The following is a 537,787-nucleotide window of genomic DNA, read 5'->3' on the forward strand; positions in this document are numbered from 1 at the left end:
TTCAGAGTGTTTTCTCATATAGAGGTTATTTGAAGAATTTTCAAATCAGTTTATAAAATCTGATAACACTTAAGTGAGTGTTCTAGAATAACATAAATATATAATTGTTGAGCCACTAAGACAGAACGTAAGAAATGTCACTGAAAACCTCATTTGAACTAGGAGGTAGCAAAAACAATCTTCAGAAGAACAGATTTAATGAACACATGGATAAACGTGATATAACAAGGAAGAGTTAAGCACAGCTTTTGGAGATTATACCTCAACTTTTCCAGCATGTCCAAAAGAGTCAAGCAGAACCATATGGACTAAGGGAATCCAGTTGATACGGTTTAACTAATTGACAATGTGCCATTAAAAAAAACCAAGTAAGCCAGCTTTACTGTACAAGAAGAAAGGTCCTCATGAATTAATAATCAATTAAACCATCAGGGAAGAAAAGGTCAATTTTAGCAGTGTAAGTGCAGTTATTAGCGGACATTCAATGAGATTCAAATTGTTCAACATACTCAGAAGTATCTGTAGTGCTGAGGCCACAGAGTTATTCAGTGCTATGAATAAATTCACCTGACTGCAAAGAACATGCAGAATGATCTTACAAAGTGGAATGACAGAAGAGCAGGTATAGTTCAATTTTAGCAATTGCAAATAAATGCATGTGAGGGTAAAAAATATTCCAAGATTACACAATACCATATACTGAAAAAAAAATAAATTCCAGCATGAATATTGCACTTAGTCTTCCCATCTTAAAAAGGATCGATTGATTTGTTATAGAACTGGAAGAAGTCAACAAGAATGATCCAAGATAAGGTATGGTTTTCATTTGACAATAACATATATGGGATTCTTTAATTTGGAAAAAGGTATTAAACTCCGAGATATTAGGGCAACCACTTTGAGAAGCACAGATGTTGAAAAGGGAAGAATTGTGAAATCTAATTTAAAAAAAACCTGTTCAGTAGTAGCATTACAAGCAAGAAAAAAAGCACTGTATGGATAAATAACTCTCTAAAAATATATGGGGATAAGTACGTACTCCAATAAGGAATTAGAAAGGAATGAAATAGCAATGAAAAGTCACATGAAAGAAAAGAATGTAGAGAGACAGGTTAGGATGAATTAAATCTCATGAAGCAAGTACAGCACCAAAAGTTTCAGATATATGACTAAACAATAAAAAGAGGTGTGGATACCATACTGTCATGAGATGAACAGTATGCTGGCCTAAAAACTAAGTCTTCCCTCCCCAGCACAGTCAGGAGGATGATTTAAAACGTAGATAAGGCAAGAGAAAGCTAAAAGGATAATGACACTGAAATTAAGATGACTATATTTAATGAAAAAATACAGTAACCTCAACACAAAAATTCAAATCCAGATGAGAGGTTTTGGTAAATTACCAAGATGTTGTGTAGTACAATAAGAAAGGAGAATAAAATATGTACTGCTTTCTGTCAGAACTCAAATCTATTTGATGCAATTAACATGGAGAAAAATAATTCGTTTGAATCATTAAGGATGATATAATAGAAATATTTTAAGGTAAGAAGCTCATTAAAGGACAGATTATGAGTTATGCTTTCAGAGAAAATATCAGGAGAGAGACGAACAGAAGTTTCTCACAGATTATTGAATATTCCGACTTTAATATTTTAATTAATGTCCAAAGCACAGAAGTAGAAACATGTTCAAAAAATTTGCAAAGAAAATGAGGAAGCTGTATCTAAAAAGGATTAAAAATATCACATGGGAAAAAGAGGATAACTTTGTAGACTGTACTCTTAAATAAATATTTCAAAGTGCAGGAATAACACTTCTGTAATGGAAATTTGTCACCTAAAGCTATAAGGAGAAAGACCCAGATGATTTGTTGGGCAACAGTTGGTAATTGACCACAAATTCTTATCATAAAAAGGAAATCTAAAAATCTAAGGATGTGTCAGGCAAAAAATTTCCAGCAGGTTTGGAAGAACAGTACATGCAAGTCTGCAAACACATTTGTTCTGGGTTTCAAAGTAATTCTTACAATACTGAATATAAGCTGGAGCCTTTTTTTCAGAAATTCCGTACTAAGCTTCCCCCCTTGCATCTGCTCACATCTGCCACAGGAAGCACAACACTCAGCTGGAATCCAACAAGGATATGGGAGCAAGAAAAGATGCCACTGTGGAGTATTAGACAATACTTTGTGCTTTCAACAGAAAACAGCCCCTCTTTTCAGGAGGGTGTTTGTGTCTTTCAGTTTCTGTCTTCCAAATTTCCCCTGCATTTCTCAAGCTTTCTTTGTATATATGGTACTGCTTCCTCTAGAAACCATCTTCTCGAATACATAATTACCAAAACATCAAGCAGGAGGTTACATTCTCTTTTCCTTTAAGGAAAAATGATTACATCATTACCTTCCTGAATTAAATATCTGAATTAAACACAAGGTTACAGCTGCTCCAAACAGATTAACAAAAGAATTACGTTTTTTTTTTTGAAGAAAACTTTTAAAGTCATCACTAATTTGAAGTGATTTAACTGGCACACTTAGAGTCCTCGCACTTTCAGAATGGCAGAAAGCAAAATATTTGCCTCAGTATAGCAGATATAGGTACTCCAAAAATCAAACTATGCATTAAAATTATTTCTGAAAGTATGTCTATAGATTTGCCCATAAATTTGAGTCAAACAAGTTTTGTATGCTAAATACATTTGTCCAGAAAGACCAACTAGTCCATGATTACAAGAGATGGCAGATGCATGCTTACTAACTTAAAACATGCAGATAAAATTAGAAATGGTTTGAGGTCTGTTCTCCTCATCCTTCAGTGAAATTTCAGTTTTACATCTCTGGTTGTATAATATTTTGCTAATTACTTGGCTTTGGGAAAAAAAAAAAAAAAAAAAAAAAGCTCTTGCATATGCCAGCAAAACTCAAAATTGCTTCTTTCTTCAACAGGAATTCAAGGTATTTCAGAAATGCCAGTTCAAAACTAAGGCTTACAATAGTATCAGAAAAATTCCCCTCCCTACTTGTATACTAAAAAGACCATCAGTCAAATGTAGAAGCATAAAAATCAGGGATCATGTGAGGTGAACTGCACAGATACAAAGAAAGTTGTGGGACCTGATGGACTGCTTTAGATATTAGTTTTGTATTACAGAGTAACAGCATTAGAGGCTTCCAGCGTGCTAAGTGTGCACAAACTCAGAAATAAATCTCCAATCCAGTCTTACAGGACATCACCACATACTTCAGAGGAAGTGCATCATGTTTACCCACAACGTTAATCCTTTCACGGGCAGCTGAAGTCCCAGAAAGGGCAGCTTTCTTCCCATCTTTTCCTCCTTGTTTTGCAGACCCTACCAAGTCAAATTAAGTCATTAAAATAGCCCAGCCAAAAGAAGTAGTTGAGGTTAAAGGATGAGACGAACAAACAGGACTTCTCCCTTTTAGCAGTAGCCAGTTATGATAATCAGTGTCTCACACTGCTGCGTCCAAGGATTAGACACAGGAAAATCCCCCATGTGCTTAAGTGGCTGTAGTACAGGAGGACAGATGTTTACAGACAAGAAACAGTTTTCTTTTCTGACAATTAAGACTGTGAACAAGACTGTGTTTAATTGTGTGAACACAGAAGGTACCATGGAAGCCAGCTGACAACAAGACTAAAACCAAATGTATTTGCCTTTGCACGGCTCCAAACTTGCTACTAATAGTTAGGGCTTACTAACAAGCCGATTACTAACAATAGTTACTAGGCAGGTTAGTAATAAGACGGTTAGTAAGAGTAAGCGGGTTACTGATTAACAATAAGTAACCATACTGCAACACAGGTAGGAAATTCCAGTTTCCAGCATACTGAGCTGTTACAAACATTATTCAGCTCATTGCTCTGTTTTCAAACACATCCCTCCATACTCTCAGATGTACATGGTTCTCATGAAGGGCTTCTGTTAACTTGCTATGCTTTTAATGCACGTTTCGTGCCACTGAACAATTTCTAGAATGGATATAAAGATACACAATTTCCTTTTGTAGTAAGTAGGAAAAGCAAACAAACTAAAATCAGTTCTTACAGCTCTTGCTGCATTTCCTTCTTTCTGAATAAGTTCTGCTCTGTGGAGCTCAGTCCAGTAACACCTCTATATCTGAAGGCACTGGAACTTCTGAGAGCATCATCACAGCTGGTAAAGCAATGAGCAATACCTAAAAAGACGAAGACGTTCACAAATTATTTCTTGGCCTCAGTTTAATTAGTTCATTCATTTTTATTCCAAAGGCATTTACAGCAATATAGTAGCAGAGGACAAGCCAACGATCAATGAGTTGATCTGATTTTCTGGTTTACCAAAACCAAAACTTAAAAATTGTAGAGTCCATAAACATCCTTTACTACATTATACTTTTCCAGTGCTTGTGGTAAGCAACCATAATGCGCAGCCTAGCAATCAATCATAAAGTTTCAATAGAAAACTAATATTTACTCGTGACAGGAAATACACTGCAATTATTCAATTTTTTTCAGAAATCCTTCAGACAGCAAAAGCCTGTTTCTTTAAAGCTAGAATTAACAAATGTACTTACTAATCAGCTCCAGAAGGAACAGAGAACACATTTTCAAATTCTGGAACCTGCGGTCTCAAATTCCTAACATAAACTCTTAATACGAACTCCACCATGCTCACTCGAAATAAGAATAAAAGATGAAGCGTCAGAATATCTTTACTTACTCTATTGCCTGAAAGTCTAGAAAATGTGTATCTGCCTTCAAGAAATACTAAAATTATGAAGAAATACCTATCAATTAGTTCATAAAGTTGATACTTCAGAACTGTGAGAGTTCCTGAGGCAGTTGGATCAGAAACATGTGAATGTAAGACAGCCAAGATATTTAGCAATTAATCACTTAAGCAATAAGTTTGTAGAGTTACCCACTTAGAAGGTTAGCACAAACTATTACTTCCTGTAAAACTCTCCATTTCATTTCTTCAGTGAGAACTTCCCATTTCCCTTGTTGACCAGATTCACAGTTTATTCCTGGCTGAAACCTTCCTTCCCCTCATATTCTGTTAATGCTGATTTCATTCAGTCCTAGCAAGCTGAGGCTGAGTTTAAGTCTCCTTGGGTAGCTGTCTGGGTACCTGTTTGCCTGCTCCAGCTTGTTTCTTCCCCTGAGAACATGCTCCTTCATAGCACACAAGCTCCCCTGTTCACACAGCCTCCTTCCCACTGAAAGGCAGCTCAGTGCTGCACAGAAATAGCATTCAGCTTCAAACCAGCCATGCAACTTCACTCCTGGGGTTGAGAGGCTTCTGAGGGGGGTATCTGGACTTTTCGAATTGATGAAAATAGCTAGAGTTATTACTGACACCCATTCCTCACTAACTGCATGCACAAAACATTGAACACTTCAAAACAAGAAACCAAGTTGGACTGTTCCTTTCAGAAGCCAAAAATCACTAACCACATTTCAAGTCTGTGGAAGAATGAACCTATTCAGTGTTTGTACGTGTTTCTGAACACAGGCAATATTGCCTCTACATTACATACCTGACCCAATAGCCATTGGGCTGCGCTGGGAAAGTGCAAACATCCCTGCATTTCCACAAACGGCTGAGGCCAAGATATGTGAGGGAGATTCTTTCTCAAAGACTTTCTGTCACCCTAACACCCAGCCAATAAGACTCTAAAAGGCAGGCCAGACTCCACTTTAGGCCACAAGATTGAGCTCAGTGCTGTCATTTACCTGTGAAATACACTTGATTTAATACTAAGATAAAAGAAAATTCACTCTGGAAGACATTTCTAAGAAATGAATCCCTGCATAACTCCTCTCTCCAGGGGAGTTGCCACATCCTAAAGGACCTTCCATCCCCTGCTATTGCTGCCAGCCAGCTGAAGGGGCAGGAAATCCAAGTGGGGAATGCCCAGGTACATGGGGGGGGGCTTCCAGAATGCAGTCTTTCAGAGGACTTTCTGCACTATTCTCATGCAAGACCTGTGTATTGACACAGAAGACTCCTAAAATTCTGGCAAAAAGCTTTGAATCCCTCAGGCAGAAGAAATTTTAGAAGGGCTAAGTATTAGGATAAATTAGCAAAGGCTGTCCTCATGGCAATTAACCTGTAGATGAGATTCCTTATGGTTTCTCAAAAGGGAGCTCAAAACAATATAAAGAAACTGCACAGCAAAATTTGTAAATCACCTTGCAGCTACCAAGTAGTTTCCACGATGTGATAACTTTAAGAGGAAAAAAAGAACTAGTAGTTTTCTCAAAACCTCAATAAAACACTATATATAAACAACAGCACAAAGAGGCTGAAGTACACAGTTCTTCTGTGAAGTTCTGTGAAGTTCACAGTGCTTCATGGGATCCTCAGAAAAACAAGTGAACTTCCTTTTCATTTTTTGTTGTATTCCAACTTAACTCACCACCACAAGAGTCATATTCATACATTACCCATTCAGCACAGGCCCTCAGGTCTGCTATTTCCTTCAAGCAAGCATCCTGTAAAACAACAGAAGTGATCATAACTTGATAAATTATTTGTTGTTTGTATCCACAAACATGTAAATATGCACAATTCACTTTCCATAAATGAGAACAAAGGGCTGAGGCAGCATGACATGCTTGCTAAAGTACTTGTGCAAATGTTTTTCTTAACCAAACTCTGGTTTCACAGAACAGTTTGAGATGAATGAAGAGTTTGCTTCAAGTAAAAAGCAGTCTTTTTTCCTCAGCCATAATACAGAAGCACATTCCAAATATTTTTCTTACTTTGTTAACTGCACAAAAATCATTTGTCAATTGTATTGAGGGATCTCTCTCTTTTCCCCACAGACTTCTGACATAAGCCATGCAAAGGTTATTGGTTTTGTGGAGTTTTTTGTTTGATTTTCCTTTTTTTTTCCTCTTTTTTAAGCACAAACTGTCAAAAGAAACTGAAGAGACAATATTTATGTTTTTGCAACATCCACGGTATGTCATCTCATCAACAGGAGGACGAACGGTGATCTCCTCACGTAGTCCTAGCACAAAGCCATGGTGATTTTTTGAGATGTGCGAATGCAGTCCAGACTCCCTCTAGCACGGGTTAAATCCCTTTGAAATTTAGAGAAAAGGAACAACAATCACTCCACCCCCCCGCCCCCCCCCCCCCCCCCCAAAAAAAAAAAATATATATATATACACACCCCTGCCCCCCCCCAAACATGTGAGGGAGAAGACTTTTTATTTTTCTCCCACTCCTTAAAACAGTTTCTCTTTTTCAAATTTCTGCAGGTTTTCACTGTTTAGTTTCCTGCTTTGTTCTGTCACCAGACTCTGCTTGTGCCAGTGCAAGGGAGAAATGAGAATAAAGGAAAAAAAAGACAAAAAGAACCTCTTTCAGCAGCAGTACTGCGTCAAAGCATACGTGAAAGGCAGCCTCCCTGAAGACTGGAGGATTCTGTGTAGTCACACAGGTCTGTTTGGGTCCACTGGCTTTACAGGAGAGCAGAGCTGGCTGAAACTGAAACCCAGCCAACCAGTCACCATGAAAAAAAAAAAAAAAAAGCATTGCCAGTGGCAGATTTTCTTTCATGTCTTTCAGTAATCAAAATCAAGATCCCCCCATTTCTGGAGCAAATGCAATTTTCAAAAAGAAGGTATCCCTTTTTAAAAAAAAAAACATCCTATCCTAATAGAAACATAGGCTATGTTCCAAAGGATACAGTCATTTTCTATATTGGAACTATGATGGAGTCTTTCAGGTTTGTTTTTTTTTTTTTTTTTTTTTTTTTTTAGAACTTCCTGTAGCACAAGCTTTTTGGACTCAGTATCCGAGACATTTCGCTGCAGACATTCCTACTTACCTCCCAGCCACACAAAGAACAATTCTAACAAGAGGTATTGTACTACATGCTATAAACATTGGTAGAATAAAATAGAAAGATTAAGGAAAAAAATAATTAAAAATAGTACTCTTTGCAAAGGAAATAACATGATTTTTACCCCAGCCCCTATGTCATTGTTAAAACAATGGTTCATTTTAGGCCATATCTCGTTGCACTTCGACTCAGGAAACCCGAGGACAAATGTACTACAGCAGCTTGTGCTTTGTTTTCACTGTGTGTCTGGGACAACACCACAGATTTCAAGAGACTTAATAAGAGATTAATTGGGGGAATTTGTTTTCTTAGAGCAAAGTTCTGACAATACCCACAGCACTGGAGATTATGAGAGTGAAGGTCACTTGGTTGGAGCATCTCAGCTCTCCAAGTCCTCCACTGTGCAATCGTTCAGTGAATAACTGCTGATGAGGCCCTGATCCCAGCCTGATGAAAGAGGGATAATGTGGCAGAAAAGCACTCAGCTGCTCGTTTCCAAGCTATCTTATTCCCAGCAAGAAGCCTACCTTTGACTTTACATGAATTGCAAGAATTCAGTTCTCACGATTTCACTTGCTAGAGGAAAAAAAAAAGGTCCCACTCCCTTTAATCACAGAGCAGTGTTGTGACCTGCACGCTCACAGCCCTGGAGAGCAGTGAAGTGTTAGGATATCTTAACCACTTCCTCCAGTGTTTTGCCAGGAAGAATAATACATCTTCATTACCAACACCAATGTATTTCTCTTAATGCTGTAACAGATACAAAATTCATACAGAATTTGTTTACTTTTTTCATAAAGGGAACTCCAAAAGATCACATCAGTTATTTTCCATTGCACAAAACTCAGAAGCTGTCACTTTCTATCCAATATCAATGGACATTAAGGAAAACTCTGTCCCCCAACAACTTTAAGGGTGCCACATCTGTCCCTTCGTCCTTTTTTTTATCTTCCCCAACACATAAAACAAGCAAAAAGCCACCTTCCCTGTATATATTTCAAGGTTAAATTCCTTCAGAGCAAGCATAAGAACTGGGAAGAAAACTGCTGTACACTGGCATGCGTGCATCAACACAATCACATTTCCTCTGATAAGCACCTTTTCATTATCCATAATCATTTTTTTTCCTTTTCCCCTTTGTTTTTTGTCCTTTTGAGCTTTGACTTTTTAACTCCCCCATTTGAAGAAACAGCTTGCTGTGATTCATGTTGGTCCTCTGGGTTCGCATCTCCTTTCCATCCCAAGCTCCTTCCAGACAGGCTCGAGTCCTCCATTTTGATTAATGAGCTGACCTTGGTAGGGAGAAAAGACCTCACGAGCTCCATGTTCACTCTGAACTAAAGCTTAAATGTTCTCTGCTCAGCCTTAAGAGTCTGAGCACATGCTGGAAAATTGAGATGGAAGGCCTAGTCCCAGTAAGAGAAGTGGGTGCTTTGCCACTGACTGAAACAGGGAGCAGGATTTCACCCACGTCTTCCTCTGGAGTCATTTTGAACACTGAAAAACAACATTATAGCTGGGCATTTTCCACAAGGAAGATACTGGAATCCTTGCCAGCTGGAGAAATTGGCTATGCTAAAGCTGTGCATGATCTTGTCAACAAGAAGAACTCTCCTTTAGCAAGTCCATTAACACTAATGAAATCCTGTCTTGTCTCCCTATTCCTCGTCCAAGTCTAATTACATTCTGAAGAAAGAAGTTGTTGGCAAACGCAGTATGCATCATGCCATAAGGTTAAGTGACTCCCCTTTTCCAGCTGTGCAGCATACAAAAGAGACCTGTCTTTCTGCCGATACACAGGAGAGTTGTGTCCAGGGTTCTCTACATCTCTCAATTGCAGGCCACCGGAGACTGTACTTTACAAAGTCTTGCTGTCTCTCCATTAGGATTTCTTCCCAACTTCCCTATTCCCCAGGGCTGTAGGGGAATACTCTGGCCATGAGGTATACTCATTTCCTGTATCTGAACACTACAATGCTACACCTTCCTGCTGCGAAGACTTAGAAGTATCTTCAAACCTCAAAATTCCTTGAAAATATAAAATTGTAAGCCTATATTAAACAAACAAACAAACAAAAACAAGACTGACATCCCAGTCAATCAAACCGTTCTCCTCAGGAGAAGCAGCAACATAAAGACTGGAGTTGATCTGCACTTGCATTCCTCCTGGCTGCTGAGAGACATTATCAGTTCTGGCAAATGCTTCATAGACAAGAAGGGCATTGCCTTCATCCTCGTGTGTGGGTCACCGCAAAGACATAAAACTCATCAGCTTTTGAACAAATGAAATTTGTGGTTGGAGACAAAAATAACACTGGTGAACATCCAAGACAGACTGCCTTTATTCTCGCAATATATTTGGCCCACACAAAAAACAGAGCAGAGTGGTGTGCTACTGAAATGAACCGATATCAGGGGACTCTTAGGATGATGAAACCAACTTTGTTTCAAAGTGCCCATGTGCAGTTGCTGTATGCTGACAGCACTGTGAACAAAACAGTTTTCTTAATCCGCTGTACCAAAGATGAGCATGAGTTATGTCAGAGTCACCTTATGGGGAGGTGCAGGATAGTAGATGCATTAGCGCAGGAAGCAATCAGTCCAGTCAATAAGGGAACTGATACCTGTCTATAGTTAGAAAATGACTTTTACAGAACAAGCAGTTCTGGCTCATTGAGAAATAAGAGAGTTTTATTGAGTTTCTAAATACACAGGTACATGTATAATTAATATTGTCTAACTGCCAGACATTAAGAGTGTTTTAGGATTTTAAATGTTCTCCTTTTCTATTGTTCTTTCCTTCCCAAGACTGCGTCTAATAGCTATGTGGAAAAGAAGAGACAAGTGTAAGTGTTCTGAATTTCCTGTATAGTAATAGGGCCTGGCACACAAAGCCTAAAGGAATGAGTAGAGGGACTACTCACAGAGTCTACTACGCAGAAAAAAAAATATTCAGTCTTCTTTCTGACCCACTGCTGGATCGTAGGACAGTGGCTTTCTGGCTTCTCCATTCATAAAGTACAATAATATTCATCTACATGCCTAGTACTAAATGAGATTACTGGGCAGAAAGATGTTGCAGCAAATGCAGCAGTACTAACTAGGGCATTTGGAGGGGGAGAAAGAAGGTGATATTAATCATCTCCCAGAAATCCAGCTTCTGTCCGAGACAAGCAGTGAGGCAAGTAGGCACACAGCATGAGCACGCCAGCCTGTTTGCACCAGGCTTCATGGGCAGCGACAGCAGCCTCGCTGGGCTGGAAGGCTGCCCTCAGAGCTCGCGGAGCCTTCACAAGACAGGCCTGGAAAGCACTGGCAGCACAGGCTCTGACGCCAGCCTGCTGCACACCTGCAGGCCACCTGCTGAACAACGGCCACCAGGTATCCTTCAGGAGAACTAAATTGACCTTCAAGATTTTGAAGCATATGAAAGAGGCAAAAAAAAAATTTAAAAACATGGAAAAAAAAATCAAAGGGTACTTCTACATCAGCATCTCGGTTTGGGTGTGGAGAAGTACCTACTACAAATCTTCCAACTGTCCCTGTGTCCTGCACTGTGCTTCACATCACCAAGCAGTCTTGAAACATGCAAATTGGATTCCTTTAGGATCATATCAATTGAAAGATGCATCCCGGCCACCAGTGGGAGCTAGTCCAAAGTAAAACCCTTGAAACACATACAAACGGGTTGTTGCACTGAGCGTTCACCTCTTCCAGTACACCACACCTGCTAATGGAGATGCTGGTAAAGCCTCCAAGCGCGATGGAGCAAAGATGCTGTGGAGGGTATCCAGCAGGTGGCAATCTCCTGATAGATGTGACAGCAAAATATAAGCAGGTCCCACTTCTCACAGAGGGCTCAGGGACAAGAAGGTGAAAACAGAGGAAAGCAGTGCAAAAAAAACCCTGCTTGATCTTTACCTTATCTATTTATTCTTCTCCTTTTTTGAGAAGTTCAAAACAAGGCAGGCACTAAACAGGCAGGAAGACTGGCTTAGCTTAATGGATAAAATATTTTCCTAACAGTGTAAAAGCCCACAATCGTTCCATGAAGGAACATCTACTTTGCACTTCACATATTCCTTGAAAAATATTTTCTTAAGATGGTTTCTCTTAGAACATAAGAAAAACTTGGTGGTATTACTCCAGGTAACCAGTTTGCCCAGCAGACCAAACACAAACAATGAACTATGAGTCATTTCTTACCACTAAGGTCCATCAAGAAGTGAAAACATTGACAAACAGCTGTTTAATTCTATGAGTACCCATTAAAAAACAATAATACCCAGCAGACATAATCCTTATATATCAATACCACAGGTTCCTTTCTCTTCACCTTGTCTCAAAAATAACTAAAACAGCTGCAGTTGTCATAGACCACAGCCAGATATGACTACCATATAGAAGGAATGTTTCTATATAGAAGGGGTGAACTACTCCATAAGCAGCAGAATACAGCCATTTCTGTATAGATTTCTCTGTCATGAAATACATTTCAATGTACACTGACAAAGAACAAAGGAAATTAAAAAGAAAAGGCACAACCCCACACAGCTGAAAGGCAGAAGACTCACCTTAAGAAAGCAGACCTCTCCATTCTCTTGTCCAAGAGGTAGCTTATGTTCTTTGCGTTCTTTCATTTCAGCTTCCAGTTCCACTATCCTTTTCTCCAAGGCCTCCTCATCTCTTGTGGACTGCAAAATTAATGTGTCATACTTGTTCTGGATCCTCCTTTCCTTTTTGCAATTGGGACAGTCCGAATCCTGGAGCACTTCAGCTGCAGGTCTTTCGGAGGGGATCTTTGAAGTGGGCAACTCTAATTGGATTTGTTTTCCAGTTTATTCTCGCTAGTATGATTGAAAGGCACATTCAAACTGCTCGAGTGAGACCTGAGAAACAGAGCGTGATCGGTCACTACTTTACCTCTATCTACTGCAGCAACGGATTGGACGAGTCCTGATATTTTCTCCGGTGGCTTCTCCGCTCAAGGCAGGTGGAATTTCTGTCCCTGTATATTTCTGGAGACATCTAAGATTGACACATGGTCTTTACAGTTTTATTTGCAGCTCTTGTGAGGGGACTGAGGCAGAAGTGAATAGGAGGAAAGGAAGTCTGCAGCTGTGGGACCCATTTGTAATTGTATTGCTTTCTCAGAAATGAACCATTCAAATCAACTGTGGTATATCTAAAGAAACAAAGCTGCAAAGTTAAATAATAGCTGAATGTGTTTAACTGCCTTTGTAGCTCCAGTTTTAGACAACAAAAACAATTAAAACTTATAAATAGCGATTTATACAGGTATTTACCTAGGTAGTAAAGCTGTACCTCTAAAGAAGCGTGTACACAATAACAGAGAAAAACAATATTTTTCCTTTTACAGATAGGGAAACAGACATGGAAACTGCATGGCATTCACAAATCTATACACCAAATCTGTGGTTTGATCCAGAACAAAAGTAGGCAGGGAAAGAGAGGCAAGTAGAAGGCTTGTAGTCTGCAATCACCTACATGCGTTTGAAAACTTCTCTCCAACCTTCCTTACCTTCTGCTAACATCTGTTCACCCAAGAAGAACTGTGCTTCCCAGGAATGGGTGCGGATGCAACTGTACTCATTTCATCATGCCCTTGACATGATCTCTGCACTGTAGCACTGTAAGCATCCTTTCTGAATTCTTTAGATACTACACTATAGTTTAACTGGGAAAAAAAAAAAAAAAGCCCACAAGAGGGGTGAATTCCCCCTCTAGGTAACCCGAATGTTTAAAATACCTCTATTATGACTGGACATTACATACAGCCACATAAGCACAAATGCCTATCTAATGCCCAAAGCATTAGAGAATGGGGCCAAAGGTCTCCTGAAACTAGTCTGTAAGAGAAAAAGTTCAAAGTACAGGCCTCCCTCCTTCCTTCTCCCTTCTCTTCTCCAGTCCCTCACCAATTGTTCTTGTTTTCAGAAAAATCAGCACCTTTCTACATCAACACATGACCGGTATAAAAGCAAAGGGGAAAAATAACTCTTATTTTTGAAGATTATGAGGGGAACACTAGGATTTTTACAACAGATTAAGAAGGCCCACAGAAGCAAAATATAAAATGGAGCACAAGCAGAATTAAGAAGTTGAATTTTTATACAGCATTGTTTTTGATGACTAACATCCTCACCTTCCCTTAGTCTTACAAAGCTTCTGTGAATCTCAGCTTGTACCAGCAGAAGTCAGCAATAGCATTTTAAATGAACAGAATCACATTCCTCAAATGTAGCACAAGAAGAACATCAGTGCCCATCTCTGCTTGTTATTATTCAGAAAAACATGGTATTTACCAACCACAGTTTGATTACAATTAGTCTAATAGCAAAAACTCTGGTTTTTACCTTTCTCTCATTTGGATTTTCAAGTAAATTTCTTTTTCCTGGGATTCCTATGATCAGAAAGTGCACAGTTTGCTTCAATTAAAACAAATAGTAGAAGATCAATAAAGATTTTCAGCAGAGTAATAATAATAAAATCCAATTCACCTCTCATGTTCCCTTAATGTATACTTTCTGCAGAGGTAATTTTCTATTGGTGAAGTCAGTAAAATACTTCCTTTGTAAATAACTTCCATTACAAATTAAAATAAACTCATGAAAGCAACCTCTCTAGAACTGGTCACACTACAAAGACCAAATGACACTATAAAAATATTACACATTAGACAGCAAGTTTTGTCCAGAAAGCTTCACATCTGCCACAAAACCATGATGCATTTAACCTAAATAAACACTGGACTACTATTATTTCCATACATGCTGTTATGGGGTTATCAGAATCAAAAGAGTCACTAGAGTAATACCATAGTGTTGCATCAGTGCTTTGCAACACACTGTGAATCATCATTGAAGGGTTTTAACCAACAGGAATACCTGATGTTACTTCCAGTTTCCATCCTCAGTCTAGTTGCATTTCTTGCAGCATACAGGAGAAGGACAGCACATTATGCCCGGTTCTACACTGTGATTACAATAACCTTTCACTCCTCTCCGTAGCTTTAAATGGCAAACCTATATGGCAAAGCTATAGAAAAAAAGAAGGATGCAATGTGTTCTACCAGCACACTGTTATACCTTGCTGGTGGTTCTATCAATTTTTATGTCAACACAGAGCAAGTAGATGTATCATAAATATCAGACTCCTCTACAGTAGAGGATTTCTGAGTAATTATCACCCCTGGGAGTGAACATTGGTTCTACTTGTAACTTCCCATGGAACAAGGTAAGAATGGCTTTGATTTTTGCCATCTTTGCAGCTGTCCACACATAATACAAGGAAATACATGGCATCATGTGAAAGCTCCATCAGTTTTCTATCAACTGCAGAGGCTCTAAAGCTTTTGTTTTGCAGACCCAGAAGGAAACTACATCATGTGTTTTCATACTACCTACATATTTATAAGCGCAAGAAATGCATACCCAATTCACTTCTCACTTGTGATATTTCACAATTAGACATAAAAACAGTAAGAGTCAGAGGAGGTAGGGAGGAGTCCTCATTTAAACCTATTCCTTAACACATACTCCTCTATAAGAAAATTAAAAAAAAAAAAAAAAAGATTGTATAGAATTTAAGTGGCTTTTCCAGGTGAGTTCACCTATCTACCACATGTATATGGGTTTTCACAATCTACTGCACAAAACATTGCCAGAAATATGAAAAAAACATCTGTATTATACCTGCTAAGCACTATCTTGCATTGGGGATGTCTTCATAGTTTGATTTCCTGGTCCATCTCACTTTACAGACATAACTTCATACTCGAAAGAAGCGACAACAAGCAGTTTCCCGAGGAGCTGAAAAAATAAAAAAAAAATGCTTGTAAGTTTTGATTCTGACAAAGACTGTTTAACATTGCTTCAGAAATGCAGAACAAAAATATGTGACAATTTTCACGTCCCTTCCAATGGTTTGTGTTATAGGGTCACCCATATTAAAAAAAAAAGCAATGACAGCAGTAATGCTTGCAAAAGAATTGTTAGGATTAGCACACAGGGGAAACCATTTTTTAGACCTGAAAATGCTGAAGCGGAGAAGTAAAAAATACCTTACTTTTCAAGTAAGCACTGTAGGAATAATATTAGCTAGCACAAGGAAGGGAGCACTTCAGCAGAGGAAAGCAAGTGTTTTGCACAGCCTTCAGCGGTTCATCATCCACGTTCTGCCTCCTTAAATAAGATAGCTCAAAAGGTCTTGTATTTCTGTGGGACTGCTCCTGCCAGCTGCCTGAGCAGCAGTGGGCTCCTGTTCACTTGTGTCCAGAAAAGGTGCCAAATGAACTGATGTTTCTGGAATCTTAACCCAAATTATCATTGCTGCATGGGAAAGGTTTGCATATGACAAAATTATCATGATTAATTGTATTTACATAATAGAAGTACCTCATGACCACTAAGCCTGAAGCCATGGTGGGAAGTACATTAGTATAAAAATAGTTCCCAAGAGTTTTTAAGTAAGCAATTAAGGCAGAAATGGCTACATTCTTACTACAAATAAGCCTTACAGGCAGAGTATAATGTATTTTAATAGACTTATCTATTATTCCAAACACCGTTTCTTTCCTTCTGATTCAGACAGGAAAAAATGTATAAATACTCCCCGCAGTTTAACTAATTCCAGGAAAAAAGAAAAGGAATTAGGAACAGTACCTCTTAATCAACCCCTTAGCATTTTAATAAAACTTCTGATATTAGGTAAATACCAAAATTCAGATTCAAAACATATCTGCAGGTCTCCTTATTGCAATATCTTTCTCAGTAGACAAATATGCATTTTTAAGGCTTCTTTTAGGATATAACAAAAAAGTCCTTTAGGTCAGCAGCATCTTATATCAAACTCTTCTAGGTACACTTCTATGCTTGTAAAACTGCATTAGTAAATTTCTGTCCAGTTGTCTGGCTTCAAAGACCTATGTACAATGTAGGTGTTTAAACATGAAGTTACAGGAGTCTGAACAGACAAAATGCAGGATGCATCGCTTACAGTTCTACGGTCAAGAAGGAAATCAAAGCACCTAATGTTTACAAGACAGAATTTCTCCAATCAGAAGTAGCAAGCTTGGAATTTCCCTGAATGTAAACATCCAACCATCTCAAGCTTGTATCATCAAGAAGAGAATAAAAGTGTAGGAAAGTCTGAACGAATTGCCATGTTGAAAGCAATAAATATTAGGTATTCAGGAGGCAAAAAGATACACTGACCACTTACTTTTTAAAGTGATAATGAAGTGCAATAATAAAAGACTTTTCAATAGTAAAGTTGAATTAGATCTTGCAAAGCACACTAAAAAAAGATAGAAACAAGTTCTCCACGCTTTTAATAAACCAACTCAGGGAAAGTAGAATTGAAACCAGGGGGTAATAAGGAAAGGTAGAGATCAAAGATAAACAATGAAAATAAAGATAAGATAAACAAGTTTCAAAATTAAGATATGACCTTGAAATAACACATGACCTTCTTCATTAAAAATGGTGGCAAGTGGGACAAAGGTCAGAGTGTTTCAGGAGAGTGAGAATACATGCAAAAATCACCACTTCCCGAGGAGGAGCAAAACCTAAAAATCTTAATGCTTTTAAATAAGAAGTGCTAAGCAATCTCCATCCCAGATTTCTAGGAAGAACTGCCTTTTGAAGTGGCAGATCCAGGTGTAAACACTGAAAATAATTTGTGGATAATATCATGCGATAAGATATCTGCAAAGATAGCTGCAAATAACACATCTGTACTTAAGAAGTGAAGGAAAACATGATTCGGACAACTGTGGATCTGTTAACCTAGTCCTAAAGACATACAGTTTAAAAATAAACACTTTTTTAAAACAAAGATACGAAGGGGAAAAAAAAAAAGGGAAAAATGAGATAAAATGTGACACGGATGTGTAAAAGACCAGTTCTCTGCTAAACAGACATTTGTCTTAGATTAGATCTACTTAGAGAGGGAGGAAAAAGAAAAAGGAAGGAGAGAGTGCTAATGGCACGAGTCTGGGAAGTCTCCAGAGCTAGAAGATGGCAGCTTGTATTCAAACTTCCAATTGCTTATTTTTTTTAGACCTGATCTTGAGTTGTCCTATATCACACAACAGCTTAAGAACAAGGTCAGGAATAAAACAAAAGAAAAAGCTTAACAGAACACTCTGTCTCTTACAAGTGAGATTAACTGGCAGATTTTTAACAGTATGCAGACACCTACCACACTCAAAACAAAAAGTCCAACTTTTTATAAAGCAGCTCTGGGGCCAACGCTCCCACTGGCTCTATGGAAGCAGACATTTACTAGGCCACCTACACGCCTTTTAGGTCACTAGCTAAATGTCTAGGATGTAGAAAGATTTCCTATATTTTTCATGCTTTGTATCTAAGCACATGGGAGCCTCAAGGCCAGTGTTCCTAGACACAACAAAAAGCCAGTAAAAATCCTGCCCCTAGAAATGAAACAGAATCTGAGCAGTACTTCAGAAGTGTTGATTTCTTTTTCACAGACAGTGTTAAATTACACAGTTAAACAACTCTGTTCAACAGCTGATATTCCCAATTTGAACAGCACTGCAGACAAAATAAGATTTCAGTATTAATAGCAATTAACGCTTTTCTGGAAGGATAAAGTGTTAAACACACAAACCATCCTAGCATTTTGAAGTGCCATGAGAAGAGATTACATCATTACTACAGACCATCTGCTAGGAAGAACACAGAGCAACAGATGATGAGCCAAAATCACTTCTGGCATTAAAGGATAGAGTTCCATTGACTTCAGGAAATTTATCCCAATGTTCCTGTATGCTACAGATTAATAAAACGACACACACTACAGACTAGCATAGGTGAAATACAGTTAAAATCACAAAGATCGATATAGTGTACTCATTTAGAGTCATTTATTCTTTTTACTACATAAAAATGTGTTGATGCTAAAAATCAAGACTGTGACAACTACTCACATAGGTTAATACACTAAAAAGTAGGATATTTCTGTAAAGATAAGAAGGAACATATGGTCCTTGTTGTCAGCTAAGGGTCCCTTTGAAAACAATTTTCCTCAATCTTATTTGCTTTACAATTACACTAAATCCTACCATGATTGCTCTCATAGAGCACTTACAGAATCTGACGCCCCTTGAAGATGTATTTTTCCTTCCCCTGGTTACCGCCTTTATTATTGATTTCCAGATAATCTCCACGGTTACTAGAAAAAGGTTTTGGCAAGTTTCCCCAGAGGCCTGCAGATGCCTATTACCCTTATTAATAGAGCATCCACTCACCCCCTCAGCTACCATCCTCAGTTACTGTTTGGCTACGCATACATTCTGCTCAGGGACCAGCAGGAGAACATTTAATATCCTCTCAATAACAAACAAGAAAGGCAGCAGCTGCTGGCCTCAGCAGAGGGTCTGCTCAGGGAACTTGTCTCGGAGAGAGGTCTGGCTGGACCCAGCTGTAGGACACTGAGCAATTCCCCCCCATGGCAAAATGGGCTGTGAGAAATTTGGCCCATTTTGTTCTCTCCCTCTTGGAAGGATATTACTATTTGAAAAACCCTTTTAGCCAATGCAGAAGAGCTGCGATTAGAAGAGTACTTTTATTAATGTTTCTGACAGAGAGGGCATATCAGAGAATGGGTGTGTGTGCATGTTCTTTTGTTAGAGAAATAATGGGCTAAATATTTCATTAACAAATAGAAATCATGCCCCTAAAAATAGGGCTGCTAGCATGTAATATGCTTTCTGAAAACTACTTGATTGACTAAGCCGAGAAAAAAGCTGAAAGAAACCTTTTCAAGGTATTAAAATTCAAACCTAAAACCTAGCTAAGGCTGCCTGTATGGCATGGGACTCGGATGTGCCTGCTGGCTCCAGCCACAGAGGCAACAGGAGGGGCTGCTTCCTACAGCACTTGCTGCATGACTGTCACTGCCAACCTTTGTTAGATGAACAGCCACTAAGGTTACACTACTGGATTTTGGATAGTTTTGTTTGGTTTTAATTTAAAGAGAGAGAGAAGAAAAAAAAGCCATCAACTGGGGACTCAAGTTCCCAGCTTCTCCAGTTACCTAACTGGGAGAGGATACCAATCTGGGCTTCAGATTTTTTCTTTCTTCCTTTTTTTTTTTCCTGAGAAGGAAGAGCTGGATTGCAGTCCCAAAATTTTTTCCAAGTGAATGCCAAATCTCATAAACCACAAAGCAAATACAAGGATGCCAAGGCCTGCTAAACATAATTCAATGGTTTTCCCTTTTATTTTTGGGACTGACAGTCCTGTTCAGAAGCTAGGGCATTTACACTTCAAGCTGATGGCAGAGAGAGAAAGATTGAACAGGTAACAGAGCTCCTTTCAAGAAAGGAGATGTGGTTCACCTCCAAAACTGGGTAACAGGTTCCTTTAAAAGAAGCTGCTCTCTCCTTAATCTCCAATTGCTCCAGCTGCCATTCAGGAAAAGGGACAGACAGAAAGGATCAGGGTTAAAAGCTTCTGCCCTCCCTCTAGCCCAAGCAATCAGAGATGACAAACTCAAACGGTGGCCCCTAGCCAGCCCCTTAAAAAGCAACCAGAAGTGTTTAAGGAAGATCATTCTGCTGGGATCTGGCTGCTGCCCATCTGTCTCCAACAGCAGTCGCTGCAAGCCCAGGGCTGTGGAAACTGCTCCACACTGCTGGGGAAAGGGAGGCTTGGGCTGTTCTCATACTGGGCAGATCAAACACTGTCAGTAAGTTTGCTGGCTCTGCTCTTGTCCCAGCTTGCTCAGGTTCAGCAAGGCTGGTACAAAAACTAGACTTTGTAAAGGAAAATCATCCTTGCAACTGAGAGCTTTTGTTCTGACATGAAGAAAACTGCTAGTTTTCCACTAGCATCACTATAGCCAAATGTGGGCTGCTACGTGTCCAATAATAAGTGATTGGAGCTGAGTGCAATGGCAAGTGGAAGCCCTTTATTTGGGGGCTAATAAAAATACTCGATTTGTGCCCATGGAACAGGCGTTAGAACTTCTGGGGGCTGATCAGATGCCCAACAAGTTTTCCCCACTTAGTGCCACAGTGGCCCATTGTGTAACCCATTCCCATCACTTAACTGTTACCACCTCTGCCACAGTTACCTAGGGCCAGTATATGAGAGTGGCCCAGGGCTGAACAGAAGCAGCTGAGCCAGCTGGCCGCTTTGAGAAGCTGTCACCAGGGTCTAAACCCACTGCCAAGGCCAGTGTCATTCCTACTGCTGTTCTGCAGATTCAACCAAGAAAAGAAAAAAACAGAAAAACAAAACAGGAGTCCAGGAGATCAAGCAGGCTTCCTCTCCCGCAAGTAAAAATCTTTGTCAAATGCTTAAAATATTTTGCATAATTTAGTATGTGATTTAAACAAACAAACAAAACAATCACTGGTGCATGGAGATGTTTTTGACTAAATCCAGTGGAGTTCTGTCCTCTACCCAAAATATAAACCTCTGGCACTCTGGAGACTGGAAACAGAAAGGCTGACAGCTTTAACTCTTGCAGTACAAGTGGTTTCACTGAAACATGATACCAAGGCGATAAGGCTGAAACCTGATCACAGCGACTTTCACAGATTAGAATGTGAATCCTGCTACTACCACATACTCCAACTTCAAACACCAACAGTTAAAGTGACACTTCATTTCTACGGCATATCTGTTTAAAAAAAAAAAAATGGCCTCATATGAGAAGAGCCTCTTGGTTTATTTATAGGCAAAACAGCTGTTTTCTGCATTCCAGGATCTAGGCTGAGGTCTGCTCCAAGTCCTGCGTGTACCAAGACTGCCTGGGTACAGAGTTACCTTGTGTGGAAGAGAAATGTGGATCCCCTTTTGCAAGCAGTGAAAGGCGCCTTCTTCACTTCATGCTCACACCTCCAGCAACGTAGCTTTGTTCATGATTTTCTTTAACCACAGGAAAAGGGATACTTGTTTTAGTGGCGGTGGCAGACTAACCCAGGTCTGGAACTTGCCCTAGATCATTCTGGAAAATAAAGAGAGATATTTGTCACAGCTACTTTCCTATGTCCCTCCTGAAATGCTCATTAAACATAACAAGCAAAGGCAAATAATAGACTTCAGCCAAAATAGCCCATTCATCTAGGTAAGATGAAGATATGTTCTTCATCTATACACTGATACCTGTGTAAAATGATTCTGCTCTTGTCACTTGTGTACCTAGATGCTGTTATTTTCTACTCCTCCTGCTTGGACACTTCACCTACTCTACTGCACAACTGCTGGGTGCAGCATATCCTGTGGTGCAGCTGCCATCTGAAGTACCAAATACCATGTACCTTTGTTAATTAACATTGGGTACCTGAATGTGTTAAGACAAACAGGCAAAAACATGCATTACATATACAAATGCCTCCTTCGTGAAGATCCATAAACAATGAGGGCTGTCTTAATTTTTTTTTCACTTTATTTGTTCTTAAGGAAGCAATAGTATTCATTGCAGCTAAAAGTTTCTTGTTCTGTCTAAACATTTCTCTTATAGGGATTCACACTCCTAAATCTTAGCATTAATCTACATTTCTTTCCCATTAATTTTTTTGTTGTTGTTGCTTTTTAAGTTAATATCCTTTTGGAGGAGTTTTGTATAATATAGATTTTTTATTGCTTCACTCTCTTAAAAAAAAAAGTTCAGTTTATGGAGCTGGTCATTTTTTTTTTTAAATAAATATAACTATATATTTTATATATGTAAGTTTGTGTCCTTTCTGCTATCATCAACTTTTTGCCACCCAGCAGCGGATATCTGCAATGTTGCAGCCGGTCTCATGTTGGAGGAGAAATTGCTGACATGTAAATTGCTTTGCCTTATAAGTGCACAAACTACATAGAGTCAAACATACATGAGCAATTCCTTCTTCCTGGGAATTTCAGCCTAATGTCTTTGCCGGGTTCTCAAAGGTCAAATGTGTATAAAAAAAAAAAGCCTCAAAGATCAAGACAGAGAATAAGCCTTCTCACCAAAATGGAAGACTTACATATACCGCATAAAAGAACATGAAACACTGGTTGCTTGCTTCACAGTTTGGACTCTTAAACCAATCACATACAGCAAATTCTTCAACTAAGTTAAATAAGCTCTGTAGTTTACAGGGCATGCTAAACTCTTACAAAGCAGCACAAACCGAATGCGCTCAGATATTAATGGATTTAAACAATCGGTTTAATTAAACCATACAAGTTTGAGCGTAGACAAGCCCTACAGTACTTACTGGAAATGTATTTTTAAAAGCACTAAGTTAGCTTTTTGCCCTGCCTCATTGCTCAAACACACTCATCCTGTTGCCCAGACAGCTTGCAGGCTTTGTGTTGAACCATAGAGCTACTGCGAAGTAGCTGTTGGAGGGGTTTGCAGCAGGCATTTCCCTGCAACATGAAGCATCTTCCTGCAAGTAGCCAGCACAGCCTTCAATGCTACTGACGGCCTTCCTGCTTTGGCAGCCAGCAGGTGCTCTCACTGCTGGCCGTGCAAAACCCGTGCTAAATCAAACCATGGACCGATGCAGTCCCCAGCTGGCTGTCGGACTGACAAAGCAGGCAAAGAACGGACAGGGAACTTCTCACAGCCCTCCTGTTACTGTCTGAGTGTAACTCTGCTGAGCGTAACCCTGACAAAGTGTAGGATGTGGCCCAAAGGTTTGCAAACTCAGCCTAACCACAGTGTGTTCAAATGGGAGCTCTGTGTATCTTTCTTCTCTTTGTTTTCTCTGCCTTCTCCAAAGCTGTAACCAACTACTTGGCTCTTTTTTCACACAAGGCTGCCAGCTTCGTTAAACACATCCAAAACCTAGCAATCAAGATGCAGAATACTGGTGTTTTGCTGTCTATTTTTGTAAAGACATTCATTTTCAAATGCTTGCAAGCCAATGCTATTTTCCTTCTGTTAACTACTCTGTCATAAAGGGAAGACGAGCTATATTCCTTATAAAAAAGTTTCCAACTATCCCTCAGGTGCCTTGTAATACATGAAAGTTTTTTTCTCTGGCATTGCCAGATTTGCAAACCAGTATCCTGCATGTAAAACATACTCATTTATTCTGTTCTCTTATCTTCCTCGTTTCACTCTCTCAGCTGATATAAGGCAGGCCAAGTTCACAGTGCCTCCCTAACGCTGCACTGCTGTTCACTCACTCTTCCAAAGGGAACATTCTCTACATCTATTTAGCAAGATGGTTTTTAAAAATAGGAACACAAAATCCAGTGCTGAGTTCAGGATAATTATGGGAGATACAGCAGGTGCAAGTATTCTCTTACACAGCATTTTCTGATGATACAACAAAGATAAAATTTACTTGCAAAGTGCTTAGAGAGATTTTTCAGGGTACTTCTATAGCAAACAGCCTACTGTAAATAAGTTTGGCTAAGCTAGTAACTGTAAGTGTCATTTCCGAGGGATGTTCAGACATTTTAGTAAGCCAACCAGTATTTTCACTCCAAAATCTACCACACTCCCATCAGATGAGCAACCTCGATTTGCATCGCAGACAAGTTGGCCCAGACTGAAGGGATCATTCAGGATCTTGATTTCTTCCAGATCTAGGAGTCAGGGCCTTAGTTACTTTGCTGACTGAGGCAAGTGCTGCGAGGCCAAAGCTACTGTTTTAGTCCCTGCATGAAGAGAGAGAGCTTGTTAGGAGCAAAGCCACAAGCCATTCAGTATGACATAGTGCTTGAGGGGCTGATATTTCCCCTGATGGATTTACCAAAGGGAAACTATCACCAATTTTCACTGGCATCCAAAGTTTGTAACATCGTCCCTGTGCTTTCATGATATGGCAACCAAAATCCCTTTCACCCTATGAGTACTAGAAAATGTTTTTGTTTCAAAAGGTCAAAGTATACCAGACAAGATTAAGCTTTCTGAAGGGGGCCTGGAAAGTGTCTCTGCTTTTTTACTTACACGTTTCTCCATACTTCCCCCTGTCACCCACATCTTGCTCTCACAGAATTCCCTGTTGGAGGCAGGGAATTTAAGAACAGCAGAGGTTCAGTAATGGAAATACTTTCACAGAAGATGCATCTCAATTTCATTTGCTATAAATTCGGAGTTGGGATCAGACAAATAGCCTTACATGCACACACACATTTTGATTGTGTGAGGATCTCAGAAATTAGATCCTGGTGTTTATAACCTAAAAATCTCATGGAATAACTTTTCTGGATGAGAAGTTTGTTACTGCTTATTTCTTTTTTTCCTCCCCTTGCCTAATGCACAAGAGTTTTATTTGGACAGCAGCTTCCCTTTTCCAACACAAGACTTCTTCACATTATTAAATTCCACCCATTAACACAGTAGTGGGTTGATCCTGTTGAACCTATTTTGAATCAGTCAGTCTAAAGATTTATCTGCTTTACAGTGAGATTTACACATCTGTTTGATTTTCCTGTTCAGCAACAGAAGCATTGGGGAACAGGTTTCTTCTGCACAGAAACAGACACGAGCTTTTGACACAAGATGGGGATACAACCTCCTCCTTAACACAAAGATCTATTTCATATCTAAGTGCCATCCGCTTGACGGGTATGCGAGTTCCATGAGTGGCAGCTGCACAAACTGGGAACCCTATCTGGGTCAGTCCCAACAGGATTTCTGGCACATCAGCTCTCTTTGATCAGATACCCCTGCAATGTGTTATGTCCAGCGCTGCAAAGCCTCAGCTCAACAAGCCAACTTAAACCTCCCCTCCTACAGCTGATGCTCTCTCGACTGGTAAGTCCCCATGCCGCTCATCCTGCCCAGACACCGCTCTGTCTCTGCTGCAGCGAGATGTAACCAAGTCCTTCTCTGCCACCCTCCAGTTTCCTTCGTGCTGGCCGTACTGCTCACCTGACATCCCTCCTTTTCAGAAAACAGAATAGTACTTCAGAATATAATTGCTATAAAAACATTAGACAAAAATAAATATTTTTTTTCCAAGTGTCAATGGCACAGCAAGTATAAGCTGTTAACAGATTTTCCTTATAACTTCTCCCTTTACAGTTTTATTTTTCAAGACCTCAAAAAACCTTCCTGCTTCAACATTCTAGCAACAGGCAGCTCATCTATTATAAAGCACCAAATCTAAATCCAAATCAGCTCCATTTATTTTACTATCACGTATAATAATGCTGCAAGCTAACAATTTAGAAGCAGCTTTTGGAACCGCCTGCTTGTAAACAATTTTTAAAAACAACCTAGTTACGTGATTATTCCCACAGTTTTCTAGAATGTAATCTGTCTTCCTAGACCTTTTTCCCTGAACTGTATCAAGTACTAGGAAGTTCTTAGCATCATCTTTCAGGCTAAACAAAATGAACAAAAATGGTTTTAGACTGTTGATTTATTTTTTTAATGATATAAACTCAAATATTTTCTAATTCCTTTTGCTTAAATACTCTGTTGAACTACTATCCAGGATATAAAGCATTTTAGATGTCTGTATTTACTAATGGTGGCACAAAGGCAAAAATCCAAAGTTGTCATCTCTAGACGGCGGAAGGTAAAACAGAAGTAAATGCAGCCGACAACTAGCCCAGAAGTTTGGAGCTAGAAGGCATGCATTCAAATCTTAGCCCGATTACAGTCATCATAGCAAAACTCTTATTTAGTGTCCTCAACAGGTACAGGGGTTTCATCTTTCTCCAAAAACATCCTACTTCAGGCAATAAACACTCACATTTTCAGTGCCTGGTCTGAAATCCAGCAAGGCCAAATACCAAACACTTTCGCAGAGCTGCTCTGCTTAATGTTAGCAGCCAGCATGCCTAAAGTATCAGGCGTTTCTCTCTCTTTCATTTCCTTATTTAACTTTGCTGACCCCAGTTGTGATAATGGTAAGTGACAACTTGTTCCCAAGGACTCCAGTTGTACCCGGCCCTCACGCTCACAGATGTCCCCGCTGAGGCTGGGGGTCCATTTCGAGGCACAGGAGTGCAGAGGGGGTTTGCAGCTTTCCAATAAAAACAGATTCACTGTAACCTGCAGGTAACCTCTGATCAGCAAAACAATTCTCCCGAAGTTCCCAGCCTGCTTCGCAGCTCATTTGGGCACTGAACCTGATTGATCATTTTGTGGCAAAACAAAAAGCTTGTACAATTAGCATTTACTGAGCTATTAAGACAGCCAATGGGCAGAGCTGATCCCAAGAACCTCTGAGAGGCCAGTTTCAGGAGAACCCCCTGCATTTACTTCAACTCCCATAACAAATACATAATATGAATTTAATACACGTTATTGAAATAACCTGCTAACCTTTAGTATACAAGCAGTACTCAGGGGTTCCTGTGATATTTTCCCCCTCTAGTACATCTAGTGGAAGTTTGAAATTATTTTGCTGGCTAGACAGAGATGCCTCTGCTGTGTTTAAAAATAACAGAAAAAGAAAAATACTCTGATTCCTCAGCACCAACTGCTTACGGTTGTTTACAAATAATTGATGAGTCTATCGATCCAACACAATATCCTTCTACTATTTCCAAGCAATTAGTGCCAACACTTGCAGAAGCAGCTTGCTCTTTTTGTTGTTGTTTGTTTGTTTTGGGGTGCGTGTTCATTTTTTAATCCAGCTTTTTTGTCTATTTTGTTTGTTTTCCACAATCTATTGCTGTTACTTGTTCTGGACACTTAATCAGAAGTGGCATGTATGAAAAAGAGATTAGCCATGCAAATTTAGGTGCTCAAAATGAGGGGAACCCCCTGAAATTCTGGATGTAAAGCACCTATATATGTCCACAAAGCTAATTGGTAGCCTTATTGTTGGATTTTCAGAAACACTATTTTACTCCCCTATTCTGAAGTGCCTACTGCACAGCTTTAGTTCAACCATTTAAAATTCTTTAAAGACCATCTAAATGCAACTCTCCACTTTAAAACAAAAAATGTTTTTCAGAAAGTGCTTCAGTTGACAACTGGAGAATGATGTCCCTCCAAAGGGATCCAGCCTTTCAGCAGATTGTGTTTAGTTAGAACACAGCAGGATGGGCAGCAACATTTATAATGATCTCTACTTTGTCACCTTTCTTCTTACAAAACATCGGTCCTATCCAAAAGGGCGCAGTCAGATTTGCACAAAAGGCTTAATACCTCACATTAAACTAGGATAAATCATACTGCCTGCCAAGCATCACAGACAAAGGAAGTTTGCGCAAGGGATATTGGCACACAAAACCAAAGGGTGTGCTGTCAAATTGCCTCCGCTGTTCGGGGAGGGAGAACAGTGTGGATGGCAGATTCCCCAGACCTGCTCTCAGTAGCAACCCGGTGCAAAACACATTGAGGCCACGGGACAGGATCCTGAGGCTTTGCCTCAGTCCTATGAGAATCTCAACGATGGACAAGCTGCCGGGCTGTGGCTTCTGTAGGATGCCGGTACCAGGTGAATGCCCCAGGTTTCAGTCTGCTGTGGTGACTCCCACCCGCAATAAGCTCTCGCAAAGAGAGGTCTGATCTGCTGCCACGGACGGCCACATGCTGCTGCAGGGGCTGTCCCTGTGCCTGCACAGATCCCACCCCCAGCCTATCTATCCAAGCACTCAATTAAGCAGCAAACACCTTATTTATTATGCTATTTAGAAACAAAACGACAACATTCATGCAGCCTAAGCCAGAGCAACATCTGTTATTTGTGGCATTTCAACACAGTGCATCTACTGCCAGATTCAAAGGCACCAAGCTACGAGGCAGGGACCAGGAGCCAAAGTGGGTAAGTAGGGAGGAAATTTCCTTGCTAGGGAGGGTCCAGGGGACTAAAGGGGTACTCCAAAGCACAGAGATTAAATAACTTATTTGCAGCTTGACAACTCAGAGCAGCCAGTCCAACACCATTATCTATTCTGCTGCAACATCTGCTTGTGACAAGATATATATTGCAAGCTACAACAAGCATCAACGTTCACATTATCCTTGCCAAGTTAAAAAAATATATATATATGACAGTGCAAAGCACGTTGATCCTTATGAGAAAAATAAATCTCCCAAAGACGGACATCTCAAGGCCTGCATTCTCACATCACCACCCAGCTTTCTGGAATAAATGTCGCGGTGTATCAAGGAAGCACTTCCTTGAGACACTGTGCCAGCAGCCAGCAGCACATCTGCTGCGTGAGAAAAGAAGGTGTGTCAGGCAGAAGACAGTGCACACAGCTTTGCTGGTCACATCCTTGTTATGAAGCAGATGAACTCCTAAATTGCGCGTGCCCTCAGAGTATGCATACCTTTTAGCTCCAAAGAAAGGAACTGATGGATGTGCTTGTCAACAGCTTTAGAGGCAAAAAGTTGAGAACGTTATAAAGACCTCACCCAGATGATACAGAATTACTGCAAGCACATGAAAATCAGGACACTATCATTGGTCTAATTTCCACCAAATTCAGATACTTCTCTGAGTAAATCCTGACAGTTAGTAATGACCCAAAAACGTTACAAGGCTTTTCCCCTCCAAACAGTTGCTTTACCTGTGGTAGACAAACACCCAATTAAGCTATATTGCTACCAAATATTTTCTCCTTAGAACCTCTGCTTATTTTCTAAATAACCTCTCCCCCCTTAAAATATAAACCAAACAGAAAGGAGGACTACATTTTAGAAATGAATAAATAGGCCATTATTATTATAATACAGTGTTCTTATATCCCTCTGATGAGGGTAAAAGCCAAATAATTCCCATGGAGGAGGAACAGAACTAATGATACACTTTTCAGCACTTACCATAAACAATTTTTATTGCAGTAATGGGGAAAAGCAGCAGATTTCAGAGCACATAATGGAAGGCAATTTTAAAATCTGTTTTAAAAAAGGGTGATGCACACAGGTAGTTATATTTGCAAACCTCTCTACAGTAGCAGTGATTGATCCACCCAAACAAGCAGACCCTGTGACCACTTCCTCTTCACTGTGTGTTTGCATATTTGCCCAAAGGCCAGTAATCTTTCCACTATATGTGGAGATCACCCGTAGAAATGTTGTGCAGCGAGATCATCAGTCTCAAATAAATCTATGAGAAGCATCCAAATTAACTTCATAGCAAAAGCAAACAGAGGCCAGGCCCCAGACTCCCAGCCTTTTCTCAACTTTTCGAATAAATCTCACTCCTGGTGACTGGTATTGGCTAAACATTATCACAGCCTTTTCAGGGCAACACAAGGTATGTGGAGGAGCTGTGTGGAGAACTTGGTGCCAGCAGCAGTTACAGAAAAGTATAAGCACACAGAAGAGTATGGACAATAAATCTAGCCCTTTGCATGGAGACTGAATTTATTAGCATTATTACTAAACTTTCAGTTATTAGCTAAACAGGCAAGTAACCATAAACATTATCAGCTTTTTTAAATTTCCCATCTGCATCTGTAAGATAATGTAAAACCAGTGAAAGACCACTTATCCATGCAAGTGTATCAGTCTTTCTAGCACAGCCAGGGAAAGTGGCTGCCAGCCAAACAGTTCTGAAAATACAAAACAAAACAACAAAAAACACCAGAGCTTTTCAGCAGATACACAGCATCACTACACACTTAGTGAGGAAAGCAGAGTATTTTCAGACAGGTTTTCTGAAAAAGAAATCGGTCACATCCTTTACTTTCAGACACGTTTTGGCACTGATTTTGGTAAGAGTAACAACTGAACCCAGGAGGGCTAAGGTGATAAAAATAAAAAAAATATTTTTTTTTCAGTACTACTTGTGCACATACCAAGCTGGAGGAAGGCAGGAAACAAAACAGATTGGTACTTTTTATTTTTTTTCCTTTTGCTTTTGGAAGTGTCCCAAATTATAGTACTGAGGACACTCGTCAGTGTGATGAGGTTTTCCCACTGACCATCACACTGGCACAGATGGCCAGGTCTGCCCAATCTCATAACAATCAGAAGCAACGATATAAAGACAAACAAGACTAACTTTTGCTTAAGCGGAGGTGTGAACCTGTATCAGTGTATGGAAAAAATACTTCTTGTCTCTGTACAGACTTCAAAAGCAAAAACTGGATCATATTGACCCAGGAATGCCAACCTCCAGGAGCAAACAGCTGTACATAATAATGCTATGGGAACTGCCCAGTGGGAGTTCAAGGAATTGAAACGGAAGACAGGCTGATTATGAATACTGCCTTTTTCTTTATGAGCTCTCTCAAGGTCATGGATCTCAGCAACTGGGTAAGTAACTTTTATTGGATGGAGCAAAATGAAGCACCAGGCCAAAGGTGTGCTTCCTCTAGCCAGGACAGCCAATTTGATCCAAAATATCAACTAAAGGGCAGGTCTTCCACATTTTAAATGTCCTGTCTTTTCCTGAGTAATTTGCTGCATCTTTTCTCTTCCAAATTTGCACAACATTGCTTAACGTTGTGATATTTTTTACAGTCCCTGCCTCCCTCCCCTCCATGTTCTTCATCCTTTTTCAATACAATCCCAGAAGAGATGGTTTGCGATTACTAGCTTTTCTTCTTATGAGCTGTACCTATTTAAATTATTTTATTCCTTCCCTCATACATCTATTCAGATACTCTACAGCCTTATTAAGGAAGAGACTTACTGTTTAATAAACAGTTACTTTTAGGATGGAGCTATATTTCTCACCCTTGAAATGAGTCTCAGCTGACAGGTGGACAACCAAATGGGTTTAAAATTTCAGTATTAAATAGAAAAAAAATATATTTTCTTCAAGTTTCAAGTGAAAATTTTGTCTCATCTGTCCTATATTCAAAATTAAATTCACATAAGGATTTTTTGGAACCATCCTTTTGTGAAACCACTCAAAAGGACACTCCTATTTGCTTTCAGATTTAACCAGTGATACAAAGGAAGCAAACAGAATTTTTAAAGACTAGCCCCAATGCCCCAGAGGAAGAAAATGAACTGGTTATCACTCTTAGCATTCAGATTCTATGAAGCCAAGCAATAACAACAGTAGAGGTGTATCTGCAGGCAAAAGCCAGAGGCCAAGCGCAAGTAAAACCACTCTAACCCATCCATTCCTCCCATGATTACGCCTTTCATAGAATGTCCTGTGGAATAAAGAAGAAAACAACAGAGGAAAACAGATGCCAGTAAAACAGAGACATGAAATATATTATTACTTTTCAAGCATTCTACCACACAAACCTAAGAAATGTACCTTATCCCCATTGCTTTTATTACTACCAAATGTAATACAGAGTCTTTTACCTTCAGAAAAAGTAATTGTGCAGCACAGCTACAGTCTGAACTCACAGCATCCTCACATCCAAGGGTCTCTATGCTTATGCAGTGGCACTATGTGACGGGTCGATTCGTCCTGTTGTTCCTCCAGAGTAGTATGAAGGGAGCAAAGATCTGCGTAAACTCCTAGAATAAACACAACTGCCTCATTACAGACTTGGTAAGTTATAGTTTGGTGAAATGGCAGAGATGGCAACAAAGCCAATAGTTATGGAAAAATGTCAGGAAAACTCACTGGCTATAAAAAACTTTTTTTTTTTTTTAATCTAAAATCAATCTGTGAAGATGCAAACTTCAAAAACTGAAGCAATTCTAAACTAATTTCTATTTTTCTCACACAGCAATTCCTGTAACAGTCACATCAATGATAACTGGAGAATGAAAATCATGTGTTTTTACTAGAATTTCTCTGAATGGTTACTTACCAAGGATCAGAAGCATATTGGAGGAACAGGATCTGTCTTTTGCCAAGACAAATCTACTCAGATAAGGGTAGCTTTAAGAAAATATATACATCCTGCACTGGAATAGGCATTGCTCCCTGCAAGCAGAAACAGGGCTCTCTCTGTGTGGACAAGATGACCCAATTGCTGTCAGTCATGGGGTTTTGCAGCCACTGGCAGGGCAAGGATGGCTGCATTGCAGGCAGGAAACGGGGCTGGGACTCCACTGGGACCCACCCTGCAGCCCCCAAGAAAAGATAAAGAGCTGAGGCTGCTGTTGTTGTATGAAAGGGGAATGCATTCAGTAACATGGAAGCCTCCCTCCCCATCAGTTATTGCCCCCTTACTCCTCACAGCTTTTCCCCTTCCACCTCACCAAAGCAGGGTGTCCCTGGGACACTTCAAGGCTCCTCCTTACACCCAGGAAATGCAGTCAGAGGGAGTCAGAGGGAGGAGAAATACAGGGGCAGTGTCAGAGCCCTTGCAAAACCCCTCCCCAGGCATGCTCAGCTACTGGCACTTGGAGACCTGACCACCCTGCACTTATGGCAGCAGCCAGGGGCGTGCAGGGACAGAGGGTGGCAAAAGGGAATAGAGATGGAATGAGACAAAGCAGGAAAAATCAGCTGAAAGGAGAAAAGGAGGGGGGGGGAAACCCTCGTTAAGAAGGAAAACCCTCTTTAAAGAAGAAAAATGGGTAAAAAGCGAAATCAGAAAAAAAAAAAAAAAAAAAAAAAAGACTACCACTAAGCAAACAAGGAGCTGATGGGAAAGGAGAAGAAACATGAGGATGAGGGAAAATGCAGACTTTGGAAAAGACTAAAACACCACAAGAACAAATAGTAGGTCAGAGAACAGACATGGGGAGGTCATGTTCAAATTGTTCAAATTTTACTGAAGGTTTGGTTTTCTACAATGACCTTGATTGTGGGTTGATTTAGTTGCTTCAGCCAAACAAAAACAAAACAGGAAACTCCACAATTGACCAAATCAGAAAACATACAGAAGAGAGAAAGGAAATGCCAAACATTTGAATGAGTTTGGCAGAAATTCAAGTGGAAGAATTGAGTCCAGTAGACATTTACATTTCTAGGAACAATGATTTTCTTTTATAATTCTTTTTGAGAGATTTTTCTTATTGGTCTTGTATTTCAACTGTTTGGTTGGGAGAAAATCTTGCACTGAAATATATGATTGCAAAACCAGGTTGGTGTATTTTTTTAATTCACTTTAAAAAACTCAATACTGCACTAGTAGTTGTTCAGCATTTAGTAACTTAAAACTTCAAAATCTCAATGAACTTTGTCCACATTGAAAGCATGACAGCATCTGTCAACCTGAATTAATTTAGAACGAGGCCACACTGACTTAAAATATCTGTTTATGCACAGGGCATGGTAAATACTCAGGCAGATAACATGGAATATGCTTTCAAATGTATTTGATTGTACTAGCATAACCCAACAACAACATTACAATGCATAGTTTCTTTTTTCTTAGTCTAAAGCAAAGACAAAAGTCAACAATATTGTGCTTGAGTTTTTGCAAACAGAACCCAAGAACATTCTGAGTTCCTGCACTACATCAGCCAGCAGAATTTGCCCTTAGTGCACAAAAATAGAAAGTAATATCTTATGTGTATACCTATGCTTGCATGTTGACATTTTCTCTGCATATAAAAACTTTCTGTGCATAGTCCTAAAATCTTACAAAGGAAACATCGCCTTTATAAATAACATTTCTTTTACTATTTTATCAAATCTGAGCTACAATATCGTATCAAGACTGTTAGTATTTTTTTTTATATAAGCGACTTAGTCATTTGTGTGATCATAATATACTAGCAAATGCACTGAAAAGCATCAAAGTAAAATTAACTACCTCTTAATAACGAGGCCTCTTCCTATCACCAAGTGTTGCTGTTTCCTGGAAGACTGGGCAGGTGGAAGCTTAATTTAGTTGCATAACATTCAAGACTGCATTTTTTGTGCACTAAGAGCACCTATTGACTTCAAACAGGAATAACAGGATCTCAAAATAGGGCATAAAATGTGCAGAGCACTGAAAAATTAGTAACTCTGCAAAACAGTGGCAGTCGATCTAAATATACTGCATAGTTCTTGATGACTGGCAATAGGAAAAACACAAATATAAGAAAGTGCCCTGTATTCCTCCCTAGAGATAAATTCTTTGTTATTTCAAGCCAGAAATCCAAAAAAAAAAATATGGATCTCTGCCCAAGTGCACACATCTGTCTCAACAGTGTCATCATAGGGTTGACTCTACACATAGCAAGTCAAAAAATGTTGCTACTTGTGTAAGTTCCATGAGCGACATTTCAAGAGTGTTATTTTTTCAAGTTTGCCTGATGATCAGTCTTGCACACTGGGATCCCACCAGGGAATTGTCTTTTTTTATTCCTACCAACGAGATAACAAGAGAAAAAAATGTGTTTGTATGCATAAAATAAGAATGGCTAGATAGCTCTAAAATATGGCAAAATATCAGCCATCCTATTGCAGCTAAAATACAAAAAGATTACATTTAACAGGAAAGAAGTAGAAGAAATCTAAGTCTTCCTATTTGGACAAGCAATCCTGTCTTTACTTTTCCCCTGCCAGCTCTGGCTGTGCACAGCATTTAAACGTGCTATGCTCACAGACTGGAGCTATTGTCTTGTGGGACTTTTGTTTAGTCTGCAGAAGATGGCTGCGTTATATAATAATAATAAAAAAGAACTTTGTATTATCGGACCTCATGCCAAGCAACAATAAAGCATTTTATGATTTCATGTGAGGTTCTGATCTGTAGCAATTACCTCCTTCCAGCACGTGTGCCCCCTCTTTATGACTGACAGGGAATGTAAAAGCCAGGAGAACTGATACTGGTTATGTATGAGCCACTTCAATGTGACCTTTTCACGTAACTATTGAAGGCACATTGGCTGCTCCTGAGGTTTAATCCTCACTTCTTCACCTGGGCAGAACACTTACAGATCTACAACTACTAATTTACCATTTCTTTCTGCTCTTTTATCTTCCTAGAGAATTCGATCACGTCTGTAGCTCGCTGGCACATGCCTTCATGAGACCAACAAAAAAAATAGTGAGTTACGGGGGGGGGGGGGGGTTGTTCATTTTTTAAATTTCATTTCAAAGCCTGTGAACATCAGGTAGTAACGCGATACATCTGAAACAGAATTAATACGCTCCAGATAGAAACAGAGAATCACAGAACGGGTTGGGTTGGAAGGGACCTCAAAGCCCATCTACTTCCAGCCCCCTGTCATGGGCAGGGGCCCCTGCCCCCAGCCCAGGCTGCCCCCAGCCCCATCCAGCCTGGCCTTGGGCACTGACAGGGATGGGGCAGCCACAGCTTCGCTGGGCAGCCTGGGCCAGGGCCTCACCATCCTCTGAGTAAAGAATTTCTTCCTTATATCTAATCTAAATTTACCTTCTTTTTGTTTAATGTCATTACTCCTTGTCGTATCACTACACTCCCTGACAAAGAGCCCCTCCCCAGCTTTCCCATAGGCCCCCTTTAGATACTGGAAGGATAACACAGGATTGTTTGCAAAAATTTTCTTCCTACAAGATAAGATGTCTCTGTGTCTAACACTGGACTCACTGCTGAAATCATTATTTTAACAGGATGCTGTATGTACTGTATTGTTAGTCACTTACTGGGGTTTTAGTTTTTCTTGCTATTTTAAATACATAAATTAGTATAAAAGGAAAAATATTTTACTAAGAATTCAGACCCACTAAAAGTAAATATTCAAAGTGCTGTACATAGAATCTCTTAAATGATTACTGCGTGACATTTTCACTGTATGACTAATTTGTGACTTTCATACCTCTTATCCAAATGATCCTAGATATCCTTGGCTTTTGAGAAAGCTGGAAAATGCAGATTCATTTCAAAGACATGCATGGAGGGCCACGATTCTTTTAAATCAAGGACTCAAGTCCAAGCTCACAGATTCAACCCCGCAAGTTTACCTAACAGTAGTTTGCACCAATTTCTGCAAACCCAAATTCCAGATAGCTGTAGATGTGAGCAATGCCATGGCAAAACTGAAATTGATGGATTTGTACATTTCTAACAAATCTCAGCAAAGAGCTCAACAACAACAAAAAAAAAAATCAACAAGTGTTACCACAATGACACCTGGGGGAAAACAAACAAACAAACAAACAAAACAAAAAAAAGACAGGCAGGTGAAACATTAGAAAAGAGTTTGAACTGAAACCTTTCCTCTGAGCTGAGAGGGATCGTTCCAGAGCATTACTTTCCTCCAGGATACCTACAACTGCTTCATCTGTTCTGTTTTGCAGGGGAAACACATCTTTTCCAAATGGCTGCACTGCATGTAATTTTCCACGCAGGTTCAACAAACCACAATTACTGACATTTGTCCTCCAAGCAAAGAAGGTGAAAGTTAAGTGTTAGTTTGCAAGATGTGCTGAGCCATCATTAACACAACTGCTGCTCTGCAAAGGCACAGCAACAACGGTTGCTGCTCAGTAAACAGCAAAATGTTTGTTTGCTGACCATCTGAAGTTACAACAACTAGGTAGGTTACTCTTTTTTAACATTAAAATATGAAGCATAATATTCGACGTAGAGTTTTCATGCAGGAAGAAAACACAGCTTAAAGAGATGCTTATCTCTACTAGAACTGCTCCCCAGCAATAACCACAGAGGGTAGTGTGGTATAGAAAAGCCTACAGGATCAGATTAGGATAAGGTTATTTTATTTAGTGCCTACAATTTTAGAAACAACTGGTGTTTCAGCTGAAAGTCATCAACAGAATAATGTTGAAGTTTCACTGCATTGACACCAAGGAAGTTAGATTTACTCTGCAACGTGATGAAAAGGAACTGTTACCAGCTATCTCAGAGCTGCTGCTTGTGTTTATCTTTATTACAGAGAGTGTTTAGCCAAGAATCAAGACTAGCAGTTCTTTAGTGAGGCTCTCATTGCTTTTTTTTTGAAAAGCTTAAATAGTACAAATACTTAAGAGAAGATTTCTGAAAGCTCAGAGGTGACTTTCAGTGGCATTCATACCTCTGAATCACGCAGGAAACTTAAGGAGCTTCCCTGGGAATTACAGGGGAATCTTTAGCTATTGTACTTGCTCAGTGCGATTTTTAGTAGAACTATTCAGTTACAAGTCAGATTAGCAGATTGAAAACACCACTCCGTGAGACATCGCCCAACTTTACAGCAGCTGTTACCTTAAGCCTTTGTAGTCATTCAGATCTATTTGCACTCCAGCAGTCCACTGAAGGTGACAGCTTTGCACAAAAGATTTACTATACCATACTAATACAATTAAGCCTTAAAGCCCAGATCCTTTAAATTATTTCAGATGGACAGACTGTCAGTCTGTACAAACATCTGTTGCAAGGGGCCTCCATCCTGCAAGGTTTTATTGACAAGAAACAGCTTCCAGAACCGGAGCCTACCTTTGTGTTGCAGCAAATAGGTGCTTAGGATGTTTTTACGTGTAACAAAACATTACCAGTGGGCTAATTGCTGAGCAATCATTTAAACCTGCTTCTTGGAATTCTTCAAAGTTCTGTCTTGTGATGTTTTTCTGCTGTTTTTCCAGGGGAATCAGTCCAAGGGATGGTCCAGGTTACTGCACCACAGCACATGAATCAGTATCACAACCAGCGAGCATGAAATCACAACCCCAAATTAATGGGAGCGCTAAGCAGGCCGTTTACAGGTAGCTCTCAGCTAGTGAAAGGCCTCATCTTTCAAACTGGGATGATTTCAGTTCTGTGATCCACTGCCCAATTTATTCTGGTGTTGACTTAGAAAACAATTGGAAAGCTGAAAATGTATTACAAGTTATCGGTATTTTTGTACAGTTGTGTCCTTTTTAAGTACCGTTGATATAAAAGGACTCTCGTAATATATAAAAGGATCTCTCTTAATGCAGCAATTCCTATCTCCTACTCTGGCTGCAAGCCATGTGGAAGGAGCAAGATAAATTCAATTAACATCTAACTCAGGGTTTTTGTTTGTTTGTTTGTACCAAACAGAACACTTACAGAATAAGCCTTTGATCTTTGTTTTTAGAAGCTGAAATCTTTCCTCACCTCTTTCTTTTGTTTTCCTGAAACAGTACATAGGCTGGGGCTCTGCAACCACTTGGCAGAGAAGGGAGGAGCAGAGGTGGGGATGCTGTCCAAATGTTCTTCTCTTGCTGTGATCATAGTTAAAGCTTCTGTGTGATCCTAAGCTGTACTTGCATTATTATGCATTTGGAGTCCCCACATCTCCACCAAGACTAATAATTAAATACTGCACATTTGCTTAGATGCCTTGCTGCATCAGTTCAGCTTATCTAGCTCCTTCCAAAATCCAACAAGCCTCAGCTCTGTCCAATCTGTTTTCAATCGTTCCCCAAAGTTCCCCCTCATGACGCAATTTCCTTCCTAGAAGCCCACATTCACATTGGCTCATTTTCAGATATCCTTCATCCTTCTGTACATTGAATTAATTTACCCCCCTTAATTCTAAACATAACAGTGCAAGACCTCAGGTTCATATTTATCACTGACAAATTCCATTTTTTCTCCAGATAATATATTTTGACACTCAAAGTGCAACTAAGTCAATGCAGGGAGTATCTCTGTATGGCAGCTTAAATGAAGTTGAGAGCCCCTTCATTATCTAAATAGCAGTTTTCTTGTCATTCCTGCTGAAACAAGTAGAACTAGAGAGTGGTACTCAAACTAAAAACTTTGCACACTTCCTTCTCATGATTGTAGAGACCGGTGGAAGAAAACCGTAAACTGCTGAGCTGAAACAGAGAACAAGTTTTATCAACTTCGTGCAATTCAGCTAAGCATTTACACAAACACAAGTCACTGGTACAGAGCACTTGAAACTCCATCTGCTCTTTCTCTCAGCAGGGGTTGTTTTATGTGGCATAGCGAAGAGAAGGCTTGGATGTGGGAAAACATCGTATTCTAAATAATGTTAAGCACTTCTGAAACTGTCAGAGGTATCTTTCTTTGATTTTCTGTGCCTAAATACATGTCAAAATATGACCACTGAATGCCACCGACACTTCTAATGGGGTTTCTACAAAATAAAACAGGAGAGAAAAGAGTTTTCATAGTGATGCACACTGCAAAGTTACATACAATGGGTATTTAAAGATTTAAGCTCAGAAATACAGCACAGGCATGTCCCTCTACGCTCTTTGGGCGTGACGAGCCATTCCAAGATCCCAGTTACCACATACAACTTTAATACACGCCCCTGATTTTAAATTGCAGTATTGTTTCATATACTAAGCAATATACTCTTATGCAAACACATTGCATAAAATCCCCTTAGTATTTATCACAAAAACAGTTGCTTTCCTCCAAACATGCCAGCCAGAAAAGAAGGACAAGGGAAGGAGCCTCCTTGCAAGGCTGCACAGGTGAGCATGCCACCTGTGGAGAGCAGGGCCCTGCCTTGCAACATGCACACAGGCTGCTCAGGCCAGGCCTCAGCTCCCCTCTGGGACCTCTGCAGCTGTGTAAATTACTCTACAGGCTTCTCAGGTGCCACAGCAGCTCTGTGGGAGCGTGAGCTAGGACCCAGGCAAGAGAACTTGCTTTTCATGAACCAGAGCAACCCTTCTCCAGCCTCCAGTCCTGCAAGGTCATTGCCTTGGTGAAGAAAGAAGGATGCTGAGCTCCTCAGTGAGGAACTTGTTACCTTGTGACATGAGGCCCCAGCCTCCGAGTGACTGGACAAACAAATATTCTTACTTATGTGTGCAGCCTCTGTGACACCAGTGCAACTTTTTGTGTGAAGAAATTAACGAGAGTTTGAATAAGAGAAGTTAAGAATGGGAAATCTTAAAAAAAAATAATCCAATTCTGGTCACAGTAAAAGTTGCTGATATGGGGAACAATGCACTGTCTCAGTATATTTTCAAGAGCAATGCCCTTTATATAATGATCACGAATATAAAACACTGGGTGTGACTACTTATGCTTTTGTTTTGATTTGTCCCCGTCTGTCTGGGAAAAGATATTCAGTACTGTGTGCTTTCAGTCAGCTCATAAGTGACATTTCTGCTACCTCAAAAAAAACCCTCCAGCCATGCAAAATCTACTACTAGTGAAAAGACCTGGAATGAACCTATATACATATTTCATAACATGAACTGTAAACTACACAAACATGTGCTCTGTGCTCCAGCTCTCAATGCAAAAGTGAATTTCTCTTTAGGTTTGCAGTCCAACATTCAAAATCAAAGAAAAGGTAAACCACTAAGCAGCTAATGTAGTCACATAAATGTACAATGGACACCCAATGCTGTCAATTTTTTTTCCTCTCCACTAACTTTATTCTCTTGTTTCCTTTTGCCTGCTATTTGAAAAGAACTAAAATAGGATTTAGAGTTGACGTGCACACACAGTCACTTGTTCTTTCACCATAGGCTTGACTATAAACAAAGAGCTAGCAACAGACAGCATCTGTTTTGACAAAAATAATGGCACATTTCCTATTTTTATAATAATCCAATTGCCAGAGAAGACTCAAAACAAATAACCCACAAAAAGCAGACATTTTGAAGTGATTGATGTGGCCTCGGACATAAGTGAAAACTCTGCAGTTATGTCCTTACCCCAACCACACCTTCTTTCCTGGTACCATTATCGCTCCTGTAGATGTCTAGTTCTCATCACAACACCCCTTTTCCAAGTCCAAAAAACAGTCTGCACTTGTTCCCCCACAGCTTGCAAAAGAGTTGAGAGGGTAACAGCTAGCAGAATTGTCCCTATTATCAGCAGAGGGATTCGTGAAGGACTGTGACTTAGGATTTGTATGAATACGAACCAGGATCTGCAGGATTTGTATGAATGAATGGGTTAGTTGGTAACATCTGTAAATACTTATTTCTTATCCTGGCTGAGATGCAGTCAATTGTGTCAGAAGTATGCCGCAGTCTGAGTAAAGCAACAGAGAAATGGCGAAATAGATGAACTACAGGACAACATGAACAAGCAACAACATTTAAAGCTGGGTGGCATAAGCACCACAGCGCTACCGCAGATCACAGTGGTTTTACCCACCTGTTTTTTCTCTGGTCTACAGATCCCCAGCTTATACCAGGTAACTTACTCAAGCAAGAAGATCTGACTGGCTGATCATACTAGGCACATCCATTCCACAAGAAATACATGGAATCACACAATGGCCTCAAAACCCACTTCTTTACCTCCTAGGTCTCAGCATTATTTTAGTGTCTAAGTACCAGGCAAACCCCCTAACCTACTTTGAAATTACCTAGTGGAGCATGTGCTCCAGTTTTCCAGGGAATAGGCAAGAAAGGAAATGAGGTCTGCTTTACCCAAGAGAATGCATGCCGTGAAAGGTAGTGTGTGCAAAAGGTAAAACGAAGGCCACACATCTTGCATGCTCTGAGAGCATTCATGTCACCATAGCTCCAGCCATGTGTGCATTTGCAGCTCATGCCAAGCAGTATGATGCTGCTCTTCCTCCTTACCGATGCAGAAAAGGTACTTCTTTGCCTACAGACAGGCACACCTGTACCACTGGCCTAGACAAATGAATACACAAGTTTATCTGAAACTTGTGTAATCCTCCTCTTCTGGATGGAGTAGCACCGCTATCAGAGCTGGCTCCCTTTGGCAGAGGGATTCTCATCTCTCACATGCCACAGTAAAATGGGACAACTCCGCTGAGATTAGCTTTCAAAGACAGTACTTAAACCAATCTAAATATATTATCTGAAGTTTGGAAAGTAAACCAATCTTTCTTTAAAAAGAAATAAATGTATTAATTTGGATACCAACCCTTCCTCTCCAACAACACAGGTAAGTTTATGCAATGAATTGAGACTGATCTGGAGAGTCTTGTCATAATTCCTTCACAACTTATGACAGTTAAAGAAAAGATATTTTTTTCTGCACTTTGGGAGACTATGTGGAATGTTACATGTTTATCCAAAATAAATAGAACCTCTGAGCCTTTATAAGGAGATTTCTTGCTAGTGAAGTATTAGTAATGCTGAAAGAGAAGACCAAATAGCTGTCCAAACCACCACATCAAGTTGCATTCACATTTATGTACTAACACTGCACAAAAATGAGTCAAAATATCATGAAGCAAGAACCCGGCATAAACCTCTCTTATACGGGTAACAAAACATTGCCTCTTTCTGATTGTATTGTCATATGGAAAGGGAAGTTTTAAAGGCAAATTATAATGTTTAATTTAACTTGCATTCCCCTTTTAGAATTCTGTTACGACTTGATTGCAGGAGTCCAGGTGAGATCCATGACAATCCCAGATGAAGTTTTCTAAAAGCTGAGCATCACCAATTCCATGGTAAAACACTGATGGTTCCTTCATCCGTTTGGATGAAGCAGGTGGATCGCAATGATGACTTCATCAGAAACCATCAGGCAATTTTATGCCAAGAACAACAATTTATTTCAAGGATATTCTTTTCCTTATTGAAGGGAAAGAAATGCATGAAATGACAATAACAGGCTAGAGCTTGCATTTCACTGCCTGCTAGCAGATAGATCACAGCTGTAACTAGAGGGAAAGTCACCTTGAAGTGTAATGCAATTCCCAGACCATTCGAGGTCCAGAAGAAATCCATTTACAGCTGAGAACTATATAAATATCACAAGCAAGAATGACAGGACAGTAACGTGAGAAGGTGAGAAAAGAAAATGGACTATTAAGAGAAGGGAAATGAGGAAATACAGCTCAGGGATTCTTTGTTTGCAAGAAAAAGCAGTCATGAATGAAGCCTGATGTGGGGTATTGACTTTTGAGATGCTCCGCCAGGAAAGGGACTGCAGCATTACCCACATCTAAGAGATTTTCTTGCTTTTGGCTCTTCATGATTTCAAATGGAAGCTGGATCCAATAAAAGGTAGTGTAAATATAGTCTTAAAAAAACTCAGGAGGAAAATTATAAATGCTGGTATAAATGAGAACAGAAGCTTTTCTTCGATAACCAGACATTTAGCTGGATAATTCACAGATGTAATTCTCCAATTACAGATATATTCTTGCCTGCCCCAAATCAGAGTACTCTTCAAGCCCTATTTGTGCCCTTTGGTGAAGTGCTGAAAGCCACCACAGCTACAAAGAGGTTTCAGGGGCTGTGTTTCAAATAAGCCTCACCTGGCACTCAGGAAATAGAAGAAAACAAGAACAGGGAAAAAGAAGGAAAAATACAGTAGATTCTGAGAGAATGCTGTGCTAGCTCCTACATTAGTTACCCCAAGACTGTGAGGCAAGTTAAGCACCTTTGGTTAACATGTTAGAGGATACCAGAGCAAGGTGACTGGCTGATTTTGTACAAGCTACTAAGCAAGTGCTTTTCTGACTACCTGTAAGCAACAAAAAACATTGGGTACAAAACCATTCAGTGAATAAATAGCAACAGACAGCTGAAGAGTCCTCTTCCATGCTGGGAATTTGCTATCAAAAGTTGTAATGAACTGCAATTAAGTTTTGAAATCGCCAAAAGAATTATCAAGTTGGAGCTGCATCCTCTTCCATAACGTACCAGTTTAACTCTGTTGCTTAATTTACATTTGTAAATTCAGATTTTGTTTGTAGGTAACTTGTGTAACAAAATTCTGTATGAGATCTTATGAAAGGGAATGTGGTATTTATTAAAAAAATCTGACTACACTGGCTTTATTTACTCATACTTTTCCACTTATATACCCACAAACACCAAGTATATTTATCAGAACATTTTATGGCTCCAGCTCTGTTCCTCATCTTTTTAGCACTTCATCTTTGTGCTAGTTACTCCTCTTCATTTAAATGAAATCACACATGACGTTCTGTAACCATTAACAACATACCTTTCCTTTTAACCCTTGTTCTAGCATTTCCTCTGGGGCCAACACAAATCCCCACCCCTCCCGTCCCAATCTTAATGTAGGTTTGGGATTTTTTTTTTCTCTTTTTTATTGTATTTGGGGGGGGGGGGCTTTGTTTTCTTTTGTTTATTTAACAAAATAACTACATGTTCAGTACCAGACACAACTGTAATATTAGCACTACAAGCTGCAGTTAGAAGTTTAAGATATACAAAAACTCAAAAAAAATCAAAATAATAAGATAGTATTTGTGATGTGATCACAGAAAGCAACAAACTGTTCCTCATTGAAAAAAGTCTACTAAACATTTGTCCCTTGGAACAATTTTGGACATGTAACTTCGTGCAAAGAAAAAAGCATGAATTACATCTACTAAGGCTGACCTCAGTTTTTCAAAGAGTTCCAATGACCACCAATTATTAAACAAGTGAGCCTAAATTTCCTTTTATGGAAAAATATGAATTTTGTTCAAAGAATACACTTCTGCATATAATTTTATCAAAAGTATATACACAGCATGTAGCATCTGCATAACAGCGTTTCATTCATTTGCTCTGTCCAGTTCTTTGTTTTGGTGGAAAAAATAGAAATAAACTCTACATGAGGAATAAATACATAACAAAGCTTAAATCACCAGCAGAGCCTGGAGACAGCAAGGTAAACAATAGTGCCAACACACTGTCCCAGTGAAGACATCTGACATGCACATTAGTCACAACAGGCATGTTTTATTGATTATAGTCTGTCATATGACAGTCCTTCTACTATTTATGTACAATTAGCATCAAGTTTCATCCTGGGCTATTGCCACTTTGGATTTAATTTTACTTGGATCTCACTACACGTGAATGTATCTTCAACAGCTGAATTCCCCAGTGTGAGAACTGTTTTCTCTTGAAACTGATGGGATACATTGCCAATGAGGGCATAAAGACACCACAATTCATAATTTGTGCCTTTAATCTGCAACTCATACTGAAAAATGTTCTAGATAAAGACACAGATGTGAAGTCAGATTAGGGCTTTCTTTGGCTTTTCACACAGAAAACAAGACCAAGTTAATACTTGACAATGTTAACTTGCACCTGCATTATGGCCAGCTCAGGAGAAAGGCAGGCTAAGCCCTGCCAGAAGCATGAGTAATCTCAAAAGAAAATGGCATGGGTGGACCAGACCACTCTCAAAATGCAGGGACCAGGCCCCCTGATTATTAAACCATTTTCTCAAATGATATCATGTTAATGTCTGAAAACACTTGAGAGCCCAGAATGCCAGACAGGGGCAGTGAAAGCCCACAGGTAGCTGTTTGGTGTCCTTCAGAATTAGAAGCAGAGTTTAGTCTATGGTGTCTCTAACAAAACAAACGAAAAATCACATATGAGCCTTGTCTGCTAGTACTTGGATTCAGCTATTTTAGAGTCTACTAGAAGATGTCACATTATACCATCAAATTCCATGACATCTGGGTATCATAAATACAATTAAAAGAAAAGCTTCAACTGGCACTGGTAGATAAAAAGGAGACACTAACCTAAAGGAAATCCAGGCTTGCTATTTCACAGACCCAGCCTTAGTTCCATGTAGATTTAATTAAGCTATTTTTAGACACTCTCTCTTCCATAAAACTTTTGTAGTTGGTTTATCAATGTAGAACTTGACTATCTTGCTCTTTTCCCTTCACTGCCCTGTGGTCACTGCTCTGCTAAGCTTGGGGGCATTTAGAACATCACAGAAGACACTGTGACATCACAATAAGACAAGGAAACAGCATATTGTATTGCAATATAAAACACCAGTATGCTAGCAGCACAGCATATTAATATTCTGTATTTCTACAGGAAGCACAACCACTACGAAACATCTTTGAACTTCAGGGTCTTTTACATTGCTGTGAAGAATTCCCTAAAGAACTACAGAGGCTTATGGCAGGTAAGAAGCTAAACCTAAAATGTTAGGACACAGGAAGAAATCTGCATTGGTCTTCAAACTACCTGACTCCAAGTACACATATACGAACAAAAAGGAGTTAATGTGTTTTAAAAACAACTGGAGGTAGGGTATTCATTTTGTACTCAGAAATTTAAACATAACATTAACAGCTCCTGATACAGTAAAGATTAGTGAAAGGTGGGTTTTTTTTGGAGGGGATAAGGAATTTAAAAGACTTGAAGTCTTCCATGCACACGTGTGCAGTTTTTTTTACTGAGACAAATCTACAACCTTAAGCAAGATTTCTTCTCAGAGCACTGGTTGAATATGCAGACAAATTCAAAATGATTTTTACAGTCTCTAACTGAGAACTGGTGGTAGATCACTTCCACCTCTCCCAAGTAGGTCACATAGTCCTCCTAATCAGTACTCATATGTTGTTCTTTTCCTGTGTCCACTCATTGGCCAGGAATGGATTTTAAGTAAAATTCATAGTCAAAACATAGTGTCATGAAGTGAACTGCAATAGGGAACGTTACTGCTAGAGACGACCTTCTGCAATCTCAAGGAAAGCTAAACAAACCAACCCCTGCAAGTCACTACTACTCTGCCAGGCTCACACTAAACAACCTCCTGTACACAGATAGTATCCAAGTTACTCTGAAAGCAGCCTGGGCTAGTACTGGGAACAAACTCCGTTGAAACACAGCTGTGACAGAGGTCACATAAATCATCTCTAGCAGCATGCAAAGGGTCTGTTCAGAACTGGAAAGGTAATGTTCATTTGCATGCTACTTATCTTTTACTCTGCCTTAAAGCTTGAACAAAACCCTCAAGAAATGGAAACAGACTGCCTTCAAACACCTTCAGAATTTGCTCAAGGTAATTCTAAATAGCCAATCATCCTGCTGTTTACCTGTCTTAATAAAGCCATGAATTCATCTAAGAAGCGTGTTGCAATATCACCTTTAGAGTGTTACACTCTGTGAGGCTGACGTGTCTTTCTATAGTCAGTCACTACTACAGAAAATTTTGGGATGATGCTACTAAGTGCTGCCAGAACTGAGAACCAGGTTTTCAAATTGAACAGTAATCTGTATCTAAGGCCCACAAAAGATAATGATAGAGAGGGAAGAGATTTTCTTCTCTTTGCATTTAACCATCTGGTTGCTGGATAAAAAATGATCTTTCCACATGACATAACTGGCTGCTCTGTTTGCTCAGGTTCCCCATACAGCAAGGAAACTTTGAGGGGCTATATGCCAATGTTTGTGCCTGGAATATTTTTGCCCCGTGGGTTTCTCAGAAAGCATACTTCCCTGCATGTACTGAGGCTTCACAATGAAGCATCAAATGTCTTATTTATTTCAGTCTTCACTGGAAAGACTGACTAGAAGCTTACCGAAGTCAAATCCAGTTTAGGGGCAGAGATTCAGTTCAGAATACTAATTTCATCTGCTTCGTTGGTATGGGAACAGGGCTGAGGAAAAGCTGTCAGAATCCATCCAAATGGTCAGAAACAAAGAACAAGAGCTACTTTCCAGTCTTGTCTTCTATTTGGTCACCTATGGGCCTTATCGCTATGGTGTTTTATGAAACAGATCATAATGAAGGCCTAAAGTTAAGAATCTCATGGGTAACACATTATAATTAGTGTAGAGGTTTGGAGCTGGACTGATGATCCAGCTAGAGCATCAGTCTAGTTGCTCTCTTACCCCCTTTACCACAGAAAAGTGGGTAGACATTTCAATCAGCCTGAATTAGCCTGTCTAAAAAGCTGTCTTTGTGTAAACTGTGGATCAGAAGCATTGTATAAAAGCATCAAAGTAGCGTTTGAAACACTGCAGTTATTACAAAAGGTTGTCATTCATGACTCAAGTAATACCTACCTAGACTCATTGTTAACACTGCCTCACACAAAGCAGTGGTGTGCAAAATATTATCAAGAAGGTGACAAATACTATTTCCCAGTAGTTTGCAAGACATTTGTGGAGTACATTCCCAGATCTTACATGGTTTAATTTTAAAGTCTGCTACCAGTGTGTTCTGACCAGTACAGTAAATTACATCTACGGTGATGATCTACACTGCTGCTATTTTTTATTGTCTGTACTGGATCAGAACATCAGAATTCAGTCACCAGTTAGCGATACGATTTCCACATACTTATAACCATACTGGTTGCCCTTTATTTTAAATTACCCTGAACTGATGTGGCCTCACTGAAACTCTGAATTGTTCTGCCTCTTATCTTTTCTGATAAAAGACTTTCTACACACAGATGCACGTATTCAAACACACCATAAAGTATGTCTGTAACATTGTGTATATCTAAGGAGAAGAGCCAAACCACCTTCAGCTACATGACAGAATAGATTGCTCCTGGTTTAGGTCTCACAAGATTCCAAAGATCTCTAAGATCCTGACCACTTCATCTTTCCACTGCCTTTGTAAACTGACAGATCCATAGCATGCAGAACTGATTAGGGGGGTAGGTTAATCTTTTATATTTAATAAAGAATTGTATCATCATTACAAGGTTAGCAAAGAGGAAGTCATATTTAGCAGTAAGGAATTTATCATACTGGAATGGCTTTGGTATTGACTGTGATAAACGCTGCATTTCATGAACACTTTGAAAGTGTTTCTAAGGGAGCTAGATTACAGAAAAAGTAAGGATAGAAAAATGCAAACCTTCTTTACTACCGAGTAACCTAAATAAAAAGGTAATGCTCACCCTATGCTATCAGGTCTTTCATCATTGGAAATTATCTCCCAGGTTAATTTTGTGTGGAACTTGAGCTAGAGGTGAGTTAGGTACATACATACGCAGTGGGAGATGCGTGGGCTCTGCGTACATCATGCAACAGTTTTGTCCCTGAGCCATGGGACATGGCTGTGGGTGACTAACCCCAAATGAGAGAAGACTGGCAGGGAACCAGAGGGTCTTGCAGCTTAAAAGAAAAAAGGCCAGAGCCTGATTCTACCAGAATCCCTCATGATGCTGATTAAGTCATTTGATATGTCTGACCCTTCATTCCTCATCTCCTCAAAATGGGAACAATAAGGACATCATGCCTTGTAAATTCAAACTACAGGCTTTTTGTTGCAAGGAAAATAATGGCACTTACTTTCATAGTATGTCTACCACGGGCACTTCACTCTAGGCAGCACCTGCCAGAATGAGAGCTCAGTCTTCAAGCACTATTGAAACATAAGCAACAATGTTCAGTTTATGAGAAGGAGAAATCTATCCTTCCCAAAAAGCCAGACCCAGAACATGCTGCATGACCCCCCCAGCTCCAGCTATAATTGTAACATGAACATCACGAGGTTCTTCTTCCTATACTTCCTTTCCATTTTGGAGGTTCACACTAGTTAATGAAACCTGTTTGTATCTGTAGCACATTCATTCAAAATGCAGTGGGGAATTATTACCTCATGCTGGCCAAACAATTCACTGGTCTGTTTACAGAAAAACTGTGATAAATAGCTGGACTGTTGTCATGACCCTTCACCCAGATCTTTTGATAGTAACGAGAATGTCATGTAAAAATAAATGCAAAAGCATAGAGAGAGTCCCTACTAAAAGCAGCTAGTGTAAGGGGAAAGATAAATAAATTCCATATTATGCTTAGCAAATTAAGTTATTTGATAGACAGCTCTTTCTTGTGGATGAATGAAAAAATCACTTTAGCATTTACCACCGGTAATGAATGGAAAAATCACTTTAGCGTTTACCAGTGGTTACTGCTCCACATCCCTCTGAAATCCGAATAGCTACAAGCAGGTATTATTGCATAACTGTGTGTGCATGCTCTGATACAACACAGTAACAGACAACAGCTCCTGAACTCAATTCTGAGCGAAGCCCATTCCGATTTCTGCAGATTGCTTTTCTCTGAGTCACACTTGCTATCGTTTTTCTGCAGAGCTATCATGCTTAAGACCATGGTAATTTACATGGAACAAGTCCTGGTAAAACAGCATTGCAGAATCTGACACTGTAAGTAGCAGGTTTAGATTAGAGTGATTAAAACAAATTTCCCTTATCATAAGTGTGTCACAGATGACCCCAAACTCTCCTCCTCTCAATATGGAAACGGGCCTTTGCAACAACGCTTTCCAGAGAAACAGCTAGGACTCACAGGCTTTTCTACACTGAATCTCTCCAGCAAGTATCACATTTCTGAATGAGTGGGGCATTTCTTGCAGGAGAAGTGATCCTCAACCCAGCTACGGGCTGTAAATTTCCACTGCACCTCATTGTGTGCCGCCAGGCTGGCCTGACCTTTCGGCAATGCGGCCCTGCCTTTGTGCAGTGTTTATGTGCATTCCAGCAGCCCTCCGCGCTCCCTGGGCAAGGTTAAAGCTGGGGGGACAAGGAGGAGGAGAGTCAATGAGACAAAAAGTAAGGGAAAGAATTTAAACAGCAGATTAAACAGATGCAATCCGGAAGCGAGGCGATATGCTATGCTGTCCCTGCTACAAATAAACGAGACTGATTTTGTTTCCAGTGAAGTTTGCCTTGCAGTTATCATAAAGCAAGGAGAATCAGGCGCTCTGCCAGTTGTTTTGTCATGACCACAGAGCATACTGAACACGTCTCTTTTCAGTCAAATCTCTTACCTAATCAGCACATGTGGACCTGTGCTGATCTTGTGAATTATGGCCCTAAATGCAGAGCCCTCTACTGCAAGAAGTAAAAATGTCTTAAAAAAATAAAAATAAATAAATAAATAAATAAATACAAAGAGAAGAAGAAGCTGTGTGGATTTAAGTAACCACCATGCACAAATTTTTGGTGACAAATTTGTAATGAAGGATGCACATACTTCTCTCTTCTGTCCGTCCTACCACCAAACTTGCTCTTACGTGGAAAACCCGGCTCCCACCACCTACCCTGTCAGCCCCCAGGGCCAGGAGCCAGCTGCACCCGTGCTACCAGCCCCACCGCAGAGGAGGAGCCGAAGGGGGGCAGAGCCACGGGAACCACATGGCTGCCTACACCATCCATACCCTGCCCCATGCTTGGCTCTCAAGTCCAGTGCAAGAGAAACAGATGGCTGCTCTGGACACTTCTGTCATCCTCTACCGCTTTCTCTCACCTTGTAACGTAATGAGCCTTTCTCAAAGTGCCTTACCCTGCGCTAGGCTTCTTTTAGCTTCCAGCTCAAGACTATAAATCACAGGAGCAGAGTGAAGCCTGACTCAAACTTTGCTGGGCTTTAGAAGCCAGCTGCCCGCTCCCTGCTGTCCTGGGAAGGGAAGGGGGATGCCACATCAGGTACATGAAAGACTTAGCTGTATGAGCAGCAGCAGAAGCCATTAAAGGCTCAAGGAGGAGCTTGGGATCACCTTTCTGTACTGATACTAAAAGTGGGGCTGTACAGTCAATATGGAAGAAAACAAAAAATACTAAATGAAATTTCTCTTTGGTGGGACAGGAAGGCTTGCCTCTAGTAGTCACAGCTGATTCCATGCCTTTAGCATGTTTTTCCTCACTGATACTAATTTCTATGATTCTTAGATTATCACCAATACTCTCCTGTCTTCTTCCAAAGGTTATTTAACTTGTCTTAACCTCATGACTGAATGACAGAAGGTATTAAGATTCATTGTACTCAGCTCTTCATAGCTTTCTGCTGGTCTTCATCATGCTAGTCTCCTTCGTGCTGTCCCCACAATATGAAATAAACTAAGCTGCGTGCTGACAAATCTAGGTCAGGAATTGGTTGTTGCTTCTTTTCTTGTCTCAGCAAGGAGAAAGGCTGCTATATGTCATGAATTTTTCTGCAGATGTATTTACAGCAGTGATAGTCCTTGGGAACCTGCTCTTGGAATTAATGGGAACATGCCACAAAGGCAGCCTGTCTAGAAACAGGTACCACTCTAAACATTTTGCTTAAAAAAAAAAACTGCCAGTGAAACAGCAAAGAAGAAGCAAACAGAAGATATCATCAAAAAACAAGGGCTGCAAACAATTAAAAGTAAACATTAAAAAACAAAACAAACAAAAAACATAAAAATAGATGGACTTATTAGAAACAGCCTACCTGTGCAACCATTTAGTGTTCAGACAGTGCAACTCAGCAGTGCCCCTGGACTGGAAGGACCCCAGGCACTACTGAAAAGCTAGCAGTGGCATTGTCAGCAGGCTACACTGTGGCTCCATTTCATTCCTTGTGAGAAACACTTTGTTCTCCCCAAATTATATATATATATATTTTCTTTGTGTGGGTGGGATGTGGGAAAGGGTGTAGAAATTACAGAACTCAAAGTAAAAAATTAGTCAAAGCTTCAAAAATATGCCCACCCAGGCAGATGGATCAGAGTAACATACCCAGCAAAAGATAAACTGTCTTCATTCCAGGAATTCCTAAAGGATGATCTAACAACTCTTTCTCTAATACTAGAAAAGCCACCAATACACCTAGGCTGGGGGCACATGCAAGAGGGCTGTGCTTTGCATTGACAAAACCATTAAGTGAGGAACAAAGGCGTTTCAGTGAAAAGGAAACCTGGTCTACACCACGTTAGAGAACCTTACAAATATGTACACACAGCACATGTAAGCTGTGTGGGCATCTCACCAATTACAACAATGACAACCAGACAAATGCAGAGAAAACATACTTGTAATTTAAGAAGAATCATTGATTAGTGAGAAAGCATTCCATATTTGAAATTAATTAACTGTAAACTAGGTGGGTGGTAAATAGTGGTCCCCGTTAAGGGTCTTTTCTTCCAGTGAACACGTGCAAGTATAGTGTGAAGGTATTTGTAAGTCTACAGAATTGGATTGCATTGCATACCATTTGGAACTCAAGCCAGCAACACTTGTATAAATCTATTGTTAAAAACACACTATTTTTCAATACCTGTGATGCAGTAGTGTCTATAAGAAAATATTTGTATAGATGATCCAAAATTTGGAAGTTTGTAGTTTTCTCCTGAATTTCAGGAGGTGACAGACAAAGCACACTTAGTAGAATAAATATAAGAGTTAGCTTCAAAACTAAGAAGCAGTTTCAAACGTTGCACAGGCTTTCTTTATTCCACCAGTACAAAGTTGTATAGAATTAGATTCCTGCCCAAAATGTGTCTTAGTTCTTCCCATTGTAGTGAATCTAAACCAAGTTAATAATATTTTACACATTAAAAAAAAATAAATAAAGTAATATTATTGAAGTCATTAAAAGCGACAGTAAGGAGGAAGGTAGGAATTAGGAACTTTTTCCAGTTTAGATGATGAAACAATGAGATGTGAGAGCCCATCTAACCGATATCTATTTGTACTACCTAGAGAAAGACCAGATAATCATTATAAGAAATAAATCAGCTATATTCAGTTATCATGGCAATCTCCTAAAAGGAGATTTTAGGTGGTAGAAGCACACCCAAAGAAGCACAGAAAAACAGGACCAATCCAACCAATATCCTGTTGGGCTACTCCCAGGCACATCACACAGCCATCAGCCCTTCAAAGGCCCATCTCCGCATACCCAGGGAGGCTCAGGTGCACAAGGGCAGGCAATGAACACGAATTACAGCTGAAAACCACCTGGTTCAGGCCCCTCCCAGGGCTGTCCCAGCAGAGCCATCAGCACTAATGGTCTAGGTGTGAAACCCATCACAGCAGGTCATCTGGATGGGAGCAGCTCTCCAGATCACCTTTCAGACTCAGGAGGGTTACTGTCTAGGGGTGTGGGAGGCATTATGGGATGCAGGGGAACACGGGATTTATTATGGGATGTTGATGGGAGGAACTATAGGAAGTAAAAGGGAGGGGGCTAGGTGATTTGGAGAGGAAGAAGCATGGGAAAATTGAGAGGCAAGGGGATTAAAGAGTGCTGGTTGCATGTACATAGTCTGCTGGTTGGTGTGCTTGTCTGGCTATGCCCTGCACCTCATCAGTACAGCCTGTTCTACCTTATTCAATCCCATTCTCTTTCCTGTGTTAGGGACCCTCCGGTGAACGTGCATGTGAAAGTATGAGTGCTTGCAAACGGAATACGACCATGAGGGGAAAGCAGCTGCAGAGCTTCCCTTCCCTCTCTCAGGCTGTATGACACAACTTGATCTATTTTCCTCCAACTGTAATAGTGACCCCACCACTGCCCAGTGAATTCCAGCAGACTTTGAAGGAAGAATATATAAAGAAAATTTAAAAACTTCCATGCAGGAACAGAATGTCGGAACTCAATTGACTTCAAACAAGATTGATAGACTATTATGTATTCCATCTGTATGAGCTATTGCTGAGCTATAGCTCTTGTGATCAGTGCAATAATTAACTTTTTTTTTTTCCCATGGAAATTCATGTTAACTGTGCACTTACTACGATTTATTTTCCCAGGTATAGCAGTCAGTCACGAAGAAGAAAAGGCAACTATTTTGGGCATCTACCTGCAAATACAAAAAAGATGATTTGAAAAGCTGCAAGTTTCAATAATATCTTCCTATCATCACATTTAATGTATTTTTTGCACTTATATAAAATCCTGTCTTTCTGAAATTAATACTTCTTTTCCTTAAATATTTAAAGTTTAATACAGTAAATTAGTTCATTAAATTGTAATTCAATTTTTGTACCTGTGGTTGTAACAGGAAACTTGCACAAACATATGCATTAATACATATATACGTACACATTTAGGTAATTCCAAATTAACCAAAACTTAAAGGATTTGAATATACTGAACCTCCCTAAAATTCACATTTTATAGACTTAGATAACCAACTACAATATGCATCAAAACCAATTTAAAATATATTAGCTCTTTATACAGTACTTTTCATCAACAAATCTCAGGATTTCATAGGAGGCCAATAGCTATCTTACAGACAGATAAAACTGAAGCAACGTGAGGGGGGATGATTTATTAGAAGCAGACCCAAAGCCTCCTCATTTCTAGGCCAGTTGTCCATCCCACAGGCTACATTTCAGCTGAAAATGGGTTCTTGATTATGTAACCAAGTGAAGTATTTGGACCCCTGAACACAATACTGAAGTATACAATCTCCTCAGAATGCATCAAGTGTTTTTCATTAGTATTTTCTTGGTTTTACTCCTTTTGTAAAGAACATCCATAACTAGAGGGACACTGTAGCATTTGTGGATCCACCATTTATGCCCTTGAGATAACTAAGTAAAAAGCAACAGTAAGAGACAAAGCTCACTGCAAGATAATCTGAATGTATACAAAATATATCAAATATATGAGTGATAACATTAATACTGAATTGATTAAGAATTGAACATGGAATCTGAGCTTTATAGAAATCACAGAAAACACAATAGCCTATTATTAGGCCGTGGGATACAAAGACGGTTCAGCTAAAAGGTCTTACATAACTGCTATACTGAAGTTGACCCCATACTGGCAGCTTTATTACTCCAGGCTTAACATTGAAATACAGGGAAAATCCATAAGGAAGCATTTTTTTATTTTATTTTTTAATACCGTTTTATAAGTAAAGGTGACAAAGGGATATAGTGTAATTATGAATCGTTATAGAAAGTACAAGTCCATCTAACATGTTTAGACAGAACGTATTCATATTCACAGGACTCTACGCCACCAATTTAGACAGTTAAATTCTGCTGAAAAAGGATTGACCTACCTGCAAACACTTCCAGGCTCTATCAAAATTAGGATAAAGTTCTAGGCTGAGAGGTCAGGGGTGTGAAAAGGGTTAGCGTCTGCACTTTCAGTTAGCTCATCTTTAACGTTTGTTAGCACTTAATACAGAAAAGACAATTACGCTATTTATGGTGAGTTTCCTACTTTTTCATGCTGTATGCTTCAGTAACAATTCAGTCTGAACTGAAATGCAGATCCTATTCAGACCAGTAGATGGCACAAACCATTTATTTCACTATATTCATCACAATATTTATTGTAATGTCAAAGAATCACCTATTACCTTCAAAAGAGGATTCACTGTTTTTAGAATAAACAGGGATGTATAGGAACACTAAGAAACTATAATCTTTAAATGACTAGAGACACTTACATGAATTAACAGCTAGTTCTAAAAAAAACAAAACAAAACAAAAAACACTTAATACAAGAATTCTACTATGTAGATGCCAAGTAAATAACCATGCAATAAAAATAGTTACCAAGTACATTCTACATTTTAAGCTTGTTGCATATTCTTAACAACTGATAATACTCTTAAATGTGAAAAACTTATTCAACACTGAAAAAAAAAGAATCTAACATGAAAAGACTATGGGATAGCTGTGCAAAAGATACTTCAGCTGGAGAAACTTAACTTCACTGGGTAACTGACTGAAAAGTGAGTAACAGATTTCCTATAATGACAAATGCTGGGAAAAACCTATATCAGTTGACAAAATATCTTGTGCCTTAGAAAACAAAAAACTTCAGCAGGATAGGGTAGAAGAATAACAGATCAGGTTTAACTGACAACTGGGGGAAAAAAAAGTAGCCATTTATTTTAGAGCTAGGAAAAGGCTTAAAAGAAATAGCCAATAATTGAACCTTTTAAAAAAAATAAGAATTTAACAGGTAAAAATCAAGAGCTCCAAATATATGCCTAAAGCAAAAAATTCTAAATAAACTTATAGCCAGTCATACAATAGCATCTTTGAAATCCACACCATTTCAGAGCCAAGAGAAACAGACTTTTCTTCCACTGTATAAGAGAATCAAAAATTTTTAAATGCCAGAAATACCTAAATATTTGGAACTGAATCAGTTCATATGCAGGCATACTTGCAAGCATACTTCCACATAAATCATTCATGACAGTCATGGGTTATCAGGCTCTGCAGTGGATCTTTCTAAACAAGAAAAACGCTGTAAAACAGATTGTTTGTATTTCAAAAAGAATACAGCTCCTGAAACATAGCCGTTGTTTGCTTCACTTTTATAAACATGTGTTGGAAAACTTTAGTTCTTGGAAAGAAAAAAGAACAAAGGAAGTGATTCACACTGAAATACAGGGCAGGGGAAATGCATCTTTCCCATTCTGTAGAACACAAAACTCATTCCTATACAATTTTGATAAAATTATTGGAATACTAGAGCAAGAAGAACCAGGCTATCAGACTCCATTTTCTAAGCTGCAAAGATAACCTATAGCTACATACTTATAGGACTTAATAATACTTAATTTTATATTTTCAAAGAAATATTGTGACATCATGTCACTTCACAGGGCACACCACTTAGAGCAGTTATTTGCTGCAGGAGTACATTAAATGCTATGCAATCATAGGGCAAATTATCCTCATATCTGTTGGGGAAATTAAAACTTAACATGAGAAAAATTATAAATAATATGAAGATTCATGGTTTAATTATTTTAATAGCAAGTAATTTATCAAATAATTACGAAAAAGAAAGAAGCAGATGAGTAATGGGCTGGAATATACAAGCAGGAGTCTTTTTTTGCACTGAGCAAAGAACTCCTAAACTATAATGCTAATAGTATGAATGTCTTTTTTTTTCCTTTAATCTAGTACAACTTCAGGCTAACAGAGCCCCAGGTAGTGCTTGTCCCTCCTACCTCTCAGTAAATTATGCAATGAGTCAGTTCAACAGGTACACCCAAAGGAGAATTTTGTTTTTGATAATTTGTTTTCTGGTGAATCAATCCAATTTTGCACTACTTGCTTCCTGAATCCAATGCAACAGGAGAGTTGTGAACATGCAGCCAGACATGAAAGAAACAAATTATTCTCTGTAGGAGTCTACAAGTAGGCTTGTAGGTAAACCTCCAGAAGCTAGCAAAGGGGTTTTGTCTTTATTTTTAAAGGACACAGGGAAGCAGGAAAAAAGTTTTGTTCAAAGTTCAAATACTGCAGTCTCTAGAGAAGAAGGAAAATGCTGGATCAGAAACAGGCCAAAACGACTACCTCAGCAGGAGACAGAAGGAGGATCAACAAGTGAAATTGCTCTTTGACAATGAGTATTGCTGAGATGGAAACCACAAACTGCTAGCTGACAAAAAGAATAATGACAATTAGAGTCACATGTTTTAGACACAAGATGCTGCAGCAGACTGATTTATCCCAGCTGAACGGTAAAATAACCTTGTTACTGGCTATTTCCTTATAACCCTGGTTGAAAAGGCCACTCCAGACTACAAAAATGCTACACATTAACATTTGGTGGAAAGCTTTCTTTTAGTAGAACATAACCATCATACTCCCAAAACTTCAGTAAAAGTATTTATATTAACAAAGGACATATGAAATGCATTACAAAGAAAATACTTAAAAACAAACCTAGTTAACGTGATGATAGGTATGGGTTTTGAGAAGACTTTAGACTTTCCTTATTTCAACACTGTGACAGAAATGGGAGGCTATGGGGTTTGCAGATTGGTTAGCAGCAAGTTCCCAAGGCTTTCCAAGCTCCTCAGTTTTATCTTCCGAGGCAAGAAAAGACAGCTTTACAGTTGCTGAAGTTAACTTCCCTGGATTAGGGACTAGTCTTCAAAGTATCATTTAACTAGAGGGTTTTTCTCTTGTCAAAGGAGAAAAAATGTCATACTTAAGTGTTTTAGCAACATTCACTACAGAAAATCTGTTTGGAAACAAAGAACAAATACAAAATTAAATAACTCAATTGATAAATGTTGGCTACAATCTTCAGATGTTTTCCCCCATCTGCATCTCAAACAAAAAAAAAAGGAAGAAACAGAATAAAACCTGCTTCTTTGGAGCCTTATCATCTTCTAACATATGCTAATTTGGCAGCCCTAGAAAGCATTCAGTTTCGTGTTGTGACAGCATTTTGTAGCTAACGTTTGACTTCTATTTCAGGTCAAAAATATTTCTTCTGCAAACAAGAGCAAGGCAAAGTCCGCAGACTCCTCAACTCTCCCTCTGTATCAGTGTTGTGAGACTTCTACATTATTTTTTGGCCTATTTAGTAAACTTGAGGGATAATAGTTGTCTTTGGCTGGTGTGTGTGTGTGTGTGTGTGTACATTGTGCCTTGAACTAAAACTGGTGATACCTTCAATCATAATAAAAATTATAAATACAAATCATAGCTCAGACATGGACACTTTTTTCCCTCTTGTGGGTAGTTATTGCAAAGCTACAATTAACCTCAATTAAAAGCAGGGATAAACTTTATACAAAGAATATGCTGTTCAGGTGTTCTTAATGAGAACAGCATTTGGCACTGTTTGATCTTTTTGTAACAGGGAGTTCTGCTGGGATGAAAATGAAAGTGGCTAAAGCTTAATCCAAGAGGAAGGTATTTTTTTTCCTCTATACAAAAAGGGATTTCTCTAATAAAATGTACCTAGAAAGATTAAGATCTATTTGCACTCTAATTACCCTGAGCAGCCTCATCTGAGACCTCACCCACACACAGAGTCCACTGGCACATTTAATCTCTGGTGGAAACCTCCAATCCTTTTTCCAAGCTGTGTAGGCAGGTCTGTGCTCAGCCGTGCCCTTGCTGTGCTTGTCTTCAGTGGACTTTGGGAGCTGACCTCCGGCCTGCCTTATCACCTTACATTTGCATCGTTTCTGACACAATCATCATATTTCCGATGATCACTGGACTGCTCCCAGAATCTACCACTGCCACCAACCCTGCCCTGTCCAGCTACTGGAAAGCTGATTTTCTGGAAACCTTACCTTACCTTTTCTTGAAACACTTCCCTTGAGATATGTTTTACACTCTATCCACTGGTGCTATTTCCTACTGGTTTTCCACAGTGATATCACAGCTGTCCAAGTAACCTCTTGTGGACTATGCAAAGAGTGGCCTTATTTGCATCAATTATATAACTTCCATAGAAAAAGCAGTGTTTACATATATAGTTTAATCTTTATGCCATTAATCCAGGTTGCTAACCATTTTCACTTAAAGAATTTTAGTTAATTGTTGTCCAAACTAAAATGTACCAGACTACACTGTACAAAAAACATACAACTTCCCTTGAAGTCAAAGGGTTTGGATTTTGACTTCTGAACTTTATCTTTCATTGAAAACCTCTCTCTGTGTTTAAAATTACTTTGTGTTAATTTTTCAGTTGTATACTTTTAAGGGGACTTATTTCACATTACATTTCAGACATACCATTAGTTCAGAATGAGAGGAAGCATCACTACCTGATCAGATGGCTATCAGCCTGGAAGCATCCTCACCTAACCCAAAAAGGCAGGTACAGCAGAAGATGCAAATAAGGGTCTGGGAAAGTTAAGAGATAGTTGGGAAGCTTTTTTCTCACTCCAAGAAGACACATTTCATTGTCTTATCCACCCCCCCCTTTTTTTTTCTATTCTCAAGCTACTTTTATATACTGTTTAAATCATTACCAACATGCAGTGCTGCTGAAACACAATTCTGTCATTCCCCTTCCCACCTACTCCTAGCTACATACCTGTCTCTCCCAGCAAAAGTGATATTACAGCCACAGTGATGCATATCCAGGTTAAAACAAATCACTTTGTCAGGTTAGTTTTCAGTGCTAGCTTAAAGCGTACATGAAACCATGGCCTCATTAATCAGCAAATTTTACCTAATTACCAGAAGTCACAAGGGATGACCCTGCTACTGTAACATTTCACAGCTTCCATTCCCAAACTCTATGGGTTGTGTTCTCCACTTTCATCAAGCTTGTGACCCAAATACTAGCACATATGAACAAGATCCTATTGCCCTTGAGACCCAGTTTGCATCTGCAGTGGTCTTTTGCTCATATATTACTGCTGTAATGCAGAAATTCAGCTCTCACCTGATTCCACAAACTTTCCCTTTTACATGAACTATTTTCCACATGCTATCAACCGGTAGAGGAAAATGTAGTGTCAGGCTGGGAAGATTAAGGAAAGCCTTCCTCCTACCCCTTTTGTAAGGCTATTGTCTCACCCCCCAGTACAGGCATACTGTGTCTCAGCCCAAGAGATGTCTTTGTTTTTCTGAAATCCTGAATGGAACAGATTTTCCAAGTGAGAAACCACCATTTATTCCAGCTAAACTAGATGTTTTAGTTTGTGTTTTCTGACAGACTACTATCTGATATGACTAGCATATCTATTACAGAGGAGGGAAGCTTTGCTTCTAGTCTACTTAGGAAATCACAGAGCTTTCCCAAGCTCTTATCACTAACCCAACAGAGCAGGGCTAACAATAGCACGTTTTCATCCAGAACAATTTACACTACCCATTTTCTTTCAAGAAGCAACTAAACTATTCTGAAAGGTTATAGATAATACTTACTTACAATAGATGAAACATTTTGGTCTTTTCATTCTCTATTTCCATGGGAAAATCTCCATGATTTCCCTTGAGTTCTCTTTTTGTGTGTAGTCTAGACTATCATAATAGTTTTGACAATTATTTTTATTACATAACTTTGAAAAACAGACTCTCATAGAATTTGGTTGTTAGAAAAATCCTGCTCTGAATAAGATAGGACAATGTGTGGCTTTTGAAAAAAAAAATCATAAATTCCTCTACTGTTGGTTTGTTTCGAAGTTGATTTCTCAGTCTAGAAAAGCTAAAGCTATATTTTAGAGCACGCCAACCACCAATATATATATAAAGAGATTTCCTTTTCCTATACTTCTTCCTGTGCAAAAGGAAGCAAGTAAAAATAGGGTTTGGCCTTGAACAACTATTCCAAAAGATGCTGAAAGGATCACCCCAAACACTAAAAACTTGTAGACACCACTCCAGCTAGCTAATAGAGACTTGTTAGAGCTTTATGTTATCCTAGTCACTCTCAGCTAGAATGGAAAAAATACTTATGTTTGGGAATTTTCTCATTCTCTACTCCTATGGGCAGTATGTATCTCATACCATTCTGTTAAATCAGGTGTGATACATATTTGTAAAGAAATTGATTTTGTATACAGAGCCATCATGCTACACTATTTAATGAAGGAGTGCTCATCGTTGTGCCTCTGAACTAGACAGGAGAGACAGGCAGGCTTACATGATGTTTTAAATTTTTGTAACAAAAATAAGGTTGCTTAAGGTGCGTTTTCTGCTAAGTATCTTTATTAGAGATTATTTCTGGTGCTATGTTGACCTCCTCCACAATTCAACCTTCTGGACTACTTCTCTGTATTATTTCACAGTTGGAAAGGATAAAAAAAACTCCTTAGTGGTAAATGTTAAATAGAACAGATTCCTGCTAATAGATTATTTATCATACTTGAGTGATCTATTGAATATCATGGCCAAGAAGCCCTTCTCCCCTTTAGGTTTAAGGATCTAACATATTTAAAAATATTAACATTACAAGCTGGTTATTTTCATGAGGGAAATTATTAAATTGGTATGCACATCTGCTGCAAGAGGAGGTAGCATCTCTGTTTTTTAACCATAGACTTTATGGAGTATTTTATCAAACTCATAAAACCCACTTACAAGAAAACAAAAAACAGTTAAGTTCTTCAGTATTCTGCTATAACCACAAACTTGTTTGGCTGAATCACCATGTGAAATGATTTTCTACCTCCCTATTTCCTCTAACCTTTAGGTTAACAATTTTAAACAAAGCAAGAATGGAAAAAATTAACAGGTAAAAAGGGTACATGTATTTCACGTATATTGGCCTACAAACCTTTATTTATTTATTTATTTATTTATTTAAGTTGCATTCTGACATGAAACTTGAAACTAAGATTCAGAATCCCAAATCCTTTTCCATCTAGGATCTGGAACATCAGAGCTCTAGGTTTAAGGCTAACTGCTGTTAGGTAACACCTAGTTAAAAATCACACTACTGCTAGTATGTATTTTACTTTATAGGTAGAGTAAAAAAGAATCAAACTGAAGATCCTATGAGTACACAAGTTTTTAACCTCATTACAAGCCTAGTTGAAATGGTTAAAGGCACACCAGGTTTGCATCTGTACAACACTGTCACACTGTGTTAATCTAGGCTTTCATCCTGATCCAGACAGTTCACTGGAACACTTACAGGAGAACACATGCTTCTAATTACCAATTTTCTCTGTGCAGACATATCTTAAGACCTGCATTTCCCAAATTATTGAAATCTAATTCCCTGGTAAGAAAACTTACGCAGCCATCTTTCCCACAGTACCATAAGGCAAGATGAAGTTGTAAGAGGACTGTCATAATCATGTACAAGTTTGCCGTTGGTACCTCCTAGCACCTTCTTCACACACATCACATTGAGAAGTGATTGCAGTTATTTTGACAAAACATCTTCTTACAGGGAGCAGCAAAATAAAGTTTTGACATTGAAGGTGCCATTGACATCACCCTTAGAAGCCTAGTAACCTCTGTCACAAAAGGATTGTGTCTTGTTACAGCATTGTTAACCATGAACAGCACGAGGTTCACACAGCATCTGCTTCTTGCTAATTCGTTCTTTGAAGAGGAACTTGTCTTGCCCACAGATAATCCAAAGCTAATGACAAGCTTTTGATTTCCAAAGTTTCTGAAAGTTTGCATCTTTTCCTTCTTGTAGATATGTATCTAGTGTTTAGATATTACCACGGACAGTAGAGGAGTCTTGTCTACCATGTAATTGTGTACTGACTGGGCCACTAAAACCCTCTACTTACTACTCATGTAGATCGGGAAATTGTCAAGTCTCAGACCCACAATGCTCCCTTTTGCTTTGAGGTTGGATGATTTTACTCTTTCCTTTTTATTCTGGGATGACAATTTTCTGGTTCTATCCTGTCTACATAATAAATCACTTAATTGTTCATAGACGCTTAGAGCTTGCAGGAATGTTTTCTTCCACTAAACCTGTCCAGAGGATTCTCGTAAGGGAAAGTTTTCTATGGACAGGAATACTCCTAATTTTAGTCTAACTTTTCGCTTTAGAGGAGAAAAGGGAAGTCACAGAGGAACAGGATCAAAGACTAAGTTTAGTCACAGATGTGAAAGAAGAAAGTATTTTAAAAATATAGATTGCCAAAGGTTGAATATTGATTTATTATAGTCCGAAAAAGAGAGATCAGTGAAAATACAGTAAAGCACACAAGAAAGTCTCTAAATCAAAGAGTTCCATATGAAAACCTGAAAAAATAAAACATTTTAATGAATTGGATCAGAATTACTTACACATCAATCACACATTAATCATTTACAGCTGATAGATTCAGGAAGCTGCACCTTTGTCTTCAAAAAATTTAAGAATATTATAGTTTACTTCAGCACCGACTTAATCCCTTAAAATAGAAAGTTGTAGTTTCCTATTTTTTTTAAATATCCTATCATCTCCAAGAAAACCCTAAGAAGTGATCTATTTTCTACTCCTTTCTTACCCCCCCCTCCCCCCGATATGTAATTAGTTGATTGATTTCCACAATGAACAAGCTAAAGATACATGTTTTGGCATTAAAGTCCTGTGTTCATCACTTGGGACACATTTTAATTTCACAGGCTGTCCAATGTAAAAGCTAGGAAAGTGTCCTAACAGAAGGATAGCCAAGCTGTTGAGGGGGATAAGTTTCTTGTTCTTTCCCTTTGTGTTCCTACCTTTGGGCATCAACACTATTCACATGAACATGGCAAGCAAGGTGTAGCTTGAAAAGGAATTCCATTATCAGCAAAAACACCGCAAACATTACAGCTTGAAAAGATTGCAGAGGCAGAATTTCTCCCTTGTAATATACTTCCAAGTGTTATTTGGCTCTATCTCAAAACCTATTTTTCATGAGTCTGTACATACTGTGAAAAAATTTAACGTTTTTCAGTCTACTGACTAACCCTTATTTACAGTTATTTAAATTACATGCTTATCTTAAAACCTTCATCAATAGTGTTTATTGGTATGTTCCCACCTGTTTTTCTCTCAGCCGTGTTACTGATTTCATTCCTCTGTTCTTTTCTTCCTAAGAAAGAAGTAATTAACATATATTTTCTGACATTGTGTCCATCTGTTTGCAACATACTGATAAAGATATACTCAAGCCTACCTACAACATTCCATGAGTGGTCTCATCAAAATTATATTAAGAAGGCCATTTCCTTGCTACTGTTCAAAACAATCCCCACAGATATGGCATAGTTATATTGTCCTTTTCTTCACCCAGTCACTGAACAAAGACATCTAATCTGCTCCCGATTTGCTCCCTTAGCTATTACTGTCTTCCAAGTTTTCCCTTGTATTGAACTTCTCAATTTTTTCCAAGGACATATCAGTTTGTATTTTTCCTCTCTACTCAGTTATGTTCAATTCCCTGTTTCCAAGGTTTTTGGATTATGTTATTTCTTACTACAGCTTATAAAACCTTCTAACTTAATCTTATCTGTAAACGCTGTTAATACGCTTTTTACAACCCCTCTGAAATCATTGATCTGGGATTGAGAGAGGGAGTTAAGAGAATTTTAGTAGATAGGATGCTGATTAATGAATACCTAGATTATTGTATTAAAAATAGATGTTGCTTAATGTCTTTGCTTACTACTGTGCAAATTAACCGAAACAAGAAGTCTTGGGGCCCCTCACAAAGGATGGTTCCTGACAAAAACGGGGAACCTGTCTCAAGAACCGGCTGAGACCAACCCTGTGGTTTGGACAAGAGCCAAGGAGCAGCTGAGTCTGCACAAAGGCAGGAAGTCAACTACTGGTAATGAAGAAGAGTCATCAGCCTTCATCCCTACGACCCCTGGCGACCACCACTGGGAGACACTGCACAAACGCGGATGGGAGGAGCTTATGGAAATGACTTCTTGAAACTAATTTTAATATGAAGCGGGGATCGGTTATGCATATGTATAGGTGTATTGAGAAACTTCATGCATGCGTAACTCTTTACTGCGTATAACCAAGGCAAGTTGCCACGTTGGGGTGCGCACAACTTTGGTGGGACTGCCCCCCTGTGCTGCCCAGCGCTCAATAAACATATATGCTTTACAATCTCACTGATTGTGGAGTCCGTTTTCCACACATCAGGATGGTCATCAAGACAAATGAGTTGTTTTCTTCCATATAAGAATAAATTAAAGTGCAAAATTAGTTTGGCCAAATTTGGACTGGGAAGGTAAAGAGCCAAAAGTAACTGAAGAATAAATTACATACATTAGAATCTCTACCAAAAGAAAAAAAAATAGAACAATTAAAACAACAGCAGATGCTCAATGAGAAGAGGAATGCTTAGGTGGGGATTAGTTTTGCCATTTCTAGAATGATGAAGTAAGCTTGTAAGGCCAGACCAAGTTCTCTACATTCAATAATTAGCCCATCATATTTTCTGGTCCCATTACAACAGAAAATCATAGAACTAAGCTGACAGCTGCATGAGAAAGTGTGAACTACGAGGCCACCCAACATCCTTCCCTGCTTTCAGAAGAAAATCTTCACAAAGGACATTGAGTTGTCAGGCAAGAACTCAGCAGAAATCCTAGCCCCCCAGCCTCTGAATAGGTTTGGGAAAGGACCTTTACTGAAGAGTGAGGTAGAGGCTGAAGCTGTTTATAGTGACACTGGTGACATTAACAGATTGCTTGTTGTGCATTCCCCAGACATCCTTGGAAATTTATAGCTGTCAATTTCCTCTGAATGCCTCATTCCCTTCATTTCACCATTACACAACACCTGCCTTTGCTTTTCCTTTCCCTTACTTCCCTTAGCTGCCTCTTTCTCCCCTCCCTGCTCTGCTTATTAATCCTACATCGAGTTAGTGTCATGACCTCTTTACAGGATGATGGTTTTTCTCCTACTTGCATGACATTATCTGCTTTTAGAACATCACCTTTCTGTGGTACACACCACCTAATGCTAGTGCACTACATTAGAAAGTAGTCCTGCTTCTGACAAACCTCGAGAGACCAAAAGTAAGCATTGTTCAAGAAGCTCTTCTGCTAAAACTGCTAATGACGAACTACTGAACTGATAGAGAAAATTTATGGGAACAGTGTTCAGAAACTGCAAAACTATCAGAAATGAAAACAAACAAACAAACAAAAACTCTTGCATTTGAGATAACAGGAAGGAAGAGTGCTACATAGTTTTCCAGCTTGAAGGTGAAAGCTAGTAAGCACTTCTTGCTAATCCACATCATCTTTATTTCATGACAAAATCAGAGCAGTGGCCCATCCCTTCACCCATGAACAGCATGTGCAGGGATTAGGAAAATGTTCAAAATATTCTTGCTGCCACAAATTGTGGGGCCTTTGTGAAGAACAAATAGACTAAACTATTCACTTAATTCTGCCTACACCATTCCTACCTACACCATGTTTGTAGCTGGTTTTCGTGTAAAGTTAAGATCTCCTCATAAAAGGTAGGAAAGTAGATCCTTCAAAGTCTCTAAAGACGTGGGTGTAAGGTATTACACAGGACTAATTTACATTCACTTCAGTTTTCCTTTGGCAAAGGAAAACTAAAACTAAATACTCCCACTTCCCAACTTCACTCTCACTGTATTATACATTTCTTCCTCTGCCCAGGGGTTAGTATCAGTGATACTGGCATACATTCACAAACACGTGAAAAATCAACTCACAGCACCCAGGTTCAAGATCAAGTAGCAGAGATTTGATTCTTTGGGAAAGATAAATATATTAAACCTGTAAACACTCCTCCAATGTGGTTCCATCATATAATACGTGCTAGTGGGGTACAACATAACTAATCACTTCAACATCTATTTCTTTCAGAGGCCACAAAAGATTTCTGACAGCATTTATTAAAATCAAAATTAATGATGTCAATTGAAGAAAATCATCCGACCATATCAGGAGTTAAACTATGTTCAAAGACTAGAAATAAGCAACATTTTCACATACAAAAATATTAGTGAAAGTTATATACACCAACGCAGAACTTAAAGTTCTCTCAAATCACTCAGACTGGAAGGGACCTTAGGACATCTCTACTCAAGCATCCAACCTCCTGCTCAAGCCACAACAAATGCTGAATTCAGACCAAGCATGTCGCAGCTTTGTTATGCTTATTTTTACAGTGCAGTGTAGGTCCCCCATCTCCAGTAGGAACCTCCCACTTGCATTTATGCTTGTTGCCTCTTGTTCTTCAGCCATGCATCTCAAAGAACTTGGCTCGCCCTTTCCTGTAAAATTATTCTGGGCACTGAGGGGCTTCCTGTAGGTGTCCCCTTAGCCATCTCTTTTCCAGAAAGAAGCAGCCCAGCTCCCTCAACCTCTCCCCCTTCTTATTGCCTGGCCTCTGAAGAGCTCCCATGGAGTTTTCAACATGTTTCTTGTACTGAAGGACCAAAAACCAGGCATTGTGCTCCAGGTGCAGCCTAACGAGCACCAAGCTGAAAGGAATAATCACTTCACTTCATCTACTGGCTACACTCCTGTTGATACAGCCCAATACAGTTAGCTTTTATCACTACCAGGGCACATTGCTGACCTGAAACCCGACCAAGTTTTCCTATTGATTTCAGCAAGGCCTAAATTCCAGACTGAACATATAATAAAGGAGACAACAGACAGGGAACAGTGGCAACAAAACACCAGGCATAAGCTTACAATAATGAGCAATGGTATGTGTATTATAAAGAAGTCGAGATCCAGATACATTTATCCTGTTAAAAGACCTGTTTTTTGTATGACTGCACTCAGTTTCTGAACCACCCTTTACCAAGCTTCTTACAGAAGAGAGGAGACAAGTATTCTGTCTTCTCATACTACAGCTTGTTAGTAACAGCCACAGCTTGCATAAAGATACGAGGGCCATTTCCACCAAAAAGTTTGAGTTACTTGAAATAAGCCAATGATAACTGCTTCCTACTACAGGATAGCTAGGAACTACCTCCCTGCTCAAGCACATGATATAGCTTACAAACTTGCCAAACTAAGGCCTGGTTTACTGTTATGATTTTTAAAGAACATATTTCATTCTGGGATGTTACAGATGCAAGCGTGAAAAGCTGCATTTAACCTTCCATCTGAAATAACTAATTTAAAGAGAAATAGTGAACGTTCAGTTTAACAAACAAATCTCAAGGATTTGAACTCTTCTCCTGCATAAAAATACAAACAAAAGAAAACAGAAAAGGGAACCTTCTCCACAAGCCAAAAGAGTTAACAAAATATCTGACTTTCTGGGCTCTGACATCGGTTTGTTTTGAACACCAGGGCTAGCTAGAACATCAAAACATACATAGACACACTGTTTATTCTAAGTGCTAGAATTACAACCCTGTTTTTAACCCATCAGCAACTTGCTACATCTATCCATTCTGTGTTTGAATTGCTTACAAATTCAATCCAACCAGTAGCAATGCTATCTTCATTCATAAGTCACACTGCCAAAACTACAGATTAATTTATTACTAGACAAGTCAAGCCACGACAATAAGGTAAACAAGGTGATATAAAGCATTACTTGCTAACATCATGACAGATGTCACAGGATGCAATTACTTTTATGTGTAATTAAAAATGTGAGCATCCATATTCCAACTATTCAAGTTCTTAAACACTTCAAAAACTCCCCTCCCCTCATAAAAAAGATATGATTTATGAATCATATGCAGTAAAAATTAAGCTCTCTGCTGTAATTGCTTTCAGACAACTATTATTTATAAGAAAGCCTCAGAGTTACAGTTTCCATTTATGAAGGGCAGAGTAATTCACAATTTATGAACTTGACTACAGAGACAACATCTATCTGTGGGTAACAAAGCTTCCACAAACACCTTCCTGAATTAAGGCAAGCTAAGTTAATACACAACTTTCAGTCACACCTCCTCCTACCCCTCCATCTGACCTGTGACTATCCTGATGGCATGGCAATTTCTTCAGAAATACATCACACAGGACCTAATTTGGGAACGTATGGTCTTGCATCTCCTCAGCTTCTGCCTGAAAAACACATATTTGGATATCAGTGTTGTTTACCTGGTCTTCCCAGAATTATATATAAAAACACAACACAAACCCACAAAATGAAGACCAGGGAATAAGAACCCCCAAAGCACTTTTGGAACCCGTGAGAATCATAGTTATGAGTAGAATATAAAGTAGTTGTAATTACAATTTTCTTACTGCTAGAAATCTTTTGAGAATCACTACAGGAACAATCTTAGTGTTAAATTTCACAGAAGGAATGGGTTACAGTGATAGGAAAAAACAGTTCTTGCACACAGCCCACCACTTTCATGGCTGAACACATACAATATGTAAAGGTAGAAAGCTAACAAGAAGACTTCAGAAAAAGCAGCATAAACTTCCTTTTTGTAACTTATCAGCAACAGCACAGTCCATAACCGTCGAGCTCCTTTCTGCTAAGATACATACTTCACACTACCAGTAATTTAGCAGTGATCTTTATTTACATCATTTGAGATTTTCTGCATGATCTTGCCCTATGTCCTACATTATTACTAGTAGGGAAGGCAACTATACTGAAGGTAGTTTTCCTGTATTAAGACGAGCTCGGTGTTGCTAGGCTAAGCATTGTTTTAATGACTTGGTTTTGACAAGCTTTCTCTTTGGTGATTCTCTACCAGTGAGGAAGTGCCCGTTCAAATTGGAAACAAAACACATCATTGCTCAATATTGAGTATTAATCATGTGAAATGCCTTCCTTTTTTGGACTGTGATCTCAAAAGCTGCCTCAGCTAAAGAAACGAGTGCACTGGGGAACAAATAACCTACTGAGAAGGTATAATTCTTAAATTCAGTTCTGAACTATTCCACATACTTCACAATTTCATAATCTCACATGGCATTGCAGAGCTAGTAGATTAGTTCATTTAACATAACAGAATAAGTTCCCAGCATGAATATATATAAACCTATTAACAGACCCTTAGTTGAAAGGGTTAGCTCCCACATAAACCTACTAGCTCCTTAAACTCCTTTGTAGAAGTTAATTGATTTTTAAAGAAGCATGAAGCTTTATTTAAAGGCAAACTTTAAGATACTGGCAGCAAGCGCTCAAAACATTATATATGCTGTCATCTATAATGCAAGGAAAGTTAAGTAAACTGTAGAGATTTTTTTAAGTCATCGGTGTTCTCTGATAAAACTTCAGCATTCACATAGAAGAAAAAATCAGAAAAAAGGTTTATTAAGCTAGTGCTGTAATTATCCATTCACTTAACAAATATTGAAATGTTTTTGCCAATGACAACAGTTTTAGAATAATAAAGTAGGAAAAAATTAAAGATTTATGTAACTCGAAGTAATGAATTTAGTGTTACTGAATTCTTCATTTTATGTCTGCATGAATTACTCTACAAGACAGACATTTTGTGGACAAGTGGTCCCACAGGAAGCCACCTTCTCTGTTATTATCCTCAGCATGCTATGGCCAAGCATTTCTTTCTATACTCCTTTCCGTTCTGCTATTTTTTTTATTATTTTTATTTTGTATAAAGCCATGGAGAACTTATCCTAGCAGGTTCAACCACAAGCTTCTTAGAGCCTGTAGACAAAAAACAAACAGTAATTGAGAGGCTTATATTTCACATGCTAGGAGCTCAGACTATTAGGGCAGACCACTTGAAACCATAATTGAGACAGAACACACACATGTTGACAAAGGGACACAGATCCTTCTATGTCTCTCCATTTTCCGATTCAATTTTGTAACTCCTATTTTAATAACTCAGTGAGGAATCAAAGGGCTTATTTTCATTAAGCTAATATATTAACTTCTATGAGTGCCATTTTATTTTACAGGTTGCAATAATCTATTATGTAAGAGTGTAGTTTAGCAAACAACACTAGTAGCAAAAATTAACACCTACATACCCCATTTAATACTCTGGGGTAGTTAGTCTCCAAGACTGCTAAAGACAACATACACCTTTCCAAAAAAAAAACAAACTAATACTCCCAAATCTCTACTGTGGTTCCACTTTGGAGAAAAAATAAGCACAGAAAAAAAGAGCAAAAGCAAAAGGTACCAGCACAGTTTCTCAAGACAACTGCAAGATTAGTTTTTCAGTTCAGGAAAAAAAAAATGAGGATGACTTTAGAAGACTTTTTGTGAGCAAAATTCAGCACTTCTAAGAGGATAGACTTCCTTGTGAAGTCTCAAGCTGAACACACAGAGGAAAGTACAAATCACTTTAAAAATCCTGTGCAAATGAACTTAAGCATAAACTTTCCCTGCCTTCCAACTGGCCATAGCTCTGGTGAACAACATCTCAGAGTGCTATGTAGGAAGTTTCCTTTAGATTCTACCAAGAGAATATGGTATCCTACAAACTGAAAGTACATCTTCTATAAACAGTTCCACTGACAGTATATTGGTGTCCCAGGACTATCATCAAAAGGAAAGCTTTACTTTAGACTAGGTGGTAAGAACTGCAATGCTTGTTCCTGGGATAAATATTTCACAATTATCCTCCCCTCAGAAATTAGACCTTTTATGTAAAAACTCTAGAACTACTGTTCCTCCAGATAAGGTTTTGAAACATGTATGCAGATACCAAGTACTTTCACTGAATGCAAGCTGTAATACAGCACATTTGTTTGTACAACAGAACTCACACGAGGCTGTTTTTTGATACTAAAGGTGCTAAGTTCATTCCTGCACTCCTTTCGGTGACAGCAAGATGCGCAACCACAGCTGCTGAACCTGCATTACCCCTGAGAACCCAGTCTGTGCCCTAAGATCACTCCATTCATTCCCCACATGTGGCAGAAGAGTGCTCCTTGTTCAGTTAAAGCCTTCTCTCTCCTCTGCACCAGGCAGCCGTGCCCAAAGCAGGCTGTGGGGCGCAGAGATGCTGCAGAGAGCCGGACACCCCCAGATACATGGCTGATGGTGGGGATGAAACCCCCTTCATCCTCCAGAGGCCTTAGGGCAGGATAGGGGCCAGCCAGGGGGTGCCTGAGGCAGCACCCCATGCCCTCAGAGCCCAGCCTGTCCCCTGCCGCCAGCCTGGGCCCACCTCCCTCGGAGGGGCTCCCTCTGACGTGCGGAAAACAGACTCCACAATCAGTGAGATTGTAAAGCATATATGTTTATTGATCGCTGGGCAGCACAGGGGGGCAGTCCCACCAAACTCATGCGCACCACTACGTGGCAACTCGCCTTGGTTATATGCAGTAAAGAGCTATGCATGCATGAAGTTTCCCAATGTGCCTATACATATGCATAACCTATCCCCGCTTCGTATTAAAATTAGTTTCAAGAAGTCATTTCCATAAGCTCCTCCCATCCGCGTTCGTGCAGTGTCTCCCAGTGGTGGTCGCCAGGGGTCGTAGGGATGAAGGCTGATGACTCTTCTTCATCACCTCCTGCCTTTGTGCAGACTCAGCTGCTCCTTGGCTCTTGTCCAAACCACAGGGTTGGTCTCAGCCGGTTCTTGAGACAGGTTCCCCGTTTTTGTCAGGAACCATCCTTTGTGAGGGGCCCCAAGACTTCGTGTTTCAGTTAATTTGCACAATAGTTAGCAAAGACATTAAGCAACACCTACTAGTTCAATACAACAATCTAGGTATTCGTTAATCAGCATCCTATCTACTAAGATTCTCTTAACTCTCTCTCTCAGTCCCCCCTTTTCTAAAAAGTTAGTAAATTCTTTTACTACCTCTAATCTTAATACAGTGTTTCCCTAACTAATACCCCTTCAAGATATTTGTTAGACTCAAGTTTCTGTCTTAGTTGGTTCTTTTTCCATTCACTGTAGGAATCTCCTGTACTCTTAAAACACCGTAAGGCACATCGGATGACCATGCAAAGAACCATGGACGAAACTATGACCATGATTATTGTGATAAACAACTGCTTCAGCCATGTTAGGTTTGGCAACCAGGAATTCAATTTTCTACCAAATCTGTAAATCCCCAGGATGTATCATCCCGGGCTACTGCATGCAAAATTTTATTCTTTTCCCAAATCTTCTCCAGGTTGGTCTCAATCTGTTTTCGTTTGTTTACATATGCACAGCAAGTTTGGTTTATGACTGTACACAATCCTCCCTCTTTGGCTAAAAGCATATCTAATCCCATCCTATTCTGAAGCACTACTTTGTGTAAGGAAGAAATTTCTTCCTGCAATGCCGAAAGAGCATCAGCTGTGGCATTTCCAATAATTTCTACCGTGGCTGAGATATTTACAATAGCTTTTTCTAATTCACTTACTCCCAGGGATAGAATTAACCACCTTACAAAACTATGAAATCCCATAGGCCTCATCATGAGAGGGTTATCCAGAGTGGTACATGTTCGTCTCCATCAAGTTTGGACCATTCCTGAAGGTGGTCCAGTGAATATACCCCCTCGAGGACTGAAGTAGTCCCCTATACAATGACCCTTCCAATTTGAGGGCAAGCTTTTTCTAGCACGCCCATCTCCACAATAGAATCCTATTTGTAACTTGCAGGTTTGTGTGAGAGGATTGAGGCCTGAGTTCATATTATCTTTTTTATCGGCACATATTGTGACTTTTGCACCATAACCTCTAATTTTAGTAAGATTAAAAGCTCCTACATATTCTGCCATACTGCAGTTGTCGGGTTCCTGGGCTAAATGGCTAAGTGGACGTGTACCTACACATGGGGAACTATCATTTAAACATGTGGTGTATATATTAACATTCTCACATGGGAGTAGTTCAAATCTTTCCTCTAGATGTTTATGAGCGTCATTGCCAAACGGACATGTTCCATTTCTTGGGTGCGCAAAGGTCAATGTCCAATCCATACTGGGTATACCCTATACTGGGAATTCTAGGTTGTCTTTAGGCAGCAGCGTGCACACCCAACAGTCAGAAAGGTTGAAACTATCGCTCCACTGCCTGGGTGAGTTTCACATAGGTATTGTGCTCCCACTGTTCAGTTTCCTTTGTCAATGATACCATTAAGACCGTGAAAAATGTAACTTTCCTGGTTGCATGTGAGTAACCTTCCACAGGGTCTTGGGTGTCTTTTTTACTCTGGTGTGATGGATCTAGGTGTTCTGCTCCTTGATTCTGATCGCTGTGAAAGAGGTATGGAGTACCTGGAATGGTCCTTCCCACTGTGGTTCCAAAGTCTTTTTCTTTTCAGCAAGAGACTTTACATACACATAATCTCCAGGTTGTATATTGTGCACTGGTCCATCCAGCCCTCTACCCCAAGTCCCATTGACATGCTTTCCAATTTTGTTGAGCTGTTTACCTAATGCCACCATAAAGAAGGTCATAATTTCATTCCCAGCTTGCATGGATATTCCTCTCTGTATTCCGTAGCGTTGTCTGTACAAGATTTCAAAGTGGCTTAAGTCCCTCCTTCGCCCTTGGTCTAGTTCTTATATGTAAAAGAACTAAAGGAAGAAACTGAGGCCAGGCCAAATTTGCTTCTTGTTCCAATTTCACAATTTGTTGTTTGATTAAGTGGTTCATTTTTTCTACTTGGCCACTCGACTGAGGGCGATATGGGGTATGAAGTTGCCAGTCTATACACAAATGGCAGCTAATTTATTGTACCATTTTTGAGATAAAGTGTGGTCCTCTGTCAGAGGATATAGCTGCTGGAACCCCAAAACATGGTATTATCTCTTGTAGTAATACTTTAATTACCTCCTGAGCCTTGGCTGCTCTGGTTGGGAATGCTTCTGGCCATCCTGAAAAGGTGTCAGTTAATACCAATAAATATTGATACCCCCCTTTTCTTGGGAGTTCTGTGAAATCAATCCACCATTGTTGTCCAGGCCCATTACCTTTTCCAATTTGGCCCATTTCTGGGTTGGGGGTATTCTTGGGATTAGTCTGGAGGCAAAGATCACATTGCTTAGTTACCTGTCTCACTGTAGTGTATAGGTTTCTGGCCACAATTTCTCTGATTAGGTGTTTATACAGGGCCTCTGCTCCCCAGTGTCTCTTCCTATATTCTTCTCTATCAAATGCCATATTAGGCAGGAAAGAATAATTAGCTTTCCTTGTGGGGTGAGAGCCCACTCTTCTTTGTTATATGACCCTTCTAAATCTGAGATGAATTTCTGATCCTGATTAGTGTATTCTGGCTTACCTTCTAGGGAAATTCATCCATCAGGGATCAAAGCTCCTTCTGTATTTACCTCAGTTTTAGCTACTTGTTTTGCCTCTCTGTCTGCCAGCTCACTTCCTCTTTCCAATTCTGAGCTCACTCTCTGGTGTGCCTTAATGTGCATAATCGCCACTTTCTCAGGGAGTTGGACTGCCTCTAACAGTTTCAGGACCTCTTCTGCATGCTTTATGTTTTTGCCCTGAGAGTTTAATAATCCTCTTTCCTTCCAGATTGCTCCATGTGCATGTACGACCCCGAAGGCATACTTTGAGTCTGTATAGATGTTCACAGTTTTGCCTTGGGCAAATTCCAAGGCACGAGTCAGAGCAATTATTTCCGCCTTCTGTGCAGAAGTATTCATGGGCAGAGGCTTTGACTCCATTAGTTCTTGGCTGGTGGTGATGGCGTATCCTGCATGCCTCTTACCACTTGGAACATAGCTGCTTCCATCCGTAAACCAGTTCCCCCATCTTCCATAGGACTGTCTCTCAGGTCCGGACGGCTTGCATATGTTGCTTCAATAGTCTCCAAGCAGTCATGATGCACTGGTTCTCTTGTGTTTCCACTGAGGAAAAAAGCTGGGTTGACAATGTTAGTGACTACAATCTCCACATCATCCTGTTCTACCAGTATAGCCTGGTATCTCAGGAATCTTTGAGGAGATACCCAATGTCCACCTTTTGCTTCTAGTACTGCGGATACTGTGTGGGACACTAGGACAGTCATTTTCTGGCCCAGGGTAAATTTTCAGGCTTCTTGTATGTTCAATATTAATGCTGTGACTGCTCGTAAGCATCCAGGCCAACCCTTTACAGTTGCATCAAGTTGCTTGGAAAAGTAGGCAACTGCTCATCGATATGGGCCCAGATCTTGTGCTAATATTCCCAAAGCAATCCCCTGCTTCTCATGGGAGAAAAGAAAAAATGGCTTACTCACATTGGGAAGCCCTAAGGCCAGGGCCGACACCAACGCCTTCTTCAGTGACTCAAAGGCTTGCGTGGTCTCCTTGTCCCATTTAAGGTGTTTCTGACCAGTGGTTGTTAGTGCATATAGTGGTTTAACAAGCAGTCCATAGTTACAGATCTACAGTCGACACCACCCAGTCATTCCCAAGAAAGTCCATAACTCTTTACCATCTGGGGTCTCTGAGTTTGCCATATTGCCTCTTTACAGGCCTGTCCCAAAGTTCTTTGTCCAGCACTAATTTCATAGCCCAAATAAATCACCTTACGCTGTATTACCTGAGCCTTCTTCCTGGATACTCAGTAGCCTTGGAGTCCCAAGAAATTTAGCAGACTCACTGTCCAGCCATACAGCCGCCCTCCATCTTGGTAGCAATCAGGATATCATCCACATATTGCAATAGCTTCCCTTCCTCAGATGGGGCTTCCCAAGATTCCAGGTCTTTTGCAAGTTGATTACCAAAGATGGAAGGGCTGTTCTTAAATCCTTATGGCAACACCGTCCAAGTGAGCTGAGTCTTACGTCCACTTTCAGGATTTTCCCATTCAAATGCAAATATTTTCTGGCTGGCTTCATGCAGAGAGAGGCAAAAGAAGGCATCCTTCAGGTCTAAAACAGTAAACCAGGTTAGTTCGGGTGTCAATACAGTTAACAAGGTATACATATTCGCTACTACTGGGTGAAGGTCTTCAGTTATCTTATTTACAGCTCATAGGTCCTGGACCACCTGATATGACCCATCAAGTTTACAAACAGGTAATATGGGGGTGTTGAAATCAGACTCACATTCTTTCAATAATCCAAATTGTAAAAATTTTCCTATTACTGGCCGAATTCCTTCCCTATCTTCCTTCTTTAGAGGGTATTGTTTAACTCTTACCGGTTGTTGACCTTCCTTGAGTTTAACCTCAAGAGGTGGAGCATTCTTTGCCTTTCCGGGTACATCAGTGGCCCATACCCCAGGATATACTTGGTCTAGAATCTCTTTGCTGATTTTTCCTTCAGTGGGAAGACTAGTTAGGGATAGACTCAAAATTTGAATGTACTGCTGATCTTTTATCTTCAGAGTAATTTCCCCTTTTTCAAAGGTAATCTTTGCACCCAGTTGTCTCAACAAATCTCTCCCCAGAAGGGCTTTTGGGGAGATGGGCATATACAGAAATTTGTGGGTGCCCCCATTGTTTTCCCAATTTGTATTTTAGAGGCTCACAGAAATATGCCTTTTCACTTTGGCCAGTTGCCCCTTTCACCATGATATAGTAATTTCCCAGGGGCATCAAGGCCCGAATCAAAACTGAATATGTTGCCCCCATGTCAACCAAAAATTCTATTTCTTGTTGTTTCTTCCCTAGCTTCATTATAACCAGTGGATCTGCTAGGGTAGATTACTGAGGTCCCCCTCAGTCTTCCTTCTCATGGGCTACTATTCTGTCTGTCTGGTAGCTTCGTCCCTTTTCTTTGTTTCTTGGACATTCCTTTTTCCAGTGACCAAACTTCTTACACAGAGCACATTGATCCTTGCCTAATCGGGACTGCTCTCATCTAGGCCTCCTTTCCTTCTCTTCCCTGACAACCTCCACCAGTCTCCTTTGCCCTTGTCTATATCCTTCCTCTCTATTACTAAATACTCCCCATGCTTCAGCCAGCAACACTTCCAGATTTCTACTTTCTGTAGGACGCAACTTCTGGAGCTTGCCCCTGATGTCCCCTGTGGACTGACCCCAAAAACAGGGAGGTTAACTGTTGTATTCCTACCTCTGACCCAGGATCCAGCAGTGTGCTACGGCACGTTACATCCCTCAGTCAATCCAGAAATTCAGATGGGGACTTGGAAGGACTCTGTTTAACTGCATATAAAGCTGACCAGTTTATAGTTTTGGGGATGGCCTTCTCCATTCCCTTTGAAATCCACTCCTGATATTCCTTAAATTTTTCCATATATGCAGATCTATTAACATCCCACTTTGGGTCTTGGAAAGGGAAGTATTCCTTAACGTCCCCTCCTGCAATCCTATAATGGTTTTCAGCCAAATTCCCTGCTGTTTTGAAAATCAGTTGCTTCGCTGTCTCAGTCATGTACTCATTAATAATAACTGTATGTCCTTCCAGTCAGGGTTATGCTGTTTTACAATGAACTGGAAATGTTTGGTTACGCTTACCGGATCACTCCTGTAATCCTTTGCAACCCCTTTGCCATTCCCCTAAATCAGTGGTGGAAAAAGGTACTTTGATCAGCATCATCCCACCATCAGGCTCTATCACCTCTCAGAGAGGCGTTTCTAAGGCTACGGGGGCAGATTTCTTCCTAGTACGGGAAGATACAGGACTGCCCAGGGGAGCGGATGTTCCATCCAAGTCCACACCCTGTTCCTGTGGTCGAGGGAGGCTTAAACAAATGCATTAGATCTTGCTCTGGTGCCTGATGAATTTTATCTGCTTTAGTACACCTTTATCCAATGCTGCATGCCGAGCAACACCGCCTCAGTTTACCTCCAAGCTCTTTCTCTAAGCCCTCCTTCCATATGAGGACTATACTGCATGCCAGACATCTCTGCGCAATTTACCAGCTGCCTTGGCCACGCGTACGACTTACAGACCCTTCTTATAACACATACCGTTTTATCCACGCCTTCAGGAGGTCATTCTCTGCTCTCACGGCAAGCATCTGGCAGCAGAGGCTCCTCCAAGGAAAATGCTCGGGGGGGAACCCAGGGATGTCCGCTCCACAGTCGATCCCACAGTCAAGCAAAGAACCTCCTGGCTGGCTCCATTTTCCAAACTGACGTGTGGAAAATGGACTCCACAATCAGTAAGATGTAAAGCATATATGTTTATTCAGCCCTGGGCAGCACAGGGGGGCAGTCCCACCAAACTCATGCGCACCCCAACGCAGCAACTCGCCTCGGTTATATGCAGTAAAGAGTTATGCATGCATAAAGTTTCTCAATACGCCTATACATATGCATAACCTATCCCTGCTTCATATTAAAATTAGTTTCAAGAAGTCATTTCCATAAGCTCCTCCCATCCGCGTTTGTGCAGTGTCTCCCAGTGGTGGTCACTGTGGGGATGAAGGCTGATGACTCTTCTTCATCACCTCCTGCCTTTGTGCAGACTCAGCTGCTCCTTGGCTCTTGTCCAAACCACAGGGTTGGTCTCAGCCGGTTCTTGAGACAGGTTCCCCGTTTTTGTCAGGAACCATCCTTTGTGAGGGGCCCCAAGACTTCGTGTTTCAGTTAATTTGCACAGTAGTAAGCAAAAGACGTTAAGCAATACCTACTAGTTCAATACAACAATCTAGGTATTCATTAATCAGCATCCTATCTACTAAGATTCTCTTAACTCCCTCTCTCACCTCACAAGGGCTCCCCTCTCAGGAGCCTCCACCCTCACCTCCTGAGGCGCGAACCCACCGCCCAACGGCCGGCCCCCAAGAAGCCTACGCGCCGCGCACGTCACACTGAGCCGCCGACCAATCACGGCATGCCGGCACCTGCGCCCGCCGTTTGTGAACTGGAGGCGGGCCCGGCGTTGAGCGACAGCTCGACTCGGCCACTCAGCGTGCAGCGGCTCGCCCCCCTCTCCTTCCCCCCTCCCCGCTCGCTCCCCCCGCCCCTCCGCGGCTCAGCGCCGGACGGACAGCAGTGCCGACCAATGAGCGCGGAGGCCGCTGGCGCGGCGGCCCGTCGGAGGACCAATGGGGGCGGCCGCTGGGCGGAGGCCCGAGGTTTCCAAACGCTCCGCGGCGCCATGGGCCGCAAACTCAACCGAGATGGAATCTCCCGGTCTGAACCGGTTTGAGCCGGTTCCGCGCCTGTGGCACTAGGAGGGGGAGCCGCGCCGCGCTCAGTCCCTGCCGCCGCCGCCGCCGCCTCGGCCGCCGTGCGTGCGACCTGCTCACAGGGGGAGCCCGCGGGGGGGAGCCGCCGGGGGGCGAAGTTCGCTGCGAGCCGGGGGGCGGGCGGCGGGGATGGGGCTGCCCTGAGCGCCCGCCGGGCTGAGGGGAGGGCGGCGGCAGCGGGACCAGCGGCAGCCCCCAGTCGCCAGCACCGCCGGCACTGCGGGGCCCGGGGCAGCCGGCGGCGGGGCAGGGAGCCGGAGCCAGAGCCGGCGGGGCCCCGCGGAAGGTAGAAGCGGCCCAGGGGGGCTCGGCGGCGGCGGGGCGCCCTCACGGCCCCTCACGGCCCCTCACGGCCCCTCACGGCCCCTCACGGCCCCTCACGGCCCCTCACGGCCCCTCACGGCCCCTCACGGCCCCTCACGGCCCCGGGGACCGAGCGGAGAGGCGGCCGCGCACCTTCCCCTTGATTTTTTAATTCACTTCGGGGGTCGTTTTTTTTTTTTTTTATCGTCATTATTATTTCTTTTTTTTTTTTTTTCCCTTGGCGTGTGGTTAGAAACTTGGCTCACCTTCCCCCCCTCCCTCCCCCCTTACTTTCCGAAGGAGGAGGCTGCGAGGAACACGAAGGTGAGGGCGCGGAGCGGGCCGGGGGCGGAGGGAGGGCCGTGAGGAGCCCCCGAGCGCTGGGAGCCAAATGGGGGGGATGTGGGGGGGGTGTTGGGGCCAGGGGCGGCGAGCACGGGGGGCCCCAGGCCGGGAGCGGGGCCGCGGTGGTGGGCTTGGGGAGCTGGGGGGGCCGGGGGAGGCCTGGGGGGGGGGCTCGGCCTCGTTACGAGGGGGGCGATCGGGCCGGGGTTGGGTCCGTGCGGGGGGGAGAGCCGGGCCCTAATCTGTAAATTATTAGGAGTGGAAGTTTCCAGAAATATTTTTGTGTGTCTGTGCAGCAGTATTGAAACGTCCGCCCGCGTCACGTGGGGGCCCTGTATAGAGCGCAGGGCTGGAGCGGAGGCAGGCAGGGAAAGAGGGAGGGAGGGGAGGCAGGCAGGGAGGGAAGGAGGGAGGCAGGGAGGGAAGGAGGGGCCCCGCCGCCAGCCACCCGGCCCCGGGCCCCCACCGGAGCGAGCCCGGGGCCTGGCGGCCCCGCAGGAGGAGGGCGGCAGGGCCTGGGCACAGCCTGGGCACCGCGGGGGTCGATCCCCCCCGTGTGCTCCGTGTGGCAGGGAGGGAAGGGATGCGTGCTTTGCCATCCGCGCCGTGCCAGGTGCTCTGCTGACCAGCGTGGGGCTGGAGGAACGCCCGAAAGATGCAAGGAAATGGCTGGAGGAGGGTGCCTCCCTTCCCTCCGGTGCTGGGATGGCGTGCATGGGCAGAGCGGCTCACCCAGGGTGTCCTAATGGCTGCCCCCCGAAGCTCTAGGTACCTGCAGTGGAGGTATGCCTTGGGCTCAGTCTCACTACTACGAATCAATGGTTTCGTTCCTGAGCGGTTTCATTCCTGAGTGCAACATGCTTAAATGAATCGGGTGTGTCTTAAGCAGCTAATTGTTGTTTCAAACTGAGGGTCCAGGGTCATCGAGAGTTGGGATAACTATGTAAACAGTTCTCTGCAAATGCAGTTCTTTTGACCTTCGGTAGATGTCATGTTCTTGCTGTGTTGTAGTTTAGTTTTTTTTAACTTTGTTTCTGTTACCCCACTTATTGCCAGTGTTGAAGAATTGGTGGTGGTGGTTAGAGGTGAGGTTTAAAACTGCTCGCATTCAGGCATGATGGGGAAAGTGTAGGAGCATGGTACGCCAAAGGCTGTGAGCTTCATGTGGGTACAGTGCTGGGAGCAGGAGATCAGGTTGGTTGCCGTTGGTATTGACCACAAAGCCGCCATTTCTGTATTTCAGTTTGCAAGCAGGCAGGTCATTTTGAAGATAATGCTGGGAGTGGCAAAGAGCCCTATTCAAAACATTTCCTTTTTGCCTCCATGTGGTTAATAACTTCTGCTTGTCACGTGGCTGCTCGTTTGTCTTCTTAGGGCTGTGTATAAACCACTGAAGGGGGCTCAAATCTAAAATGAGTGGCCCTACCCAAGGAATCACAGATTTAAAACATTCCTCATAGTCTGAGGGCTGCTTTCCCAGCTCCCGCTTCAGCTATGGAGGGCAGATGCGAAAGGAGAGGGGCGTGCCTGCGAGTACGCGCGTGTCTGGTGGGAGCGATTGCTCTCTACGCTGCAGAGCGTATTAATTGGCTGGATTTTCTCCTTCGAGTGCTGCTCGCTGCCCCTCTGCCAGGTGAAGTCTTGAAGTGCCCTTTTAAGTTAGAAGAAGGAAATTGGCTTTCCCTACCGTTTTGTTCCTCGCTTCCATACTTAGTGATTCCCAAAACTTTCAGAGTTGGGTGGAGGACAGATGCAGGGTTTAATTAATTTTGGTTTCTATTTGATGTTTATTTCCTCGTATTTTTCCAGGAAGATGCTGTAAAAAGCCTGACTGGATGATGCCATGGATCCTTCAAAATGATTACATTAGTGCAATAATACTAATTGCATGAGTTACTTATCCAAAAATTACTAAAATTTTTTTTCAGTTAATATAATTCTAAATAGAAGCAGACAAAACTGCTTGATACTACTTGCAAATGTACATTCTAAACAAAAGATTTTTCCTGTCTGCATGTTACTGTAGGACTTTCACTTAATTAGCAATTGCATGGGTTGAGTCACAGGTTTGTCTTGCTCTTCACTTTTAAGCATAAGACTTAAATATGTAAGGGATGAAATGAATTCTTATTTCCCCATGAAGCTATTCAGTAAGAGCAGAACTCTTAGGTTAAGAAGGGGTTCTAAAGAAGGGGTGGGCTGGGTAGGTTGATTTCTGTTGTTTTCCATGTGAATGCAGTTTGTTTCCAGAAGAGATTGATTGTATCTCTTTGAACACGCTGATAGTGCTACTGTGACTTCTTGAATGACTTCTTGAATGACTTTTTGAATGACCTTACAGTTTTCCAAACTTTGGAGTATTTCTCAAATGAGTGGTTCAGTGTGAAATTTGTATTTTTATGGAAGGCTCTGAAAAGGAGGGGGAATGTCAGAGAACTGTAGATAAGAGGGTAGGAATGTGTTACAGTTGCTGTGTGAAGAGGGGAATAAACTTAAGCTATCCCCAGCAGGGGTCCGGTTTAAAAGGAGTAGAGTGTAGCTTCTGATCCGCACTTCCTTGGGTTTTGGCTTGTCTTGTTGTTTGAGGGTACCTTCATCTTGTACCAGTTTCTGGTTCATAAGCATCTTAATGTGCGTGGTCGCACATGCTCCACCTAATTTCATTTGCAAAATGTTGAGGCTACTAGGTCTAAGGCAAGGAGTTGGTGTGTTATGGGACCTGAAACCTCCAGTGGGCTTTTCCATTCCAGTGTGAAGTTCTCTAAGGTGGTATGCTGAATTAACTGTCACCTTACTTCATCTTGAAATGCTTTCAAACAGGCAACTGTCTTAATTTCAATGGCAATGTCTTGCTTGTATGTAGATAACATGTGAGCTCTTTATCCAAGTATATGAAAAATGACCTCTGTGGCTAACTTCGTACCAAGTTTGTAGATTGTTTCACTTCCATAACTGGTTGTTTAAAAAGCTTTCAGAGCCAGATGTGCATGTTGGCCTTGAAAGCTTAAAATTCTACTGAGATTACTAGTACGGGTTTGGGTCGTGTTACAGAATCATGGAATGGTTGCTATTGGGTATTCCTACCAGCAAACTTACTGGTTTACAAATGTTCAGGGAACTGTAGGGGCTGCTGCCTACTTGGAAAGAAGTTGCTCAGCTTGCTTGATAATGTGGCCCATTGATTAGTCAAACTGCTGTTATGGGTTGTGCCTGCTGAACACCCCGAGAATTTGGTTGGGGCAGTAATGTGTGAATTTTAAGTATGGGTTTGTCCTTGTGTTTAACAACGGTGGGAGTTTTGTGTATTTAGTGCAGCCTGGTACTGCTAATGTAGTTCATCTCAATCAAAGGAGATGTTTAAATTGAAGCAACTACTTTACAACTGCACCTAGTAAGTTCTTATGAACTGATCAAAAAATTCTTTATTTTTCAGTAATCTATGCCAGCAATTATGACAATGTTAGCAGACCATGCAGCTCGTCAGCTGCTGGATTTTAACCAGAAACTGGATATCAATCTTTTGGACAATGTGGTGAACTGCTTGTACCATGGAGAAGGCGCACAGGTAATGTGGACTTTGAACCTATGTGTATGGACTGTGTTTGACCTTATAGCTAAAGTGTTGAGCAAAATTAATTTACTTGAGTAAAAATCAGTAATATTAACAGATTTGCTCTGCTATTGACTAGAATATCTGTGGTGATTTATGTGCCGTTGTTTAAAACAAGCCTTTATGCCCATTGAAATAACAGAAAAATGTTAGTTTAATATGTGTTTTCATTTCTAGCGTGCCTTCTGCTATTACAAGAGATGAGCAAGTATAACTTGGTAGGGGTGTTGTTGCTTGCAGCTCACCTTCTGGGCCTTTTGTTCATCAGCAAAGTTTGAGTTACTATTGTGGACAGGATTGTGAAGCCATAAACTCAATATTGGCCTCACTGAAGGATTGTATTTAAGAGAAAAAAGTGTTGTTAGAATATTTATGCTTATAAAAAAACATATTACATGCATTAAGAGGAGATTTTGTCTTTTCATCTGTTTTTCCCCATTACTGTTCTCTTCCGCACGGATTCTTCTTGTGCTCTTCTCAGGACTTAGTGCAAATTGTGAAACTTGAGTTCAAATCAGGGGAGTGTGTGTGTGTGTGTCTGTGAGCATATGTTGTCTTGAAAGTGAATTTTATATTGCTTTTATCTAGTTTCCAACTACTTGGGAAAAAAGGCTTAATGTTGAAAGCAAGTATTTCTACAAGGGTGTTGGCATAGATTCTCCTCTGGCGAGTTTTCATTGTCCATGCTTAAGAAATTGGGAGTTCCAGTGTCATGCATCTTACTAAGATACTCTTGCACAACAATAAAAAGTGAATTAAAATGAGACAAAGTAGCTGATGCCTTTCTATTCCTTCCTTCCAACTATTGGAGTAAAAAAAAAAAAAGAAAACTTGCTTGAACTTGTTTTGTATATCTAAAAAAAGCTTGTGTAAAGCTTTCTAATGTGAATTCCTGCGGGTTCTAAAACCCCATGTTTCTTTTTGGAAATATTTGTATTTTCAGTTTTCCTAAATTCAAGTAGTTATTAGCTGTAGTTTTTTAGATGACTGTCACAAAGTGGCTTGTAGCTTTTGCCTTCGGTAGCATGGACTTCCAAGTGCTTGTTTTGTAAGTGATATGCTTGTTTACTGTACTGACTTACAAAATAGGTGCTGTTTGTAATATTCTTTGGTCTGAATTGACCTTAAAATATAGGAAAGAGATATAAGGAGAGTAGAGGATTAACACTAAATACAGTGATCAAATGGCCATTGTTGTATTGGGAGTAATAGTTTCATATAAATCAGCTGGGTATAGTTTGGTGTATTTAGAAAATCAATGCAACGAGAAACAAATGCAAGAGGAGGCTATTAACTGGCAAAAGGGGATCATGATATTAGTCCATTTACTTGTAAGTTTATATGTTAAACTTTCATGTAAACTTGGCTTGCTATTTTAGTATTTTCCCAAGGGTACAGATGTTTTTCAGTGAATGTCTGTAAGCTTTTACCTCTTCCAAGAGAAGTTCAAAAGTTCCAGCAGGAAAAAGCACTTCATTGCAGAGTCTGCCAGTTCAGAACATGGCTTAAACGGTGATGCAAGTAATAGAAATTGAGGAAACTAAATATTGGGATATTAACAGCATTATGTCTGCAACAGGATATAATAATATGGAAAAAAGGTTTAGGATGCAGTCTGGATAGCCCATGCTGAACTTGCTTTCAAATCCACCTGACTTCTTCCCCATAATTCTTAGCATGTCTCCTTCTGCTTAACTCTTATTGCTGCTTGCAAAACTGTCCGCAGATCTGTGTTAGGCAAGTAAGAAGCTTTGTTCTGTCCTCGACTTCTAGATTTTTCCTGTTCTTTGCTTTTTTGGTGTACTTTCTGAAAAGAAAGAATGCCCCTAACACAACTGAAGTAGCTTTGGGACAACTCAAATGGATGTTTAGCTGTGTTCATCCCAGACTCTTAATTCCATGGGCCTGTTAGGCAGTTGCATGTTCGGAGGGGTTACTTGTTTGCTGACTGACTTTTCTGTAGCAATGACACAGTGAATCTTCAGTCTTGGTTAAGCGTTACTGTTTGTATGAAACTATGGGAGCTGATGTCCAGTAGTGTAAGGTATTGGTGGGTATGAGAGTGAATTTCACAAGGCTTGGGAGAAGGATAGTGGGCATATATGTATCTTGTTGGTATGCACGTTTGATCCTGTGATGTCACTGGTGTTAGAAGCACCAAGGAGGGTCAGTATAAAAATGTGCCCAAGTTCAGCATGGCAGTAATACAGTGATTCTTTCCCTCTTGAACTGAACTGCATCTGAACTGCTGGATGTTTTAGCTCTGTGGTACTGTGAGAAAATGGTTATACTGCCTTCTTAAGTCAAAATAATATCCAGGTGGTACTGTTCCATGTTGAACCTACAGGGACTTGCTAGTCCAAGTCAGTATCAGGCTGGGGAACATTCCGCTGTGCTCAGTTTTCTTCACTAGGGATGTCAGTATTGTATAGATGCCTTAAGACAGTGCATAAAAATGATGTCTAAGCTTTGGATTTTAATTCGGTAAATTCCATACCCAATTTGGCTGTTTCTTGTGTTATATGTGTATTGATTTTGAGTCTTGATGGGGTTTCTGTCTTACTGAACAAGTATGGTTTTTTTATACTAGTTGATAATTAGCTCAAGTATGTTCTTGTAGCCAACTAGGGATATGCATAGCTGTAGTAAGGTGTAACTGGTGAAGTTAAAGCTTTATCTGCTTTGTAATTCTGTTGAATTGGCTCTACAATGCAGTGGGAGAACAAATTAATCTTTGTTAATTGCCATGTAACTTTTTCTGATAACTTTGAAAATGTTCATCCTGTTGAAAGGCAGAGTCTGGTGCTTGTAGGTGATGCAATTTGCTGCAGGATTTGTCAGTACGCTGCATTTTTGGAAATGGCTCACATCATTTGGCTTAAAAAGATTTTTTTTGGACATCCGAGCCTGAAAAGGATACCTAAAATGAATTCACCTGTTTCAATGCATAATTGCTTCAGATGAGGAGTTTTGGCAAGTTATTGAAGCCATAGTACCTAGTATAATAATTGGTTATGGCAGTCCCAAGGAGGAACAAACTGTTAACATAACCAGCTGCCATGCTGCCCCCCAGTAAGTAGTTACTGTTTTTGTAAGCTATTGGATATATTGAGGGATTCCTCACAAGCAGGGATTGGAGAACTTCAGTTCTGTTCTGTGATTCTTCGAAATAAAATCAAAAGTTCATATATCAAGAACTTTGCATCATGGTGCAGTACTCCTTAAAGCTGGTGTCTTATATAAACACTTCCAGTAGAACTAGAAAGTTTGGGTGCCCTGGAATAAAATTTTATCTAGAAGACTTTCTTGGATGGCAGAAAGCTTCTTGTCCTAGTATGTTGTGTGGTTTTCTCACATCTTCACTGCTGGCCTAGAAGAACTATTCAGGATGGAAGAGGGAAGTAAGTCAATGACCGTCTTGCACTAGTGCGTTCCTTGAATTTGATTGTTAAAAGACCTTGACTGACGCACAGAAGGAGGTTTAAGTGACCTGTTGCTTCTGGTTTAATTCTGACTAACTCTTGGATACATGATTTAAAGGTGACGTAATATATGAATGTCTTAGCTGATAGTATATTTTTTTCTAAAATAACCCAATGCTAATGCTGTTTTTTTTTTTTCCCAAACTTGTTTATAGCAAAGAATGGCTCAAGAAGTCTTGACTCACTTAAAAGAACATCCCGATGCGTGGACAAGAGTTGATACTATTTTGGAGTTCTCTCAGAACATGAATACCAAAGTAAGCAAATCAACTTTTATTTATTTGATTTTCCTCTTTCTTCCATTCATAAACTTTGAGGAAGGTATCTCATTTTTAGCCATAGGCTTTCTTGATTTAAACCACATTTTTTTATTGTCTTGTTCCCAAAGATGGCTTTAGACAAGAACCATAAATGGACAAAATATTTAAATCTCCTCTTCCATTGACAAGTTTTTTTCTCCTTTAAAAAAAAAAACACAACTAAATTGGAAATAGAATTTTTCTTTTTTTCTAAGGCACATACGTGTGTAATGCCAGTTCCAAAGATTGGTGTATGTATACATCTGAGTAATGAAAAGTCTCCTAGAGCCACATTTTGTCCTTGGGAAAGTGTTTGGCTGTCTTTGGTGTTAATGAGAGCCATGTGCACATAACTGAGGAGAGAATTTGTCCCTAGGTATATTGAAGACAAAATAGAAACCTTATTAGGCCAAGATTTTGAGCAGTCGATGAAAGTTAAGCACCCCAAACTCTTTGTATTATGAGATTAGTCTTTACTAATATGCAGAACGCATTTGCTTTGTACTGCTATTTGAAATCCGTCCATCATGGTAGAGACTAAAGGGACAGCATTCAGTATTTGTCTGCCATTTTAAAGGCTTTACCAAGATTTCTGCAGTTCGAACAGAAAAGTTGATTGAAATGTGTTTTCACTGTCTTAAGTTTGATGATTACCTTAAGTAATGGACATGCATGTTTTTCTGCTTGATACACACTGTGTTCGAACAGAAAATGATCATGGTTGGATGGTGTCTGAATTCAGGAGGTTTTCATGAAACCAGTTCAAATTTTTTTTATTGCCCTAAAGCTCAGGGGAAAACAGTTGAAAGAACTTCCTCAAAGTGCTAACCTATAAGTAACAGTGTTTGCCTGTTTGCTTGCCTGGTAAACTTTGCTTTTTATACTGACAGACATTACTAATGTTTAAGTTGATTTATCAACAGTATTTTTAAAAACTCAAATTTGTCTTGTGAAAAATGAGATGATTAGAGGAACAGAAAGAAAGCAACAGGTAAAGAATTCTTCAATTTACATAAATTGCAAATGATTTGGTGCTAAATTTATGCACTATGACATTTGGCTTTTATGCAATCATATTTTTTCTTTAATTAAAGCTGTTAACACTACCTGATATTAATCATAATGTTCCATTATGTTGATTGCTTGTAATAGGAAGAAAAGGGGTGTCTTCCTGTGCAACTGACACAGCTAGGCTTTGACGGCAGGCCTCCACAAGGTCTACCCTTTTGATTCCCTTTAACTGAATTCTGTTCATCAATTGTTTTTGTTTCTTGGGAGGTGGGAGGGAGGGGATTTGGTGCATAGAATAAGTAATAAGGGTGCCATAGAAATTTCTACCATAGGGATCATTTCATGTTTTTTTCAGTCTTTGCTGTTACCTGTCCCTCATCTTCATAACTTGGCAGTGAATCGTTGTTAGATGATTAGAAATAAACTAAGAGCAAATGCATATTGGAAAGACTTCTGTTTTGTGCTTGGTTTAAATGTGATTGTGTGCTGTTTCACTACCAAATGAAAAGTACACCTCCGATGCTTCAGATGGCAAAACTTACAATTGGCATCAGTGACTTTTTTGGACTTTGTGTATCTTGTTTATCAGGGAAGTACCGAAAATAATTATAACCATCAAATCAAATAAAACTTAAAACAAATTGAAAAAAACAACATGGCCCCTTGCAGTGTGTTCAGGCAGTCTCACAAAACCTTAAAACACGATATGGCAAGAAAGATGCATAGGTAACGATTGTATACAGTAACTTTATTACTGTTCCCATTTCATTTCATGTGCAAGTATTAGAGAAAAATGAATATTACTAGTGCCGAGGAAAAGATGAGAAGAGATGAACAAGAGGCTAGCTGAGGGCAGAACTGAAATGGTGTGTACAAAAGAATGAGTAGAAACCTAGACAAGATGAACCTCTATGGCTTAAGGTACAATAGTCTAAAGTAGATATTTGAGTGCATATGGGGGGGGTAGGTGTGGCAACTTGCATCCCAGGTTGTGTTGGGGGAGACTGAAGATGATTTCTGCCCATAGTTTCTGTCAAGGTTTTCCTCTAAGTTCTGTTTGATCATCTAATGTTGTTATAAAATGAAATAAGGCTTGCCATTCTGATTTTGAGGCTGAATAAGTTGATGGGGGGTGGGGGGTGGGAAGAATGTGGAAGCAAACATAACAGTTTCGGTTAGATGAAAAGGCTATTAGTAGGTATGCCTGTACAATCTGGAAATAAAACTATAGTTTTTCCTTCAGGAAAGTTAGCACTGTCTGATTATCAGTGGCCATACTTCCAATGTTGTTAGAAGCTTTTCTAAGTATACTTTGTTTCATTAGCCTGGATCAGGTGCAGATGACATCTATGAATCTATGGCAGTGACTGAAATAGCTTCTTGTGAGGCATTTTACTTAAACTGTTTCTGTACGTTTTCCTGTATGAACATCCCCGTTGATTTCTTTTAGTTTTTATGTGAGATTGCTATTGTAAATTTGTAGATTAAAATCTAGTTGATAAACTTTTACTGCTGATAACGAAGAAAAGAATACCCTGCCAGTTTTCTGTTATTGCATATTTTTTTTCTCTGTACCCAAGACTTTGGAAGATGACGCTATTCTAAAGACACTATTTTGCAGATGCGGGATCCTCACGTGAAGCTGGTGGGAGCTTGGGTCGCAGAGGGAAGCGAAGGGGGAGGGAATGTAGGTTATGTTAAGATGAGAACAGCAAAAATGGTATTAAAATGCAATGTAGTTTGGGACAGCCTACATTGTGTTCTTTTAATTAAGCTGAAGTTTATATGATCCCTTTGGTTGAAATGCTCATGATCCTACTTTGTATAACAACTAACCATTTTAAAGAAGAACTCTTATTCTCAGCCAAACTTTTAACTGTAAAAACGTGAGTTTACCTTTCAGGCATTGATGTGATACTTCTTTCTTCTTCCTAGTCTGCTGCTGTTTAAAGCAAATGCAAAATTCCCTGTCCCCTTTTCTCTGCTGTCTATTCATGCTAATGGGGTTTTACGTATTAAAGTTTTTTGATCACATCAAAACTTTTCCCTGTTACTTTGAGTTGGCAGTAGGGATAAATGGGCAGAGGGACTGGCCTTACTGATTACCTTGCATATGTAATCTTTTCAGTTAAGAAACTAGGAAGGAATTCCTGAAAGGTAAAAGGATTTCCAAGAACTTAGTCACATTTTTATTGTTCTTTGACTGAGCACAAAAGTTCATCTTTAAATAGTAGAAATAGCTGCCATATCGGGGTGGGTATTGAAATTGAATAAACCTGTGGGTTGTCTTGCTGTTCCTAAAGTAACACACCAGTGAAGTTTGGGAAGTACTTTCTAAAGAAAGTGTCAGAACATGTGATGCTAAGACAAGATTTTTTTTTTCCAGCTCTTAGAGGAACGATAGGAAGCTTGAGACCATCCAAGCTGCTAAATATTTTAGGAGCCTGGTTGTGGTAGTACTTGAACATATGAGCAGTCATTTATGATGCAAATTCATATCTGGCTGCTACTTTCTCTTTTCCAGATAGCCAAAATTGTCTGCCAGAGGGCTTTTCTTTTTTCCTTTTTTTTCCTCCTGGTGTGAGCATGATCAAACAGCAGGACTTAGTATAGCAAAAATAAAACAAGAAAAAATGCATGAAACCTCAGTAAATGGGTGAATAGACATATTTAATAAATTTGTTAGTTTAATATTCTTGAAGTCTTAGATATTAAGCGTGAATGTCTGATTGAATGAGAGTCCTGAATGTTAGGTAGTCCTACAGTAACGTACTCACATTTTGCTCTTCTCCAATTTCAGTATTATGGACTGCAAATCTTGGAAAATGTGATAAAAACAAGATGGAAGATTCTTCCGAGGAACCAGTGTGAAGGTAGGGAGAGAATTTTTGCCTTCTCTTCTAACATACATATGCTAATTGAGATTTAGGCCATCAAGTCCCTATGTAAATAACTTTCAAGTTCAAACACAATTAGGCTAGTAGCTTTTTGTAATAAGACATCTGTGTTTCTGGATGATGAAACCATGTCTTGCCCCTTTTGCCATAGTGGTTTCAGTAGGATGGCAAGCACCTGAATTTCTAAGTGTCATGGGAAGGTAAAAGGTGTAACTGATACTTTTTAAAACATCATCACTTAACGTTGTATTGATTTGTAGGCCAAACTTAATCTGAAGAGGCTTCTGGGGCTAGCTTCTGCCTTTGAAGTGGAGATGTGGATTCTCTGTGCTTGGCAGTCTTCAGCCTGTCTGGGCTGCATATACAGCCCCACCAGTATGCTCTCATTTTTCTGGTAGACTGCTACCTCTTGTAGCATATGCAGATTTGACTTTTTTAAACTCGTAAGCAGTCACAATTATTTTAAAATAGAAATGGTATGTAAGTAGAGTGTCTTGTATGGTCATTCATTCTTTAAGGCTGTGAGGTGCTATGAAGTCTTTTAATTCATATACGTGTATGTACAGCTAGACTGTAAATAAACTGCAGTGTAGGGCGAATTCCAGTCTTAGTCACTGCAATGAATTTGCAAGCCCTAAAACACAGGGTTTTTATTCTTTCTTCCCTTATGGCTTGCAATATGTGCTGAATTTTAGAGGTTTGTTCTTACAGTTACAGTAAACAGAGGTACTTCAGTAGTACAGAATTACTGCACGTTCACAAAGCTTTCTGTCAAGTCATGAAACTTAGCTTTCAGAGCAGTAAGTATAACCACTTTAAATTCTTGACATTTCAAAACTTGAATGTTGTCACCATTCTATACTTGTCTTTTTACTAAATACTGGCTTTGGAACTCATCAAAGTTATTCCAAATTTCCGTGTTCTGCTGCAAGCTATTTTTAACAGTGTGAAGCTGTGCTTTGAAGTTTTACTGCCAGTACTTAAGTTCTGAAACTATATTGATTAAAATGCACTTGTAAATGTCGATGAAAACAAATGTGGAGAGGGAGGTTTCCACATCTTTGCGGTTATTTTCCGTACCTCACCCCAGTAGGCTGACAGGTATAGCATAGCTCTTGAAGTCAGAGTTTGGTTTCACATTCATTCTGTTAGCGGCAGCATTAGACTTGTATGAAACAACTTCAACTGAGGCTTAAATACAGCTTTGTCTTTTTGAGAAGCAAGCTGAGGGGTCACCCTGAAGTTAAGTCGTCTTTGTGCGTTTAGTAGAGTATCTTCACTTACTCGTACATCCACGTTCCTGACTAAGAGCACTTCATTTCAGAGTTTCGAAGTTCTCAAAGATTTTGACTGTTGGAGCAGGGCAGGAAGGCAGTAAGGAGTCAGTGGTTTTGAATTAGTTACAAACTCAGCTTACCTAATGTCTGCTGGAGGAAGAAGCTATAGTTGAATAGGAGGAGTAAGAGGTAGACTTGCTTGGTAGTTTGGGGCTGGACAAATGCCAAATAGAGAATATAATTCAATAATCACAAGTTGTAAAGATACTCAATGCATACAATAGATGATAATTGGTGGTGGTATGATGAGGATGCTGGCTGCGCTTTGGCACCTGCTATCCCATTTGTTCTTCAGGTGCCAAAGTACTGGCTTTACATGACTTCAGTGAATTCTGGAGGTGATATATTTGAGTTGGTGTTTTGTACTTGGTGTTTTGCTGTCTGCAGTCAAGGTAATATTGTTTGACTAGCTGCCCTCTGAGAAGATGGCAACATTAGATATACTATATATAGTGTGTGTATATATACACTACACTATATATACGCTATATATACTAGATACGGTACAACGCAAAAAAAAAATTACTGTTGAAAGTTCTGCAATCATTCAATCATAATTTTAGGAATTCTGTTCTTATTTTGCCTGATTTTTGCACTTCTGAAGATGGCAGAGGAAAAGATTATCCTTCATCCTAACAAATGCGTATCTTTAGTTCAACCTTTCAAAACATTTGTACTTGTACAGAGCCAAACTGAAATTGTGAAATTGACTTAATTTAGGGGAAATGAATCAGATGGCTTTTACTTGTCTGGTTTCTCCAGTGCATCGATAGAAGAGAAGCCAAGTGTGTACCATGGCATTTGATCCGTCTCGGCCTCAATAGTAAAACTATTGGGGAGAAAAAAAGATAAAAGTAGCAGTAAACCTATCCTGATGTTTCATTTCTGGTCTGTGGCCATAGTTGCCACTGGCTGGTAAAGATTGATGCTGGCTGGTACAAGAGAAGTTGCTCCTAAACTCATTCCAGTGGTTTAATTACCTGGGAGCTGAGAAGACTGGTTACATTGAGGCTTCTGACTCCAATATTCCCTATTGTTGGCAGGAATTTCTTATTTAAAGTGTAACTACTAAAATATGGGTTCAGGGAGCAGAAACTTAATATAACAAAGTAAAGCTTAGTAGCAAAGCTCTTCATACATGTTATAAGTCAGTTGATCTCTGATTATGTCTTTATAAAACTTAGTATGCTTGATTTGTGTAACAATCATAGCTGATGAACCTTACTTGCCTTATGAAGGAACTAAATCAATTTATTAGAAAATACTGTTTTTCCCTTGTAGCAATAGCGGTGTTTAACAATTGAAGTCAAGAGTAGATCTAACTTGAGCATCAGTGAAATAAAAAGTTACTGAAGCAACCTGTCTGAAGGTTCTTGGAGAAATAAACTAATGTTATAATTATGGAGCCTGAGCCATAACCTTTCTTCTCAGATTTTTGTAGCTGTACTTGAAGTTGTACATCAGAATGTCTTGTTGGGTCTTGAGGCTAACCAGGGTGTATTGCTTCTGACTGTGTTGGGAGGTTTTAGCTTCCAGCCTAGAATTCCAAATGCAAGAAGGGAAATGGGCTTTCTTCAGAAGATGTGTTCTTTGTACATGAACCTCAATTCCTAAATTTACTCTTATTTTTAAATAGCTTTTAGCTTTGAGCTCTTCTAGCCCTGTTGCCTTTTAACTTGTAAAAAGTTACTGTATTCCTCAGGTGTTATTGATTTTTTTTTTTTTTTTAAGATTGAGAATTGTAAGCATTTCTGGAGAGTTCATCTTGTGTGTATGCAAATGATGTGGTGTGTGGTTTTCCTTCAAACCTTATTGAGGCTGCTTAAGTACAAGAAAGCTAGGCATATTCCAGAACACCTGATAAGGTGGTGAACATGCTTATTTCTGGATCATTTTACTATCATTCTACAGAAAAAAAAATCAGTTTGAGGTGATACTACGTTGTTTTAAACACCAGTACTCTGTAAAGTTGGTTGTTTAATAATGCTTTCAAAGGATGTCATTTGGGCAAAGTGCTATGGTCTTGATAGGATTTTCTTTCAATGTGAAAACCTGCCTAGAAATAAAAGCTTCTTGGTCTTACAGTTTGGAGATATGTTTCATTAATCCTGCAATGTGAAATGTAATTTTGTTCCTGTGAACAGAGAGAGCTTGTCTGGAGTGTTTTGAGTTGGCATGGATAAGCACTTCCTCATTATGAAACCTGAATTGCTTGTACAACTTTTCTCATTTTCAAATGGAGGAAAAAAAAAAAAAAACCACTACTGAAGTGTTCAGAGAGATGCAGTTTTGTGGCTTGTAGGAAGGTCCTGGAGTTAAGTACAAGGCTTTTGATGCAGTGGAAACTGATGTAGAAGAGATTTTTCAGTGGAGAGATTAGATACCTTAATGGAAATTTCTGGCATACTTAAAAAGAGATGTTTTTTGATTGTGTCTGTAATGAAGGGGGAGTTATATACATGGCACTTCTGGGGGGGGTGGGGAATGGGCAAGATCTATCCTTTGTGCCTTTTTAAAGAATTTTAATCACTTTTTTTAATACTTGTACTGAAAAAGCAAATAGTAGTGAACCCAAACAATCCATACCTATTTCACTTCAGAAAGTGTTGCAATTGCCCCTATGCCTGTACCTCTGTAGAAAATCAACTTCCGTGTAAGGACTACATGTAATGTTCATCCAGAAGCTTTGTGAAAGGCCTTCAATCAGAGGAGTACGGTTGCAGTGTTCTGTCAATGTCCTTGCTCTGTCCTCCTTTTGTACATTGCTTACCAGATAATTCTAACAGCAGTGTTAGTCCAGGCCTTCTGACAGCACCCTGGTGTCCAGTCTGCCAGTTAACTGGAACGTGGTCTGATGTTGGAGCTAGGCTGATTGTCTAGTTGTCTGCTGTGGGATACAGCTGAGGAGGAACCCCGACTTTGAGCAAGTACTGGTGCTTCTCTGGCCCTTCAGTGAGTGGGGTTTGGGGAGCTAAGCTGGTGCTAAGATAGCTCAGTTTCAACATTGTTTTGAAACTTCATTGATAGTTTTCTACTAGCTGAGCCTACAAACCAGTCCATGAGCAGGAGCTCCGTCTGCTGGTGCCTTCCCAGTGATGGTGGTGGAATGCAGAACAGGGACCTCCCCTTGGTCCAGGTTGTCATGAGATGAGCGTAGTCGTTATGTCGAATGGTCCTTGAAGAATGTTAAGGGAGGGGTCTGGACTTGGCCATTGTTCATGCCATCTTCAGGCCTTGTTAAGGGGCTGCTGTGATCGAAACGGATTTTCTAGGTTTGTGTGGCTTGTACATGTCCAGCACCTGCCTATTTAAAGTAATACTTTCCTTAGGTCCTCAAAACACATTGGTTTTAGCAAATATAAGGGACTGTTACCCTCAGTTTCTTGGACTTGTTCCACTGAAAAGCATCAGCAAGCATATGTGTTTTTTTCTGTCATGGTATAAAGATAAATACCTGTTTCTTCTACTCAGAATTATTTCATCTTTCCTATGGAATGATCATAAAAACCTGAGCTATTAAATATAGAGCAGAAACTATAGTACTTTTTTCTTTGCAGAAAAAGGGTAATTATGTAGAAAATGCAACTTATGCCAAAAAAAGCATTAGAGAATTGGATGACTGCTATGTTTGAGGGATTAAGAATACAACTGTTCCCTGGATGGAAGACCTTAGAAGCTTGCAGCATGACATTTGAAAACTAGTGAGCTGTTCAGGTTGTCTGAGCTGCGGTCACCGTTTTTTTTTTTTCAATGGAGAGGTTTTGGAGCTGAGCAACTGTTTCCATTTGCAGATGATCTCACAACCAGATCAACAGTAGCATGGCATTCAAGTTGCAACTGAACAGCGTAATTCTATCAATACAGCAAGATAGAAAATAGACAGCTTTGGAGTAAGAACAGTGTTCTTAAGAACAACATTCGCTTTCTAGTTCTGTTTTTAGAATGAAAGGAGTTGCAGCAATAGTCTTCCCTCAGTGGTTTGGCAGACAGTTAAAATAGTTTAGCTTCTGGCACTGCAAGCCTCTTTCCATACTATTTTGGGGGCTTTAACATCTCACTTATGAATTACTGTAATGCTTCATCAAACTGTGGTATGTTTTTTTTCTAAAAAGGCCTCGATTGTTAGATCAGGGCCATGATGTCAGACCAAGTCCAGTGCTTGGTAATACCTCTTAATCCAGTGGTTGACAGTGATACGTTTTGTTAATGAGCATGCTTCTAGAGTAGCGTGGGTTGATCCCAGCTGATAATGATGAAAACTTCAATTTGTAGTTGGAATGACCTGTGGGACAGCTACTGTGTACTATGCATCTAATAGCTTAAAGTCTAGACCTAGTACTTCCAAATTTCAGGAGAATGCAATTAAAAAAAAACTGAGTGAGCTGTTCCTTTTGCTCAGGCCAGAAATGCAAAAAAGACTAATTTTGGCCAAGTAAGTCCTAAAAATGTTTCATAATTTAGCGTAGTGGCTGGGGGAAAAAGAAATGTCTTGAATATAAGGCCTTTATTTTGGTTAAATGACAACTTTATTTAGAAAAAACACACTTCTAAGTATGCATTTTGTCTGTATGCGTCAGTTGACTGTCTTGCTGAAGAAATGATTAAAACCAGATTTTGGCTCTGTTAAGCTTAATAGTAAAATATATACATGCTCTAAAACTTTTTCCTGTGGCAAGAAAATTCTTGCCTGGTTTGAAATGTTTAATCCCTGATACGTTCAGTTTGATCATTGTGTCAAAGCTATAATGAAGTAGAACCATTAGTAATGCTCATGTGGTTCATGACTCTAGATCCTCTGTGCAAGCCTTTTCTCGAAGTTGGATGCTTTTGTAGAGAATGGGTTTTGATGTGTATATTGTGATGAAAAGTCACTTGGAAAGCCATTGTTCCCGTGTCTTCAGTGCTTGATAGGTTAGTGGTGGGGAGGGAGTTGAGGATTAGGTGGTAAAATGGAACTGTAGGCAGTATAGGTTGCTATGGTCTTTTTTTTTTTTTGTGGTGGAGCTGAGAACTCAGGTTATTTTAAAACACTTTGTAGAAGTAATGCAATGAAACAAATGATACAAATGCAGGCTGTTCCCAGTTGACATAATCTTAAGCAAAAAAGACAAAAACAAACTCCAGTTTAGAAAGGGTTCTGTAATCCATAATAACCTTGTGCGATAAAAAGAACATGGTATTCCAGATGCAAATGCAGCAGGCTACAGTGGTGAATGCAATTCTAAGTATTATTCTTGCAAAGCTGTGCAGGCAAAACTTTGCCAAGCTGAGGCATGCTGTTCCACTGGTAGTGTGTTGTGTGTGAATTCCTGGTGTCAAAATGGATCACCTAAGTACCCTGGAGCATCTCAGAATCATTACATATTGTAGAGGTGATGTCCCAGAGATTTCGTGTAATTCTAGCCAAGTTGTTGAAACTGGAGTCATGCTTAGAAAGCTCTTTTTATTCTTGGAGTTTGTTTTATTAATAAAGTGTTAGTTGGAGATGCTGGTAAAAGGATTATTTTATTGTATTTTGTTTTGCCATTGGAAGCATTGGGCTAAAGCTGTAATAATATATTTGCCAACTTTGGAGTTGTTAGGTATTACCTGAAAGTGGTAATGGGGTAGAAATGCAGTTTGCTGAGGGAGCTCTACAACAGCACTTGTAAGAACTTATCGCAACACGTGTTGTGACTGGACATTGCTGAATGCCATCTTTCTGTCTTCAGCCTAATGCAGTGTTGTGCAGCGCTACCGATGCAGGGTTCGTTACAATGTCTTGCAGCCTTTAGGAAGCTGATAGGTTGATGTGGTGTAAATTACTACACTTACAAATTCAGGAATTTACTCTAGTCCTTAGTCTGATTTTCTTTTATGTCAAAATAGCTTAATCTGTAAACCATTTTGTACATCTGAAATTCTCTTGCAGAATTGATACAAAGGTGAGTTTTTGCTATATAGCACGCAAGTCAAGAGCCATGCACACTTATGCATGCATATTTGTTCCATAAAGGTGCTTCTTTTTAAAGTTGAGAGAAGAATTTCAATTCAGAAGTATTTATTATTACATTAATGGCATCCAGAATAGGTGAAAATAAATTCTCAATTCTTCTGCAGGTATAAAAAAGTATGTTGTCGGCCTAATTATCAAGACCTCTTCTGATCCAACATGTGTAGAAGTAAGTGAAATATTTTCAGGGGAGCAAAAGGGAGCCAAATAATTTGCATAATCTAACTTCTCTTTTCTGTTCTACAGAAAGAGAAAGTGTACATTGGGAAACTGAATATGATTCTTGTTCAGGTAAGTTAGACTTCATGAAGTTTTAAATCTTGTCAAAAAGTATTTGCTTTTGCATAAGTACCTCATGTATGGGTGTTTCCCTTTTCAGATTCTGAAGCAGGAATGGCCAAAGCACTGGCCAACTTTTATAAGTGATATTGTGGGAGCAAGCAGGACTAGTGAAAGCCTTTGTCAGAACAATATGGTGATCCTTAAACTATTGAGCGAAGAAGTGTTTGATTTTTCCAGTGGCCAGATAACTCAAGTGAAAGCTAAGCATTTGAAAGACAGGCAAGTATATATATTTAGTTCCTCGTAAATAGTGTATACTTTGTGCCTGCTGCCAAATAGTTTTTCTTGCTGTGGGGTTTTCAGTAAACACCTACATCTGTCTAATTTTATTGCTGAGATTTGTAGAATATTGATTTTTCTTTTAAAGCAAGATCGTTGGGTGGTACCAAACTTCGTAAGTATATTTCTGCATTGTTGCAAGTAGCCTCTGTTGGCTGATGGTTATACCCTTCTAACAGAGATTTCAGTGTTTTCAAGACAGAATTTCTAGGCACAGATTTTGTACCACTTCAAAAATAGAAAGTGTTGTTCTCATCAAAACTTTTAAAAAGTCGGGTGGCTTGTGAATGCCTCCATGGATGTAAGCCTTCAGAACCTGTTCTGTAACCACAGACACTTTGATTAAAATAGATTGTTTATGGAATGTGGAAATGATTAATTTTTAACTTTTGTTTTTTATAGTATGTGCAATGAGTTCTCTCAGATATTTCAACTGTGTCAGTTTGTGATGGTAAGTATTATTTTTAATTTTTTAACCTTTCCTCCATTCAATCCCCTCTCCATCGTGCTGAGTAACACCAGACTTTAATGTGTTTTTACAGGAGAACTCCCAAAATGCTCCCTTAGTTCATGCAACATTGGAAACTTTGCTACGATTTCTGAACTGGATTCCTCTGGGATATATATTTGAGACCAAGTTAATCAGCACACTAATATACAAGGTATTTATGTAATTATTGATGGTTCTTTAATTCGAAAGTTATAAAACTTAGCGTGCAACGTTCTTGTAAAATGCTTTTTTCTTTTCTCAATAGTTCTTAAATGTTCCCATGTTTCGGAACGTCTCTTTGAAGTGCCTCACAGAGATTGCAGGTGTCAGTGTAAGCCAGTATGAAGAACAGTTTGTAACACTTTTTACCTTGACCATGATGCAGTTAAAACAGGTAAGGTTTTAGTAAATCTGTTTTCTTTTAACAAAATCAACTTCCGTAGAACCTAGTTCAATTTATAAATTCATATTCATTATAGAGATCTTGATAGGAGAAATGTTTCTCTTCATTGTGTCATTTAATAGTATTTTTTGCTTGATCAGGAGATGTTAAGTGTATTTTCTACAACTCTAGATTACAGCTGTATTTCTGCTGGACTGATTTATTTTGGTTAATTTAAGAGCTGCATTGGACACTTGGGTTGTCTGGTGAGGAAAGTTGAGAGAAATGCAGCAATCTTTGTTCTACATGGCACGCGAGGCCTAAACTGTCTTAACCTCTACAAGCTGCTGTTTTAGTGTTTGAAAGTGATGGAAGTTTGTCACATAAATCCATACTTCTAATTATATAACTTGGTAATTCTTCTCTGAGCAGTTCAGATTCAGGTACATGAGGTTGTAGCTTTCCTAGTTGTATTTGCACCTGATGTGGACAGTTACAAGTGGGGTGTTTTTTTTTTTTTGGGGGGGGGGTTAGGTTGAACTCCTGCATGGAAGTGTTAAATCATCCTTTGATCTTTTTAAGCATCATATAGGACAGATACTGTCTTTCTAATTTCTGTGAGAATGTTCATAGTGTTAAAATTATGGAGTCTTCTGAAGAGCATTCTGAATAGTGTTAAATGCAGTTATTTTTGAACAAGTTCCCTATAAACATGTCTACTGATTTGAAGGCAAATTAGCTTGCTCTGAGAATAATTCATACTAACGTATTATTTTGGGGATTAGTGGTATGTTTTATAGCTTAAATCATTTTGTCATAAAAATGCTCCCTTCGAGAGTGTGGCTTCACTTCAAATCTGAATGTTTGAACAACTTTGACTTCCAGTACTTTTATTCTGAAGATTACAATATTATGATATTACTGTACTTCCTCTTCAATGATGTTAAGTAGTATAGTTTTCTGTGTATCTGGTAAAGATAACTTATATGAAGGACTTATCTTTAAATTTCAGAGTGGCTTTGACTATACAGCTTACCCTTTCTGGAGGGTGAGAACTGTTATGAGGAGAGAAAGCTGTGAAATTTTGTGCTGTTCCATGTAAACAGTTTTTTACTGTGATGAAGTAGCTGTAAGATTTGCTAGAGGATACAAATGTTTTGTAATCCAGTACTCTTTCAGGTGCTTTTCTTGAGTAGCAAAGGTACCTGGCAGCTTTGTGTATTGACTTCACTTTCTATTAAAATGTTCTTAAATACTGCATGTGACAAATTATGTGGAATTTATGAAGAAATGCTGTATTGTCACTTCCAAACTCGAAGGAAAGTAAGGCCATTTTAAGAGCTACATTTAATATTATGAAACTCATGCCTCTCAGCAACAGATGTACTTAATTCTTCAAAGTAGAAATTGAACTGTTACTTTGTTAGTGATAACCAGGGACTATAAGTGTGTTGCCACAAGTAAATTGGTTTACTTCTGTTTTTCTGACATTGAAGTATAAAGATGAGTTTGTGATACAAATGAGCTAAAATGTGCTTGATGTGCATTTGGGTAAACGTGGTAGAACATGTTTCTTTGACCTCTTTTCCTTGATTTTGTCCAGTTCTTAATGTTCTGTTCAGAACCATGTTTCCCTATAACTTCTTCAACAAATTCTGTTCTCTGCATTCTAAGTTTTAAGTCTTAAAGGTGCAGGAGTTAATTCTGCTGCCAGTGTTGCATGCCTTGTTTCTTTTGGCCTATTTCTGTTCTGGAATACTGGTTAATGAGGGGAACCATGATTATTTTCACCATGTCATTAGCTACCCACAGATAAGTCTTCTAAGATGCAGGTAATTTTTGTCGGGAATATGACAGCAAGCTATAAGCAGACACTGGGCGCTAAAATTATCTTGTTTTCAGTTGTACCTTGCAAAAGGAGATTGTCCAAAGGTCAAAAATAGTTCTTACAGAAGGTACTCTGTCATGCTGGGGTCACATATAAGAGCATTTATCTTTCTGAATCTGGAGAATTAGCAATTTGGTGGGCTAGCTGCTACCACTAGTTGCTTCTGAAGCCAGCAGTTTATTAGCAAATAGTATTTATAATAGATGCTAGGCAGGTGAGGTGCTGCTGTTCGCTCAGCACACATTATTTAAGCTCAAGCAGATGCCAGAAATTTGTACTGAGCTCTACTTTTTGAGGATAGGGGAATAGAAGATGGTTCTTCACATTTGTCCGTCTTAATGGAAGATATTTTCATGCCAAAGCTTTTTTGAGTGCTTCTGAACAATTAGGTTGTCTATTTTTTAACTGTATTTTTCCTGTATTTATAGTGTTAGTCCATCTTTGAAGTGCTTTAGGAAAGGCATGTTGCTTTTCGTGTCGCATCTTTCCTGATCCCCCCACTAAAGACTTCAGCTGGAGCTATAGGTTTTTTATTTAGTTATAATTAGACTTAAAGGCAGATTTTTTTTATGCAGACACCCAAATTACATTTTGTTAAGTGTTTGAACACTGTCTTATTTATTTATTTTTAAGATGATGCTCTTGATTCTAAATGCAAATACCCATGGCCTAAGTTTTTTCCTTAAAAGAAAAGTTGAATGCCATGTTGGGTATTTAGCATGTTTTGCAACTTGCAGTTTTTTAGTGTAATTGTTGCATCTGAATTTGAAGCAAACTTGCATTTATTTGACCTGAGAGAATCAGAACACTGAAAATATTTTTTTACCTCTGAAGAGGCACACCAGATCTTGAATCTTTTCCAAATCTTACTTAGTAATTTGTAAATATTATGGGGGAGGTCTTTCATGTTGTTTTAATGTTATGACAATGAAATGTTACCAGGTATAGGTAACACCATTTTTTGGAATGGCATTGCCCAATGCCAGCTGAAAATGTCTTTGAATAGGGTAACACTACCCTTGTCTCTGCTCTTAAAAAGGGTAGGAAAAAAGTCTTTGTATATGTTCATGTTTTCATGCTACTGTCCATCTTGGAGACAAGTATGAAGTGAAGGAGCAGGAAGACATTTGGAAGAGGGCCCTATAAAAGGGGATGTTACGAAGGCTTTTTTTCCAAAACAGTGAAATAGTTGTTAATAAACAGTATTTCTACCTACAGGACATTATTGATCATGTCTGTCTCTTTATTAGATGCTTCCTTTAAATACCAATATCCGACTTGCATACTCAAATGGGAAAGATGATGAACAGAACTTCATTCAGAATCTCAGTTTGTTTCTCTGCACGTTCCTCAAGGAGCATGGTCAACTTATAGAAAAAAGATTAAATCTGAGGGAAACATTAATGGAGGTAAGTTGCGTAGTTTATCCAGTTTATAAATGTAGTGTGTTCTCATTCTCAAAGGATGTGATGGTATAATCTCTCGATTCCTTTGGGAGGAAAAAAAAGCATTTTTTATAATTAGTAAATCACATTAATACAGGAAAGCTTTCAAAAATTTTTCCCAGTGTGCTTCAATGGCGTTTTAGTTTCAGTGATTCTATATTAGAAATAAAGCCTAAAAATCATAGGTTTTTCTTTCCTTCTTAATTGTTGCTCCTTGAAAGTGTAAATATGTCTTTAAAATAAGTTGAGAAATACAGTTTATTCTTTTTCCATGGGTCTTTACAGACGATATTTGTTTAGCACACATATACAGATAGTTGTTGCTACGACTTTTGACAACTTGTGTGTGAAGTAACACGCTTTCTCTTCGTTCAACATCCAAACTTGTTTTCTAGGGCACAGCACATGCTGTAGTTCAGCTCTCCTGTCTTGGTGTAGCTTCTTACCTAATTTGCCACTTTCCAAAGTTTGACTGAAATGCTTAGAATGTTGTCCTTGAGGATTATATTCAGTTCCTGTGCAATAAGCATGACTGTTATACATTGCCTTCAGTGCCAGAGCTCTAGCAAATTGCTACTTACTGAGCATACTTTATTATAGCGTTACAGGTCTTGGCAGAGGACCTATGATCCGTGATTATCAACTATCTTACAGCAATTGCTGAGAATAAGACTTACAGTTGTCCTTCCTTTCTGCTTTTCTGCCTTTCCTTTCTTTGTTTTTTTTTTTTAACTGTGAATAAAAGATTTGCTGAGGATGAGTTGTTCTGTGGTGACTTTTTTGCTAGCTCCCTCCCACTGCTGAGCTCCAAGGGGATGAAACTGGCTCCATAGCCCCTTGAAGCACCACTTCCAGTGTCCCAGAATCAAGCCTTCTGCAGGTATGGAGGCATAGGGTGAGGAACTGCCCTGACACAGATGTTGAAAAACAAAACCACAGTTTAATCCTAGAGACCAGGTGTCATTGGGCGGGTCCATCTTTTGCAGGTGCACTACTTCTAATCCATCTGAATTCTAGTCCGTCGTCCATCTATAGTATTCTCAATACATTTCTCCTCCAGATAGTTCTCTACCAAAAAAAAAAAAGTTTATTCATAAGTTCATTTAGGAAATAAACTAAAAGAGAATTCTTAGTCCATTAAGGGAAAAAAAAAATAAATTCGGTTCCTGAATAATAGCTTAACTCAAACTTGGTAAGCTTTCACAAAATAACTGTCAGTCAGGGACCGCTGCTCAAGTTTTGGCCTATGTTGAGGCTCTATTAAGAAGATGGTGTAAACAGCTGAAGTTGTTGCATGTCCTGTGGTAGTGTTTGTAAGTTGTAGTGCAGTTTTTATATCTTGTCACCTGTCCTGTTCAGTGTGACCACGTTAAAATGTTCAACATCTTCGAAATAGACATCTACAAAACTCAGTTCTGAATGAGTTTGTGTCTTCTGTAGGATGTTAAAATGTTACACCAAAATTCTTAGGGTGGCTTAAAATTGTTGCAAATTTCACTGTTGTAACCCACACTGTAACAGAACATAGTGAAAAAACTTTTTAAAGTAGTCTGTGTAATCCTAACCTATTTACTCTTGCACTGTGGAAGTAGCTGACCACCTGTGAAATTGTTCCACAGATTCATTGGAGCCTTGTAGATTAGTGAAGGAAGCTAGATATTCAAAGTGAAATTGCCAAGAGAAATTGATCTGTATAGGGCCAATGTAAGGTGGTTTTGAGTCCCTCTTTTGACATAATCCGATTCAACATCTTTATCTACTATTACTGTCTAAAGTGCCTTGAGTTGCTGTAGTATCTGAGCTTTGAAAATGTATTCAGGTTTCATTGCTTCATTCTGTTTTGTTCACTGGTGGGCTATTGGTTTGTGTTTTTCACCAGGGATTTAAAAATAAGCTGGGTTAAAAATGTTGGCGTATGTAGCTGGTATCTCTTTCAGAACAGCATCCTTTTCAGTCTGCCTGGTGGCTGTTTTGTCAGTGAAGTAGAAAATGTTCTGGTAGATGTCTAGAATGCAAATGCAAAAGTGTGGCTTTGAAGGTTGTCTTCAGAATATAAGGATCTCCAGAATAAAGTAGCAGTAACAGTCTTGAGAGTAGCAGTTCTTGAAACTAGCAGTTGAGGGGTTTTTGAGGGCCTAAAACAAAAGGTCTTGCAGAAGCGCAGAGGGCATGATTTTGATAATACAGAAATGGGCTGATTTGCCTATTGCATTTTTTAGACATCTAGGCTATTTTAGGTTTAAGAATTGATGTATGCTTTCCAAATAACAGCAATTGACATGGCACTTTTTTTGAGTTCTCCTGGTTGTTACTTGGACTCGTAAGTAGTGTCACTTATGTGTAAATGCACCTTGTTCTAAAATTTTACACTAATTCAGCGTTTGGATAATTGAATTTGGAGCAACATGGTTTTAATATGATTCTATGTTCAGAAATAATAATTAGATGTTTGAAACATGCTCTTCTAGGCTCTTCATTATATGTTATTGGTATCAGAAGTTGAAGAAACTGAAATTTTCAAGATTTGTCTTGAATATTGGAATCATTTAGCTGCTGAGCTCTACAGAGAAAGTCCGTTTTCAACATCTGCTTCTCCATTGCTTTCGGGAAGTCAACACTTCGATGTTCCTCCAAGGAGACAGCTTTATTTGCCTGTATTATCCAAGGTAATCTTTGCTTAAGTAAAGATACTGTAAAGGTTTAGATACTGTTCCTAAATTTAGAAACTTCACTTTATGTAAGGAATGACTTCAGAAAACTTGTTGTTAGTTGATTCAACTCCAGTTATTTAACATGGTGCAATTGCCAAAATTACTTTAGGATGATACCAGTAGATGACTGGAGTATTAATACAGTGTTAATTTTCTTTAGATACTGTGTATAAACGTAAGACTAATTAATAAAAGAAAAGGAGAAAAAGAATTTATTTAATGACTAACCCTGTTTTCTTCCATGAAAGCACTACAAGAACTTCCTTTTTAAACTTGTAATAGACCTGCTATATAGAGTTTGTGTAGTAGGTTTACTAGATCCTACTGACAGTTTCTGTAATTACTGGTTTCCAGCATGGATCTTGGTGCAGCTGAGATTTCTCAACTAAGTAAATTTGTCTTAGTATTAAAAAACAGATTTTTTTATGATTCAGTTGCATAAGAGCTAAAGTGAAAATTATTAAAGTCTTGAGTGTTGGAGTTGGAGGAAAAAATGTTTGTATTTAAAAGGTGCCTAATGCTACGTACACCTTTTGAAGTTCTAGAAGGTATGGTACTCCTAAAAAAAAACCAAACCAAAACAAAAAAAACCTCTTGTGCCTGCTGATTTCCCTCTCTACACGAACTATTCTTAATGGCTTTTTAGTTAGCATTAGAATATTTCCTTCCAAGTTGCTGGTATGTGAGCTGACCTCATGAAGTGCTGGTTATAGCCTTTATTTTCATGCTACAGTGCAATTCAATTTAAACTGTTTTCTAACATGCAGGTTCGATTGCTAATGGTTAGCCGTATGGCTAAACCTGAAGAAGTGCTAGTTGTGGAAAATGATCAGGGGGAAGTAGTACGAGAATTCATGAAGGATACAGATTCCATAAACTTGTATAAAAATATGAGAGAAACATTGGGTAAGTGCACTAGCTGGTGTTCTTGTTCTGTAAGTCCGTGGAGCTGCACCAGCAGCGTGTATGTGTCAGATTGATAGCTCAGGTAGATCTGAATTACATGGGGAGAAAAAGGATCATCAGTGAATAGTAGTACATACACAAATTGGAATGGCAGGAGGCAGCATTGGTCTGAGGCTTTCAGTTTTGAGCATGTAGTGCTCCTGTATGACTTCAGTAAGCAGTACTATACTACCCAATTTTTGTTACTTGCCTTTTGCCATTGGAAAACCTTTGTTTCTTTGCCAAAATATGTCAGATCCAATGAAGCATGCGTGTGCTTCTTGCATTTATGCACGCATACATTCCCTTTATCTTTTGAAGTCTCATGCTCAACTGTTGACCTTGTTAGTAGTGAATCAGTAGTCTCTATGTATTGTAGAGAACTTAGGGGTGTATGTTTCTTTTAATTGTATTAGAATTGCTACTGCATGTCCTCATCCTTAATCATATTTCCAGATACAGGTTGATATTTACAGGTTTAGTTAGTGTTTGATTTCTGGTGTTAATTATTGGTTACAGTGTATTAATCTTAATGGAAGATTCACTTTTAAAAAAGCAAGAGCACAGAGAAACCTGCATTCTAAGGCACTGTAAAAATCTGTTGTTGAATCTGGCCTTAAACTGCTCTTGATTTCTGGGGATTTAGAATTTTATATTAGAGAGCTGATGCAAGTGTCCGAGTTGTGATACCTGAATCTTCCCATCCAGACTTGTTCAGGAGTACCATCTCCATTTTAATGGCAGATTTAATGATACTGAAATGACACAGAGGAAAATTGACTGACTAATTAACGCAGTATAATGTCCCCAGTAGCTAGCCAGTCCCACATTTTCTATAGCCCATGAGTATGAATGCCTTTTGTTAATAATTTAACTTAGTAACTTTACTGATCTGATTGGTACACGAGACCTTAGTTAACATAAATTTTTGTATTGTTTGCATACCTTCTTTAAATAGGGTTTTAAAAAAATTCGGGTTTAGAGTTCTAGTTCGTTCTGTCATAAGCTCACAAAAGAAGCATTACACTTAACTAACATTTTCATTGTCTTTTTCTTAGAACAGAACACAGTTTTGTCTATAGAGATGTGATTTGGCTTGTTGCTTGAAAATGTGCCTGCTTAATGTTAATTGTCTTTCAGTGTACCTTACGCATCTGGATTATGCAGACACGGAACGAATAATGACTGAAAAACTTCACAATCAAGTGAACGGGACAGAATGGTCGTGGAAAAATTTGAATACCCTATGTTGGGCTATAGGTTCAATCAGTGGAGCAATGCATGAAGAAGATGAAAAAAGATTCCTTGTTACAGTAATTAAGGTATCATGGTGCAGAACTAATAGTGTTGTCACACTTTATTTCTTGAGCATAAACTACATTTGAAAAGATACTGTTTTAACATTTTAGTAAGCTACCATGTATAGCAAACAAGTTAATTAGAATAATTTAATGGGAAATGTCATATCCCGAATTTAAGGCTGATAATTTTTTCAGTCATGAACAAAGCATTAATCCAAATAACCTTTTTCCCTGTGAAAATTGGAGGGAGAAGATTTTATTTTCATGAAATCTTCGGTATCTCCAAAGCAAAACGTAAGGAAAAGGATTAATAATGAAACGAGTGGCAAAATAACCCACATTATTTTTGACCAATAAGAACCCTCCTTTTCTGTTGCTTTTTTGACACTCCTTGATCAAAGTGAATTCTGGGTAAATATGTGCACGAGAAGAGTGCAGGAAGAAAATGTTCTCTATAGGACTACCTTGCCTCACTCTTAACATGTCATACAAATTTATACAGAGGATTTAGTTTCCTCTGTTTGAAGCGTGGCATCTATATCTTTGTTAATATCAGCTGGCTGGCCAGTATCGAACACTGAGGGTTGCTGAAGTCTACCCTGCAGAAATTATCAGTTACATCTAAAATATGGATTTCATGGCTGAAAACATGGTGTTCCTGATTTAGTTAAAACTTAAATAATAGCTCCAGTTGTAAACTATTTTTTTTAATTATTTGGGCTTTCAACTTGGTAATGGAAACTACTTTCCTGTATCTTTATTACAGCGCATTTCAGCCTTTTATACTTCTTCTGTAGTGCTTTTAATTGAACTGGACAAACCTGGGGAGGAAACTAATAATATGTTATATTGTAGGATCTCCTGGGACTCTGTGAACAAAAGCGAGGAAAAGACAATAAAGCCATTATCGCATCAAATATAATGTACATAGTAGGTCAATACCCACGGTTTTTGAGGGCTCACTGGAAATTTTTGAAGACAGTAGTCAACAAGCTATTTGAATTTATGCATGGTAATTATCTTTTTAATTTGCTCTTAACTTTTTAAAAAGAAAAAGTTGATGCTCATACATATGCATGTCTGGGGAAAAATACTAAACAGTAATTGACTTGACTTAATTTAGAAACCCACGATGGCGTCCAGGATATGGCTTGTGATACCTTCATAAAAATAGCACAAAAATGCCGCCGACATTTTGTTCAGGTTCAGGTGGGAGAGGTCATGCCATTTATTGATGAAATCTTGAACAATATTAATACAATCATCTGTGACCTTCAGCCACAACAGGTATGTTGAATTCAGGAGTGTGGGTAAATTTCTAAAGCCCAATAAAAATTTACTCAAGACTGAAATCTAGGAATGGTTTTCCAGACTTGAACTGTATTGCTTATTTTTTTCGTTACTGACAGTGCTATGGTATGAAGAGCACATTTGGTTTGCATTATTAAGATCTTAATTAGGTTTCTTGTAAGGAGAATTAAAGTGTTTAGTTAAAATCTTGTTTTCTAGAATGTTTTTACAAGTGAATAACATGCTGAATCTAACTTGGAGGTTCTGATTTGGGAAAGAAGAGTATCTGACTATAATACACGGGTCTTGTATGTGCAGGAGTAAGGGGGTACTTCTAGGGAGGATGCACTCCTCTAAGAGAGCATAGTGCACACATGATGTAGATTGATGTATTTCAATATACTGAAGCCTTCGGTAGAGTAGGTATTAAGTTTGAGCTTGCACATAAATATTATCTTGCTCTTAAGTTAGCCCAACGTTCTGTAAAAGAAAGAAATGGAGATGTATCCTGAGAGTTAAAGGCATATGCCTGAGCTTCCTCACTTCAGGATATGGTGGCAAAATGAAGGAAGACTGCAGGATGTACGTAGCGACATTTGAAGAGAAGGGAATGGAGCTTTGCTTTAAATGTGATGAGAGTAAGAAAAGAAGAGAGGTCCTGTAAACTCAAGTGGGAAGAAGGTGTTTAGACAGTAGAAATCCATTTTCAGTCTCTGTTACGTGCTAGTTGAGAACAATATAAACTTTTCCGTATTCTTTTAACCTTCCTCTTTGACTTTTTCCAATCAGGTGCATACGTTCTATGAAGCAGTAGGATACATGATTGGGGCACAGACAGACCAGACTGTACAGGAACATCTGATAGAAAAATACATGTTGCTCCCTAATCAAGTATGGGACAGCATAATTCAACAGGCAACAAAAGTAAGCCCATAATTTTTAAGTGCATTCTGTGTTGAGGTAAAGAAAACTTGCTATTTTTTTTCCCTGCTATTAGGTTATACATAGCTGCGGTGGACTTCTATAAAGCAGTGGTTGTGACATGATAGTAAAAGTGTTGTTTGGAGAGAGGAGGGTTAAATGACAGAATACTGAATTAAATCTGATTTAAAGGACAATTTTTTATTACTTTACAGAACATGCTGCTTTGCATGTTCTGTAAAGGAGAAGGAGGATTCTGAGGAGAAGGGAATTCTGTGCAAATGATTACTTGTCATCAGAAAAATAGCTTTTTTTTTTTCGAGACTCCCCTTTGCCTGGGCCACAAGTTCAACTGAATAAAACTTCAGTTGAAGTTTTTATCCCAGTTCTCTATGTGAGGGGGTGGCAAGTGCCCTGAATTAAACAGCAGTACATATAATGTGTAAATTTCAGCAATATGTTCTTCAATACAGTGTAAGACAAGTTCTTTAAAGTGATAGTTGTTGCAGTAAAAGATAAAAGGCATTCTTACTCATTAAACAAAATGAACTCCAATTTTTTGACAGAATGTTGATATTCTGAAGGATCCTGAAACAGTTAAGCAGCTTGGTAGCATTCTGAAAACCAACGTAAGAGCGTGTAAAGCAGTTGGCCACCCCTTTGTGATTCAACTTGGAAGAATTTATTTAGATATGCTGAATGTGTACAAGTGCCTAAGTGAAAATATTTCTGCAGCTATTCAGGCTAATGGTAAGAAATTCTATATTGTTCTTGAAAATGGGACTGGCAATGCATGTAATCAGATTTCAAGTATGTTACAAGTAGGCTAATTTTACTGTGTGTTTTTAGTGTATGGGCAAGTGGAGAATGGCTGAAAGTGTGCTTGCTTAGATGATTTTTTTGTTGTTGTTGTTCACCGGATGCTTTATTCAAATAAAGAAGCTCTGTTTCTGGAGGGAGGAAGGCTATAAGCAAGAAAGCTTGTGAAAGATGCAAAGCACTGTAGGTGCTTGCTTAAAACTAATACCTGTCTTGCTGAGACAAGTTGTAGCATGCATTCTTCTAGCTTATTCTGATTTTTGAATATGAGGAAACTATCTTTGAGTTGAATCTCTTAATGTTGGCAGAGTTTTAGTCTGGTACTGTTACTAAATAGCTTTATTACAGAAATGAAGTATACAGAACTACAGTGAAGATGCCTCAAAGTCGTCATAAAGCAGACCAGTAATCACTGAGAAGGAATTGTCAATTACCTGACCAATTTTTGCTAGATAAGCTAGGGCCTATGGTGTCCAAGTAGAATGTGCTGCGACAATAGTTCTTGACAAGATTAAATGAGTCAGTTATTGGATTAGTCATCTGTGTTATGACCAATTTTCTTGCCCATGCAGATGACGCTAGATGGAAATGTGAATGTTAAGTAATATTTTGTAAGTGAGCAGCTGGTTGACCTTGAAGTAGCTTCTCAGAATTCGTAATAAAACTGGCTGTGAAATCAGTGTTTTGATTCTGCAGCTCTAATGGCCAGAACTTTTTTTTTTTTTTTTTAAGATTATGAAGCAGTTGGTAGGACTTCTAGTATGGACATGCTCCTAGAGCAGTAATTACTGCGATTGTGCTTGCCTCAGCGTATGTTTTCACAATTGCCTCTATTTTGCCCATGATTTCTCTGGTGCCAGAAGCAGTTCTACTCGTGTTTCCCTGGCTGCAGTCTTCCAGGGTTTCCCTTGGTTGTACTGTAATGGTTGTATGGCTTTGCACTCAGTTAGAACAGGTTTTACTGATGAGATTACATTGACTCAGTGTGAGAAACAACTAAGAATGAGGCTCCTTGTGTAAACGTAAGTCTGAAGGATTAGGTCTGTCTGGGGAGAAACGAGGAGCTTGCTTTAGAACACTGCGTATTGCCCCCATCACTTAATGAGAACCAGATGTAAGCTTGGTCCAGATAGTAAAATGAACGTGCAAGACTCTTTAAGTTGAAACGTTGTTTTGGATCTGTGCAAGTAGGGTATTGTCTGAAGCGCTTTTATAATGCTAAGTAGCAACTTGGACCTATGGAGCTGGAACAATGGGGAGGTAGCTCTTATCCACAGAATATGCGCAAGTCTTCATGGGTATAAAAATGAAGCATTCTGAGTTTATGGTATCAGTTGAAGTGAATCTGTTTGGTATACTTCATCCAGATTAAGTGAAGCTTTAAAACTTTTCAGGTGAAATGGTAACAAAGCAGCCTTTGATTAGAAGTATGAGGACTGTAAAAAGGGAAACTTTAAAACTGATTTCTGGCTGGGTGAGCAGGTCCAATGATCCTCAGATGGTAAGTAAATTTATTTTATACAAATAGCTCATAAGACAAAACCAGTAAGAACTCTGTCCTGCTGCTGACTAAAGAGCAGTCAGCACTGTTCCTGTTCACAAGAACTTGTTTCAGGAGGACTGTAAAATGAAGGATAAAGTGTGATCATATAGAAGTAGGCCTGAACTGTTTGAGAAGCTTCAGTTAATTTTAGCTGAGGGTGATCCTAAGGGGGGAGCAAGGTTTAAGAGAATCGTCTTGCAACCACTGCTGGATGGATACAGTGGGTGGGAAGTTTGTGTAACGTATTCCTTTGTTAGGAAAGGTATCTCTGTAACTAAACAATTAAGCTATAACCTGTTCACTTGAGACTTTGTGCAATAACTGCATTGTTATAACCATGGCTTGCTCTTTTATTTAGGTAGCTGAAAACTTTGTTCCTCCCTTGTTGGATGCAGTTCTCATTGACTACCAGAGAAATGTGCCGGCTGCTAGAGAACCTGAAGTACTTAGTACTATGGCTATCATTGTAAACAAGCTGGGTGGACACATTACTGCTGAAATACCTCAGATATTTGATGCTGTTTTTGAGTGCACATTAAATATGATAAATAAGGTATCTAAATTTAAATTTTGGATAAATCACGCTCCCTAGAAACTGAAGACAAAAAGTGGAGTTATTAGTTGTTTTTCTGTTCCAGGAACTTGGAACGTGATGCTTCTGGAAGCAGAAGTATACTTAGTGTAGGGCTAACTACTAAAATTAATAAAATTTTAACATTTATGAATATAAGTATTGATCAGCTCTTGGAGTGTTTCCTCACTGAATACCAAAGCTGATGCAAACTGTAGCATGAAAATTGCAATATGTACTTGCATAATACTCGAGCGCTACCAGCCACTTTGCAATAGGGTGGAACCAGAAATTGTACCCCTGTAGTAACAGAGGTTCTTAACAAGTGTTGAGACCATCTGTCTTAAATCTGCGCAGCGAATAGTGCTTAAGGTTGTGTACTGACAAAATGTAGCTCAGCCTGTCAGTGTTGTGTAATGCTAGAAGACGGTTTGATCAAGCTTGGGTCATGAAAGCAAGGGAGAAAAATTTTATTCAGAATTGTAACCTTTGCTTTGTATTCAAATTTATTTAAGCTGGGGGCCCAACTGCTGTTCTGTATTGGGTATTGACTCAGTCTTCTTAGCAGGAGATACCCTGATGGATCTTTCATCTCTTCAGGAATTTTCACTTTGTTTTTTCCCATTATCCTTTCTAGGATTTTGAAGAATATCCTGAACATAGAACAAACTTCTTCTTGCTACTCCAGGCTGTAAATTCTCATTGCTTCCCAGCATTCCTGGCCATTCCACCTGCACAGTTCAAACTTGTTCTGGATTCTATTATTTGGGCTTTCAAACATACAATGAGAAATGTTGCAGATACAGGTAAACTGAATTTTTAAGTATGAAATATGCAGACTTCGCTTGCAGTACCAGATACCACTTCTCTGTATCTTTTTCTTTAGTCAAATATAGTGTTCTAGTTGCACAATGCTATATTGCATTTGTACAGAAGCCGTATTTTCCTGTCTTGGTTTGAAGTTGACCATCAGGTATACATGAATGTGCTGAAAGTTGGATGCTGTTTCACTCCCACAGCTGCAAGAGTGCCCTAGTAGAGTTTCTGCTTGCTGTCTCTTCCATGTGAGGGTTCTTCTTCTGAAACGGCTGAACTGATGCAACAACTCATTGCTGCTAAAACTGGTGTTTTAGCTCTGCTTTTGTTATGCTGCCTGTGATGTTTGACTTTTTACCTCAGTAAGACAGTTGCTGAGTAACCAGTGAAAAACCCAACAGAAAAATGAACGCTTGGGGTGAACGCAGTCTGGGAGCCAGCTGTGGCAAATGGAAACACCTTAGACTGTAAAGAATGGTGCTTCCTTTTGACAACAGCAAGTTAAACTTGAGATGAAGTTTCACTGAGCAGCTGTATTTTTCAGCAGACTTGAGTAATGAAAAAGCCCCCCAGTATGGGAGTTATCAAGGGAGGCTAGGAGAAGCTGTGTGTATGTGCTCAATTCTAACAGCGTCTTGACTACTGGATTAAAAAAAAAAAAAGCTGCAAAGCCACTTAGTTTTCAAGTCAATAGTAGAGTGGAACGGATTGGGAGAAAAGATACCTTTGAGTGTCATTTGAGCTAGTAAGGTAACTGTGTTCACGTAATTTTCCTTTCTTAAATTTGCAAATACTTCTTTTGCCACAGAGTTTTTCACTTCTGCTGGCACCAGTAGAGTGGCGTGGTTGTTTCTTTATGGTTCTGCTACCTAACAGTAAAAACGAAGTCAGTGCTCCATATATAATGTGGCTACAGCCCTCTAGCGGCTACCTGAGAAAATCATTACATGTGTAATACTTCTCAATGCCTATCAGAATTTCCTGGGACATTTGTCCCACTTCAGAAAGGCAGAAAGATGCATGGAGATTTTAATCCTGTTATATTGGTCATCTTTGCTTTTATGCATATTTTCCAGGACTTCAAATACTTTATACTCTACTACAGAACGTTGCGCAAGAAGAGGCAGCTGCCCAGAGTTTCTATCAGACATATTTCTGTGATATCCTTCAGCACATTTTCTCAGTCGTAACAGATACTTCACATACTGCTGGTAAGAATGCATATATGTGAGCCGGTTGATGAAAACAATCCTTTTAAGTGTCAAAAAAAATGTTACATAACCTGTTTTTGAATAATAGCAATAATAACAGCATATGTATAACTTTGATCCATTCAGGTTTGACAATGCATGCATCAATCCTTGCATACATGTTCAACTTAGTAGAAGAGGGAAAAATAAGTACTCCATTAAACCCTGGAAATCCAGTGAACAACCAAATGTTTATTCAGGAGTACGTTGCTAACCTTCTCAAATCTGCGTTTCCTCATCTGCAAGAGTAAGTGTGCTGTGGTTATTTTATCCTTTTGAGTGGTTTCTTATGTCTTGAAATACTAACTGATGTGTTTGTTTACTGTTAGTGCCCAGGTTAAGCTGTTTGTAACAGGACTCTTCAGTTTAAACCAGGATATTCCTGCCTTCAAGGAGCACCTAAGGGATTTCCTGGTCCAAATTAAGGTATGTTCAGCATGCTTTGTTTTAAGAGATTTAAAGTGATTATTCAGCAGGAAGCTGATGTTGGAAGTTACGGGACAGTGTTTTTTGAGGAGATAAAGGTTTACTGCTATTTAAAATGTCAGGAGAAATCTCTTATGACTTGAGCATCTGTGGATGGTGGATCGTGCAATCTATTTCAGCATGGCTTACATGTATAAATTGGGATTAAATACTTGATGCTGTTTGCACTCATGTATACTATTTGTCTAAAATGGCTGCAAAACAGATTTTGTTTCAATTCTGCTTGGGACTGGGGCATGTTTTGAAACATACCATAGTAGCACTCTGCCTTTTATTTTTCCAAAGATGCTAGAATTCAGGATGATTGTAGGAAAGCGTGTGTTGAAGTAGTGTCGAGACTACAGTAGTCAGATAATTGAAAGTAGCAATGATGCTGTTATAGTGACAAAGTGCTTAAAAATCTGATGTAAGACATGGTGAAAATCTTACAAAATTTTGCATTCCTTTATATTAATTCTGACCTTAAGAATGGAAGGCAAAGCAAGCAAAAAGTCTGACAGGGAACGTGAAGGGAAGATGTTTCCTGCATTATTCTGGTGTAGCCTTCGTAAAGCGCTTGACAATAAACTAATGATTTCATGTGAATTATACAGGAATTTGCAGGTGAAGACACATCAGATTTATTCTTGGAGGAAAGAGAAACAGCCCTTCGGCAGGCTCAAGAGGAGAAGCATAAACTTCAGATGTCTGTACCTGGCATCCTTAATCCACATGAAATTCCTGAGGAGATGTGTGATTAAAAAATAATAATAAAACAAGTTATGCAGTTTTCTTTCTGTACAGCTACTTTGTTGTGGTAGAAGAAAACAGCACTTGGATATTTGTTGACCAAAATGATGCCAATTTGTAAATTAAAATGTCACCTAGTGGCCCTTTTTCTTATGTGTTTTTTGTATAAGAAATTTTCTGTGAAATATCCTTCCATTGTTTAAGCTTTTGTTTGGTCATCTTTATTTAGATTTGCATGAAGTTGAAAATTAATGCATTTTCAAAGTAATTACTTCATGCCCATTTTGTGGCTAAGGGGAAAATAGGCAAAACATAAGTTGTAAAAGACTATATTGCAAAATTATACAATTTCCTGTAAGAGTATCGATTTTTAATTTGGGATCACTTTCTTTCTAGCCTGCCCTGCAGTCTAGGAGAAAAGGTAATAAGTAAAACAGTTAGTTAATTGTTATGCAGAGGATTATAGTGCTGCATTTTTTTGATCAGTTAGCAGCTTTTTGGACTTGAGTGGTAAGGCTAGGCTACATGTATTTGCAAGTTGTATGGCAAGTTTGCAGCAAGATCATGTGCATATCATCCCATTGTAAAGCAACTTCTAAAGAGTATGGGAACACAGTACAGTTAGTTATTTTTACACAGTTCTTTTGTTTTTGTGTGTGTGCTGTCGCTTTGTCGACAACAGCTTTTTGTTTTCCTCAATGAGGAGTGTTGCTCATTTGTGAGCCTTCATTAACTCGAAGTGAAATGGTTAAAATATTTATCCTGTTAGAATAGGCTGCATCTTTTTAACAACTCATAAAATAAAAAAAAAAAAACAACTCTGGCTTTTGAGATGACTTATACTAATTTACATTGTTTACCATGCTGTAGTGCTTAAAGAACACTACTTAAAAGCAAAATAAACTTGGTTTACATTTATTTTTCTTTCTTCGGCTTATTCTTTCATTGGATGAAAATGCTGTGATCGTATCAAAGATTTGTATCCTGAAGGCATAGGAAAAGTTCTTTGAGGTCTAGATAGCTGTTGCTTCTGGCTTCCCTAGTCTCAAGGACTTTGGCTATGCTCGAAAGTTAACATGAAATAAGTTGGGTTCTATTTGGAAGTACAGTAGCTGTTCTGACTTACCTCCATGACTAAAAATATTCCATACTACATTGCTATAAAATGCCAGGAATAAGGTACTCTTGCTCTCTCTATATGGACTCTTTGTAATTTATTTCAAAGAGTTACCGCACTGTATCTCAACTAAACAATTGATACTAGTACATATTAATAACGCATATAGACAAGATTTGCAGTTATTTTTCTACCTAAAGTTTTGTAGTTAAATGATTTTCACAGATTTATGAATTACAGATAAGAAAAGCAAGCAGTATGAACACTAAGATGGTGTACAGTCTTGGCTTCCCCATGTTTGTAATGTCTTTCCTCTGTTTTCTAACAGTTGACATTAAAGTCTCCCACAGTTTTTTCCATTTCTTTGGTCTTGTAGTCTTAGGATTGTTACTGTGATGCAAAGTATAATCGTTCATGCAGAGCTGTACAACAAGGTTAGACAGTTGTGGAGATGTTTTATGTAAGTTTGGATACTGTAGTTAATTTTGTACTGTACATTCATTTTGAAGTAGAAGTGCATGAAGTAGCAGTGTTCATATAGAATTTAGCTGTGACCAGAATGTTTCCAGTCTTAAGTACTGGTCTCATTCTGTTTGTGAACATCTCTCCATTGCTCAACTTAGCTGGCCTTAAAAAACCAAAGCTCCTACTGCTGGAACATCATTTATCACAAATACTGTGATTTGAAAGTGCTAAGCTGTAGAGAGAAGGTTCCTCAAACCCTTTATGACTAGGACTTAAAACATAGCCTACCAAAATTGTTAATTACTCTGCTAGATGCAAAATTCCATTTTTGTCAGACTTGTGCTTTAAGCTTTTCCATGTCTTCCTGTCCCATTAAGTATGGCTTTCTGTTCTCGTAAGGCAGTATGTACTTTAATAAGCAGTTTAAAATACTTGAAGTACTGTTGAAGGATACGTTTGGAATGCCCATTAAAATTGCTTCTGACCAGGCTGAGTCGCAGCATTATAGAGCTACAGATTATCAAAAGCTGTGCAGACCAGTAAGAAATTAAAATGGAAATGCCCCCAACAGCGTGACTTCAGAATGACCATATCCCATGAGTCACAGAACAAGATTAGTTCTGACATGCAGTGACATTAGCAGTACATAGAAAATAGTTTTTAATGAAAAATACATATATGCTTTTATGTACATCTTTAATGTTCAAGACTGAAGCAAGTCCGTGAGGCTCATGGTCTGATGTTAACTAAAGAATTAAACCTGACCTACACTTTCAAACAACATCTTAAATGTATTTTTAAAAAGGCGATTCAGAGAAGAATTGTTTCATTATTTTGATACCTTTTAGATGATCTAGTAAAAAAATTTTAATGTTAGTTTTCACTTCCCTTTTAAATCTAAAAAAACTGTGGTGTTATCTTCAGAACTGGTGCCTTTGCTGATCTCTGCAGATGCTATAAAAATTCAGCTTATGCAGAGCTCTTGATACCATTAAAGACTTGGGGGGGGAAGGGTGTGTGCATATTTCTAGTGAAGTTATCCTGAATGTGGAAAATAATTATAATGTACAACTAAGAAAGTTCCAGATACTAGTTTGAATGCGCACTCTGGAAATGAAAATAAATGGATAAAAAGCATGAACCCATCATATAAATAACTACAACTTGTAATTATATGTAAACCAATGTTTACTTTGTGCATATTTCTATACAGATTTTAAAAGAAAATAATTCTATGTACTCTAGGTACACTCATTAACAAAAATATTACAGGGTGTTTTCTGTGTTTACATGACTTGATTGCCTGTTAGCTGATGAAGACACCCCCAAGTACTTGTTTTAGGCTACCATGTGTTTGCTACTGTAACTGAAGCAGATTATTTTCCAAAGCATTTTAGGTTAGTTTTTTTTTTTTAACTTGAATAATTTGGTGTGTGTTAATCTGATTGGTTAAGTGAACTATTTTCCAATAAAGTTAATATTTATGCAAAAAGCTTTAGAAATGCTCATCACTCAAGAAACCTTGAAGAGTTACTTCTAATAGCCTTTAGCACCGGAAAGGCCATAAAACATTGGCTGTGGGTTTCTTCATGGGGGGGAAAATCAGGAAAAGATGCTGCAAATGATGCACCATTAGAATGTGTGGAGACTGACTAATGTGAGGGACTCTCATTAGCACTGTTTGTGCCTCAGAGCCCATCTGTCCCTTTAGATAAATGATTATTGACCCAGGTATTACTTATTTGCTGAAAGATATACCTAGATTTTTTTCTCTTTCTCCCCGCATGTGTCTTCAAATATAATAGAGCAAAACTATATAAAAAAAATTGTTGCCAAACTTGAGTAAAACAACATACCTCTCTCTTCCCTGCCCTTTATGAAGGCACCAGTGTATGATTTCTTGGGACTTAACTTATTTTTTGACTTGTACATTTAGGAGATCCTTATTTCATTGTCCAAGGCTGACTAACCAACAATGTTCTCTTGGAAAAAGGTTTAGCTGTTCCAGTTGATGAGGGAATCACTTTTCACATGAGCTTTCTTACAGATTTTAAGTATAATGCACCTTAATTACTTAAAGTACCTGAAGTCACTAATCATTCATTGAGTGTGTGGGGAAGATCCTGTTTGTATTTTAAAAATTAAAAAAAAAATCATGAATACTTCTATTTTCAGCAGTGCAAATACTATAGAAGGAAATGGGTAATTTCAGATCACTTTTTTCAAGCCTCTCTAAATAAACTATTTTATAGTTTGGGATCCTAATTGGTAGTGTCCAGAGAAAGATGCTATGTTAGAATGATAATGAGTCAAAAACCCTGGCGTTTCCTGGGGAAAATATTTACATTAGACAATTGATGCTTTGCTTCAGCTTAAACTTTGATATTGGCTGGATGGCAGAAGACCTTTTCTACTACTGTTCATATTGGAGAAGAACAAAGATGAACAACAGCATGGTCTTGGGAACTTTTAACTAGGTTAGGACTGTGTACGTTACAACTGTTTCTTGCCATTCTCTGCTTTCAGTATTTAAAAATTTGGGTAAGATTGCTTGGGCCACCTGATGGAGCTGTTAGTGTGCTGTAATAGATAGCTGCTATGCCAGCTTGATAAATGCAGGCAGAAATGTATACTTCTTAAAAATAGAATGTAGCTAACTCAGCCTCTTTGCCAGCAGTCTCTTCAAGAAAACTTTCTATCTTATCCAATTAGAACTTGTACCTGCAGTAGCATTTTTTGTCTACATACATACCTGCACTTTGTCTGGTCTTGCACTGCTCTTGGTCTTCATACGTGTGTCTACCTGTGAGTGTTTCTTCATGCAGTAAGTGGGAAGAAGAAAATAGAGCACTTAATTATAATAAAAGATGGGGTTAAGGGAGGTACACTTTCAAAATTACAAATACAGATGAGAATGACAGAAGTCAAGAAGCTCAAAGTGACACTCATATTTTCATTTCATTAAAAGTTAAATAGCAATTTTTCAAGTCTCCCATCAGAATATGTAAAAGGGCCTACATTTTTTTAATAACATTTAAATCTTGCTCTTCTTAAATATTGTCTCAGTTTTTTAATAATTCTTTGCAAGTCTGCAGGCATTTGTGGATCTGTAATTTCATGAAAGACCATCAGGACCATCATTTTATTTATATATTTAGTCTGTGAACTCCGTCTCCAGAGCGTCTACCTGTGAGCAGTTTGCTTCTTGGGTTAACTTCTTGCAACTGAGCAATCATTAAATTTCTACAAAGACAGTCATAAATGCATGCTTTACCAGTGAAGAGTCCAAAAGAGGTCCAAATGTATGAAAAAGTTGTGCACATACTTTAGAGACTTCATTTAAAGTTGAAAGACAGTTCATTTACTGATGGTACTGTCACTCATGCTGAGAACAAGAGCTATCTGCTTGCTTTTGAATCAAAAGGATGATCAGTCATATAACTACTACTTTATGGACTGAAATAATCAAAATAACAATTGAAACACACTGAGACAGATTATCCCAGAATGAGGCTGGGTACAATCCTCAGACTAAATGAAGGCTTAGAAATAGAGTGCACAAAGCAGGCTAGGAGAGGCTGAAGCACTCTAGAAAACGAACGGTGGCCATGATCATCAGCCTTACCACCTGAAACCCTAATCCACATCAGGCTTTTTCTCTTTTGGTGAATGGTTATCTTCATCTTTCCCCTGAAGAATGCCAAGACTACAGTATTAATCCAGCATTGGTACACAGTGGGGCTCATTTTGGAGAGAACATGTATGTTTGCAAACCCTTCATCCAGTCCCAAGCTTGGATATAGAGTTTTACTTTTGTTCAGGTCTTGCATTTATCTTCAATTACTTTAGAAAAACTGTGCTGGTAGTTTACCAGAGGAAGTAGTTCCAGATTAAGAGCAGCAACACAGTCAAGGGAAGGAAAGAGGGCCTCCTGGGGATCAAACAACCTTGCAAGGATGGCACACAGGGAATAAAGGCCAAGAGAAAATAAGCAATGAATAGATGAACCAGCAGCTGATGATCACTATCACCAACACTTACAGCTTCTGTTTGGAAGCTAGCATTTAATTTTAAAACTGCAATTTCATCTTTATTAAAAAAAAAAAAAAAGACTCCTGTGTGCAGTAAAAAGTATTTGGCAATGTTCCAAGCCTGTACAAAAGTAGGAGACACTCAAGGTCACCCATATTCCTCTGTTGTATTCACTGAACTTGGCATGTGATACCATGCTTCAAAAGGCCCCTTTCCTTGCGCTTACTCTGGTGTTTGTGTGGCTGTGCAATCAGATCAAAGAGATGATTTGTCAGAAAAACAATCTTTCGAGATGTTTTAGCAGTTAATTTTGCATCCATGATTAAATGGACTACAAGGTCTGTATAAGGAAGGAAGAGGGCAAAGAGAAATGCAAATTCAAATTAGATTATGCAGAGTGGAACTACATTTTCTATCAAAAATGTAATCCTTTTCCAGATGCAGATGACTCACGTAAATTGAATAGCCATTGATTCATTCCATGCTAGCAGGAATACCCGCGCAAAATGTTGCTAAACATTAGGGAAGCAAATAAACATGATTTCTTTGAGATATGGTGTTCATATTAGCTTGGTATGCCAAAGGTAAGATGCCTTATAAGCTTATCTTTGTACAGACCCAGCTTCTAATTACAATAAGAAATTCTGATAGTGGTAAGAAGTAAAAGGTATTCCAGCAAATACTGAAACTATTCAGCATATGACATATTTCAAAGAGAAATAATTGAAATAATATCATAGACTCCTTGAGGGTAAGCCAGCACAGTATCAAGTGAAAAAAATTACACTATGTCTACACGTGACATAAAGCCTCTGATCTACCTTTTCACAGATTTCAAGCTTTGAAAACCGTTTTAGAGAAGAAAGGTGGCTGGTGATGCCCTACTTCAAGCACAGGCAAAATGTGATTATTTTAAACTCTGGACTGCTCTTTTCCATTATACAAGTTTTCAGGCTACCTGAAGGAAATCACACAAACAAAAAAAGCCCTGCAGGGTTCAGTACCTCTAGGAACATTGACTACAAAAACTTGTCTCATTTTGAAGCAGTGCTGTTCTTCATTGTCTTCACTTAACAAACTGAACTTGATCATGGTTAGGAGAGCATTCTGTGTACGTGAAGCGGGAGGTTACGTATACAAGCACTAGCGTTGTTATCACAGCCCATATGAATATGCATATGGAAATCAAAAAAGACAGAACTGGATTTCAGCAATGACATCAAACTCATATTTCGTATTTTCTCCATTTAAGTCAGTCACTGAGGAACACAAAACAGCTATCCATTTTTTTCCTAATTTGGCAATTTTGATTTATTTTACTGTCTACTAAACCATACCGCATCTGCATTGCAGCTATTAATAATTTGTTTCCTTAATCCTATGTACGAGTCAGTGAAGTAGCATCACTCAGAGTAATGCAGTAACTCACCGCTGGGTGGTACTACACAAATAAAAACCACTACGAAATACTATAGGAGTGCCTGCTTAGCGGAGAACGACCAGCCAAGGTATATAACGTGATGCAGGTTCAAATTGCATGGATTCGGGAAGACGAGAACGAGAACGCGCGTGTGCACGATTTCATGGGTTTAAAAAAAAAAATTTTTTTTTTTTTTTTTACAGGAAACTGCTGCTTGAACAATTGTCTTCCAGAGGTCTGAAGCAGCAATTCGAAGTGTGCCTAGTAGACAGTTAAATTGTAGTTGTAATCGGCATAAATTGTGCCACTTTGTTTAGAAAAATAATAAAGAACTTAAGTTATAGGATTTTTTTTAAGACCTTTTCATGAAAATGGGGGTATTTTCAACTATTTACAGAAGCGGCACTTGACGTTAGGCATCTATCATGCACTGTCTACCAATGTAGCAAACCCCTCTTTCAGCAGGATCGAGAACTCCGCCACACAGGAGGTAAAAAAAAAATAAATAAAATGCAGTTATTTGCACGTAACAATACCGTAGCACTTCAAGCATTTTATTTTCGGGATGCCGGGCTCGGAAGAGCCCCCAGGCGCCTCCCGGCAGTCACCTCAGCAGCCGCCGCTCGGGCTCCCCTCAGCAGCGCTGGGCGGGAAGGAGATGGCCGCCGCGCCTTCCTTCCTTCCCGCGCCCCGCCAGAGGAAAACGCCAGTAACACGTAAAAGACGAGAGACCTCCTGGCAATAGGAAGCCTTCTCGCGTCGCAGCGTGCCGACAAAGCTCTCGCTGGAGCCCGGCGCGACGCGGTAAGCGCTCCCTTCAGGCCGGAGGTCCCGAAGGGCCGCGGCCGCTCTCCTCCCGCCGCGCCTCCCCACACGAGCCTGCCACCTCCCGCCCGGGCCGAAGAAACAGCCTCCAGCTTGGCTCAAGAGTTTAATAACGGCGAGGGAGCACAAAGCGAGCCCGGGTGGCTCAGCAGAGGCTGTCCGGAGCTGCGGGGCAGCGAGCAGCACGGCCCGGCTCCCCCGTCACGGGAGGCGGGCAGGGTTCGGCGCTTCCCGCCCTACCCGAGGCGCGCGAGGTGCCGCAACCGCCGCCGCCGCCGCCGCCATTTTAGCCCGGCGGCCCCGGCTGCCGGCCCGGCCCCTTCCTCCTCCTCCTCCTCCTCCTCGGCCCGAGGGGGAAGGCGGGGCGAGAGGGACGGGAGGAGGGACCCGGCCGCCTTCTCCCGCTGCCTGGTCGGAAACTGCCGAGCTGAGCCCGAGCGCCCCGTCCCCCCCCCGTCGCCGCCGTCCCCTCCTCCTCCTTCCCCCTCAGCAAAATGGCGGCGCGTGGAGCCACTGGGAGCCAGTGAGTGACTCGGCTTCTCCTCCCCGCCGCCGCCGCCGCCGCCACAGGCTCATTTGCATTGATCAGCCGCCCCATCCCCCCCTCCCCGATCCCAGACCGGCCCCGGCCTCTTCCCCCTCTCCCTGCCCGTCCCTGCCCTGCCCTGCCCTTCCCTTCCCGCCCCCTCCCTCCCCTCCCCCCGGCTGACCCCCGCCCCGGCCCCCATCAATCATCAATCAGCAGCACCGAGCGGATCAATCAATGGTCGGGAGGAGGCGGCGGCGGCGGCTGCTGCTGTTAATGAACAATGTGTGAGAGCTGCGCCGAGCTGCTGGAGGTGTTAAATGAGAGTAAGTGCGGCCGCCCTCCCCTGCTACCCTTCCCCCCGGCGCTCCCCGGCCCGGCCCGGGACCCCGCGGCCCCCGCAGGGGCTGGCTTACGGCCCCGCTTCGCCTCCTTCCTCCCGCCCTTCCTCCTCCTCGCCGCCAGGCTCGGGCCTCCCGGCCGCGGGGTGGCCGCCGAAGGGGAAACCTGCCCGCTCCGCGGCCCCCCCCCCCCTCCCCGCCTTGCCCTCTTCCCCGAGGCCTGTCCCCATGCCCCCGCATCTCCCCCGTTTGGCCGAGGAGCCCCCCCAGGTGTGTGCGTGTGGGGCCGGGCGGGGACGGAGCCCGCCGCCGGCAGCCGCAGCGGGGCCTAGCTGGCTCCGGCTCGTTGAGGAGCTGCCCGCGAGCCGCTCCGGGGGCTGCTCAGCAGCTGGAGGCCGGGCCTGGGCCGGCCGCCTTTTAAAGCCGGCTCCGAGGGCTCATGCCTCCCCTCGGCCGCCCGCCGTGAGCCGCGGGGCCGAGGGGAAGGGACACGGCGGTGGGAGCCGGCGCCCTGAGGAGAGCGGCCGGGCTCGGCGGGGGAAGGAGATCCTGGGGGCTCCGCCTCGGGGGTGCTCTCCTGCTTCCCCCCGAAGTTTCCCCCTGCACAGGTGCTGGCTGGAGAGTGGGGAGGGCCGGGGGGTGGCACGGCAGGTAGCCCCCCGGCGATCCCCGTCTCGTTTGGGGCACGAAATCCCCTCGCCCCCCCCTGCAGTAGGCCTCGCGTGTCCCCTGGAACCTGCTCGCGGTTCTCCGCGGGCTGCGAGGCACCTTCCTCCCTTCCTGGGCCGTCTTGGGGAGCTGCTTCCTGAACAAAGACCCCAAAACGGTATTTCTGGGAGATGCTGAGGAATTTAATCAACTTACCTCTTGAAGTTGGTGATTAGTGGGAAGTTTAGCTATCTGAAATCTTAAATGTAAACATTTTCCTGGTTGCACACCACAGTCGGTTTAGAAGCAAATCAGCTTCCAATAAATTGAAACACAGAATGCTTCCTAGAATGGTACCCGGGTAGAGCTTGCCTTCTTTTTTTTTTCTGTTTATTTAAAAAAAAAACTCTCGTGAGGCCTAATTGCATGTGGTATTCATTCTTTGCTAAAATCTATCAGTAGGTACTACGATAGGTGAGAGTTGGCCTCTTACTTGCTGGGGAAATATGATATTCAGCAGCAGTCAGCATTTTATCTGGAAAGCAAAAACGTGTGTGTAAAACTAACTTTCAGGAGAGTCTGGAGATGGGAATAAATCAGATTAAAAGGTTAATATCAGAGAACTGTTGGGTCCTTAAAAGTGCTTGTTGAGTTTGCTAAGTTTGTGATTCTTATATCTTGTTTTGAACAATTGTTGAGATGATTACTTAATTTAGCATGTGTATCTTATCTTTCTCAACTGCAGAGGTAGGGAATACATTGGTATTATAGACTGAGTGCTTATTTAAACAGTAGGTTCAAAATAGGTCTAAATTATCAATGGTGTGCCCATGACAACTGTTTGCTGGAAGAGATAACTTCAGTTGGTTTTGATGGGCTGATACGTAATCGTTGTTTAAACTTGATCAAGATTGATATAATTAAGTAGAAAAAAAATGCAGTGTTAAACTTGGTATTTCAGGAAATCTCTGAATTTCCAGTATGAATTTATTTCTAGAACCGTTTCAAGGTAGTTGGGATGCAGGCATGTAGATATTCCCTTACAGATAAAGTAGTATCATAAATAAAGTAGTATCATAAATCACTACAATACTGGGTTTTTGATAAAGTATGGTCTAGATAATATAATGGCTGGTTCTGTGTAATTTAAAATACAAACTTGCTATTTACAGCCAAATTTTCTTTTCATAAATAGCAAGTTTGTATTTTAAATTACACAGAACCATCCATTATAGAACCATAGGGAAATTGTGCACCATTGCTGTTGTATAATGAAGTTCCAGAAATGCTGGTCAAATAACACTGGATTTGGTCTTCCATCCAGAGGAACAAGGATGCTTTAAGAAAACATAAATACTTTGTGTATGTGTTTGGATACTGAGACATATGATACGGTGCATTGTGTATGTCACCTGCGTTCCTGCTATGAGAAGGATTTACAAGGGCGATATACTTTTTTTGTAACTTCAAGTTGTATTTTGTGTATTTCTTAAGTAATATTTAATCTTAACGTACAAAAACAATGTCAGGTCTTGGTTTTTAAAGCATTGCAGCAGAAATGGAAAGTAGTAGTGAAGAATGAGGTCATGCCCAAAATGTGTGAGCCAGAGACTGCCAGCAGTTTCCTTTTCTGCCCGCTGAGCATTTGGGATTGCCTCTTCACTGAAACTACTGAAACAGTATTTTGAAAGAGGTCCAGGAAACATCATCTACTTTGTTTTAGAAATTTCTTGCTAAACTAAATATTTTTACAGAGAGTACATACTGCCTTTTCTCTTCATTTGCCCTAATGTTTACAAAATAATTATTTGGTATCAATTGTATGACAGGTCACTTAGAAAGTGAAATGACTAACAACTCCTAATGGATTGTGTGGAAAAGAACACATGGGGAGCTCCAGTTTTCCTCAGAAGAAGTTAGCAACTTATGGAGGACAGAAGGATGGAACTTTGTGATTCTGCAAGCAGCTGGGCATATTTTTATAATAAGCATATTAGTTCTTGTAAACTGTTAAAATACTAATCCACACCCCATCACGGTGTGCAGAGCTAGAGCTGTTGTCTAGCAGACACCTTTGTGTAGGCCCAGGGTTGTCTCGCTGGAGCTCATTGCAAGATTCGAGGTTCTCAGGTCTGATTTTGTAACAGGTATCCAGTTGGTGGGCATACTTCTACAGTGTTTTCAAGTGCCAGGTGAGTTCTTGTGGAATAGGAAAACTAGTTTAAAAATGTATTTTGTTTGACCAAAGGGGTGTGTGTGTGTGTATTTAACACAAAGTTTCATTACTATACCTAAGCATGACAAGCAGGCAGTGTTTTATGGAGAGAAGCAGCAGTGTTGCTTTTTCTTACAGCATCTTTACTATCAGCAGTTGATTAAGTATGAAACCCAGTAAGTTCCCTGATCTTGAGGATCTTTCCTGAGAAGTAGTAGCAGTTTCAAGTTATGATTTGATCCAGGAACTCCATGAAGCACAATGTCATCTATGAAATAGGCTTTAAAGCAGTTTTTGTATTGCAAGATCTGTTGCTCGCTTGAATGGTTTAATTTCTTGCTGAGCACTCTAGGTGTGTTAGCATCACTTAGTTTTCCTAGGCAAGGTTTAATAGAAGTCTATATAGAGGGTAGTCTGCTTTCTGAATTAATCTTTCTCAACATAAACACTTGAAGTAGCCTTATTTTATTTTTATTTTTAAAGTTTAAGATAAGGGCACTTACTTATAAAAGGCTTAACAGATTCTCATGAGAAGGGCTCATTTAAATGTACTTGCTTTCTACAGGAAAAGTATGTAGAGGACATTGTGCTTTTATGTTAATTTCCAGCATTCTGTGTCCTAAAATGAACCATGGTATCAATACGCTGTACATTCCTTGGTTTCTTTGGATGCCAGTTCTTGTTAGTTTAGGAGGGATTATATTGAGTTTCATTTGTTCTTCAGTAATATTTACATTGCTGTGCTGTCCAGAGGCCCTGATCAGGATAATTCTGTTTTGCTAGGTACTATGCAGATATTAATATAATCATGAACTAATTATTAGTTAACTCAGAAAATATAAAAATGTAACATAAACATGTATTTTTCTCTCTCAAGTCTCTTACACCACAGTGTTGCAGGTCACTGTGTCGCACAGCGGTGGTTTCCAGGTATCAGCAAAACCATTCTATCGTTGGACACCTACACAGCCTTCACTTAAAAGTGTGGAGTACGTGATGCTCCATGATATAGGTGTTTAAGATTGCTGATGTGTGCCTGGGACTGCCTCTTCTGAGCCTGAAGTGGAAATCTGAGATTCTCATACTGGTCCTGAGTCAGCTGCGCTTGTAATCCTGGCTGTGACATGTTGCAGAGAGCCTTGGTTGCCTAAGAGGCTTCCCTGTGGGACCACAGCGGGTGTTGATGTATGTTGACTTAAAACTCCATAGATGGTTTCAGTTTACATTTGGTTTGTTTTTATAAAAGTTTAAAAAACAAAAAACAAAACAAACAAAAAAAAGAACACCAAACTTGGAAAATGGGTTTTGGTACAGAGTGGCAGTCATGGTTTTAGGTAACATTGGCAGGCCTAGGTTATTTGCAGTTCTCTGGTTCTGGAAACTTAAGTGTTTATTCCCAGTGTTCTGCTTCACTTTCTTCAGTGATTGCCTCTTTAGCCCAACTGTTTTTGTCTAGCAACACTGAAGCCTTATAAAATCAGTTCACATTTATCAGTAGAGGCTTCTAGATATTATTGTTACACAAGCTTTTAGGCCATATTTGTCATTATGTTTTTTCTTAAATATTTTATAAATCATTAAAAAAAAACACTAAACACAAGTGAGTTTACTTAAGCATGAGAGATGGATGTAACACTACATATGGATGTGCTACTGGATGTACTACTACAGATTTTAGTCTTCTGTCCATTATCACTGTCAGCTAGGCTGCAGAACTCCTTCCAATATGATCAGGTCCATAAAACACTTGAGATACTGGAGTGTTTTATTGCTATTTGTATAGTTCAGGATAACCCTTAATTTGGATGCTGAAGATGCTTGACCTGTCTTCTTGTCACGGAATCCTGGCGTGTGGAAGGTACAAAGAAGAGACTTAAAGTTGGACTCAAGGTGTTTACCGTGAGGTAGAGAAGAAATAAATATATTCCAGAACAGTGCATTGTTCAGCCTGGTATTTGGACTCTGGAGAGGATGAATATTTTATGTTGTAGATGCATGCATCATGTATTATTTTAGATAATACATATATTTTATAATAAGAATATCCCAAATGTTGCGTTATCAGCATCACTCAGTCTGTAAGAGCTACAGTTGGGCAAGTGGCTGACTGTAAGCTTTAGTATCAATTATTTGACTACCTGTAGGTTTTTGTGCAGATCTAGAGTTTTATTGGACTATTCGACTATGCCTATTCATCTTGTGCAAGACTTCAAGACAGTTGCCTCTGCTGCATCGTGCCTTTATTTACTTATTTAAATTCTAATTCCTCAATATTTTTACGTTCAGAACCTTTGCAGAGATTCCATTGGGGAGTTATCGGAGTAATTCCCAACTTTACGATGCTAACCTAAATCTTTGCTTTCTTCCATTGAAGAAAAGCTTTATAATTATTTATAAACTTTATATTCACTGTCTTCCATGTTTACTTTTGTCTTTGATGCATTTAAGGGGATGAGCAACCAGACTTAGAGGAAAATGAAAATAACTTTCTTCATAGCAGTATTTCCCAAATTGTAGTTATCATGGACTGTGGTGAAGTACTGCTCCAAATAAATCAGAATAACCAGCGGAAAAAAATGAGAGGAGGAACTTACATCTTTTTAACTGTGAACTGTTAAAGCAAAAGGGAAGGTGACGCTAAGATAAAATAGTTTTTACTTCTTGTTTGTAATTGCAAGGCAATTGAAAGATAAACTCTGACTTTCATAGCTGAAAGGCTTCTATTTTTAGCGAGATATTTCAGCGTTCGTTCTGTACAGTGATTTTGGTTCATGCTATTTGATGTGATTAAAAATGATTTTGTCCTGAAACTTTTCCTGTTCAGGCTGCCGAAGACTGGTTCTTTCTCATTGCTCAAGCTGCTTGATCACTGATGCTGAAGATTAGTTACGTAAATCCCATTCTGCTGAGTTTTGTTGTGAGTTATGGGCTGTTGACATGTATTTGCTGAGATTTTTCTTTGTGTATAGTGAAATCTTATCCTTAAAGCTTAGGGAAGCTGTAGAAATTGACTTCCTTACGTTTGTTACCACATGTCGTATTAAGGAAATTCATTTGTTTGGTTATAGTAAAGGTTCACAAGTTTTGTTCTGTAGATGTTCCCCCCCTTCCTACTATTGGGCATACACAGACTTTACGGTAATTCCTGCTTAGTTATGTGAGTAACTAGCGAAATTCAAGAAAGAAAGAAAAACTCTTTCCATCTCTTACCATTTGACTTTTTAAAAAATATTTGAATAGTGTAGAACTTGAAGTCGTTTCATTCCCTGTGAAAACTTCCCGTTACTTTTTCTTTCATGTCTTTTGGTGCTATATGGCGCTTCCTCTGCAAGGGTAGTCTTCCAGATGTGGAAATCCCGAGCAATTCCTGAGACATGTCCAGGGTGTTGTGTTGTAGTCTGTTCCGGATGTTGTCAGTGCCACTCCTTGGCGAGACCAGCTGCTGTAAGTGTCCTTAGATGCTCAGGTGATGGGGAGCGTAGTGGGAAACCGCTGGTAAGAGGACGCTTGGGCTGGGAGCTGTGTGCTGCAGCTGAGGGGGCAGGACCTTGGAGAGCAGACGCTGGCCCTATTTCTCTCCGCCTGACCTGCATGGAGGTGTTGCCTGGGTGTTTGGAGGACCAGAGGTTTTGTTTTCTCTTGCATAGAGGGACTTATATGGCCGCAGGGGGGATTAGGAGACTTCCTTTTAATTTGTAGAGTTCTTTTTTGTATATTTTTTCTGCCATGTTAAATGGTAAGATACGTCCTTCCATTGTTAATACCAATTTTTCTTTTTGCGACTTTTAATTCCTCACTACTTTGATTTCTCCATGTCATCTGCAGTTTACTTCTGTCTTCCTGTGTTCAAGTAAGGTTAAGTGAGAAGAGCAGATCTTGTGTCCTGCAGTTGTGTTCTGTAGACAAGTGACAAGCAGTTTGCAATTTGGCATTTTAGAAATTGGAAGGGGAAAGCAGTGTTTACTGGGCTCCTGTTATTTCTTGTATTTTCTACTTTGAGTATTTAATTTCACCTAAGTACTTGATAATATTCCTACTCTGTCCAGTGCCTCATCATTATTGCAACCCTTCTATTAGCTGTCTTTCAAAGTTTTTTCTGTCCTCATGATTTTTTCCATTTCTCAGTTTTCCGTTCTGCTTGTCTGTATCTCTTTCTGCTGTTCTCTGTCCTCCACCTTGCTTTATTATCTTCAGTGTTGTTGTATACATATAGTTTTGTCCCTTCATGTTTCACTGTCTTCCATAATAAATTTTTCCTCTTTCCTGTGTTCTCTTGACCACTGTCTGCTCAGGTCTGATCTGGAAAAGATGAGAAATATCAGTCAGAAGTTTCCTGTGGATGATGGCAGCGCTATGGTGGTGTCTTGGTGCTTCCAGCAAGTTCTGTTAAGTCTCCTGCTGTACAGAGCAGAGCTTGCTAGTGAGGGAGATACAAATTCTCAACGTGCGTGTGGAACGGCTTTTGTGATATACTTACATTTAAAACAAACAACAACAATAACAAAACATTAAGGAAAAATGGAAAAAGGAAGTTTGCTTACTTTGTTATATACTTCGCTTTAGATTTGTCATTGCAAGGAGCTAGTAAGTGAGGGTTTTTATAGGCTAAGCCACGCATTTATAGTTGTCAGGATGCTGGGACAACCTGAAAAGTAATCTTACGCTCTTCAGAAGAAAGTGGTTGTGTTGATCATTGAATGCTGCATGTAAAATGTCATGCTGTAATTAAACGTACTTGTGGCTATTTAATTTATGTTGTTTAAGCATATGTTGTAACTTTTTTTTCCCATTTTGTGCAGCAAATTGGTGGTTTCTATAATCTGAACTCTGAGAAGAGGTGAGAAGCCATTCTTTTCACCCTGTGCTTTGTACAGAAATTGATTTGCAATCTGAATGCTGAACGTGAACACGCAACTGTCAGGAACTCTGTTGTTTTCTTAACACTTCATTAAAATATCCAGCTTATTTGTAGTTTTACAAAGCTTTACTTTGTGAATTTTCCAGATCTGGTGTGTTTGGTGAAAGGTGAACTTCTTGGGGAAATCTGGTGCAAAGGAATTACTGCTATTCGTGGATTATATTAGAAGAGGAAAGGCTTATCCTGTTTATCTATACGTACTTCCATGCATGTGTGTAGAACTCCTGTGGGAGATTTAGTGCTTCACCAACTGGTTGAAGAAGTTGAAACTTGTTGGAATAAGTCCTTGTGGAAAAAATGCCTTTGAGTGTTGCTTTTTTTTAGCTAATTTGTAGAAGGTCTGTAAATGACTGTGTGCCTCAATTGTCTTGTTTTCAATCTCTACATCTGCATCCACACAGCAGATTGGTTCCCATCTAGGAAGTGAGTGGCAAAGTTTTAGTAGTTGCTGTTGTTTTTCCCTCTCACCATACTAGATCAATATAGCCTTCAATTCATTGCACATTAACTGACTTGCACTTGAAAAATTTTAATCTATGTAAATCTATATAAAAACAGGCAAAACTTGTGTATGAAAACTGAAGTGAGGTAGGGCATTGTGGTCTTAAATATGGTAGCCAAAAGGCTAGCTTTGTACATCGCTGTTAAGAATTGTATAGTTTCCTAGAGAATGTGCTATTTCCATACATGCTGTGCTAGTGAGCAGGCAAGGATGATTTCTTGTAGCTGCCTTTTAGCAGGTTCATGAAGAATAACTGAAGCACTCAAGGTTTCTGCAGGCCTTGAGAAAGTTTTTTGTTCCAGCTATGGAAGCACATCACTTTTAATTTCTTGTTTTGTGTAAAACCAGCATCCTTGAAACTTGAAGTATTTCTCTACGTTCACAAGAGCAGATGTTCCGCTTTTTAAGCCACAAGTGGATTTTTCTTGAAAAGGTAGTCTGTTAGCCACTGAAGTGTACCCCTGGACAAAAACCATGGTTCAAGAAGTCGTGTGAGATTAGTGTGAGTGCTTTATGCTGTGTTGTGTAGGGTTTGCTCTCTCAGGCTCTATACTGTGCTTCTCAACCCATTTGGGGGGAAATTAATAATTTTTCATGAGAGCTTAATTTAATTGTCAGGAAACAGTCATTTACCTGTTTATCAGTCTGTGACACATGACTATTAAACTGCTCTGAATTTGTTACAACACAAACCCCTTTATTCTTACCACTACTTAAATTGTTTTTTCATGTTCATGGTGTGGGGAGACTGGGCTGAAAAACTAGAGTTTTCCAGAGTTCTCTTCTGCTGGTTGTCTCAGTTTTTGGCAAATCTAGTGATCAGTTTTCATTCTAAATTCTCTGAGCATCAAGAAAACTGACAGCACTTTTTCCTACCTCTGTACTCTCTGCTTGGAGGAGCTATGAACAGTGCTTGAAATGGGCAGTGGCATGTTTGCACAGGAGGACAGCTCCAGAAAAGCAGTAGAAGGGTCAGGATATCAACATCTACTGGGGAATTTGGGAAATCATGTCTGGGAAAGGCTTACATAATACGTTTTAAGCCACCCTTTTCCATCGCTTGGTATCACAGTCAGGAGGTGTGTGGTGGAATTGCATCCTAGGCTACCTGGCATCCGTTGACACAAGTCTGAGCAGATGTTTATTTCAGTATTTTGCTTGAAACTACTATTGGATAGTGCTGGGGAATGTAAGCTCAGAAACTCAATACAAGTAAGTTCTTTTTCTTAGTTAAGGATGGTCTGCATTTTTGCTGCATTGATTGGTTTCTCACTTCTTTCACAGGTAGAAATACCCTGCTTCTTAGTGTATAAAACAGTAGTTCTTTTCCTCTGAGACTTTTTGTTGAAGTTTTTAATTAGTAATCTCTGAAATTGAGCTTACACCACAAAGTATTCCATATCATAAGTCTCAGTGCTCTGTCTGTTGATACAATATTTAAAACAGATACATTCTGATCAAGTTGGGTTTTCATCACTAACTGAAAGCTCACTGAGTCTTAACAGCAATATCAATATGAATCTTTCCAAAGTGGGTTGGCTTTTAGGTTGTGTGTAGCCATAGTTATAGATTTGACCTGTGTGCACTTGCTGATACTTGACTTGCAAAATACTTGATTATACCAAAATGACATCTGTAAATATGTCTTCTGATGGGAGTGCATGCTGGTCGTGAAACTTAATGCGGTCTTGGAGATGTTTGTATACACCACAAACATTGCCTTTAGCAGTTTTTCATTTATGTTGGCCTACTAGCTTTAAGAAAAAAAATAATTATGCACTGCACTAGCCAATAAATTGCTGAATATATGATGTTTGAGTGAATTATTAAATACCGATTATTTAGTAAAAGTGGCTAAAATTTGAGTGTGTGTTTGAAAGTTGAGAGAGCAACCTTGCTGCTTGCCGATCCTTTCTCAGTATTTTTATTTTCCTTTCTGATTAAGGGTTGCTTGTGTCTGTTTTGATGAAAACAAATAATGCCTTGGAGTTCAAATATTCAGCAAGTTGCTCTTGGGCTTTCTGGGGAACTGCCTGAAGCTGTGTTTAGTATAATGACCCACTGCACGTTTATCATTCTTATCTTGTTGTTTAAGCAGGCTCAAATATACTTTGTAAGAAATAAATTAATATTTGTCTCTCAGATTTTGTCCTTAAAAGCTCAAGAACAATTATTAGGTGCTTTTGTTATAAATCTGTTTGTACACGGAGATGGATGCAGTTGTGGGCTCTGGCCTTTTTTTCTTCTTGTGGGGGTAAAAGCAATTGTTGTTTTCTGTAACTGATTCATAGCGTGCCAAGTAGTTCAGCTAAACTAATTTGCAAGATTCCCTCTTGAAAATAGAATGCTTCCTGGAGTACTTCTTTTAATTTTTGCACTCCTTGTTGCTTTTAATTAAGACTAATAGAAAACCTCTTTAGCTTTTGGAACTTTGTTCGTGCAATTACATTTTTATTCTACTTGTAAAACAGTTTGATAAACTTTGAGATCAGTGCTTTCACTTTAAAGTATTTTTAAAAGTTTCAGAACTGGGGTACGTGAAGAGAAGTCGTTCAAAACCACAGTCATTCAAGTTGTGATACTATTTTCTAAGGTAATGCTATTAAAAAGAAAGAATGCAAGTAAGTACTCCCATTTTAAGCTGGAGGTAAGCAACGATTTACCAGAGCATTCATTTTCAGCATTGTCAGTGTCAGCCCTAGCTTTGAAGTTTATGTTGGAGTAATAAGTGATATGCTAGGAAAGTCTGGTTTTATGCAGTAATTGTCCAATCCTGAATTGATTCCTTAAGAAACTTAAAGTGGGCATTGTCAAATATTTATGATGGACAGTCTGACTCTGGGTGTAGTGTACGTTTAGGTGATGTAAAGCAGACCTGGTTGTATGGGAATACTGCTTTAACTGAGCTGATTTTTTTTTCTATTAAAAGGAGTAACAACTTTAATTTGAAGATGTACTCTTCTCAGAATTGTAACATCTTATTTTGAAGTTAAAGATAATTTATGACACTGAGTTAAAACAGGACTCTGGAATAAGACTTAAATGTAATTTTTTAATAGTTTTTTCCTTAGTAATGTATAACTTGCCTTTCCCTGGAGAAGCAGGGGCACAATATCTTCGCAGATGAAAATCCTGAGATAGTAGAAGTACTAGGAAGTACAGTGCACAGGTCTCTTCATAGACATCTCGCGTCTGACATGACCAACATATACCTTTATATATGTTCATAAACCCTTCTGGACCCAGGCTTACCCGTGCTGTGCCACCATGATATTGTTCCCCTCCCTTGGGCTTCCATGGAAATGTAAGAGCTTAGACACTGCGCTGGGCCTCTGCAGGCTTTTGGCACTGCCCGGGTTCTCCCGCTGCTGGCATAACCCAGCATGAGTTGTGGATTTCACACTCCTATCTAGTCCGGGTCATGTTTCGATTGCTAGGTAGTACTGCGTGGATGCAGTGTCTGGACTTTGAGCTATGGCTGACTCTGGGAACTGTGGGTTCACCGCCATGTAGTGTCTTAAGCTTTGCTGTGGCTGAAAGGTGCAGTGCTTCTCTGGGCCTGAGCTGACTGAAGCAGTACAGTTGTGTTTTGTATTTCAGGTGGTATATCTAAGATAAGAGTTTATCTAGGTGATAATTCATCCTCACTGTTCTGGGTAGAACCAGTTACAGTGTCCCGGGTAAATTATCCACTGATAATCAAGCTTCGACTGCATTAAAAATAATTTCATGTGGAACTGTTCTCCTCAGAAGCAGTTGCTGTGGCATATTTGCTTCAGGCAGGTGAAAGTCACATGCTGCTCTGAATAAAGACAATTGTTGGTTTTACTAAAGGTCCATGGCCGTTTTAAAGGGGTATTTTAACCCAGAGCAATTGTGACCTAGCACGTGGAAAGCTTCATGATGGCAACACTTCTGAAAGATGAGAATTCTTAAATTTCATACAGCTTTTCAGTGTCAGCTTCTGCTGTTTTGCTCCAGACTGCCTTAGCATTTTACAGTAAAAGGAGAATAGGCGTTTGCTGGAGAAGGTGAGGGAGATGGAATGGAAAGGGAAATGTATGTTAAGTGAAGAGAGTGAGATTCAAAGATAAAATAACTTTGTGGTATTTGCAGGGAACCAGGGAGATGCCTAAAGATAGAAATTACCTAAGATCAGCTGATTAGCCCTGTTCTGGTGAAGCTGTGTCTTACAAGAGGTCTGTCTGGTGAACGTACCATGGCCAGTGCTACTTTGTATACCTATGCTGTTTGTTGGAGTACGCAATTACAATAAAACCCCTAAGGCCTTCTGAAGAAGGGCTGTGAGGAACCACACTGAACAACTGTGACTGCTTTTGGGGGTTGCTGGGGCACCTGCTTTTACCGTCTGCTTTTGCACGGCTTCTGTATTTTCATTCACAAGAACAGACTGTTTAGACTTGCAAAACTTTCTCGTATTTCTTGAAATTGCTTTTATGTTTAAAAGTATAAGTGTCTGACAGAGGCCAGTAACTTGATCGTGGTTTGTTTTTCTAAGGAAATGAGACTTAAAAGGTTTGTTAATTCCTATCTTGAAGCTATGATGTTGTCTCTGTAATACTTGCTTTGTAATCTCTGTATACTCTGCTTGGAATTACAAGTTTGCAGGAAACAATGAAGTTGGAGCATTTATAAATGTAAGAAATTTAGAGTTAGATTTAGACTTAAAAGGAATTCAGGTACGTTCTGGTATGGAAGTGGGTATAGTTACCGGTATGCTATGCTGTAGTGGTATGATGAGGGTGGGCACTGACAGCTCAGTGTCATGAATACATCACAGAGGCACTCAGGAGCACCTTAACCATATATAATTTTATAACTGCAGTATTTTGAGTGACAGATCTAATTTTTCACGTATGAACCATGGCACTTGAACAATATTTCTAATGCTAAAGAATTAACTGGCTATTTTTAGATAATAGTATATCCTTTGTAGTGTTCCAGCACTTTCTGATTATGTATATCCAGTCAATATTCTGGGGAGGTTTTATTTTATGGAGACTCAGGAATGGAAAGAAGACTTTTTTTCCACACTGAAAAGTTATGGGGAAGCATGGACAGTTAAACTATTGCTGTTGAACTTCAGATTGACACCGTCCTTTTATGTACTCATCAGCAATGGCATTGTAAAGGTCTAGAAGAACTCTTATGAATAAATTGAAGTTAATCTTGAATCCTTTTTAATAAAAAAGGAGGAATTCCAATTGTCGAAGGAGAAAGGGAAAGGGGAAAGGGAGAGGCTAAGCTCTGGCTGTCGTCTGATTTACTATCAATCATAAACAAAACTCCAGCAAATAATGAAAAACATCTCAATGCATGTATGTATATAAAATATTTACTGGTTCGATTTGAATGATGGTAATTCTATACAAGGTTATGTATATATTTATTTTAAGATTAGTATTGTTGTCCTAATAGTATTTTGTTTAGTGCGTGGCTCTCATTTCCTCTATTTAGTCTGTATCGGGAAACAATTTCTGAGAATAATGTCCGTTTTGAAAGTGATCTATTCTTTCCCATGAGAAGCTGATATCAGATGATGCCTGGGGAAAGGGAGCAGAATCTGTATACAACCAGAATGTGTTACAGGTTTGAATGCATAGGAATTGTAATTTTACTTAGTGTTCTCTGTTTACCTCCTTCTTTTTAGTTTTATTTCTGAAAGTAGGGAAAATACACTTTTAAAAATGATTATTTTTACTTGCCATTTGGTTTTGTGCTTAGTGTGATAAGTGACCTTTGGATATAAGATATTCCTCACAAGTCTAGCATGGTGGTTGTCCTTGAGGTCTAATTACAGTCTGTTCCTCTAGCTCTGAAATTCTTGCTAAAAATGCACTTACGACCTGAGCTTCGTTAGTTCACAGTTGAAGTTATATTGTCCCATTCTTTGCAGCTTTTATATTTTTCTCATCTACTGTAATGTTTTAATAGCTTTATTAATAGACTTTTTCCTTGTTTGGGAGATAGTGTTGTTTCTAGTACTGTAAAATACCTTTAACAAATTACCCTATCACATATCACTCATGTTTTCATTTAAGGCTAGCAAAGTAAAGTGGGAAATAGCAACAAGGAGATTCTTTTTTTCCTGGAATGTGTTAAATTTTTACTTTGACCATCATGGGTTTTTGCCTCTTGTGAACTACTTGAATAAACCATTACGTTATAAGTATGTCTGCTTTTTAAAAATGAAGTATCTGAAAACAATGCCCTAGAAGATGGTTTAAAAAAAAAAAAGGGAAAAAAATAAGCAATTATTATTTTGGGTCTGTTAAGTAGCTCAGTTCTTTCTAGTGTGGTATTACGGTGACAAAAAGGTCTCTAAACTGTCTTGCTGTAGAGTCGGTGAAATGAGACGTTGCAAGTATGTAAAAAGACCCCATTTCCTACATGGTAGTTGTAGAACATTTGGCTGGAATTTACCTACATACCAATCTTTCTTCTTTCTGCTGGGTAGCTTTGCCTCAGATGGATCTGTTTAAGGCCTTCAGAGTTCAGCTTTTTTTTCCATGTTCTAATAGTAACAGTATCCTCAGATTGTTCGCCTTTAGATGAGCAGTGCTGATGGGCAGTTGCAGCGGGTGGGATAAGGTAAAGTTACGATTGTTGTCACTGAAGGTGATTGCTTCCCTCAGTCTCGTGGTCCTCACGGTTTCCTTCCTAGCACCTCCTGTTGATGAACTCTGAGGGTTCGGTGGTTTACAAACCTGATAAAAAAAAAAAAAAAAAAAGAGGATGGTTTTCAGTTAGATTGATAAGTTGAACTTGCTTGGTTCTCTGTTTGGGTCTTTGATTTCCTGCAGGAGTGGTGATGGTTGTTGGGAGTGGTTGAAATGCATGGCCATGGATGCTGTGAGCAGTGTGGACTTGGGGACCAGGTTGTGCTGATTGTGAAACTGTATATAGAGCAGGGAAAAGTTGTCTGTGTGGGGGCAAGTTAGAGGAAAAAGGAAGGACTAGAGGGTGAGAAGAAGGTCTAAAAGGCTTTAATTGAGAAGAAAAATTTGCTGGAGCAGATTCAAGGAAGGAGCAGAAAGCTGAGCTCCGGGAGTAAATTAGAGAAGTTATCTCTAATGTTGCTGGCTTGCAAGAGCTTGGAGAAGGAAGCAGCCACTGGACACAGTGGGCAAAGAAGCTGAGCCTAGGAGCGGAGGGCCACTACTGAAAGAGGCACTAAGAGTTCATGGGAGGACCATTTTTAAAGCTCTGGAGCCCGTATTGTTAGTTCTTACTGAATTCTTAATTTGGGTCAGTGTAGGCAGTTTAGAGTCAGCCCGGTATTCTCAAGGAGACCTCACAAGTCTTCCAATTCAGTAGCGATAGAGGATCGCTGTATTTTGATGTCTCCCTTTCAAGTAGGGAATTCATTAGGTAAGTGTTTCCTAAAATGTTCATGTTCCAGGTGTGCTTGCTTTGGGTTAAAAACAGGCTGCAGCAGGCAGATTTCACCAAGTCTCTTTACACCAGGCAGAGACTGCTTGCCCCATTACAGACAGCACGTCCCACTGCTCGTTTCTTCTAGGCTGCAAAGGGTGGGTACTCAGGACAGATAGGAGTACCCAGGGTGCTACTTTGACATGCTTCTGCTGCTCTCAAAGCACACATGTATGCCCGCAGGAATCACTTCTGTATGTATGAAACTAGGAAACAAGGGAAGGTCTTAGCCACCAAATCAAGTTGCAGGAAAGGGGACTGTAAGAATAAAAGTTTTTCAAGAAGTTTGGTGATTGTCAGTGCTGGGTTTGAAACACTGGAAGTGTGGGAGACTGGGGAGACAGCAGATTAACGAGGATGTAAGGTGTTGCAGGATGCTTGAATATGGGAGAGAAGAAAAGGATGTGCTCTATTTAAAAGTGGATGAGTCTGTTTTAACTATTGGCCCATTCAAGATAGATGGAAACGAGCTTGAAAGGTGAGAAAGATATCATTTGGAAGTGAAATCATATGCAGCAAGGGAGTCCTTACAGAACTGACTAAACCCAAGAAATGCACAGGAGTGATGAGTGCAGTTGCTTTTATTGCTTTTCTATCTGCACTTTTTTCAATAAAAAATGGATAGAAAGGCTTCATAAGCGATTTTTGCTGTACCTCAAACTGCATGTGGCCCTAAAGGGAGGTGCTGTAAATCAACGAGTATCCCCAAAGTTGATATTCAGAATGAGCCAAGAAGTACAAAGCCTAAGATTTAAGTTCTAGTTGTGATAACATAGCTCAGCTGAAAAATGTCATTTCTGCAGAGGGATAAAAGAGCTTCAGTTAAGGTCCAGTAGGAGAAGCCCTGCTGGATGTGCCACTGCCCCTTTTGGTAAGGGCACTGACTTAGATCTGATGAAATCCACTGGGAGACTGCAGCCTCTGGTTGCTTCTGTTCTGAGCTTCCTGAGTACTTCCAGGCACAAGAACAATGCTACAAAAGTACCAAAAAAAATACAAAGCCAAACAAACAAAACACCAGCAACACAAAACGTAAAGTGTGCATGTTGCCACTCTTATTAATTAGCAATGATTAGTGTATAAGACAAGTTGAGGTTGGTCTACGTGTGAGATGTAGAATGTATAAGCTTTCTACAAATACCCAATTTCTCCTACTAGTGCACATACTTTTTTCTTTTTTTTGAGCTAGGGGCATAAGCTTCAGTGTTCCGTAACTTTTAGCATCTGTACACTTCACGTGGCAATTCTAGCTGCTGCTTTGGAGGGACCAGTTTACTTAACTTTGTGTACCTTTCTTAAAAGGAGGGGGATTTGGAAGTGTTTCCAACTATCGCAGAGAAAAGGCTGCTCTGGAAGTTGGGTGTTAGTGACTTTTTAGAGCATATTTTTAAGAAGGGAGATGTGGGGAAGAGGCAAGTTTTTATAGATGTAGCAATGTGTGTGCGAGACTGTCCAAGTTAGAAATAAGCTCGCTGCTACTGAGTTATTGTCAGAGGTTTTTGTGTCAAGTTTAAAAGAACTCATCTTAATGAAAAAGTTAACAACATTCAGAAAACCTAGGTTTTATGAACTTATGCTGAGTAAGGTGATGGTGTTTTTTGGTGCTACTTTCGTTTTGTCTTTTTGTTGTAAGATTGACCTAAATTGTTTGACAGAGTTGTTGATTTCTTCAGTACTAAACTTTGGCCTTAGAGTCAAGTGTCTTGGTAATTTCTGGTGTTTAAAATAAAAAAGTATTAAGTGATACCCATGTGGCCATACCCTTGTCAGTTTCGTACCTTGCCCAAGTGTTATGTAGGGATCTTCAAGGCCTACGTAGAGTGGGACAGAAGAGTGAGTTTTGTCACTTGTAAGTATCCTCCTGAGACTGTTTTCAATGTTTGTTTATTTATTTATAAATATATATGTATACACACACATACATGCACACACGTGCATATGGAATATCCTTATTTCAAAAACAATATAATTATTTGTCTTGTGTGATTTTTCTGAAGTGGCATTCTTCTTAAGTTTACTCTCTGATCTCTGATCTGTGCCAGCAGGATTTCGTTAACTTTACTTTTTGGAAACCTGTATTGACAGTTCCCATAGGACCTTGCAAGCCTGATGCTGGGAAGGAGGTTGAGGCAGGGATTCTGCAGAGCTTGTTTCTGTTAGAGAACCTTTCCCACAAAGCTTGCTTGTGAAAGAGCTTTGTAAGCACGTAATGCCTGAAATTTCATATGAAAGGTGGAAATGAATAGATTATTATTATTAATAAATGGAATGGTCAACTTAAAGAACCCTGACATTCTCAATTTGTGTAGTAATTAGATAATTGTAGAACCATAGGGAAATTTAGGGCAAGGAGCAAATGGGAATTTTGTGTTGATAGTTGGAGAAGGGTATGTGGCCAGTAGGCGGAGTCCAGTGCTCTAATACATATAACTGGTTGATACAGAATTGGAGGTGTGAAATTGGAGGTGTGATTTTTGGCTTATCAGAGGGTGTAAACATTTTTTAGATGAAGGTGGAATACTTGATAATAACTCACTGAAAGTTTTTGGATTTGAATTCAGTACAAAACTGTTCTGGTATCTGGCTCTACTAAGTGTGGTAAATGTTTATCATTTTGCCAATTAGTGGTTTGTTACAGTTAAATGTCAGTAAAGTCATGTCTATATTTGAAAACAATAACTAACAACTTAAGTAGTAGGAACTGCTTTACATGTAGTTTGTACATCTGTTCTCATCTTGATAGTTTCTTTTTCCTGGCCTTTATCTGATCAGCAAAAGGAAGTTAAGGTCTCATGGTCATCTCAAGATGCATACTTTTAAAATCTGGGAGGAAAAAAAAAAGGCTAATGAGTGAAATTATTGAAGATTCATATTTGAAAATGCACATCAATCAGTAGCTCCCAGTGGGGCTTATGAAGAGTACTTTATGCTCAGCTGTCTTGTAAATTTAGCTATTTAGATTCTCATATAGATTTAAAAACCTTTCTCTGAGCATCCATTTCTGAAACACTTGTCTGTCCCTTTCAACTAAGGAATGAGGCATTTTTAATCAAAAATGTGTGATTAAGGAACATGAAAACTTTGTTTCTACAGTAGAGCTCTGTGGAATTATAAATCGCACAAGATGTCCCTAGTTACTATCATTTCTAAGTTGTCTGTGCTTGAAGAGGTTGCCATTAACCATTAATATAGGGTATTGGATTAGAGGAGGGAGCTGTTCTGACTGACTAATTTTCACAGCAGTGCCCAATATTACCACACAATATCTGTTTTAAAGTTAGTTGCATTGAAACTTTATTCTTGGTTACCGAAGGCAAAAAATAGGTAGGTTTGGTTGAGAACTTTAGTTTCCACGGTGAAAAGATAATTTATTTGGTTGTTATGCTTTTTTATGCTGAAAAACCTTTGGCATAAAGTTACTGTAACTTGACTACTGGTGTTTATTATTACAAAGCGTATTTTAAAAAAATCTATATATGTTTTGCTTTCTACTTAAATAACAAAGATGATTTGTAATTAAAATATAGCAATTACATGCTTTTTCTTTTTTTTTTTTCCAACACTAATATGTTTTTGTTTTCCTTTAGTATCTGACATTGAAGGTGCTGATGGGTTGCAGCTCAGAAAGGAACATGCGCTCAAGATATTTGCTTACATCAATTCCTGGACACAAAGGTATTTTTTTTTTATGAGTTTGAATGTTGATGATCATGAATCTCAACTGTACATTTCCCTTCATACAAAACGTACTGTACTGTGAACTAGAGCTCTTGTTTACTAGTACATCATAAGAATCTATTTTCAAATGGGTGAAGACACTCCACTTAAATGATATTAAAAGGCTTTTTCTTTCTACTTGGCACCAGAAGTTTTAGATGCTTCCATCACTGTACCTGTGCTGAAAGTAGGGAATAATGAATATTAACTTTATCTAAACCAATGAAAAAAAAAATCTATATTCAAAATGTATATTCTTTAAGTCCCGTAGCTCAAGGCCATGTTTGTACTCCCTCAAGAGAGGCAGCACCCTCTGCCTGTCATAGTTCTGAGTTCTTTGTCTCTTTTTTTTCTTCACAAATTGTTTAAGCCAGGTTTCTAGATTAAATGCAATGCTTTGTGGGAGAGGTTTTTTAATCTCTTCTTGATGTTTTCTTGCCCTTCTTCGTTTTGCTTATTTTTTAGAAATGGAATGTGCAATTTTTATATTACTGTAGTAGCTGAGAATTATATTTATGGACTGACGTCTGTTGTGCTGTGTGCAACAGGAGAAAGGCCTCTACTGGAAGATAGCTCCAGTTCTTATAGCAGTTGCATCATTTAGAGTTTGAGTGAGAGAGTGATGAGTCTAATTCAAATACTCTGTTACAAGCACGTAACTTTTAATTTTTGTCTTCATTGAAGCCCCCCTGCTTATTGATTGCTTTTTTTTCCTCTACATTCTCCAGGATTTAGATCCTTTTAGGAGACTGTCATTCACCTTTTGTTTGGAATGAGGAGATTGCCTTGTTTGCATGGAAGAAGCAAATGTTCCCGTACAATAGGTTCTAGGGTACCTATCTTGGGTGTTTGTGCACCCAGAATGTCTTTGGCATATCTAGTTATCCTTGCCCACAACTAATGCCATAATACAGGGTTTTCTAACTTGATAAGTGGATTGACTTTCTTATTTTATTGATAGAGGAACAGTACGTAGTTTTCCCCTTGTTATTTTCAGTCTATGGCGTATTGGTAGATATTCAGAGGAATAATCTCTGAGTCTGTAAAGTGAAGAAAGTAATGAAGACACTCAATATTGTTTTTTCCCATATGGGTAAAGGGTACTAATGTGCATGGGGTTTCTATCCAAATGCAGATAAAGGACATGAGTTTAAATACTCGATACAAATTAGAAATTATTTTGCTGCCCTGTTGATTTAGAAAATAAATAAATAAAAGATAGTTCTTACACAGCTAACAAGCCTGCCAGGTGTTTTAGTGCAGCAGTATTGATAGAGAAATCCAGGTGAAGAAAGGGATGCAGGAACATACTCAAGAACACTATTTTGTTAGCAGTTCAATGACTTTACCTCTAAGATACCTTATGTATATTTTAAACTGAAATAATTGGACGTTTACAGGGTTTAAGGAAGCCTTTGTGACTCCAACTTGCTGCTAGGAAGCATCAGTTTCATTTAGACTTCTTGCTTTCATGGCTGTCACTTATTCTGTTGTTTGAAATGTCTTAATGTGCAGAGTCCTTTTGGTTAGTCACCTATGTATCAGAATTTGTCCTTTCTTTCCCTTTATTAACTCAATAGAGTCTAGTCTTACTGAGTTTGTCATTCTAGTTGTTTTGATTTTAGCTACTTCAGGAATTTTTTATTTATTTATTGTTCTCTTTTCTTACAGACAATGTCTGTGCTGCTTCAAGGAGTATAAACATTTGGAGATCTTTAACCAAGTAGTATGTGCGCTTATTAACTTAGTGATTGCCCAAGTTCAAGCTCTGCGGGACCAGCTCTGTAAACATTGCACTATTAATATAGATTCAACATGGCAAGATCAGAGTAATCATGCTGATGAGCCCTTGAATGTAGAAAGAGAGTCTCATGAAGAAGAAAATGGAGAACGGCAAAAATCTGTAGAGAAAAAATTAGATTCTGCAAGAACTTGTGTCCTGACAGAGGAGGAGTCTGCAAAGAACACTGATGCTTTTAGCTTATGGAGCACTGATGAGAAGGAAAAGTTGTTGCTGTGTGTGGCAAAAATCTTTCAGATTCAGTTTCCTCTGTACACTGCTTATAAGCATAATACTCATCCCACAATAGAGGTATATCTTATCTTTATGTGTATATTTTTACTCTTGTGAAAGATTATTTGTTCTCACTGGACTCTGTGTTTGATGATAGTTGCTTTCGTACAGGATGGGCAAATTCAGCTCTCCTGTTGACTTCAGTAGATCTTTTCAGAGAAACTTTTAAAATGACACATACTCTTACACTTTCTTTAAAATATGCTTAATTGTTATAGGTAATATATTGATAAGTGTTGGATGGAACTGTACACTGAATTATTGTACTGTTTAAATAACAGGAAGGCAAAAAGGGGACTGTAGCGAAGCCTTTCTTCCAGAAGGTAACCCATTAATAGTTTACTAATTTCTTTTCATTGCAATCTATGGCTCTAGAAGCAAAGCTTCATAAACTGAACTTTGTGCAAGACCAGGCTTTCTTGTTAGAACAGCTGTTTAATTGACAGGAATAACTGATTTCAACGCAAGTAGCTTTGTTCTGCGAGTCTGATTTTCTGTGGTACTTGTTATGCCTACCACTCACACTTTCAATAATGCATTCTGAAAACAAAACAACAAAAACAAAAACCACGTTCAAAACTCCTACAAATATTTAACTCATGGTGTCCAAGATAAATATTACAGTGTTAACATTTCCTAGTTGAAACAACATAGTTCATGGAAAGCTTGCTTTTTGTTTCAACTTGTGATGGCCTCTTAACATATAAGCAGCTTATAAAATCTGTAAACAAAGAAGAGCTATATAAAGAAAACTTCTATCCAACAAACTTCAGAGTAAGAATGGAGAATGAAACTACAGTTAACTCATTTTTTTGTTTTTTAATTTCAGTTTCAGAGCTCCATTGGAGCTATGAGTGGTTGAGCTTGCATTTTAAACTTCAGTTCAAATTGAAAAGACGTCATCATGCATCACATTTTATGTATGCTAGTGGGATCACAATATAATTAGTTCTTGTTGAAGGGATCCTGCCACATCTGACAATAAATCTAGTTTAAAATATTGTAGGGTAAGGTGGGCAACAGCAGTTCTTTTGGGTGGGCTGGATTTTGTTCTTCTGTCTTCTGCCAAAACACATGGGCATAATTTAACATCGGTAGTTTCACAAATATGTATATAGAAAAATGACACAAAGCTTAGGATTTGTGGATTTCAGGTTTCCCATCGTTCATTTTGGTTTGCCTTCTAAGCTTTAAACATACATAAATCTGTAGTTCTGCCAGTTCTGCCTCTGCAAGTAGAAACTGAAGAGGGCTGATGTATCTCATCAGTTTAAAAAAAAAGAAAATCAATGCCTGCTTAAGTGATTTAGCTTTTGTACTCCTCTGGGACGCCTACTGAAACTAGTTCCATAGGAATATGCAATGAACAATTCTGGAACAGGTTTTCTATGTATAAACACACTTCTTTTAAATGACATCTTCATGTATTTTTTTCTTCTCTTTCAATTTCACTTCCAAATTATAAAAAGAAAATATCAAAGTGCTTGGTGAGATTTCTTTTCCACTTGATGTGCAACTGTAAAATGATTGGCCACAGATATGCAGTAGATTGCTGCATTGAGAGTAACTATCACTGTAGAGAGTGTATGTGGTGCATTGATCATTTGAATTACTGAATATGTTCGTTCATTAGCTATGCTAAAAATATATAAGTTGTGAGGGAAAAGTGTTTTTTCCCTTTCTGCTAGACTTTTGTATGCCCAGGTATGGCTTAGGGAGGTATGCTAGCTTGCCATGCTTGTTATGTACATTATTCCTCTTTTTTATGGGGGTGGTTTTTATTTATTTAAAAGGTCCCACCATCCACCATCAATCTTTTTTATTTTTCTTCACAAAATGAGATTTTCTATATTTAAGAAGCCCTAGGGTACTATTATTCTAAAGTAGTAATGATAGCTATTTTAATGTCAAAACTTTTTGCTACTGTAACTCATTTCCTGAGATTTAGAATTTAATTTTGGATTTCAGTGTAGAGCACATCTTAGTTGAATTGGGACAAATTATTAGTCCCAGTAATAGGAGCACTTCTTGTTTTAAATCAGTCTTGGAATCAAAATAACAAAAAATACCTGTTCTAAATGTACCATTAATACTTGTAAGCTAAATAGATTCCTGGACAGACCAAATCCACCAAGAATTTGTGTGAAAAGCCAATGTAGCTCTCCCTCCCCCTCTGAGCATTTCCTCTGCCTTGGAAAAAGAGAAAATTTCTGATGGAAAAATAGACTACACTCTCCACTTCAGAAATTCCTTGTTCCAGATTGTTGAGTTGAACTTGTACAGTTTGAGTCATCAAGTCCAGTGAGGTTGCACTTTGCCTAGAAATGACTGACTAGGCTGTCATTTAAACGCTTCCACTGCAAGGTTTTCACATGTTGTTATCTTCTGGTAATGAGTAGTGGTCAATATTTACCATTAGTCTTTGCATGCACAACCAAAATCTTTTTTTCTTGTAATGACAGCAAACAGAATACAAGTGTTGAAGTCTAATCCAGGTGTCGTTTTACACTTGACCATCTAGTGGAGAGAACTTTCATATGGAAGTAGCAAGCTTTTCCTATTTTAGAAGTCCAAGTTTGATTAAATAAAAAAGGAACAATAAACCAAGATATCGGCCCCTCTGTGAGCCTATAGACTCTGTCCTTAAATAGTACCAGCTAAGAGTTATTTTGTCAGTTACACATTTATGACACTTCTGAAGAAAGTGAAGACCTTGTGAAATGAGAAGCGAAGACTGGTTGGTAGCCAGAAGGACTGCATGTTAGCACCAGAAGCTTCCTTAAACAATTAAGTTCTGACAGCAAAGTGAACGTGACCTTGCAGAGGGCAGAAATGTGCTGGATATGAGGACAGTGAAAGTATGTTACATGGAAGTAAATCAAGCTTATGTTACTTGAGAACTGATGAGTATATAGTCTTGACCTGCGTAGAATGAATATGGGTCTGTATAGACAGAAGGTGTGCCTCAGCTTTTCTTAAACTGATCAGAAACATAAGGAAAAATGTCTTTCTACTAAGTTTGTGCTTTCAGAAGAGCACAGCTGGTTGTAGTCCTTTAGAGGACAGCTCATCTCAGGGCATGAACACTGAAGAATAAAGCTTCTGTGAAGATGAAGTCTGGAAACACGCTGTTTATTCCTGTTGGAGTCTACCATTATTTTTGGTGCCCAGAGAGAGAGATCTTTGCATTTTTTAAATGATAAAAAATAGACACACTCAGTATTTTTATAAATATGCTTGTGTTTTTGACAATTTAATATATTTTAAGAGATCTTGCATACAGAATAGTTCAAAACTGTATGCTCTGTTACTCAGTTTATACTTACTTTATGCAGTAGGTTTAATGGACAGTTCAGAGGGGAAAAAAGGTTTTGAAAATGGAGGCTCTTAAAATCCTGTAAAGAAAGAAGCAAAAAGATAAAATGCACTCCTGAACTTTGCACTGTCTTAAAATTCCTCCAGACAGGAATGAATAATGAATCTTAAGGGAGTAAGCCAACTGTTCAGCAGTTCTTGAAAGAAGATGAAATGAAAGAGGAAAAAATCAGTCATTTGTGTGTCTGTAGTCCTCTGATTCTTTGGAATGTTGCCATCTATGCTTTTGTTTTTCAAGTAAATCTTTCTTTGGAAGATACCCCTGATTAAGTACCCTCCACCCAAAACTGTGTCTGTGGCAGACTTCAGTTAGCATATTTCATCTGGAGTGGTGGTTTTTAATACCATATTAGATTCCCGTGAGGAATTCTCTTATTTCCTTATAAAGGTGATCTTAAGGATTTCTTGGTCTCTGACTGTTCTGTTTCACATCTGCAAGTACAGAAGTCACATTTCCAGACTCGGTCTCTCAACCGTGACGCTTTCAGTAAGCGCTCATGCAGCAAACTTCCATGAGTTGACTTCTGTAGTCTAAGAACTGTAGTTCACCTGACAATAGTTCTTTATTTTATTCAAGAAAACTAATGAATTTTCTCCCAGTATTTTTGCAGTTTTCATGAGCATAGCACTGAACACCTTTTCTAGCTACTTGAAAACATACCACCTACTGGCTTCAGAGCTGTTTTAAAAATAGCTGTTAGGGTATCACGAGTTCAGGCATGACTTAGATTTCAGCAGGAGAAAAAGGAAAATAAATGCTTAGATATAATACAAGCATATTGAATAATTCAGAATGTTTGTATCACACTTAATCCCTCCAAAATCACTTGCCTCTGGCATCCTGTGCTATAGTGTTCAGAAGCTTATTCCTACAGAGGTATTTGAAATGTATTCAGGAAACTTCATTAAAAAGTTAACTTTATCTTAAACTTGCATTTGAATTGTGAATATGAGAACTGGGCGTTTGGTACAGAGGGATGGGAAGAAGAAGATGTGCTGTAACTACCTGCAAGTATCCATGGCAATGTTGTGGTTTTACAGTCACATTTTATGATAGTTTGAGTGCCCTTTTGCTCCTAGCCACATGCAAGATACACACAGTATGCGTAACAACCCTAATAAAGAAAATTCCTGCTTTATGCTGCCCAACAAATAGGTGTTGTGAACATTAAAAAGAAAAGTTATTTTTCCAAACTCTTTTCGGTTTAGTACTTCTGGAAAGTATGTTTCTCATCATAGCAAATAGCTAACAGATTGATAAGGTGATATGATTCTTTCTTCCTCTTAAATTAGTTTTATCCTGTAAATAGCATTAGGCACTAATTTTATATTAGGTGTTTCATTATATGTAAAATAATATAGTAGTTGAAGTTAAGGAATTATATGCAGCCACTGCACCAGGCTGTATCCCCCTTTGCAGTATTTCTGTTGAAAAATTGTTATCTTGAGGGTGAAAAGGGAGGGTGGGTAGGTGGGGGGTGAAGAATGATCTTTTGATCCCAGCCGTTGAGAGCCACTGCTGAGATGTTATCCTAAACGTGTATTTGAGTACTTACAAATGCATTTTAACAACAGTAAGCTCATAAATAAGAAAAATACATTCTGGAGTGTGAAAGTGGAGCAAAACTTTAGCTTCTGGCTTCCTCTAATCTAGGTTTTTGATTTTTCTGTTAATTGACTGTAATACCTGTTAATTGTCAGTTGTGTTTTGTTCTACAAAAATGTTTTTATTGCTTCTATTAGTTATTTTTTTTTTTTCCTTTTAAACAGGATATTTCTGCTCAAGAAAGCAATATACTAGGGGCATTCTGTGACATGAATGTAAGTTGTCCATTTTTAAATAGGTACATATCTCCTAGAAACTTGAAATAGCTATGTTGCTTCCTCTGTATGGATTTGTGTTATGATATTGTTATTTTATTTTGTATTTCCTGTATATCTGAATGGATCTAGCATTGATTGTTCGTATTCTTATCCTTTTTTATTTTTTAATTTCTCTAGGATGTAGAAGTACCATTGCACTTGCTTCGCTATGTTTGTCTGTTTTGTGGAAAAAATGGCCTTTCCCTCATGAAGGATTGTTTTGAATACGGAACCCCTGAGACACTGCCATTTCTTATAGCACATGCATTTATCACAGTAGTATCTAATGTAAGTATTGTCTTTACATTATTTTTACGTTAGACACAGCATAAGAAGTAAAAGGACTGAAGTCTGGAAAAACTGTAGGAGCAGGGAAGGAAGAAAAGCATTGCACAGTTGTCCATGTTGGGAATGTGAGGGCTGCTGCTCCACTGAGGCAGCATTTCACCATCCAAACCCTATATATCTCCTGTAGGCACGTATTTAATTTGCAGCTTTGGATCGTTTCATCATTTCTAGACATCAAGATTGTAGGAGCCTCAGAAAATACCTGTAAGGACAGTTTCAGATGTCGTTTTTGTTCCTGAAGTTGTGTCATGAAAATATTCTAAGCTGTCTTAGGCTATATTAACTTTTTACCTATTTCCTGTGAGGCACAAGGGATTTCTTTTCCTTTCGGTTTCCTGTGATTCTATCATTATACACATTTGCAGTGTAGAGAGAGAGCTGTGTTTTATTTTCAGTTAGTTTTAGAATCAATATCCTTCATTGTTTGTCCATTTTGGAATAATAGCAATTTTTTACTGGAAGAATTATGAATGGGTTTTAGTGGAGATTCAGAGGAGATTGGTAATAGAAATTAAAACTTCTTTCTGAAGAAGGACATATGAAGAGTTAGCATAATGTGAATGTGAAGTCACGTCCTGTCCTGTTACATACAGATGTAAAGGAAATAGCTTTTAACGCCTTGTACAAAGTGAGTTTAACATCATTTTTATATTGGTTCATTGTAGTATTAAATGTTTAAAATCAGATCCTTGCTTCCATACATCTTTGCTCCCTCCTTGTTCCGTTCCTGACCAGCCAGGATGATGTTCTAAATAAGTATTGAAACATGTTTGCATGGAGGGAACCAATCACTGAAGTAAAGCCAGTGTTGGTGATCATATCACTTCCTCCTGATCCTTTTAGTGTAATGGTTCTTCACTTGTAGGTCAGAGAACAAATGAGTAAGGCCATGATGTGCTCAGTATTTGTAATCTTAGACAGGAGGACTGCTGCAGCACCTCTTTATGTTAAACTGTAAAGATAGGTTTTCTGGCCCTTTCTGTAGCATCTGATGAACTTTCAGGTGATAAGCTGATGGGCTTTTCATCTCTGGCTGTTGTCAGCACAACGTGCTGGTATCTCTTGCTCCAGTATATCAGCTTAGTTTCTCCTGTGATGTCCTAACTCAATTAAGTTAAAATGAGCAGAGAGACAAAGTAGCAAGTTGAACTGTTGTAGCTGATTTTCATGTTCTAAATGAAATAGATTCTGATACAAATTTGTGAGCAGACCAATTGTTATGTGGTACCATCCTGCAAAGCAGGAACTAGTTTCTGTTAACTGTTAAATACGTTTTCACAGTAGCTCCAACTCTTGAGAGCTGGTATTTCAATAGTCATTATTTTAAAGATTATTAGAGGTAGTAATGATGGAATTATTTAAAGTCTTTGGGACAAATGAGTTGTTTAGCTACTACCTTAAATGTTTCAAAAAATATTTCAAAGTAAGTCTGTAGTGTAGATGGACTAATCACTTCTCATTAAAGTGTTAGACTTAGTAAGCTCCAGGAAGTGTAATAGATGAAGTTGGAAACAGTAAACCAAAGTCAAATCAATCATCTACTAACAAGCAGTAACATTCAACTTGGAAAGCATTTGCACTGTTTCTTCCACAAAGAATGGTGTATGTCTCATCAAGTGCACTGTAAAGGCTCATTTAAGGGAAGACCACTGGCACAAATCAGTAAATTGTTCAGGGCAACTGAGCTACTTGTTTACTATTAGTGGCATTTCCTTTGTATAGAGGACAGCAAAATTATTGAAAAGATGTTTGCTTGAATTTTTTTATAGAGCAAATCTAGTTTGAGTAAATGCCTTCATCAGACAAGTTTATGTTTGTAATAAAGCCAGCAAATGTAATATGACAAAATTTGCATCACCCAGGGAGTTGTCTAGTTGGCAGTCTTGGTTTTTCTCCAACTTGCTGCTCTGCAAGATGCTTTCTTAGCAACATGTATTGTGGTAGGACTGTTCCTTCTTAAGAGTATTTCTTTGCTCTCTTTTTTAGTCATATATTTGGTTCCACCTTTCTTACCATATTTCATATTCTGTGGTATTTGCTCAGCTTAACTACCTGACATTATGTTGGTCTCTTTAAAGAACTAACAGATGCAGAGAAATCCATGACCTCCAGCTTGTTCTGTGGAGGGTTTAAACATCCCTGGAAAAGCCTGTCATTGCTTCGTTCTGAACGATTTCAATTTTTTGATGTTGTGGAGGAATTGCTGCCCTCTCAGTGAAGAAGAATTAATAGAAATAGGCTGACAATTTCAAAAATGTTCGTTAAATTTTACTGTGTGAATCTTCATAAGTCAGAAGTACAAACTGTTGAGAGAGACACAGTTTTAGAAATGAATTACGTTATAAAAAACAAATGATAAAAAAGAAAGTACATCTGAAGCTGGAGGATAGAACAGATGCAATAAATATTGTACCTTAAAAGCAGGTGGAAGCTTAAGAAGTCTAATGAAAGTTGTGGATTTATAAAAAATTATGTCAATTTTTATGTTATTTTATATTTATGCCATTTTATTTAATTTAGTATATTTAGGTTTGATTTCATGATGAAAATTACATTTTCCTTTGTTAATGTAAAATTATCAATTAATTCAATTCTGAGGATGAAATTTATATGTAATGCAAACATCTAGATGAATGAAATGGCTTGAGAAGTTTGAATTAATACACAGTGAAAATTAAGATAAACAATGAAAGCTATGAAAACAAAATTATAAAACCCTTTTACTACTTTCATTCCATAAAAAATATTTCCTTGTGGATTGCTTGTTTGCATATGGAAAACAGCAGATTGTTGTGTTCCAAATCAAATTGTTTGAATACAATAGTATCTTTGTTATCATTGCAATTTCTTGTCAAAATGTTATTTAATTTTTGTTTCTAGCAGAAGAATCTTCTCGTTACACTTTCTATATTTTGCATGCTAGACCCTTTTTTTTTCCTTCTTGAGACCTCAAGTAGAATCAGAAGCTTATTCCAAATGTGGTATTTTTTTGCAATGTGAAGATTTGGCAGGTTTGTCTTGCAAAATAGGTTAGTATTGTTATTGTGTATTAACAGTCACAGAGTAAAAAGTAAGCGTGAAAATTTTTCCAGAACTGACTCAAATCTATTTGGCTAATTCCACAAATGTTTAAAATAAATGCTGGCCATACAGTTTTCCTACTGCCTAATATTTTTCTCTTCTAGCCAGAAGAATAATGTAGAATTTTCTGCATTTCATCTTTGAGTGATTGTTGTTGTTAGCTATTCAGAAGATATGTGTGCACACATGATTAAAATTATGTCACTAGTAACAGCTGCTAATGTTTCATCTGTGCTAGATCCCTTACCTGGCACGTAGTTGTCTTTCTGTAACAGGTTTAACAGGCTCAGCATTCCTTTTTGAAATGCAGATGGAACTTCTAACTTTGCCTGTGTAAGTAGTTTGGTTGGTCCTCTTTTCCTCACAGCAGTGCTAAATAGCTGTTTCAGGGTGTTTTTCTCTGCATACATTTTCTTACTGCATATAGTTTTGCAAAAGTGGTAAAGGCAGTATGGTAAACGTGGGAATACAAATCTGGTAGTAAAAAAACTGCTCTTAATCACTGGTTATAAAAAATAGTTTTATTTTGTAGGGTATATAAATCCTAAGCAGCAAAACATAAATGTAAGTCAAATGACTTTACTTGATTTAGGAGAGATTTGTAAGGAACAAGATTTTTCATGGAGACTTAAAAAAAAAAAGAAAGAAAGAAAAAGGAAAAAAAAAAGGAAAAAAAGGGAAAAAGAAACCCCACATGGCTGAGCAATGGGTTTTCCTACTGAGGAAATTACAGAAAATGCAGAAATGAGATGTCTGGACAGTATGATAGTATTTATACAAAGTTCATATTTTCTGGATGACTAGAAGAAAAAATGCAACTCGTTTCTAAGTCACAGAAACATTCCTCAGCTAATAGCTTTGAAAATGAGAAAATTAACAAGTTGTTAAAATTCACATGAAAACAACAACAAAGCCTTTTTTTGGAATGGGGTTGCATATGCAAATGAATCAACAATGTTTCATTCTTAACATTCTTATTAAATGTCATTAATGAATTTTTTATCTACTTATGTTTTTGCATTATAGATCAGAATATGGCTACACATCCCTGCTGTCATGCAGCACATTATACCCTTTAGGACATATGTTATCAGGTAAATTTTTAATTTAAGAACTTGTTCCTGGGAGGGCTTTTTGATAGCACCTATTTATAATTTCAGTTTACATACTTGCTAGTTGTTCAAGTTATTGCTCTGTCTGTATTATTTCAACTAGGAGAAGGAAGGTAATATTTAGAGTTAGTTGGGGCAGCTCCTTCTATCTACCTAATTCCAGTATCAATCAGATCTGTCTTGGGAATAGCATTTTTGATACAACATTCAGCCCCATTCTGATATGTCATATCAGGATCAATTGTAATTATTCCTCCTACTGCGGTATCTTCATATAGCTTCAGTGAAAATTTACACTGAGGTGATACAAGTAGAAGTGTACTAGGTAGTCACTGAAATTTCATCTACCGAGTTTTAACGCTGCTTTGCATTTTCGTGTTCTGTTTTTCCAGCTGGCATGAACTGAAGTGTGATCAAAAGTCTACTCGCACTTTTCTGTATCTAAATATATCCAGTCTCAATGATTTTCTTTATAAGCTGCCTATCATGAACACTTTAAAATTAAAGTACTTATAAAGATATTTAATTATACAAGCAGTTTATTTTTATTGTCTTTCTTAGGACAATAGAAAAAAATCTAATGAGTTGCTGATGAAATTATCTGGTGTATGTGTGTCTGCCTGGAGGTGGGGGGGGGCTGGTCACTGCTAGTAGCCCAAACTTAATTTTTTCTGGTGCAGACAATATAAAAAGCCACTGCTCTTGCATGTGCCCACAACTTCTCCAAGGCTTTGGGTTTCCTGTATCTGTACTATTAGAAACGTGCTTGAACTGGTCATAGTTTACTTCCCTGTTATCAGTAAATGTGCCCTTACAGATTACATTGTCTTAATTGTACCAGTGTAAAAGCGCACTTAAAAAATAATAATTACATCGGCAACAAAAACATACATCTAACAGTGAGGCTCAGAACTATGTTTCATACTTTAAAATGTTCTGGTTTTAATTGTAAATAAGTTTAACAGTGTAGAAATTATTTGCTTGGCTACAGGCCTATCCTGGTGTAACATGGTTTCTACCAAAATTATATCAGCAGACAGGAGAGTATTCTGATCTTTTATTAAAATATATCACTCTTGAGTTACAGTCCAGCTGTGCACACTCCTTTAATGCTGATGTGTTATCTTTGAAGTCCTATAAAAGTAATTATTAATCATGAAACAGTCTGGAAAACAGCCACAGAAGGGCAAGCAGGGGATCTTCAAGTGCTTGTCCCAGTACCTATTCCACCCATAGTTGTTGATGTACTTGGGAATTTGGTTTGTGAGCCTTAACTGTCTTCTTGCAGTGTATGGAAAATAAACAGAGCATTGAAGGATCAACAATTAGAGATAGACTGGTAAGAAGGAACTTGAGTGAGACAGAACAAAACACCCTGCAGATATTGCTGTTAATTCTCCCTTGCTTAGCATCATACTTCAAGCGTGTTCTATTTTGTAACTGTAGATGTAATTAGGGTCACTTGAATTAAAATGCTTTATTCTTCCGTTTTCCTCATCTCTTTAACTAGTGAAATATTTGCATCTAGTTTAAAATGTGCTTTGTCAGCACTTTCTTGTCATAAATTGATGTCTGATGTTATTACCAATACATTTGTGTCCATCAGAAAGATAACATTGATACAGGATACACCTATGAAAACCATCAGCAGTTTAGAGAAGAATGTCCTCTCGGTTTTCATTTTTTACAACTGAATGCTGATAGGAGATCTGGGACTTCTCAACATTATGAAGTCCAAAACTTTGTGAAGATGCACTTAAAGAGTGAGACATGAAGCTGGGAGGCCACATAACAAAATCGTTACTGCTATACCTCTACAGGGGACAGAAGTTAACAGATGCTTTCAGCAAAAGACGGCTTATACAGCTCACCTCATTTGGTTGTCAAGCTTACAGATCTCACCTCATTGGGTCTCTAGGTCTCCCTCTGCCTTCTACTTTCGTATCTGAAAGCAAACATAACCCTGGGCACAGCAACACAGCACTTTTAAAACAAGTTCTGCATTAGCTTCTGCTGCTCTGCAAAGTCATTGAGAGAGCTTGGAGAAGGGTTTAGTCTAGAATGAGCCCTTGGGGTTCTAATTAACTGCTCACACTTTGGGATGGGCCTCCTGTGTGCTCTGGACCCCACTGTGACCCTCCTCCCAGGGCAGGTGACAAATGGGACAACAGTGCTGCAGAGGCATCTTTCGCCATGCTGGAGTGAGGTGGATGTGTAGTCAGTGAGGATGTTATTGTTGTCAGCTGTTACTCAAAGTGTCTGAAAGAGATGGGTTCCTGCTAGAACCTTCATAAGAAGATGATTACATCAAATACACGTTAAGTCATGGTCCTTGTGTTGGTTGGAAATGGCCTGTTGTATGCATGTTGGAAACCCCTCATCTAGAAATGCAGTTTACTGTGCATGCACAGATGTTTCTCTTGACTGAAATCTACCCTTTGTAGTTGATAATGACCACATGGTAGATGCCTTCATGAGAAGTTTCATCTAAAGGATATAAGCTTTGTTAGTCCAAATTACTGTACTAACCAAGTTGTTATTGCTCCTATTAAAACCAAGTCTAATAAATACTATTAATTAGAATAGAGCAATAGTATTTATATCCTGCCTCTGAAAACCCTATGCTTTTGAGTAGTTTAGGAAAGAAATAAAAGATGTAAGTCAAAAAGGACATCTTTCAATAAGGAAGCAAAGTATTTCTGACCTCCTCAGAAGGAAGCTTTTATTGATCACAGTAACTTACAGTTCTTCATTTCAAATTGCAAAACTCTCATGATAAAATTATCATATTATTTGTGATAAAAAGAAGGACACGACTTACAGATAGTTGATTCCAGCTGACTTCACCTCAGGATCGGAGGTGGGAGATGTTCTACATAATCCCAGATATTGGATGCTTCACAATAGCAGTAGCTATGAACAGTGTCATTTTGAGGACGTTTTTTTCAGCAGCAAACTTGATTGAAACATGGGATCTCATGGGTAGTTGTGCCCTTGAGAAGGAAATAGGCTATCAGTGAAGTCCATTTTTATGAGAAGTAAGAGATAAACTTGTATGCGTGCTATTTTAAGTGCTTCTGTAAACCACTAGAAAGTCTTGGATAGTATGAAGGGAAAGACCTAAAACTCCTCTTTCTTTGACTTCAAAGGTGGTATCACCTACTAAATGTTCCTCTGGTAAAATCTGAGAGAGCTATGTGTAGCAATAGTACTGATCAATATCGTATTTAGTTCTAACCCCTTTTCCTCCTCTTCCTTCTTCCTCTGTCCCTTTTTCAGACTGATCTTGAGAGATTTTGTTTACAAAGGGTTTGTGTCTCTGCCCCAGTTAGGAAGAAATGGGACGTTCTGTGCTAAAACACATTGAGAGGAAATTGCATGTGGCAGTTTCTCCAGTGTTAGCCTTTTAGTCTCAGAACAGGGCACAAGCTGGTGTATGCAGAGGAAGTGGAAGCTCCAAATGGAATTGTTGATCCACAGTGCTTTCTGTGCAATACAGTGAGACAGAATGGAGCTGAAAGAATTCAAATTACTGCTTAGAAATATTTTTCTTAAGAATTTGAATTTTATGGAAGTGCCCAAGACTACTCTTTGCTACTAAATGTCATGAAAAACTCTTGTAATAAGCCTGAAGTTTTCAGTCAGGAGACAATAGCTAGGCACTTAAGTTAATTCTTAGTATTGCTGAAGAGCCCTGACTCATTTGGCTTGATAACCTTTTTGTAGCTGTGGTCCAAAGGAGTCATACTGTGGGAAAAAAGATTATTTCACAGCTGAGTAGCTTAAAGTCCTGACGCATGGGACATGATTGTAAGCGTTACATAAAAATGGAAATGCACATTTAAAACTGAACTCTATCTCCAAATACAGCAACTTTAAATAGTTTCAGCAGACTAAAACTTCTAAAAATTAATGTATATATGTGTATGTTCTGTTAATTCCATTTCACAAAGGTAACAACAACTGCTGAGGTGATAGAAGGGTTATGAAGCAGGTAGACAAAAACCGTCATTAAGAGGCAGTCTAGTTTTTTGGTTTTTTTTTTTGACAAGAATGGCTGTTATATGAGTGATATGAAGACAACAATATGAAGATAATAGGGGATGATTATACAGTTTTTCAAAAATAAAAAGAGGAGAACATCCACTGCAATCATCAGGTTGCAGGCTTAACAGAAGTTTGTTTTTCATGCAAACGCAATTGTGAAACTAACGGCCACAGGTTAATGAGAAAGCCAAAAGTATAAAAGGAAGAGATAAATGAATTCACAGTAGTACATAGTTTCATCTTTTTTTTCTTTTAACATAAGGGATAAATATTTCATCTGCTTTTAGAGAGTCTATTTGGGCTGACCAGACCTTTTGTCTTGCTCCAGTGACACTGTTCTTGTGGAAAGCAGTGCAGCAAATTTACAGCTAGTCAGTGTAAGGAAAAATGTGTATTAATTGCCAGTGCTAGCTAAAGATTTCATTTTTGTTAAAAATTAAGTTATACTGGTAAAAGCATAAAATGGACCCAGTTTACTGATAGAAACAGGCTTAGGCCACTGTATCCTTCCGTAACCAAAATGAGGCTTAGCATACTTTGGAAGTTTCAGCAGATTTAATCCTGGTAATAAAAACATGATCATATTTAATTTATGACCAGTATAATAGTGCCAATAAATTTTCTAATGTAGATCCATTTATACTTGTAAAGGCAAGTATGGTATCTTCAAAAGCCATCTGGATGTGGCTCTGGTTGAGAAGGGGGTTGGACCAGGTGACCTCCAGAGGTCCCTTCCAACCTCAGCCATTCTGTGATTCTACACCTATACTGTGCTTAACTCTTAGAATAACCCAGTTACATTAAAAAAGCTTAGAAAGGGTGCAAATTAACAAACAAAAAGTGCTTTTTCTCTGTAGCTTTCTCTAGACCCTGGGCAAAACAGATTGTACTGTTGGAGTACTTCTGTAGCTCTGAAAATGCACCTACACTGTACTTTAAGTTATAAAAGTGGGATTTTTAAAAATTCTATCTCAATTATATAGTACAGAAAACATGACACAGGTCTGATGTAAGCTTAGACTAAATACAGTAAATAAGTTAAAAGAACTTTAAAAATATTGCTGCAGTTTAAGTTTTATGAATAAAAGTGGGCTTACATTGATACTGTTGCTTGATAATCAGAAACTTTTGTTACATTAACCATATCAACATGGTTGCTTCACCAAACTTTCTAGTGTAAGCAAGGTTTCAGGTGATAGCCTTGTTAGTGAAATGCAATGAAGCCTCAAAAGCATCCTTCTTTCTGTGTAAATTGATCCATGCCCATTCCTGCCTGTTACACACATGCACTCTTTATCTGTTATATGTAAAGTGAGGATTTGTTAATTTCTTCTAACATCTTCAAGATCTTTTGAAATCTTGACAAAACGATCAAGTATGACTTAATGTGCATTCTAGAACAAAATTGAATAGACTAGTTCAGTTGGAAGAGACCTTCAAAAATCATCGAGTCCAACTGCCTGACCGCTTCAGGGCTAACCAGAAGTTAAAGCCTGTTATTGAGGACATCGTCCAAATGTCTCTTGAACACTGACAGGCATGGGACATCAACCACTTCTCTAGGAAACCTGTGCCAATATTTAACCAGAAATAAAGGCTTTGGTTATACGTGGACTTTCCTTCAGTTGCAGTTTCACTTTGAGGTAGGGTCAAGTTTGACGTGCTTCCTCATAAAGATGGCATTTCCCGTCTTGGAAAAAGGCATTTCTTCCCCCACAGCTTAAATTATGATTGAAAAGGTTTGGGAACCAGGACTGATTATAGTTTGCATGTAAAAATGTGGAGATAAAAGATGGTCCATGGTTACTGATAGTTGAGACGATTACATTTGGTAACACAGACCAATGAATTTTTTCATCAGTGTTTCTAATCCTCTCACCTGTCTGTAGATTAGAAATAGGTGACTAGGTTGGGTTTGCTGCTGAACTTTTTCAAATGAGTTATGCCTTTTCATTGCCACTTTTTCTTTTGTTTAGAAATCATTGCACAGAAGCATTACTTCCTTGCCATTATCTGATTTCCAGTGCTCAGCATAAGAAAAGAAATATTACAGTTAATAACAGTGAGGAATCTGGTTACGATGGCTCCCAGTGGTCCTTCTCTTGTCCTTCTGTTACTTATCAGTGATTCCTGTCATAGATCCACAGTCTTTGATTATTTGCGCTGAAGTCTCTTTGTTATGTTTGACAATGTTAAGTATCGTTGAAGTGTGTTTATTTTAAGGCCACTACACAAGAGCTGTGAAAAAAGGCCTCAATCTAAATAAGAATCAGGGCCTGTATTTTTTATTTTCTTAATTTACTAATGTTTTTACAATGCAAATGCGAAGGAATGGTGTATAAATCTAGTTAAGTGTAGTTTAGTATCTCTTTTATATTTTAAAAGATTCTTGCATGTATTTGTCCAGTCTCCAAGGATAGATCCAGACTTAGGCTGTCAAACAAATGGATTTTAACACATTTCTGCGTAGTTAAATCTAGGTTGGATGTAGCCGACACTTCAAAATACTGAAGGCTTCCAATCTGCATTTCCAAAGAACTGTGTGGGATTCATGTCATTTTGTGGGTATCTGTTTTTTTGACAAAGAAATTTGAAGAGGATTAAAGTCAGAAATGTATTTCCTTTTTAATGTATTTTACATAATTCTGTTCTTCCCCGGTGGTTTTTTTCATTGTTGTCAACTTCTGATATATTATTGATAGTGATATTTTAACTCATTACTCTTACAGCTGTTGGAAATACATATTTGCTATAATCAAGATGGTGTTCTAGGATTGTTCTAGTTTGAATCATACTCTTTCTTTTCTTCCATTTGTAATTTATTCCAGGTATTTATGTAAACTGTCAGACCAGGAGTTGAGACAGAGTGCAGCCCGGAACATGGCAGATTTAATGTGGAGTACAGTTAAAGAACCATTGGATACAGCCTTGTGTTTTGATAAAGAAAGTCTTGATCTTGCATTTAAATACTTTATGTCTCCAACTCTAACAATGCGATTGGCTGGACTGAGTCAAATAACAGTAAGAACTTTTTAAAAATATAAATATTTAGAAAAATAATGTTTCTATTGTGTTTTACATTACTGACTTATTTGGGGGGCTTTTTTAACATGTGAAAACAAGAGAATCCTCGTAGATGCAATCTTAGGAAATTACAGTTGTGGTTCTGAATATAAGGTGCACTGAGAGATATGACTAAGACATGTCTATGTTCTGCAGTATCTAGACCTATAACACATTTCCTGAACAATTTACCATTCTAAACAAAACTGTATTATAACCATGTTTTGCAACAGGTATGTGAAATTAAGTCCCTTGACATGGCTATATTTGTTGCTTACAAAGGCTTTCAGTCTGTTTTGATTGTTACCTTTACAGTGTCTTGACTGTAGTGTAGCTACTTCTCCAAATTGTACGTACCTCTTTTTCCTGTTTGTTTAGTATAGTCTGTTTCTCAAGAGAGTGCATTTCTGCATCAATTAGCAGAAGATGGAATTGAATAGGTAAATGCAAACAGTATTAAATAGAAATAGATTAAAACCAGAACCCCCACTCTTCTCTTTCCCATGGAAATGCTCCAAATGGCACCAGTCAAGGTACATTGGGCATCCTTTGTCTGTCATTGTTTCCTACATACGCATTATAGTCATGCAGGGACAGAAGTGAACTTTTAAACTTTTTTTTATTAACCTGGGCCTTTTCAATTTTGTGTTTTGCTGACACTCTTGTATTTAAGATTTATGGGTCATATTGTCATGTCTGCCTTAATGCACAAAATGATGAATAGGAACAAACTATACTAGAATGAATAAACATGTACTTCTTAAGTTTTGTAGTCTTTTCTGAGCACATTTAATCATCTCTGTTCTAACAGATTACATAGTATCACACAGTGATTCTGTTCATCACTGAGTGTCAGTAAATACAAGACAAGTTATCTGAATCCGTTGTCCATTCAGTTTCGTATTTATACAAATGAAAACGTAATGCAGTTTGTCCAGTGGAGGTGCTAAAGTAAGCTACAGAGAAATTTAAGTTTTGAACGAAATAGTGACAACATGTATTTGTCACTGTATGTGTAATTTATATACATAAGTAATTTACATGACTTTACATAAATGCTGTATATTGCATGCTCAGTGCCTGAATTCTAATTTTCTGTCCTAATTAATTAGTGTAAATTGAATTTTTGGATTCTTTCTGTGTAAGAAGAAAATTTGAGTTGATGAAGTCTTAGGTGGAAATATGGCATATATTTTTGTTTTGACTTTTCATTTCCATGTCCTTTATTATTTATACAATTACAGATCTCTCATAATATGTGGTAGATATATTTTAAAAATATGTCCGTTGGTTGGACATAGAAGTAATCCCTCCTTCCTCTCCTCTTTATCTTTTTTTTTTTTTAATTTTGTGCAATTTTGGAAAATATAATTTTGAGTATCATTGATTTAAAAGTAAATTTTCCAATGTTTGCATAGTTCCAATTACATTAGATTTTTATTTCTCTAAGTATTTTACTTCAGTTTTGTACAGTTGTCCTTCAACTGCCACTGTATGCATTTTTGTATATCCTTACCAAAAGAAAGTCTGAAAATGAGAATGTATCAGTTTGTTTATTTTTCATGCATATAGGTCTTTTAGGGGAGTGCGAAATAGCATAATTTTAAATTGTTACACTTTGACATATTACAATTGATAAATATTATGATATATAATGTAAAAGTGAGGTTTTTAATAACAGGTATGTATTACCAAAAGCAATATTCTACAACAGTTTTAGATTAAAGCAAATAGGTTTCAGCTTGTAAAAACAAACAAACAAAAACCACACACACACACACACACACACAAAAATCAATTTGGAATATTGTTTGTTAATAAGTCATTGATTTTTTTATAAGAATAGTCTCTAAAACTTCTCTGGAACTCTTGAGACAGTTCATTATTCTTTCTTATTCAAATAAAAATTTTCTCTTTTTGGTTCTCTTTTTAAAGATCTTAGGAAGATGTCTTTGGAAGCATCATTTGCTTTTTTTTGTTTGGCTTCTGAATTTTGCTCTATTTTGTTGCTTTGCCTGGAACTATTTTAATTGCCAGATCTGTGCAACTTTGAGAGTGAAATTTGAACCAAAATTTACAGAAATTTTGACTGCTTCTTTACTGAAGTTTTGCGTCCTCTTTGCAAGCAAGGATCTGCTTACAAATATGTAATGTAGGTCAGTTTAGTTAGTATTTTCAGACAACCTTCTCTATTACTGATGTACTTTCATGACTACTTTTCTGATTTTTTTTCTGTTCATGTCTTTGATGGCTAGAATTTGTCAAAGTAATTTCATTGAAGTGTTCTTCTCAGTCAGCACAATTTCAGCCTCCTGTTATGTATTTAAGACTTTAGAACCAAGATAACTGCAACTGAAAAATATTTTCCTTTCTTGGACTTCCATTTGCCTAAAGTTGAGAATTTAGCCTTGAAGCAATTTGTCACTTCACTTCTCAAATAGATGTGAAGATTCAAAGAAAACTTGCACCGCAATTTTATGCAAAATACTCAAAAGTGTGAACTTTCAAATATACATTTTATTTCAAAGAAGAATTATCTTCTCGTTATTTATACGGAAAGTTGACTTGGATATGTATTTCTAACTTCACTCACAGGATCAAGACTAATACAGAGCTGGTCAAATAAGTTCTGTGGCATGCCTAATTACTCCTTTTGTAAGATAAAGACACTTTTGCCATTATTATGGAGAGGGAAATTTTTGACCAAAACCATAAACGAATCTAAACAGATACATGTGTTCTAACATGGAGGTGTTGATTTGTGTCTGCCGAGAGATTTTTTTTCCTGCCTAACAGCTAACATGACCAGTCCTAAAATTAAACCTTTCAGTTTCGTGGAACCTCTTGAGACTCACAGAATACGTGCTGTATGGCATACAGGGATTATATTTGCTTACCACCAAATACAGACTTGCCTCTCTTGAGGGAGTAGTGTATACATAATGTGTCATATCATCTGACTTAAGTTCTTATTGACAAAACAAGGTTGAAGACAGACACATGTAGGTTAATTTTAGCAAAGTGGAAGCTTGACTGGTTGAATATCAAGCTGGAAATAGCTACAGAAAACTACAGCAAAGTGTAAACTACGATATACCTGGAGTTTTATTTTTGTTGTTACCTTGGTTCTTTTCGGTTTCATCTCCCAGTCATCCATCAGTTGAGGTGGTTCAGTTCCAAAATACCCTCTTCTCTCTTTACTATTGTATCACAGATAGGACTCTTTTTTTTTTTTCATGTCCTTCCAGTTACAGATGAACTTAAATATGTGAAAATGAATTCCCATAACTGATCTGGGCATCCTTCCTTTTCCAGGTGTTCAACACATTTTTATTTCTGTGAATTAGTGAAAATACAAAGGTAACATTGTAGGGTTTTCCCAGAGTAAATTCAGTACAAACTTGCGCACTGCGTGTTTATTCTTCCTGGGTTGATTTCCTGTGTAGAAAGTGTAATTTCTTTTGATGCCTGGGTCTTGAGACAAGAGTAGCTAGGGAGATTCCTTTTTGTTCTTTGCTGAAAACTTCATTCCTCTGTTGTACTTTGTAACTAACACGTTTGTGTTAGATAAAGGAGTGTCTGGGCAGAGGGCTCTTTGTTTTCTTGCAATCTTTCATATATCTTGCAGAATTGTAAGAGTATGTTACTCTCTTTGGCATTTCATAGTAACCAAATGAAGTCAAAAAAAAGTTTGGAGGTGAGTGAGGCTAAGGTGGTGTGGCACTATTCCACGTGTACTTTGTATTGTACTGTTGTGCCAGTAATCTAAGACTAGTTGTATAAATTATTTGAACCTGCAAATATGAAAAAGAAAAGCTTTCATCAAAATTCTCTTGGATAAGGATTTTGTATTGGAAGTTTGGATCAACACATGACCATAGATTTAAAATCGATAATGGTCATACTTTGATACTCTTTCACTTTCTGATACCTTTGAAAACATTTTCAGATGGGGCGTGAGTCTTCAGAAATACCAGTGACCTTCCACTTCTGTATTTGACCCAATTCTAATCAGCCATAACAATTTGTTCATTAAGTTCTGTTCACGTATTTTTCCACTCCTAAATGTATTTCATTTGAAAATATCTATTAATAACTTATCTGTAGTAATGGTGTAATCAGGCTCTCGTGTCTAATTTTAATTCATTTTCAATTTTACTTCTTCAAAAACGTTTTTTCACTTTAAAGTTGTTGAGGTTAGGCACAAATAAATCTTTCTGTACAGTCTGAAGGAGATTAACTCACCAGAATTGTAGAGCATGTGAACTTGAGTTGTTTCAAGAAAGAAGCAAATAAATAACTTCTTTGAAGAAGTTCTGCAACAACTTTAATTTGAATTTCAAAAACTTCATTCCTGTGTCTTTAATGTTTTTGATGACAAGATGACCAATAAGTTTCATTATGTAATTTTAAATGTTTAAAAATATCATATACATGTAAAGAATTGGAAACAGTCATCTATGTATCTGGAAAGTTGGTTCTGAGGGTTGAAATTAGTATTTTCTATAAAGACCCCTTAGGCTTACAGATGTGGAAGAAAACCAGTGTGATTTCAGCCAATTGTGTCAAGTTGCATAGTAGAGAGTTATAACAGTTTCATGGTCTTTTTTGAGAGCACATCTCCAGAGGAAGTGCATATGGATAGCCTTTCTAAATACTAGAGAAATTATAAATGTTTAAAGGTGCATAACAGATTTTTTAATGTTTTTTAAAATGTAGATCCTGTAGTTTCAACAAAACGTGAATAAAATTTGCGTGTAGCTTTTATTTTAAAATTCCCAGTACTCCTAGTTTACTCTCACTCTCCTCCATCATAACCTTCAGGTATTGTAATGGTCCAAATTTCTCATGCTGCCTTGACCTAAGTTTCAAATGATGATAAACATCTCTCACTTTTAAAGACAACTTTGTTGTTTTTTTTGGTTTTTGTTTTTTTATAAATGGTGATGCAATCCCCACAAGCTATTCTGTCTCATATTATTTGAATCTGTTATAGTTAACAGTAGTAGAAGATTGAAATAGCTGACAGTGAGATTAATAATTATTATTAATGCTAATGATATGTTTAAGTCACGTGGATTTCCAAAACATGGAGTTCATATACTAACATAGCAAATAAAGTTTCTTTCCTGTAAATAGAGTAAGGCACTGAATTTAACAAAAACCAACCAGCCAACCCTGTCCCGTCCCCCCCCCCCCGAAAAAACACAACCACTATCAGCTACAGCTTTTCAAAATTTTGAACTTCCAAGGATATTAACAAGGAATTGTGGCAACCTAAACAAAATTCCAATTAGTGTACAACCACAAAAATCTGGGGTTCATGAATTACTAAGGTGTTGTGTAAACATGGGATGATTAGTGTGTAAGATGTAATCCTTTAACAGGCTTTTCATTTCTTTGTGACATAGTGAAAAAAGTTTCATTATATATACAGTCTTTTGTAATTTTCACTCTCCAATTTTGTAGGCTTTCTTTCGTCACATTATCAATATTGAAATCTTTGCTGTTGTAGTAAGCTTTACAGTACAGTAATGGGGGACTCAACCTTACTCATTACTTTCCAGAGTGTGAGTTCCATGTCTCATAAAAACCTGTGTGCAGAGTTACTGCTAAATGCCTTGCTTTGATTTCTGTAGAGGGCAGACTTTCCTAACATCATTTAATTGGTTTAATGAAAGAAAGGTTGATTTAAAAAACAAACAAAAAAAATCCTTCTTGCCTACTAGAATGCTTGTTGTTTCAATTTTTGTCAAAGAGTTGTATTTAAAAACATTGAAAGCATTAGAAAAAATGTTTACTGTCACTAATATTATTTATTAAAGACAACTACCTCACAAAATATTTAGATAAAATTTTAATTTTTTTCTTCCTTTTTCTAACTATAGAATCAACTTCATACCTTCAATGATGTGTGTAATAATGAGTCATTAGTTTCAGACACAGAAACGTAAGTAGGAACATTATTATGAATACTTTAAGTGCTCTGTCTGATTGTGGTTCTTCTGTATTGTTATGGATTTAACCCAGTGGGGAGTAGTGATAATCTGGGGTGTTATCAGAAATATTCTAATCAGGGTGTAATAAATGGTTTTAAATGGTAACTTCAAAATATTTGTAAATGTTTCTGGATTTTTTTACTGTTTTTTAAAAGATAAGAGATAAAGTAACCTTTAGAAAAATGTAGATTATGAAATAATAAACACAACAGTTATCATGTATAAATAAGAGCTAGCTAACTCATATGCAAGTAGTATTTTTGCCATCATCACAATGCTCCTAATTATTTAGTTAAATAAGGCTTGTTTGGCCATCACTGGCACCTATCCCTATTATTAGTTTTCCATGAATTCTCTGAGGCTGTGCTTCTAGAACTGTTTGTTGTTTTTCTTCAAAATCTGTGTTTTTGTAATTCAGGTGTGTTTAACAATTCTAAAGAAGACTCCTATAAATCTCTGTGAAGCTTCATGTGTGGGATTGTATTCCAATGAGGAAATGTATTATTTTTGTAACAACTCTAAAATTAATGTTAGAACTGCTTAGGATTTAGACAAAATTATGTCTTTAGGAAGTTGAAATAACCTTTCTTTTGAAATAATAGGCAAATTATCTAAAGGATACCTAGGATTTTATTTGTGATATACTGTTTATGTTTATCTTGGGAGTTATGTCCATGCACATTATCTGTCTCACTGGAGACACATTCTCCTGTTACAGCAGCAGTTGGCTTGCTTTTTATGTGGGTAGTTCTACTATAGATGATTTTCTTTAACACCTGCTTGTTCAAATATAGCAGCAGTCAAGACCACAATGCTGTAGATTTCATGTAAATAGCAACTTGAATGTTTGAAGTGGTAATAGGTTGATATTTTTAAAATAAAGAATCAGAATGTAGGACATTTTTCCTTCCATAAAAATATGAAAATACGTTGAGAATACAAAACAAATAACTGCTTGAAATCAATTTTTTTCATGTCATTCATCATTAAGTCAATAGGTGAGCATGAGTCCATGCTATCCATTTATTTAAAAGTTAATTTTGAAGCATAGGGTCAGAAAAACAAAAAGAAACAAAGAATTCTCTGCAAGTATGATGGAAATATCTTATTATGATCTGGTGAGACCTGAATGTAATTTTATTAAGCTCATATACACTTCCAAAGATTTGTATTACTAACAAAGATTGTTATTTGTGCCCTGAGAGGTGTGGGTTTTTTTTCCAAAGCCACTAGTTGTGTAGCAGTAGAAGTAAATATTAGAGGAGTATAACTAGCTTTTAGGCTATGCAAAATGAGCATTTTAAGAACTACATTGAATATGTGAGGTGACTTGGTTAGCTGGGGTATTTTCAGTATTGTACTGCCAGTTGTGGCGTATTGTTACAGTGGGACAGCCAAGTCTCAGTTTTATCCATTTTTTCCCATCCTTCCTTTATGTTGAAAATCTGAAACTGGGGTGATTCTTGGTTAGTTTATCTTCTGAAGTACAGTGTGAATGAAGTTGTTTTTAACAAGTAGTAACTACTTATGGAACACTAACAAGGAAAACACTAACAACGTGCTTTAATTTCCCTGTAGAAGAGCAGATGTACTATGCAAAAAGATCAGAGTTATCTTAAAGCTGAAGGAAATTGTCAAGTTCTCATTTGAGATATTACTTTCTTGGCAAGGGCATCTGTAAATAGCCTGTCTTTTGAAGAGAATGCATCACGAACAGAAGACCTTCTTTTGCACTTCTGTAGCATGTGATTTTTTAAATCTGAATTCCAGTCATTCTGATGTTTTACCTGAAAAGTTGGTAACAAATCAATATCAAGTGTTGCTGCTTGTCTTCACGTGTCTTTTGCAATCACTTATCCTGGTATTTTGCTGGCCAAATAATCGCAAAAGGCTGGTGCAGAAGGATGGGGAACGTCTTACTTCTGCAGTTTGAACAAACTGCAGTACAAAGCTTCCTTCTCATTAGAGACTCTCTCCATGAGAAATTTTTGGATCAGAAAGCACTTACAGAGCTGGCAGTGATTGAATGAGCAGCAAAAGGAAAGCTTTTCATTCCCCTTTTTTTTTTTTTTTTTTTTTTTTTTTACTTAGTCAAAGGAGAAAGGAAGTCTAAGATTTATTTTGTACCTTTGTAGCCTCTGCAGGTTTGTCAAAGGAAGATGTTTTCCATTATGTCTGGTCATCCCCATTATGTGTTTTGACTTTTCCAGATGCATTTGGAACTGTCAACCTTTGGGATTTCTGCTTCTGTATCTTGATAAGGTGGGTTTGCGGGAGGTATCTTTTTGTATTTTTTCTAAAAGAGCTATGAGTTAGTTCTAGCTCTTCCCTTTTGTTTAGAAATATCATCAGAATTTTTTAGCAAATGTTTTGCAACAGTAGCTTCCCACTTTTATCTGCATGGGTTGCAAATTTTTCTGTGGAAAGGCAGCTAAAGCATTTTCTGTCTAGGAAAAACATTGGATTTCACAACTTTCACTTGAAAGCAGCAGAAAGCTAAGATAGGGAAATCTGTTCTCTAGCTGTAGGTATTTGCATGTCTTTTAAGATTTAGTTTACTTGACCGTCTTCTGCAGGGCTGAGGGTTTGTGCTGACTTAGTAGGCATATTGTCCAGTTATGTGCATTGTCTTAGGGCTCAACTTTGTAATATCACACAGAGAGATACCTTTAATTTAGCTGTTTCTGGCTCTTAAGTTTGGCATCGGAGCACTATCTAAGGTACTGAAGAGTATGAAATCTACTGAAGCTAAAAATAATGAGACTGAACAGAAGAGTCTTCTGGTCTTTGAACAGTGATTCCTAAAACTATTTTCCCAATGTCAGTTAGTGAAAAATGATCATTCTTTTCATAGACGGAAAGATTTTTTGTGCTATTTAGACCATAAGAAGAATAAATATTCTTTTTTCTTTAATGAGGAGACTGCTGGTCTGTGAAACTAACAGGTATAAAGAGAGATTTTGTTTTGTGTTGCACTTGGCAGGCAGCCAAGTATTTGAGTTTCAAGATTCAGGTTGATGCTGAGACGACCTCCCTCCTCATTTGAAAACCTGACTGCCCTCACTTAAAATCTTTCTACAGAGTAATTTCAGGTGTCCAAAATTCCTTTCACCTGTGAACAAAAAGATCTAGTCTTTCTTCTTTCTCTTCCCTCTCTTTCCTCATATATTGAGATATTAAACTGCGAGTTTTGTGTTTTTTTTTTTTTTTTTCCCCTTCACCACTGTTTTCTTAGCTCGTGTTAAGTCTTGCTTTCTCATATTTTGCCTAGGCTCACCAACTGAATTTATGGCAACACGATTTAAACATCCCTTCCCCTCCCTCTATTTCCACATTCCAGGGACCTTCTCAGATTTTCTCTGAAAAAAGTGCAGTATTTTTTGAAACACTAATTAAGAAAAAATACTTCTAGAAACACTAATGTTTATTTCTAGTGGCATACAGCTATCTAGTGGCATACGTAGTAGTTTAACAAATATGCAAGATGTTGTCTGATTGTTGTTTTTGGAGCCTGTGGAGTGTCAAATAGGAAAGTGCAGGATGGTAAACAAAACCACGTGTATGAATGTTTCTGGAAGGTGTGTGTTACCCTCTTTGTATTTCTGATCCTATATAATTAAGATCAGTGCTTCCCACGTGTAGTTATTGTTGTAGATGCTATTTCAATGACTTAGTCAAGAAATGTTAGTGTTCATCCTTTGCAAGCTGCTCGTTCTATTGCTACATGTTCTGTTTAAGGTTTTACATTACTTTTTTCAGTGACATTGATGACTTGCTGTTGCATTTCATCCAGTACAGTACTAGTGTGTTTTTGTAGCTTCATGGTGAATTCTGCTGGGAATTGACTGGCTGGACAAAAAAGGTTTTATTTTGGGGGGTTATTTTGCTGTGGGATTGTTTCCTGGATCTGGGTGATCATGTGGCTACCAAGTATTGCGACACAGCCTTAGATTAAAATGTTTCTAGGACTTTATCCCAGTCCTCCTTTAGGGAGGCATTCTTTGAGCTACCAGGAAAATGTGCACACTGTAGTTTCCTTCTGGATAGTTTTATTTACAGTAATGAATGGAATTCAAGCTCTAATACTCACCTTTCATAAATGCAGTTCACAAACATCCAGTTATATCAGAAATTACATTGCTTCCTCTCCCAAAGTCTCATGGAATGCCTGGGGAAACTAATGTCGAAAATGCTTAAGTTTAATTTATTGGATCTAAACCAGATAGTTTTGAAAGACATGAATTGACTATGAATTCTATTAAAAGTATAGGGAGAAATTAATGAAGTCTGGAGACCATCTACCCTAATACGTTGTGTAGATTTCCAGCATGAAAAGGATTTAGAGACAATTAAACTGGAGTGGCTGCTACCTTCACTTTTTCATTCTCCCCTTCTCCCCTTCCCAACAACACACACTCTGAGGGGGTATCCAGTCCTTTCATTTTTCTTTTGCTATCCCAGTTACTAAATCCATGAAAAATAGCTGATACATGTTATCACCAAGGTGAATGTTCTCACTGTTAAAGTCTCTAGGACTCAGATATATTACCTGTAGAACGATTCTTTGTTCTGCTACTTCTATTTTAGAGGGAAAAGTATATCTATACTGTGATCATACTGTGTGTCTTTCACTGTTTACCTTTGTGTGAAGAGGAAAATTTTTCTAAAACCTTTTCAAGAACTTTTTTAGAAGAAAATTTGAGCATCTTTTTACTGAAAATTTAGTTCCTGCTAAGTTGCCTGACTCATAGAGTTATTGTATAGTAATAATCATACAATAATTTGCAAATCACTCTGAAAAGTATTTCTGAATTTTGAAGAATACAGGAATACAGATTTACATGAAAGGAATTTTAACATAGCTGGAAACTGAAATGAAACCATGTTGACCAATACAGGAGATTATGCTTTAATTCTTGTAGTAAAAAGTAATTCTGGGTTGCCCTGCTTTTTTTGTTTGTGTGAAGTACTGAAGCTGCTTGTGAGTTGAGATGTTCACTCTGTTTGAAGGTGAGGAAACATATTGAGGAAAACCACTAGATAAAAAAACCTTTCCTGAAAAGGAAGTGTTCAGGAAGTCTGACATACAACATTTACACTGAAATGAGCTTTTCTTGGTAAATCCTTGATTCTGCTTTCATGGAAATATTTCTCAGTATAGCAGAGAACAAAATAGTTAGTGCTGGCAGTAGCTTTGTTATTCAAAAACCCAGTATATTTAGTGATTGGTGTGCCTTCAGCAAAACTTTCTTGTAGGAACAATTCTTGCAGGGAAACACAAAAGCTGCATTCTGTCTTTCACAAGGATCCTCTTGTTCTTGGTCATCCTCAATAAATCTATATCAAATTGATGTTTACTTTCAGAAATCTGAGATGTCATTTTAGCACAGTCTAGCTCACTAGTAAAATAAGGAAATTTTCTACCTTTGAGAAGAGGCGTTAAAAAAAGTACTCCTTCAAATGAATAGTCCATTATTTCTCAAAAGAAAAAATGTTGCAGATTAGAGATAAAGAATTGTCATATGCATTTAATAAAATATGTAGGAGCTCACTCTGCATGAAAGTTTTTATTCTTTCTTTTGGAGTAGCCAAAATGCAACATACAACTCTGGATACAACGTCTAATGGACATTATGCCACTAGCAGGAGTATTCAGCTTAAATAGACCCAGAGCAGTGTGTCCTTTCATATTGGCAATGTGTGCTGAATCTAGAAGTGTTTATGTAGGATCAGTTCTCAAAGATACAGGTTGGAAAATTCAGATCCAAGTAGAAACTAAGCGGTCCTGGAACAAAATTAAGACTTAAATTGGCTTATGACTGGTGTTAACATTGTTGCCTCTTATGAAGATGACTTTTTTCACATATCCAGAAATGCCTCCATTTAGGTCTCCTGCATCCAGGGGGGTGTATGCTCAGTCATGTGGCCAGATCTGTACCTTTTCTATGAGCAAAATGCAAACTCGGATGCTTTCTGGCTACATGGTGGTCATGTAGCAGGAGCCCTTCTGCCCACAACAGGGGAAAGCAATATCAAGCAAGAAGAATGAGCTGGGGGCAAATGGGCTGTAAGTGAGGGAATGTTTTTGCAAGCTCAATTCAGCTTTCAGGACTATGGGTTAGGAAATTGTAATTTAAGACAAATTGTAATATTTGATGTTGGATTCCGTCACAGCTCTCTATGACTGCTTATACACTACAGGTTTATTACTTCCCAGAAGGTAATGTAATCCTTATGGTGGTTGGCTCTGCTACCATGAAAACTGTATATGAAACAGAGGAAAGAGCATTTTCTTTCACAAAGAAATTAAACTGGTTGCTCACTTATTGTAAAGAAATCTATCTGTGAGCACTCTGTTATCCCGACCTTGCAATTGATACAAAGTCTACCAGCAGTCTGAAAAACTCCCTACAGGGGTAGTGCCACTATGGTAATTTCTGCATGGAGGCAGATGGATAAGAGCATTGTTTAAAGCCATTTTGGTGTCTGAAGGAGACTGGTAGTATATATTCAAATGAATAACAACTTCAGCTGTAAAATCTGCAAGATCACTACACCCACGTGAAAATGTGTTTCTTCAAATTTTGTTAGAAATCCAAGTTCTGAATGAGTATGTAAATGTATACTCCAAAGTTTGGTTTGGAGTGGGTGTCTTTGAAGTGCTGGCGGTAGTAGTTTTTCCCCCCCCCCCCCTTTTTTTTTTTTTTTTTGAAATGAGGCTGTAGGAGGTGAAATAGATCTTGATTTTGTGGAACAGACCAGGCTTACCCTTTTCATCCTTTTTGAGCAGATACCCATGCTGACTTTACAGTATGAGAACTTACTTATTACCAAGTCATAAATGATACTCTTGGTAAATCGTTAGGTCTTGCAAACCAGTTACTTCTTAACTGTTGGGAGACATTACTTTTTTTGAATAAGAACATTTGATTCCCCATGTCCTGGAATCAGAATAGAAGCAGACAGTATAGGAATGGTGTTGAGTAATAGGAACTTTGCTCTTGAGTTCATCCAGAGTGATCAAGCAATTTAAAAGAACTGTAGAACTGGCATTGTGCCCCAAAAAAGTGAATTCTGTTTGTTTAACTTACAAAGGCAATCCCTTTTTACCTAAAGAATCCTGTTTTCTTATTGTGGATAATAAAGACTGGCAATCCTGACTATAAAAGTGACCATAAATGCTGCACAGATAGTCGTGGTAAAAATATTCTTCCTGTAGTCCTCTAAGACACCCCCTCCCTCTCCTCCTTGTGAAACAGAGCACTTTTATTCCAGGGCCATTTGAACTAGAGGCTGTGCTTTAAATACTGAAATGTCCTCTAATTGCTTCTGGTGCCAAAATCTGGATAAACAAACGTTTGCTTGAAAGGAAGGAATAAAAAGGAGCTTATGCACTAGTTTCCAGACAGTGCAGCTATTTCTGGAAGTTCAACTTTTATTTTGGAAAATTCAGCTTCCTTGTCCTGCTCTGTTTGAATGTTTGGTTATGGATTTGGCAGTAGGTGAACTTCCCTTACTGCTGTGGCTGAAACAAAATTAAAATTTTGAAGTATCTGTACACTACGTGTGAGTGAGTATGAGCAAGTAACACAAATTTTTAAAACTATATGAATTGTTATTTACTCAAGAGAATTAAAAATATTCAAGTGCTTTTCTTATAAAATCATTTCCATCACTCTCAGCTTTTGCTACATTTGCAAACTCAATAGTTGTTTTGCGATTTCATGATAAACTCAGGTCAAATAGCAGTGTTTATCAAATCTTACCTCTGAGGTCTCTGAAAGTGGTCTGCAGGTGGTCTGTTGAACTGTATTCAATTTAAAAATAAAACAATTGTAGTATTGTTGTTTACATGTTTGCTAACAATCCAGAGGGATAAGTGGGAACTGATGTTTGGCATTTGTCTTCCATTTGAACAAAAAAATACAGAGAACATTTAAATGACTGAATGCTTTGTGTTCCAAAAAGTTTGTGTGTATGTTTACCACAATTACAGATATTAATTTGAATTAATCTGAAATACATGCTGTACTAGGGAAAAGTACTGTATATGCGTTATAGAAATACAATTTTACATATATTTCCACTCCTTTTTCATCTCTAGGTCAATTGCAAAAGAGCTTGCAGACTGGCTTATCAGCAACAATGTAGTTGAGCACATTTTTGGACCAAATTTACATATTGAGGTTTGTATAAAATTATTCCTATTATTTTTACTATAAACATGGAGGAGTAACTTCTTGTTCTAGTAAATCTTTCCTCAATACTTTGCAGATCATCAAACAGTGCCAAGTGATTCTGAATTTTCTCGCAGCTGAAGGGAGACTCAGTACTCAACATATAGACTGTATTTGGGCTGCAGCACAGGTATGTACTGTATTTTTTAAATATAATTGCAGGAGTGGTACAAAACAACTCAGAAAATGGCAAGTTAATTTTGTTTTACATTCATAAAGTTGAGTTTCTTGCATTTAACTCTGTGTTTGTCTTAGTGTTTAGCTCACCAAATTTTGATCTTAGTAATTGACACAATTAAATCGTTTCATTAGTTGCAAAATTCTCGTAAGCTACTTCTATGCATGTAACAAATGAAGTTGTTCATTGCAGACGTGGTGTTTTCACTAAGAATAGAGATGGAGATTCTAAGGTAGATGTAATTTTTTTTTACTGTTGTGGTAAATTGCTTTGCTCCTATGTAGTGTAGATTCCACTTCGGTTAGTGTTGGTGGGAACAAGGTAATGAAAATTACAGCGGTGAAGTTCATAGTTGTGCTTCAGTGCTGGTGGTGACATCTACAGAATGCACAAAGATTTTATTTTTCACATGGTAAACCTGGAAACTCTGATAGGCTTTTTTCCTTCAGAAAAATATATTTGTTTACTAATTTGAATGTGTATTTGTGACACTGTTTATTTTAGATTATGTATTTTTTTTTCTTCAGAAGATTTGAATACAGTAGATATTTTGATTTCCTGCTGTGGAAATGTTTTCCATGGTTTCATTCTGCCTTTATTATGCATTAAAAACAAACAAACAAAACAGAAACAGGCCCACATTGGAAAAGAAAGAAACCTCAAGGTTTCAATGTCAGTTTTTCAGGAAAATTATACTCAAAATGAAGGTCAGCGAAATAAAATTGGTCTTTTTAAATAGGTGTAGGGAACAGACTTTTAAACAAGTTACAGTTTGAAAGGTTTTATTTTTCCTGTGTTCAATGGTGTTTGTCTCTGATTTGTTTCATTTAAATACTACTGTAAACATACTGAAAACTTTGTAGTCCATTGTCATAAAATGCAGCAGGAATGTTAGTAAATGCTCGTTTTAATAGCATTCACTCTGACAGGCGCCAAATATTTTCTGTATCAGATTAATAATTACTTCAGTTATATTTTTAAAGTGATCATTTATCTTCTTTGATGTTCTCACACTACAGTAATTCACACTAGTGTTAGAGCTCTAAATTTTTCTCTTCTATACTATTTTCAGAACTTAATATAATTATCAAATGTGATATTTCTTTTACAGTTTGTATGCTTATTTTAATGTATGGATATTTTCAAAATACATGTTCGATACCAGAATTAAGTACGTCCAGATTACTTCCTGTAAAGGGTCTAAACCTCTAATGTTGTTTAAAAGGGTGACATCTTTAGAATAAAAGAAGGTCTTAAAAATATTTTTTTCATTTTTTGCTTTTTGACAAAAAATTGTCTTCTCTGGATTGAAGTAGATATCTAAACTTCTGTAATATTCAAGGTGTTTTATTTACATTAAAATGCAAACTTAACTTCAGTTATTTTCACCAAATCTCCTAGAACTGGAACTAAAGAAAATATGTGGTAGTTGTAACATGACTTTACTAAACTTCATCTGCTTTTGAATGTAAAAATTCAGTTGAATCAAAATTGCAAATCTGATGTAGTTTAGAATTATTGGACAAATGTTTCCTCATATTTTGTGGAAAGATGATGCATAATTGCTGCAATTTTATCCATCTTTTTATCAAGGGAACTGTTATAACTAACTATTTTACTGTTCTTGTAATTTTCTGTTTGTTTGTACTTTGTAGCTGAAGCATTGCAGTCGTTACATCCATGATTTATTTCCTTCATTGATCAAAAATTTGGACCCTGTCCCGCTTAGGCATCTTCTTAACCTAGTTTCAACTCTTCATCCAAGTGCTCACACTGAACAGGTAAAGATGAACAAAATCACTGCAAGAAATTATTTTAGTATATTCATTGTTACATGTTTGCCTTTCTAAAGGACTGCATGCAAGTAGTATTCACTAATGCATAAGAGAGGAACATACATGAGTAAAATTGTAATGTTTCTTCAAGTAGGCCATTCTGGCTTTGGAATTACAGTCTCTTTCTGAGGCTTTGGAGAACTGAATAACCACCATTAGAGTATTTTAATATTATTTCTGAAGTTAGTAAGTGTTCCACACAATATTTCTTCATTTTGTGCATTTGTTTATTTTGATGCATTTATTTTGATGAACTGTAGTATTGGCACACAGAAATATTAGCAGTGTACATTTGCATACAAAACCTACTGCTTCTTCATGGCACTGTTATCTGGTTTTGTTCACAGACATTGTATTTGGCATCAATGCTTATCAAAGCACTGTGGAATAATGCACTAGCAGCTAAGGCTCAGCTGTCAAAACAAAGCTCTTTTGCATCTTTACTCAGTACTAATCTACCAATGGGAAACAAAAAAGGTACGTATTTTTCCAATTAATATGGTAGCTAAATTAATTAATTAATTTTCATAGTCTCCTTGTTGACTTTGGGCAATAAGGCTGTATAGAACCTTTTACTTGAAATATTTAAAAATACTTAATTTTTAAATGAAGGGTGTCATGCTGGCATATTTTTCAAACATAACATGAAATAAAGCAGCCTAAGGATGAAAGTGCTAAAACTTTGAATGAGTTTGGAAAGCCTTATGTTTCAGAACAGTTCTCTTTGTATAAATTAGTATATATATATATTTTGTTTTTACTTTAATTCAAGGGATGGTCTACTGCTGATCAGTTAACTATTTCTGTTCTGATGAACATCTATAATTTTATAGATACATAATATCTTACAAAATTTTATCTAATTTTTACCCTGTTTATGGTATTACATGCTATTTCTGTTTTGTTTTTGACTTAACTATGTATTTCCCCATGGTCATTACTAAAGGTGCTGCCAAGCCATTATACTGTAGTTCCCCTTCCTTTTCTTACTGCTGATTTTTATGAATCACGGACAACTATATGCTGGCAAAAAGATTTTTAGTCACCTGTTTTTTCCATCCTGCTTTTTTCCTTCAGAAGAAGAAGAGCTCAGAAGAGCAGCCCCTTCACCTTGTAAGTATAGTTTTAGAAGTACACCACAGTCTGATATGTTTGGCATTATAATATTTTTATAGAGGAAAAACTAGTGCAAGTTTGAAATTATATTTTCATAGAATCACAGAATGGGTTGGGTTGGAAGGGACCTTAAAGATCATGTAATTTCAAACCTCTGCCCCAGAGCTAAATGCAGAACTCAGGTGGGGTCTCACAAGAGCAGAGGGGGAGAATCACCTCCCTCAGCCTGCTGGCCATGCTTCTTTTGATGCAGCCCAGGATATGGTTGACTTTCTGGGCTGCAGGTGAACATTGCTAGCTCATATTGAGCTTATTTATGAGAGTTGAGCTTTTTATGAAAGTCAAATGAAAATTATATTTATTATAGAACCTAGCCAATTGATATATCTGTGTTAGGTACTGGCACAAAGAGACATCAGAACACAAATTTTATTGTACAATGAACAGTATTAAAAGAATTTTTAGTTTTGAAGTATTTGGGTTGTTTGAGTTGCGTCCCTTGTTCAACTGTTCAGTTAGAATGCTGTTGAGCAGATTCATGTAACAAGTCAGATTTATGAGGCAGATGTATGTAATGCTGTTACATTCCAATTAATATATAGCACAAAGTGACTGGGAAATGTCATTCTGAATTAGGGTCACCAGCAGCTAGCCCTCAGAGTAGTGACAACAGTGACACCCATCAGAGTGGAGGCAGTGATATTGAAATGGAAGAACAGCTTATTAACAGAACAAAACATGTACAGCAGCGACTTTCAGATACAGAGGTAAGAGTGTAAATCTTAGTCTGTTAATTTTGTTACTGAGTTGCTTGATATTAGCTATGGAATTTATTTTTTTTCCCCATAATGGTTTCAAAAGCTGTACAGGTACATAATGTGCATGCTTATCTGCGGCAGGACAGTGGATAGCTAGAATCTTTACTTCTGTACTGCATTGTTCATACAGACTGTATTGTACCTTGCCTATGAGCATGTGCACTGTAAAAAAAAAAAAGGTGGGGGTGGAGGGAATTCCTGTTTTTAATTGTATTTAAGTGAAATTAATCTCATAAGGGATTCTGGGATGTATTGTTTGTGTGTCACAGTGTTCCTCTGTCTGTTTACATGCAAAGAGTATGTCTGTTATCATTAAGGGAATACAAAAATTAAATTCTTAAATCCGTATCTTTCTTGGAGTGTTTTGTTATTGACAACCAAACTGAGAAAATGTGAATGAAAACTTGTATCTCTGACACATTTTCTTATAAACAAAGAATGGCATTTGAGTGATGATGATGTTCATTATGCATTTTCAATGGTGTTTTATTTTTCCTCCAATCTTAAAAAAAAAATAAAAAATTCAGGAGTCCATGCAAGGAAGCTCTGATGAGACAGCAAACAGTGGTGAAGATGGCAGTAGTGGTCCTGGTAGTAGCAGTGGCCACAGTGATGGATCCAGTAATGAGGCCAACTCTAGTCATGCAAGCCAGTCTGCTGGAAGTCCTGGCAGTGAAGTGCAATCTGAAGACATTGCAGATATTGAAGCTCTCAAAGAGGAGGAGGATGAAGAGGAAGAAGATAGGAGTCATAATCCCCAAAAAAGCAGTAGGAGCACAGATCTACGGAACAGGAAACTGGAATCACAAGCAGGCATTTGTCTGGGAGATTCACAAGGGGCATCAGAGAGGAGTGGTGCAAATAATGGGGCAGGAAAGGACCATGTTTTTAATACTGACTCTGTGACACCAGTGGATAATCGAATTAGAATGCTAGATGCCTGTTCCCATGCTGAGGATGCAGAGCATGATATGGCAGGGGAAATGAGCACTGCTCACATTTCACAAGGGTCTCAAGATTCTTGTATAACTCATACAGGGGACTTTCTGGGGGAAGCTATTGGAAATGAATTATTTAACTGTCGGCAATTCATTGGTCCACAGCATCATCACCACCACCACCACCACCACCATCACCATGATGGGTAGGTAGCTTGACATATCTCCTCATTCCTCCTGTAACAAAAATAAAACTGGTGGCAAAATACTCGGTTTGATCAGAAATTTGTGTTGATGTTTTGCTATACTTGGGATAATTTTTTCTGACAGATAGTTATCTCAAGTAGTTATACAGTTATCTGTTTGGTTACTGTGATTAAAGTCTTTTTTTTTTTTAAAATAAAGTTTTTAGATTGAATAAGTATGACAATATTTAACAGTGTTAATGTTGCTTTGTAAAATGCTGTTATTTAGCTTAAAGAAGTCAACACAGTTATCATGATAGTGAGACCTTCAATTTATCTATAATTGTTTTTCAAATTTATATAAAGTTCTGTTGTTTAGACAAATGCTTCAGCCTGACTTTAGCTTACAGAGGTGTCTGTTTACTTGGATTACATTAGCTATGTGTTGAAATACATGTATAAACTACACATTGAGTAACTTGACTACATCGTAATGTTTCAGTTGTCTTCTAGTAAAGGCTTTAACTCTCATTTATCAAATTAGTCCTCTGTAAAAAAAAAGCTTTCTTTGATATTATCTGTTCTAATGTTCCTCTTTTACAGACATATGGTTGATGACATGTTAAGTGCAGATGATGTCAGTTGCAGTAGTTCTCAAGTCAGTGCAAAATCAGAGAAAAATATGGCAGATTTTGATGGGGAAGAGTCTGGCTGTGAAGAAGAGCTTGTACAGATTAATTCACATGCTGAGCTAACATCCCATCTCCAGCAGCATCTTCCTAACCTTGCCTCTATCTATCATGAACATCTTACTCAAGGTAAGAGTAATAAAAAGAAAGCAGAAAAACATTGTCCGTACTTCTAACTCAGTTTCATGTAATTTTAAAGTATTCTTCAATAGAAGAGTAAATAAATAAGAATAAATTGAATAATCAAATTACTTTAACCATACATGTGTGAAGTTGTATATAAAAATGTAGTTCTCCAAAGAAACCACAGTGACTAACTACTGAGATTTTACTGTTTCAAGTTAATTCATTTCCAAGGGATTAATTTTGTATCACATTATATGTAACTGTGTTTATCTTTTTTAAAAAAATAAAAAATAAATACTTGATCTTTTAATACAAATGAAAACAAAGGCACTAAGAAGCCTAAGAAATGTTTTTTTTTTCAAATCAGTTAATTGAAATTAAGAGAAGAGTGCTACAGAAACGCTAGATATTTTTTTCCCTGAAAACTTATGTGACTTTTCTTCTGGTGGGTGGATCTTACTGTGATTTCATACATTTATCATCTTAAATGAATTAACCATAATGGACTGTGCAAAGGATAACTTTTGAAAAATGAGTTAAAATACAACTTGATATCAGAGGGAGCTTGCCTTAAAGGGCATTTTATGCAATTTTATCTTTCACTGCCAAATCTTCTACTTTTCTTCAGGGTATAATTTAATACGCTATTGTAATGCTCTGTAAGAATTGCGGTATCTTTCCATATGCTATTTTGGCAGCTTTGTTTTCTGTTTTATCCTTCTTTTAAATATAACAGAGGGTATGGTTAGTGAAGGGTTTGACATTTTTCTTCACTGGTCCAGGAGAACCATGTTTGCTATCTTCCAGCAGACAGTAAAACCACTACTATTTACATCTTTTCCTGAAACACGGTTTAGTGTTTGTTCTTCAGGCATAGTATTTATTGTTATCTGAAACTGAATAATAATTTCAGCCTGACACTGAAAATTTGGAATGATGTATTTAAAAAACTTTGTATTTAAAATATTTTGTAAATCAGCATCATTTTTCCATAGATATTATGCATATATATACATATTATATAGAGAGATCCGAATTACTGTTTGAGCATGAGGCAAATTATTTTTGACACACCTAGTTCTGAATGTGCAAATGATTACAGTGTTCTGCACACATTCTAAAATTTTTACTTGACCATGCTGCAGTATGAAAATAGTATCAAATAACAGATAAATGAATGGTGCCAGCTGTGACCACATACAAGAAGGAAAACATCTATCCCTGTTCATGAAAACATGACGAGTTTCTAAAATCATGCACTTTAATACTCTATCATATGTAAAAATAGCATTTGTTTTTCCTGGTTTTTGGTTAGATATAGGATATCATGCAGTATGAGAGGAATCTATTGAAATGTGCTTTTTACTTTCCAACCATAGTAATTAAAAAGATAACCTACCTCCCTTCAGTCCACAGTGCTAAGAATTATGTATAACTACATATATATTTATATGAATTAAATCTAATTAAATGAAAAAGCAATTGCACCTGCATCTGCAATTCTTAGGTGGTGTTTTTGTTGCACTTGCAGCTAGCCAAAAACAATGCAAATATTACCTTAACTGTCCCGTCGAATTCTTGCATGGTTATAATGTTTTGTCTTTCTTTTTTAAAGAAATCATATGCAGAAAAAAACTGCAACTGTAATGTTATTGTATGCACTTTAAAATAGGCAAATGTATAAGTAAAGCATGTTCTTCATGCACTGAGGGAATAATACTCAGATTAGATGATTCCTTCTATATATTTAATAATGGTCTTTATATTTTGTTCAGGACCAGCAGTTCATAAACATCAATATAATAGCAATGCGGTGACGGACATTAATTTGGATAATGTTTGTAAGAAAGGAAATACCCTTTTGTGGGATCTGGTCCAGGATGAAGATGCAGTAAGTTGAATACAAGAAAAGAACATTTTTTAAAAGAAAATAAATTATATGCTATTCAGTGACCTTTCTTTCTACTTGCTGTAGATTCATCTCTCTGAAGGGTTAATAAATGAAGCAGAGAAGCTGCTTTGTTCTTTAGTATGCTGGTTCACTGACAGACAGATTCGAATGAGATTTATTGAAGGCTGCTTAGAAAATTTAGCAAACAACAGGTAACTTAAATTATCTGGTTTTACATTCATCTTTTTTCAGTATATAAGAAATCCAAGTTGAATATGCCAGTTAATTAATTTTACAGGAAGCCAATTTAAAACAGACAAAAGTTAAAGTATAAAAGTAGTTTTAAAAGTGCTATGGATGTGTCTGATGTTCCATTTTTCTATTCTGTCAGCATCCTGAATTTCCCATCTTGTGCATTTGTCTTTTCTCCCTTCTGCCAGGGCTTACTGCCTTCCCACCAGTTGGTAAACTTGGGTTCACATCTTTCTTAAGCAGTTGAGTGCAAAGTCAAGTGCCTTAGCATAAGCATTTTGAGCTGAATGTTTAGATTTTACCTTTAAGTGACTGAGAAACAGACAAGTTCTTACCCACCAAGTCTGTTGTGAGATTTAATTTCTATGAAGGAGCAGTTGGAGGATGAAGATGTACCCTGACTTTAGATAACATTTAATACCAGCCAAAACTGTGAGATTGTACAGTTTGAAAATGGCAATATTGAGTGTATTTTGACAGTTTGAGATTTATTTCTGCTGTCTCATCTGTTTGTAGAAAAAAAAATACCCATTTTGTTGAAATTTCAAAAGATAAGTATTATGAACATCAAAAATAAGAATGTATCTTGTGAAATTTAAATACTTTCACTTTAAATAAGTGAAATGTATACTGTTTTATTTTGATACTTGTCTAACAGCTCTTTGTGCGAGGTATGATATGTAAATATTTTGATATATATGTAGTTCAAATTCAGAAAACTGATTAAGCTTTACCCAGATGTATTTCAGTGCTTTCAGTTAGCATATCTGCTCATTGACCAGGAGCTTCCCAAAGTAATTTTAAAACTATTTTCATTTTGTAACGGTCACATTGTAGTGATTCTTTCTTTTTCCTTTAGATCAGTAGTAGTTTCACTTCGTCTTCTTCCAAAGTTATTTGGTACATTTCAACAGTTTGGGAGCAGTTACGACACACATTGGATAACAATGTAAGTAAACCCCCCCACAAACACACTAAACCAACAGAGGTGATGACATTCGGAGGACTGCTTTGAGGCTTGCTCTTCTAGTGTGATCCAAATTAACAGTGACCTAAGATTATCATGTCTGTTATCTGGCCTAGTTGTATGAACTTGTCTAATCACTCAGGCCTAGTTTTAATCCTAATAAGCTCTGCTATCAGAACTGAGGTGAAGACTTTTTTTTTTTTAACTGTTTCCCCCCAAACCCTGTCAAAGACTTGTCAGACAGTACTAGACATCCAGGAATAGTATATTGTAAAAGGTTGTAGTAACTTGATCAGCATGATTCTGTTCTGATTATATATCAAATGCAGCTCGGTAATAAAATGGTTTGTAAGAAAACTTTTCGAATGTGAAAATATGTAGCACAGCATTGCTTACTAGAACAACCAACTTAGCTAGTTGATCTAACTGTAGAGAATTGGACTACTTGAATTTCTAGGAAAGTTTACACTGCTTATTAGCAGTCCTTCTTGTTCATTTTGACATGGCATTTAAATATGAACCCAGTTCTGATTTTTGGCATGGATTTTTGCTGAATTAGGGCCTTTAGGAACAGTTTTCATGGACTGCAAAGGGGAAAGTTCTATCAGTTGTGTGCCTGACCTCGTAATTCTGTTATGGAGCCTTATGGATGAAAATAAAGAAGAGAGTGCTGTACTGAAACTTGAATTTATGGTAGATAGAAAATGCAACATTCAGTTTATTTTTGTGCATTTTCCTGTAATAGCTGTCTAATTCCTGTGGCTTTTCTGGCATTTTTAAACGAGCACTAATGCTTTTTGCTTTCTGAATTGAAATAGGTGGGCAGAAAAGGAACTTAACATGATGAAACTTTTCTTTGATAATTTGGTACACTACATCCAGGCAGTCAGGGAAGGACGACACAAACATACGTTGTAAGTGCACAACAGACTTTGACTGTGTGATATTTTGTGTTTTTAAACATATCTTTTCTGCTTTTCTTCTTCTGGTGCTTCTGATGCATACTTTTTAAGTAAATAATTTCTGTAGTGGCATTACATGCTTAGAGAGAGAAAAATCTATGAATGTAGTCGCATTTTAAATAATTTCCTTTTCCTTAAAAAAAACAAAACACAGCAACTTTTGTACTCTTGTGTCATTTTTGTTAGACATTGTTGAATGCTTCTTTACAGATAAAACAAGGATTTTTTGTATGCAAATTAATTTAAAATTGTTATATCATGAAACAATTACTCAAATATTTCTGTTTTAAAATATGTTATCATTGACCTTTACAATCGCTCTTTTGTTTAACACATTCGTCCACTTTCCAATATGTATGCTTAAAATTAGGTGTTTTTTTTTTAAATAAATGATACAATTTCTAGCTTCTCAATCCCAGAGGACTGGATTGTTCAGGTTTTGACATATTTTTAATTCATTATATACTGTTATATTGGACATTTCTCTAATGAGAAACTACTTCCAAAGCTGTTTGAAAGTGGGGTGAACTGCTTTAAATTCAGGCAAGACAGTACATTGTTCCACTCCTTTAACCATTAAGCTTATAAATGGAAGTGAAGTCAGTAGTTTTATATAGGTTATGAAAATATTTTTGTAAATAAATTAGGAAAAAATAAGTTCGGTTCCTGCAAGGTGCTAATGACAAAATAATGCATTCGAATTGGACAGTATGAAAAATATAAAAAAAAAAAAAAAAGAAGAAAAAACCACACAAAAAATCTTAAACTCTTCACCTTACCTACTAATGACTGTTATCTCATTTCACATTTTGATGTGGTTCTTTAATGTATATAACTGAAGTCTAGGCTATATACTGGACTGGAAGTTCATAGAAAAGTTTATATGAAAAAATTACACTGTTGAGGGGCATATGCATTAATGGAAAAAAAGTTATGACAATAAGAAATTAAATATTGCTAAGTTAAATAAACTTCCTTTTTTATACAAATTTAAATTTTAGATACAGCCACAGTGCAGAAGTTCAGGTTCGTCTTCAATTCCTGACATGCGTGTTTTCAACTCTAGGATCACCAGATCATTTCAGTAAGTATTTTAGGTTAACTTACCAGAGAAACACCTCACAGTAAAACTTGCATACTTCTTAATAATCAGTGATGTTTTAAATAAATATGTCATTTTTAAAATACACAATTTTAACGGACATCACTAACAACCAAAAACTCACTGATTGCCAGCTCTGAAAAGGGAAAAGTCTATGATTCCTCATTGGCAGATGGTGCATTTTTCTTCTGCTGCTTCTGAAAACTTCTTGTACTGACGAAACCTTTTCTGGTTTCTTTGTGTGTATTCTTGGATTTTGTAGAATATTACCATGTATTTGATGATATACTGAAATAGCTAAAAATGCTTCCCTAACTATAGGGTTGAGTTTAGAACAAGTGGACATATTGTGGCACTGCTTAGTAGAAGATTCCGAATGTTATGATGATGCACTACACTGGTTCTTGAATCAAGTACGAAGTAAAGATCAGCATGCTATGGGTATGGAGACTTACAAGCATCTTTTCTTGGAAAAGGTATGTAGATGGTAAACCACAACCTTAGTAATTCTAATGTGTTTCTTTACATATCAGCACAGGTTAAAATATTTAAAATTATTTATATGAAGTATATCTCTTCAGTACTCTGGGAGGACCCCACTTGCCGTGTAAATGATTTTTTTTTTTCTGCGTGGAGGGATTAGGGGAAGGGATTGGCACGAATTCTTTTCACAAGAATGTTTACTCCACTGCTTCTGTGCATATAGCCTGTGTGTTTTATCTGAAGCCATGTAGCACTTCATTTCAATTAAAAAAGCCAACCAAAACTGTATTTTCCCAAATGATATACAGTTACCTGCCAAAAAAAAAAAAAAAGAAAAAAAAAGACTTTGCTTTGGGAGTAGCATTTAAATCTCATCCATGTATCCACTGAAAATACGAACGTGCCACAGTAGAGCTTTCTACAAGGGGTCCCATTCATTTCAACAGACTATAGTATAGTATAGATTGTATTATTCAGTAAATTAAGCATTCTAGTTCTTTTTCAGTATTACACAGTTTGTCTACTTTTCGTAAATGTATGAATTTGTTGAAGTTTCATATGTGCCAGCACATTCTCTTGCTGTTGTAAATTAGGCAACTAATGTTACAATAGTAATTTTTGTTCCTTCTGTACCATTACAGTCCAAATCAGTGGTAGAGAAAAAGGGATTGTTGAAGCTGATTATAGTAGATTATTTATATTGTGTATAAAATTCAGTAATCTTTTGCAAGAACAAATTTTATTTGTAATTTCTCTCTATTTGAAATTTGAAATTTGAAATTTCTACCTATTCCACCAATGAATTTTATTCTTTTCAATACTAAAACATATTTTATTTAGATGCCACAGCTAAAACCTGAAACTATTAGTATGACTGGCCTAAACCTCTTCCAGCATTTGTGTAATTTGGCTCGACTGGCAACTAGTGCATATGATGGTGGCTCAAACTCAGAGGTAAGCCTACACTGTGTGCTCAAGTTTTTCTTCTTTTTGAGGGAAAGCAAAAATTAAATTACTTACCCGCCACTATATTTACCTTGAGAACATACTGATTTGAAAATTATTTTCTGGTTTGAAACACTAATGTCACAACTTGTGGTGATAGAGGCAGTATGGATTTCTGCCTTGAAGAGACTCCAGGAACCATCTCTCAAAAGTTTCAAACACGGGACGGTAAAATGGAAGTAAGAGGCCTGCGAATCTCGACATTTCCTCATGACTTTGGACGTCTTTTGTCTCTAGAGGCAGAGATAGGAAACCATGAAGAAAGTGATACCTGTTGCCTGTGCATCTTTGTGTAGTTTATCATACTCTTTGCATAAGTGAACTGTGTTAGCTGCTGTGTTTAAAGAATAGGCTTGTAACATTTACTTCTGTAAATAATAAGATTCAGACTACATGAAAATCTTTACTTAAAATTAGGCGTATTTCATTCTGACTACAAATTTGTTTTAAAACATACCTTAGTTTACGTATGATGCGCTTTAGAAGTTTTTCTTCTGTAGTTTGTTTTTACCGGGAAACTGTCATAGAAATAAAGTGATAAGTAGGGTATTTTCCTGTGAATTGATTTGAGGCAATGATTGATTTAAGATTTCTGTTCTTACAATGAATACCAATAATAGTTGTCATTTTAAGGCTTCATTTAAAATCATTCCTCTTTGTCAAAAATGAAAACTCACTCTCTTGAATTTTAACCGATTGTCCTAACACTTCAAAGTATGAACATATTTCTATCAGTGGTAGGATTTTACAATAATTGGTGTTTGCATTGATGAGAACCTGAGCAGAGGAGATACTTTTAGGATTTGGATCGAGAGGAAAATAAAATCTCTCAGGTCAGAAAGGCTTTACTCCCAGTAAAATAATAAGGCAATGTTCTGTTTGTTTGTTTTCCTTTTGTCATAACAGTTATGTGGCATGGACCAGTTCTGGGGTATTGCTTTAAGAGCACAGTCGGGTGATGTCAGTCGAGCAGCTATCCAGTATATCAACTCTTATTATATCAATGGTAGGAATTTTCATTTTTTTTTTCTATTTAATATGTTCTAAAGAATATCTAACATTATCCGCCTTTTATTCTTAACATTAAAATGCGTAGTCTTAATTTTGTGCTTATATAATTTACTTTAACATTGATATTACAGGTAAAACTGGTCTTGAAAAAGAACAGGAGTTTATTAGCAAGTGTATGGAGAGTCTGATGATAGCTTCTAGTAATCTTGAGCAAGATTCTCACTCAAGTCTGACAATTATTGAAAGAGGACTCTTAATGCTAAAGACGCACCTGGAAGCTTTTAGGAGAAGGTAAATAGCTTCTTCGCTATATTTGGATGCAGAATTTCTTTCCATTTCTCTTATAGTAATGATGAATGAGTTACGAGTTACAAAATTACTAATATAAATAATAGTTTCTTCACTTTTCTTTGTGTAAAGTAAGGACAGCAGTGGATATTTTTGAAAGATAACCTATGAAGTTTAAACAGTTACAAAAGCTGGCCATTGTCCTTGTATAAAGATGTATGGTTATGGTTCACATTTCTGCATCCCTCACAAAAGAAATATTTTTTTCACATTTGTTCAAATCTATTTTTATTTAAAAAAATGAGAATACCAATCTTATATATATAATAATAACCTCTTCTTATTTTGAAAAAAACAGAGAATAAGGGGCCAAGTTTTGCTTTTCCTGTAATTGTTTACTGATAGTTTGTGTTAAATAGATTTTGACAAAAATACTTTGTGAATGTTTTCACCTGCTTCTTAAGGTTTGCATATCATCTGAGACAGTGGCAGATTGAAGGTACTGGTATCAGCAGTCACTTGAAAGCCCTGAGTGACAAACAGTCACTACCATTAAGAATTGTATGTCAGCCAGCAGGACTTCCTGACAAGGTAGTTTTGAAAAGCCTTTTTACAACTACATCCTATGCTGTTAAATTCTAGTAAGTTCATTGTGCACTTCAAAAAACAAAATATGTATTTAATTTCAGATGACTATAGAAATGTATCCCAGTGATCAGGTGGCAGATCTACGAGCAGAAGTCACCCATTGGTACGAAAATTTGCAGAAGGAGCAGATAAATCAACAAGCACAGCTTCAGGAGTTTGGCCAAAGCAGCCGCAAAGGGGATTTCCCTGGTAAGCTATAGTACTCATGCCTGTATTTTTTGCCCATATGAGTGTTCATCCATTTACAGCTTAGAAGACTGTTTTTCTTCCCCAGATATCCTCAGTAAGCAAACATTATTATATGTTTTATTCTACCTGTAGTTACAGTTAGCATCATCCTCAATTAATAGCATTTCTTCTTAAGTGCTATCGTTTATTTGAAATTGCAGAGAAAATGTAGATCTGCCAAATGTCCTTAGATCTGGCCAAGATCCAACTCCTAATAGGCTTACTTCTCCTGCATTGGTTTTCTTTTCATTGTTGTTTTAATTATGTAGTTTTCTGTAACTTAGAGATCCTTTTACATAGAACCTTATTCTGTATTTTGTTATACATATACCTTTCTGTCTATGCAATTGATTCATAATATGAATTAATAATTTAAAGTCCTAATTTATAGCCTGCACATATGTATTCCAGTCAGGTGTTGTATTTTCCTTGCTCCTGCAACTACTTTTTAATTTATGATCATCCTGTAGCTAAATTGATCATTCATCCTATTTTTATGTTCTTAATTTTTAAAGTCATGTCGTTCCTGAGATGGTCATTGCTTGTTTACAGTGTGATGAATAAGCTTCCTGTTGTTGTTCCCTTTCTTTATGTGTTTCTGAGTGAATTTTTTTTTTTTTTTTTGCTTTATCCTTTAGGTGAAGGATATTTTCTGAATCGTATTGTTGCTATATATTATAGTGTTCTTAGTGGCTATTGCTGTTTGGAATGTTCTTGTTCTCTGAATTATTTTTTCCTCAATATTTTCTTGTTTTCATTCTGACTCATTATGAGCAAGAGTTAGTGTGCTGGGTGTATTATCTGAACAAATTGTGTCCATGAACGCATCTCTTCCCAACAACACTGACCATTAGGAAACGTGTAAATGTTAATCTTTCTTTTTGTAGCTTTACAACTTAAAAAAATGTTTTAATGAGACACGGTGTCAGTATACCAGACTTTGAACACTAGACATCTTAATTACCTTCTGTCACTAGACATCTTAATTACCTTCTTGATGAAGTCTGCTTTCTAGCCACTTCTCAGAAGCTGTTTTAGTAAATAAACTTGTCTTGTTTTCTACCAGGTATGGCCAGAAACTGGATTCTTTTTATTTTTTATTTTACTTGAAAATATAGACATACAAAATCCAGCAAATTCAGAATTGCAGCCCTACAGGAGCTGCCATTCAGCCATGTTACATGCACACAAAATACACATACATCGATATTAGAATGATTGTGCCGATATCCATAATCTTGTACACCTAATATTTTATGGATGTTGTTTGAATTTGTCTGTGTTCATTACACTAATAATTAATGTACCGTAACTATGGGAAGCTGGAGAACCATACAGATTTTATCTGTTGGTTCCTAAACCCAGTGTTCTTTGCTAGGTTTAAAATCTGTATTACTGCCTCTTAAGTACTTCATCTTGTAATTGATATCTGTGTTGGCTAGTTGTTTGGTCACAAAGATCTCTGTGAATTACAGTTCAGTGTATTGACTGTTAGACTTAGAAACCTCAGTCATTCTGCATCACAAGAGACATCTTCTGTAAGGCACATGATGCACTCTTCTGTCTCAGTGACCTTAACTGTGTTTATTTAAATATACTAGTAGTGGTAAATCTGTGACAAAAACAAACAAAAAAGTTCCTGGTTAGGAACTTGAAATGGCTGTCATTCCATTAACGGAGGTAGAAATCAAAACAGAGTTTATCAAATTTCAGTAAGAATTAAAATCCTTTTGCTCAGGAGTACAAATTTTTCTCTCACCTTTTTCTTCTAGAGCTAAATCTTCCTGTCCTTAATTAATTTTTATTTGTTTTCTCAGGTGTGTTTTTGTCTACCACAAAATTCTGTTGAGGTCTCAAAACCTCTTATAACATCTCTTGTTTATTTGAAATTTACAGTGCTGTGAGAAGTGTGAGATTGCTTGTGTTTCTCACTCAGGTTATTTCCTGTATTCTTTCTTCTGAAATCTGTTACTGGTTTGCTGAAGTGCAGAAGATGGTAGATCTCTGTATTATTTTTATGGATGATGTGTTTGCTCGCCTTTAGCTGTTTGAAATTATTTTGCCTGACTGCATTGATAAGTTTTCAAAGCAGCCTGCTGGGGACAATGAGAACAGTGAGAGATAAAATTTTATGCCCAACTCCATATAAAACCTTGATGGTTTTATTGTTCACTGATGTGACTTTGAAAGACTACCAAATATCCAGTTTTCACAAGAATGTCTCACAAATATTTTGGGGTGCAGGATTTGAGGATTGTGTTTTTGTCTGAGATTTCCATTTGTCTGGCAGTCAAAGCTGCTGCGTTTACATCTGACTGCAGTGCTGTCGTATGGAAAAGTCAGCACGTGTGTGTGCATCTGCTGTTTCTGGGAAGCATCACCTGAATTTATTGTGTGCACACAGCAGCAGTGACTGCGGCTGCAGATTGCAGGTGATGCGCTTTCAGCAGTTACCAGAGGAAGAATGCTGACTGCATATGCGCTACACTGTGCTTGTTCTTGAGACAGGGAGAGAATAAAGTTTGATGGTTTTTTTTTGGTTTTAACCCATGTCTTTGAGTACTATGTTTCTATAGGCAAATAACATACTGTTTTGAAGCATTTTCAGGCAGCACAACTCTGAGTACTTCCTAGGATCTCTGAAGGAGGATCAAAAAAATAGGCTTTTCTGAAGGACCCTCTTCGAAAACCCAGTGCTGAAGTGTAGTGGCAGGGTAGGGCTGCTCTTCATTAGTCTGCAGGATCAGTGCCTGGCATCAGGAAAAGCTCTGCAGATTTTAATCCACAACAAATATCTTTGTGCACTGTAATTGGTGATTAGAACTATACAAGTAGTCTGAGATTATAAATTCATTGTAAAATGCACAATGAATGTGTATCTGTGGTAATAAGGTTTCTTGCTGGACTATCTGCACCAAATTAAATTCTTGATCTTTTACTTGTTCAGATTTGTTCAGTGTTGAGAATTCTGTGGAGGGTATTCTGAGTTTCTCCTTTCTGTAGTATACAATATCTTCAGTTCCAACTTACATTTGAGTAAGATTAATTATTTTGTCTTTTGCTTTTGCTGTCTTTATCACAGGTGTGTGATACAAAGCAATTTTGTTGATGTTCACAATCATTTTCCTGCATTCTTCTGTGTGCCATAGTATAACTTACTACAAAACATGGAAGTCATGTTTTAATCTGTATTGTAGACACTTCTCTCTGCGAGATTGGGTGAACTCTTACTGAAAATGCTATTTTTAAATACATGCAAGGAACTTTAATGTAGTAAGCAGTTTTCATAAGGAAATTGCATTGAGTTTTTGTCTGGTTTTAATTGCTGCTGAAGGATGTACTATTAAAAATGAATCTTAACAACACTTTCATTAGAAAATGAAACTATAATTTAATATTTTTTAAATTGTAGGTGGTCTCATGGGACCTGTGAGAATGATTTCATCTGGGCATGAACTGACAACCGATTATGATGAAAAAACGCTTCACGAATTGGGTTTCAAGGATATGCAGGTATTACCACCATATAGTCACCAACAAAAGTTGCTTGATATGTTGCCTTTTTTTATGCAGCTGCTGTGTGTGGTGATGGTAGAGGGCACATTTTTCTCTGGGAGCATCCTACAGTTTTCTGCATGTGGTTGTTTCTTACTATCCAACATGTGCCTCCTGTAAGCTCAAAGTAATACTACCTGTCCTTTCTGCTGTTGTCAGTCTTTAAAATGGTTAATAATTTTAAAAGCCCGATTCTGGTTATGCTAACTGATCTGAAGACTCAAGGAGTAAAGGGAAAATTTCATTTTTTTTTTCATTCATCAAGGAGAATGAAGGACCAGTGAAAACAGCATTAAGTATCCACATATTGTCTGAACTATTCCACGGTAGCAGTGACTAGCTCTCTTTTTCCATGGGTTAAATCTGAAGCATGTTATAATGCTTATTTGTAATTTTTTATTTTTATTGAAGTTTACTGAAGACTACAGTTTGGAAAAGCCTAGTTTGATTTGTCAAGCCTAGTTTGATGTATGAATGACATCGTGACTGCCTTAGGGAGGTGGGACTGTAACAGATGCCAGCTGATCATCACATACCTTCTTTCTGTCTGAAGGAAAACTAAGCTTATGCCACAGAAGGATTATTGCTGACTGATACACTTACATGTGCCATTGTTGGCTGTTAGCACTTGTAGTAGTTAATCTATTTTAACTGTTGATGTTCCAAATTGGATGATCTATTGGACTACATCTTTGTTTTTTCACTTTGCTAAATAAATCGGGTTGATACAAAAATGAAAACAGACTTTAAAATACTTTTTTAGTGTTAACATAGGTCACTTTACAGAATCGAACTATGTCACAGTCAGATGAATTCTTATCCTTGCAGAACTTGAAGAAACAGTAACATTCCGTTTGAATGGCTGGGCATGGAGTAACTAGTCAGCATAAACATTTCATCTGAGAATTGCTTTCTACTATGTAGTTATGCCAGCATAACAAATCTCAGCTTTTCCAACTATGCTGATATTTATGCTGTTATACCCTCTCTAGCATACTTCTGGTCCTTTTAGACAATTTATCTTATTTTTCTTCTGGATTAGCTTTTGTGCTATTTTATTAGTTTACTGAGAGGTCAGACTGGTACTAGAGGCTTGCCAGCCTGACTAGCAAAATAAGGGATGGACGGGGGAAACAGCGGTATCTACTATAGCCAAAGCAAGCAGCATATGCAACTATATCATAAATGTCTTAAGTGAAAGCAAAACCAAGCTTTAGTTATGGCAGTTGCTCAAAATGGTGCTCGGTAAAAATTTGACAACACAGGCATTGATTGATCTTGATCATTACCATTAAGGTCTTAATTTAGATACTGCTGAAAACATTCTGTGACTTTAGCATTTGCATTTTTAAAGCTGCCTCTCTCTTCCTCATTGTTTCTCTCTGTTTCTAGATGGTGTTTGTATCCTTGGGAGCACCAAGGAGAGAACGTAAAGGTGAAGGCGTTCAGCTTCCAGCATCTTGCCTACCTCCTCCTCAAAAGGACAACATTCCAATGCTTTTACTATTGCAAGAACCTCATCTTACCACCCTTTTTGATTTGTTAGAGATGCTTGCCTCTTTTAAACCTCCTTCTGGAGAAGTGGCTATGGAAGATAGTGAGGTAATTTAGAGTAACTTCATTAGAATAATTACATTTAAGTCTTACTTAATTTATTTTTCCTATCTAGCTTATTTCTTGTCTTCTGTATGCAGTTGCCAGATATATTTGTTGTATTTATATGTGTATTCAATTTCATGCGTGTTATGGTCATTATCATGATCTTTCAGATTTTCATAACATTGTTATGATATCATTCAGTGTATCCTAAATATTGTAGAAACTCTAAAGAAATAACTTTCACAAAAGAATAATGAGTATTTAATTATGGCGACTAATAATGGGAATTGGTTTGAAGAAAGGTTAGTAAAAGTTTTACTGCAAAAACTGAAGTTATATCTCTTGTATGCCATCATCACCTTGTGTGAAATTAAATAACCATTAGTATATTTTAACCGGTAGATTATTTTTAAGTTTTACTTACACTCAAATATTTCATAATATGTTATAGGCTATAAAGATAATGGAACTTAGTTTCTTCCTGGTTCGAGTGGGACTTCATGGTCTGTTGATGGATTTGCATTAGATAACTTCTCAATTAAGAATAAATAAATTTTTGGACTTTAAATCTTAGCTAGGTTATTTTCACTAAGAAATTCACAGTAAGAATAGTTATTTTATGATTTGTCAGAGTGCAAGATGTGAAGAACTCCATCTCCATGCAGAAAACTTATCCAGACGTGTTTGGGAACTGTTAATGCTTCTACCAACGTGCCCTAATATGTTACAGGCATTCCAAAATATTTCAGATGAGCAGGTACAACAGATTGCTTGTTTTACATTTTTATCTTTATTATACATGGATATTTTAGTGTTTAGTGTTTTAGTTGAATTTTCCCCAAAGAAGAAAAATGTTAAAAAGTATGTTAGTACATTTAGACACAAGTAAACCTAATAAGCAAACTTAATGATTCTTTCAAAATTAAATTAAACAGATGTCATTTTAGTTCACAAAGTTTGTTTTTATGATTTCTTAAAAAAAAAAAAAGAACTTAACAAATGAATAGTGAATGCTAGTTATCACAATCTTCTGGTTTGAATCAAAATAGTACTTTCTTCATCTGCTGCCTAGTGTGTATGAAATATTTCAAATGTACTGTTTCACTTTAACATCATGGGTGTTATGATAGCAATCCTTTTTGTGTTTTTTTTTCTACAAGTTCAAAACATGGCCACTTACCTACTTGTTTTGTTGCCCAACAGAAGGAAAGTTTGCCTGTTTTAAAGTTCTTGAAATAACATATTGTTCTTAGGTATTATGTTTCTTTATAGACACACTGAAATTTTGCTGGAAATTATAATTCATCCAAACAACATTTGGCTTCCTGTACTTTAAAATTGTGTATACCATAGCTTTTAGTAATGTCAGCGGTCTACTCAAATTTCACTGCTGCATTCAAATTATTCAGATTGTTATTCATATATAGAAATACGTTTTAAATAGTCTAATTTCAAATAATAGGTGAAATTAAAAACTAAAGAACTTGTCCATTTACTTTAAAAACCCTCTAATTGCCTTTATTAAGATCAGCATTAAATTACGTTAATTGTTTTCTGTCTTCTTTATTTGCTAAGGGTAATGATGGCTTTAGCTGGAAGGATCTTCTGCGAATAAAAAGTGCCCATAAACTTTTGTATGCCCTGGAAATTATTGAAGCTCTGGGAAAGCCCAACAGAAGGATAAGACGTGAATCTACGGTAATAGGGTTTCTTGCACAAAATATGTTTTTTCTATGAACCAAAGTATATATTGATAACTTGGTTTATAGTATTTTTAATCTTAAACTGTAGGGTTTTTTTTGTTTGTTTTTGTGACTTATACTTGTTTGTCTTTAGGGAAGTTACAGTGATCTTTACCCAGACTCAGATGATTCAAGTGAAGATCAAATAGAAAATAGTAAAAACACATGGAGCTGCAAGGTCTGATTTTCCTACAGTATTTTGTGATACATATTGTAGTTTATCAAAAAAAGATGTAAAATGAAAACTCATTTGAAACATTATCTAAGGGTTTCTGATCTCAAATTTAAATAGAATATTTTAAAGTTTTTCTGTTTTATCAGGCCTGTAGATCTAACTGAAGTTGGTGATATTTCTGCATTTGCTTTTTCTCACATTGGTTCCATAATATACTTACAGTTTGTTGCTGCTGGAGGGCTCCAACAATTACTTGAAATTTTTAATTCTGGAATCTTAGAGCCTAAAGAACAGGAATCATGGACTGTGGTAGGTGATTATTCACCCTTTTACTCCAGAATAACATAGCTGTCCTTTATGAGACATATGTATGTATATGTATAAAATTGGCAACGGTTTCTCAAATGCTAAGAAGACAGCAGGCATACCTTTTATTAAAAGGTTTTGACAGCAGGCATACCTTTTATTAAAAGGTTTTAAACAGATTTTTATGTATTTGTTCTAAAATATATTCAATGTTAGAAACAAATTGTCATTCTTTCTTACTCTGTTTATAAGCAAAAGATTGCATGATGACTTTTATTGTTCTGTCCAGAAAACTTGGACATCACCATGAAAATAATTACAAATTCTGCAACTAAGTGCCTTGTTCAGGTCACTGAACTTAAGCAGATCATTTATGTATATAGGTGTTAGACAGTTATCTTCTCCATGTGTTGCTGTGAAATGGTGCTCTTTTCTTTGTTGTTGTTAATTTTACTCTCACACTGCAAGTTTTGCTGGTGGAGCTGACCATGTGTGGTGTTTGGCCATAGCTGCACAGCTGAGAGCCATGCAAATATTTCCTCTGTGGTATTTCATGCCCACAATAACAGAATGTCTTGAAATGCCCCTGTTAATAGGACTAGATAATAAAAATGTCCTTTTTGTAAGAAGTAATTTTTTTTAATACCTTTCCTCTTTAGTGTCTTTTCTTGTGAGGTTTTGCCAGTTAGAGTTCTAGTTGTTTATCCTTTGGAGCTTACTTAAGCTTTTCTTGTCAAATTCTGTAGTAGACATAGAATTATTTGTAAAATAAATCCCTGCAAAAAGAAAAATTCATTTCCTTCTTATTCACAGTGGCAGCTGGACTGCCTTGCTTGTTTGCTGAAGCTGATATGCCAGTTTGCAGTTGATCCTTCAGATCTGGATTTAGCTTACCACGATGTCTTTGCTTGGTCTGGTGTAGCAGAGAGTCACAGAAAAAGAACATGGCCAGGCAAATCAAGGAAGACTGCAAGTGACCATGTGAAGGGCCTTCATATACCTCGTTTAACAGAGGTAAGAGATAAACAGTGTGTCTGTTTTGTGAACTTAAATGACTCCTTTGTTGTGTGAAGCTTTTATTTTGGTAATAAAATAATATAGTGGCAAAGTTACTAATATTAATCTATATGCTACATACTGTTCTCTAAAATATAGTTTAATTGTATTTGTTTTAAACCTGCCAATTTTAAAAGCTGGAACTGAAAGGTTTTTTGATGATTGGTGAGCATGTGAAATGGGAATTTCAGAATTCCAGTGCTTTATTCCTATTTCTTACATTTTGTTTTCCAAATTATTAACACTGTTTTTATGGTAACCTTTCGTACTTGCTGTCCTCATCCTCAGCAAATACATTTTTGTGTCCTTTAGTGCACGCTGAGTGTGAAGTAACTTACTATACTAAGGATATCTGAGCAAGTGTGTGATAAAACATACCTAAATGCGTAGACCTTCCTCCCAGATTCTTGCCTGCTAATTTCCAAATATAGACCAAGCCTGATATTTAATCAATAGTATTTTGTCATCAGATGGCTAGAGATACATTCACTGTAAATTGATTGCTCTTGGGCACAGGACCAGTTGTGATTGCAGGAAAGGGCAGATTTGAACTGTGAGCTGGAACCAGACTTCCCATTTGTCGTTGTTACACAAGGAAAGACCCTAACTGTTCTATAGGGATGAGGTATTTTTGACAAAACAGATTCCTAAATTGCCAAAGCTGATACGATACAGGGAAATTATTGAATGTATTAGCTTTTTTAATTGTCATCAATGAATATTTTTGATTGCAGTGGATTTGCTATCTAAATACTTTAAAAGACTTCTTTCTAAAGTCTTTAAAGACTTTCTATTCAGACTTTTCAGATTTGAAAATTTTGTATAGCCTGTCAGAGACTCTTTTTAAGATTAATAATTTAAGTGAATGTGTAGTCAGTCAAATGTGTTGATCACAAAGATACAAGCAAAATTTACATATCCAACTTCACCCACAACATTGTCTCCTCAAACCTATGATTTTAAAAACAAAGTTAATGTTTGTGGTTTTAAGAAATACACTGTTTTTTTACTAAAAGGATTGAGAAAATGATTGATATTTCTATTCAGTTATGTTGCCTAAGAGGAATAGAATGAAATTTTAGCATCTAGGTGTACTCAGTGAAACACAGGATTTTTACATTTGCTTTAATAAAAAACAGAATATAACTTTCAACTGTAGAGATGTTATCATTTCTCTTTTGCTGTTCCTCCCTCTACACAGGTGGGTTTTTTTTAGATTCGCACAGTGTGTATAATTTAAAAAACAATCAAAAAGCTTGTTGTTATATTAACTGGTCTTTTTTTCTTTTGACTTCAATTTTTAAAGGTGTTTCTTGTACTTGTCCAGGGAACCAGTTTGATTCAGCGACTTATGTCAGTTGCTTATACATATGACAACTTGGCACCTAGGTACAATATCTTTTTATTTTTGTTATAAAGCTTATAAAATGTGCACATTTTCCTTGGCTGTTTTAAATAGAACGAATAGCTTTTTCAGTTGTAGTTCCCATTAACATCCATATCAGAAATTTAAGTATATAGGCATTACATTTGCTTTTCTTAGTCGCCTCTTTTTGTAGTTAATCCACACTTATGAATCATGGAGAGAACTCTCAGTGGTCATCAGCAATAAAGCAATCACTGGACTAAACAAATTGCCAGGAATAGTAATAGTAATAAATAAATAAAATAGAAACAACAACAACAAAACCTACATGTAAAGTAATTAATCACCATAGAATCCCTTATATAACCAGTTGTTCTCCGAGGTATATGACGTGGAGCAACAAGATGTGTACAAGATGCTGTCAGAAATTCTCGTACCAAAACTATTTCTTTGTTCTCTTTGTAACAATTAGCATTGTCAATTTCAAGGGAATATAAAGGAAAATTTGAAATAAATTCATTTTTAAGCTGCTTATTTATCTGCTGTCTTTGACTTATTTTCCCCATCCTAATGACATTATTTCTATTGCAATTCCCCTTCTTTTTATAGTTAGTGTGCATGTACTGCAGGCAAAATTTTACTTTCAGAAAATGGTTATTAGTGATTTTTGTCCTTTTTGCCTTTTTTCCTGAGAAAAGCAATTCTGTGTAAGACTGTATAGGGACAGAGTTGAACTGATCCTGGGGAAGTCAATTTTTTGACACATTCGGTGTTGTAGAATTACTTGATTCCAAATAAGGTATAATGTGTTTTACCATATTTTTAAAAGATTGATAACGATATTTAGAGCATTTCCAGCCAGGTCTACAACTGTGCCTAAATGTAACCTCTAGCTGAGTTCCAAGAATAATTTTTATTATATACAATATGTTTTCCATTTCATAAACTTCTACTGCCATTTTAAAAAATGTAAGTAAATAAATACAAGCATTTACAGTATGTCTTAAGTTCGCAAAGATTTGTTTAAAGTGTGGTTCCCCATAACAAATGCTAGCTTTCTTCTGTATGGGTCTGTTCTTGGTTCCATTGTATATCATTTCTTTCTTGGATAATATAAAGGGGTTGCAGTTATTTTTTCTTTACTTTTTATCTTGTAGTCAGTAAAGCTTTAGGGGGGTGATTTGAAGATCCTAATAGCTTTATAAATATTGCTGATTTTGAATACTACGAGAAATGAATCTTTTTAGGATTACAGTATTAGTTTTCTTCATAGGTACTTAAGAATAACTTTGTTCTTACTGGCATGTGCTTACATTTCTAAGTGGTAATCTGTTATGATCTGTGATAAAGTTCAAATGGCTTTATCTTCTTCCTGTTCAGGGTGTTGAAAGCTCAGTCTGATCACAGATCAAGACACGAAGGTCAGTGCTGCAAATTATTTGTATGCTATGAACTAATAATATTGAAAACATATCGAAGATAACAGGTTATGTGTTTGATTTATTTCACCGTTAGTGTGCTATAAAATAGTGTACCTTGATAGCTTTAGGGCTGTTACGATCTGAGTGCTAAAACACAGAGAGGTCCTAAAAGACTTGCATGGCTTTTCTTCTCTGGTAATTATTTATATGATTGAAGTTTTGTACGGTAGTTATGCCTTCATCTCCAGAATAGCTGTTTTTGATAGGAAAACCAGCAGTATTCTTTTCTGAAGAGCAGAAGATACATGTAGCACCATAATATAGTCACCAACAGTCACCTTTATTCAGGTTTACAAAAATAATTCTGGTCCCAGAATTCCTTGGAGATCCCCAGTTCAGCTTTCCTGGGGAGGATTCCTACAAAAGGTCTAAATGGCCTGCGTCAGGTTAGGTTTGTATGAGAGTAATTGCCAAAAGTACAGCATAGGTGTGCATAAATATAGGTAGGTCTCCTAAGCTTGTGCATTGCCTTTGTTTTTTTTCACTTTGTTCTGGCCTACAGATGTTCATGGCTATGAACCTGAATTCGCAGTATGCTATGCCTCACATACTAACATCTTACTTCTTGGCTGTTAAGAAGAAAAAAACTGATGTGCTAGTTAGTCCGGGGAAATGTTCATGTTAAGAGCTGATGCAATCCATCTCCAAAGTACCAGCTCACTACTTAAGAAGGAGAGATGCAGGAAGGGGTTGTGCTCTGGATTTTGAGTATTTAGTCAAATTAAACTGTGATCAGTAGTACAGTGATCAGTATTTAGTAAGCATATTTGTGAAATTCTGAGCTGAGGTAGTGGCTTATGTGCCAATAAGGACTTAGTCTTGTACATGAAGATAATTAAAGTAAATGTCGTTTGTGCTAGAACTATGCAACCCTTCAACCTAGAAAGCTTATTCTGTTAGAATTACGATACGATTTACTCTCATCTCATTTCCTATTAGTTACTCATTATTCAATGTGGCTCTTGGTGAGTTGGGCTCACTGCTGTTCCTCGGTGAAATCCAGTCTGGCAGACAGTGATCATTTGCAAGACTGGCTAAAGAAGCTTACCCTTCTTATTCCAGAGGTATGTTAAAGGAGAGGTTGTCACTAATTTGTGCATAATATGGAACAAGATTAAGTTTGGTTTCAAGCTTCCATTAATTTCAAATCATGTTGTTTCCTGCTAAAAGTAAGCAGGTTCTGACTCAGTTACTTGCAGTCCTGTTTAAGAAATAATCATTTGTAGTAAAAATACTGTGTAAGATGGCACATTTGTGGTTGAATGCAAACCAGTTTATAAACTCCCATCTTTGTTCTTAGCTTTTGTTTGAAGGTAATTCTTTTGTTGTAATTTGTTGGAATTTCTGGATGATGCCCTCTAACATGGATTAATCTAAATATACTTCTGCCATTGTGTTATTTTTTCAGCTGTACTTTTTATCACAAAATGGGGTGAATAAGAGTTGAAATAAACATGTCATCAATGAATCTTTGTCTAGCTTTAAGTAAATTTTTTTTTCTAATGTAAGACAAACCTGGAAATTGCATAATATGCACGATAGATTATTTATTTATTTTATCTATTGCTTAAAGGTGCAATATGGACACGATGAGGTAATTGTTATTATCGATTAATTATTACTCAACCACAGAAAAAAAAATAGGTACTGTCTCCATTTAAAAACACTGGAACTAAATGAGCGCAAACTTCTGAAGCTGAATTAGAGATAGTCTAGATTTTTTTTTTCTTAGGAATAAAAGAAGATAATTTCTCTAGTGAAATTAAATTAACCATATAGTTTCATATGCATAAGTATAGGTTCCAGCATCATATATATGTTCCTACTTTGCCCAGATGTGGTATTTTGGGAGCTGGCTATAGTCTTCACTATAGAAAATATGTAACTTGGGAGACAAGGCTTTTTTGTTACAAGGGTATCTTCAGCATAGGTGTTTTTAGACATATTCTGCCTTGATAACCTGGTAGACGTTATGAGAGGAACTTAATTATGTATATCTGAAAGGAAAGTCAAAAAAGAAAAAAAAAAAAGAAAAAAAACTTTAAATAATGTGTGCAATAATTTTATTTATTTATTTTTCACACAGACTGCTGTTCGCCATGAGTCATGCAATGGTTTATACAAGTTATCTCTCTCTGGTCTCGATGGGGGAGACTCAATTAATCGGTCCTTTCTGCTGCTGGCTGCATCAACATTATTAAAATTTCTTCCTGATGCTCAAGCTCTGAAACCTATCCGGGTAAGAACTTAAGAAATTACAAGACTTTATTAAAGATATATTTTAACTTACTTCTGTTAATATAAAAGGAGAAAAATGGTAGCACGTACCATCATTATGTCTGACATACTGTTTCTGATCCGCTAAGATATTAAGGCCTTTGGTTTAGATGCTTCGAGAAGCTTCACAGAAGTTATAGCTGTCATGCTAAAGTAATTGATACCTTGCCAGTGCTTGGAGAAAAGTAGAAAATAGCATTTTGAAAGTTTTGTGGTTCTGGAATTTTAGCATCCACATAAGATGCTGTTAAGGAATAACAGTTGTGTTTTCAGTAAATGCCCCATCTTCCCTTTTAAATGTAGGCAAGTCCATAAATAAATCAGTAAATAGTTTTATATTTGTATTTGTTGTTGCAGGTAAGCGTTACTGTTCCCCAGTCAATTGTTTCTGTTTTTCTCTTGGGGTATTATTGTCTTCACAGTTTCACTAAATAGAAGAGATTCTAGGGATGGTGCCAAAGCTACTTTCACGCTGTTAATGTATGGAGATTAATAGAGATCGTTTGAACTAACCTGGATGATTTTGCCTAAAGTCAATTAGGAATTGTAGACATACCAATGCATATCAGAGAAGGCTATGCTCACTTCAGCTACTGTAGATCTGAAGAAGACCACTTGTATGACTGTGAAGCGTGAACCTTGATTTGGGGGAGATTCTGAGAAGAAAAAAAAAGGTTGCATTAAAACAATCTGCAGAAGATTTGCATTATTTGACTAGTTTTCAGAAGAGTTCAAAATGGGATTTTTACTAACACATGTTGAACTGATATTCATGCAAATTTTCTTTTGCTTTGCCCAGTCTAATATTGAAAATTTTGCAATTTGCAGTTCCGAGTACAGATTTAATACTATTGTAAATTTTTTAAGGTTCTGGCACATCATCCTGACAGTCTTTCAAGAGAATGAATAAGTATTTCAGAAGAAAAACAGAACATGCAGTGTTACCATTGTAAAATTCATTGTTCTTGTAAGGAGCTTATCTTAAATAGGGGCATGTAGAAAACAATGTTCTTGTAACATTGCATTTATTGCACTGCTTTAATACAGTTATTATTACAGTTAACAAAAGCAATTTTTTCTTTTTTCTTTCTTTTTCTCAGATGGAGGATTATGAAGAAGAACCAGTGCTACGACCAGGTTGTAAGGAATATTTTTGGTTGCTGTGCAAACTGATTGATAACATACATGTCAAAGATGCAAGTCAGGTATGTTTTGCTTTGCAGTCATAAAAATGTTTGCGTTTTTAAATATCTGTATTTATATAACTTTTTTTCATTGAGCGTGAGACAATTTTACTTAATATATAGTGAACTGCTACAAACTGCTCTCGGAGCATTCCCTTCTCTTGACTTTTGCCGCTGCTTGGTGTTTTTAGTAGCTCATGGTCAAAGGAAGCTTCAGATACACACCCTGTAGAGTCAAGAAGGGAGGGTACATATAATGCACAAATAGAGTGGGCTATGTGAAGTTAAGAGACATGAGTATTGGAATCATTTAGGAAAGATTGACTCTTGGTAATTTCAGTGAAGGAGGAGGTGAGCAAATATCTGACATTAACTGAAAGAGATGAGAAAAAAAAATCAGCAGCCAATTAGCACAGGTCAGAAAAAATATTCACCCTTTTGAAACATCTCAAAAGGGTTAAAATTAACTTTTTAGGCACCTTCTGCAACTATGTCTGCTGGCTGGACGTGCTACATAAGTATCTCTAATTTATTCTCAGTGCTCTGGCAGGAGTGTGGGAAGGGAAGGAAGATAAAGCTGTAAACCTTATTTCTGTAGTGTTGAAAAAAATCTTGTCTCCTAACACCTGATGGTCCCACTAGAGGCAAAAATTTTGGCTCCTCCGTCTTTCTTCCACTCAGTTTCCTACCATTTCCATTTTATTAACTGAGTCTCTTAGCTAGGCTACAGTTTTGCATAGTTCTTCTGCATGTTGCTTTCAAGCTTCTAATGACAAGCTTCTGTGTGTTCCTGTGAGAAATAACAGTTAAATATTTAAAATAGTAGTATTCAATTTTTTCAACATGATAGAGATAATATATTTTTGAGATCTGGAATTGAAAGAATAAGTGTTACTTTATTTGAACTGTACCTCATTGATTTTAAAAAACAGTTTTATCACATTTATAAAAATGTATTAAAATACTGTTGCAAGAACATTTGAAAGAGTTTTAATTGTTCCTGTTTTTTTGTGTACAATAGCAAATTTCCATCCAAAAGAATAACCATAGTGTCAGGCTGGACTTCTAATTCATGACGTACATAATTTTTTTCCATTTATATACCACTTTCTTTCTTTTTAATCAGACCACACTCCTTGATTTAGATGCACTAGCAAGACATCTTGCTGACTGCATTCGGAGGTAAGGTTTAGTAAAGTAATTCCATTTGTAAGTTGCATTAAATTTATTGTTAGTGGGACAGACAGAGTTTTAACATTTCTTTTATATGTACATATATATATAGCAGAGAAATCCTTGACCATCAAGACGGTAATATAGAAGATGATGGACTTACAGGACTGCTTCGCCTTGCAACAAGTGTTATTAAGCACAAACCACCTTTTAAATTTTCTCGTGAAGGGCAGGTAAGAAAAGGACCCTGACAGAGATCAAGACAAGGTCATATCTTTTTACTGTACTTTCTTCATTACACCTTTTTACCTAATATTTTGATTGCAGGGCTCAATACATGAGAGTAGGTCATATTTCTAGCCCTGGGTGATTGATGAAAACATGTCACATTCCTTAATTAATAAGTAGTATGTACAGTCCCTTCCCTTTCTAACAATATTTAACTTCAGGATAAAGTTCTTACATCTAGAGATTTTATTTATTTTCATTTCTTATCTCTGATTTTTTTCAGAATGGATCAGTATTAACTACTTTAAAAATTTTTAACAACAGCTGCTTTTTGACTGTATCCTGGGACAGTTGTTATCTAAAAGTAGCTTTTAAGCTCTACACCTACCCAGTGGCAGACACGTGTAAAAAGAATACTTCAGTTCACCTGTCCACAAAAAGATCCACATGATCTTTTTCTTCCCTGCTCCAACATGTCAGAATTCAATCAGACAGTGCAAATACAAGATTAAGAGTATTAATCGGAAAATGATAGATCCAGATCTCTGACATTACTTCTTTTCTAGTCTATGAGACTGCATTTTAGGGTGGCTGGTGTGCTAGGACACCTGTTTGAAAAGGCTGCACCACAGCACTAAGCTGTAGCCAATAGCACAGTCCAAAACTCCACATACTGGATACAGCTGGTCTGCTGATGAGCTGTAACCATCACCTGGCAAATATGGTTAGGAATGGAAACCAGTCAGATTGCTGCCCCATGAGAACTTGCGGTGCAGAGTTACTACCAAGAAAGCAGGTATCCATTTAATTTTAATTTCATGCATAGTGGGATTAAAATATAACTCCAAAGCGTGGAGAAATCTGGAAGAGCTTTCGTTAACTATTTTGGCCAGGAGAAGATCCCTCAATATTATTCAGACGTAGACATGTGACTGTATTTATAATATTTCATATTAGTGCTATAGGAATTTCTCTATACATTGGAAAAAGACTTTTTTTTATGGTGTTTTTTTGTTTGCTCTGCAGGAGGCTATCTTTGGAAATATTTAGATTTTATTTAGATTTTACTGCAGCCTGACCTTTTAACATAGGGAAATCCAAGAAGAACATTTCTTTAATTACAGTCTAGAAGTTACAGAACGAAATATAATAGTTGTACTGGTAGCTGTACTTTACAAATGGGAGAGAATTCTATCCCTAAAAAAAATTGAAGAAGATATCATGTAGGGAAAAGACAAAATGAAGATTCTGCAGAGGTAAAGGATAGAGGGTTTATTGTCTGATCATGTAGACTACTGCAATGATACACTACTAATATGATTTAATTACAATTTGTTAAGATTGCAGCCATTTTGTTGATGCAGTGAAGTGTAGGAAGTAGATCATGTCATCGGGCCTGGGCATAAAGGTTTTGAATGAATTGCTGATTGTCTAAGGGATTTTGCTGAAATACCGCTTTCTAAATCAGTTAAATTTCTTCTTTCATGTTCTCTCATTATACCACTTGGATGACTAATTAGTAATGTTCACTTAGTAGCTAAAAGGCTGAGGAAAGCCTTTCACCATCCTGTACTTCTATGAACATGCTATAGCTTCTGGAAGAATATGACTACCTTTTCCTACAGACCTAGACAGATTTTGATTTCTTGTTGTCTTAATATTTTACATTTGTTATAATTTTATTGAATTAAGTTGACTAAACAGTGAAAAGGTACTGAATTTTAGACATACGCAACACACTTTTTAGTGTATTACTCTGGAAAGATAAATATAAATAACAATGTGTTACGGGTCTGTCATCCAAAGGCAACATGACTTGGTACAGCTGTACTGTATGCCTTTTATAGTTCAGTTAATATTTCAACTGAATAACAATACCAAAATATACTTGCAGTACATATGATACATAAATCAGTGCATGTTTTATGGTTAATTAGTGATTCATAAAACTCAGACTAGTGGAGTGATTATGTACTATGAGAAACCAGTCTTAAATTTATTAAAAAATACATGTGTATGGCTTGTCAAATTGAATTATCAGTCATGAATCAAGCATAATTTGCCATTCTTTTTCACTGGATATGTTTCTCTTTAGGCTGTAATATAAATAAAATTGTTGAAATTTGCAATTTAAAACTTGTATATGAGTCAGAAAGTTCTATACATGATAGAGGTCCAGGAAGTATACAGAAATTTCTAGAAGATTGGAAAAACATGACTGTCTTTTAAGAATGTGTGCAAACTGCTAAACCTGCTGACGGAATTGTTTTACAGGAGTTTCTGAGAGACATCTTCAATCTTCTGTTCTTGCTGCCAAGTTTAAAAGATAGACAGCAGCCAAAATGCAAGTCACATTCTTCAAGGGCTGCAGCATATGACTTGTTGGTAGAAATGGTGAAGGGGTCCGTGGAAAACTACAGGCTGCTCCACAACTGGGTTATGGCACAACATATGCAGTGTAAGAACCTTCATACATATGTAGCTTTTGAGTATTTTGTGGAAAATTAGTCCTTTTGTATCTTCTGTTCATTTTGGTTGTTTTGAATTTTTGGATTTATCAAGTTCAGTAAAGTAAATGGGAGGGTAGCCACTATATGGACTCCTTCTGAAGACTGCATGTTTGCAACAGGATTGCTAGCCATCGTTGTGAACAGCACTGCAATTGTGGAGTTTGCTTTTCCTCCTGAAGTACAGTGTCTTCATTTAATAACTGGCTGAAAATAATTAAGCATGCATGTTAAGAATGCATAGGTAGGAACAAGGAAAATCAAAAAGGACATTGCATACTTTTTGGCTTAATCTGGATAGCCACACTTTCCAAATGTAGTGATAAAGTAAGACATTGGTCCCACTAACAGTACTTTTAAAATTCCCTTTGTAGCTGCTGTGCTAGTTATCCAGCATCACTTAAAGAAGTGTCACAGAGCAGATGTATGCATCTGTTGTTCGCCTAGCAAAAGAGAGAAATTAATCACATGTATAATTTTCTGATCATCTGTTCTTAAATTCTGGCTACTTAAAGGATGTGGCCCTCTCAGATGACACCAATACATAGATAGCATTGTTAGAGTGGATTTTACATGCTTCACTAACTTGTGCTGCTTTGCCTTTTTTACATGAAGAAATATGAACTATTTATACCTAAACCAAGGTCCATAAACCACGCTGACTGAAGTATTGGCTCCTAACAGCTCTGTCATATTTTAGGAGTCTCTAATATCTCTGTAGTTGACTTTCAGTCTGTACCCAGATGTCTGCATACAGCACTAATACAATTTTGTTATGCCTCTTGGCTTTCATGCTTCCTGTTTTTTGGAAACTCAGTTCCTATGTAAAATATGTAAATTACCAAAATCTGAAGCCAGTTAATATTTTATCTTTGATTTGCAAATTCTTATTATGCATTTTAAGCTTGATAGATTTCCTTTTACATGTCCAGCTTACATTCTGGTAACCTGAAGATTTGTAATTTATTATAATCAATGGAATTGATTTAGTGCCTTTCAATTCAGGAAGCAAAAGAGAAATCTGATCTTAATGTTTTGAGTTCTGTAGTTGTATGCCTGAAACCTTCTAAAAAGCCTCTAAAATGTCATATGCTTAGGGAAAATATTATGAAGAATATGATGTATGAAAATACCTGATATTTGTGTGTGCTGTGAGTGCATCTGCTGCTGCTGAGCCTGTCAGTATCTCTCCAGGTGCAATCATCCATTTTTTTACAGTCAGTAATTTTTAACTCCAAATGCCAGTAATTCAAGCTACTGAAATTTTCTGTAACATTTACCAGTTACTACGTTCTTCCAAATATTCTTCTCTAGATTGTGTGTTCCTTTCTGAGTTCTCCAGAATCATATGGTCCATGCTCCTTCTACATATTCAGTGTATTTCAGTTTCATGAATGTTAATCTTAATACAACTGGCAGAGTGCCGTTGTCTCTTTATGTGCTACTGACCACAGGACTTCTGATACCTCACTTGTTTTAAAGTCTTCTTATTCCACTGATGTGAATCAAAGGCTCTTAAAACTGGATTTTTCCTCGTTGCTTATCTCTGTAATCTAAACAGTCTTTTAAAATCTTAGTCTTAGGCCTGTTGTGCCATTTTACTTAGGAGATGCATTAAGGTAAATGGTAGTAATTTCCATCCTGTCTTTGGTTTTAACATTTTGGTTTTGTGGTTCACTGGAGAAATTTTTGATCCTGCAACTTGTACAGTTGTCGTCATCTCGTCTGACCAGTTGCTGTCTTTTCTACTCTACCCTTTTTTCTCACACCCCTAAACGATTGAAGCCAGGATGTTCTTAAAAGATTGCTTTAATTTAGTGTAGCAATGTAAGGTACAGTTTTCAAAATGAAATTGTATTTTTAAAGGATATCTAGTGTATTTTCCTTGGGACAAAAGAAAGGATTTTAGGGTTCTAAGTAAAAATGAGATGTTAAGACTCTATTAAGGCAGTCATATAAAAACGTACTACTGTGTACTGTTCTTCAGACTTGAGCTAGTATGAGTAATGTAAAGTAGTTGTAGTAAAGTTTTAACTTCAGCAGCATTTTTTAGAAAGTTTCCAGTAGTGTAGCTCTCTTTACTGACAGATGCAAAAAGATTAATGTGCGTGCTTTTTTCCGACTTGACAGCATTTACAGCCATATAGCATTTTGCTGTGTTGAACCAGGTGGTGAGATTTACCATTGTGTACATCATTCCCAAACATACAATTGTAAATTCATTTTCCTTTAACTTTTTGGCTTCTCTTTCTGAAGATTTGATCTCTTCTCTTTAGTATGCCAGTCCAGTTCTTTGAGTGAGGAAGAGCATCTTAGCCAGTACCGTTAGTGGCTTAAATACCTTTATAGATAAGGTGCTGGCTTACATTGCCACCTGGTATGCAAGTATTAACCAGAAGGGATGTAATGTTCTACCAGCGATGTCCTTGTCATCAGCAGAAGTGAATTGTCCTGTAAGACCATGTCCACGATTAAAAAAAAAAGAAAAAAGGTTATGATGCATAAATTGATTGAAAGCAGGTGGAGGAAGAAACTTAGCTGTATAAAATGGGAAGGAAATAGTCTATAATTCAATGAAATGATGTCTCTCCTAAACCAGCACTCCTAAAGGAAACATGCAGTGTCTTCATGAATTTTCAGCAATTTTCAGGAAATTAACTGCTAAGAAGCTGATGTCAGCTGACTTTTGTCCTTGCTTTTCTCAACAGGGAGGGCTTACACTAAATGCAGACTTCGATCTTCCTGGAGACAGGATTTAGATACCCTCTATTATTCATAAAATTTATTGTAGGGTTTTGGGGTTTTGCTTTCTTTAAAGGCCAAAAATAATAAAAACATTCAGTTCAAGGGAGGGGAAAAAAGACCAGTTGCCTTGCTATCTGGGAAATTCTTTAAGATAATATCTGATGTTATGTTTGGAGCAGAAGCATGATCAGAAGGTGGAATAGAGAAAAATGCACAGTCATTGAGGGGAGAGAAATTAATTTTACTTAAAGTAGAATGTGACTGTTGCAAGTTTGGTTACAAGTTCCACATTTCTTCCTGAGAAAAGGCAGTTTTCTGTAATGACAGAGGTGAATAATGAAGATAAGATATAAATGAGGCCAAATTTACCTTTCTAGTTAAGATCCATATGGAAAAAGGAAAGCATTTATTATCACAATGAAGGTAGTTGCTTAAAAGTCCCAGGACAGAGAAAATAGGATCCTCCTGAGAAATTTCTTGTAGAATTTTTGAAAGCCCTTTGTCATATATAAGGGGGAGGAAGATATTCCAGCTATTCTCATGAAGTATAAAGAAGTCGTCTGATTTCTCTGTAATTAACACTTGATGAGCCATAAGCAGAGCAATAGGTGTTGAGTCTTTACATCAGAAAGGGTGAATGAAGATGCTGCAATTTAAGGATTTTAGTTAGGTGAAGGAATTTTGTGTTCTTCTACCACGCTAATGACTTTCACTGGGAGTTTAAACGTTGAGGAGAGCTTTGTTTCAAGTGGCTGGTCAGGCCAGTTTAACCAGGTAACGTTAGGTCATGCTACTGAGATTTGTTAAAACATGAGAATTAAAACTCGTTCCTTCCCTACTTGAAGCTGCAGGGCTAATGGTAGTTTTGATGCCAATGCCAAAATGAAGATTACAATAATTATTTGTTGTGCAACAGAACATCCTGTGGGTCTGGTATCTGAGGATCTGTTTAGAGGATGCAAGGTAGTTCCTTGAAATTGTAGCAGGTAGTATGGATTTAGAAGAATACTTAATAAACCTTTAATCCTTGACAAAGTAATTAAGGCTTTAAAATTTGAATCTTGAGCCCACATAGCTTTCTTGGATTGTTAAAAAAAAAAAAAAAAAAGAGAGAGAGAGAGAGAAACCAAAAACCATCACACCTAGACTACTCTTTTTTTCCCCCCCTTTTTTCTATATATCTGAACAGAGGTGCTGAATTACTTGTAGGTCGTTCTACATTTTTGGAGAATGACATCCCTGGGAATTAATAACTAAGTTATTGTAAGTTTTTGTGTCAAACCTCTTGCATACCAAGGAAGACAGGCTACAGTGAATATCTTTGTACACTAGATTAGCTCCTCTCTAATTTAGTGCCTGTGTCATCTAGTTGCTTCTGCAGGTCAAATAATTATTTTCCGATTCTATTCTCCTGTGTGAGATATGGAAAGGAAAGTCTGTCAGTGTCTAGAAGCAGTACGAATCACTTAAAAGTGGTTTGTGTAGTCTGGATACCATCTTCTTGAGTGGCAGGTGAGAACTTTCCCATTCTTCCTATTTCTTGGCAGCCATTTCAGAGCAAGGCTTACTGAGAAGAGTCTGTCAGACTTGCTTAACTTGTCTAGTGCCATGCTGTTTATGAAATAGATTGTTATGTCTGGTGTAAAATAGAGAGGAATAGAAAACTTACAGGAAAAGAAGATGTCTTTTCAATCTGATTCTTTAGGCAATTCATTTCTTGCTTCCCCTATTTTTCTTACAGATTACAGATTTCTTTGGCTTTCAAGTGCAATAAGAAACATTCCTTTACCTCCTGTAAAAGCTGTTCCCAAGTTTATTCAAGCTTATGTATGGCCAAGCACTGTTAACTCTGATAAGCATCTACCTGTCTTTGGTATTGGTCAAAAAGATCTTTTGCTAGCATGGCGTCCATTATAGCAGATACTATTCTGAAACCAGCTTCTAAAAATAAAAGTCTTGCTTCATGTGGGGTTAGCTCTGATAGCAAATGTGTGTTTTGCTATGTGAAAAGAAGGCTCCCTAACTTAAATCTCTGAGTGCAGAGACTCTGCTTTGCTTTCTTTCAGTGTGACACAGCAGTGCAGGGGAATGGGTAGGGGAAATGGCAAGTAATTTTGTGTGCTGGGGGAATGACAGGGGTACATTTGGGAGTCTGTAAGTGTTGCACATTACCAGTTATCAGTACGTTGTCACTGCTACTGGTTTACGCAGTGCGAGTGTTGTGGGGGAAGGAGCGTTCACTATGGTTGGCTAAAGAGCTGCTTTGGTTCCATTTTAATTAAAGCTTTTGCACAATTGTGTAACAGTAGCACTTATTAATATGCATAACGCAATGCATTTAATGGGAAAATAAGGTGGACAAAAAGAGAATTGAATGAAAGATGAGGGAAGGAAGTCAGACTAGAAGAAGAAAGAGCTAATAAACGGAGGGCTGGGGGAACAGCATTGCAGATTTAGAATGGTTTGGGTTGGAAGGGACCTTAAAGATCGTCTAATTCCAACCCCATAGAACGAGCAGGGCTAAGCTCTTAATTTAAGAAAGCTCAGTTCAGCAGAAAGCCTGGCTTTTTAAAGCCTGTGCATCACTTTTCACATCACCTGTTAGCTGTCACTGGTCAGAAGACAGAATTCTAGATAATAGTGTAGATAACAGGGTTGCCATGAAGTTGCTACAGAACAAGAGTAATTTTTTAAAAATGCATTTCAGGATAAAATATTATGAAAATAACTTTCTTATTTATAAAAAATGTATAGCAACCACTATTTAGAAAATGTGGATGCTCTTGATGTTCAGTTTTAAGGAAGAGGCCAGAAGACCATTATTCCATGTATACTACCCCTAGATCAACTGTAGGAGCTGCCACTTGCCATGAATAATGCACATCAGAGCACAGCATACTCTTGTAAAAGTACCAAATCATTGCAATCCAAAGTAGTGTGTGCTGCCACACTTTGTTACACAGAGATTGGAGATGAAATGCATGGAACTGCGTTTCAGGGTACCACCTCTCACTTTCTCAGGGGTCTGTCTCACCTTTGTAGAAGCATCTAGAAAGGCTGGCTCATGTATCCAGATACTAAAAATACTTTCTTGATGTACCCATAATGCATTTTCTTAAAGAGCAGGTACAGTCTTGTTCATGTTTGAAAATACAGAATGCAGAAACAAGATGTATTTCATTAATGTAAGCATAAAGCTTTGAAATTCATTTATGTCTTTGGAAGTTATTAATGGAATTGATTTTTTGTGCATATGTGATACATACTTCTTCCAGCTTCCCATGCACCTTACAAGTGGGATTATTGGCCCCATGATGATGTTCGAGCTGAATGTAGATTTGTGGGTCTGACTAATCTTGGAGCAACTTGTTACTTGGCATCCACTATTCAGCAGCTCTATATGATACCAGAGGCCAGACAAGCAATCTTTACTGCAAAGGTATGGTTTGCAATCTTACGTTCTTTATTTGGAATTTTGTAAAAGTTTAAATTTAGTTTAAAAAAAAGTTTTAAAAAAGTTTAATTTAATTAAAAATTAAAATATGTTATATTATATTATATTTATATATTTATATATATTGTTTTATTATTATTGTATAATAATTATTATATTTATATATTTATATATAAAATATATTTATATTTTCATTTTTCCAATGAAAAGGCTGATAAAATATGGATTTACTTTTAGGACTTGTTTCTTGCTAAAGAATATTTCTTCAGGACTTTAGTTTGCTGTATTTGGTTAAATTCTTCTGCTGATGTCTAAAGTGAAGAGATTTTTAAAAATACATATTTGTAATGCAGTATGTTCTTAAGGTGGCATTATAACAGAGCATGTTCTCAAACTCATATTTCTGTTGCTGTCAAATAGATTGATTCAGGTTTGTTTTCATATGACTTGTCTGTTGTTTCTTATCTCCTAATCTGTCATTTTGTTAGAGTAAATGCCATCCTTCTTGAATGTTTATAAAGTCCTTGAGCATGCTACCAAAAGTACTGCAAGTCTTGTAAATTATCCATTGGGTAACTTTCAGAAATATTAATATTATTAATTCTAACTATTTGTTGTAACAGAGGAAGCTTCATTTTGGTCCTTGATATCAGTAGCGTACATATAACGTGTGAAACACCCTGACTGGCAGTGACGTCACTGTTTTTTATTGTCACTTAATTTCAAGTAGAATTAACAAATCATGAATAAAAATAAAAAAATAAAGTAAAAAAGGAAGCTGCTGGTCTACGAGTGAAATATACTGTGTACAGGATTGATCAGAACTCCCACCATGTCTATGAATTAGAAAAAAATATTCCAGAATTAGTACAGCCTTTTCTGATACTTCCCCAAAGTTCCTAGCTGCTGTACATTTTTAGAAAATAGAGTTACCTTTTGCCACAGGTTTAATGTCATGCCAAAACATGAGCAGGAAGTGCTATGTATATGTGTAAAATAGTGAGTGTGCTGTGTATTCATCTATGCAATTATTTTTCTTAATTGTCCATAATAAAGGTGGATTTTTTTAATTATTATTATTTTATTTAAAAAGGTGATTACTTCATCTTCTGAAGCGCTGCTTTTGGAACGTTATAAGCATAAAGGTTAAAGTCTTTTTTTTTTTTTTATGAATTTCTTTTAGTATTCAGAAGATATGAAACACAAGACCACTCTACTAGAACTCCAGAAAATGTTTACATACTTAATGGTAGGTGCTGGTTGGTGTGAAAGAGGATGTTTTATAATGTGCCCTATTTTTCTTTAAAAAAAAGGGGAGGGGAGGAACAAAATACAAGAAAAACGTAGATACCATTCTGTATGTGAATTCTTGACATTGTTCAAGACAGTTCACTGATGTTAAAAATGTGAAACATTTCTGAAAAGGTGATGATCTTTGCTGGGTCCCTTCTGACTCAGGATATTGTATGATTTTTAGTACGATACAGGAAATTAAAAAGAAAACTGTGGAGAGCTGAGTGTTTTTGTTCTTGGCACGGGCTTTTGTCAAAGAAAATCATAACCACTTTGAAGACAAATAGAGAAAAGGAATTTAAGCATGTAGTGCCTGACATGAATCATAGGAAAAGTAAATCTAGGTATTTATGTAAGTATAAAATCACAAAGGAATATAAAATCATACAAAGATCTATTATTATTAAAACCTTTAAGAATGACTTAATTCCAAACCAGGTAACATTAACAGTGTCTTGTCACACATCGTTAAAAGCAAGTAGTATATATATCATTGTTTACAAGGACAAAGTTCCCTTTGCTGTAAATAAGTTCTGCATCTCCAGTATTAGCATTGGAATGGGTGATGTATTCTAAAGAAATGTTGTATAATGCAAGTTCTTTTCTCTGACTGACCACCTGCAATGGAGAACTAGACAGTGTAGTTTTATACAATAGAGAAGTCTGAATGAGAATTAAGCACTTGTCAAGATCCACGTCATTACTGTTCAGAAATACATAAGGACAAACTGATGTTTGTCATACCATATTTTGTATCTGAAAATATATGCAAAAGCTGGCAAAAACTGGATGTGTCGCATCTTCAGCCACGTTCTTTTAATAATGGTTCCTTTCATTAAGAATTATTTAATTTTTTTTGCTAATGATATTTTATAATGAGTATTGTAATAATGATAGTTAAAAATCGCTTCACATTTCATCAGAGGCATTTGGGCACTTCCACAACTTTGTTGCCTAAAAGGCACGTGGAGATACTGTATATAAAAGTATGTCCATTTTTAAATAGACATTTATATAGCTATGTTCTGTATGTCTGTGTAACTTAAAAGGACAAGGATTTGTGGTTGATTTGTTTTGCCTATTTTTCATTTATTTATTTATTTATTTTTACCTAAAGGAAAGTGAATGTAAGGCATACAATCCAAGGCCTTTCTGTAAAACCTATACCATGGATAAGCAGCCACTGAACACTGGAGAGCAGAAAGATATGACTGAATTCTTCACTGACCTGATAACAAAAATAGAAGAAATGTCTCCTGAACTGGTGAGTTACTGAGAGGGAGCAAAAGGGAGCTTGAAAAGTTACGGATTTGCTCAAATATCCTTGACAGAATTTATTAATTCATTCACAGAAAAATACAGTGAAAAGTTTGTTTGGAGGTGTTATTACAAACAATGTTGTTTCTTTGGTAAGTATTCTTTCCTTATCCTTATCTTTTCAAGATATTTTTTAACCTCTCAAAACAGTTATTTAATTGCTTTTCTCTTTCATTGCTATGATTCAGGACTGTGAGCATGTAAGTCAGACTGCTGAAGAGTTCTATACAGTAAGGTGCCAGGTGGCAGATATGAAGAATATTTATGTAAGTACTTCCAGACTGGGGTGGGTCAGATCACAACTGTAAAAGAATGCAGTCAATTATAAGAGACTTTACTGTACACTGTTGTATATGCTGATGCTTTTTGTATCTGTACTCTAGTTTTGGTGTATTTCTGTGATGATATTAATAGGTAATTCAGTTGAACTGGTCTGTGTTCTCTATGCAACATGCTGTCAGCTATACTTTTGGAATTGACTAAAAAGTTGCAGACAGTAATCATTACTTACTTCCGTGTTTAAAAAATGGTCATGCTTTATATGAGATTTGTAAATATCAAAAGATTTATATATATACATGTATTACTAAATTAATTTAAAACTTATATAAAATCATTTTAGGTTATCTTTTTTTAAAAAACAATTATTAATCCTCACACTTGGAATTTGGATTTAGAGCACCTGAATTCTTTAGGACAGCTCAGAATATTGAGTACCATTTCTCCGAACTGGTTCCTGAAATTTGTGTTTGGGTTCTAGGAACTGGTCTTTCTGTAACAATCTCAAACTCTTCTCTTAGTTCAATTGCATGCTTTTTCTGCAAACTTTTGGGTAGTTTTGACCGCCTTAGTTTCATAGCTTACAGATAGACATTGATTAAACGTGCTGTAAGACTTAGAGAGAGGGTCTTGTAAAGCAGGCTATGTAAGCACAAGATTTAAATATCTAAGATAAACATAAGCTCCTTCTGTATTGTTTATGATATGTAGGAATCTCTTGATGAAGTAACTATTAAAGATACCTTGGAAGGTGATAACATGTATACATGTTCGCATTGTGGGAAGAAAGTGCGGGCTGAAAAAAGGTATGATTAAGAAGAATTAAGCGTTCCTAAGGTTGGTTTTTTTTTTTGTAAATTACTGAAATTACTATTTGAATCAGAGTAATTCTTTAGATGAAACAGGACCATGGTTTCATTGAGTTCACTAATGTGAAGGTCTGTGAGGATGTGATCCCTATACAAATGATCGTATAACTAAGAAATCTAATTTCCAAAACACAAAATATAAGATATCTTAGGAAAAGATCACCTAGACAGCAACGTGTTCAAGACCTTTTTTATGTAAATAAAAAAAATGTAGAAATCAGTAACTTCTGAAATCTGTTACTTTTCCAGTTTTTAAAAGATCAAATTCTTTCAGAGTTTGTTCAGAATTTTTATTATTCATTATGCAGGATAATTGCTAAGGTTTCATGCATAGCCCTTAAATTTCTTAGTCTAAAATTAGTAGTTCTATAATTGTTTCCATATTTTAAAAAGTCTACTAATAAATATAAAGATAAATTAAAATTTTGCATTGTCTCTTTATTGCAACTAACATAATTTAATTCTTAAGAGATGAAAAACCTTGCAGTTGTTTTTATAGCATGGGTGAAAGTAGCCTGTTAAAATAATTAATGTGAAGTTTATGAGATATAATACAAGATACGTTCTACGTTGAAACTTGTCAGTTACAGGATAACAACTCCATCTAATGAGGGGATTTGCATTGGTAAATTCCTTCATGGCTCATATTACTATATCATTTTAGAAAGCTCTCGCTCATGACAAGCAAATTTGATCTCTCCTCCAAGGCATAGTGATACGCTAAATGGAATTCTTCAGTAGGCTAAGTCTGACCTTTCTGCTGCTGGTTACACTACCATGCTCTAAGACATTTTGATTGCAGAATTTTATTTTTATATGACTTTGTAACAGGTTTCCAATTTCATATTTGAATAAATGTGTTGAAAATCGTTTGTGGAAACACAATTCAACCAACTAAGCTTTTCATAAATCACAACTATTTTTAATCCTTCAGGGCATGTTTTAAGAAACTACCTCGTATCTTAAGCTTCAACACAATGAGATATACTTTCAATATGGTAACCATGATGAAGGAGAAGGTCAATACTCATTTTTCATTCCCTCTGCGTTTGGATATGACACCTTACACTGAAGATTTCCTCATGGGAAAAAATGACAGAAAAGAAGGTATGCCTCATAGAATGAATTGTGAAGTGGTTTTCTCTTTCGTGTTTGTACCATTTTCTGTATATATAAAATGTATGCGAACAAGTAGTGATTTTTTTAAAGAAAATAAAATCAGTTTTAATTGACCTATATTTCCAAAGTCACATTTTCTTTAATACAAGAAAGTTGGCCAATTATTTTTGTTTTCCCTTGCAGTTCAATTTGAATTATTCTTAAATTCATTTTTAAAATATGGGAGATAACAAATAGTTGTATACAGCTTGTTACTAGCCTATTTTGATTTTGCTGAGTAATACTTGAAACAGAAAAGGGCTGACTGACTGCCATCATCAATAAGATGTGCTAACTTAGTTATTAGTTCTGATCTCTTCAGTAGTGATGCTTTGGAAAAAACTTCAACTGTTTCACAAGAGTTGGGATTTCTGTGCTCTTTGTTCTGAGTATGGACTTTCTGGCTCTCATTGTGCACTGATGAAAACAAAAAATAGAAAATGTTTTAAGCATAACTTCAGGAAATGTGTGTGTAAGACATACTAATGTTGAAGCTCAAGTGTTTATGAAATAATTAAATACTGTATTAAATTACTTAAGGTTTTAAGGAAGACGGTGAATATTTGAAAGAAACTGAGAGTTACGAGTATGATCTGATAGGCGTAACAGTTCATACAGGAACTGCAGATGGTGGACATTACTACAGCTTTATCAGAGATATAGTCAATCCCCATGCTTACAAAAACAACAAATGGTGAGTTATACAAAGCAAAATTGTATCGTTTTGTATCTTTAAGTAACTAAAAACTGTTGACTTTGCCAATAACATAGAAGCTATGCGCTGTAGGTTCTTCTCAAGAGCACAAGATTTTGGAATTTGCAAGGATGCATATATCAATTTATAGATATGTTTTTGTCTGTTGTAGCAGTAATAGTTGTGGAGAGCCTTGGACGCAGGCATCGGGAGAATACCAGGCTCATCTTACAGTGCAGCAAATACTTGATTCTTGGCATGAATATCAATGACTATTATATCTACTTCAGTATATATGAACAGTAAGATTAAATAGATCATCCTTCATCATAAAATCAGGTTACCTTTGACAAGCATACAGCAGAATTAATGATTGTGGATTTCGGTCCTTTTCATTTTCTCCATTTTCAGTTATTTCAAACAACAATTTGAATTCTTCTTCCCTTTAAACTCACTGCATCCTGTGTGCCAGATAAGCTGTTACAATACTTAGGTTCTCAAAATCTGTTCTTACTGTACTTTTTATATAGTGAATTGTTTTCACATTTTAATTTTATCCAGCTAGTGATCTGTCTTTCTTTCTAAGCCACCCTTACACCACCACCACCCTTTTTTTTTAACCTACAACATCACACTTCTGATTTGGGAACTTTTGCATACATTGGACATACAGTGGTTATGAGGATGGAGAAAAAATGGGGAGAAGTAGCCTGAGCAAGGGATTAGACACGGGCATGGGAAGGAGGATGGTCTGCCCAGGTGACAAAACAGAGCAGAGAACTCTCTCTCCCATTTGTATCTAGTTTCATAACTCAGATTCTCAGCTGAAGCCATGCATACGAGATAAGATTTCTTCTCTTCTTGTTCTCTGTAATAGCTGGCTGGAACATTTTTGAAGTATTTTCAGCCAGTAGGCTAATCACTGCTCCAAAGGGAATCTGTAACAGTGTACAGTGTTTCTTTGCACCATTCCAGTTTGGGTTATACTGATACGTGGGATGGTTCTCCTCTTCTTAATTTTGATTTCCACTTCACTCAGATTGAAAAACAAGAGGCAAATCTTTTTGGCTGCATTAGAACTTTGTCTCTACCAGAGTCATGTTAGAAAAATGGGGAAAATAATGTGTTTCTTGAATAAAAAGATAATATATCGTTAAAATGCTGACTTCCTGATTTTACTGAAAGAAAGTGACTTTTAGGATCACTTTTGAGTTTGCTGTGGTTCAAACAAAATAGTAGGAATTAAGATAAATACTTAATCTGAAGAACGATTTTAAGTGCTTGTTAAACATTTGTTTGCCCTGAGAGACAAACAGCAGTTCTTTCAAAAGCTTACTCTTTTACAGGTATCTTTTCAATGATGCTGAAGTAAAACCATTTGATTCTGCCCAGCTTGCTTCAGAATGTTTTGGTGGAGAAATGACTGTAAGTTACAACTCTTGTTTTTGTCACGTTCAACCATTAGAATATCTGTTTTGAGGACTTTCATGAACGATTCCAAAGTGTTCACCTTTGGTTTTCCATCTGTTGCGAATGTATGAGAAACATATACAAGTTTTATATGACTCTTATTAAACTTTTGACATCTTTGTTGTGCAAGTGATACTTTATCTTATTTAGATCAGTTGTTCTTCCACTACTGATCTGCTCGAAGAGTCCCCCCTCTCCTTAGGGGAAGAAAGACTTTGCAGAGTGCTTGCAGGCTGGTGATTCAAGCTGTCTAGTTTTCCTACGCTATCTGTAGGACAGAAGTTGAGCCAACAAAGAAGGGTCCTAATTCCTTCCATACTGACTATCGTATTAATGAATTTGTGCATATGAATCCAAATGTTTATGTGGTTTTGAAAGATAGGTGTCAGAAGCATAGCATAGGTACTATTAATGAATCAAAATGAATTAGTGAAGTCTATAGTCTATAGTGAAGTATAAAGGCAAAATGCTGAAATTAAAAAAAAAAATACTTTGTTTTTTTTAAACAGATTACATACACCTAGGTGCCAAAAAAGAAGAGGTATCAGTGAGATAGATGAGACAGGAACTTGTGTGAGAAGGTCAAAATATTCCATAGCAATTCTGAAAAATCAGAATAGGTCACCATAGAAGAAGAAAAAGACAGACTACTTTGAACAAGAAACAAATTGTCAGCAACCTCTCTGCAACTATCTTGAAATAATTCACATGCGCATTTACATCAAATTGTCAGTAAATCATTTTAAAAAAATCATTAAAAAAGGTCACAATTAATGGTGTTATTTCTTCTTGACAGACAAAAACATATGATTCCGTTACTGATAAATTTATGGACTTCTCCTTTGAAAAGGTATTTCTCTTCTAAACACTTGGTATACGATCACATTTCTACTTTGATAATTTCTCTCTCAAAGCAAAAATTATACAGATGTTTTTTTCTTCAAGACACACAGTGCTTACATGCTGTTTTATAAACGGATGGAACCAGAGGAGGAAAATGGCAAAGACTACAAATTTGATGTTTCATCAGAATTGCTGGAGGTACAAGTTGATTTGTTTTAACACATCTTAAAATACTATAGGAAATCCTAAACAAATCAGGAATCTGAGTAAACACAGGAAAACAAGTATAATTTGAATCAGTAGGATGATAATCCTTTCATTTAGAAGAATGTTGTTGATAGAAAGTAATTTAAGATTTCCACAGTACATAAATTTCAGACACTTTCTCATTCTGTCCTGTGATTTTTAGTTCACATATCTAAGTAGCTTCCTATTTGTAGAAAATGGTAAATCATTTATTTTTATTTTTATGAGCACTTAGCAACATTTTCTTAATAGTTGCAGTAGTACAGGAAGTGTTCTTATTAACTGCCATCCTTTTTATCCTTCAGCTCCTCAGCAACTTAGTGCTTTCAGGAGGGATGTAAGTTAGTATAGTATAGTATACACTAAGAGTAGCTCCAGCTGCTTCTTTGCACTTCTCCTAGTGGGTTGCAAAATATAGTTAAACTGTGCTTATTACAAGGAAGCATCAGTCAAAAAAGGTTCCCTTCCTCCACATAGTCATGGAGAGAATAGCCTGGGTATGAATAAAAGGAGTAGGAGAAAAAAAAAAAGCCACCGACAAGTACATCTCCTTGTTCTCCCCAGTGTTGACTGCTCTGACTGAGGATACCTGGTTATTAATATAAAGATACCATTTATCCTTTTATGGTCTGAGGAACTGGAAAAGACAATGTAGAGGAGCAGAGCATTATACGAGGGATCTCACTGTGCTAAACATATCCGCAGTATGGGACTCACAAGTGATATTTCTCTTTTTATCATCTGAAAGGCTCAGGTCTCTCAGGGGAGACCTCATCACTCTCTATAGGTACCTTAAAGGAGGCTGTAGAGTGGTGGGGGTAGGTCTATTCTCCCACGTGCCTGGTGGCAGGACGAGGGGGAATGGGCTAAAGTTGCGCCAGGGGAGGTTTAGGTTCGCTATTAGGAAGAACTTCTTTACCGAAAGGGTTGTTAGGCATTGGAACGGGCTGCCCAGGGAAGTGGTTGAGTCGCCATCCATGGAGGTCTTTAAAAGACGTTTAGATGTAGTCCTTAGTGATATGGTTTAGTGGAGGTCTTGTTAGTGTTAGGACAGAGGTTGGACTAGATGATCTTGGAGGTCTCTTCCAACCTAGACAATTCTGTGATTCTGTGAAAGGCCAGTCAGTTTCCCGGCCCCCTCTGGCCAGAAGTATTGCTTTATCATCTGTCACATGTTTGGTTCTTAACTTAAAAATACCCTTCATCATTAGCCAACAAATCAAATTGTGTTTTTTTATCTTTCAGTCTTGAAAATAATAACAGATTTTATCAGATTTAAAATTTAAAACTATTTTTACAGGGGAACAGGAACCTAGTGTGAAATCCTCTTCTGGTTAATGGTGGAGAATGAAATTTTACTCTCTAAGAATTTAGCAAGAGCTTACAGAGCTTATCAGGCTTTGGGTCAAAATTTAAACTGTTAGACTTACCTAGCTAGCTAAGCTGCTGGAACGTCTAATTGATCTCAATTAATGAAATGCTTAATGCTTAAAGAGATTTTATTTTTTTATACTATTGTAGATATCAAAGTATTGTCTTGAACTGCATTTCTTTTTTAAGAAATTAGACCAATTCTGAAAATTTCAGCCTGAAAATGTAATACAGTTGCAAACATGAGATCACAGCAAGAGGGGAAGGTTCTGAACATCGTTTAGCAGTCATATGGCAGGCAAAACTGTCATCTGCTATAGTATCAAGAAAACAACTTGGAGCTACTTCTTTAAAATAGAGGAAATGTTCCCAGAAATCATTTTTCATACAAAAAATGTTGGTTTCTTAGCCACAGCAAGCGTTTAAGTATTCTTAAAATCATGCTTATGTAGTGAAATAAACTACTTTCTTGTACCTGATGTTAGCATTTTTTCTTCAGTGGATATGGCATGATAACATGCAGTTTCTTCAAGACAAGAACATTTTTGAACATACGTATTTTGGGTAAGTTTCTTTAAAAATGTAAATTAATGCTTCTTTTCTTCTCGCAGATTTTCATTATTTATTTTAATTAACAAATAAAATTACTGACTCTAGGTTTATGTGGCAGTTGTGTAGTAGCATCCCAAGTACACTACCAGATCCAAAAGCAGTTTCCCTGATGACAGCAAAGGTAAATATTCCAAAAGTGTATTTTGCTTATTTTAAATGGACATTTTAATTACATTTTAACTCAGGCATTCTGTGATTAATGGTGCTTTTTTTTCCTCCCCCAGTTAAGCACTTCCTTTGTGCTAGAGACATTTATTCATTCAAAGGAAAAGGTATTCTATTTACTTGTAAATTCTCATTAAGTAGCTGCATGAATATAGTGAAAAGCGTCTGTAGTTTTTCATTTTAAAAGTGTGATTTTGAGATGTAGTGAGTACAGTAGACAATACAAAAACGTTTGAAGAGTGTCCTTCAACACACTCATAATAAACACCACACAATGGAAAAAATGTGGAGATCAGGATTTAGCTTACTTTGCAGAGCATTGGGAACAACATGTCTTGTGTTCTTTTCGTTTGAAGATAGTTGGATGATTCAGGTTTTAACAAGTACTTGTAAAGGTCTGATGTAGAGGACATTGTTTACCACTGAGCAACAGTTGTGCTCATGAGTTTTAAGTTACAAATACCAGTGTGAACAACAAGAAGGTTTTATTCTATCTGGCTATCTGTATTTTCAGTCGGCTTTTATTTCTTTCTCATCAGTGGTTGCTGTCCTGGTTTCAGCTAAGATAATACTACTAGTTCTAGAGTGCCTGGGATTAGTAGGACTATGATTGCAGTTACAATCAAACAGAACTAAATGGATAGCAATTAAATATTATGTGTGACTTGCAATAGTTTCAACACAAGTACTGTTATTTTTGCGTAGATGCAACACATTTCTAGTTTATAAAACATGTAGTGGTTTGTAGTAGCTCTTATGCTTAATCTAACTGACCGTATAGATTTTTTTAAAGATTAAGCTGTAAATTATTATTTTAAGTTATAGTTTTTTTCTGTATTTCTTTTTACAGCCTACAATGCTTCAGTGGATTGAACTGTTAACAAAACAGTTTAATAACAGTCAGGCAGCTTGTGAAGTAAGTGACTTAGGAACTCAGCAAAGTACAAACCAACTTTCTATATATTGTTTAACTTTCCTGGAGGTTCGTATCCCTGGAATATTTTGGACTATGAACTACTGTATTTGGCATATTTGTGCTCTATGAGATGAAATTCATCCTCTCTGAATACTGCAGATTCTGGGGAATGACTTAACTTTTATTTTCAGAAACGTATGGTCAGACCACAGGTCATAATCATTTTGTCACTGGAAAAAAAAAGACCCTGTGGCGTGACAACCTTTGTATGTGATTAATTATTACATACTGATTTGTGTAATGAAGAGGTGTTGGAATGAAATTGGACCAGAGAATTGGAAAGACTGACTAAGGTTTAAGGATTGGAATGGAAGGGACTGCAGCTGAATCCAAGGGAAGAAAGAACTGTGTGCTAAACGGCTGTGGCATGATGAAGAGGCTTAGAAAGGGAGTTAAAAGCAGCTAATGTCAGACTTAGCTGAAAACAGATTCATGCATCACCTTGCTTGTGAAGCTGAGAATCTTGAACCTAATGTGTAGAAAAACTAAAAACTCCTAAAAGGAGGAAAATATGGAAGAATGTTTTTATAATAAGAAAATCAGGAATCTGCCTGAAGGCAGATTTCCCTGTCTGGGAAAAAGTAAAAAGGGAAAAACTGAGAAACCACAGACAAAGAATTCACTGTGGTGGTGGTAAAAACAGTTTTGGGATACTGAAGAAAAGTTTGTGGTAGACTTTCCTATGACAGTTTGAATGTACAAGGATCCCAGTTGCATACTGTATGCTGCAGTAGACTTTATTCGGTACAAATGAATAAAATTTGTTGCTCTTCTATAAATGGATTCTATGTTTTTAAATCATTACAGAACAGACGGGGATCGGGCGATACAGTTTCATTGGTATGATGTAGTCTTAAGATGCTTAAAATGAGTGAAGGTATTTCCTATAGTAAATAATACTCAAGTTCAGTTAAAATAAAAAAGCAACTTGGATTCTTTATTTTAAAATTCTTTTCTTGTGAATAAAATGAAATTCTGGGAATCAGAATATTATTTGCAGAGTCTAATTATGAATGAATCATTCTCTGTTGTTCTTACACATTTTCTGCCACTGGAGATAGTAAGGCTTTTTAGTAAGGCTCCACATTTTAAAATGCAGAAGGGATCTAATTCAGGAACTACATTCTTGTTTAAACCTGTCCCTGCTCTGCCAGATTCTTTAGCTGATGCTTGATTGTAAGCATCATTTGTTACTCTGTTGACATCACTTTTCAGGATAAATGTTTCCTTCCAGATAATTGAATAATGGCCTGCAGAACACAGGGATAAGAAGATACTGGAAATAAATTTATATTAACATTTATTACTGTTGGTCCTTATTCCTTTCTTCTCATACATGGAAGACATTTATATTTCCCTTGGATTAATACTTCCTTATTCCTTAACAATAGTAACATCAATTTCTCTTCAGACTTTAGTCATGCAAAAAGAAGATTGGACTAGAACAAGTTTGGAACAAAACTAACAAAGTATGTATCTTCTGCAGTGGTTTTTGGATCGTATGGCTGATGATGATTGGTGGCCAATGCAGATTCTAATAAAGTGTCCCAATCAGATTGTGAGACAGGTAAGAAAAGATGTTCCTATATAAATCAAGTGACTGCTTGACCAATGAACAGAAACGGACTAATATCATGACACATACAGTGATTCTGAAAGGTTACATTGATACCTTTAATTGTCCTATTCTTTTACATTTTCGCTTAGGGTTTAGAGAATATACTTGTCCATGGGGGCATTATTGTTTGAAACAAAATCTGTTTTAATACAGTGCCTTAGTTGTAAAGGTAGGATCACAAAATGACACAGTAGATACATAGATACTATTTAAAGCTTATACAACTCCCACATAATCTCTACAAATTCAAACATTCTACATTAAAAATGCTTTTCTTTACTAACCGGTTCAACAATATTTGAAGATATGCCTTCAGAAAATAAAAAGTAGTTAATTATGTACTTTCAGTGTTCTTAACTGAAAGCTTCAGTTCTAAACTTCTCTTCTGCCTTTGTCTTTGTGTGTAGGTATAGTTTTAGGACATTATGCCACAAAGTTTTGTTAATACCCTTTTCTGGAAATGTTTAAAATTGGAAACAAAACAGAACAAAAAAACACCACACCTGTGTTAGTAGCATTTGAATATTTCCAGATACAAATCCTATTAATAGTTTAACATGTGTATATTTTCTTTGCAAGTTGTTCAATTAAAAACTGTAGCATTACTTTACCTCACTTGAACCCTCCAACTGGTTTAACTTCTTTAAGTATTAAGGTATTTTTTCCATATAGAACCATACATTCTTTCTGTATGCAACACATCATTAAAGGAGCATATTTCGTGGGAAAACTATGTAAGATCTTAGGCAAAGCTCTAATCCTTGATGAATTTTTCTAAATTAAATTAAATTTAATTTAAATTAATTAAAGAATGGCTTGAAGGAACTTGCTTAAAATTTTTGCAAAAAATCTCCTGATAGCCAGAGGCAAAATAAAAAGTTTGCCAGAAATATCTAAACATTCCTGAAAATAGAAGAAAAAATAATGTTTATGAGCAGTGGTCCTAAGTCGTGTTTCTGTAGTATACAGTGCACACCAATATTAAAACTTGTTTTTAGGGTTTCTCCATAAAATCTGTTCATAAAAACCAGGTTTGACCATTCTGTTGAAATACATGGTGTCAGTACACCAATAAATGGAATGTGGGTGTCTTAATCTCAGCTTTAACTTTGAATAATGTAGAGCTGGAAGTAGTATTAGGAGGCAGAATGTTCTTTGCTGCAAATATCTGTATTGGCATGTATGCAAAAGAATGAACACGTGGAGTTCATTTACTTATCATTTGCAGATGTTCCAGCGCTTGTGTATTCATGTGATACAGAGACTGAGGCCAGTGCATGCACATCTTTATCTCCAGCCAGGAATGGAAGACTGGTAAAATAATAACACCTGAAAACTTATATATGTTACATGAATTACAGCAACCATTTTTGTTTAATGAATCACTCAAAATGGCCTTGTAAGCTTAAAATTGTGCTGTTTTAATTATTCTTTATTATTCTACCCAAAATGCTCCAACTCATTTAAAATACTATTGTGGTCGGAGAAGCCAGTGCCTGTAGGTACAGTGTTTGAAGTATTCGTTCCCTTAGACTAGATTTTCTGCCTGGTTTTCCTTTCAGTATCACTGAAAAGCTGCAAGTGTAAGTTCCTCTACTTACACATGAGAATCTGATTGTACGTTGGATCCAGAGGCATATAGGTGGCAGTTACAATTTGTAAACCAGTACAAGAGGGTGGAGGTTAGAGTGCAGTCCTGTGTCATATAACTAAATCACAGTTTTCATCACAAAGTAGACAAAAAAACCACAAAACTACTGGATTCTATTTCGTTCTGCTAATTACCAAGAAAACTGTCACTTTTAAAATATTTATTCTTTTGATACATAATGGGAAGAAGAGAGTGTTTTTTCTTTGATGTCTTGGGTTAAGCTTGTGATCCTTATGATACCTTTTTCTGAAGCAAAAATGGAGCTATACTGCCATAACAAAATTCAGGACATGAAAATACAATTTTCATATCAAAATACAGAATTTAGTTTTCTCTGGAAGACAAAATTCTACATCTAGGCTATATTTGGCAGAAGAGAAAGTGTCAGAGATCTCAATATTATAGTAGGGAAGAGTGGAAAACAAAGTTTTTCTGAAAAAAAAGGACAGGTTCAGATACTTTTATACTCCATGTATTGTGTGAAATGTCTAAATCTGATTATGTTTTCAGTTCGGATGACATGGATGGTCCCGTGGAAGACATCGGCAGTCGCTCTTGTGTAACACGTTTTGTGAAGACTCTCTTGTCAATTATGGAGCATGGTGTTAAGCCTCACAGTAAACATCTCACAGAATACTTTGCCTTTCTTTATGAATTTGCCAAAATGGGAGAAGAGGAAGTGAGTATAGCCTTAGATACACATATGCAATTTGTAAAACTACGTGTCTGTATTTTCAAGTAATTCAATATGTATGTATTTCAGAGCCAGTTCTTGCTCTCACTGCAAGCCATATCAACAATGGTCCATTTCTACATGGGAACTAAAGGACCTGAAAATGTAAGTTTGAGTATCTTTTATAATGAGAACTAGTCTTTCCTATCTTATATATGAGATCATTGATGCTATGTCTCGTGAGCCATCTTTCAGCTGTTAAATTAAAATTGCTTTAATCATACAGTTTTCTCAATGTTCAGTTGAACATTATATATAAAAAAGATGCTGATTTGACTATTCTATAAACTACAGTTCTCTGTTTAGTACAAAAACAGAAATTAGGCAGAAGCAATTAAAGTTGCCCCCGTCATGCTGTTAACAACTGATTGCATGCTCCTTTTGTACAAATTAAGTGTTTAAACTTGTTTATTTTTTCTTATATAGACTGCTATATCTGTAGTGACTTCAAACTAGCTTTTGCATTTGTAAATACAATTCAGCTTGTGCAAAATGAATGTTTCAACATGAGAATCAAGCACATAGATATTTACCTGATTTGAATCACACAGGTGTATTAAGGTGTTTTGAATGAAAGAGATGACAGAATATATGCAAACACGTGTGCAAGGTATTTGAAATTAAAGCAACAAATGTCCATGCAGTTTGTCTTTTTTTTTTTTCCTTCAGCCACAGGTTGAAGTACTTTCTGAGGAAGAAGGAGAGGAAGAGGAGGAAGAGGAAGATATACTTTCTTTAGCAGAAGAAAAATACAGACCTGCTGCACTTGAAAAGATGATTGCCTTGATTGCTCTTCTAGTTGAACAATCTCGCTCAGAAAGGTAAGAGCTTCTGAAAACACAAAAGCAAATTTTAATATAAGTTAGTTCAAAATGGGGATAGATGGTTTGGTTTTGGTTTGATTTTTAATTGGTTTAATCTTTTAACAACATAAATGAGCTTGTACATGGGTCCATTAAGCTGTTAACCATTTTAAGATAAATATTTTGTCATTGTTGACAAAACAAAAGATTGAGGCTAAAACACTGAATACATTCAGTTGCCCTGATTTGTATTTCCTTTTTTTTTCTTTTTTCTTTTTTTAATTTGGTCTGTCGAATTAGAAAATATTATTTTTATTTAGTTTTATGCCAATACTTGTATTTTTTCTTGTATATCCTGATACTGAAGAGCATAAACTAGCACTTGCTCCTGAATTTCTCCTTAACCTGATTTAATAATCTCTGAAGTAAAATGATGAAGGTTTTCTTGTTTTTTAGGCATTTGACTTTATCACAGAATGACATGGCAGCATTAACAGGAGGAAAGGTAATTCATACAAGTATGAATGTATAAACCTCAAAAAAAATGCACATTTGTGTACGTAGGTAATTGTGGACAATATACTAATATCTTATTATTTGTTTTAGGGTTTTCCTTTTTTGTTTCAACATATCCGTGATGGTATCAACATCAGGCAAACTTGCAATCTCATTTTCAGTTTGTGTCGGTACAATAATCGACTCGCAGAACATGTAAGTATCAGCAGCTACAGCTATTTGTTGAAGATCTTATCTAATAAGTGTAATGGGATTATTTATTATTTTAACTGAAAAAGCACAAGTCTAAGTGAGTTTTATTTGTTTTGTTTTTAAGATTGTGTCCATGCTTTTCACATCTATAGCAAAGTTGACTCCTGAGGTATGTAAACATACTACCTGTATATTAAATAATTTGTATTAATATTTTTCTGTTTTAAATTACTTAAATAATCCTTTGCTAATCAAAAATCTTGCATGGAAGATGATCCATGAAAGTTTTTGTGACGTAAAATAAACTCTAACTGTGCTGTATATTAAGTTTTCTAAAGCAGAAATCTGGTATGCAGTTTCAGATGAAAGTTTTATTCAAAGCCAAACAACATACTTCTAGATTCTCCACGTATGTTAATTAATTTTAAAAAAATTGGTAACAGTAAAATGTGTATGTTAGAATAAGTGGAGATAAGGAATTACCATCTGTTTGTTCAAGTTTTGGCTCGCTATTCTGCAATTCTGTGCATGTAAACACATTTCTCAGTCAGAATAAATTCCTGCCCTGGTAATAACAAAATACTGAGAGTTCCAAATGGATTCCACATGGAAAAAATATATACAGAGTGGAGAAGTGTATGCTCACACAAGGACATTCTTGTATACTGCTGTCAGAAAAGAAAAAACAATCAGGAAAAATTGAGGGCATGTCAAGCAGAGGTGACATGATTGGCGTGTCAAGCAGAGGTGACACGATTGTGGATGGATAAGAAGCACATGCGAAATCATTCTCACGACAGCTTTGCTTTGTGTGATAGAATGGGCACTATCAGATGACAGTCTACTTCCCTCCTATCATGCTAACATTTGCTACATTTTTATGCTTTCTTTGCTTTGCACTTATACACATGCACAAGAGGCATTTTTGGTGAGGTGCAAAATATAAAATAGTAATAGTAACCACTTTACTAAAGCATTGTTAAAAGCTGGGTGACTTTTAGCAAACTTAAAAAAATAATATTATATCATATAAAAGCGACCATGTTAGAGTAGACATGTTGCTGTTTTCAGAGGGAAACTGTATGCCAGTAATTATGATCAGTGTCCACCCTCAAAAATTATGTGATGTTTTGGATAAAGTTTTCAGGATCCATGTTACATGTTCTGCAAATGCTTAAAAATTACAGATTTCTAAGATAGTGATATATATACATACACACACGTATATATAAAAACAGAGTCAACTGTTGAATTCTTAAATGTTGTAAAGCTTGATTTTTTTCCCTTTGTTCAGAGTAATGTCTGGCTCAAAAAACGTATTGTTGTTTCCTTGTAATTACATATTTCTACTAGATTGATCCTATCTAGTTTGATAACGTTGCCTTGTAGTAGCTATAACCAGTGGGTTAGGTCCATGTATGGTTGTAGTAGAAATAAGATATAGATACAGACAGATGGATTATTTACATATTAAATAATAAGGGATTAAAAGCAATTAAAAAGTTCACATCTGAAGTTAGTATATTTTTTTTAAATGTAAATATTTGGGGATGCTTTTTTGAGTCTATAAAAGTATTAATAGATTAAATGAAATAGATAAAAATGTTTATTTTTATTTTTATGCATTACAGGCAGCCAATCCTTTTTTCAAATTGCTGACTATGCTAATGGAATTTGCTGGTGGACCCCCAGGAATGCCACCCTTTGCTTCTTACATTCTGCAGAGGATATGGGAGGTACAACACATTAAAAAGAAAAACAATTAGAAACTAAATTGTATTTCTCTTGTTCATTTTTTTTGTGTATATAAAAGGATTTTCCATTTCATTGTCATCTTTGCTGCATCAATTCATGATCTTTTTCTATGACCATTTCTTTTCTAAAGGAACAGCAATGGTTAATATATGTTAAAAGTTCTACTCTAACTTAATTCTATTTTAACAGCATTTTGGTTAACTGGTATTTCAGTTTAACTTTTAGTTTAATGAGAAATTAATTCAAAATAAGGGTCTAGAATGCTTCTTCTGGGCAAATTCTGCTATTTTTTCTGAGTTATCCTTTTGTGAGGACTGTAAACTGTTTCAAGGCCCTTCCTTGGTTATTTTATTTTCCATTATGTACTAGTTAAGTGAATATTAGATTGATACTTTTTGTTCTCTGTAAAATGATCATTAACATTTTAACCCATAAAATAAGTGCTAATTTGATTCTGATGACTAATTGCTCTGGTGTAGGAGCGTTCTTACTTGCACATCTAAAGAGAAAAAGAGACTTTTTAACCAAGTGGCAGAGAGATACATTCCTTGATCTGAGAAGTAGATCAGGAGTTACAGCTTTAGCTTCAGCTAACTGCTGTTTGAGTTCATGGTTCAGTTTATTGTATTTATTCCTGTCAAAGAACAGTGTGTTCACCCTAAAGACTGATAAGGGCAAACTGTTGAACGTCCCTTCTCGTTTAATACCCTTTAAAAAAAAAAGGACGGAGGGGTCGGCACAGGAGGAAGTTTGTAAAACTTGTGCAGAATTCAGACCTATGATAAAACAGAAAACTACTGAAGTGCTATGGGGTAGAATATGGATGGCTAAGAGTATTTTTCTCCTGGGTAAGAGCAGTGATAGGATACAAACAGTCAGGTAATCTGGAAAAGCATATACCAGCTGGGTTTCTGATCTGCATATGAGTTAGCTGTAACTGCTGTACCTCATGTAAAAGGAGCTCAAACAGAGGATCTCAAGGTCAAGAATTATATCCAACTGTTTTCTGCATACAAGGAAGTCATAGGTTATGAATTTCTCTAAGCAATAAGGAAACCTTTGCAAAAGAGTATTTGGAATTAACCTACCTATGACAACAGACAAGTTTATGGCATAAAGTACGAGTGCTTCGTGATTCAATCAGTAGCTACAAAGTTTGTAAATCATTATGCAATTCTCTTTTGTAGTTCCCTCCTCTTTCTCACTATACAAACTGAACTTAAAGAGGAGGCGATCAGTGATGGGTTTCTGTTGGAAAGCCAAGCGTTAGCAGTAGATGTCATCAGTTCAGTTTCTGGTGTTGCCAGCATGATTATCCTCACCTTGTTGACCCATTTGAAGGTTTAGAGAGAGAAATTGTGTAGGCAGGGACGAGAGGCACAGTAGTTAATGCAGACAGATGGATTTAGGGCACAGAACCAACTTTTGCAGCCCTTCCAGTGTCTAGAAGTTGTTAAAAAATAACTGAGTGATGAAGATGGTGACCAATGTTTTTCTTGGAGATACCCTCCAGCTAACATGGAGGAAGTTTGACAGATCGAATTGTTATTTCTAAAAATGGGGGGGCAATTGCTCTTTATGTGTTTATTTTTTAATGGAGATTAATATTTTATAAGCAGGGTTTTGGTCATGTCAGCTGCCCATATTCTTCAGGTGGGTTATGGTAGTAGGAAGAAGCTTCAGCAATGCAGTTACTGCCTACAGTTACCTATGCAGAGGGAGTTCCTTTTTAATTGTCAGGATACCTGCACCTTAAGGTTCACAGAGAGCAGATTAAAAAAACTACCAAATGAGAGAATTATTGGTCTAGTAATATGTCAATAAATTTACAACCCCTCAGAACCAGAAAGTCATAATAACTTATGTTGAGTCTTATATCTGTAAGGCTTTCATAATTATACGACAGCACTCAACAGGCTTTTCATTATCTTTGAAAAGCACTAGATGAATGTATTCCTTGAAACTGATTAGCCAAAAAAAACCATGACAGCATGAAGCTATATCAACATATTTGCATACCATTTGTTTTCTTCTAACTCGTGTTAAAAACCCTAATTCAGCAATAAGGTTTTGTGTTAGCTTTGTTTGTAAAGACAAGGTAATTCAGTTTTAAAAGTGCTTAACATTTTAATGCTTGAATATCTTAAAATAAACAGAAAAGGACATGTAGAGTAACTTCCTAGACTTGTATTTTCAACAGCTCTGAACAAGATTCAGAAAAAAAAAGCAAACTGAAATTTAAGAAGTGGGCTTTTTGTCTGCCGTAACACTAGGGTCTTGCTTGTGCTTTGATAGCCCTATGTGATTTTCAAAATTTATTTTGAAGGACTTGATAGTTATTTTTAGTTTAATGCAATCAGTAAATACTATCAAAGTTAATGTATACTTTTTGATTTTTCTGTTCTTTCAGGTCATTGAATACAACCCATCTCAGTGTCTGGATTGGCTGGCTGTGCAAACACCTCGAAATAAACTCGCTCACAGCTGGGTGCTGCAAAACATGGAAAACTGGGTTGAACGTTTTCTTCTGGCACATAACTATCCTAGAGTGAGAACTTGTAAGTTAATTTAAATTTAAAAAAATGATTTTGCTGTTGCAGCAAGTTATTGTGTATGTCGTATTCCTGTGACAATTGAAATACGTCTTGTGCTTGTATTTTCCTCCTTTTCCAGTTGTTCTAGGATTGCTGTATTTTAAAATATCAATGTTTTACTACATAATATTTTAGATGGAAGCCATATTTTAATTTCATTACTGGAATGATATATTGGTAGGTTCTTTATCATATGTGGTTAATCTACGTGATTCAGGAAAACCCAAAGAAGAAAAACAACTAATCCAAGCTGTTCTTCATAGTTTTCATCCCATAGTTGCTTTGTAGGTAGGAATAGTACTTGCTCTTCTTTCACCCATCACAGAGTAATCTTTAGTGAAGTCCTTTGAACCGGTGGATGAAGGAGAAGGAAGTTTGTTCTTCTGCCGAGCTCCAGCATATCCTTCCTCTGTAGTTTGTTCTGCCAGGAATCATGTTGCCAAGCTATTGCCAAATTCAGCCGTTCAGGCTTTTCTGTGTCTAAGCTGTGTTGTAAGGGAGATTTGATAGCTATAGACCACTCTGAGCTTTAATACAGTATCTGTGGTTGAAGGATGTGGAAACTGGAGGGACAGTTTTGTAACAAACTCCAGTTGTAAACAGGGCTGAAGAGGTATGGAGGTCTTGATCAAGCAGTAGACAATTCAGTCATAGAAAACACCTGTTTATGTATTTCTGTTCTGGGATACATGGTGTTACAGTAGTTAGAACCAAGCAGTAGACAGAAATACAGAGTGAATAGGCCTAAAAGCTAATCTCAACACCTCTTTTAACTTGCTTTGTGCTAGTCTTATCCACACAATTATTTTCATCTCCAGTGTGAGTACAGTAATACCAGATTCTGTAAAATGCTTTGAAATCTGTATATGGAACAAATGTGTAACAAATTTGTTTTTATTATTTGAAGCTGCAGCCTATCTCTTGGTGTCGCTTATTCCAAGCAATTCCTTCCGTCAGATGTTCCGATCAACCCGTTCTTTGCACATCCCTACACGCGATCTGCCTCTCAGTCCCGATACCACTGTAGTTCTGCATCAAGTCTACAACGTGCTTCTTGGCCTTCTTTCAAGAGCTAAACTATATGTCGATGCTGCTGTTCATGGCACTACAAAACTTGTGCCCTACTTCAGTTTCATGACATACTGTTTGATCTCAAAAACTGAGAAACTCATGTTTTCTACGTACTTCATGGACTTATGGAACCTTTTCCAGCCTAAACTTTCTGAGCCAGCTATAGCCACCAACCACAACAAACAGGCTTTGCTGTCCTTCTGGTACAACGTCTGTGTCGACTGTCCAGAGAATGTACGCCTTATTGTACAGAATCCTGTGGTGACGAAGAACATTGCCTTCAATTACATCCTTGCAGACCACGACGATCAAGATGTGGTGCTCTTTAACCGTGGGATGCTGCCTGCCTACTACGGCATCTTGCGCCTCTGCTGCGAGCAGTCATCTGCATTCACGAGGCAATTGGCTTCTCATCAGAATATCCAGTGGGCCTTTAAGAATCTTACGCCACATGCCAGCCAGTACCCAGGAGTAAGTAGATTGATACCCAGAAGTATGATTTTATTGTCAGTATTTTCTCTTTTACTGGATTTGTCTTTTAATGAAAGAGATGAAAAGACCTATTGAATATATCCAGTGGAAAAACCATTACATTTTATTTCCTGGTATAAGTAATTAATAATGTGTTTAGATCTGACTACTGTATTTTCAGGTGGGGATGTTTTCACTTGCAGTATATAGCACTTGGAGAGCAGATGTTTTTTTCTGGAAGGAGATGCTGATGATTCCACTATTCTTCAATATTCTCTACACCAGTCTAGTTCTAAGAAGCAGGGAAAGAGCCTTTAATGGTCTTGCATTGTAACACATTGAGTTGGAGGAATTCCCAGTAAATTGCTTCTTTGCTTTCAGTTTCTGGAATAGGACCAAGATTTCATGGCCTCGTGGTCACTTTTCGTGGTCACAGGTCACACCTGTGTACCTTTTGTAAAGCATTGGTACGCTGGGAGTTCCGCTGCCTCTGCAATAATATGTCACGGTAAAAATAGATACTAATTAAAATTGCCCATGTGTAATGGTGAAAAATCAGGTTCACAAAGTTTTTAAGAGAAAAATCACAGAGATGTTTTGCCCTCTGTAGAGAAGGAGAATATACAGAATATTCTACTTTGAACTCCAGTCTAGTTCAGCTTACAGATTAAATTTATACTGTGGAAGTTCTGGGAATAGTCCTGCTGCCATCACTGTTTGCATCTGTCCTTGGAAGTCTGTCTGTCACGAGGGACTGCAGTTACTTTACTATGTTTTCCATGCATGTAGGACTTCAATGAGTTTTAGCCCAAGCAGCTTCCTGAATTCTGTTATTTAGAATATGAATAGTATCACCAGACTATGTGCTTAACCGTGGTAAAAAAAAAAAAAAAAAAAAAAACAACCTTCAACTCCCCAAGGAAAGACAGGAAGTTTGGGCACATGGATCAGGATTTCCCAGATTCTTCTGTCTACATATATGTAGCAATGAACTGCACTGTTAGAAAGCACCAGAACATACATTTAAGGTTCAAAAGTATTATCTCAAATATCTGTCATAATCCACACAGTAAATATTAAAGGCTAAAAGCAAACTGCGCTGAAGATAGATAAGGAATATCTGCACTTTCTTCGTCAGAATTTTATTTTTTAGGAACTGTTTTAATTATTTAAGTTAAAAATGTCTTCTGATTTTATAACTTTACTACAAGGGTTAAAATGTTAGCCCATCTGAAGTTGCTCACGTATATTATGTTTTATATATTACTTAGTAGAAGTAATACAGAGGAGTAAATAAGAAGATATAAACCGTACATACTGAGAGATTACTCTAACCTAACGTTTTTATGTGTTTCAGGCAGTAGAAGAGCTGTTTAACCTCATGCAACTGTTCGTAGCTCAGAGACCAGACATGAGAGAAGAAGAGATAGAAGACATAAAGCAATTTAAGAAAACAACCATAAGCTGTTACCTGCGCTGCTTGGATGGACGGTCTTGTTGGACAACTTTAATAAGGTACGTTAGTAGTGAAGCTGCAGTGTAATAATTGAATCCGGTTTGAATAAGAATGTGAAGTATGATGAAAATTAGCGTTGTTCCAGAGTTGATTGTTTGCAAATGTAATTTATTTTAGAAGGTTTCAGCATCTAAAAATTCAGAAGCTATACAAAAACAAGGTGTGAAACAAGATAAATATTGCCATGTTTCAAAATAAACACCATGACAAAACTGCATTAGTAGAGCCCTTGGAAAAAAAAAATAATTTAAATGTACTAATTCAGCATTTAAGCTGAATTCCATTCTCAGCCTACCACGATTTATCTAGATTGGCAAAGCAGTAATTTCAGCTGTTGTTGTTGACATTTGTTATTCTTGGGCAGAAAAGTTAGTTAGAAATTGTGCCTATGGGACATTTTTATTGTATCATATCTTCAAATAGTTTTTCATTTCTAGTGTATCTTAACAGTATATCTGAAACTGTTGCTTGTTTTTTTTTGTCAGTATAACTACAAATTGCTTGTACACGTAGGTCAGGTACTGGGGTTTTAAAATGAACTGATGATGGACTGAAAGAGACTTGTGAGCAGGAGAACGGCCTGTGTCACTTGAAGGGTTTACATACAGTCATCTCTCATAGAATGCGGTCAGGTTTTCCCATGTGCACTGGAAGTATTGCAGTGCTGAGATGAGTGGTTCATTTGCAATGCATAATCCTTTCTGTTCTGCTATAAGCATAAAATGTTCTAATAGAAATGGTTTTACACATTTCAAAGTCCAAATATATGCTTAACTGGACCTATCTATTGAGATGCGTTATTTGAAAAGCATAAAGTTCTGTCTTTAGAAGTACGTTTTAAAGTACTTTTACCCAGTTTTTAAACACTTTTGCAGATATCATTTGGGAAGTATCTCCATAAAAGCTATTTATAAGTTACTTTGGACAGCGGGTTGTTTAAAAAGGAAGTCGACATCAGAGACATCTTTAAATGAAAAAGTTTAAAAAAAAAAACAAACAAGAGAATAAGCATGTTCTTTTTGGCCTTCTGTGATAATTTTTGAAAGAATAGCATGAGCATAAAAAAATTAAACATCGGTATGAATTACGAAAATACATACATTTTTCAGTGTTCTCAATGTTTGGATTTTTTTCCTAGTGCCTTCAGAATATTATTAGAATCAGATGAAGACAGACTTCTTGTTGTGTTTAACAGAGGATTGATTCTGATGACTGAGGTAAGTGTTCTGTTATTTAATTTTAATGAACACCTCACTTTCGTATTGATTCATTGCTCCTTCCTGACAACATTTGCTTTAAATTGTTGTAATATTGTATCATTTAAAATAAATATATGAAATATGTGGATGAAGTACTGGCATACATGTAAAACATTAAAATGTTAAGGGTCATAGGAAGAAAAAAAAAAAAAAAAAAGGATTTACCAGACACGCCTGAACACTAATGTAGGAGTTTAAATGAGTAAATTTGAGGCAATAAAAATCTTCGTACTGGATTAAGATGAAAGCTTAATCAGTAACAGAGATTTGGTAGGATAACTATAAAAGGATGTAGCTTAAATTGGAAAGATGAGCAAGAAATAAATCGGTGATATGTCATTTTGTATATCAAGGACAGGTACACTTGCTCTGAAGTTCATAATGGAGAGCAAATTAGGTGTACTGAAAGCTTGTAAATTATGAAAACATGGGAAAAAGATGATGGGAGATACTGTGGTTTACTCTACTATAGATCCCAAACCAAGAAAATGTGTGAGGTCTTTTATGATTTGGGAGTAATAAGAGATTGCAACACCTTCAAGTTCTTTTGGGAAGAAATGCTTGGTAACATTTGTTCATCTCCTCTCGGGCGTGTTCGTGACAGTTTTGTGATGCAGCAAGTGGGGAATGTGACTGGAGAGTTCTAAAGGATTCCAAGTCTTGTAGGCACTGACTGAGAAGGCGCAGCTGGGAGGCAGTCTGGGTGAGCAGGAGCAGGAAATGACTCTCTAACTCTTAAGAATGGAAGGAGAGAAATCAGATGACCTTGATGCATTCAGAGAATTAGTTGGTAAGGTGTGATGGCAGCAAGTCTGAGAAGAAAAATGTGCAGATACTCAAAGGGCAAAACTATCCACATGTGAAGAAAGGGTAGGAAGTCTAGTAGGAAATGAATTTAGATAAATCAGAAACTCTTTGTTAGCATGAAGAGAAAGAAGAAAACATGCAAAGAGTGGAAAGAAAAGCAGATTTATAATACTGAATATAAAAGAACAAAAGAAGAATGTGAAGGATAAAATTAGAAAGATCTAAGCAGAAAGCTGCAACTAGCAAGAGATGTTATGAGTTAGTAAGAAATTCTTAGTAAGAAATTGACAGCACAAAATGGGAAGGAAGGAAGGGATGTTAGGTGGTTTTGAGAGCAGGAGTAAAATTTAAGATGATCTAGATGTGTTGGAGAAACTGAGTAAAAATAAGAAATTCATTCTTGGCATATGCAGATTGGTCTCACCACGGAGGGGATAATGAACTGGTACAAATCCATGGTACAAAATAACAGGATAGGAGGTAGTTGTAGCTGTACAGTAAATGAGATACTGGAATGGATTGCCTTAGAAGGTGTCAGCACAACTGGAAGTCTTCAGGAGTACTTTGAGCAAACATCTGTCATGGATATAGAGATATTTAGTCTGCCTTAAGGCATGTGGGTGGATTAGATGATGCTTTGAGGTTGATTCCAACCCTATTCTAATATGGTTTATATTTAAAATATATATATATATTTAACTTCTTGGTGTCACTACTCTGTATTGTCTGGGACATAATGTGATAGAAAAGGCTGAAATTACAAAAACAGAAAAGATACAAATGAAGACACTGCAGTACTGTGAAATTTTAGTTTTCATGAGCTTGTTATAAATATAAGCCTCTTAACTAGCTACAGTTAGTTACTCCAGAATATGCTCCTCTTTGTCTTGTAAATGCGTACATTCCATAAACTCAAGCTAAAAATCTAGGAACTTTTCAAGGCTTTATCACATCCAGAAAAGTTTTCCGCATAGTGGGGTTTTATCTTCACTGTAATAGAAAAAAACACCATGCTGAGATTTTGCTTTATAGGGAATGAGATTAATGTTCGTATATCTTTGAAATAGCCCAACAGATTAAATAACTTTTCTTAGGCCTTGTGCTAGAATTTTTGTGGTGTTGGGAAATCAGTTGCTTTTCTTTTCTGATATTTCTATAAATTTCTATAAATCACAGATGCCCACAAGATATTTTTGTTAGAAAGGGAGAAGTAATTCATCTGATGTATGTACAATCATATTACATATGTTCTTAAGCAGGACATTTTAAAAAAGAACTACTGTCTATGTCAATCGGACTTCCCCCCCCTCCCCCCCCAAATTCATATACCCATGTCTTTCTTTATGCATCTCTAATATCACCTGGTAGGCTGGCCAAAAGATTGGGTTTAGAGACATAAATATACCATCTCAAGCTATGCTTTGCTTACTGTGTTTTAGATAGATCTTATGTGTGAAAACTTTGTCATTATTCTGAACCAAACACGATTGGTAGTCTACATGACTCTCACTAATATAAAGCTTTTACCTTTGAAATCAAATTCAGGATGTTTTTAAATGTGTATCTCTAAGAGATGTATTGGATGTGCTCACAAAAATGCTCATTTTTTGAGCAGAGATGAGTAGTTACTTGTTATCAGCATTATTGTTATAGCAAATTTTACAAATTCAGTTTCCTTCTGGTATGCACGTGTGAAAAAATTCATATGACTCTAGTTTTTGGATTAAGTGAGAAGAACACAAGGCAGCCTTATATGACCAAAAGCAGGTTTCAGTTTAACTTCCGTAGAAGATTACTTACTGTTCATTGTTACTGGAACTGTATGTTCAGGTCAACAGTTTTATTTAGTTGTTGTAAATGATACCTGGTGATTCATTCTCTCTCTTTCCTTCTTTCTTCCTCTCTCCCCCACCTTTTTTCTTTTGAATCTTTTTCATAGTAAATATGCTAATTGCATATACAAATTTATTCTCTTTTTAAAATGTCATTAGCTTTTAGTAACTTTGTGATTACATCTGGCACGATATTCTTTTATACTTTTTTTTGTGCATAAAATAATGTAAAAGTGGTGTCTGTAGGATAGAAATGATGTTGTGTTACGTGGCAACATAAAGTGTTGTGGGTTTTTTCTTTGTAGTCCTTTAACACATTGCACATGATGTACCACGAGGCTACAGCTTGCCACGTGACTGGAGACCTGGTAGAACTTCTGTCTATATTCCTTTCAGTTCTTAAATCAACACGTCCATATCTTCAAAGAAAAGGTTTGATTATAACTCTTCAAAGGATTATTATGTCTGTTGTCTGTTAATTAATTTTCATGACCTAAAACTTAGTATTCTGTCTTACTTATTATCTATGTTTACAAACTTTCAATGCAGTAGCAGATTATTTTTAAATTGTTACTTATTAAGTTCCTTTTTGACATAATCTGACTAGATTAAGTACGTTTAATAGCAGTAGATCAATGAGATTGAATTTGATTTTTAGATTGATAAAAATGTTAGAGGAAAAAACATTCTTCAGCAGTAAAATTCTGTGCTTCATTTAAAGAACTTTTGTGAAATTCACTAAGCAGATTTCTGTTTTTTGCCTTTGCAGATGTGAAGCAAGCTCTCATTCAGTGGCAGGAGCGAATTGAATTTGCCCATAAGCTTTTAACTCTGCTAAATTCCTATAGTCCTCCAGAACTTAGAAATGCTTGTATTGGTAAGTTGTAATTTTTTAACTGCAGTCAGGAAGGACCTGTTCTATGCAAGTATCTGATTTGCAATTCAAATTTCATTTTTACAAGTGCAAATGTTCATTAGGTGCTCTGTAGATTGGGATTTTTGAAACTAATATTGTCAAATGTATCAATATAGCCATTGTTCCTATTATAAATAATTGTGTTTTCATCATGTTAAAGTTAATATTCATACTTTGCTAGGCATGCAGACTGTGTGCACAAAAAGCCTTCATTTTGAGAGGCCATTGTGCAATGTGGCGTATTAAAAATCAGAGGCATGGTTAAGGAATAACTCGTGAATTCAGGTGTCGGGTCAGTTTACAATCAAATCTCAAATCTTTCGTTAAGGTTCAAGTACTAGCTAATGCTCCGCTCAGATATATGCTGAGCAAATTCATCTGAATTAACAGCTTTTAGCATAAATTTTTATGATCTATTTTCTAGAAAGTATAATAGTAAGAGTAAAGCTTAAAGAGCTTGTGGAATTGAATACATTTGTTTTTTTAAATTGTAGGCATAGACCTTATATATAATGTGTCTGTTTTGCACTAGAAAGGCCTATTCCAAAATCTTTTTCTAGTATAGTTTTTTTTAATATTATTTTAATGGCTATAATCTGAATTTTTATGCATGCTAATGAAGGCCTAAAACTTTGTCCACATGAAACCTTTTCTGTGTGATTTGCATGCATTCTCCTCTTATTTTAAGTGCCTTTCTCATTGTCCTCCTGACTGCTGCTGGTTACATTTTCCAGGCATCAAACCTGATATGTTAAAGAAGAAGGAAAGAGGGTAATTTTATTGAGCTTCTACTTCCTACGAACTGGCACCCCTCTCATTGGTTGTAGATCTACCACTGAGCAGGTTTGCTGCCAGTGGCAGAGGTGAAGGGAACCTTGACCGATTCAGGTGTATTCACGTTGCGTGTTACTCACAGTAAGCCTACCTCCACAGTGCACCCTAGCAAAAGAGAGATGAGAGTTTGAAAATGCATGAGCCATAAGTTAAACTGTCTTCTGTTAAGAAATAACAATTTGTAATAGCAAAAAAAACTTTTTGTTTGTAGATGTCCTCAAGGAGCTTGTACTTTTAAGTCCTCATGATTTCCTACATACTCTGGTTCCATTTCTACAGCACAATCATTGTACATACCACCACAGTAATATCCCAAGTAGGTATTTCAGTGATTGTATTTTGAAGTTCTGTTACACTATTATTACTCTGTCATGTTCCTTGCTGATGTCAAATATTGACCTTTTTAATATATCCCTATTTTATCCTAACTTGTACTACAGTGTCTCTAGGACCTTATTTTCCATGTCGTGAAAATTTGAAATTAATAGGGGGAAAAAGCAATATTCGTCCTCCACGTCCTGAACTTAATATGTGCCTCTTGCCTACAATGGTGGAAGCCAGCAAGGTATGTAAACGTCTTGTCTTATCAATAGCTATTTCTCTGTTGTTTTCCCTTTTTATAGAACTATTCTAATAATCCAGTAGCATAATACATTTACATTTTGTTTGTAAACAAAGCATAATTCTTCTTCAAGATGTGTTGTCCTCATATACTCCATTCTAGATGTGCACTCCAGAAGCACCATTTCCCTGCCCTTGGTGATTACACAGCTTCATATTCTAGACATGATAAATGTTTAAACCTTGTACTCAGGGGAAAAAAAAATAAAACAAAAAACAAAATTCAACCAACCAACAACAAAAACACATTTTGATAATCTTCCAATCTGTTTGTAGCGTTTATAAAAGAATATTCAGGAACCACCCTGGGATAATCCAAATAGGTTTCAAACAATGTTAAGATTTATTAACAGACAGTTAAGTCGATCCTCCAGGTTTCATTAGAGTCCACTCCACCAGGACTGAGGCACAATCTGCTATTTGTTTCGGTAAAATGCTAATACCTGAAATACATAGGGCTATTTTGTAGGGCTTTGAGTCTTTTACTTTCTGTTTTCCCTTCTGTGGGCTTCCTGATGGGATGCCAGCTTTGGTGGGGCTACTTTGTAGTCACTTGCCATGTCCCATTATTACAGTTACCACAGCGGTGGGATTCAACTCACGTAACTTTGCCTATCTAGAAGGTCTTTGTACAGCCCTTCCTGTGGTTAATGGAGAGGAATCGGTACCCTCAGAAGGAGGCAGATCCTTCCTGCCTTAGACATACGAGTCTGGATCAGTGACTCTTCCTTTGAAGGAGTCCCTCTCCACTGACAGCAGGGATTGCTCACACGAGTAGATGATAGATAGCTAAAGTCAGGTAAGATGAATCCCACCTTAACACGAATATGTGTGGACAATCATTCGACGAAGGAAAACTGGTTACTTGCTGTACAGTAGCCATGGTTCTTCAAGATGCTTTGTCCACACAGATTCTGTGGTGGTCCTCTTGTGCTAACGCAGAGCCCTGTCATGGGGGATTCTTATCGGTGAAGGAATTGAGTGGTGGTTGAAGCCGCCATACCCCTTATGCCCTCAGGTACAGTGGTCGCAAGGACACACTGGGTGCAGGCACAGCCCCAGTGGACACTGCTATTCAGAAAGAATCCAATCTCCTGCACATGGGGCCTATGTGCACGTAGATGGGAATCTGTGTGGGCAACACATTTCGAAGAAGCACGGTTACTGTAGGGTAAGTAACCCTTCTTTTTTAAAGCTTTCAAAATGATGCTTTGTGTATTTGTGCACCATCAAATTTACTGTATGACCAAAGTTTAAATAAAAATGCCTAGAACCAGAAATTATCTGTATTTTTCCGTCATGTATCCAGTGCTAACGGATGTGACACAAAATAATGTAAATATTTGAACTGAAAAGTCATTATTATATGACAGTACTTTACAGTCTATAATGAATTCATGTACGTTGGGAACCAGAAGATTTCAAAGCCTTCAAAACCCCATCCACAGTTATGTTTACCTGTGTTTTTGCATGCTTATTTTTCATTCATTTGTTTTATATAAGATCGCATTTTGTTTGCTTGAATTTTTGAGATTTCCTTTCGGTTATCTGGTCTACAGAAGCTGATGCCGTTTTGAGTGCATACATCCAAAATATATTAAAATACTGGCATACGAGACCCTTGGCATATGTTTATCATTTGCTTTGGGACATTCTTGAAAATACTGCTTTGAAAGCCTGTGAAGCTTTGTCTTGAGAAAATTCTGACTTGCACGGACAGTTACTTACATTATGATTTAAAAAGGAGTAGTGTATCTGTTTACATATCTGCATATGATTTAAAAGTACTGCATTCTTTTCTCATCCTCTTCAAGATAAGCTACTCACATTGCTTTGCATCTTAGAGCCTGTTTATTCAGAATCCTACAATAGAGGTTTTACTGGTGGGTGAATTGCACTTGCCATCCCTGCTCCGATCTCACTGTTGTGCTTAACAAGGACACAGTGGTAAAACACAGCTGGACTGGGTTAGACCTGGAAATCCCCATGATGTTTTCCTGTAGTATTTGATGAAATGTTTTAGGGGAAGAAGAGCAGGGATGCTTAGGAAATCTGGTAGCAGTCCAGTTGCTTATGTAGTTTAAATGAAGTTCTCTTAAATCTCCAGGGCAAAGATGATGTTTATGATCGTATGCTGCTAGACTACTTCTTTTCTTATCATCAGTTCATTCATCTACTATGCCGAGTTGCAATCAACTGTGAAAAGTTTACTGAAACATTAGTTAAAATGAGTAAGTATGAAAGTTAAACAGCTTAAAGTTTGTGTTGTTTTTTTTTCCTATGGTAGTTGTGAGCACTTCTCTACCAAGTTTTATATTCGATATTTGTAAGAAAAAGCAGTGCTTGTGAAAATTGCTGCATTAATTGTTCTGGAAATTAGTTTTTCTTAATCCACAGAACTGTGCAGTGTGTATAATGATGCGCTGCCATCTTATCTACACGACTGTCAGGCTTCAGGCCTGTCCAGAAGGGACCTGTGGCAGCCAGTGAGAATTCAGTCTCCTTGCACATTTAGTTTCATACAGGACTCACTGAAGTTGGTTCTTTCGCCAAGTACATTAACTAAAAAGTTAGTTCTTTTTAAATGGCTTTGTCAGCTCCTTAACCTACATCATCTCTCCAGTTAATGCCATTTCTGGCAAGTATTATTTATCTGCCCAGGAGCGTACGGACCATCTAGACAGCCACTGATGGTGTTGATTCTGTTGTAAAACTTGGATGTGTCTCACTCCGTCTTTTGGGAACCCATCACAAGTTAACCAAATCAGTAACCATCCAGTCATGTAGTTTGTACCTGAAAACATAGATACTGTATCAGCTCTGCCATTAAGTACCACCAGTATTTGGGTTTCCTCCTGTCACAATGTAAGCATTGTTTTTGTGTATGAGCAAGGCATTTCTGGGTTTATCCGACTGCTCCGGTCATTTTGCCTCGTTCTCTGAAGGACAGCATCCTGCCTTGACTTGCCCCATTAATTGCACGTCACTCTGAAGGCATATCATGGTGGTTGTTTTTTCCACCAAGGACTCAGGATAAACTGTTTTTCAGTGTGGTAGGTGCAGATGCACAAACATTGCAGTCACACAAATACAGTTGTTACAGAGACAAGCATTCTGGGAGCTGTCTCTTCAATTCAGTTCTTAAAATTAGGCATCTAGCCAGATTCTGATTACAAACCCAGAACTAAAGCCAGCTCTTACTTTTTTTACATTTCATAGCAATACTAAAGGGATACATGTATTTATTAGAGGTACTGTAAAAACTTCACAGACCATCAGTCTGATTATAAAAAATGTTTAGAATGTGGTCTTTTCAAATGGTATGGCACTTTGGTACTGCTTGAGGACTGGTACTATATGAGGAAGTGAGTATCTGTCTCCAAGGAAGATGATTTTTCAATCATTCTCACAAAGTAACTACTATTTTCTCATAACATTTCAGGTGTCCTAGTTGCATATGAAGGTTTACCACTTCATCTTGCATTATTTCCCAAACTTTGGACTGAGCTTTGTCAGACTCAGGTAAGTCAGTGGGTTTGAGAACAGAATGGAAATACGGGCAAAAACCAGTAACTGTGAAACAGGTACTAACCTGTGAATTTTAACCAGTGGGTATTGCTTAATCATTCAAAACATTAAATGTTAGTTCTATTTTGAAAATACCTCTGCTTATGTTATCTTCGTGAAAGGAAAATGTGAAATAATTGACAATACTTGATTTGTGCAATTTACTAATAGCTGATTGATCTGAAATACTTTTATCATTAAGAACCATATAGTTTGAATTAAAAATATCAGTGGGCCTGGATAGATTCCTCTGCCTGAGACATCTGTTGCTGATGGTGTTAGCGCTGTGATGTAGTTCCGGTGATGACTTTGCAGTGTTCTTTCTTTCTTTACCAGTCTGCAATGTCAAAGAACTGTGTAAAGCTCCTCTGTGAAGATCCGGTTTTTGCAGAATATATAAAATGTATTCTAATGGATGAAAGGACCTTTCTTAACAACAATATTGTATACACCTTTCTGACCCATTTTCTTCTAAAGGTAGGTGGTTCTTTAGTGATAGTTTCTGTTCCAAGAAATGCAGTCAGGTCTGTTATTTCAGTTTAGGGTACTGTTTTCACAATTCCATTTTTTGTGGTTTAAAAAGAATCTACTCTTTGTGCAGGTCCAGGGGCAGGTGTTTTCTGAAGCTAACTGTGCCAACTTAATCAATACTCTAATTACGAATCTAATAAACCAATATCAAAGCCTAGAATCTGACTTCAGCAACCAGAGAGTTGAAATCTCCAAAGCAAGCTCTACTTTAAATGGGGTGAGTCTTTTCTAAGCCGTTCAATGTCATTTAGGAGGCAGCTTATTTTCTGTGGAAGCTCTTCAGTGCCATGCAGCAGCTTCTAAAGAGGTGGGCATTGTTAGCTCAACTTTGTGCTTAAGTGGGATTTCTGAGGAGAGCATGGGAGGCTACCTGAACTGTCTGGCTGGGAGTGTTCATCTCCATTAATGAGATAGTCATAAAGTGATGCAGCAGCAGTCTGAGCTCTCCAGAAGTTTCCATTCCACTTGCACGCCTTCTCTCGGCACACACAGGATCCATACTTGGGTCTCCAAGCAGACGGTGGGGACCACATGACTGGGGGATGGCTTATTGGAGGAGGGGAAGCACCACGAAGTGCAGTGACCATTGGCATGCTCTAACCCAGCAAAAGATGTCATTTTACAGTGGGCAGCACGGTTTTGTTACCCGCTTAGAACAGATACACACTAAGGTCAGCATGTGAGTAGTGACTGGGAAATTTCGGTAGTGTCAATGTATTTAGAATTTGATCTTTTGGATGTTCAGAACACATGGAAGCCTCTAGTTACTGCACAGATGTCTCTGTGTGTAGCTTTTATCAGAAACAAATTGGAAATAAGGCTAGTTACGGTTGTTGACTCTTTTTTAGGACCTCCGAGCACTTGCCTTGCTGCTTTCAGTGCACACTCCCAAACAGCTCAATTCAGCCCTGATTCCAACTCTACAAGAGCTTTTAAACAAATGTAGAGCATGTCAACAACAAAGGAACTCATTACAAGAGCAAGAAGCCAAAGAAAGAAAAACTAAAGGTTTGCCTTCTATCACGATTTCACTGTAATGCTAAAATTTTACAAACTTTTACAAATTAATGTAACACATTGTTTTCTTACCACAGAGTGTAAGCCATTTCTTGGTTCCAATCCCTAATACTACACAAGAAATGCTGTTTTATTATGGAGCTAAAATTTTAAACAATTACACGAATTGTCTCTAAGAAAATAAGTATTTCTTAAATTCATGTTTAATATGGAAGCAGATAAAAAAATGTGAAAGAAATGGCCTGTTACGTGGATGTATGGCATGAAAGCAATGCAGTTTTTATTAGAGTTTGTTTTTTTTCCTACAGACGATGAAGGAGCTACTCCTGTAAAAAGAAGACGGGTCAGCAGTGATGAGGAGCACACTGTAGATAGCTGTATCAGTGATATAAAAACTGAACCCCAGGAGGCACTGACCCCAACAAGCACTTCAGATAACGAGACACGGGACTCTTCGATCATCGATCCAGGCACTGAACAAGATCCTCCTTCCCCTGAAAACAGTTCTGTCAAAGAGTACAGAATGGAAGTTCCATCTTCGTTTTCAGAAGACATAATGCTAGCAACGAGGTCGCAACACACAGAAGAGCAGTCAGGAAATGGTAAATTTGAAGAATGCAAAGAATTTAAAGACCTGCAGACTTCCAAGGATTCCATTGTAGCTGAGGAGGACTCAGATTTTCCTTCCACATCGATTTCAGCGGTTTTATCTGACCTTGCAGATTTGAGAAGCTGTGATGGTCAAGCCTTACCATCCCAGGACCCTGAAACTAGTTTATCAATCAGTTGTGGCCATTCCAGAGGACTTTTCAGTCATATGCAGCAGCATGACATTTTAGACATCCTGTGTAGGACCATTGAGTCTACGATTCATGTGGTCACAAGGATATCTGGAAAAGGAAACCAAGCTGCTTCTTGACATTAGATGGAGCATGTCTGCTTTTAAGTCTTTTTTTCCCCCCCCAAAAAATGCTGTTTGTATAAGTTTTGCTTATTTCTGTTTTGTGCTTCAGTTTGTCCAGTGTTCTCTGCTTGAATGGCAAGATAGATTTATATGCTTAATTCTTGGTCAGGCAGAACTCCAGATTTCTATTTTATTTTATTTTTTTGCATCTACCGTACACTTTCTTAAAGGGCAATCAGATAATGGATATGTTTTATGTAATTAAGAGTTCACTGTAGTGGCTTTCATTTAATATGGCTGTCTGGGAGAACAGGGCCTCCTTGCCCTGTATGATGTAATTTAAACTTATGGCATTTTTACTGTGTATAATATGGTGTCCTCTGTGCCAGTTTTGTACCTTATAATAGAGGCAGATTGCCTCAGATCGCTGTGGTTCTTATTATCAAAATTAAGTTTACTTGTATACTAAACAACCACAAGAAATTTGATTCTGTAAAGAATCCTCTTTAGCTGTGGCCTGGCAGTATATATATGGTGCTTTATTTAACAGAATACCTGTGGAGGAAATAAAGCACACTTGATGTAAAATTAATTGTTTTATTTTTATTGACATGATCAATTGCTATTCTGTGCACTTCATTAAACTGATTGTGATGACTTTTCATTTGTTTATATATGTTGCTTCAGTCTTTGGATTTCTCATCAAAGACAACTTGAAAACTGAAACAGGTGCAGAAAGAAATGATGCTCAATTGTATATAATTTATGTAAATCTTGGTCCTTTTTTGGTTTACTGTGCATGCATGTTCAGTCACACAGTTGAGAGGGATTGGTTGTTTTTTACTATTTCTTCAGCACTTAATAACAAAGTGGTGGAAGAAACCAGTAGAACTTTTCATGTCTTCCTTTAATTTTAACCCTTTTTAGACTAGTCTCCCCTTTTTTCCTATGCTGTCATCTTCCTTTGACTTTCCTTCTACCTGTGCTGCCTCTGGGGCCCACTCCCTCTGGCCATGCTCCTACACTTTCTTGACACCGTCTCTGCCTCCTTAAATGCTGGGCTGACTTTATCATCTCTTCTTGTCACCTTTCCTCGTGTTATTTCTGAGCAATATCCATTTTGTAGTTACCTCTCAGATTGTCGATGATTTTGATTTTAACCTGATTAAACAATTTTCAGCTTCATTTTCCAGTATCTAAGTTCATTTGGGGTTTTATTCTCTTTATGACATCTTTTTCTTTTGAATTTCTTCATTTTGTCTACCATATAATGTAGTTTAGCATCATTTACTTGTCCATGATTCTATTGTGTGGTGCTTTTATGACTTCTCTTACTCTCTTTGAATTTATTCTTTCTTCTTTTAACCTTCTGTATTTTTTTAACCTTCCATAGTCATTTCTGTGACTTCATTTCATTCCTTTTCTTCATTTCATTCCTTTTAAACCGAGTTTTCCTTCAATTCTATTGGTAATTTTTTCCAGTTTTCTTTCGGTTTCCTAAAAAAGAACCCTTAGTTTTGTACATAGTATTCCCCTCCTTTTACTTTAAATCATTTTTCTAGTTTGTATTTCTTTGCCTTCAAGAACACCATTGTTTTCACTTGTCTTTAAAAAACCTCCAAGTGTCTTCCTCCCTCTCTTAAAGCTTTTATTCTCTTCCACGACTCATCCCAACTCTGACTTAATTTGTTACATATTTCCTCCTAGAGGTCCTACCTCCCATTTAACCCCTGCAAAATTGAGCTTTTAAAATTGTTTCTCCTTTCATTGTCCTCACTGTGCATAGTCTGTTACAGCTAGCGTCTGCCTCCTGGGCTCAAATTGTGAAGATCATTCTCTACACCTATTTTTTGGCTGTCCTCTTACAACTCTTCCCTTTCACATTTAAATTATTTTTCCTTTTGGCTTTCTCAGAGATGAGGTTGGTTGTCCAGAAACTTACTATGTTATGGAAGTGTTATATCGCAAACTATTTTTTTCTGTTTCTGCTTTGTCTCTTCACGCTGCTTGCTCTGCTTAGAATGCCTTCTGTGCTCCTGTGCCTTTTTTCAAACACACAAATTCCAATACGTTTAGTGATTGTTTTCCTCAAACTCTCTCCATCTGTCTCCACTCCTCCACTTTTCACTTTTGTTATACTGGGAACTCTTAAACAAACATTCACTTATAAAACAAACTAAATTTATGCTACTAAACCATTTGTCATTGTATTGTTACCAAATGATAAGTAATTCCTAACTTTGCTCCATCCAGCTCAAGGACTGAGGATAAAAAATAATTTAATGTTCTTTGGTTTTAAGTAAACTGTTGGGGAGTCTGTGAGAACAGGGAGTGTTAACACTCCAGAATAAATTGTTTTGCCTCTCTAAAATGGTGATTGCCCCCTTCATACTAGGTGTGATTAAAAGTGCTAGAAAAGTGCCACCTAGTACAAGTAAAACAAACATATCTCCAATTTTTCTAAATCCCAATATAACTGAATGCAGAACTTGAACTTTCAGGTCAGCAATACAACACTAACGTCAGCTAAGTTCCAGCACCTACAATGAAGATGGGCAGGGTGCAGGAATGCTGGTGAAGCAAAAACAAGAAGACGTCCTTTTTTTGCCTGTAAGGACAGTCAAACAGAACTCCTCCTGGCTGTGAAAGCAGAGGAACTCATTGCCCAGTTCTTCTGCTGGGCCAGCCTACAGGGATGAAGAGGTAGGTATTTCATGTCTTTAATTTAAGAAAGCTTATATGTATTATCAAACTTACAGCTGTGCAGGCCTGAGGGAACAAGAAGGATGCTAACCACAGGTCGTCTCGAGTTCACTACACCTTGCATTAAAGAGGAACGCAGAGCTGGCTGGGGCTGTTCCTCCTCGCACAGCCTCAGACCTCCCGGTGGCAGCAGCAGTTTCCTGGGGTTTTTGGCTGTCCCACATCTGGAAGTGAGTGGTGCAACACCCAGGAACACAAGTAAGTCATTTCTTTTTTTACACTGGTGTTTTGCAATTGGTCCAGTTGATAACTCCTGCTAGTGGAAGGAGACGAGAAAATTCAGGCCAGCAAATCATACAAGTGGACACTTATGACCCTAAAATGGAAGCTTTTGCTAACTCTGTAGGGAAAAGTGATATGAGGCATATTTCCAGAAAAGCACTGGGGCTGCAGTATATACTGTTTGAAGAGACTTGCTATTATTTTTTGTATTTTGGAGAACTAATACTTTGGATGTAAGTAACTACTCTCAGATTGTCACAAAAATTGTCACAAAATCTCTTAGCCTATACTTAATTTAGGGATCTCAATTTTATAGCTAGATTTTCTACTTTTACCTAAAGGTTGCCCCTTCATCAACGAATACACACTAGCTGGAAATTACTTTTGTATTCAAAAGATAAAGCAAATTTTCTTGAATATTTATGAAAAAAGGTACCTAAACTTTTAGAAATATTAGAAAAAATTAGAAAGAGAGAAGCCTAATCTACTAAAACGTGGCATTTTTCAAGAGGTTGTTCTCCACCCTCTATATGGACACCTAAAACAAAAGCAATGCAACGTTTACTAAACAGTCTTTGTACATCTATCCTGTTGATGTTAGGTGTCTGCTCTTGTTAGTACAACAAACCTCACCTAAGTGCAAAGGGGATAACCAACTGCAAACTGTTAAGGGAAAACCTCTCCTGCTGAAAGAGCACCACATCATTATCTTCTGCATGATTTAAGTTTGTATGATGAGGTTGTCATATGTTGGTGTCCTGTAAAATAAAATATATGGGACTTAACTCCTATACAAACTCATTTAGTTAGACATATCAGTTAATGGAGAAAATAAACCTGCATGTAAAACGATGCATTTTATTGAATCAACCATGTTTTCCAAAGGCAGCTTGCCCTTTCTTGGTAAATTTGTTTCAAATTGCATACTGAACTCATTTGAGAATTAAGTTATTCTTGCTAACCTCAGTATGGCTATAATTAAGAGTAACAGTTCCTTACTTTCAATTTCCCAACTACTCGCCTGTCAAATTTATCTAACAAACAGTTGTTTGCTACAGAATTGCAAACGGCCATAAATTATTGAAGTGGAAGATTTACATAATACTGTTTGTTTCTAACGAATTAAATTCCACACTGAGGTCAAGTAAGGCAGTACAGTGCATGCAGACTTAACAGTGGTAAGCATCGTACCAACCAGGATAACATGGCATTTTTAATAATCTTTCCCTAAAACTGTCTACAGAGTTAGAAACAAATTCTGTCTGCAGTTAAACCAATCTCAAAAAGGTATTTGAAGAGGCCGCAAACTATATTCTCCATATTTCTTGAAAGATCTAATTTATCATCTGTTTTATAATCCCTTTCAGTTCACCTCTGATGAGTATCCCATTTCCTAGAGAGACAATTTGCCACTTAATACACTGAATGTTAAAGAACTACAAATGCTTTCTACTGATTTGTGTAGCTTACCTACCGCCGATGGTAGTATTTTACTGCAGTTGAATCATAATTGACCTCTCAAGTTAAGTTGTAGGTAAGTGCAAATGAGATCAATTTCCCCAAGTAAATCAGTTTTATATACATGGTCTGACTTAGAGGCCACCTCATTCACTAAAAATCCATAAATAATGCTTAAATTATATACCATATTATAGAAGTGGGTCTTTATTCTTCCCACAAATAAATTATAAAAAAAAAAAAGTTAACAACGTATAAAAAGTAATGCCCTAACAAAACTATAGTGCTGTTATCATTCCATATTGTCTTTGGATTGCTGCAGTAAAATACGTATTTCTTCAAAATACTGCTTCTTCCAACATTGTCTTGCACTATCTTCATTAGAGACAGGAACGCCTTTACACTCTAACTGCAGTTCTGTTTCAGCAGCCATATCGTTGAAATTCAAGGTAACCGTTGCATAATGTTCTGAAGGAAGAAAAGATAACATTTCAATGAAGTGTTTTTCAAAGGGTTAAATTAAATATATGGTAGCGAATTTCATCTACTTTTGCCTGCCTCTGAGTGAAGCCTGTTTTCACAGATGATAACTTCTGTGGACATCAAGCTGTTCTCTAAAAAACACAGACTAAGCAAGCTTCCAGTTAGCAAGGCTGTTAACTGTCATGTTTTTTTTTTTTCCATGCAAAGTGTAGTCTCTGTTAGGGGTCCTCAGAAAGACTCACCATCAGGCCAGTTTCTGCACCTCCACTTCAAGACAATTCTTTGGCTTGGGACCTGGATGAAAATAAGAAGATTCCTCCCGTTAGCATGTTCTCTGCTTTTGGGATAATTCACACTGCAACTACTGAATGTTAATTCTTCCCTGAAAAGTAAGGAAGGGAACATTATCTTACATAAGCAGAAACACCACTGCAACCAATATGGAAATTGCTTTTTGTTTGTCTGTTTGTAAATAAACTGTTTTCATTAAACTCTCAGCTTGCTACATTCCATTATTTTCTTCTCTCTATGGAAAGGTCATGCTGATTAAATACTAATGTAAAATATTGGTTTTATTGCGGACCTTGAAATGGGGGCAAGTCATGCTTTCATCCCTACACTTTATTCCCTGTCATCTGGATGGCTATAAGATACCAAGTCTAACCTCAGCCACTGTGTACATGGTTTTCAGAAGTTTCAAAAATAGAGCCGAGCTCTAATCACCACTTTTTATTTTCTATTCGCAAGAGCACTCAGTTGGAGACGGTGAAATATTTGCCTTGAACAGCAGAGAGATCGTTTCTCCAGTTACATGAGGAATAGGTATGGATTTGGGAGATAAGACTTAAACCTGCTTTCTAACACCTCAATAAAGAAAGAAAGAAAGAAAGAAAGATGGTGCTCAGTTCCCTCCCCCAGTGCAGGCCATTAAAGTATAACTGATCCCTGTTCTTTTGCTGGGGAAGGAAAAAAAAAAAATCACATAGTAGCAATTTCTGCCTTTGTTGTAGAGGAACTGAACAGGCATTAGAAAAAGCTCATGTCAGAAACTTATGCTACTTTTTAACTCAAAGAAGAAACTGACCCATCTCCACCCCTATTTTTTAAGTGCAAAATAGGTGGTTTTGTTTGTTCTTACCAATTCTGCATATTCACCACTGACGCAGCCATCAAACATCTGGAGTTTCCCTCCTTTCTCAGCTTCAATCACAGCAGGACACTTAGAAAACTTCTGTACCAACTAGGAAGAAAAGAATACAGCACAAGTCAGTCACCTACAACCATACACTGATAAATAATACACCATATTATGAGACAAGGGAGGTTTGTATATAAATTATATAAAGATGCAATTTCATTTTGTGAATTTGGCTTTTCTTCCTATTAAGTTAAGGACAAAAAAAGGTCTAAGCCACCCTAATAAGCTCTCATTAAACATGTAAAGCAGAATGATCCTCCTGCCACCTTACAGAGCTTTCTATCTCGAGAACTTGACAACTCGGTTAGAGAGCTAGCTTTTGTTCAGTGGTAGGACACCATCCAGCTGACACACTACCTCAGCAACTGTCAACTGCTTTTCCATTTTCTCCACTGAAATTCCTCAGTGGCTTAAAACATGAATCTTTTCAGCAAAACTTAACAAATAATGACTATCAGAATTATAAATACTTTGTGAAGTTACAAGAAAATGACAGCTCACTAATTTTTGGATGATTACCTCTCTCATTCCATTTAATGTACCTAGGGAAAATTATCTTCACACTACGAATGTTACACATTTTATCACTTACACAGCTATACAGATGTAATGATAGCCTCCTTTCTTGTACAACTCTTAAGCTCTTCTACTGAAAATATCACTTACTTCCTTAGTTGTGAAGATGCTATAAAGCTCATCTGCTGGAGAGTTGAATATTTCTCTCATAAGTATCTTCACGGTTGGAATTTTTACACCAACTGTATCTGAAGAATGTGGCAAAACAGAAGCCTGTAAAGCAAACAGTATTCACATGAATGACAGCAAAATCAGGCAATTCTAAGTTCTGAACGTTCAACTTTACGCATGCTGTGTTGTGAATATACAATAACTAAACAATGTACTTCGATATTTTTGACAGCAGTATTAATCAACCATTACAGAACACCGTTAAAGATACACGCTGGTATCCCCACCCGGTAGACCCACGCCCGGGTTCTGTGACAGGGCATTTTGGTGTCACATGCCCTGACCACAGCAATAAGCAGGCAGCGCCATCCCAAAGGCTTCCATGTTCGCAGGTTACCACAGGGATATGCAATTGTTACCACAGCAAAATCTGCAGGGACTGCGTTTATGACAGTATTAAACTTGTCCGACACTTCAAGCCAGCATACCTGCACGGCGTTCCCACTTAGTATTCTCTCAGCAGCCACATCCTGACCAGTAGCTTTTGTTGGCAGAATCATTCCCAAGGTAAACTCTGTAATGAAGAAGAGCACTGTTCAGCACAACATTTGAGTCGTACAACCACCCTGACATTTTTCTGTCATGAAGACTGCTGGCCAAAACTGCAGAATGGGTAAAACCATTGAGATGCACAAAATGGGACATTAAAGATGGGAGCACAGAACAGGACATACAATTCCAATCCGGTTTCCCTACCTAACCCATGTCTTTATTACCCATAGTCAAAAAGCAATTTCCATAAAAATACAGGCTTTTCAAAAATACCTGAACCCAAATTAATAAGATTTGCCCATTAAGGCATACACCATCTCCATTAACTTCTCAACTATTTATCAGCAAATGGACAAAGAGGGTAGAGCCCTGTTCTGCTAGCCAACCAGTCAGGCTGCAGGTCTTGCAGTGATTTCTGTGGTCAGCACGTGTAACAAAAATATAGCCTGGATCACTACAGAAGCTTCTGGACACTGTCACATTTGACAGCAACAAAGATCTTGACTACAAGGACTAACATACTAACATTTTTATCTCAGCTGGTAACAGTCAGAAAGAAAAAAAGAGAAGAAAAACCCACAAAGGACTTGCCAGTATATCACCCATCTCTTCGAGAAAGAAGACTGCATAAAAACATATGCAGCACACTGCCTTGCATTACCTGTTTTAAGTGCTTTCAGGTAATCTCTGAGGGCCTCTCTGACTTTTGTGGTTCCTTCAGTTCTCATAAGGTCCTTCAGAACGTCGCCTTCCCCTTTCTTTTTGCTAACATTTATCTAGAAACAGAAAAATGACGACAAAATCTAAGACACATCTAAACATTAGCCTTTTGGGTTCTGGCAATAAAAGAGAATATTTTGGCTTTGTTTACTATATTCAGGGGACAGCTGCAGTTTCAAGTTCATTATGTTCTCCATTTATCCTACCTTTGCTAAAAAACCATCCTTTTGGGTTTTCACTTAAATAAATTCAGTATTTCATTTCCAGGGCGGCTTATTTAAGATCAAGTATAAACGGTTGTCTAATACACAGCAAAAGCTGAGGAATCTGTAGAAGCCAGAGTGTCAACTACTATACAACAACCAACAAGGAGAGTCCTTAAGTTCTCAGGTTGTTTTTTCTTTAAGATTATAACAAGCAGAGTTCTTCTCAAATGTGTAGTTAGTATACAGTCACAAACAATAATTAGCAAAGAAAACCGTGCACATTCCTAGTAGGTAAATTTGAGAACAAAGATGAGTATAATAGATTCCAAATATAAAAATGAAAACATGAAGAGCAAAATAAACTATCCAAGTGTAATTATCGCACTTAATCAGAGCATAAATCAAAATATGATGCCTAAACATTGATTAATGCTTTATTTAAGAATTCTGAACCTATATAGCCATATCAGTATTTCACACCTACCTCTGTATCATCTACCTCATTTTCTTCTGACAGGTTAGGAATTTCAACAGATCCCTTATGTTTCTCACCAGACTCTTTCACTGTACCTGTATTAACATAACGAATTCTTAAATGCATTATTAAAAACTATTTCCCCCATCACAAGAGCTTGGAAATTAGTTGTTCAAAACTGTTACTTGAAGCAAGTTGCCTAGAATCCAATTTAAAGGAAATAAAGAGCAACAAAAAGTCTCAGATATGTCACAATACTTGCACAGTAAACTATTCTCAGAACTGTATTTCCTGCACAGAGGCAGTCAGTGGATATATGTACACTCACACAGGTACACCCTCTCATTAAGCTCATTTTACACTACCATTCTGCTCTCATCTTCAGTTGTCAGCTGTTCTAATACTCTCCACTTTCAAAGATGTGTCTGCCATCACAGAACATGAATCTAAAAAGGGGGCAAGGGAAAAAAACAACTTCCTCCTCCCCTAGATTTCTCTGCCCATTAATGAGAAGCTCCCTGGAATGCCAGCTATTCCTCCTTGAATGCCTTGGAAGCTCCTACCGTACAGACACATTACCATCAAACACATGTATGTATGACAGACAGGTGGATGACTGAAACATACAGAATAGGAAACTTCACTTGTGAACGTTTGAGAACAACCCTTCTGCTCTTTGCAGTTGTACTGAGAACTGCCGGTAATAACTGTACTCGTCAGACAGACTGTGCAGGACCAGAGAACACGCTCTGCTCCTGTGTCTTTTTGGGCAAAGGCCCACGGTCACTTACCTCCTGGGCTATAAAGCTCTACGAGCTCGATACACGTGTTCTGGAGCATGAACCCTACCCTTGCTTTAGACCCTTCCTTGCTTTAGACCTTTCTGTGGAAGGATTCAATGTAAGGTCTGCCACGTTCAGTTTTCATTCCAGTGAAGACCCCCTTGCCTTACAAAAGCATTTAGTTATTTAAATTTGTTCACCGTTTAGATCATGTTAAAATCTGTTCAGAGAGCAATAGCAGAAGCATGCACTTCTGCCCCAAATCCAGTTATCTTCATACTGTTCTATCCGCAAGACTAAAATACAAACAACCCAGTGTTAAGCATGACTGCAAAAGGGGAGTTATCATCAAGGCCAGCATCATATTTATTTGGATTCTCTCACCTTCAAAGGAGCTAGCCAAATACCAACTCTCCCTCATTACCTATGCCCCGAAACAATCGCCTACCTACGGGGCGGCACTAAGCGCTGATACAACCTCGTGGCTGAAGGTCAAGGTCACAGTGAAGTACACGCAGAAAACGCTCAGACATTTCTAAGCCAGAAGAAGAGTGAATGATGGTTAGTAATGCAAAGTGGAGTATGGTGCAAAGATTCCATCCTTGTCAGAACAATTCAATGAAGCACAGCATGGGACACAGTCAATTAGTCCAGAAGGACAGCCACATCCACACAGCAAAAGGTAAGCTACAAGATCTCCCTCGGGCTTCTCATTGTCTCCCAGGAGAACCTGTTAGCTCAAGTAGGAAGCCATGTGAGCTACTTAATTAAACCATTACTATGCTTCAGAACCCAACACACCTCCCATGCAGCCTCCTCAGTTTCCTCTCTACTGTTTCCTTCCAGTTCCAGGTTTAGCACTGGCAAAACTACAGAGCACTGTTTTTGCACACGTTAAAGCAAATCTTATGTTCAGCTACTCTCCCCCACGATATGTGCAAGCATGCAGGAAGAATTTTTTAGGAGCAAAACACAAACTTGACTTCTATCCATTCTGCTAATTTTATTACCAATGTTAAGAACTCTTAAAGTACAGATTCCCTGGTAACACAGGCCAGGATGACAAATTTAGTTTTATATAAAAACAGTAAACAGACTTTCTCTCCTTCCAAAAAAACTGCTTGTCCAAGGGATTGATACAGATGTTATCTGTGCTGGACAGTAGAGTCCAATCAGTTAACAAAGTTGGTTGTTCAACATTATGTAGGTACAGCTGTGGTACAGCTTCACATTTTTACTATCACTGTAATGTAAGCAAAATTATTACCTTTTATGGAAATAAAATAGAAATACTCCAGTAGCAGAGCTAAGAATAAATGATTTTTTTTGTTGTTGTTTTCTAACAATCCACTATTTTAGAAAATTAACGGTAAAAGTATGTTTCTTGGAAAGACCTACTTATAAAACCACTGTTGCAATACATGTTTAAAAGAACATACACCACAGTCCTCATAAAGCTTCCATCACCATGTAGAATGATCCATTAAAATCCTCATTACATCCTCAAAAAGTGAAAGAGAGAGCAGCCATTTTGCTCAATTACAGTGCCATTAAGTACTGTTAGTTCCTCACTTTCTTGGTGCTCTGTAATCCTAATTGCTAAGGGGAATATTTTTCTTCCCAAATTGGACTTTCCTAAATGGCTACAAATTTCAGGTTTTATATCTTTTCTGTCCTTAGGTATCCACATTTTAATTACAGCTTGAATTCCTAGTTATCTGGGAAGACATGCAGAAGGAAATAATTACAAAAACTATTGTTTTCGCAGTTCAGTCTCAACTCTCATTTCTAATTAAGAGCTCTCAGAAAACACACAACGTGGTGGCTAGCACGTAAAAAATCAAACAACCCCAGCTGTTTCAGAATTTCACCGTGTAGTAGCAAACTCTTTTAAAACTAACCTCACACATTACCTAGCACAATACTAGCTGTCTGTAGTTAACAATGAAGGGCACAAAGATCTAATACAGAAGAGGAAAATAATTTATGAAGAATTTGTATAGAAATGTAAACAACAAAACACTGTATATCTGCCTATTTCTAAGTTTTAGACAGTGAAATACAACAAACAAAAACAGGACCAAAACTATTTAAAACTTTGATAATTTTAGCTTATTTAAAAAACTGATTATAAGTATTTAAATTGCACTGATATAAAGCGTACCTCCCTTTTTTTCTGTTTGCCTTCCTTTCCGTTAGATTTAGACCGCACGTGTAACTACTTTCTTGGTTTATAACACATTTATAATATAGAACTATCAAGGTGAACCCAAACTAAACATAAGTACTTCTTTAAGCCTCCTAGTCTCAATTCCAAATTTGTTCAGATATGAGCACTAGTCTCATCATCAAATCAAACGCTGAAGTCACAGTCAGCCAAACCAAAGCGAAAGAAACAAACAAAAAAAACATAACCCACAGTCACCAAGAACTGTGCTGGACAGGGCACCACAAAAAGGAGAAGTGTGAAACACCGCCCGCTGGAGCACCCAGCAGAATCACCAGAGGCTACAGTCCTGTTTTGGGGCACAGGAATAAAGAGCGAACATTAAACATGGCCCTTGGCATTGCTGCCTCCTGCAGAAACAGTGAGGCCTGGGGGATAGCCCGTTATCCCCCCAGAACCACCGTTTCCAGTTTCCTTACTCCCACTGTTTATTTTTTTCCCTCACACAACCGTTATATCCTCAACGCAAACCGCGCTGGGTTTGGGAACGTGCCCCTCTGCTCGGTTCCTCCTGCCCGCCCGCCGAGCCGCCCCCGCACCTCTCCAGGCGAGCCGCAGGTTCCACTCGTAGAAGAAGATGAGCTTCCCCTTCCGGCTGCTGCAGGACGCCTCGCCCTCGGCCTGCTTCAGCTCGCTGATCTCGCAACGCCCGGCCTCGCCCTCCACCGCCAGCCCCACCAGCACCTCCTTCAGCTTGCTCTTGGACCAGCCGGTCGCGTCCCGCTCCGTCCTGCGGCGGAAAAGCGGCGCCCGTCAGCGGCGCGCCCACCCCGGCCCCTCACGGCCCGCAGCCGCCTCAGGGGGCCCCGCGCGAGCCCCGCCAACGGCCGTCCCTCACCAGTGCCAGTTGTTGACGTTGGTGGCGTCCGCGCGCTCCTCCACGATCCACCGCGGGTCCCCCTGTCCCCACTTGGCCATGGCGCTGCCCCCAGCCCTCCGCACCCGGCCCTCGGCACCCGGCCCGCCCGCGCCGGCGGCCAGAAGGTGCCAGAAGCTGCCCCTCCCCCGAGGCGGCGCTGAGGCGGCCCCGCGCGGCTCCCGGCCCCTCAGGAGGCGCAGCCGCCGGGCCCGGGCCGGCGCGGGTGTGCAGAGCAGGGCCGTGTAACAACGAAACGGCACAAGCAGCACAAAACACCCCTCCACAGCCCTTTTGGAAAGGCGAAAGAACAGAAAAGGGGATGAAGGCTTGAGGAACGCTTCATCTACCCCTAATGAAAAGGCAGTGCAGGAGGAAGCTGGCTGTTTTTTTCGTGTTTTTCTTTTGTCTTCTTTTATTCATAACACACAGAATTAAATACCCTGTAAGAAGCAACTCTATCGCTTGTTTTCTTTCTTGTCCATCTCTTACAGCACAAACAGGAGTAGCAAGCATTAAAATTCAGATAGCGTCCCCCTATTATTACACAGCTAATTTTGTATTGTTACAGTGGTTTTGTGGCTTTCATAAAAGTTCTCTTTGTCAAGCACTGTTACTGAGGAAAGCTATCATCATCGGACTCATCTAGTTCAGATTCTGTATCCAAAATAATTGCCGCTTCTGAAAATTTTACTCCTTTTATTTCTTTCTCAGGGACAGGTGTAAGTGAAGGAGTAAGTGAAGGAGCTGAGTCATGATTTGAGCAGTCCTGCAAGAAAACAAAGAACACAGCTGAGGCAATGCTACCGATGGTAGAGTGGACAAATTCTAAGCACCAGAAGTTATATCACTTTAACGTGTATTCTGCCTCTGAAGCTTGCAATGAAAGCATCATCTTCAAAGCTGCAAGCTGTAGGAGCAGCAACACACGAGAACCCTTTCCTGTACTTGTTCTGCAAAAGATGGAAGAGAACCACCCTTCTTTTCTGCATCACAAAATCCTCCTCCTCCTCCCTCCTAAGCAAAGACAAACAGCCCCTCCTCAAAGCTGGTCATTACTTATGATTTTTTTTTCCATGGATGAGTTCAGTCACAAGTTTACAGTCTTTTAATAATTATTTCAGTAATTTGATGAATAGTATAAAATAACTTTCACTCCATTCATTGCAATTGAAAAGCCAATTGCCTGTTTTGTTGTGATTTTGGCAGTGGCTTGGCACTTACATTTCTAGGTAGAGCGGCATTTTCAGAAGCTACCTTTTTTTCTTGTTCACTGCTGATATCTAATAGTGTCTCAAGGTAATTGCACTTTTCATTGGCCTGAAGTACGTCTTTGTCAGCATTGCCTTCTTTGGTATCCTGCAGGTTGCTAAATGCTATTGTTTCAGTTCTTCTGAAAGAGAGTTAAGAGAATTCATAACACCTTCATCTTGCAAATAGTTATGTGAAAAAATCTTGGCTTGTCTGAAACAGAGAAATACGTATGCTGATTTCAAAATTACTGGGATTTTACCCAGGTGAATGATATGTAGCTTCTTACAGCCTGAAAGCTTTTTTCCTGCATAAGGCTTAACAATAATGATTTGTGATACAAGATTAAAAGGTATTAGCTCCCTCAAAGCATAGATACTATAGCCTATTACTGTAACAGTTCTTAGAAATCAACATACACGCTATTGAAAGATGCAAGGAAAATCGTACGTTACCAGAATAACCAAGAAACACGTCTTTTGATATGGCTTTTTTTTTTTAATATAAATTTGTGGTATCAGCATTCTACTTACACTTCATTTGTATCCTCTGGTTTCGCTAGGTTGTTCAGACTTCCATTTTTGTCAGCTAAATTCGGATTATCAATACCCTCCACTTCATGTAGCTTCTTAACTGAATACTGTTGTTCATACATTCTGAAAATGATAAATGCATTAAAATTAAATTGCTCATTCTTTTTAAAGACTGGCTTTACAATTGTTTTCCAAATAGAACATGAAATTATTGGTATCATAGTTTTAATATACAGCATCTCTTTTCTGTATTATTCTGGCAATTAGTTTTGAGTATTGCCTATTTTTTGATTATATATTAATCGTAATAGTGTAAATATGAGCTAACCTCTTGAAAACATATTTCTTTTCCTCATCTACATAGTCCTACAGGCATTGAAGTCAGCAACAAAATGTCCCTTGACTTCAGTACACAAGTTAATGTGGTTAGAGAAGACTTAACACATGTATATTATAGGTACTTATGGCCCCCTTCACAGCCAGAAATTTCTGCTGTCCACATTTCTGTTTTTAAAAGTATTTGTTTCTGCTGTTGCTTTGTGCCAAAAACAAAAGAAACCAACTTTAAGTTATGTATATTGAGAGGTGTTTAATACCTAGAGTAAAAAGCCTATTTTGATAGACAGCAAATCTTAGGCAATACTTGATCCAAATATGAACAATTTATCAGATTAGTCTTTTTGAAGTTGACATTTAAAGTAAACTAACTGTTGTCAGTCTAAACTACATTGTTAAAGTAAAAATATGAGTACCTTTTCCTTTTTATAGAAATAACCACATATACCAGGAAGGCTATGAGGGTACAGGCTAACAGAACACTGAGAACAATAGTTGCAATGAGTTCAGGAGTTGTCGAGTCAGCAGGAGTCTCTTCTATGTCAGCGGTAACAGATGTTGAAAATATCTTCTGAAGTTCCTGCTCAATGTTTGCCTTCTGCTCCCTAAGTTTTCTGTAGACAGAAAATTAAAATGCTAATGATTTGTCAAACCCTCATTTAGGCTTGCAGAGTACTGAAGAAAATAATAGAATTTCACACCCTGGTCTGCCAAGATTGTCTTGTCATGTCTTCCATTCAGGAAAAATTCCATTTTCTAGCAACCAGTCCTGGTGCTTATGAACTAAAATGATGCAAAACTTGGAAAACTGAACTTGAGATGTCAGTATCCTCTAAATCCAGCTCAAGGCAGCCACGTATAAACAGTTTAGAAACACCAAGAGTGCTTTCTTCAGCAAAAAGGGATCATAGAATCATAGAACCAATTAAGGTTGGAAAAGACCTCCAAGACCATCTGGTCCAGCCATCCCCCTACCACCACTATCACCCACTAAACCATGTCCCTAAAATCATCCATGCAGAGTGCTTCCTATGACCACAGGCTCTTTCAGTTGTTTCAACCACAAACCATTTCTGGTTACACAGGTGTTGAGTCTAGAAATCATTTGCTTTTAAACAGCAGCTCCCCTTAATAGTATGTTTGCGTGAACATGCATTCATACCACTATAAGGTTATGAAACAAATGTAAAATAACTGAAATTTAAGTTTTTAATCAAAATTCTGCAATTCAGAAGTGAAGGCAACATCTATTTTAGTGACATTATTTCTGCTTCCATTTTCTGTAAAACTGACTTTTAAAATTTATTTTGCACAATTAAACAGCCATATTCATGCTTTCAACAGACTCTGGATATTACCTTTGAATAAATAATGTAAGCTTTCTGAATTCTAAAAATTCAGTTTGAGCTTTTAGGTAAGTGCCAGATAAACTGTTATGTCATCAAAACTCATCCAGTTGAGCCATTAATAATGTTAAGGGAAACAAAACCCAGCTGTATAGATGTGATACCCAGAAGATCGACTGTACAAACCTTTTTACATCTTCTGCAGGTATTTCCTGGTTTGCCTCATCAACAGCAATGATTTTTATGTAGGTTACATCAGTGCTTTCTCTTGTTCTTCTTTCAAACTCATTGGAATAAACGTCAACAATGTATATATTCCATGCAAGTATATCTTCTATGACTCTGCCATCATATTAAGAGAACATTGTTAATTAACTGGGCAGTGACAAATTCTTTTAACACTGGAAATTAAATGATAGAAAAGTAGTACTTAATACAATACTTTGCAGATATTTAGCATTTTAATCTAAGGATGTCAAAATGCAGGATTATCATCAGCAAAGGAATTAAGCTTTTTGCCCAATATCATTGGGTGATTGAGTAGCAGAGAAAAATAATATCCAGTCCTTGTCTCTGACTATTAAACAAAAGTATATTTCATTAGTAGATGCTATAAAACTTTTGTACATAGCCTGAAAATTCTTAGCTAGGTGCCATTAGCATAACTGAACAATTAGAGAAAAGAAGGATTAACAAACCCTTAATACCTAAATTTCAAAACCAATATTGCATAGTATATCATATGTTTAGTCATGCTTTTCAAAGTGATATATGGTCCATTTCATACTTGACTTTTTATGATAAATACAGGTAGTGATACCTGTAGTGATACATGAACAGTAAAGGTGGGAAAAAGGGAAATTTGTTCTCATAAACCGTATTGTTTTCTCCCAGTTCTTTAATAAAGAGATTTTCTTGCTGGATCAGACCATTGGTGCCATTAATCCATCATTCTGATAGAAGTTAGTACCAGCTGCTTCCAAGACAGGAGGAGCTCTAGGGGTTCCATTTAATTTTTACCAACAAGAAATTGGTGGCATAACAATGTCAAACTCATTTTTCCACTCTTCAAAGCTATTTCCCCTCAAAAGCACAGGACTTGATATTTCCAATGTAAATACATGTTTATGTATAATCAAAGTATTATGTGTCTTTATTAACAACACAAAAAGGCCAAAACGTGTTTTTTCACTTTACTGTGGCCATCCACACATTGCTAGCTAATCCCCTAGGGTTGTGGGGGCTGAGACCTTGGAAAGCACTGCTGCTGTGCCACAAGGGAGATTTTCTCATTTGTAGTAAGTGATTTTGTTTTGAGGACTCGTCTTAGGACGCTTGTCAAAGAATGAAAGATTAGTACATCCTCTATCCTATCTGTGTCCACATGTGTATATTGGGCCTACAATCCATGAAAAATTATTAAGTATATAAATAAACTTGTTCCTAGGCTGTTGAAAATTACAGAAGCATTGAGGTAGGAAGGAATCTCTTGAAATCGTCTAGTCCAACAACACTTCGACATTTGTCAGCTCAGGCCAAAGCCTTACAGGTAAGAACTGGCATATCTTTCTGATGGATTCCTGTGAATTCCCTCAAATTATTCTGCACTACATCAATTTGAAGGCTTAGCTTTTCATGAGGGCTGGCTGTATCAGCTCCCCTGTAAGCTGTCAGACCCCTATCTCAAAGGAGCTCTACATTTGTCACCGGATATTATATCAGAATAAGCTTCACAGTTTCATAAATACCTTTCTACTTCAGCAATGCTTTTTTCAACAACATTGATCTTCTGATTAAGAACAAGTACCACAATGTTTTTACTGGAGCTGGAATCAACAGTTACCTAAGAAATAAAGAAATTGCCTGTAAGGTTTTCTAAAGCATTTACATCTCCCTCCAAGATTGACTTTCAAAAAAAGACTCTGATGGTTATGCTAAGAATGAGAGATCATAACTTTTTACATCAATAATTTCAATAGAAAGCAGTTTTTAAGATAGCATTCTAGGCAATTCTAAAGTTGAAGCACTTAATAAATTGTAACTGAACCAATATAGAACTCTACTATGCCTGTGAGCAAGGTTTCAGAGAAAAGTTTGCCAGATTTTCATATCTTGCATTCTCTTTGCATGCATGCAATTTCATGAAACAGATTTCCAAAATTAGGTATGGATAAATAAATCTGGATTTCTCTGCACAATCTCCAGTTATACCTGTCAGTGATCTGCATGCACAAGTTATTATAAATGCAGTATTTAAAGGATGCTTATCTAATTTTATATTTCAAATCTTCATTGGAGCGGATGAGACTTGGTGTAAAATGTATCTGCTGTGCATCTACATCGAGGTTCTTGCACTAATAAAGAGGATATCCTGGGGAAATTGCACCAAGGAGGGAGGAAGTGATATCAAATTGTAATACCTGATAACAACTCTTAAGTCAAGGTAAATCTTTCTTTCCAGGGAAGAATAACTCAAGAGTAAATTTCTCCCAGAAATAGGTTAGATCCTTCCTCCTGTTCCTGTGCTCACAGTGATTGCCAAATGGTTCTCTCCAGTCTTATCCCAACCTCCCTCATCTCAAGGCAGTTTTGTTAATCTAGCCATGGCCGGAGTTAGTTAAGAGATTAATTTGTTCCATAAGCAGGTAATTGTCCTTTAAAAGTCAATTTTCATGTCAACAGATTTTCATCTGTTAAAGGAAACAGCAACCTTGTAATTCTGGCCTGAACATATGTAGTAGATACTGGCATTACCAACAGTCTCACTGCATGGTATTATTATTTTTTGTTTGTTTGTTTTTGGTCATTACCAAACCTAGTCCTTCTTGTATACACAGCTTTGACATGGAAGCAAATCAATACTATAAATAGCAATCTTTCTTACATTGACTTTTGTCTGGGCTGTGAGTCCCTTTCCACTTTGGTCTGCAGCCTGGACTTCCAGATAAAATGTTCCAACCTTTCCTGCTACAGAAACTGTAAAAACCTGCCCTGTATTTTCATCGATGTCAAATTCATTTGTTTGATGATTCACTAAACTGTACAGCAGAAGTCCATTGTCTCCTGAGTCTGGATCTGTGGCCTGGGTTTAAAAAAAAAAAAAAAGAAAAAAGAAGAAAAGATGATTATGAGACTCAGCGTATGTCTTTCGGGCTGTTCATTACCCTTCAGTCATAAAGCTGCATTTTTTATTCGTAAGACTGGACTATTTTAGGAAAGTGTTGTCATAAATTTTCCCTTTGCACTAACAAAGTGGGACACAAGCTATCAGAATCAAACCACGGGTATGAAAGGGGAAATAAATTTCCCATAAAGTCTAGGAGGATTCTACAACTGCAAGCATAAAGGAAGCAGACTATAGGAACTGAGAAACCTCCGACTTAGAAAGAAAAATACAAGAATTGCTCCATTTTGTATCTCATTTCCTATTTGGGTTTGATGGTAACAAAGCAATTAATAGTGCCGAAGAGAGAACAGTAGTCTGTGCAGTATGTAATCCTTGAGGCATCATACCTTTAGGCAGCGCCAGGAGTCAGAACAGACTGCACATTCTTGTGACAGAACCACTGGTAGGACAGGTATGGACCAGTTCCCTAAACACCCCATCCCTCACCTGCATTATGATAAACCTGGATGGTGGGCAGAATTTGACTCAAGCATTTGAGAGCAGATTTAACAGCTCTTTTAGCCTAATTTAAATGCGAAAGAAATTCAAATCTTTCAAAAGATTTCTGTCCTTGTGAAGAGTGCAGACAGATACTCTACCTGAACTGTAATAACCGGGTACTTGTATGGCACAGAGTTTGGCACCCGAGCAGAGTAGACGCTTTGCAAAAATGCTGGCTCTTCATTTACATCCTGCACTGAGATTGTCAGCATTGCCACATTTGGAGCAAACAGGCCTGTTAAACAAACACAGGTTATCTCGAGTGCTGCTCAGCCTTGTGTCTGCAACAACAAACATCAGCAAGGCACAACTTTCAGAGGCCGGGGCAGGCTGTGGCTTTACAGCAGTATCTCGGCTGCATTTGAGGATGAGGGAGAAGGAAGTGAACGCAGTTGAGACATGCCCAGGGGAGCTCTGTTTGACTTCCAGGACCCTGGGGAGAACAGGCAGTGCAAGGCAAAAAGTGACAGTACTGCTTCTCTGTCAGCCCTCTACAGCTGGCTGTGCTATACTGGGCAAAGGACAGGCAGGTTCCTCCAGTTCCTGCTATGGAGTCCAACGCCCAGGTATTACATTCTTTTCTGAGACTACAGTAAGACCCTGTGAGAGTTTGCACCCTTGGAGGAAGGCTACTGCTTTTCTCTGCACAACCTCGACCTTCAGCTGCTTGTCTTTCACACCAGACTTTTCAGTTCAAGAGAATCTTGATTCCTATAGTTGGTTGCAAATACAGAAGGCAAAGAAATATCTTGCGTTCATTGCCCCTGATTGAAGTTGGAAAGCCCTTCACAGGAAAGTTACCTGAAGACTGGACTGCAGCAGTCGAGACATTCACATTTGCTTCAATTACAATCACATACTGAGAAGTCTCCTCATAGTTCAAATTAATTCCCGTTTTCAGCTCACCACTTTCTGGATCCAACCTAAAATGACCTGAAAGGAAAAACATGCACCTCCGTTGTTATAGCTGCCATTTCACCTGTGGCTCTCCTACCTTTTGTGTCTTGTTTTCTCTTAGGATGCTTCCGTGGGCCCTCTCCTCTTACAAATATGAAGTGCTTCACTACCACTGGCTAAGCAGTGGACGCACCACAGCTTGGGGGGCACCCCAGACCAAACAAGCCTTAAACATGAAAAGGAGCAGCTACTTTGGAAAATAAAACTGCAGCCTCTTGTTGCACACATTTTCCAAGTTTTCTATCAGTTTTTAATTACTCCTGTTTTTTGTGTGCAAATGGAGTCACATATCACAGCTGCAAAAGCTGAAGAAGGCCAGATGCCCTGAAAGGTGCGAGTGTAAGGAAATGATAGACTAAAAGAGATTGGCAAGGAGGAAGCTGCTTGTGTATGAAAGCTTCATCTTAGCTTCTTTAGCCCGAAAATTACCCTAACTTAAGACCATCAGAACCCATTGGCAAGTTATAACCACATCTTTAGCCAAAGGAGATTAACAAACTCTCATGCTGAAGAGCTCTGAAGGAAGTTCTTTGTGTGCTTTTACTTTTTTCTCCAAAGAAATTACACACATTTTTATCCTTGCTCTCCATCTCCTCATTTAAATACAGTGGCATCTACCACATAAAAGACAGGTTAGCATGTTATCTTAGCTATTTCAATTCCTAAGGGAAATAGTACTCACCTTTTTCATTGCCAGATACAACTGTATAAATAATCGGTTTTCCTAAAGTTTCAGCCACAACAAAAGTGTAAATTAAATGATCCACTCCCGTGTTTTCCAACACTGAAATGCTAATACAGAAGACAAATGATAAAACATAACGTTAAATTTCCCAGCAGTTGTTGTGCTGAAAGGCTTCAAGATTTAACTCCTTAAGAATAAGGTATCTGTGGAAAATTCTGCCCCATCCCCTCTAGTTGTTTGCCAGAGCTCAAAACAACAATAAAAACTAATGTCCTTCTGTGCACACCAAAGGGGACAGCAATGCTATGATAATTATCTTCAACTTTCAGCTTTACTGTGTTTTCCACTACCTGACAAATATGTACCAGTTACGTTATGAAAGCCTCACCTGAATTGGCTCTCATTAAACTGAGGAACAAATGGACGGTTGTCGAACACATTAAGAGTAATCACAGCAGTGCTGTTTAAAGATGGAGAGCCTTTATCCTCAGCCATCACTGTTAACCGGATTTCTTCAGAACTAGGCAGGTTTCCAGTTGTTATTATTTTCCCCTTGCTCCTATCTTCTATCAGGAAGAATGCGCTGAAGCTTATATCTGGGAGGATGTAGTATTCGATAAGGCCATTTTGCCCCTGCCATGAAAGGAACACAACTTTATTAAGATTAAGATAATTAAAAATATTAAGTTTAGACGTGTAGATGGGGGTACTTAGCCTAGCAAGACAGTAACCTAAAGGAGCAATGTCACTTTTGCTTGCAGGACCATGTAATTTTGGTGCTCCCAGTCCTGTAGCACAGACTCACCGGAATCTTAGTATTTCCATGCTTAAATTGACAAAATGCCAGAGCATTTTACTTAACTAGACAGAATCAGGACTCACAGCTACTTCATGCTGAAATTGTAACGCTAGAGCAGCAGCAGCCAATGGACAGACTCATCGTCATGTTCCCCCCATCCCCGAAAATTAATTTTCATGCTTTCATGCTTCATGTATGACCCCAAGACCCATACATATTTATAGTCTTAAAAACACAATCTTATATAACAGTGTATTTAGGGAGATTTTATGTCCATAATGACCTTGAGCTTTGCACAAACTTTTAGACTACCGTAGCTCATACAAAAACGTTAATTCAATAGTTTTGAAATCAAAGTTCATAAACTAGAACATATAAAATAGATTTTTCAGAGAGAGGGTTGGAAGAGCAGGATATTGCTAAGTGAAGTGAAGATTTATTTTTCTGCTAGACTCCCCACATGACTTTGGACAATGAGCTTCAGATTCCTCGTCTGTCAAAGTGAGTTACAAATAACTATTCATTTTCCACGGGTGCTATAAAGCTTTCCCCACACTGTAAAATGTACAGAGAACTATATTTTGATAGCGATATCAGTAGTAATAATGAATTTCCAGGATAAGAAATCCCATTAAAGTACTAAATAAAACTACTTGCACTGGGAGTACATGTTGAAGGGTAGGACAAACACTGAAACAAGAGATGTAAAAAATGTCTAAATGAAAACTTGGGATTATCTATGGTAGGATGGGTGCTGATGAAAACACAACGCAGAAGAAAATTCAGAAGTAGTTTGTGAGTTACACAACAAAAATGGAAAAAAAAAAGTCTTTAAAGAAAAAATATTAAGTTTAGACGTGTAGATGGGGGTACTTAGCCTAGCAAGAGAGTAACCTAGAGGAGCAATGTCAATAAGAATAAGCTAAAGTCCCTTGGGTTCTTGTGGCACCTTGAGGAGAAGTGCAGCTTCCCCACTGCTGTGAGTATAAGCCCTATTCCTTCCTGCCTACACTCACATCACTTTCATCACTTTTCTGAGACAAGCCTTAGGGTTTACCCTATCACCCTTTGCTCTGTATTTCTGAAAAATGTTATATTCTCTTCTTCCATGGCTCCGCAGAAGCAGGATGAAACCCTGCCATGAGCATCTATTGTCAGTATGTAATCTGTAAATTTATGATTATCTCAGGAATGGGGAGGAATAGAAACAAACTCTAATATCTTCAGAGCTGGACTGTGCCCCACAATCCTGACAGGGTACAGAGCAGAGGACCAGACATGTCTGAAGGACGACAATTTCATTAGTTCTCCATGAAGCATTCTTAGTCCAGCAACATTCATAAAACAATTTTTTATATAAAGTAATAGCAAATATAACAAAAAGGGCCTTTCAATTATTTGCAGTAATATATCTCAACTGCTGCTCTTATAAACGAAGTTTTGCATGAAATATTAGGAAGACACCTGATATTCATGTTTTGCTGTCACTTCCAGATGTTTCATCTTTTAAATTGTATAATTAATATTGATGTTGTCGTGGTGATCTTACTCTTACTGACTGATATCTCTCCTGGTGCCTGGACATTACCTGGTCTGGGTGCAGTACAGATAAATCAATCAGTCAAACAAAATTACTTATAAAAGTGGAAACAGAATTAGCTGGGGTATAGGGGCATTTGGTGAACAGACATTTCTATGTTCAAGCCAGGTACATGATGCTTAGTTTTTAAAGAATCCTCCATTTCAGAAGTTCAAATAATTTCACAGTCACTAAATTGCTTGAGTTCTTATATATGTCTGAAAGACTAGTACAAATCCAAATATTAAGGGGAATAATTAAGGCAAATGTAGCTGAAAAAAATTGCCCAAAGTACATCAGCATCAGAGCAGAAACAATAAAATTCCTAATTTCCAGTTCACAGTGCTGCTAATCAATCATAATTTGCTTTCTGCTACAGTTGGTGCTTCATATCAGTAGAACAAAGAAAAGTATATTTGGGCTGCAGCTTAAAGCAGTATCAAAATCAAACAGGAGTAGTTACCTGATCTTTGTCGGAAGCTTGCACAGTTATGATGTGAGCACCTACAGGATTAATCATGTTTATAGAAGTGGAATAGGAATTCTGATCAAACACTGGAGCATTATCATTCACATCAATCACTAGAACAGTGACAGTGGCGGTTGCCTAGAAAAAAAAAGGTTTATTTATTAAATAAAATAATTTTAGAATATTTAGGATGTCTCATTTATTTCTTAAGTAGTTTTGTTATTTGCATATGCAACAAGAAGTTTAAATCAGAATTTGAAAATGGTGTAGTAAAAGACTGCATTAGGTTTAACTTTGTAAACTCGACATCAAAGATCTCTACAGAATTTTAATACAAAAGAAGCAGAAATTTAAATTTGCATTAGGATTCTTCTTGAAAGGTTTCAGAATGGTTAAGAATAGGATGTGTTTAGGAAGCCATATGTCCTAATACCACTGCTAGATGCGGATAAGGGAACTTGGGATGTTCTACTACTGTTAAATAAGTGTATAATACCTTTTCAAATAAAAGTAATATAGCAGGATTAGAACAATCGACTGAAAATTACTTTTGCTGCTATGAAAAGTTAACACAGTATTTATAGTACTAACTAAAAGCATCATTCCTGCACCCCCGCAGAGGTTAGTCAGCAAACACTTCAGGGACAAATTCTACCATGCATGATTATAAAGTATTTCTACTATTTGTGGAAGATAATATTCCTCAGCATGGACACCAAGGGCAAAAATCTGACCCTAACCATGATTAGGAGACTAATTTATGTTGCACAATATCTGTCTTTGATAGACCTACCTCCCACTAGTTCAAATCTACTCTGACTGGAAGTGTCACTCGTCATTAGAAAGCTCTTTTACCTGATAGAAAGGGGCAGATTTGTTGTTGACTGCATTCACTGTCAGGCTGTACTTATTCATGGTTTCGTAGTCTGGAGAATTCTTTATCTTAATGTTCCCAAGTATTTCATCTATTTCAAATATATTTCCTCCACCATCTGAGATACAATCAAAGAAGCTTTATCATTGAATACATCTTTGAAACACATAATTAACTACACTCATAAATGTTATGTTTAGTCATATCTTGAGCTCATCGAAACCAGTCTTTAATGTCATATAGATAATGTAGAAGAAAAACAGAAAAGATTGAGTGGATGAGCATTTGAAGTGCGAGCCAACACAACAGGTCAACAAATTCTGCAGATTCACATGTCTCACTCATAAATTAATAATGCTTGAGCCATGCAAACGATGATGGACAGCACATTGGAGATGTGGGGTAAATCTCGAGAAACAAGTTCCTCCTAGTCTGCACAACTCTGTGAGGCTAGAGGAGATCAGAGGTGTTCATAGGCACTTTTACAGTCCTCTGACCTTCTGTATGTTCAGTCTCATTTGCTTGTTGCTGAGCGTGAACACTGTAACTAGACAGTGCTCCTGCAAAATCTCTAAGACGACGTGTCACTGAATTTATTCTGGCTCTAATGAAGGTAGACTAAGTAGCACAGAGATCTAAAGAGAAATCAACGTGACTGCTGAAAGACAGCAGTGACCTTTACTGTCTTTGGCATCCCTGGTCCAAAACCACCCTAAAGTCTGTGTGCATATTGGAAATAAAGGACACTAAAATATACATAAACCTTATATACATTGCTCTTGATGGTACAAAAACAAATATTTCAATGCCTACAGGCTTTGGTGCAGGCAGCTCTAAATCTCCATCTCGGTAAGATTTAGAGGCAGTGGCAAAAGGGGTGCTCTTCCCAAGTGTAATTCCATCAGCTACCACAGATAAATGTGACAGGAAGCACAAACCAGAGCTCTCAGTCACTGCAGTTCACAAGCTGTCATGTTAATGTAAAATTAAGTTAAAGGTCCTTTACATTAATAGCCTGGGCAGAGATCTGAGGTATCAGAGTAGGCAACCTGCTGCCTGTTGTGCCACTTCTGCTGCAGAGGTAAAGTTGTCCAGCACAAGGGTGAAGAAAGCAGCTCTCTAACAGCCCATGATAGTGTTTCAGGTGCCTGACACACTTGTGATACCATTTACATCTGATCTTTGTAGCTGTAAAATGATCACAGTTGACAAGTTGAGGAGAGGCTTAATTTAGTAGTATTTAAAACAGTTGTAGGTTCTGCAAAAGAAGCTGCTACTCAATCATTGTGAAAGTTATACGAGCACAAATTAGTAAAATACTAAGTCAGGTGAAAGTGAACCTTCTCAGCTTATGTGGAAAGGAGTTAGGAGCTAACTCACATAATGCTATTTACACTCATAACATTGTAACACAACAAAGTGATAGTTGTTCCAGTGCAGTAAGTGAATCCCTTGTTACCTGTAAGGCTATAAAGAATAAAGGCATTGTCTCCTGTGTCTCTGTCGGTTGCTGTGACTTTTCCAACTATGAATCCCACAGCCACATTTTCATTAACACTGAATGGAGTCACCAGGTCAAACACAGGTGGCCAGTCATTAACATCAATGATCTTTATGACAACTGTGCAGTAACCCCTTTTCTTCTCAGGGATTCCATCATCTTCAGCATATATCACAACCTGTAAGTTACACAATTATTTGAAAGGAGAAATCATATAAGCAGGTATTTGCACCAGGATTAAAAAACTCTGTGTGAGTTTTAAACTTCAGGGGATTCTTAGAAAAGTAAACTCAAGTTCTGAATTCACTTCAAAATAATTATTGAAAACTTCAGGAATATTTGATTAACAACAACAACAACAAGTCTTTACATACAACCAACAAATTCAGCATTTTTGCTTGAAGCAAAATAAGATCATAAAAAATATTCAGCAGTAACAGCAACAGTAAAGAAGATAAAATGATCATCTTATCTCCAAGATCTCAGTCTGGCACAGATTCAAGCAAATAGACTACACTGAATACGAGAGCTGTCATTGCAAAGTTAGTTATTCATGAGCTGAAGTGTTTGAGAGCTTGCAAGATTGGTGAACTATGAGCCTTGCTTGAATTTCAGGTTAGGCATAATAGTCCACAGGCAGCATCTTGCTTTAATAATGCACCACATATTGAGAAACTCATATTCTAAAATTATGCATAAAATGCTAAAGCAATAGCAAGCTAAATCAAAACAAAAATGTCACCAATTATCCAAGGAGAAGATAAAAAGTTCTGAATAACTAAGAGGTTTCAGAAATCTAAAGCAAACCTGATACTCTGTAGGTTCCTCTTCATAATCAAAGGAGGCAGTGGAATAAAGAATTCCAGTTGCTTCATCTATCCGGAATTTTAGTGTGTCTCCACTGAGAATGCCATATGTTAGTAAACCATTTCTACCTGTATCATTATCCTGAGCTTTCAGCTGGACAATCTCAGTAGCAGGTAAATTCTGTCAATGAAAAGCAGATTGAGGCTGTGACAGAGTTTGGTTAGCTGCAATTTCTTGAATTATGTGATGGGGGGAGGCAGACACTGCATACGCTTATAGTAGTGTAAACACTTTAAAATCAAAATTATACAATTCATTCAGCATAGTGAGAGAAACTCTTGTTTTCCTGAATTTACAGAACAGACTATTTCCCCTCCATGTCACTACCTATGGCAGTGATCTTCAGAAACAAAATTGCCATGTTTTAGAACTGGTCAAATATTTATCTCAAGTGTCTGACTTGCTGTTAAGGAATTATTCATAATTAATAGCCTGTACTCCTTTAAAATTAAAGAGATGTTCTCAACTTCAGAATCACGTTTCTGTCTGAACACTATTTGGCTAATAATTATTCTTTTAAAAATACGTGATCTATTTCTTCTGTTAAAATGTTATTTGCATTCAGATTGACAGTAAACGTCAGCATTTCACTCGCATGGCCATTTGAGACCTGATCTCAAGTTATGTGATCCAACTTGGTATCCAACAATTAATTCTGTGTAAATATTTCACATGGAAATCAATTTTTAAGATTGGGAAATGCGACATTAAATCTTCTCCATTCAATTAACTGGGAACATTAAAAATAGGTGTAATAATTAAAAATATATTTAGCTCAATGTTAGAAATGGACTAGATTTCAAGTTAGTTGTAGCTGTTAAGGAGAAAGTTCATGAATCAGTCCATAAGCTCAAAGGCAAGGTATGCGGTATACAAAATATAAACATCATCAGTTTGTTTGTTTGTTTGTTTTTTAAAGTAACAAGCAGATTAAAGCATGCAAAATGCTGAAAAGCGAAATGTTACCTAGATCCTGTTGCATAATTAAATGCTGTGGCTTCCATTGCAGGCTATTGTAACATAATAGCCACAGACTGAAAATTGGCTTGTTTTCTGCCACCAATTACTTAGTGGCAAGAAGAGTTATAACAGATAGTGTTTGAACAAGAGAAGTATGCTAATTTAGAGAAGACTTGTTTCTGCTACTTCTCTGCAAAAACTCCTTTACGAAAGACAAAGCGAGTCTGTCTGTGAATGTACATGAAGATGCTCTGTGAACAAAAACGCAACATAGGAGTGGCTATTTTTTCTTTCACGGAGCCCTGTATTAGCAAAAGATTCACTTTTCCTTCAATAAGTCCACACTTCTAGACCATTCTCTATGTATCGGGATTTTCAGGTTGAACTAAAACCTAAAATATCACATGGCAGAACAGAAAGCCTGTCCAGTTTCAGTATGTTTACACAAGCCCCCCCCAGCCTTTTTTTGGTAATTACTATTTGAGGGTTCATTATTGTGATTCAGTTTGGATGATATTTTTTTACCTCTTCCAGTCTTTGTTCTAGCAGAGAGGATGGGAAAACTGGAGGGAAATCATTTTCATCAATGACATCCACATGCACAGAAACTTCATTGAATATGCTGGTGTTGGACGAATCTGTTGCTCTCACATTTAAAATAACTGGGAAATCTTCCACTGTCAATTTCTTTTCTGTTCTTATGATCCCAGTGGATGAATCAATAACGAAATACCCTGGTTAAAAAACAACAGAAAAAGAAGTTACTGTGTTTATGATTTTATTAGTTAAAACTGAAGACGTGAAGACTTCAATGCAAGCTACATATTATTTATATGAATATCGCATGCTACAGTTTTCTTCAAAGAACAAAATAAAATTCAACGTCGATTTTCAAGAATGTCAGACATATCCACGGCTACAATTAACAAAAACAAATAACCAAGAAGGTCAGAATGGGAAAACCAATGGGGAGAAGTTCATTCCACCACTCTCTGTTCAGCTGGTCTTTGTTTCTGCTTCAGTAAGCAATTATTTTATTTTCTATGAAGTCCTCTTCTGACTGAAGATGAGGGATGCTGCAGATAACTTCTATGAGACCACAACTTCAAACAAAGCACTTTTCATAGAGAAGTGCAAACTGACTACATTTGATGACTCAATAATATTAGCTTTATGAGTTTAACATTAGTCTAAAAAATAAAAATAAAACACATGACACAAAGCAGTGATACACTTGTCCCATGTATACTCATGGTACACATTTGTGTTTAAGAAAACATTGCTGAATTAGGTGTGATTTTTTGTTTGTTTGTTTTTTAACCAGCAGTTTTTATGCTGATTTAGGTATTCTTTCTCCAGTCACTGTAACTTTTTGCCTGATCAGGTACTACCTGATCTTTCTGTAGCAGACAAAAAAGCACATACAGCCAGTGTAGTCAGATCTGTATCATGTTGCTCTAACTAATCTGACAGAAATTCAATCATGTGCCTGCACTTGATCCATATCAAATTTGTAAATCTGGTTGATACATACCCATTATTCATGGCTGTAGAACTGAGATAAAAGCAAAAGAAGAGAGACAAGAAGCAATCCAAAAGCTAAATTGTCTGCAACAGTAGTTCTTTAACATACCATGTTCCTTGTTAGTTCACTTAAAGAGCTTACCCTTTTCATTTCCAGACACGATGCTGTATATCACGGGGACATTATACAACACGCTGATCTGTACAACAAATGAATCTGGCAGTATCTTCTCACTCAGAGGTGTAGGCTGATAGACTGCTTCAGAGAACACTGGGAATGAAATGTCGATGGGAGCTACAGTTACTGACACCTGCAGAGAAAAGAATGTGACCACAAGGGTTACGCTTTCATGTTAAGCAAAATTTTCTTGAGGTATGCTATAGTAGAAGTTTAAAACTTTTTCAGTAAGAAAAAGCCTAGGATTGCTGCCTGCTGAGTTTGACACCTTAGTATCTCAAGGGTAGCAAAGGTTAGTTTAAAAAAAAAAAGTCATCAACCTCACTAATTTAAGTTCAGATGTATTTTTCCTAAATATACAGAGGGGTTGTTTCCAATTCCTCACATAGAGCAAATACAAATTACTTGTCTGGCTAAACAGCTCTCAGAAGGAGAATCTATATTTGTAACAAATTATTCCACTGGAGTATGTATGACCAGAGCAGGATTTTGTAAGTACAATATTTTTAAATGGTTGTAAATGATTTTATAGATGAAAAATTGTGTCAGGCAGTAAATAAATAATGACTACTACGTCTTAAAAATACAATTTTTTTCTAAATGTTGCCAGCCAGCTGCTGTCTGATGTTCTGAAGGACAATGTTTTTATAACTCTATATTCAACAGAACCTTAAAATGTGATTTTCTACATTTTTATCCATATGCATTTCTACTCTCTTTTTCTGAATTATGCTAATCTGTGATATTTAGTGGCAAAACATCACAGCCAGTAATAAACACTGTCAAAAATATTTTCATTTTAATATTTCAATTTCTTACTCTTCAATTTATATTTTTTTTCCTTGTCTTACAGGGAAGTAAGAACAACTGTCTCCTGTTTATTATATCACATACTTCCATTATGTCCCCCCTGACTGTCCCACTGTTTGACTTTGCATAGAAGTCTCCATTCCTATAAAACTCCTCCCTCACAGTTCAGAGCTTCTCTTTCTTGGATCTTTTCTGAAGGTGAATGATCAAAATAACGGCAAGTGATGTACTGAGCGGTTGCTACCGCACATAACTTTGTAAATATTATCATCCTGTATCCTGTTCCTGAAACAGAACTGAGACTGACATTCCCATTCCCATTTTGCACAGTTTTGCCTCACTAATGCCCATTGCCTGTTGCTGTTACACTCAGTTTAAAATAAAACAGTGAATAAACTGTATAAGTAGATACTAAAGAAAAAATTTAGTACCTTTACAGAAGTTGAAAGCGGTGGCAGACCTGAATCTGTTGCAGTGATTGTCAAGGAGTAATACAGGAGAACAGCCTGGCTGTGTAAGTCTCTTGTTAATGTGAGCTCTCCTGTGGTACTGGAAAGACTAAAGAGGCCTTCTGAGTTTCCATCTGAAGAGAGAAAACCAAGTGTTGGAAATGTTCAACAGAGCCAGCAGAGACCAGTGACTGAATTATATGCCCAAAATTAGAGAGACTTGGGTTGAAAGGCTACTCTGTATGTGATTTGAAGCAAGACAAAGCATTTGAAGCAGTATCAATCCTCTCTTGATACTGCATCTGTGTCACAGAATCCTTTGGGCCTGTAAAGGGCCTGTAACGGGCCCTTGAGGCCTCTAGTCCAACCTCTTGCTCAAAGCAGGATAATCAATGAAATCAGAGTAGGTTGCTCAGGGCTTTGTCCAGTCTGGTGCTGAAAATCTCCAGGGTATCTCTCACGACAGCTTGTTCCAGTGTACAGTTATCCTCATAGAGGATTTTTTTTCCCCCTTATATTCACAGTGGAGATTTTTTCCCCCTAATGGCAGTCAGAACCTTCCATTTCACCTTATGACTACTACGTTTAATTCTTCTGTCATGCTCCTCAGTGCAGAGCTTAGCTCCATCTTCTCAGTAACCTCCTCTTAGGTATTAGATGAGAAATCTCAGACCCAGTCTTCAGCAATTGCTGGTACTTGCTATCCTCCTTGAATCTTGTATCCAGTCCCAAAGGCCTGGAATACCTTATCAGTGTTGTGGTGATGTGAGCTGAGCATCAATTAGGCATTGAGTCTTCCAGGCGTTTGGTTGAAGACTACAACACATCCTTGATGCATGACAGCTATAGAAACCATACAAGTATGGTAGATGCAGATGCAGTTATCTGGTGTAACTATTGGAGCTCAGATATACCGTCATGTTAATTCCACCCAAATGTACCTGCTGTATCCTGTGTTTCATTAGGTTTCATATTAAAGGCAGTGTTATAAGTGAAACCCAAAATTCCCAATCTCTTCTGTAGGACGAGGATTTCCTACTTTATTTCTATAGTACTCGCTCACTGGATGTCATTATTCTGATCAGAATTTTTGTATAATACTATAACATAATTTCTCCCAAAAAAAGTCAGCTTCATGCATAGATGATTTAAAACACTGTACTTCCACACTTGTGTCCATCGGTTTTGAACGGGATCATTCAAAATCAGTTTTGCTGTACTTGACTTTTTCAAGGTCTTCATTTTGCAAAAGTAGTTAATAGCTTAGCAGTATGCAACTACAACAGTAATAAACACCAATGAGATTTTTTTCAGACATACCTGTAATATTGTAGAAAATGCCTTCATCATAACCTTTGTTTTCATCTCTTGCATTGATATCTACTATCAGTGTGCCAGCTGTAGAATTGTCTGGGAGGATCTGGAAATATGAGGGCTTTTCAAATACAGGTCCTTCTTCATTAACATCTTCCACGATAACTAAGAAAAGAAGGTCCAGTTCTGAATGTAAATATGCTTTTCACCTAAGCAGTTACAGGCTATTGTTTCAGCTGATATAAACCTGCACAGGCCCTGAGAACTGAGTGGGAACTCTTTCAATTTACAGCAGATGGCAACCTTATTTTCTTTATTTCAAAACTCCCGCCTTTGTGGATTAAATTATTTACTGCTCAAGCAATAGTTTCCTCACAATGACTGCACGTCTGGCTAGCATGCTGTCACTACTATCTGTCATGAATATCACCACCTTATTGTTTCTTTGTGCTCCCTTCTGTGTCCATAATCATCTGGTATCTCTCATCTTTGGTTTCAATTGCAAGCATTGTGAGACAGGATTGATTAGTTTTATGTTTGTATGTGACCTGGGACAATAGGGTCATGGACCACAATTAGTGAAGTAGGTCATACAGTAATATAGATAAGACAGAACAACAGGTTCTGCCAGTCAAAACTAGGGCTGCCCAAAAACTTGGATAACAACGTCACAGAAATCTTTTATGTTGTTTTCTATTTTACATAATTTGAAAAAAAAAATTTTTTTTTTTAAACCCCAAAACGACCAAGAAAATAGCATTATCTAATGATATTTTTATAACACTAAAAATCAGCTTTTTTTTCACCAATCAAGAAGTAGACTGTCAGTAAACATGCAGAAAAAGAAGTGAATGATGATTCTGGAAACCTTTCCAATCATACAGTCAAACAGGTACTCTACAAACAACATAGAAATATTTGTGAGAATATTGAAGCAAGTGATGTCAGTTAGTGTGGAAACCCTTCCTTTCTGACAAAGCAGCTAAACATTTCTAGAGGAAAATTTCATCTGGCCATAATCAAAAGGTCACATAATCATTTCTAATAACTAACTTTAGCAGAATGTATTACTACTGAGGGCTATCTTCATGCCTTACAATTACATATACCAAAATAGTCCCTAAGAGAATTTTTTTTTTCTGCAGTTAACTAGAGTTACCTGTAATGTTTGCTGTGTCTTGAAGGTATGGCTCTCCAGGATTGAAAGCTTTCAGAATAAATGTATACTGGGCATGGCTTTCATAGTCCAAAGGCTGAAGAGTTGTAATAGCTCCAGAAAGTTCTCCGACATAAAATGAAGTCTCTCCAGTTATGGTGTAATGAATAATGGCATTGTACCCTATGTCCTTATCTGTGGCTGTTGCATTCAAAATCTAAATTAAACAAAATAACAACAAAACAAACATTCAGAACAGAACCAAGAGGATGGCAAAACATCCACAAAATACTGGTATTTAACTGTATAGTGTTTACTGCCTGAGTTACTTATACGGCTATTAATCACACATATACTAGGGGAAGACAGAAAACCTTAAGAACAGGGGAATGCTGGACACATTACATAGAGGAGGCTTATAACACACTGCCTGTAGGTCCTCTGAAAACTAGATCCATACAGTGCAGCACCAGGGAGCAGGGAGAGCAGCACAAAGAGAGCTTAAGAAAGACTCAGTGGGACAGATACTCTGCTGTTATATACAATGAGTACATTGTGTGTTTTTACAGGCTCCATGGAGTCAAAAAAAATACATTCACCAATGCGCAATCATCATAGATCAGTGTCACTTCCAAGTTTATGCAAAGAAAACAATTGCAGAAGAACAATCTATTTACTCTTAATGCCACGTACCACATGTGGAGGCTCGTTCTCTTTTACAGTCACAGAGTATGACTTCTGGGGGAACACAGGTGGGTTGTCATTCTCGTCTTCTACGGTGATGCTTAGAACTAAACTTTCAGATAGTGGTGGTCTGCCAGAGTCAGCGGCCTGTGAAGAACCAAGCTGTCATTAAACACAGCACTACATTGATACAAACTTGTTTCACCTTTGTTCCAAAGTTTTGAAAAGAATCTTTGTCTCAGAAGACTTTCTTCTGGACTACTTATTGTTGAATTACATTGCTTTAACCCTGTGCTTGCTTTCCAAGAGCTCCTTGCCCTGCTAAATAACTTAGTCAGCAGTAGAGATCTCCTTAAAATACACTCATACATTATGGCCGGTGCTGGACCAATTATTTGTATGCACAAACCTTAATTTAACTGATTAATAGCAGTAAAATCAATGGAATCATCTATAACAACTAGATGCTTACAAAATGAATGTACTTGGATTAAACTTTTACATTTTTAACATGGAAATATAAATATAACTCATATATTTTAAATGTAAGTACATATGTTTTAAAAGGTATAAAAAATGGAAATGAACAACATTATGGACAGGCAAAGCAGTAAAAGAAATACAGTGGTGGCAGCCTTACAATCTAAAATGGGCTGAGGAATATTTTGCAGACTTCACAGTAAGATATCATATGACTATGATCCTTAAGATCTGATGTTCATGGGTCGTTTATTCACTAATACCAATTCACACAGCAGAAAAGCTTCTGGGTACAAAACATAACATTAATGAATTCTAGTGGAATTCACTAAGATTGAGATTTTCTTGTGATGATTCAGTATTTTTTCTGTTTTATATTGAGATTTTCTTCAAACTTGTCAACTTACATTTATTTTCAGTTCATAAGTGTCCGTCATTTCTCTGTCTAAGGATTTTGTTGTCATCAGCTTGCCCGTGGAACTGTCAATATGGAACACTCCAGCAAAATCATCTTGTAAAGAATAGCTTATCAGTGCATTATCTCCTATATCCATATCAGTAGCATAAAATGTGCCCAAATCTAGACTATTTGCATTCTCAGGAAAAGATAGTTTTGTTTGAATCAGTGTTGAGAAAACTGGAGGATTGTCATTGATGTCATTTATTCTCACTGTTACCTGTATTTAGAAAAAAAAAAAAAAAAAAAAAGAGAGACATTCTTGAGCTGTAGAAACAGTATTCAAAGGAGAACTTAAATTCCTTTTAGTCGACAAAAGTCCACAGGGGAAAAACACCACCACCAGCACAAAGGGATACATAACCAGCATTTTTCAGCATTTGAACGTTTTCACACCTACAGCATCTCAACAATTTATGTATTTATTTTTAATTCTCAGTTGTTACAAGCAAGATTAACTATCCTTTCATTGGAAAAAAATTAGCAGGATTAATAATCTAGGGCTTTGAGGCAGAACTATGCACAGAGCCAGTTCCAGTGTTAATAAGTTTCTCTAGTTATGGTTTGTTCATAAAGGAACTCTCAGGAAGTGATGCAATTTGTAAAGTTGACAATATTTCACAATTGTAATATCTCCTCAGGAAAAATGGAAATTAAGTTCAACAATGCTCTCAAAATACTCATGCTTACATAATCAATCACACTTATCTGGAATTTTTTTCTTTTAATGTTATAAGCCTTTAAAAAAAAAAAAACAATTTAAAATGCAATATACTGTACCAAAGCAACAGCTGTATTGGGTGGCACCACAGAATCAACAGCTTCTACAAGGATGTTATATAGGTCATCATCTTCTCGATCTAGCCTGGCAAGAGTCACAATGTCTCCTTGGTCATTAACAGAGAACTTGTCAGTATGTGATTTCAGAGAGTATGCTACTTGTATGGCTATGCTTCCAGTCAGAGCTTTCACAGAGCCAACAGCAGTCCTAACTGGTTCCTCTTCTGGAATGCTGAACTCATAGGTGGAGCTTTCAAAAGTCAGCCCGAAGCCAGTGTCATTTACCAGCAAGTAGAGAGTGACAGAAACTAACGAGAGAAAAATATTAAAATATTAAAAATACTAAAATAGCAAAGTTGCTGGTGAAATAATCATGACCCATGCCCTATTTCCCTAGATTTTTGAGGAAGTAATAGAAATTGACAGAAACTGGCACGTGGGAATGAGGAACAAGAAGGAGAAGAAAAAAAAAAACAGTAGAAATAATGAGTAATACATAATGCATGACTTCTATACCTAACCATTTATACCTAAGTGGGGTTCCACCGCAACCCCACTTCACTGATTACAGCAGTGTTGCTTCAATAAAGTAGGACAGCAAGGATCACCAACTTGAAGTTAACAGGATTTCTTTTTTTTTTTTTTTTTTCCTCTTATGCTAAATTACTTTGTAACAAAAGAGAAGGGATATCCGTAAAACCTCACGGTTTCAAATTCTGTCGGGGCCTTTCATCCTACTTTATCAACATCAGTTGTTGCTCCTGTTCATGAGAAATCAAAACTATCCCGTAAAAAATACATGAAAAAGACAATTACATTCATGTTACTGAATATTTTTTAAAAGAACTAAAATGCATTTGGAAGGCAATTCACTATTTGTTTAAACATTTCTAAATCTAAGGAAATACAGGAAAAAGGAAAAAGAAACACACTTCATCTGAATTATTTTAATATATCCTTCTAGAATGGCTACTACCACAAAGTACATTGAGCACTTTTAGTGTAACATGAATTCTAGCTCTAACTCATTTTGACCGGACAGTGATGGGATTCATTTGAAATTTCAACATTTGTAAATGTTACATTTCTGTGGGAAGGAAAAAAAAAGTGAAAAGAAATAGTTTACCATTTGATGTAAGCTGAGGAACTCCATGATCAGCAGCAATAACTATTAGCGTAACAACCGTGTCAGCTGTGATATGGGTCAAGTTACTGCTGAGGATGATTTCTCCAGTATGGTTATTTATATGGAAATCATCAGAATGGTTCATCAGGCTATATTAAAGAGAAATCAGTATAACATTCATATTAATGACACAGAAAGAATCCTCTACTTCCTGTCACTTCTGTAACAAGCAACAAATTAGTATTTGCCTATTTATAAAGAATGGCTAAGCAAAATGTTTTAGTAACATTAGCCTAAATACATCAGCCTTTTTTATTTCCTAGCATACCTTCCATACTGACAGCAAAAAAGACAGCATCCATGCCTTCAGTTCCCATTAGATCTCAAGCCTTTGATCTTCCCATGAATAGAAGGCAGCTACTGCACACTAACTGCATATTCAGCAATATAAGAAATAGAGGTGATTTCATATGAAGGTTGCAGACCTGCTAATTCCTACTTTCTGCCCACTCTCATAGATAACTGAATAACTCACAAGAACAAGTAATACGTTTAAGGTAGAATGTCATCTCACAGTTAAAAACACTATCCTTCAAGGCACTATTTTTAAACACCCACAGCTTTCTGACTGATTCATCTGTCCTTTTCAATCCATACTTTTCATGTCAATGTGCATTTTCAATGATCCAAGAATTTTCCTCAATTAATATTTTATGCATAGCCCATTATGGAAGTTACTGTTTCTTGATCTCCTCCTCCCAGAAAACAGAAGATATATGAAAAGATAGTCCTTCCTGGAGATTTATCTATTTTCAACTCAGAAATTCCAACAAGTCTATACAAAATTTCAGAAATTAAAACAAACCTTGGCTTTCAGTTCTTGTTGTTACCATTTGATTGCACTCACCTTTTTTTTTTTTTTATGGTGTAATCATAATTTGATTAACTCTAAAACATGGAGTAATTGCTGTCCTCTTTCCTAAGTTTAAAATCATTACCGGTTACAAGTTCATCACAGCACTTGTACAATATCTACAAACAGGTCTTATCTTGTCACCAGTAAAAATACTGTGTGACAAATAAGAAGACTCTTCTGTTTCTTTAACAATAGATACTTATTAACCTCACCTGTATGAAACGATAGAATTGTTCCCAATGTCAAGGTCAGTAGCAGACACTGATAGTACAGACGCTCCTTCTTTTGCTGTTGCTACACGTACACTGGCTGAGTATTGCGCCTTTGTGAACTGAGGAGAGTTATCATTCACATCTAATACTTGAATGCTGACGTATGTGAAATTCTGGCATGGTGACAGGAGAAAAACATGACTCAGAAAATGCACAGATGATTAAATTTCTCAAATAAAAGCAAGTTGCAATGAAGAATAATGTGATCCTCTGTATTACCTGCCTTTGAGGAATTCCGTTGTCAGATGCCACCAACAGCAGCTCGTACTTCTCTTTGGTTTCTCGGTCTACATAGCCACTAGCCAAAATAGTTCCATTCTAGAGAGGTAATACAGTTTAACACAGATCATTTTAATAACTCTTGTAAACCAAGTTCTCGAAAGAGATGAAGAACTTACACTCTCTGTTCTCCTTTGGAGGAAAGCAATGTCTGACCAGTATGTCTTAGCTTTTGGACCTGGACTTATATTCCCAAATTAGTTCGTGTGCTGGTTTTGCTTTCATGTCTACTAGAATAGCTACTTCCTATTATTTTTATCCAGTGAGAATAACTGCCAAGTAACCTGCTGAAAAGCAGTATCTAAATACCATTTTCAGAATATCCAAACCCTTACCTGTTGGATGCTATATGGATTATCCCCATCCTCAGCTGATAAGTAATAAGTAATTCGTGCATTCTCTCCCTCATCCAAATCAGTAGCAGTTACATGTCCAACTACAGCAGGAGCAGCCAACCTGTGATCTCCCTCCAGAACTGCAAAACGGTATGGCTGCCTCTGAAACTCAGGGTTATTATCATTGACATCCAGAACTGTGATGTGGAACAAAGCACTTGAACTAAGTCCATTCACTTCATCAACTGCCCACACCTGCCAAAGGAAACAAAATTAGTTGACTGCATTGCCATTTTAACCAGCTGATGAAGATACAAAAAGAGGAGAAGAGAATGAAGTAGAAATGAGCTAAAACTGCAAAGTCAGTTCTCAAATTTACTTGCAAAGTGAATCCAGATGTAGTCTCCCTGTCCAGCTCTGTGTCATTCCTTAATGAAAGTATTCCGGGGAAATCCACAGTAAACAAAGTACTGTTATGAATAAAGTATCCCTGAGAAAAGCCAGCCTAAAAAGAAAACATAGTTTATGTAAAATTAAAATGATGAATATGTAAGTTTTTTAAAAATGCATATTTTATCAATATATTAATACCTGACATTTCTATAGGACTTAAAGAAGTGGAAGTGCTTTGCAAGGTTTAATAAATGAAACTTTCCAACCTGACCTACATGAATAATGGATTTAGGCAAATAGAAACTGGGATCGTAGGAAGCCTCTGTGGGCTTCTCTATTGGGACCTACCCATTCCCTCCCTAAAGCTCTCTAAGGCCAATCCCCACAATGTGAGGAGCAGCAGCACAGTTTAGTGGGGTCTGAACTGGGAGAAACGTTTATGCTTCTTTAAATTACAGCAAACCTTTTCCTCCTTACAGAAATCTTTTCCTCCAAGCCAGCTCACCAGTACCATGGTTGTATATGCAATTTCTTTATAAAGCAAGGAGACAAAGAAACAACTTTTTATACAGCGGAGTGAAATTGTGTCATTTACTAGTAAAGAAAAACAAACTATACGAGTTATACAACTGGTACCTACCTCGTCCTCATCAGTAACACTGAATGAGTAGATAGGGCTGCCCTTTTGTATGTTTTCAAGCACAAATATATCATATGCTGCCTGATCAAATTTTGGTGGGTTATCATTGACATCTAGTATGTGGACAACAACAAGTGTCTTGGTGCTGAGACTTGGCTGCCCTCCATCTGATGCCTCCACTTCTACATCAAATCGCTTTGTGGTTTCATAATCCAGCTGCTGGCTCAGGAAGAGCTGGCCTGTGGTCGAATTGACAAGAAACATTGGCGAGGAGGTTGAAGGCTGCTGGTTAACAATTCTGTACGTCACGAGAGCATTGGCCCCAGCATCCAAATCTGTAGCAGATACTGTCAGTAGTTCACTTCCATGTGCTTTGTCTTCAGGGACACTCACTTCATATCTACTTGATGAGAAGACTGGATGGTTATCATTCACATCATCAATGATGACTCTTAAATTGAGAGCTGTAGAAAGCATGGGTTGGCCTTGGTCACTGGCAATCACTGTTAAATTATAGAAGTCTTGTATTTCTCTGTCCAATTCCTTTTTCAGCAAAATTAATCCTGAAGAGTCAATATCCATTTTTTCCTCTGTACCTCTCAGAGCATAAGTCACTAATCCATTAAAACCACTGTCTACATCAGTAGCCAACACTGTGATGACAGAAGTTCCAGCAGGCATGTTCTCCGGAATATTAATGGTAGCGTTGATTACACCAAACACAGGATGGTTATCATTGACATCTGTAACTTTGATGAACACGGTAGCATAGTCAGTAGTACTTCCATCTGACAAGGAAACATTTAGTGTGTAATTATTCTGGGATTCATAGTCCAGTTTAGTTTTTGTCCAGATGACACCATTGACATCGACATCAAATGTAGCTGATTCTGTCAGTACTTTCAGTGTAACTGGTATATGAGGATTTAGAGATTCATATTCCACCTGTGTAAGGTATAGAATATTATCCATAAATTAATTTAAACCAATAAGCTACTGCCTAAAAAGAATAGTTTTAACTATGCCCAAACTTGTCTTATAATTTTAATCATTAAGAGTAAGAATCAAGCCACAACATACACAAAAATACAGCTGGAAAGGACTGCTTCTTATTAGAACACTACAAAGACAGAAATGTAAATACATATAATACATAATAAAACTATCAGACCACAATTTAACCTTTGGTTCTGCCTTCCTTTACAAAAAAAATAATAATAATACAGTAAAAAATTAAGTAACTCAGGCAGCCAATAAACCAAAACACTAAAACACATGTTCTTTCTGATTTGGTGTTAGACCTCCCATCTGTCTTCACAACTGCATCTAAGAAGGAGCTATCACAGTACACTGTAGTAGCCAGCTTGTCTAAGCATTTTTTAATTAAAACGGGAGCAAGTTCTAGAGCCCTCTTTGAAAATACCTTTATGAAAGTTCTCTAATGGGAAGTCTCCATTCCATAGCTAAATTTAAAACCCTATGACATGATATATCACCAACAAATGAGTGAATATTGCTTATCCTGGCTGAAAGGATAAGAAAAAAAAATCTGATATTGCTTATCCTGGCCAAAAGAAAAGAAAAAAAAGAATAAGAAAAAAAAAGGATAATTAAAAAAAAAGGATAAGAAAAAAAATCTGATATTGCTTATTCTGGCCAAAAGGCCAGGATAAAGTAAAGAATAGTCATTCTTACTCTTGTTACTTCAACAGGACTGACTATCTCTTCTTCCACAGATGCATTATACATTTTTGGAATAAACTGGGGTTTGGAATCTCCAACTGCAGCGATGTGTACTGGCACTGATGAACTTCTCGGAATTACCCCACCTGGAACAAGAAGAAAATGATCTCTCAACATATGCACAAAATATCTTCTGCCTAATACTTACATATATATATATATATATATATATACACATATATATACACACACACACACGCTTTTCCACTGGTACTGATTTATTTTTTTCATCCTTACTGCTACTACTATGGTACTGCTGAGAGGTCCTAACCAAGATCTGAGTTTCATTTATTGGATGTTATGCTTCCAGTACATGAACTTGAATACACACCACAAGACATACTACCTATTTAGCACAGACAGACATAGGATGCAGCAATGCATCTCTTGTGTAACTGTGTTCCCTCCAGTACCCATTTCACCCACACAGCCATGATTCAAAGACACAAAGCTCATAATGAGCAAATCAGATAGAGGAAAATCAGAAGGCTGAAAAAAACTTTGGATGCTCGTGTTAGCAGGAGTGGGATACCCTTCCTAGGTTATATTTATCTCTGTCCTTATTCAGATTATGAATGTTCACTGATTTCTCTGTTATTCTTTTAAACCAAAGAAACCCTCAATAAATATGTCTAAGGAATGGTTTTGCCATCTCCTTAGTTTTTCTACACGTACATGGATGTGAAAACACAGAGCAAGTTACTTATATTTTAGTTTCATTTCATTCCCCGTTGATGGATGACTGAATTATAAACTCCTAGCTTGTGCCTGAATCTCATAATACTATCCTGTGCAACACCAATCAACAGTTAAGTTAAAGGAAGGTGTGAGACTTATGTTATTTTGCAGGTTCCCATAGTCACCAAGCAAAGTGAGAATTGATAGCATCAGCAGGAAGCAGAGTTTTACCAGACATGGAGATGTTGCTTTGGATGAGTAAGACAGCAATCTTCTTATCGTCAGGAAAAAAAGAGCAAGTATTTTTAAAGTAAAGTCTAGGAGCCTATTTTGACAGCATTCCTTCAAGAAAACAGAACAAAAACAAAACCAACCAAAAACCAACCAAAAAACAACAACAACAAAAATTCCCAAAGAAAACAAACCCCTTCATTTGGGGGTAGTTGTGTAGATCTGTACTAAAATCTTGTCTTACCATCAGTAGCTGTTATCCACAAGACAAACTCCTTAGACTCATTGACTCCTAATAGGATTACTGTTTTTAAACTGATTTGTCCTGTGGATGTATCCAAATCAAAGTATCCATCATCATTGCCACCAGCTAAGGTAAAGCTTATCTGTCCGTTTATACCATCATCTGGATCAGTAGCAGCAACCTGTAGAGAAAAACTAATTTTATTCTAGTTTCTTATGCTATTATAAAGCAACACAGAATTCCTTAGTCCTGTGTAGTCTGCAGAGAAAATCATTTATGTAGCAGATACTTAGAAATTAGTATCATTTTTTCTTCTTCTCTGATTTATAGGAAAATATATACGTATATACATATATAAACAAACAAGCAAAACCAGCAGAATATAGCAATATTAAAATTCGCTTATACCGTCATCTATTTCCTGTGTGATTGGTGGGTTAAAACTCACTAAGAATGTTTGCTCTTTGATGCACACCCACTGTCGTTCCAGCAGCAAGAGTGAAATCTTGCACGTATGAAATTCATGTGAATGATACCAGGCTTATACTTCAGAAGGCCTGCTTCATAGTAATTCTAAAGTCACTGGAGGTAGATTGTTCAAGAGATTAAATCAGGTGTCATTAAGTCAGTATACCTGGGTATGAGTTTTGATAGTGACTCTCTATACATCTCAGCTCTTGAAATCTTTTTTATCTTGGTTTCCCCTGTTTTGCTTGGTTAACTAATTTTTACCCTCTTACAAAAAGTATATCGTATCTACAAATTATCTACAATGCTTCAGCATTAAGATGCCTTTCAACAAATTTTACAATTATATCATCTTCTGGACTTCAGTCGCATTCAGTTTTCATTAAACACCTTGTAAACAACTAAGTCCAAGATTATTATCTTCTGTCTCATGTTTGTGGAATTCAGAATCTAATATATACAAAAAAAAGTCCTTTATCATTCATTCCCTAACCTTATATACGATAAGAGCATCCATGACACTGAGTTTATAGAACATCAAGATATGTAAGCTTTTAAATTAATGGTAGGCTGTTTTTGAACTCAGAGGAGTTCAGAAAAGATCCCTTTTTCAAAAGGACCAATATACAAATTGAAGCAAGGACTTGTGCATACATTCAACTTAAACAAAAATGACATTTTTATTTAGTACTTCTAGTACCTGAAGAATGGACATTCCTGCAGTCATATTGATGAAAATAACTTGTTTATATGGCGTGCCTGTAAAGGTTGGGGCGTTGTCATTTTCATCTAGCAAGAAGATGCTGATTGTAGACTGTGCGTTGTAGTATGGTGACAAATGATCTGTAGCATTGACCTTGAAAATGACGCAGGAAAATTATTGCTTTGTTCAAACACATTTTCTAAAAATAGTAAGAAAGACGAACAGCAATTGTAAGCCACGTAAACTGCATCACTGTACTGGTATTTCCTTCCAGATAGTTCTAATGTCAAAGTCCGGATTTGATTCTTCAAACAAGCTGCTGATTCACTTTAGTGAGAGTCAGCCTCTTTCCATGACAGATTAGATACCACCTGCTTGCTTCAGCTTGCTTTGGAAAGGAGGAGGCTTATTTTTAATACCTGTAGATGAAAAGATGGTGTTTTCTCCCTATCCAACAGTGAGGAGTTCCTCACAGTTAGGACCCCATCATGACTTAGCTGGAACGGACTGTCAGCTGGTGTGAGACTGAATGTTCCCTGGAAGCCTCCCTGGAAACAGAAATGATATTTGTTATTAAACAGGACAACCACTTAGGATATTTTCTTCTTATTTTCCAGGTGGAGAGCATTTAACCTTCTGATTTAACTGAGTTTTTGGTTCCACAAAAAGAGGAGTAAGCAACTTGGAAGAAATGCATCACCAAGGCTGAGGGCCACTTGCAGTTTTGTGCTCATTTTGCACTTCTGTACTTTCATATTTGGGACCTTTTGCAAACCAGAGGAGTTTCATTCCCTAACCAGACAAAATTTACTCTTTGGCTGCATTACTCTCCCCCTCAAAGAAGTAAAATTTAGTTTGTTATGGTTAAACATATTGAGGTAGTCAGAATTAATATCTATAGCACTATTCACTATACCCATACAGTGCAAATGCACTTTATGGTATATTTCAGAAGTGCAGTATTTGTAGCAATCATAACTACGCTGTCATTTTACCTCATCTTTGTCAGAGGCTGTTACTTCAAGAACTTGACTCCCATCTCGCAAATTTTCTGGAATTGAGACACTGTAGCTTGGCTTTGACAATTCTGGAGGATTGTCATTTACATCTTCAATAGTAACCAGCACTATTGCATCAGCTGTTTTGAGATTATTGTCCTGCTGAGCTGCCTAGAAAACAGAGTCTGTAGCTGTTAGTTCCATACCCAGATAACATTGAGCCATTCCACCTTAATACAAAGAGATAACTACGTATGTTCAGTGAACGAAGGCTACCTTTATCCTATGTTTTAAATGACATGCATAATGAAGCCGTGATGCCAACTGCCCATTAACGTTACCATGTTAAAAACTATTAACAGCAACATGGATTCTGATACTAGTTTATGAAATGGAGATTCAGTATTAACATATTGAACTGTAAAACGATTACCATAATGCCCACAAGAAGATAGGGACATTCTTCTCTGTCAACTGCAGTCTTCACTTCCAATACTCCACTGTCAGCATCGATTGAAAAACTTTTGATATAGGCTGGGGGTTTCACTGAAAAGCAACAAAATACAGTGGGTTAATGAGAATGAACTACAGCAGTAAATCCAATCTGTTCTTTCTCTGACTGTTACCTTCTCAGCCATAGCAAAAATTCCAGACAAAAGGCTTTTTGGCTTTTTCCCCCTTCAAATGCTCTGTCCAATTTAAGAAATTCTCTCACACTTCAAGAGTCTCAAATTTAAGCATCTCATAAGCTTTTAACAATTCTGTCAGAAGGAAAAATGTCCCTATGAAATTGATATTTCTAGACGGTCTTGAATGGAAATTCTGAATAGAAGCCTCTAAGTTGACTTACACTTTGAATCAGGAATTGTTTACTGGAAGGATCTTAAGAACATCTAAACATTTTTAAACAGCTAGACCTTGCTATAATGACTGAAATTAAGCTAACTCAGCTTTCACAGCAGAAATATCTAGAGCTCTTCCAGAGCAGAAATATCTTCAGAATATCTAGAAGCAAATAAAGGCTCTTACCTAATTTGATGCTGTACAACACTTTTTCATTTATACCTATGTCTCCATCTGCAGCAGATATATTCTCTGGGAGAATAGCCACAGGACCCACCTAGAAAACATACACAGCTGATTAACTAAAAATAATACACATAAACTTAAATGTGTTCATTAATTAAGTCACAGTTTTGATTTAAGAAAGTTGGGTTGGATGGGGCTTTGAGCAACCTGATCAGATTAGACTGGATGATCTTTGATGGCCCCTTTCAACCCAAGCTATTCTATAATTCTATGATTTAATCACTGGGATCCAGAAAAAGAAATAAAAATCTGTCTGTTACACAGGCTTTACCAAGTGAAATGCTGAGCAAAATACTTGATGGATATACCATGTTTGCTTTAAGAAGCACCAGACTATGTAGCAGTAGTCACAGATGGAATTCATGTTAACAACACTGAATGTCTCAGTTCCACTGCTCTCTGGGAAAACAATATGCGAGTCTACACTATAGCCCTAATAAAAGCAACATTTTATTTTAAAGATAAAACCATTTTAGAAGATCCAAAAGGATTCCTTTCAGATAATTAAAGATGAACCTCCAGCAAAAGGGACACCAAAGGTATAACACCAAAAGCATTTGTGGTTTAACATAGATTAACATGAAGATAACGATAAAGAAATAATACAAATAATAATGATCTATTTTAATTTTAGTGTATTACTTTGATAATGCTCCACTGTTATTTTGTTTTGTTAATACATACAGAAGCATGAATTAACCAAATACATTCCAAACAGAAATTACAACATTCCCTATATAGAAAAAAATTACAATATCATATAAACCTCAGCTTACAATTCAGATTCTTATTTTGCTTACTTGATTGTAATAAAGTATGAGGGAATTGCATTATTTAAAACTGAAACCAGGCAGCTAACTCCAGGACTGATGAGTAGTCAATCACCCTTCCCAGTTTACAGTACAAGCCCTGTTGCAACTTCTGTTATTTTTTTTTCCCTCCACAGAAGAATTTGTTTCTGTGGAAGAAAATCTGATACTTCATATAATATGTGGCCTCTCTACTTGGTACTTGGAGGCCTACAGTTGATGGGACTCACCAGTTGGTACAAATCAAAGCAGCCTTCCATTAACCCTCAATCTTAAGCAGCTCAAAGAGAATCTTTCCTTGAGAGAAAAACTCTGTGGACAGGAATAACCTATTTACATTTGCAACATTCAGTGAAAAGCTTGTACCTTGTTTTCATTGATTGTTCCATTGTACACTGATTGTCTGAAATAGGGGTTCAATGTGTCATAATCCTGTACATGAATTATTACTGAGGCATTATCACTGTTAGTTCCAAATCTTTCCTACATTCCAAGAGAAAGAAGAAAATAAGAAACATTGTGATGAAAGGGCAATTTTTCAGTGGAAAATACAGCAGAATATTATTATTTGTGCTTTGTAATGCCTACATTCCTAATCTAAGAACTCTCACTTTACCAAATTCTTCCATTTAGAAATTCAGTTATATTAATAATACTATCAAAAAGTAATTGTTCTTAGGTATTAATTTTGTGTCAGGAATGTATTACAGAATAGTACGTAGGACATAGTAACAGTACATGTGCTGCAGCTGTACCATTTCCTAGACATTGATTTTTTTTGAATTATTTCTTTTTACTCCTAAAACGCATTGAAGGCAAATGCATATTTAAATTTCAAAAAGACACAGAAAAAGACTGCAGATGGTAAGCTACAGCAGTAACAGGATGTTAGATGTGCCAGAGTGACCAGGTGAATAAAAGGTAGAATAGTGAAGAATAAATGTACTTACACATATACTTAAAGAAATAGACCTAGAAAGAAACTCGGGCAGATATTTAAAGGGAGATTCAAGTAATGGCTTAAATATTTAAGAACATGCTACTTTGCCTGCAGTACGAGCCAAAACACAGACAGAACTTTTGGTTTAGAAACTCCCTAAGCTGTAGATTTATAGAAACCAGGATGTTATAACAACAGAAATATCACTATATTATATATATTAGATACTATATTGGTTCTTTTTCTTCTTTTAATTTATAGCATACCTTTGCTTGGACTGTTAAATTGAAATGATTGATCTTGTTGTAATCCAAAGTTTTATTCACCATGATGTTTCCATCTCCTTCCCTTATATAAAAGTAATCAGAGTTTGGTCCCTGAAAAATGAATCAATCACACGTTTTACATGATTAATAATGAAATACATTCTCTTTTCTCTTCCCACCTTTATTATTGGAGTATTCTTTAAAAAAAAAAAGGGGGGGGGGGACCGGAGATTCTGCCTAACACCACCTCTGAAAAATGCAGACCCTCTTCAACACATTCTATTGCCTCTCCCCTCAGTGCCATTAGAATTTTTATCTGATTTATCACATCCTATGGTCAGGAACTCAAGATCAGATGAGTGGCATCATAAACTATAAAAGAAGCAGAAACAGCAAGCTCAGATGCAGAGATCTCCACAGCAGATACCTAAAGTTAGTTGAGATAATCTTATTTTAATGGTTTACATTTACACCTCATCAGGACTAAAGATCAACAAGAAATCTCGTTGGCACAAACTTCAGAAAGAGGGGAAACCATTTCACTCTTGTTTCTAAAAAGTACCACAATGTTCCTTAGCTGTAGCTGGATAGTACCACAAAACATTTCCCAAACTTTAATATACAGATTCAGGGCTCACTGCATGCTAGGCTGGTCTTGCGGTACAAGTTATTGTGGTCGTCACACTATCCTAATTTTAAATGGTCTTTCTGATGACAGAATTTTGCTGACCTGTAATAATAACATTACAGTACAAGATGATATACTTGAATCAGGTCCCAGGCTATACTTGTATGAAATGTAGACTGGTGTTCACAGTCTTAGATAAACAAAGGATACTCACCCAAAGGCTGTAACTAATAAGGCTGAAATCAGGTGACAGATCTTTATCCTGAGCTTCCACTTTTATAACAGTGAAATTTATTGCAGATACCTAGAAATAAAGATCATCAAATGTTCAGTCACAACCCCCTTTTGCTGTCCCTCCTAACTTCCATCAGGAAAACTTAGCCACCCCCTCAGCACATGCAAATTACTTCCAATTTCCACTTTAGGTCAGATAGCTGAATGTTCCTTCTTCACCCAATGCCTCCAAGCAAGGGTGCATGCAGCCCAGCCCTTCTGTTCCACACTCACATGAAGGTATATAAAAGTCACATAAGAGTGCAGGTAATTATTAAATATCTATGTGGTTGCATGAGAACCTTATGTGTTTTGGCCCCAGAAAGTAATTTCAAAACACCACATGAAAAATTATTAACAGGTGCTGTAACCCACCTCAGATACTGAAGCGCTATATTGACTTTGCAGAAATTCTGGAGAATTGTCATTAATATCTTGTAATTGTAAATCCCGTGCATTCTCTATCTCAGGCTTCATAATGGAAGCAAAAGACACATTAGAAGTGACAGCAATGAGGCAGCAGCATACCACTAACATTTAATTTCATCATATAAAGTGAGACCTTCAAAGAGACACTCCCTCAGTTCTAAAAACTCTGTAATGAAAGAGTCAGACTACCAGTTCTAACAATGCAGTAGAAACTTTGTGAAATACTTCGAAATTAACTTTTTTTTAATTTACCTGAGAACAAAAACACTCATTCCAATTGGCAACTTTAAAAAAGATATCTTCTATAAGATGTTCTTAACTCCCTGCATGATACCTTTAAATGAAATAGTATTTCAGAAAATAACAGTTTGGATTAAACCTAGACAAAAAATACTGTTGATTACCAAACATTTACTTACCATTCCAGGTCTTTGGCAAACAACAGCGTAAAACAGATGGTCACTCTAAAAATCAACAAACAAACAAATAGATAATATTAACAATTATTTCCTAATACATTTGTCAAAGAATCTTTATGTCAACATATACATTGTAAAGTTATACAAAAATCTTCTAGTACTTGAATCTTCAGACATGCCATGCTGAGTTGACAGTGAATTGTTCATCTGATTCAGTTACATGAGCATACTTTAACTGAGGTTTACATTTTGATATGCTGTACCAAAATAAGTCATTTATAATATACTGCAAGTTCATTACAGATTATTAATTGTAATGTTTAACTGGCTGCCATTCATCTACTGCTGGCATTTGTCCACGCAGATCTCACCATCCATATACTGGCTATTCTCCCTAATAGAAAACTGACAGGGAAATGGACAATATTCATAACAATCATAAAAAGTGTCATAAAGTTGTCAAGAAAATGTTTTAGTCTATTTAGAAAAATATCCAAATGAGCAATGAAAGTGTTAATATTGTAATATATTTTCATCAATTAGAAATCTTGATTGTAAAGCTGTTTTTTAAAACTGTGGTTTTTGCATGGTTGAATCCTGTCAAGTACAGTGCTAAGTCTGAAATAGTACTTGTACAAAAAGCAGACTCGGGTTACTCTGCAGAACTATACAAGTTTCATGTTCAGAGGCAAATTCACTGAGGAAAAAACATCAGTATTACTTTATAAATCGCTGGTAGTCCTACAGAGCAAGCATGGCCTAGGAAGAAGAGGACTGATTCCTTTTGCACATCAGCCAACAGAGGCCAATGGATCTATTTTTCTGTGCAGTTAAATGCTTATATAAATATTCATAGGATTAAGGATTCCCTTCTACCAAATTATATCTGATCTGTCCCACTTTGATCAAATAATTCATGTTACTAGGAGATAAATTTTAGGAAAAATGACACCTATCTTAACCGAGTATTTACAACTTTCATCACAAAATTCTCTTAAAGAACCATCTTGACTGTCAGATCCTGGCTAGATTTATGGCTACAGGAAATTGAAGGAATTTATCATAGATATTACTGAGAAGCAGATACTGAAGTCTATGCCGTTATTTCAGATGAGTAATTTTTTGGAACAACCACCTGTATCACGAAAGAATGAATACATAAGATTTATGCCTTAGTCTGCTTTTTTCACCTGTAGAGAAAACATTTGTATCTAGATTTTACATACAGAGAAAGGATTACCTCAAGAAAATCAACATCCAGTGGCTGACGAGTCCTCACTGTTGCATTATTAGAACCAGAAACATATGCTAGCTCCACATACGGTAAGTGTTCGGGGAACAAATATTCTTTTAATCTCAAATTTACGTTGGGTGGAATATTTGTAATCCATTCTATATCACCTGTAAGAGAAAATGTAATAAATTAGATAGCTACCTGATTAGTGAGATCAATTTAAGTCCTCATAAGTATAGTGCACAAGTGTATTGATGGGGTTTTAACACCATGCAAATTAACTCATTCAATATATTCACACTCGATGACTTCACACCTGATATTAAAAATCTTGGCACAATTTACACCTAAATTTCCACCCTTTCCTGGAAATAACTTCTTGCTGCAAATTTTTCTTTTCACATTTAGGCCCCGTGCCCACCATTTGTTCACACAGACAGGCCTTCCTGCACAGGAAATGTCATCAGTGAGTTGCTAGTTAGGGTTGCATGGGATGAGATTCACTATTTTCCACTCATGAAGTCATTTAATCTTTCTCAGTTGAATCTAGCAAGCAGACAGAATCCAGTGTGAATCTGGATTCAGGCTTGTTGAAATGTTGATTTTGATTCAGAATAGTAAGTATATGTCTTCTGCTTTAATCTATTCCTGTATGTACAAAATAATGAAACATTGAATACCGCAACCTTTGAATCACTGTGAATGCAATTTTTCTACAACCAAACATTTCTTGTCTTGAAAATATTCAAATTTGTTATTTGTAATTATCGTGACTCAGATTAAACTCCCTATTGTTTTGGTAGTGAGTATGTTACTTGCTTTGTTAAAGAGATCTGTGTTTGAAAGTGTGTTTGAAATGTATTCTTGTAAACAATCCAGTGTGGTGTTACTGTATTTTAATAAAGTTATCCTCCTCATATTTATCAAGACATTTGTGTTTATGAAATAATATGGGTCTTCTCATAGAACGTGTGATCTGGATTGAAAAAAAAAATAAAAAAAATCCCTCTCCTCTCCCAAATCTTTCCTGACATCTCAGATATTTTCTGTGATCTTCAGGAAACTTGCTAGTTAAGTTTTTCTCACTCCATTATTTTTGTACTTCATCATTACCAGTTTAGGCCAGCAAACCCTTGCCGTAGCAGCCCCATCTCTAACCCCCACACGCAGACTCATTATCCTGCTCTGTAAGGAAGGGAACAAACAGCTTGTCTTCCTCCAACAGCAGGGAGTGCCTGGAACATTCTTGGGTACCAGCCCAAAGATACTGGGTTATAACTGCATGCAAGGATAAAGTCCAGTCGGATGACTATAAGCACAGAACACAATTGGGCTGTGTCTCAGGAGCATTGCAGTGTTGCAATATATCACATTCTTGTGTGCAGCTTTGTTGAAATTGTTGGAAGAAACAGTTCTTTGAAAACAAAATCTCTCTTAGCTTGGTGACATACTGTCTAACCTTCCATCCAGAGTTGGATACATTTAGAGAAGAAACATCAAGCAGCTGCCTCACAAATAGTATTCTGTCCAGAAAAGAGACTGCCACATTCTAGCAAAAAAGGAAGTGCTTAGAATAATTTAAGCTGTTTTTCTCTCTTGGTTATTCATTACAGATGTGTCAGCACATATACTTATTCATATGATATGCACAAAGGGCCAAACTTATTACTAGCTGTTTAAAAACTAAGTGAAGGAGATTCAGGGTGCGGGGCCTTTCTTTTTCTTTCTATCCCCATGCTAGAGTCAGACACAGCAGTTATGCCCTTACAAAAATGTTTCTACATTGGCTGGAAAAAAAAGGACTACTCTGAATGGTGTTTTCTGTATCTTGTTGAAAGCCAGAAGCATTTAAGACTGCCTGTGGACATTCAACATGGGCCTGGTACATATTTCCTTGAGGTCCTAAGAGTTACCACATATCCTGAAGGGTATGCTGCTGCCACAACCTAGACTTTGCCTTGTGAAATCACTGTATACCTGTCAGGCACAACAAATCCTGACTGCCTGTAACACACAGGGTAATCACAGATAACAGCACTACCCTTTACGTAACAGCAATAACCTCTCTGGTTAGGAGTGGAAGGAAGGATGGAGTTATGCCCTGTTCTGCATTTGCAACATAAATATCCCCCCCACACACAGAAAAAATAAAGCAAACAAATAAACCCCACCAACTTCTCCCCTGTGCTCACATGCCATTGCTGTACTTCCTCAAGTGTGATTTTGTCTCCAAGTCACAGGCACATCTTGCCAGACAGGGTAAGGAAGCACAGTAAACATGGGGGTATATTAATGTTAACCCCATCAGGTGGCACAAATTAAAAAATCAATAATGGTGGAATAATAGTGCGCTACACTAACACATGAAACTAGAATAGAAAATGCAAATACGTGGAGCAGACAGCATTGATCCTGGAATTCCCTGTACTGTAAGCCTGCTTGTTCTTCTGCATCCCATCTACTCTCCCTACTGTCCCTAACAAACCAAAAATTGGCCTACAGAAAGGCTCCAGTCTGAAGCAGAACAGGCTCCAGGAGCGGAGCAGAGCTGTGGTTCTTCCTGATGTCAGAGGGAAGACATCAGCTTTTGTGGGCTGACTGGGCAAAGTGAACTGTAAACATCTGTATGCTATTCTGTACTTGCTTCCTTTGTCCTTGCCTGCTATGGCTATGCAGACAGTGAGATCCTTCGAACAGTGAATTTTTTATTTTTTATTTTTATATATATTTATTTACCTTACAAAGCATATTAGAGACTGAATTTCATCTGAACTTTCCCATTGTTGCAGAAACCGATTCACCACTGGCAGGGAGCAGTATGCCACCTGGGCTGCTGCTGCATCCAGCCATGAAGACTATTGTTAAAAATAATAATAATAATAATAAAGTTTTACTATAAATTACAGGTTATGTGAAGCATTAAAGTGCTATGTGCATTAGAGAGCAAATCAGAGAATTCTAGGATCTAACAATGATTTTACCTGTATATTCATCAGGGAAGGCTGACAGCAGGAGTGGGCTGGGTGTTGTGTCACAATCTATAGTTGTGATTTCTAAAAAGAAAATGAAAAGTTACGTACAAATGACATAGAAGGATCATTTCCAGAAATTGCATGAGGTAAAAAAGTCTCATGCCATATAGAACATGTACACACTGATTTAAATTCATCTGAAAGATTTATCATGGTGGTACGTTGACATAATTTTCAGAGTTTAAAACAACACAACAACATTATTTGGAGCAGATGAATATTGGTGGCTTGGCCCTAATCTATTCTTGCCCCTGCTAATTTTTTTCAGTTAAGAACTTAAGTTAAAGAGAAATAGCTATCAAAAAAGGTTGAGAAAATGACTAGTTAGAGAATTGTCCTTCCTTTGTACCTTGACCAGAGCGAAACCTTAGCTTTATTGCTTAACAATAATGAATCACTGTATATTAATGTCCTACTGAACATGTGCGGAAATCATAACCAAAACTCCTTCCAGACCATGTCCTTGCAAATGTTTTCTACTCCCAAGAAAGCTTTAAACACAAACAAATTCACCATTGAATTGTTAGCAAGAAAAAAAGGATAAAGGTACTGATTTCCCTGAAATTTATACTCCTTTATTTTTTATAGCAGTTGGCCCTTTTAAAGCATGGTTTTATCCCGAGAAGTAGTTTCCTTAAGTGATTTACACCATACCTCGGTGAACCCTCTCTACATTTCCTCTAAATGATAAAAAGGGATGGACTTCTTTTCTAGATCTACAAATATACACAGAGAAATCACACCAGATTTTCTCCTCCTTCCCTGAGCAGAATTACTCAGCAAAGCTGCCATAGCACAAGCTATATTCTGATGGATACTTGTGCATCTTTTGTGGTCTAATGTGGGCTTGCATCAATGTTAAGCATGTCCCCACTCTTCTCCTTGTCACCCTTACTGTGTATTCAAATTGATAGCTAGTAAAAGAAATAGTGAACTATTTCTGCCCATTAGGCTGATGCCCTCAGATTTGCACCACCCTACAGAATCTCTTTTATAAGGGAGCAATGGACAGATTTCTACACAAGTAACTGAACAAACTCCTAAAGAATACTTCTACAATGAGTAGCTGCTGTTTACAGGAGTAATTCGCTGCCTCCATCTCTATGTATTCAAAAGCCTACTTTGGAAAGCAAGGCTCTGTACTACTGAAAAAGATCAGAAAGCTGGAAGCTTGGAATTGGTTTAGATGTTACAACATAGCTTAATAAAGGAAATTCAATAATAAAATAAAAGCTCTTGTTGCTCATTTTTTTCTCCTAGAAGAAAAAGTTTTGCTCAGCCATTCATGGCAATTCTCTGGAACCAAGCAGAAACAGAGTCCTAGAATATCCTGTGCTGGAAGGGACCTGCAAGGACTATCAAGTCCAACTCCTGGCTTTACACAGGACCACCCAAAAATCAGATCCTATGTCTGAGATCACTGTCCAAATGCTTCTTGAACACTGGCAGGCGTGATGCTGTGATCACTTCCCTGGGGAGCCTGTCCCAGGGCCCAGCCACCCTCTTGGTGACGAACTTTTCGTAATACCCAACCTGAATTCCCCCAAGAAGGGAAGGACACTTCAGCATTTTCACTGTTGTGAAGTTTCTAGACAAAGTCTGAAGGACTAAATTATGTTTAGGCACTTAGACCCTCTTTCCACACTCAGATTTAGCTACGGATGGCACAGTTCTCACTTTCTGGAAAAGAACTTTTAATGGAGTCATTACCAGTACTAAGAATACCAGGCACGGAAGTGGTAACTACTCCAATCTAGTTTAACAGAACAACAGCTGAAAGGAATACGAGTGAACCCAACTTCAGAACTATACAGACAGACACAGACACAGACACAGATTTCTAGGTTGGAAGAGACCTCAAGATCATCGAGTCCAACCTCCGACCTAACACTAAGCACTCCACTAAACCATATCGCTAAGCTCTACATCTAAACGTCTTTTAAAGACCTCCAGGGATGGTGACTCCACCACCTCCCTGGGCAGCCCGTTCCAATGCTTAATAACCCTTTTGGTAAAGAAGTACTTCCTAACATCCAACCTAAAACTCCCTTGTCGCAACTTTTTATACCTTGCCATACTCAGCTTCAGTCTAAGTATCTTATTCAATGTCAGCTGCAGATAGAAAATAATGAAACCTTAAAGTTCAACGAGAACTTGTAAAAGCCCACCGTACAAACAATAACAATGATTTTCAACTTGTGGTCACAGAGCCTCTTAAGGTCCACTTCACAGGCACCAACAAGATTGCTCAATCAGATATCATTACTTTATCCGTCAACAGACCAAAGTATTTTAAAACTCTAGGACAGTAATTAATATTAATTTAATTTTATTTAACTTAAAATTTAATTAATTAATAAATCTATTTTTTTATATTTCAATAAAAACAAGGCTAGAATCATAAACATTTATAAAAATAACATTACTTACTTTGTGCATCAAGACAGATGAACGTAACCCAACTGATCAAAACAAAACTCACAGATCCTGAAAGCGCCATAAGCACTGCAGAAAAAATATGCTATTGAAGGCCAAAACAGATGGTTGTTTTCTCATATACAATATTTGTAAAGAATCATTTCATTTGCTATATCAGAAGTTCACAACTATCTTGACAAATGCTTCAATGACGAGGGAAAAGACCACAATAAGCCTCTGAGAAAAACCCATGGACTATATAACACCCTTATCATTTTCAGCGTCTGCGATCAAAGTCCTTTTTGGGCAATAAAAATAAGCCAACAAGGAAATAGCACTTTTTGTGCTACAGCACAAACAACAAAAGCTATTTTTAATTTTAGTATTTAATATAGAGATAAAAATGAATAAATTTGCAATTTAGTACTCGCAAGATGTCCTGACCAATAGAAGAGAAATATACGTATTCCCTGGAAAAGAAAATTAAATAGGGAGCGCCAAATAGCAAAGGAACCAACGTTGCCCCTTTTGATCTCTTAATAATGGTAGATTATCTTCTCACAAGCCTGTTCCACAAGGAATAAATATAAAATTCCTGTTAGGAGAACAGTAGTTACTGTGTGATGTGATGAGAACAGACACCTCTGAAACGCACCTAGTGTTTTACAGATAGTATATGTTCAGAATAGGTTCAGCTGGCATTCTGACTTCATTTAAGTCGACATTTGACTTCAATTAAGTTTCCTCAGACAAAAACAAAACAAAACAAAAAGAGACACTAAAAGTTTGCAGAAGACTTTCAAAGACTACAAATGATTTGGCCAATCATGAAGTTTGTTTCAAAACTGGAGGTAAATATACCTTTAATTTTAAGGGACAACTAATTACGCAGTAAGAAAACTGCTGCCAAAGCAAGGTGTTTGTGTTTGTGCCAGCACTTGTTTTGTCACCATGGATACAAAAGTAATTAGTTTCAGTGAAAATACCAAACAATAAAATTACACATAACCAAAACTAAAATCATCATCATGCTTTCTTAGCCTTAAGTAATCGAAATGGAAGTGTGGGAGCAGTTAAAGCAGTAGGGCTTGAAAGTATCAGAAGTTTAATCATGGGCACCATCTCTTTTGAACACCACGTTCAGCCATGTTTATGCATTCTTTGATGTTATTACTAGAGCAAATCTAAAGCAGTCATTTTTCTTCCCCTGCATGATTGCTCCCTGTATCCATGATGGCCAGGTCCTCACAAGGTTATTCAGCAAACTACAGAATACAGATCTGTGCACAAAATACCTCCTTGGAAGAAGAGTAAACGAGTAAGTAAAAAAGTGGGCTAGAGATATTTTTCAGTGACAGAAATTTCCTGATTGCATTCACTGAACAGCATCATATAGATTTGTGCTATCATAGCCAGGTCAGAGCCTACATTAAGCTCAAGCTTAAGTAAAAAGTCATTTCTGTAACTGACAGTCACTCAGAGAGGTGATAGTATCTAAAACACAACTAGAATATATCAGTCCAGCCACCAGCTATGTCTCTGAGGAACGTTAAGCGCTGAACACACAGGACACAACAACGGGAAGCAGTGGGATGCACACTTGGACTACACCAGACTACAAGTGACAGGCATCTACCTAGGGCTGTGCAGGCGTGTGCAGTCCTCCTCAAACTGAGGAGGTTGCCAACTTTCAACACCAGGCACCACCTACCAAATTAGTATCCAAAGCCCTTGCTTTGGGGCCAAAGCCCCATACTCCCAGACAAGAGGAGATAGTGCAGTCCTGCGCAACTTGTGTCTGTTGATTTTGCTTTCAAACTGGCTGATGGTTTCATCAACCTCCACCATCATGATGCTCAGGGACAGGAAGAGATAGTAACCTTAAGGACACGACCATTCTGCGCTGCAACTTGGCCTCAAGTCTGGACAAGCCTTTGGCTGGTTTGTGTTTGTTTTAAACTCATCTAGGGAAAGCCAAGTGAGAATTCAACAGTATATGTTTTCCTGCTGTAAGATGAATAAAATGCAGTCTCCCTTACTTCCTAATTATGCCTAATTATAAAGAAATAGAGAAACTCTCTGGTTGCAACTCAGAGCACAGTGGTACAGTTCATAAAGATTAGATTTCACCAAGAATTAGCTACAGGAGGAATGACTTCAGTATTTGTCTATGTATGCTGCTATCTCGGACACCAAGAATACCTTAAGGCTTCACATTTGCCAAGTATGGAATGGGAGCTGCCAAAAGGAGCAAGGAACTATACCTAATTGTTCAAGCAAGTATCGCATATAAAGGAGCAATTCTGCAATGTAATGTAGTATGTCTGTACACTCAACAAGAACATGAAACAATGTTTAAAAAAAAAATCAATTCCCTTCTTGCAAAAATAAGCATCTTTTCAGTTATGTCAAATATGCTCATGTCTATTCACTTTTACATTTACTTACCAGGGAAACTATATGTCCATATTTCTCTTAACGTGTACTCTTTTTCTCTTGGAGCCACTACTGTGGCTAAATTTAATGTTCTGGCCCTTTCTCCAAGATTTCGAGCCATAGTGTTCCCGTATTGCAGCCATATATATATAGAGGACATCCATACAGCAAGTTCTAAAAGCAGAGTAATGAAAACTAATCCTATTCACAGATTTGTCAGACTGTTTAAAAGGTATGATTAGCACTGTGGCAGTGGGAAGCAAAGTTAAATATGTATTTAGCATAGCTTAGTTTAGCATTTTGCATACTTGGGTCATTTCCGGGGCAGCTCACTCAGGAACTTTTAATCCAGCTTCAAAACTCAATGCAGATAAAAATACTTTCAAGTTCTTGTAGATTTGGGACAGTTCAGCCTTCAACCATATCCTGATCTTGACAGATAAAAAGCCTGTATCATGAAGCTGCAATTTAATCACAAATACACAAGCATGATTGACGTCATAAAAAAATTCATGTACTTTATTTCTTGTAACTATCCATAAAAAACTCACACACTTCTTAAATCAGTAACTTTTATTTCCATTAAACCAAGACAAATTTCAAAATTAATACAAGATAAAAATTCAAGGTGGTAGGCAAGGGGGAAAAAAGACTGCACATCTTGTATGTTATTGTTATATGCTCAAAAATATTTTTGAATATAACAATACTGGCACATAAAACTGGCTTTTTCCCCACAAAACAAAACCAGAAGGATTTTCCCTCCTTTTCTAGTCAGTAGTTCTAAGAAAACAACACACACACATGCAGCCTGCAACTTTTATGGCAAAGTTTACTATTTGCAATAATCCTCTATCAGAAGCTACAGTATCATAGCAAAACTCTTATTCTGTTAATTTTTTTTTTACTCAGTGGATTTTAAATACTTTCTCTTTCAGCATACAACAATCACTCTTCCAATGTTTACTATAATTGCCTAAAGCTGCAGTACTACTTGCAAACAGACCTGAGGCATTAATAAAGCCTTACTTACTTAAATACAGGTCAAAGCCACTGAAATGCACAGTTTTGCCCGTTAGTTTCATTGGGCTCTGAATTTGCATTGGACAAAATACATAATAAACATTCATTTTTAACTTATTAAAAATCTTCCACATTGAAAGCAATATTTTCAAGTATTGCTATCCTAGTCTTCTAATGCCTATTGAAAATTCTCAAGAAACAAGACAAACAAAAAAGCCTGAATAGAGAGAAGAGGGCATTTCAATGATGAAATGATGATCTCCCTCTCCTTGTCCCACCCTGTCCTTCCCCCAGGATCTTGCAGACTTACAATTATGCCAAACTTTTTTTTTTTTTTTTTTTTTTACAGCTGTGGTCCAGAATAAACTTTCCCTGAGCGCTCTTTGTACCTGTTTCAAAAAAGTCAGAATGTGTTTACTTGAATTCAGCCATTATTATTGCCATTATTGCCATTTTCTTTGCTAATATGTGAATTATTTTCTAGGCAAGTTATTTCATTTTGGTAGCCCTGGATTTGACATATACACAAACTTGTATTCTATTGCTCCAAATACGGAACTTGAAAGTGCATCTGACTTCTAAACAGTGTTATTGAGGCAGGTTTCAGAAAGAAACTAGACCCAAAATATCTATATGCACAAATCATCCTAATGATTCCTCTCAATTGAAGATGGATAATTAATAACTTATCTGCTAGGTAATTTAGTGGTATGGCAAAGAGATGGAACTGCTTTGCCTCCTAAGGTCTGGACATCAGAAGGGAACAAAACGTTGTATTGTGTAAGAGGAATCAGATATGATATGGAAATAAGTATGAATTTCACATACAAGTAAAGCAAGTGTTCCGCATGCAAGATGAGATACTGCATCATCACAGTATTTCAATAATCTTCAGAGGTCTAGTCTCCACCTGTTATCCACCTTCACATGAATGGGAGTTGTGTGGCTATACAGAAGGAAGCCTCAGAACTGCATTAAACTGCTTACACTAATCTAAGTCACAGCTACTGTATTGTCACTGACTTTAAATGCAAATCCCCAGAAGACCAACCTAAAACGTACTACCAAATACAACATAAATATACATATATATATATTTTAGCAGTGTTAACACTGCTGACTGGACTCAGAATTCAGTAGTCTTGCTTTTTCCTTTTTACTATTTCTATCATACCAAAAGAAATATTTGTCTTCCCCATAAATAAAGGTAGTTGAATAAGTTAACTTTGTAAGTTTATAAAATATTTTCTATGCAACTCAACACAATAGCCTAAAAAGCAATTAAATTTAAATATAAGAAATAGTATATTTACAATTGAAATAAGTACAGACCTTATTGGATTTGCATTCATTTATCACACAAAATAATTTACAAAGTGAAAAGTAATAAATAAGTCACTGCTTATCAAGCCAAAGCTTTTGGAGATATGCATTCTCCGTATATCAAAGTGCCATATAGCTTCAGGAAGCAGTGAAGCATTCCAGCTATAGTTTTTCCATGAGTCCTTATGTTGGACGGCCTTGACCAAAACGGGATTTTGACCTGGATTAAGAGCACATAAGAAACATATGTGGGTTATTACAGCTCAAATTTCTGTTTACTTATTATGAAGTAGCTCTCTGGTTCAGTATTTATTTGGAGTTGCTTTCATGTTAGTGTGTTCCGAGATAAGAAGGAAAAACATCTCATGGACATCTCTATTGAGAAAGTTGCCTTTCTGCCAGTATACCTGCAGCTACAAACTATGCATTCAAACAAAGAACTGTAACGTCAAACTGTAACACTATTCAAAGAAGTGTAATGTCAAATAACTTCTTTTACATCACTAATTCTACAGGCACCTGCATTCTTTGGACAGAAATAAGACCTGCAAGAAATTCCTCTGATATTTGAAACATCCAGCACATCTTTAAAAGTCTGTCAGCAACTTCATTATAAGGTTTAGCTTCAGAGACTCACCTGCTGACCAAATTATGACCAGTTCTAGGCTCTAAAACCAAACAGTTTGCCAGCACCTCAGTTAATTTTTCTTTTATCCTTTTGAGGTGTAGATGACCAATATGCAGTAATGAACTTTTTTTTTTGAATTATTGTTTTGTGTTTTTTTGGAAGGAGGCCAGAGGATGGGCTAAAGAATCTTGACTAACAATTTTACACTTATCTATAATTTCACCAAAATGTATATAGAAAGAACAGTAAGTCTTCCAACATAAAAGCAGTTCTTCCAGCATGGGCACAAGAGTTTCACTCTCTTAGCTGTAGTTTACTTTGACAAAGGAAGCTTTCACATCATATATGGTTAACCTGCCAGAAGGGATGTTGATGCAAAAAAGTGTATGAAATGAAGCATGATTAATTTAAACAATTTCCACCCGCCACAGCCTCCCCAGAGATCCCTGTTCTGCTTTTTCATTTTATTTTAATATCTTACCTGGCATTCTTCTCAGCATTGATTTGTCGGGTACTGACATGCACTGAGGCCTTTATCTGAGCTTCAAGTCTAGAATAAATACCTCCTGCATACTGGAACCCAGAAAAAAAAAAACAAACGTTGTGACATTATCTCAGTTTAATCAGTGACTTTTCATAAGAATCATTAATATTTAGGAGAACCTATGGCCTAACTTATTTCTTTGCCACGACCCAGTACCAAAACCTTTTAAACCCATCATATTTTCCATATCCAGTTTTTAAAGGCAGTGAATGTTAAAAATGATTATTTAACTGCTTTGCCAAAACAAAAAAACAACCAACCAAAAAAAAAAAACAAAAAACCTCCACCCATGCTTACAAGAAAACGAAAAATCAATCAAATTCAGTGCTCCATGTTAGTAATTGAGAAGATGGTATTTTCAATTTTGTCACGTTTTTGTTACTAAGGACCACTTTAATTCTGTAAATACAGGAAAAGACTTACTTCTTTGCTGTCTTTTGATTTGATTCGATCAAGGTCTCCCAGTCTCATTTTTATTAAGTGTCCTGTAATCTCAGACATTCTTCTCTGATCTGTCAGAAAAAAAATATTTAGAACAGGTTTTTCTTGCTGCTGAATACAAAGAGAAGAACTACACACACTTCAGTGATATCCTCTTTGCAAAAATAACATTTGTTTTCTTCTCAGCTCATACAAAAACCTTGAACAACCAAAATTCTCGATCTTGATGAATAATCTAGCTTCAGCAGTGTTCTTGGTAGATACCAGAATCAGCCTGAGGAATTACACTGAGATAAAAAACTACGGAAGGGGTTTTGAGGCAGAGATTTTCAAAACAGCAATAATGCACAAAAATCTCAGGAGATATTAAAAAAGGAGAATAAACAAATAACTTCCTAAGTATTTTTCGTCAGAAAAACTGGGAAGGAGATGCAAGTGAACGTTTATCTCTACTTATCTGCCCAGACAACAAATGGTACAGGGATGCAAGAAAAAATATTTGCATTCTTGCCGAGTCATCAGATGACAGCACGTAACCTACGGAGATTATATCTGAGAAACTACAGAACATAAAGCACCCTAACATACACTTGGAATAGATTTTTCTCTTTTTCTCCTGCAAACTTGGAACTCTTTTCCAATATTTTCATAGTCAGAAGTCCCAAAGCTGCCCATTTATTTTTCAGCCTTTGTGCAAGATTACAATTTAGTTTTACATGGTGGATTTTATTTCAATTTTCCTGCCACAGAGATTTTTTTTTCTCCTGTAGAATATATGAGATTGCTAATAAACACCAATCAAATCCTGAAGTAACATTTACAGGAGTTCCTAGCTGTATGAATATTTTTGTACAGTTTGGAAGAATCTGAGATTGCTGCGTAGTTTGGATTGAGGTGATTACTAACAGCTAGCCTAGTTGAAGTCTGTTCTCTTCCAAATGAGGAAGAACTATGAAAAAAAAAAAAACACTCATATCTGAGATTAAATTCAACCTAAAGCTCTCTAAATTGTCATATTTTGAGAAAATTAGCTATTTCTTATATGAAAGAATAATTTTCTTTGCATAACATTAAGATTACAAAAGCTAGACTCATGCAAGAACGGACCATCTTCTCTTTGAGCATCTTGATTGAATCTTAGTGACCTGGAGGCATCCCATTTGTTCTGCTGCATACTCACACTGATTAGAAAAGAAAGATGCACACAATGTTATCAGTAACAGTTTACAGAAAGGAATGTACTACAATAAGTTCTCAAGGACTTTGAAAATTACTTACATGAAAGGAGATGCATCTTGGGAACTTGACTATCAAAAAAATAAAAATACATTAAGTACATTTTAATAATCATGTCCAAGACTTAAGTAAAATCCTCATTATTCAACTCAGAGAGGCTGACCTCACAGCTCTGATTTTACCTTCTCAGATGCCTTCTCCTTTTTCTGAATACTAGGTGAAGAAAGCACTTTCTTTGGGTGCTTGTAGAATTTCTTTAATTTCTCCTTTCTCCCTGCTAATTGAAAAAAAAAAAAAAAAAACCTACTGACTGACACAATCACAGATATTTGGAATTTCACAACTACACAGCTACAAAAGGACTTTTCTCCCCTATTCCCTTACAGGGAAAGTAAACAAACAGGTAATTTTCTCTTCCTTTGTCAGTGTTACTGACATGGTAATACACAGATTACTCAAATGCTTTTCCATTAGAAGCACGCATTATTTGAGCACATATTTAAAATAAATGGTGATGACACACAACTGCACAAGTTTTCTCTTTTAAATTAAAAAGTAAGTACACATACAAACTACATCTCTGACCATATTAAATTAATCAACAAACTGAGTGATATCAGACCAAACAACTTAGAAGTCAAACTACAAAACTTCATACAATTTTAATTTTATTTTTTTTTTTAATAAATTAAATGAACTGGTACACTGCAATTCTTTCAGGTTAAGACAAAAATAAAAATGAAGTGCCTCAGCTCAAGTGGCTCATTATTAATGTGGAAAGGAAAAGCTGTTTTTTTGGCTTTCCACATTCCTAAACCCCTTATCGTAATTAAAACAACAACAACATGAAAATCATTTTAGCTTATATAGAGCTTATCTTTAATGCAGACAAAATTCTAGCCACGCCCACTAGTCCTTTCATAATGTCATATAATCAGAACGGTATTAAAAAACAAAGGCATGTAGGAAATATAGCTATGTAGCCACTGCATTTTTTCCAACATTTATCTAGGCAAAATTTCAAAACAATCTTTTGATAGTCCTTCCTGCAAAATATGCCCTTGATCAACTTCGAGGACATCTAGGACGTGAGTAATTGCAACTTCCCTTGTTTGCCAATATTTTTTGATGACAATTAGCAATGGGGTAATTTGTACCCAAACAAAGAAAAAACTAGAAATAAAATTGAAGTAATATTTTCACTTAAAAAATTCCTAATGTTTAGAGCTCCCATACAGAAGAATTCTGCTGTCCTGAGTCTTTATTTCTAAAATTCCAGAGAGGTTGAATATACATGCTATTGTTATACCTGGTTTCCTGCATACTTCTTCTTCATCCCCCACTTCATCCTCAGTGATCTCTGAGCCAGTGGTGTACTCCTCTTCTTCAGATAACAATGACTGCTGTTTCTAAAAGTGTCACAGATTATAGGTGAGGCTTGATTCCTAATTAACGATATATCAAATCTGTCCCAGAGGAGTTATCTTCAAATCTAACTCCATATCTTAGTGATGTAACTATGTGCAAAGTTAAATTGTTCACAAATGTTGAGAAAGTAATTTCAAATCTTTGCTTAGAATGTTTTGACAAATGTTTTTATTTATATTTCTCCCAGGTGGTCAAACATTATAAGAGGTTGCCCAGAGAGGCTGTAGTCTCTTCATCTTCAGAGACAATCAAGATTTGACTGGGTATGGGCAAATTGATTAAGCTTTGAAGTTAAGTCTAACTTTAAAGTTGGCCCTGGTTTGAGAGTGAGATGAAATATCTAAGATGACCACGAGAAATCTCTTCCCAGCCTGTATTATTGCATGATTCTGCATTTAGCATCCAAAATATTGTTGGATATATTATTTTTCTAATTAATAAAAAAATTAAAGTTTTGGTAGCAAATATCTGAGATAGCCATGTAGTCATAGTAAAATACAAGACTTCTTAGGGTTTTACTGAGGCTTGCTATATCCTGAGATACTCAGTAATTAAGTAACAGAGCATGCATGTTGCAGCACACTACAAATACATCGTTTGGATACATACATCTCAGACAAGCCAGAGAGACAAGCACTAAAAACTTTGTTTTTGAAGATTTACATTTCTGTCAGCCTAATGACCTACTAGGCTGCTGATCTATTGTTGTCATTTATCAAAATTTTAAAAAGGAAATTTTAATTTTTGTTCACGCTAACATAGCACTTCACACATACTTTATACTTTCTTGTAAAAATCTATAATGTAACCTCCACATTAATACAAAAGAAAATAAAACTTTTGTCTAAATTAGTAAGAAAATAAGATTAAAAAAAATCAAAGCTAGTTTTCTGCCATGGCGGAAGTGCAAATGTCTGAAAATGTGAACAAAACATTTTACTAACCAGTTGTAAAGTCCAGTTCTTCAGAGAAAGAAACTGTACTCACAAAAAGAAGAGACATAAGTTAAAGAATAATGATTAGAAGGAAAAAAAAAGTAAGTGGAATCCCAAAAACAGTATGCTAAAAGTAACAGCAATCTAAATTGGTAGCTCCTGGAAGATCTACTTTCATTTTTAGCTTTACATTTTGGTGGAATGACTAATTGGACAAACAAGTTGTAAACCACTAACCGATTAAACACGGTGAATTCAGAGTCATGTTTTAATTTGCCTAACCTTAGCTTAAAAATATTTATACGTGTTTGTAATACGAAAAAACAGTCCAGGGCTAGGGGGCTATTATGCACCAGATTGTTATGGAGTTAAGATTTTAAAGTTTTCTGCATTTGTTGCTGGAGAGCTACTGACACTTTTTGAACTTCTCATGCTATCAGCAACATCATGCTACCATCAGGATCGTTGAGTTACCAGAAGTTCCATAACGGGTGCAGATCTTCAAAAACTTATCTTTGCGTGAAATATCTCTTTAAAAGAGAGGCAGTACTATAAACAGTCTACATAAATTTGGCTTTGAAAGTATCTCTTTTGATCTGACATAGAAACATAAACGAATCATAGCTCTGGAAAGTACATGCCTTGGAAATAAACAAACAAAAAACAACAGATTACTGTACTTCATTGATATGGACTTATAAAAGCCACATGGACATATATACCCAGATATGCATCAGTAGACAAATGAAGGTGGCAATAAATAAACTTTGCCACCAAATGTATTGCAGAATACGACTGGTTCCTTAAATACCATTGGGCTATAAATGGGCTGCAAAGCTCAGACACCCAGAGAATTACTTCTGCTTTACAGAAATACTTCTGGCAGAGTTGGTAAATATTTCACTTTTTTATCAACTAGGCATTTTATACCTTCACTAGCCTATGCTATCCTGCAATGTCCAGTGGTGCACCTTTTCCTCTATCAATGTATTTTATTTATTTATTAAGGTTATTTAATGAATTCTTCAAAGTACCCTTGTAAGGCTCTTCATTATTGGAAAGATTGGGAAAAAACATTAGCAGTCACTCACAGCATTGACTTCTCCAGTTTTGGGGCCCCACAGTGTATTTGGCTCTACGAGTACATCACATTCAATGCCTTTTTCATCACAGAGCCCAATGCCAGAGTCACTTACAGAAACATGTAAAACAAAAATATATTATTTTTCTATTTCACAACTTAGAATCAGTCTCTCTGTACTCATCAAAAGAAAAACACTCCCAAATCACCCACATAATATTTTGCTAACAATCCATTAAAATATAAATAAAGATAGGAATGAATGGTTATGGAGATTGAATGACTACATGTCTACTTGAAATGTAAAAGGCAACAGTATTTGTTCTTCCCTTTCCAATTAAGTTACCTATAGAAAGTGCCCTGTCACCCATGTAAAAACAGAGAGATGAAATGCAACATGAACATATGAAGCGTTCAAGGCTAAGATATCAGTAACAATACAATGTTCTTACCTATTCTCATCCTTAGTGAAAGGAACAACAATAACGTCTCTATGATGGATCAAATCATTCAGTATTTTAGTAGTCTGAGATAAACCATCCTCATCTTCATTTCCTGAGGGTGAGCCAACCATGTGATCCCTCACTTGACAGCCCTGTGATACATACACATCAGAGAAATGAGTTAATGGGAAGAACTGGTTTTGGTAAATACAATACCAAAAATTAGCTTTCTAAAAACATTTTGTCTGTAAACTCAGTTTTCTCAGGATGTAAACCATACAGATGACCTTTTAATTCTAGAGGTGACATTGATTCTGCTCTTGCTAAAGTTAACAAACTTCTAGAAGCAAAGATTCTGAGAAGTAAAGCAGAGTTCACTATGTAGGAAAAACAATATTTAGAGAACTGTTTCATTTTCAACGTTAGCATTAAACATAGTCAAATGTATAAAGACAAAAGGTAACAGATGGATATCCCTTGCTTGCACTACACATGCTGTTACAGCAATGGAAAGAAAAAAAAAAAAAAAGCCTTTCTGGGATTACTGCAGTGCCCTCTCCTCCAGACCCATGCTCCACCCTGCCAGCCAGGGAATGCTGCTATCCTTGGATGGTTCTCAGAACAAGACATTAAAACAGGACGAAGACTGATTTCAGGGGTCAGTCCTCATCCTACCCTGCAGCAAGTTTGCAGGATACCACAACAATTTACGAGCCTTATTTTGGAAAAGATCTATTTTTGTAACATATTGCCACATTCCTCCCCCTTTGTTATGCTGTTTTAAAAGTGAGCTAGTGTTTAAGTACCTTTGGGAGGGTAGTAGGATCAAATCGAAGCACTTTTTGGTTACAACAGGGATATATTCCTGTCCCAGTTGAGCCCAGAGCACTTGCTACACCTGGATAAAGAACTGGCTGCGGATGGTACTGGCAATGGGAGAATTCGGTACACAGGAAACACTACATCAGAATAAGAAGAGACATAATGAGAGATGAGATTACTTATGGAAGTTAATTTTGCACTATAAAGAATGCATATCAAACTTTATTGGCACGCCCCAAAATGCAAACACTCAATAACCCATAGAAAGACTATTTCACTCACTAAAACCTGAGCAGCCAGAGAATAAACATTTTAATTTAGTCTTGTTTTGCTTTTAGTGGCCAGAACAAAAGGAAAAGGGAAAGTGATGGAAAAAAATAGTACTTAAAAGTCAATAACCACAGCATCTGTTACTTCCACAACGCAAATAATCATGTCTTCCACTCAAAAAAAAAAAAAAATAATCACTGAAAGCCAGTTGGTGACAAAACCAACCGGCCAAAGGGAAGGAAGGAATATATTTTCTGAACTGTTTTGATCTCTGCCTCACCCCCAAAACTCACCCACAACAAACCAGCTACCAAACAAGTGAAAATGAAAATAGACTAACTTGATTACATCTTGAGCAGGTCAACCAATTGACAGTCCCCCACAGACGCCAATAAACATCACGCCAAGATTTTAATTCTTCATGAAGGCCAGTTAAGTACTCATGGACTTCCCAGGTTTTATCTCTGAAAAAGCAGAATGTCAGGTTGTACACAGAGTCAATAAAACTGTTTTGATCAAGCCACCAGAAAGGTGAGTTGGAGAAGGAGCAGAACACCACATCTTCCACTGGAGGAAATCCTATAGAACAGTTTAGGACAGGAAGGATACAATGTAGGATGATGAATTTAATGAATCATTAAATTCAGACCATGACAGAAATGTGTGCGTTCTTTCACAACATCCTAAGCATACTAACAACAAAGAATTACAGCTTGCTTCATCTCAAGCTCCACATACTGCAAATTTATAAGCTAAGATAAATATTGAGCCTTTTGGAAATCAGGAGAACCATGAAACAAAAGAAAATCAATACGCGGAGCAGAAGGAATTGAAATATGCACATGCAAACAAGTCCAATGAAACTGCAGTTTTCTTATTTAGAGTAATAATGTTGTGCAACAGAAGCAAAGTCCTGTCATTCTACTTTATTTGATTTAAAAGCCAACATAATATATACACTTCTAGGCACCTGCAATGCAACAGCGATTAGTCAGTTAGTAATTAAAGCTTGACAACAGGAGAGTGTTTTGTCGTGTTTTTTTTTTTTTTTTATGAACACATTTATCTGAGACTTCTGGTCTTAAAAATAGTGCACATTACAGACTTTGTTCCTTCCAAGTGATAAAATGACAAACACCTCTTCATAATTCAAAAGAGAATATACAACCAGCACCGGTGCATGTTATCCTCAGAAGGAGCAGATACTGTTTTGCCACAATTTTAAGCCTGTCTTGAACAATTTTTTATTATATATACATCTGACCTAGACTAAGAAAGCAGTGGTTCCAACTGGAAGTTAGCTCTAGGTACCACTAGAAGACCAATACATATATAACTAATTTTAAATCATTAAAGAGAGGTTTGTATTAGATCATAAGCCTGAATTTATCAGTGGCCAACATCACCTCATCTAAGGAATAATAGATGTATTCTGTGTAGAAAAGCAGTTGCAAGCACCACAATAATTAGAACTTAAATAATTCTCTGAATAACTTTAAAATCTGTATTTTTCTGCACTACAAACTGCATATCAGCTACGTAGTCAGCTTAAATAATACAGTTAATGAATTTTAAGTAGCTAATCACCAATGATCCTAATATGTCGGGACAGGGTCACGGATTCGGTTCTATTTAGATTGTTAGGTAGAACTTAATCAACACCTTGGAATTACTTGTGGGAGGTAACACTAGATGAATACATTTTCTTGGGAGCTGACACTGAACCATGTTTTGGTTGTTCTGAATTGAATAGATACGTTGAGAAAGGCCTCCCGTTATTAACTTCCCACTATCTTCCTTAAAGGGAGTATGTGAGGAGGAAGGGAAAACTGCAGCGCATCATGCACTGACATTCATTAAGAAGAGAATCCAACTGTTTACAAACATGGCTCAAAGAGACAGAATTCAATTAAACATTTGTGCCAAATGAACAAGGCACACATGCAGAACAGGTCCTGGAAGTTCCTTGGACAAATACTTTAGAACAGAAAAACAACTGGCAATGTTTATTTATAATAGTTTTTAAGCAGGCTGATTATTTGATTTGACAGTATAAAGTCAGTCTAGAATATAATCTTCAACATTTCTTTGCTTGCAGAGATGGAGCAACCATTCCATAATAAGCCCTGTAGTAAAGCAGCCTTTAATTCAATTTGTCAATCGGCTCCATATATCTTAAAAACAATATGCTGAAACAATTCACTGAGTATTTTCTGTGTAAAGCAGTACAACTCAAAAATAGCCCTCCCAGTAATCACAGATGGAGTTGCAGCAGCTGCACTGATGAATGAATTTCAGATCATCATACTCTCCCTCAACTCTTCCCCTCCCCTCCCAGTACTGTAAAAAGTTGAAACGATTCACACTGTTCTATATGTATCCTTCATTTCATTTTGCAATGAAAGTATCTGATAATTCCTAAACATGTAGCATTTTGTAAATCACATTACATCATTTAGCTGAAGAAAAATATATATATTTAACATATATATTCACTACCTTATATGTACAAAGACAATATTCCCATGTTGATCTATGTTGATTTTTCCTGGGACACATGGAATTCTTCTTTCAGTTTCTTTAGTTAGCAGCTTTTTACATAAACAGCATCTAGATTTAAAAATAAAAATAGAAGACAAAATATTGGATTAAGAGCAGGACTTCCAATTATAGGGACTGCCCTTGCAATTGTAGTAGTAACAAAAAAAAAAAGACCACACCTGTATAATGTTGCTGCACTTCCCCGAGAATCTGGATTTACGTACTCTGGATCGAACAGTCTCTCAATCTTCTTGCAGAACAGTTTACTATTAACAACAGCAACACAGCTTACCCATTAGAAAAAAAAGTTTTATGTACAGTGAGACTAAGAATTATATTCTAATGATTTGCAAAGTCACTCTGTTTCTTTCAGAATCCAGCTTTTAATGTGATTTTCCTTTAAAATAATCTGTTTAGATAATTGGTTCTTGGCCTAGTCATCTCTTATTTTTATAATGATGTAAAGAAAGAGATCCCTTAAATTTTTCCCCCTACATTATATTGTTCAACAATTTAAGTTGCCAGCTTCTACCCTGCCTAGAAGACCTTTACTGTGAATCTACACTTAACTTCAGCTTTTGAAGCGGTAATGCCTTCATCCCTATTGATTAAAAGAAGTTTTAACTTTAATCTTGCTTGTCTGTCAGTCTGCCTTCCAGTAACTCCAATAACTGACCCTTCTCTTGACACTGACTAAGCCAGAGTCCTTCTGTATGCTTTCTAAAATAGTATTCCATCACAACTCTTCAGGATTCCAGCCACCCTAAATTTTACGTCCAAACAACAGAGTTCACAGATTGCTGAAAACAAACTATAAGAATTAGAAGCGTGTCATGCCATAAATGGTTCCTCACCCTAATCCTAGCTTTCATGTGAGAATTCATGAATAATTTGTCCATGTCACACTCCTAGTGGGACCTTTGTCTTCAGCTTGCCTCATATAAAAAACTCTCCTTTTGCTCGTAGTTTTAATAAAAAATTCTGAAGTCACTTCATCATGTTCTATGATGAAGATACATTATATGAGAATATAAATTGTATATACATGATTCCAAACTTCACAGTGTGTCATATAACGATCCAAAAAATGATCCAAAAGCCCTATAGCACTTCAGTAGTGTATTACAGGGCAAAAAGTTACCTTTTGAATTTATCTCTCTTGTCCTTCAGCTCTTCCACTTCATTGTGCGTGAAGAGATCAGCAATATTTGTGACAAGGTTAACATTGATACAATTCATATTACATGGCGTGGCTACAATAGCATTCATATTTTTGTGGCAATAATTAATACATTTTTCTACCTAGGAAAAACAGAAACGTTAAAAGTAATTTTAAAGAATTCTAAACAAAGCTATCTCAAAAGATGTGCTAATTACTTCAAACTGTTGTAGGTTTTTGTTTGGTTGTTTTTTTTTGTTTTGTTTCATTTTTTAGAAAGCATCTAGTGTTTTAGAAAACTATTTCAGTTCTACCTAAAAAAAAAAAAGCAAGTCTCAGATTTGTCTAAAAGAGACTATGAATTAACGTGACTGAGTCCGTTTGTGCTCTCCTCCAAAAGGTTTCTACAGAAATCTGGAAAACAACTCCACAAATGTTTTGCTTTCAGTAAGCAGTACCTCACAATGGCTTGCAAAAGAGAACCATTATACATAGGCATCGCCTGGATCTCAGTATTAAACAGCTAAATTTACTACGTATTTAATTGCAGGTCGCCCTAATGACAGAAGTTGATAAACATTTTAACAAACAAGTCAATAGGCAGAGCTGAAGGAGAACCAGATCCTAAGCTATGGATCCTAAGCTAAGTTTTTTGTGTAAGGACACAAAACAAGAGGTATTCACTGATTTAGCAATCTTTTTAATAAAACCTGTCAAAGACAGATACTGACATTACTTGGATCAGTCATCAGAAGACAAATCCAGGATTTCACTATGACATTTAGAAATAACTTCCTCTGCAAGTTTTCTGCATCCCTATTGAGATTCTGCAAATTGTAGATTACTGCTTTGAATAAGAAAGGTGGCAAAATCTTTAAAAGGCCCTCATTGCATCTCTCGTCGTCTGTTTCCATAACAGCAAAAGTACAACAAACAAGTTGTTAGACACAGAGACTAACCGTACTCTTATGGCACAGAATCCTTTCTTAATACTTACTAATGAATCCATCTTCAAAAACTCAGAAGAAATAAGAATTGATATGACATTTGCTGGTTCTAGAAGGCAAAAAAAGTTTTTTTTCCATTAATTCTTCTGGTAATTTCACATTGCATCCCTCCTGCCACACATTTCATATCTGTTTTAAATATTATTTTTTAAAACAATCAACTCATTATTCCACCTTCTAATATGCAAAGCCTTTCCCACCTTATGAGAAACAAAGTCTTGGTTTATCACCTAGGTGGCCAGAGCACAACAATCTGGAATTTAAAAAGACTGGAACAGGTGCCTTCACAGGAATACAGTGACTAAACGATTACACAGCAAGATAAACGTCCATCGCTAGCCACCATACCCAGATGAAGTTTTGCTCAAAATAACCTCTGCATTTCAAGTTTTAACACTATTCTAGCTTTGTTTATATTTAAAAATCATAGATTAAATAGATTAGATAAATCATAGATTAAAAACTTGCCTCAAACTTATAAAGGAAAAGTTCTTCTACTGTTGTATCAGATTGCATTGAAATTTTAGAAAGTATTGCACCTGTACAGATAGGGAGCAGAAGGGAAACAAACCAAAACCTAATACAACAATTGTCACTGTCCTATAACTACCATTCTGTTCTTGTTCAGAAGATGTTTCTTGTTCAGAAGGTGTCTGAAGAACCTTAATTAAAACCACCAGATCCCAAACTGTGTCAGACCTTTTTCACTGTTTAAGCTATCCTCAAAAATGTCAGTGTTAAGGAATCAGAGACATCTGCTATAATGATCAGTGAATCTTCTGTTGTAACACTTTTCTAACAAATGAAAAGTTTTAGTACAACAGAAACAAGAGACTGGAGCTGAACTGTAGCAAAAACTTTAACCTTCCATTAGTACAGACCATAACAAACCTGCAACAAATGCTCTACACACTGTGTTTTACCTAGAGTGGGCATTTCATTAGCTTCGCAATCTTTGGTGTTCCTTTTGACATATCTTATCAACCAGTCAAAGATGTGAACATCACAGTGCACAGAAATGTCCACCTCTTCCCAGCGCTGTGCATCCACTGACAGATATTCAGCAAAGTATTTCATTTCTGATATCAAAAGGTCTCGAGGACAAACAAAATCTTCTTTGAGGTTTTTTGCTTCATCACACACATGTATCACCATGTTTGGCCTCAAAGGAAAGCAAGCCACAAAACAAATTAGGACCATAAGTACAGATAAGGACCAATTAGAATGATAAAACTCCAAGACCTCATCTCCAAATCTTGATCACACATTGCAAAACTGATGTCACTAACAGATTTTTATTAACAGAAGCAAAACAAATTGCAGTTATTAACTATTAATGCAAAGTACTGTCAGACACCAGGTGAAAAACACAAACGCACATCCTCTGACAAAATCATTGCCATTTACCATTTAAAGGACTGGAGAAAAAATATTGAGCTCAAGCCTCTGACTTTGTCTCCAGTTTGTTATGGGATACTACCTGAATTACATAAAGAACTTATTTGTTCTCCCTTTTTGATTTTCTTGAAAAAATAGGCAGATACATATGCCTAACTTACTGAAGCACAAAAGGACAATAAAAACATACAACAGCAATTTTCATCAGTGGAAGTTAAAACTGCTTTGACTATCTCTTAAAGTAAGAGCTAGAATCAGTAAACACTTTCTCCACAGAAAAATGTCTAACCTTATGCTTGAATCAAACACATTATTCTAGGCGTACTTGCCTAGTACAGAAAACATGTGATATGCCAGGCTATTTGAGTTGGTAGTAAAATCACTCATTTGCGCTTTTCATTTACAGTTTCCTTTTCCCTCTTTCACATGAACAGGACAAACCTATGTTCACAGATTTTTTTTATATATATTAAATGTTATTAAGCATCAGTCTTGACTTACTCCTTTTTAAAATCAGGCTCTGGTTCCCATTCTCACCACAGCAGCAATGAGTCATTCAGAGGAACACTATGGGCAGATTCCTACATACACTATCCCTACTGCACATTTGAAGTTCTCAAACCAACATCTAACATTTCTGTTGCAAGAAAATGTTTCAAAATTTCTTATAGCATTTATTAGGATGTTCCTAGCTGTGTTCTTTGTGACAGAAGAATTGTGAGAGAACTTTAGACATCTTTCTGTCAGCTCTGTAATCCCCTAGGTAACAAATGCACAGAGATCTTCTTACCCTTGGCTTTCGTCAGTGTTTTGTCCACTGTTATGCACAGGACCTTTCTCAGATTCTGACGAACAATTCCTTGCAGAGGTTGTGCTGGGCCTTCCTTAAGTGTAAGGAAAAAAAGGCTGCATTAGATCAAAAATGCCTGACCTTTTCCTTTTCATTATCTCGAAGTACGGCTGTTGTAACAGAGTGATGTTACGTAACCAGCAATAGATTTGTGCTACCATAAAGGCTGATAGATAAGCCAAGTTCCTGCCCTGAATGCCATAAAACAGAAATGTAGATCAGCGGCATTGCTGGGTTGCCCAGACGCTTGGCTGGAAACCCAAATCAATCCTGTCTGAATACAGAGCAATGAGATTCGTGCAAAGTCTTCAGCATTTGTTTCTGGGAATACAATCCAGCCTTCAACTCTCCTTGTCTGTTTTGTGGGATGTGAGTCTTAAGACTCTGCCACATCAAAACTTCTGTTTTCATGCAGCTTTGCTGCCAGGATATAATTACTTCAGATTAACTCCACCTCTTAACAACACTTTTTTAGCTCTGAAAATAAGCTGCTTCCAAACTAACTCACAGAAATCTTTATAGATGTGTTTTTGCTAAGTTTTGTAAGTGTGTGGCTTTAAGCAGCCAACTGCCCAAAGCTATGCTCATAAAATGCAGACCAAATCCTTCTTATCCTAGAAGTACATCATGCAGCTTATTTCAGGTATAAAGGACAGCTGAGTTTTAATTCAAATAGGTTTTTGTCACAAACACACTAAAAGCAGTGGAACGTGCACACAAAACCTGGTGAAGGCCAGAAGGTCTAGACGTCAAACCCACTGGGTTCTGGATCAAGGGTTAAGACAACACCAGCATTCAGATGTTGAGTAACTGTTCCTACTGTGATGAATGGATCCCCACTCTCAGATTTCTAGGGAACGGGCTCCAGAAGCATGTTCTCCCTCTTGTGCAGTGGAAGAGGCTGTACTCTTCCAAAAAAGACTAAAATACACCTTCTCATCTTGTGGCTACGTTACAATAGCAGACTGACAGCAGAAATGATCTGGAAGCTCTGTATAGTTCAGAACACAGCAGTTATGCTTTTCAGGAAAGCAGTTATCACACCAAAGGCAGAAGAAACAAAACTTTCTCCAAAGATACAGCCTAAGGTCTTGCTTGGCCAAGCCTCAGTAAGGCCGTAATTGAAGAAAGGCAGTTAATAAAATGGGAAGATTTACTGGACAGACCCTCGGAGAACCTTGGAAAGGCCTGAGTCAGCCACAGCCTTCACTGCAGCCATTCCACTGCAGGCAGTTGACCCATGCTAGCAGAAATACAGCCAAGACAGGAGTCCTAAATTTTGAATGCAAGGTAAGGTGAATGTTTTAAAGGAAGGCCTGTGGAAAAAATGACATAGAAGAGTTCTGTCTGCAAATATTAAGAAGTGTATTTTGGTCACAGGGAAGTTATTTACTGAAGGAAATAACTCTGACAAGAATATGCAACAGAGCTAAACTAACAGAGCTTTACGACACATTTCCTATCTTTTTTTCTTCTTTCAACAGAAGATGTTTCAAATTCTGAAAGCTAGTAACAGATATCTTGAGTAAAACTCTGTCTTACATGCTTGTTTACTGCCATAATACGCATTTAGGACTTAGCAGCAGTTTGCTTTAAAATTAGCTAATAATAAATAAGCTTTTACAACTCGAATAAAAGCATAACCCAACTCAAAATGAATTTGATTACTTTTTCGTGTCTACAAACAAATCCAAACAGGCCCCAAATGTTTGATCTTAAAAAGGTGCAGATGTGAGTAAATACACTAGGAAGTAATTGATGAAAAAACATAAATTTACAAAGAGACTTTTCTCAAATCCTTAACTCTGAAATATACTAGTACCTCACAAATGTTAAGGTGAGTTGGTGAGAAGGTGAGTTTTCTCACAAGCCTGTGAGAAAGATTAATTACCCTAATTTCATATTAGCTAGTTACCTACAAACAGAGAAAATTATTTATCCAAAGTCACAAAGAAAACATGTTAGAAAACAGAAATCATCTCATGCTAGGATCTTATATTAGGAAACATTGGGGTACTTAACTGTATTAATACTTATTGCATGTATTAAAGCGTTAAAAAGAAGATATGCAGTAATTGTCTAAAGAGCTCTATGAGCAGAGCTAGCTTGTTAACTGCCTACTGGGAAGCTACTAATCTTCTAAGTAGCCACCCGTGGGTGCAAGAAGTATTTATTCCATGTACTGCATTTAACAAGTACAAAATTGAAAGCTGATGAAAGTATTTTTGGTCTACCTACTCCATATACAGTTTTCATGTCATTATGAGATATACTAAAAACATTTTATTCATTCTCCAGCAAAGGTCAAAGAGCTGTTTTTCTTCTGCAAAAAGAACAGTGACCAGAAGGCTGCAACAGTGAAAGATGCCATAACAAAGAACGTTTTAAACACTTCACTATCTTCTAAATTTGCACCACAGAAATTTTTTACTCATTACTGCAGTGAAGCAAGTTTATCATGCAACACATTTGCCAAGCCCTACAAGGTGCTGAAAACATCTCAGAGCATAACGAAATCCAGAGAATAACTATCACACAGTTAATTGAAACTCAGCACAGTAGAGGTACTTAAGGAGATATTTAATTTTATTTCAATCACTGCACAACTATTAGGGTTGGTCCTGTTCTGTCAAAGCATTACTGGGACACATAATTGACTAAGGCACATTGTATGTCAATGCAAGACTATCCAGCATCAAAAAGTGACTAGAATATGCTCCCAGATCCTGGGTAGCTTTCTTGCCACCAAGCAGTTGACAAGTTTGCTGGGAGAGGAAAGTCTGACCTTGAGGGATCATCTTCTCAGTTTTCCACAACTTTTCTGCACACAGCTTTCATGTTATTTGAATAACTCAGCTTATTGTGTTTGCAAGCAGTTGTAGGTTTAACAATGCCAACACGGGATACAAAACAGAAGAGTAATTCCTCTCCTTACCAAAAAATCCTGAACAGCAGGATCTAGCATACAGATTTATGCACTCCTGCATATCATGCCCTTTGAAAGGACAAATTATTAAAAATACCCAAACAAATTAACACTGCCTCAACATAAACTGTAAGAGACTTCATGTATGTATTACACGTACGCTTAACTCTTCTCTTTCAAAGAGAAAGAAGTTCTGTTCCTGGGTGGACTCACCACTCAAGACAGAAAAGCATGCACATTCGGATTATAACAAAAAGCAATATATTTCAGAAGGACTAAAAACATACCAGTTATTGTAATGGAATCCTGCCCAACAGCAGGCTCCTGAAACTCTGTCTGGGTATCGAGCAAGGAGGATTTGATGTACGTGGCTAAAGTTTCCACAGGATTCCCACCAGCAGCCATCAGGGGATTATACTGGTTGTCAACGGGTGAACTTCCACTGCTTTTTAGTTCATCAAATCTTTTTGCACACTGTCACAAGATTAAATGATAGGACAATGAAGCAGTAGCTTTCAGTACATTTTTAATAACTATAATTTGAGGCAGATACTGCATTTCATATTTGATTGTTTGCATGAACGTTTGATCATGCTGATATTAGACTTATAACGCTTCCTACTTAGTGGTATCAGAAAAGCACATAAGCACACAATAATATAAAATTTGCCATAATTAAACAGTAACAGAATAAGGTAAGATGGAACCTATTTCAACCTTTACTTCCTTAAGGCCTGTGATTTTAAACCTGATCTTCAAAAGGGAAGTTAAAGGAGAGTTTAAAGTCTCTTTTTGTAGCTAGTCCTTCTACCACAAACACTGTCAATTATTACAAGTGGCTATAATTGCTTCATAATTATTACCCTTTCCCTTTATGATTTCCACTCTGATTGGACACATGGAACTGGTGATTTCCTCTGCACTTTTATCAACTCTCCATTCCTTGTTTTGATGAACTAGGAAGTAATTCCTTCCCATTTTGTAATTACGTACCTCACAAGGACAGTGATGGGTTTGGTTCTGCAGAATCCTGTGCACGGGTAACTCACACATACCTGTAAGTCCACTTAATTCCACAGGCAACTCTCCTGTGGAACAACTCTTCTGGCCAGATACGTACTAATCAATCACATTATCTTAGTTAACACAGGGAGAGATCTCACCAATATTTTTATAATTATTTTGTTTGCTTAAAGTGCATAGGACCGCCTGCAAATTGAAAGCTAAATGGGAGACACCCTCCTGCCCCCTAGTGCTTTGCCAAACACTTGAAAGGCAGTAACCTTCCACACAAGCTTCTACTCCCAATCATTCTTTGATATTCTAAACACAAGGTTACAGTGATGCCCATGAGCAATGCTACAAATGTCAGCTGACACATTTGATTAAGTTTGCAAGAAAGTAAAGACCATTGGCTTGTTTTTTTTTTCAGCTTCACTGAATCACAAGGGCAAAAGACATTTTACTCTTTTAGCTCACTTTCCCTCATAACTCAAAAAAAAAAATCAGTTTTATATTTTAAATAAAGAAAACAATTTCACAAGGAAATTCAGCAGCCTAAAGAGATTAAGTATAGAGAGGTACTAGGTTCTTCCAAATCCTATTCCAACCAAAGAAAGAACAGTCCACATCATGTAGGACCAAGCAAGAAAGGCAATTGCTCTCCTTCTCAGTAAGATCTGTAACTCTTATTTCCTTAGAGTTATAATATCATTCACAGAAAATTATCAGGTGTGCTAGTAAGGCCACGAGAAGCTACAGGAGGGTAGTAGGTACTGACATCCTTTCCATTAAAATAATCTTCGCTATGTATTTTGAAACATCATAGTTTTTTATTTTTTTCTAAATTTGTTTTCAGTTTTTACTTCCCATTGATTTTTATTCTTATTCTGTATCAGTTTTAATGAAATAAAATACAGACTGTATATCTTAATTTCAATGTTCAAGTTTTGTAAAAACAAAAATATTTTTTCAATCTACTGCACATTCAATATTTTCAGTTCTTGTAATTATACATTACTTTTTTTTAAAAAAAATCCCTTTACTTCAATTTCCCTCCCTCCCCAAAGTTTTCTTCTTCATAAAGTACTACTTAGAGTAGATGGATACTTGTACTAGTAAATTCACCTCTTTGGATGTATATCCTGGAACGAGCCTTGCCACACTGTCCCAGTTGATAGGCTGGGGAACACCGATTAGGGAGCACAGGATCATATCCAAAACCATTTGATTGTTGTCATATGGAAAGTTATTGTTTTCTGAAAATCCACGACTCATCTTTGGCTGCTTAAGCCTAGAAGAGAAAAAGTTATTAGCAAGTCTGCCTGCATCGTTTGCCAAAGCTTAATCTAAGTCACCTGCAACACTCCCCAAGTTACTATGGGAAATGTTTGCCACAGCACTACAGGCACGTCCTAATGCTCTCAGGTTTGTGTTTCGTATCTCCACGCTCAAGTTCTTTGGGGGGAAGTAACAGACGTGCAAGACATATCAAACCCAACTCAATTGCAGCAGGAATTACCTTTGAATTGCTTCATCACAGAGGAACAGAAAAATTGCACATAAAACTGCAGAGTATTAAGAAAGAAAGGGGAGAGCGGGGTGAGGAGAGGCTGTGAACTGTAGCTCCAAGAGGGACGTGTTTCTAGAAGCGACACTTTTTAGAACGAAGGGATTTAAAAGCACTATAGCAAACAGTTTGTTTTTTATCCCAAGTGTCAGCTGACCACTTTGGCTAGACATTTCCATCTCTACAGCCAACTTGACTAAACAGAAGACATGCCCAGCCCTCCACCACTAGCCATCACAGTCCAACATATTACCATGATTATTACCAATTTTTTTCACAAATTACCACAGAGGAGTAAACTGAAGGCTTTAAGAGGTGTTGTTATTTAATTGTTTGGGGGATACACTACCACAACTACCTCCCCCTTCTGCAGCTTTGAAAGGGAACCATCTCGTGTCTGCTTCCAGGGGGGATTCACACCACTGAGCCCTCCAGTGCAAAGCAGGGCCTCCTGCAATTTTGGAATAAACAGCCAAAGCTACAGGGGGGCTCCTAAATTTAAGTTTATTTGCACTTAAATACATTTTTCTGTTCTCCAAACTTTCTACTTCCATCTCTTCTTGTTCTGCCCGTTTGTTTTATAATATTATATTTATTTATTTAAATGCATGTTATGCATAGTACCAGGCAACAGAGTAAAAGTTCAAAGCACTGTCTTAGCATACACTGGGAGAAAACTGCTGGCATTAATCAGGGCTTCCATATTCAACTAGCACCCAGCCAGAGAGCTTAATAAGGACTCATAAAGCACTTTAGACCTTTTCTGAAGTACCTTACCCAGATCACATAAATAAGAGGACCTAAAGGTCACATGCAGAATTTTGACTTTTGTTGTAGAAAGCAAGGACTATAAGGAATTTCAGGGAAAATACACCCAGATCATACCAGATTTAACTGATTGCTTGTTACCAAAAGACTACTACAGGTAGGTATTTCTTTTGCATCACTTGCTTTCCATGCAGCTAAGAGACAACTAAAACATACAAAATAGCACTGATTTTGCTTCTGATTGAAGAAACCATTCCAGCAATTTTTTAGTTTATTAGTAGAAACAGAATTCAGAATAGCAGATAACTGTAAGCTTTCATCCTCTCAAAAGAACAGCTATATGAAACCATCAGGAAAAAAAATAAGAGAACATGCTAAAATAATGCTTAGGTTTCAGATACTTGTGAGATTTAAACACAACAAACAAAACACAGAAGAGGGCACCAGGTTAAATAGCTTCATTTTAGGAAGACAAGCCAATCTGATAAAAGTCATAGCACTTCAGCAATCCTATCTAAATGAAATCTTTAACAAAGTGTGCCAAACAGCCAGTTTTAAAGGACAAAGGTCCTTCCCAGACAAGATTAGCCCAAACTTTCCAGCAAAGATAGATGCCATTTTGAGGTAAATATAGATCAGTCCCTACATTCGTCAAGCCCTTAGCCCTCATCCTGACTGAAGTACCAAGTGGTGGCAACGTGGTAATTTGGTGGTGGAAACTTGTCTAGTCAGTGCACAGACAGATATCAGTATCAGTTGTAATTAAGCCACTGCATATGTACAATATCTGCTATTATGGAAAGGAATTACCAAGTAAGAAGAGCTCAGCACCAATGGAAAACCTGGGTGGATATAAGATATGCAGCCCAGTTCTTATGCTGCCTTATACACATGCTGCAGCTGGTTTAAAAGTACGCTTAAATGAGATGAGAAAATGATGGAGCACTAGGATCCTCTGGTCTCAAGACATAAAATACACCTAATGAGAGAAAAATTACTTGTAATGTCACGTATTCCATAAGTTACTCCTTTGACCACAATATGATTATATCAGATAACCAAAGAAAGAAGAGCAGTTATCCTGCAATAGAGCTTATACTTTAAAGGAGACAATACAGTAGGTTTTAAGCATTGTGCTAGTAAAGATTTTACATACACATCAGCAACTGTGGTTTATGAAACCACCTGCCCATGCACGGACAAGAAGTGCTCTAACACGTAATGAAACTCTCAGAAGTAATTGCCTCCCAACCGCTTATTTCAGGCAGAACAAAACACGGTTATATATACACACATTACTGCGAAGGTAAGCGAAGGAGCAGGGCTGATTACAAGCCTAGGGATGCCTTTACTTCCATTCTGGCAGTAGCACGGCACGCCTCTCGGTGGCTTCGGACATACCGGCCGCCAGCCTTTTCGCTGCGTACCCATACCTGTCACGGGAGGGTCTCCCTGAAGACACCCAACTTCGGCGGGGGCACGGACCCCTCACACAGCCCGCGGCCGCGAGGGCCCGGCCCCGCTTACCTGGCGGCTCCAGGCGCGGCGGGACGGCCCTCGGCGGCTCCTCGGGGCGGGGCGGGACCAACGCGGGAGCCGCCCCGGCCACGCTCCCTGTCGCCGTCCCCGTCCCTGTCACCGCCACCGCCACCGCCCCCCTCCGACAGGGGGACCGCCGTGAGGGGACGGCCAGCCGCCAATCAGCGCCGCCTGAGAGGGGAAGCCCCGCCCCCTCCCGGCGCCGAGAGCCAATAGGGCGGCCGGGTGGGGCGCGAAGGGGCGGGGCGCGGCGCGCGCGCTGCGGCGCGCCCCGCCCCGCCCCGCCTTGTCGCAGTGCAGCGGCAGCGCCCGCCTCGCGCACGGCGTCCAGTCGCCTGGCAACGCGCGGCCGCGCGCGGGCGGGCGGAGCCGGCTGCGGTTCGCTCCCCCCTCCCCTCTGCGTGACGCGCGCGCGGCCGTGATGCTGTCCGGCCTCCCCAGCACGGCCGGGCCCTGAGGGGAGCGGGGCGGCGGCCGCTGCAAAATGGCGGCCGGGGCCCAGCAACTGGCACCGCGTTTAACTCCTGGATGTGCAGTCAGGGCGGGCAGCGCCGCTTGGGAATTAACCTCTGCTCCTAGACAGCAGTGCCTTTTTTTTTTTTTTTTTTAAATACGAAAAAAATGTATTTGGAAAAAAAAAAGACTCAGTAACTCAAATTTTACCCCCTTTGACAGTCTACAGACTATGTTCAATTATCAATAATTCAAAGGTAGCAGAACTGGCTCTGTGCATTAAAGTGCTTTCATTTCTAAAGTAAATTCTAAAGATTGCCTTTGATAGTATAACAAATTGTCATTTGCTCCATGTTTTTTCCTTCAATTACTTCAAAACTAACGAAACCTTAATACCACAAAGTAGTATTAAAAACAGCTGACATTATTACTGACATCACACCATGCTTGTGTCAATAAAACTGGATGTACAAGTGCATTTGTTTCTAGGAGACATTATCCAGTTGCTTAAAGGTGGTGTGCCTGCAGAATTGGAGCAGCAGCACGATCACCCCAGGCCTGCTTCAAATCATCCTGCAAAAGAACCACTCCCAAGAGGCAAAGGGGAAAAAAAGTGCATCGTCATCACCTTGGACACATGCAATTACTACCTGTCATCACAGCGTGAAAAACGTTGGCAAACCCCAACATGTGGCCACACCTGCACGGATGAAAAACTAAAAAGGAGCTACTTACAAAGATATGGTTTCATCTTATCCATGTTTGGAAAAGAAATGCAGCTCCCCTCCTACCACCAACAAGAATATTTCTACAACAGCAATGGTGTGTCAAGGAAGTCATTGTGTTGGTTACTGACTTTAAACCTCTTTTGGAAAATTTTCACTGACAAATCAGATTTATAAGAAACTATTTTCTTTGTATTTACTTGACTACTACATTTCACCAATATGATCAATAAAGTCAAAGCAATCTTACTAGCTCAGATGCAGTCCAGTTCCACAGAAGGAATTTTTTGAACCTGTGCAAAAAAAGGACAATTTTATTAAGTTCTACTAGACAAAAGGAGCGTTTATAATTTATTTGTCAGAAACCTGAGCGAAGCTTTGAACATGTGCACATTCATGTACTGCTAGCACCCAGAGAACAAGTCAAAATTGGCAGCTGTCATTAGTTCAGATAGTATTCAAGCACAAAATGGTTGGTATGCTAAACAGTCTATAATAACATTCAAAAAAGATTAAAATTTTATATAAGCAAATGCTGTGGGTCTGTTAGAACCTTCTAGGTCTGCTACAGGTATACAAGTAGTGCCAAAGAATAATAAAGGTAGCTCAGTACTTACAGATCTTAAAATAAGAGTCAATTGCCTAATGCAGTATTTCAGCAGTACTTCAACTCAGTTCAGCAGTATTTCAACTGCACCTCTTTCCTAATCTCCTCTTCTACATACTCCAGTTGGAGCCGCACCTCCTCCTTTTAGTCTTCTCACTGTTCTAAACTTGGGGAAGTCTTGAGCAGCCTGTCAACCAGCCTCTCTTTTTCAATCAGCATTCACTGAGATGGTTTTTCTGTAGGCTGACGTACAGGCAGAGATGTAGACAATGAAATTCACACCCTTTCCTAACGCTAGTTTGTACATATAAAGAAAAAGGAAAAATCTAAATCTTGAAACAGTATATATTTTACTTCAGTTATTTTTAACACCCTTCCGCAACCAATACAGTTAATTGTGAGCTAAATAACTTCATTTCCTCAGAGCCTTCATTTCCTATTAATCACAAGATTGAAAGAATCAAAACTCTTGTCAAGATTTAGCAGATGTAGTTATGACAGTTAGTGATTGGTAGATTAAAGTTGAACTGCTGTGAAGATAAGTTATTAATAACGTATTTTTCTACTAAAAAAATGTTTTCAAAAATATTATGACCTGAAATGTGAGTGTTAAATCCATCTTTCTAAAAATTAGTAGTTTTAAGGTTTCTGATGAACATTGAGGTACTGTCTTCCCAAATTGTTCTGAGCAGATAAACAGAACTTGAACGGATATTCCACAAAAGTTTGGGTTTCATTTATTCATTTATTTAAAAGACCCTTCCTCTGATTGAAATCTTCCACTGACACGAGAGAGGCTGACAGTCCGCCAATTAAAACTCACAACAGTAAACTAATTCCTTCCATGAATACACACTGTAAGCAGAACTGTACACTTAACAACCTCATTCCCGCCCCCCCTCCCCCCCCCTTTTATATTTCAGGGTTGTTTGCTAATTTTATTTCAACAACAGGTGTTATTTCCAAATATAGAAAAAATTCTTCAATGCCCTGATACACAAGGAAATGTCTCAGGAACATGTTCTGTTTTAAACCTAGTTCTAGTTTCCCATTTCCCCTTTAAACTACTCTTTCCTTTTCCTCTGCACTTGAAGATCTAACAATCTAGTAAAAATGGTTACTCCCAATATCCGAGCACAACCACTTAATTCTTGCTCGTTATCAGCAGCCATTCAGAGGTTACTTTAAAATCCAAGGTTCCAGCACAGGATGCATCTTTTCAGCCACCCTACCTCAATAATGCAATGCTCCCTTCAATTTTCCTTGTCAGAGATTTGTCGTGGTGAACAGGATTCTCGTAACACAAGGCCAGCAAATGCAATTAAAGTATAAATACTGAAAGCTCTGCTAATATGTAATGGATGTTGAAGATTCCAGTAGAAACAGTCAAATTGAAACTACTGGATCAATTAAGCAAAGGGCATGTCCTACTTTTACTAATACTTTTGAGTACCTTTAAAATAAAAAGAAAAGCTATTTTAGTGATAAAGACAAGCTTTAGGTATTTTATCCACCGCTCTAACCTTCAGAAGCTCAACATGTAATATGTATGTATGTATATATTACACACACACACATATATATATTCAAGGAAAAAAATTGTAATTATTCTTTGCTTCATTAAGAAAAACTGTATGTCAATACTGAATTCTCAAACACCAATATGAAAGAAATACCAAGCACTTGGAACAGTCTTAATGCTTTTATGGCTTTTGATAAACTAGAGCCTTCAAATAGCATGGGCAGATGCAACATTAACCACCTGAAAGGCAGCACAAGGAGTTAACTCCAAGAACTTAGCTAATTGAGACAACTAAACAAGAAACTTTACTTTTTTTTTGCCACTCAATGGAATTGTTAACCCACACACACTTCAAAGCATTACCGCTGCACTAAAAATGCAGCATAGGTATTTTGACATTCCTGAAAACAAAAACAAACAAAGAACCAAAATACACTGAGATGCAGATGGCAGTTGATAGGCTACTGACAGGCGGTAAACAGGCTACAACACAACATGGCTAGAAGTGATGATAAATTAGTTTACTACAGAAGGGAATGACAGTAAGTGCCCTGGAAAGTGCTTGACCAAGTGATGCCCTTCATTCTAATGTTCTTTTAATAATAATAATAAAGTTAGAACTACTGCTGAAGGCTCACTATTCTTCCTCTGTAATTCCTACTCCATCCTCCACGGTACCCCCCTTTCTTTTTCACGAGTCACATTCTTTTTTTTAAATAAGAAAGAGCTAAGGTCTTTATGTCAGAAGCCCTACTTCTTACCAAAAAACAAGCAATTGATATCTTCTAAAGATTCGGCTGTGTCACCTAAATCTCTTGCAATTCTTCTTCCGTTCAGAGGGAAACAATGCACTATCACTATTTTATCATACTCAGTCTCCAATTTTGGAGGGCTTTTTACAGAAATCTGTTTTTTCCCTTTGCACATTTATTGAAGTGGCATCTTGTCAAGCGGACATTCCAATGAAGACTGGACATTAATCTCCAGGTTTCATCAACAGTTTGTCTACTTAACAAGAACAGGTCAGTCCTCATTTGTTTGTTTGCTTTGCTGTAAGCGCCTCAACTTTTCTTGACTCAAGATCTTACAGCTGCTGCCAGGTGGTTGGGTAGAGTCACTAATATACAGCCATAGGTCAACCAAAAATAAATAATACAAATTTGAGCAATCATCTCTCCATCCCTTCACCAGTCAGTAGCAGCAATAACTGGTAAAGACCCATCAGTGTTCCACTACAATACAGATTTTCAACATACCCTAAGTTTTATCAATAAAACATACTTCAGTTGCTTTGTTGATGAAAGTGCCTCAGAGTCCCTGTTTCTCTCCACTGACTACAGTGGAGTCAGATGCAACAGGAACTTTACTACTTCCAGCAAAAACAGAATCAAAAGCAGCTTCCTGCTCCTCTAAAGTCACAGCAGCAGTGGATCCTCTATCAGATGTGCCGACAAAGGATGGCCGTTGCTCCGTAATCCTTTCCAGGTCCACTGTTTTCCTACCTCTTCTTTTGCCCAGTATTTTGATGTAATTAGCTGGCACAAGTCCTGTTGTTTGGCCATCGTAACTAGCCAAAAGCCAACCACGGATTTTGGGTTGTTGTTCTGAAGAAGAAAACACAAATGCATTAAATTACAAAACAGTTCAAAATATGTTGCAGTTGAGGTACAAATACACCAGGAGGTAGAGGACAACTAATCACGCGGAGAAAATAACTCTGTGATAAAAGGCAGATACAAATTAGTTCACAGGAGAAATGACTAGGATCTGCATTGGTGAGGTATTCTGAAGAGTACTGTGAAGCTGAAATTGTTGACACCATCAGATTTTTTCACAGGAAAAATATTTTTCACTGTTGTACAGTGCACATGAGGAAGAAATAGCCAAGACGGTAACCACAAAGTACACCCTGAGTAAGTTTAGGTTGTGTCGTACTTTAGGGAAATTGAACCAAATTATTCAGTGGACTTTGTTAGAACGCATGTTCTAACTAACGGACAAAAAAAAAAGCAGTAGAGATGAGGAGTTGGGTCCAACAAGGTGTTTTGTTTTTGTGAAGTAAGTCATATTGTTACAGTCTGAAACTGGGGGGGACACGTGATTAGAAAACAAATAAAAGATTAAAAGTTTACCTTTGGGTGCTAATTTGAGCATGTCACCAGCACGGAAAGAAATTTCTTCTTCTGAAAGAGCACTGAAGTCATATTCTGCTCTTCCAACTACATGATCATCTTCGCCACTTGCCCAGTTACTAGACACTGTTTCCAAATAGAAATTAAGAAGTTACTTGCTTTGAATTAAGTGCTTGTTTGTTTTTAATAAAATAAAAATGGAGAAGACATCTTAACTGCCTCACTAAAAATTCTGACAGAGAACTGTCAGCAGTAACAAACAAATCATGATTTGGTAAGACAACCTACCCAATAGCTTCCCCCCCTTCCTCCCCAGCTGATGCATCTCATAGAAAGGACGCAGAAATAGAAAGAAACCGTAATTTTTGAATCACACAAGGCATGCCAAGAAACTGCATCCTAACTCAAGAGTAGGCTATTTAAACAGGCTGTTACCTGTATCACGTGCCTAAAATTGTACCCCAGTATCTAGTTAACTTCCATTACTGAAATATAAGATTAATCTTTACACGTGGTAACTAAGTGAACGTATACTCTGCACTTCTCTCACACAGCACATCATCTTACCTGTTTCTTCATCAGTGTATGTAGAAAGCAGTTTCCAAATCAGATAGGGACCTCCCATTATAACAGCAAAGAACAAGAAAATAGGCCAGGATTTTGCTGAGTTAGCTGCCTTGTCTTCAAGACCAACACGAGCTACTGTCCCCGCACTTTCAGCCCACAAATCCTCATTCTCAGAGCTCTTCCGCAAACCTAGTAACCGCTGTAGACGCTGGTAGAGATATCTTATAGTTCTCACTAAAGCGAAAGCTGAAAACACCTTTGTGAAGTGTACTCTGAGGCGGGAGAAGTGATTGGCTACATCCAACACGGCTCTGAAACTGTTGTACACAGCTGAAAACGTAGCATCCATCATCATGCTGACCGAGGCAAATGCATGCACGATACTTTCGATGGACTGAAAGGCGCCTCTGCTGCTCTCTTCAGCCTGCTGAACAAACCTGCTGGGAGGAATATCATCTGTACGAAAGCGGTTATAACCCAAACCACCATATCCATAACTGTAAGGACTATAGCTTCCATAAAAAGAGGTTCCATATGAACCATAGCCTGGAGTAAAAGAACTACTATAGGCTGGCCTGAAAGTGCTCAGACTGCTGCTTCCTGTTTGGTGTGATGGTCTTGGCAAAATAGGTGGAGGTATTCGTGCAACTGTGGGTTGTCCAGGTCTGGTCAGCAAGTTGTCACCCAAGTCAGGAGACCTAAACAAATTCAGACAATCAAGATCAGTACTCAAAATAAGGTTGCATTTTCGTTTTCTTCAGAGGTCTGGACTAACTATAAATATGACAGCGCGTTTCAGTAGTGCCAGGTTGAGGAATTTAGTAGCCAAACACCCAGTACATTGCACAATGTTTGTAAGAAGTAAAAAATTTAGCCAAGAAACACAGGTCTTTCAGAAAAAAAAAACATGAGATATTCTTTGTAAGGATGGAACTGCAACCCAACTGAAACATACAGATGGAAAAACCTTCAGCTTATTTATCATATAGACTAAGAAAGCAGGAAATGCTGCATCCAGATCTATCACACCTGATGCTGTAACACCAAAGTTGTTTATCTCCGTGCAAGACTGTCTTATACATGCAACCAAGAATATTTTGCAATATGAAAGCTTTATTTCCAATACTTGTTCTCATCTCTCCTAGATAATAAGCCAATGGTACAGCATGAAAGAAGTCTGACAGCTCCTTTGAACCCACCCTTAGAGAAGAGGGTGGTGTGACCTAATTGAGAATCCAAACAATTATACAGCATATGCAAGGCCTTAGGGTCCCCTGCTTTTCCTTCTCTACCAAACCTTTCTAATAACCTTTACGCAGAACATTTAGAGATTGAATGTATTATCAGTTAGCAGAAAAAGGTATTACGAGTCTTTTTTTTTTTTTTTTAATTAAATGAACTTTTACAGGCATGCAAATGGCTAGATTTCAGTTGGTTTATCTATGCCCTTTGCAGTAAGTCTCTGAGTACTAACTAGGTTGGTATTTGAATTCTATCAACCAGATGCCAGCTTTTGCTCATTTCAATATGAAACATGCTTGCTATATCAGTTACACGTAAGATACAGAACAACTTCCTCTCGGCAAAACCTACAGTTTGCAAAGCAGGGTATAATATTTGTATCTTCATAATGTTTGCTTTTGCAAACTTTAACTCTCTTAACAGTTAAAAACAGAAGCAAGAATAAGGTATTACCACAGAAGACACGCTACGCACCCAATAGTCACCTTAGGACACCTCACTTTTAAGCTCCTTGAAGCAATTTAAAATGAACTAGATAATCCCACCAAGAAAAATTACATTTCTACTCAGCAAGCTTCAGCTCGTGGTGAAAGCAGAAAGTTTCTGTTGAAAGTTCAGTTTGGGGCTCACCTTTTGCCCAGTTTCAACTCACTCTAACTGCTACCGCTAGCGCCAATCATGCTACACAAGGCTGATCCTCAACCATCAAGCACTGATTTCTGGTAAAAAAAAAGGAACCGTACAACATCCCACGCTGTATTTTCGGGACACCCAGACGAAGGTAGTGGTGCCAGATGCCCCAATTCCCCTTCCCCACTTCTCACAAGGCGCAGCTCCCCGGAGGCCTCCCAAGCCACGGCCTCCCAAGCCAAAGCGGCGTGTTTTCCCACCCGGGTTCAGCTTCCCCACCGCGCACACCTTCCTCCTCCCCAAAACCTCCGACAAACGGCCCCAGCCCACCCCGGGGCGCCCCAGCCCCTCAGGCTCCGGCCCGACCTTTGAGCCGCCCTCAGGGAAGGCGGCCGGGGGGGGCGCTCCGGGGGGCCGATGGCAGCCGCCCGTCCCCAGCCCCAGCCGGGCCGCAGGCGTGCAGGCGACCCCCGGCGGCGGCCGCTCGTCCCCCGGCTGCCCCGCACTCACTGGAAGGCGGGCGCCACGGTGCCCGCCAGCCGCCGGTTCTCCCAGGGCTTGGGAGGCGGCGGCTGCGACGCCATCTCCGCCTCGCTGCGGGCCCGGCTGTGGGCACGGCCCGGCCCGGCCCGGCCCCCGGCGGGCGCGGCAGCACGGAGCAATCGGGCGGCGACGCGCTCCGCCGCTCCGCCCTGCCCTGCGCAGCCCTCGGCCGGCCCTGCCGCCCGCCCAGCGCCCGGCTCGGATCGAGGTGAGCGCGGCTCCCCGCGCCGAGGGCCGCTCTGAGGGGAGGCGCGCGGGCTTATGGCGGCCCGGGGACGGCCGTGAGGAGCGGGGCGCGGAAGGAGCGGCTCCCGGAGCCGCCCCGGGAGCGGGGGGTTCCCGAGGAACCTCCCCGGCTTCTTCCTTTTGGGTCTCCGGGTCTTGGCGGTGAGGGCGTGAGGCGTCGGCACGGCCGTGTCGTTCAGGTGGCAGGAAGCTGAATTAAGTTAGCCAGTGTCTGAAAGTACGTTTGTTTGTTTTTCCTTCTAAAATATGATTTCGAGTTTTCTACATACTCCTTGTTTTTGTAGCCGACCATGAAGAATCCAAATCTCGTGGAAAATAATTGAATTAATAACTTTTCCTATTCTGTGAAGGTCTTCCATGGCTGAGGTATTTCTAATGCTATGCAATGGACGTTAGACATTTAATAAACTGTGAGTGGTGTGGGGAATGCCAACATAGCATGCTTCATGCCATCTCATGCCATACAAAGCCTAGGGTGACATCAAATGTTGTCTAGAGGAGCTAAGCCCCAAATAAAATCAGGTCTTTCATCTGCCACTGGGCGATAGACTTATGGAATTTGTTGATAAAAGATGTTACAGAGGCAACGACAAAAATATGGGAGACAGAAGAGAAGGTTTTAATGAAAGATCTGTTAGTTTACCAACAGACAAATGACAGCAGCTCAGAAAAGTCCCCCAAAGCAGAGATAACTGGAGACAGAGAGCACTTGACAGAGGTAGTATGCCCTGCACACACACATTTCCCTGTCATATCTGTTTATCCCTGCTTTGGAAGACAGTACACTAATTGAACCTTTGGTGTGAACAATTGTAGTTATTTTATGCGTCCTCAGGTTTCCTAGATAGCCAGTAAGGGTGAGTACCTCATTGAGAGTTATACAAGTCCTTTTATCCTTGAGTTGCTGAATTATGTTTATCCTTAGGTTTTTCCTTTTTTTTTTCTTTTAATTTTAGAATTATCCAGCATGTCTTCGCTAACAGAAAAGGACAAACCAATTGTTCAGCTATTACTGAACACTGGCACTTGCCCACGATGTATTTTCAGGTTCTGCCGTGTGGGATCACAGACACTTTATAGACATCCATACAAGGTTTGTTCTTTGTATTCCTAATTAGAATGTGTGAACATATAAACGCAGCATTCTTTGCACACTCCTTGGAGACGATGTTGAGGTCTCGGGCTCTTTGCCTGAGAGGAAAATGTTTTGCAAAATGAGTTATGGAGAATGACTGCTACACTGCAAATTTGAGAAATGACAAGAATGGTAGAATACAAGAATTGTTGTGGGTTTGATGTTAACATTGACTGAGAAAGTTGCTACGTGTTACCTGGAAACACCGGTAAACAGGACAGAGTAGCTTCTGCACAGCACGGATCTGTCACTTCTTAAGCAGTGCAGCTATGACGGTTCCCTCCTTTCTTTTTCCTTTAATGTATTAAGTAGCAAAGATTCTGTGTGTCAGTGCAGCTGATGTGCATCTGTGCATCTGTGTACTTTTGCCTCATACTTCCTTCTTTCAGTAGAATTGATTGGGGGGCTGTAGCTAAAGAATGGCACAGCACAGGTAAATGATAAATTTACCATTTTCAGTCAAACAGAGTGTTATTAGGTATCCTGTTTAGCGGATCTTACTGCTGAAATTCAATGTTCTCCTAATTTTTCCTAGTTGTGCACAATCCTTCTTGCTCGTGTTCTAGTATTAGACATGTCTCAACTTGGTTTTGGCTATTTGCTCCTCTACCGTATTGATTCTCTGAGGTATCATCGTGTAGGCCAAATAAACATTGCCATTTACCTGGTCTAATCCCTTGTCTTTACGCTTGAATTTTATGGTGTTTGTTTTGATTTTTTTCACCTTTATTCAAGTTTATACGCTCCAGAATTCATCTTTCAAATTTTTCTTCTTTATCCTTTTCCATTTTCTTTCAATCATTTGAGAAGCGTTCATTCCGCATGCTGTTTTTCATTCTTTTGCAGCTCTACCCAATTTTCCTCGTGAGCTGTAACTATGCAGTAACTGCTCTCTTTTTTATTGGAGATGTTTTAATAATTTTTTTTTCTGAACTATACCTTACCTCTATACGTCACCCTTCCTAAATTACAGACATGTAGCTAATTCTTCTCTCTCCTCACCAACACACCCTTGAATATTTGTAGGCTTCTCTCATTACATGAAGTTGTTCCTCCTCTGTCACGTGCATTTAATTTCACCCTCACATTTATCTGTTCTCATTTTCTTCTCATACTGTGGTGGCCAACTCTCTTCCTAGTCATCTTGGCTAATTGAGTTGGGGGAATTAAATTCTTACATAATCTAAATGACAAAAAGGCGATAAACACCTGTTTTCATTGAATAGCAATGGGGTTGATGATGAATGAATTTCTGCAAGTCAGTCTGTAAAATGTTTCCACTTTTCTTGGATGGGAAAGAAGTCTGTTCAGCAAAAATCAATGTCTTTGGGTAACATTTTGACAGAAATACAGTTTGTAGCTTTTTTAATTGTGCAGATATCTTTCGGTGTAAATTAAAAGTTATTAATTACGTACACAAAGACTAAAGTTGGGTGGTTGCTACTGCCTTTCAGAGACATGTAAGTGCTTTTTACAGCATTTGATAAAAGAGGTGAAACCAACAACAGTAGGATCCTTCTGTTTGTGTTAGGATTTGATGAAGGATCTGAAAGAATTCCTGCAAAATAATCAACAAAAAGAAGATACAGCTGGTTTTGGCGTAGTTGATCCACCACGTAAGCGAATCAGACTTGAATACACAGAAGAGGTGCCTGATGATCTGAACCAGAATGGAGTGCTCAAGCAGATTCCTTTGGTTAATGATGACAATGCTGCTGTGGAGAACTCAACTGTGGAGGTTTGCAATGTGTGTTTGGGAATTCTTCAGGAGTTCTGCGAGGCTGACTTTGTCAAAAGGGTAAATAACCGGTTTTTAATCTATACGTGTACTTTTTAGGAGCTTTTGTATGTTGGGGCCTGCAGCATGGAGCTGGTGATTAAAAACACCATACATACAGTTAAACAACTGAGAGAAAGAGCAAAGCATTTACCCATTTTGAAAATTTGAAATGTAGGTGGCGCCATTCAACTACGTACTGCTCCTTGACACAGTGTTTGCATACCTCTTCTGCAGCTGCAGAATAGAATTTGTCAGTGTGACCATATTTTACCCAGGGTTTCTCATAATGTAACTTCAAAAATAGCAGTGCAGGTGCAATGGAATGCCTGATAGAAACCTATTTTCCTAAGAAAAAGATTAACAGATATGTAGTTACATGAGGTTAGGAGATAACTTGAGGTTCAGCTGCATACAGTACAAATAAAACCTCACCGTAAATGATGATCTCTGTTCACTTTTTGCTATATAAAGGTAAAATGAGGGGGCATCAAATGCTGTGTTCTTCAGCTTGACTAAGTGTTCCTAATATAGCAGGAGCATTTCTTTACCATATAGTACTATTTAGAAAGTCACAAAGGAAGACAATGTTTCAGTTATACAACAGATTGTAGATATTGAAGAAAATATGAATTAGGAGAGTACGGGCATAATTAGTGTTGTGAACATCTCTGAGCAATGAAATTGCTTATGTGACAAACCTAAATATCAGCTAAAAAATTCTGCTTGCATTTGAAGAGTCTAACAGATTTAATAGGAAAGAATTTGGTTTAATAGCATGACTGTATAAAAAAACTAGGACTAAATAGAAAGCGTAGTATATAGTTTCTGTTGAAGTGTGTGATGCTTCTTTTTTGTTTCCATTGAAAGAGTGCATATATGTTTACTGAACCTACTTTTAAGACTTGTTTTGGAGATACACTCTTGCACAGCAATGGAAAATCTCACAGCATTTGTTACAGGCTCCACAAAACCTGATTCTGTTATGAGGAAATTTCCTTATTTGAGATGTTGATTTCATCTTGAAAGCTCGAAATTTGTCTTTGTTAACATTCACTAAAATCGCTGAAATTTTGTTCTTTTTCTCCATGTGTGTTTAAGCTTCCTTCCAGTAGAGACATGTAGCCATCAGTTTTCACTAGCTTACTTGAAAACATTTGATGCCTGTTTGGGTTCTCGCTTTATTTCCAGTGACAAACATGATTTTTGTATCAAAGCACAGTAGAAATCTAGGTGAAGTTCCCGCTTATTTGTAGTGGTTGTATAGTAATCCTGAGAAAATGTAGGTGTTCTGTCATAAACTGAAAGATGAAACATTTCATTCTATTCTGTTACTTTGAAGACTGACTGAATTATTACTGTGGAAACCTGTTTGTTCCTGTCTTATCCCAGGACCTTAACATTTTTATTGTCATAGAATTATATCAGTGCCATGAAGAAAAATATTCTGAGTCAACTGTTCTAGACTTTGGTCACAGTGGTATAATTCCTTATGCCAAGATTTATGTATACAATTGGTTTTAACCATAAAATAATGAGTTTTGTTGTTTCATAATACCACAGCAATAAGGATAACAGTTCATTAGTGTCTTCTTTTTTTTTTTTTCCTTTAAAAAAAGGGCTTATATTTCAATAAGTTGTTAGGGATTAGTCTAGTTTGTGTGTTTGGCATCTCTCTGAATGTGTATTAATATGGATTTACAGTGATGATGCTAGAATAAAGAATATCCTAAAAGATTATCAACTCACTTCCACTGCTGTAGTTTAATATTAAAATCCTTCCCTTACAGGTGTGTGAAAAGGTTAATTCTGCTGACTACCAGTTCACCAGTTTTGTATTTTCTGTGTCACTACCCCCACAGCTGTCTGTTAGGGAGGTAAGTTTTTACAGATATATTTTCATAACTTAAATGCGTATTAAAGAAAATAACTGGGAAAGGTATGAACTGGAGATTGTTGTTCGTTTGCTTTTTCAAATAATAGCAATTAAAAATCAAACACATGTTAGAAGTGATGTCTGCTCACCCCTTCCTTTTTGCTGAGTATTATTATAATTAATAAAGTGTCTGAGTTACTTCAGTTTTCAGGTAGCCCAGGAGTTAGTTTACATCTGAAAAACTAAGAGGAGTTTCTCAAACCCTTAGTTTATTGTTCCGTTTGGTACAGATGCCCATTCTGCTTTGTGGATCTTCTTAGAGAAGGAATTGCACAGCTGGTGCCTTTCCTGAAATAAATGATAATTGGTACGGCAGAATACAAATGAAGAAATTTGAAGATAAACTCTTTGACTCCACAGCATTTTAAACGATGTAAAAATACGTATTTCACCTGTCTTGGGCATCGTTGAAAGTCTGGATTTGTGAAACTACAGTTGTAGGAGTTGTAAAACTGCTGATTTTGATGGCAATTCTAATCAAACTTAAATTGTTTACATTTCAGTCATTTAATTACAAAAGATAATGGTAGCATGGGCAGTATATAACCCAGATAATTTCTTTGAAAATCAAGGTAGAATACTAACTATAGTATAACTTGATTAATAAAGTGACAATTTTTGCTGAGTTGTGAGATGTTCTACGTGTTTCCTTGCTTTCCAATATAAAGTGATGCAAAAATACTCTTGCAAAGGGCAACATGGAAATCTTTAAAATAGATGCCTCCCATAGTAAGATGTAGTAGAAACTTCAGAATGAAGTCTTCCTGGATTTGCATATAAATCTGTGGTGACGACTGTTCTCATTCCACACAGCTTGATAGTTTAACTACCTAGTACACTTTTAGTGTTGAATAGTACTGTTAGTTCTTGCTTCTCAGGCAAATTCCAGTGTAATAACCATGTTGTGCTGACATACGTTCTACTTCTAAGACTGATTGCGCATCAGACTGTCTACTTCCTATCCAAAATTAAGCATGGTTGGGGTGTTCACCTCAGCTGTCACTATGTCTGGTAAAATAATACCAGAACAAATTGCTTTGGGCTTTCTGTCTGGATGAAGTCTCTTTACTCTCATTTCATTTTATGGTCATCCAAAAAAAATGAGATTTATCAAAAAATAAATAAATGAAGCACTTTCAGGCTAGGTAAGTACATGGATGCATGCATGTGCAGAACTCCAAATGTTGGTCAAAATTCCTCCAAATTGATTCCCAGAGTTAACCATAGAAGTGTAAACTTGTTTTAAAAAAAAAGAGAAGCCTTATTATTTTCAGGGTGCCACTGATCAGGTCTTTCCAATTTCCAGTCTACCTTCCTTACTCTATTTATTGTAGTGACAGTGAGTGATCTAGCTTAAAAATATATTTTCCCCATAGCTTATGTATATAACTAAGAGGCAAGGAGAGAAAAATTAGGTGCTGCTGTTCTTTTGCGGTGTCCTTGTGGGCCTTTACCAGAATGCCTCGGTAGAGGGTGTTATTGCATTGCAGTTTTAGCTCACTGATGTTCTCACGCTGGTCTGAACAAGTAGGGCATGTGTTTCTGTCTGGTTTTGAGGCCGTCTTGGTTGCAAATGTTTTTGCAAAAAAATAATAGTTTGCTTCAGAGAGTTCCTCTTGCTGACTGAAATCTTGATGATGCTCGGCGTGGACTGGGAAAACCGACTTGACAAACGTGGTTGGTAGAAACCCAGATGTATTACTTTATAATAACTTTGTCTTCTAAGCGCAGTAAACTGTTAGTTTGATAAAAGGGGTGAGATGATGTAATTGTTAAGCTGTCCGTCTGCTCCAGGTAAGGTTTCTGGTTCTTATGCTCAAGCAAACAAACAATACTACAGTGCTTGGTCGAACAAAGGGAATAAAAGCTGTGGGGTGGGTCCAGAAATGAATAGGTTGTATGAGATGAGTGAGTGGGAAGCTCTAAAAATATGTCTGTTCTCTTTGGAAACAGTTTCGGTTCAGCTGGAAGCAGGTCTGTGTTAGAAGGTTCCTTCTGTCTTTTCTGTTCCACACCTTCAGTCTTGCCAAATGCTAAAGCAGCTGTTTGTGCAGTGGTGTTCCAACTGGAGAGGTGAAAATGGTTGATGGTGGTGATGAGAGAGAACGTGTTTAAAATCATGGGTTTTTGTTTAGCACCTATCCGCTTACCACTTCAAAAACTAAGTGGTAAAAACAGTTCCTGCTTTATAGTTACAGAAAAGCAGCAGGTAATAGAAGTTGCCATGTTTCAAGAAGTTTTGTGTTGAAACAATGATCTTTTGTTAAATTTTGCTATTAATTCTTTGAGCTGCACTCTACAAGAACACATGTAATTTTATCATAAAAGGACACCCCAAAGACAGACTCCCTCCCATTGACCTTTTGTATGACACACAGATTTTCTCTGACTTACTTAAAAAAAATCAGAAACTGCCTTTTAATATTACCTTCAACTACTTTAATTATGACGGTTGTCATCCTGCCAAGCCTAAAATGTAGGACAGGAGCTGAAGAATAGGGGGACATAAAATTTACATTTGCATAGTATTTGTAACTGTAATGCAAAGAAGCTATCACCTCTTCCTACAAGTAGGATGTTTGATTAAAATAAATCATAAATACAAGAGTCCCAAGTTTATGTCAGACAACTATATTAGAATTTGAAGTGAGTCATGCCCTTCAAAAGGGTAACTGTTAGCTATGTCTGTAGTCTCAGTTGTGATCCATCATCCTGGTACTTGCTACAAGGACATTGATGCAAATAGCATCTGTAGTCATTACTCCCTGTAGGACTGTGTATACCTCATCATGGAATTCCCCATCTCGAAGCTCTTTTCTAATACAGAGAAAAAATGCTGTGGCTGGGATTGCACATGGTATTTCAACAGTTGCCACTGTGATTCCTCAGATAGCATTAGAATAATATCCTGCAGCTTGTAATCAATATAGTGCCTGTGCTAGTGTATTTCAGAAATATGTTTGCTGTTAAGCATTGCCCTGCAGGCTTGAGCTCTGTAATGAGCATTTTTCATTTTCAAACCACTTCACAAACATAAAGTAATTATGAAGTAGAGGGATCCAATCCCCTGCTTCGCATACAGCTGGGAAAGAGCAGAGCAGGGGAATTAAGGCATAGGATTAGAGGGACTGGTTGAATGTGATTTGGAATTTGGGATCTTTTGGCTTCTGTGCTCACAGTACCCTAATCTATTGTTTCGTCTTAACTGAAGGGGAAAAGTAATTTCTTTAATTTTCTTTCACTTTTGAAGTCAGGAGAGAGGAGATGAGATTTGACCTGTGGTCTTATTGTAGCACAGTCGGTTTTCTGACACGCAGAAGTGTTCTCTAGTTTGTAATTGTGGCCCTATAAAACAGGGAAAGGGAGTGAGATTAGCCACCCGACGGAGTACCAAACCTGCAGTGTGCTTTAAATCAAGGAATTTGAGATTGTTTAAATTGGCATTTGTCGAAGGCGGATTTCTAGACCTGGTTCTGTGGTTGTCATATTTTCTAGTTCAGATGTATGTTCAAGGAAATTCAATTGGAAACTGTTTTTATTTATGATTTTATCTGGGTTATTATGCAAACAAGATTACAATATACTTCATGGCATTTTGTGAAGCAGTCTTACTCATACTGTCTACATATGCACTATAATGAATCACGCTGAATTTGAGTAAACAGTATTCCATCGATACAACTATATTTATTTTATTCAGTGCTGTGCTGATTTGTGGATCATGTATCTAACAAACTTCGTATTCTCTCTCCACCATCCCTCTTTCCCCTTAATATTTCTAGCACTGTTTTTAAGATTTTTCTCATTCTTTTAGGTGTACCAAAGGAAGGATGATAGACATTTTTTGACTGAGTTCCTCTATCAGTGTGTAAAAGTGATATATGATGTGGTTCCTTCTGATCTCAACCAAAAGATGATGTGATCCTGGCTCTGCTCCTAAAAGTTTGATACATGTTTTCAAACCTCTTCATTATTTCCTTGACAACAGAGAGCAATTATTTTGACGGAGTTTGGGGTAGAGGGGGAGGATGTTTTTATTCTTAAAGCACCATATATATCATATACAAAGAATGAAAGACAGGGAAGGGATTTAAGATGCTGAAGAATGTAGATCAGTGATCTTCGCTATTTTGGAGAGAGGGACTTTTTGGACATTGCATGTGTGTATATGGTTGTGGAGTCACCTTGCTCTGAGTCTTTACTAGCAATCTGCAGTCCACAGATTGAAAACTACTCATTTTATTTTTCCATTGTAGTTGTTTCAAGACAAACAGCTTGGCTTTGAAATTCAGCTTCTGTGAGGATAGTGAGAACACTTAGGCGTTCAGATTGTGTGTAAACAGCACTGGTTCAATTAGTTAAGTAGTGTAACACAGGTCTTAATGTGGCACAGTGGTTGTTAGCAGAGGAAGAACAGAGAATGTTGTTGCTTCATTGTGGGAAGTTTTCAATTGATTTTTTTTTTCTTATTAATGACCCTTGCAATGATAGGCATTCTGTTGAAATGGAAATATTGTACAGGTTTTTTGAGTACACGTGTCCAGTATCACTTCTGGCAAAAGTAAATAAAGACCTAATACAAAGGCCATTTGAGGTCAAAGTTAAAATTTTGGTTAAATGCATTTCGGTTTAGTAATTCAGTTGGTATGTTTTCATTGCAAGGCAGAGAGTGACAGTCACTCTTAGCACATGCAGAGTCAAAATTTAAAGCCTAAATCACTGAACAATTACTAAAGTGAAGTAACAGATCACTGTGTAGGATCAATATGTGAGTCCAAAGAGAAGTGAGTGAGACTGCAAAGAGATGCCCCTCTATGTCTAGCTCCCCAGAGCAAAGTTGGGGAAAGATATACTTTTGGAAGCTTTTGGCATAAACACTGTTCTTTGGAAGTCTTCAGTTTCTTGGTCCTTTTAATTTTGCTCCAGTCTGGTAGTGTTGCACTGATTTGTTGGCTGATGCTTCCTTGTGCTTACTTTTGTATCTTTCTACTGTCCTTTCTTACCACAGGTAATTTTAATTCTGCTTTTGACCTTTGTTTCAGCCACAGTTAATTCTTGTACTGCTGAGTGTGACACCTAAGTGATGTTCCTGGGCAGTGCCACATTAAAGGAGCCTGCTACGTTATGTTTTTTTCCATAAATAAGGTTGCTAGAGGAGGGGAGTGAAAGCATTTACCATGCATGGATTGAGGACAATCCAGCATTGGAGCGGGTTGTCCAGAGAAGTGGGGCAGTCTCCATTACTGGAGGTTTTCAAGACCTAATTGGATAAAGCCCAGAGCAACCTGGTCTGATTACATAGCTGATTCTGTTTTAAGCACAAGGTTGGATAGAGACCTCTTGAGGTCCCGGAGTTATCCTCTGGTCTCTCATGTAAGATAAATATTGCTTCTTGGAACCTCCCTTCAAAGTAGTACACCAGGAGCTGCAGAAAGTGGCATTCACAGAGGATTTGCACAAAGCAACAGAGGGACAGCTGGGAGAAAAAGAGAAAAAATGAAAAGGAGGATTCAAGGTGGAATCTGCTCAAGATTCTCAGATCAGATCTGCTAGCCTTTCCTAGGTATGCTGTGTAATAAATAATTGTTAGTGAATTCCAGCATTTGTACCAACAGCTTCTTCAGGTTTCTAGTAGCGTTTCGTCTGTTCTTTAGTTTTTCCATATTCAGCCTGTGACTGCTTGACTGAGTGCTGAGCTTTAAATGAGGAGCAGTCCTCAGGGAAAGGCTTTGTGATTGCCATAAGACCAAGTGTGTCATTTATTTCATGTTTTTTATAATGGATGCTAACTGTATTTGATGTTTTTTAATAATATGCCAAATCAGTTTTCAAATAGCATCCATTCAGATGCTTTTTTTCATTTCTCTGTATGGCAGATAACTGGTAGTTGCACTTGACTTAGGCTGTCAGAGTCTTTTCCTAGTTATAGTGTTAATAACAACTTTCAAACTGCTTTTAATGCAGCCTGTTCTGTTTTTAAAGCCAGATGGGATTTGAGGTGACTTGGTTGTCCGTTTGCAAACTGATGTCTTAGAAACGTATGCAGTTTGTTTCAGGGAGCTGGGATTTCCCACTATCTTTTGTGTCACTTCCCAGGTCTCTCCAGCAGCAGACTGAACGCTCATTAGTACTCAGGAATATTAATTTGTTTTAAGTTTAGCCAGATGTACAAGTATATTTTGTATCACTAGGTACATTTTAAAAGTGGGTGTTTTTTTCTTAGTGTGGAGCTAGTGTTATCAGCAAGAGAAACCTAATTGTTTGCCTGTGTAGGACAAAACCAGTCCTTAGCTTTTCGTGTGTTCAGGATTTAAACCTCCAGTGTATGTAAATGCTGTGATCAGAATATCAGAACAACTTTAAGCTTTGCCTGTGTATCTTCAATTATTTCTCAAATGCAAGAGTTGTTCTGGAAAAAAAAAAAAAAGAAGTGTGTGGTGGTGGCATCTGCATTTGACATCATATGCCATATACACTTGTTCCTTCAAAATGTAGGGTGAAACTTCAGATGTGATAAATGGAGATGTAGAGGGAGGAGTGTGTAAAGGCGAGAGCTTTTTCAAAGGGTTATAGAAAAGAATAATATGACACACTAGCTTTGGAAGGATTGTTTTAACCAGCATTTTAAAAATCTGCAAGTGGAAGAGGGAAACATCAAAATATTTGAGAAACAAGAAAATTTAGCTTAGCATAACAGGCCAAAAAAAAATCACTTCAAGTCTTTTCCTTTGACTATCAGCTTTTTGATGTCCAGAGTTCTCTGTCTGTCAGATTGTCCTAGGAACTGCTAGAAGTTACTTGGAGAGGGTGTCTCCCATGAAGACACTCTTTCTGCCATATAATCAACTCTTTTTTTAGATATGTTAAAGATACGTCAAGCTTCCGATTAATGTGATGGAAAATTGATTCAGTTGTCCGTTCCCCAAAAGCCTACCTGTGTTTCTATGAGTCTAGTGATGGAAGAATGAATAACAGAGTAAGGAACAGCTCACACATGCAGAGCAGGGGTCTTTTGGCCACTCTGTGGAGGGAAGAACAAAAAACAACTCTGACCTTCAACACCTAAATAAAAGCTAAATTAAAATTCTAATACTTCCTTATTGTTCTGAGTTTTTTAAACTTTTTTTTTTTTTTTTAGTTATGCTAGCAGTCTCAAACAGTTGGGATTTTGAACCTTAATTTCAGCTGCATTTTTTTTTCTCTCTCTTCTTCCTGGGCATGGCTGGTGACATATAGCGTGCTGCTTGGCTGCTGGTAAAACAGGAAATGGGGTGAGTAATTTCTTTTGGCAACTCTCACATCACATCTACTAGTGAGTCCCCCAGATTTAGAGAAAGGAGAGATACTCTTACTATAACTTTTTCCAGCACAGCAGAAATGAGAAACCACTTAATGCAATGGACCTGCTGAGATATGTATGTTAATAAAAATTTTTGAGCAATTAATTAATTAATATTGTATTTTCAAGATCAAGACAGTTACTTTCATATAAAGGTGCTTCTGCTAACATTGTGGAACGTGTAGAAGCACTTCCTATATTCTTGGCTCAGATTTTGACTTACTTTGTATGTTTAAAGCTAATCAGAAGGAAATTCAGAATTAGGATATGCTGTCATTTTATTTTATTTTTTATTTTTTTTAAATCATCTGCAGCTTGTCGTCTTGCTGCATCTTGTCGTCTGTCTGACAAGTCCTCTTCACCATTTGTCTATATAAAACATTGTGCAGACAAGAAGATGATGTCTTGTTATGATCCTATTGTTCAGTTTACACAATGCTTACAAAGGATAAGATGGCACCTGGGGTTTGTTTTGTATCCTGGTTTAACCTTAATTGAAGTTTCTTATCTCGTTTGCCTTGTGTGGTGTGGTTATAGCTGGGACATGGCATTTCAGCTTGGAGTGCCGGCTGTCTATATAATTGTACAACTTCCAGTTAACTTCTGGGAGGTCCCATGATGCCACCTGTGAGCCAGAATCGTGTTGTACACTGATGACATAACGGAATATGGACCTCTTGGTTTTGCCACCGTATCAGATTTAGCTTACATTAATAGTGACTGAACATTTTTAGTCAGGTAATGGTGAAAAGTCAGTCGAGTGGTAGCAGAAAGATGTTAGTGTGGTGAAAGCAAGTTAGTTTTGACTCTGCTTTTTACCCTCAGTGTTTTGAAATAAATGAGTGATTTTTTTTTCCACTGCGGGACACTCCTGTTCCTGGCCAAATGAGAACATCTAGAGCCATTTTGAGTGGATAGGCTGGCTCTGTTGACAAGAGAAAATAAATCCACTTGTCTCAAAGTTAGTTGAAGATACTGGTTTATTCTTTGGTGGAAGCCATCCTGAGTGGAAGTACAGTTTCAAGATATTTATATAAAGCCAGAGTAAAAGTTGATGAATCACTTCCTACTTTGAGACTAATTTAAAAGTCATTGTTTCATTAAATTGCTTGAGAGAAGATTAGCTTGTATAGGGCACATCTTGCCTGAGTAGCCATTGGTGCCATTTGTATAGGAGGACATGTGCTTTGCTTTGTAAGTTCGTAAGCAAGGGGGTTGAGATCATATGCTGGCGTTCTTACAGGCATCTGCTTCTTTTAACTTCTCTCTGCATGGGCGAAGATGGGGGAGTCAAGGCATGGTCTTGTACCTATAGAGTCAGATCCCAGCGAGTTCAACTGAGGTTTTCACCTGGAATTTTCCCCTTAGGAATTTGTGTCCACTGGAGTTCATGCCCTCCTTTAATGAAGGACTGATTTGTCCTTTTAACAACAAAAAATAAGTCTTACAGAAGGTGGTTTTTTGTTCGTTTGTTTACAACAAAGCATTTTTTTTGGTAATCTCTTCCTAAGCTTTTCTTTGTGTGGACTCTAGAAAGGCTTTTGCAACTTTTGATCTACCATGAAACTCTGGCATGAGTTTCTTCAGTGCATGTTCTCTCACACAGGAAGAAACATAATCTATTTTTAAATTTTTAATGAAAGAAACACTGGCAAATAGAAACAGGGCAAAGCAAGACATTACCTTGGCTAGAACCTGGACAAGAGGCTCCTTAGCAAATAGCACAGGTGCTGCCCTGAAGGATCCGGATACTCAGTTTACTTAAGCTGAACTAGATGTTGATTTACTATCAGAAGTATCCCGGCTCCATCTGCATGTACCTTCTGTCTTTCTTGTGTTAACGTAAGTGCTAATGTGACCACCTGGAGAGCTGATCGTCTCACTGATCTGGTTGGAAAAAAAGAAACCAACCTTTTTTTCTTTTTTTTTTTGTGGATTAGGGTTTGCTTTAAATGGCATGGTATGATTTACCATGATGTGTTGCATCCGCATGTGTGTGTTCATGTGCTTACTGTGAAGCATCTTACCTGGAATCCCTGTCTGGCCTTAATGTTTCCTCAACGCCTTTTTTATTAATTCAGTACAAAGCTTCACTGCTGTTACAGGAGGTCTTGGAACAGCCTTTCATTCTTTCATGCTGTGATCTGTACGCTTAGTGTGTTAGTCCATTTCATTTGTACACTGCTTGTTTACCTCGGATAAATATGTCATGTATCTATCTTTGACAGACTCCTGTGCAAGTTATTATTTCTTTATGTATGTGATTCAGAAAACTGGGCCTTTCCTTGGCAAAGGATGACATCGTTCAACTGAAAGAAGCTTACAAGTGGATTATTCATCCCCAGTTGTCAGAGAAGTTGGGTGTTCCCGCTGATGGAAAGGTATTGTATAAATAAAAAAGCACTTTCTTTTGTGTGTGTGTACGTGTATAGATAGGTAGAAATATATATATGTATACAATTTTTATCATTAACAGATAAACAAGTTGCACTGCTTTTATATTCACTGTAGGGGGAAGGAGAGCGGGGGAGTTCTTTTAATGTGAGATCCCCAAGTCTCAATGCCAAGGGGTTCAACTTCCAGTTTTATACACAGAGATCATTGAGTATACTGGGACCACTGCAGTCTTCTGCTAAATCTCTTGCTCTTGGGCTGCCACCCTCCTTTTACAAATGAGACTTTTCCAGGATCTTTGGTTTTTGGACACTAAGCGATGCTTATATATTCCTTCTTTGCTCTCCTATTACTGCCAACATTTTTACTGCTTTGTGAGATAAATTTTTCAGGTTACTTGCATGTTATATACTGTTTGGAATATATTTCTGAAACATACTAAAGGAGGGAAGACTGGTCCTTGTTGACTTTAATGACTGCTAGAGGTAGGCATGTTGGAACCTGCAGTACTAGTAAACAAGCAATAGGAATGTTTTCTCAAACTGTATTTTCAACTTTCAGGTTCTGACTAACATCCCTAAAAACGTTGACCGTATGTGACATTCAGAAGTTGTCAGGCAAATTCAGAAACACCATCATCTTGACTGTAAAATCTCTGCAAACATGGCTAAAAATCCTGCTGAAGACAAAGCAGTCTGTAGTTCTTACTTGTCATCAGCCGTAGGACTGACCCCGGGACTAGTCTCAGTCGTCTCAGTCGTTAAGTTGATTTGTCAACTTCCGTAGTAATTACAGATTGTCTTTTCCCAGGAGTGCTAATTGAAAGCATCCCTTTTGTCTTAGTGAAGAGAGAATCACTCAGTCACCCTGAAGATGATCCAAGAAGAAACAAACTTCTTACATACTGAGTTAGCAAAAGCTTTACAACACTTAGGCACTGAGCCACTTCAGACACCATTGTACCATAAAAGTTACTTGTGTAGTACTCTTTATCTACAAGCCACTTGAATATTAGCCAATCTTTTCAATAGCCCTCTTGAGGTATACTGGTATCTGAATAACAGAAGTAATGAGTGTTGTTTGCCCAAGGCCAAAGAGGGAATTGGGGGTAGAATTGAGATTACACTAGAGTTTCTAGTCTAGCTGTCAATCCACTAGGACATGTTGCCTTTCTTTGCCCCAAGGCCATCCAGTCATTGCAAACAAAACCCCTGACAAAATTCTTCAGTGGTGACTACTACAGGGTTTTTATCTTTATTCCACGCTATGCACTGCTCTCCCAGAAGGTGTGTTAAGTTTAGTGACCGTAATAGGCTTTGAGCATATACTGTCTCTGACTCAATTCCCCCTGTGCAAAAATGGGGCCAGTATCTATGATGTGTAGGTCACTCATGTTATTGAAGTGCTCTGAGATCATCTTTGGGTACTTCAGAAATGCAAATGCCATGATGGCACAAGTTTTAATGTCTTTCTTTAGATTGTGTTGTAGAATAAGTTCTCTTTTGCCTACTTCTTTACTATTTTCCCAGTATTACAATAAGTATGCTTGAGAATATCCTCCTGGTTTGTTTAACAAAGTATTACCACCCCCACCTTTTTTTTTTTTTTTAATTTAGAGTTTGTTTGAAGTTAGCGTGGTCTTTGCTCACCCAGAAACAGATGAGGAGTGCCGTTTCCTGTAAGTTTTGATATAAATAACAAAAGATCTTTATCTAAATATTGTGCAACTTTGTTGGTTTGGATTTGCTACAGATGAGAATATGCAGTGTTTATAAACTCGAATGGGCCCTGCGTTTAAACTCCCTCATATTCAGATAGAGCTGCAAAGCTTAAAGTTATGCCACCTCTGTCTGGTTAATTCTGTGCTTTAAAGCCAATAAACAAAATCATCCAGAATTTTGATTTGGACTGGAAGGAGAACATTTGGAAAAAGCTGTAGAATTTCAGCCCTTTTCAAACTCATTACCCTCCTCAACATGGCTGTATCATTTCAAAAAAATAAACTCAAAACACATAGTTGAGGGTGGGGGAATCTTTTGAGGTCATGTCTAGGTTTTCCTGTTCTCATCCTGCTCATGGATGGAGGGAAGGTTTAGAAGTGGGTTCATCCAAATTAGCTGCTTGATTAAAAGAAACAGAAGTTCCCTGGCCACCACACACAATCTTTGTCCTGGCCCAACAGAGCATTTGCTGTATAAATCCTTCTTTAACACAAAGAAGCAAAATATTTCTGTGAATTTAGCTACTGTTGAATCTGATTTCTCAAAATCTGGCAGTAGTATATTCTGGATAATTAGGTTTGCTCTTCCTGTTTGCTGATGCTTCCTGGAAAAGTTGAGTTTCACTCAGTATCATCACTTGTGCTCCTACGACAAGTTAAATCCTAACAGAGACGGAGGCTCCTCATAGAATTTCTGACTTCTGCATCATGTAGTGACTTCATCCCTGGAGACAAGATATTTCCTTTGCAGCCCTTATTGATTTCCCTCGTTGTACCTCTTCCAGCAATTTGTGAGTGCCCAGCCTGCCACCTTCTTAGTTTTCAACAACTGCATGCTCAGTGGCAGACCTAGTATTAGGAACAAAGTATTATCAGCATTTGCTGAATTTCTTTCCTTTCCAGCATCTTAAAGACTGGGCAAATGAAAAAGTATTAGAGCCAAACTGCAATTTTACCCACATTCGTATAAAAACTCAAAAGTTTCCAGCATACCTGTGTTCTTATTTACTTAATTTTACTTGATCAGTTCTCATGTCCTGTAGTGCTCTTCCTTCCTCTGAAACCTGGCAGCTCTTATTTTCAGCTCATCTTCCCAGTACTATTTTGTGACCTTTCAAAAATATTGATGCTGAGCATGTTGTGATGCCAGTGTTGGTGCTCCAAGAGGAATACCTGTAGAAGGGAAAATTGTAAAGAATTTACATTCCACATTCCAGCTACTCAGGTCTATTCCATGTGTCATGACATCCCTTTATTTGCCTTCTCTTTGTGGCATACTTAAACAGCAATTGAGATTTTGGGTGTTTTTCTGAAGTAACAACACATTCCCTAACTTAATTTTGTGGTAGTTTCTCAGGTGTCAGGACATTCTCCATACGTGGAAGGTTGGCTCTGGACATGTCTGGGGCAATGTTTTAGTTTCAGTGTAAATAGGGAAAATTGGTAATTGTCAGAGCTTTAGTAATGACAGTTGTATGGAAGCAAAGTTAAGACCTTGACTCAACCTGGAGAAGTCCTCCCAGCTCCAAGTATGCTTTTGGATGGGATTTCCAAGTATGACATCTGCAATTTCTCCTCTCTCAAGCTGTTTTTACAGAATCATGTGTAGGTATGTGTGCCAAAATGACCCTTGGTTTGATGTGGAAGGTCAAATTGGCTCTTGTTAGTTTATATTTGGAGATTTATTTTAAATTCTGGAAGAGGGGATTTGTCATGCTTTATGTCACAACTGACCGGGAAAGCTGCTTGTATAGAAACTGCAAGAGGTCAGACCTACTTCTTTATAGTCTACAGTAGTTATAGAAGTGTTGAAAAGCACCACCAAGAATTGATAAACTGTGTTGTAGGCTAGAAATCATCTCTTACTGCATACACAGAAATCCACTAACAGGAACAATAATTTCCTTTACAGTACTCAGAAAAAAATGTTTCACTGACTTGGCTTTCACTTTTGTGAAGCAACCAATAGTTTCCTTTTGAAGGGGCAAAACACAAATGATATCAAACACCTGGGGTTACTTTTTTCTCTAGTAAGTTGAATTTTCCTATCCAGAAGCACCAATTTGTGTTTCTGGTTTGGATATGTTTAATTTGCAGCGTACGTTATCTAAGAGCAGGAAATACAGATTTCAAGATGTCAGCATACCCTGAGCAGAACTTAAACATTGATCATAACATTTATTGAGAAGGATTGAAAAGGACTGAAAGATAAACTTCTTATGTGCTTTTCCATCCCATCTCAAAACTGAGGAACATTTGTGTTGGTCAGAGCAAGACAGGCTTACACAGCTTTGTGATTTATCTCTAGATCAGGCAATGCACACTTTCCACCATTTGTGGTTTAGGATAAAATTGATTTAAAAATCTGGTCTGTGCTAAGCTGTGGAAGTGAGATGCTGGGCATATTGGGATACAAAGACCATTTACATGCTATGCTTGTCTGTCCCTGATCTTTTGTTTTGTTTTTTTTTTTTTTGCTTTTTCTGTAAGAGTAGCAGCTAATTTTCATCTCTCTATTCAGAGCCACAGCCTGTCCGGATTGTTTCAAGCCAGCAAAAAACAAACAGGTAGGATCTCATCATTGTTGTATTTCCTTTCTGACATTCAAAATTTCACAGCTGTAGCTACAATGAAGAACTTACCTGGGTATTCAGTCTGTGTTTAATGTCTGTTTTTCCTTCATCAGAAATGTCCCAGAATTTTCAGTTGTCTGAAAATAAAGTCATCTCCTTTTATTCGCTTAACATTCCTTTCCTTAGGAGAACTACGACCTTGTTGCTTTTCTTTAGCTCATTAATTTTCCAGATTGTCCAAAGGAATACTTTTAGGACTGTTCCCTGTAAATACATCCCTTCAGATGTAAGAATTTGATTCTCATGCATTAGAAGTAGCATAAAATACGATCCTTGAGCTCTCTGTAGGTAAAACAGTTCAGGTAAGTCACATTGTGAAGAGGAGACTCCGCAGCTGAAAGAGAATGATCACACCAGAGTTTTCACATCCTCTGATCTGAATGAAAGACACAGTACATCCAGGGTGGTTTTATCCTGTCTACTTCTGGAGCAGGGGAAGAAAGAAAAGGGACCTTGCCACGCGTTGCATACCCTGAGTGCACACAATCATTGAGAGAAAAGAGGGGGTGTAAGAATAAAAAGCAGTTGGAGATAAGCTGATAGGAGTAGGACAGTGGGTGTGTTGCGAGGGAGAACAGGTAACTTCTGTCAGCAGCCTATGAGAGGCCTTTTGTTCTTTCTGGTGAACAGTCTGCCGACTTTTGGTGGAAGCAGTCTGACCCTGGAATTCTGCCTGCTGTACTCCACCTGACAAATACACACAAGTCTTTTTTTAGAAGTATTGTATTGTCATAACTCACTGCTTGCTGCATTGCTTTTTCCTTTAAAAGGGGGAAACCCCCCATAAGGAGCTAAACCAGCAGGGCCTAGCTGTTGAAACCACACAGGCAACAAGATGTAGGGGAATCTAAAGGAAGAAATACAGCCTCTGAAGAGCCATCAGAGGCTCATCCTTACAAAGAAGCTGTGCTTGAAGCTAGCATCAAGGGCTGTGTTAATCAGAAGTGGTATAAAAGCTGGATTCTGAGTAAAAAATTGTCATCTACTGTAGATACTTATTTAAACATACTGTTACTTTAAAGGTTTTCCAGCTCATCTGTCCTATGAGGAAGGAAGGTACTTCTGTCTGTACCTTATCTCTAGTTTATGCTTAGGTAGAGAAGCAGCAACTTTCCTGAAGGCATCCAGGATGTCCTGGATCATCAGAGCAAGGACTTCAATCACCCCAAGCAGTAATTCAGTATTTTTCACTGTTTTTCCAAGTCCCGAAGCTGAATGAAAACATGACTTTTCAGTTCCTTTCCATGTACCAGTGCTCATCATGAAGTGTTTAGACTTATGGTCTGGATGGGTGGACAGCTAGATGGGTAATAATCCATGTGATTGGGCTTAAAGGGTAGTCGTTACTGGGTGTCATACTCTATCTAGATGCCTGTGACAGTGGAGTACTGCAGGAGTCTGTCCTGGGATCCCTCCTTTTGAGCTTCTTTATAAAAAACCTGGAGGAGACTGTAGAGTCTATTCTCATCAAGTTTGCTGATGACAACAAATTGGAAGGACCGTTAGATACACCTGAGGGCAGAGCTGCCACTCAGAGTAACCTAGGCAGGCTGAAGGAACGGGCTGATGCAAGCCATATGGAATTTGGCAGCATCAAACACACAGTCTGACACCTGGGAAGGATTAAACTCTGTCAGCAACACGGTCTGGGGACTGCCAGGTTGGGAAGCAGCACAGTGCATGGTAGAAGATTGAGAAACAGTGGCCATAAGTTGAAATGAGAGGTTCAAAGTAGATGCAAGAAAAAAACTTCACCATGAGGACAGTCAGACAGTGGAGCAGGCTACCCCCAGAGAGGGTTTGCAGGCTCTGTGTCTGGAGGATTTCAAGACCCAACTCTACAAAACCATGAGCATTTAAGTGTACAACAATAATCATTATGTTCTGATCTGTAAGCTGCACTAATTATATTGTTTTCATGTTGTGAGTAAAGCTACTTGGATATATTTAGGCAAAATTACATGTTGCTCTTTGTTGCCCTGTTAAGGTTTAAGGTCACAGTGAGCTCTCGCTGATACAAAGTTCTTTGTAGGTATAAGAAAACATAAAACATGAGTGAAAAAACTCTATTGTGAGAAGTGTCTCGTGTGTATGTTTTAGGGTTTCTTTCTTTTTTAGGCATATCCTTTCTTAACTTCTTTTCTTGACTCATTTTTTATTTCACTGTGCAGTCTGTTTTCACTAGAATGGCAGTAATAAAAGCCTTAGAGAAGATAAAAGAAGAGGATTTTCTCAAGTAAGTATGTACTGAAACTAGTTCTTAGTATTGTTCTTTTGTATAGAATTAGGATGGGGAGGAAAATATTAGGTGGGTAAGTGGTAGTAAGATGACTATAAAAGAACTAGTTGTTTAAATTCCACTAGTTTATTATTTTAAATGTGTTGCATTTTCTGGGCTTCTGATAATAAAATATAATTCCAGATTTTTTAGTTAAAGTAATGTTAAAATGCTTGAATTAAGCCACAGGAGATGGAAAACTGGACATGACGCCAACGATGGTCTTCTTCCCATTAGTAATATTGCTTCATTGTTTTAGTATCCCAGGAGCACCACAGAAGAGAAGCTGTAGGTCAGGGACTTGCAGTTCTGCTCGGTGCTGCCGGCAGAAAACATCACTGCAAGTCTCTGGGCTGGCATGGGGTTTAGAATGGTTGGAACTGAAAACAGTTTATTGCAGTATTGCCAATCACACACATTCAAACAAATCTTTATGTGCATCCTCAAAACCACAGGAGAGATTTAGAAATCATGGAGTTTCCACCTCTATTTTGAACCTCAGAGTCTGTAAGGCAAACTTCTCTTTACTACAATGACATTTTTCCCATATTTCCAAAATGTTAGGGGTGGGTTGAATTTTAAGAAAACACCAAACACTGTAATATGGTTAAAATAGGGAAGCAAGCAAGCAGCAAAAACACAAGCAGTGTGAAGACATCAATAAACATTTTCTCTGTAGTTCACTATGTTTAAATGCACTAAATCTTCACAGCTCTTTTCTTTATTCATTTCTTGCTGTTCCAGCTATTAATGTGAATACTGAGTTTATACTGTAGCTGTGTTTCTAGTACCTGAAGCCATTGTCTTCCGTGCCATTATTACTAGGGTGATGCTCTGTTATGTTCTGGTATTACTAGTCTTTCTCAATCTTTCTTTTACAGGCATTTTCCGTGTCCCCCGTGTTCACCAAAGAACCTCTGTGTTGCACTGGAAATTCAGTGCAATAATGGTGCAGTGTTTGTGGCTGGTAAAGTGATCCATTTATTTGCTGCTCTGTTGTCTTAAGCGTAACTTCATAATGCTGCCATAAAAGCCAGGAGATTCTTGCTATCTGTTGATTCCTGTAATTACTTATAAGGAGCAAAGAATTAAATCTAGTTCTATCTAAGGGTGGACTTGGAAAGGGGAAGAAATTATATTGGTCTTGCTTCCTGTCTCCTTGGGATAACCCTTATCCCTGCAAATGCTGCAGTTGCAATATGGCCCCTCACAATGAGTGCATGGTTTGGGAAAGGCACTTCCCCTCTAGATAAGCTGTTAGCAGTGCTGTGTTGTTCCTTTGCTGGAACAAAGCTGCTTTGAGTTGGATTTAGCAGTGTTCACCATCTGGATTTATCTGCATATTACTTCAGCCAAAACTGTCGATCTTCATGAAATTAATAAAAGTGAAATTTTGGAAATCTTAGCCCCCTCCAACCCAAGGTAACATCTGGAATAATTGGGTAAGACAGGTAGTGCAACAACATTTGATGTCCCTGTGTTGAGATGATTCTACAGACTTTTCTGTCATTGCCTACAAATGTATCTAACCTTCCCCAGCCCTGTGTATAAACAACCACTTATTTAATTATACACAGATTATTAAAAAATACAATTTTAAGCCTATATGCTATGTTTAAAAGGATGGTAAAAATCCTGAATAAAGGAAAACTTCAAATGAAAAGAAAAAAATGTGAAATTGAATATTCTCATGGCAGGCTAGTTGGTGTTCTCTATATACTTGTTTCTTATTTTTAATTACCGATTAGACAGTTAAATGTACATTTTCATGAACCCAAGATACCTGATTTCTTTTAGCCTTTTCCAAACACCATGTTTTGTTGAGTGGTTTTATCATGTATATAGAAAGACATATTCAGTTTTCTTCATGTGATTGAATTGAATTTTGTTTTTGTGTTTTGTAACTTACAGATTGGGATGTTTTTGTGTTTTTTTGGGGGGTGGTGGTGGTGGTAGTGGTAGTGTTCCAAACAAACAAAAAAATCCACAACCCTATTGTTGTCTCTAATTTATAAAGAATTAAATCCAGAAGAATTTCTTGAATACAGTGCATTTTTTTTGCTATTACAGCAGTTTAATTGAGATTGGGATCTTAATTTGTAAGCACAGTTTCAGAGTTTGTGTTGCCCTCTTGACCTTACCTTTGGTGTTTACTGATCCCTTCCCTCTGATACTCTTTTTTTTTTTTTTTAAGGGCTCAGGAGAAGTTGTCAAACTGAGAAATACCTGTGTTTTTTTACCCACTGTTGCTCAGATCAAAAGCTAAAATTATTACAATGGGGAGTTGAAAGAAAAAAAAAAAGTATTATTTTCCTATTTCCATTTTATGGAAAGAGAATTTAGCAGTGTGAAGCTGACTTCTGAATGGTTATTCATAGTACTTTCATTATTTGCCCCATCGAAACAGTATTAGTCAGTGTCCCCATTTGTTTGTGTGGGTTTTTCTGCAGATCAAAATGCAGGAAGGAAGCGTTGTTAGAAATAGGAAAGTATGATACTGAAAGCCAAAAAAATTGAGATGACAAAGGCACAGGTACCATATGCATAGCTACTTTGAACTCTTTTTTTTGTTTCATAAATGCAGGGTTTCAGTTTGGAACTTGTTACTGCAGGGAGGCTGCTCGTTCTTTTTGAATGAGCTCCCTGTTTTGTGCATATTTTCACTTCTTATAAAACCTATCGATAAGAAAGCTCATCTTGGTCATCCGTGTCAGACTCGTTCTTGGTTGTAGCAGTCCTTGTGTCGCGTGCAAGCATGACATAATACCAGACTAGGACTGGAATCAATCAGAGGATGGCAATCTCTTTGCATAGCAATGTTCCAAGGTTCTTGAAATTTGCACTAGTTTATTATTGAGGTATTTTGCTAGCATGGTTTTCCTTGTAATGAGCCAAAGCATTTTAGTTTGGGTTTCTTCTGTTAAACATTCAGACAAGGCAGAACTTGGATTGAAACCTGAACTATTTGATATAAGGATATGGGGGAACTTGTTTACTTAGGACATACATAGATTGGTGGACAAGCATATATATATATATATATATATATATATATATATATATTTGTGTGTGTATATATATATATATATATCCTATATATATCCTATTTATCTAGTGAGGATGTATCAAGCTATAGCCCAATATGTAGTACTGATTTCATTTATTTATTTTTATAAAACACACTAGTTTGGCTTGGAGGAAATTGGCTCAATACCGCGTTCTGATTCAAAGAATAATTATTCAGAACTAAGTTGCCTCAGACTGGGTACTTGGATCTCTGTTTTTTCCTTCTCAGTTTTGTTAGTCTTCGTACAGTTCTGTTTATATGCTTCTCATACCTGAGGGTTTGACTGCAGCAATAGGTTCTCCACATGTGCCTTTAAGCTGGTCGTCTCGGATGCTGAAACACTTGTAGGTCCAGGAGCATGAATTTTGTACTGTTGCTGCAGTGCTCTTGCTGTAAAACAAGGTTAAGTGTGTAAAATTATTTTCATGAGGCTCCAATGGAAGTTAAATGCATTTTAATATGGAATACTAGTTCTTTTGTCCATTACTCAAGAACAATTACAGGTAACATACTTGTTTTTACAGGAAGGTACAATAAATATTCAAGGAATTTACCTCAGACTCCCTGGATTATTGATGGGGAGCGAAAGCTGGAGTCTTCAGTGGAAGAACTGATTTCAGAGCATCTAATGGCAGAATTCAAAGCAGACAGTAAGTGTCTAGGAGATCTTTTACCATATATATTTTTCATTATTACTAGAATATTTTTTCTTAGTAGCTACTCACTTAATACAACAGTGTAATGGAAAACACTACATTTCTTTATCCTTCTCCTACCCTTCCGAGTCAAAGCCCATAAGCTGTTTTTTAGGTGTGGCCTATGAGTAATTAGATGATTGTATTTCATACTGTATATTTTATCCTTCTAAAATATCTCCTCAGCTGATCTGATGATGCAAAAAGTCTGCTTTTATGTGGTAGTATTTTTGTCTAGCCATGCCTCGTAACAGTTGGTAATTCATTCAGTGACTCCTAATGAGGAGGTTTTTGCCATGGGCATTCCATAATATCTGCCTAGCCTTCAACCCCTTCATGTTTCTTACCTTGATTAATTTATTTTCTTCAGTGCATAGAGTTCCATAAGATAAATGCTTATCCAGGGATTACCCAGATGAGATAATCACTGCCTGTCATTTGTCGCCTGCTAGACTTGGAATTAGAGACATAGAATGCCCAGGGAAAATTGCATTAAATATTAGTTTAGAAAAAAAGAGTTTCTTTCCCCTTCTTTCCTCCCTCCCAAGAGTTGCTATGTTAATCTGAACACTAGAAAAATTCTCAGACTATGTCTTCAGACCAGTTAGTATGTAACACCCGACTTCAGCTTGCAGAATTACCACAGGTGACCGCCAGAAATGCTCATAAATAATGGTGAGGAGCAATATAAATGTACAGGAAGACCATTGTCAGCAGGTCAAGGGAGGTGATCTTCCCCCTTTTCTCAGCAGTGGTGAGACACTGTACTGGGCCCCGTTTGGGGCTCCAGTACAAGAAAGACATAGACATGCTAAATTGAGTCTAGCCAAGGGCTGTGAAGATGATAAAAGATCTGGAGCTTGTTTTGTACAAGGAGAGTCCAGCTAAGAAAATTCTGATATCGTGACAGAAAGAAGCCTTCATGACCATGGAAACATTTTCTCACTGTTATTTAGTTGTCGTTACATGAGTGGAGAAGTGAGGGATAATAAAAACTAAGAAAATCTTCATGTGGTCTTGTTTGTTCCCTAAACAGGAAAAAAAAAAAAAAGTGAAACAGTTTTTCAGAGACCCTTTGTAGTGGAGCTGCAAAGTTACTTTTTAGTGCAGGGTTTGGTCTCCCAGTCCTCCTTCAGGCAAAGCTTGAAGATAGAAGGGGTGTGATACAGGAAACTAAATACCCAACAATACATGTTTGTAGCTTGAAAGACAAAAACAACTGAACGAAAAAAAAAAAAAAGTGGTTATCTTTCACATTGGGCCTGAATTTTCTTCCTCTTCTGCCCAGGAGAGCAGACTAGCAGAAATTTCTCTGAAATCTTTGGAAACCATTGGGTGTATTTAAGTTGTGTTTTGGAGGAAGACAGCTTACACTGATTGGCCAAAAAATTGGGAGTGCTCTTCAAGAAATTAGTGAGCATGAAGGAATAAACAGAAACTGTTTCCCTCCTGATTTGCTCAAATACAGTGCAGGCTTCATTTTATAAAGATAACTATTTGAAATATATTTGCAAACAAATTTAGAATATCTCACCTTTAAAAGTGTATTAAAGAGAGTATTATAGTATTAAAGAGACTATTATAGAGAGTATTAAAAATGTAAAGTAAAATCTCATCTCCCTTGTTCAAATCTGTTATAGGCTTTAATTTTTCTTCCTCTGGAAGAGAAGATGTGGATGTACGAACACTAGGCAATGGTAAGGCTTGGAACATCTCTTGTGAAACACAGAAACAAACAAAATGGTTAACTGGAGCTACCCTGATAGGTCTTGCTGACTGCTAAGTGCATAACTGTGTGACTAGACATGCTTTGAAGTTTTATGGTGGAAACATTTTAGTGATATTTATGTATTTATTCCCAAAGACTTCATAGTTTCATAAAAAGAACTGAAAGAGGAGACCTTTTTCTGTGTCCTTGGCTGCATAGCTGCATGGAAAAGCAGAGCTTGTTAAGAATGTTCTATTTTATTCACTTCCTATTTTTAAAACCTTTTATGCCAGACAGATTCCTGTCTTGTTTTCTGTTGGGTCCTTGTGCTTTGCCTGTCACTGGGGAGTGGGGAAGCCTTGTTTTCTTTTTTAACTTGGCTCCTTTCTAAAGGTCAGTATTGGAAAATACGCTGAATCTACTATATCCAAAGGAGGAGGGGGGAAGAAAAAGTGGAGACTAACAACGATGCATTCCAGTTCCTGCCTGATTGGGAGCGTAGTTCTTGGCGTTGCTTTTACTGGGGATCATCCCTGGCCCTCAGCACAGAAAGTGCAGCTATTGCAACAGATGTTTAGCTGAGGGAGCGGGATTTAACATCATCCTGCACCTGGGCATTGCTGTAGGTGACAGAAAATAAGCTAATTAACTTTTTTTCTTATTTTATTTTTTAATTAGCACAGACTTGTACAAGATGTCTTCTGGGAAGTCGTAATTTGCACTTATTGCTGATACTGGGGTTTAGTAGCCAAAAAAGTCCCTTGTTTCTTTCCTTCCATCTGATGTTACATCCCTAAGCCTGCAAGTTCCTATCCCTGTTTGCATAACAGCAGACAGCCTTCACACCTTCCAACCTTACTGCATAAATTCAAACGTTAATTTAGAACAACATGTTTTTATGTTTTGTGACTGTGCATGTTGCCAGGAAGGCCCTTTGCCATCGAGCTTGTGAATCCTCGTAGAATACATTTTACTGCTGAGGAAATGAAGGAACTTCAGCAGGTAAATCATTTGCACCTCATGGAACTCATAAAGCACGTGTTTCTTCTCTAAGAGAGCAGTTTTGCTAACTGATTCTTTTTTTAAATATCGCAGACAATTAATAACTCGTCAGACAAAATACAGGTTCGAGATTTACAGCTTGTCACCAGGTCAGTATTTATCATTGCTGGCAAGGGATTTCAAAGTGACGCTTTGGGAGTTTTGCAAGCGTTCTTGCTCACAGCATTATATAATTATGCTTATGTTATATAAGTAATTAATTTTTTTTATTTAGAGAGGCAATTGGTCGTATGAAGGAAGGTGAAGAGGAAAAAACAAAGACCTATAGTGCCTTAGTATGGACAGACAAAGCAATACAGAAAGAAGATATTGCGTTTCTAGATGATATTAAGGTATCTGTAGCTCTTTTTTTTTTTCTTTTTTCCTAATTTATTTAGTACCTGTCCTGGTGTCTTAGGGGAGATTTTATATACGTGCACCCATGGACATACCTCCTTCCTGTGGTTGGTTTTTTGTTTGATCAGGGTTCCTTTTGTTTTACAACTTTCATTATCTCCTTTCCCTTTCCCCCTTCTTACTGTTAGTCTGTTACAAGTTACTGTATAAGTCTGACTGTCCAGCAGACCTAATAAGAAAAAGCAGGGAATGGGAGAGGGGGAAATCTGGCACCCACGCCCATTTCTTTACCTTAGATTGTTTTGTTTAAGTGAAAGGAATGGTGATTGCTTCTTCTGCAAGCTCTAAAGTCATTCTTCCACAGCTGCAGCAATTAGGAGTTTGTAACGTCTATGGAAAATAGTGCAAAAAGGCCTAACCAAATGCTCAGTGCAACAAGCATGCTGTGTTAATGAGAACTTCCTCCAAATGCTAGTCAGAGGGACAGCGCTGGTGGAGGAATGTCTTCAGTTTTTGTTGTGTTGCACTGTTGTCATGGGTTTTGGCCATGAAATCATTCTCAAATTGAGGCTTGAACCACTGCAGTTCAGGGAAACAACTGTTGTGAACTGTTTTTATTGTTTGTTTTTTTTTTTTAAGTATGCCTACCCACTTCCCGAAAGGTTGCCTTTCAAAGTGTTGCAAAGTGTTATTTGGGGAAGGGGATGAGGGTAGGGAATTAGCTTCTTAAAAGCCTATTCTGAGAACTTTTTTTTTTCTTTTTCCCCCCCTCACTATTATTTCTAGAGGGTTGGCTGTAGTTTAGGCAAAGCATTTTGTGGATGGGATTTTTATTTTATTTTTGATTGCCTGAGGCTCTCAGTGAGGTTTCAAATCCTGGAGTTATTCCAGCAAACGACTGTGGAGATTTCAAGGTTATTCCTCTGTATATGTGATTCCATTAGTTTGTGTTCATGTGAGGCTTTCTCATGTAACCTCTGAGATGGCTGTCCTTTTTTCTTTCGATAAACATGAAGAAAATTAGTCTTTCCTCCAGAAGATTACTCAACTCCCATAACACAATATAAAAAACAGACGCGATTGGCTAATGGTACATATACTTCATCTCAATCCGTGCAGTATGTTGCATGTTTCCTTCCTCGTTTATTTTGTTCCCTCTTGTAATAGGAATTAAAACTTGACCAGAAGACACCTCTCCGGGTTCTTCACAGAAGGCCTCTGGCCGTAAGATGTCGGATCATTCACACCATGAAGTCTGAATACATAGATGAGCATCACTTTCGCCTGCATCTGAAGACTCAAGCAGGAACGTATCCTTAGCTGCTGTTACACAATGCCTTTACGAAACACCTTGTAGATTAGAGCAGTTCAGGCAATGGGAAGTTTCCTGCTTTTATCTCTGCAGTGTTTCTAAATCTCTGTTCTTCAGCAGTCAGATCTTGCTGATGTTTGCTTTTATGTCAGAATTTGACGTGGGCTTTCATTCAAAAATGCTACCACTTCGTGCGTATTTTGGTGGTGAGCAATCTGATAGATGGAAAAGTATCTGATAGCTATAAAAATGTATAAAAAGCCAAGAATTAGTAGTCTTTTAAAGATGGGTATGAGCTTAACAGGATGTGAAGGATAGTTTTAACAGGATGTTCACTTCGATTTAGATTAGCAGTAGAAAAATACACTATTTTTGCTTTGAGTATGTTTTTTCATCACACTCTTTTTTTCCCTTCCCCGCCCCCCCCCCAGCTTTGGAGGCCTTTATGGCACAATACACCTTTCCTTAGCCACCCTTTCTAGCTACATTAAAGAATTTGTGCATGGAGACTTTGGAAGAACAAAGCCAAATATTGGCTCCCTACTGAACAGAACTGCTGACATTCTGGAGTTGGATGTAGAAGTGAGTTCTTCATTGTTTATCTGTCCTGGAAATTAGTAATGTAGTTGCATTTGTGAGATGCTTTCAATGGAATCACTCTAACCAAATCAACATTTCTTACCTCAGTTAATAGGAAAGTTGACGTTTATGCAAAGATAATGGTTTGTACCACACTGCCACATGCTTGTGTCATGTGACAGGCTTCCTCTGCTGAGTTCATGTTGGGGGAGGGATGGGAAGACATAGCAGGAATTGATGACACCTATTATTAGGACCCATTGTAATAGAGCCTTTTCTTTTTATGTTATGTTTACATCATTTCTTTTGAAAAAGGGGGCGGAGAAAAAATAGGAGAGACTTGACTTCCTCTTTCAACACTGGTTCAAACTAAATATATTTATTCACTTGCTGGAGTCAGATGATGTAGATTTGACTTGTAACTACAAAATTTGTTTTGGCTAAAAGAATGTATGTAGAGATTTGAATTGAATATTAAACCTGGTGGTTTGGCAAGATCTATTTAAAACATGAATTTTCACTTTGAGTAGCCAGTTACCAGCATGCTTGTTGTCATGTATTTCTGGAAGACTGCCTATGTGTTAAATTTTGCACAGCAGACATGCAGTTTTTTGTGTATCTGTGGTGGGATAATACAGAAAGAGAGCTTGCAGGGGGCACTGAAAACAGGAGCATCTGAACCTGGTGCAGGCTGATCAGTATCGCTCTCACACGGATTTGGTGTCACTACTTTTATTGGATACAACTATGAAGGATGTCTAGGGATTTCAAAATAATTAGTCATCGTGCTAGTAATGCATTTTAGCTTAGCCTAAGAGCCTAATCCTTTGATGAAGTTGTAGATTAGGCAAGGAATAGGTGTGATTAATGTAGGCAGTCTTGGAGCCAAGGCATTTAACATGCTGCGTTGTGATTCCTGTGTTGTGATCGCAACAGCACAACATTTGGAAGAGGGTGAGCAACAAGTTTATGCCCGAAGGAAACTGGAGATGTGGCCTCAGGGAGACCAGGGAAGAAAGACATAATCCAGTTGTAGTAATTATTACAGTTGCTTCTAATAAAGTGTCAGGCATGTTCTGTCCCTTTTGACTAACAGTCAGAATTACTCTTAATGATGTTGCCTCGATAATTCTTCTGCATAATGCTTGCCTGCTTATTCTTTTAGTGTAGTTTTCCTTGCTGAGGAGGCAGATTTGGGGACAGCTGATGGCTTTCTACTCAAGTCTTGCCTGCACTGCCCAATACCTGAATATTTCTGTGGCATCAATCAACAGGTTGTTTTCACATCGTAACAGCCCATCTGTAGGATTTACAGCTCAGGTTAGAAGATAAGAGATAACTCATGTTTCTAAGTAGCAGCTTTGGATACTCTACAAATACAGGCCTGCATCAGCTGATTCTGGCTAGTAATAGTAAAAGGAGTTGCAATTCAGCATTTTATGAAGAAAACCCAGCTCCAGACGATACTCATGGAGCCAACAGAATGAGGTGGCTTTTTCATGCCACCCTCCTCCTCATCTTCTCCCATGGTGTCTCTCTTTACGTATTGTTTCTTCCCACTGTTAACCTAGACCAGGCAAGCACAGCAATGGCAAGTCTTTCTGTATACATAAAACATCATCTGCTGATTTGTACCTTTTTTTTTTTTCCTGCTCTTCTAGTCTGTTGATGTTGACTGGCCTCCAGCCCTGGATAATTAGCTCTTCAAGCTGGGATGAGGAAAAAACAGCTCCTATGTCATCAGCTGTTTACTGAACACTGTATGGTATTACAGCTCGGTTGCGAAGGGTTTTTGTCAGATGTTTGGATCATGTTGATCCGACAAAGGATGTTGTTAGTTTGAATCAACTTCAAACACTCTGGAATAGGTAGTGTTCATTTAATGTCTAGCCCTATTTTAATTCTTTCTGTGCATACAACAATTTTGGTAAGCTAATGTATTGATAACAAATCTTTTTTTAAAAAAAATCCCTTAAGAAAAATAAACGGTATACTGCCTGCAAACGGCGTGCTAAGTGAGTACATTAAATGTGCTTTATGCTGTACTGTTTGAAATGTTTTAATTAAAAATCACCCTCCCTAAAGCCAGATTTTTTTTTTATTTTTTATTTTTTTACTGTTTTTATATTGGATGTTGTAGCTTTCTTGTCTGGATGCAGGTAGCACTGAATTGCCTGAAATGCAGTCCTAGCATTTTCTGAGCCCTGTTCATGCAGGACTGTTTCACAAGAGGAGACTCTGAAAGCAGTAGGGTAGTGCCTGGAACGAGGTGATGCTCTACCTTGTGCTTGCTGCTTTTTGATCAATGTTAGCTTCAGAGACAGACAGATTGGCCTCCAAGTGCTTTTCAAATGGAAACACAGTTTGCAGATAAAAACTTTGCACTTAAAACTGTTTTTCTCATTGTAAAACATCAGCGACGCTTCCTAGAAACTACGCTTTGAGGTAGTAGTGGCCTCAGCAGCTCTTTGGCCTGGTTACAGTCTTCACGCACAGGATTTCCCCGTGAGTCACCAAAAGATAGGGAATTCCTGGCAATGCATGATGGAATTCTAGAGAAAAATAGGGATACCAGGAACCCCGAAGTGCAAACAAATATAAAACGTTCTGAAGAATTTTGGTGTTAAAAGACCAAGACAGAGATAAAATGCCTTGTTTTGCAGTATGGTTGCAGCATGCTGCATTTTTTCTAGTACCTAGCCTTGGATGGATACCTGGATGTTAATTCGGTTAGGAAGATGTTTCTGCTTACCTGAAGTACAAAAGAGTTACACTGTCCTCAAGAAATTAAGGTTTGGAATTTAAGGGCTCTTCATTAACGAACATTTCAGAGATTGAGGGTAATTATTTTCCAGGAAAAAACAGTTTAGGGACAGGGAAGATGTGTTACACTGAGATGTGTTACCTTGAAGTCAGCAGTGCCAGGACTTTACAGTAGAGCAGATGCACAGTAACTTTAGTTGAAGGCTCAGAAAGGCACTAATGCATACAAAATGTATGGAGCGCCTTAAAAAAAAAAAAAGTGCCTAAAAAAGGAGTGCCTAAAAACTCATCTTGAAAAATTAGTCTAAATATTGTATACTCTGTCTGTGATGAGCTGTTAGAACTTGTCTGTCATCATTTGTTTTCCTAGTCCACTGTGACACGAGTATAGCAGCAGTTCAGAAGCTCCTGTTTTTCCCATAAAAAACAGTACGAACCTGATTCAGACAGCAAGATTTCTTTGTTTTTAATCTTAAAGCTGTTATGAGCAACAGATTCTAGGAGTAGTTGCCTCAGATAGTAATCAGTACCCAGAAAGGAAGTGTCGCGAAAGATGGAAAACTTAAGAAACTGAATTCAGAAAACAAACAAAAGAGAATTTCAGTCTCATATCAGTGTGATTTCTTGACAGAAACTCAAGAGTGAGCTAAAATGTGATTTATAAATTCCATAAACTAGAGGGGAAAAATGTAAGCAAGGCTGCACTATGGGCATGACAGACATTAGAAGAGCTGTCCCAGAGGGCAAATAGAACTACCAAGGCAGCAGCAGGAAGGACTCCTGCTCCGGTCATAGTTCAGAGACACTAAAGGTGCACTCACATTCAGCTTCCTGCAATATGCTGTACAATGTCATGGTGCCAGTGGACACCATGTTAAGAATCAGAATGCAGAGAAATGAGGCTCTAAAGACTATGCTAAAGGTGCTGAGTCTAATCGTCGCCATACAACGGAGTGAGGTCCACCAAAAATACCTAAATGGCTTTTTATGATAAATGTGAAATACACCAGAGGAAGGAAAAAGAAAAAAAAAAAAAAAAAGTCGATGATGCAAATGTCTGTACAGCTGTTTAGCTAGTCATTTATTGTTCGGTTATCACGTGGCTGTATGAAAATGAGCTGTAATCCGGTCTTTGAACTTTGTTTAAAGTCTGCAGTTTCTAATATAAGGTAAACATTTTGAACGAGCATAATCTGTAAGGAATTTTGCAGCAATAATGTTAATGTTCTACTTTGGCCTTCATCTTGTTTTTAAAAGTAAATTACCCACTTGTGAATACTCAGGATGTTTTGTGAGAATAACAAGAGCAAGATTTAATTTTGTTCTTGAGGCATGTGTGTAAGAGGAAGGTATTTTCTAGCCCGTTACGTGGAAAATGCTGAAAAACAATGTCCAAGCAGTGTTCCTTAGCATCATCTTTCTTCATACTGGAAAGATTTAAAATGAAACTGTTGTATTTCTCCAAGCAACTGGGCATCTAAAATGTCCCCCTCCATTTTTTTGTATCAGCATCGCCGAGCCTGAAGACAGCGCTTTGCAGGGAAGGCAGTGAGTGCACACTGTACCTGGTGTACACCTCTAGCTGAGCCTGAGTGCGTCTGTGCTCTGTGCCCATCTGCCCAACAAGTCAACTGTCGTGCCACAAAAAAATGCTGAGTGCAAATGAATCCTTAATATACACATTGCTTAAGGTTTCACAGCAACCAACAGTAATTGTGAACGGAACAAAATAGTCTAAAGAGCCCCAGGATAAGCAAGCCAATGCCTAATTTCTCCGATTGCTCTGGCCTCCCTAATGTGAGGGATGCTGTGAATCTGAGAAGGCTGCAGAAGCTGAGTCCTTAGTATAACCAGTTTTTTTAATTACCAAACCAACTTGTTTACAAAGGAAAACAGAACTTTGAAAATATTTAATTATACTGTAAAAACAAATTGTACTATAAAGAGCATTCTATAAAGTAAGGAAAATGTTTACTTTTAATAAACTTAAAGTTGAGAACTTCAAAAAAAGAATTGAATAAACAACACATTTCAAGCTTTCTTTGTATTTCTTTGGTCTTTCTCTCACAAGACCGTGGCGGAGCTCCTGAAAAGGTAAGTGTTTTGCAGAAGTGAGAAAAACTTGCTTTAAGTAAGTGTGGAGAGTCAATTCATTCTGTTGTGTATCGGAGTTACAGGAAGCAGTGTTCCAAACTTCATTTATACACCTTGAAAGAACCTTTTCCATCAAACCTGTGTAATTGGTGTCATGCGTTACAGCTGCAGCACCTCACTGCTTTGAATGCAGTGAATTACTGCACTTAAACAGTCATTGCTTTCCCATAAACCACTGAGTTTTTTGGAGTTCCTTTTTGCCTTGCATACAACTGTACATCTCAAGTAGCTTTTTTGATTTGGGGTTGTGTTTTTTGTTTCTTTTACATTCAAGTGTGCTATTTATTGCGTCTTTTCATGGTGCAGTTTTATGTTGCCAAACAGTAAAAATTAGATTCTTAAGCCTTATCTGCCATATGAAACAGCTCTATAACTTAAGAAATGCACTGATATATTTATTGCTGTCTTGCTTTTTATAATAATAATAATAAAATAGCAAAGCCCTATATGCAGACGAGTGTCTCACCTAGCCAGTTAATTTGTGCGAGCTGTCCTCAGACACCTCACACCTCAGGCTAAGAATGAAGATTGGGAAGCAAGTGAAGAGAGGAAGTTCTGGTTTCTGATACAGAGCATAAAGGAGTGTTTTTAATTAGTACGGACTGAAATGGCCTTAAATTGTTAATACAGTGCATCTAAGTTAGGCTGCACTAAGACTGCCTCTGGGTTTGCCCCAAGCCTTCTTGTGAGGGGGTCGTGGGGAGGCCGGATCTGAGCCATTTTTTAAGCAGTCACTTGCATAGCAGGAAACTGCCAGGATACCTGAGGAAAGAATAGGTAGAGGCTTCGGCTCAATAATATTTCTGCAGATCAAAATAAAATACGCATCACAGCTACATACACACAAAAACAAATTCCGGAGAAATAACGGCATGCTCCATTCCTAAAGCAACAGGGTTTTGTCATTTAAAATAGTGCACTTGGGATGAAGTGCAGAGAAGTCCTTACTTTCTGTTCATTGTTCTGTGCAGTGATTCATTTACAACAGATCTGGACTATTTAAAAACTCAAACCTTCCGGTCTTTTAAAATATATCTAACAATGACATAGTCATTAAATTTTTTTTAGAGTAAATTTGCCTTGAAAGCAAATGGAATACGGTGAAAATGTGAAAAATCAATGCATGATCTTGTTGTAGGAGAAAAATATTTTATACGAAAGAGGGTAAGAAACCTGAATCTTCCAAGCAAATTGAGTAAAACTTTAACATTAGGTGAATCTGAACTAGAGTGCCTTTGTGCAGTTTCTTCCTAGTTTCTGTTCTATCAAAACGTAAAATGCTTTCCATAGCAAAAATAGTTTCTTTGCAGGCAATTTTAACCCTGTGAATTATATGAAATTCGACCCTTTTGAAGATACCAGCTTTTACTATCCCCAAAGGTAAGGATGCTTTAAGTATTAACAATTCCCTTTTCCAACAGCATAAAAACATCTAAGAGGCACTTCTAAAGTACAGAACCCCAAACCCTACTCCCACCTTTCTTCTTTATGGGCACCAGTCTTTGGGCTGTAATATATAACTTTAAGTTACATCGTGAAACTTACATAGTGACATTCTGAAAGAGAAAGCAGGGAATCCAGAAGAAGGGTAAGTTACTCGTTGCTGTACGTACCCAACTTCAGCCCGACAGTGGGGACTCAATGGTTATAGCTTTGTAATATGGTATCAAATTGGAAAGGCTGATAGAGCTCATCAGCGTGGACACTGTCGGTGTCATAGAACTGGCTATCTGCAATGCTGTTCTGATGATTTTGGATGGGGTTGGTGGATAGTCTTGATTCGCTTAAAACTTCTTGGTCTAAAAAACTGTAAACTGCTGGATCAGCTAAGTTAGACTGTGAATTAAAAGGTGTGCTGCCAGGGGCTACCACAGGTGGACAAGCTGGAGGCACCTGGTGGAGCTGCTGCCTGTGATTGCTTACATTTAACACCTGATTATACTTCTCGAAGTTTATGCTAGTGCAGTTCATGTCATCGGTCTCCATGTTCATGATGCTTGCTGTGGTGCTGGCCTGATGAGTCTGGTGCACGATGCTGTTAGTAGAAACACTCTGCACATCTGCAGTTGACACTGCCACTGCTCCCATCCCGTTTGGGCTGCTGAAATTCCTGTAGAAGCTGGAATCCTTCTCATCAGGCCAGTTCAGAGGGTTATCGTGGAAAGCTGGGAGAGTGCTGCTGCCCTGTGTGCCAGGCTGAGGCACGTCTGCCGCAAAGCTGTTCTGTGGGTGCGCGTTGAGCAGGCTGCCAGCCGAGGAGGGGGTGCTGTACAGCTGCTGCCAGCAGGAAGAGAGTGTGTCTTGCTTCCCTGGACCCACCTGTGCGGGCTGATGGGGAATCTGATTGCACCCGGGGTACATCTGACCGGAGCTGGGCAGAGTTCCTAGCCCTGGCATCATCAGCGTGGATGAAAACATGTTTGGTTCTGCGAAGAGTAAAGACATTACTGTATTTTTATGCCATTTTGTATGTTTGTTTTAATTACAAATGGCAAAAATGCATAGCAAAAATGGTTCTGTCTTAACGAGATTATCTGTGGATCCACATTTCAAATACTTGCTTAAATGCTGTCCAGGACAAGCGCTGTAATTCTGGACAGCAGCAAGACAGCTGTCTGCCTTACGCCCCTTTATGGGGCATGCTGAAGGTGACAGCCTACATTTAAACAAAGAACTGATGGGTTTAGCTTGTATAGCCAAAAGTACCAGTATCATACAGGGAGAAAAGCTTGAGGAAATACCAGAATTTTTAGCAAAGAGGAGGGAAGGCCAGAACTGAGTGTTAGGGTTGAAGGACAGAGTACCTGAATCCAGAGAAGATGAATACTCATCTAAACTAAAGACAGCAGTGCTTAGAGAGGGCCTTAGTATAATTTTAATTTTATTTAAATGTAAGCATTATGATGAAGAAGCTAGAGCACTCTCCTGTGGAAAAAGGAAGTTACAGCATTGCTGAGGAGGAATAAGAGACAGGTACTGCTGCTGCCTTGGGACCTTCAGTGCTCCCTGAAAAGCACCAGCCATTCCCCACAGCAATTGGACACTGCTTGTTTCAAACTCCTGTTGGCTTTGAGACATGCAAGCCAAAACTTACCTTTCTTGATCATCTTCCCTTCAGGGTTGGCAGCAGAAAACAAAGCCACTTTGGGCCTCTCTGTCGCATTTGATCCTGTGACGGAAGAAGCACGAATCTACTCTGAATGTTTGCTCTCAAATAAAATGACCCCATCTAACCATTAAGTTCGCTCAAACAAGAAATAGACAAATATTTCCCTTACCACAGTCTTGTATGAGCTTTTGCCAAGCCAGCGTTGACCTTTGCCTTTTTGCTTTGTTACCATACGGATCTACAACAAAAGGAGTATAAGGAAAACCAGTGTTAATTAAAATTCTCTTTGATATAATAATAATTTGTAAAGAAACTCTCTAAAACTTACACGAGTGGCCCCTTACTGTAGAAAAATGTATTTAAAAATATATATTTCAGATGTGGATACACTCCTAACAAACCAAGGCACTGTTAACCTGACTCTTGATATTTTCATTGAAAGAGGGAGCAAACTGACCAGTGTTAGGTTTTTTGTTTTCTAAATTTACATTGTAAAAGTAGCGTTGTAAAATTTTTACTAATTAAGTTAGTGTTTACTATAAACAAGAGTTCTGCATTGATAGTAACTTTTAAAAAATTCAACTAATGGGAACTATACCCTTTTCATCTGGTAGGTATCTGAAGTCCATTGGTTCACTGACTTCCTGGTCGGAAGGTCTTCTTAACTGCATCTTCACCGTGACAGGCTCGGTGATGTCTTTGAGAAATGGTGGCGTTCTGAACACAATTGCAACTTGGCGGTGAACATCAGCTTGTGAGAAGGAGCCTTTGGCCTCCCAGTTGTCCAAGACAAATCTGACTTCTATATCATCTAGTCCGTTACAAACACAAGATGCTTGTTAAGCTAAAGAAAACTGAAAACTTGCAGGAGAAAAAGCGGAAGGGGGAAGAAGAAAGGAGCCTGACTCAGAATTCAGATGCAAAGTACATGCCTTGACCTTAAAGGCACAGAGCATCTTTCAGAGGTGCTGAGAGCCCTTGAACCTGAAAGCTATTCTGCCTAGCTAAAACCAGAGCACTTACACAGGAGTGCAGTGAAGGGTTTAAATTCCCCATCTAGAAAGCAGTAGTGTCAGCCATTTGGAATAAAGGAAAAAAAAACTAGCCAAGGTTACCTTTTTGAACTTTGTCACACAGTAGAAATATTTCATCTCCTCCTTTTACACTTCCACAGTTCTTATTCACACGGCAAATTCTCAGTTCTGCTGTGTTGGGAGCTCCTGAAAACAGGCAAATTGGATGACAAAGAATTGTTGTAACTGTCACTATTGAAGAGGAGGTGCTGGGAATCAAGGTATTTAAAGGGAAGGCAACAGCTGGAGGAGGGTGACACGCTCTGAAATCCACACTAAAAAAAAATCATTCCCGCAGGGCTTGATGTTCCATGCAAATCCAGAGTCAGCAAGCGGCACAGCTATCTTACAGCTCAGCCGCTCCTCTCAAAACACAAGAGTCCAGGGCAGATGTGCCACTTACTCCCTAACTATTCTAGAGTAGTCTCAAAATACTTCCCTAAATGATGCCATTATGCTCAGCACTGCTGCCCTTCAAGATGTAGAATTGAAAACAGTTCTTCAAGTAACTGATTACATGTTACAGTCATGCTTCTTTGGAAAACGCTGGGCTAGCAAGTCAAGAAAATTCCTGAGTATCTGGTTGTAGCTTTATTCACAGGCACACTTGGCCACCAAACCTGTCCTCTCTCACCGTATCTGGGTGGTTGAGAGCAGGTCTAGGAACCTTCAGGCCTTTACTCAGGGCAGCAGATTTCACTCAAAAATGCTCCAAATTCCACCCTATGCCAGGGCTGTACGTGGGCGGTACTCGCAGCCTGTGTGCAACCTCTGATAACGTTGTACACTGCAATAAATTCAACACAGTTGGAGCGTGCAGGTTGTGCCTCAACAGCCTGATGGCTACGAGGGACTTACACTGCCGACATCCAAGCACTGCCTGGTACACCTCTTGTGTCTGCCCTGGTTCACCAGCAGCAGCTTTTTTGCAGGGTAAATAAGGAGACAGGAGACTACTGCAATGAAGAACAGCCCCCTAGACACTTTGTGGGCTGTCACAATTTATTTAAAAGGGCACTAATGTCACAATCTAGCGATTGAGAAGTGTTAAAAGATCTTCTCCCAGTCCAATCCCAGCAAAATGAAACTACGCTATCCTGTGATGCTCTCCAGTTTTGTTATGTCACGACCGACAACTCCAAATGCACTTCAATGCCCTCCCATCAGCACAGCGAGGCGCGGTCCCACCACCATGGGCTCCCTGTTCGAGGCACAGAGAGGAAACACAAAGCCAAAGCTCGAGGTGTCACACAAAAAAAATCCACTTTAGGCTCCCAGTTTGAGTCGATTTCTGCCTGGATTTTCGTGGTGCTGTATAGGTATGCCGTAGCACCACACAGGTGCACAGGTTTAGAACAGAGCTCCCTGTAAGCTTGGGCCAGACCCAATTACGTAGTTACTGTGTGCAGTGATGAGCATGGTAAGTGGGTGCTACAGCCTCGTTTACTGCGTGACACATAACACTTCATTCGCTGAATGAATCAGAAACTTTGAAGGGAGGGGAAACAAAACAAAACCAGAAACAGTACAGGATCATATGATTGACAGTGTCATTGTGCGTTTTTCACAGGAAGAGTAAATTAAGAATTGCAAGGAGAAGCTTAATTTTACCTTTGTTTCACTTCTGTATGCTTAAATGGCACTCAATGTCTTTTGAACAGGTTTTGGGGAAGGCGTCCTGGGCTACAGTTTGTCGTTTCATTTTGTCTTTTATTTTAATGGGGTTTAGAACGGGTGGAAAGTGCAAGAAACGTGAATACCAGCAGATGTGGGTGCACCACTGCTGGCAGCCCTGGTGCTGGGCAGGAACAGTGAGTTGGGTGCCAGCCTCAGAGGGAAACACACCGTGTGGCCTGTTGGGCCAGGTCGTGTCCTGTGGTGTCACGCCACTTCCCATCTCTCTTCCCTCGCACACGCCCCTGCCTCCCTGTCGCTTCTGTGTCCGCCCTGTTCCTATTCCTTGCCCCCAGAAAGCATGGCCACAGTAACAAATATCTGGAAGAATGAGCTCACCAAAAATCAGGCCACTTTCCACGGGGGCAGAACAACACGTTCTTCCCAACTTCACTTCTCAGAAACAGCACGATGCTTTCTGTGACTCTTCCCAAGAGTTTTCAGCACAACTTGGGAAATTTCTGTTCAAAACCAGTTAACATTACAAGCAACTGAAAACAGAAGCTACCTGTAACACTGTATGTTATGAACTTCCAGTCTTTGCTAATGCGATTGCTTCCACATTATGTTCAGGTTATTCTTACATATCTCTACTACCCAAAACACATGGAAACTACAAAGTGTTGGAAAGGGAAGAAAATACTGGAATTAAAATGTGAAAGCTGATTTTCTGAGAAGCTCTGGATATTTTTTTTTTGATCCTGATCTGAACAGGGCTGGAAAAGCCTTAAGTGTAACAACACAGGATTCCCAAACCCACTGCACCATCCGTTTTTATCTTTTATCTAAAGCTATAACCTGTTAGCCAGTACCGTACAACAGAGCTGATTGACAAATGCTAACGTTTTTTAAGAAATTCAGATCTGAAACTGCTGTTCCAGACAACAGCAGCATAATTTTTATAATTTGTGGTTATAGTTATGCACTGTTTTATTTACACTGCTGCTATGTTACACGAAGGATTTCAGATACCTACAGTGTATCAGGAGCTGCCCACATATACCCACACTAAAAAACCAAGCTTCCCCCTCCACACAGCTATCTGTCATTTCAGCAGCTTAGCAAAGACTGACGTCAGTCAACGCAGACGAGTAATCATGATTTGGCATATTTCTAAATGGCATCTGAGATGTAGCTGCAAATCTCATCTATCATTTTTATCTCAACCCTAATTAATACTACAAGTGTTCTCAGTAAGACAATGCACACAATTTCAACTTCTAGATAACTCTAGAAGAGACTAAAAATACCAAAAACACCTGATTTCATATTAAACATTTTCATAATGGTTATGCACACATCAACAAAATTCTGGGCATCAATGTGTAAAATGCAGATCTCGTTTTATGCTGTAGCTTCTGCTAAAATAATGGCCCTTGACCTTGAATATCTGACACGGAAATACTTTCACTGCAGGAACAAAAATCACTGCCAAAAAGGATTTTCCACGATTAAGAGCTCTTCTGCTATTCTTCCCCAGGAGAAGAAATCCAGCACACAGTGAGGGCTGAAATCCTCAGCTACCCCGTTACCTACCTCTGCGCTGAAATATGACTGAACGGGATACCGAAGGGCTGTACAAAAGCATTAGGACAGCGTCCCACTGAGGTAAGTATCTCCTGAGAGCTCTGTTGCAGAGCCCTCACAAGTCAAAGGCAAGACTCCTCACTGGTACAAACAAGCTTTAGGTGCATAACAGATCGGTTTTGTGGCAGCCATCTATCTCATTATAATTTTAATTGCTTGGCACATCAGAAGCAGGCCTGTCCTTGCAGGCATTGCTGCATATGTGAACAAGGGCTGAGAAAGCACCAGTGAGTGGGCCCGTGGCAGCAACGGACAATTCTGACTCCAGTGTACCAACATTTCATGCTGGGATCATCTTTTGAGAAGATGCCAAGTGTGTTGCCATGCGTTAGGTGTGAATCTAACGGCGCCAAAACAGAAAAGTGCCCCAAGGGCTACCAAAGAGCTCAAAACCTCAGAATCTGTCCTGGTATTTTTCATTTCAGGCAAAGGGACCAAAAAAAAAAGTGAAAAAAAACATATTTGACTGAGCTGGTACTTACTGTTGTCATAGATCGGGTTGGAAATCAAAGGAGGAAGAGCTAACGTGTAGTTGCCATGTTCATCAGGGAGGAAAGCTTGGAAGCAGAGACGGACGACGTTGAGATCGTACTCATCGATGTTGTGCAGCTGCTCTTCAGGCACTTAACAGCAGAAGGAAAGACAAGGCTGAGAATTAGTCTTCAAAAACAACAGTAATTCTTTAACAAACTAGAGATGGGTCTCCACTGGTAAAGAAACAGCGTTGCCAATACAGAGGAAATGTGCCCATAGTCCCTGCTGGTGTTACAGGAGCTGCATGAATAAATCGGTTGCACACAGGAAACAATGGAGAAACCTTTAACGCTTTCCCTTCATCAAACAGGGCTAAATCCAAAGCAAAAAAAAAGTAAAAACTTCCCTTCTAACAAGGCAGACTCCTCCCTACCTTTGTGTTTCTCCAAAGGCTTGTTCTTTGACCAGATTTCCCATGGATGAGTTCAGATGAGCCAAACTGGGATTGCCCCTGAGCAGCTGCAGCAGAGGAAGATGACCGTGCACCCCAAAACAGACTCTGTCACACCAAGGCACGTCCACCTTCACAACACTTTCATCCTTCCTCCTAGTTCTCCACTTGTTCCTCGAGTCCTCACCTTGCCTTGGAGACCAGTTTCACGTATTTATAGTTTAAAAGTCATTCTCTTTTGTGCATAATGAAGTTTACAAACAGAATGCCACTGCCAAAGGGAAAACCTTCACAAAGAAGTACTTAGATCGAGCTGAAGATTTCAGCCAGAGATTTCTGCTACATGTTACCATTATTTTCCTCTAGAAACTGAGATGGAAAAATAATCAGGGGCAAGACCGAAGGTGAAACAATACAGATCAACTCCCCCTTCCCATCAAATCTGTGTCACTTCTGAACCTTTGGGAGTAGTGATTAGCAGTGCCATCATGATATCCTTCTGTAGCTCAACAAGCAAACCCTGGCTGGGAAGGATGTGTTTCCTTACACGTTCCTCCCAGTGTAAAGAACAGTAACGTGGAGCCCCAGCTCAGCATTTCAGTTTTGTTCACCATTTTATTTTCAAAACATGGGACTTAGGATATCACTACTGCACATTTCATGTACTCCCAGCTTTGTGGGCAGCTCTGGGAAAAGCAGCACTACCTGAAATCAATGTTTTCCTTTAAGGTCTGGCATTAAACTACTATGTTGATATTCAATGACTGACAAATGAGAAACTGATTTCATTTCATTCAAGTAGAAGTAGTGATAATTAAAATCATTTAAAGTAGTTGTCTCTTCCAAAATTGTTCAAAGCAGCAGCTCACCATAGCCAGGCTCTGCTTACAAGAGAGCAGGCTGAGGGGAGGCCTCATGGCGGCCTGCAGCTCCCTCACAAGGGTAGCGGAGGGGCAGGCACTGAGCTCTGCTCTCTGGTGACAGCGACAGGACCCCAGGGAACGGCCTGGGGCTGGGACAGGGGAGGGTCACGCTGGGTGTTAGGGAAAGGCTCTGCACCCAGAGGTGGTTGGGCACTGGGACAGGCTCCCCAAGGAAGCGGTCATGGCACCGAGCTGCCAGAGTTCAAGAAGTGTTTGGACGCCACTCTCAGACACATGGCGTGATTTTTGGGTGGTGCCATGTGGAACCAGGAGTTGGACTCGATGATCCTTGTGGGACCCTTCCAACTGTGGATATTCTATCGCTTTGTGATACAATTACCTAAAGTGAACGTGTGCCAAGTCAACAGATCACATCCTCTGAAGCTCACTCCCTCCCCTGCCCTTTCAAAGACCTCTTGCAAGAATAAAAGATTAAACGTGCTTGTGATAAAAAGCCTGGGGATCACACCATGCTGATTAGATTGCAATGCTCTGACCTTTAGCATTTATCATGGGTTGGTCTCCACCCTGCCATGAGCCGATTCCATAGTACCCACTCAAGTGATTTCTTCCTTTCACCTTTTGATAGTGTGAAATAATAAATGCGCTGAGCTCAGAATACTTTCCACTGGCATTTTTTAGTCTTTCTGGTGTTCTGAATATCTCAGTTTCTCCCAGTGTCTACTGTAAAAAGAAATCAAATCACCTTTCTGCTCTACAAGCCCGTGATCAGCAGTATTTCAAGACGAATACAGCAGTAAGCGCTAACCAAGTACGTACATAACCTCACAAACGTTAGGGCCCAGGGGAGTTCTGCCTGTGTGAACTTTGCAGGTTGTTGTCTGACTCAGATGTGCAGAGTGAAGTTTTATAATTTAATGTACTTCGTTAGCTGACCTGCTAACTTAATAGAAGAGGATCTTTAGAAAGCAGGTTTTCTCTGATGCTACACTTCAAGCTATGTGCATTTACATGTAAATGCTGACAAACTGTGACAGAAACGCAGCTCAGCCCCCAGACCAGAACCACCCCGTTGATCCTAGGACAGGAGCAGAGCATCACAGTGTGGACACGGCAGCCAGCACTGCCTCACCGGGTGCAAGAGCACTCCTTGGGTAACCGCAGCTTGTTCCAGAAAGCCTCCAAGTGGATACTGACACAGCATCCATGGTGTTCGCCCCTGCCCTTCTGTTAATCAGAGCCCTCCGAGCCAATCCTGGGTCTACATCACTGGCCGGCTCTTTAAGAGGCCAACCAAGGATGAAGCTGATGCCAAACACCTGATGGTGATGGTCTGCAAACTTCTGTTAAAACTATACTTGAGAGCATGTTCATGCTTGGATGAGTTGCTAGGTATGACGAGGTCTCTGCACCTCAGCACTTTGCGGGAACAGGCAGTGCTCAGCGTCACGCAGGTTTGGCAGACTCAGAGTCCAACTGCCTCTAGATGCAGCCTGACTTAGGCAAATAAGGGGGAAAGAAAGAAAAAGAAAGAAAAGGTGCGTTCTCTAGATTGGACCTTGCATAAGGGATAATCAGAAGTTTAACACTACTTTGTTCTCAGCTGTTCAGGTGACTCTAACCCCTGTTCTGACACTATGCCAGTGAACAATTAGCTCCCAGCTGTCATTAAGACTTACATTAGTGAGCTCTATCAGCCACTGATGTTAATTGGATCCAGCCCGAGAGCCCAAGCTGTAGTCAAGTTTCAAACCTCATAAAAATGAAATCAGGTACCTTTGCACCAGTCAACTCACTGCAGACAGAAGCCAAGCACAAGATCTGGATCTGGCTTTTGATTCTGAATCAAGAGTGCAGGCTGCGTGGCCGTGTAATAAAGTCTCTCTCACACTAAACACCAGTCCTGTGCTGCATTTTCCGCAGGTGCAGCAGCCTCTTTCTCAGAAACAAATAACAGGAGGCAAAGTTTAACAGAACTCTACAAATGCGAAAATATATTAGATAGGAGAAAATGAGTAAGTAAATGCTAATGTTCAAATTATCATGTTTCCTATACTGTGAACTTTCATAAGTTCCCAACAAACATGTTTGACAACTTGGTACAGGAAAGGTGTAGCGTGCCGATCACTGCAAAACATGGAATTGCTGTATACAGCTCGTTATATTGCAGCAAAAACACAGCTCTTCATTTGCATGTTCTTATAAATGACTTAATACATTATAAAAATCTGCAGTTTGAAAGAGGAAGTGCTCAGTCAAGACTGATTCCTCTTGGGCTATTTTTAACCAGATGAGAAGAACATAACAGTGCAAAAAAGGAGAACAAGACAGCTGCGACTCCATCTTGTGATGGCACACTTAAAAATATAGAGGCTAAATCCCATGCTTGCGTAAAGCAGCACACAGCTTTCATCAATTTCAAAACCTATTTCATTCACACCTAAAAGACAGACAATCATCCAAACAAAATAAGATGCTGTTATTTTTAATGAACATCTAATTCTGCTCCCTCTGAAGTCAATTTGAGAGTAACCGCTGACTTGAGCGGATGCTGGCTTACACCTTCAGAATATTAAAAACAAACAAGAGCGAGGCGGACAAACACTGACTAATTCCTGGAGTATGGCTGTGCAGAGGATGGTCATGTCATTCAGTGTTATTTCATCGACTTTCATACCAAAGGAGAGGAGACAGCATTAAACCCGACAAACCTGAATTTACTGAAGTTAAGAAACGCTGCTCAAGATTTGGGGAACAGAAAGGACTGGAGACAAAGAGTACGCACACCATCACCCTGTGCAAGCTCCACATATGCAGCTTTAGTGAAATCAGTGGCATCACACATGTGAAGCAGAAAGATTGCGCAATGCAGTATGTTTAGAACAGACACGGCAATAAAGGCTTGAACACAGCACATAAATAAGACGAAGAAGTGCTCTGCTTTTGGCAAGGGTTTAACTTCCTCTCTGGACTTCTTGCTGTGTGGTACCACACCTTATTGTCTGCATGTGAATCCGACCAAAAGAGCTGCAATCCAACCAATCATGTAAGCACGTTCCTGCGATGGCCCAACCTAATAACAAACTAGCCTTAATCTGGCAAAAATTCATTTTTTGTATTTATCCATGCAAACGGGAGTAAATGAAGTAACGTTTATAAGCACAGCTACTTTACAAGGGGAAGGAGAACTTTCAAAAGTAAAATGTAGCAAACACGTAGAAATAAAAATAATAATATTAAAAAGAGCTGAGAAGAACTGAAAATTTCTAAGGTAATTAAGAGGCTTGATACCACGAAATCCATAGAAACACAACCAAACAAAAGAAAACTAACATCACTCACCAAGATTCTGGCAACAGGATTTTAAAAACAGTATCTAGAGTTGGGTTCGAAGCTCGGGAGTACAGGCTCTTCTACCAGTAACGAGCTACAGTAACTAGTAAATCCTTTATAAATCTGTTTATGACGACTCTGATAGAAATATTGGTCCCCCAACTTAAAGATAATAATAATAATTGCATTTGAAAAAGATTCTTTACTCTCTTATCACAAGAAGAAACTGATACAGCCCCAGTGTGGACACAAAGACACCCCATACAATTCATGAACTCCTTCCACCTGAGCTGGTGAGCCCAAGCAGCACATGCAACACAGGGGTTAGGCTTGGGTTGTCCTTGCCTCAGAGATCTTCATCACTGAACTCCAAAACTGCTCTGTTGGGTTTCTACTGAATTATAGGGCTTCCTGTATTTGGCTTCTGTAGCACAGCTTTCTGGGTCCAGCTCACTAACACACAATTCCAGATTACGGCACAAAATTAAAGATGCCAATAGCATCTGGCCTCCTGTTTATTGATCTCTACTGCCTTTTGCTATTTTAAAGTCTTCATCATCCAAAACGATCAGGAGAATACCATTTACCTGGTGAAATTACTGGGGGATTAAAGGGCCTGATATTTACTCATCAGGTGATGCTAGAGGGAAAGTGAAAGTTTATTTTGAACACTGAAGAGCAATGACTTAATACGATACTAAATATTAGATATTAAATATGTTCCTCGCATACAGCCCTCCCTCCACCCAGCTTCTAGACTAATGATGTCAAACTTCTGGAGTGGGTAGAGATGGGAGGCACGTTAGCACCTAAACATAACTTGCACGGAAACTTCCAGGGCAAATGATGTGGCGTGACACATTCAGAGCTGGCTGTGCTGAGAAAAGCAGCACACCCTGCAAAGGGACATCTTGTGACCTTTGCTTCTTAAAGAGGGGCTGTGGGGGCGTATGAGCAACACTAGGTCTCAGACAAAGAGAATGACCTGCAAATAAAAGCACTTCACTGTGGAGACCACTCAGGAGCGCACATCACTAATAATCATGATGAGCTATATTCTGCCTTTTTTCTTACGCAGGCAGTGCTTTTTAATTCAGGGATATGCTGGGAGCTCACTTTCGTTTAAGCGATGACACAGAGGTGGTTTGCCTCCAGTGACCTCAAGTCCCAAGATACCCCCTGTAGCCCTGATACCTGCTGATCAGTTTAACCCAGCCTACGACAGAGGCTTTGCTGTAAAAGGGTGGCTTCTGCCCAAGCATCATTTCCAGCACTAACCTTGTGCTGGGACTAGCTCTCACGTGGTGAATCAGATCAAAGAACTGAACTGGTCTGGCTGAAAACTAACCTGACTGAAGAAAAGAAGAAAATATTTGTCTTCAGTCATCAGTCAGTTCCCAGGAACACTAGACCTGGCACAAGGAAAACGGTGGAAACAGATGCAGCAGAAGGACAGACTGCCTTCTGCAGTGCTGATTTATGCCACACTCAAATGGCCAGAGAAATCGGGCACAAGTGACAGCCCCCTCTTGGTGCCTGGGAGGCACAACTCGGATTCAGTTCACTCTCCCCAGCACACGTCCACACTGCAGCTGCAGCTCTGGCTGTGGCTCGTGAAGCTACATGGCAGGCAGCCTGCAGAAGGGGTACAGCAGGCAGGTGACAGCACACGCTAAATTGCCTGGGTATTTGACCAGGGTCTCCTGCAGCTGAACTCTACACAGCCAGAAGGGACCTTGCCAAATCGTTTTATGCTACATTTGCTGTTTCCAAATGCAACCATACTGATACAAAAGAAAGAAGAGAGAGTCCCGGTATGCTATTTACCCCTTGCTGACAAAAGCCAAATAGTATGCTCTCTCCTTTGTACCTAGGCTTTGGAAACTAGATGCAGAGTTGGGTGATAGGCCAGGCTCTTCGGCTACATGTCCAGGGGCATAACAGCATCTACCAGCACTTGCTCAGAGGGAGGAGCTGGGAACAAGGGCAGGGAAGGGCTGTGGCAGCGTTATGATTCTTCTACGGATAAATCCATGCCTGGTTTATACCTCTGTGATGCATGAAGAGATGAGTTCAATCAATGCTGAAGAAAAAAAAGACAACTTTTGCATGTATCTATAAACATAACATGCAACAGCAGAACTCAATAATTCAACAAAAAAATCAGTGAGAGTGCAAATGACTAAAATCTGGATGCTAACCAACAGTCAATAACTGCCCGATGGGCAATAGATTCCCAAACTAGTGAGGTTACATTTCCCTCTCGCATCTTACTTGCTGCTCTGGCGTAAGGAAGTGACATCACCTTTCTTTTTACAGAGGACAAAAGCACAGGAAAGGTGAATGACCAGGCTTGAAACAAAAGCTGAGGGAAAGACTCAGAATACAAATGTAAACTTCTGAGTTGGAAAAGGTTTGTCCAAACAATATTTTACTGCAGGTGGGTTCTCCTCCTAAGTCTGATATTTAAAAAAAAAAAAAAGCAACCATAAAATCGGAACAGAATTGAACACATATGCATCCCCCTCTGTACGTCTTTAAGACATACTTTTTAGCTACTTCTGTTTACAATATAAAAAAAGAAGTCTGAATTTTTTGTCTCTCTAATTGGCTATTTTTCTTTTTGTCTTTTAAGGAATTTGCAGAGAGAGTCCTTTAGGTTAACATCCAAGTTTCAGCATAAACAGCAAGAAGCATATGCATGAGGAACAGAAGAACAGAGGGCTTTCCAAAGGTAAAAGCTAAAGGAATGGCATGATCCAGACATTTAGCCTTCCTCTGGAGGATTCGCCCTGCCCCTCTTATAAAGCTGGCCGCTCTCACTTCCCAAGATTTTCAGCTTGAAAATTTGGTTGGGGTGGGGGCGGCAATACATATTTAATTTAAGGACAGTAAGTTTAAAATTTTAACATCTCTGGGACACTCACTACAGAAGACTGTGGTGCTTTTCTCTTTCTCAAGCCATTCCTCACTCCCCAATTCTTGCTCAGAGCTGCCTTTTGGTTCAGGATATTGGCCTATTCGCAGATCAGTGGCCAATAAGCCGCGGTGCAAAGTGCGTGCTGCCCTGCAGCGGGTGGGCTGGCGAGGGGGATCCTCGCGAGCCCAGCCCATGTGGGCGAGTGGCGTCAGAGCTGAGGGTCTTACGGGTGCAGCCGCACTGAGGCCAGCAGGGGAAGCTGCGGAGAGGGTGACGGGGCGCGTGGGCAGGAAGCCAGTGCGACTTGTGTGGGGAGCAGCCCGAGCGCGGCGCGGAGGCGGAGGCATGCAGGGGGTGTCGTGGAGACTGTGACGAGTGCGAAGCGAGCGTGGGGTCAGCTGCCCGCAGGCGGAAAGGGGAAACGGCAAGAGGAAAGACTGCGGAGGCAAACGGAGCTGAGTTAGTTGCGGGGTACGTGGGACAGCCTGAAAATTAATTAAGCGCTTATTAGTGAGAGCAATTACAAAGGAGCAGGAACCTTAAGCATATGTCGAGCTCCAGGGAAAGCCTATTTGTACTCTCGTGATCAATTGCCTGAAATCGGGCAGTTCTCCACGTTTCGCACTCCAAGCCAAGCCTAGGGTTTTCATGCTGTCATCCATTTAGCTAGAAAAAGGCTGGTCCTCTGTAATACAGTGCAAAGTAGAGTTTTCCCCTAAATTTAATGAACACATCTAGGGCCTTTCCTCATTGATAATTAACTTAGGTTATTATTAAGTCAATTGTTGTCTCTGCTTCAAGTCACACCCACCCACAAAAGCTCTTAGCTCAAGACTGGCTCTTCTTTTAATTTGAGTTGGCTATACATCAGACAGTACATGGTAAGACGAGGATATGGCACAACTCAACAGCTACGAAAAGAAAACAAACACCCTAGAAAGCAGACGTGGACCAGCTCCACTGGAAGAGTAACTCTGCTCCTTCGAAGCTGTGCTATTTGTATCGTCATCATGCCAAGGAGGCCTAGTTACGCATCAGGCTGCCAGTGCACACCATTTTCCTGGTGTGCTCAGGGATAAGAGACAATAGAGATTTTTGTAATTGTTTAGCTTTATAGGACAAAAACATATGGGACATAGCCTTGTGAGCAATGCGGATCATGAGCACGTCCAGTGATGGTGTGGTAAAAACAATTCTCTCTTAAGGCTAAGTCAAGAGGAGCAGCCTTCTGGCAGATCACTTGAGTGGCATCACAGTGAACTCACACAATTCGCACAGAGGATGTTTAGAACCTATACTGACTTTAACAATGGACAAATGGTGCCAGCTAACAGTGGGGATTTCAAGTGAAATAGCCTTACAGATACGCTTTCAGGGTGACTCAGATGTAGGCAGCCCCAGCCAGGCACACGGCATGATCTGCAGACACAGCCTTGTTATCACCCAGGAGTTTGGAGGTAGGCATCAGTCGCTTCAACAGCTAGGTAAGAGTGCAGGAGGAAATTATCTTAAACATGCATCTTTACTGAGGAAGTTCCTACTGCTGCCCATTATGGCCACGCGTGTCCATGCCACATGCTGTAAGGTGTGGAGGAGGGATGACACTGCCAGAGAATTTGCATTAGGACTCACTCTCCCTTCGCCACCCCAGCTGCCTGTGGCACCCTGGCTTCCCTGGAAGATGAAGGCCCCTTACACAAGGAAGTTTGGAATGCAACCTCGTGGACCTACACCTTGCTATTACTTCAGCCTTTACTGACACAGGTAATACATATGGCGGCAAGCTGGAGACATATTTTGTCTGTTAATAGGGCCTCTGCCTCAAATGGGGACTCGGGACAGGGATTATCTGACTGATCCAGAAGAAAGTGGGGAAGAAAAAGAAAAAACACCTAGCTCACAAACACCCTGAAGGCTAGTTTTCAGCTCTGTGAGAACTTAAATGTTCAATACAACATTTTTCACATAGCTGAAAAATACTGGCAGTCCTGCAGAACGTGATGTTCCTACAAGGAATGAGCAGCATTAACTTGCAACCTGCTTAGAGGATGCACCTAACTCTAAGAAACTTCACTAATTAGAAAAGTTGGATAACTTTCCGAAGACAAATTAGTAAATAAATGCACAGTATGGGATGTATACAATACAACCTAAACCACCTTGAAGAATGCAGTGATACTCTTGACCTTACAAAACAAGCCAACTAAACCCATATATAAAACTTTCAACCTTATCAAGCAGTAAGCATTATGGTGACTGCTGCTAGCGAAAACCTGTTTTGATCAGCTAAGCACACACAATAAAAATACTTCTGTCACTAATCCTGTTTTATTAAACCTTGGTCCTGCGCCCTTCTGGGCTCTGCGCAGCGTGGGACTGCCCTGAAGCAGCTGGAGGCCATTCTCAAGGCGGCTCAGCTTTGTGCTGACACGTTAACAAGTGCTGAAAGGCAATTACGCAGGCTGGGGATTGCCAGCAGCCCCTTCTCAGCACAAGCCCTGCCAAGAGCAGGGTGCTGCCCTGTGTGTCACCCAAGCGAGGCTCTCCCCTGCTGCCAGGGCAGGTCTCCCTGCTGTTGGTCGGGCAGAGAGGAGCCCAGGATCTGATGCTACCAAGTGCAACCAGTTGCAATTGCCCCAAAACGATTAGTGAACTTGGAGTTATGTGCCAACCACTGCAAGAGTCTACTCTCAAATTATTTTAAACATGTCTTTACTCTGTTACGCTGAGCAGCACTAAGAACTCTATGTGATTGCTAAAGCTTCTTTAGTGAAATACACCTACATAAAAGGATTTTATCATGTTCTTTTACTGCACAACATCAAGGGAAAATGTCAACTCATTTTTTACTTATGGAGTAAAACAAAGCTAGCCAAGAGGGCTGAACAGAAGAGTTCCTCTTTTTTGGTTCAAAATCAAGGTAGAGCTGGCTGAGTTAAGGTAACAGTAAATAAAACACTACTTTATACTCTTTAAATTGTGTTGAAGGACTAATTTTAAAACATGCTATTGTGTGTAAATTATCAGAACTAGGTTATGGTTTTGACGGACCATTAGCCTGACTACAAACAGCTGTTCTGAAAGAAAATAATCTAGAACATTTCTCATCCTGTAGTGAGTTCAACACGTTTCTTTTTGTCCCGTTCAGGACAAAAGCAAAGTATGTATTTTGAAGCTAGCTGGAAATCTAGCTCCCAACTCTCCAACAAGGGCCTTACCTGAATTTAGCATGACTTCTGTGGGTATTGAAAAGGGTTTGAAAAATCTCCAGGTTTTTGCCACACCTAAGCAAATACATAACTGCATTCATAATAATGCCTTCTCAGAGGCACTATTGGTGCTTGGTACCAGAGAAGCAAAAGAAGAGTCCACAGCTTCCTTTCCACAATTTCTTAAATTCTATAATTAGGGAAGACTATTAATAAAAAAGTCAGCATTGAAGCAATACAATTTTGAGGTAACAGTATGAACTTACTGTTAGCCTAAATGATTTTTATTTTAAATAGGCAGTCAAAAACTGGGGGCCTTTTAGGTTTTAAAAACTCTTCATCATTCTTGATCAGTAGAAGTTCAATGTGTCAGCAGTGTTAATGGTGCTATGTTTGCAAGAGGTTATTTATTTAGCAATTTTATCATTGTGTGCATTGGCTTCAGAATGAGGAAGTTAAAGGGTCTGGGATGTGTTTTTTTTCCTAACGCATGCACATTTTAGTTTTGAAACTCTTTAAAATGATTACTGACATAAAACATACTTTTTCTTGTAACTACAATACACAAGTACAAGATGTTCATACCATCAGCTGAAGGATTTTGACAAGAATGTGGAGAAATTGAAAGGTGTAAATCATACTTTACATAGTACAATCCTGAAGAAGATTGCACTTCTGTGCAGTGAATTCAGATGTCAAAGAAACCTTTCTCTACAGGATGACCAGGAGCAAGAACAGAATTCTGTGCATTGATTTACCAATCATGTGGCTGTAAGATGCATTGGTTCAGCAAGTTGATCTGAGGGAAAACTTTTTTTTTTTGCGAGTTGGTTTTCCATTGGAGCATCTTGCTGAGTCTGTTCACCATGTAGCCACACGGCTTCTCTACTTGATGTGAGGGAAGTGGTAGGAGTGCGTGACCAGGGATGGAGGGAAGGGCAGGATGACGCCTTTTGAGAGCAGCCCACAGCTAGGTCCGATCAGCTATCATGTAAAACTACAGCCTGTGGGTAGGTCCCTACAGGTGTGGTTCTGCAGCAGCACAACTTGCCCCTGACTTGACTGAAATCAGTACTGCTGTGGATTTCCTTATTGCCTGTACCAGCTCCCATGCTGTAAAATCAAGCAAGGAGCAGCATCTGCACCTCTCCTGCAGATAGCACCCTATCTGCAGGGTGGGATGGACAAAAAAAGGCAGCTATCCAAATAGATTCATAATGTGATGCCAGTGAGAAAAGACCAGGAGGGGCACAGAAAGAGTAGAGTGTTTCTCAAAAAATATAAAAATTGGGGAAAAAAAAAAAAACAGCAACCCATTGCTCTACCACAGAAGCAAAGGCAGGACAAAAATCAACCAACCAACCAAAACAGTAACATCCTTGAAAAGAGAACTTTCCTTTCAACCAACCAGATAAGCTCTACTCACCATTAAAAGGGTTGATCTTCTTCGAGATTCGTAAGGAAATTGATTCTTTCAGGTCTCTCTTCTTCACACACTGAATGCCCAAATTCTGAAAACTGAAGCACATATGGAGGGATTTCACAAAGTAATAAAATCCTCAGTGTAGAAGAGTGAATAAATTATTTGCTGTTGAACAATACTGTGATAATATATGCTATAAGAAATGAAAGAAAATGTTTATTTTGAGAAAGTTGTAACAGGTCTGAAAAGCAGGGATGCAGTTTTTCTAAAAAAAAAAAAAAAAAGAGCAGAAACAGAATAGAAAAATACCAAACTAAAATCCTAAAGAGGAATATATATTTCTATATTAAGAATTGTTACTCTGCAGTAAACCCAGTGATTAAAGTTTAAATATTCAGTCTCGTGTAATTGAAAGTGAAAACTATTTTTGTAATCAATAAACCTGCTAGTGTGCACTAGTTAAAAATGTGTGCTCCTGGTTTTATCAGGGAATATAAATCTTGAACACTATTTTAAAGGTTTTTAAAACAAGTAAAAACAGGTTTTGAAATCTCATGTAGTTATGGAAAGGTTCTGAAGAGCTGCAGCTCTTCCTTATTTGCATAAAAGTGCAGGTCACCCCGATGCAGGAGGTGGGGGGAGTCCCAGGCGAGCTGACTCTTTCCCACATGGAAAAACCATGACATCATCAAAGCTGAGTGGATGTAAAGCAGGAAGTAAAAAAAAAAAAAAAAAAAAGAAAGAAAGAAAAAGAAAAAATACATGTATATATAAATTAAAAATAAATAAATCCATGTTTCATAACGTTACAATAAACTCAGAAGATAAACTGTGCCAGTAGGCTCTGACGATCTTTCTCCAGAACTGGCAATTTCCCTTACTTTGAAATGCCACAAAAGTTTTTAACTTTGTTTTTTTGGTTATGCCTAAAAACACCTTAATCCATCTAAATCCTTCCTCCCACAACTCTCAGGGGTAGTTTTATGTTTCCCTGCTCTAACCAAGACTATCCAAGTGTGACACTGATTTTGATTCCCCTAAAGCCCCTCGCCTGTGCCCAATGTGCTCTGTTCAGAGGTTCCCACATCCTCTGCAATCAGACTGCACTTCCAGAATCTGTACTGTAGAGGAATGCATAAGCTTCCCTTCCAACTTGATAGAGTGACCCAAAAGAAACTAAACCACACTAGCATGTCACAGCTCAGTGAAGCACCTGGACTTCACGTTGTGGCTACTGACATGGGAGATTTGTAGCATACCTTGGCAAGCAATCCTATTTGTAGGGACTACTCCTTCAGGGCTCGATCATGGCACACACAACTTTTTTTTTTTCCCCAAATACCCACTTTATTCTACTAATTCAGTGTGAAGCACACTTCACGCCCATGAACAGACCTGCTTCCATGCTACAGCCCCAGACTGCCACCTGGTAGTGCCAGACTCTCCAGCAGTCCCCTGCAAGTGGCAGACATCATGGAGCACAAATGCAGAACTGGCCTTGAGAAAGCTGCGTCCAGCCACGCAAGGACTGACAGCCTTGACTCTGCGCCTTTCAACCATTGTGAATGAAACCTCTCAGGGCGAGAAACGAGACTTTTAAGTGCCCCATAACTCTCAGATGACAAACGTTTTCTAAAACATGCTCTGTCACAGTGAAAGTGTCTCTTTAACTATCGCTGAAGGGAGGGCTGGGTCAGAAAAGAAACCGTCGAGAACCTCAGGAAGCCTGCGGGGTTTCACATCAGTGCAAGCTGACAGGAAGCAAGCAAGATAACGAGAAGAGAGGGAGAAGTAGGAAGAGAGAGAAAAAATGAAAGGCACTTGGAAAAAAAATCACCTATGATATCATCCATGTAGAGAGAGTGAGAACTAGGAAGTAAAAATTTTAGTATACAGGCAGTCACATGGACTCAACATTTGTACTTCTGCCTTGACAGCTGGGCCACGGAGGGCTCTGATCAAGTTTAGGCAGCAGTACCATGATCACTATACAGCAGGAAGAACAGAAGACTGTGTCCAACTGCAACTACGTGGGGATAGTTAAATAAGTGGAGTGCAGAGTAATTGCTCAGACCAGCCCCAAATCTGGGATTAATAATTCCAGTTACACAGAAATAATTGGGATTTTTGCTCTGTTTGAGATGCTCAGCAGGAGCACACAGCCAGAACCACTACCGAGAGAGGACATCTCCTGCTCACTGGTATTGTGTGAGGCTTTTCTCCAACATGGACTTGAAGGGAAGAATGTGGACACTGAGTCACCAGCCACAAAAAGGAAAATGACTTTAAACATCCAGATCCAATTATGGATCATGCTGTTCTTTCATCTTAAAGTAACCAATGATTTGTTAAAAAAAAATGAGTGTACCAATGCTGGAAACATTTCAAAGAGAATATTTAGAGCCTCTTCTCGTCAGAATCTCGGATTTCAAGCTCAATTGAAGCTCACAGTTGTGTATTATCAGTAAAGGTAAAGTAGCCCAGACACCATTCTGTAAGAAACTAGGAGGCCTATAACCTAAGAATATTGAGAAGAATTCATGGATTTCATGATTTCAAACAATCACTAATGCCTTAAATGAAATGGAAGCACAGCATTATGTCAAAGAACAGGATTTGATGCGTGCATATAATGGAAATGAAATTACAATTTACAAATAAATATTTGCAAAGCATGCCAGTGCTTTTTGGTATCACATCCTACAGCTAATAGATTCAGGAACAGAATCTCTGCAGGCTTAACCTTGTGCAACAAAACGCCAAGAGGAAAAACAATCAACAGTGTCTTCCTGTGCCTGGTGATTGCCAGAAAAGGTGTTAGGCAATCAGGCTTTTTTGCTTCAGATCAGAAGCCACAGAGATGAGAGCAGGAAGTGGGATGGGCTACAACAGCAGACATTCTTCGACCTTGGGTGACGAAGCTTGATTTGAGAAGACAAAGGGGAAGCTGGTGAATGGATGGTCAGAGGAAGGCGCGAGGCCCCTTACCAGATTAAGATGTCTACAACTGCCTTTTAGACAAGGTAAAGGGAACTCTGCAGGGAGGCTGATCAGGATGAGGTTACAACAATCAAAATGGGAGGTAAGTGCCTGACGGGACAGCTCTACCTTTCTAGAGAGGTATTACGGTGGAAAAAAAAAATAGAAAAACGACATTTACTAATCCTTTTCTACTGTTTATCAATAGGAGAACATTGTAAACAGACCTAGAAACAAAAAGCTACTAAAATCTTTTGCATCTGTAAGAGCAAAAGACCGTACAGCCAGCACGTTATGTGTCACCTGAATACATTTGCTGTGTACATTCATGATCACTTGAGCCCGAGCTGTATGTTGAAGAAATATCTCCACCCTTAGAACTGTTTATTTCACCATCAGGCAATTGTCATCATCAAACAGACTGTGTCTTCAGTTTGTTTCTTTAATAGTGTTCTACTGACTAAACCCACATAAAAATGCAGTGATTTCACTAACATCAACTGAATCACATCAGACTGAGAGCAGTAAGTAAAGCTACTTATACACTGAAATATTTACCTTACTTTCTTCCCAGCTCAGTTATGTTAACCTCATAGCATTAGCCTACTTCCAAATCTACTATGTTGCAAGCTGTGAACCACAAACAGCTTGTCAATTTTAAAATCTCCTCAATGGCAATAATCAGTCTACAGTTGTTGCAGTTTACTCTGCTTTTATTTTATTCTGTTAGACTTGGTAGACTTGCAGGGAACACCACCACATACAATTGTACTTGAAATACTCCTAATAACCCTCTGAACAGCACTGAGAAACACATACTATACGAAGCCTGAATTCTCCTTACTGCCTCCAGAATTAGATCCTTCTCTGGCATGCTTGCTCTACAGAACTAAGCCTGAGCAGAATCTATACTTTTACTCAAAAAAAAAAAAAAAAAAGCAGCCCAAAACAAACAAACAAAACCCCACCAAAATTAACAAACAGCAACAACAGTGACAACTGCCAACACATTTCTAGATGTGTCACAACCACCATCATCTAAATGACGTGATATTCAGTCACTACAAACTTTCTCCACTGGTTTCCAGAAAGTCTAACTAGAGTTCCTGCGGAAGACATGAACTTCCCTAAATCTAGGGAAGCGCTAATTCTAATGTTGTCGTTAACAATTTATCATTTTTGCACACTGAAGGAGAAGAACATCAAGCTCAGGAGTGAGAAGCGCTACTGAACCAGACTGAAAAACAAACAAGTGTGAGAAAGAAAAAGGAGACAGACACTGGGAGAATGAAAGGAAAAGAAGGGCAAACGGGACAAAAGATGAGTGTGTGAAACATTGAAAAAGAAGGAAATACTTCTAAGAGAAAGTTGCCTTATCTGAGACGGATTAGAGGCTTCAGCAAAGACAACACACTAACTGCCCTCTTAATCACTACTCAGGAGTTTTAAAACATAAGATTAGCATATCACTTGCACGATTAATCAAATTCCCAAGCAACACCACTACTCACGACAGGACTCGCCGTTCTGGCCCAAACTCTGCTTCATAGTAGCCATCTCTGCAGTCTTTTCCAACCAGGTCATGAGGGTGTGGCTTGTAGGGTTCATTCTTTGTTACCAATGTAGTTCTTATTTTGACTTTTCCAAAATAATTCAGAATCTACAAAAAGTGAGATATTTTCTAGACTTTAGATATTAGGTCTAGTAAAGTCCCAACATGGAAGAGAAAATACATTTCATCCTAAAATATCCTATGGAAGAAACACCATTGCTAAGAAATTATCCTAGACCATTCAGAATTTTTGTTCAATCTATTTCAGTTCTGTTCATTTCACACTGAAAACCAGCTGTTTGGCAAAACATTTGTGAATTTATTATTCTTTCTTAAAGCATATCTTACCTATTTCAACCCTGTGCAGAAAGCCAAAAGGTAATACGTAAGCTATAGAAACTTAGAACTGAGAGTAAAACAGCTTGTAATGCTGTAAGACCAAACATAACAGGACACATTTCTTTACCATATCTACACTTACAATGAAAGATACAAAATCCTGCCTAGGTGACCACACACAAATGCTTATTAAAAGGACAGGTCTAGCTCCAAAGAGCTAGATACTAGGAAGAAGCTCCTAGAGCTTCAGGGATAACCTTATTACCTGTGCTTGGACCACTAAGTAGCAAATGAAGATCTTAGCAGTTGCAACATGGACATAAGCCCCCATGAAGTCTTTTTTTCTTAATTCTTAGATGAATACTCAGTCTTATGTTCAAGTAGAGGGGCACTGAACTCTCAAGCTCCTACTAGGGGGCCTTCACAGAAGTCATCAGACTAATTCAACACACATCTCTCAGGTGCGTAGAAGTCTTCCCTCATGCTGATGGCTACCAGCGAAGTCAGCAAGGGTTGTGTGGGTGAGTCTAAAAAACAGTTTGGCCTAAATTGTTTGAAGTGTAACAGCTTGAAAGCAAATACAAGATTCACACCGGTACATGTTTGTGCAGAGGCGTGCTCTCCTCCTCCACTTCCCCTGTCCTATAACTAGCTGTTCCTTCCCTCCTTCAGCCCTTTCTTTCCTCCTCCAAGGAGACTCAGGGATCCATCACATGCTTTTCAATCAACACCTCAACCTTTGATTTGACCTATGCTCTTCTAACTTCCACTATCTGTCAGCTTCTTCAGCCTCCAATTAGGCCCCTTTCTTGGCATTCATGTACACCACTGTTTGCTCTTAAATAAAACTTCCATCACTCTTCTGTTTCTTCAAATATTACATCATTTCTCCCTCATTGCACATCTAGTCCCTTGAACTTGAAGCGTGATTGAGCCACTTTGATTCTCCAGTTCCTCCTTGATGTTCATCTCAACCACACCATGAAATTTAATCTCATCCTCATTGAGGTTTCCATCTCTGGAGGGGCCTCCCCCAGCAGCTAATCAGCATTAAAGCCTCCTACAGGCTTCAAGGAGGCAGGAATTCACCTAGAAATCACCTGCTATCAGTATCCATCAGCTCTGTCATTAACAGTCACCTTTAGAAAAGAACAAAATATGCCAGGATTGCACGGTCACCAATCAAGTCCCATCTTCCCTTTGGGTTTTCTGGCTGACTTTCATGTGCATCACAGCACAGGCTAAGAGGAATCGAGGGCTCATACTACCCAGTCAACTTGTGTCCTGACACGGCCTCAGGGTGAGAGTCTGTCAAAGTATTTATTTTTGCCAGCACACACAGAGATCTCGCCAGCTTGTTTGTTCTGCACTTCACCAACTGAACAAGGAACTCTTTTCTGCATTCCTTAACCACCTCTATCACTGTAATAGTAAAAAGGAGTCCTTCTTGTCTGCTTCTTCCTGTAGTAATTCTGCCTTCAGGGCAAGACCAGCTTCCACAGCAGCACAGTTGCTTTACCTAGTAGAGGACCTCTGCTGCTCAGCACATGACCGCCAATACCATCTTTCTCAAACTCTCCCTCCTCCGAAGGAAATTTTATGCCTCAACTTAGAACATTTCATACTTCTCAGATGTCACATCCACTGTATCTGTTCTTTTACTGCTGTGATTCCAGAGACTCCATTTTGGCTCCGCTTTTTTTTTTTCTTCAATATTGCATTATAATAATGTACTTCAAGATGGCAAGTACTCCTTACTTCCCATTTATATTTGAGCTTTCTCTTCTAATCTCATTTCTAAAAGACTTTCTCCAGATTGAAAGAGATCAAGGAAATATTATTAATTTAAACATCAAACAGGAGACCAGAAATTCTTCTATTTTACACTACTAGTCCAGGTCTCTGACATTCCTTTGTCCCAGATACGAAAGCTACTGACCAAGTGCTTCCATTCTACCTCTACTGTCCATGTCTTTGTCCTTGCTTTGATCAAAGCTGTTAGGACTAGTCTGAATCCCTTCATTCTGAATTTCCCAACCTATCCATAATGCAACCACCCAATTAGTTTTCATTGCAGGTGTTCTAACCACATAATTCCCCTTTCTCAGCTCCTTTTTAAATTCTGTACCCCTTCTGACTTCACATACTTCATGGCAGTCTTTTGCAGAGCCCAATCACCAATCCACCAGCTGCAAGGCACTTTCTTACTTTGCTCACTTGTACAAAGTACCTTCTTTCACATTGTGCCCAAAAGCTAGACTAGTCTTGTCAGATTTTGTATGCAGACAACCTCCTTCAAAGCACTCCCAAAATTCATATTACAATCCAAGTAGTTAAAAAAAAAAAGCCCAAATCACAACTAAGAAACCAGAACAAATGTAGACACAGAAAAAGCTAATAACGAATGATTCCCAGACAATGAGTAACTTCAGTGAGTTCCCTCTCTACAGGCACTTTGTTACCAATGACTACACCTTCTTCTTTTCCGCGAAATTGGAACAAAATCTTTAATGACAAAATCTTTAATGAGGAGCAAAGAACTCTTTTTCCACTCTGTTGCAATCACATTTGCAAGCCAAGGAAAGAATAACAGAACATGTAATAAAAAGCATTTTATTTACTGCACCAAGGTCAACACATAGCTACAGCACAATGTAAATACAGGCACTAGTAACTTATGGAGAAAAGTAGTATTTCTTACCTGTATAGAAGGGAATGTCTTGTTGTTTTCAGTACTGTGTTCTCCTGGAATGCTGCCTGCTGATCTTCCCTCACATTTGTATCTGAAACGCATGCCCCTTTGCCTGGGTTGTTCAAATATTTCAATGTAGGGCTCAGGGCCACCTTAAAAAAATAAAACACAACATTTTCAGTTCTACTATACAGTAGAGCTTAAAAAGCAGCAGAAGGAAGGCTATATGCTTAGGTGCTACATGAGGATTAGAAGATCTAGATTCTTTGATTCATATTGCCCACTTTGATCTGCCTTCTTGGACAATATAATTTTTATTTTATTTTAATGTGCATGCACTTGATTGAAGAGGGATGGGAGTGAGTGGGAGAACAGACTTCAAATGAAGTACACAAGTATCAGTGCCATATAAATAACTAACAGGAAGGACTCCCCTCCATCTCACTTAGAACTTAGCTTGTTTTAGCTTTTAGAGACTGTGTGTCTGATGAAAGAGGATTTTATATAATAGAAGACATTATTTCAAGGGGATGGTTGATATTTTTAATAACCACATGCTTTTAGGAATGGTTATTCTCTCAAAGTACAGGTACCATCAGTACTATGTTTGCTTGAATGCCCTCTGAAAGGGAAGAGGTTTCCTCAGAATTGATTGATTTAGTTACTATTATAGTGAAGCAGAAACTATGCAAATTGTGCCAAAAAAAAAAAAAAACTACTGGTTTGAATACCATCGCTGTGGGCTCAGAAAACACCTGATTGCTTGTATTGAATTCTACAACTTGAGCTGCCCACCTCCCACAGGGCCAGCTTTTAGTTGCAGTATCTCTCCAGACCACAAAACCTTACTGAAAGCTACTGGGCAGTCGTCAAAAAGAGTTTTTCAGGAAACATGAGATATAGACAAGAATGAGAAGCAGAACTCCTCAATGGAGGGTTTAGAAAGACATCACCTTACCAAGAGTATCAGTACTTTTAAAGCTATGTCTTATTGCCAAGATAGTTACAAGCTGTGCAATATATCTCACTGAGAACATCAAACAGGATAGTCAATCAAGCAGTGACAATAGTGGGATGGCATGTGAAAAACAAATAGCGGAGGGTAAGTAAATATTGTAGAGGTTGAATCATCGTGGTTCTGCATGATCAGAAGAACATAGCTTATAGAAATGTCTACTGAGCTCTTTGTCATCTTTGTATAATAGCATCCTACTCAGGCAAGGTTTGTGAACATCAGAAACAAACATGACAGGCAACATCCTGTGGCACAGCACTGAAAACAGTGCTTAGACTTCAACATAATAAGCAAAATAGTTATTAAATAGATTGAAAGCATTAAAAGGGTAAAAGATCCCCTACTTCCTTTTGCCCAAGGTCTGTAGTATGTTAGTTTTGGCAAAGAGGTGGATTCCAGTCCTAGCTCCATAATAAATCCTTCTGTTTTGTTGCACCTGTAGTGACCAAGGTATGCCTGCGAACACATGGCTTCAACTTTATGAGTAGGATTTGGTGATAGCACAAGCGATCCTGTGCTGCAGCACTTCATGCCCCACAGTAGGAAAATATATCTTAACATACAGAGTAATTAAGAGAAGTAGAGAATGAAAGGAGAGAACTAAATCTGAGGTGTTTCCTGTCTTACTTGAATGTATGGCACCACAGTGACAGACAGCTGGGGAGCAGCAGCATGTGAAAGCAGCTCTGATGCTGGAGCTGTCTTCAACAGCACGTGTCTTTTCAAAACAGGAATGCTTTTAGAAAAGGCATCATGCGTTTCAGCTCCAAGCTGTATTTGGTGACAAACAGCTGAGAACTACAGTTTAGGACTCTACACGTTCCTTTCTAATGATTTATCAAAACGCACTCTCTCATCTGATCACCTCCCATCTAGAAAATTTTAAATCAGTTTCTGAAAGCCAACCATGAACCGTCACATTAAATAAATGTTAGACACCACTCCAGGTCCAGTTACTTACAAGTATGGTCACTTCACTAGACACTTCCCACAACTCATCTAACCTTCCCTGTAGGTAAGCTTTGCGCTTTTTCTCTGTCTGGAAAATAAACAGGGCCAGCAAAAGGTGGGGCAATGGGAGATAACAACAAGAAGCCTAGAGCTGATGTCAAGCTGGTTTCAGAGGGAGATAGAAGTCTGAGCTCCTCACAAAGCCAGCCCCACACACTACTGTAAGGCTTTTTAACTTTCACACTTAAATTCACATACGTTACTATATTTTTCAGGACAATCCAGTGGACCAGGCAACTTCCACCAGCAGTGAGGAGCAACTGCTGCGTATCAGCCCGCTTCCCATTTCTATGATGCTATGATTTCTGTATCTTCCCATTCTATGATTTCCCTCAGGTAACTGAGGAGAGAAGCATCTCACCTTCCCATTCTACGTAATGCTGCACCGCAAATACAGACGCATATCCATATACTAAATTAAAAATGCATTTTAGATGTTCTAATGACAAAATTGCAGCCAAGTACCTACTAATCATCTTCCTTTGGAGATAGACACGCTTGCGTAGCTGCTAACCAGACGCACAGTACACCCACATACATTACGTATTTGCCCAAACTAGCTGGAGCCTTTCTGTTTCAAATTACTATAGAACAGAATCACTTCAAGTCTTTAATCCTTTCTGCTTTAACCAACAATTGCCCTTCATGGTCTACTAATGCTTGCTTAAGAGGACCTCTTTTTTCTCCCCTATTAACAGCGCTTTATTTTAAAACTCCAGGCTCGATGATCTCTGTGGGACTGTGGTTGAAACAAGTACCATTGAAGGCAAACCCACTGCTCAACAGCAGGTGTGTTTGTGGGAAAGTAAAGCCCAGCGACACCATAGCCTCCAGAGATTAAACATTAAACTTCATTTTATCTTGGTTCTCACTCTCTCCATTTAAGAATCACATAATCATCTCTCCCGTGATTTTCACTGTCATCGTGTTCTGCGCAGGGAGGAAATGCACACAAGTGTTTGTGTGAACTAGAGGTATTATCAGCACTCTGCAGTGAAGTGGAGGTCTGTTCAGCGTTCCCTATTTCTGTAAATGAGCAACATGCTTGTGAAGTGGCCTGGTTTAACTCTTTCACAACCTACACTCACACAGAGAGGTCTGTCAGTTCCCACGCGGGGCTACAGACCTGTCCTTTTCAGCGTTGGTCAGACCAAAATGAGCCACGTCTAAGAACTCTCACCAATTTTGAAAGAGAAATATATAAGGCTACCCACATTACCTACACATTTGTTTCCTCCATGCTCTGAATACTCCACTAAATAACTTTAAAGGAAATATAGGAAACCAACCATCGCAACTACATCAGCAGAGAAAATAAGCCAGTAAGAGCCCAGCCAACTTACACTCACGTTCAACAACAGAAGGTTGTTTTATTCCAACCTGTTCCAAGCAATACAAAAAGGAACAAAAGACAACCCCCCAAAATCGAAGCATTTCCATCAGACTCCTCCCTGATGAAAAACCTGGGACAATTTTAAGTTTTAACGTGGCTCGTGCCATTCAGAAGGAAGGTGTCAGTGACACACTGCCACCAGAGGGACAACAGGATCACGGTCTCATGGGTGTCTTGCTCCTCTGCCTAAAGGAATGGGGCTCTGGAGGGACCATGTAATCTGTGATTTTCTAGGAGTGTGAACGTACTCTCCAGCGATCAGAGAGCATGAAAGCAAAGTAGCTGCGGGTCTTCGTGGAAGATGTGAAAGTATCACCGAAACTCTTACAATCTCAGGTGACTGCGGCGAAACACAGATGCAAGGGTTGCCCTTCAACTTTGGTATCGCTGCTCTGCACATATTACTGGTGACCTTATGTCCTCCACAGTGACAGCCCTTTCTGAAAAGCAAGGGCAGACAACCTGTATACTTACAGCCTCTTGCAACAGTTTAGGCAAAAAGACACGATGGTGGAAGATTTGTTACAGAACAATCTGGCTCAATCAGAGCACAAACAGCTTGTTATTTCAGAAAGCGATAACCTACACAGGAATCCAGAAACTGCACAGATTCTAGCAGAGACAAAACTACTCACAAACTTCCTCTTTGCCATCGTGTGACATTACAGAACAGCAACCAAAAGAAAAAAAAAAAAAAAACAACTATAAAAGCCAGCTAGTACCAGGAAGTTATGAACTTCCCCTACTGAAAAATTCCTTATCTGGTTCCTAATTACATTGAAAATATATTCTAGATAAGAAAAAGTGCTAGCTCCTGCTTTGGTTTAGACGCTGTAAAAGAGAGTGTAACATTTAACAGAGAGCCTCCGTGCAAACCCGCTCGTTTTCTCTCTGTTGATAGCAGCTACACACACTTGACAGGAGTGAAAACGTACAGTCAGTGAGGGCTAACAGGGTCTGAATGCTGAGGCCACGGACCAGCTTTCCCCTGAAGCGCCGCTCTAATTAACGCCACCCAGGCTGACGCTGCTTTCTTCTCAAATCCCTAAGAAAAGTAGCTACGAGACGCCTTCTGAAGGGATGACAAATTCGTTTTAATTTAGTCTAAAGAAACTTAATTGTGCTTTTTGATGTAATTACTCAATACAAGATCCCTTATCTGCATTACTTTGCATTTATGACGCCTCTGGTTCTCAGGGCTAAGTTCCCATGTAGCAGGGCCCTGCTGAGCATCGCACTCTGGCCTACCGACGTCCGTGCCCCAGACACAAGCCCCACAGGCTTATTTCACGCCTGAACTTTTTCACGACGCACTTTTAAGACTTTCAAGGTCCCTCCTGAGCTATAACGGCCTCACAAGACCTTGTTGCCGCCGACCCAAACATCCCCGCAACGTTTCTTCATCAACCTTTTCCCTAACCCTACTTAAGGAGCTACGCAGACACGGGTTTGATACCAAAACCAGCTGTAGGGCCGGCGGCCTAGGAGCCCGGTGCCCCGTTTTTGGGGCCGTTAACCCCCTGCCCGCAGCCAGCTCCCCAGGCAGGGCCGTGCCGGAGCAGCCGGGCGGGCAGCAGGGCTGAGGCGCTCGCTCCCTTCCCCGGCCTCTCCCCGCCGGGCCCCCCCCTGCGCCGCCGCCCCGCGGCCCCCCAGCCCCGCTCACCGGCCATCCTGACGGCTCCGCTCCGGCCCCCCTCTGCCTGCCTGCCTGTCGTCGGTCTGTCTGTCGGGCCGGCCAGACGCCCGGCTGCGTGCTGTGCAGAGCCGAGCCGAGCCGAGCCGCGCCCCGTTCGCCGCCCTTTTCAGGGGGAATTTCCCGGCCGGGCTCGGCACCGCCCCCGCCCCGCCGCCCGCCCCCGCGGCACCCGGCCCCGCCCGGCCCCTCAGCCCCAGGGGACCCAAAGACCCGGCCCCACAGCCCGGGGGGAACCAAAACCCCGACCCCACAGTCCAGGAGGGACCCCAAAACCCCAGCCCTTTATTTTAAGGGGCTGTATACGAATTTAGAACCTATATGCAGTTCTGTAATCTGCAGCTCCGTGAGTAACCCAGGCTGCTACGCAGAAGGCACCCAACGCTTCTCAGTGCTCCTGATCTCTGCTCTACAGCAACTCAACAGCATCTTTCTTCATAGCTTTAGTTTTGCCCCTTCATTGTCCCTCAGTTAAATTAATGTTCACACATTGGCGTCTGAATAGATGCATTATCAGGGTGGAGTGTAGGAAGTGAGGCCCTGAAGAAGCTCTACAGCTTAGGAGCTTATACATACCATATATATATATATAAAAGCTTATAGAGAGATTATATAAAGCTTGATATATACATTATCTATAAGCTGTATATACAGCTTGAGATGCTTATAAAATCCTGTGAAGAACAGCACACAACACACAGTCATGGCGTTGTTAAAAGCAGGATTTGTTATGCCCCTAACACGTTTACAACCAAAATAAGAACTGAAGAATCCTATGGGGAGACACAGGATAACCTACACACCTATGATGTTAGCTCTAAAGATTAAAAGGGAGAACGGACACACAATTATATTTAGGTAGTATGCTGAAATAATTCTATGTTTATGGGTTAGTTTTGTGCCAGAACATGATTTTTCATCTTCTTTCCCACAAAAAAAAAATCACTGTTAACATGAAAGATACAAACCACTGCCCTAAAACTATGAGAAATCAGGACTAGGTCTTCATCTTCAGGGATTCTTGGATTCCCTATGATTGATGATGCAAAATCAAGCAGGAAAGTGGTTGTAATATTTTAAATCAAGCTCAATTTTACCTACACATACACACACACACAACCCCCAAAGCATACACCACCAGAGACCTCAAACAACATTCCTCACATTGGTCACTGGGATTGAGGTGAGGGGGATACTTTCCTCTTGCATATTCAGCAAGGTGCTTAGAAGATGCCAGCGAGCTGGGACACTAACACAGGAGGGTGCTCAGAGCTCTGTCTCAGTGTTCGTGCTGCCCTATTGTAAAAGCAATAGCAAAGCAAGAAGCAAAAGCCCACAACCTGGACTTCTCCCCGCTAAGTGCCTGCATCCAAATGCATCAGGCCCATGAAGATCTAACTACCAGGAGTTGCTTCAGTTTTTGAATTCAGACCTGGCTGTGACACACCAGGTTTGGGAAGCCTCCGTTCATAAAGCTGAACAGCTGGAACAATGCTCCCACTGAGAGTGTACACATCCTTGTGGGTCATAGGAGTGATCTGGACAGGATTTTGAAAAGGAAAGGGAGGGGTATGGGGTATGAGCACACTGCTCACAGCTAGCTGAATTTAAAAGCCCAGGGAGGTCAGTACCCGGGAGCTAGAGCATGGATTGGGGTTCTGGTTTATTATGCAGAGCCAGTTGGCAGCGCAGGCATACGAAGAGACTAAATATTTTTCCTTTCTTATATTCAGCCCAGTTTGCTACATCTCAGACAGTAAGCTGCAGCCTTCAGGAAGAACAAACATAGGTGCTTCCCTAACTACTCTTACATCTCTGGCTCCTGCCTACTTCTCCAGCCCGTGACACTGCTGAATAGGCACAGACTGAGGCACCTGGGGAACTGTGGCTCAGAACAAAAGTGTCTACTCATTTCTTCTTAAGGAAAATGTTAGAGTATGGTACACAGTCTAAGCTGATGTGAAATTAAGGGCAATATTCCAGGCAATATGACTATCTGTTATGAGTAAAACACCAATAAAAATTCCATATTTTTCCCCAGTTCTTTTGAACTGCAACTGTTAGGGCCTGTAGGAACAGGCTACTCAAAGATAAACCTTAAGACTGTATTTTAGAAATTAAGGAAATGTCTAACATACACACTAGTGTCTACGGTACAAACTGTGGCTTGAATTTTTTATTTTTAAAGTTGAGAGAGGTACATTTCATACAGCATCCAAAAAACTTTAATTCTATCCCTACTCTTTCCCTAAAGTGAAAATAGCCTTTAATGAAACCATAGGAAGTGGTTCTCTCTGTAAGATCCACGAACCTATCATCTGAATACATAGTAGATGAGATTTGTCTCAAGAAGTCACTGAACAAAGTGACCAGAGAAAGGACAGGGTGAATGAAATCAACATCTTCTTGCCCGTTTTTCTCTCTCCAGTATAGCTGTAAGTAGATGCATAGGGAAGAACACAATACCAGGCAAAAATGAACCCTTAGTCTAACCCAGCACAGCTGTTTTGTAATATGCTTATGTTCCTAAACTAGGGGAAAGTTCTACAGCAAGAGAAGCTTTTGATGCTACAAGGCAAAATCCTAACCAAATTAATAGGAAGCCCTACTCAAAAGTCATGAAAGTATATAGACAGATCCCTCTGTTCCTGTGACCACCCCATATGCAGTTTTTTTTCTGCCTCAATATAAGTTTACAGCACAGGAATCACCCCATGAGAGTGATGTGAACTAGAGCATTGCAGTATAGTACTGGCAATTACAGAAACCTGGTCAGCAACTGACATGAAGTGTAGGAACATGTCATAACTTTGGGCATATGCAGATCTTCGCAAAGAGGACGGAATTCCCCTCCTGTAACATTGCATAACAAAAGCCAGGTGCATCACTATTATTTTTGTCAGCTGGCTTTGGCTATAGCCAGAGGCAAGATACCAGAATTCTTAGACCAGTTTGATCCAGTACTTCACTTCCTGTCTTCCAGTTAAAGCAAGTGTTTTAAGATCCCACTTTTCTCCAATTATCAGGTCCAAAGACAAGTCCTCCCTTGTGCTTTTCACTGGCTGCCATGCTAGCACTGTGAACACCGAGGTTGCTGGAAGAAATCTTCTTGCTTAGATTCCTTGCTCTGGCAGAGAACATCACAGGGCAGCAACAAGAGAAAAGGACAGGGTGGAGGAAAAACCAACTCAACCTATTCCTATAGCAAAGGACAACAGGGTGTTTGACATGGTATTTGTCAAGCCTAGGATGATGGCTCTTCAGTGGTGCTTAGCACGGGCATTGCCCAATAAAGTCTGCTAAAGCCTGCTGTGGTATGAAAGCAGCATAAGGCAAACTGTTAAGTCTTTATTTCCTGTTCCCAGCTATCTGACTGAGATCAAAGATAAGCCACTTGTCACTGGCCTGATTAAGCAGCCAAGCAGGCATTAAGGTACTAGGAGAACCTTGTTCTAGAACTAAGATACACTGTACTACGAATAAAAATAAGATTATTTTTTTTTAATCACTTCTCTCCTTATGGAAGGAAGTTAGAAGTTCTGTTTTCTAGCCCATTGCATTTCAGGTCTCACACACTCCCCTGATGAGCAATTTCCAATCCCCTGTGCCTTAAGAAAAGCTTCTGTTTGAAGTAATGTTTTTTTGTTTGTTTTTAATCTCAAAAGCCTTTTATTTAAACACTAGCAGACCTTTTGAAAGTTAAAGCTTTTGTGGTTATTGGTCCTGCCGAGGAAGGTTCTAACACAGGAGCCATTCCAAGAAAAGTCCTGGCTTCCAGATTAATGATAAACTCACAGGTTGTTCAAGCTCTTCTGCTGGAGCATTCCTGTACCATGCTTTGAGTTTGACACAGAACAATGCTACCGTGCCTCCTCTCAAAACAGGGTGGAGAGAAAGGAAATGCTACAAGGGAAAGGTTGGTCTTGTGGATAAGGCACAAGGCTGTGATTCAGGAGACTGGAATCTGGCTCTTGGCAAGTCAGCCTTTCTACTCTTAGGCAAGTTGTTTAATTCTCTGAGCCTCAACTTCCCCAACAGAAAACAGGAGACACTTCCTTGCTCCTACCCTCTATCTCATACACTTATGATGCAACTTCAAGGGGTGAACTACTGATTGTAGGCAAGCACCGAGCACAATTTGGCTTCAGTTCCATCAACACTTTGGACTGTGCTGGTATCAGAAAAACAGTCCTCACTCCTCCCCCTCCCCCTTCTCTCTTTACCTCCAGGCAACTCATCCATGTGTGCTCTTATGCTGTTGCAAGCACTTATTTGACCATACGGGAAGCTTGCTTAAAAATAACCCGGGGGAAATAAAAAGATTGTCTATGGAACTGGCTCAGTAACAACTGGACCAGCAAAAAAACAATCACAGAAATGACTGTGCCAGCAAAAAGGAATGGGGTGGCACCAAGGCTGGCCTTGAAACAAGATAGAGATGTGAGCTTTAGCGCTAGCTTCCTGACAGAGTGCTAGCTTCACAGAACAATGTATCCTTTGCTTGGGAAATTGATAAACCCCTCTGAAACTTCTTACTCACAATCCTTCTTTCCCAGAATTAGCTTTCAGAGCACAAGTTTTCAGGCACCTTCTCCCCCAACCCTCTGAAGTGTTTCCTATTCCTTTCTCCCCATCATAATGATGAGAACATGTATTACAAGTTGGGAGTTTCTGTGGGGTAGTAATAAAGAAAAACCTCTCCCGTTCGTTTGCAAGTAAAGGAAAAAAAGAGGAATGCTTTCTTCCTCCAGTGTGCTACATAAAAGCCTTAAGTTACAGTGAAGATGATCGAGTGGCCTCTGAAATGGACAGTCCTACTGCAGACTACTTCGTGCCACAATTAGGATTCATCTGATGCAGTAGTACTGTAGTGAGGGGGCTTAGGGAAGAGATGAGCTCAGACTAAGCACAAGGAGCCAAATTAGCAGAAAAGAACCTTTTTCTGCCCAGAAGGAATTTTTTTCAAATAGATTAGCTCCCTTAGTCAGGTTACTATTGCTGGTGCAATGAGAAGCAATGGAATGACTCTAGCTACAGACACAAAAAATAAGGAGGCAGGAAGGAGGATGGGAATCGTCCCTTTGGCAGCAAGAGGCTATTATATTACCTCAGTCATAACATGAAAACCACATACCAAGAAAAAATAGGCAACATACGCTCATATTAATTCTCCTGCTCCCCCAAACCCCACCATATACCCGCCAGCCTTTAAGCACGGGATCCACCTACAGCGGATAACAATCACTCAACCAAAATTTTATTACAAGCCTTCCCTTTTTCCTCAGGGCTTGCAAGGAGTGTAGGCTACCTAGCATCAGTTTCAGAAGGCCAAATCTGCAGCCAGAATAAGAAAAGTGCATATTGTTTCAGTACAGCCCCCCTAGATACATCTCCTTTTAATTTGAAGTCCTACATGCTTTATTTTTAAGTGTTTTAAGCCCAATGACTCACGCATTGTATACAACCAGGACTCACAGAAAGTGACAACATTCTGAACATAAACTCGTAACATCTCTTGGAAGTAAATTTATGCATAAAGTCCTCCTACTTATGCAAAACGTATTTACAATCAGTCTGTAGATTGGCCAGCTACTCATCTTATTTGGACGTGCACTAGCCCCTTTTACAAATGGCCCGGGGCTGTGTCATACTGCCACCTCCCCATGCAAAGTCTTACCGTCAGTAGCTATGAGTAAGCCACAGTCAGCACCGCTGCTTCACCCCATTTGAATAGTCAGTCTCAACAGTGCCTGTATGGACTTTGTATGTGCACGTACATCCAAATTACTAGCATGCTGCAATAAAGTAAAATTTATATTTACTGAAAGGCCAGCATTCTAGTAAGGCTACACTTTTTATCTGAGCTTTCTAAGCCACAATGCTGAAGCCCCTTGTGCTCTGGCACAGAGCAGCGATGGGTTCTGCTGTTTGTGTTCTTCATTTGACAGTTGCTACATGACTCGTTAATTTTGCTTTTAGGACATTTAGGAAAGAGTTCTACATCTTTTGTGTAATCAACATAGTGGTTAGCCTCTCTCATATCAAATACATGGCTGTAAGTACCAGTTTATCTGCATAGCAATTCCACTCACAAATGTTAATATTGATAAAAACAACATCCTCAGGCTTTTCAGGCTGAAGCATTATTGTGCTTTAGGTATAGTAACTGTGTAAGCCACCACACAACTCAGCATTTTCAGATTTTTTAGATGCCTGGAAGAAGTAGTTTCTTCTATGTGAGTAGAAAATGTACTTATCAATCTTTTGACTTATTTTTGATTAAAAGGAGCAATAAGCCAGGGAAAACAAAAATTTGAAACATCTTTTTTTTAATCAATACGTATTGTGCGACAGAACTAAGATTCTTTGCCCCATGCAGTAAAAAAAAAAGACAGACACATAGCCTGTTGAATGGAAACAACACAAACAAATGAAGGGAAAACTGGGACCACAAGCTTCTTCTGCCATCTAATTGCAGGAACTAAAGGAACAGGTCTTCCTGCTCCAAGAAAGTTGAAAAAAGTTTGAAAGAAGTGAGAAAAACTGCTTAATGCAAAAGTTCCTTAACACGCAGGTGTAGAAAGGATGAATTGTGTACTAGAGCCACTGATGCCCTAGCTCCACCTCTGATCAATCTCCACTGAGACTCTGGGGTGCAAAGGCAGTGCTGAAGATCAACTTCTTGAATTATCTGTTTCAAGAGGTCTGAGACATGTTGCTGCTTGCCCAAGTTTTCCTTCGCCTATGCCTAAGCAATTACAAGATAAGCACTACAACTTCCCATATTAACAAACAGAAATTAAGGGTGGGGGTGTTAGGAATATGAAGCATCTGCTTCTTGTTTTGCTGGCCTTACTCCTTGCCATCACAACAGCTCGTCCTTTAAGGACCTACAGGCCACTCCCCAGCGACCATGAGTAACAGTTGGGTTTGCGGTGTCTCGATGAAATGCCCCCTCGTGGTCACTGTAAAGATTTCCTGAAAGGGTGTGCAAACTGTTGTGTTCCCTGTAAATTTCACTTACTCTGCTTCTGACAGTGTCATACTCGTGTGGTTTCATGCTTCTTCCAGCGCGAGGATAAAGATCTTGGTGCATAAAGCAGAGAGCTTCAGTCTCTGTAGTCTCTCGTCTAAGAAAGGTAGCCAAAGACAGCTGACAGTGCCTCTTCCAGGAGTTTCCATTAGAGGAAGCCTGCATAAATAATCTGCCTAACAGAAAATAAATGTAGGTCAAAGTTCCCACTTCTATAGATTCACAAAAATACTGTGTAAACTCAATCATTTGTTTGAAAAACAAAATCAGATTAAGAGAGCCAAATCTAAGTCTACTCTGAAAACTCTGAAAAGTGTGTTACTTTAAAAAAAACAGCTGTTTTTGTTAACTTCTTACTCTAAGAAAAAAAGAATGAGAGGACCAGTTCAGATTTAATACCACTTCAAAGCTTTTGAGAGATTAGAGACTCTCTCTTCATGCGGTCAGCTCTATCTATACAAAATATGACTTACACAAAGCTAAGTAAGATTTCCTATTTGGCACTTTTGCACAACAATTAGAAAAGTGATGGGCAGATAAGGTTCCCATTCGGGGTGCTCATCAGACTTAGCTGTAGCCTCAAGATTTGTTACAATACTGAAGACATCTGTATTTGCTAAGTAGGCTTGCTGTCTGACATTATTTGACCAGTAGCTGGGATAAACACAATTATTGAAAATGTGAACTTGATCAAACAAAACAGCAATTAATGACTGCAGCTGTCTTGTAAATTGCTAGTGTTACCTTGTTTTATTATTTCCACCTGTTCATACTCTATTTCCATAGTGCTAGAGCTTCAGGGCTGTTTGGGGGAAGGAGATTTATCATCCTATCTCCACAGCGGTCTAAGACTAGAGTTCCTCATGTGCACTGCAACCCCATTAAATAATGACCATGGTCAATCTAATCTCATGTGTTTAGGCAACCGCATATGATACTATCTACCTACTGTTAGGCTGCCTATTGCACAAGAAGTATATATTGTATTCACTCTTTAATATACTTAGCAATCAGCTTCATAGGCCGGGAACTGTTCTTTTTTGTTTCATGCTGATTATTCCAGAGGCACAATGGTTACTTTAGGGCCCTGAGCTCTGTCACACTACTGCTAATTCCTTCCCCAACAGCAGGCAACACCCAATACTCACAGTATGCAAAAAGCCCATTAACAAGTACACCTGAAATAGTGTCCTTCAAAACCCATCATTTAGTAGTTGTATTTTTAAAAACTAAAGTTTATATTCCTTTTATATATTTATGTTACATACAGCATTATTTCTGCTTCCTGAATGCGCACCATTAAGTTTCAATGTCAACATAAAAACTGGCGCAGCTATGCAATTCTAGAACTTTTGCTTCTGCAAATACTCCTAGGATCTACATCACACAAACCTCGGTGGCTGGTGACCCAGTTACTACGGACTTGGTCAGTTCAGGACTTTACACTTGCAACACAGTTAAAACCCTATTTGCAAAACAGCACTGCTGTAACTGGTCAAGGGGAAGCCATGTGACCTGACATGTTTTTAATTGTAATGCAGAGAACTTTTCATTTACATAGCTCAGGACTCACATATGCTTCTGTCCTGATGCCAGAAGACACCAGAAATGCTGGAAGTGAAAAAAGAAGGCCACTTGAATAATTTACTCAGACAATTACTGTCTCATCATTACTATCCCTGCTTAGAAGAATGTTTACCAGTGCCCCTAGAAGAGTGGAAAAATAAAATTAAATGCATAGCTGAATGGAACCACAGAATAAATTATATTTAGCATAGCAATTACAGTTTCTCCCAGCTTATACGCATTATGAACAACCTGTGTATTTGTGTGGTCAACAACCCCACCTCATAAACATCCCTGTAATTAATTTGAAATAACAAAAACCAGGTGTAGATAAATGTTATTTTTGTTCCCTTCATCAGATTGTTTGACTACTTAGCTATACTTAGTTGATTCACCACAAACAATGAAGCTCAGGTGTGCAGCCAGGAGAAAGGAGAAGGACCCAAGTGTGCCAGGGATGAAGGTGGTAGCAAGAACCTCCTAAAGTGATAAAGGAAACCAAACTGATTACGATTTATGAAAACAATAAACAAGAGAGTAGCCACTGCTTAAAAGACTAAGGTGTTTATTCATCTCCCCTTAATAGTGACCATAGCCACTCTGTGAGCTACTGTTTTCTAACAAGCCTGTCCAGTTCTCTTTTGTGATATCCTCCCCAATTCATAAGCCTGTGGCCCAAACCCTTCAGCTTTTGTAAAAAGATACCAGCACTTTCTAACACATCATGTGTAGCAGTGTTTTATGAACAGAAGTTTGGTATCTTTATAAATTCCTGTTCTGGCTGAGTAAGATGGAGGGGAGCCAGAACTCTGTGGTTGCTTTTACAAGAGTGTCGCTATCTTTACTCATAACATGCTCAAGTAGCAAAGACTGATTAACAGCTTTATCCAGGAAATCAAGGAAGATTCACACTCCTAAAGCTGCAGAGGAAGGGTACAACAACTTCATTCAAGTGGGTTTCTTCTACCTTTGAGGAGATTTAAAGCAACAGCACATTAGGCCCTAGAGGCACTCTCATCATGTTTCTCTTCACTGAAGAGCCTTTGATTACAGCAATAAGTTTACTAAGTTTTTGGGCCACACAACAATACGTTCTCAGCAATACATTTGAAGTGTCAAGAACATAATCACACACCTCTTTCACAGAGAAAACTTCCACTTGGGTTGACTGGAATTTCATCTGAGCGATAAAAATACACAGCCATGCAAACATACCATTCATTTAAGTATTGTAAGAGTGAGAGCTACCTATAACTTGTTGTAATCTATCATTCATTCAGAAAGATGCAATATACCAGTTCACATATATGACATTTATAGTTCAACTTACCCCATTCAGTAGACACCACCTTTTCCTAAAGGATGGCATTTGGCTTCTGACAAAACCAAGAGTCATTTTAATGTTGAATCTAAAGGCAGATAGCTTTGGATCTAAAATGCACAATAATAATATAAAGTCTCATATCATGGATGTGCGCTGGAGGCCAATCTGTGGACAAACCTAGGTGCTATGCTGCTTGCTACTGCAGTACGTAACACATTTTAGGGATTCATGTTTCTCCCAGTAACAGTGTCTCCATCTCATTCAGTTCCTCAGCATTATTTTGTGACACATAAGGCCTAGGTGGCTTTAACAAGACCTGAAGCAAGGAGCCTCCTATGCTGAAACGTACCTTGGGATATACAGCTTTCCATAAAATTTGGTGGGATAATTCTACAAAGATTTACTCAGTTAAAAGCTACGCTCATCCTTCACATAGATGCTAGGGTTACGTGCTACAGCAACTACTCAGCAGCACAGAAAAGCATCGCTAGAGGAGTGTCTAAACCCAAATCTTAAAGGCTAAGTAAAAAGTCACCTGGGATTTGGACAGTTAGGACTCTAGTACTTGTCTTTTTAGTATTTGTCTTTTTTTTAAAAAGGAAAAAAACTCAGCATCCACTCATTTTTCTGTAGCGACTACTGGTAATTCCTATTTTAACAACTCTATCATCAGGAACTACTGGGATTCCCCCTTAACAACCTCACTCACCCCTGCAATGATAAAATAAAAGAAATAACCCATTAGCACTTAGTAAGCTGTTAACTTGGATTTGATAGACCTATTGTACTGTGTGTTGTGCTAAACTTCTTGGACTTTTTTGTGGAGAATGAAAAATAAGCAAGAAAGATCTGTGATGATTTTTCTCCTTCCTAGGAAGGTAATCAACATCTGAAAGGAAAGCTGTTTAATATTCAAGACTATAAAAAAGCAATAAGAATAGTGGGCTACCAGTTATGTAGTGGCTTAAAACACAGTAGTCAGTTACAGTTATAATCTCTAGAGACAGTTACAGTCCTTCTTAGCTGGATGCAGTAACTAACAGGTACTGGGAACCCCCACTGCAAGAATGGACAACATGACAAAAAAATAAGGGTCAAACAACAGTCTCACATATTCAGGAAATTTGGCTTCAGTTTCAGGTATTGGCACAAGCTTTTTTCTGATCTCTCAACTTACTAGTTTCTATAACAGATCTGTTAATGCAGAGATTTAAGGAAAAAATCTCAGAAATGTTGTAAATTATTATTAAGCACTGAAAAAGAATTTACATACTGTCAGGAAAAGCCTTGACAAAAGTGCACAGTAGTACCAATACTTAATGCAAATTTTTAGTCTAAGGAACAATTAGTGGGCACCCTGGTTCATCCTCTGTCCTGTTATTTCAGATGAGAAATCATCTTCAACTTGCTAGTGGCATCCATTACTTATCAAACAGAAGATCATCCCATGTTTCACAACAAAAGCTCTCCTTAATAAATAGCTGAAAATCAAAACTATCTAAGCAAAAGAAACAGTGACCGAGGAAAAATGTTCACATGCAAGCAAGAGCTGATGAAATAACAGTCTTGCTTAGGAGTCACTAAGAACTCGTGGGTAGTTTAAGTTGAAGCCTTAAACTTTTCTAAGTAGTTTCTTTGCTTTTATTTGACGTTTGAGACCTTCATACAAGGACAAATAAAAGTGCAGCAGGGTTTCCCCAGTGATATCACAGCCACTGAAATAAGGGATGACCTTTAAGGCTGAAAACATGCAAGACTAAGTTTGAACATACGAACCCCCCGATCTGAGCTCCACAGTTTGGCTTCTGGCCAATCTATCTCTGCTTATTTGTTACTGAAAGGTGAACTGAAAACAGCTTTAATTAAGCTGAGCCTGGAGAACACAGATACTGCCCTTACTGAATTTTCCCCCCATGAAGTCATAACACGTAAGAGTGGGAGAGAAAAATCAATTGACTTCATTACTTATTTCTGTAAGAGAAATATAATTTAGTACACTGATTTATAGTTTCACAGGCTTGTGCCAATATTTACCCTGAATTACAGAAAAGTAAACATCTCTGTACTTACGCAACTTATCATTTGGTGTAACCCAATGATTTATTTAGTGGGAAAGCAGGGGAACAGGGGATTCCCTTGCCTTCTCATTGCTAGCACTTAGCTGATTGCAACAGATTCATTTTCCTCAAAATGCAACTCGCAGAGATGTATTTTTATCCCATCTGATTTTCTTAACTTACTGCAGACAACCACTTTATAGAAAGCACTGTTATCTAGCATTTTCCCATTGCTGATGACTTGATAAATTAGATATTTGTTTTGTAAATGCATTGAACAGAACCTACTCTGGTTTGTTTTACAGAATCTACCAAAGCTGTTATTCTATACAGCAAAAGAGGTATAAAGACCTGTAAAAACACTCAAAACAAGTTAGAAAAGTTAACATACGCTATTACTATCAAGACAAAAACGGAAGTGAACATAACCATCAGCTACAAATCTTGCAAAAAATACTGAAAGGTTTCTGGTTTCGCACATATGATTCAGAAGCAGGAACAACATTCAGTTTCCTGAAGGTCTAATGCCTGCTTCATACAGGAGAGCAAAAAATGTGAAACTTAAAACAGTTATTACTTCTTTAGTGTAGTTATTAGGAAGTTCTGAAGTAATGCTCACAATGTTAGGTTAATGTCCTTCTGCTTAAGTAGTGGAAAAGGCTGTACATAATAAAATGTAAGTTCTGCATCTAAGACAAAAGAGGAAAAGCAATCCCCCCAAAAAAATCACAATAAAAATTCAAGAGTAGTGCCAAAGGCACACTGACAATCATTTATACATTAAGTGATTCAACAAAACTTCAACTTTTCTTCTCTGTATGCACTTGAATATAGTTTATACGATCACTTTCTGTTCTTGCCCAGTGAGCACACAGGAAGAAAACTGCTGCAATAAAATAAATTATAGCAATTTCCAGCTCTAGTACCTACTGACTAAAGCATTAACTACATTTTTTTGTTTGTTTGGTCATTTTACCATCAGTGCCTTTTGTTAGTTATGGCTAGTCAACACTTCCTATTTTAAGACCGCATTTTCAGTTACTCCCAAGTTTGCAAAAAAAATGTTCTCTGGAGTATGATTACATATGTTGCCCCCATCTGATTTTTAGGAAAAACAGAACAAAATGACTTGGTCATTTCTAAGAATGAGTCACAGGGAAAATATGCCACCTTATTTGTATTCAAAGAACTCAAAACTTTTAAGAAACTCTCAACTTCTCCGGATTTCAGAAACAGGGACATGAAATTTAGCATGGAAGCTGTGCTGGTGTCGCTATTGGACTTTTTACTGTTCCTTTGAAAAACCACACAAATCTGGGCATGTGCTGAGCCTTTAAAAAGTCTGAGCTTACACATGCTTTCAGACTTGCTTATTAGCAAAAGAACTCATCAGCTTTCTCTCCACTGCATGTACTGCAGAGAGTGAGCTAGATGGTCCCTGCTGAAGGCTGCTGCTTGTCTGGCTGCCACAAACTAAAATTGAAAGTAGATTATTTCTCTGGTTTCAAGGTTCCCAGGGCTTTCTGTCCAGCACAGAAAAAAAATGATACATGTCAAATGGGAGTAAAGATGGATTTGGGTGGGAAAGGAAGATGTGAATATCAGGGAAAACAGGAAGGTAGACAAGAGTCTCAGACCAGGCAAAAAGAAAAAATGTGAAGTATGATTAAGAAACAATGATGGGTGTCAAGCATGATGAATCAGACAGGGTCTTCCCAGCAAAGAGGAACTGCCCAAAGACGAGCTGTCCCAGTTTGATTTCTATCAATGTCCTGAAGGTCAGACAGCTGAGAACCCAACAGGTTTTATCTTCTGGAATAAGAGAATTATCAGTCCCCTGGCTACTGTTTTGCTAAGATTTCTACCACCCAAGAACAACGCACTAGGTCCAGCAGGGGGGCAGGTCTCAGCTGCTGGGCTGCAACCATGCTCCGGGCCCCCAGTCACAAATGCAGAGAGCAGCTGAAGAAACCCTGAGCTGCAGGGGAGTTGATGCCAGGAGGCAGCTGAGGGTGCTCACAGCCCATGCCTGCCCTTCCTTCTCAGCTCTAGAAGCTGAGAAACATTCCCACTGCCCTCTGCTTGGCCCAGCAGGGTTCAAGGCAGTGTTAGAGCCTGGGCCAGCAGGCACCACAGTGCTGCAGGGGTGTTTCCCAGCCCCCTGCCCGCAGAGCACTGCCGTCACATGCCAGCACTGTCACAGCAGCTCTCAGTCCCCAGCCCGCCCCCACTGCAGGCCCTACAGCAGGAAACCCGCCCCAGCGTGGGAAGCCTGGGCCACAGCCCCCCATACCCGACAGCTCTCCCCACCCTGTAAAGAGCACGCAGCCCCCACAGCCACTCAATGGAGGGGTAAGACAGCAGCCTCCTGCAGTAGTCCCATGGGAGTAGAAGGTGCCTGTTTACACAGGACCACTATAGGGTGACCCCTACAGTGGTTTGACTTCCTTCAGAGTTCGGGCACTGGTGCCTCCAGCCATGGGGGTTATTAGCCCCTCAGCTGTAGGCAGAGGCACAGCATGCCAAAGCCCAGCCCATGCCTGTCATTTACTGGTAATGCACAGGACCAGACTCTTTATAAGAAGTTTTATAAGAAGTGTGATGAGGTAATACAAAAATACAGCTAGGAGTTTTTGCTTGTGTTTAAGCTAAGCAGCTTATTTCACCAAATATTACACAAAAGCAGTAGTAAGCCCCCTCCTTCCCAAAAATCAACAGCAGCAGTTTCAAGATACCTCTCACCTCCCCCCCACCCTCTTTGCTTTTTACTCACTAGGACAAGAAATATTCTATCACTTACCCTTAGTTGCTACAGGGACATGCATTGCAACAGAAACATAGGTAATTCAGTAACTGTTCCTTTGGTGATACTGAGCAAAGAAAACCCTGGGATATAAGGAATTCCTTTGCAGGAATTCCTTATATGTAGTTAGTAACTTGGAGTCATTTGAATACACAAAATTTGTGTCCAAACATATGTACAAAATACAGCCAATCCTTTTAAAGGAGATTTATTATTCCTCTTTCACCCCTTCTACCTCAATCTCCAAGCCACACATACAGCAGCCAGCTAAGAACACAGGTAGAAAACAACACTTCCAGGAAGTCTGATGGAATATAGGCTCACTGAATTCTTTTACACCTGGGTAACTTAACTTTCATTCCCTTTAACTTTCAGTGCCTTTAACAGAGGACTTGCTCCATAAAAAAGAAAAACAATAAAATTGTTGTAATTTGAACTCTCATCAAAACAGCTGAAATCTAGCCATTAACCCATCGAAACCAAAAAGAGAACACTCAGAACACCAGATAACTACACAGCCCTGGAGCAGCACTGCACTTCTGCAGTATCTAGGGAAAACCCAGAGCAGTAAGGTCACTGTGCACTACACCAAGCGTTGAGCCAGGGTATGTAAAGGGGAAATGCGTATCCTCACCTATTCTGGATCAAGTCCCAGAAATTAGTAACCTAAATCCTTCCTAAACATTCCTTACCTTAAGAGTGGAGAAAAAAATGGAGTAAGAGCAATTAGAAGGTAACTAAAACAAGAATAAAAAGAATTGTGAAAACATTCCTCAGTAACCATTAGCCAGCTTAGTTTAAGACCGGCTGTGCGCTAACAGAGGGGTTAATGCTAACAGAGGGATTAAGGGCAAAACACCCCTGAACAGTCTTTGAATACTCAAAAGGAGTAGTTTGTTTAAAAGCATGATATTACAGAGTTGTAGACTACCACTAAGACAACTTTCCTGTTTAGTTTGCTATTCACCTTATCACCTACTTTAATTCCTTCAAACTCACAATAGATTTTTTATTTACATAGGTGCTAAAGTTGTATACATACTGTAGGTAATGCACAGACCTGACAATATTTAAGTAGCATGGTGATGAACATACCAAACCCAGGTACTGTTTTATAAACCTCAGTGTAACAATCTTACAAGCACTTAACATGTACTATTACTTCATTTTAACCTGTGACTAAATGTAAGCCTTGCAAAGTCAGCACACTTTTTCTTTTGAGGAAAAGAGTGTTGAAAGGGAAGAACAGAACCTATCAAACCCACTAGGATTTTTTTTGTTTTAAAGATAAATTCTCCCTATTCTTTTACAGTCCTTAGAAGTCTGGTTAAGAACATTACAAGTGGATGCTTAAAGATGATCAGAACTCAATTGTTAAAGCCAAGCAACTTCTTTTTACAGAAATTCAGGGGTGCCTATTGTTCAAATAGCGAACTGGGAATTCAGCTGTCAATTCATTTTACAAATTGCACTATTCATTCCGTGGGCGTTCATTCAAGGCCTGGAAATATCAACAGCAGGGAAGCAGCAATATTAACTCAAGTTGACTACATTTTGCAGAAAGTTGTGCCCACCTGTCCCCATCCCTCTGTACAATTGGTTTGCCATTTTATTTTCAGTTTTGCTTTTCCTTAATCAGAAGCCATCTACATTAAAAAAAGAGGAAAGACAACCAAAGACTTCAAATTTCTTTGGATGATAGTATTTTACAGTACATACAAAAATACTCTGGAAAAGACATACAACTTCATTTACAAAAAATCACTAATTATAAAGAAATTACAATAGAAAGATAGCATATTTCCCATAATTAGAATCTCTGCACCCCCAAAAAACCCTAATGCACTTTACTGGGTAAGCAGTGTTATCAGTTTGTTTACAGAACCAGACTTAAGGCTACTACAAGTTTTCAAGTAACCATTTTGAACTTCCAGGTTTTCCCTGAAACGCAGTACCACTTTCTACATGACAGTTGCTTTAAAGACTGCAGTTTACAGGTGTGCAGTGTCACAACAGCCTCAACTGCTGCAATGTTGAGATGCATCTTCGCTTGTGTTCTGAATTTAGCTCAGCTACCCAGTGAAAACAGAACTTAAGTCTCATGTTGGAGCAGCCTTAAGAAAAAAACATAACATGGCATGGGATATGTCTGTCTATCATCTCCATACCTTGGTAGCATCCTCTGTTGCATTTTCTTCAGTATTTAGATTTACGGGCCTCCATGGGAGACAATACTTATTTAGTGCATGGCTGTGCTAGACTATGGAAAGCTACTGCCTGTGGAAGCTGAGCACAATTGTGACAGACGCACAGGAGTGTATGTGCCAAACTGGAAGATAATTTAAGACAAGAACACCACATCTACATTGACTAGGAAAGCTCAAATGAATACAAGCACATTCCTACATGCTTGAAAACAGAATATAGATGTCATGACTAGTCATCCCTGTTTACATACATTCTGAATCCAAGTTACAGGACAAGCTGTTTTTGTGGCTATTTCAGAAAGCTGTTTCAGCTAGTGATAGTTAAGACTCCTTAAAAAGACTAATAAAGACAGATGTTGCAAGAGTATACAAAGTAGTTCCAAAGGAAGAAAGCACCTAAGCTAATACTACTAAAAAGGCCAAGATTTTTGTAGACTGTGACTTGTTACTTGATGATCTTGGAAAAGCTACACAGTAATAGGAGTATCCTACAGCATCTCCAGGTCAAAAACACAAACAGAAGTATTTAACTGTCTGACACTGCAGTACAGCAACAGTAACAGTCCATTCTTTGTTAGTAAGAATACACATTGATAATATGAATCACTAAACAAATATCTTTACCTGAAGAGATAAAGAGAAAGGTTAACGGTTAAGGGTAAGTCTGATGGATCTTTTAATAATACGAATATTAGTTGTTGGAACAGGAGATGAAGAATCTGGTAGTTCTTTACTGGAGAGCCTCTAAAACACAAAAAAGATGCCATAAAAATAAAGGAAGTTTTAAACACAAGAACTCACAAGTAGCAGCAGACAAACCTTTTTCTAGCTGAATATAGTACCATTCTTTATGTACCAAATCAGTATGGCCCAAAATATTCACAGAAAAGGGCGTTTTCCACCATACCACTTATTTACCACTAGTTTTCAAAGGAAGAGCATTTTCCCCTCTGCACACTTTTGTCCTTAGGAAGTAATTATCTCAATTCATGACAGAAAAGTTGCTCAATGGCATAATAAAGGAAGCTACCACCCTTCTTGGACCAATGGGTTAGGAATACAGAGTGTCTCTACTGTCTGGAGTACTTCCAATTTTATAACTCATTTTTTCAACATTTCAACTGACACCAGAATTTAACATACTTATGTACTTCAAAGCTTCAAATCTTGTCACAGCAATGAGTATACAAGTGTTTAAAGTAATTACAGCTCTGTGAAACGTCTGCAAGGAGTATACACAATCCTTTAATAAGAAAATAGCGAACTAGGAAATGAACTGTCAGGGTTCAAATGAATGGAGACAGGGTCCTTCAGTCCAATAGGTTTTAGCCTGACTTCAGTTTCGCAACCAGGAAGCTCATTGTTCAGCCATTCAATTCAGTAGAAGCATGATATGTAAAGGCTTACCACCTACTTAGCAGGACCTATTCTACAGAAGTTAGTAGTACATAAAACTTTATACATAAAGGGAAAAAATTCTAGTTTTATTTTACCTGTGATCATTAAGGCACCATACCTGTGACCTTGATGTGTCAATAACTGGAATCAGCTTAGATTTTCCTCCAAGGCCAACCTAAAAAGTTCAAAGGGATGTATTACATAGTTTTCTTAAATTCATGACTTGATACAGCAAGGTTTGGCAGCTAAGATACTTAAATGCCAAATACATACATGCGTCAACACCCTTCACCTCCTTTAAGATTAGGAAAAATAATCAACATTTTTCTTGAAGCACGAGCTCACATGCAATGTTTCAGGTATTTCAACCTTTACTCTGCCAGCAAGACCACATCTTGATTTGAGGGTGTGCACTCAAGAGTTTGTTTCACTAACAAGCTACACTAAATATACAGTTCTGTATCCTCCCTGTGAGAGGTCAAATGCTTTAGTCTTCACAGTAGTCTTAGCCTATAAGAGTAAATCAAGTGGTTAAAAAATAACCAATTTCAGGCATGGCAAGATGCTAGATATTAACAAAATTAGTGGTAGCATGTAACATATGTGGATGTAATATTTGGGAAATGAAGACTGAAATAAGTTATACTTAAAAGCATATTTTTGTTCACATCAATAGATGTGTAGAGCATTTATGTGAAGTTGTCTAGGTACTAGAATATTCCATTCAGATTTTCATTTACTCCACTTAAAATAAAATCATTTAAAAATTACATTTTCTGTAGATCTTCTCTTTACATCTTCTGGATTACCACCATCTTTGAATGCTGAATCCTGGCCAGTTAACTAGAAGAACAGAATACGCAGACAAAAAAAATTCTAGACTTCACATTCGGGTACAGATTCAAGTCAATGCATTAAGTGCATTAGCGGCCATTCTTATAACAACACTTAGAGACCATTACCAAACAGGTATGTCACGTCTCTTGAATAGTCTTGCTACCCATCCATAAAAGTCTATACTTGAAACATTCAATACAAGTTAATTATTCCGAAAGTCGGTTCTTTTCAAATGGAAAAATTGAGTTTGCATGGTTCTTTGCCTCTGCCTCAAAGAGGAGGGCAAACCAGAAAAAGCAGTTATTTAAGGAGATTTTATAGAACATTCAAAATCTACCTGAACAATATTAGCTCATATTTTTGTATTTGTAAGATTAATATCCCTCTTTAGTTAGAAATAATTAAAATGTTTTCAGAAACAGTTCTTAAAACAATTTAAAGTGAGACATTTCCTTTGATAAGTGGCCAGTGCATTAAACAAATAGTAATATTTAGATATTCTGTCACCAGACTAAAAACAGTCATTAGTGTCACATTTTTGAAGAAACTGTCTTGAATTTAATGTATGGCTAGTGAACAGTTTCTCATACCTATATCCTAGTAAAAACTATCATTATATTTAAATTTAGATTCCCAACTCTTTTGGGAATGTATATATACACATTTGTTATCAGTTTTTTTTGGGAATGTTTATATATATTTGGGAATGTGTATATATACACACACACCTATTATCATTTAGTCATTTCACTAATTCTGTATCAATAATTCTGTATTAATAGATATTACTTTAAACCCTCCACAGCCTAGCCCTGCTTCTGTACCTTTTCTCTGTCTTTTGGTCTCTTAGGGTATTCTTCTGAGGTAGGTGAATGAGGTCGTTTAGGTATAGTACTCTTTAAATTTGTAATTTGAGTTCCACTCGGTTCATGCTGTCCTTGGACAAAATGTGTCCTAAGTCGAGAAATCGTGTTATGTTCTATTACTGCAGGAACAGTGCAGCCAGCTGGAGGTCCTGATGGTCTTACTGCAACTGCAGCCTCCATTTCTGTAGGAGACATCAAGCTTTTAGAGCTCAGCCATGAAGTTAAAGACTGCATTCTACCTACTTCTTGAACACATACTTGAACCAATAACTGGAATGGAGATTTCCTTAGACACTGGTGGCACAGCTACGTGATTCATCTCCTCTCTGTTAGCACCACTAGTTCTCTGAATCACAACACTTCTGTAAAAGTCAGATTTTACAATGTTTAAGTTAGAAAATGCTATCCCAATAGTGTACGTCAGTTCCAGGAAGTTCACACACACAGAATGGTCTTCCTTCTTAGCTCCTTGTCACAGCTCCACTAAACAGCACAGACACTCACTAGCAATCTAGCATGAGATCATTTTGCTGAACTGCGGACTGCAGATTTAAACTCAAGTATTTTCTTTAGTGAGTCTCCATATACTGATACTGCCTTCCAACCTAGTATATGCAGCATTCCTTGCTGCATTCCTCTCCTTTGTTTCTACACATTCATATAGATCAACTAATTTTTCAAAGATTTCTTTAGCCCATCCCCCAAGACCCACAAAGGAGGATCTAGTTTCATTCCCAAAGCCTTTACAGCACTCCACATACTTCCAATCTACATAGACTCAAACAAGAAATCCTAGACCTCATGCACATTGCAAGTCAGTTAACAGCAGCATTTTCAGTTTTAAGGTTATGGTGCTAACCTTTCCATCTCTGCTGTAGAGGTGTCCAATTTAGATATCCTATTTAACGAAGGGGAATTACATGGTGTTCTGAAGTCCGTGTCTCTGGAACTGTCCAAGCTTCCATCTGAAGAGGCCCTTTTACACTGAAGCCCACTAGCATTTTGACTAGTATCTGGCATGCTTTGCTGAAACAACAGCTTAGAAAATTAAGTCATCAAATAATTAGTAAGCAAGAAAAAATATGTCTAGAAGAGACAAGTTTTAATTATACCTTCTTTCTTTTCTGTAAGGTTTCTGGAGGCAGAAAATAATGGAGATGCTTTCTCTTCACATGAGCCGCCTCAATCTTCATACCTTCCTTTAGCATGTTGATGTTGTTAGCCTGCCTGTAAACTAACATGAAATTTACTGTTGTAGCTTAAATACTTAATGCAAACATTTCCATTATCAAAGCTACATATAATTTCTTTAGAAACATCAAGCTTTTAAGTCTGTTCTGCTCAAATGAAGAGCAAGAAGCTTCTAGTCTAACTGCACATAAAGTGTGACTCAAGCATTCCACATACAGTCTCAAGATGAACGTGGGCTGAGCTGCTACTTCCCATCCAGTACAGATCAGATACATAAATATAGATTTGAACATAAATAGCTGTTACATACTCAGTAATAGTGGTGGTTTGCTAACTTTGCAGGTGACATCTGAGCTGATTTTAACTTAGAGATAATACTCACTAGCCATTCTGGTTAAGAACTGAGAAAAGATCTAGTTGACTTTCTGAAACAACCCCACTGTGCACAGCTCAGAGACCAAACCCCTTAGTCAAGATTCAGGCTGGTTTGTCTGATATTTGTGGTGGCAATTGTTTCTTTGACATAGCTGTTCAGTAACACCACACAACCTCTCAGTAGTTCAGGTGTTAGAATTCTATCTACTGAAGAAAATGAAGATTGGATTTTTAGGGACATCTGACTTAACAGAATCGCAGCAATTTAAACAAGTTTTCCTTAACTGCCTACAAACAGCCTTTTATGCATGTTAGTGTTATACTAGCACAGCAATTATTAAGGAATTAAGTCACATTTAGACAAGCTTATCTAGCAGTCCTATCATGAGCAGAACTAGAAAGTCAGCTTACTAATAGAGTAAGAATCAAAGTAAGGACATAGCCATGAGGTGGCTTAAAGTATTTCTAAAGGAGAAATAAGAGTGAATAAGGCACAAATGAATATTTACAATGATATGAACTACTGTTTCAAATTAAATCCAATCGTTCTCAGGCAAAAGGGAGCTGAATTAAGAAAAGGCTCCCTGCTTGGAAGGCTTACGACCTTAGGCCCAACAACTTCAAGTTAACCTTTGTCCTCTAAAGGTACTCTCAGAGAAAAGGCATTTGATGAAATCTTTCTTGCTCACAACTGGTCACTCCCAAATTTGCCAAGCGGACCTCACGCCTCCCAAGAAATACCTTTTCTGTTCAGTCTAATCCAAACCCTCTGTCAGAGGAAGCGTACTATCAGCTGTGCTTTACTAGATTTACTAAACGAAGAGTACAGCTACCTCAATCGAGTTCTTACATAGAAATAAAACAGTAAATCTTAGTTCTAGCCTGGCTCTTGGTAGTATATAGGCCTTGTTAATATTTGCCACAATGTTGAAACATTGCAAAATGCCTGAAGCAATAAATTAAGGCATAACAGTGCATCATATCTAGTGGGTTATCTATACAGATGTTTGTTTCCTACAAGTCTGAGGAAGCTGTCTCACTTGGCTTGACATTCAGACAAGAGTTTTGTTAGTCTTCCATGCCTTTCATATCAGAAAGCATGAGCCAAAAAGGTGGTCAGGTTTCACTGCATTTTTAAGTGGAGAACTGAGCAAGACAACACAGCCCATGCTGATACTATGGATAAATTCTCCATGAGTGCAAACAAATGCTTAAGGGAGTCCACTGTTTAAAATTCTTTGTTCTAACACACTTGTCACTTCAGAAAAGCAACCTGACTTATTTATGACAGCTAGTCATGGGCCTGACAGTACACACGCGTTTCTGAAAGGCACGTGAACAGTCAGGCTGGGAGTGAGAAAATAGACAATAGCAGAGTAAGACATATGATTTCAAGTGAGTCCTCCCTCTACAACCCCTTTATTCTAGCACTACCTGACAACGCTTACAATAATACTTTTTTCTACATGTACCAAAAAGCAGAAATGGAAGATGAACACGAAGATTTACATGCAAGACTGCCCGTAATTACAGTGCGGCAACTCACTGACTTAAAGTTCTACCGATTATCATACACAAACTTACTTCAGAAAAATACAGTGAACTAACAAGTTGTTTTAGAACCTGCTACCGTTAACTCTCACTTTCTGCCGACAACTTCGACACGTGCAACTATTCCCAGTAAGCGAACATCTACAGGCTCCTCATTTGGCTATTTCACAAAATGCAGTTCCTTCAAGAAGGTGTTCAGTATGATCTCCACAGCTATTTCACCTGACTAAATTCATGCTTACTATGTGCCTATATCAAAAGGGACATATTTGCTCATCCACTAGAACAGTGGAAGTGTTGGGTTTACACTAGCCGTGCCTCTTTCTTGTTAAATATTGCAGTCCAGCCCTGCTTTCATTGTATTTGCTATCCATTCTTTCTGTGTACTCTGAAAGATCATCTCACTTGGTGTGAATGCAGCACACACTCGCTCCACGAAGGACTTCACTGAAGTGTCAGAACAGGAAGGCTTTATTCTCTACATTGTTCTCTAGATAATAGAGGGAAACATTTCACTTAATGAAGCAACTTTTCCAGTAGAATCAAAACCAAACACTACGAGACTAGAGCAAAACAAAAATATAGGCTTACCTGTATCTGTGAATGACTGTATATCATACGTTAAATCAATGTTAACACTTTCTGCACTTTCCACTTTCCTAAATATGATTCCAAGAAACCACATTGACACGTAGCCACCCCTAAAAGAGACAGGTTCACAAATTTGTCAGATTACGCAGATACCACGCATTTGAATACCCAAGAGCCTCCAGAAAGAATTGGGCAACAGTTTAACTGTACACAGCAATATTAGAGTCAGCACATACGTAAGCTCTGAGTACTGCTCTCAGAAGTTCTCCCTTTAAAAAGATCCTACGTATCCAGAACCTCGTGTCCACAGAACAGTAGGTATGTAACTGAACATGTTTATATTAATCTCAGGTTATCTAACAAGTTAAATACATTTGCCCAGCTGTATTTAAGTAGAGTAACAAAACTCACTGTTTACGGTGTTCTTGGTTGCCAGGGAAAGACTGGGGATTTACATGTGCAATATTTATAAACTCATTTCTCTCCAGGTTTCCAACCAGCACACGAATTTTAGATTCAACAAGGCCAACCCTAAGAACAAGAAGTATTTGCTTGTTTTTACTGTATTCCCCACAGTAGTTATACGCCTTTTATGTAATGCTAATACAAAAATGCTAACCAAAGAGCAAGTTTCATTCATCTTAATAGATAGATTTTATACCACACACTGCAGCTTGAGATGGTTCCAGTAACATTTAAGCTTTAGAGTTTCCAAAGACTGAGTTACCTAAGTTTATCTAATTTGTTCTCATCTTCATCATGGATTATATATTTAATCTGAATTGTGAGAGTACAAGTAGCATATCCCTGCAACTCCAGCTGCATTTCAAAGTAGAAAAAACAAAGATCATGGGAAATTCAGGAAAAAACTCAAGGACAACTGCTTGATCACAGCTGGGTGAAGATGCAATTCTCCTTACAGATTGATCAGTGGAAGGAGTCTACTATTCTCCAACCAGAACTGAACTGAAAACATAGTTCCTTTAATAACAAATACTCTGGTCACCTTAGCTTCATTACAAATTTACCAAGCTATAAGAACCACGATGAAGGCTTTTCGTTTCAAGGAAGTACTGCCATTTTAGCTAACAACACAGATAACTTTAAAAGCAGTTAAAAGTCTGTAGGTTATTCAGAACTATTTTACACATGTAAAGAAGAGGTGTGCTGTCTACTTTCAAATCCATCCAAGAGTTGGTGAACTAAGTGTGGTCTTATGACATAAACTATCTTCTGCTTTTTAGTTCTCACAGCTGTACAACCAAGCCCCATTTGCTTCCATTTCTGTCATTACAAAAGTCAGCTTCTACTGGAGTCAGAACTTTCCTCATCTTTGTGAGATGCATGAAAAACTGTTCTACTAGAAACAGTTAAAATTCTTTAGCTTTAAGCCATATGCCTATAAATCCTTGTTGCACACCTAATTGACTAACATCAAGCTGTAGGTGATACAATTTAAATGAACTGATCAGAAAGCTCAGAAGAGATTATCTACTGGCAACATTTAAAAAATAACATCTTTAACACAGAATATCATCGCAAAGCTAAGAACAAAATGCACATTACAGTACCTGAATTCCTTACTACTTCCCCTTGCTTTAGCATTCATACAATTATTCAGCACATTCACATAGATCGAACAAGTTATGTTGGCATACCTCCCCTGAGACAGTTACAAACATCTTATCATAAGCAGTGAATTCCTCTAATTACAATTGAGGTTGTTCTCAGTTTTGTAAAACTGATCGCCACTTCAGCAATTAACCCATCCACTATTGGCCATACTAAAGTGCCAATTTATTTTCAGCACTAAACAGAAGAGGTAAGAGCACTAACAACTTAAAACTCAGTAAATATTATTTATCAGCATTCAGATGGTCTGCACTGAGTGCAAGGTTTCTCTCAGATATAACAGCCTGGTTTCACTTCACTGGAGAAAAGTAGACTCTGAAATTAGCTGACTATCTAACTAGAGCAACTCAGCACCAAGTACAATTTTGTTACAAATTAGATATTACATCCAAGAAACAAGTTATAAAACCAAGTCTTTTCAGGCTACAGAGCACTGGTCTACAGAGTGGGGTGTATGCACAAGACAATTCATTAATATGCAGGAAGGAATATTAAAGCTTCAGTAATGTGTGATACATAAGTTATACACATATTGAAGGTACGTGCTCAAAAAAAGTTTGAAGACTTTGGTACAGTCTTACCATTCTAAGTGATGCTCTTCAGTATAGGTACTAGCAGTCAGTACAATATAATGTCTAGAAGAAAATGGAAATATAATAGCTCAGGATGTTATTCCTTTAAGCAAAGCCAAAGCTGCCTTAAATATCTAGAACATAACTTCTACTAAAGACAATGTCCTGTATTCAGCACAGTATTAACTGAAGAAAAATAGAGTATCTTTTAGAATCACATTCTGCAACATTCAGAATGCTGCAGTTCATTTTCTTCCTCATAAAGAGGGTAAATTACATAAGTTTCCTGCATCTCCCCTGCACTCATCATTATCAAAATCTAACTCCACTTAATTTGAGAAAAATAAATATTAATGCCATCTCCTATTTAGGCAAAGTTAGAACTCACTATGCCGACCAGTACACAAACCACTCCAAGTTCAGAAAAACATATCGCATACATACTTGTACTTCTGAAAGAAGTTTGGTGGCTCAAGGAGCTTTGGCCAGTCTAACTTTCCTTGAAGAATCTCATTTGTTACTGCGAGACCTATAGTTGATGTTGAAAAAAACAATTACTTTTTTGGATTTATTTAAAAATATCACTGCACGATATAAACTCTGCAAGATAAGTTCTGAACACTAAGAGAGGAGAAAGCATGAGTTCACTTGACACAGTGCAGATGTGCTATGATGATCTGTAGTAAAACTGGTCCATGTTGCTTACAAGTGGCCTATTTCTCAGAGATCCATTATGTCTAATGGAGCAGGACACCTCAGAGAATATAACCAATGCAGTTTCACATAGCAAGCACACTTCATCAGTTAATAAGCACAGAAAGCTATATTACCATGTTTGAACTCCTCTACCATTACAGCTCGTGTTGATGTAGATACATTGTATGTAGAGTTCTGCTGTGGATAGGCTGGGGTGATGATAGGCATTACATGATATCTGTCTGCTGGGTTGACCTACAACATTTAAACAGTTCTGCTTAGCATCAGTTTAACCTAGAAGAAAGTTGAAAGGGTCCTGAATTTAATGTCTACATACCCTAGGGTCCCATACTGGTAAGTTAAGATTACTCTCTTCAGGTTGTTTCAGCAAAACAGGATTTGGCCATTCCCTATGAAAGATAAGCCATTAACTAATAACCGTATTTTAAGACTCAGTCATGTAATTCAGACTAGGACTCAATGTTGAAATACATTTTTAAAGAACTAGCCTTAAGTGTTACTACTCTATACAGGTTAAAATTGTCATAAAACAATAGCTCTTACCATTTTGAAAAAACCAAGAAGAACTTGTTCACAAGAGTAGACGCCAATGCATTTGGATAGAGTTGACATGTTCTTGCTACTAGCATTGCCCAGGAAACTCCACCAAGAAATCCCAACATATTGGAGTAAATACCACGTCCTGGAATGGATATTTCATAGTTAGTATTCTTTCAAAAACCCACATCCTTCAAATGTACATCACTGACTTCCCAAGCTGTAAGTTACTTATAGTACACTTCAGCCTCTTGGGAGTCAAGTATTTTTGCAGCAGGATGAAATCAAAAATGTTGGCCTTTATAGTGATGGAGAAGAATCATTACTACACCATTTCCCAAAATACTGCTACTCTGAAATCCACCCGTACTGCTACAGCTGTTGCTTTGCCCCAACTTCCCTTCAGAGAGAAGTTCTGCCATTGTTCTAGCACTTGCCACAGCTACATTCCCATATGGTATTTCCCTATTCAATAGATACCAAGCTTTTATGGCTTAACTTGGCATTTTTATCATTTGCAGTCATGTTCCTGATAAGCAACACAGCACCTTTAGATTTAAAACAAGTTAAACAGTTAAGCGTATTACCCAGACATCTAAAGAACTATCCAAAACTGAAGTACCTCCAATAGTCTTAGAAACTTGTTTTTCATCATGAAATGCCTCTGAAATGTTTAAAGATCATGAACAATGACATTACTCACGTTTTGCCCACAGTTTAATCGCACGGAGCGTGAGCCGGAAGTTCTCTTGATTTGGCACTAGATGTAGTATTTCATCAGTAACTCTGCAGCCTGTAAAAAAGGTTTAAGTATAAAGGTTTGCTGCAACATGTACAAGCCAGTTTTATGCTATACTGGATCAATAGTTTACAATTTAACATTCAAATCTACAAAAACTACTTTGGATGACTTGTTTTGCATTACCTCGATTACCCATAATACTCAGTATCATCTCCAGTAACTGATGTACTCAACCACTTTCTCATAGTTCAGGCTATAGCCAACACATTTTAATAAGGCCTTTCTACATGGATTCTGAAAGCTAGATTTCTTCCAACAGCCAGGCACGATTACAACAGCTGGTGTTAAACCAAGAGCAAATTAGGATTTGAATATTCTATATACCTTTATTTCTGAATTACAACACTCCCTTCTCTATCAAGTTCTCCACTTATTCACCAAAGAGAGTTCTGTGGTAAACTGCAACAACACATGCCCTGATGAAAGGAATGGGAAATACATGCCTACCTAATCACTGCTCACGGAAACATTAAATGTCACCTCCTCAGGTCTTAAGCATACAGAAGAGTGGTTGTGCATCTTGTGCAGAAAGTTAGATTGTGTAATGTGCATTCCATATCAGCTTTAGTAACATTTTCTTTTTAAATGTGTAAACATGCTTACCATTTAAGCTCCGTATGCATCTTATATCCAGGCTTCTTAGACTGGAGTCATCTCTTAGATCAAGATTATCAGAAATAGTTTGCACAGACAGTCTTGCGAACACGAGATCAATCTTAAAGAAGTACCAAGCATGAGTTAGAATGCCATACTTTGCAAACAACCTGCTAGTGGGAGAGAACAAGTACTATCTACAAAAGGGGTGAACATCCATATTTAGAATCACATGGCACAGGTGCATCTCCAAAGACTTGCCCAAAAATTCAATTGCTAGGAGTTCCATATTTTTATTTACAAAGACTACAGTGTATCATCCTTTTTAAACCAATAGAAAACCTTTTTTAATGTTGAAAAGACACTCTAAACTTACAATTTCCATTAGAAAAGAAAGTTGCATCTTAACTCCATAATTAAGCTTAAACTCACCTCAACTACAGCAACAAGCCTTTCCTTTATGTGGTAAGCCCTTTTGATCCTGAAATGTTTTTTCAGTACAGTCTGAGGTAAGAAAATTATCCTGACAATGTCTTTACATGATAAAGACCACAAAAAGGCTGCTGAGTGTCTTCATCATAGCACTACCAAGCAGTAACTTGCTTGGATACTACAACCCACAGCTCTTTATTCATTGGAGAAGACTTATTCAAGATGTAAGGATTCCTGCAGCTGAAAAGCCTAGGCAGGAATCAAATGAGTACTTTTTTTTCTTATCACATTTGTTTCATGATTGCTTCCTTTCTGATTTGCAACAAAATGTTTTGTCTGCCCACAACTCATACAGTGAAACACACTATATGCAGCCCTTTGTAAAAAGCGAGCTTGTCAGAGCCAAGAAGAATTAGCAAAGATTTTGCCTTTATTCCTAGTCTGCACAATCCTTGTGAAATAAATACTATTCAAGTAGGCTACCTTAGTCTACAGCACAGACTTAGAACAAGATGTCCCTGATGTTCCCATGTGTGCCAGGCTTCCTAGGGACTTAGCCTCCCATAACTCCAATTCCACTGCAGTCTTATTCTGGGTTGTGTAAGGTTGTTCAATTACAGCTTCTTAAACACTTTAAGGTACCAAAAACCTTCTAAGATTTCCAGGGACCTGCGACTGCTAAATTAAACCATTGCAAAGCAAGAAAAATAAACCATGCTTTAAATGAAATTCTTACCTCAATGCCATCAAACTCAAACTTGACAACTGGTACGTAAGCATCTTCTACTGCCTGTAGAGGAGAGGATAACTATATGAAAATGTCTTTTTGCTACTTTCACATTTCCCCTAGACTACAATAAAATACAAAACTTATACTGCGAAGCTATGCAATATAAAGACTGAGTTGCTTTTGAGTCGACAAAACTACATAAGATGCAGGTAGCATAGTACGAATATGGTATCAAAATAAGCTTTAAAAATAGTTTAGCATCATTAGCTATACAAACGAAGTCCTTCACTGTGTCTGCCAGAAGACTAGGCTAGGGGAACACTTCTCCAGTCCTGTAGTTTAGACAGAGGGAAGGCTATACTGTGTAGCTTGCCTCCCAAACTTGAAACAGGAGGCCATCGATACATCAGAACTTCTTTCCTATCTATGAAGACTGGCCTGAATTGAATCAAACCATTACATTTTCCCAAGAAAAGTCTGTATGTTCAATACATATTGAAAAGCTTACAGCTCAAATTTCTCCCTTTTGTTTTTTTAATGGCAGTCAGGAATGAACAAATACAGCCCTCAACCTTCGTGTCAACACAGGACTGTTACACTTTCCAGCTCAGGTTTCTAGAAGGAACTGCTAAAGGATAACCATTCCAAGTGCTGACTGTCTGGTCCTACAGAAACAAAGCCTTTCTCCCCTATGCTTAGACTCAGACTACATGCAGTTATTAAATGCAGCAGACCTATCTGACTATATAGGAATAAGCAATTCAGGCATCCTGAAACTGGAGCAATTAACTTGAAAGCAAGTCTAATAAAATATTCCACACCTTCTTTAATTCTAATGTAAAAAAAAAGAGAGCATCTGACATCCTGAAGGGAAAGTATCAGGGCAAAGCAAACTAGCCTCTGTTCAACAAGAGGCCACGTGACTGCAGCAGAGGCCAGAAACTAGCATTAGAGCACAACTTGTTAAGCTAAGGAAGAAAGTAACTGCCTCTATCCACTCCACCTTTACTAAAGGGTTCACACACTCATCTCTTCTCAGACTAATTACCTCAAGATGCTTCAAGTCTTATCGCAGCTCTCAAAGAAACATGGACTCATTGGAGATAATGCCAGGAATCACAAACACAATGAGTGAAGCACTAGCAGAACGTGAGAGGATGTCAAAGAGATTTAACTCTGGCAACAATGAATGCTAAATGGCTGTTCTAGTAGTCCCCTTAATATTACTTGCTAGATATTTTAAAGCAAACAGCCATTTTGAAAAAGGAAGGGTTTTTACAGCTTGCTGTGAGATGTCATGGTACTGTGATTAAACATCACAGTTCATCTTGATTAGTCATACAAACAAGCCTGAACATTGTCTATCTCCTGTAGAAGATGCACAGCAAGGCATCGAGCCTTCTCTAGACACTTGAGATACTATTCCACTAGAGCCCTGAAGGTTTATCTTCTCTTCTTTTTTCCTCATAAGGAAAAGGGTATTATCCCTGTTTATGGAGCAAAAGTTGAGAGGTCAGGAGTTTAGTTTTACATGCAAGACAGACATGAAACATCCTGAAGGTGATTTTACAAAGCAGATAAACTTAACAGGAGCCATGCAGTGAACATACAATATTACATAAAGCTGTCAGTATGCATCACTAATGCTAAGGCTCAAACTGAGTACCAAGAACAGGACTAGAGACAAACAACTTAGAGGTTCTGAAGTATATCCAGATGAACTCCATGGCACATGTACCGACAGAAGACTTTCTATGTCACATTCATCTGCCTTAATTTTCAGACTGCCCCTTCTTCCTGCATGTATGCAATAACTTCATTTCTGAGCCCCTTACTATATCTAAAATTCAAGCAAAGCTCTTATAGGGACAGAGCCTCATTTTTTGCTACAGCTGACTCATTCCCAAACCATGGGTAGGGTAGAAGACAAGTGTACCACAAAGATTCCTATGATGTATAGTCATCAGGAAGAGGAACCAAAAGCTTGACTTCAACATTTTCATACTACAGAAAATATTTTTAAAATGGGTCAGAATGTTTTTTTATTTTCTTTGGCTTGTAAGACATTCATTACAAATGGGAATTGTGAACATGAATGTTCTTGTTTGTAGAAGTCAGTGTATGAAGGAGAGAACTTGCTTACTCTTAGATTTTTTATTTCTTCTTGATGTTTTAGTTTTTCAAAGAGTGACTGAAAGAAATCCGATCTTTCCACATGTCTAGGAGCAACACAAAGAGCATCTATGTCAGCACCTGCAGAGAGATTCCATTTCTGCTGTTATTGTTGGAAGTCACTTTCAAACATTAGAACTATGACCAGATAACTAAAGCTCTACCTTTGGTGTGTACTCCAAGCCTGTAAGAACCAAATGTAAATATTTTGCCACCAACATTTGCTACAACTGAAGGGGGAAGATTCTGTGGGTAGAAAAAGAGTTTACTTTAGAATATGATATATATTGACCTACGTGCAAGTTTAATTAACACAAATTACTTAGAAAGATTGAAGCAGACTCCTTAAACATGTTTTCTCACTCCCACACTGACTTGTTAGTCTAACACACTTGTTTCCTAAAGTGAGCCCTTGCAACTCAAGAAACTATGAGCAATGCAGCAGTCCTTTCATTAATTTACACAAACTACGACCTATTATTAGACTTCCCTGCAGATGTACATAAATTAACAGAATTCAGGAGCTACACAATAGGCAAGTCTAGCATAAATTTAAATTAGATGAGTGCTGTAAGCTGTTTGGGGCATAATCAGTGACCATTTACTATCAGACCCCACAATAAATTTTCATCTTTGTTAACTGCTACAGTCAATTGATACAGCCACTTCTTACATTTATGCACTGCCCCAAAGACTTCAAGAACCAGATATGAAAAATCTTTCATACCATATTTCAGTGGCAGTTACTACAGTCCTACTTGATACTTAAGAGGAAAGTTAAAAGTTGAACTTCAGCATAAGTCCTAGTGGTATGGCCTTAAAAAGAAGTAAAAAGACCTCAGCTCTTTTGATAAGAATATTATAAAAATCCTTACCTTGCTCTCACCAAGTTCTGAAATCCATTCTTTGACCAAGTTATTCAGTTTACCAAGAACAACCAGCCTGTAAAGAAAACTCGCATTAAATTTGTCCTCAGAATTGAAAGATTAACAAATTAGTTTTATTATACCTGTGATTCAGTTCTTCTTCATCTTCAAATACCCCAAATGGCTTCATTGCTTCAACTAGCTTCTGAGTATGAATATAATCTATATCCTTAGGAGGAGCCAAGCTAATTGGAGAGGTAATTCCATAGTGCCTTTGAGGCTGGTTCTGCAGCATAGAGGTAGAGGTACTGTGGAAGAAAATAAAATAGTCAAGACTCCACAAAAGCATAAAAAACCTAGTTGGGTAACACTCTTCAGCTTTCAGCTTACAAGTTTCCAAACCAATTTTTTCTTTTACCTATCATTGACATAAATGAGAAGAAAATACTGCTTCTAAGCCACTTGTACTACAGCTTCAGCTAAGTTGGTCAAGAAATGCTTAAAACATCAACGTATCTGAACCATTGTGGTTGGAATAGGATTAGGAAAGATTTACAAGACAATTTCAATAGCTGATTTAAAAGAGTCATAAAAAGGTGTTTTTTTAATTTCTAAACGCTGCCTTCATTCCTTCATTGAAGGAAGACAGAGTACTCTCTCTGCATAGCTTTATCCGAATACAGATGTAGCTTTTAGTTACCTTGGTTTTCTGTTCCCCCCCCCATCTTTTTTTCTAAGTTCACACTAAGTTTCACACTAAGTTTCTACTACTACATTTTCTAAACTAAAATAGAAAGTTTTGTCAGCTTCCATTTTGAAAGTAATAGTACTGATATTTACTATTTTCTTTCTTACAATACCTTTCTCATAAGAAATACAAGAAAGCCTATGTTTCCTCCATGATTTGGGGTACATTACAGCCAAGTTAAGACACCTGCAGCAGCTTTCCAGCATGCAGAAGGCCACCACCTGACTTTCATACCCCATCCTTGCTACAGAGATCAACATAAAACTCAGTATCATTCAAATATATCAAACGTTCTTAATACAAAATTCTTTCAGTCTATAGTAGAAACTTTTCAGCTACACACTGCTGCAAGTTTAACCTCAGTTTAAAAGTTGAGGGGAAACAGCATTTGGAAAGTTTTATTGAATGAGTGATTTAAGCCCAAGAGAATTTTTTCTTCTTCTGGAAGTTGTTTTACTTTTCTCTCTCAACTGTACTGGACTGACAGACACGTACAAAGCGATCTTCAGAGAAAGTAGAATACATGGCATACTATCTACTCATCTGTAAGCCTTCTGCTTCAGTGAGAAACCTGTTGTAGTTTAAGATGTCCCCAGCTCTTGCTCTGTCTACCACAGGGAACTACTCCAACATATTTCTGTTCAGATAGACCCTAATTTTGCACAAGAAGATAACTTAAACCACTCTGTTCTAGGTTTTATCACTTATATGTAACTTCAGAAAGCTGCAGACTGTTCTCCTGCATACTCTGGAAGACAGGAGATAAATTCACATTATTACAGTTCAAAGAGCTGTGCGAGCACTTCAACTCAGCAGGCCAACCGGTCCTCAGCTCTTACTACATGTCGCTACTTCAGGAGTGCATCCCCAGGCACTCCTGCTCCCAACTGCTAACAACACAGCACTAAAAAAACCTTTTTTTTTTTTTTTTTCAAGAAAAGTCACTAAATGACACCAGTACACACCCTAACAGGACTGCTCAAGCACCAGAAGACCCTGTTGCACTACCTCAGGCAAAAAAAACCTTCAGACACCTGTACGCAAGTTAAAGCACCCTGACAAGTTAAAGCACACAGACACTCAGAAAAAGCCACTCTTCAAATTTAAGCTGGACACACAGCACAAGACCAACATAAATGCTTCAGGGGTGGCAGGCAGCCACTAGATTATAACAACAAACCCCTGAGAACCTCTCACAGACCCACACCAAACCGGGGCTCTCCAACACCCAGAATCGAAAACACTTGCAGTTGTTTGTTTTTTTTTTTTTTTTTACCAAAAAAATAAAAATCTTTAACCCGTGCAGCCCCTCCGCACACCCCAGCACTTTATTCCCGTTATTTAAGGAGCTCTCCCCCGAGGGCAGCGCTCCCCAGCGGCCCCCTCGCCTCACCCACCCGCCCGTCTCCTTCATGGCACTCGCCCCGCGCCCCGCGCTCCCCGCTCCCTTCTAGCCCGCGGGCTGCCGCCATCTTCCCGACAGGCCCCGCGGCGCCCGCCCACTGGGGGCGGTGTGGGTGGGGCGCGCTGTCGGGGGCGGGGCTTGGCGCCGGCCACGCCCCCTCCCGTGGCGGGTCCACGCCCCCTGGCGGCCGTTGGGGGCCGTTGGTGGCGCGCGGCAGAGGCGTTGCTCGCCCCCTACCCACCCTCTCCGCCCTGCCGCCGCTTCTCGTCCTCGTAAAACTTGGGGAAATTCTCATTTTTGTGGCACGGTACTGAAAGCCCCCTTCGGAGAGAAGAGTTCTTGAAAAGCCGGAGCTGCCCCTGGTGCTTGTTTGTTCTCAGTAAGTGTTGGAGGGACAGCTTAGGCTTGTCCCCGCTCATCGCTTTTCTCTCAAGTAAAAATGCCGTCAGGCTGACAGAAAAACATCTTTCCTCAGAGCTCGGTTACTGCACCCGCATCTTCCTTCAGAGCTCGGTTACTGCACCCCTCCCTGGTTTTGGAAGGGTGTCGGGGTTTGTTCAGGGTAAAGAGTTACCAAATGTTAAAGAGTGATCAAAACTTAAGCTGCTATTGGGACGATTTAACTTATACTGGGAGGATTTAATATGCGTCATCACTAATAGAGGCAACAGATAACTGTGGATACAGGAGGTAACTTTATTGCAGTGTATTATTTTGGACCAAAGCAGTCTGTTAGGCTGTCTAGTATAAACCGGGGATTGAAGCAACAAAAATGGCCCTGAGAAGATTCTCCCGCTCCATGGTATTTGGGGGGCATTTCCCCACTCACATTTTTGAGCTCATATAAAGTTAACTTTTCAAAAACATTATTTTTAAATAAATATTTGGAAAAAGATTACTTTCCAACACCTTTGATGTATTGTCATATCAGAGCCGTTCTCTGAGATTAGCAAACCCAGCATTTCTGTACTTGACAGGATCACCTGCAGTGCCTTTGGTGAAGTAAAATACCTTTTGTCTTTTAAAATGCTTTCAAGAAATACAAACTAATCTTTTGACCTGAAGTTTTCACAAACGAACAAAAGTTTGGTATTCAGACACGAAGGTAAATTTACCAGAAGAGCCTTACCTACCCTACTCAAACAACTTCCTGCTCTGAAATGTTAAAACCTGATTTGTTTCTATAGGGATTTTTGAATATTTGCATGGCAGTACTTGCACTGACGTTTCAGTCTTCAAAAATCAGATGCTTCTGAAAGAAGTTGCCCTGGTAAAGTAAAAAATAAATTTCCAAGCAAATTTCTTAGTTTTTTTTTTTTCCTAGTCCCACCCTTTTCATTCTTAGACACATTCAGAGATTTATTGGGGTTTTCTTGAACATTTCACGTTCCTCATAACATCACTGTTGTCCCAGGATCTGGAAAACTACTGTTTGTGTGCTACCTTCTGTTCTTTACACTCCAGCTGACAGCGTCTGTGTAAGGAAAACACTTGTCTTTATTTTATGTTATTATTTTTTTCTGAGTATAGATGGCTAATTAGCTAATCTCCTTTTTATCCCTTTCTGCTTCCTGCTTTTAGTAGTGCAATGGTAGCTGCGTTTGCCTACTGATGGAGGGGTATTAAGGGAGAGGGGACCTCTTTCATTAAATCACCTGCAACACTTAACAGGTCACCAAGCACACAAGTTTTTCCTCAGGTGCAACAGAGAAGCAGCAATTGTAATGTTAAACACAAATGGAGGCTAATCAAGCTTAACTTGATTGCTTAAATCATGTATGCTGTGAAAGAGGAAGGATGCTTGGTGCCTGAGAAGCAAAAGCTATTAAAGACAGGTGAAGTGGAATAGTCAGCTTGTATGTTTTTTTATAGTAATTAAAGCTGGAGAATAGAAGCAATATACTGTTTGTGAAAAAGAGTAGTTGTAAGGTGCTCTAAGAGCGCTAGTTTAATAACGATTTTGTTATTTTCATTGAGTTTATGAATTTTGGTATCTAATATTGTCTTTTAAAAGACACTTGAGGGACAGAACTGAGGAAATGGGTTGGAGGTGACTGCCTTGTGAGTATTCCTTTATAGAAAACAAAGCGTTTCTGTTCTTTACTAGCTGTTTATGTAAAATTTTTTCAAATACGTAGCTCTTGTGTTGTACCTACTTAGTTTCTGCGACGTCACTTGAAGCAGTAACTGAAGCCTTTTATCTTTTTAGGCTCTGTAAAATTTGTGTAGAGTTTGTTTTAAGATGTTTTTCTCTGTTATGCGTCTTCTAATAACTTTCAAATATTTTTGGGATGGAGTCCGGGCTATAGAAATGCTTGATAACCATTTAAGTAGTTTTAGGATGGTATTGGTTAGAGAAGTTGAGATAAAAGAGGAATAAAATGCAAACAGACCATTATATATAGGACAGGAAACAGATATATGGACAATATATTTCAAACAGGACATTGGACAACAATATATCTCAAACTGGACATTGGAACCTAAGATAAAGAAATAATTAGCAAAAACCAGTCCTTGTGGTTAGGAAGAAAGCAAACTCAGCAGAATACTGACCAAGGGTGAAAAGTACACTGTGATGAAGACTTATGGCCTTCCTCTCTGAGACCACCACCCACAGCCCGACGACCACTGCCCAGAATTGATGAGAGGATCTGCGCAGACGCAGGACACAAAAAAACTAATTAGCATGAGAAGCGAGAGTAGGCGGGGTTAGATAATGAATATGTATAGGCATTAATAAAATATTCATCACTCTGCTGTATAAATTTGGGATGGCTTTTCACTTCAGGTATGCACGATAGGCGGAGAGATCCCCCGTGCATCCAGCGCTGCAATAAAGAATATACCACTTAAAGAAATTGGACTATCGATCTTTGAATCAGTATTAATTTTTTTTTTTTTCCCTGCATAGAATATGTTTCTATTTCTATGAACTATTCAAATCGTATATTGGAGAAATAAAGTCTCTTTTCGTAAAGTGGTGTAGGGTGTTTTTTGTTGTATTTTCTTCTTTTTTAATTGTTGATTTGTTTTAAAAGAGTAGAACTTCTCTACAGCATAAATAAGGCTCTGCTTGAGCATTCCCGTTCTGTTGGAGGTTGTTACTGACTTTGTGGAGATATATATTACAAATATAAATGTACGGACAGTGCATTTTCATGTCTTCTAATCCGTATATTTTGTATTTTCATCTTATTGTTAAGTCAACAGCAGTGTTTTGTGTCTTAAAAACCACTTATAGGAGACTACATGCTTGTTAGGTTTCTAAAATTTAATAGTATAAATTTTTATGTCTGGTGAAAAAAAGCTATAGGCTTAGTATAGGTTTTGCTATTACAGCTTCCTATTTGTTTTCCACTCGTATCCATTCATATATTCAGTGGCTGCTTATATGTTCAATTGGGCATACTTGTTTCTAAGTGTCCTTTTTAATTGGAAAGGGGCAATCTTGTCACTTTTCCTTTACAAATAATTTTTGTTTATTTGAAGTGTGCTTAAGTAGCTTTTTACTCACCACGCGTGCAGTTTATGTAAGTTAAAGTCCTTGCTGTGCTAACTTTGGCTAGATAAGTCAGGCCAGCTGTCCTATTACGCAGTCAGAAACACTGAGATAAGTAGAGGAGAGAGAATAGATTGAAAGGATGGAGGTGGATGAAGTGTTTTTCCAGTATTCCCAAGTGAAATTTGGTACCTTACACAGATAAGATTCTTTCCATTTAAACTATACCCTCATAAAGTAATTCCATAAAAACTGGTTTAATCTAGGTTGTTATGACTTTTCTCCTCTCTGAAGAGTCTGCTGCCAAACTGGTGTTAAGCCAGGGCAGTCTCCTAACTGTCTGGGAGTGCGAGGGCTCCTGAATGCTGCTTCTGGTGCAAGGGAGGAAGCAGGACCACAATTTGGCTGTGGAAGTGGAGACATGGGATGATAGCAGTCTGGATTTAGTTTAGCTTATAGTGCCTCCTCAGGAGGTAGTGTGCCCCCCAAAACGTATCCTTCTTCAGTATTTCAGATGACTTAAGAAAAGCTATCATTTTCCCTACAAGCTAGTTAGTGTTCCAGTTGTAGGGAGGTAGCTTGGAGGCTTACCTTTTGGGGGGACAGTACAACTATTAACTTTATAGGCTTAACTATTATCCATAGAGTGATGTATGTTAATACTACCACGGTCAAATATTGTGACTCAAATGTTACAGGGTGAACTCTCTGTATCTTCTGGGTATGTGAAGGGTTGTCCATGCTCAGATCACCTTACAATGTAAGTGCCATCTCTCAGCTGATGTACTGGTAGTGTTGGTTGTATGCATTTGTCTGGAGATGGTTCTTGTACTAAATGAGATGTCTCTGAGGAGCTGGTGTTCATGAGGGAGAGCACAGCTAGAGTCATGTGGCAATGATATCAAGCAGTGTGCCTATGTGAATGGAAAACTTGGAATGTTTTACTGCTATTTCCTTGTCGTGTAGCTCTTTATCAGATGAATTATGTGTGTTGCAATCCATAAAAAGACATTTTTGTTCAGAAATATTTATCTATGCTATATATTTTATTTAGCAAGTTAATTTATGATTTTTCCTACATTTGAATGTTCTGATGTGTTAATGATTGAAGGAGAATGAGAGTTAAAACCTTCGGTATATGCATGAAAATTTATGTACCGACAACTGCACCCAAACCTTTCTGCTGCAACATACAAAATTGGAGTGAAAGGTGAAACTGCTGTGGAGGAAATATGTGATGTTAAAACATTACCCACAGAACTGAGAATAATTTATCAGGCCAAGATTTTATTCAAACTTTGGATTTCTCTTAAAAATGAGGAAGATGTTATCTGTGTAATGTACCATATTTCACTAAGGAAAGATTTTTGTCAGCAATAATTTGTATGTATACATTTAGGTCCTGATGAATATCAGCTGAACATAACACAAAATTCAATTCTGGAACGCTATCTTCTAACAAATGCTCTTAAGGTTTACCGTCTATCACATTATGTGGGAAGATGTATGGGAAGCGATAATGTTGAACAATAGGAGGCAGGATTGCTGAAAACAGATTTCAGATATATGGATTCAAAAAAGTGGTGGTTGAAGGTTTTTTCCCCCTCTTTCATAAATTTCAAGAACTTAAGGGACATAGTTCTATGAGATGTTGGTATTGCTAACTGAATAAGCTATACAGAAATGTAAATGCAGATAACACTTATATTTTAAGCTAGTCCAGACTTTTATTGCTGAAACACTAGTTGCTTAGAGGGTGTGTTCAGAGGGGACTATTATTGGGTTGCTGTATATCTTTCTAGGTGTGTTTGTTGCTAATAATAGCTTCTAGTTCCTGATACTGACAGTTCTAGTGTATTTCCTTGCTTATTTGTGGTTACCTGGTATGACTTCAGCTTGCCACTGTATGTTAAGCCAGTAAAATAATACTTCTGCTTTGCATTATCAGGAAAATCTTAAAACTTGTGTCCCTCAATGTGAAATTATTACAGTTCTTCACCTGGTTAACAACAACAAAAGACTATGCATAAGCTTGCAGCGGATTGTAACATACAATGTCATCAGATGGATGGGTCACTCCCTTCTTTCACTTCAAATTGAAGCTAAGATTAATTATGGTATTACCAGCTTCTAAAACAGGTTAGTTAATGGGAACTAACTGTGAGCTCAGCGAAGCAGCACTAATCTTGCTGCTCGCAGTGAAGTGTCTTTCTTTGATCAGCTCATTCTCTCTCAGCAGGCCAAAAAATAGCCACAGGATACGAGTGCTTAGTTTACAATCATGTTAATTTTGCTTTAGGTTTGTTTTTAGCTGTTGGAGATTAATGAATCAAAATGGTGTTTAAATTTACAGCCAGTTCTCTTCTAATCACTTGGCAGTATTTCTAGCTATTTTCTGCTTTGATTACCTGAGCCAATCATCTAAAGGACTCCGCTATTCTGCGGTGCGATGGTGGGGTATGGCCTGAAATGTCTAGGAACCAGCAAGGTGATGGCATAGAGAGTTAAGGACGTTCTATCTGCTTTTCCAGCTGTTTCCTCTGTGGTCTATTTGTTTCAGCTGTCCCAAATCCAAAGTCAGTTTTGTTGTTCCACTTCACACATTTTTGATATTAGTTTGTGCTCTCCATAGAAGAGGAGCTTCCTTCACCTCCACTAACATGCATCGGATGTAGCAACAGTCTCTTGGAGATATTTACATGGAAGTACAGAGAGGACCTTCGATGCTTGACAGCATCACTTTCCAAGTGAAAGGTGTGCTTATTGAGGTCTGTGTACGCTAGCATTTGGATAAGCGGCTGGCGGGTGGATTCATGAAGGTTGCTTCAATTTCTTGGGGCTTCACTGGGGGGGCAACTAAGGTTTGACTGTCAATGCTCCTGAAGTGTTTGCATTTCCTGTAGAGAACCTCAGTGTGTTGGTTTTGTAAAGATTTGACTTGAACTCCAGTGCCTTTCAAAGGTGGTATGCATACAGAATCTTTGCCATTGCAATTTACCTTTATTTCCCTGGGAGGAGGAAAGGTTTGTAAGAAATGGACTTATTTTAGAGGAAAAAAATAGTTAACTTACAACAGAAGTGTTCTCTGCTAGCAAACGTGAAGAAAACATTTTTATATGATAGGTGTTGGCATAGAAGGTCTATTGGGTCACAATTAGTTGATAGGAAGGTATTGCCCAAATTTGCAGACTGTGCCTTGGTTTTTCCTTTCTCTTTACCTGTAAAATGAAGGCAGTATGGTAATACTTATCTTACAGGAGTGCTGGGAGATGTAAATTTGTAATGTTTAACAAGTGTTTGGTTTGAATGGAAACTTCTCTAGAAGAATGTGCATAAAGCTTTATCTATAAATAGCTTTAGAGCAGTTATTTCTTTTCTCCTCAGTAGAAGAAGAGGGGGAACTTTAATCTTTGTGGTGTTCATTGCTTTCTTTTATTTTGGGATGGGGGTGGGAACATAAGTCCTTAGATAGCTGATGTTGTGTAGCACTGGTATTTGTTCTAGTTCCTTTATAGTTCAAACGTGGCAGTGAGACTGTTTTTGGGCATTAAAGCCTGATGCTAATACCCCTGATGCACTATCTCTTATTGTGTTGAGGAGTCTTCTTTGTCATGAATTCATTAGTTTCATGCAGAGATCGTATATAATTCTGATTACTGCTTGCAGGGAAACTTTAAAGAGAGGAATGGATACCGATAATTACTGAAACTCCTCAATTCTGTGTGAGAATTGGGAGAAATTTTCCTGTCCGTTAACCTTGTAGTAACACCTTGCAGAAGTTGGCCCCTCCTGCCCACCTTTTTACATGGCAGCCTTATGTCAAACTTTGTGCAGAAACTTAGCATCTAACCTGTTTCCAAAAGCTAGTCAATTTGATTGTGAACTCGAGCTTGTTAAAGGGAACTCTGAGCTGGCCTGTTTCATCTAGCTGCCTTCCTATGCTTGAGGAGACCAGGTTCCATTCTGCAGTCCAGGAAAACTGGCAAAGCCCTAGGGAGGTTGTATAGCTGTGCTTCTTTTTAACTGTCTTTAATCTTTCACATTATTTGAAGGGAAATGACCAAAACCATAACCCAATAAGTAATTCTGCTTTAATGCTAAACATTGATCTTTTAAATAATTACTCAACAGCCATGTGGATGGGCAACACAAAAATGTGTATAATCCTTGTATAGAATTGTGCTCTGGTGGAGACCTGCTGTCTCATGGAGGTTTTCAAGGAGGATGCTATTTGTTCTGCTGTTTGTTCACAGCATCTTACCTTCCAATGGTATCTATTCCCCCATTCCTTATACTGAGATGGGGAGAGACAAAATGAAATGTGAAGACATTCCTGATGTTCTCTATATACTTGCTTCCATTCTGAGCATTCCATTTGATATTTTCTTATACTGGGCTGTTTTTCCTGAGTAATTATGGAGGGGCAACTCACAGCAGTTACTATATTACAGGAAGATGAAGAGGACGATAGCTTTGAAAAATGTAGTGGGATGTGAGTAGTGCTGTTCAGGCTTTTCCACTGCATTTATCTCTCTGCGTTTAGAGGAGGAAGTACCTAAAGTTCACTAAAATCTGCTGCCCTGCTCTTGTGAAATAATATAACAGTAGCTGGAGGGGAGCTGGGGAAGAGGTGACCATGGGTGTAGCTAGAGCACGTTACTTTAAAGGCTTTGTGGTTTTGGTGTCTGTACCTAGTCTGGTGCATTATCTTTACTGTGCTTTCATCCACCCAATTCCTCCTAAATAATGTCTATTTGTTTTTTCTATTAACAATTCCATATTTGGTCTGAAAGATTTCTCCGTTTCTGTGCTGTTTGCAACCATGTCATAAAAGGGAGGTGTTCACAGGGAAGATTCCTCTGAAAGTTTTGGGTGTACTGTTACTGTTTTGTGAGATTATTCAAAATTGTTTCACTAGGAGTTTGTTAGAGAAGCCTTCCATCTTTGAAGCACTGTGTTCCCTAAGGAGCTCTTGTTTAACTGATAACTAGATATAGTAACCATTTTTGGGATGGCTCAGTTCACTCTCCAATAATAAAACTCTAGCTGTTCATTTCTGTGTTGTACAAGAATATTTATTTCAGACACGAGATAACACTGCAAGACTGCTTCTCATTATGCCCTCATCTGCCAAGCCTTGGGAATGTCTTACTGTAATGCGAAACTGTGCAGGAGACGGGCGCATGCTCAAAGTTGTGCTTGAACACTTTGCTTTAACATACTTTTCTGTATCACCTGTGAAAACAGCCAGTACTTACAGGGATTAGAGTCAAACAGCTAAAATCATATGTATCTTGATAAAGAAAATGATTCTGGTCACATCAACATGGCCATGAGAAAAGCATGATTCAAAGATAGCTGAAAACAGCATGTGAAAATATGTATGCTCTGTTACTTGGGGTGGGGAAGTGAAGGGAACAGCTGTGGTCTCTAAATCTGCCAGGTGGTCCACATAAGTGCAGCTATCCCTTTTGGTAACTAGTGTGTTCCTTTCCTTGATGGATGACCAACGTGTTTGTTAATGTTTCTGGGGATTCTTGATTAATGCATATGAATAGACTCTACAGTTTGGATAAATAAAATTTGTTGTGATGATCTTAGAAAGCCATGGATACTGTTAAGATGAACTCTTAGTCCATGAATTCTTTCTAATGTCTGAGTTGGAATTTGGTCATCATACAACCTATTCATGTTTCAGGGTGTTGCTGCTGGACCAAATGATTCTTGTATAAATTTTAGGTACTCGTATGCAGTGGAGATTTAGTGGGTATGGAGCTTCCCACATGTGCTGTGTGAAGTGGACTCTGCTGTGACTCTGCATTCTCTAGTTTGACTTCTCCATGTGGTCCTACTGGCTATGCCACGTAGTTTCCAGGTAATCTGTCTGAAGAGCATAGCAAGAGCAGAGCTCAGCTCTGAATCTCAGGGCTGAGAGCCTCTAGCAACAAAACTAGTGATCTTGCTGGTGTGAGGACTGTCCTCACCATGGCATCCATGTGAGTGCAACAGAATTTGTGAACTGTGTAGTTTTACTTTTTATTTTAATTTCCACAGTTGCTTTGTGGAAGTAAAACTAAAAGTAAAACTTTTTTTTAGGCCTAATGTGATTAGGAATTTAGATGTTTGTGTGCGTTCTCCACCCCTAGTTAGTCATGGTCGGGGGAGGAACCTACTTGCCAAATACCCAACTTGTGATCGTGCTGTGCGAATTTTGTTATTGTGAACTAGTATGAGGTAGAATGTAAACTCCAAGTGAAGGGCTCTTCTAAAGGCTGGATCTGAAGTGATAAAATAAACACGGATCATGAACTGTTAACTTGCAGCTTAGCAATGCGGTGTTTATTTTTACCCATGTTTAAATCTTTGTTTTTCACTAAGCAAGAGGCTAATAGTCTTTCCTTAGACTGCAACTTCCTATCTTGATACTTTTAACTACAGGTAGATTTGTTCTATTCCTCTGTACCCTATCAGTGAAGCAAGTAGGAAGATAAAACTATTAATTATCTTCAACTACTTAAACTGAGAATAAATAGGTTTTCATATTGCAAGTTTCATACTGTACTGTAATTAACAGCCTTCATTCTGTACTGCCATTGTGAAGTACAGCACTTGAAAAAGATTAGAAAAGAAGCCTTTCTGCTCTTCAATCTTTACCACCAGCACTGCAGCTTTCCAAAAAGTAGATGGTAGACTTTCAGTCTACTGAATATTTCCTGGCTGGCAACAGATAAGCCTTCATTTTCCTGGGAGAGCACAGACTGCAGGAAATACTGGTTGCATAGTCACTTGTGGAATTTCTTTAAAATTGTCAAAATCATCTAGTCAGCTTTAAAAATAATGATAAGGAGAATCTAATTTCAGTGAAGCAGAGTTCATTCTTGATAAAGGTATTTCTAGAAACTAGTTCATTGTAACTGTAGAAATACCTAAATTCTCTAATCTTCTGTGGCGAATGAGAACAGACTTTTCCAAGTTCTCAGTAAATCCCAGAGCTGATAGTGAATGCTAAACACACTGCATGTAGAAGGGAAGAGGCTCTTTGGAACCTGATTCCAGTAAAACATTCTCTAAATCAGTAATATCCTCATTGAGCTGCTTAATAATCAAAACGGTGGTCAGAGGAGTGTAGCAGTGAATGTCCTTCGAGGGGGAGGAAGAGGCTGATGTGGGGTAAAATTTCTGAATCTTTCATCAAGTGATTATTGTCTTTGATCACAGCTCTCCTTTAGGAAATGAGAAACAAAGCTAAATATACTTCATAGCATTACACAAGAAGAAAATAACTTCTGTTCACACTGAAAAAGAGTAGAAACAATACATCCTGGCTGCTGTGCAGGCAACTAAAAAATCTGGATAACACAAGGAAGATTAAAGCTTGCTTTAAAGCTGTTTTTATTGTAAAAGATGTGTGAGGTGAATGTAACTGAGAAAGTGAGCACCCCTGCTTAAATTTGAACAGGGTTAGATATGGAACCAAGTTCAGACTGAAACAATACAACTTGAACCTGAAGTAGTTCCTCAAACTGTGTTGGAAAACTTGCCGCTTCTCCTTTAACTTTTGACAAACACAAGGAAAAACAAAAGGTGGAATGATGGGAAAGATTTTCTTCCCAGGTGCTTTTTATTTTCCAAGTAAAGGGATTTGTGCTTGTTTGGAACAGTCCCTCCCTGTAGGTAGCAGGTTGTGATATGTTTTAGGATGTTCATGAAGGAATCTGGGGAGAAATCTTAAAAATAGCAGTGTGAGCTAAGTCATCTCACATTAAAGTAAATCACAAGTGATAAAGCACAATGAGAAAGTATTTACAAACAGCTATTCAATTCCATACTACTATAAAACAGTTTTCTATTTTTCCTGTTGCTAATTTTCCAGATCTCTTCACTTAAATGATGAACTAGCTTCTCAACTGGTGAAAGTTTGTAATCAAAGTGGCATAGTTTAATTGGAGCCACCTTGAGTACTTTTGGCACTGAAGAGTACAATTTTTCAATTGGCAAGGCCTCTGTCACTAGTGAATGCCACTTGATGCAGTGCATGGAAACTTAGTTTGCAAACCATATTGTTCAAGGATGGTTTTTTCCCCATTCCCTTCATGGAAGAGGGAAGAATATAATGTAAGTGTAGTCCCTTAAAATTTCTCAAGGAGCTGCATGGGTAGTTAGACACACAATGTCTTCTTTATCCAAGGCAGTTCAGTTTTAATAGGGTGTATGTGGCTAAATACCCACACGGTTCTCTGAAAATATAGTAGCTGGATTGCCACAGGCCAGTGATAAGCACTTCAAATGCAGTAACTCAGTAATGTTAGAGGAAACTTATTTGATGGTTCAAAACCAAAACTGGAAATCAGTTAAATTATTTTCTACTCTTATGCAGGAAGAAGTCTTTTCATGATTAAGACTTCTCTTTTCAAGAGTAGAATAAGACTTTTATGATCATCTTTCTGTCGCAGCTGGAAATTCATGTTAAACTTGCATAAATGTGGGTTGGCAAATTTAGCCCAAACAATAAGGTAAATGACTTGATACACTTTCTAGTCCCAAACATGGCGTGTCTGTGGTGTCAGGTCTTAACAATACCATGCCATAGTTCTGTGACCCTATCTGAGTTTTCATTCCTGCCTGCTCTTTTCCTTCACTGGATCCAGGTGCTTGTTGTGTAGATATAAAGTGACATGCATGTGTTTTTAAACTTAGTTGGTCAGGTAAAAAAAAATATATATATAATTAAATCCCAGGTTTGACCTGAGTTTTCTGTTTAATTTATGACTTCAATTGTTGTTCCATGCTGCTTGCTTAGTGTTTGTGGGTTTTAGCTGAATAAGGTATTTTGCACTTGTCATAAAATTGTTGCATGTTAATTAAATACCATGCAATTCAGTACCATAAACACCTTTGACTCAGAGAAGGAGGTTACAATTTGATAATTCTGTGCTATTGTATAGGGTGACTCTGTCACAAGTCTGAAGAGTATATTCATCTCCACTTTCCATGATGAGACAGGTGAAGGGACTTGTCTCTTTTCTGAACTAGAGAAACAGAATCCGTGAGAGTGAACTAGGATATAAAGCCCAGCATCCAGTCCATAGACCATGCTTATTCTCTGTTTGGGGGTGAGTGATTGAAATTGGCATGCTCTGTGGCTGACTTGCCTAGCAGCTCTCTAAGCTTGTTTGTCACTAAGGCAAGTTCCTGAGGTCAGGAGAGAGACAAAGCCTCTGGTGCAAGCCTGTGCAGCTGTTCTGCTTCTTGTTCTGCTGTGATGTGGGCAAGGTTAACTGTAGCTGGTATCTGACCAGAGTCGCCTGCTGCATTATTTATACTGATCTGTTTTTCTCTATTTCAGAAATACTTGTCTTGATATATTCTGTGATATCATTTGATTTTCTTCTCCCTTTTGTTTTTTCAGGCAGAGATAATCACCCTCTGGAAGAGCTGGAAAATACACAAGTAAGCTTTTAATCTTTTGAGTTTTCTTCCTCCTCTGAGTCAGCTTTTGGAGGATGATGTCACTTGGCAATGTTCATCTTTGAGCTGGAGAGCTCACAAAGACTAGCTTTTCAACATGGGATTGCTTAAATTGCTTAAGATCAGATGGTGACTCTTCAGAATTCTTGAAAACTTTCAAGGCATGTTTCAGGCTTCCCCACAGTCAGTCCTGAAGTGAAAGTACATGCATGCAGTCTTGGCTTTCCATCAGCAGCAATACAAAAGCGTCAGTTTGAGTGAGAATCTAGAAAAATACCTATTTGGGCTTTTTTTGTTAAGAACTTGTATAACTGGAGGCAGAAGAGTGGAAGGATCTATTTTTATTTACCTTAATATCATGTTTTGGTGAGCATCTGCACAGTTGCATTGATTGCAGGTGATCTGGATTTACATTGTACCTTCAGTTGTGTAAGTGAGCACAGAGCTTGCACAGATTAACCTGAGTAGACATGCATCTCTTTGCATGTTTGCAAGATTGTTTTTTACAAAGCCTATAGTTCTTGTCTAAAACTCTCCTATGGCAGATGCTCTTCTCTGCAAGTGTGCAGCTCTTCCTGGTGTGTGTGGGGGAACAATTCTACGTGGTCTTTTAAAAAGAGTAATGAACAGAGGATGAAATCTGTCTGCTGGGAACTGAGTATAATACTTGCCATCCGGAGTGTTGCTTTTTCTCGGGAAAAATACAACCTACTACTCCCTCTCCTGGCCTCATAGGGGAAATATATGGAATTGTCAAAAGGGGGCATTCTTGCCTTTTCAGGCAGGTGAAAAGTAAGTCATAAAATCAAGTGTTATAGTTAAATCTGTCAATTAGGTAGAACAGAAATTGCTTTAAGTTGACTAAGTCTTCAGCCAAAGCAAATATAACAGGTGGAATATTAAATATCAGAAGTGATTTGCAGGTTAATTTAATCTCTCCTTTTGTGGACAGATTTTATCTATTTGACCAAAGGTTTACCTGAAGCTTTTAATTAATGAAAATGTCCATTGTACAGTGACATGCTCTGTATGTATTTATTAGAATAATGAAAAACCTCAGTTGCCAGTTTATTCTGATATAGGACAGTTGTTCATATATCCATGAAAATGTGACAAAGTCCTGCCAGCCTGGTATAGGGACTTACTACAAATGATTTTGCGGCTTTATCTGGCATATATGAAGTTGCCTAATTGTAGTTGCAAACAACTCATGTTTATTGGAAGAAAGTCTCTAAATGATAAATCCTTTTGTATAGCCAATCTAGAGGTGCCTCTGGAAAAACGTGAAATAACTGATGCCCTGGGCAAATCTTTTTTTCACTGAAACTAACAAATCCAGGACTAAGCAAACAGAAGCTTAAAACAAATGTCTTCCTCTGTGCTGAGATGTCAAGAAATATGCTTGCTTCTGAATTTGCCTAAGCACTTTTGGATTAAACCTGTCAACAAGCTGGTTCAAACAGGTGCTGATAAATCCTGTTTAACCTATTTTTTACTTTCTTATAGGTATTTATAATAGTTATGTTCTAGTGAAGAAAATACTTGTTATGGTCTGTATGATCAGCTAAAGTTGTCTTACAAACATGGCGACTAATGTTTTACCATTAATATTATGGGTAAATGAGGGGAAAGGAGACATGAACTGCATTTTAAAAATCATGTCTGAAATTATATTGTTTTGCCTTAGACTCATTTCTTTCTCTTTGTGATTCAATTTATTAGTCTCAATACCATATCCTAAAAAGACCTCAATTTATTCAACTGAGATTCTTATTTGTGCAGTGCAGTGTTGGGGTAAAGATGTTTCCCAAACTGGAAGGTATGTTTGGAAGACAACCAGTGCAACAAATAGATTAGGTGGTCAGATTTTTTGAAGTATGTGGCTTTAGAGCAGCTGTAGAGATGACCATGAAATAATCTAGCTTAAAAACAAACTTCATGAACTTTCTCCGCTACCAGTCACCTTCTATAGCATTACGCTTAAGGAAAGTGGCTGCAAGGTACTACCAGCTACTACTTGGCAAATCTATAAGTAATCGCTAAGCTGCAGAGGATTGGAAAGAGCTTACCATGAGAACATTAAGTGGAATGGAAGAAAAGCATTGTCCTGAAGCACTTGCTTCTGAACTCCTCATATCTGCTTAGCCAGGGTGGGAGGTTAATTTGGAGTTAAATATTTGCATCAAATACTCATGCTTGCTATGCTTTAATTGCTGCTGTAGGCATACTCCTGTAGACACTTGGGCCTGGGTACTTAAAGATTAAGTCAAAATAGAAAGGAGAAACAGAAAGAAAAGCTGAATGTCAGGAAGAAATCTACTAGGTATAACACTTACTGTCAACACAGGTGAACCCTGCTGAAGTCTAATGCTTGTTCTCAAGGTTAATGAAGAATGCTTTATTTACGGCATCACATCTCACTGCAGTTTTACAAATTTTAATATGCTTTTTCCCTAAGGACTGTCCTCTTTCTTTGTGCTCTGGTTTCAACAGCATTTTCTGTGTCACTAGAAACCAACGAAGCTTTTAGCTGTACTTTTGAACGGCTCCATTATTACCAAGGATTCTGCTCTGAAAATGATAGTGAGCTTGAAACAGTACGGCTCTTTCTGTAATTATTTTATTGAGTTGTAGGTTGGTATCTCTGAAATGTTTTTGACAGCTTGGATTTGCTGTTGGCTTTAAAGTTCCTGGGTACATAGGTCACACGTTTGTGCTGTGGCCCAGAGAGCTAAGCAGTTTAGTTACTTCCACTTCAGGTACAGAAAGAGTAGGAGACTTGCACACGGTGTTTATATAGATTCTTCTTGTACTTTGCATTGTCCAATGGCCAGACCCAATTCCAAAACATGAAGAAGAGGGAAGGAACTTGCTGTGGTTGTAGGGAGGTATTGATCATGCTGTAACCTAAGAGGGTAAAGGGCCATACAAGCAGCCAGGAATGATCATTTGCAGGATAGCACGGAGTAAGTTCTACATCCTTGAGCTCTGCTATCAATGATAAATTTGAACAATCAAAGCTATTTTGGTAAGACTCTAATTACACTGCAAAAGATCTATGTTGTTCCAAACGTTACTCAAAGGTCTTGGGGAGAGGGGAAACACAACAGGTAAAAATGGTGATAAGAAACTGAAAAATATCTAAAACCACTGCTGGTTCACAGCACTAAGAAGAATATCACAGCAACCAGGTGTTGCAGAAATGCAGAGCTCTGACTCCTGAGAGGAACAGACTTACACGGACAAGAAATAAGATGTAAATAATCTAAGGGCATGTTGTTCCTCCAGCCTGATTCAGTAAAGTGCTGCATTTAGGGACCACTCTTGCCCAGCTCATGTTTAACCAAATGGATTTGTGAGGACTCGGATTATTTTGTTTAGTTAACTTAATTATGAAGTTGTCAGGATTGCAGTTGTTTGTTTTTATATCATCACAATGCGCTGTCTGATCTGGATGAGGTACAATTATAATTTCTGTAATAGTGTTAATAAATCGATTGCCCAGTTTTACGGAACTGGGTACACAGCACTCTAATATCTTCCTGTTTTAACTTTGGCCAGCAATGATCTGCTTTAGATTCTTTTCAGCTCTTATGATAATTGCAAGGTCCCAAAAGAAGCTTCAGAGGCCTGCTTCTTATTTGTCCTAATTAATGCCTCTTTGGGCAATACAAAGGGTAATTTTTTCTCAGCAGTGTAACGGACTCCAGTTAAGTAAGAATCAGCAAGAGGTTTGGATACTAAATTGAACTTTATTCTGTATTGAGTTAAAATTTGTTATCAAAACTATCAAGCTCTGCATATCAATCTACCTGAATTTCCACACTGGTGGTTGGACATGTTTCATGTGAAACTACACTCCTGTAGACCTTGGTCTCATCTAAATGGGAGAATAAAACCAAAACTGTTCAGAGGGAAAACCAGGGTGCTCTGAAACCAGACTTTGAGTCTGTACCTGTGATGATGTAGTGCGAAACTATTTTAGGAGAATCGAGAGAAACTGGGCTGATCTGTTCTTCAAATTCCCCCACAGAAACTACTCATCTGCTACCACCCAGATGGTTAACATAAGCCAAAATTTCCTGGTCAAGCCTCTACTTATCCTAGAGATAGGAGCAAAACTCCAAAGGATTGCTAGCATTTGGGAGAATGCAAACCAGTTTTGGAATTCTTGGCTCGGCTTCAGGTATTAGTGCAAATATTGTATTACATAAGACATGAAGCTGGGAAGTGCTTTTAGAGTTGTAGAGCAATGGGTGGCAAGAAAAGGTAAACCAGAGCAGAATGATAAATAATGTGTTAGTCTCTGAAAGGAGAGGTGTCATCTTATTCCTGACACTTAGACTGTCAAGAAGATATTTTACTGATTTGACTTTGTGCTGAAAAACACAGAACAGTTACTTAGTAAGTGGTTTTATAGGGAATCTCACCCGTGTTACAATAAACTGAGCTTGAAGATAATATATCTTTTATGCTTTTACACTTTTTGGATGATAACTGTGAAAAATTATCTAGCGAAGGTTAGCAAACTGTACCTGTGGCCATTTTCTCATGACCCTTGAGTGATAAAGCGTACTATCTTGGATCATGATGTGTTGTCAAACAACAGGTTTGCCTGTCTGGCCAACAAAAAATAATTGAGGAATGTTATGGTTTTACAAGCCATGTTTCACCAAATTTGTAGCTTTTTGAGCTGTTAGATCTGAACAAAATAGGTCAACGCTGACAGAATAAGGGTGGCTCTAATTTTTCTTCAGTTTTTGACTACTTGTGTGCATGTGCCTATGCCTATAAGCAGCATACAGAAAGTATGTAATTCTGGAGGTATTGCTGTTATAATTTCACTTATAAGACTAAAATTTCTAACTTGAGTTATATAGTACAGTATTTCTGCGATTCTAAAAATCTGTATCTTGAATTCCAGATCTGCATGAATTTAAACATGCAATTTGATAAGCTTCTGTAAGTGGGAAATTAAGAAATCCCCGCCAGCTGGAACTACTAAATAGCGGAAGCTTTGCTGACCGTAGGTTAGCTGTCCACAAGCCATTTCTTTCTGTAGGTATGGGGCCAAGATATGGAGAAGCAAAATTGCCTCTCTTGCTCTACTTCTCACCCCTACACTTCAGCAGTGGTCTCATCTGCTGTGCCCACATCATGTTCAGAAATGCATGAGCAACTCATGCATGGGGGGGAGCACAGCAACCCACCCAACCCAAAACAAACTGTTTTCTAAAAAATACTCCTAGGCTTTAGGGCAGCAGTATCTGTGCAAGTAAATCCTTATGACTGCATTTCCCTGAAGCTGCTCAATACCCACTGTCTCTGTGGCTAGCCTGGTGATTCTTTTCTTAGACAGCTTCATCCTCAGATACCTTCATCCTCATGAAGTGTCTTATCTTGCCACTTTGAATCTGTACAAGCCTAATAAAAAAGGTGCGGCAGGGTCTAAGACTGGATGCTTTACATCCATTACTTTTCCAGGCTAGCTATCTCTAGAAAGAGGAAACAAAGAAAAAAGGCTGCTTTGGCTACAGAAGACTTGCTCAAACCCCTGTAGGGGAAGAGATTAAATGGTGGCAGCATACACAAAAGATAAGTGTTCCTTTGAAAAAGCTTTGTATGTGGTACTGTACTAACTAGTATAGTGTGCAAGATGCTCCTTTTTGAATTATACTCTGGCCTTAGGTTTTAGGGCTTGACTCTGAATTGTAGGCAAGGAGGGGAGAGGTGAGACTCGGTGAACTGCCACTTCTCTGTACCTTAGGATATTCTCATGGATCTGAGAAGCAAGTTCTTCAGGAACTCTACTTTTTTGTCCTTTCTCCCATGTGCTCTGCTGGGGCAGGATAGACATATTTACTTGCTTTGAAGAGCATTCTTTAGCCTAGTTTCTTACAGGGTACACAGGCCACCACTAGGAAACAGTCTGTGATGCCATACTGGTGGCCAAAGCAAAGCTGGTTAGTCAGAACTTTCTGGGAAAAGACTTTGCATGTTTTCTCCCAAAGATTGGTTTCCACTGATGCATTTCTGTGAGAAGCCTTTTTTTCTCTAGAAAAAGATATTTAGGAAACTTTTCAGATGTATTCATAACTTGCTGACTGGAAAGCAAAACTTGCATTAGCCAAATGTATCAGCAGGAAGACAAGGGCCAGCGTATGCTTTGAAACCTGCGTGTAGCTGTCTGTTTCAGGCTAACAATTCGATAAATAGACTTCATTGTAACCTGACAACAGCACAGGCACTGAGAATCCTCTGCTTCCATGCGCTAGAGAAAGCAAAGGTAGCTATTTGTGCTACAGCAGTAAGGTATTTCGTGATCAAATACAAGGGGAAAAACGATTTGAGAAGTTGGATGAACTAGAAGACTAAGATGAAAACATTTACATTGTGTAACTGTAGTAGCACAGCTGAGATGAGACTGGTGTTCAATATGCGTAAAACAGTAGGAAAAGAGTTAAATGATCTGGAAAAATTAGGAAAGATGGAACTAGTGTGGGAACCAAATGCTTCTCCTCTATGAAGTGTCTGAAACTCCTTGGTATGGATTTGGTGTAAATACGTTAAGGGCAAATGAAGCAATTATATATAATATCAGGAATTATGAACCAAGATGCCCAAGTAAATGAAGTGCTTAAATATATGCAAGAAATGAAAATACTGTTATATTAGCAATGGTCTTCAGAAAAGGACGTAATGGGATGAAGCAGCTTTGTAAAAGAAAATATCTGTGGGAGAAACTTGTAAGGGAAAATCTTAAGCTTATATCATTATTTTAGTGTGAAGTGAAATATTTTAAGTTTTACTGTGTTAGGAAACGACATTTTTCTGCTTATGTTTGATACTAGGAAAATATTTTTAAAGGATAATTACACACATTTTTCCCAGCCTTCAGTTATTATGGATTTGTGGGGGGAAAACAAAACTAAAAGTATGCAAAACTAACCAACTGGAAGTAATTCAGGGACTTACTAGCATATAGCTTTGCCCTAAGGCAGATCAATTTTACCTGTGCTACTGAAGGCAGAAGTTTGTCAGACAAACTGGCTTCCCTTTAAAGCCCATTATGATAAAGACTGTCTTCCTGTGTTCATCTGTTCATGTGCTTAACTCTTCCTGATACATAGGAGTCTAACGCCATTATTTCTTGTTCTCTCTGTTACTCAAGTAACCTTTGCAACAGTCCTTCACATAGAGGAAGACTGTCCCCTTAGATGGGCTTTGATTCAGTTTCACGATGCAGCTTTGCTAGAGACAATTGGGAATAGCCCAAGTAAAAAATAAAATGTGGGAAAGACAAGATGATACTCAGAGCTGAATCCAACTGCTACTGCAGAAACACCCACGTGGTTTGCTTCTCATATCTTTCCTTCCTGATGTGACAGTTTTTCCTTTGAAATATTCCCTTACAGGACAGGAATAATTTTCTGGCTTTGCATCACTGCAGTTGTTAAAGGGTACGCACAGCTTCTTCAGCATTATTATTTCCCTCAAATCTTGTAGCAGGTGGGTTTTTGCTGTGGTCCGTATTGGACAGCATAAATTCTTTGTGTCTTTCCTTTCTGTGTTACTGAAAGGAGGGACTAGATAAGTTGTTTCATGAACTACTCTGTCAAATAGCCTGAGAGACACCTAGCCTCCCATAAGACTTTGCACATTTGAATCTCATCTATCAAAGGGAAGTCTGATATTTTCTAGGATGCCACAATTTGTGGAAATGAATGAGCTTAATTAAGCTCATGGGAAGCTCTCAGAAATGGCTAGAGATAAATATCAAATGGGGTCAACACACTGTCATGAGACTTTTGGCTTGTTACTGGATGTTCTCATCCCTTTGGGATGGCCTAGAGGGCAAGGACTTCTGAGAAGATTGGGGTTGGCCATGATTAAAGCTATATTTAGAAACTTTTTTAATTGCATAGACTTCAGGCACATTAGAGCTGGCTGATTTCTTTTTGATGGAACAGTTTTCTGTTAGAAAATGTAGTTTAGTGGAAATCAGAATGTTTCATGGGACTACGTCAATCTGACTACAGCTTTTGACAGGAGGAAGAGAAAATGAACACATTTTTCAGTATTTTAGTAATGAGTCATTTGGACAATGTACCTTAATGAACTATTTGACATGTTTCATTGTTTTGAGTTTAAACATGAAAGCTATTGTCCTAATTTACAAAGATAAAAGTTCAAGTAAATAGTATTTAATACCATCAAATTGTTTAGTAAATAAAATATTTAAATGGAGCAGTTTGTTAGCCACATTTTTTTCTAGAACATGTCACTGTTGTAGATTTTTTCAAATTGGAACAAAATTAAAATGAGCTTGAGGAACACTTAGCCTTGGCAGAATAAAAACAAATCCTGATATAAATCAAACCTATAAGTAAACAGTATTGCTCATTCCTGTGACTCTGGAAAGAAATGTCAGCCCAGATCTTCCTACAGGCTGCATAGAAGCATTAGAAAGTACCTACTGACCATAAGGTAACTACTGTGGCGACTGAAGACGCCTGAAGCAAGGGGACCGGATGAAATGATTTGGAAAACCAGCCTCAGGGAGAACCTGATCTGCTGTTCATGTTGCATGTCATGATGTGAGGAAGTGACCATTGGCAAAAGCAATATATTTTTAGGGTACATCCAGGACCTTTTTTTCTTTTTAATATGGATAAATTCTACCAAGAAATTCTTCTTGAGTAAAAACATCCTTGAAGGGCAGTGAGGTGCAGGCCTACTTCTCCAAAGCATGAAAAACAAATGGCAGAGGAACGTGGTGGTGGCAGCAGCTAAAGGAAAAGAGAAAAGCCCCTTGGGCCCTGGAACTTCAGGGCAGTTGTAGCTCTGCAGAGAATGGTCTAATCCTAGATGCTCACTGAATGTTATTGTGTCTAGTTTCAACAGAAGCTATAATGAAGCCTTACTGGCAAAATCTGCACTGTCTCCAGGCTTTGGATTAAATTTGATGGTTGTCTCAAAGGATGCAGATACATTAACTTCCAAAAGAAGGAGAGCAGTCTTCTGTACCTAGATAAGCGCAATGGTTGTCAAAAGTGGAATAAAAGCTCTCCTTGTATCAGTGCATGCCTGAGTATTTATGTACTGGTGTTCTGAGCCTGCGCTGCCTAGTTCAAAGTACCAGCTGCATGAGGCCTTCTGTTTCATGTCAGGTAACTGTTTTGCGCTACTGCCGAACTCTGTAGCTAAATTATTAGCTTCTTTTCAAAAAAAGGTGTTTAATTCCTCCACTTGCATCCTGTCTGTTATGTCTTTTCTCAAGGGGACAGTGAGAAGTGTTCATTGGGGTGATAGTTTTGGCTCCCAAATTGACTGTTGCCACTTTCCAGCTATGCTGGGGAGAGGTGACTGGCAGCACATCTATTTGTGCCTGCTCTCACTGAGGAAAGAAGGTGCTTGTTGCCTCTCAGTTTTGAGATCACTTTAAATGGTAGGTGAATTGCTTAAGACCAAGGACCAAACAACTAGTTCATGATTATAACACTGGAAACGTGGTTAGAAAAGGAAAGCGAAAACTCAAGAGAATACGTCTCCCCCTTAATCTCTTATTGTAGCTCATTCTTGGGATTTCCCTGGAGGTATTTGTAACAAAGAGCTAAGAATCTGCCTGCTAGTGCTGTTTCTGAAGAAGAATTCCACTTTGAGGTTTGTGATTCCTAGTTCGCTTGGAAAGTGGGTGGCTGCTTTTGAAGTTTGAAGTCTATATTGTGCTATCAACACTTGTTTTGTGGTCTTGATTCTAGCTGGTCACTGTAGGGTGTGTGTGCATGTGATAAATACACACAGGCTTCCTTGAAAGTAAATGTTATTGTAAGGATAACTCTGCAGAGTGGGTATTTCTGCCTTTCTTCTCCCAGAAAATCAACTGCATTGCACTTACAAATTTAGAGTTGAACATTTTGTAAGTTAACTATCAAAAAGAGATTTCTAGTGTTAAGGTTTATTTGGGAGTTTCCTTCCCTCAGCAGCATGATTGCATTGCATTCGTGGCTTGAGCATTTTCAGGTATCTTGCCAGCATTTGTCAATACTGGCAAGATACCTATCAAGCATGATTTGGGTGCTACAGGATACCTAGCAAGCATGATTTGGGGCTACAGAATCAGAAGTTCTCCAGTCTCTAGATCATGCTATATAGTAATGGCCATAAAATTAATAGCACTGAGATGAAATACTTAGTTGGCTTGTTCACCGTTTTCAAAATTATTTGCCTTTTTTTGCAAAGTGATTTATGTTCTAGTGATTTGTCCTTTCTGAAGTGTGCTGTAAATGTGAACAAGATCCAGTCCTAGAGCTCACCCCCAACAAGTAGCATGCATCAGTCATGCACATAGGCATGTCAGCAGTGGTAGGTTGCCAGCTCAGATATTTCTGTTTGCAAATTTACATCTCAGGTTATGCTCTCACTTTTCTGAGTGGTTCCAAGTTAGCAACCTCGCCTGTGCTGTTGCAACCAGGAGACTGATGGAGCTTTGGCAAATATTTCTTATTTCCTCTTGGTAATACAGTTCCTGCATCTCACTGAGGAGCAGAACCATACTTTGGACCCACAAGTTAAAATTCTTAAGTGATAATGTTGATGCAGATTTTTTTTTAAATCTGCATTATATTGGCATGTAGGAGTGTTTTTCCTTAGTACATATTTCACATTAAAAATGTATAGGAAAATGATACAATATGATTTAATGTATGTGCTGCATCCAATCTTAGGGGATGAATGTCATTCCATATGCTGTAGCTAAACATAAATGAACTGTTATTAATGATTGCCATAATGTTTTCTAGCAGTTAGCTGGCTGTGATTCTAGGAATTTTTTTTCCACTGTGTTTTGAAGGGTTAGGTTATTTAAACTTACTATCAAATAGAATCAGATCAAAGTGAGCTAATTTTTCTTAAACACTAATCATTTTAAGGCTATTGAACTAAATATAGAGGCAGTTCATTAAATCATTAAAACAGCCTGCAATAATGCTCACAAAGTCATTATAGTGCTATTCCCCAGCCAGAGAGGTGGTGTTGCCTTAAGCACAGTTTAATCAAATTAGATGGTGGGCTATGTCCTGGGGTTTCTCCTATTGATATTCATTAAAAATACATGATTTATCACTAATCTCTGTAAGGTATATCCTCCTTCTCCAAATGAATTTTGTAAATGTCAGGGGGAAGAAAACAGAATAGTTTATTGTTATAAGAATTTAAGTGTGGTGTGATCACATTTACATTTATATACTATGTAATTTAGCAGTAGATAGTAATTTTAATGTGCCTTTAAAATTTTTGTCCTTAGTTAAAAAGCTAGCAAAAATGGAAAACCCTCAGGAGCAGCCACTTTATATTTTACTGTATGGGCATATGAATTAGCTTTAGAATTAATTATTTTATAGTTCTTCATACTGCTTGCTCTTACAGTTTGTCTACAAAAGTTTGCTGTTTTATTTTGTGTACCCCTTTTGATACAGTTTTCTGCTTTCTCTTTTTATTTGGAACATTTCAGTGTTGTCACTTCCCTGTCCTTCCCCCTCACTTTTTTATTGTATTTAAATATTGTCTTAAGTTTTAAATTAGCAGGAAACATTGAGAAGACCACACAAGTAAACATTCGCCTGTTACTCCTTTTTCAGTGATGATTTCTCCACTTATATAATGTTTTTCAGTCCTGAAACATCTTACAAATGCGGTAGGATGATCATGTCACCTGGCACCTAGGCATACAGCTGATTAATAGTGCAGAGCATGGCTCTGCCACACCTCAGACCAGGAATAAACACATTCCTGATTACAATGGTAATTTGGAAACGGCACAATCTAATTACACTGGAATTTGCCTGAATTATCCTGACTCCTGTTTAAAAAAAAAACTAAATCTAACTCATTTTAGTAGTGGAACAGCTTGGAACCTCAGATGAACGTCCCAGGTGACACCACTGTTGTGAGAATATCTTGATGTTGTGTTGGGTCACTTCTGTTGCAGAAAAGAGCCATCTATTGAATTTAGTAATGGCTGTCTGTGTGCTTATCCAGGGTCAGAGTGCACTGGGGTCAGTTTAAAAAACAAAAAAACATGTAAGATTATCTGGGGGGCATAGATCAAGTTCTCAATGTCCTGAAAGTCTTCTGTCAAAGTTGGGAGCTTACCCAGTGCTGCTTAGTTTATGGGATCTGGTGCTATGTGGATGCAGATTAGTATGGAGCCATTGAGTATTAAATCATGTTACTGCAGAATTGCCACTTCACTAGGACTGACATAAATATAAAACTTAATAGATAAGTTGTAATTACTGAGGTGGTGTTGTAATTACGGAAATGTTCATATAGCAATCCTTGTGCTAGGAACTTCACATGTGGTTTTAGAACAACATCCCACTTGCATTTGTCAGATGTGCCAAAAGCTATTCTCAATTACACCGAGGTAAATTTGAACAGATTGCTGTCACTGGATCTGCTGTTAATTTACACTGGCACATCTGAAAGAAGAGCTTATTTCTATGTGTTTTAGAAATTGAAAACATTCTTCAAGGCAAATAATTGCCCTGCTGAATGTTTGAATACAGGTGGCTTTGGTTCCATTGGGCTGTATTTGAATGTAACTGATTCCCTAAAAGTTTAAGCCATTTGCAGTTGGTATAGCTGATGTTCCACTCTGTCTCCCTTATATTGGCACGTGAGTTTCTCAAGGATAAATCTGTTCAGTAACCTAAGCCTGTAGAAAACTATTAGCATTAGCAGATGAGCTCTTAAAATATCAAGCTGTAGGATTTGATGAATGATGGTTCTAAGTACAAGAAAGAGGACAGGGATGTACAGTGTAGTGAGGAAAAAGGTAGGCCAGAGCAGTACTTGCTGGGAAGGGCTGAAAAGGTCACAGAGCTGTAGTCTGAGTTGAAGAACTTGTGCTTTTGGTCATGATTTTATTTTCAGCCAGGTATGTCTTATGTTTTTTCCCCTCTATGCTTGTAGAAAATTCTTGGGATTCTAAGGTTTGAAAATCTGATGTTTTGTTTCCAACTTTCTAGCCCTACTGGTGATGTGGAAGAAAGCTGGAAACCATCCTAAACGCAATGTGACTCCATCGACAGACCTCACAGTGGAGTTAAAAAGGTACAGTTCAATTAAAAAAAACCACCCTTTTAACTGACTGCTAATAGCATGCCCTTTAAACCCATCCCATGATATTTTTTGGAAGTGAACTGTGTTTTCATTATTTTTGAAATGGTCTGGGTTAGCAAAGGTAAAGAAAGCAACCACAGAACTAGCTGAATGGCACAAAAGGTTTGTATCAATGCATGTGCTACTCATGTAGGGTGCAGCACGTATGTGAGCAGCTCTGGCGGCATGCAACCCCAGTGGAGCTTTAGTGTAGGTCTGGTAATCAGCCCATAAGCCTTAATCCTGCAAATATACATCACGTTTCATTTTATACTCGTGAGAAGCCCAACCTGAATAAAATCCTATTAAACTGAGAGTCTACAGCTAATTAAACACCTGCTTTTCAGTGTTTTTTATTTTAGTAAGGTTAGGTACAGTATAGAAAAGCATGCATCTGTAGAATTGGTTCTACCGTTTTTTTGGAGAAAGTCAACAGATGAAATGTGTTCTGTGATTTCATATAATAATAGATCAGCATAATAAAGTGCTGATGAAAGACAACATCTAATTTACCTAGATCTATGTTTTTGCTTCAAAAGTTTTTTTTTCCAAAGTAAAATGTGGGGTACAATAGGGTTTATGGCTGTTATCCACAGGCTCTTTGGCTCTAAAGCCTTTAAAATAAGTGAACAGGGCTGTGCCTTAATTATTGGCAATAACTAGCTTTGAAAAGAAAAAGTAATAAATGGTAGTCCATACAAAGTCTCTTCTTAAGTAGCAAAATGCATAATCCACCTGGGATATTGTTTTAAAATTCATTTCATCCTCAGTAATTTGATGAGAGAAAGTTGTATTGGTCATTTCTCTTGTGTAAGAACTGTGTTGCACCTAAGGGCAAGGAACATTTATTTTCATGATTAATACCTGTGAGTTTCCTGGCCTAATGAAAAAGCCACAGATGTATTTGAAATGATATTGCTGTTTTCCCCACTCTTCATTCAATTCATGTAAACACTTTGACTATTGCCCTTTTCCATTTGTGTGCAGAGATCTTACATTACCTACTGACACACTGGCAATAATATTTGTTTGTATGTGTGGTTGTAATGTTGAAGAATGTGAATTCCAAAATGAGTAATTCTAAGGGAAAATCTGTGTGCATGTGTGTAACTTATGCTATTCAAAGATGTATAGCCCCAGAACTGAAAATGAGTGTTAATGAAATATTTCCCCCTGCTTTCCCTGGTACCAATCTAACCTGACCAAGTAATCCAGTGGCAAGTTTTGCATTGCTGTAGTGAAAGTCTATCAATCTTTTCATTGCGGTCTCCTATTTGTTGAAGTTGTCTGAAATGTGTATGTACCTAAGAACAAGTAAGGAAAAACCCACCTTGGAAATGGTGTAGCTAGGCATGTATCTTGGCTTGGAAGTATTTTTGAATGAATTTTAAATGTTCTGTTCTTCTTTGTCCCCCACCCCCATGGAAATTGTAGCATTAGTGTACTTCATAATCTCTTACTGCAGTGTCCTTTTGCCTTTCTCTTATGCTGACTCTTACCTCACATGCTATAGCTTTTCTGAGTTAAACTGAAGATCCTGGTGATGAAGTGCATGTCTTCAACTCCCCCTGGCCCTAGCCCTATGTCCTTACGGCTTTGTATAAATACTTAAAATGGTCGTGCTTTATTTGCTGGTATGTTTTCATATTTATTTCCTCTCCCCTCTCCTCCAATATAATCCACTGAAAGAACAATTTGTTGTCTTGTTTGGTGAGACACAAGTGAAGGGAATACATTTGGGAGGCTGAGGGGGTGGGGAACAAGAAAGGAGGTGGAGTCCTCATTATGATAGCCAGGAAAAAGCTAAAGGATAAAAGGCTAAAGGATAGGTTCAGCTATTATTTGATTGTGTTGGTAGCAATAATATCTGTCCTATGGTGCCAAGAAGCCCTACTGGCTAGTCAGAATGCCACTGTGTTAAGCAATTAAATATAAAACAATAAAATGAGTGGTGTCTCATTGAACTGGCAGTTTAATAAGTGCTGCTATAACACCCATAGTCCTGTTTTCTAGCACGCTTAATTTTTGTGTTAATAACTGGCTTTGTATTAGTGTGGTTGTTTTATGATGTATATGTTTCTGTATTAGCTTCTGCAGTAATGATGTCATCTTCAAAAATGGGAACTAATTGTGATTGTTCAGTAGGGATGCCCCGAGAAAGGCTTTGAAGAGCTAGCAGTGGTTTTCCTCATTCAACTCAGCTAGATGTTAGCATGAAATCTGCTTGCAACACCTGTAATATCCAGCTGCTTAACCATTTCTGTGCACATCAAAACATGCAGGAATGAATTTCTCCAGAGTAAGATTTGGTTCAAAAGTTAAGGGTCAGAATATTGGGGAGCAACCCTTATGGACTCTGGTGTGGTCCGGTGCCTGGTAGAGAGAATAGAGCTAACTTTGAATAACTAATGTAGCCATCAGAAGACAATCTGTATTAGGCAGTTTCTCCATTGATAGGCACTTGGCAAGGAGTAGGTTGTGATGATGCAGCTGTATTTTCACCTCAGGTATTGGCAAGAGACATACATGGCACAGCAAGATGCCAGGGCTGAAGTTAGATGGCTCCCCTTTGAGGCAAATGCCACTAACTTTAAGATGTTGCACCTGGTTAAATAAAGAGCTACATTAAAACATAACTGAGCTAAATCACTCCAATGCAAGCTATAACAAGAGATGGCATATCTATTCTGGATGCTCATCAGTAGAGCTATCTCAGCATAGTTATGCCGCTACAAAAACAATGCTGGTAGAGGCAGTGCCCCTTGTTTGCATTTGAGACGCTGCTGTTCCAATTCATTTGAAGGTTTAATTTCTTCCTTTGTAGAAGAGGAAGCATTTTAAATACTGTCGTGACTTGTACTTACTGTGTCCCAAAAGAAGGATAGAGCAGAAGAGAGAAGCAGAAGCTTTATTTTACCAGAGAAGAGGAAGTAGTAATCTTGGGAGGGTCTATGACGACTTTTGCCATGAAGTCAAGTCCTGAGACTGGAAGTATAGGGTATGGTGGAGTTCCCCTCTTGTCTCAGCCTAAGAAACCTGCTTCTTGTGACCTATCACGTAAGCACTGTCTGCTACACATTTTTCCCCCAAAAGCTCCTGGCAATAGAATAAAATGCTCCCTTATGATGCAGGAAGACAAATACTAATTTTTTTTAGTTGACAACTTGTGTGGCAGATTGATACAGGGATTGGAGGCAGAGAAAAGAATGGTGTTTCCGTTAGTTACATGATGATTACTTTCCAGCAGGACAAATTAGCCCCTGCTGAGCTCCAGGTTCCCCCAGCTAGTCTACCTATGCCTGAATTCAGTACTTTGAAGCCTGCTTAACTATCCTTTCGTAAGAAGTACTCATGTTTGTCAAGGCTCCTAGACCTGACCACAGATGCATATAATTTCAGTAGAATGCCTACTTACTGGGCAAATATGAATCACTTCCTTTCTGTTGTATTTGTCTGAGGTAAAAGATAAACATAGTTAACAGAACTTTCTTATACTTCTATAATGGTTATAGCATCACAGGTGGGGGTCTGTGTGTACATCTGAGCATACATGCACAAACGTATCAGGTGAGATCAACTCTTTAAAAAGCATCTGTTTATTTGATCAGTAAATCAGGTATTTCTTTGTGAGTTTGACACTGTCTTGACTTCATTCTCCAGGGGATTTTGAAAGTGTGCAGATACTCATGAGCTGATCAGCTCGTTGGTTGTATTTCTTCTGTTCTACTGAATTAAGCTGGAGCAAGTATTTTGTTTTCCACATTCATGTGTGTATATATGGCATGTGAACATTTCTCATTTTAGCAAGAGATCCAGCATAACTACGCTGCTCTCAATGCCTTACTAAGGGATGTTTCCCAGGTCTGGAATGACATGTCTATCGTTGCTATTTATAACTGCAAAGTCTACCAATTCAGTTTGACCCTCTGAGTGTGAGGTAGGGTGATGCTGTGATGGAGCTGAATTCTCTTTTCTTGGTAATCAAAAATTTATCTTCTGAAACCACAATTTGGGAAGCAATACATACAGAAATATTTCACAGCTTTGCTTATGATTACTGTGGTAGTGCAAGGCTACCTACCTAGTTCTCCGAAGTCAGAGTAGTCATCTGCAATAATGACAAAACTTAAGATGAGGTAAACAGTTCCATTCCTGTTTTACTTCATGGTCTCTTTTGAGTTCTATTTTCAGAGACTTTTGTTGCTTTGCTTGTGCTTCCTCATGTGTCTCCTCATGTGTCTCATCTTTACTCATCATGATGTTAATACTTGACACGCTTGGCCAGCTTATGGTATCTGTGACTTTCCACACTCAGGCCTCTATTCTGGAACAGTAGAAAGAGGCATTCCTTGTTTTAATGACCCATGCCTTGTGACTTGACTGCCCTCGTATACAACTTCATCCCTGCTCAACTCATGCGGTATTTACTGTTCCTGGGAAGAATCTACTGAGTTACTGTTTCTTTGAGTAGCCATCCTGAGAGAAAGATGAATACAAACAACTGTAAAATATTTGGTCCTGTGGGGTTTGTTCTCATATTCTTTCCATCCTAGCTTAGAGAGCAGCATATAAAGCATTACCTGAGCCTATTACCAACTTGCTTTTATTTTCTATATTTCTTTTAGTTTGAAGATCTTGTTTAGGTACTGTATCTTCAGGCTGCAGTGCTGCTGCTGTCAGAAGCTAAGTATGATCCTCTCATCTTTTTATCACCTATATTTTAAAGCTGTAACATAGCAATCTTTATAGTATGTGATTAAAGTATTCTGGGCTGCATGCCCTAGTGGGGAGAGCACCTAGTTCTAATCACTTCATTAATGGTGATGGAAAAAGAGCACTTGCATGTTGAACTGGAGTTAATTGTACTGACCTGCCATGATAGTGTATGCAAGTCCTGGCTGAGTGCAGGTTGCATGCTTCTAAAAGTGCAGTTTTGTGACTTCTGGATCTTTCTTCCACTCCTAGACTATAAGTAGCAAGTCTTTCACATTCGTGCTGTGCTGCAGGAGTTGTCTGTTCAGTTTGGATGGGGCTCTTCTGATGTTGGTACTGGCCATCCAGCTCTTAGGAATGAGCACCTACATCCTGTTTCATTGAAAACACCACAGTTTTCTATGGCAGTATTGGAGGCTGGTGCTCCTGTTCACCAGCTTCTTAGAAAGGCTGTGTTGCCCTGAATTAACAATATCTGTATTGCCACTTTGCTGTTCACACCAGTGGTTTGCCTGCATCTGAGAGCTCAAAAGAAATGTCAACAAGCTCTAATGACCTCTGAACCCAGCTGGATTTTTAGCTGTAGTGTCTTTTTTTAGCTGTAGTGTCTTCTGAGTTGTTTTTCAGGTTCTATTTAGATCTCCTGTAGTAAGAGTGAGGACGACCTGTGTGTAGCTCTGCAGCTGTTTCCAGTTTCACCTTGTTTAACTTCAGTTTAGTGTTTTCTTGCAAACAACTGAAGATACAGCTGTGCTCTGCCACCACTTCTGCAGTACTGTCTCCTGTGCCCATACATCAGGATATCATCAGTTGTGATTCTGAACCTTGGAAGTCCTGTTGGTTGCTTTTGCTGACAACATTAATGTTCCTCTGTGGCAGGTTGGGTCCCATACAGTGCTCTTGGCCATCTGCATCCACCTGCTGGTGTTCACCATGTGGTGAGGTTACTGTTCTACAATAACTTGTGCCTGTATCTGTCTTTAGCAATAAGCAGCAACACTGTTTGATTCTGCCACATCAGGTAGTATTTCTTGAAAGCTTTTCAATAGCTTTGCAAAATTTCCGTCTATGCAGAAGTGCAATTTACTGAGCTTTTCAATAGCCTGCATGCTGCTTATCCAGCTTGTGGGCTTGGTGACTTTAGCACCGATGCCTTCTTTAGCATTCATTTTATTGCTCCCATTATTTCTCTCTAATGTGATGGGTACGTGGTGATGCAGGTGCTGTATTGGTTAGATTGTTCCATTTATTTTCAGGTGTAGCATGCCTGGAAGATATCCAAGTATTGCAGAAACATCTTGGTAATATCAAAGGGGTGTTACAGTTCTGAGCTTGCGGCTTTTTTGTATGTGTGTATGGCTGGTGATGTCTTCGGAGATGCTTGTTCCACTTACACTTAAAATAAAAAAAGAAAAAATCTCTAAACCTAGGGACCTAAATTTTGACCAGCACAGGCCCTTACTGCAGCCTGGAGTCATGCTCTCTTCTCTAACTTGGTATATGGCTTATTTATACCGCATGCAAATAGAACTTGAGAGTGGAGGCTGAGAGGAAAACTTGGTCCAAAACACCAGGTACACCTGAGATGCAGGAGACTGAAGTTTGTGTGCACCTGCTCTAATTAGGCAGAGAAGGAATGTGAGTTTCTGAGGTCAGGACTCTAACAGATAAGTAGTTGGTTACTGCAGGGACTTTCCTTTATGTTGTTTCCTTACATAAAGAAACTGGAAGTACCTGATTCTGGAAGGAAACTCTTGCTTCTTGATACTGAGTGCAGGGGATTCAGTAGAGGTAGATGAGATGCTGAAATGCCACCAATTCCTGTACATTTCACACCTGGCCAGCTTAAGAAACTAGTTCTGAAGGCTTCCCTGTTTTTAGGTGCCTCTCTGCCCTTGTGGAACAGCTTTTATCCTGGAATGGGGCCCTGCATCAGGCAGCTGCTTGCCTTTGGGTGTTTTAATGCCGAACCTTCTGTGCAGCCTGGAAGTAGCCTGTGTTGCTCAGTTTTGTAGATATCTTTTGATAGTACAGGTGAGGCTTAAAGGCATTGAAGTGCATTCCAAAATCTGGTTATAAAATGCTTGAGTGCTTCAGTCCCCACCTGAAGAAAGGATGATGAGAAGAGATGCAAGATACAGTGATTTCTTTCCTTTGTAAGAAGGGTGGATGGTATTTGGCAGCCTGTTCCAGAACTGGGAAGACTTCTGTTCAAGTGCATAACTACTGTATTTCTGGTGAGAGTATCATTCTCCAGTGGGAACACTGAAAAGAGCTCTTCGTGGATTTTAATCTGCAATGGGGATCTCTCAAGCCAGTGGTTTAAAAAAAAGACAATGGATTGCAACTGGAATTAAATTTTCTTTAGTCTAGATAACACTGGATTCAGCATGCTATATCAGTATGACAAAGAAGGGAAGTGAATTATCATGGGCCGTAAAACTATTGTTGGGGAAGGAAAAGATTTGTAGATGCGAGTTAACATACTTTGACAACTGTTTGCCAAAGCCATTCATTACATTTGCCTCTGTATTAGAAAGGGCACAATATTTCATTTTCCATTTCCTTTCACAAATAGAAAATTAATTGCATAGACTTGCAGAAAGTGCAGATACAACTCGTTATGTATTGTTAAGGCTGTCTGTGATAAATTTATCAAGCTTAGACAAAAAGTATTCTGAAATCACAATGGATCTATCTTAATTAATGTTCTTTAAGTGACAGGTACACCTGTTTGGAAATGGGAAGTAAGAACAGACAAGTTTTCCACAAGTGCAGCAGTAGTGGTCTCTAGTTATAGAGGAAGCTGGAAGATATAAACTCCTTTAATTCAAGCCTTGTTACTAACTGCCTTTCAGAAATCAAATTCAAAGCACTGTTTTTGCAAATGAATTATTCCAGTGTATCTGTAAAAAGATACTGGACTGTTATTTGCATGAGAAGTTGTCTCACTGACTAGTGATGTAATCGAGCTGTCAATGTTTTCACTTTCACCCCATATAAAGTCCAGCTCTGTAATAGTTATGACATTTTGTTTATAGAACTCTCCAGCCATAAAACTAATAATAGTTATCCATCCTTTATCATATTTGCTGATACTGCTTATCTCTGCTGGTGCCATGGTGTGGACTGGAGTGGTGCTGTGGAGACTGTCCTTAATTACAGTAGAGATGGACAGAGGGTGAACAGAAAAGGTGACACGAGCAGGCAAAAAGAAACAGCTAACAAGAGAAGGCTGGGGACATGGGGGCATGTTACACTAATATGCAAAGTTGCCTTGGTAAGAATATACCCGAATACAGAAAGATGAGGAAGAAAATAGAAACTACTGCACTTGTGGATGAAGGTAGATGGGCTTGCTGATGGATACCTGACCACTGAAGAGTTTTCAAAAAGTTTCATTCTGTTTTCCTCTGGATTCAGGTTGCATCCTGACCATAGGCTGCCTGGTGGAAGATTTCCAATCAGCTGGCAGCTGGAGGCCTTCTGTGGCTGCTTCCCCAGGGCTGAACATTGTTTGGGTGAAGGGATGGTGTGGGGAGCACCAGAGGAGCCATCACTGTCAACCTAAGGTAGAACACTCAGAGAAAGGCAGGCTTGATATGCGTTTTGAGATCTACAGTTGTTAAATCATGATTTATTTAAATTGTTACTTGCAGTCTCAGCTATTAAGGGAGCACTTTGTAGGTTTCAGAAGACTGTCTGGTTTCAGAGCTGCTTGTCGCAGGCCTTTCTCAGCTCTTATGTTGTAAACAGTGTTGAACTTCTGCTTTTCTTGTGTGTTTTTTGGACACCATTCTCTGATATGCATTTCATCGTCTCCTATATTCCTTTCCCCTGCCTCTCTGAAGTTTGAGTGCTGACATCAATCTTTTATTTTTGCCAATACTGCTTGTGTTTAAATTCCAACAACAAAATAAAAAGAAACTGCATGAAATGGACTTGTATTTTTCTTGATGTTTGCCAAGAAATTCAATTAGACTTTCAAAGAAAGGCAACCTGCAGAAGTCAGTATTAGCCTATTCCCTTAATTGATTCAAATAGTTCCAGAGTTTCTTGAGGTTTTCCTGCTAAGCTATGCAGATGAGAAACATTCTTCCTTTGGTCTGAGCATGTACAGACCTCTTAGAGGTGGCGTAGGATGGAATCTGTGATGCGCAGTAACTCATTTCAGTCCTAAGTGTCATTAACAGAAAAAGTATGTTACAATTTTTACCAGATGACAAACCTCAGATAGTTTAAACTTCAAAACAGATGTATTTTTTTCCTGAAATGGCATTCCTTTTACTTTGTTCCTCAGATTTTTACAGGTTTAGTAACAAGGGGCTCTGCCTAAATTGGGGAGATAAATAAGTCAGTGCAGAATGCCCAGCTGTACTTCTTGGTTTGGCCTGTAGGCTAATGTGCAAGTGTAAAACTGTCTTTCCTTTAGTCTGCAGTGGTGCTGCAGCAGATGTCAGCTGAAGGAGTTCACAAAGACTAATTGTCTTAGTGTACTCACTGTTTTAGTGATAATACAACTTCCTGTATGTTTAGAGCCTCATTTACAACACTATTCTGTAGGGAAATGTGTTCTCTTTTAGGACCAATATATTTCTCTCCCTTTCTTTCTTTTCTTACTACTTTCCGTTCAGCAGTTCCAAATCCTACTCTTTGCTATTCACCACTTTCCCATTTTATCTGTTATAATGCTTTCAGCAGAACAGCTGATGCTGACCTTTTATGTGCCATTGTTCTGCTTTGGTACTAACATCCCAAGGTTAGGTGAGAGAGTTTTGATTTCTTGGTCATTATTTGAGATTCTAACTCCGGTAGGCTTCACTGCCTTGGTTAAAACTCTGTGCATGAACTGAAGATTCTCTTTTACAGTCAAACAAAAAAAGTTCAGACACTGCAGGATCTGGATATGCTGTTCAGGCTCAAAAAATACACTGAGTAGGAAGAATGGAGCCCCATGCTTTGAATTTAGCACATCAGTGGTGTGTGGGCTTAAATTTATGATGTCTTAGCCTTATTATTCTCCTGCACTTTTCAGTAATGGTCATGTTACTGCTCTTTGTTATTGATTAGAGCTTGAGGTTTAGTCATATGTGACTGTGACCTTTGCGAGTGTTGCTTCTAGATTAGATTAGAGATTAGGCTTGTCATCTTTTTTTTCCATGCTTCTCCTCCTAGCTCCATGTTTGAGTCTACTGACTACTGCCCTCTTTGAGATCAATTTCAAATTTACTGCATTCAGCAACAGACAAACCTATAGCTGATCCTGTGTGGTCTAAGCAGTTGCTCTCTTTTAGTCAATGATTGCCCAGAACGTTCTGGGCTATGCATCCTTGTCAATTCCAAAATGCTTGACCCTTTCCCTTTCAGCCACTTAGAAGACAGTGGAGGGTGGCTGGAAAGAAAGAATGTGTGAGATCAGTGAGTTGAAAATGTTGTCAGCTGCTATACAGCTGCTTCCCCATACTGAGTTTCTATATTAGTTTCCTGAATCTTTTGCTTATATTGAAGAAACATTTTCTACATCTGTAACATTCTGATAAATCTGAATATCCATCTCTGTTCAGCTTTACAAAACTTGGTTCTTAATAAAGGATACTTATAAAACAGATGTGAATGACCTGCTTGAGTAATCTGTGTGTCTCTGGCTTTTTTTGCTTGCATTTGTAGATGAAAAATACGGATTTGGAGGTACTAGATACTATGATATAGGGAGAAGTATATTAATAGGATCAGTATGGTCATATAACATGAGCTCATGTAAGCTATGATTCAACATGGTACACGAAACATCTAGATAACCTTAAGCAATGGACTGATTTCTATTAGATCCTTATCAGAGTTACACTACTCAATTTAAGGAGTGGAAACAACAGTATGTAACTCATAACAGATTTCACAAATGGAATAATTCATAATTAGTATTATACAGATTTTAAGAAGTAGAACTGTACACAGACATCCCGTGGTCTGTGAGTGAAATGCTGAATGCTTACAGTGAATGTTTAATGGCTGGTTCATATCCCACACAAGTTTGAGTGAAATTGAAGATTGAAGGAAATTGTGCTTGCTAACTGACTACAGCATAAAATAGGTTGGTTTCTCAAATCAAGTTTTGTTAGTTAACTCATCATTAACTCATCTAAGTTTTCTTCAGCTGGTGTGTGTGTATAAATATATTAGAGGGCACAAAAGTTTAAACTAAAACTTGAGGTGATTTTTCTTTCATCCAACTAGTTAAACGCTTTTAAACCTTTATGTGAAGATAGAAGTACTTGAGCAAAAGTGCCCTGCTTCCGTGTTGCTCATCTCATTCCTGCTCAGGAACAGCTAAAAGGGAGTAACGCCTCATTGCAAGGCAAAGCAAGAGAGAGGTGTCCTTCCCTGTTCCCTCTGTGCTGCCCAAAGGCAACACTGCCCCCCGGTGCCCATCGCTGCCGGAGGCGGCTGCCGGGGCTGGGACAGGCACTTGCAAAAGTACTTGCAAAAGTAGCTTGGCTAGCTTCACTGCTTCAACCAGTCGGCTTGAACTCACCTGGCTGATTTTTCTGAAATCAATTAGAAAAAGGAACACTTGACCTGCTGGCAAAACAGGGGAGGGGGAGGAACAGTTTGTAGCAGTACTATCCTCAGTTGGATTGTGGAGAATTTCTGTTAATGACTTAATTCACCTCATGTGGTCTCTTGCACAATTAAAGCACTACCTAGTGTGTGTGGACAGGGCTGAGCATGGAGAAGGATTTGCATCAGTCACAGACATATCTGTAGGTAGATATTTCTGTACTGTTGAAATAACAAGCGAGAGCTCATTTCCTTTTGCCCTAAAGTTAAACCTTCCTTCCCACACCCTGCAACTATCTGGTTCAAGCTGGTTTTCAGTAGATTATCTGAAGAGTCCCTAAATCAATACTTTTCTTTTGCATTTAGGATACTTTTGTGTTTAGTTTTCAACTTTATGAACAGCATTGACCATCAAAACTTTGTAGAAGAAGTAGAGGGCTTCACAAATTTTTCTGATGTCCTGGTATGTTCCAAGTCAACCTGACACAAGATACACAAGAACAGAGGGCGGCTGCCAGGCTTGGAGACAGTATTGGGTTTTTAATGTAAGGGAGGAGACCAAATGTCTCAACCTTTTCCTCTCTGAAGACAGCAGGAGTGTGTAAGAACACTCTGGTTTCTGAGACTACCACTCTACTATCAACTGTTTCCTTCTAGAGATGGCCAGACTAACGGGTGGAATTGGTGAAGGTTTACTTATCCTAAAAAAGTCAGCTGCCTCTGTTTCATGACCCATTGTGATCCACTCAGGCTTGCTTTCTTCTGTCTCATAAAATAGACGCATTTCACACTGAACTTTACTTTGAACTGACGTCCAAGCACTTATTTTTGATGGAATTATTTACTTGTAAAATGAACTAGTTTTTATTCCACAACTGAAGCTTAATGTCAGAAATATTAGAAAGTTACTTCTCTTTCGTTTTGGGAAGACTACCTCTTTTCTCAGGCTGGAAACAAAAGCTTATGGTACAGAATACATTTCTTGGAACCTTGACCCTATAAATAACTCTTCTGTAGAGCACCTAAAATACACCAAAATACAAAGTCCAGTATGCCATGGAGGAAGTTTATGCAGAGCTACTTATTAATTTGATATTTGCATCAATGCTCAATTTTCTCATGATATATAAGTAGAGAAGCTGCACATTCTTAACATTGCTGTCTTCATAGCAGGACTAGGATTGTATTTCTGAACCAGGGCTCAGAGAAGAATTTTAACTTTTCTAGGTATGTACCTCTACTGAAGTCATGGTGAAAGATGGAATAAGGCACTATTAGTAGGCTGGACGACAAATATACCTATATCAGCATGTAGCAGCCACCAGAATAAAGGAAGTTGTGTTCCAGCTGGTATATGCAGCAGCATCCTGTGGTGGAGAGAAGTGGTGACCACACTTCTCTCAGCTTCCTGGGCTAGCTGCCTTCAGGTATTTTCTGTCAGAATCCATCTGCAAAATGCTTCTTGCTTTTCAGTCTCTTTTGTGTTGAAGTTAGTTATTCTTTGCAACATTTTTCTCCGAATTCCAGGAAAGCCTGGGGGATAGCTAGCAACCTACTGGAATTGAGGAAAGATGTTTTTGAAAAATCTATGAAATCTATTTTTGAGAAACTCCATTTTAAGAGTTTATTCATTCCTACTACATGTGTCTGGAACTCAGTCCAGTAAGCATAAGTGACATACAAGCAATGGAGAAAATTTGGTTGTACTCCAAAGATGTGCATTTCTGTTACTATTTTTTCTTTTATAAACAGCTAATGTAGCTGAGATTTTTCAGAAGTACTTACACCATTGTGGGTTCACCTCAGGGTTGTTTTTTTTAGTGTCCAGATATATTTTTCTTAAAGCTTGATTTTTTTTTTTGGAAGGGAGACGCTCAGCACAGTTCTGTTTCCTCACCTTAGGAAAATGAGACATTCTAATTAATTTATCATTGTCAAACATCGTTTTACTTGATGTTTCTAAACTTTACTACATGGACTGGTTGTACCTCACTAGTCATTAATGTGTTCATTAGTAGCTGATCAGTTTCCTGTTGTGGATGTCACAAAAGTAATGAGTCTTGTAGTATGTTGTAGAGGAAGAACAGGGCCTTACAGGTAGGTTTATGGAGGGGTCGAAGGTGAGAGAGGGCCTTCCGGGCATGTGATTGTCTGTGTGTGAAGCTGATGGCAGCTTAGTAGCAGAACTGAGGGTGCTGGGGCAGTGTGGTAAGAGATGAGAATGAATGAGTGGGGAGGAGAAGCTAAGAACAAGGCATCTGAAAATGTGATGAAACACAATGAGGGATGTTGGAGGAATTTGAAGCACAGAGTAAAATGACTGGAGCAAAAGGCAAGGAACATTACCTTAGTAATTTGCGTGGGGTGGAAAGGATCAAGAAGAGCCTGAAGGGAAAAGGTGGGCAGAAAGAAGGGTTATTGTGACATGCTATACAATAGGTGATGAGTGTTTTATTCTCTGAAACTTATTGCCTTAGAAGGGCCTCAAAGGATTGGAGTTATGTGACTGAATGTGGGCAACTGCCTTGTACATGTCACTACCTCAGCTTATTATTTAAACTATCTATGTAGTCAATAGAAATGAGCATGGTTTCTAGGGCCCAAGTCTTCCCTTCAGTCAGGCACCTGAAATAAGACAGCTGAAATGCATGCATTTCCAAAAAGTGTTTTTTCTCTGTGGTCTCTAAAGGGGATCTGGACAGCGACTGAGGTGGATGGGCTACTTATATATAGCTACTTATATATATAGATAGCCCCCTTACATCAGTGCACCAATATGTGTGTATATATATGATATACACCTATATGAACATCTGAATTGAGGTGATAGAGGACCCAAGCCCTCAACCCTACCTGTGAAAAGAGCAACAAGAGTGCTGTGATAACTGATGTCTTCTTTAGCACCTTTGCACTTTGGCTGCAACTCAAAGTGTCACCGGGGCAGAGAGTGCTTGTCTGTAAAGCTCAGAGTTGGACAAAACCCCCCATTGAGTGTACAAAGTAATGTCTTCTGGGGGTCTGCCAGCCACTGTCATGAATGGAGTAGGTTTCTACAAAACTGTGTTGGCTATCAATGCAACTTAAAAAAAAAAAAAACAACAACAAAAAAAACCTCTTCATTCACTAGGTCCCATCACACTCAAAAGGTCCCATGAGTTGCTAGTCAATTTATAGTATCATCCTGTTTTATTGCACAGGACTACGTAAATGGAAGCTGAACTCTTCTGAAAATAGGATAACAGAGTGAAGGTTATCTAGCACTTATAAATAGGTGGCCCCTCAGACCCAAATTTCTCTGGAAGCCTTAAGTATACATGGAAATTAGAAAGCAAGTGTCTCTAATTGATAAAAACCGAAACCTGAGGAACACAGAGCTGTGACTAATAGCATGACTATTATGTAATAGCTATAATAGCGATGCTATCTGAAAATGTAACCTTTAATTACTCTGCCTGTTTCTTTCAAACTCTTTAGGAAGGAAAAAATAATACCTATGTTACAGGTGTTGTGAAAACTAAATTTCCCAAATGACAGGAACATAAGAATGTCTCTATGATGTCAAACCAAATTCCCATCGAAACCAATATTTTGTCTCCAAAAGCGACCAATAGCAGATGCATAAGGGAGAAGAATAGAATATGGCAAATAGTAATACTGTCTGGATTATAACTTCCTACATTTAGCAGTCTGCAGACTAGGAATTTTCTGAGTGTGGTGGTGTTCCAAACGCCTTGTGTAATAAGCCAAAATGGTCCTTTACTAAGGCCTTTGTTTGACTTAAGATTGCTTCTGTACTCTAGCATCCAGATCTTCCTATTCAGTTAGGTGCTACATGCAGTGCATTCCAGTTGACTTAAGAGCATAATGCCCACTTTCAAAAGTGATATAAGAAACCGAGTCTTTTGAGAGTCACTGGCTATTGTTGATAATGGGGTTCTGAATTGATTTTGGAAAAATGTTGTGTGTCAGTGTGGCGTTTCAGAAATGAGCATAGGGAATCAATCTGAACACTGTTCACAAAATGACAAAGGAAAGGAGAGATGTTTTTAAAATCCTGGGTAACTCTGACTAGAGAACTTGACATGTAACAGACATGAAATATGATGGACAAGTAACTTCTCACTTTTCTTGATGGAGGTGTTTGTAAGAACCACCTTGCAAAAGTGTTTGTATCAAATCCTGCAACAAATGCAACAAATCTTTCACCTGAGAGTCCTGCTATCTCCAGGAGAGCAGCAATGACATGGAGTTCACAATCTGACAAGAGAAATGATACAACTGGCTGGTTTGGGATATCAGAACCTCCTGATTCCAAAGGGGGGGAAAATGTGCAGGCACTAGGGATATGTTAGCAGCACACATCCTGCGCAAGCTGAGTTACTGCTAGCTTCTGGCATGGCCAGTATCCTGATTGCTGATCAGACTCTGCCTTACCTGCCCTGCAAGGTGAAACATGTATCCTCTGTGGCTGCTACACAGCAGCATGAAAGATAATAACATATTAGCCAAAACTCCAGCCTGCTGTACCCCTGCCTCTGTTATAGGCAGAAACTTTAGATTCTTTAGCTTCTGTAAGCGGTTGTTGTCAGAGGATTTGAGGGCTGGGGGTCGGGGGTTGTTCCCTGTTGTTCCCCTTTTCTACTAACTTCTCTCCTAGCACTTTCTCAAAGTAGCACTGAAATCAGTCCAGGTCTCTCAACTTCTCACGAGGGGGGATGTGGAGAGAGGTAAAAGTGTCTACTACAAATACATAATTTTCTTTTCACTTCATTGTTCCCTCTCCATTCAACTTGGCAGGTGTGCTGAGCAGGAATGGTGTGCAAATCGATCCTGAGGCAATCAATGACACGGCAGCGGGCCAGAGCTGAACACCAATGCGTTGATCGCCTCCAAATCAATTCACACACTGCTCTTGCTCTGGTTACCTGCCATTTCAGAAAAAGGGAGGGATGGGGAAGTGAGAAGAAAATTACACAAAAAGTATTCTGGGACCTGTCTAAATAGGCCACTTACTTGCAACCCTTCCTCTTCTATGTGCCTTTATACTAGATGTAAGTATGTGATAAGGTTACAATGCAATGCCTTGTTCGACTGAGATGCTTCTCAAAAAGAACAGAGCGGAGCCTTGGAGAGTGACTGGCAAATTGTGTGGAAGAGACAGCAGTCCTGCATCCTCACTGTTTTGCACCTCATGTATTAGGTATTTAAACTAGTTAAGCATTGCTGCTTGGATGTCTGCAAGCTTAAATAATCACATAAGGCACTGTGCCATGAGGAACTGTGCCTCCTAATTTCTGAACGCTCCTCAAGGTGAATGGTTTTTGTTTTGCTTTAATAAGCCAGAAGTTGTGCATGTCGAAAGTGCCTTTTGTACAAAGATCTCAATTTACTTGGCAAACTTCCATGAATTGAGTCTCTCTGCTTTGCTGTCAAGGAGTGAGGTATTGTTATCTCCATTAAGAGCAAGTGAGCCAAAAATAAATGCCTTGTCTCTTCATATTGCTGCTGCTTCCTTTTCCTCCTTTCTTCAGAGGGATAGTAGCCCTTAATTTAGAGCATGGATTGTTGGGGCCAGAGATGCTTCTGGCCCCAGGAGAAGAGGGAGGGCACCTCATCCCCATGCCTATACCAGGACCTCTCCCTTTTTCTTCTCCTGGCTGTGACCCAGTTCAGTGCTGTCCTTGGGGATTCTCTTGTCTGTGCCACAGTTACCATGGTCCCTACGGAGGCAGCCAGCAAATAATTTAGGCATAGGACCACCCGGCAACCCCTTCTCCCTGCGTTTCCCTGACATGAATGTGCCTTGTGCCAGGGTCTCTTGCATGGAAGCACAGACAGATAAGCATGGAGGATAATCCAACACGGGGTCCTATCCTGTGCAAAAGTAGCTATGGATTGGGTCCTTTGGCTTTGAGCGTAGTATGTACCAAACTTTAAAAAAAAATGGCAAAAAAAAAAGCAATAAGCTAAGCAAATTTCTCAATGCAATGGGAAGGGCAGTAGCAGATTTGAGAAAAGAATTGAATATCATCTACTCTAGCTCATGCTATTTCTTCTCACAATAACACCAGCTCTGTATACTTAAATATATTCTGAGGTGATCGCTGCAGGCCTGTCTGTCCTCTTACAGTTCAGGGCACCGTGTGGCCTTGTGTAGTATAAGAGCTATGTTCATCTCAAGTGAGATGTAATAACAGCATGATCAGAACAGGTACAGCAATGTCAATAAGGAAGAACTAGCTTTCATCTGTATTTATTACCAGTTAATTTTAAGGAGTGTTGATGTACTCATCTATTTTCAGTAGCCCCTTTGCAGCTAATCATAACAGGAAGTAAATATTGGCCACTGCCTTAGGAACACAGTGGATCACAAGCAATTTGTGGCAGAAATTGTCTTTTTGCTCAGCACCATTGCAGTGAGGCCTTATTCCTGACCGGGGAGCGAGAGTTCAAAGGTTGCCTGTTGCATGTCCTCTCCTGCTCCAGGATACAGCTGGCAGGTGGAGCCAGGCAGGTGACAGTATGGCAAGGCCCGATAGTGAGCTGTTGGCAATTGCTAACTATTGCCTGAATGCGACACAGGAGGCCCAGGAAGAATTAAATACCTGGAGTGGCGTAAGCACAAAATTTTTTGCTGTTCTTGTAGAGAATGGCATGTTCTGTTGCTTTATAAAAGTACTAAGAGAATGCAAGGTAACCTGTTTGTAATCTAAGTTACGGACTTGTATTTTTTAAATTTTAATTATTTGGTTTTCTTCAGTATACTCTTAAATCTTCAGTATACTCTTAAAATCTGTACTCTTACTCTTCAAATCTGTAAATGGAGCATGTATTTTACAGAGGCAGTGCTTTGAGGTGATGGGCTGTGCTAGAGACCCACCATCTTCACAGGCACTGCCAGTAGAATTTCAAAGTTTGTGACCATCAAAAAGATTTGCAAAACTCCAAATACTGCAGTTGCACAACGTGTAGGAGCGGTGCTGGGACTGTGGTGTTGAAGGTGAGGAGGAGGAGCAAGCTAATGGAGTGCTTTACTTATCTGGCTCTTGTGGTGATGCTTCTCATCTGTAACAGACATCTCTAAACACCTGACAGATGGATCTCACCTACCCAGCATGGATACTAGCTGGATTGTGCAAAGGACTAGTGATGGACTGGAAAGCTTTCGGAGCCATCCATAACTTTTTTGTAACACCTTTTGGGAGAGAATCCTGTCTGTGGTGCTTGTCTCAGCACAGGGCTGCCTGGCAGCGTCTGCTTCTCTGGGCTCTGGATGTGGGGGCGCAGGAACTGCTCAGCCAGCCGTGGAGCTGATCAGAAACTCAGGCAGCTGTGGAGTGATGCGGGACACCCTTCGTAGCTGAGGGGTTCCGTACATGCTGAATCCAAGCTATGGAGATGCTGTTTTGTGTGTGGGGAAAGTACTGTCAATTAGCCAAAACAGGCACAGTATTTTTTGTGGTAGAGATGATGTGGTGGTTTTTCCTGTTGTTTTGGCTTTGTAAGGCATAACTTTTTAGGCAAAACTTCTAAAATAGCTGAAGTCTCTTTAGAATTTGAACTCTGATTGTCACCTTCTCCTTACACCATTAAGCCCTTAAAACCATTCCCGTGTTTGGCTGGTGCTTGGAAGTGAAAGCACAGTTTAGGACTGTTTTCTTGTTCTGGAGAACACGATCTATTTCTTCCCTCTTGAATGTGCTTCTTCTGCTGTCCCAGTAAGTCCCGGTAACACACTTAGTTCTGACCCAGAAAGGTGGCCGTACCTTTCTGTACCTCTTTGGTGGCCTGATGGAGCCCTTACCCTGCAGGCTTTGAGTGAACGATGATAAGGGAGGCCGGAAAGAAAGGGAAAGAGAATAGGGATCAGAAAAACCCCATAAACTCACAATGTTAAAATTCTGCCTTTGACCTGTAACGTGTCTGGTCCTTGAACCCTCCCAGAGGCTGCCTGCAGCTCCTGGATTCTTTTATTTCCCCCCCCCCCCCAGGGCTTCGCAGCTTAAATTGCCCCGCACCCCCGGTTCTTGCCCATCACTGTGAGCAGTGCCACAACCTGGGAACGCAATGCCACCTGACCTAGATGAGTAATAACGGCTGGGAAAAGCGCACATTCATGCCTATAATCAGACTTCGGAGATGCAAGGAAATACAACTTAACCTGGCACAATCCTAATTATTTCTGTGTAGTAATCTTATAATTTGGCATGGGAGAGTACACTGATAACACTAATAGCCTTGCACAACACCTGCACAGCCTCCCGTACCCTGAAAACAGAGGACGAGATCAGGACAAACCCTTGAGGTTTAGAAGTGTGTTGCACAGGACCCCTTTATCAGTGCTTCCAGGGCCATCCTGCACGCAGGTGTGTTCCCTGGCAGCAAAAGCCAGGTGCCTCTGCAGGAGAGGCTGGGCTGTGCTGCGCCGGGACCCGGGGAGGCAGTGCCGGGACCGGGCCTCACGGGGGCGCCGCCCGCCCGCAGACAGCGCCCGCACCGCCGCCCGGGGCCGCGCTCCCTGCGCCGGGCCCACGGGGAGGCAGCGCCCGGGGGGCTTCGGGGGGAGCGAACGAGCCTGGGGCTTTCGGGACCCCGTCACTGCCGGGCCGGGCCGGGCAATCGCTTGGGTTTTCGTTCCCCCCTGATCCTGGCTGCTGTGTAAAAAACAAAACACAATTGCACTTAGCACCCTTTACCCCAGGGCATCGAAATTCGAGTGCAAACCAGGAGATAAGTTCTTCCTTTTTTTTTTTTTTTTTTCTCTCCTTTTTTTTTTCTCTCCCTTATCTTTTTTAATATTATTATTTTTGATGTCCTGAAAAAAGTTCCGGAGTGGGCTCCCTACCCCTTCCCTTGCTTTCCCACTGCGATCTCGGTTTTGTCAGTTGTATGGGCTGAAGTCCCCTGGGTGGCAGCCCGAGCTACTCATTCATCATCATAACAACCGTTTAGTGTAAAATTAACAACAACTTAACTACTACAGCAATAAACATGGTCCTGCATTACCACAGATTGATGAGGATTACTTAGTTACAATCAGCTGGGGCACAGACAGCGGAGAAAAGGCTGCCAAATCGATAGCTTTCCGAAAGTTTAAAACTCTGCCTCCCCCGTTTAGTACTGCTGATGCTCGGGGGCTGGGCTGGGAGGAGGAAAAGCGAGGGAGAGGAATTTCCCACCCACCCCGGAAAGTTGGCACTTCGTATTTGCTTTGTGGGAAGAAGAGGACAAAGTCTATTTCTTAGCGTATGCATCTGGTCGCACACCTGATTTCTTCAGCTTGTCTCTCGAAAAGGTCTGTTTGGTTGATTATCTAAACGTATTTTGCTTTTAATTCCCCCTCACTGTTTAAATATGCCGCTTAACCTTCTGAAACGCGGAAGCGAGGCCCCTAAACGATCTGATAATCGATCCCAAAACAACTCTGCATGAGAAAGAGAGAGGCTACAAGGCAAATCGGTCCGGTGTCCACCTAATACAATCGCTTTGGTATCAGCCTCTCGTTTCCCATGTAAACTCAGAAACGCTCATCACGAGAAACAAAGGACAAGGGGAAAATAGTTAAGTACACCTAGAGCTGCATCCAAACAAAAGAAGAAAGACTGAACAAACCCAAGGTTTTCTATTTCTCCCTGAGCCAAGTAATCCCTTTGATTACATCTAATACCTGCCAAAACCCAGTTGGTATGCCCACCCATCTCACAGTGTGATAATGCCACATTGTGAAATCTACCCATTAATATTAATTGTCAGCTAGAGAATCTGTCTGAACTACTAAAGCTCGAGGTTGCCTTGAGAAAGCAGGGCATGATTTAGCAGGGATTTTAAGATAATTCTTTCTCTTCCATTCTCTATCTCACATACGTAGAATGTTAAATAAGAGCCCTAGAATGCGATTCGGGTTTCTGCAGCTGTCTGCCTCTCGCAATCCCCATCTTAAACTGCTGTGCATTTGGGGTCTCCACCTGATAACCAAAACATTACCTCAAATTGCCGTGGGCGTGTGGGCTCCGTATAGGTAGCTGTACATCACTGAGTGAGCCCTGGCTCCTTCTTATGGCAGATATGCCCTACCATGCACACGGGACTTCTTTCTTTCCATCTATTCCCAAATATTCTCAGTAACAGACTTTATAATCCCTGGGAATTATTAAAGAAGCATTTCAGAAACATATATTTTTCCCAATTTATTATACACATTGCAAAGTCAGTGTTTGAAGATGGTGGGGGAAAAAGAAGTGTAAAAGGGGTGATACTGTAACAATAGAGTTGCCCTTTTCAAGTTTAGAGGAGCTGCTGCTGAGGTTGAGACAAAAAGGTCCCTATATCCTCTGAAAAGAGAAAGGGAAGTGGGCAAGAGAAGGTAGAATGGATGTGCAGGACCATACATCATCATGTTAGCTCTTGCCGGCTCATTTTCAAGCCCTGTTTTCAGAATAGTAATTGTCATTGTGTGTTATAACACCCGACTCTCGTAGTTCAGCTATAGGCCTCAAAAAACAGTTGTAGACCGGAGGTGGCTCTGCTGACATTTGAAAAAGTAACCAACCATAGGATCCTGCTGTGGCCGAGATGCAGCCCCACAGAGGCAGGTTCTGGCCTCAGACAGCACTGATCTGTTCAGGGGGAGCAGCGAAGTGCCTGACGTACGCTGTTCTCAAAATCTGGTATCACTAATTTTACCTGGGTTGGGGATGAGCTCTAAATGTCAAATCCAAAGATATTAAGCACTTGTTTCGAGCCCTCACCAAGTTGCTTCACAACCAGTCTCTACCAGAAATGCTGTATATACCAGGGGCTTAGTGTAACCTGACGTTTCTAGGTTAGGGTAAAATACCCATGCAAGCAAGACCACGGCAAACCTACCGAGGCCTGGAAATTCAGGTTCTAATGTCTGCTATTCCTTCCTTCCCTTGTTCCTTTGCATCTGGCTATTCTGCAGCAATTTAGGTAATAAGGCTCTTTGAAATGGGAGCAGTCTGACTTATAAATATATGAATATGCAGATTGTACTTGTATTATCAGATGTTCATATCAGCATAGGTGTGCACGAGGACATGCTGCTTTCTTTGTCGCTTTTCTTCCCACCAAAACTCCATGTGGCACGTTTGTCTCCTTGGAGCAGGACCTGGGTCTCTCAGGACTCTACCAAAAAAGCATTTTGGTCATTTTTGACAGTGGCATTCCCTTTTCGGAAAGGTACCAACTCCACTTCACCCCCACCACCCAGAAAACATGTTAGCATGGGCTTTATGGAATGCCTGAAAATCTGTATTGCTTTCTCAAGAAGCTGCCACCACCCCCACCAGCAGCTCTTATGTCACGAACAGCCAGCCTGGGCCTGCTCCGCGTTACTTTTGCATCCTCTCTCTGATATCAGCTGAGAGCCACCAGGAAGAAAGAGATGCAAAATAGAAAGTGGAACAAAGGACCCTTTTCCTGCCCCCACTGAAGCTGATGGCAAGAATCCTGCTGACTTCAGCAGCACTAATGTTGTTAAGAATAGGTCTATGCTAAACTCGCCGTTGTGTCTGCAGCTCGTGTAGACTAATCTTGACTTACGACGTGTGTGCACATGCATGGTGAGGGGAAACATACAGTTTTTGGCGATTGAAAGTTTAATCAAAAGGCCACTTTTCTCATCTGTTATTTTTGGGCCCAGCCTCCCGAGGGTCAGCTTGATGACATTTCATGCTGCTTCTAATCAATTTTGAACCAGGAAGCAGGGTGAGAGCTGCCTAGCAGAGAGCTGGAGTGGCGTGGAGCTCAGCACTGGGAACAGAGCTGGAAAAATATGTTGGGGATTTTGGGGCATAAACAAATGTTTCCTAATCTGGACTGCAACTCTGTCAGGCATGTACTGACAAGTAAATGTCGATTGGAGCTGAAAACCAGCAGGTTCAACTACAGTGTAACCTGTAAATCCACATCTTGACAGGCATGTTGTGGTACGCAGAGCTATAGTCTCCGGGAAATAAGGTAACACAGGAATCAGATCATGGAATCAAATAGTGTGATTATCGCTGTATTTTTTGCTTTGTGTAGCCAAAGGAGGTAAGTAGTAGTTTGTACTCATTATTTCTTGTATGACTGTTTAGATCAGACTTGATTTTTTGGAGCTTGCAGCCCTGGAGGATTAAATGATTTTCAAGACACAAACCTTTTCTCCCAGCCTGTTTCTCCCCATATCCTTTCCTTCCTTGGACCGTCTCTTCCGTGGCTGGGCAAGCACAGATACATACGTAGCCACTCCTTGGGGCTCCCTTCCTCGCTCCACACACCTTGCCGAGAACCACATGGGAACGACATGTAAGAGGAAGAGCTAATAGTAGTGGGGTCAGAGCTGGAGCAAGACTTCTCAGCAGGGTTGGCAAGACCGAATTTTGCTGCCTCAGCCGTGAGATCTTGGGACCAGGCTTGGTGACCCTGGAGCTGTCAGGTTGGAAGGTGGAGAAAGACTGCTGCTGTCTGAAGGGAGCTGCTTTTCCAACCTGGGCTGCAGCGGCCACCACAAGCACTCACTCTCTGGCAGCAACAGCAGCAGCAGCCTGGGGTTTGGGGAACTTGACAGACACTGACTAGTTGCTGTTATAGCCAGCTGCTGGTCTTGTCCCTTGAGATATAGGAATCTCTATTTATTTGAAAGTTCCTTATAATATTGAGAAAAATCTGCAGGAAATACAGTGCGCCTTAGCGTTTTCACTCCGCAATGTGCTTTTGGCAATGCAGAACTTCCCTTTAGGGGGATTTCTAGTGCATTAGCAGGCAAAATTGCAAAGAGCACACCTTCATGGATACTTCAAGTACATTATCCCTACTCTGTAGGATATCGCGTATCTGTTGCATAAGTTATCGCATAAAGTTGTGACTCTTCCTCAGTCCAGAGCTGGTGCTTCTGACCTACAGCTACTACTTTCTGAGGTCAGGTTTCCTCAGCACAGGTGAAATTAGTACGGACACTTACTGGGGTGTCAGCAGCAAGTGATCTGTAGGATTTTGAAGGCATGTTTCGATCCCAAAGCTTATTTGGGAAGGGATGAGCCTATTGAGTTCATAGTGGGCAGTTTGGAATGATACGATGCTCAACATACTGCATCTATTTAATTTGGCATGGAAGAGGTAAAATTTTAAGGTGCCTTTTTTTTTTTTTTAGTTTTTAGTTTAGCATACAAATGTTACTCCTAAGAATAAAATGTGTGAGGATTTTTATTGTTGCAGCCCATGCTGGAGAGCAGGACCTAGGTGATGTGAATAGCAGAGTGCTGGTGGATATTTTGCTCCTCTTGCAGAGCAAAGCTGGGAGAAAGCATCATGTTCCAGCATTTCAGCTGCTTCGGTGCCAAGTATTAGACCAAACTTAACCTTCATCAGCAGTTTAATCTAATGGTGTGGTTCTGTAGCTGATCTAAATCAGTACTGCACTGGTTTGCTCTCTTCTCCGCCCTGCAGCTGTGTGCTCTTGTTGCTTGCTGCTTCTGGTGCTCACCTCTCCCTTCAGTTGCTCGATCCAGCTTGTTAAACAGCAAGAAAACCATCTCAGCAAAAGGTAGCAAATATTTTTTTTCAGCTTAGAGAGCCATATGAGGTCAGCGAGGAGGCAGTGCCAAACGTGGTATGGAGGCATCTCTTGCGTGGATGGGTGTGATTCCACGAAATGGGCGAGCCACCTAATAGCTCAGGACTGCCGGGAGGAGTGTACCCCTTCTCCACTGTGGGGTCCACCCCTGTGGTGGTGGTCTTGGCTGTCCTGTGGACTCGCAGCTTTCCATATGGGGATTCCCTGAGGATTTGCTGTTGGGGACCTCTGTAACTTGCTCACGATTACAAAGAAAGACAGCAGCAGAGCCCAAATCCCAAACTAATTACAGAGGAGTGAAACTGCCATTTGTTTCTGTAGCTTCAGTCAAAGTTTTATTTTGATTAGCAGAAGCAAAACAATAATGACAATAATAATAAAGAAAAAGAAAGTCCAGTGCACCTTAGAATAAAAGTACTTATTAAGTAGCATCCTGGACAAAGTTTTTTCTGAGCACCTCTTGGTTGGGTGAAGGTACAATAGTAAACTACAAAAAGCAGGGGCAGACTTTCAGCCAGTGGGAAGTGCTGCAGTTCCCCTCAACTTCCACTGGGCTCCTCTGCTGCTACAGTCAACGCAAGTGACACCTAAACGCTTCCAGTCTGAGCTGTGCTCGTTTCCAGTTGAAATCCCCGCCTGTAGGTTTGGTATTGTTTCTGTTCAAAAGTCTGCATTACTACAACTGGCGGGTGTCACGTGGCTTACTCTGTTCTCAGCATTATTTTGAATTAAAACATCCTGAAATATTCAAAATTATCTGAGAAGAAAAGGTGTTTCTGAGATACTAGAAACCCTGTTACACAGCACTGTTCTGTTTTCTAGGCTGTCCAGATGATAGGTTAGGGATAATATTGAAGCTCAGAATTATACAGAGACTATTGTGCTCAGTGCACCCTGGTTGAAGCAGGTTTCTTTTCCTATTCACATTTATTTTATGCTGAAGTGAAATAAGACCTTAGTTTTAGATATTCTCCATATATAAATATTTCTCTATTTTTTGAAGTGTTCATGAAAAATGTGACAAGATGTCCGCTAAGGTCACAAATGCAAGCATAAATAGCTGCAATTTAACATTAGTAGTTAGCAAACAAGATACCCTCGAGGTAAGAAGGCTGATAAAAAGAGGACAGCGATATATTAAAGATGCATTATTTGGGGTCTATGGATATAATTTAGGCTTCACAACAAGGTCAGGCTGATTTAATTCTCTCTACAAAGGTCAGTCTGAGGCCTGGCTGTACTAACCTCTGTGCTCTCCATCTGTTTGCACTCGAAGCCAGACACTTTCAATAGGTGATTGTGTGTTCGTGGCTGGATACAAACAAATAGGAATTGTCTCCAGGTCTAGGCCTCCTATAGTGTTTACTTGGAGCCATCGCTGCCCCAGGAGTAGCTCTTACCTGGGCAACTTTACACTTGGCAGCTGCTTTGAAATGTTGCTAAGACCATTTGACTTTCGTGATTTCCTAATGTTGAAAGTGCTGATGAGTATTCGGCTTCCTAAACTCTTGATGCAAGTTTATTCTAAAGCCCTTGAAATATGATTTTTTTTTTCAGTACTGGTAAATGTATAATAAAGTTAAGTAAAGGGAGGGAAAAAAGAACCTTACAGTATTCACTTTCTCCAAAATGAGGAAAAATGAAGAAACTGGTGTTTGCGGACATCTTTATTTAATGGCCCAGGTCTTTTAAAAATCTTTCTCCATAAGCAGGGAATTCTTTAAAAATAATTGACAGGATAAAATAAATATGCAGTGTTCTGGTGTCTGTTAGTCATTTTCTTGCTTCTTTTTTCACTTCACGCTAAACATTTCTGAATTCTGTTTTCATTTTAAGTAGGAAACTGGTTTATTAATCTGAGCGCAACCACTAGAGAAAATGAGGCCAGTGAATGCTTTGAGCTTTCAATAAATATTTATCTCACTGATGTGGCCACATAAAGTAAATAGCACTTGCTTTCTCAAAGAAGCCTTGTGAGTTTAATGGAAGATGTACCTAATTTAAAAAAGAGTAAGAGTCCTAATTTTTACCCATGTGACTTGAACAAGAATGAGGTTATGAATTGATAATGCTTTCATTCCAGGTGGAAGGTATTATTATTAATAATAAAATTACATAAAATGCCATGAAATGATTGAATGTACTGTGCTAAAAAACAAACAGAAAAGGCCCCACACAGTGATCTTCCTCTCTGAGGTGCTGTAAGTCTTCCTTAGGTACAATGCTTACACACACCACGTTTCAGTAATTATTTTACATTCACATGATAAACAGACATTTTCAAAAGTAAAAAGGGAGATCTATTTTTCAACCAACAAAATTAAAATCAAGATTTCAGAGCTTAGGATGCACCACAGAAATCTCACCCTGTGTTGTCTCAGGCCTGCCTACTGTCTACCCAGACAGAGAGAACTGAATGGACCGTAGTACAGATTATGAAGTAATTTTAGGTCAGATTTTCAAATTTCTGTGTGTATTCCACAGTTAAAAAACACCCTGGTAAGCAAATTCTGATCTCACACAATACAGGTATTTTTTTTTCTAGGTATCTTATGAAATCAGCTATTGCTGTTGTGCGTGATGTGTGCCAATGAATCAGAGATAGCATTAGGCTCTTGAGGCTGTCGCAGTGACCCTGTTTTTTCTTTTCTTTTTTTTTTTTTTAATTAGATGAAGACAGGGAGAGAATCTGTACAGTGATTACAGAAAGATTTAGGAAAGTGGTATGGTGCTGAACCCCATTTTTTAGAATATTTGACACCTGACCCCACACTTCCATGAGCACAAGCATCTGTTTTCTTTCTATGAGACCCCAGTGGTGGCCAGCTCACCTTTGTGCTCAGTTCAAGGGTTGCTGAGGCACCTTGTCTTTTGGAAAACCTTGGTGGCCTGCTTGGATTAGCACAGGGAAATCCCTGGGGAGTGACAAAAGAAGTCACCCTGCTGTGAGATGAGCACACTGCCTCTGCGGGGCCCTGGCTCCTGCTGACTGAAGGAGCCGGTATATGAACTTGGGTTCTTTTCACTGAGTGGTTATGTTCAGAGTAATTACCATTTGCGGTATTGTTGTCTAGCTACAGGAGTATTAAGGTATTCATTACACAGGCTGTTTGCTTTAAAATGCTTTGTGGGCGAGCTTTTATTGCTCAGGAATGGCGCCAGATGGACAGTCCTGAGGAACAAAGTCCTTGCACTATCTACAGAACAGCTATGGCACTGGCAGTGGCACATTACCTTTTCCTCCTCTGTCTCTCTCTGCCATGAGCCTGATCTCAGGAGGAGCAAGCTCAGGAGGAAGAGGACACCCCAGAGCCTGTGCATCCTCAAAGAAACCAACACCAGGGCCACCTGTTGAGGTGGTGGGTTTGGAGACATGGTGTTTGGCACACCTCCACAGGCCTTTTCCCAGAGGCCGCTTGAGATCAGGCTCTTGGCAACCTCTTAAAGCATCTGCTTTCCTGCAGGTGATGACAATTTTTGGAGCTGTTGCTGTCAATTGCTTGAATATGCACCAAACAGGTGTTATAAATGTTTTGGACTCCAGCACCTGTGGCAATAATATACCTTTCTGAACCAGCTCTATCTATCCCTTCAGTTGTGTGTGTGTGGGGAGATCGACCATGAGTGAGGAGCTGGTAATATCCGTCCTTATGTCAATACTGTGGCTTTTCACACAGAACAAAATACCTGTTGTGTGTGGTTCTCTAATGACTGTCCCTGTGCTTTGTTTGCATCTCACTTAGAGTGCCATACCGTGCTTATCAGATGTATCTATACAGTGGACCGCTTTGAAAAATACAGGCACTTCCATACACACTTTCCATCCTAAAGTCTGTCTGGCTTTTCACTTTCCTGAAGAAGTGAGCTCAGGACAGGCTGAAAAAGCCAGTGGTCCCATCAGCAATCAGGAGCCACACTCATCCACCTGGCCATGCACTGTTTCTCAGGAAGCCTCAGCAGGGTCTAGATCTTAGCCCCTTCCAGCAGCCAACGCTGCCGAAACACTTTCCTGCTACAGCAACAGAGCCCCTCCAGGCCTCCAGCAAATACCTCGGGGATGCAGGGACCATACGTTGAGCATGACACCGCAGGCACTGTGCACCAGCTTTCTGGGAGTTAGGCTGCACCTGCATTTGATACGTGCTGTCAAACCAAGCCGTCATGTACTTGTGACAAAACCACACGGCTTAAGGAAATCAGCCAGGTATGTAAATTGTGTCCTTACAAAATCTCTCAAGTCCCTTTTTTCATGCTGCAGATCCATGACCTGGGAGATTCTGTCATTCCTATGACACAAGAACACCCACACAAGCCTCTAAACTCCCTTTGTTCCTACCTTTACCTGGTTAAAAACAAATAACTGGATAGGTGATTTCCCACCTGTAATAGTAAATAAAACTACCTTCCCCACTCTAACTCAGCCTGGAGATGTTTTAATAGCCAAGAATAAGCCTCTTAAGCTAGAGGCTTTAGGATGGAAACACTGACAAACCCTTAATGAGCCAATATCGGCAACTTCCTCTATGGTGGTGCTCTGCTGTGGCAGCTTCTCTGCTGGGGAAGGACCGCTCAAAATGCAGCACTGCTTTGGTGCTTTGCTTGCTTCAGCACACCATAAAAGGAGAAAAAAATAAAGAAAGCAAGAAAATCTGGGAGTCTCACAAAGCTGTATGTTTTTTTGAGTGTAGTGGTGAGTCCTGTTGTAGGGTTGGGCATCAAGCTGTGCTCTTAGGGGAACTAGGAGCTGGTTTAAGGGTTTGGGCTTACTTCTTCCCACAGCGTGCATTTCGCCCTTGAAACAGAAGAATGTTTTGCCACAGAAATGGGGAGCTACTTTTAGATCATGCAGTCGTAGCACTTCTTCTTGTGTGCGACATGACATACTCTGTCAAGCCACTGTATTCAAACTTCCACTCATGTATTTCATTTTTATTAGTGACAGAGGACAGGTGATTTGAATCTTAATGCTATGGTGCAATATGTATGTGAGGTGTAGAGCACCTAGGCGTGTGCTGTGATACAGCTCCTGCAATAAGCTCACACGCTTTGCATATAAATCTCGAGGCACTTTGCTGTTCCCGGCCCTAACGGGTGCACTGTTGGAAATTAAAATGTGAGGGGTGCAGGGGTGTGGGCCATTTTTATTCCATTGTGTTTGCCTTTCCTATTGTTAAGTTTTAGATTCCCCTCTTCCCGTATGTTGTATCTACATTCCTGCCAAATTCCAAGGGAGCAGAAAAGCTGCTCCTTGTATTGTTGTTATTTTTAAAAGGTGCTCTAAACAAATCAGCCTTTTGGAGAGTAGAAAGCATCAGGCACTGAGCAGGCAAAGACAATTCATGCACTGCAGAATTACTGTTTAACACGTGCTGGTCTTGTAAGACAGACCTGGAACAGCTCACAGCTCCTCCCTCCCTCGTGCTCCTGTGAAACTCAGTGCAAGTCACCGTCTTCCTATTATGTCCTCCGTGTGCTCAAACCTGGCTACTTGGTTTGAACGACTCCATGCACTCCTGAAAGGCTCTCTCCTCCTATCTGCAGCTGGCAGGAGCAGAGTGTTTGGAGCAAGAAATAGAATAAACAGGTTAAAAAAGTCAGGGCTCCCAGGTGCATAAAGCTGAAGGGCAGCAAAGAAATAACTCCAGAGAAGTAGGAAGAAAAAAAAAATATTGTTATTTTGTTCTTTCCATTGCAGTGTTTGTGTGGTGAGCCCCGTCCCAGGGAGCAGCAGGTGTTGGGAGGGATGGGTTCCCTGTGCGCTCGCAGGAAGCCCTGCTCCCAGCAGCCTGGGGCAGGCGCTGCCACTGCTGCCTTTCTCCTGGGACAGGCAGAGGGAGGCCTCCCTGTGCTTTCAGCTGGTTTCAGAGCGTTTCCCCACAGCACTCCCGGGGGTCACTGAGTCGCTTGCACTGGAGGAATGTGCTTTTGGTACTGGCAAAACTCGATACCAGAGGAAGCAGTCCCATTCGGTTCCTCGGTGACCTTGTTTTTTCTCCGCAAAAAAGGGGCAGGGGCAGAGAGAGGGCAAGGAAGATGAATTTCTCTTGCGATGGACAGCAGCACTGCAAAGCGCTATATAAAAGCTGGGTAATAGAAACCCTTCCCTCTTCCCCTCCCACGCAGAAGACCAGAACAAGGTCTACATGCCGCTTTTCCCATATTTTGATGTCTCATGGCATGCACAGATCTCAGGGTAGTGCTCTGTCAGGGAGAGATTCCAGAGCATCATGTGGAACACAGGATCAGACTTTTAATCCCTGAAATTTAAAAGGACACCTTGTTCAACAGGGGAAAAAGTACTGTGGGACTTCTGCAGATAATTAAAAGAAACAGTGTTTAACAAAGTGGACAAAGTCCTGACCTAAGGCATGATGAACTGTACAAATGCTTTTCATGCAGCTAAAAGTTTATAGCATTCTGGAGTGTTGTTTATGTTACTATAAAAAAAAGGTGAGAAAATATATTCAGTTACTTTCTGTTTCCCCCCCATTGAGCAGATGGCAATTCATAGCTTAAATTGTTTTTAAGCCATTTCACATTTTATTAATAAGTACAATATGCTTTTAAACAGCAAACCACACTCAGGCATTTCTGCAGAGGTTACCCAATTGCTCAAGTAGCTCAGAAAGAAAAGAGCTTATAAATTCTGTTGTGTTATGAGGGTGAATGTTTTTCGGTTACTTCTCACGTGGTAGAAAACACTAGCTAAAAACTCTCCTACTTCTCGTTTCAAATTATTTCTAATTTTGGAGGCCACAAATAATACAGCGCAGTTACTCTGTCTAGTTTTGAGATTGTTTCCACCAGCTCTGTTCCTGGTAGAAGAAAACACGCTTTTTAAAGCGCTGAATATTCTTTATATTTTAAGTGAACAATAATATGTAGATTGCTGTGGGGAAGAGCAAAGAAATATTCAGTGGCTCTATTTTGGGAAGCTTTGATGCTGTAGAATGAAAACAGTACTGCAGGAATTGGAAAATTCTCACTGTTGCATCAGTGGTTTTATCAAAACCTGTTAAGTTATAAGAGTGCAGAAATAAGGAAGACAGTTTTTTTTATTATTAATTGACACTCATTTTTAGCTGGCATGTGGTGGCAGGTCCTGCAAACAAACCTTAGACTACACAAGACGCAGATTAGAGCTGAAAATTTTGGAAATGTTCTAAATCTTTGTAACATTGCAGAAAGGAAGTGTAATATTAAACTGACAAATTGAACATACATATTTTTTTCAATGTAATTCACAGTTTCTTTCTATTATTTTTCACTACCCGTGGAGATAAAGCACAACAAATTCCTCAAAGAAAGGGAAATACATTTCCAGATACCTTTTCCGATTAAATAATATATCTCTCTTATACATATGTACTGCCAAATATCTAACCACTCCTTTTCTGCACCACGTCTACAGCCAGGAGTGTTGGCTGTGTGAGTGTTACAGAAGTGACTCTTAACACATGTGGTGCGTGCCTAGCTATATATATGCAGGAAACTATATATAATAATTAGCGTGTGCATATATTATATTGTCATTATAATTTTACATAATCTGTTATATAATCTCAAGGCTGGTACGAGATGAGCAAGTGTGGCAATGTTAGGAATTCTTGGGAAAATGACTCAAATCACTGCTTGTAAATCCTGCGACCAGCCTGGCGAGCCACCAGATGAGAGCAGGGACGTGCCGGCCACCTGCCTGTTGTCACACACCTGTGGGAGCACACACAAGCACCATGTCACTGCGGGGGCACCGGCAGCCCACAGCAGGGCCCAGAGAGGTCAGCCCTGCAGTGCGGAGGGGCACAGAGAGGCGCACAGAACAGCATTCCGCAAGCAGCACAGGCAAGGAGCTGAGCGCTGCAGGGCCAGGCCTGTGCCCCGTGGGGGTGTGGGGGCACGGAGCGTTTCCACTCGGGGTGCGGTGGGGTGGTGGAGATGGGGAGCGGCAGCCGAGCGCCGGGAAGGGAGGAAGAAAACGAAGCAGAACTAGGGAAGTGGCGAAGTGGCGAGCGCTGATTTATCGCAGGAGCCTCTGCTCGTTTCCGGAGATCGAAAGGCGCCCCAGCGACCCAGCACTCGGTGCCCGGTATGGAGCGGGGCTCGGGTGTGCAGCGAGCCGCCCAGCTCACCCTGTGCCTGCCCGCGGCAGCACCAAAACACCCCCACCACCTGAACGGGGGAAACGGCAGAAAGAAAGGGGGGGGCACGCGTAACCCAAGGACGCGGGAAAACAACGGAACGAGTTGCAAGCAGATAAATGAAACGCCAAGTAAATCAGATCAAATCGCCAGGCATTCATTCCCAATAAACAGCCAGCTTTATAATTTCCAGGTGTTGGGGAAAGCCGCTGTCTTATCGTTTATAAATCCCTGCTGGGGGGAGGGAGGGGGAGAATCTGTGGAGGTGGATGAAATATCAAATCACCAGCCTCCGTGTAGATTTATGATTGCATAAGAGGCTTGATCATTTCCATATATTGAAATGTGCTGTCCTTCCCGTGACTGCCCAGCCCTTGGAGGGAGAGAGACGCTCGATTCCGCCTTGATCAATGCTGACTGTGAAGCAAGGAGGAGGAGAAGGGGGGGACCAGCCTGGCACCAGATGGAGCAGGGTCTAGGGAAAGGTCAAGGTTAGCTCAGGCTGCTATTGAATCGGTTGCAGCCTCACAGATAGATCTCTGCCTTGGAGGCACCCACTGGGGCTTCTCAGAATCAAATCTAATAGAAAAGGCAGTCACAGAATGAAATCGCTTCATCTGAATGCTAAAATTGTTATTAGGCTACATTAGAGAGATACCAGGCACGTGATTACCAAAAAAGGAAGCATGCCTAGCAGTTTGTGACTGAAATAAAAGCTGTGAATATGTTGATACCATCGGCAACGTGCAAGTAGAATAGATAACAGGGGAGAGAGGCAGGGAGGGCTGGGTGTGTATAACGAACAGATTAACATATTTATCTGCATGTATATATCTATATAAATTTACTTGTGTGTGTATCTGTGTCTGGGAGGGGGTACATTTATATGCAGGCGGATAGCAGCACTCGACTTGTTGCGAGTCCTGCGGTGGCCGTAGCCCACAGCGCTCTGTGGACGCATGGCAGTTGGTTTGGAGGGCAGGTATGGACTGAGACCGGGAGCGGACTCGGAGGAGAGGTTTGCTCTTCGCTCACGGCCAGACCCTGCCTGCAGTCTCCCAGCCTGCGCTATGGTGCTGCGCTGTGACGTAGATTTTCGATTTGAAGTCTTCGTGGCGGTGTGGGGCTAAGGCATTGTTTGAGGCCTCTCTTCTTTCTTGGCTCAGGCAAAACTCTTTCTGTGAGGAAATGTGGTCAGGCGTGTACACATGTACACACCCCGCATGCCGGACACGCGAGCATGACGCGAGCACACACACATACGTGTTTGGAGCAGCGATGCTGTCAGCTGGCTTCCAAAGATCAAAGTGAGCTCTTCCCAATTACCATCTCCTACACATTAATGATTCTTTAACCTACTGCACAGCCATATCTTAAAGAAGGATTTAGTCTTGTAAAATAAATGCTGGCTACACTAGATTAAACACGATGACTGCACTCCAAGGGTTAATAAATTTAGAATTAACAGATCATCCCAGCTTGATACAGCTACTATAGATGATTTAATATGCAGCCTAAGCAGGTTGACAGTCAGCTCACAGATGCAGATAAGATCAAACAGTCTCTTGATTCAATAGATTGAATGGTTGTACTGAGTGTCTGGAAGGTGAGTGACAGTACGTATGTGGCAGGGGTTCTGGTAAAGAAGGGCTTCGATTCCCAACTGCTGTGCGGTGCACTGGTTTTCCTTTTCTAGCAGTCAACCTTTTCCAGCAATCAAACCTGGAGTTAACATGAAAAAAAATGGCTCAAATATAGTTCAGGAGAGTTATTTGAAGTTTTCAGTAATGAAAAGCTCTGAGCTTTAATAGTAATCACCATTGCTGTTACTAGTTTGCAGTTCAGATTCCTTCTCTATGGACAAGGCCATTGCCACCCACTCTGTCCCACATGGAGGTGGATCTGTCTGCAGCCTGTGCCCATCCGTCCACACTAATTCTCCTTCCCTGTGAGACCTAAAGGTACAGAAAGAAGGGACGTCAGAGACAGAGTGGCAACACCTCGCCCAAGTCGTCCTCTGGTGCGTGGCGAGCCCAACATTGTCCTGATGCGATCTGCCGTCCAGAGGCTTCAGCTGTAGGAAACCGAGACGGGTGCGGAGTGATGGAGCCAATTCCCCCACTCGCTCTTTCAGCTGTCTTGCTTTTCTGGCTTAAAAGTTAATATCTGTAGTAACTCTTCTGCGGTTTATGTTTTCCTTCTCACTCTCCTGTTTAAATAGGAACGTAAAACAGTTTTGTGGAGGCTGGCAAGCAATGAGATGACAGAGTGATCTCTAACAATTTTTATTTTCAAGAATATCAAAGATCAAGAATAAAAGCTCCGCCTGAACCATTAGATTTTGCCATATGAATACATTTCCAGGCAATTTAAAAAATGCGTATTACGTATTCAATAGACCATCACAGGTGTGAATTGTGGCTTATTCTGTTATATGGGGCTACCACCATACTGTTAGGAATATCTGTGTTAAATTTGCTGTGCATGTGAACGCATATGAATTGTATTGCTTACCTGGGTGTTTGCACAAATACCCAATGCCCAGTCTATGGTCTTGATGAATGCCCTGCAAAACGTTAGTGCAGTGAGCAGCACTGTTTTGAATTTAAGAACAGAGCAAACTCCAAATCCAAAAAAGATCATGTTTTCTCTCTGTGATTTTTAAAATGGCCTCATGTACTTTTGCAAGCATTTAACCATGAATTAAACTTTCATTTTAACATGTTTTTAATTTGGAAACCAGCGGTTGCTTTTAATCTCTCAAATGCTGAGTTAGGAAGGACGGGGCCTGAGCATGTGTTTCAGGCCACAGATCCACACCCAAGTACTGCTGGGTTTTGCCCAGTGCCACCCAGCAGGGACGACATGGTCCTGCCAGCCTGCGTCTTGGCGAGCGATGGCTCCAGCTGCCCGTGGAGGAAAGTGACATTGCGCTTCCAGGGGCGTGCTGGGGGTGCGTGAAGGGGACTCTACCCCCCTTGGAGTAGAAGTGCAAAGTATGAAAGACATGCACGCAGAAAGGCCACGTGCAAGTGTGAGCCACGGGCTGGTGCAGCAGTGGGACGAAAGGAGCGGTCTCCACACCGCGGGCAACCGAGCACCTCCACGGCTGCTGCCAGTGGGGAGGGCAATGCAGTGGGCCTGGGGGCGCAGGGGGCGGCCGGCCCCAGGGACCCCCCCTGCGGCGCTGCCGCTTCCCAAGGCGGAACCAGCGAAACCAGTTATCTGGCAGCAATTTGCATATTTATGGTGCCTCCTGCCGTTCTCTCTGATTGCTTCACAGGCAGGAAAGGTAACAGAAAAATATATAACCCCCTCGAAAAAATGGAGAAAAAGGATCAGACGTGCATGGTGACTCTGATACAAGAGCGATCCTTGTAAAGCCTGGGGCAGGAAACTTGTTTACCAAGCAGTTTTTTGTCTTAGGATTGGAACGCAGGGTTGGTTTTATTTTAAGTTCCAAGGCCGAAGATGCGAGGTCCATGATTTGGTGTAAACTGCCAGAGAAATGCAGCGATCGTTTCAGGGAAAAATAATTAGCCTCATCATATTCACTGAATGTATACATCCAAGGAGGAGGCAATCCTTGGAGAATGGGAAAAGCATTCAACAGACTCTTTAAAAGTATAGTGTCATGGTACATATATTTTTTAGTCCCACTCATAAGCAATGTACAAATGTGCAGTACAGCTTTGAATATAAAAGCTAATTAGGTCTCAATTGAGAATAGTTTCAGTTTTATTGGCTCCGAGTACAATGGCTCTCTGAGATACACCTCGGCTCCCGGGCACTTTTGGCCTTCCTTGCAGGAACGGTCGTGGCTGCATCCCCATCCATCCCCACGCGTTGGATACCTTCAGCTGCTTCAGGTGCTGTGGAGCTGCTCAGAACCGCATGGGGTGTCCAGGAGCAGGGGGTTGCAGTGCGTCACGCCACTGGGGTGTCGGGGAGTGCATGATGGCGATGGACCGCACTTCTGCGGCCATCTTCAGACCAAACTTCTTACTGACACCAGTGGGAAGCAGCATTTGAAGACTGGTGCCATGAAACTGCCAGCATTTACCGTTAGTCTGTGGATCTCTCTCTGTGTTTACCTCTGCTTCTCTCTCTCTGGGCACACAGATGCTGTGAGACATAATGCGGTGGGGCACAGCAAAGTTTCAGCGGTGAATACATTAATTTCAGTAAGGTGATATCAAACATTGTACATATTTCTGATTTCTGAATTTAATTTCCTTCGCTTTTTTTTTAATCTGCTGGGGAATAGTTGCTCACCGAACAATAGCATTAGTACAATAACTCCCCCCCAGCCCCAGCATTCATACTTAATGCATATCAGCTTTCTATGTAATGCTGTATGATACACTTGCATGTTATTCTAATTGAGTGAAATCTTATTCATACTGGCGGTAGAAGGCATTTTTCTCACTGCAGTCAGAATTCATACCGTACTGTAAAAATTATATGTGCTGACAATAACAAATGGTGGCAAAACTATCCAAACTGCTCAAAGAAGCGCGCTCTTATCATATGTTATTCACCACCACTCCTGTTGCGCCTCAGCACTGCATCTTTCTGTGCAGCTCTGAGCTATGTAATAATATATTAGTCTGACTACAGAGTTGCATTAAAATATTATTGTAAGCATTCTAACAATTAAGCTGAAATCTTGCACATAAAGAGTTGCATGGGATAAATGTGGCAAAGAAAAAACTCCCCACAGTATGGCTGTTTTTATTTTTATTTTGAATGCAGAAGATCTCTGCTATCTCAACAATTAATTCTTTCTTTTCATCTAGATCCTCACACAAACTATACCATGTTCTGCAAAGCATGTGCATGTCTTCTTTGCTGAAACTAAAAGCTAAAACTAAATGTCATCTGAAACAGTAGTACAAAATTAATACAGAGAATGATGAATCTATATGTTAAATTTCAGTTAAACGCACTCTTAGTGATTAAAAGTTGAAGCTCTAAAAATCAACGTAATAAAAGTTGTTTCCAAAAGATGGTAAGGCGCCAGGCTAACAAAATACTTGACCACATGCTTACTTTAGGCATGGAAGTACAGCTGATGTGCCCAAAGATAAATATATGCTTAAGAATTTTGCAGTACCCAAGACCAAGCAGATTCCTCTGGCAGGGGGATATATCGAGCAGGATTAGAGGAGGGAAATCATTTTCTATTGCACTACCCTTCCCTGTTGTCACTCAAGCCAAGTGTGCTGGGAAGTCGAAGGGACTAAATCTTTCCTCATCCTGTGTAGCAAAACTAATTTCTCAATGGAAATAACTTTTTTTGATTGCTGATGCTTGTATTGTGTGCCTCAGCTTAATGAATTATTTTTATTATTCTACAATTCTTATTTGATTCGATTGAGGTATAGTTGGATTTATTTTTCAAGACAAAATGTTTGCAATTCCACTTCTTCCTGCCTGCCACATCCAGAGTAGAGCTTTCCAGATTTTCTCATAGGGATGATGAGAGCTTGAGCCCCTCGGGTCTGATCTTTCACAGAAGCATGAAAAGCTTCTCCAAATGATCCTGACAAAATCTTGTTCATAAGCAATGGCTATGTAAAAAGATCAGATGCCCCACATAGTTCATTTGGTCAGGCTCAGACCAGCTCTGCTGAGCTCCCCGTGCCTTCTCTGATTAACAGACATTTGGCAATGAGGCACGACTGTGCCATTGTTGAACATACTGCTCTTTTAAACAGTCCTGCTAACTTGCGGGAGCAATGTTTAGATACATACATACATACATATAGAACGGTGGTGCCCGCAGACAGTGCCCATCATGCACCAGGTTCACAGCGAACTGGAACCAGGAGACAAGCTTCTTTCTGGCATGCCTCAACACCAGGCACCGTTACTCCTGTCCATTTGGAAAGCTGCAAGAAGTCAGGACCCAGGGCAGAGCCAGACTCGCCACTTCTTCCTGCTGTGAGCCTCACCAGGAGTTTGCTGGGAGCCTTCCACATCCATGCCGGGTGCTCTGCGCCGGTGGCCCGAATTGGCCATAATTCTTTACCTTGGACTAGCTAGGGATCTCCCCAAACCTAGCAGCTATAGTCAGAAAGAAAATGAATCCAAAAGACACTTGTGTCAATGATGTGTTCTCCTTACGGCTCATAAGCTTGAGGACAGCAACCTGCGTAAGTAAGTGGATGACTTGGAATCTCAGAAATGACTACAAGGACCGTGTCCCTGCTCTGTAACCATTCAGCAAGGTGGGCATGGACTTTGTGGGATCTGGGTCCATTAGAGCAATCTGTTCAAGGTCTGTGGCTCATCTTTCTAGCTCTGGGCTTTCCATCTTTTTCTGCTGGGGTTAAGGAAAATTCCAAGTCCACAGCCTCACCAGCTGAGTGTGATTTGAAGTGATAACCTTCTCTAAGCAACAGAAGTTTAAAACTAGTGAGAAGCATTCTGGAGAGCAATTCTCAGTAAAATTCTTTGTAACACAAAGCCATACTTAAGCTCAGTGTTCAAAGTGAAATGGCTCATCCCTTTCAAAGTGCAATCATGACGACTGTTCTGATGCCAAGGCACATGTGGGACTCACTTCCACACGCTTTGGGGGAAGAAAAAGCCCCCAAAGATGAAAGATTCTAAGAAACTGTTAACAAAGATAACAAAGCAACCTGTCCCCAGCTATCCCCACTGCATCTGGAGATAACCGAGGTGGCCCGCTCCCTGTGCAGGAACGCACTAGGACTGCATTTCAGATTGCTGGTTCAGTGATACCATGCCGGTGTAAATCCGCCTGACTGCTGCTACGCTAGCGGCGGATCACAACAGGACCGAGGAACGCTTCTCAGGAGCTTTAGTTCCCTTCTCTCGGAGGCAGTTCTGTTCTTTATCTTACACGTTTAGGACTCTCTTCTGACATAGATTAAGTGGCACTTCTCTCACACGGTGTCTTCATCTGTATATGTGTACACATAGATGTGGAAGTGTGGCATGCATGCCCCGTGTGTTGCTGCAGAGCTTTAATGTATGTACCTATACATATGCTGCTCAATATGGAGCTTCAAAAGAGCTAGAAGTACCAAATTCATACCCTAGATGTCAGTAAAAGAAAAAAACATTAAAACCCATTAAAAATCATTTTATAAAGGTCTGTGAATCAAGCAATGGGTTAGCCAATTATTCATAAGATAATTCCCTATATGGACTGACAGTCTGAGTCCCAAGTTTCAGCTCAATCAAATTTACACAGCCCGAGTTATAACCTCTTCAAGATGGGGATTGTAACAGGAACACTGACAGACCTTAACTACTGTGCCTCTTTAGTAACGAAAGCTCGACTATTACACTTGCACAGTGGCTGCTGGTGCTGCTATAATTAAGACTGTATGGATTTGCATTATAGGTCAAGTTCTAAATGCACAAAGTTTAAATTATGTTGGCTTGAAACGTAGGATACAAGCTGTCAGGGGCATGTTACACACTTATAGAAAGATACACAAATATTAATAAGATACAAAGTGAAAAGCTAGCTATAACTTCTGGAGCAGTAAGAACTAACACCGGGGTTTGGCTGAAATTAAACATTCGATTAAAAGTGAGATTTTACTGGCATTGTTTATAGCATAGTTAGTGCCTCCCCTGCCTGCCTATGCACAAGCAGAACTGTAGACTTCAAAGGAGGGGTTTGGTATCTGAAAGTCTGCCTCCTGAGTGCTTTGTGTGGTCATTTTATTGTCATCCCCCAAAAGTCCAGTCAAGGTTCAGGGCTCTGTCGTGCTCAGTGCTGTGCAAGCAGGGGCAGGCTGAGATCTCAGACCTTGCTGTAACCGCTGGAAAAACTCTCCTCAAGTTCAGCATTTTATTCTGGGTCCTGCCTAGAGCAGCCTATAACGAAATCTTTCAGTCACCTGGTGCTCATATGTTTGTGATCCTGCATGGACTCGCCGCTGTGTGTGCTGCGCTTGCTGGGTTGGAGTTTATTTTGAGCTTTTATTAAAAGAGAAAAAAAAAAAAAAGAGAAGAGGGAAAGCAGCGTGCCCAAGTTCCTCATCGTGCAATACTAATGCACATGCTATTTCTAGAACGCGCAAGTCCTCTGCTCATTCATGGGGAGTCAGCCTGGTGCGATAAGAGTTCCACCCACAGTGCCTCTGCCTGATTGAGACTATCAACGCGGCGGAGGAGAGCGCCCCGTGCTATCGGCCGTTATGTAACGCGGCACAGCTCGGGAGAACTGGCATAATTTTGGAATTTGTATTTGGTCCTAATGTTCTGTACTGAGTTGGCAAGTGAGATTCCTGCCATGAATGAATGACAGTTGGAGCTTAAAAGCAGGAACATTTGCCCACTAAAGTTGCTGAACTCACCCACTGCCAAGTCTGTCGCTAAATTAGCAGAGAGGCAGGGACAGCAGCGTGCAGCACGCGCTGCATCGCACTCCTCTGCGCCTTCGGGTCCCAGTCCTGCGCGGGAAGACCGTGTGCCTGTCTGTGAGAAGGAGGAAGGCCACGCTTCCCAATTTTAGGCAGTTCTGTGTCCGTTTAGGCAGCAGCCTCCAAGTATCTCACAGGCTTGAATGGAGGAAGGACCACGCTGTTTCTCAGAGAGAACTGAGGCATCAGGAGAAGGAGATGTAAATTTTGGCAGATGTCTCAGGGCTCTGGTCTGCGTGGGACAGATTGACGTGGGCCAGCTGCAGGGGCTACAGCCCAGGGGCAGCCCCTCAGCTAGCGAGCCGGACCCTTGCACGGCAGCCCAACCACCACCCTGGCCCAGCACCTACCTCTGAGCTGCCCACGCGTGGCCAAGCACCTTGGCCGTGTTTTCCCATCTTTGCTCTGGGGCTGGGAGCCGTGTAGCACAGGGGTGGGCAAGATGGCTGGGGATGAGAGCAGCTGAGGCCACTGCAGCAGGATGGGGAGGCATCCTCTGCAGCCGGGGCAAGGAAAGGTCGTGGTGAGAAGCAGGAGGTGACACACAAGTCTGCACGAGTCCGCAGAGCCCCATGGCTGCGCCGTCTTTGGTGCTTGCCCGGGTTTGTTTTCACTTGCCCTTCTCACCCACCAGCACTTCGAGGCGTTAGCACTATTTGAATATTTGTACCTGTTTTTAACTGCCACGTTCGGTAGCGTAACTCCGAGCAGAGTGCCCTCACTTTATGACAGGCACGGAGAAGCCTGAAAACGCTCCATGCGTCCGAGCGGGGACGGTGCACGGGCAGCACCACGTACAGGGGACGGGGTACGGCAGGGGCATCGCCCCTGCTCCCGCAGCCCCCCCGGGCTGCTCCTCGGGGCCCAGCCTCACCGCTGCTCGCCCCTCGGGCATCGCCGGGGACCCCGATTCCCCGTTCCCCCGGGGCGAGGGAAGCCCAGCGGGGCTCCTCTGCCCGACCCGCCGAGGGCAGCAGGGCCGGGGGTGGGCGCGGAGCCCCCCGGCATGGAGCCCCCCGATGTGGAGCGGGCAGGTCCCGGGGGCCACCGCGGCCCTGGGCGTCCGAGCCGCAGCGGTGCTGGCTTTGGAGGCAGGAGCGGGCTGCCGGGGGGGGGTGGGAAGGGGGTGCGGGGGAGGGGGACAGCCCCGTCCTGGGGCCGGAGGTGGCCCCAAAACCCGGCCGGCAGACAGGCAGCGCCCCAGCGCTGGGGCTGAGGCTGTAGCAAAGTCCCTTGCAAGAGCTGTTTGTTGACCACATTCACGTTCAGAGCCCTGAAGCTAAAAGCACTTTACACCATAAAATAAAAGCACTGTCTTTTTTTCTAAAAGGTTACGTCTGGAGGCCACGCTGCTCATACTTCATACAGAAAACTACTGAAAGGGCTATGAAATCCTCTATGATTTACACTCCCTCTCAGTGCATTAGGATATAGATCTACTCGACTCTAAAAATACTGTGGAGTTTCTAACCGACGTGAATATATGTGCATTATTTCAGAAAGTCTGTTAGAAAACTTGTCAACACATTATAAAGCATAAACCAGGACTTGGCCATTAAATACAGAGATCAGAGACAGAATATATACTGCAGGAAGTACTGAGAAAAGTCCCTCCATTCAAAAAAGGTCTATTAGCTAAAAGTTTACACACAATATACACCAAAGGGTTTAGAGAGAGCCCATGGACCGTAATTACAAGGCATAAATGGAATCAGTAAGGGCTTTACAGTCCTGAGCGCAGTTAACTGGGCTGCCAGAAAATAATTTTAATATTGTCATAATTTATTACCCAGCAAAAGCCACATCAAGGATTGTAAATATAGTTACTTTGTGTCCACAACTGCTCATTAAACAGCCTCGTTCCCTTCCCCTAAAAATACAATAAAATAAAAACCCACCTGCATTATTAATCTGTGGTTATGCCACGTTAAAAATGTCTTCTGACTCCTTTTCTTTCTTGAGGTTTGTTATCGCCCTCCAATCACATGACAATGCAAAGTGTCGGGGGGGCGGCGGGGGAGCGCAGCACTATTGTGATCAAACGCCAATATTAATAATTATCCAGCCCGGATGAAATACTGTTTTAAGGCAGCGAGTTCCCATTTAATTCGAGGCATTTTACGATGCGGGAATTAAGGGCACGCTAATGGTAGGAACATCCTCGCTGCCATTCATGAAAGCATCTGTAAAATTAGCTTTTGAATGTATGTTTGAAGACGTGCCGGAGGAAGTCACCTCTGGAATCTCACACGCAGTACAATAATAAAGCAGATTTAGTTGTAACTAAGTGCTTAATTTGCTACGATTTTTTAAAGAAGATCAATGAAACGTCGCCTGTTATTTATTGGAAATAACCACAGATAGGTATTCTGATCTATGTTGGCTTTAGAGAGCGCGCAACTGTGTAATGAATTGTAATTCAGAGGACTGTTAAATGTGAACCGCAGAACCTTTCAGAGGTAATAAAGTCATTACTTTTTACATTGCAGCCACCTTGAAAAGCTTTATACGTGCTATTACAGATAAATCAAATCGCACGGATCTCTCCACAGTCCCGCACGCCTGTTTACACACGTTTCGCGCGCAGCACATGTCCGCGTAGCTCCGACAGCCGAGCCCCACGGCAGCGCGAGGAGCCTCGGAGCCCAGAGCGCTCGCCCGTTGCCACCTGGAGCCGCTTCCCCCCGAAAAGCGGCGCCCGGCAGGCGCTGCCCGGCCGCCCCCGGCCCCGCGGTGCCCGGCCGGGGCTGCGGGCTGAGCGCGGCTCCCGGCCCCGCACCGGCCTCGGGGCAGCCGGGGGGCGGCGGCGCTGCGGGAGGACGGCCCCGGCGTGGAGCGGGGCCCCCCCGGCCCGGCTCCAACAGGTCCCGGCGCGCCCCTGCCGCCGGCCCCCGGCCCCTCCTCGCCGCCCCGCGCCCACCTCGCTCCTGCGGGCGGCCGGCCCCGGGCCTCGCGCGCGGGCACGGCTGGCTCCGGAGCGGTCCCTGCTGCGGGCCCGGCCCCGGGCGGTGCGGGCGCGCTTTGGGCGAAGTTGCGGCCGCCGCATCCTCCCGACTCCGGCCGCTCCTCGCCGCCTCCGGCTGTGCCCCGCTGCGCCTTTCGCTTTCGCTCGCCGCTCTGCCGGCGGGCAGGGTACGGGGCGCCGCCGGGGGGCTCCGGGGGGTCTCGGTCCATGCCGCCCCCTGCCCCGCTCCCGCCGCTCCTCCGCCCGCTCTTCCTCGCTCCCAAAGTCCTCCCGGCTTCCCGGCCCGCCGCTCCCCGCCGAAGTTTGCCGCCGTCCCCAGCCCCCGGCGCCCCCCGGCTCCCCGCAGCCGCCGTCCCTCGGGGCCGGGCCCCGGCTCCCGGGAGGAGGGGACTCGGCGGCTCGGGGGGGTTGGGGGGGGGGGGCGAACGGGGAAGCCGGGAGCCGGCTGGGCCCCCCCTTCCTTTTTGGGTGGTCTCCGCTCCTACCTGCCTTCCCACCTCCTCGGCGCATCCCGAGGCTAGCCTGCCCGGCCGCCCTCCCCGTGTGCCTTCCCTGATGTGTTTGCTTTTCCAGCGGGGGTGGGAGCGTGTGCGCTGCCGCTGCCTCGGCTCGCTCGCTTTTTCTTTCCCCTCTTGCTCCCTTTCCTGCCTCCTCTCTCCCCGCGCGCCCGCTCCGGCCCCTCGCCGCCCCTCTCCCCCTTCCCCTCCCGCAGCCGCCCCGCGGCCCCGGCCGCCCCCCGGCCCCGGCCCCCGGCGCCCCCCGGCTCCCCCCGGCTCCCGCCGGCAGCGTGCGCCCGGCGCCCGGCGCACCCCCTCCCGCCGCGCCCCCTCCCCTCTCCCCCCTGCGATCACTGTCCATTGGCTTGTCCTGGTCTCTTTTTCATGTCCAGCCCCTGATGAGTGTCCATTGGTGTTGCCTTCGCCTTCCCTCCTCCCCTCTCCCCGGCTTGCCCTGCCCATGTTTTGTATGTCTCTGTCCATCCAGGCTCCTGACGTTCAAGTTCGCAGGGACGTCACGTCCGCACTTGAACTTGCAGCTCAGGGGGGCTTTTGCCATTTTTTTCATCTCTCTCTCTCTCTCCTTCCCTCTCTCCCTCTCTCTCCCTCTCTCTCTCCCTCTCTTTTTTTTTCCTTGCACAAAAAAAAAAAAAGCCATGACTGCTATCCCACAATTCATCTTCCCTGCGCCATCTTTGTATTATTTCTAATTTATTTTGGATGTCAAAAGACATTGATGAAGATATTTTCTCTGGAGTCTCCTTCCTCTCTAACCCGTCTCTCCCGATGTGAACCGAGCGACTCACAAGCCACCGAAGCCACCAACCCACCATGTCGCGCCGCAAGCAAGGCAAACCCCAGCACTTAAGCAAACGGGAATTTTCACGTAAGTAAGCCGGAGAGCAATTTATTTCATTTCCCCTTCACGGATTTAATTTTTAATTTGAGCGAGAGCAGAAAGAAAAAAAGAAAAAAAAGTGAGAACGAGCGAGGAGCGAGCGAGGAGGGGAAATGAACTCGGCGCCGGCTCGGAATTACTGGCATTCCGGTGATTTTCGCCCTCGGTCGATCACCTTGAGCACTTTTCTCCTCTTTCTGCCCCGGCCCCCCCGGCCCCCGCCGCGCCGCCCCCCGCGCCCTCGCCCCGCAGCCGTCGCGGAGCCGCCCCGCGCGGGCCAGGTGCGGGCTGGCGGCGGGGGCAGAGCCGGGGAAAGTGCAGAGGAACCGCGGACGGGGCTGCGGGGCGGGAGAAAGTCCGGCGAGCGGAGCCGAGCCCCGCCGCCGCTGCTCGCCGCCGCTCGCCCCTTCGCCCCGCGACACCCTCGGCGGGGCCGGGGGCGAGGGCGGGCGCCGAGCGGGGCCGGCCGCCTTTTGTCTCCGCCGCGGGGTGCGGGACGGCCGCCCCGCTCCCTGCTGCCCGCCGCCCCGGGGCTCCGCCGCCCCGACCTCGCCCCGCGCCCCGCCGCGGCTCGGGCTCGGGCTCGGGCTCGGGCTGGGGCGGGGGGCGGCCCCGGGCGGGCAGGCGGCAGCGCCGAGCCGGCAGGGATTCCCTCCTCGCCCTCGCTTCGCGCTCCCTCGCTCGCTTACTATTTTTTGGAAGATTTTCAAAAAAAAAGTGGAAGTGGATTTTGATTGGGAAAAATCTCGTGTCTGAATGTTTACAAGCACCGCGTGTGCGGGGAGCCTCCTGCCAACAAACACAGGCAGGAGCGAGCCCGGGCTGAGCACACACACACACGCACACACACACGCGCGCACACACGCACGCTCGCACACTCTTCGCACACCCGCGGACGCCCAGCTCGCCGCCGCATTTAAACCCAAAACCAAATCTCCTCTCCCCGGGAGAGAAAAAAAACAACCCGAGCCCCACAACACTGTTCGCAACAAAAACTCTTCGGCTCCCTCCCCGCAGCCGACACAACACACACCAGGGCTAGATGCAAGATAAGCGGGAGCGCTCTTTGCACAACAAAAGGCAACTCGAGCTGGAAAGGTTTGGGGTGAGGGGGGGGGGAAGGAAGGGCGAAAAAAATCCCCTTTTCCTCGGGGTGAGCTTGGGGGGAAGGGGACACGATGCATGCTTCTCGCGGCTCCTTTTCCCTCCTTCTTCCTTGCTTTCCTTTCTCCCCTTCTCTCTCTCCCATTATTCCTGGCGGGTTTTGTTCCCTCCCAGGGATGGCAGAAAACCCAGGGCGATCGCTCGCTGCCAACGAGCCCCGCTCGCTCTCGCCTTTTGCAAAACTTTGCACGGCTATTCCTCCCTCCCAGCCGGCGGCGGAGAGGCTGGCGGCCAGCGCAGCACATGCAGCCCCTTAGCGAAGCGCTGCGGCTCCGCGGAGCCGCCCGGGAGCTGCTCCCCCCGCCCCACGCTGCCCTCGCCCCGCCGGGGCTCGTCCGCAGCCCCCGGCCCCCTTTTTCCGTTTTCCTCCGCTCCTCGGATCTTTTTCCTGGCGCCGCTCAGCGCTGCGCTTCCAGCACCCCCCACCCCGCTGCTGGGGCCCCCTTCCCCGAACCGGGGGCCCCTTCCCCGCCCGGGGATGCCCGCAGCTCCCCTCCCGGGGGGTGCCTCCCGCGGGGCCCCCCCTTTGGCATTCCGGCGCAGCGGAGCCCCCCTGCGCGGCCGCGGAGCCCCCGCCCGGCTGCGGCGCTAGGCCGGGGCGGCCCGGGGGGGACTCCGGGGGGGGCGGGCGGGGAGGGGGAAGCCGGGGGGGGCCGTGGCGGAGCGGGGCGGCTCGGCTCGGCACGGCGGGCTGTGCCGTTCAGTCGCTAGGAGGCACACCGACACCAGAAACGCCCCCGCCGCCCGGCGAACTTGAACCTGGCCGGCGCCTCCGCGCCCGCAGAGCGGCCGAGCCGGCGGGAGGGGGAGGGCTCGCCGCCCGCCCCGGCCCTTCCCCTGCCTTGCCCCCCCCTTCTCCCCCTTCTCCCCCTCGTCTTTGTTCGCGATTTTGGCCGCTTCCAGCCACGAGCCCGCCCGCAGCCGCCTCCCGGGGGCGGCCCGGCCGCTCCGCAGCCGCGCAGCGCTGCACGGGGCCCCCGCTGGCTCTCCGCGACCCCCCCCCTCCCCCCCCCGCTTTTTAAAAAAAAATTAATTTGGAGGTTTTTGGGGGCGGCGGGGGGCGGGCAACTTTGGCGCCGAGTTTGCCGCTGCCCCGCTCCCCCGGCCCGCTCCGTGCCGCCGCCCCCAGCCTCGCCCCCTCGCCGCCCCGCACTTGAAAGCAAACTTGGGCCGAGGCCGCCCCCTCCCTCCCGCCCCCCTGCCCTCCTTCCCCGCTCTCCCGAGCCGTGCCGAGCCGTGCCGAGCCGGCCCCGGCAGCCCGGGCCGCGGCTCCCCTTTGCCCCGCACTTGTCGGGCCGGGCAATCTCCCGCCAGTGCCCGGGGCTGCCGTGCTCCTGGGGGGCTGGGGCCGGGGAGGAAGGGGGGAGCCGGAGGGACACGCTCCTGCAAGGGCGGTTCGCGTTAGAAACGGGCACGAACTATTAGGTAGCCAGGCAGGGAATTTGGCTTGCCCCCGAATTAAAACACACAGCCCGCGAAGCAGTGCCCAGACCAGGTGAATTGCATTGTCGTGCTTTCTTCACACAAGGCCGTTTTTGCTTTCTTTTTCGCTTTCTGGAAAAGTAGCAGTGAGAATAAAACCGTATTTTGCTGGCTCTGCCTCCGTCGGGAGCCAAATGTTTTGCAGTGAAGACGGTGCCAGCCGTATTTCATACATTAGTATATAATTCTTGTTAATTAGCAATAATTTACGTTAAGAGCATAGAAAATGTTGAGGTTACAGGTTTTATATCTGTACATTTGATCATCTTGTTATTTTCAAGAACTTTGCCTCCTATAAAATTAATTAGGTGAAATGTGGAGGTGTAATCAGCAACCTCTGAATTACCACTTCATTTCCTGGTTTTGATTGTAAATCAGCCCAGTCACTACAGACTTTAGCAAAGTCTATTTTTGTTTAGCACTACTTTTAACCGTCTGGTGTCTAAGCGCCGTGTTACCTTCCACTGCTAAATAATACTGACAGTGTCAGAAATAAATCAGGCCACGGGAAAACATTATAATTGAGTAATGATTATGCAGAGCTCCTCGCTAAGCGAGCTGTAAGGGGAATGTTGTTTATTTGGCGTCTTTTGCTGCGGAGAGTTGCTAAGCCAGAAGTTACGTTTACCGGTTAGCCCCAAATACCTTTGTCTGATGCGTGTGGCAAGCTACTGGTGGAATTAGTCCTGCAGTGATTTACTCACTCTGTCCGACCGCAAGGAATGGCCGGTGAGAAAAATGCCACGCGCAGAAATCCTGCAGACACATCCTGCTCCCCTCTCGGCGCCCAAGCCCGAGATGCCCCCGGAGCACTAGCGTTGGGGCTGCAAGTTTAGGAGAAAACCCCGGCGATTAAGACATTGCTGTTATTAATATGAACGTAACCTTCATATTCCTGTGGTTGACCTTACGTTAAATTAGAAGTAGTACCAGAGGCGAGAAATTATGGACTGTATCCCTGTGTCCTAGTTGGAGCTAAGGTACGGTGAGGTAGTGTGCTCTTTCAATATTATTTCACGCAGCACAACTGGGAGCTACTCCAGATCTTCCTCCTCAATATTCAGCCTAGGCAGGGTTGAAATAAATTTAACCTGAGTTCACTGGATTTTTGCACTTTATCAAAATCAGTTCCAATATCGCGCAGTCAAATTAAAATCTATTTTTTGATTCTCTGTGGCTTTAAGTTCATTAAATGTGAAATTGGCAGCTAGCTAAAGAAGGTCAGACTGATTAACTGTTTAGGAGTTGCATTCTGTCTCGCCTGCCGTACCTGGCACTGTTTTGAGGTGGTTTGCCTTTGTAGTACCCTCTCATTTTTGTTGCTGCTGCTCGCGTGCGTGTGCGTTGCGTAGACAGAGGAATACCAACGCACTGGCGGTATTTTTTTTTTCCTGAAAGGCTGTAGTGACTGCACGCATATTGCCAAGATATTTCGGTGCAAACTTGAAAAAAAAAAGGCAAACAGAAAAGAAAGACGTCTCCACCTCGTTAGAGCATCCACTGACGATTATGTGAGCAGAAATAGCCTCATAATGAAGCTTTTTGGAGCTCATTCAGAAAATTTGTCAACTTTGACAACATTAGGCAAGGTATTTTGAGCTTAAAGAAAGCACTTCTCCCCGGTGTTATGAAATGTGCCATTCGCTTGGCCATGCTGATTTTTATACGACGAAGGCCACCAGTGCTAACACATTAGAGAGAATTTAGGCATTCCTTTATTTCAGGATGAAAAAGGAAAAATGACTAATTGGTTTGTTTCCTTAAGAAATAAAAAATATCCTCTTCGGCTAATATCTCTGGGTGGAATTGTACGTGAATTGGGAATTTATGTGAATCCCGAGGAGCTGCTGAGAAGCGAGAGGTTCCTCCCCCCCGCCCCACAGGAATTTCGGTTGCACTTGATTTTTATCATTTGTTTCTCTGTCATTTATTTTTTTTTTTCTCCCTCCTCCCCTTCCACCCGTGAGTAACTCCTGCCTTTTGAATGTGTAAATTGGAAGCCACAAATGTGGGTATGACACGAACGCGTACCCACATACGCATGTACACGTGCACGGAGAGGGCCATGCGTGCGCTGTGTGCCTGCGCGTGTGCGTGCCTCCATCCATTCCGCCTCTCCTCCCTTGCTTCTGCACACAGGCGCTCAAATGCTGCGTGTATGTTGAATATGCAAGATACGTGTTGAAACACCTTTTGTCTGCACACGCACACGCGTGGTTCACGAGTCTAAATTTTAGAAAGTAGGTCTGGCTTGTGGAAATACACACCCATGTGAGAGGGAGAGTGAGTGTAATGCCTTCAGCCTTGGATTCATATACATAAATAATACATCCAACAATAAAACACGGCATTCGCTTTTCTTCCTAGCACCACCGCAGTTTTGCAGTATATTCTTGAAGGCTGTTCATTTGATTTTGTCACTAAATCGTTAAATTGAGTTGGAAATCTGTCCTCATCCATGAGCACAGTTACAGTTGCAGGGTTTGCTCTCCCAGTTCTGTGTGCTACAGCTGCTCTTGCAAAATACAGTCCCCGTAGCTGATAAATTTGGCTTCTCATGGCGGGGATAGTGGCCGTGTGGCGTTGGTCTCTTGGGGGGGGCACGTGGACATTGCCAACGCCGTGCGACATTTGCGACTCGGGGTTCAGCGTGTGCCCCCCCCCGCACCCAGCGCTTTCCACCGGAGCTCTAACGATTCTCCTTTTGTTTCTCAAACTGCAGCCGAACCTCTTGAAGCCATTCTCACTGATGACGAACCTGACCATGGCACGTTGGGAGCTCCAGAAGGGGACCACGACCTCCTCACTTGTGGCCAGTGTCAGATGAACTTCCCGTTGGGGGACATTCTTATTTTTATTGAGCACAAACGGAAACAATGCAATGGCAGTCTCTGCTTAGAGAAGGCTGTGGATAAGCCACCTTCACCCTCACCAAGTGAGCTGAAAAAAGCATCCAATCCCGTGGAGGTTGGCATCCAGGTTACGCCAGAGGATGACGATTGTTTATCAACGTCATCTAGAGGAATTTGCCCAAAACAGGAACATATAGCAGGTAAATTAAAACGAGGAGAAGTGTTTGCAAGTTTATTTCCGTTTCAGTCGCAACGTAGCACGTTCGCAGTCGCAAACTGCTGCGCCCGACTCTCTCTTGTGTTTGCCATGGCGGCCGACGTGCTAAATGCCCTGCCTTCGGTTTGCGACGAGCACGCGACCGGTATTTCCTAGCGGCTGCGTAGAGGCAGGAGCAACAGGCACGTGCCGTGTGACCGAGTATTTTTAATGGTATTGTGTGAGGCTGCTCTCGTGATTTGTCTGTATTGTAGTCACTGTTTCCCGGCGCCTTGCCTGCCGTAGCGCTGCGGGAGGAGATTTCAGGCCCTGCTGCAGGAGCAGGGAAGGAGCTTTCAAGTCTTGGGTAAACTCAGGGGTGAAAGAGTTAACTGAGCATCAGCCAGCCTTGGTTCCATATTGGCTGTCAGCGTATGGACTGTAATTAAACACAGCCCCATGGCAAAGTGACACCACCGACCTTGACTTTAAGATGCCATTTTCGACTGGCCAGGCCAGAGTAGAGAGGGCAGTTGCTGAAGCGCACAGACATGCTTATTCGAAAAGTTTAAGGGCATGTTGGAAATTTCAAAAGGTTGGTTTGACAGGAAAGGCCGCTCTCTGCAGCCTGCCTCCTCAGCCAAATGATAAATGCTTCTCTGTGCTCTCTCTTGTCTCTGATGTGGTTTTGACAGATGTATCTTGATTTTGTTTGTGGTTTACACAACCACATGTCATCCGTACAAATGTCCAAGGCAGAGTTCTGTTTTGTGCAACAAACAGTCTGAAATGCAATTTAAAAAGAAAGGGTAAATAATTCCATTTCTTAGCATATTTTTTTTAAAACCGGAAAGCCATTCGCTGTGCAAATATTTTGCAAATCAGGTTGAAAAAATAGAACGTACGACGCGAAAGAAAATCACAGAGCACTGGCAGTCTAACGAGGCGTACTCTGCTTTAAAATCCCGTTAGTAAACAAGAACACTGCCCATTCGTAGTGAGCATTGCAAATCGCTTCAAATCGCGCTAATAATACCATCTGAAAAATGCAAGGCTGCAGGATATCAAAAGCAGCAAATGCCTGGACCAGTTTCCTAAAACAGCCTGCGACGTTTGGGACTCGGCACTGCCTGTACCTCTGTGACAAGAGGCCACAGGACAGCGCGGTGTTGTCAGAAGTGCAGTACATAATCACATGATGTGCTGGAGCTTGTCTTGGGCTTGCTTTGGCCACAAAGTTAAACCATAATAGGGCAGTAGACGCTGGGAGTTTCAGTGTGATATTCTCGCAGCCTTCCTAGCCTCCCAACCAGCCATTAAATCACGCTCGGTGTTTGTGTTTTGCAAGGTTTTGCGGTAGCAGCAAATACGTGTGAGCGTCTGTCTGTACACACGCATACATATGCAAAGCCACGTGCATACCCACGCGTACATAACGTGAATGAATAGGTACTATTTCTGCGGAGTACTAGATGTTACTTTGAAAGCATGTATCAGTCGGTGTGTGTATATATACCTTATATATATATATATATGTATACCTTATATATATGTATATATGTGTGTATATATATATATATATCTATGCAGGTTTAGAAAGAAACAGAGGCTCAGCTACTGATAAGCTACATTTTAAAACAGTTTAAAAAAATATTAATTTGGTATATTCAACTTGCAGGCCACGGCTGGCAGAGGGTTATTTTCGTGGAGTGGTGCAGGGCAGTGCCCATTTCCATGTGCTGCCTGTGATGTGCAGACGAATGAACACAAGTGTAGGGCATGATTAATGAAGCAGGAGCCTGGCGGAAGGGATTTGTAGTCTTCCGAGATCTGGAGCCATACTAAATCACCAAATATGGAGGAGCGGCGGCGTGATGTAACGCTGTATTTACATATCGAACCGCTCTGCTTAAAAGACAAAACACAGTATCTGTCAAGCAAGAATTAGGAGCACTCCTCGCACCGTGGCCCCAAATAGGTCATTCAGTCTGCGAGCCGGCTGCGCCGGGGACGTGTTCACAAGAGGGAACTCCTCGGCTGAGGACCTGACTCCAGCGGTTGTTCAGTGCTGGGGACGCGGCCAAACCCTGCCCGTCTCGCGCTCTGATGCGAGGTGAGGCAGGCAGCCCGAGCAGGATCTGGCCTCGTGCTGCCATGGGGCCGTTGACTCAGACGAAGCTTTGCAGCGGCAGTCGCAGCATGTAAAGAGAGGTGCGGGGCCTGATCCTGCTCACTTGTGCTTGCCCCAGTGGTGTCTGGCTCGTCGCCGGCCAGATTTGCCCCCACTGCTCGCTCCCGACCTGGGCCCAGGCATGAAATGTGAAGGTCTCAGGGGAAGCCATGGAGTTCAGGCTGCCGGAAGGCCCCTGGATGAGGCACTTCCCAGTTCTGCTATTTCATACCTGCTTTTCTGTGCAGGAGTGCAAAATGTAGGAAGATAGCTGAGTGTACAAGTAAAAATCAAAAATTTTTTAAAAAAAGGAAAGACAATGCCTTTGGAAAAATACCTAGGAATTGAGTGAGCTGATTGTCTCGGGTGAGAGACCAGTAACGGTGTATTTAGTTGCAACGTAAAAATGTACCCAATTAGTTGTTGCTCTGCACGAGGTGTTGGAGGTTAGCTGTGGATGCAGTGTGGGCTCTGCCGGCACATTTGCAGTCAGTAAGTTGGTGCCTTACGGTAAGAGATCATCAAGTAATGGTTAAAGATCAGATCATCTAAAGGAACAGGGCACTGGGTCATTCAAATGCAGGGAGAAATGATGTCTGTTTTAACGTCGATGGGCTTATCTTGATCCTCGCCGGTTTCCGAAGGCAGGGGCGATTACAGTAACGCGGCTGTGCGCGACCCCATCGGTACCAGCTGAGCTGTGCGCACATGCAGGCGTGCATACCTGGCTCTGGGTGGGCGGATGCCTGCGTGCAGCTTTGACGCGATATAAAATTTTGAGTGATGCTGATCCAGCGCTATGGCTGAAATGTCATAAATTTAACTGGAAATTAATAGGATATGTTGTGTGGGTCCGACGAGGCAGCTTTCATCAATATGTATGTCAAACACTCACCACCAGATACCAGCAGTCTGTGATTTGCAGCGAGTGCTGCGGCAGGGGTTTACTGATCCGGTCTCGTATTTTACAATAGGGGGAAATATTAACTGAAGTATCTAGAGATCAGTGAATGTAAAATTGCTGTTCACTTATTGAAAAAGCCGAAGAAATATTTACAGTCCACCAGCGTCAGGTTTTACTGTTTTATTTGTTGAATGTATAAATCTGAGGGAATTAATGAAAGGCTATTTTTTGGGTGAGGAAGGATCTTAAACGTTACTTGGATCCAGTTGGACCACTTCGGAGCACTGCGCACACCCACTCGCAGTTACGGCTGGGGATCCTCCAATGCTGTATTTACTGGGCAAAGGGGGAGGAGGAGGGGAGGTCATTTTTAGTGTGTGGATCCTTTATTCTCAAGCAGCTTGTTGTATGCAAATATAATAACATGGGAAAATAATGTAAGAAATACCTCTCTGTAATAATCAAAGGGAAAGTGGACATAATTTGCTGCTAAATTTTGGACCAAGCGCATGTGATTATTGTGGTGCTCAGGAGGTGATGTCTGTGACTAGTCATTATGCCACAGACATTTTCTGGGATTGTTATTAGTCGTTGCCGTTATAATTCTGTAGGTTGTAAATTGCAGTTCCTTCTTATTTTGTTTTCTTCCGGATAAAAATTCATTGACACATGAACTGAATAGTTAGAGTTGTGTCTAGACAATGAGATGAAAGCTTGAATTACGTTTGTGGGGGGAAAAATGAAAATGGCAGTATTTCTGAGTAAAATTTGGTTTGCTCTTGCCATGCAGGGAAGCCTGGGGAAGATAGGCTGGGTACAACAGTTCCCTGCAGGAAAAATCGCAAGGGTGCTGCCCAAACGCTCATGCTCATGAGATTCGGGTCCTGCATACAAGCTGTATTTGTAAATAAGACAGGGAAAGGTTGTGAACTGGCAGCTTGGATGTTTTGTCAAAAGTACAATGTCAGAGAAACTCTTTCTAAGACAAATTGTAAATAGAAGTGTCATGATGATTGCATGATTGAGCTGCAGAAGTGTCTTTCAATTGTTGGCATTGTCAGAAGACTTCTGAAAGCTTAATTAAACGCAGTGGCCTGTGTGGCTGTGAAATTTACTTCTTGGGGGAAAAATGTAAAAAATGTGGGGGATCAAAAAGTTGTTCTAACGCCACTAGTGCGGGGATAGAGAAAAGAGTCAATAGTTTGTCTGCTTTCCCCAGTGCCTTTTGTAAATAACATTTTTTGAAGACGTGAACACGTGACGCCAGCATCGTCCTTTGTATGAGGTACAGCTTGTGTTAGTTTTCCTATTCCCTGCTGTTACAGACAGTTAATATAAAAATGGCTCTTTATTGGAAACACAAATATGAGTTCACTTGGAGCACAGAAGCAGGATAGAAAGTTTTCCTCTGCTTCGGCGTGATTGTTCCAGGGAAGCGTCAGAAGTGTTGCAGTGCCTTCAATCTCTATTTTGTGTTCCCTGCCAATCAGATCTTCTTGTTTCGAGGATTAGAAATATGTTTTGCATTCTTCCCCCTATTGTATGTGACATTTAATTGTGAAGCTCACCATGGGCTGAAACATAGCCGCGTCCAAAATGTTTGTGGTGGAAGAGGCAGCCTGGCACGCATTAGACTTGGTGGAGCTCAGAAAAGGTGCGCGTTCACGTCACGTGCTGGAGGCTTGGGAAATAGAAGGGGCTGGGTAAACGTTCGGCTCTGCACAGCCGGTCGGAGCAACAAGTGGTGGAAACTGAGGCAGGGAGCTGGAGAAGGGGTAAATTAACTGCCTTCTAATTAGCCCGGTAGGAGAAATAAAGTCTTTCCAAAACATTTCCATAATTTTGTAATGCCTCTCTTAAAGAGAAGGAGGCCTATTAGCATTACCCAGTTTGCTATACGCAACCCTCGGCACACGAGCTCTTTTTTTATTTAATTCAAATAATAAAGACAATTAAAGAGGCTCGAGAGGCAGTGTCAGGCAAGAGGAGTTCAGCCTCCAGTTGTTTGCCTGCATGCATCCTCATTACAGCCAATTTTTTGGACAAAATTCCCTTCCAGCTTCAGCCTGTTTTTACATCTGAGAGCAGCAGCTTTGTGCAATAAAAGGCATTTAGCAGCAAGCTGGACACGGCCTGGCACGGTGCCACCTTTCTGCGCATGGGATCTGATCGCTGAGGATCGACGGCACCTTTCTGCCCATGGGGGGCTGTGCTGCTGAGCCCAGGGCGCCTCATCATGCCACAGCCGGCCAGCGTGCCTTCACCTGGCTTGGCGATTCCCAGGATGCTGCAGGAGTTCATAAAATGTGCGGAGCTCCTGTTGAAATACATTAGGACCTATATTCGCACTCATAATGTGGCCCTACACCTACAATTAACTTTTTTTTTTTTTTTTTTTTGAATCTTGCCCCATACAAGCGCTCTAGATCCAGAGATCCAGTCTGCCTCCTGGCAGTGTCCGTCGTAACAGGTTTGGGCCCATAGTGCTTGATATCAGCACACGTATGGCTGTGATTTATTGTGTCCTTTAACAAACAACAGACTCATTAGTGTACCCACAAACCGTCTGAGCAGTTAGAACGATCTGTTCTCCATTTCATAATGAATTTCCTCCAAGCACGGTTTGCTCCTTGGGGCCCTGATCCTGAGCACACGTGTGCGGGCGCTGGTGCTGGCGGCAGCTGGGTCAGTGCAGCCCAAAGGCGATGGGTGCGGAGCCCGTATCGAAGCCCCTGATCATCCTCCTGCCTTCCTCATCAGTTTTAGCAGGCGATGTGCCCCGTGCCAGGCTGGGTGAGTTTGTTTCCCGACCTCTGCCGGGCAGGTGCACTCGCTGTGTGCTTTGGAAACCTTTGAGGCAGGCGCTCGCTGCTGGGTGCGGGGCAGAACCACGGTGTTCGCTGCTGGGCTCATTCCTCATGCGGAGTGGCACCGAGCGGGGCTGGCGAGGGACAAATGGGGCTGCGGGTGCGGTGTGGCGAGGTCAGCCCCGTCCCAGCAGGGAATTGGTGTTCTTCATTTGCCTTTACAATGGGAGCGCAGCTACTGTACCTCGGAGCAGCTCTCAGGTGGGAGCTCAGATGGGCGCATGTAAATGTCCTGTCAGACGCAACACAGGAATATTAATGTTTCTTCGCCACCACGCTATAATAAAGCTGTACACGGCAAGCTTAATATGCAGCCAGTCTGGGGAATTGTATAAAACTTAGATAGCCCAGTGTGAATGACAGTGGTGGAAAAAAATATTCAATATGCCACAGTTTGCATTCTTGTTTTCCTTTGATCTAAAGCAAAATGAAAACATACGTTTCTTTCCCTCCTCATTTCATATAGGTGCAAAATTGGTTAGTAAGTAAGGAATGAAGGAAAGAAAATGAAGAATGTGGCATAGAGCACAGTGGTTTGAAGCACATTCATGTCAGCCTGCCGAGGAGCTTATTTGCCAAAGTATTAGCAGACATTTATTTCTTATACTCGAGATCATTTGTTTCCCTTTTCATTCTTTTTTAGTATCGGTGTCTGGCTGAAACAAAGAAAACACGGCCACCATAAACAGGGGGCTGGAGCCCGCTTGTCCCCCTGCTGCAGATGTAGCCCAGGCTGTATATCCAGAGCCCGCGAGTCCGCCTCACATAGGTTTCATTTGCATGTCCTTATGGTTTCAGAGCCACACTCTGCAAAAAGGTGTATTTTGCAGCACAGGGATGTTGGAGGATTTTTAATAATGTGCTCATTTAACTGAATCAACAGCTGTCAGGGGCAGTTGTAGTAAATCCACAAAATGCACAAAGAAAAATACATAACGCTTCCTGAAACAAAGCGCTTGAAACAAATTGAGTGCCAAAAAAGCTGCTGAATCCCGAGTTTGCAGACTGTGCACCAGAGTGTTTCTTCTCTCCACTCTCCCCCGAGACCTCTCCCGGCTTGGCTGGTGCGATTCTGCTGGAGCATCTACCTGGGCAGGTTGCTGTAAAACAACGCTTTGCAGTGTTTGACGGGTGTCCACCTAAGTCAGCCCGAGCCTAGATTTCAGTGTTGTACACCAAATAGCTGAAATACCAAGATTCGAGAAGGAAGCAAAGCCAAACAACTGCATTACTGTCAAGGAAATGAGGCTTAATATCCCTGTGAAATAGCTGTCGAGGAGAAGCCGCGCTTCAGGTAGGCGTTGTCAGGAGGTTATTCAGGGCCGGGTCAGCTTCAGACGCTGAATTCACACCCGAGCAGGGCAGCGTGTGCGCCGGGGGGGGACACCTGGGGAGATGGGGTCAGTCCAAACCGAGGGCTTGCTGTTTGCATCCTCCCTGCGCTTTGCATAAGCACTGAACAATTACACCTACAATTTGATCCTAGCTGTAGATAGAAAAACCTCTGCCTAAATAAACAATAGAATTACTGCGAAACAACAAAGGCTTAAAGAAGAACCGTGCCTTCAGTGGTGTTATTATTGTTGTTGTGGATATTATTATTATTATTATTATTATTATTATTATTTTTGTTGTTGTTGTTGTTGCTATTATTACAACTACCACCTTTGTTAAATAAACACACATTACAGTTCCTTGCTGCTTAGGAAGGAAGGAGTTTAATTTTATGTTCGCTGCTTGCTTACTTGATTTAGTAGGTAGCAAAATATAAAATGCAAAAATGTCCCCCCTCCCCCCAAAAAATTCACGGCAATTAATTTGTCACCCGGTGTTACTTTGCTGCAACATCACAGCTGTTTTTTTTGGACGTAGCGCGAATTGTCTGGGTTTCCTTGCATTTTAGCTACTGAGTTTATTCTTTTTGGAGTAAAAGAGGAATCGGCCAAATTGTCGTGCTTCAGCCAGGCCACCGAAAGTGCACAGAGCATTTCCTGCAGGAGGGTGGCCAGGGTCTTTTTTTTCACTGTGTGCTCTTTATTGCCGATATTAATTTTCATTTTAAGAAAGAGCTTTTATGCAAAGGGAAGCAGTAGCTGGGGAGCCTCTTTCTCTTGGAGGAGGTAAAACACAGCTGGTTGCATTTAAAAAAAGGGAGCTTTACCTCCTGAAAGATTATTTAGAGCCTGCATTATTTTGTAATAAACTATAAACTGTCCTGTGTTAAATGTGCGTTATGTTAGAAAAAATCAATAAGGAAAAATTAAATTCTGATAAAGATACTCTTGGATCTTTGAAAACAACTGCTGTCCTTTTAACTAAAACATTTGAGGAGCTTCAAAGAGTATGTATTTCTTCTGATCTTAGAGCTGTGTGACTGGTAGCAGGAAAAAAAATCTTATTCTACATACAAGTGGATTGCTTAACAAGTCAGCACAGACACATACTTGTTTGTACAATAGAGATAAAAATTCCTGTATAAAAATAATTCAGTTGCTGACAGCAGGCATTGTGCTGGGGCTGCCTCTTTTGTGTTGGCCGGGGGTCAGGGACCACGGCTCCCACTTTCTGCTCAGGGTAGGCTGTCACGATGGCTTGCTGGATGCTGGGAATAAGTTAATTGCTTTATTTTAAGGGATGCTCGGAGCCCAGTCATGTGTTTTCGCTCGCCTGCTCTGTCCCTGGAAGCAGCGAAAGGCGGAAAAAAAA

General features: G+C 39.1%; 10 protein-coding genes and 7 long non-coding RNA genes across 38 annotated transcripts in view; 7 read left to right on the forward strand and 10 right to left on the reverse strand.

Moving 5' to 3' along the window:
* Window positions 1-21,382: 21,382 nt before the first annotated feature.
* Window positions 21,383-46,122, reverse strand: LOC121066818. Its single transcript, XR_005817975.1, has 3 exons — window positions 45,941-46,122; window positions 32,030-32,188; window positions 21,383-21,852 (listed from the first exon to the last, which is right to left on the reverse strand). It is a non-coding gene; the product is annotated as an uncharacterized LOC121066818 (long non-coding RNA).
* An 891-nt stretch (window positions 46,123-47,013) lies between these two features.
* On the forward strand, window positions 47,014-59,326 carry LOC121066819. Its single transcript, XR_005817977.1, has 3 exons — window positions 47,014-47,220; window positions 50,271-50,344; window positions 59,144-59,326. It is a non-coding gene; the product is annotated as an uncharacterized LOC121066819 (long non-coding RNA).
* Window positions 59,327-80,864: 21,538 nt separating this feature from the next.
* On the forward strand, window positions 80,865-119,439 carry XPO1 (exportin 1). Of its 4 annotated transcripts, none has more exons than XM_040550517.1 (26): window positions 80,865-81,078; window positions 81,594-81,664; window positions 85,119-85,250; window positions 88,933-89,034; window positions 92,888-92,960; window positions 100,421-100,482; window positions 100,560-100,604; window positions 100,693-100,874; window positions 101,337-101,385; window positions 101,477-101,596; window positions 101,690-101,818; window positions 104,945-105,103; window positions 107,608-107,805; window positions 108,618-108,756; window positions 109,936-110,117; window positions 110,952-111,108; window positions 111,220-111,383; window positions 112,176-112,310; window positions 112,874-113,057; window positions 114,521-114,627; window positions 115,028-115,222; window positions 115,878-116,046; window positions 117,133-117,267; window positions 117,394-117,553; window positions 117,636-117,732; window positions 118,386-119,439. In XM_040550517.1, exons 3-26 carry the CDS (start codon window positions 85,125-85,127, stop codon window positions 118,530-118,532), a joined length of 3,216 nt encoding a protein of 1,071 aa, XP_040406451.1. In that variant the 5' UTR covers window positions 80,865-81,078; window positions 81,594-81,664; window positions 85,119-85,124; the 3' UTR covers window positions 118,533-119,439. The 4 variants fall into 4 exon arrangements, with proteins under 4 accessions (XP_040406451.1, XP_040406450.1, XP_040406452.1 ...); XM_040550516.1 differs by having other exon boundaries at window positions 80,903-81,078; window positions 81,641-81,664; XM_040550518.1 differs by lacking the exons at window positions 80,865-81,078; window positions 81,594-81,664 and adding an exon at window positions 82,137-82,468.
* On the reverse strand, window positions 118,387-126,577 carry LOC121066828. Its single transcript, XR_005817981.1, has 3 exons — window positions 126,442-126,577; window positions 126,092-126,408; window positions 118,387-122,918 (listed from the first exon to the last, which is right to left on the reverse strand). It is a non-coding gene; the product is annotated as an uncharacterized LOC121066828 (long non-coding RNA).
* A 453-nt stretch (window positions 126,578-127,030) lies between these two features.
* On the forward strand, window positions 127,031-256,634 carry USP34 (ubiquitin specific peptidase 34). 8 transcript variants are annotated; one of them, XM_040550512.1, is made up of 82 exons: window positions 127,174-127,232; window positions 130,988-131,295; window positions 146,573-146,660; window positions 148,374-148,794; window positions 153,922-153,972; window positions 154,153-154,302; window positions 158,470-158,537; window positions 165,431-165,623; window positions 171,554-171,615; window positions 179,769-179,850; window positions 179,939-180,031; window positions 181,735-181,860; window positions 182,262-182,391; window positions 182,992-183,027; window positions 183,667-183,797; window positions 184,376-184,992; window positions 185,575-185,789; window positions 187,562-187,677; window positions 187,762-187,889; window positions 188,789-188,878; window positions 189,715-189,810; window positions 190,860-190,942; window positions 191,282-191,436; window positions 192,284-192,397; window positions 193,355-193,454; window positions 193,591-193,750; window positions 194,212-194,338; window positions 194,437-194,584; window positions 198,036-198,136; window positions 199,571-199,780; window positions 200,409-200,534; window positions 201,353-201,475; window positions 201,614-201,697; window positions 201,917-202,003; window positions 202,814-203,014; window positions 204,363-204,445; window positions 205,803-205,843; window positions 206,843-206,967; window positions 207,990-208,142; window positions 209,281-209,385; window positions 210,491-210,546; window positions 210,650-210,770; window positions 213,040-213,223; window positions 219,293-219,456; window positions 220,655-220,720; window positions 221,882-222,028; window positions 222,117-222,173; window positions 222,270-222,347; window positions 223,072-223,166; window positions 224,164-224,336; window positions 224,928-225,081; window positions 226,428-226,506; window positions 227,348-227,401; window positions 227,497-227,592; window positions 229,511-229,575; window positions 229,669-229,744; window positions 229,848-229,895; window positions 230,639-230,704; window positions 232,251-232,331; window positions 233,611-233,696; window positions 234,544-234,712; window positions 234,797-234,871; window positions 235,436-235,587; window positions 236,026-236,074; window positions 236,176-236,280; window positions 236,402-236,446; window positions 237,909-238,013; window positions 240,443-240,590; window positions 241,534-242,168; window positions 243,526-243,683; window positions 244,823-244,901; window positions 247,888-248,014; window positions 248,352-248,459; window positions 249,544-249,648; window positions 249,773-249,897; window positions 250,972-251,124; window positions 252,061-252,184; window positions 253,396-253,475; window positions 253,857-253,997; window positions 254,122-254,268; window positions 254,900-255,059; window positions 255,377-256,634. In XM_040550512.1, exons 5-82 carry the CDS (start codon window positions 153,967-153,969, stop codon window positions 255,985-255,987), a joined length of 10,212 nt encoding a protein of 3,403 aa, XP_040406446.1. In that variant the 5' UTR covers window positions 127,174-127,232; window positions 130,988-131,295; window positions 146,573-146,660; window positions 148,374-148,794; window positions 153,922-153,966; the 3' UTR covers window positions 255,988-256,634. The 8 variants fall into 8 exon arrangements, with proteins under 8 accessions (XP_040406440.1, XP_040406441.1, XP_040406443.1 ...); XM_040550506.1 differs by lacking the exon at window positions 130,988-131,295 and having other exon boundaries at window positions 127,031-127,232; XM_040550507.1 differs by lacking the exon at window positions 130,988-131,295 and having other exon boundaries at window positions 127,031-127,232; window positions 204,384-204,445.
* Window positions 256,635-257,400: 766 nt separating this feature from the next.
* On the forward strand, window positions 257,401-260,852 carry LOC121066827. Its single transcript, XR_005817980.1, has 2 exons — window positions 257,401-258,582; window positions 258,732-260,852. It is a non-coding gene; the product is annotated as an uncharacterized LOC121066827 (long non-coding RNA).
* On the reverse strand, window positions 257,540-268,992 carry LOC121066826 (activator of 90 kDa heat shock protein ATPase homolog 2-like). 2 transcript variants are annotated; one of them, XM_040550521.1, is made up of 9 exons: window positions 268,584-268,992; window positions 268,285-268,475; window positions 264,746-264,831; window positions 263,997-264,111; window positions 263,272-263,357; window positions 262,763-262,885; window positions 262,037-262,138; window positions 261,111-261,192; window positions 257,540-258,933 (listed from the first exon to the last, which is right to left on the reverse strand). In XM_040550521.1, the coding sequence occupies exons 1-8, from the start codon at window positions 268,661-268,663 to the stop codon at window positions 261,127-261,129; spliced, it is 849 nt and encodes a 282-aa protein (XP_040406455.1). In that variant the 5' UTR covers window positions 268,664-268,992; the 3' UTR covers window positions 257,540-258,933; window positions 261,111-261,126. The 2 variants fall into 2 exon arrangements, with proteins under 2 accessions (XP_040406455.1, XP_040406454.1); XM_040550520.1 differs by lacking the exon at window positions 257,540-258,933 and adding an exon at window positions 259,802-260,883 and having other exon boundaries at window positions 261,141-261,192.
* Window positions 268,993-269,140: 148 nt separating this feature from the next.
* LOC121066824 (protocadherin Fat 4-like) lies at window positions 269,141-299,296 on the reverse strand. Its single transcript, XM_040550515.1, has 31 exons — window positions 299,115-299,296; window positions 297,914-298,047; window positions 296,219-297,163; window positions 295,565-295,690; window positions 295,186-295,440; window positions 294,791-294,889; window positions 294,512-294,684; window positions 293,384-293,532; window positions 292,258-292,565; window positions 291,428-291,697; window positions 290,550-290,687; window positions 289,860-290,073; window positions 288,707-288,865; window positions 287,369-287,520; window positions 286,092-286,260; window positions 284,951-285,159; window positions 283,406-283,585; window positions 282,557-282,776; window positions 281,079-281,215; window positions 280,218-280,361; window positions 277,765-278,009; window positions 277,374-277,483; window positions 276,536-276,667; window positions 275,833-275,969; window positions 274,952-275,149; window positions 273,816-273,910; window positions 272,254-272,409; window positions 271,138-271,335; window positions 270,386-270,508; window positions 269,826-269,994; window positions 269,141-269,370 (listed from the first exon to the last, which is right to left on the reverse strand). Exons 2-31 carry the CDS (start codon window positions 297,965-297,967, stop codon window positions 269,215-269,217), a joined length of 5,820 nt encoding a protein of 1,939 aa, XP_040406449.1. The 5' UTR covers window positions 297,968-298,047; window positions 299,115-299,296; the 3' UTR covers window positions 269,141-269,214.
* A 4,255-nt stretch (window positions 299,297-303,551) lies between these two features.
* On the reverse strand, window positions 303,552-305,298 carry LOC121067365. Its single transcript, XR_005818266.1, has 3 exons — window positions 305,230-305,298; window positions 304,388-304,498; window positions 303,552-303,664 (listed from the first exon to the last, which is right to left on the reverse strand). It is a non-coding gene; the product is annotated as an uncharacterized LOC121067365 (long non-coding RNA).
* Window positions 305,299-315,818: 10,520 nt separating this feature from the next.
* Window positions 315,819-340,201, reverse strand: SANBR (SANT and BTB domain regulator of CSR). 3 transcript variants are annotated; one of them, XM_040551437.1, is made up of 21 exons: window positions 340,176-340,201; window positions 337,439-337,604; window positions 335,599-335,785; window positions 332,326-332,419; window positions 331,061-331,299; window positions 330,128-330,186; window positions 329,113-329,273; window positions 328,151-328,237; window positions 327,930-328,040; window positions 325,771-325,894; window positions 325,145-325,297; window positions 324,348-324,490; window positions 323,906-324,005; window positions 322,824-322,856; window positions 321,761-321,860; window positions 320,634-320,728; window positions 320,494-320,522; window positions 320,323-320,396; window positions 319,198-319,286; window positions 318,712-318,803; window positions 315,819-317,822 (listed from the first exon to the last, which is right to left on the reverse strand). In XM_040551437.1, exons 2-21 carry the CDS (start codon window positions 337,586-337,588, stop codon window positions 317,786-317,788), a joined length of 2,157 nt encoding a protein of 718 aa, XP_040407371.1. In that variant the 5' UTR covers window positions 337,589-337,604; window positions 340,176-340,201; the 3' UTR covers window positions 315,819-317,785. The 3 variants fall into 3 exon arrangements, with proteins under 3 accessions (XP_040407371.1, XP_040407372.1, XP_040407373.1); XM_040551438.1 differs by lacking the exon at window positions 322,824-322,856; XM_040551439.1 differs by lacking the exons at window positions 335,599-335,785; window positions 340,176-340,201 and having other exon boundaries at window positions 337,439-337,556.
* Window positions 340,202-341,703: 1,502 nt separating this feature from the next.
* On the reverse strand, window positions 341,704-349,923 carry PEX13 (peroxisomal biogenesis factor 13). Its single transcript, XM_040551447.1, has 5 exons — window positions 349,811-349,923; window positions 348,576-348,816; window positions 346,194-346,891; window positions 345,627-345,752; window positions 341,704-345,098 (listed from the first exon to the last, which is right to left on the reverse strand). Exons 1-5 carry the CDS (start codon window positions 349,821-349,823, stop codon window positions 344,803-344,805), a joined length of 1,374 nt encoding a protein of 457 aa, XP_040407381.1. The 5' UTR covers window positions 349,824-349,923; the 3' UTR covers window positions 341,704-344,802.
* Window positions 348,724-381,897, forward strand: PUS10 (pseudouridine synthase 10). Of its 4 annotated transcripts, none has more exons than XM_040551443.1 (18): window positions 348,729-348,816; window positions 349,811-349,947; window positions 351,521-351,787; window positions 353,557-353,643; window positions 360,939-360,973; window positions 363,311-363,422; window positions 365,052-365,113; window positions 367,677-367,722; window positions 369,960-370,024; window positions 370,948-371,033; window positions 373,658-373,783; window positions 375,469-375,525; window positions 376,462-376,538; window positions 376,632-376,687; window positions 376,813-376,930; window positions 378,102-378,244; window positions 378,729-378,828; window positions 380,487-381,897. In XM_040551443.1, the coding sequence occupies exons 2-18, from the start codon at window positions 349,822-349,824 to the stop codon at window positions 380,523-380,525; spliced, it is 1,602 nt and encodes a 533-aa protein (XP_040407377.1). In that variant the 5' UTR covers window positions 348,729-348,816; window positions 349,811-349,821; the 3' UTR covers window positions 380,526-381,897. The 4 variants fall into 4 exon arrangements, with proteins under 4 accessions (XP_040407379.1, XP_040407377.1, XP_040407376.1 ...); XM_040551442.1 differs by lacking the exon at window positions 348,729-348,816 and adding an exon at window positions 348,898-349,071; XM_040551445.1 differs by lacking the exon at window positions 351,521-351,787 and having other exon boundaries at window positions 348,724-348,816.
* A 1,532-nt stretch (window positions 381,898-383,429) lies between these two features.
* On the reverse strand, window positions 383,430-423,755 carry REL (REL proto-oncogene, NF-kB subunit). 2 transcript variants are annotated; one of them, XM_040551441.1, is made up of 10 exons: window positions 423,578-423,755; window positions 411,451-411,593; window positions 408,370-408,518; window positions 403,883-403,974; window positions 391,668-391,808; window positions 387,967-388,071; window positions 387,450-387,662; window positions 387,021-387,089; window positions 386,837-386,911; window positions 383,430-386,168 (listed from the first exon to the last, which is right to left on the reverse strand). In XM_040551441.1, the coding sequence occupies exons 2-10, from the start codon at window positions 411,541-411,543 to the stop codon at window positions 385,381-385,383; spliced, it is 1,725 nt and encodes a 574-aa protein (XP_040407375.1). In that variant the 5' UTR covers window positions 411,544-411,593; window positions 423,578-423,755; the 3' UTR covers window positions 383,430-385,380. The 2 variants fall into 2 exon arrangements, with proteins under 2 accessions (XP_040407375.1, XP_040407374.1); XM_040551440.1 differs by lacking the exon at window positions 423,578-423,755 and adding an exon at window positions 416,524-416,733.
* Window positions 423,756-432,691: 8,936 nt separating this feature from the next.
* PAPOLG (poly(A) polymerase gamma) lies at window positions 432,692-451,678 on the reverse strand. Of its 5 annotated transcripts, none has more exons than XM_040551431.1 (22): window positions 451,552-451,678; window positions 449,550-449,714; window positions 449,416-449,482; window positions 448,705-448,786; window positions 448,512-448,621; window positions 446,375-446,428; window positions 445,216-445,327; window positions 444,514-444,603; window positions 443,817-443,955; window positions 443,590-443,662; window positions 443,387-443,507; window positions 443,001-443,085; window positions 442,566-442,619; window positions 440,764-440,883; window positions 440,353-440,462; window positions 437,757-437,878; window positions 437,504-437,670; window positions 436,903-437,006; window positions 436,603-436,826; window positions 435,713-435,784; window positions 435,060-435,116; window positions 432,692-434,287 (listed from the first exon to the last, which is right to left on the reverse strand). In XM_040551431.1, exons 1-22 carry the CDS (start codon window positions 451,566-451,568, stop codon window positions 434,189-434,191), a joined length of 2,244 nt encoding a protein of 747 aa, XP_040407365.1. In that variant the 5' UTR covers window positions 451,569-451,678; the 3' UTR covers window positions 432,692-434,188. The 5 variants fall into 5 exon arrangements, with proteins under 5 accessions (XP_040407365.1, XP_040407370.1, XP_040407369.1 ...); XM_040551436.1 differs by lacking the exon at window positions 451,552-451,678 and adding an exon at window positions 451,453-451,510; XM_040551435.1 differs by lacking the exon at window positions 451,552-451,678 and adding an exon at window positions 451,120-451,423.
* A 131-nt stretch (window positions 451,679-451,809) lies between these two features.
* On the forward strand, window positions 451,810-486,341 carry LOC121067234. The gene is made up of 4 exons (XR_005818188.1): window positions 451,810-451,938; window positions 464,471-464,511; window positions 477,561-477,645; window positions 485,830-486,341. It is a non-coding gene; the product is annotated as an uncharacterized LOC121067234 (long non-coding RNA).
* A 23,675-nt stretch (window positions 486,342-510,016) lies between these two features.
* On the reverse strand, window positions 510,017-520,182 carry LOC121067235. Its single transcript, XR_005818189.1, has 3 exons — window positions 513,193-520,182; window positions 512,497-512,887; window positions 510,017-512,400 (listed from the first exon to the last, which is right to left on the reverse strand). It is a non-coding gene; the product is annotated as an uncharacterized LOC121067235 (long non-coding RNA).
* Window positions 520,183-522,841: 2,659 nt separating this feature from the next.
* Window positions 522,842-537,787, forward strand: part of BCL11A (BAF chromatin remodeling complex subunit BCL11A) — a 67,152-nt gene continuing 52,206 nt past the window's right edge. Inside the window, 2 exon segments of the mRNA XM_040551430.1 lie at window positions 522,842-523,434; window positions 528,815-529,144. Of these exon segments, the coding sequence (XP_040407364.1) occupies window positions 523,380-523,434; window positions 528,815-529,144 (385 nt within the window). The 5' untranslated portion in view covers window positions 522,842-523,379.

This window comes from Cygnus olor, chromosome 3 (assembly GCF_009769625.2).
Source record: "Cygnus olor isolate bCygOlo1 chromosome 3, bCygOlo1.pri.v2, whole genome shotgun sequence".
Taxonomy (NCBI): domain Eukaryota; kingdom Metazoa; phylum Chordata; class Aves; order Anseriformes; family Anatidae; genus Cygnus; species Cygnus olor.

Excerpts from the sequence above, each read along its gene's own strand:
- PEX13 (XM_040551447.1), bottom strand. Across the intron at positions 346,892-348,575 it reads ACCGTGGCGCCCGCCTTCCA|GTCTCCTGACTTGGGTGACA; the intron begins GTGAGTGCGGGG and ends GAATTTGTTTAG. Across the intron at positions 345,099-345,626 it reads GCTCAAATTAGCACCCAAAG|AACAACAACCCAAAATCCGT; the intron begins GTAAACTTTTAA and ends TTTCTTCTTCAG.
- LOC121066824 (XM_040550515.1), bottom strand. The coding sequence starts at position 297,967 with ATGTATAATGCATCTGTGGAAGAAGAGATAGTCAGTCCTGTTGAAGTA. Across the intron at positions 294,890-295,185 it reads ATCCATATAGCATCCAACAG|AATGGAACTATTTTGGCTAG; the intron begins GTAAGGGTTTGG and ends TTACCTCTCTAG. Across the intron at positions 286,261-287,368 it reads CGCTTTCAACTTCTGTAAAG|GTGTCAGTAACTGTAGCTCC; the intron begins GTACTAAATTTT and ends TTTTCTCTGCAG.
- PUS10 (XM_040551443.1), top strand. The coding sequence starts at position 349,822 with ATGTCTTCGCTAACAGAAAAGGACAAACCAATTGTTCAGCTATTACTG. Across the intron at positions 351,788-353,556 it reads AGGCTGACTTTGTCAAAAGG|GTGTGTGAAAAGGTTAATTC; the intron begins GTAAATAACCGG and ends CTTCCCTTACAG. Across the intron at positions 378,245-378,728 it reads CTGAAGACTCAAGCAGGAAC|CTACATTAAAGAATTTGTGC; the intron begins GTATCCTTAGCT and ends CACCCTTTCTAG.
- SANBR (XM_040551437.1), bottom strand. The coding sequence starts at position 337,588 with ATGAGTCGTGGATTTTCAGAAAACAATAACTTTCCATATGACAACAAT. Across the intron at positions 325,298-325,770 it reads CCTGCTCAAGATGTAATCAA|TGTTTCCTGTGTACCGAATT; the intron begins GTTAGTCTATTT and ends ATTCTGATGTAG. Across the intron at positions 324,491-325,144 it reads ATCCTACTACCCTCCCAAAG|GGCTGTCAAGTGAGGGATCA; the intron begins GTACTTAAACAC and ends TATGTATCACAG.
- USP34 (XM_040550506.1), top strand. The coding sequence starts at position 127,190 with ATGTGTGAGAGCTGCGCCGAGCTGCTGGAGGTGTTAAATGAGA. Across the intron at positions 222,174-222,269 it reads CAAACAATGTTGTTTCTTTG|GACTGTGAGCATGTAAGTCA; the intron begins GTAAGTATTCTT and ends GCTATGATTCAG. Across the intron at positions 243,684-244,822 it reads TGTTGGACAACTTTAATAAG|TGCCTTCAGAATATTATTAG; the intron begins GTACGTTAGTAG and ends TTTTTTTCCTAG.
- LOC121066826 (XM_040550520.1), bottom strand. The coding sequence starts at position 268,663 with ATGGCCAAGTGGGGACAGGGGGACCCGCGGTGGATCGTGGAGGAGCGC. Across the intron at positions 264,112-264,745 it reads ATGAGGTAGATGATACAGAG|ATAAATGTTAGCAAAAAGAA; the intron begins GTAGGTGTGAAA and ends TTCTGTTTCTAG. Across the intron at positions 262,886-263,271 it reads TAAGTGGGAACGCCGTGCAG|GCTTCTGTTTTGCCACATTC; the intron begins GTATGCTGGCTT and ends TTTGCTTTACAG.
- REL (XM_040551440.1), bottom strand. Across the intron at positions 391,809-403,882 it reads GAAGATCAACCCTTTTAATG|TGCCTGAAGAGCAGCTGCAC; the intron begins GTGAGTAGAGCT and ends TCTGCTGTTAAG. Across the intron at positions 386,912-387,020 it reads AAAGCTCATACAAGACTGTG|GATCAAATGCGACAGAGAGG; the intron begins GTAAGGGAAATA and ends CTTCCGTCACAG.
- PAPOLG (XM_040551431.1), bottom strand. Across the intron at positions 446,429-448,511 it reads AAGAAATAAAAAATCTAAGA|GCAGTAGAAGATGCTTACGT; the intron begins GTAAGCAAGTTC and ends TCTCCTCTACAG. Across the intron at positions 440,463-440,763 it reads AACCAAGAACACCGTAAACA|GGGTGGCTACGTGTCAATGT; the intron begins GTGAGTTTTGTT and ends TGTCTCTTTTAG.
- XPO1 (XM_040550517.1), top strand. The coding sequence starts at position 85,125 with ATGCCAGCAATTATGACAATGTTAGCAGACCATGCAGCTCGTCAGCTG. Across the intron at positions 101,819-104,944 it reads CCATGATGCAGTTAAAACAG|ATGCTTCCTTTAAATACCAA; the intron begins GTAAGGTTTTAG and ends TCTCTTTATTAG. Across the intron at positions 112,311-112,873 it reads TAATTCAACAGGCAACAAAA|AATGTTGATATTCTGAAGGA; the intron begins GTAAGCCCATAA and ends ATTTTTTGACAG.